The sequence below is a fragment of the Fistularia commersonii genome, chromosome 5 (genome assembly GCF_037954325.1).
Source record: "Fistularia commersonii isolate RoL2024-O1a breed Wild chromosome 5, RoL_Fcom_v1.0, whole genome shotgun sequence".
In the NCBI taxonomy this organism is placed as follows: domain Eukaryota; kingdom Metazoa; phylum Chordata; class Actinopteri; order Syngnathiformes; family Fistulariidae; genus Fistularia; species Fistularia commersonii.
Window position 1 is genome coordinate 14,071,015 of NC_141288.1, and position 576,716 is coordinate 14,647,730.

At 38.8% G+C, this 576,716-nt stretch overlaps 15 protein-coding genes and 1 long non-coding RNA gene across 21 annotated transcripts; 8 read left to right on the top strand and 8 right to left on the bottom strand.

Annotated features, from left to right (window-relative positions):
* Positions 1-670: 670 nt before the first annotated feature.
* LOC147234156 (centrosomal protein of 83 kDa-like) lies at positions 671-6,029 on the top strand. Its single transcript, XM_086147395.1, has 9 exons — positions 671-792; positions 901-1,006; positions 2,854-2,946; positions 3,307-3,438; positions 3,557-3,808; positions 3,984-4,115; positions 4,633-4,747; positions 4,838-4,982; positions 5,674-6,029. Exons 1-9 carry the CDS (start codon positions 671-673, stop codon positions 5,834-5,836), a joined length of 1,260 nt encoding a protein of 419 aa, XP_086003521.1. The 3' UTR covers positions 5,837-6,029.
* An 856-nt stretch (positions 6,030-6,885) lies between these two features.
* Positions 6,886-41,934, bottom strand: plxnc1 (plexin C1). 2 transcript variants are annotated; one of them, XM_086146950.1, is made up of 31 exons: positions 40,419-41,934; positions 37,853-37,975; positions 30,454-30,588; positions 30,280-30,377; positions 30,087-30,195; positions 29,480-29,633; positions 29,148-29,244; positions 28,685-28,760; positions 28,019-28,057; positions 27,779-27,912; positions 26,357-26,536; positions 24,774-24,882; positions 23,990-24,166; positions 23,739-23,906; positions 23,399-23,501; positions 23,169-23,270; positions 21,012-21,115; positions 20,873-20,914; positions 20,655-20,779; positions 19,347-19,545; positions 18,502-18,648; positions 16,560-16,728; positions 16,241-16,341; positions 14,638-14,713; positions 13,720-13,754; positions 13,548-13,643; positions 13,254-13,417; positions 13,008-13,155; positions 11,816-11,956; positions 11,654-11,728; positions 6,886-10,666 (listed from the first exon to the last, which is right to left on the bottom strand). In XM_086146950.1, exons 1-31 carry the CDS (start codon positions 41,391-41,393, stop codon positions 10,562-10,564), a joined length of 4,506 nt encoding a protein of 1,501 aa, XP_086003076.1. In that variant the 5' UTR covers positions 41,394-41,934; the 3' UTR covers positions 6,886-10,561. The 2 variants fall into 2 exon arrangements, with proteins under 2 accessions (XP_086003076.1, XP_086003075.1); XM_086146949.1 differs by having other exon boundaries at positions 40,413-41,934.
* Positions 41,935-51,223: 9,289 nt separating this feature from the next.
* On the top strand, positions 51,224-97,901 carry rerg (RAS-like, estrogen-regulated, growth inhibitor). Its single transcript, XM_086146951.1, has 5 exons — positions 51,224-51,395; positions 58,466-58,619; positions 86,941-86,997; positions 92,807-92,880; positions 95,765-97,901. Exons 2-5 carry the CDS (start codon positions 58,559-58,561, stop codon positions 96,173-96,175), a joined length of 603 nt encoding a protein of 200 aa, XP_086003077.1. The 5' UTR covers positions 51,224-51,395; positions 58,466-58,558; the 3' UTR covers positions 96,176-97,901.
* A 15,964-nt stretch (positions 97,902-113,865) lies between these two features.
* syn3 (synapsin III) lies at positions 113,866-227,063 on the bottom strand. The gene is made up of 14 exons (XM_086146954.1): positions 226,908-227,063; positions 211,744-212,197; positions 201,217-201,274; positions 185,351-185,442; positions 175,829-175,985; positions 175,226-175,315; positions 130,863-130,925; positions 124,057-124,199; positions 122,862-122,936; positions 122,525-122,627; positions 117,222-117,353; positions 116,891-116,909; positions 116,581-116,737; positions 113,866-115,959 (listed from the first exon to the last, which is right to left on the bottom strand). Exons 2-14 carry the CDS (start codon positions 212,136-212,138, stop codon positions 115,836-115,838), a joined length of 1,608 nt encoding a protein of 535 aa, XP_086003080.1. The 5' UTR covers positions 212,139-212,197; positions 226,908-227,063; the 3' UTR covers positions 113,866-115,835.
* On the top strand, positions 134,225-150,963 carry LOC147234160 (uncharacterized). The gene is made up of 3 exons (XR_015106103.1): positions 134,225-134,296; positions 136,989-137,099; positions 150,482-150,963. It is a non-coding gene; the product is annotated as an uncharacterized LOC147234160 (long non-coding RNA).
* LOC147234161 (metalloproteinase inhibitor 3) lies at positions 157,390-175,131 on the top strand. Its single transcript, XM_086146955.1, has 5 exons — positions 157,390-157,648; positions 165,887-165,969; positions 168,046-168,157; positions 170,475-170,596; positions 172,244-175,131. The coding sequence occupies exons 1-5, from the start codon at positions 157,519-157,521 to the stop codon at positions 172,439-172,441; spliced, it is 645 nt and encodes a 214-aa protein (XP_086003081.1). The 5' UTR covers positions 157,390-157,518; the 3' UTR covers positions 172,442-175,131.
* A 2,729-nt stretch (positions 227,064-229,792) lies between the features above and the next one.
* On the bottom strand, positions 229,793-240,005 carry LOC147234162 (protein mono-ADP-ribosyltransferase PARP12). The gene is made up of 12 exons (XM_086146953.1): positions 239,675-240,005; positions 238,906-239,041; positions 237,068-237,680; positions 236,509-236,559; positions 234,346-234,472; positions 233,883-234,048; positions 232,839-232,959; positions 232,635-232,731; positions 232,250-232,319; positions 231,750-231,880; positions 231,491-231,624; positions 229,793-230,749 (listed from the first exon to the last, which is right to left on the bottom strand). The coding sequence occupies exons 1-12, from the start codon at positions 239,959-239,961 to the stop codon at positions 230,298-230,300; spliced, it is 2,385 nt and encodes a 794-aa protein (XP_086003079.1). The 5' UTR covers positions 239,962-240,005; the 3' UTR covers positions 229,793-230,297.
* Positions 240,006-247,970: 7,965 nt separating this feature from the next.
* Positions 247,971-276,456, top strand: etv6 (ETS variant transcription factor 6). 2 transcript variants are annotated; one of them, XM_086146956.1, is made up of 8 exons: positions 247,971-248,285; positions 252,756-252,885; positions 266,623-266,787; positions 269,746-269,880; positions 271,822-272,415; positions 273,237-273,379; positions 275,433-275,533; positions 275,671-276,456. In XM_086146956.1, exons 1-8 carry the CDS (start codon positions 248,250-248,252, stop codon positions 275,744-275,746), a joined length of 1,380 nt encoding a protein of 459 aa, XP_086003082.1. In that variant the 5' UTR covers positions 247,971-248,249; the 3' UTR covers positions 275,747-276,456. The 2 variants fall into 2 exon arrangements, with proteins under 2 accessions (XP_086003082.1, XP_086003083.1); XM_086146957.1 differs by having other exon boundaries at positions 252,759-252,885.
* A 447-nt stretch (positions 276,457-276,903) lies between these two features.
* LOC147234164 (chemokine-like protein TAFA-2) lies at positions 276,904-376,861 on the top strand. Of its 3 annotated transcripts, XR_015106163.1 has the most exons (8): positions 276,963-277,369; positions 291,615-291,681; positions 322,839-322,942; positions 335,565-335,720; positions 340,528-340,652; positions 341,633-341,689; positions 375,976-376,026; positions 376,682-376,861. XR_015106163.1 is itself a non-coding variant. In XM_086146958.1 (7 exons), the coding sequence occupies exons 2-6, from the start codon at positions 291,668-291,670 to the stop codon at positions 341,660-341,662; spliced, it is 429 nt and encodes a 142-aa protein (XP_086003084.1). In that variant the 5' UTR covers positions 276,963-277,369; positions 291,615-291,667; the 3' UTR covers positions 341,663-341,689; positions 346,950-349,266. The 3 variants fall into 3 exon arrangements, 2 of the variants coding, with proteins under 2 accessions (XP_086003085.1, XP_086003084.1); XM_086146958.1 differs by lacking the exons at positions 375,976-376,026; positions 376,682-376,861 and adding an exon at positions 346,950-349,266; XM_086146959.1 differs by lacking the exons at positions 291,615-291,681; positions 375,976-376,026; positions 376,682-376,861 and adding an exon at positions 346,950-349,266 and having other exon boundaries at positions 276,904-277,369.
* Positions 376,862-428,082: 51,221 nt separating this feature from the next.
* LOC147234165 (monocarboxylate transporter 2) lies at positions 428,083-441,961 on the bottom strand. The gene is made up of 5 exons (XM_086146961.1): positions 441,833-441,961; positions 437,219-437,461; positions 433,461-433,604; positions 432,071-432,868; positions 428,083-431,947 (listed from the first exon to the last, which is right to left on the bottom strand). The coding sequence occupies exons 2-5, from the start codon at positions 437,433-437,435 to the stop codon at positions 431,649-431,651; spliced, it is 1,458 nt and encodes a 485-aa protein (XP_086003087.1). The 5' UTR covers positions 437,436-437,461; positions 441,833-441,961; the 3' UTR covers positions 428,083-431,648.
* A 21,159-nt stretch (positions 441,962-463,120) lies between these two features.
* lrig3 (leucine-rich repeats and immunoglobulin-like domains 3) lies at positions 463,121-485,892 on the top strand. Its single transcript, XM_086146962.1, has 19 exons — positions 463,121-463,577; positions 468,627-468,698; positions 468,796-468,870; positions 475,228-475,362; positions 476,365-476,508; positions 477,111-477,254; positions 477,371-477,514; positions 479,035-479,178; positions 481,149-481,229; positions 481,310-481,381; positions 482,015-482,086; positions 482,449-482,612; positions 482,893-483,228; positions 483,360-483,641; positions 483,739-484,215; positions 484,325-484,483; positions 484,568-484,708; positions 484,853-485,104; positions 485,178-485,892. Exons 1-19 carry the CDS (start codon positions 463,381-463,383, stop codon positions 485,420-485,422), a joined length of 3,336 nt encoding a protein of 1,111 aa, XP_086003088.1. The 5' UTR covers positions 463,121-463,380; the 3' UTR covers positions 485,423-485,892.
* Positions 485,893-508,361: 22,469 nt separating this feature from the next.
* On the bottom strand, positions 508,362-517,685 carry atp23 (ATP23 metallopeptidase and ATP synthase assembly factor homolog). Of its 2 annotated transcripts, none has more exons than XM_086146964.1 (6): positions 517,082-517,685; positions 516,821-516,866; positions 516,527-516,608; positions 516,292-516,429; positions 515,073-515,156; positions 508,362-509,355 (listed from the first exon to the last, which is right to left on the bottom strand). In XM_086146964.1, the coding sequence occupies exons 1-6, from the start codon at positions 517,230-517,232 to the stop codon at positions 509,263-509,265; spliced, it is 594 nt and encodes a 197-aa protein (XP_086003090.1). In that variant the 5' UTR covers positions 517,233-517,685; the 3' UTR covers positions 508,362-509,262. The 2 variants fall into 2 exon arrangements, with proteins under 2 accessions (XP_086003090.1, XP_086003089.1); XM_086146963.1 differs by lacking the exon at positions 508,362-509,355 and adding an exon at positions 512,582-514,672 and having other exon boundaries at positions 517,082-517,478.
* An 80-nt stretch (positions 517,686-517,765) lies between these two features.
* Positions 517,766-525,100, top strand: rpap3 (RNA polymerase II associated protein 3). The gene is made up of 17 exons (XM_086146965.1): positions 517,766-517,894; positions 518,085-518,245; positions 518,334-518,495; positions 518,589-518,699; positions 518,770-518,897; positions 519,051-519,172; positions 519,730-519,800; positions 520,052-520,186; positions 520,368-520,495; positions 521,655-521,776; positions 521,892-521,962; positions 522,107-522,199; positions 522,976-523,169; positions 523,379-523,550; positions 524,165-524,262; positions 524,346-524,446; positions 524,538-525,100. The coding sequence occupies exons 2-17, from the start codon at positions 518,093-518,095 to the stop codon at positions 524,621-524,623; spliced, it is 1,947 nt and encodes a 648-aa protein (XP_086003091.1). The 5' UTR covers positions 517,766-517,894; positions 518,085-518,092; the 3' UTR covers positions 524,624-525,100.
* Positions 525,101-525,187: 87 nt separating this feature from the next.
* LOC147234169 (uncharacterized) lies at positions 525,188-529,023 on the bottom strand. The gene is made up of 6 exons (XM_086146968.1): positions 528,846-529,023; positions 527,216-527,272; positions 526,854-527,099; positions 526,497-526,754; positions 525,692-525,940; positions 525,188-525,616 (listed from the first exon to the last, which is right to left on the bottom strand). The coding sequence occupies exons 1-6, from the start codon at positions 528,928-528,930 to the stop codon at positions 525,534-525,536; spliced, it is 978 nt and encodes a 325-aa protein (XP_086003094.1). The 5' UTR covers positions 528,931-529,023; the 3' UTR covers positions 525,188-525,533.
* Positions 529,024-529,595: 572 nt separating this feature from the next.
* LOC147234170 (mitogen-activated protein kinase 12-like) lies at positions 529,596-535,232 on the bottom strand. The gene is made up of 12 exons (XM_086146966.1): positions 534,793-535,232; positions 533,432-533,561; positions 533,158-533,216; positions 532,961-533,072; positions 532,779-532,808; positions 532,185-532,232; positions 531,988-532,102; positions 531,827-531,898; positions 530,694-530,773; positions 530,235-530,313; positions 529,978-530,151; positions 529,596-529,731 (listed from the first exon to the last, which is right to left on the bottom strand). The coding sequence occupies exons 1-12, from the start codon at positions 534,987-534,989 to the stop codon at positions 529,667-529,669; spliced, it is 1,161 nt and encodes a 386-aa protein (XP_086003092.1). The 5' UTR covers positions 534,990-535,232; the 3' UTR covers positions 529,596-529,666.
* A 1,327-nt stretch (positions 535,233-536,559) lies between these two features.
* Positions 536,560-552,881, bottom strand: mapk11 (mitogen-activated protein kinase 11). Its single transcript, XM_086146967.1, has 12 exons — positions 552,680-552,881; positions 546,878-547,007; positions 546,724-546,782; positions 546,385-546,496; positions 545,033-545,062; positions 544,795-544,842; positions 544,599-544,713; positions 544,455-544,526; positions 544,024-544,103; positions 543,632-543,710; positions 543,287-543,460; positions 536,560-539,230 (listed from the first exon to the last, which is right to left on the bottom strand). The coding sequence occupies exons 1-12, from the start codon at positions 552,790-552,792 to the stop codon at positions 539,157-539,159; spliced, it is 1,086 nt and encodes a 361-aa protein (XP_086003093.1). The 5' UTR covers positions 552,793-552,881; the 3' UTR covers positions 536,560-539,156.
* Positions 552,882-576,716: the final 23,835 nt, after the last annotated feature.

The following is a 576,716-nucleotide window of genomic DNA, read 5'->3' on the forward strand; positions in this document are numbered from 1 at the left end:
ACATGAATTTGCAAACTTTAAACAGTTATTAATGCCAGCTGTTTATAGAGCCATCACTGTTACATCAAATGTCTTGTTTTTTGATGATGTATCCCTCAGCTTTGCTTTGTTGCCAAAGAACTAAACCCCACCATGACGACAGATAGAGGGTGCTGTATTCCTGCATCAGGTAACTGTTATCAAAATGAACATTTTCTGTCTCGTGTTTTTTTGTCTTGTTCTTGTGTAGTGTCTCGTTCTTAGGGTGTAACTCCCTCTTTCAGCCCTTCTTCAACCACCTTGTTTGGATTAAAATTCAAACATCAACAAGGAATTGTAAGGCCCTTAAGGGTGTGGCTACGACTATGATCTTGTTCCAATGTATTCTTAAGGCGTGGCCACTTCTATCATCTTGTACCCTCAGTGTATATGAGCAGGACCAAGATTATTAACGTCTGTTAACATGTAGTCATCTCAAGGATCAAGAATCCAAATGGCACAAGACCTGAATTCAGAAGAAGAATCAGAATTTTATTTTCTTTCAAATGAGGGGTTCATATGCAATGAAGCAGGGGATCTATCTGCATCATAAAGATGTGGCACCTTTGATTTTATTTCCCAATATTTCCTTTTTGCTGCCTATCTGTGTTTCACCTACAGAGCTGAGGTAATGGCTTGGACATCTGAAGCGATGAGGTCGTCTGCTGGATGGGAGGGCACTGAGATACAGCTGCAAAAAATACTAAATGATGAGAGAAAGAAGTCCAAGAATCATAGGACAATCTACCAAACACTAAAGGTTCAATATATCAGGTATAACTTCGATCATGTTTTGGAGTTCGGAGAAACAAATTGCCACTGAGTTTAGACAAAGCTGACTATTTGTTGAAGAGAGAATTGTCTTTTCTATATTTTTTACAGCTTGCTAGAGGAGTTCAGGCGGTTGCAAGATGAGCTGAAGCATGGGCTGGCTCAGCAGCGAGAACTGCAGGAACGAAACAGGGTGCTAGAGGCGCTTCGGCAACAGGTGAAACAATTTTTAGATTGGTGGAATTTCAAAGGTGGCATTTCAGTGTTCACAACACCACTGTATAAGCAGTCTGGGTAATAAATAGAGTGTGGTGAAAAAAAAGCATTTAGTCAGCCATCAATTGTGCAAGTTCTTCCTCTTAAAAAGATGATAGAGGCCTGTAATTTTCATCATAGGTACACTTCAACTGTGAGAGGCAGAATGAGAAAAAAAAACAAAACTAGAAAATCACATTATTTGATTTTTAAATAATTTATTTGCAAATTATGGTGTAAAATAAGTATTTGGTCCATACTATTTGGTCAAGTGCGCAAAACAATTCATCACAATACTTCGTTATTTACCCTTTGTTGGAAATGACAAAGGTCAAATGTTTTCTGTAAGTCCTCACAAAGTTTTTACACACTGTTGCTGGTATTTTGACCCATTCCTCCATGCAGATCTCCTGTAGAGTCGTGATGTTTCAGGTCTGTCGCTGGGCAACACAGACTTTTCTCTCCCTCCAAAGATTGTCTATGGCAGGGGTGGGCAAACTACTTAGTTCGGCCTGCCAAAGATTGGTACAGAATACATACTTGATGTGAATGGTTGAATGATTGGATCGATGAATGTGGGAGCTCAAACCGGAGATTATTTCATTTTTGGAGCGTCTTGAGAATGCTTGAGAATTTTCCTGAGCTGAATGACACACATCGGCTTTCTGGTTTAGCCTTTACTGTGGACACACTGACATGCATGAGTGAGCTGGACGGGAAAAACGATTTGTTCATGAAATGCAAGGAAACATCAGAGCCTTCAAAACCAAGCTGGTTTTATTTTCAAAGCAAATGCAAGTTGAGTCTTGTGTCAACTGCTGTCAACTGTTACTGTCAACAAATGCGTTTTTTTTTTTTTTATATGTATCGTATCTTGTGGTGACTTAGCCCTTCTATCAAATTTTAAAAGTCAATGCGACCCCTGAGCCAAAAGGTTTGCCCACCCCTAGTCTATGGGGTTGAGATCACTCCAGGACCTTGAAATGCTTCTTACGAAGCTACTCCTTCGTTGCCGGGCTGGTGTGTTCTTGCGAGGAGCCCCAGATCTAGACAGATTATCAGTGGACTTGTATGTCTTCCATTTTCTAATAATTGCTCCCACAGTTGATTTCTTCACACCAAGCTGCTTACCTATTGCAGACTCAGTCTTCCCAGCCTGGTGCAGATCTACAACTCTGTTTCTGGTGTCCTTTGACAGCTCTTTAGTCTTGGCCATAGTGGAGTTTGTAGTTAGACTGTTTGAACTTGTGGACAGGTATCTTTTATACTGATAACCAGTTCAAACAGGTGCCATTCATACAGGCAACATGTGGAGGACAGAGGAGCCTCTTAAAGAAGAAGTTACAGTTCTGTGAGAGCCGGACATCTTTCTTGTTTGTAGGTGACCAAATACTTATTCTTACAAGGAACTGACCAATTAATTAATTAAAAATCCTACAATGGGATTTTATGGATTCTTTCCCCTCATTTCTGTCTCTCATAGTTGAAGTGTACCTATGATGAAAATTACAGGCCTCTCTCATCTTTTTTTTTAAGTGGGAGAACTTGCACAATTGGTGGCTGACTAAATACTTTTTTGCCCCACTGTATGAGCCTTTCTTTCTGTAAATGTTGAAAAAAAATCAATAGATTTAACAGCCCAAAGTTCTTTTTCATATCTTCTGTTGTGTCCTCAAGGCAAAGAGAAAAAATTAACTTGTTTGACCTGACCAAATTCACAGTCATTAAATGTATAGATTATTCAACATATAACTGTAAATAACTGTAACCAATTGCTTGTGTGTGTGTGTGTGTGTGTGTGTTGGCCAGGTGATGACACCACAGCGGCTGGAGTTTCTAAGAAATCAGGTGCAGCAGGAGATTGAGGATCTACTCAGAGAGCGTTTCTCCAAACTTGAGGAGGTCAGTATCTTATGCACTCAATACAAATATTATGTTTGTTGCCACTTGTATCAATAATTAAAGAGAAGAGCAGACACTTGTATCAATAATTAAAGAGAAGAGCAGACACAGAATGTCCTTCTAGGTTGTTGGCAGGGATACAGTTAAAACCCAGAGATGACTCACACATAATTGTAACTCATAATTTTCAGGACTATTGACTGACTGGCCTGTATGTGTAACGTAGGATTGCTTTTCAGATAAATGTAAACACATCATAATGACACCTTCACAAAACAGAAGCTAATTTCACTTTGTCTGCTGGAGGGTTTTCTTCCTGGCTAATATTGTCACTTTCATGTCACTTGTTGTTTTTTGTAGGAGGCAGAGAAGTACAGATCTGAGTGCAACAAGCTGCAGCATGAACACACTTTCCTCAAGTCCCAGTTTGACCACCAGAGAGAAGAGCACCGTCGAGTACTGGAGGAGAATAGGATATGCTATGAAGCAAAGGTGGGAGGGTTGACTATCTGTCAGTAATGTGCTGCTTAAAAATCTTTAGATTTTACTTTTATTGTTATTTTAACATCCCAAATAGAACTGTTTAAAATATTTTCCTCTTCCTCGTTAGATTTCTCAGTTGCGGAGAGACAAGGATGAACTGATGGTCCAGTACCAGGGTACAGACGCACTGCGTGATGTTAGACGTGTGGAGGCTCTGCTAAGAGAAAAGGCCCAGCTCCACCTGCGGCTGAAGGGTCTTGAGACAGAGGTGGCTGAGCTGCGAGCCCAGAGAGAAACCTCAGGCCAGCAGGCCGAGAACATCCAGCGCATTCAGATCAGACAGCTGACGGAGTCTCAGGCTGCATTGAAGTCGCTGGAGGTAAAACACCCACTGTTCTGACATCACTTCACTTTTGAATTTGACTCATTCAGAAACTACCTTGTTGCATTGATCACAATGATTGTAGTTGTTCGTGGTGTATTTTACCCTACTATTGAACATATGGCTTTGAATTCCATAGGATTTTAAACATGATTGTTTGTCAATATGGCAGGCAGAGCGTCAGTCTCTGCGGCTCCAGTTGGAACGGACAGAGTGTAAACTTCATCTCAGCCATGAAGAAAACAGCCAGATCACCGGACGGTTGCACAAAGCTGAGAGAGAGGTCAACTCCCTAATCAGTCAGGTACATTGCCTTGTTTTAAACGATCACCGGTAATCACTTTTCATTACAGCTCCATATAATTATAATGGCCCACTAACAGTGAGCAAAGTATTGATACCAGTGACTTAAAAAATCCCCACCTTCTTTAATAATTGCCACAGTATTTTTTTTTTTGCCTAAATCAATCCCTTATTTAACATATGGCTCAGCTTTTTGTGTTTTCTGAAAAGAATACTTTGCAACCATTTTAAGAAGGTGACAAAATGATGTGTACATCTCATTGATATATGAGCTGACCTATGAGCTGCTGATGTCAGTTTAAAATTGTCAGTTGAAATTGGTATTATAGATGTTAACTCCTCTGCATCTCCCTCTCTCTTCGTCGTACATAGAGGGTGTATGACTACAGGGCATGATACATTTAAAGTGAATGAGATGAAACCCACCGCAGTTGTAGCTCAAATAATATGAGTAAACAAATAAACAAATCATAAATTAATTTATCAGAATTAAGGCATCCTTCTCTTGTGGTTATCAGATTGAAAACCTGAAGCTTTCATGCAAGCAGGATGTGGCCAACATCAGACTTGACTGGGAACGCTCTCAAGGGGAGCTGGAGAGGGAGAGAGACATGTTGCTGGGACAAATTTGTGGTATTGGCATTCACATTTAGAACATTTTTTCTTTAGATGATTTATTCTGACCAAATGTAACACTGATTGTGTCACTCGCATGTCTCTCAGGTCTGCAGGCAGATGAGGAGGTACTCAAGGGGGCGGTGGAGAGACACAAAAATGCTCTGAGGGAGAAAGAGAGGGAGATGGTCAGGAAGGTACAATCTGCCCGAGAGGAGGAGTTCAGCAAAATAGCAGCCCTGCAAGAAGACAAGTTAGGCACTGACTTTGCACTATCATGGTTTCTTACAACTCAAATGGCTAAATCATGAACGGTGTTGTTGGTCACGAGGCATGATTCATTGCTTAAGGGAGACACTTCTCATAAAAATATGTCCTGGACATTATTTTGATTGATGTTAAAGGACACATTGTTGTTGGAATTCCAGCACCTTAAGTCAAATACAGACACTTTCCAGGAATGGATGATTCTTACTTTGTGAAATCTTCAATATTTTAAGCTTTGTGCCAAGATGATCCAAACTGATTAATAGCATTACAATACATTCTGGCAGTAATGAATGTGTAAAGACTGAACAAAATCTGTAAACAGTTTTGTTTAAAAAAAGACCTGATGAATCTTGATAAGTGATTTTTTAAATGAAGGTGAATAATATAAATAATATAAGGCAATATTTCCAAATGCGTTTTACATTTTAAGCAGAGAAGAGCAGATGCAGACCACTTCACTATCAAAATATCAAGGTTAATATTTGACTGTTGTGTGTTTATGATGTTTACCAAAAACATGAAGTACTTGCCATCTATGGACAGATAAATTGACTTTACCAGGCTATACCACTTATTGTGCCATTTTCTAATACCAGAAAAATACGAAGTTAAATATCAAATCAAAGAATAATTTATATGTTCTTGATATATAACTTAAACGCCATGTTCTTTAGGTTGGAGTTGGAGAACCATCTTGTGGCACTGAAGCAGCGCAGTGCAGTTCAGGATGCTGCTAATCAAAACCAAAGGGAAGAATTAGAGGGGCGCCTCCGCAGCGCTCAGCAAGGGGAGGAGGCAGTACGCAGAGAGCTGCAGAGGTCAATGAGGTCAGTTTAAGAGCCTAATTTTCTCTGTACATAGCAGTAAGTATTTCAAATTTGTTACACGGTACTGCAACTTTCAGATTTTTAACACAATTTTTTTTTTTTTGCATTGCCTACAGATATTCAAATTAGAATTTTTTTTTTTTTTATGAGCTTGTAAATTTCAGATATTCTGGCATATAGATGTCTGCCTCTTCTCAGATGAAATGAAATTGAATCACACTTGTCCTGTGGGACTCAAAGTGCCAAAAAATTGGATTTGAAAATCTTACCAGTAATGTTTCTTGGCAGAAATTAAGGGTTAGCTACTAAAGATAAACCACAGACTTTGTCGTGAGCAAATGTATGTAGATGGTTGGGGTGTGGTTTGGATAGTTAATGTATTAGTTTAAGTATTAATGAGAGAATTTGACACGGTACAAGTCTAGGATGAAGAAAAGTGATTTAGATCTCTTTAGAACAGCTCAAAAGCTGGTAAAGCCAGAACGGAGGTTTCAGCTGGAGGTGATCCACCTACTCCTTTCCAAGAACTGGCTCTGACACTGTTTTGACAGAGGCTCAGTTAAAACTGGGAGCATAGGCTTGATGAATGTTCATATCAAAGTCAGTCTGAAGCACTTCAATGTGAAAAGCACTTTTCCAAGCCAAGCCAGAGTAATAAGCTCATTTTCTGGACGAGGGAAACAGGCTTGGGTGGGTGGGTGACCGTTTACAAAAGAATCATGTGCAAGATTTGGACCTCTACCCTGCAGCATGAACATCTTTGACATCACTGTTGTGTCTGTGTTTGCCTCTTTCAGGCAGCTTGAGGACAGCTACTTAGAGTGGTTAGAGGAGAAACACAAGCTGCAGGAGCGAGATGTTGAGCTGCAACAAAAATACACTCAGATCAATGAGAAATTACAGAGAGCAGCTGTTGCACAGAAGAAGGTATAATGTTTCTTTAATTTTAAAGGTAGAATTATAATGTAGTATTTTTCATTGAGGTGTGCAACCTTTCAGTGATAAAGAAGAACCACCTTATCCACATCCCAGAGTAAGTGCTATTGTGTAAATTTACTTTTCCAAGCTTTTGGCCAAGAAACACCATCTGGTCTCAATTCAAATATTATGATATGTCTTTTGTGCAGTAAAGAGAGGAAATACAGAATCTCACCACACAAGCAGGTGATATGTTTATTTGTCAAACTTAAGGGCAAACTGATGTTCAAAGTTGATGAACCTTTCTAAAGGGAATCATTGTCTCAGGTGGTCCTGATACAATATTACAATATTCTTTTTTGTCCATCTGTGTCATGTCATCTTGCATGACCAAATTAATGCAATTATCTTATTGGTTTTCTGTAATGCAACCACAATCTGCATAAATGTTTTGTAGAGGAAATCTCAAACCGAGAATAAAGAGAAGAAACTGAAGGATAAAATCCATTCACTGGAGGCCAAGATTGAAGAACTTGAATTGGAAGCTGCTGCACCCAAGACGTAAATGCAACATTGCTATATTGTCTGTTTGAAATAACCAAGTTGAATGAATTTCAGGCCCTTGTCTCAACAGATGACTTGTATGACATTTCCAACATGAAACCTTGTTTTCCTCCATCAAGATGTCCATCCCAGTCAGAGAAGCAATCGCAACTGAAATGGTTTAAGGAACTACAGCAACAAACCAAAGAGTTTTGGTGCCTCCCAGTGGGTGACCCAGCTAACCTCAGTGCTAGCCCCATATTCCTGACCTCTTCCCCAAATCAGTTACCCTGTTTTGGATCTGAGGCCCCATTTCCCAGCTTATCGGTAAGTGTGTTCAAGTGGATCTGCATCAACGTGAAAAGCAAATGCTTGATTGTGGTGAACTCTCTTTGAGAACAACAGAGAAGTGCTTGCAAAATCAATCATAGATGCACACTATGTTGTTTCTGCCATATTACATGTTGAGAAAAAGAGACTCCAGGCCATCCAGGGCACATTCATTTTTTGGAAATATTAATAAAGTAATTTTCTGAGGGAAGCTCAAATATGTAAGAAACTATAGCTTCATGTTTTCAAATACGAATGCATCTAAAGAAGCAAATAAAGCAAAATAGTGATGTGTATTAAACCAACGGGATACTGTAGGGACAGGAAGCAGGTACAGCAATGAGATTAAACAACTTTTCTTTATCTCAAACACAATGAAAATACAGTTTAAAAAGCAATGAAGTCAATATTATTAAGTAGAGCACAATGGAACCCCAGGTAATTATGCAAATAAGACAGGATATACACAAAAGTCAAAAACCCTGCAAAGTGGGAAACACATTTAAAGACTAGAGCAAAAGCAGAAAATGAAACTGATGTCTACTAAAACAGTATAAACCTTTTAACACAAAAGTCCAAGGGGTAAACAGACAGAACCATGAGTCTGCACAATGAATACCATTTTCAGTCAGTGATAAATTACATTAAAATGATGAGACGTCACAAAGAGATCCCTGAAGCGGGGGATTAATTGGTGGGCTAGTTTAACAGTGCTATAGTCTCTGAGTTGATAGCTTCAACAGACAGCAGAAATTGACATCATCAGCTCACACTACTGTGCCATTACTGATATGTTTGGGAGTAAAAAAGAAATCTGTATTTGCTAATATTCTGTACGTCAAAAGTTAAAGATATTTGGCACTTTGTGAATTATTACATGTCGAACTTCATTGACAAGTCAACAGGTTTTAAATGCGGTAGTCAAAAATAGCTGTTCAAGAAATCCATCTTCAACTTCCAAATCCAGAATATAGACACAACAAAATGTCAAAAGACTTTCTGAATGCTATCCTGGAGTCCAGCATATCTGTTTGATGATTTGTATCCCCTGGGATGAGCCAGATGATGAACATTGTTTTGTTTCCAGTTGAATGAATACATGTGTTAGATCAGTATTACTTGAAGAAAAATAGAACTATTGTCCTGCATGAATTCATATACGGAATCTTGTAGAGAGTAAGAGGATTATTTAAATAATGTTAAAATTCCAACATCACGTTTGGTCGGTATCTTCTATCAGAAACATCCTGACATTAATTTTGACATAAATCTTTACAGTTCATTCACCAGTGCACTTTTTCCAATATGGATTCTGAAACAGAGCTTTCTGAAAGGTCAACATTTAGGACTGGTTCACAGATCAGTCGGCACTCCATCATGTTTCCTACTTGTGTTTAGGAAGAGCAACAGCAGAGAGAGCTTTCAGTGTTGCGTGAGAGGCTGGAAGAACTGGAGTTTGTCCAGCGGCAGCAGCTGGAAGAACTGGGCTCACTGGTTCAGAGGAAAGAGGGAAGGGGAGCCTACTCTTAAGTCTGACCTGTGACTCTCACATTTGTGAATATAAGATTAAGCACAGTTTTGTGGAAAATACAAATAAAATAATAAACTACTGATTTCCTTTTTACTTTTATTTTGTTGCAGAATATTAATAGGAAAAATTTAAAATTAAACTTCATTAAATTCTAATGTCCTTGACAAATGGTGGTGTCTTGGGACTGGTAGAGAAGTAAAATGATTTGATTATGATGTAGATTCAATCATGGGATTTTAAGAGATGATTGTCATCATTACTTAGCACTAAAGCAGGATTTATGAAAGGTTATTGATCTATTCAAAAGCAATAGTTTTCAAAGAAATAAATGACATGATTTGAGTATATTATTCTCCATGGTACATAATTTAATCAATAGTATTTGAAGGAATGTCAGAACACAAAGTGTGAAAATGCTATGGGTTTTCTTTATCAGTTTGCTGGGTCTGAGACACCAGACAGGCTTGGTCCTCTCTAAAATTCTATTCAATTAGTGTGAAAGGACACAACTTCATCGTTCTGATGTTGAAACCCAGCCAGTCTGTCTCCATACCCTCACACATTGGGTTGGCAAATGCCAGAGACAAGAGGAGGTTTTAAGTAAACAGCAAAAAGTGACTTATCTAAGCCCTGAGATGCACCTGCATTCAGAGACAATCCAAATTATTGTCATATAGAACTCTACATCGTTTTTCCAAGATGTTCAAGCCATGTGACTAAACTTGAAAATAACATTTTAGTCACCAGCAACAAGCCCAAAGGCATGCAGACATTAAATTCTCTGAGCCATCAATCCCAAAAGTATGTAGTCATCACATCCTATATAAGGAAGGGATTGCTGCCCAAGATTTGGGTGCTGGACTTGCCCACCTGTAGGAAATAGATGGCTCATTTTAAAGTGCACAATATGAGAGCAGATTTGTATGCAAGGAGCATGCTAGCTATCCCTAGAATGGGTTACATTGACTTACAAAATTTCTGATGTTCACACAATGAATCATAAGTTAAATTATATTCATAAATAATTAAATTGTTAAAAATGTCCCTGTTTTTTTTATTTATTTTTAGTCATTGAAACATTTTCCATTCTAAGGAAGAAAAATGTACATATAAGATGAAGTTAATTTTAAAACACTACAGTCACTACAGTACAGTGACACCACAGTCACTGTACTGTCGTGTCAAATCTACACTACAGAGTGATTTAACGGGAATTGGGAATAGTGAATCACAAACAAACAGACTTATATTTGACATCTTTGGCTTCATGCATTAATTTGAAAAGTATGTCATCCTATCCTTCCTTTCTGCAGCAGAGGATGCCGCTGGGAGAAGTGTCTCTTTCCAGCCTTTGGTGTGTTCACCCACAATTTCTTGATGTGTCATTGTCATACGAGTTATAGGATGGGATGTTCAGCTCCAGCTGCAAGTCTTCAACCCGTCAAACAGCTTTTTGACATGATGCAGTTGCTCCAGGAGCTCAACAGGAGCCCCGATCTCATCCAGTTTTTCAATGATCTGCAGAAACGAAGAAATCAAATTTCTTGTTCATGTTTTCATCTGTTTCAAATCCATTCAAAAATTAAAAGAAAGTAACTTTAAGATGATAAAGATCTATTTGAGTGTTTACATCTTGTCTTTGGCTTGAGCAGTAAAAATGTAAAATTATCCTGGGTTAAGATAACTTTCTGAGGAGAGGTGACACAATAAACTGCATAGTGAACCTTGAGAAGGTGGTGACTATATCTGAATTTACTCATTGTGATCCTATTGTCACTTTTATATCAATAAAAGTGGTTTTAGGTTTGCAGGTTGCAGTATAAACACTCTGTAAATAACAGGAAATGAGAGAAGGAAATCACTGCGTTATTTCCTCTTTCGGCAGCATTTTGTAACTGGTGGTTTCAAAAGGCAGAACAACTACGAACTGTTGCTTTCTTTTATTAAAAAATTGAAAACCGCTGAAAGAATATCTGTTGCCATAGTGACAAAATCAAGGATGAATTCATCCATGATCTGCCACTTATCCTTCAGTCAGGGTCGCAGGGATGCTGAAGCCTAACCCAGTCAATTACCCAATCAGCCCAAAGTAAAGTTGCTGTGATAACTGAAAATATATATACTATATGCTAAAATTCATGCCATGCAATAAAATGACACTGAGATGTTTGAATATCTGCCTCGATGGTCTCAATAACCTGCTCCTCCGGGACCAAAAACAGGTTGTGTCATGGTGTATCAATGATGATGTGTGAGTCAAAATGTATAAAGGGACAATGCCATTAATGTCTCTGATTTTGACTGTATGATTTATCTTGTTTAAATGTTTCTCAATGCTTTATGAAAATTTAACTTTCAAGAGCGGGGCAGTAATTTGCATATGATCCAGATTTGGCTTCTCGTGTATCACCCGCATATTGTCGGTATTTAGTATTTACGCGGATCTAAACGGGACACTAACAGAACTGCATGTTACATGCTGCATCAGGGTGAGGGAGTACTGACCTCTTTGAAGTAGCGCTTGATAAATCTGAAGAGCTCTCGAAGAGCTGCGGCTTCATTGAATTCATGTTCATGCTTCTGAAATGAGTAGAAAACAGTAGTTTGTCCACAGACTGTCCATTTAATGTGATTGCTCTTTTAAATGTTATTTGAACAGTATGATACCTTTGACTCCTCCTGCAGGAAATGCCTGAACTCAGAGTCAGAGACTGGCAGCTGATCTTTGATCTGCTTGTAATATACCTTCACTTCTTGCTTGAACTTTGGGATTTCTTTTGCATAGAGCAGCTTGTTGGTTGGTGCATGCTGGAATAACATGGAATTGTTTACATAAGACTATTTACAGAACAGAACTTTGTCAAAATAATTATAGTCTGAGTAATACATTTTGTTTAATTCTCAAGTTGAATTTAATCAAGGTAAATGTAACATCAAAATGCTATCTACGAAACTTCTAGAAGTGTTCAAGTACTAATCATGTAGATTGTGCTTGTGTTGCTTTGCTTTATCACTCACAAATACAAATCAGGCATTTCACTGCTAATTGTAGATACTTAAAAAATAATTGCAATAGTCCTGCATGATATGACATTACATGTCTGTTAACATGTCTATTAACACTTTTTACTCAAGGTAGATCCTCTTTTCTTTTCGGTGGTTCCTCTCATGAGTTACCACAGCCAGTCATCTGCCTCCCTCTAACCCTGTTCTTGACATACTCATCTCTTAACCTGACTAACTTCATATCCTCTTTCACTCTTTCAGCTCCCTCTACAGCAGGGGTGTCAAACTAATTTCTATTGTCGGGCCACATACGGCCTGGGTAGATGTCAAGTGAGCCGGACCGTTAAAATAATGGCATACTCAGCAATTAATAACCAAAATATCATGTCTTTCCTCTGTTTTGGTGTAAAGAAGTACAAGAACATTAGGAAAATCTTGGAATTTCATGAACAATCCCTTTACAAAACAGCTTGAAGTTACAACGGGCTTTGCGATACTATTAAAATATGCGCGGAATGCACAGGGAGCAGTATTGTGAGTGGGTACGTGTTTCCCCGTGCTTATTATCGTCCTATATTCATGCAGATATAAATATTACAGGAAAAGGAAAGGTAAAATAGCACAGTACAAATGACTATATGTATGCAAATACTGTATGGTAATACAGTAGAAACGGTGTTTTGCTTAACAACAAAATCGCTTAACGACAGACCCTTTGGATCGTAACACTGTCGTTAAGTAAGGACCACCTGTATCCACATATAGGGCTCCAAAGGTTAATGTTCACAGCATTATGGATGGAATCCTTTGCAGCTAAACCAAAGGAAACTGGGCTTCATCCCTTGCTCTTCACCTTCCCGAGCTGGATCTCGCTGAGAGAGAAAGAGTCCATGAAGGCTTGAGCGATCACGGACAAGCAGCCGTCCAAATGTGGGGGCTTCTCCATGTCAAACACAAACTGGGGGTTTTTCAGGATGTTGATCCAGAAACGCAGAGGCAAACTAAATGAAGAGTCAGTGTTACAATTTCGTTGTGTGCACCGAAGTTTCCATCTTACATAGAAAGGCAGTTCATGAATTTAACGATGACCCAGCCTTACCTGTTGGTCTTCCAGATGTGTATGACATCAGGATCTAGGATCTTCATGTCATCTGCCTGAGTGTCCAGGAAGTCAAAGAAATATTTCACAGCATGGTGGGCTTTATGGGGAGGCACCCCCCAGATAGAATGGAACAGGTTTTCCACAAATGAATGCACTGCCACCTTGCAGAGAAAAACATGATCAGTATTTTGCGGTTTTGCAGTTCACGGCAAATTTCATGGCAGGGGAGAAAACAAGGCTCAACATACTTGACAGGAAAATATATTAATGACATTGGGTTATTCATCTTGCCTTTGTTGAGAGAAGCTTGGTGAGGTGCACTTCCTTCAGTTTTAACTTCTTCCTCTCTGGGTTCCTTGTTTGGTCCTCATCTACATCAGGATCAATCTGCAGAAAAAAACCCCAAGAGAACAATCATACAACTGAAGGGTTGAAGAGATATGACAAATAAACAACCTCTTACCAGATGGAAGTATTTTCCAGAGAAGTTCTGATCATCTACAGAAAACATAACCAACAAATGAGAGACAGTCAAGTTGACCATGACCAGAAAATGCAGACAATTTTTCTTCTTAATACTTCTATTATTATAACATGGCCTTGTCAAGGAAATAGATTTATGAAATCAGTATGTGCTTTTCTTGTAGGTGTGGTCCACAAGTCTCTAAACTTTCATTTTCACTCCAAAATTAAAGCAGAAGAATGAAACGGAAAAGAGAGAAACAATTGATGTGGTGAATAAGCTGCTGAGCTTAAAATGAGGACATCAGCATTTTGGAAAGTTTTTTTTTCTTGGGTGTTATAAGGAGCAAGATACCTCAAGATATCTCAGAAGTTACAGACTTACGACATTAAATTGTGAAATCATGAAATATCCCAGTTTTACATGTACCGGTAAATATAGCTGGGCTCACTGTGTAAAACAGCTCAGTCGGGCTCAGCTCAGTTCTAACACACTGCTCAAAATGGCAATTTCAGGAAGTCTCCATGCTGAGCTAACTCTGCCAGTCTAAGGCTGACCATTGTAACTCAGTTTCAGATTGAGATTTAATTCTAATTAAAAATGGAAGAATTTTCAACTCTTTATTTCAATAGGCTGGCAAATTGTAATTTCAGTTTTCATTAAAAAGAAAACCAAGGCATAGAAAACTGCACTGACATCCTTGGTTAGAGTTCAAAGCAGTCATCTTTTCTTATGGCATCAAAATAGCCTCATAAAAACATGACTTTTGGTAACGTATCATTGGTAAACTTCTATTTCATTGGTCTGGCTAGATGAATCTCCTTGGCAGAATCACAGACATAACTGTGATAATGATCGACTTTTGAATAAAAGCAAAACTTTTTTAGGCTACTTGAATAAATCTTTCATTGGTCTCACCCTTCAGGCTCCCCTGGGGGCTGAGAGAAGGATGAGCTTTTCTGCAAAGCACTTTGATAGTAGCTCCGTCAGGGATCTGCGGGAATAAAAACACGCAAAAACTAATTTCTAAAATGTACTCCGAGAGCCAGATGCGTGTAGTTAGACTTGGCACATTGCTTATGATGGCCAACATCACTATTTATTCATTCACTTGTTTATTCAATTATTAAATGGTGAATACAATGTGAAGCAGGAACAGAACAACATGACTTTCATGCATATGCTATGAAAATGTGTACAAAAGATGGAAAAAATATTATTATCTTCAATGTTATAGCTAAATTATATTTTGTTCCTTATGGTGTTTATGTAAGCAGCAGTTTAACCACTGCAGTGAAAATGACCGTTATTGCTGCAAAGTGTTGTTGCTGCTGCTTGACTCATGATGAGTAGTGAGGTTTGCCATTGTCTTTGTAATATGATGTAACTCATCTGTTTGAATTAATAGTATCTGTCCTGAGGGGGTATTATGACAGATGACAAATTACACAAAGTGACTCAATGATACCAGGGCCATTACGTCTAAACCAAATCCTCCTTCGGTTTTTCTCCACATCTCCTCTTTACTAGGCTTAAAAGCTATGTTTGGTATATAGTTTCTATATAAAATCAGCTGTTCTATCAGCCTTATTGCTAAAAAGGAAGATGCACTTGATAAAAGCTTTCTATCTCCTCTGAGAGGCAAGACAAATTTAATTCTACTGCTGGCAACAGGAAATAACCAGTCAGAAATTACCAACAAAATTCAAACTAGGAGGACTGAAAGTTTACTGCCAGCAGTGAAAAAGGGCTTATTTTTTCAAAATGGCTGTTTGAGTTAGCGCACTTATTCCTCTCCCTTCTCTATGCTGACCTTTGTCTTGTAAAGTTTTTTTTAATTCTCAACCGTTTTTATTCACACTTTCAAATGTGTTAATGTCATTTGTGTCACACCCATCCAGGGACGCCTGGGCAACATTTCAAATAACTAAAGCACCAAAGGTAGGTATATTTTTGATTTTGGCAAACAAATAAATTGTTTTGAACTGCATGCTGGCTAGCAGATAATGAGGAGGAAGAACTATGTGGACTCATTACATTCATCGTGACTGAAAAGACAAGGATAAATGCACTTGGGGAGCCTGTCAATGTCTGGAAAGATTATGTTCCATAAAAATCAAGCCACTGAAATGACTTGAGTAATACACAGTATAATTTTGAGGCTGGTAAAAAAGAATAATTGTATACATATGCTTGTTTAAATAAAAACTCATTTTTCAGTTTCTGGGCAACAGGAAAATGATCCAAATATTGAAAACTGTAAAGTAATTGACCTCTATCTTTTGTGAGTTTGATCAAAGCTGCAGTACTGTAAAAGAGAAGCAGCAGATGACATAAAAATAAGAACAACTTTATTTATCCCGAAGGAAATTGTTGTGCCAGAGTTACAAGTAATACATAACAATAATAAATAATAGTAGGAAGGAGGGAGAATAATAAATACAAATAAAACTATAAAGTGTCAAAGTCAATGCTATAAAGTGTTTTAAGGTCTTAAAAAGTACAAAGATCTTTCCCTCACCTTGTAATGCTTGAGTGTGTTGAGCATAGTCACCTCACCGATTACCTCCGAGGTCACATCAACTTCCTTCAGAGGGACAAAGACTCCATCCCTTTCGTACTCTGGTTGGAATACAAAATTAAATTTTGTCAATACTTTTACAAGGTAAAGCTGAACACATGGTGAGTTTCACGTGTTACTCACTTAAATGTATCATAATAAAAATACTTTTAACTATGGATTAATAGCTATACAAATATTGGGTGTTGTGCCTTAAATGGAGCTGAGGTGTCTGTGTGTATGAGCATTCTCCTCAAGGAAGTTGGAAAAGGGTGCTCACCAATCCAAATGTTCCCGACAGTGGAGTTATACGGGAATCCAAATTTTGCCTTAAAGACGGCCAGGATTTTCTCTTTGACCTGCTCCACTGTGTCACAGCTAAGGGCGTTAACCTCCAGGGGCTCACTGACCCCACCACCGCTGTCTGCTTCAAACACCACTTTTAGCTTCTGCAAACAATATGCAGAAACATTAAATAATCAAGCAGCATTTAGCACATTCATTAGCAAGTGAGAAAATATGTTCTTTTTGTTTACAGACAACTTTCTCTTGATTGCCTTCACTTAAATGCTGCACAAAATCCATTGTGAAAAAGTCAGGCAAACCTTTTTGTCTGAAGACAATGTTATAAAAACAGATGGGGTCCGATTTTTTTTTCCATTGGAAAATATTATCTAAATGCACTTAGGCATGGTTAGTTGAGGTATCACCAGTATCTATCTTTTTTTTTTTTTTCTTAATCTTTACGCATGCAGCAACTAATGGATGAAAATGAGCAGAAAACTGAGATGGTGGTCAGTCTGATAAGATAAAACCCTCATGACTGCAACAGACAAGCCACTTCGGGGCAGGGAGGGATGAACTGCAGAAGAGGGGAGATCACTGAGGATGTCGCAGAGCCACAAATAAAGAGCAGGCTGGGGAATCTATTCTACAGATTAATGTTTTTATTTGCATTAAAAGTTAGTTGTTGCAGCAGGATCAATGGCCCATTACTATTTTGTCACATTGTGCATTACATTTGCTTTATTTGTAACTGGTTATTCTCCTGTTTGTGTAATAGAGAACAAAATATTAAACATATTTCTTTCAGCGCTTCATCACGATGACTTTTGAATGAGTACACTTTTAATCTAGGCCCATAAACCGCGCATAAATCACATTTGTAAAGTTTAAATGTGGTTTGTTTGGAGAGTAATCCAATTTAGACAGCCTGGGAAAAGTTTGGAAAGACTGCAAGTTCTAAAGAAGTAGTTTAATATATTTAAGTATATATATCATTCAACTTAAACCAAATTACATAATTACTTTTGAAAAAAATCAATAACAATATTCACTACCGTAATGATTATGCGGACATAGAAAGAGTGTATGGAAACACTTCATAAACTTGGTTATGATAACTGATAATAAACTGCACTGGATATCACCACTAACTATTGTAAAAAAAAGAAATGAGAAAATGGATCCTAATATTACACAACAATAGATTTCTTAGGTCAGATCTCACTAGTCATAATCACCTTCACTCAGTAATCATAAAGAAGTTAGGTTACTAGATTACTAGATTAACAGGTTCGATCAATATTAGTAGGAGATTTTTTTCTAATGATATCGCAGAGATACTGAACCAGAATATTTCCTGAATTGACCTTCTTGCCGATGCCCTCTCAATTTTTTTTTTGTATTCATTCTTTTTTCTTTTCTTGTTCTAGCTTAAAAATAAGTAAACATGCATAATTGTCATTAAAATACAGCTTTTTCCACCATGTTTGAATTGTGTCAACCACCAGATAAAATGTGAAAGCTCCCTTAGTGTCACATACTGATGTATTACACATTCCTGTTTTTGACATTTTGCAACAAACATGGGACATCATGTCTACATTAACATCAGTATCTATTTCTAAACTTAACCAAAATAAAATGAGTTTGTATTAGCCACATATTTCTGATGCAAATGGGAAATTGCGTTCCTCCACTGATGCTGTAACCAAAAGTAGACCTTCTTCAGGTGCCTCTAAAAATTAAGCTCCAGGTTTGCCACAAAATGACAAAAAAAGGGTGTCTAATGCGTTATGTGATGCTAAGTGAGCTTTCAAATATTGGGAGTGAGGCTGTGTTGTCAAATGAGGTCCATGAATGAATGGGAATCAGTGTGTTGTTACAAGTAATAGGACTTCTTATTAAGTCTTATGAAAACAATGAAAGTGTAAACATACCAGGGGGCTGAAGTCCTGAGCTTGCCACAACAGCCAGTCCTCGCTGAGAGTATATAAAGCTTTTTCTGTCACAGAGTCAACTGGACCTTTGGCGATCTGCTGTGAGAGAGCGCTCACTAATCGGAAGAGGTGATGACCTACACTTTCCTGCACCAATAAATTAATATTAAAAAAAAAAAAGAAATGCAAAGAAAATTGTCAAACAGATATGCCAGCAACACCTTCATTAGTATGATTTTTTTTCCAGTGTTTGTAAGAACATTATAGATGATGATTTGTGTGAAAAGCTACACTATTTCTCAGAACTGAGAAATATATCAGTGTAGTACAAGAAATAGATATCATATTGTGAAATCTGTAGATATAGAACATACATTTATAAAATATTGATTGTCTATGTCATATTCATAGATTAATAGAAAATCTTTAATAAATCTCTGCAAATCTCAACTGCTAATACCGTTTTCTTCAATATATTCCATTTATAATTTTAAAAATTATGCAACAATGTTCTCTTTGAAAATCTAAAAATCAGCATGCAGTGAAGTGAGAATCAACAGGAAATGAGCTAAAAACCAGCACGAAATATCATCAAGGTAAAGGTGAAGTTGCCAAAGATCAGGGCTGTATCAAAAGGTGTGAATGCTGTCAATTTTCTATCAAGCATGTGACTCATGAATTTCTGATATTGGATTGTCATTATCACCAGTTTTATAACATTATAAAAAATTATAACACAATTCATCTGTGGCTATTGTGAATGGTGTTTTATGGAGAACACTATTTAACAGTTTTAAATGGAATTTCATTTTACAGAATCTTAAACAGACATAGAAGCTACAGACCCGCAGAAACCCATAAAGGCAGATGGACATCCAGTTGGTCAGCAGCTTCTCAACTGTGGACTCGGTGCGCCGCAGCAGCAGCTTGGGCTGTGTGTTGCTGCTTTGGCGCATCAGATCCTTTAGCAGAACTTCCATAACATCTGTCAGGTAACATAAGTTTCCATGGAGTGCTACAGTCAGCAGGGATGCCAATGTGCACCTGGAATAGGAAAAAATGTCCAAGACACACAAGTGGCATTAACAGAACAATTTGAAGTTGACACTATGTAATAGCTTCATAATGAACACTCATTAAAAGAAGATGGATATACAACAAATGGAAATAAAAAAAGTTAGATTACATAATGGAAGAGTATAAAACAGAAATATAATGTAGTCATTTAGTTATAAGAAGTACAAAAAAAACAGTGCTGTTTAAAATCATCTGATAACCTGGGTGAGGGGTTTTGCTAGGTGGGCGACCTTGGATTTAGAAATGTTTTGGATAATGTTTTGACACCCAGACTTAAAGGTATAGAGTATCTGATCCAGTGTTGCTGGATTGAAGTGCAAACATGTCGACAAGTCAACTGTTTTAAGTCCAATTTTTTTGTGTACTTTGTTATGGAAATTATATACATTAATATATGATTGAAATGTCATATTATTCAACAGTTAATTTCTGCAAATTCCAAGAATATTTAAATAAAAATGAGTCAAAAAAAACAAAGACGTCAATGGACCAAAACCCAGTAAGACACAGGAAGACACGGGTTGCTGGCCCGTCTCTGTTCGGTTCTATAATACAATTTACAGGATGAATTTAATTCAAAATATCTGCATCTGTTCTTCCACATGTTCCCAGTTGCTCTTAAAAATCTCCACAGCTGGTAAAGCCAGATCCTGATTTCTACCAAAATCAAAATGTTCAAATCAGTTGATATGCTTTAAAAATGAAGTGCATACATACTATAAACAAAATTCATTAAAATATATATGAAAAAAGCAGTGATATTACCCAAATTAATCAGGAGACAGATAGATCTACTCTCCCCGCTTCTTGATGCACATCGCCCTTTTCTTCAGTTTAAACAAAAGGCATTGCAGTTTCCAGTTACTTCTCCGGTATTCTTTTTTTCTCTCCAGTTACTCCTGCTGTGACTCATACTAATCTTTTATATATGGCACATCTTTTACATTTTCCATCTGAACTTTTTCAGTTCAGTGTTGCCTGTTCCATGAAATACTCTTAACTGTTTTATCAAATTACACAGCAATGATATGAAGATTCAGATGGACACTAAAAGCAGTAAAACAAGGCATACTGACTTGTCTTTAATGGTGAAAGACTTCTGCTCCTCCATTGCATGCACCATGGATGTAAGGAAAAGTTGGTTCTGAATCAGCCTTGCTAAGTCCTGGCAGCATTCATCAAGTTTAAACTCTTTTGCATCCTGAGTCCAGGTCAGACACAGCAACAAGATTACTCCCAGGTTTACTACATGGCAATGATTACACAAAAGACTGCAGCTGTTGTCAGAGTTTACCTGACAGATGTCTCTGATACATAATGTCATCAAAGGTTCACTCTGAAAAAACAAAACAAAAATAAACAAGACGTTGTACAATCATGTATCAAATGTCAAAGACATCTAGCATAAGTGTTTCTTTGCAGCTTCACTTTACCTCGGGAAAAAAGATCCTTGAGGCAAAATGCTTGTAGTCAAGGAATGGAATAGCACCCACGTTTTCCATCAGGTCAGTTTTTTCTGTCTGCAAGTCCACAAAACCTGTGGGGGAGACAAAGCGTGTTTGAGTGCAACAACATATTAGCAGCACCATATCACGCTCTAATTTATGTTTGTGTTTTGATTTGCATCATAAAATTACTTTTAAGAACTACAGTCACCGAGAAATCATACATTATCTATACTGCTTATCTTGCAGCCAGACAATCACAGGGCCACATACAGGGACATACAGCCAAGGACTTCCTTGGAGTGAGGCAGAAGCACTAACCATCACATCCGCACTTCACCACCATCTCATAATTGGTTAAAATAAATAAACATATCAAGTGAAAGCAGACTAAGTGTCAAAAGGAGTTTTTTAGAACAAGTTCCCTTTTCAAAGCTATGGAGTACCTGCTTAAGTAGATGCTATTTGTGAGCAATGCAAAGTTCTGAATATCATTTGCAAAAAGGCTGCATATGTACCCCTTAAAATGTCACTGACAAGCATCACTTGCTTATCAATGTCAAGTGACAAGCCTGTCACAAAAAGAGAGGGCATTGCTACCACTACTTCAGATACAAGTTATTTTCAAGGTTACTGGCTTATTTTGGAGACAGCTTCATTTATGAGTTGTACAATCTCTTTAACAGAAGCAATGAACACACTATTCAAACCAAGTCCAATGTCTGGCACTGAGAGAGGGAAGTGTAGCTGAACAGTTCTGCTTTATCATAGCAAGTATTGATATCCCATTGTTGTCTGATAAACCACTAAAATTCCTGGGCAAGAAATTTGAAGGCTTCCTAAATGATACAGTGGCATATTGAGAATTGATGTGATCTTGTTGCTCTCTTGAACAATTCGGGACAAATCAAGTTCAACACCTATCGCACCACAAAGCCCTAACACTGGCTGACCATGCCTCTCTATCTACAAAATGTCAGTTATAAAAGTGCATACATCAAAGATGTGCTATAGTAATTATCGCTGTTTGAGGTTTGGACTTGCATCTCTTCATCCCTGAGCATTATTGTCTTGTATGGACATTTTACCAAACAATAAGTCCACCTCAGCATCCACATAAATGAATCAGGAGTCACTAAGGCAAGATTAAGGTAATTGAAGTTGTATCGCTGAGAATTCTTGCAAATACAGAAAAAGAAAGTGATGGATGGGCCGTCAACAGAACAGAGACTCAGACGCGGTAGTCCTGTGGCTACTGTTGGGTGAGCTGGTTTAAAATGTTTTATAATCAAGCCTGTGAAAATCTTATGAGCACGGAGATTCAAGCAGTGGTCTGAAAAGAATGTTGCAAAGTGGACTACTTTACAAACAGGGTGCCTGAGACAAATGGTAACAAGTAGAACATAAAAAGTCCCAAGATTTGCCATCCAATTCGGATAAGAGTATCTTTTAGGAAAAGAAAACATGTACTTTTGTAGCATGGCAAACACTCCATTTCCATAGCAGAGAGCCCATTTTAAATCACAACCTAAGTTGCTGACCTGAGGTTTTTGTAGAAGAACCCTAACTATATCACATATAACTGAGTTTTAGATACTTGGTGTATGCACCTAAGAGTGAGATACAGAACAGTAAGAATAAGTGTGCCCAAAAAGACACACTATCCTGTCGCTTGGAGTGGGCCTCTACATTGGATGCCCGTCGGCCTGGAAAGTTCTCACACAACATCCCTTTTACTTCCCGCTACATGGACAAAGTGAGAACATCTTTGTCTACAAAGCAAGATGTCCAGCTCAAACTCTCTGTCTCTTTGGTAAAGACTGGATTCAAGAGACAGCTTTGTTGGTTGCAGAGGCGGTTAAAAAGCTTGTTGTTAAGTCTCATGTCCCAAGTCTCAGAAGAGCAACAACAACGTAGAAGCAACTACAGGAAACACCTTGCTCTATCTATTGACACATTGCATGAACCCAAGTCAGGAAGTTACAACACCCAACTGGATCATCTAGATTTAAGACATTGCATGACATGAAGAATGAAAATGCTATGACTGCGGGCTCAAGTTTACAAATTTGTTAAAGGAACTCTAAAGGTTGTATTCTTGAATCAACTTCACAATGACATAGTCAATGAAAATCTTTAACACACCTTGTCGGATATCATTTCTGATGTCAAGTTCCAGGGTTTCCATGAGCTTGTTCATCTTAGCTGTGAGCTTCTTCTGTTTGTGTCGATAAACAACAAACACCACTGAAAGATAAAATTAAGCGAACAAGATAGATTCATTTCAAAAAACAGGTTTTGCCCTTACAGATTTACTAATACATGTTTGTGCCGGTATGATGTAAAGCAAAATCTTCAACTATTAGAATACTAACCAAAAATAATGAACGCTATCAATGGTAAGATGAATAACAGCAGAAGTAATAGGGTCAATGAAGATGGGAGCTGAAGACGTACCATGCTGTTTCCATACAAAATCTAGGGTAACAAACGAACAGAAGAGGGAAAGCATAAGCACAGTACATTAGAAAAAGAAATAAGGTGGAGAGCAAGTACTACTTAAAATAGATAAGTACATTTTAGCAAGCACTATGTGGAACCCAACATACCACTGAGAGCTACTTTGTAGTGGAGTACTAGTTAGACCATAAAATCAGCATTGTAGATGATCATACAATCTAGCCTGCTGCATAGTATACTACTTAAGAGATGAACCTGTAAATGCTGAAACGTAGACAAAGGTGTGTCTCGGATTTCACAGATGAAAAACTCGGTGTCATTACTGATTTCCTTGGAGTCCATGAGGCAGGGATACCATATTTCCTTGTGCACACCCCATACTTTCAACTCCGTATGGTTCATGCCTAATTTATCTGCTTTTTTCTAGAATGACAACAAAGGCCACAGTGATTTTATATGCGATCATGCTTTACAAATGCTTATATGTGCTGAAAAAGATGAATGACCTGTATTGTGATGCGAACATGGTCCCCCGTCCTGGTGGTTGCGTAGCTTGTGAATTGAGGTTCGGGATAGTGGATGATTTTTGAGCAGGCCAAAGATTTATTTGCTACTTTCAGGGACACAATGCTGGTTGAAATTCTCTTATTATTTTCAACTGCAGGTGATTCAAAGGTTAGAGTCTGTGTTTAAAACAAAAAGGAAAAAATGCTGGAGAACATTTTGCAAACTTAACAAAGCAGAGTCCAATTCAGTTGGATGTTAAAGGCATATTTTTCTAAAATCGCACTGTATACAGTAAGTTCTGTGGCTCCCCCAAAAATATTATAAAAGTAACTTTTTGTGGGAAACAGTGGCATTATCACTGCTTGATACCTTTTAACATTATTGAGAAATTTTATCAGAGATTGCATGAATTCTAGACTGGTGACTAACATATGTTTATCAGTGATAAGAGGCATAGAGCAACATCTATCCACTTCCTTATCATCCCCAGGTCAACATTTGTGCGGAATTAAAACTCTTATGCAGGAAAAAAATCCCACAAGCATCACTGAAAATGTCAATTACTGATGACAAACATAACTCTGATCATAGCCAGTATAAAGGCATAAATATATCACAGCTGGTGTGAAATTTTCTGGTTTCATTCAATAACAACCAAAAACGAACGAGATTATGATACTTTTGATATGGTGTAACAGTATAGTTGAATACACAATACGCAACTGTGTGGCTGTGTGTGTGTGTGTGTGTGTGTGTGTGTGTGTGTGTGTCATGTTCCCTCACATAACCACTGAAGTTGGATGGCAGAGTTGTTTGCTGCAGACTGTGGCTGTGTAAGACCCCTTCCGTAATGTCCAGATGGGATCCAGTGATAGAGATCATCCTCCCTCCGCTATATAACACAAGTGACAATGAAGCAGAGGGAAGGAATATGGAATGAATAATGTAAACACTAAATAAAATGAAATGACACTGAAAAAAAGATGTGTGACATTAGAATCACATTATTTTGCACGGCACAAAAGATAAGAAAATAGTTTTGGCAAAGAGCTGTAGATAATGGGGAACAAAACTCATACTCACATTAATGCTAATTCATAGTAATTTGAAAGTAAAAAAATATATATATTGTAAATCGCAATAATCTAATACTTAATCATAATCATAACTTGTCTCAATATTTTGGATCTTTAATCATTCTTTTGTATTAGTGCTGCCACATTTTCACATTTTTAATGAAACCAAAGTTGTTTGGTGACAGAAACAACATACAGATACTTGACTTCATACATGTAAATTCCTAAAAAGGAAGTTATCTTCTACAGCATTGAAGAACTGGATACCTTTCCCCACCAGATAAGCTCCCTACTCATAACTATTTTCTCAGTTACCGGCATCATTTGTAAAAATGTGATTTGGTATTCCTACGAAAAAAATGGTCTGGAAGTGTAAGATAAAGGTTTTCACTGGCACTTTTAAATTACTTTTTTATCCTCAAGACCATCCAGAATATCAAAATATAGTTACTAAATAGGTAATGATAAATGTATATTTAGTCCCTATCATGGGGCTCATTTGCTATTTCATATCAGGGTGAGTGCGAGCGAATTAAAAAAAAGAAAAGATGGAAAGTTATCATCCAGTATTGAATTGTACTGTCATTCAAAATGATTAATAGCAGAGTGTGCAAGGGACAATTTACATATGAAATCTTGGTGGACTATTTATTTATTTTTTTATTTATTTGTTTATCTTTTCATTTATTTGATCATTGCTATTCACTTATTTCCTTTTTAAGATGATACTTTAATGACGCAACCTACTCTGGCCAGTTGGTAAAAGACTGAGTACAGAGTAATGTAGTGTGAGTTAAGGCGTTTCTTTTTTTTTTAAATATAAATGTTTTATATTTCTTCACAGGGTTTATTTAGTGCCATTGAATCCAGCAGCCGGTTTCATGGTAAACCGTACAAAAAAAGGGAAGTTCTGCTTCCTTACTCTCTTAAACACTCATGTTCACCTCACTAAACAGCACCATGAGGTTGCTGCTTGGAAACAGGGTTATGACTTCAAGCAAGTCGTTCATAAAGCTCACATAAATGACAAAATGTCTACAATGTGTGATATTCTGTCATTTTTCCTTAATATGGCTTACAATTTAAAGTCAGAGGGGCAAACTATGTTGATTATATAAATGTATATTGAATTGAATTATATGGTAAACAAGGCCCATGCTCTCTCATCAGCAGAAGGTCATACATCTGGAAGCTAATGGAAGTAGATCAACGTATCCTTGGTCAGTTTATGGCATCTGAGCACAAAATGATTTTGATTTGAAGTTTGTATCCAAACAGATCTACTCATACCTGAACCAGGAACTGCTTGGTGTTATGTTGGTGCAGAATGGTGGAGACACATAGGTGATGCTGCTGTCACCATGACAGCTTCCGTCTTGTAGAACAACACAAACTTTTACCTTTCCGTTTTTCTTGGTACTGGGAATACGGAACATCAAGCGTACACCTGTGTTGTTCCATACAGGAGATCTAGCCATTGACAGACAAGATTTAGAGACAGAGACATTAGACATTTCACCCTGCTTGAAAATTCTGCAAAGCCCAAAGTTGAAGATATGAGTTCTTTGGCATGTTTTGGGCAAAACCCAATCCAAATGAACTATATTTTGATTAATGATTAGACTCCTCAACCTGTTTATACTAGTTGTCTTCATAGCTGGAATGAACCAACAAAGAGCTGCCTTATGACAGCAAATACAGCAGCTATTTTCGTTGGTTCCTGTTTGTTATTTCTGACCAAAGCAGCTTTACCGGTAATAGTAATAATAATACTTAATCCTCATGGGGAATTTCATTCTCTGCGAATACCCCATCATGGATGAACCATACGGGTTCAATGTCTTAATCAACAACACTTCGGTGTAGCTGACCGACCGATTGTCACGTTGACAGCAGAAACATGCATACTAATAGATTTTATAAAGACACACAACGAATGTTGACTATCCTTACAGAGAAGACAGCTATGTTACGTTATGGGGAAAGATATATCGAGATTAGCACTGTCCATTAGATATTTGGAGATATTTTTTGAGAAAAAATAAAGTAAAGCCTTAAAAAAAGTTTTTTCTTTGGCTTGTTGGTGACAGACAATGAAACAATATGAATTCATCACTTGTCAAAACGATACTGATGTAAATACTGTGCAGGTACTGTATATTTAATATACTATTATAATTAAGTCAGAGCTTTATCTCGAGATGGCCATGAGTAACAAAGAGTTAGATGCGTGTTTGGCTGCTGTGCTGGAGCCAGACAGAAATGTTTCAAAACACAAATAGGATTTCCAGGGATACATGAGCAGCAAAATGGCTATTTTGGTCATTAGACTAAGGAAAAGAAATATCAGACAGAAGAAGACAAAAAACATCTGCATGGCGCTGAGTCTGGGTGTTTTACTTCCTCTAATTGGGTTTCGGACAGGAGTCCATTACATTTTTCGCATTATGTTTTTTTTTAAGTAAGAGGTGTTTGTGGTATATTAAGTAGCAACTTTCCGATGAATATTCTCGTGAAAAAATCTTGCAGGCCATCATGAGTTTCCCTTTTTTGGCTGGCAAGATGCAAATTAGCCACTAGATGATGCTGGTCATTTATTTGCATCGTAGACATTACTTCTTTTAACTTTAGAATGACGTGAGAGAATACCGAAAAGGGACTGCAATTTCAATGTAAAACCCTACGGAAATTATAATCCTTAAATTTACTCACTCTCTAGGTTTGCAGAACAGGTCTTCCTGGAACCTCACTCTGGTCACATGACTGAGGTTATAACCTGACAAAACTGCATTGTTTTTGCCGTGGACAGACACAACACTAGGTGTGATGAAGAGGACTTTGGGCCTCTGACAGTAAAATAACAATGGACAATTGTTACTTTCTCTTCATATTTATCACACCAGAAAATGCGTTTCAGAAAAAAAATGGCCCAAAAAGCAGAATAAGACTTACAGGACTCTCCCGGGGCCCCGTCATTTGGCATACAATGTCCTGCAGGAGAGAAACATTTTTCTGACATTCGGCAGGTGAAACACAGCAAATGAGTATGAATAAATCAGACATAGATGCATTCAAATGTAGCTAACACCATTGTAAGGTGGATATAACAAAAAATAACCTGATTACAACCGAAATTGCATGTGTAAATCAGCGTCAATTTCAAGTTTCCCAAAATAAATGATTGTCTAAATATGATTAATTATAGAGGTCTACGATACAGAAAAACAAAAACAAAAAAAACTTGCAAAACAAAAAGAAACCTCTCTGAATCATTCATTATCTATACCACCAATCCTGCAAGACGGATCATGTGGATTCTGAAGCCTATCCCAACTGGTATTGGGTGAGAGGCAGGGTTAACCTTGGATAAGGACACCAGTGAATCATAAGCCAAAAAGAAATTTACAACCATTCACATGTCATTTGAAGAAACTCAACCATTCACATGTCTGGGCAATTGAGGAAACCCACGCAGACACATGAGGAGACCATGCAAACTCCACACAGAAAGACCCCACTCTCGAAATCCCCCTGCTGTGAGGCAGGAGCGCCAACCACTGCGTCACTGTGTTGCCCAACTTGCTAAATCTCAGCAATAAAACAAGTCTCATTGATTACGTTCATTTCTCCATCTGAAGCCCAGGAGCAGCGGTTTTTGGTCCAGCTGCAGCCAGCGTTGATACACTGCTGGCATCTGAGGGGTAAACACAAGTTGACATTTACTTTATTGTAGCAGTGGGGATGTGACAACTTGAGCTCCGAGCTTTAGGTATCAGGTTAGACTAAGAACAACAGTTTTTTCTTAGTTGACAATGTTATTACATTATTGATAAAGATAATTATCAGATCTCTTGATGTTTGTAAATTATATTTTTTCTTAACATATAATAAATTCTAATTCTTTACTTTATCAACCGCTGACCTTCATGTTGGTCCAATAACCACAATCAATATTAGATTGGTACAATGCTTGTTAACTGTGTTTTACGATCTTACCAGTGATGCATTGTTTAAAATATTAGAAAAACATTGCTGCCCCCCCCCCCAAAAAAAAAATAATTAGAAAAGTTATTTGACTTACAGTTCAGATGTAGGGGGTCCTGTGATGTCAGGACAAATTGTTTGTCTCACTTTTTCCACCAACTCTAGGCTGCCTAATGTGACCGTAAAAGCCAGACCTGTGTTTTCAGAATGACTATTGTAAGACAGGTTGACTTACAGTTATATGATGAAAACATGTCATGAAAAAAATACAATCCTGGTGAAAATGAATATGGAGTGGACAAACAGTTTAGTACAGCAGGTCTGTATCAATATACAGTAGCTGATAAACATTTGATGTATCAAAGATTATTTCAAAATGACGGATTACAATTTTACTCATTCATAACAATGACATCAAAATCCTTTCACCTTCAGTCAGCATTGAGCTGTTTGAGAGGATGCAGGTACATTTTGGGAAAATTGGGGCAGGGTAATTCTGGGTACAATCCTTGGAAAAGTTGCAGGAAAACATAGACCTTGCCTTTTCGTTAGCAGTCACGTGTGTCTGAATGGTTAAGTTGAGCTGAAAAACATGTAAAAGAGAGAATAAAGTATGAAAAGCATATTAATACAGCACTTAATGAAACTATGTTATATGGAAAAAACAGTAATAAAATAGCACAATGAGGACTCACTCAATCATTATGAATGAAACAATTTTTAGTGGCATGTTCAATAGAAATGTTGGGTCTTATTAATGCGTTTATGTGTGGTTTAAAAGAACCTTGTGTCTGTCTGTTGCATGTGGCCTATTTTAGAGTAGAATAAAGTACATGTAGAGGAAGTGAAACCAATCGAGATAAACTCTGCTGATTTCTCTGATGAAATATTCAAGAACAGAAAGTGACAACATACCTCTTTCATTATCAGTATATTTTGCTATTAACTGAACAACCTTATGAGTATGATGGTAAAATGTCACATCTGGGGAAGTAACAAACATGTTAATGATAAATTACAGCTTGCTGATCTGTACCTGTCCATTACCGCTTTGCTTCTCAACACTGTAGGAAATCATCTTCTCTTTGACATTTTCAGGAATTGAGACCCAATCCAAGCCCTGGCAATCACTCTTGAATGTGCAGCTAAGAGGAACATAAATGTTGTAATCATGCAGCTAATTGTTTAATATGTTTGAATGTAAATATAAGACTTGTGCCGGGTCTGACCTTGTAGAGCCACACCAGACACACTGTGGATCCTGTGCTGACCAGCATTCCTCCAGAGTTCGATATGTGTGGCACAGTGTTGCCGGCGCAAGCTCCACCTGCGATGCACATTCACCAGCATCGCAATATAACTGTCTGACATGACATGAAGTTCTTCGATTTTTGATTACATACCTTGTTGCTAAATGCCACATACACAGATTTGTGATCCTCTCCCTCAAAATATATGTTGGGAAACAATCTGATATCATTATTGGTCCTGTAGATCACACTGGGACAGGTCGTGCGATTGTTGCTGTCCAAAGCGACCTGACAACACAAAAATAAGATAATAAGATAAAACTATTGATCCCCATTGGGGAAATTTGTTTACTTTTGTTTCTGGATCATACCTTTTTGGTAAATATTGTTGGCTGAGCTGTAATAGGTGAAAAACGTGGGAGTTGGTGGAGGATTGAGGGCATGATTGCTTTCACACGTTCATATTCAACATATTTGTCTTCTTTATGGACCATACCATTTATATGAATTAGCAGCCAGCTGAGTATTTGCTCGATTGCATGACTGCTTTGTACTAGGTAGTACAAACAAGTTGACATAAGTTCAACTCTGTCATCATCCATCCATCTTTTCCTGCTTATGCGGTGGGTTGTCTTTAACCATGTGAGTGGTTATTGTATATCCTCAGGTTCTCTATTCTGGTTTCATTGTTCTTGTTCTACCTCTTAATGCAATCAATCTTAAAATATTATCGCTTAAATTACAATTTAGCTCCACTTTGAAATAATTTCTTACTTAAAAAACATTATCTTTGCATCAGTACAATGAAGAAATGTAATCGCTGTGCAGGAGGCAGGTGGACCTGAGGGCAAAACATCATCAGCAGACTGGCTTTTCTTATGGAGTAACGAATGACACTGTTCGGAGATATGGACAAAACAGACTTCATGGGAAATAAAAGAAATAAGGGTTAAAAAATAAAAATAAAACTCCCTCTCCCTACTGGTTGAATTCTGTAGAATTTAATAACACATAATATGATGATATATTTGGGAAATCTGAATACATGAAATCTGTCCAAGTTTATTTATTAAAAATAAACAACAAAAGGGAAAGGGATGAACATTGCCTGCAAATGAGATTTCTTAATGATTCTAGAGCCCATGTCCATTCTGCTGAACCACAGTTGCGTTTCCTGGTACATATGTGGTTGGAACACTCCGAGGTCCTACCATAAGCTGCTGACCATTGCCATTAGCTTGCTCTTGCACAAGATCTTTGTCTGTCTTAATGGAGTCATTGGCCTTTCAACACCACTAAGAGCACATTGCCGCAAACACTGAATGTCATGTCACTTAAAGAGCATTGCATCATTTTTCTGATCAAATGTGGTCAAGAATGTGGCGCAACTCTTCTGCTGCCATGCTTCAGTTTTGCCTGTAGAAAGTCTCCAACTGGGTGAGGAGACCACCTTATTAGTTATATACCACATATATATCTCCTATATCACACACATGCACACACACACATCCTAAATTAACAAGGAGAAATGAAAATTAGAGATCACATCTTACTTTGAAATGATTTGATATTTTTCTGTCTATGTATGTAAAAGTCTGTTATTGATTCCTGTCAGTCTCTTCTTTCTTGTTCCAGAAATTAAATTCTGGAGCAAAAACTTATCAAGAGACCTAGAGATTCCTCTTGTACTCCGGGGGTCATAATTGAATTGACTTGATAGTGTTTGCCTATAAATGTTTTAATATTGTACTGTTTTTAAACGCTGTCCTTCATTTACCATGGTCAAACTATTTTATATTGAGGCAAAATATGAAGGAAGAAATGGGATATTCTCGAGGATTATTGTCATATATTTGTGTTATTCAACAATTTTTCTAATTAATTTTATAACATCTTTTTCTGCTGGCATCAAATGGTAACCTTGGTAACCTGACGAGATACAAAGTTTCTCTGTGTTACTTTTTGTTTAAATTTAGGATTATATAATCTCAGAAAATCTATCACATTAATCTCATGATGCACTGTCATTCATTTATTGATTTTGTACAAAAGCCATTGAATTTGCACCTTTAAGAGACCTGCCTTACAAAATAAATCTTACATCACACTTGCATTGTGGGAAATGAAGTCAACAGCTTTTGATAATGAAGAAGACATGCTATCAAAAGAAGATTTCTCTGGCTCTTTTGCATGTAATTTGATTTTTTTCAGTGTCTAATTTAAGACACAGTGGAAATAGCTGGGGTCTTAATTTAGACTAATTCATGGCACGGCCTTTAAGTGCACCAGGAACCACACAAGAAGTTATGAGCACTAGAGACCCTGATGCATTTGTTTGGGTGATTAGAGCTATTTCACTGCTCAAGCAAAACAAGAGCATCGTTCATATTGAAACCACTCTCACATTCCATTGTCTCTTACATTAGATTCCCTCTAAAAAAAACAACAAGTTCTTTGTAAAACATTCTGCTGACAAGCTAATATACACAATTCGATGATATCTATGGGAAAACTAATTTGCAATGAATTACTTTATCTATCAATTATAGGTGGCCAATGTTAACTAAAATAATACACGCAATATTGACATTAGAGCATATCAAGATGATATTTTTTTCTGTGTATTTTTCTAATCCAAATGCAGCTCCTATAAGCAAACCCACTGATGCATGTTTTTCTGTCACAAGATTAATCTGATCAAACTGGGGTTAATTAATGAAATTAAAATCAAATTACTGAACTGAATTAAATAATATGAAACAAACTGAATGTTGTATGCTGAATACTTCTCATGCCTGGTTAAATGATCACAACCAATATATCACATGGGCTTATTTGTATCATCTAATTGATTGACTTTTAAACAGTTCTTGCAACAGATGACAATCATCTTCTTTGATGGGCTATCTGCTTATATACTGACAGTAAACCCATAGAAAGGCTATTCTCTGCAGAATCAAAACTGTGAAATTACTGTGGGGTGTGATAACTCAGCATGAAAGACTTTTATATCTGGCAGAGGGACAGTCAGCATGTTTGAGCCCAGACATAAGCTCAACTCTTAAATCATGTGAGTGAGCGTCTGCATAAAATTGCTGAAATGTTTTATCAGAGAAAAGGAAGAAAAGATGATGTGACGCAGGCTACGATATGACAGTGTTATCAAAGAGGTCACAGAAAACTGATCAGTATCAACTGAGAGGAATATATACACATTTGTCATAGAGATACATCATTTGCTTCTGCAATTATTTTAATTTACGAAAAAAAACTTCGTCCGACAGTCTTCATAAATTTAGCACAACTTTGTTACTGTTAAATAAAAGTTCACTTTATGTTGAAAAAACTTTGGGTTTCACTACACAGAAGGTTGGACTAAATGTTGTCATCATAGAACTCATTTTATCACATAACACTATCACTTCTAACTAGCAGCCGCACCACACATTAGTTTTATATCACAGAAATGCGGTTTAATGTCAGGAAATAAATCCTTGTTTTCAGAGGCATGATTATTAAACATCAGAGGAATGTGTTGCAATGTATGGCTCGGACGTTTCATGGCCGAATCTGAACAGGCCTTTGTAAAACTCCAAGTGAGCTTTAACCGCTGACTCCTATTTTCTAACATGTTCTTGATCTTGTTACTTCCTCAAAAGAATCTAGATGATTTTCACCGCCAAGCCACCTGAAGGGTCAGTGGCCACAGACATCAACAGACAATGCATGTCCTTCCTTTGTGCATGAACCCTTATCTAGATTGTCTCACACTTTTGATATTGTTACTCAATGCAAATGGTAAAACCATTGATTCCTCATAATTGCAAGATCAGCAGTTCTGTTGCTCCACCTTTCTTGATTTGCTGAAGCAGATTTTGTGAAAAACTAGTGGCCCTTCCCCTTTTGGTTTCTGAATGAGCAAGGGTTTGGGGAGAAGAATATAAAGAAACTAAACAACTATAACAACTATAAACAAACTAAACCCAGAGATAAATATTTAGTGCTGTGTTCGAGCTATTGGTAAAAAAGGGATTAGAAAGTTCTTGGATTGTTTTTCACAGATGCTTAATGGAGTGTTTTTTTTGGGATTAGTTTGGTAAAGCCAAAAAAATGACAATTGAATCTAAAAATGACTATTTGATTTGTAAAGCTTTGCATTGCCCTCTATATAAGCATATACTGATGCATCTGGCTGAACAAAACATTTGCCAATGTCTGCTCTATCAAAACATAGATGATAAATATAACAGATGTTTATGAAATGCAGCCTCAGGGCGGCACTGGCCCGTGCCTCTCCAAGCCTGCCTTGGGGGGACACGGAGCAGTGTCTCCCTGTGCCGGTCCCAAGCCCGGATAAATGCAGAGGGTTGCGTCAGGAAGGGCATCTGGCGTAAAACTTTTGCCAAAACCAAATATGCGAGACAACCAAAACTATACTATACCGGATCGGTCGCGGACCGGGTTAACAACGACCGCCATTGGTACTGATGACCTACAGGGTACTAATGGAAATTGGGCTACTGTGGGTCGAAGAACAAGAACAAGAAGAAGAGGAGGAGTGCGTGTTCGGAAACAGAGAGAGAGGAGGAAAGGAAAGAGTCTGGGACTGAGAGTAGGGACTTTGAATGTTGGGACTATGACAGGAAAAGGTAGAGAGTTGGTGGACATGATGCAGAGAAGGAAGGTGGATATACTGTGTGTCCAGGATACCAGGTGGAAAGGTAGTAAGGCTAGAAGCTTAGGAGCAGGCTTTAAGTTGTACTATTATGGTACTGACAAGAAGAGAAATGGAGTAGGAGTTATCTTGAAGGAGGAGTTTGTTAGGTACGTCCTAGAGGTGAAAAGAATGTCAGATAGACTTATGAGTCTGAAACTGGAAATTGAAGGTGTGATGCTCAATGTTGTTAGCGGCTATGCCCCACAGGTGGGATGTGAATCTGAGGAGAAGGAGAAGTTTTGGAATGAGTTAGATGAAGTGATGCAGAATATTCCCAGAAATGAGAGAGTGGTCATTGGTGCAGACTTCAATGGACATGTTGGTGAAGGCAATAGAGGGGATGAAGAAGTGATGGGCAGATTTGGTATCCAGGATAGGAATGCAGAGGGACAGATGGTGGTAGATTTTGCAAAAAGGATGGAAATGGCTGTAGTGAACACCTTTTTCCAGAAAAAACAGGAACATAGGGTAACTTATAAAAGCGGAGGTAGGAGCACGCAGGTAGACTACATCTTGTATAGATGGGGTAACCTGAAAGAGATCAGTGACTGCAAAGTAGTTGTAGGTGAGAGTGTAGCCAGACAGCATAGGATGGTGGTTTGTAGGATGACTCTGGTGACAAGGAAGATGAAGAGGACAAAGGCAGAGCAGAGGACAAAATGGTGGAAGCTGAAAAGGGAGGAGTGTTGCATGGTTTTCAGGGAGGAGTTGAGAAAGGGTCTGGGTTGTCAGGGTGAGCTTCCAGATGATTGGACAACAACAGCTAGTGTTATCAGGGAGACAGGTAGAAGAGTACTTGGTGTGTCATCTGGAAGGAAAGTAGATAAGGAGACTTGGTGGTGGAATGAGGAAGTGCAGGAGTGTATACAGAGAAAGCGGTTAGCGAAGAAGAAGTGGGATACTGAGAGGACTGAAGAGAACAGACAGGAGTTCAGGGAGATGCGGCGAAAGGTAAAGATAGAGGTAGCAAAGGCAAAACAAAGGGCTTATGATGACTTGTATGCTCGGTTGGATAGTAAGGAGGGTGAGAATGATCTATACAGCTATACAGGCGAAACAGAGAGATAAAGATGGAAAGGATGTGCAACAGGTCCGGGTGATTAAGGACAGAGAGGGAAATGTATTGACAGATGCTGGAAGAGTGATGGGAAGATGGAAAGAGTACTTTGAAGAGCTGATGAATGTGGAAAATGAAAGAGAGGCAAGGGTAGAAGAGGTGATTATTGTAGACCACAAAGTAGCAAAAATTTGTAAAAGTGAAGTGAGGAAGGCATTGAAGAGGATGAAGAGTGGAAAAGCAGTTGGTCCTGATGATATACCTGTGGAGGTGTGGAAATGTCTAGGAGAGGCAGTGGTAGATTTTCTGACTAGATTATTCAACAGGATCTTAGAGAGTGAGAAGATGCCTGAAGAATGGAGACAAAGTGTGATGGTGCCTATTTTTAAGAATAAAGGGGATGTGCAGAATTGTGGCAACTACAGAGGGATAAAGTTGATGAGCCATACAATGAAGTTATGGGAAAGAGTAGTGGAAACTAGACTGAGAGCAGAAGTCAGCATTTGTGAACAGCAGTATGGCTTCATGCCTAGAAAGAGTACTACAGATGCAGTATTTGCGTTGAGAATGCTAATAGAAAAGTACAGAGAAGGCCAGAGGGAGCTGCATTGCGTTTTCGTAGACCTAGAAAAAGCATATGACAGGGTGCCAAGAGAGGAGCTCTGGTATTGTATGAGGAAGTCTGGAGTGGCAGAGAAGTATGTTGGACTGGTGCAGGACATGTATGCTAGCTGTGAGACACTGGTACGGTGTGCTGTAGGGGTAACAGAGAAGTTCAAGGTGGAGGTGGGACTCCATCAGGGATCAGCTCTGAGCCCCTTCTTGTTCGCAATGGTGATGGATAGGCTGACAGATGAGGTTAGACAGGAATCCCCATGGACCATGATGTTTGCGGATGACATTGTGATCTGTAGTGAGAGCAGACAACAGGTAGAGGAAAATCTAGAGAGGTGGAGGTATGCTCTGGAAAGGAGAGGAATGAAAGTTAGTCGCAACAAGACTGAATATATGTGTTTGAATGAGAGGAACTCGGGTGGAGCGGTGAGGCTACAGGGAGTGGAGATCAAGAAGCTGGAGGATTTCAGGTACTTAGGGTCAACAGTCCAGAGCAACGGAGAGTGCGGAAAAGAGGTGAAGAGACGGGTCCAAGCAGGTTGGAATGGGTGGAGAAAAGTGTCAGGGGTACTATGTGATAGAAGACTATCGGCCAGAATAAAAGGAAAGGTGTACAAGACAGTGGTAAGACCAGCGATGATGTATGGACTAGAAACTGTTCCAATGACCAAAAGACAGCAGACAGAACTAGAGGTTGCAGAGATGAAGATGTTGAGGTTCTCTTTGGGAGTGACAAGGATGGATAGGATCAGGAATGAGTCTATCAGAGGGACGGCACATGTTTGATGTTTTGGAGAGAAGGTCAGAGAAGCCAGACTGAGATGGTTCGGTCATGTACAGAGAAGAGATAGTGAATATATTGGTAGACGGATGCTGGAATTGGAGCTGCCAGGCAATAGGCCTCGAGGAAGACCAAAGAGAAGATTTATGGACGTAGTGAGAGAGGATATGAAGGTAGCTGGTGTGAGAGAGGAAGATACAGAGAATAGGGTTAGATGGAGAAGGTTGACTCGCTGTGGCAACCCCTAACGGGAAAAGCCGAAAGAAAAAGAAGAAGTTTATGAAACTGAGCTTTCCAGGAAATCCTCATCCATACTGATATTTTTGGATGCTTTAATTTTAATAAAAAAATTGAAGTCATGTCATATACTAATTATACACACCTTAATCAGCTGCCCGTCTCCCGTTCCGATGTAGAAAACGATCCAGGTCTCGCTTTTCACCGCCAGGATTGAGGTCATGTACCTCTGCCTGAAGACCACCCTTTCTGGATACAATATCTTGGGCTAACAAACACAAATACTGAAGTCATTTTCTAAATCGAACAGCAAACTGCAATACAAATCCATGATGTAAATCTCAACTGGGTTCAATTGTAATCTGACATTAAACCAGGGAAGATTTCAAAATGAGACAGGCGATTAATTTTTTGCTAAGCTGCACACACTGCTCTGTGGAAATGCTTATTTATATGTGGGAACATTTATCTGCCTGGCATCATGGAAAACATCAAACTAGTGAAAACCTCAGGAACCGGATTCCTGCAGTCACTGTGGAAATAGTGTGTTAACCTTCGGAGGAATGATTAAAGTCTCCAGGACTGACAGTACAAATGTTGAGCTGTGAAAATATTCCCCGACAAGTAATGATAGTTATGAACAACAAATGACAGTCAAATTTAAGCAATTCTCAAAGCCCCTTACACCTTTAAATCATTCATTCATTCATTCATTCATTATCGATTCAACTCAGGATCATAGGGTTTTTGGAGCCGATCCCAGCTGTGATTGGTCGAGAGATGGCCGTTCGATCCGGACGTTCAACCACTCACTCATCGGGGCAATTTAGGGTCTTAAAAAAAATCTCATCATGTCTTTGGACTTTGGAAGGAAACCGAAGAACCCGGAGAAACCCATGAAGAAACTCCACACAGAATGGCCCTCTGTCAGAATAGAACCAGGGACCTTCTTGCTGTGGCCTCTGTGAGGACGCATCAACCACTGTCATACTTAATACTTATGGGCGGGCAGGCGTCTCCAGTCGAAAGATATATATATCGCTTTTAATCATGATATATATGAAATAATTTAATATATATGAATATTAACTATACTCATCTACAGTAAAACAGTGACACATGGACATCACTTTGTCATTGATGGACAATGTCTCCCAATCCATGCAGTACATTGTTGCAGCTCTTTCAGTGACAGACTTGTTCAGCCAAAGTGTGTGGAGAGATTTTGTGGGACCTTCATCCAACGGCTGTTCAGCTATTGACAGCTCTGCTGTCAACAGACTTCACTTCATTCATTCATTCATTTATACATCGATTTTACCCATACACCACTAGCTGTGGTAAGCAGTAGTTGTCTAGCATAATTTTTTTTTCCATTTTTCCACTAAAGTGTTTATATATTTTTTTTTTTTCATTTCCCCCCCGTGATATTGTTGTAAACCACTATTTTCTAACTTATACCACTACCTCGACTGCACTGTCGACTTTCTGCAGTGCAAATTGAATTTTCCCCACTGTGGGATGAGCAAAGGCACGTTCCTATTCTACTTTAACACCACTTGTTCTGCTCAGAAAAGTTTGTGAGCAGTTGAGACTTCAAGTTTCCTCACGAGCAAGGGTAACTCTTTCAAATTAACCATTTGATACATCTTTTGAGGCAGGCCAAGATTCTAGAAGGAAAATGGAGTAGACGTTTCATTTTTTAAAATACCACGCTCCCATATTGCACACACTGATTCTGACATCCTCACAACAATCAGGAAAACCTCAGGGTTCAATAAACACAGCAACAGTTCTTGGTGCCCCGTCTTATCTCCAGAATATGGCCAAGCCACATGTCTCTACCTGTCCCCTCCGATCTGCCACCTCTGGGCTACTGCCCACCCCATCACTCGGAGCCCCCGGCTGCCGATCGAACCGGTCTCGGCTCCTCGATAGTGGAACAAGCTCCCGAAAAAGGTCAGAACAGCGGGTTCGCTGCCCATCTTCCGCTGTGAGCTGAAAACAAACCTCTTCACCAAGCACTACCCTACTAATCGCACTTAGCCCCCAACCACCCCGGGAAAAAAAAAACAAAAAAAAACGATGAAATGAATGTATGTGTATGGTTCTGAGATGGCTATTTGGTTAAATGGTCACTTCTGACTTCCGACTACTGGTACTTAGGATCTTCGGTGACTGAATTGCACTTTTTGTGAGTCGCTTTGGATAAAAGTGTCTGCCAAAGGACTGTAATGTAATGTAATGTAATGCCTCCACATTCAGCACGAAAACAGCACGAATTAGTGCGTTACCTGTGCACCTGTATGGGACAAGCACGTTAACACCTGGGCTTTCGGGTGTGAAACTATAGGAAGGCCAGAGTAGTTTTAACAGCCGAGTAAAAGATGTTGAGAGGATTCTCATGTCAGTCACAATATACAGTATACAGGACTGTCTCAGAAAATTAGAATATTGGGATAAAGTTCTTTCATGCAATTAAAAAAAAAAAAACTTTTTCATGGTATTCTTTGATATAGGATTTATGAGTTTTCTTAAGATGTAAACCATAATCAGCGATGTTAAAATAATAAAAGGCTTGCAATGTTTCAGTTGATTTGAAGTGTATCCAGAATGTTTGACATTTTTGTTTTTGTAATTGCATTACAGAAGATAAAGAACTGTATACATATTCACGCAGGTAATAAAAGGGCTTCGAAACTCACACTGACCGTGACTTCGCTGCTGCAGGTGCGGCCGCAGAAGTCTGGATCACCGTTCCGCGCTCCGGGCGGATCTGCCTTGAGGTCGAACAGGAGAACCTCGGTGTCGATCTGACCCACGTCCACGCTGAACACACCGCTCCACATTGTCGTCTGTTCCCCCGGGAGCAACGCGGAGGCAACGAGTTTGCAGCCCGTGTGTCCGCGCATTCGCAGCGACGCTCCCCGCAGCGAATTGACCACGTCGGTCTTGCTGCCCTTGGCGGAAAGCCACAGGAGCCGAACTTTGTTGCGCGCGGCAGCGTCGTGCACGTTGGCCAGCAGATAGATCACCTCGCCGATCTGAAACCCGTCCACGAACTCCGCCTCGCTGTTGCTCTCGATGAACGGGGTCTTGTTGTCGCCGCTGATGGAAAACACCCCCCATTTTTTGTTATTTGTGTCGTGGATATACACCGAGCCCTCCCTTTTGCCGCAGTCCTTCAACGCGTCTTTCTCGGTGGCGGCCAGGAGAAAAGTGTCATCACCCACTTTCACCAGTACAGTCACGGACGCGCTGCCATGCTTCCTGGGTCCAACGAGGATGTTCTCCCGGTAAAGTATGGTGGAGATGTTCGCCGGGTCCAGCAGCTCGCAGTAGCCGCATTTATTGTCGGTCACACCGCAGCTGATCAGGGTGTTATTTTGCAGAAACGGCAGCAAAACGTTCACCTTGAGAGAAGAGTTCCACTTCTCCCCGTCGGAAACGCGGTGAAACTTGCCGGGCCCCGATACGTCCCATTGTAAGACCCCTTTCTGCTTCACCATCCGGGCCAGGGTCAGGTCGCCCGTCAGCTGGTAGAGATGTTCGTCCGTGGCGACGTAAACGGCGTTTTTGGCCACGGTGAACTGGCGGACGTCTCCATCTACCGTGAACGTCCGTCGCAGGTTTTCGGCACCTGTCCCCCCGCACAGGATCAAAACGAGGCCGGACAGCAGGATCATCGTGGAATCGTGGGTGCGTTCATACTTCGACGACCCGCGTGCAAGTGGAAGTTGCCAGTTCCACGCGTAAAAGCGCAGCGCTCACTTTGAGGAAAAAAAAAAAGAGCTACAGAGTCAGAGAGAGAGAGAGAGAGGGCGCCTCCCTTTGCTCTTCTAGTAATTTCTCTTCCTAACGACTGCTGACAACGTTTGGGGGGGATTTTGTTTCGCTGCTTCCTGCGGGGTTCTTCGATCTGATTCGTGGAGAGGATGTGCGCACCGGGGTTCGGGGTGGATCCGGTCTCGACCAACACCACACCACCTGTCACCATCTGTAGTTCACAACATTCTGTTTACTTCCAGGCGGTGCGCGCTTGTGATGTGCGAGTCGTGAATGAAACTAGTATGTCGTTTGACTAAAGAGTTACAATTCGTTGTCTCTATGTGGGTTCTTAGTTGTTTTTGCAATATTTCAGCTTACTTTGAGTCTCACATTCCCAGTTACTGCCTCTGCATCTGGACTCAGTGTCACAAAGTAATGTGTTTTGGATCATCAACAACTTCCTTCCCTTTATTTGTGCGTCCTATCAATATATCCTAAAAAATGACTGTTTTGCTTTTCATCTCTTTTAACCGAAATGCATTCAATGGTTTAACCTCATGTGTATAACTGTTGGGGAAATAATAACAATAACAATTGTCAAAAGCTTCTATTCATGGCAAATGGAGTTGATTTTCTTCCGTTGAAGATGTTTCACTTCTCATCCGAGACGCTTCTTGAGTTTGGAACGACAAGAATATGAACGACATCAACAATTATTACATCTCAGCTCCCGTGCTTGGTAGTGACATCACATTTCCCCTGCTGCAGTCCCGCACCAAAGGTCACATTTCTGTGGTGAGATAGAGCCCAGAATGGGTCTTCGTGCCCACTCTAAAACTCTCATTTCTGTTTTCTGTAATCCACTGGCATGACAGACACTCTGTATGGTTGATCCTCATTTTATTTTATTTTATTTTATTTTATTTTATTTTTATTTTTGCTTATTTTTGCTTATTTTAGTTTATTTTAGTTTATTTTAGTTTATTTTATTTTGTGTAAAACACCTAAAGGCCACTAGGAGTACTACAGAGGTTGAGTTATTCAATAGAATAAATGAAGAAAGGAAGGAAGCTTTTGTGCTGAAATGAGTCGGTTTTATCAAGTTATAATTCAGGTAAAATCGTGCGTTCATAAAGTAGCGTGGGGCAGGGACTGGCCAGCAGAACCCCAGAATCCTTTGCAAATGATGATGATGATGACTGTTGAGAGCTTCTCTCGGTTCTATGTTCAAGGACTTGTTGGTTGAATTATTGCAAAATATTGTGTTTGATATGTGACACTAACATGTGTTACCATAACGAGGGAGTGCACCCTCAGGCTAACTGTTAGCGCTGAGAGACACCCCCTAGGTTTCCGCTATTCTTTGTCTATTAAATTAAAGACATCATCTAAGGAACAACTTATTCTAGGCTCCAATTGTTACTTTGCCAAACCCCAGCTTGCCACATTAGTGTCAGAAGAGCGACAGAAAGTGACAATCATAATCGGAGTAACAGAGGATATCATGCTCCCGCCAAGTGGAGTGTTGTGGCCCGGACATTTAAGAGCAGCAGATTGGAAGACAGCGATGCAAAGAACGGCAGCGCCAATGCGTGGATTGGTGGTGGCCCGAGGATGAACGGCGGTGGTGACGTGAGGATCTGCGACAGGCCCGAGGATGAACGGCAGCGGTGATGCATGGATCGGTGGCGGCCCGAGGATGAGCGATGGCGACCGAAGGATGATGATTGGCAGCCGGAGGATGAACAACGGCGACCTGAGGATGAATGACTATGGTGCGAGGAGCAGCAACCTTTTCATTATGGATTACTTGAGCTGCGACCCTTGCAGTGTGGATGACGGACACAGAAATCCTTTCTTGGAGGACTACAGTGGTGGCAAGTGATTCCTGGAGGACGCCAGGAACAGCCCCCAGGGAGTGGACGTTGATCACAGGGTTATTTTTCCCATAACGCCAGGAAAATGCCCCACCAACCATTCATTGCCATTGGCAGTAGGACCATTACCATGAACATGGCCGGGAACATGTCATCTGCCCCTGAAGCTCAAGTTACCTCCCTGGGGGTGTGACCAAGCTACCCCGCTACAACGAGGAGGAGACCCCTCAGATATATCTCATTCAGGTGCTGATGGTGGCCCGGTTCAACAAACGGTCCCCGGAGGAAACAGCCACCCAGGTTGTTCTGTCCCTGGAGGGTAAGTCCCGACATATCTTTACCGACCTCCATCCACAGGAATGGTTTAGTTTTGAGGCCATAGAAAAGGCCTTGCACCAACAGTTTGGTCACCGTCTCTTCTCTGGGGATGCTAGGAACCAGCTTTCCAACGGTCAGAGGAGGGGGGAGGAAGAACTTGGGGGCTTATGCAGCAGATCTCCAAACTTATACCTGCCAAGGATACCCGACCTTTAATGTCACTGGACAGGATGAGCTGACCCTTCAAGCTTTTGTTGGGGGGCTCCAACCTCCCTGCCTCAAAGAGCATATCAGTTTACATGCTCCCAAGACTTTGGTGGAAGCTCTAGGGGAAAGAGTAGAACAGGTATTTGGAGATAGGGAATTTGGCAGACCAAGTACCTGCCGGTTGGAAGGTGAAACGAGTGAGGATGAAGGCGCAACCAGCCAGGCCCCGAGGGGAACCCTGCGACCGTCACGACGGAGAACGAATGCAGCTAATCAACAGCTAACAGAAGAGTGTTTTCGTTGCAGGGAGCCAGGCCATGTGGCACGCAACTGTGCAGCACCAGCACCAAGGAGCCAAGTTCTGCAGCCAGCTTTAAACTAATAAGGGGTGGCACAATGGGGGGACTGCCACCCGAGACCATCAAGCTCCCTCTCCTCAGGACTGTACTACAGCTGGGGTATATTGGTCAAGCCCCGGACTGTATGTGGACTGTGACATTGATGGCATCCAGTGCCAGGCTCCGGTGGACACAGGGTCAAGCATCTCGCTGATAAGGCCTGTGATCCTTCCTGATACTACTGATCCTAAAAGTGGGGACTGCAAATGCACTCACCACAGCGTCCATGTGAACGTAGTTTAAAAAAACAAAAAAAAAGGAATCCTGTGCTGAGAGCTACCGGTGTCACTTCATATCACATGACCATAAGGCTACCTAAAAATTAAAGGGCCATTTTATTTCATTTTTGGTCTGCTGTACTTCTTTCCATTGTTGTGCGTTGTACCTGCTTCTTCCATTCTGCTCTTCACACCAAATTGCTTTGGCCAGTTCAAACTGTGCTCTACAAAGGTCCCTCTTCTACTTCTGATCTTCTGACCTAAATTTCTTCAAGACAAGGAAAATCCATCAGATTCATGGTTTATTATCAACAAAAAACGCTTTTATTTTGATAACTCATGGGACCCCAGTAAGGACTGAAATTATGCAATAAAAGCTGTAAGACTGGCCTATGGGCTCTTCCAAGTGGTCATATGATGTTACTGCATGCCTTCATGCCGCTCTTTCTCTCAAAGCCTGTGACTCCTGGAGTTCGATTTTAAGAGGTTAAAGTATTTACTTGCATTACACATTCACTTTAACACTTGGGGACACTGAGCTGCAAGTGTCGTAATGGGATGATATTCTGAGTGTTTTCGACTACATCGTCCACTCAGATTTTTCTTACACTGCATCAAGGCGCACATCTGTGGTTATCGCTGTCAAAATTTCCTTCCTGTTATAGTTGTGGCCAATGAATTCTGTATCCGGTAATTATGACATCATCAGACTCTCAGGCCAATGCCAATATTCACCGACATGTCTTTAACATTTCAGCTTACTTGTTTATTTCATTAATAAATGTAGTACATTTAAATGGTCTAGACTTATATAGCTCATTTTATCACCTTGCAGTTCCAACGCGCTTTACGCTGATTTGTCACGCATTTACAAATGCACTCACACTGATGGTGGCGATGAAGAAAAACAATGAAAGAGTGACAAGTGTGCACTGCTGTTGAATTTTATGGTAGGTTTGTTTCTGTTTTCATAGGCTCTTCTGTTTTATTTTATTTTTTTTTACCAAAGGTTTGATCCATTTGTAGCAGATGTTTAGCCCTTGTGTTATTTTCAGTTTTTTAAATTAAACCAAGCTCTTCACCAATCTTTTATCCCTTGGTTAGGTTTTAGGTTATAAAATCACCAAATGAACAAAAGCGCATTTGTGACAATTTTGCACCTAGCCTCACATGATCTGATAAGATCACATTATTTACTTTTAGTCAGCTTCACTTCAAAATCATAGAGCATACAAAAAGGAAAATACAAAAAGATTTCTGTGGACATTATTCAATTATTTTAGTCTTCACAACATAAGGAAAATACATTGTTTTATAATTGCCCTTTGACCATTTTGTGGACATATACAACAAAAACTACCTATACTGTGGTATTGTGGACAGTGTCCACAGTTAAAGTTTCACATTTAATAAATACACACCTAAATAAGAGGTCTTATAACAGTACGTTCATTAAGAATTTTAGTCAAGGCTGTTAAATTTCTGCTCTGAAGTTGCCAGGCAACTGCTGCAAGCATCCTTGGCTCTTTGGTGAGACCTGATGGTGAATGAATAGACATATTTTTGGTCATGGTAATTGCATCAAGATTGCATTGCCTAAGAAACCCCACAACAGCAAAACATTCTCAATGATACTCAAAAATGTACTTCCTCATTAGCAGCATCATAGCCTGCTGCATTTGCCATCACACTGCTGAACTCAAGCCATGCTTTGTAGACTCTCTCACACACACTCTCTCTCTATCAACCTGCATTACAGACACTTTAAACAATCAAGGTGCAATATTTGTTGGTATCCGGGCTAGGGTTCTGGATGCAGCCCCTTCCGCCAGTGAGCCTGATTGAGCTGGTGAGTGATTCCAGCTGGGGGTGCCGGCACACTTGCAGTTGATCAGGCCTTGTCAAGTGGAGGATAAGAGGAGCCTGGTCCCAGCCCATCTGTGCCAGATTGTTGGTTGTTTGTTGCTAGTGCATTATCCTCTGCATTCATTGTCTGCACTAGTTCCTGACAGTTGACGCCTCTCCTTGCCAGCTCCTAGTTCCTGTAACTCCCAATGCCTCTTTCGCCGGTTCCTGTGACTCCTGACACACCCAAGGAAACAACGTGGCCCAGCGTAGTGCTCATTTACCTTCCTTGTTGAATAAACCCCTTAAGATGGCCTATCTCCCGAGTGTCCTTGTGTTTGGGTCAGGCACACCGTCCTTAAACATGACAGAACTATCTGGCCATTCTGACCCACTCTCCAGAGTGCTCTTGTCCACTTTCAATGCTGTTCTTAGGTCCCTCAGCCTACAACAAAAGAACATTAACCAGCACTTGGATCAGCTCAGTCAGCTACTCCTGAGCCTTCATCCCAGTCTATCTCCTCCTACAGAGGTTCCCACTGCTCCGCCAGTCTCCCTGGCCCTCGCCACCTCCCAAGACGTCAGCTTACCCGTGCTAGAGAAAGTCTCGGGAGAGGGAGGCCGTAGGGGATTTCTTTTACGGTGCACCCCGGCCTTCAATTGATCACCACATTGCTTCTCCATGAGGATACCAAGATTTCATTTGTCCTTGGACTCCTCTCCGGCAAAGCCCTGAGATGGCCTGAGGCCTGATTCTGGGATCCTTTAAGCTTTGGTTTTTCCTTTAAGGAATTAATTCAAGATTTTGGCCTTAATTCAGGATTTTAGCACACAGACCTGTCAAGAAATCTTGGAACAACTAAAGAAGGTCGGAGAACTGTTTCTGAATTTTCCATTGAATTTAGAACATTTGCTGCTTCACCTTGGTGGACCGCTCCTGTGCTTAAGAGCACCTCTTTGCTTGACCTCGATTACTCCTTGGAGGATGGATTGGTTCCCTTAGATGAACCTGAAAGCCTGGATGGACAGATATTGTTGGCTATCCAACTTCATAATTCCCCAGTTCTAAGACACAGGCCCACCATCCCAGATCCAGAGCCAATGCGGGTCGTTTGGACCGGCCTGTCCCCAGAGGAACAGCAGCAGTGAATATGTTCCAACCAAAGCCCCTACTGCGGATCCTCTGGTCATTTTGTGGCCTCCTGTCCAGTTTGGCCAAGAAGAGATGTTTTGCCAGAAGATACAGTAAGGCTGGTAGGCCATCTCAGAACAGGTACCTCTCCTTGACTCATGCTCCCTGTGACTCTTGTTTTTAAAGGTGACACGCTCTGCCTCACTGCACTCATTGACTCTGGTTGCAAGCATTGACTCTGGTTGCAAGCAGAATCTGATTGATCACTCTCGGACATCACCGTGAAAAAATATCTTCCTACATCTTCCCCATGTCGGACTCACCCATCGTCCCTTGGCTTCAACTGGCTCCAGCACCACCACCCGCACCTTTACTGGTCTGAGTTCAAAGTTGAATCACGGTAACCTAACTGCCAATCCTGTTGCTTGCAGAGTACTATCACGCCAAGTCTGCCTCCCACTGATCCAGAAGAAGCTGACCCGGTTGAATTGTCCCTTGTCCCAGAAGAATGAGTTAAGCCAAGTCTTTAGAAAACACAAGGCTCTCTCTCTTCCTCCTCACCGTTCCTGTGATTGTGCAATAAATCTTCTCCCTGGCGCACCGCTACCTTCCAGTCAGCTTTCTAATATTTCCCGTCTGGAGAGAGAAGCCATGCAGAGATACAGCTACGAATCACTCGCTGCAGGTATTATCTGCCACTCATCTCCCCCGGGGGCAGGTTTTTTCTTGGTAAGAAGAACAGCTCACTCCGGCCCTGTATCGACTGTAGAGGACTGAATCAGATCAACATCAAGAAAAAATATCCCTTACCCCTCCTTTGGTCAGCCTTCGAACTCGCTCAAGGAGTGACCGTTTTTTTCAAGCTCGACCTTCACAACCCATACCATCTCATGCAGATCCACCAGGGAGACGAATGGAAGACCGCCTTTAAGACCCCAATTGGACACTTTGACTACGTAGCCATGCCCTTTTGGCCTTGCAATGCCCCAGCTGTGTTTCAAGCCCTGATAAACAATGTACTGTATGACTTTTTGAACGTTTTCGTATTTGTTTACCTGGATGACATACTTGTTTTCTCTAAGACCCTTGCTGACCACTGGAAAAACATGTCCACCTGGTCCTCCAGCGACTCAGAGAATCATCTCTACGTCACGGCCGAGAAGTGTGAATTCCACAAGCCATCTGTTGCTTCTCTCGGTTACATCCTAGAGGGCTGACAGCTTTGCACAGATCCAGAGAAGATGAAAGCAGTCCTGAAGTGTCCAGTCCCGCAAACATGCAAACAGCTCAGGAGGTTCCAAGGTTTTGCAAACTTCTACCGCAGTTTCATCAGAAATTAGTCAAACTGCTTCCCGACTGACTACTCTCACCTCCACCAAGACCACCTTCTCATGGTTTCCTGAAGCCAACTCAGCCTTCCTGGACCTGAAGAGGAGGTTCTCCAAGCACCCATCCTCATCCAGCCAAATCCTTCCAAAAGATTTGTTCTTGATGTCGAAGCCTCTGAAACGGGGGTTGGTGCGGTCCTTCCACAATGCACAGATTCTGATGGGGAAAACCTTACCCTTGTGCCTTTTTCTCCCAAGGCTGTTCCCCTGCCGAGAGAAATTACGATGTGGGGAATCAAGAACTCCTAGCTATCAAACTAGTGTTGGAGGAATGGTGGCATTGGTTGGAGGGCGCTGATCATCCGTTGCTAGTCTGGACAGATCAGAAGAACCTGGCTTTCCTACAGTCAGCCAAACGTCTCAACTCTCATCACTCCCGTTGGTCTCTTCTTTTCCCAGTTCAACCTCTCCATCTCTTATCGTCCAGGTGCCCAAAACGCTATGCCAGATGACCTTTCCCGCCAGTTCTCTGCAGACGACACCGACAAGACCCCGGCTTCCATCCTGCCGTCCAACTGCACCCTTGGGGCTTTCTCTTGAGCCATTGAAGATGTGGTCATCCAGGCGCTCCAGTCTGAACCAGACCCCGGCACTGGTCCACCAGGCAAGACCTACATCCCAACCTTGGTCTGTTCTCGTCTCATCCACTGAGCCCACTCCTCCAGGTTTTCTGCCCATCCAGGTAACACCTCACCTCCCTTATCCTCCCCATTTCAATGGCCAGACGGAACAGATGAATCAAGAACTTGAGGCCACCCTGATGTTGGGATCTGGGGCTCGGGCTCTGGATGCAGCCCCCTTCACCCGCCTGATTTGAGCAGGTGAACGATTCCGGCTTGGGTGCCGGCACACAGGCCTCATCAAGCAGAGGATAAGGTGAGCCTGGTGCCAGCCCTTCGGTGCCAAATTGTTGGTTGTTTCTCGCCAGTGCATTATCCCCTGCATTCTTTGTCTTGTACTTCCTCACCAGTTCCTAGGTCTTGATGGTTGACGTCTCTCCTTACCAGCTCCTAGTTCCTGTGACTCCTGATGCGTCTTCTTGCCAGTTCCTGAGATGCCTGTGACACCCCCGAGGAAACAACCCGGGCCCAGCACAGCTCTCCATTCACCTTCCTCATCAAATAAAAACCCTTAAGACTCCCTACCTCCTGAGCGTCCTTGTGTTTGGGTCAGACACACCTTCCTTAAACATGACCAATATTTCACTATCATAGGTGCAATGATAATTTATCCTTTATTAATCCCTGTGGGGAAATTCTTTCTCTGCAGTTGACCAATCATGAACAGTGGGTTGCGGTCCAACAGCGCCAGGGGAGCCGTTAGGGGTTCAGTGTCTTGCTCAACAACACTTTGACACATTAGGAGGAGCCAGGAATTGAACCAAGAATGTTTGGTTCAAAAGACAATTGCCCCCAAATAAACTACCTCCCTGCTCCACAAGTAAATTTAGTGCAAACTTTGGCCTTACTAAATTGTCACACTTGTTTACATGTTCACATTTACTCTTGTTTTTCTTTATTTGCCAATCTATCTATCGCGTCACCTAAGAGATGAAGAGACGGGTCCAAGCAGGTTGGAATGGGTGGAGAAAAGTGTCGGGGGTACTATGTGATAGAAGACTATCGGCCGGAATAAAAGGAAAGGTGTACAAGACAGTGGTGAGACCAGCGATGCTGTATGGCCTAGAAAATGTTACAATGACGAAAAGACAGGAGGCAGAACTAGAGGTTGCAGAGATGAGGATGTTGAGGTTCTCTTTGGAAGTGACCCGGATGGATAGGATCAGGAATGAGTCTATCAGAGGAACAGCACATGTTAGATGTTTTTGGAGAGAAGGTCAGAGAAGCCAGACTGAGATGGTTCGGTCATGTACAAAGGAGGGATAGAGAATATATTGGTAGATGGATGCTGGAATTGGAGCTGCCAGGCGAGAGGTCTCGAGGAAGACCAAAGAGAAGATTTATGGACGAAGTGACAGAGGATATGAAGGTGTGAAAGAGGAGGATACGGACAATAAGGTTAGATGGGGAAAGTTGATTCGCTGTGGCGACCCCTGAAGGAAAAAGCTCAAAGATAAAGAAAATCTATCGGGTCACCTGACAGGAAAACCTCTTTGCCGGACTCTCCCTTCAAATTGGCACCTCGATTCATCGGCTCATTTTAGATGACTCTGTAATCACCCCTTCTGCGATTCCCCTCCTACTTCCACTTTTTCACCACCAGATGTCGCTGTTTGCCGCCAGTGCGGCGGTGCAGCGGCATGTGGCAGCCTGGTCACAGGCAGGCATGTTTGGAACTCCGGTGCGTATATTACCGCTGACCCTCCGCCTGAGAGACACATTGATAGCGGAGCTGCGGCCCTGTCAGTCCGGCCGTGATAATCCACCTGCCTCTCCGACATCTGTCTGGATCCATCCGGCCGTCCCAGTCCGGAGGGTCCGACGCATCATTGTGGTTCAGCGAAGCGGCTCAACTTCTACTGAATCCACGCATCGTTGCAGCCTTTCCTGACTGGCGGATCGTCGCTGCGGTCACCGGTGAGTCTTGTGCGTTTGCGGGAACACGGGAAGGACGACACGCAGATCGCACCCCCCCCAAAAAAACCCGGAGTTTAACATTCAAGGAAGGTCATATACCCACAGTTTAATCGGAACACGTAGCTTTGATTAGCCACTTAGACTTCCAAAAGTTTTTTTTTTTTAATTCTTCTCCATTCTGTTACATACTGATGACAAGGACAGAACAGTAGTTTCCTGTCATGCAGCCCAGTCCTCCGTGCATGTGTGTTTCTGGTCTCTCCTCAGGCTGGAGGACAGGATTGACATTCAGAAGCTGCTTGTGTTTGTTGCATAATACAGTAGTTCTCAACGGAGTTCAGGGTCATTTAGCACATCCTGTATCACAGGCCGGGAAGGAGGGGGGAAATTAGCTTTGGCACTTTTTTTTATTTTCAAAGTTTAACTTAGTCATCTTTGCCTAGAACAAAAAAAAAGAAGTTTGGATAAGACAATGATCATCAGCCTGAGTTGAGGTGGATCTATCAGAATACACACATGGGAACAACATCAAATTTTCATTCATTCAATTTTCATTCACTAATACACTTTTTTGTGTTGTACCTATCGTACAACACAGTTTCCCACCACTTAAATGACCAATTTAGTCACTTAACTTACACTTATCACTTATATGTGATGAGTAAATATATTATTCATGGAAGTGCAAATGTTTATTTTGTTCTCATCTGCTAAATGCTTTGTTTTCATTTGACACAATGACACTTCCAGATGCCGATTTGTTTTTATTGTAAACAAAGGCTATGGGGGGGAGGGGAGGGGGCAAACTTCAGCCGCTGCTGATGACTCACTGCCATTATCAGAAGCTCCTCTGTGCTCTGCTGTTTGAAGAGAGATACAATCATCTCAGGACAAGAGAAGCAGCGATGAAGATATTTGCCTCGGACTGCCTTAACGCTCTCTGAGACTAGTCAACACTTGATGACATCAATGATCGCCGCTAATAAAGGAAGTCCCAGAGGGAAGGGGACTGTTGAACTGTATTTGTAAATATGAGAGCGGGGAAAGCGGCATATCAGTTTCCTCGAGTGTTGCATGTTAGTATTGTATTTCTTCTCACACTGGTTTTACTGGTTTGCCTCTGGATTTGGTGCACCAGTTCAGTATATGTATTTTGGATGACAGGCCTTGTGGTTTTTGGTCTTTCGATAGCCCGTGGGGTGCAGCATGGGTCTCCTCCCATGGTTTGGAAGGAGGAGGTCTGTAATCTCCTTGACCACAGCACCACCACCCACATTCATTTCCCAGGGAAAGAATGACACACAAAATGCGACTCCGGGCTAACGAGAAATCTATACCCATGGCCAGTGTGACAGTTTGAATGAGTTCTCTCATAGCATGAAATAAAAGCAAGAATTCTTTGACAGAGAACAGTACATCTATTATTGAGCTTTACATTGGTTTATATATATTCTTTTTTGATATAAAGAAAAAACAGAGGCTTTAACAGAATCAAATATTTGTACCTGTATGTAAATCAAGCTTCTGCCATTGAACCACATCTGTTTTATTCAACCTCTTGATCTGCGGTTTATGTTGCTGAGCCATTTTTGGCCATGTTCAGGCTAAGTACAGAGTTATACAGAAAATTTACATTTATGTAGTTATTCGGTAAATTTGCTCTAAGTATGGAAGCACATAGGTTAATTGAGTTTAACTCTTTGTTTGGCATATTTTAACTTGACATGATGGTGCTCTTGATGTAATTTTATTGGCTTTATAAATTTGCTGAAAAACATAGTTTAGGTGACTGAAACTCTTGCTCAAAAAGACAACAGAAACACATGCTTTGGAGTTTTTTTTTTTTTTTTAAGGACTTTTTCCTTATTTTTCTAAGGCACAAGGTAGTTTAGAGTGTGTGTGTGTTTGTGTTTGAAAGCGAGTGAAGGAAAGAGTCAGAATGAAGGGTGGAGTGGGTGTGGGCCATTCCATAAATGGCAAAACACAAAAATGGCCATGTGGGCAGGGAGACACACTGCCGCGTGTCCCTCTTCCTTCTCTCTTACCAGTGTGTTCCCTGCTGTTGCGTGGGAGATGGGGGGGGGGGGGGGGGGCATTGCAGTGGTGTGTGTTTGTGTGCCTGTGTCTGCTTGCTCGCTGATATCAGCAGACAGAGAAAAGCTTAAACGAGAAAGAAAAAAAAAATCAATAAATCAAATGTCTGTTGAAAATAGGAAAAGATCCATCTATTTGGGATTGCTTCTCCTACCCTATTGATATTCATGGACAAATCACACCGGAGAAAATTCACTGCATTAGAGAACACCTGTGTTTACCCTGCAACGGCATGACCGTATTGAAACGGCTTCTGTACGATATCCCTCAGCAATATGCATACACTGCTTTGATTCATAGTTACAGTCCTTCAGATGCTTGATCTGACTTGCATCAAACAGGAAAATTCTTTAGCGGCATCAGAAAAATGTACACATTTTTCACCCTGGTTCAGACCGTCACATCTTTTTGGGTGCAATGTTGAAGACACTTTGATAGTTGCACGGATCCCAATCGTCAGTTTTATTCACGATTATTGATGGTTGAAATTATCTGAAGTGGCACGTATCCCATAACTTGGATGACAGAATCGAGGTGATCTATAAGAGTTAATCTTAGAAAGTCTATAGTCAAGCTTCCCAGCCCATGTATCATACTTAAAGTTTGGATTGCCCTTCTCCTCACTATGTAAGCAGGATGATGACAAATGAGTGCAAGAAGTCTGCAGTGCTGAACAAGCAAGTTTTGGTTAATAAGGAGAATGTATATTCTGTTGTGTACTAATCCGGGGTATAAACCCAAACGACAAAAATTGAACGTGACAGAGATGAACCGTAAAATAATGAAATCACATGTATGTGTTTGCTAAACTAACTAGCACTGAGCTGGTTTAATTACTTTGAAAGGAAGCTGAGATTTTAGCTTTCATTGAATGTGCTTGATAGGCTTCCTTTTAAGTATCCTGTTGTCTGCTTATATCCAGTCTATAACCTGATTAGTTGTCCAGTCCTGCCCTCTGTCTCTCATTTGGTTTATTTGTGATTCATCCCTTTACTCTGTGTTTTGCCTGTAGCCTTTTTTTTTTTTTTTTTTTTTACCCCCCCGGCAATCTGAAATAAACTGGGAGAGACCAAACTAATTCATCTTGATGATTATGGCCGGGATGTCAGACTGGAGTTAAATGTAAGCTAAGGAAAAAGAATCTGCTTCACATTTTGTTTGTAATTGCGGCTAAACAGGAAACGCACTGAGTCCAAATTAACATAAATAAGTGCTCAAGTCAAATGAAACATCGGAATGTTCTTGAAACCTGACAATGCAAGAAAGGAAGTATTCAAATGATGCGCAACATATGATTTTTGAGCCTTAATGGGTGGAGGTTCTGTCTTAACACCTCCAACTTGCGTCCTTTTTATGGAGACAGCACAAAATGAGCCATTGTATTAGACCATTACTGCACTATTATCATTTGGCCTGTGCTTTCTGGTTCATGACAAAACAGTGTGAGACAGCTCGTAGATGTCAAGCTGACACCTGCTGAGAGACGAGGAGTCCACTTAAACCACACGGCCACGCCATTTATGGTCATGTGTTGCGGCACAATAGGAAAAATAGGAAAGTCCTGAAGGTTCGTTCCTTTCTATCTTCTGCTTCAGTTAGAAATTGTTTGATGTGACTTTGGTGCGCACACACACGTGACCATGAATACACATTTTCAGATGTTTCTTTCAGGTTTTAGCTTTTCTCCAATCTCTCTTGCATGCCTTCTTTCACCCAATATCCACAGAACGACGGATGAGTGAAGGGATTTTCTGCTGTGGCATAAGCTGAGCAGATGACAGAGATGATTGAGCTTTTCACAGTCTTGGCTCACAAACTTGAGTCCTGAAAAGATGGGGTTCTCATAGTTGAATCAAAGGCTCGCACGCCAAATAAAAAGGGTCGGTCAACTGCAGTCACTTATTAAGTTGCTTATTGCGTAGCACAAAACAATGTGCAGAATTCAGAATCACTATTGGTCAGATATTACATTTCCATATTCAGTAACATCATATTTGCCCAGAGAATCATGAGGGTGTGTCACTGAAGTGTCAGATATTTATTCCTGTTGTACAGGTATATTTTACTAAGTTTGCTTATGTAAGGATCATTTGACAAGCTTAACATCTTTAGCCTCCTTTGATTTCTTATCCCACAAAAAAATGAACAGGAAGATTAAAAGTTTGGGGAATAAAATTGAATCGCTTAAATTAAATGATGACATTTCTCTACTTGCAGAATGATCAATGTTTTATTTCTGTGTGCGTGTGTATGTATATAGAATTCTTTTTGCCATCAGTCACATGCAGGTATAATTGTATCTCAGTGGGAATTACTGCTGTTTGGTAATTTAACATCTTCCACTTCTCGTGTCCAAGTATTCCCTTTGAGTCATAAAAGTACAGATTTTCAAATTATTTTCATCAGTTTGTTTTTGCTAGAAGTTGTAACGGCAGTCTCTTAAAGGGATTGTATTTCCTGGAAGATATTTAGCAGATTTTACCTTCCTGACAACCCATCACAGTGGATTATTTTCTTATTAAACAGACCCATGCTTTGTAGGTTAATTGAAGGCAGATTTTCTTTTCCAATAGATATCTGCTCCTTTTGACAGTTACCTGGATATTGTCTCTGCTTCATTTCCTTTCCTTTCACCTGTTTTGCACCTCTGCATGAAAACCCAGTCTTTTTAAATCTCATCAAATAGGATGACGCTGCCTTTCATACTTCCATTTGTTTGCAGCAGACACGTTAATAAATGGTCATGTCTCTGTTGTGGATGAACACTGGGGAGAATCAGGGTTATCACGATTGGCACCAATTAAAATTCCAGTGGAAAGAATATTGATACGGTTTTCATTTAGTCTCTTTCTGCACTACTTAATTTAAGAGCTCTGTTTTTAATTTAAGATCATAGTGCAAATAGATTCACCAAACAAAGGAGAACGCAGGCTTTGCTCATTGGTTTAATGTTAGTAAAATGATAGATAGCTTCAAGTCCTTGTTGATATAGTTTAGGAAAATCTGAACCAGTGTCCTAACTCAGAATTAAATAATCTCCCTGGTGCTGTGTATAAATCAAATAATTATTCCAAACCTTTACTGTAATCCGAGTCCTGATCAAACTCAATGTCATGTTTATATATTTGAATTCTTCACGAAACAAAGATTTTTATGTTTTTTTAGTGCTCGGCAATGAGGAGAAAACGTCATTTCTCATTGACAGTGTGTGCCACAGTGTCTACTGTATGCAGTTGAGTCATTGAATAGATGCCACTTATTGCATGTATTCTGAACATAAGGCGGAATTCGAATACTTGGAATTACATTTCTATATTTGGCCTTCGTTAAATCGACATGACTGGACTAAATGACTAGATTTCCCATATACAGTGGTTTTTCAGCCGAAAAAATGTGGTTTGTGGGTTTATTTAGTCGTCACCGGCAGTCTCTAAATCATTAATAACTACATCTCAGTATTATTTTGTTGGTGAATAAGACCAGCCTGTTGCTAGCTCCATGGCCAATCAGAGCATTTTTGTCATTTTTTTTTAACCAGAGCAATAGCGCTCCTGTGTTATTTCTCTGCTCTGAATCGCTCAGCACCCTCTTTACTCAACTGTGCTGCTTCAGATCAATCTTGATTGACTGCTGGTGTTCAGTTGTAAATCTGTTCATTACAGACAAATACCGCACGAGTGATGTTTTAAGATACATGAAAGGGAATGATCTGCCAAGATACTGATACTGAAGTAATCTGCAAAATGTTCAACAGCAACATTTTACTCCACCCACAGAAAGTGGGGAATGTTTATTGATGTTTCTTATTGTCAATGCAGATCATATGCGGTTAACATGTGAAAAATAAACAGCAAAAGAACAAACTATAACATGTAACACTAGACAAAAGACAAAGTAAGTCTCTAGAAACAAGTTTTATACAAAAAGATATGCTTTTTAGCTATAGCTAAAAAGATGTGTGTGTGTGTGTTTATGTAAGTGTGTATACAGTATATATATATGTATGTATGTATATATATATATATATATATATATATGTATGTATGTATGTATGTATGTGTGTGTGTGTGTGTGTGTGTGTGTGTGTGTGTGTGTGTGTGTGTGTGTGTGTGTGTGTGTGTGTGTGTGTGTGTGTGTGTGTGTGTGTGTGTGTGTGTATATATATATATATGTAGTATTTTTTTAATTTATTTATTATTTTTTTTGTTTGTTTGTTGCTCAAAACCCTTGTGTTGTCTTGTGGGTCAAAAGTGACCCACTACCATGTTTAGCTGTAGAAAAAACACCTTAACCTATTTTTTTCCAACTTGAAATTCTATGACTTTTCCTAAAGGTTGTGACATGTTGTACAAATGGGAACATATTCCTGTGGGTTAAATGTAGTCCGATGTAATGCACCAGACTTGAGAAGAAGGGAAGTCTGATCTCAGGTCCATTTTATTTGTCCAAACTTAGTGTGAACAAGCTTTCGTGGGGATCTGTGTGTGTGATCCGATTTCACTTTCCCAGTGTATATGCAAATACTGAATTAAATGTTGAAGTTATGTTAAACAAAGGAAGAAGAGGAAAGCGCAACACACGTGTGGTCTGATGACGTGACTGCAATATAAATTAGTGTAAATGTTCCATGTGGGCAATGTGCTCAGGAATGCGGGCTGCCATTGTAACTGTTTTAACGTTTACATCAAGGGCTGTCGATCATCTGGATAATGACACTACTTCTAAAGTCGGATCCCATTTTTCAAAGAAGCTTGTTCACATGGATGATGCAATTGCAGTTGTGTCTGAATCTCAAGTCTGTCTCTTCCTGAAGTGGAGAATTAGTCACCTGACTAATGACATCATTGTAATGGATGAAAACCATCATGACTTCACACTCAGTAAATACACAGTGGTTACATTTAATGGTAATGGACCTTGGGCAACAGAAGTCTAAAATTAGATTGTAATAACCCATTTGTCCCTTGTCTCCTCAGGCCCTGCTTCTTCTTGTGCGGATGAGAGGATGGATGGTTGACCTCAGACTTCTCTGATTGGCTCACAGCGCTTTGCTGGAAGCGGCTACTATCATGGCCAAAAGCCCAGAGGTGAAGCTAGCCGTGTTTGGCAGAGCAGGCGTGGGCAAGTCAGGTAGGTGATTTGTCACTGTGACATACAAGTTCTTCTTCAATTACCTTTTTCTTCTGTCTTCTGTGCTCTGGGTTACCAGGGTTGGATTTTTTTTGAGGGGGGGGGAACGGTCATTAAACTCATATTTACTCGTTGCAATGCCGAAATTCATTCTCACAAGCAATATTTTACAGACCTTCACTTGGCAGGTTTCTTGGTATGTGTTTGATCTCTTCCTGGCTTACTTTTTTCAATTCATGACCTTTTAATATCCAGAATTTTCCCCTTCATCTTTTCTGTCTGCACTTTTATACTCGCCATAACTTCTCTTTATACTCACTTTGTTTGCGCAGTGAACTGCACAGTAGGAGGTTGTTTTTGGTTTGGCCTGAACATTTGATAATCCTCCCTGAGTGTCTGAGGAAACGGGGTCACTATCATTTTGTTTTGGGATTCCTCCATAAGCTGCCGGAGCTCGGCCTCAGCTGGCGCCCTGTTGTTTTCTTCAGTAGCTAATGCAATAATACAGACCATATGTTACCTGCCAGCAGCAAATCAAGACGCATTGCCTCTGTTTAGAGATCAGCTGGCTAGAAACAGCCTTCCATGTTAAGGAGACCTTTAAGATGCCGGTAGAGGTCCGTCGAAGTTCTGAACTTAAAACTTGATTGGCTGATGAGTTCATAACCTTCGTCAGAGGAGGCTGCAGTTACAAAACATGGCAGGGAGACTTTTGGAGACTGACACGCATGAACTTTTTAAAGAATTGTAGACCTTGAATTCCAACCTGAGACTTCAGGTTTTTGTATTGTGAGAAGGATATTGTTTGTTTCCCTCACCTATCTTCTTAGTTTCCATAAAACCTACAATTGTTACATTCTGTGAAATCGCTGTTTTTCCTTTACAAAAAATATCCGAGTCACATAAGTGACACTGCAGTTTGGAAAAAAGCTTTTATGTGAAACTTGAATAATTAGTTTAATAATTCTCGTCAAATTCCTCCTGTCATGGCCTGTGATTGCCCCACAGGTCATCAGAACTGTCCAGTTGCCTCAACAAGATTTTGACAAGAATTCCCCATGATCTGGATGACTGAGAAACTCCACAAACATGTTTTGATTATTATTGTTATAAATATTCTAATTCTTCTTATTATTTTTATGTATTCAAAAAGGTATCTTGCCTAGTTCAGTTTACTTAAATTGACAGAAATAGGGTCAGGAAGATTGACTTGTAAATGTTAATTTTAGTTGTTAAAAAAATATGTTCAAGGATTTATGCTATATCTTTTTTCCTTGATGAAAAAAAAAATCTTGTTTCTTTGTTAAACCAAAGGGAAAATCATCACATCAGCCAAATTTGACAATAAATCGTCTGCCCTTTGCACAGATGCAAATGTATTTATAGATGTACAGCTTTTTACATTGATGTACAGTTTATTTACAGTCGTTGGAGATTACGTCACTTATTTTTCACTGTCTTTCACTTTATTTTTACCTATTATTCCATCCATCCATCTTCCCCCGCTTATCTGGAGATGGGTCGTGGCGGCTGTTTTGCCCAGACCTCCCTCTCCCCTGCCACATGGTCCAGCTGCTCTGGGAGGATCCCAAGGCGTTCCCAGGCCAGCCTGGAGACATAGTCTCTCCTGCGTGTCCTGGGTCTTCCCCGTGGTCTCCTCCCAGATGGATTTGCCCGGAATACCTCCCCCGGGAGGCGTCCGGGAGGCATCCTGACCAGATGCCTGAGCCACCTCATCTGATTCCTCTCTATCCGGAGGAGCAGCGGCTCTACTCCGAGCTCCCCCAGGATGACTGAACATCTCACCATATCTCTAAAGGAGAGTTCGGCCAACCTGTAGAGGAAACATATGTCAGCCACTTGTGTCCACGATCTCATTCTTTCGGTCACTACCCACAGCTCGTGACTGATCGACCGGTAAATTGAGAGCTTCGTCTTTTTGCTCAGCTCTCTCTTCAACACGACAGACCGGTACAGAATCCGCCCCGATCCGCCTGTTGATCTCCCGCTCATCCTTCCCTCACTCATGAACAAGACCCTGAAATACTTGAACTCTTCCACTTGGGGCAGGATCTCTTCACAAACCTGGAGGGTATTCCACCAGTTTCAGGTTGAGCCCCATGGTCTCGGATTTGGAGGTGCTGATCCTCATCTCAGCCGCTTCACACTGGGCTGTGAACAGTTCCAGTGAGAGTTGGCGATCACGGCCTGATGAAGCCAACAGAGCCACATCATCTGCAAAAAGCAGATTCAATCCTGTGGCCACCAAACTGGATCCCCTTGACGCCCTGGCTGTGCTTAGAAATTCTGTCAATAAAAAGTATGAACAGAATTTTGACATCGGAAACGGGTCAGACTTACAACCAGTAATGCGGACCAAGCTCCGACACTGATCACATGGGACCGAACAGCCTGTATGACGGGGTTCGGTAGCCCATACGCCTGGAGCACAACCCACAGGGTTGCCTGCGGGACACGGTCGAATGCCTTCGCCATATCCACAAAACACATGTAGACTGGTTGGGCAAACTCCCATGCCCCCTCGAGGACCCTGCTGAGGGTATAGAGCACTGTTCCACTTCCTGGATCCGAGGTTCAAAGTTCCGGCAAACCCTCTTCTCCAGCATCCCTGTATAGACCTTACCAGGGAGGCTGAGGAGTGTGATTCCCCCTGTAGTCAGAGCACACCCTCTCTGATCACCCTTTTTAAAAAGGGGGGGGATCAACAGCCCGGTCTTCCAGTCCAGCGGCACTGTCCCCAACATCCACACAATGTGGCAGAGTTGCGTCAGCGAGGACAGCCCCACAGCATACAGAGCCTTGAGGAACCCAGGGCGGACCTCATCAACTGCCTGGGCCCTCTACTGAAGAGCTATTTGACTGCTTCAGCAACTTCAGCCCTGGGAATAGGTGTGGCCGCTCCAGAGTCCCCTGGCTCTGCTTCCTCATTGGAAGGCATTTCAACGGAGTTGAGTAGGTGTCTGAAGTATTCCTGCCACCAGTCTACACCGTCTCGAGTTAAGGTAAGCAGCGCCTTAACGCTCCCACTGTACACAGTGTCGACAGAGCACTGCTTCCCCTTCCTGACCACTGGATGGTGGACCAGAATCTCCGTGAGCCGAGATGGGAGGGCAATCAATATGCCCACACCTGCCGGCGCTTCTCACCGGGGGCAACTCCAGAATGACAAAAAAAATCCAGTCCCTCTCGAGAGGCCTGGTTCCAGACCCCACACTGTGCGTCGAAGTGAGTCCGACCATATCTAGTCGGAATGTCTCAGCCTCGCACACCAGCTTGGGCTCCTTCCCCACCAGAGGAGACATTCCATGTTCCAAGAGCCAGCTATGAAACCCCATGTGCCCTCCAATTGTCCCTCTGATTCTGAAGGGCTAATATAGTATTATGCTTGATTTCAACCCAAACAGCATGTTGTGTTCATACATCAAAAAAGTTTTTTTTTTATAATTATGTACATTCATTAAAATGTTGCTGAAAAGGCTCTTTAAAGCCTGCTGTCAAGTTCAGCCAACAGAAGTCACTTTGAAGGGTTATCCCTCTCCATTTTTACTAGCTTAGTTCAGATGTTGTTAATGGAAATGTCAGTATTTCTTTATGCGGTCAGAAAGTGAACATTTGTACTGGCTATAAAGATCATAGTTTTTTTGTGATCCAACTAAAGTCTTGGGCGTCATGGTGATACAGTGGTTAGCACTCTCTTCTCACAGCAAGAGGTGCCCTCACTCCATTTCCAAATGATTTTTATGCTCTCCCTATGCCTGCGTGGGTGTTCTCTGGCTTGTCTGGATTCTTCCTACTGATTTAAAACATGCTCTAGGTTAATTGAAGACTAAATTGTCCAGAGGTGTAAATGAGAGAAGGAATGATTGCATGTCTCTGCATGACTCCCTGTGATTGAGCGGTCAAGATTGAACTCTGCCTCTCCTCCAATGTCATCTGTCATTTGCTTCTGTCCTGGAAGGCAGGAGAAGAGTTGTAGACCTTGAAGGATTAAAAATATAAAAAGCCTATTTATAGATATTCAAAATTCACACAATTTACAATGAACATAAATCACCAGAAATTTTCTGTCCAATTTTCTTTATGAAAAACAAATTACTAATTTAGAAAGAATTTAGTGATATTTGCCACATACTGTAATTTCTTCCTCACTTTAGAATACATGTATCCTATAAAATTGATTTTTTTTTTCTTTTTTCTTCTACTTTTCTATCCATTCATTATCTGCTGCTTATCCTACACTCAGGGTCGCAGGGGATGCTGGAGCCTATCCCAGCTGTCACTGGTCACCAGTCATTCAGGGCAATTTTTCCCCAACTAACCCTCTACAAGTTTTTGAACTGTGGGAGAACCCACGCAGACACGGGGAGAACATGAACCTCTACACAAAGGTCCCCTAGTCAGAATCAAACCAGGGTCCTTCGTGCTGTGAGGCCGAAGCAGAAGCACTGCCACTGCGCCGCCCACTTTTGCTTTTATTTTATCTTTTTTTGTAATTTCAGAATTTTTTTATTCCTGATTTCTTTATTTAGCGTGTTTTACAATATTTCAGAACACATGAGTGGTCTTATAAATATTTTCTTCAATTTGTGTCTGGGTTTTTCATATATTCTCAATCTGTACATGTAACACTGTTAAATTTGCAATAATATCAATTCGTCTCAGCCATGGATTTTCTTCAAATTATGAAAAATCTGTTTGGGTCCACCAGTGTTTTGTGCACCCATTGATACAAGACAGATGATTGCAGGGGGCTCAATCCAGTCCTTTGGATGAGTACTGGGCTTTAACACACAGTTCAAAAATTCACGTATTTAGAATATTATCACATTTGTAAAATAGATTTCGTGTATATTAATTGATAATTTTTTTTGCATTCATTTATCATAAGAATGGTTTCCTTCAAAATGAAGAGGTAGACTTTACTGTTATCCATCCCAAAAGCAACAGGCAGCCCAAAACTTGATATAAAACTTAATGTTTCACCAAATATTTGTGCTACAATGTATACATCTGTGGTGAAAATCAACCAGACAGAATTTGACCTCAGTGACGTTTGTTTGCTTCCATATCTGAGACTGACCTATTGTTTTGTTTTTGTCTCAACCTGTCAAACTTCTGGGCTTGTTCCCTTTCAGTAATTTTGAGTTTTACATGAACGCCATGCTCTGCTGCCTAATCCTCCTCCATCATCCGTCCCTTTGCTGATTTTTATGCACAAAAAATAGACAGCATGATGGTTGTTACATCTGAGGCCACATGTAGCCCCAGTGATCCCTCCAACGATGAAGATATCTCATCTGAACATGGCCATTCAGCAGCAGCCCACAGATGCTAATAATGCTAAACTCGTCAACATCTGCACTGAGCAGATTTTCTGTTAAAATACATAGAAATAATTCAAAGATATTTATTTAAGGGTGAAGTGATCTCTTTGTGAAGGTTAGAGATTTATCAATTACCGCTTGATGCAACTGGACAGATTTGTTTCGGCAAAACTGGCAAATTATTTTTGCCATAAGGATCTGATAAAACAACTCAAAACAACTGAAAGATTTGACATTTATTTCTGTTCTGACTAAAGATTAAAAACGTAAATAAACCTAGTGAGACTGTGTATTTTCCGCAATATCCTTTCACACAACCTGATCATTTGACACCAGTCTGAGAGTTGCTGTGTCAGTGCTACATCTTTCTACCTGGTCAACACACTTTTTGCACCATTTGTCTCAGCGCAAGCAACTTGTGTGTTTTTTATGCGTCAGATTTGCATTTCCTTCTCCTTCATGCGTTCTGCGCTGGCTTCCTCCCAAAGACCCCCCAATACGAAGTCAGTTTAATGTCATTCATGGAGCTTGTAGGCCAGCCTCCAGAGTTTGAGTGTGCGAACACTTAAACATTTATTGAAAAGAAAGCCCTTAAGTATCAGTCTCCACAAATCTCATTCTTAACTGCAAAGCTCTTACATTCAGCCAAAGAAACACATTATGACTTGATGTTAGCACCAGATGTGGATGATACCATTCCTATAGCTGACATCACCCTGTTCGTATAGTGTCTCTTGGATAACATTTTTCCAGCACATCTGACTGTGATTGCCTTTAGTGATTCATATTTTCACCCACCAATATTTCCATCTTGACTCAGTTATAGCTGATCCCTGATGGCCATGGGAGGTTGATCTGCTCTGACAGGGGCTTGTACTTTTACCCTGATCATGTCAGTCCAGATGCTGTCAAGACAATAGATAGTCTCAAATGAAGACCTGCCACATACCTTTTGCATTGTTGAGGGACTTTTGATGAGGGTCCATCCTGTTTCTTGCCAAGTCGCCCACAACTAATAAAGAGTAGGGTGAATTAACTGCAGTGGAACTCGACTTATACTTTACTGCCATTAGCTGACTCAGTGGAGGTTTGGAAAAAAGATAATTCTGTTCAGTGACTGTAGCTTTTACCCACGAGCACGTGGACTCATCTTTTACAATTGAGATCCCCATTTGCTTGGTTTGTGTATGAAAGTGCTGTTTGTTTCTACTTGCAGTTTAAAGAACGTCCCCTGGCACAGTTTTAGACTGTTTACACAGATCTACAGCCCCAGTAGAAAACTATCAATTACTTTCCAACTGTTAAATGGCAAATCTGTAGAATTAGCATGAAAATGAGAAATGCAAAAATAAATGTATATAAATTTAGATTCACCTTTTCATTCTCTAGAGGCATAATTTGACTTTGCACTGGAAATTGGCTTCTGAAAATCGTTTTTTTTTTTCTTTTTTTTTTAATTTTATTTTGCATATGACAAAACTTTTTTTTTTTTTTTTTTTTTTTTAGAAAATGCAAAGCAATAATTCTGATTGAGTCCAAAGTGATTCGTTGAAACCTGAAGGCCTCTCTTGCATTGTTGTGCTTGTTGTTTAGGTTTAATAGAATAAACTTTGAATGTAAACCGATTTGTCAGTTTGGAAAAATCCACTGCAGCAGAGTAGTATCTGAATAAACTTCGAAATAAATTTTTACATCGTTTTTATCATTTTTATGTATGTATTCTTCCAACTTTGTTCTATAAATACTTGTATTGTAAATCTTTAAGGGATGGTTATGTGACAGAGAGAAATAGGCTGTGATTCAAGTGTAGCGTTTTCCTGCTCGAGGACTTTCCCCGCAGTAAACATTGGGTGAAGCCCCGCTGTGGTGCTGTTGAAGAGAGGAGGGGGAGAGAAAGGAACCAAAAAGAAAATTTGTGGTGGGAAAAGGGGGAAAAATTGAAAGAAATTTACCTTATTTTCCATAGAAGTTGCTGAAATCACAGTGGAGATGGGGTTAGAGAGGAGGACCGTTGCCCTTTTGTGAGTTAAACACAAAAGCGGTAGAACCGACTCCGTTTTGAGCAAGAGGGGCCGACGCTGCAACGCCATGCTAACATTAGCTCTGCGAGTTGAGCGTGGTCCGTGTCGTGCTACGAGTCGTAGGTGTGTGGAGACAGAGTCTAATTGGGGAAGGAATTAACCCAGTCGAAGGAGCGTTCAGCTTCCTTGCCCGTCAACGCGAGGGAAAGGGTGAACTGTGTTGAGTGGCGAAGTGGTCAAGCTAAGCTACACTCGTATCCGCGTCGGGCTGCTACCTGGACCGTGGCGGCAGAGCGCAGCTGTGTGTGTGAGGGTAGGGACGTCAAGGGTAGGACTGTGACAAGGAGTGATGGTACCATTTTTGTTTCATTTTATTTTGAAAAGGTTGAGATACTTTCAATTTGTAATTAAAAGAGTCACTGACAGTGATATTGTATTTTCGATTGAAGTAGAGTGACATTGTTTTGTTTGTTTTCTATTGAAGAGATTGTCATTTTTTGTTTACCCCCTTTTGCCTCAACTCTGGGGTGAAATATTGAAGTTGTAGTGAGATATACTAAATATTGAAACCCAGTTTATTTTTGTTGCTTGAATTTACTTTCACAGAACGGGACTGAATAAATAACCAATTTCGTTTTACAAAGTGAGTTCCATCTCGGTTGTGTTAACTTATCTGAGTTCATCTTGAGGTATCTACTCTGCTATCTACTCGGGGTGCCTCACTTCCCACTGTAGTTCCATGAGAGGGAGGTACACAAGGCAGGATACACCACCTTACTCGTATAAACTACAGCTGCGGTTGCCATCGTGACCATAATAAACACTGGGGCCCTACTCATGCCATTTGTTAATTGGTTGCAGGGTAATTTAGGGGCGAATTGAGTTGGGGCGAGGGGCTAGGACCTCTTTTTTGCTTCTCCTGGCTGTCCAGAGTGAGAGAAATTCACACCCCCATAACACAATTGCTTTGTGTCTGTTCGTTATTTTTTAAATTGAATGCCCAAGAATGGATTTGAAAAAAAAAAAAAATCCAATGTATAAATAGCTCGTCAGCAAGAAGGTAATATCTTTCTTCAGCATGGGCCCAGAACAGGGGTGGGCAAACTGTGGCCCGCGGGCCATATCCGGCCTGCCGGTCTTTTAAATCCGGCCCGCCAAAGATTGGTACAGAATTCATAATTGATTTGAATGATTGAATGATTGGATCAATGAATGTGGGAGCTCAAACAAGAGATTATTTCATTTTTGGAGCTCCTTGAGAATTTTCCTGAGCTGAATGACACAGATCGGGTGTGTGATTTAGCCTGGTTATTTTCAACCAGTGTGTCACGGCATACTAGTGTGCTGTGAGAGATTGCTGAGTGTCACGTCTGTGATGTGATTACGTAAGTTAGTGCTGCGTGACAGGGGCAGTTTGGGATCACAAAAAGATGAGCGAGTGACAGTGATGGAGACGGACAAAAGAAAAAAGAAAAGACGGTGAGCTTGATACAGCGAAAGCTATCTTTCATTTGAATTCACTTTTACCGGGGATCACTGTTCCCTTTAAGCCGCGCGTTAGTGCAATCACGCGCTGCTCCAGCGTTCTCCGTGCACAACAAAGCTGAAGTCTAAATAAATTAAACACATTTATTTTATTTACAGTTCAGCTCGGATTTTATTTTGGGATGCAAATGCTGCGCTTGGTGTGTTGTGAGAAGCTATCCAATAGTGCCACGGTGCGAAGCAAGCTGAAACGCCATCTCCAAACGAAACACCCTTCCGTTCAAAACAAGCCGATGGACTATTTGTACGCTTTCGTACGATTAATGAGAAACGGGCAATTTTTCGGATAAATACCACAAAGGTAAATGAGAGAGCCCTCAAAGCTAGCTACCTTTTTGCAGAACTCGTAGCTAAATCAGAAAAGCACCACACTGTGGGAGAAACCTTAATACTGCCTGCTTGTCAAGCTTGAGTAAGAGCTTCGTGTGTGTCTTTCTACCATTACTGCCAGGATATCCATTGTGTGTTCATCGAAACAAACCCAGGTTTCACACTGAGTATAAATATATTAAAAACTATATTATTGACTGTATGTATTATATGTACTGTGTTAGGGGGGTCATTTTGTGCCATTTTAGTTGGTGGTGTGCCCCAGGATTTTTTTTAAATGTGAAAAATGTGCCGCAGCTCAAAAAAGGTCGAAAATGCCCTCTACTGTGAACATACTGACACAAATGAATGAGCTGGATGTGAAGCTACAAGGGAAAAACTGTTTTGTCCATGAAATGCGAGCAAACGCCAGAACCTTCAAAACCAAGCTGGTTTATTTTTTTTTTTTTTTCTAATATGTATTGTATCTTGTGCTGAACCGGCCCGTCTGTCAAATTTTAAAAGTCAATGTGGCCCCTGAGCCCCCCCCCACAACACGGGTGCTTTGTGTCTGTTGGTTATTTTTTAAATTGAATGCCCAAGAATGGATTTGAAATAAAAAATAAAAAAATCCAGTGTATAAAGAGCTAGCCAGCAAAGAAGGTAATATCTTTCTTCAGCATGGGCCCAGAACAAAATAAAAGTAACAGAGGACGTTGCGTTGACAAGACCTTTTGGTGGTCATTGTATGTTTAATAAGTGTGTTTGCCACAGTTATATTGAGTATAAATAAACTAATAATTAGCAATAAAAACACTTGGGAAGTGATATCCCGACCTGATGGCATCAACAGAAAAAGAAACCCCTCATTGGCTTAAAAATAGTGCACACATTCACACACATTATGTTTTAGTGACCCGTTGAAAGATCTTTTGGGAAATTAACTTTATGGGGTGTGATGTGTTAGGCTTGTAAAACAGATCATCATGTCGCTCTTCAAACATCATCCACCCCTCATCTTGTTTGGCAGCCAGAAAGCCAAATAATAACAAAGGAGTACGCCAACATGTGTCAGCTCAAGAAATTCTACTGTTTACCACCTCCAAGGCCCTGAATCAGCCAAGAAGAATCATGAATCAGCCGAATGTGTGTGTGTCAGTCTGAAACTGGATGTAAACAGTCATCCAGGGGACAGGCAGGATACACAGCCAGTGCAATGAAGTAGAGATTTATAGTCCCCCTGCACCTGTTTTTGTTCATAAATGTGACGTCTTCTAAGCTGTCAGTCTTTTTTGGGGGATAAAAGAAAATAGATTTGCTGTGGCAGTTGTAAGAACAATAGATTGAAACTTTAGAATGGGGCTCATTCATTTTGATATTACTTACTGTGAATAAGAAAAATATAATTAAAATGTTGTATAAATGTTTATGACAAGCAAGTTTTGTGGTATATGGAGTTAGCTCTGTGGCTTTATATTTGAGTGATGAAAGTGAATTTATCAAAACTTCAATAGACGATCCAGGAAGAGGCATGCTGACGTATTGATAAGCCAAATTCATTGACTCATTTGAATATACATGAAGTACCAGTAAATGTTGACGCAAAAGTTGTAAGCTAACCTTATGATCAATATTTTATGGATAAATGGTCAGTTTATTTGACATTTGATTCTTTTTTTGTGAATTGTTCCAATGCCATCCAATTTCTCAAGATTTTTCCCCCAAATAGCAGTATCAATATTGGATGCTGTGCTTTTGAAGTATATCAGGAGATTCTTATTCATTAAGAATTAATTATTAAGATTAATAATTAAAATAAATGTAATTTACCTTTGATATATGGTTGCACCTTTATCAGCTTTGCTGTCAACTTGCTTTTTCTTCTACATGGTAAGGACTTTAAACTGACCCCATGTAGATAAAATTTTTTGAAATAAGTTCCCTGCTGAAAAATGGCACAACAACCCACTTGGTGTCAGATCATCGTTGTGGTGATGAAGCTTCCTAATCAACTTCCTGAAATGGCTGCTGCAGGAAATGAAAGTCTAGGGAGGCAAAGCAAAAAGTGATGGGATTTTGCATCCATCAGGTCTGCGGGGCCTCTATCTCTCAGAGCCCTGCAGTGCCAGGATTGTCCCTCATCTGGCTGCTTAGTGGATGGCTGAATTGTTGTTTGACTGCAAAAAAAAACCCACAGCTGTTGACCAAACCAGCTATTTGACTTCCCTGATTACCACCTAGTCAGCTGCCTTGAAGTATGACTCACTGAAGGCATAATGCAGCACAAGTGTTTTAATCAGCATATCAGAGGTAGAGGTAGTTTTATCCTTTAGATAAGCCCTCTTAAAACCCTCCTAAGTGGGGTTTTTACAGTACTTGGAGTGACGTGAATGCCTGCACCATTTGGAACATGGTGTATATTTTCAATATGTTGCAAAACACTTAACCAAATGTCAGTTTTCCTCCTTTGTGATGGACCCATTTGTTCAGATTGTAAAAAGAGATCATCCTCATGGTACCTCACTGCCGCGCTCTGTGTGATGTTGAGGAGACCCGGCTGTAGTGCACATAAACAGCACTATATTTGTGCTCCTTTCCTTTGGGAAATCATCCATTCTGTTTCAAGAATGAGGCAACGGAATAGAAGCATTGCTACAATGTAGTTTTTCTTTACCACAGGGAATCTTTAGTTATGCATATTTTTTGTGTCAGTCAGAAAATTCCACAGTGCAGTTTTAAGTTCTTGCAACTGTATTATTCTAGTGTTTCATTCCTGTTGGGCTTTAAAGCACATCACATGACTGCGATGGGACAGACACAGTGTATACAAGCTGGTGACTTCTGTAAAATACATGTTTAAAGAAGTGCATATAGCTGAAAGCATTACCAGAAAATATTAGGAATGGGACTTCATTTAAAAAAATAAATTAATTGACTATAATTTATTGCAATTCAATCGTATTTCAAAATTTGAGACGAGAAAAATGAAATGTAAGTTTGTTTGAAAAAATCTTGTTTATTTTCCATTAGTCTACGACATAGATCAGTGGATGAATGTGGAAAACAAGACTCTTCAACATTACCTGCTGTACTTCCCCACCATTTTCACACAGCTGTTTGGATTTGTTTGACATTGTCTCTCTAGATGGAAGTTTATAATTCTCATCAATCTGCAGCAACTCTTGTAACCCCCGATCTTCTACCACAAAGTGGTATACAGTCCACAGTGATACATGTCGCCAGTCATTTTATCTGATGCAGACTTTGACATTTCGTTTCTGAATTTGAGTCCTGACATGTTGTCAAGAGCTCAGCCGACACACTGCTTGCTCATACCTGTGTTAGCAATGCTTTTATCTTCTCCAGAAAAGTTTACATTACTACATTGCTAACTCCAACATGTTTAGCATTGGGGTGCTAACAGAGGCTGGAGATGCCCCTGTTGCCCCTTGTTTATACTTCCACCTGGAAGTTTCTTAAATTTTGAATTTCCCTTCAACCAGCTGAGTCTTATCTGCCTCGTCCATCATGCTCTCGCTCTGTGCGTTGGTGAAATCTGTCCTGCTGCAACTCAAGGACTGAGAAATGTTCCGCAGTGGAAATTAAAAGGCAATTAAAGTGTTTTTTTTTTTTTCTGGAATTGATTAATTGAAATTTAACATGTTAAAAGAACGGCCCCTTGTAAATATCAGACTAGGATTACTCCAAAGGGAGGAAAAGGATGCAAATCAACAGCTTTCTTTATGACATGTCTCTATTCTCCAACCCTTGCCAGAAGTTTATGAAGCGCACTCTTTGTCTGCTACAGGGCTCTTCTACTGCTATTTCAGACAGCCTGCTATTTTACCAATGGAAAGCACACGAGTTAATTTAAACTGAAGCTCTCCTTTTCATAAATTTGATAGAGGACATAGCCAGAGGCTATCTTTATTTGTTTTGTGGGCTTTTCTTGCGATGTGTGTGAACATAAGAGAAAGGTTAATCTCTCCTAAACTACTTGGATATTGACCTAAATATATATCTTGCTCGGCTGGCAATTGTTCCCTCTGAATGAGAGCTAGGGCTACAAAATAAGCATCATGTTTTAATGAAGAAAAAAACAGGAACTAAATCATAAACCCATCTGGAAACCCTTTTCAAATGTCAGCCAAAATCAACCAAATGAGAATTTGTCTCATTTGCTTGTAGACAAATTTGCAAAGTCACCCCCAGCTGACCATTAGCAGATTCAGTAATATGGCCTTTTCAGGATGGCATTCTGTCTTTGAGATAGGAAAGTGTCAAGTGATTAAACACAGTCAATAGTAGTTGCAGCCAAAGTGGGGTCTTAATCTACTCAGAGTCATGAGCAATAGATGATTTACAGAAAAATCACATACACTAACCATGATGATGATCGTGTCCCTGTCACAGGCGGATCGGGGAAAAAAATGGTCACCTTCAATTTACTCTCAGGGTGTTGCATCTTTTTTTTTTTTTTTTTTCCCCAAATGCTCTAACCCCCTCCTCCCAAGCACACAGACACACACCTTCCTCATGAGATGAACATTCTTCCAGCAAGCTTGAAATATGTAGCCCGAAGTCAAAAGCAATAGCAGGATATAAAATCTGATTTTCCTCACCAGAATTTTTATACTTAAGTGCCTGAGTGATTATTGCATATTATTCTAAAATTGTGTGCAATTTGGAAGCATTATAAATACAGCTCGATACAAGGTTGTTTTTATACCCAAAGTTGTTAAAATTGGATAGTGCCCTTGTATACATTCTTTGTCTGCTTTAACATCTCCAGGACAGTGGGGGGTTACAAGGATCTGGGACCTTTTATTTGTGGTTGCAGAGCTAAAAAACTTTGGAAACCCCTGGTTTACGTTGCTATGGAAACATAGCTTGGAAACCAGAAAACTCCAAATGCATGGTGGTGTTTTGCTTTTTTTTCCCCTAGTTTTTTTTCAACAGTACTGCAGTTAACTAAATATTGTTAGAACGCTTTGTGTTGCCTTTATAAAGTACTGTATAAGCTATTTGTAGAGGCTTGGAAGTCATCAAACTGCATTTCAGGACCTTCCACAACCAAAAATAATCTAAGTAAGGAACAGCACCTCTTTCAGTGCATCTTGACATCATCAGGTCTTCTGATACATTTGCTGAGCTGCTTTGGTCAATCCTCATTGAGCCTAAATTCCCTCCTGGTGCCCACCTCTTTCTTTTTTCCTCCATCCTCTCCTGAATGCATTATCTTCTGGCTGGAGCTCCCCTTTATCCTTCGGAAGGAACAGAGTGTCTCTGCCATTCACCTATTCATCTCTTTGAGCTGTCCTCAGGCCATCTGCCTGAATCCACTCCCCTCAATCCCTGTTCCCTCTCACCTGGCAGTCCTTCACACTCATACATGCTACTTTAACTCATGCTGCGATTACCTGAAAAAAAGGGTAGATTTCTAGAGTTCCAGGTAGCCAATGTTCTGTACCTCCAGTTCAAATAAATGAGAAGAACACCGCTAGAATTGCCTCACACACTTGCAGATCTATTAAAGGGAAATGATTGTCACAGGAAGGTGGGCTTCTGGAGTGGTGCAGCTTATTTCCCCTTGATTTATTTTTAGAACACACACCTCCATCTCCGATCTCCTCAGCTTATCTGTTGTCTAAGTGTATTCTAAGTGATGCCACTGTCCTCTGGCGCAATATGAGTCATCAATGATTATTTCTTTTAACAACCTGCCTCTCAGGAGATATGAATCACTTCTGTGTTTTCATTTTATTATTTATTTTATTATTGATCTGGTGAAAATCTTAACTTTGCCTCTGAGGCTGATGTTCAATGTTTAATATTCAAGGCAGTGTGTAATCATACTTTGTTGTATGTAATGGCTCCTGCTTTCTACTCAGAACATAAATGCTCTCATGGTTTGACTTATGCAGTCAATAATTTATAGAACTAAATCTTATATTGAGGTATTTTCATTATCAAAGCACCAACAATACATTTTCTTATAATATCGTGTGGAAAATATGCTTTCAAAAGTTTTCAATTGAACACCCCTATTGTAGTTTTCAATCAAATACCCTTTAGAAGTTTTCAGTCGTTGCTTGCTAAGCTAGCTGATTCAAGCAACAAGATGTGATGCACTTTGCGTTCAAGTTCTATATTTAAAAAAAAATTATTCTACATGTAAATCAAATGATGATACATTCAGTGTCAGCAGAAAACTGTGGATAAAGTCAATCATGTCAAATTCAAGAATTGAATCGCCATGACAGAATAAAGAGTGGTTGACCTATTTTACCTAGTTTACCACTTGAAAACAAGCCAAAAAATGGGATGGAAGTTTCCATGACAAGCTCTCCGCTGCACTCAGCTCTCCAACCTGAAATGCTTATTTTTGTGCAGTGAATTACCTTTAACTTTGCCAGATGAGAAAAACGTCTTGATTCAAGATCCAGGATTCAGAGCGTTTATTGTCACATACAGTGACAATGTACAAAGCGGAAATGTGTTTCCCTGTACAGTGAAATTCCTACTTTGCTGTCCGCAGTGCATTTGGATATGTACTTTACACAAGAAAATGTAAAAATGATTATAAATATGATTATAGATATGAATATGAACATTGCAATAGAACAGTGGCAGTGCAATAAGATGTTGGAGTGCCGCTTGGTGTGGAACTCACAAAGTGCAATTAAAGTGGCAGCAGACTTTACATATGCAAGAGAAGAATGAGTGTCAAGTGTTAAAGTGTTTGATAGATCTGGAAGCAAAACATAACTTCTCTTTCAGCTAGTAGACAGGAGCTTTTTAAATGTAGACACTTGCATCCAGTTTTATAAGTCTGAAATTCGTCACCTCGGTTGACCGTTGCAAATGCAATGCTTTGTAATTGGCGAATTACTAATTAAACAAATTAGATACCTTGCCCTACGTGGGGGAGGCTGAGAATTTTTTTTGGGCTGCACGCAGTTGTCTTGATTTTGCGACTGTTGCTAGTGAGTGGAAGAAGTCCTTGTATAGAAGCTATATTACCCAAGTTGTGGGTAGGAAAAGGTCTGTCAGCTGCTCCAGATCTTCACCTATGTGTTTTTTATTGCCAGAATGGAAAGTTCTAAGGTATAGTCACATTCCTATGTGGCCTCACAAATGCCACTGCAAGGAAAAGTGTCATGGTGTCCATTGTTGGAAAATGAAGGAGAGGAATGGATGCAGTGTTAAAAGCGATACACTGTCTCTCTTCATACCCCTGAATGTGAGCCCCATCTCCATCTTTGTCAACAACATCCACAGAGAGGCAAAATCAAAGCGTCTCTGGTGTCCCATTTTACAGAGCCGTGGGGCTCTTAGGAGAAAAACGGCCTCTCCCACTGCCATTGTATGTTTGCCAAGCTTACCCGAAGTGGAGCATAGGGGAGTTTGACCAACTTTTACAATCTTCATGATGAACTTGACACATGCAAGGATGCTTTGTATTCGTACAAAGGAACACTCATCCTCTCAGTGTGAAGCAAAGTGTATTCCCCAAAAGGTGTATTGAAAAGACTAACCATTATTCTGTATAAGGAAAATTGTAGTGACAATGTGTAGACAAAGAAGCCTGGGATTTTTCAACTCAAGGAAAAAGGTCTCAACTGCCAATAAATTGGCAAATAAGGCAATTTCTTTAAATAACGTATCTAAGATAATTTCAGTGAGTGCGTAAATACATCAATGATTAATAGACTGAAGTATCCCAAATGGTTAACAATGAAGAACAAAAAATGACAAGTAATTCTAAGCTACAACAAGGCCAGAATTGTAATACCTGAAATAGTTTTAAGCAAAATCAATTACCAGTTGGTCTCTCTGTGGAGGTCACTTTCTGGTCTCAGATTGGTTTTATTACTTATATGTCTAAGTGCCAATTTTCAATTTGTTTTTCAAGCTTGCAAAGATAATTTATCATCAATGCAGCAAACCCTTTTCCACAAGATGTTTTTATTATTACTTTCTTCCGCAACAATCGAAAAGCCTCCCACTCTGTGGAAGGAGCCGCCACAGCAATAATCTAATTTCTCATTGAGGTGATTTAAATAATATGAAGCCTCACCATGATTACTCTGCTAATTCAAATAAAGTGAAACCACTAATGTTAAATAGTCATTTGATTGCCCGTATTTGTGTAACACATCATTACATGCATCCTAGCCAGTGCCGAGGCCATTTGATCACCTGTACCGATCAGCCTTGTGAACAGCTCATCAAGCTGAAACCACATTATGACAACAAAAATGGTCTTAAGTTGTATGATAGGAATGACAAATCAATTAATTCATTCACTTACAGTACCTCACTGTTGGGCAATTTAAACAGCATAGACATACAAGTCACTGTCCTTTTTTCATTCAAATTACATAATTGCTTGTGTGTAACTTACCAAAACCATATGCATACCTAATGACTTTTTGCCTGTACTTTCTCTGTTTTTTGTAAATTGTTGCTTTTTGTTTTTTATTTTTTGAAAGACTGCAATCCAACTGTAGAACAAGAAACATTTTCTCTACTTGTGTGTTGTTGGACTTGTCAATCAAGCTTTGGGTTCTTGATGGGAGTCCCTTGATGGGCCCTTTGCCTGGGCAACACTCTTGGTGAGAGGGCTATTTATTTTAGCTTTGTGATAGCCTTTGTAATAGCAATATGAAGTGTATCTGAGTTCTATGGATTAAATAATAATAACAATAATCAATAATATGAAATTAATTATAATCAATAATAATCATCATGATAAGAGTTGAGTTTAAAAATTTGCTTCATTCAAACACTGGGATCTAACCAGTATACAAGAACATGCAAAGATACTCAGTATAGCTCAGTGGCAGGGAATAAACTCCAAATGAGAATCTTAGCTCCTCATGGTTGTTTACATAAAACGCCTCCCATCGCCCAAATAGCAATAAAGTCCCCCAGGTTGACAGTTAAAGAAAAGAAATCAAAATCCACTTTTGGGCAAGGCTTAATCAGTGCTTTTAAGGCCATCATTGGACTCATTTCCTTGATTGCGGGTCTTCTTCTTCTGGGTTAGCCAAATGGCTAATTTGGCAGAGCCCGATAAAAAGTTCAGCGCAACTGACACCCTCTTGTTGGTCTTCAAATATCTCGGACCAAAAATAAATAATTGGAAAGTAAAGGTAACCATCAAACCAAAGAATAAACCCTTTAAGAAACTATACAGTGGCACCAGTGAGGGGCATTCAATGGATAAATGAGGCAGTGTTTCAGGCTTTGGACAAAACAACCAGTCATCCGGCGCTGAAATTGTGCCCTATGTGTTTGTGGCTATATCACCATGCACAATCCTCCACTGGAGGTCACCTGCCCACTCTTCCAGTGGTGGCTTGGAAACGTCCCTCATAAGGAATATGTTGTCCATCACATTCCCTTTCCATGACACAATAGGATTGATCTGCGTGTGTGAGGTTACCTAGACAACCCCTCAATCCGCACACAGGAGGGACACAGACCTCCTGTCTTTGGAAGCATGGCAAGGACCACCCTACGGCACGTGCTTGGCAGGGAGCTGGTCTGACTGCACGGTCATGGCCATACTGCTCCAAAAGTGTTTAAAAAAAGTCAGTGGGGAGACCTGCAAGTCCTGGAGTCTGGCCCAGTGGCATCTGGTTTACGGCTGTGGTGAGGTCCTCAGTGGTCAGGTCCTGGTCCAGAGTCGTTCACTCCTCCATGCTGAGTTGGGGAAGATCCTCCAGGAGATCCTCATGTCTTCCTGGCTGCAGCTGCACTGGTCAGCGCAGCCGCTCCCCCTGAGGGCGGCACAGCGAGATAAGCGCCCCTGCAAATCGGGGGGGGCGGACACCTGAACGAAGGTATCAGCGATTAGCTGGTAGACGAGTGCTTCTGACTTCAGGAAGGCAACCATAGTTCGGTTCACTGTGGTCACGTACGTCAGATTCTCTTGTCCTACTTGCCTGCTGACTGTAAGCTGTACATGGACTCTGTGCTGTCAGGCAGCATAATCTGTACTCTTTGGCGGAAAGACGGGTAGGGGGGCTGGGAGGACGCCACCTCTCTGATTAGCTGGCACTGCCGGGCCGGTGCGCAGGCACACCTCCCGGACTTCAGATGAAGGGCAATTTGCTGCTCCCCATTACCCAAGAAGGATGAGGGCAATAAAGAGGTGGGGTAAAATGTCCATGCAGGTATGGATCCAAATTTCAATATTGCAGTTTATTTGGGTGAATAGCATTCGGTTGCATTTGGATGTCATTTGTCTATCGTCACTTTGCAGTTGTAAATATCTTGGTATTGTGAAGTCACAATAGTGCTGGATAATGGTACTTCTGCCTTTCTGTTTTTTTGTCTATAAGCAGACGAAAGCAGTTGTCCTATGCTATGACTGAATACAGAACAATAAGGCTAACTGTTAACAAAACACTCATTTTTAGTTGGAATTCACAACTTAAGCGGGTGAAACCCAAGGAGGAACTGTACAATGTTGTGTTATATAGTCAAATCCTTGTGAGACACTTTTACTTTGATTTATATCCATTTATGTCATTGCTGATTTAACAGTGTCTTACTTTATTCTCCGAAATACTTTTCTGTGATCATATTTCTACCTGGGCAACAATGAGTCATTGCAGAGATTTATTTTACCACCGCTGCCAGGAAATCTCACCACACTTGTGACTGCAGCAAATCCCTCTGCATCAAAGTTTTATTGTAGGGGGAAAATAGCTCAGGTGAGTAAAGAGAAGAAATTTTGGCATTAGGTTTAATTGCCGTTTGCTTTATTATGAAAACTTGGCTAGAGTGAGCAAAACCAGTCGACTTTCCCCTCTGGTGAAATATAGGGTATTTATACGTGTCTAATTCAAGTGGAAGGGCATCGGCCAGCAATAAATTGCTGCTCTCATAAAAAAAAAGAGAGTTGTGTTAAATGTGACAGTTTCTGCTTGCAGCCAGGCGACACATATAGCTTGATAACTGTTTAAGTTCATACAGTAGTCGTTTATTTGATGTATCTTGGATGGAATAAGCTATCTGATAGACACCGACGGGGTTAATTGGGAAATATCATGATGGATTCTTGTAAAGTCCTCAGAGCTCTGAGATGTTAACCGAAAATAAGTCAGACTGATTGTTTCCAAATTTGGATTTATTAGAATGCTATTATGCAATTGCTGCCTCTCATTCATGGTAGAGCAGTTGAGCTTATTATTCCCACATCTCATTAATTTGAATGATGCAAACCCAGGAATTTGCAAAGCTTAGTCACTAATGACTTTACAATCCTGAAGAGGAGTGATGATGCCATGCAGTGATCATGTTCTCACTGTAAATGTGATTTGGTGACCAAGAGGGTGATGAGATGATTCAGATATCACTGGCTTTGCACAACCTTGTGTCTAATAATTGATTTTCTACTAAAGTCTAACTATTAATTTCCGATTTTATCTGTGTAGAAGGGAAAATGCTGCACAGAGAAGTGCTTGGCAGCGTCCCATTGAAATCATTGTCATTTTCACAGATCTAACTGAGGAGCAGGATGACACTTTACAAAAGAAAGTAAACACACACCGCTTCACCTCTCAAACTCTTTATTCTTGTTTGTCACAGTTACTGAACAGCGTTATTCTACACTGAAATTCAAAACCATTAAAAAAACAGCAGTAGCTCTTTTGTGTCATGAAAGGTATAGGTTTCCCATTTATTTATTAATTCAGTTTTGTTTTTTTTTTTAATTTAATTATTTTGCTAGCCAACATATATGGATATGGGGGAGAGGGTGACCCATTGGTAGAAGTCCAGTGCTGTAGCAATTGCCAAACCTACAGCAAAAAAGCTACTTTAGATGTAGGTACTATGAACATTTTACAAACCCCAATTCCAATGATATTGGGATTTTGTGTAAAACATAAATAAAAACAGAATACAATGAATTGCAAATAATTTCCAACCACTATTTAGTTGAATACACAACAAAGGCAAGATATTTACCGTTCAAACTGATAAACTTTAATGTTTTTTGCAAGTATAGAATTTGATGCCTGCTACACATTCAAAAAAAGCTGGGGCAGGGGCAATTTTTCCACTGATATATCACCTTTCCTTTTCACGACACTTAGCAATAATTGTTTAAGCTTTGTAAATGGAATGCTTTACCATTCTTGTTTTATGTACAACTTCAGTTGCTCAACAGGCGGGGGTCTCCATTGTATTTTGCCACACATTTTCAATAGGAGACAAGTCTGGACTGCAAGCTGGCCAGTCCAGGACCCACACTCTTACAAAAGCAATTCAACATCAGTCCATTTCTTGGTCGTGTTGATGTATGGCTTTGGCTTTGCATGGTGCAGTTTTAATGGTGGCACAGTGGTTAGCGCCTCACCCCACGAAGGTGAGGTTTGATTCTGGTTTGATTCTGACAAGAGGACCTTTCTGTGTGGAGTTTGCATATTCTCCCGTCTCTGTGTGGGTTTCCTTCAGGTTCGCCTTTTGTCCTCCAAGTGTCCAAAAACATGCAGCTGGTTAATTTGAAAAAATTGGGAAAATTGCGACGAATGATTGTTTGTCTGTATATGTGGCCCTGCGATTGACTGGTGACCAGTCCAGGGTGTACCCTGCCTCTCGGCCGATGACAGGTGGGACAGGCTCATCGGCATCCTCCGAGACCCTGAATGCAGGATAAGCAGTAGAAAATGGATGAACCGCTGGAGGAAACCCACGCAGACACGTGAGAACTCCTGTCAAAATCAAACCAGGGTCCTTCATGCTGTCAGGCTAAAGCGCTAACCACTGCGCGACCATCCCGTCCCTCATCCTCACCTTCCCCAGTCTTTTGTTGCCTCTGTCCCAGCTTTTGTGGAATGTGCTGCAGGACCTATTCAAACTGAGTGATTTTTTGCCCAAACAAAAATAATTTTTATCACTATGAACATTGAACATATTGTCTTTGGAGTGTATTCAACTGAATATAGGTTGAAAGTGATTTGCAAATCATTGTATTCTGTTTTTATTTACGTTTCACACAACATTTCGACTTCAGCTGAATCTCTTGGTTCTAAGTTATTTCGTCACCTGGGTGTGGTGTCTTTGAATGGGAGAAGCGTCCGTTAGCCAAAATCCTCAGTCAGATTCATCCGTAATACTAGATTCAATACCTCAAAACAATCTGTTAGCGTGAATAGGTTAATCTGTTATTGTAATGGTTTTGTATGGGCCCAAAGGAGTCTGGGCGTAAAAAGAATTTTATCTCCCTTTCACATTTTCTAGGACTAATCCTAGTAAGCCTATTAGCTACAAACTTACAGCTGAGTTTGAATTAGATACTGTGACTTGTTTTACACACTATATTATTTCAAGAATGTGATTTTAAGTATGACATTTTTAAACAGTTATCCAGCTACTCACAGGACCACTGAACTGGCTTTTTGGGCAAGTGGGCTTTTGCTCAAATACATAGGAATACTTCTGCCCAAATTTTTCCAAAAGGTTTTGTTTTGGCTCGCAAACAACTAAAATAATTGTTCTGGGCAGTCATGGAATCATACATGGGAGATGACGTGTTCACTGCTGCCTTGTGGTTTATTACTCTGCTTAATTTAGATGAATGGCGCCTGATCAGTGAGCCGTAATCCAATCCGAAAAGGGACAGAGATGATGAGATGTCTTAACTAGATCTCATTTCTATTTGGCTGTAATGACAGATTGAATATTCTCCCTGATAGTGAGGGAGCTCCCAGCAGCCACTCTTCTGCAAACATATTTCCTTGTAGTGTGAAGTAGCGTTTTTGTCTGTGCAGCAGTGGCCCCAGGGAAAGGCGGTGGTGAAAGGAACTCTGGGAAAGTTCTTAGACTGGAAACAGTGGCCTGACCTTGTGTTCAGGAAGTGGTTTGGGTGCTTTTGTAAATGATTTGTCTGCCTGTTTCCACCATCAGTGTTGTTACTATTTAATGTACAGAGAACCCTCCCACCAAAATATGCACTTACTTCCTCTGAGGAAAAAAAGGGCTCTGAAATATCTCAGTTGAATGCTACGCCGATTGGAGTGGATATCCTTCGTAAATTTTTTAACTTTAACATGTTTACAAAGGTATATGCTCCAGGAATCGTTAAATTTTGGAATAATTTTCTAATTATCTGCCTTTTCTTCTAAACTTCTGAGTGGATTGGTTGGCAATCGTAAATCAATAAATAGCACAAACTGGTGCCGCCCTGCTCCCCACATCACTGTTGATAAGTGGTGGGACTATTGATTTGAAATAAAAATAGCAGACATGTAAAGTGGTAATGAGACTCACTCTGTGACACACTGTGAACAACTTTGGAAGGGTAAATGATTTTTTTACTTTGCGTATTTCGCACTTTTTACCGGATAAGATCTAGACGAGGTCCATACGTAGAATTAATGAGAGGAAAGCACTCGAAATATCTTATTTCAGTTGTTGGTGTTTAACAAGCCTTTTGGGCTGTGCGTAAATTGCTGCTCTCTGTCCACCCGAGCAGCAGCAGAACACTCACCGTCTGAATTTCTCTGGACAGAAATGCTATAAAAACCCCAGAAACTCCTTGTCTGGTTAATGGTTCACCTCTTTTCTATTCACATGAAAATGAAACATGAGTAAAAGTGGGATCATCTTGTGTATTTAACTTGTGTATTTTTTTTGTATTGATCCAAATATCTCACATCAATTTTTCATCTGGACATGCCTGAAATTTAAGGCACAGGGACAACTTACTAGGATAAAGTAGAGTCAGGAAAGCTTCATATATAATATGTTTGAAGGCGAAAAAAGAATTTTCTATCACCACTCCAACTATTTTCAAAGAACTAAGCTTGCTGATAAACTCTATAAAAGCTGGCTTCATTTTGTGCCTTTTTATGACATTTGAGCAGGAATTCAAGTCATTTTAATTACAATCAGAAATTTCTCTTGATCGTTTACTCTTGATTGTTTATGACTATTTTTTGTTTACAACTTTTTTTGCCCTCAATTTAGGAACGACTTCTAATGTGATGATTCTGGATTGAGGCTTCAGTTGGGGTCTTTCAAATCCATGCAACATTCATGTAATTTTCAATTTAATTTTTATAAATACGATATGTAACACTAAAACATTGGTCTGATGCAATCAAAAATGTGTTTTTTTTCTTGTTCCCGCTATTTATTATATAACTTCCACCATGAAAAATTATGGATGTGCTCTGTTGTCACGAGTTGTGGACAAAAGTCAACATTTTCTGATGTATATAAGAAGACACAAATTTTGGTCTGATTTGGAAACAAAATGTAGAAATTTGCAGATGATTACATATTGGAAACAATATGGAGACCTCTCTTGTCCAACAGTTTAACTTAGATTTAGAATTGCATTTTGTTTATATTGTATACTATTATTTATTTATTTATTTTTCAGGAAAAACACTGGCAGCCACTCAGTGACATTTTTATCAGTGGATAACTTAAGTGGATAATTTATGTAGAATGGGTTTTTATTTTATTTTATTTATGTTTTAACCAAACCATTGCAAATAATCAGTCATTCATTCTCCATACTACTTAACCTTGGGGGGCTATTCCAGCTGTCATTGGGTGGGAGGCGGGGATCACCCTGGACCCCAGTCGTCAATCACAGGGCTGCATATTGAGACATGCAACCATTCACAATCTCATTTACAGGTCTGGGAAATTTAGGGGCTCTATTGACTCCACAGCATGTCTTTGGACTGTGGGGAGAAAATATACGCAAATAATGGGAGTACATGCAAACTCCACACAGAATGGGCCCATATCGGGCTCGAACCAGGGACCTGCTGTGAGGCGGGAGATCTAACCATGGCAAATATGTCCTTTATGATATAAAGTTCAGGATAAGGTTAAAGTGAAAGATTTTAGTTCAGGTTGGCTTCATTATCAGATCGCCCCTATGTAGATGTGCTTGTTCCTGATTTTAATGTTTCAGCTGGCAACACATTCAGTGAGATAGTTGTATGTGCTAATACAAATACAATAACTTTCCATTTTTTTGCTTTGTACCTGCTGTGTGATAATTCACCCAGAGCCAGTCTCAACCCCTTGGGTCTTATTAGCACAGCTGGCCTGTATGGCATGACGCAACGTGACATGAACACAATAGGTACATAACTTGACTGCAGCTGCTTTGCACTGGAGAGAACAACATGCTGCCAGTAAAAATGTTTTTTTTCTGGCCACAGGGAACCAAAGAACAACGGGGGTCCGTCTGATGGCCGTTGGGGAAACAGCCAGCAGTCAATAGTCTGCTCAATGAGTAACTGAGAATCAGCTCAGGGCAGGGCCATGAATACTGTTAATTGCTTCTGCTTTGTTTGCAATTAGTCAAACACTCTGCTGCTAATATGATTAGGACACTGAAGTAGCTGTTAGCAAACACCTCCCCAGTGAACCTACTGTATATGGAAATACTGATCGTCTGTAGCTTTGCATCTTTTTAAGGTTGGAGTTAAATCATTTTCGATTATTTATTCAAGAATGTGCCACCCAAATATGTATTTTACTCAGTGACCAGGTGCTAAGTTTGAATGCATTCCAGATATTCAACAATGTGCGCCGCCAACAATATTTTATTAAGTGTATTGCACACTCATGCATCCATCCATATTGAAGTTATTTCAGGATGGAAAACCTCACATCGAAGACTCACTTTCTTTTATCCCTGTACTCCAAAACAGATTTTTCCTCGCACCCAATGTGGTAAGAAATTCATTAAGGGGAACCCACAGTACAACCCTTAAAGTGGGTATTCCCCCTTCTGGTGCATTTATCCAGGACCACAATAAATCTATTAGTGGTGTGTCAAGTTAAGGGATTTTCTCAAGGCAATGCTTTTTTTTTGTTGTTTTTGTATGTGTTTGTTTATTTTCCGTACCGTTATCAGCTTTCCCCTCAGTGAACACAGCGACTCACTGCTTTTGTGGTCTTGTGTGGTAGGTATTATTATTCCCTCAGCAAACTTTTAGAGAATCTGGGCCACAATGTCCATGTTGACACACGTGAACAAAGACTCCTCTTTTCCATGTATACATTTATTCCAGTGGCAGTGAAAAGCAGGAGATACAGTTACCTCTAATGAGAAGAGGACTTCACACCCCATTGGTTGCTCTGTCTACCTGGAATCCAGGCCAGTGTGGAGACACTCCAGTATCCACTTTATTGGGAATTTAGAAGAAAACGTGCCCGGGAAAAAAAAAGTTACACGTCAATCTGCCCTCTCAAGAGTATGACAAATCATCTGTTTTCAGAGCATTTGGGGAATAGCGAAATTTGCATGACACACTCTTTCCTGCATGAAAACACATTCATTGCATTACAAAAGAAAGGGAATGCGCCTTACGGAGGAACCACATAAACGAAATAGGGTGATATATATATTTTTAATTGGTAATATATATGTAAATACATATGATATACACATATTTATTATATATATGTGTGTGTTTATATATATATATATATATCAAAACCCATTGTAATTTTGTGTTAGGCCCGTAAATGTTACATGAAAAGTGTTAAAGGAAGCCTGGCTGTCTACAGGATACTGTGTGTTTTGTGTGCTTTGTTAAATCTATTGTTATGGTTCCTTCAGATAAATAGACTGCTTAAAGAAATGGTGACTTCTGTGCTACCTTCTATGCTTACTCCATGTCTGCAAAATGAAATGTTGAAGTATTTCACCAACAGCATCTTTGTCATCATTAAAACTGTCCTCAGGTTTAGCCAGAGTCCTTTAGGAGTGTAATGAAACATGGCAGACAGAAAATGTCCATTTTTTTTTCTATTGTTTTGTTTCTATTTGTGTAGTTGAGTGTGAAACATCCCCGGATATTGTAGATGTTTTCCCTCTTGAAAAATTACAGCAGTGTGTGTTGACACATGGGCTTGAGAACCTGCCTGGACTCAAGTGGACTACTCGTACCCATTGGAAGTCACTCAGGCACTTAGCAGGTCCTGCAGAATAATGGACTCAAGGTGTGAACATTTGCTCACCGGGTCTGTGCAAAGTGTGGATAACTGATGTGACCACAATGCCACCCACTGTTTTTTTAGTTATTAAGTCATATGAATGTCTAGATTTTAAATCTAAAAGCGACCACTTTTTGATAAGATATGCAAGTATACATACTGTTAACAGATATTATTAACAGGGAAGTATTTACCACCAGGACATAGTAAAAAGTATTTCAAATGTTTTTTTTAATTTTTCACTGATTCCTGAAGGTAATTTCCAGTGAACAAAATGTCATTCATTCAACTCTTCAGACAACACTGCTGAATGGATTAAAATGCATTATGTAGATAAATAATAACTTCTCTGCCATTTGTTCTGTGAATATGCTAAGCTCATTCATGTATTCAATTACATGTTTGCTCCTTCAGTGGTGGAGTTGTACTCAATCTTAGTCTTATTAAAGGTGTCAGTTCAGTATCTGAGATAGCCTATATTTTTATTTTTGCCTTATTGCCATTCAGCCAAACTAGCAATTGCGGGCATGTTAACAATTGCCTGTGTGTTGTGTGAGCATGGATTCAAAATATTTGTTGTATAAGGATATGAAAGAGGTACAATAAGAAGAATGGTTTCATTTCGTTAATTTCCTCAGTGTCCTCTTAAATACCGCTGTTTTTCCAGATTAGTTTGAATATTGCACATTAGTTTCTATCTTCCACATGTTTTTATAGACATGTCATGCAGTCTGGGTTTTGCGCTTGTTGTTTTAACTTGGTGTTGCCCGAGCTTGGTGAACTCTGGTTTAATGATCCAGAACTATTCAGAAAGTTGTTAGCTGGTGTTGTTTATGTGATCTGGCTCTCTGGTTTGTTCTTGGTTGATCAGCTGCGGATGTTGACTTGACATCCATCATAGTTTGTGCAGATTTAGACCTGTAACGGACAGACTTTAGTCTGCTATCGAATAAGAATTGTGGCACTTTATATAGAAGAGATCCACCTGAGACTCATAATGTATGTGGTTAAAGTAATTCTTCATAAATTCATCTCAAGCTCTGACTGACCTTTTCAGTGTTTCTTTGTGTTTTCATATCCTGAACGTATTGTTTGTGTTGCTCTCTTTAGCTCTGGTGGTGAGATTTCTGACCAGACGCTTCATCTGGGAGTATGATCCAACCCTAGGTAAGGAATACCAAAGCAAAAATTCTAATACATTGAAAAAGATTATTGCAACAGTGTCTTGGATAATTGTTACTACTGTTTGTATTGCTGTCCCACTTCTGTAGTAAATCTAGTCCTGCAGATCAGGAACAATATCTTCTTGTCTTTCAGCTTTGGACTGTAATGGCTATGTTTTATGCCCAAGACAAATGGCAAGAAAGACTAAAGCTATTATTTCTAGTATTTTCTGCACTGTACAACATTTATAAAATACAGAGACCTACCGAAATTGAACTGTTTGCTTGAAAAACACAAAACAATGTATTTCCGCAAGTTCAAGACTCAGTGTTATTTTCGAGGCAATTTAGATTCCTTTTTTAGTATTGTTGGAACAGTGGTACATGAACTAAATTAATTGTTGACATAATCTTTATAGAACACAGCAAAATTAAACTTGATCTTACATAACTTCTGTTTTTTATTCTCTTTGTCGATGAAATTATAGGGCTCAGGCAATGAAAGCCATTTTCATCATTCCCCACAGGCTATTTTCTGTTCTGGTGTTTCCATGTTTCAATTCTGAATGAAACTAATGTGAATAAAAGCTCAAAATGATCTTCTATTGTACCATAGTTAACTTATGGTGACCTGAAGAGAAACTGTAAAGGTACCTTCTCTGAATTCTCAACTATCACTCCCACACTTTCAGAGGTGTTGTATCATGTTTTGAGTTAGTGTGTTAGAGGAGACACTCTCGAGGTCAGCGTCATCTCAGATCTGACAAAAGGAATGAATCCCTCGGAATAAATCCGGAAGTGAGAGGCGATAGAAAAGATAGAATAGAACTTTATTAATCTTGAGGGAAATTATTTTGCCAGAAGGCTCCAACATTGAGAAGAAGAAGAAGAAGAAGAAGAAGAAGAAGAAGAAGAAGAAGAAGAAGAAGAAGAAGAAGAAGAAGAAGAAGAAGAAGAAGAAGAAGAAGAATTACGTAGATTCACTGAAAACATGAAATGTATTTTATTGCTGTCAGGTTTCCTCCTTGCAGGAAGGGGAGGAGTTATATAGTGTGATGGCCATAGGTAAGGAAGAACCTCTGCTGTTCTGTGGCGCTCTTTGGTGGTCTCAGTCTATGTCTGAAAGTGATCTGGTAGGTCTTCAGTACATCATGCAAGGGGTGAGAGGCGTTGTCCCTGATACAGAGCAGCTTCTTCAGCATCCTCCTCTCAGACACCTCAACTAAAGGGTCCAATTCAACTCCCAGGAGGGAGACAGCTTTCCTGATGAGCTTTTTAGTCTGTTAGCGTCAACTGCCTTCAGCCTACTGCGCCAGCACACTACAGCGTAGGAGATGACGCTGGATACCATTGTGTGAAAAAGCATCTGCAGCATGGCTCTGCAGATGTTGAAAGACCTGAATCTCCTGAGATAGAACAGGCCTTTCTTGTATACGGCATCTGTGTTTTTAGTCCAGTCTAGTTAGTTGATGGCGCTCCCTGTCACTCCCCCGTCACCTTAGAGGTTGACTTGGAGAAGTGTTACTATGTATAACCTCCAACAATTTATCCTTCATCACCGCTGTCAGCCTTGCAGCCCAACATCTCACTCTTCTTAGTATACTTCAAGCGCAATCCAGCAGTCAATTGGATAACATTAAATGCTGACCATCAAGATACTTTGCTGTACTGCCGGAATAAAGTGACAGGGAACCTCTTCAAATTGTCGGTGGTGTTGATGATTATTAGGGTGGTGATGTACTCATGGGGCACTCAGGCTTATCCAGTATCTCCACAGGGCAGTTTATATGGAAACTCATATACTGCTCAGCATCACATTGGAGTGCTATGACCAGCTTTCAGCACTTGTCTGAAGATTTATGATAATAACAATCTAAGAGCCAATTTGTATTTTGCTGCTTAATACATGGCTGTACTTTAAAGCAGAGCCATAGCCTCTTAAAAGCAATCAATCCCTCTTCTTTTCCCCTGCCATTCTTTTTCTTTTTTTACATACCCCGCAACAGTAACATCCTAGATTGTTACACTTTATATTTCCAAGAATTTTGAATAAGCCAGATTTACCCCCCCCCCCCCAATAAAAAAATGAACAAGGGAGCTTTAAAGGATTCCTTGGTTACCATGAGGGCTGACGTCACAACCAGGACAATGGCTGAAGTGGGATTTGAGATAACAGTGCCATTAGGGGGTTCTCAGCTCACTCATACCGCAGGATAAAATTACCCTTGAAGACGATGACATATTATTAAAATCCTTTTACGGTTATATCCTGAATGTAGGGGATGTGCATGTTGAGTGCTGCTCTGAAATCCACAATTATTTCAAGAACATGACAGGAACAGCTGCTATCTTTGCATCGGTGTCCATTGATCCATGCACCTCCATGTTATATATCTATTAATCAGGCTCTCTGGTGATTTTCCACTCATAGAAATTCTTGCTGCCTGTCCTTTCAGTACAGTACATGCTTGTGCTGCGCAGACCTTTGTTTTGGAGAAGTTCATTTCAACCGCAGACCAATGCCAGCTGATTTAACTGATTAGCATGCTTTCAAATAAATGGAGGCATGACATGAAAATCAACAAGTACAGTTACTCTGGCTTGTTCAGATTCAGAAGAACAGGGAAAACTTTTTGTCCACTTTGGCTTTTGCAACACCATTTTGAAAGACAAGCTCCTGTGTCCGGGAGGAAAATTCAAGACAAGTTTTCCCTCAGCTAAATGCTCTTCTCAACCACCTTGCGCGGAAATAGTATATGACTACGCTAGGAAAGTTATTGAATACCACAATAAAACCAGGTCAATTGTTTGATGGAGGTACTTGACAGAATTCACCAGATATAGAGATTTCCAGCAATCACGTAAAAAACCAAGGTGATTATTGAAATGTTGAAATCACTGTTATTGCCGCTGTAAAAAAGCCAAGACTTGAACTCCAGTCTCCTCTGGGAGGTAACTTTGAGCTGCAGCTGCTGTAGCTTTAAGTTGTCACTCCATCACATTGAGCAGATTGCATTTTGGAATTATTTTTTAGGGGGAAATAAAAGATTCTCCTCACAGACCTCTTAAAAAAGGTGAAAATAAAGATACAGTAGTTTCTGAGAGCCAGCATAGGCAAGCAGTTTTTCCAAATGTAACACTAATAGTGCCATGGAAGGAAAAGCATTTGTGTCTTACTGAGACCTTTAGATTTAAATAAGAGGTTCGGTAAATCCTGCCATCGTGACTCATCACTAAGTCTTAGACACAAACCAAGGAGGTTGTCATGGATGGATTGGGTGCAGTTTGCAGCAGCCAGAGTGATGGCTCCTGAAATAACTCATCCCACGGGTCGCAGTGAGATTCTGATTTCACTCCTCAGAGATGCTCCCTGTGCCTCCAGCCAAACTGCAGCCATAAATCCCCATGCTACTTCCACCTCTGGCTCTATGTGACATTTCATTGACGTCACAGGATGCTGTTTATGCCCCTGAGAGGTGAAGCACCTGGGACATTGCAGGGTAATGATGCAAAAACTGATCTGCTATTTTTCTCTCTCTTCTCTGGGAATCAGAAAATGTTTTTGACACTGTCTATGTCATTGCTGCTGTCAATTGAAGACCTTACCTGGAAAAAAAAATCAATAAATCCTGAAATGGATACACTAAAATGCAGGTATTGCTTGTAGGTGTCTGTTAAAACAATCAATTACTCTACACAAGTTGACTCTGTCCAAACACATTGCAAGGTATGTGGTGCTTCTGCATCTGTAGTTACATTTACATAACTAATAATCCAAACGTTTATTATATAAACCAGAATCAAATGTATTTTTCCCCAAAGTCCAGCAAATTATTGTATAATTGATGCATTGTTAAAAAAGAAGAAAGACCAGCTCATACATGTTTACTTTAGATAACATATTCCTTCAATAGTTCTAAAGTGGGAAGATTCACATATTACAGTTCAAATCCACCCAAGGCTATTTCTCATATTTCTAATGCCAGTTTATATGTATATATATGTAAAAAAACATTGATAGAGTACCTTGGATTTTTGACTTCCTAAGTTAAAGTCATTATCAACATTAGTTGCTTGGGGGGGAAGTTTTTTCCACGCTCTGTCATTTAGCCTTGACAGCACGGCGTAAACCAATGAATCCGCAAACAAACTCAGCAAACCATTGTCAGTATCAAATAAAGACCAATTATGTAACTGCATGACTTGTCTCGCACCTTTTACCGGAAACTTGTTATGTTGATATATATTGAGAAAATTGAAGGAAAGACAATCGCCAAACCTTTCTTCAATAAAGTGCAGTCAGGACATGTTTTTTACATTTTTCCTTGACACCTGTCAAGTGTGTACTTGATTTACTGTGTTGAAAGAAAAAGAAAGTGACACTAAATTGAAAATCATAGCAAATATCCAACCTGAAGTTTTTGTATGATCCAGGATCAGTTCAGTGATTTTCTGTATTGATTTCTTCACCTACTGTTTCCCTCACTTGCACCGTGTGTTCAAACAACATACTTTTACAAAAGCTGCATGTATTAGGAAATGTCAGCACGGCAGGCAGGACTTCAGTCACAAACGTAAAACGTGACAAGAGACTCAGAAAGTTATAAGCTTAGATAAAGTGGTGGCCTAAACCCTTGTCCAGTAGGATCAATTTCTTTACTGAGCAGGATTTCAGGGGTTTCCAATCCCTCTGTAGGCTGTTTACACAGATGTGTTTTTTACAAGGGGGGCAATTGAGTCAGATAACTCCTGTGTTATTCAGGGTACAACAAGAGGTCACAGTCATAGTTCACTCCTGTGTTCTTTTGCCAGGAATAAAAATCTTTTATCCTGCTTCTCAAATGAGCAGGAGGTGATTCTCAGGTCAGTGAAGGAGCAACCAAGAATGTCTAACCACCTGCTGAAAGACATACTGTAGCCCTGAGAAACTTTAATTCCTAGAATAAAATGGAAAAACAATAGTTAATTTTCAATGTAGCTGGTATCAGTGTACATCTGTATTTTGGATTTTGGAGATACTGGTGATTCAAAACCACCCTGATAATAGATGAGAAGAAGCAGTGAGGCACCGCGCTTGCTTCAGTGAGACTGTGGCATCCTCCTGGGGAGGGAGTTTACAAGCGAACTTCTGGGTGGTTGAGTCTCGGCCCCTGAGGCCTGGCTGGGCAGAGCCTGCATTAAAAAACTTTGAGCCATCAACCTGTTGTTTCACCGCCGGTAAGGACGGACATTTGTGTTGGGTCCTGTGTATCTTGGGCGTCAGACAAAGATGGCAACCACAGCCCCTTGGCTGTATTTTAGACTAAAATGTTTGCATTGGAAACCAGTATTGACCCTTCAGCTGTACTTTGCACTGGTTTTAAGATGAAGCAATTATCAGCCTCCTTTAGCCAACTGTTAAGCCTCTGCCATTTTTAAAACTTTAAGTACTATGTAACCAGTCATTGTCTATTATGGGCATGTAATAGTTGTGTTTTAGTAGCTGTTAAGCATGTTTTAGGATCTATTAGTATAACTTAACCACTCATTGTCCCTTCTCAACTTCTTCTATCCAACTACCTAACATCTGTTAACTATTTTAGGTGTTTTTACCATTCAATGGTGGTAATAGCAGACAGAGTCACCACTTCAGCGATAATGACTTCTGTTGAAATAGCAGCAAATATGTGCCCCACTGTACAGTGACATTTAAAATCCTTTCAACAGCTGTGTCACTCCCTTGTTGTTGAGATTTTATTTTGAGGATGAGTCACTGGGATTATAATTTCTTTTCAACTTGCTCCAATTTTTGTTGATTTGTGTTTTGCTCACAGAATCCACATATCGCCATCAAGCCAATATTGATGATGAGGTTGTTTCCATGGATATTCTGGACACAGCAGGGCAGGTGAGACAATTATCCCTTTGTCTGCAGGCCTGTCTGCTCTTAAAACATTTGTATGTACTATGTAGAGATCCTACACAATATTCTCACCAGCATCTGCAATTGTTCTCTGCACAGAAGGGAGCAGGTTTTATTAGAACTGAATCACTCACTTATACGCCATTACTACTTCCAAAGACGTAATGGTGGTGAAACCAATTGTTTTAGTATTTTGGTTCCGTTTTATACTACTGAAAACCACCAATAAGCATAATCTAAAAAAAAAAGGCTTTTTAACCTGGAATTTCAGTGATTCATTCATTGAGTCACAGATATAATGAGTGTCACGGATACAATGTCTTGTAACTTAATTTACTGTCAAGAATTTATGTCTAGTGACGGTCGTTGCCATGGTTCTATCAGGTTTAGGCGTACAAATTGAAAAAAAAAAAAGAGGAAATATCTTAACTGGGGTTAAAGATGTTAATCTGTCAACCTATTTTTTTTTCACATTTGTATCTGTCAGATGAACTATGTCTGGATAAAATATATGTGGATGTTAAGAATTTCTGGTGTGCAGAAATGTCTAATTCCCTCACATTAGTCAGAGGCTACAGGTGACCCTGTGTTTACCTGAAAACACCTCTTCCAAGAAAGTTCCATAACATTTGTCTAAAGCAACAGAGCCTCAGATATCTTGACTTGAATTTACCATTAATGTCAAGCTTTAAAAACACTGGGCCGCGTGCTTTGCCGAAGGAACTCAGTCACATATTTCTTTGAAACTTCTCTGCCTGTAAAACAAAGGCCCCTTTCAAGATATACCTGCCAAACATTTGTTTCAGTAAGTGCAAGAAGAGTTTATTCAGATTAAATAAGTGCAGTTGGGTTCTCTCTGTAAGCTGAGGTAAGTCGATCTTTATGTCTGATAAACAGATTGTCTTATTACTAGGGTTCAAATTATATGGGCTGTAATTAAATGAGTATCCCATCGGTACATCTATAATAATACTTAAAATCCTGAGTAGCTAAGATAAAGTAAATTTGACAACACTTATGAAATTACATTTAGATAACAAATGACGTTTTTTTCATAGTTTCCATGTAACCAGCCTTCTTTCCTCCGCTACCTTGTCATCATTATTTGACCATCTTTATGCAAGGGGACAATGACTTACAAAAATGTTGTTTAGTCATTTTATCTCATCATGAGAAGCCAAAAGAGAAACATACACTGCTATCTTATTAGTTTGTCATCCCTTTTCAGTTAACGTCAAGATATTTTGCAAAAGTTTCCAGACTATGCTGAATTTTAATGTTAGATCTCTCTCCCATCTTGAGGGAAAACAACTCTGATTGTATCAAGAATTGTGCTAGCACTTTCAAGATTTGTAGAAGTGGCGTCTTCTCGATACCTCGTAAATTCCCAGTTCAAAAGGCGGTCGGATATACAAACGGCCAAACTCTTTCCTCTGTCCTCTGGAGGAATGCTGCTCTTTTTAAGCTTCCTCATCCAGTCACCGCGAGCCCTGAATCCATATGCCTCCCTTTGGTGAGATTAGAATTTAAAGGCTGCCACACGACCAGTTAAGTCCTGTCACAAAAGGCCAGCTTTGAATGATTTAAAATGATCCAATCAGTTGCAGATGTCTGTGTGCTCACACAACTCATATGGTTAGAGTTCCTGTTGAAGTAGGTGTGTGAGAAAGCAGAGAGACATATTGTCCAGTCTTTTGGGGTAAAGGTTTTGGGCAATAGCTTCTCAGTAATGTGTAACATAGACACGTCGATAGCGGTGCGTGGCTTAAAGCTGACCGGTCATATGTCTTCAGTGTTCAAATGCAAAAAGACAGCTGGCATGAAACTAAGAGACTTTCAGTATCATTGATGATTTCTCTTTGACAAGTGGAATAATTTACCATATTATTTTGATCATTTTTTCTCACAGCAAGAGATTAGAAAAGTGATAAAAATGATATGCACTGTATGATAAATATGAAGCTGCTTGTTAAACATCAGTACTTATGGGTTCCTTAAAAGCTCACTTTTTGTTTTTTTTAATTTCAGTGAGTGCAAAAAAGAACTTGAAGACATCACTGCTTCATGATAAAAACAAACCATTTGATAACAAAGTAGAAATTCTTGTTTTTCTCATTTTTGTTAACTTTGATATAACAGCAACCAATATCCCTTTGGAGACATTGGTTTTTTTAACATTTGCACTGGCTAGTCCTGTAATTTAATACCTCGGCCCATAATAAATTCAATACTTGTCAAATTTCAGGATCCATTTTATATTAGATGCCCAGATGTCACTGCTTTTTGCATTTACAGTGATTTATTTTAAACATCTGACTGATAGTTTGATAAAAATTTTAATGTCATGACACAAAATTGTCCCAAAATCCTGTGACCCTTTAAGTGTGTCCTGAATGTTTGCCTTCAAGGCGTGACACACAAATGCATCTAAGGATGTATACATTTCAATTTTGGTTTCTTTTAAGTATACAACTTCTGTGTATCTCTCAAATTACTGTAAACATTAAGCCAGTCCGCCAATGGGAAGCTTGATAGATCATCTTGTGGGTTTATTTCCCTGGTTTGGTCCCGTTAGCTAATTTACCATTTTTAAGGAAATCCGTTGGTCACCATTTTCTACTGTAATTGTTTAACTATAAGCCAATAATTATCTGCGGCTAGCATGAGCTCTCTTGCCATGAATCAGGATTAAAAAAAAGGTTATAATTCAACTTAAATATTGAACAGTAGAAGTAGCACTGATCCTTTTGTTTATCTTTTTATTTAAATGTTTAGAGATGATTTTGTGTCAAATTTTTGGTGTATTTTATGAAATGCTGAACTACCAATTTTTTTAAAAAAAGTTTCTTCTCTCTTGGTTTCATTTTAGGAGGACAACCAGCAGAGGGAAGGTCATATGCGATGGGGAGATGGCTTTGTCATCGTGTATGACATCACAGATCGGGGAAGTTTTGAGGACGTGGCTCCGATACGGAGCCTACTAGAGGAAGTGAAAAAACCGAAAAACGTTCCTCTGGTACTCGTCGGGAACAAGTCTGACCTGGACCACGTACGGCAGGTTGGCACAGAGGAGGGCGAGCGGCTGGCAGCCGAAATGGCTTGTGCCTTCTATGAGTGTTCAGCCTGTGCCGACGAGGGCGGCGCGGTGGCCGAGGCTTTCCATGAGCTCTGTCGTGAAGTGAGGCGTCGCAAGGCCATGCAAGGCAAAGCAAGACGCCGCAGTTCCACCACACATGTCAAACAGGCCATCAACAAAATGCTGACCAAGATTAGCAGCTAGGGAAGAGCCTTGGTGCTGTAAGAAATGAACAATAATAAAAAAAAAATAAATGAAAGCCTTGTCTTGGGGGCAGTTGTGGCTCGATTGGTAGGGCTTGCGTCCCTCCAGTTGGTAGGTTTGATCCCTGGTTCCTCCTGTCTGCATGCTGAGGTTTCCTTGGACAAGACACTGTATCCCCAGTTGCTCCTCCCAATGTCCTGGTTAGAGCCTTGCATGGCAGCTCTGCAGCCATGGGTGTGGGTGTGTGGGTGTGTGGGTGTGTGTGTGAACAGGCCAATGTGAAATCCAGTGTAAAGTGCTTTGATACTGCAAGGTATTGAAACAGATATGTCAATGGGGACCATTTACGATTGTAAATTTCTCAACCAATTTTGACTCCTTAATGGAAAAACATCTAGAATGTGCTTTTTGTTTTTGCTTTTTTTTTTCACCCCCCCCTTAAAAGGTTCCAAGTGCAATATTTCTCCGTCTGGAAGAAATTAAATCGTCGCTTCAGCAAAAGCGCCTTAATAATCTCAGCTCACATAGATCAAAAAATAAAAAGGACCAGGTGAAGCATGAGACATGCCAGGATGAATGAGTAACATTCTGACCCTTTTGCTTTTATCCTCTCATCAGACTATGTTTGAGACAATTGGTCAGCCAGTGCACAGTTTGACAAAATTTAAACTTGCCTAGTTCAGATCCAAGCATTAATGACAACAAACAAGGACATATATAATGTCTACTGTGTTTGTGGATGTAATGTGTGTCTGCCCACATTTGTGTATTTGTCCTGTCTACAGGGGACAAAGAAACTAAAATCTGCCCTTTAAACTGTAGATGCAACCCCCTGATGATATCATGTTGGACTTCATGTTCTCTAAGTCCCTATATTTGTGCTGGACAAACTCCCTCAAAACCTTTTGGTAAAAATTTGACACCTGAAAAGTCATGGCAGAACCCCTTATAAAGGGAAGCGGTCACCCACCGCATGAACATTGCAGGAATGTTGTTCTTGGCTATAATGGTAATAATGTAAACTACATGGTGTATGATATAGTATATTTCCTAAAGTACTGCTGCTGTGTCTAAGGAGATAGATTTATTAGTGGAGAATACTGTCAATGCTCATTTCCTTCTGTATGTCATCAGCCTCTGATTGAAAAAAAAAGAGCTGTGGACTTCTAATTAAAGTAAGATGTATTACTCGTTAATTATCAATCAGTGAGTCCATATGTTTAGTCAAAATTAATTTCAAATGTCACTGCTGCTTGAAATATTTCATCCTTGCATCTATTAAAAATGTTAAATTATGATTGGTGTCCTTGAGCAAGCTCACGAAATGCCACATTAACATGGCAGTGGATTCAGACTTCTACTTAATTTACAATCCCTAAAAATAATTTGTAATACATTCACAAGTTAAAATGTTATCATGTACCCCGTTTACATTTCAAATTGTTCTATTACAATATCTTGTCATAAGATAGTAACTGTCATCCATTGGAACCCTTTTTGAAAGCCACAGAACATGTTTTTTGATATGTTTGATAACCAAAGACAAGTTTACTTTTCAATAAGTGGGTTTGCCAAATGGTAACTTTCAATCTTTTTTTTTTTTTTTTTTAATATACGCATTGTGTGGATGTTCGTCACTGTTCTACGCCTGGACTGTCGCTGAGATGCAAATGATGAAAGTAATCAATATGCATGTTTGACATTAAACAGAAGAAAAAGAAACAAACACTGATGAAATATTGGGCTGGGGGTTTTGCTTGTCTTTTAATGTGTAATAGTATCGTCACTATTTGCATTTGTCATATAGGTTCAATATCGGTTGTCCCTTTGTGTCCACTTATACAAAACTAACAGAACACAAAATACTTATTGTCAACTTTATCTAGATATTTGGTCCCAAAGTCTTTGGAATGTGGTTACAATGACTTTTCATGTAACTGTCTCTAAATAATTCACACATATTGTATTTGGGACGATGAGTGGACATCGGTTAGCCGGTTTGCTACTGATCTTGCCTGGATTTATTGTTTTATTCCAATTCAGGAATGTACCTGCTTTTATTTTGTAATGTAAGCTTTCTTTTTCAACAGTTTGCCAAACAGTGTTTTCTTGAATTGTTTTTGAAGTAATTTGAAAGTGGCATGTCAAAATTAGTTTTTTCTTTAAAGTAAAAAAAAAAAATCAGCCAACGGCAGCCAAAAAAATTGAATTACGTAAAACCTAAAAAAAAAAAATCACCTAAAACTGGAAAAAATCAGCTAAAAATGCTTACATGTCTGACATGACTAAGAATAAAATAACAGCATACCTTAAATCCATTTCACCTAAAGTTTAACTGGGTTTGATGTGTTCATTTTTATTTGTTTTTTCAAAAAAAAACTCATGCAAAGATGCCACATTCTCACTGGTGTCATTCTGGATCATTTTTAACGAACAAAGCAGGTTTGTTTTGCAAGTGATTCGTTTTACTCCAGTTGACTCAGACGTAAGAATTGTCTCTTGGGTGTGAGTCAGTAAAATACTGCGAGGATTCACAGGCAAGTGAGTAGATTCTTCAGGGGTTCTTTTCTGATTTCTCATTGTTAGTCTAATGAGGCCTGAAATGGATACCTCTTGAATTAAATGCTCCATATCTCTGCAAGGTGGCCAAAATATTCAAACTAGGGTCAGCCACTTCTGATAGACTGCTAAAGAAGGAAGCCTCCTAGTAAATACAAGGCTTCAAATAGAATGCTGAGTCAGGGAGAGGACATAAAAACAAAGCTTTTTTGGTGTGGGTGTAGCAGAGAGGAGTGGCGCAACTATCCAGCAGATAATTACTAGAGCCAAAGATCCCATTATAACCATGGCAACAAGCCACTACACTCCTCATCCCGAGCAGTGGGAGCCTGGTTAAAGTTTTATTTTGATTTTGCATTTTATATACTGTACTTTTGCTTTGGTTCGAATCCGAAAGTAGGAACAGCCGGAGGTGGTAAGCTGTTACCATGATGAGGATGATACAGTCTTGTCTTGCCTCTGCTGCAGTGGCAGGCAGCTGAGCAGATCAATCACTTCTTATCACCCTCCAGTTGTTTTCAAAGTCATCTGAGCTCAGATCCTTCAACTGCAGGGTCACACTGCAGATGTCATTCCCCAGGAAACCAGCGGTCTCATTGGCCCCGGACGCCCTCTGACATCCCAGGTGTGTTTCTCACCATGATTCATCTTTTGCAATATGTGTCTAAAAAAACCCTCATTAATACATTATTGGTGCCAAGATATAAATTGAAAGATACATCACAAGAACATGTAAAGGATACCAATTCATTTAAAATCTGTTTATACTGGGCGCACAACTCAATTATTTTAAGAAGAGGGACACACTCGATCCTGGTCAGGCAAATCCGTCATTTGGCTGGTCTTAAGGCTCATAAAACTACTAAAACATTGATTGCTTACAATATCTTTGGCATTAGAAAAAAATGTGGCACTATGTTTGACTATAGATGCTGCACACTTTGAGGTTTGAATGCGTTAAAGTTTGCGTTAAAGAAATCAGTACATTTTAATATCTAGTAGCAAAACAGTTTTACTAACAAGAATAGCAAAGCCCTATATTTGCAGGAACCAACCGCCACCCCAACCTGCCTCTTGGTGTGGACTCCCATTGTGATGGGAATAACTGCTGGGAACATGTGTCTTGACCCCGAAAAAATCATTCATCATGTTTTTGGTGCTGCAAAGTGAAGTTTCACACATTATATGGCCAAACCACATAAAATGCTATGAAGAGAACCTGATTTTTTGTTCCCATTTTAAATGGAAGTAACATTTTCATCCCTTCGATACACTTCTCGAGAAGTGTATCAAAATAAAAGCAAGGTCTTAAAATGGACCCCACAAATGAAATTTGTACAATTTGTAGCTTCATCTATGTTTTCATGGATAAGTATCAACCTGTACAGTGAAAAACGCATTTTTGTTTGCATTTTTCCCCTACAGACTTACTAGAATTCCTGCTTTGGTGATTATGAAATTAGAGAGAAAAACACTGGCCTTCAAATTTCACGTTAAGAGGATGTTTGCAAGTATTTGTATTTTTTTCACCTCATTCAGAAACTATAGACTGACATCTATTTTTATTTATGTATTTATTTATTTATTTTTCTTGTAGCCATGTTTTTGAGTTCCAGGAAGCACAAGAAAGATGCAGGGAGCACAGAAGGCTTACTGGTCACCTGATGGTTAAGTGACCTCGACAAAAATACTGAAGTAAGAAGTGAAGTGAGTGAGCTGAAATACCAAGGCCTATCGCAGCTGTGGGTGAGATCAGTGAAAATTCACAAATGATTCATAGGAGAACAAACTCTTCTGTCATCTTAACACAATTCTGCAATCCTAATTCAAATTACTTCCTAATAGATAGACTACATGAGCAATTATTTGCTAAGTTGTATTATTGAGGATTAAGAATAAGAATAAGAACAACTTTATTTATCCCGAAGGAAATTGTTGTGCCAGAGTTTCAAGTAAAACATAACAATAATAGATAATAGTAGGAAGGAGGGAGAATAAGAAATACGAATAAAATATAAAGTGTTGAAGTTAAGGCTATAAAGTGCTATAAAGCTATAAAATTATTTTGTTATTGTACAACTACAGTGCTCTTGGTCAGTCCAAAATGTTAACAAACCCCCAAACCTAAACATTCAAGTAGTAAAAGTGAAGTTTTGGCTTTCGTAAGACAATATCTATACGTACACCATTATTAGGCAAGTAGTTGGTGTGAGAGAGGAGGATACAGAGAATAGGGTTCGATGGAGAAAGTTGATTTGCTCTTGCGACCCCTGAAGGGAAAAGCCAAAAGACGAAGAAGATTAGAGTGCAGAATTTTTATGCAACTAAAGATCCATCTAGCTCATCTTTAATAATTCCTGCCCATACCAGTACACCAGTACACCACCTCCACCTTGCTGGCGTCTGAGTTTAAGTGAAACTTTGTGTTTATTTCTGACCCGATCACAAGCCCATCCATCTGATCCGTCAAGAGTCACTCACATCTCATCAGTCCACTAAACCTTTGAAAAATCTGTCTTCAGATACTTCTTGGCCCATTCTTCACGTTTCAACTTAGGTGTTCAGAGGTGGTCAGGTTTCAGCCTTTCATACGTTGCCTATGTCACTGAGAACTGAACGCCTCATACTTCTTGATACACCAGGTAGGTTGCAGTTGTGGAATATGGCAGCAGGGGAGGATAAAAGGTTCCTGGTGGCTTCATGTTTGATTCTTTTCAAATCTTTGGCGGTTAATTTGCATATTTTCTTTTCAACACATTTCTTGCTACCCTGTTGACCATTTGCTAAAAAACATTTGATGGTTCTGTGATCACGCCCCAATATCTTATATAGTTCAAGAGTGCTGCATCTCTCTGAAAGACGTTTTACTATTTTTGACTTTTCAGAGTCAGTTAAATCTCTTTTTTGGCCTAGAATCTGCCTAGAATCTGCCTAATAATTATGCATACCTTGATATTGGGGAATTGATCTCCTTAGGCCACAACCTCCCTCATTACATAAATGCACATTACCTCATATGCATTAAATCCAAGAAGCATTCAAGTTTATACAGCTTGGAGTTGGAAATTATGGATAAACATGATAATATAGTCAAAATAATCACTTTCCTAATAATTGGGCACACAATGTAAGCAATAGTTTACTTTCGTTATCTTGAACATGTTACAAACTAGTTGTTCGTGTGAACCGTTGATCACACAAGAACTTGAGACGCAGCGACATGGAATACACCTTTGTGAAAATATTTACATATCTCTCAAAATTAATGTACAAATGTAACCTTTAGTTATATCATAGAAAGGTTTAAAACTTGACTTATAACTTTACAAATAAAGCAGACAGAAGTGTACAGGCCTACTGTTTCAATTATTTCAGCCAGTTAATTCAAGGTTTAAATACATATGAGGTGGGTTGAACAGGATGCAATAATCTACTTGGTCATTTGTAGAGTAATTAACGATTTTCTAGTTGCAAATAAGAACCTAAATAGTATAAAAAATTCCAAGTCAAAGAATTTATGTGTTTAATGTCGGCAAATGAAAAACGTTAAAATTTTCAGTAGTTATTTCGTATCAGAACCCCCAAAGCAGTCACCACTCAAAAAAGGCACCACCACTTTTATCACCTGGGCAAACATTTAAATAAGATTATGTCTGAAACAGTGCTCTTCAAAAAAGCATGGACGAGTGGGAGGCATACCTATTAAAAACGGTATGTGAGTGTGTGTGTGCTTGCATGCGTGGGAGTTCTCTTTTCAAGGAGTTGTTGACGAGTTCTGTGACGCGTGAGCCCACTGTGGAACATTTCACGGTACAAATATATGCGCAGTGAGCAAGCCTGGCCGGAAACGGTGCTTTACAGTTAGAAGGCTCAGGGAGTTGGACTCTTCTCGGGAGGAAAGACTGATGGGAGTTTCCGGTTTTCGATGACGTAGCCATGACAACACACGTTGAGATCACGCGGCGTGGTGTCAGTGAGGAGGAGGTAGTGAAGGTGTCTGAGGTTCTGGGAGCTTAGTGAGGATGACAGGAGTCTCAGATTAGCTTCTTCTTAAGTTTTATTCATTCTTTTTACCATTATCCAATGAAAGTAGACTAGAGAGGCGATGTAAATGATATCCACTGTTTGTTCTGGTGGCGAGTCTCCCATGTCACCTCACGACTTCCTATGTCTGCTTGTGTCTCCTTGGCTTGTCAGTTGACTTTGAGGAGTCAGGAGATTATGCTAATAAGATAAAATTTGTCTAAATGATCAGCCAAACAAAGCATTTGTCAATATATTTGTCCTCTTGTCTAACCCTGACCCGAATGCTGCTGGCTGCCCAGAGACAAATCATCTTGTGTGTTTGTTTTTGTTTGCTTTTTTTGGAATATGACCAGGGTATGGATGTCAGCATATTGACTTTAAAAGAGGTTTGTTTGTACGTGTTCACGCATGCTTTTTCATGTTTGTTCACACATATTCTCTCAGTTCTGTGAAAGGGCCAGGAAATTTTGAAAAACAAAAGATAACGGTCAACACATTTCCTCACTCACAAGACCCTTCCACTAGTGTTCACATCTTGAAAACAATATTCATTGCATTATGAAATTTATAATTGAATTTAGCAGTAACATTAATCTCACAGAGGCTCATTTTTTGGTCCAGTGCTTTCAAAGATTTCTTCATTTATCTGAAACCGCAAATATTTTGGGAAGTTTTGCTCAGTGGAGAGTCACTAAACAACTACCTACTTTATTGTTTGACGAGACAATATGATTAAAATCAAACTTTATTTGAATTTATTTATTTGAAATACGTGTCTTTTGTCCTGCCATGGCAATAAACAACCTTGTTATGCATGTTGAAATAAAATGAAGAAGGATCTGGGTACTGCACAGATAACGTTAGCAGTATCACTTGAGGAAAATAAACATCTCCAGAGCCAACATAATCTCCATTTAGATTTGAATTGCTGATGCATCCTGACCCATACATCCTGCTGAAAGTTGCAATCAAGGGGAAAATTAGCTCCATAGTGATTTTGGCACCAACATAAATAAACAGTATGATTGACAGGCAGGTTCGAGATAAAACCAGTTGAAGATTTTATTGTGCAGACGAATTCAGACAACTTAATCCCAGGAAGTCAATAAAAGTGAGTTAGGGTGCAGTGTGTTTATTTTCTATGATCATATTTGGTATCTGATATTTCCTCAGACTCCCTAGATGAAATTTTCCATTCAGAATTTGTGGAGGAACAAAAACAAAAGGAAAGGAATTTGACTTCCCTTAGTAGAACATATAATGGGCAAGCAGAGCCGGGTAATGTTCATTTTTATAAACAGCAAGATGCTCCAGAGATGCATCTTACAAACAGCTTGCGCTTCTTCACCCAGTGGGCCGCTGATCCACTGACACATTGTTTAGGTGAGCTTGCTTATTTCCAAAATGCTATACAATACATCAATTTCGGTGTAAAATAACATTGTCACTCGAAGTTTAGCATTTAATGTTGCTGTGCCTGCATTCAGCTATTCTGTACAACATATACATGTAACATATTTGTAAAAAAAAATTACAGTGACTAAAATACACAACTTCAACAGTATAACTATATTTAAATGCAAATTGTTTCTACATTTTCAGGATTTTAAGGATCTATTTTTTAAACTGACGTGCCATAGTCACACGCACACATATAATTCGTATTTCTTGCTTATTTAACATTGGTAATTTTTCTTCTTGATGACTTTTCTATCAAATGATTAGTTCAACAAGTGCATTATCTATTTTTAACCATTCATTCTTATATTTTCAATATGGCTCACTGTGCAAAGGTGTTGCTGGCGGGCTTGAACCAAATCACAATGTACAGAAGGTGGGATTTAGCTGTGATGAGTCAGCTGTAAATCACACGACCACACAGAGAGCCAGTCGTCGTTCATTTACTCCTACAGACAATTAAGAGACTCCACTACCTACGGCATATTTTATATTAACAAGTGTGTCATCGATATTATTCCATAACATTTGCAGCTTTTAAAAACACTTTTCAATTATACAAGAATTTTATCAGGATATTTGTGTGTATTTAGAAAAAAAATTCCAATAAAACTCCTGGTATTATCTAAACACGTGAGGATTTGGAAATACTACATCCATAAACAAGAAGTTTTGTGAAAGCATTCTCAAACATCCACACAGAGAATGCAGCCTTTTTATTGTGTTATTTGACACCTGTATAGAATCCTCTGGGAAAATAAAGAAAATTGAATCAATATTTTGAGTATAATCATGTCACAATCCTTATTTTTTTCAAGGGCCCACCACTCAAGCTGTTGCAGGACCTTAAATCCCTGGAATTGTTGAAAAAGAACAATACTTTAAGATATCTTGCTGATACTGCTAATGAGAATTACTTAGTATATCCTTTAAGGTGATTTTTCTTTTAATTTGAGGTAGTATGATGTTTGTATTTCAGGTAAAAGTTTTCATTTCTTTTTTCAAATAATTTTATCATCATCAATTAATTGTTATCAATTACTTTTCATGCTTTTTTTGTGTCTCACATTTACACCGATTAATGTGCATGTCTCCCTCTCCGATAGATTAGAATCTGAGACTGTCACCCCTGATAAGACTCTCAACTGGCAGCAAGGATGAGTCTCCATCAACGTTCATCCACTGAAACTCACAGCATGTTGACTGTAACAAGGAAAATAAACCACCCCCTGATTTAAATTACACTTACATTTCCCGGTCATTCGATGTATTCACTGCCTGTCATTTCTCTTGTGAAAAGTTTGACCTCAAGGTGAGGAAAGTGATACAGCTTGGGAACTGACTAAATAAAATATGTGCCAACCAAATACAAAACATATCAGGAACTACTATGATGATCCAAAGAGCAATGCTGTTTTTTTTATTTATTTTTTTTAATTTGTCACATCAAATCACTTTCTGCTTCAAAGTAAGACAACTAGTCCATGTTCTTGGTTCGGGGGAGTTATTCCACATTTCCCCTTTAATTCAGTGATCTGTTTTGGACAAAGCACATTATACCAATCATGCGCTCATGCCCATTATGAAGCGGATATGCCAGTACAACACGTGTCCGGTTGCCATGGTAACGCAACAGAATTTTACTGGTAATTTTTGTTAATTTGGAGACATTGGAAACATTTTACCTTGGATTTTCTTTTGAGGACAGTATAGGGCTCAGAGTTCAACACCAGTCACAGTCCAAACTCCCTTTTTTCTATTAGATTAGAACTCCGTCCACAACCTCCTAACCAATCACATGATCATGACAGCTGTTATCCTGTTATCCTGTTGTCTGTCTCTGATTCGACCTCACCAACATTTTATCGAGTATAGATAACATCTTACATAATAACTGTATCTGGACTATCATCTTGATCACAGGTAAATTTAATCAAGTGGGTCCTAAAGTTGAGGCTTTATCCTTGTCAGCAGAGAAATGTTTTTTTTTTCTAAGCCTGTGTTCACACGTACGACTTTATATCCGTGAAATATCATTCATGTATGTGATAGACTCTGCACATCAGACGAGTTCTGACTTCTACAGCTGGACCTATCAATGTATCCCGTGAAGCCATAGTTCCAACTGTGTTGGTAGTTTTGTTGATATAATGTTTTGATTTTTCCATCTAAGATTTTTGCTGCCATGCCAATAATAAGGAGAATGGAACGTACCTAAGAGCCTGATTTGGCTGGATCTATCCCTTAAATAATCCCACTCCCAGTCCTTTTTTCCTTTGTCCATGACAACATGCTAATTTATAGTTGAGTACATGACCCTTCACTTTGTTAAGCACTTACCCAACATCCTGTTGAGACAGAACATACATATTCAAACATTTACTTTAAATTACACTGTGTCTTTCTTAATCTCCTTAAGTGAACTGAAACATCTCGGCGATGTAAATATGATGACAAAAACTTGATAAACCACGGCATAGGATTCCCATCGTTCCTCCTCCCTATCATTCCGTGCTTCATGAAGCATTGCAGTTTCCATGACAACCAAGGCCTTTCCTCATTTTCGAAAAGCTCTCCGTGATGACCAAGGCATCCTTGTACAGTTGGCAGAGAAACAAGGATCTTTAAAATACCCCCCCTCACACACACAAGCCTTCATACAAAAAAGCATCAGTCATGAACTTAACTGAATAAATCAGAGTAAAGGTTAAATACAGAGATGCCGCTCCAAACTTTATAATAATAAAGTCTCTGCTGAGGGATGACTCGTCACAGACCCAAGTCGTCTCTACGCTGCTGATATCTCTCCTTTGATTTGAGCATAAGATTCAAAATGGCTTGGAGAAATTAAACTAATCAATACTAAACAAAGCTTTCATGCCATCAAACAGCACACAAAACAATTCCCACAACAGCACAATCTGATCTCAATGGCCCTGAAGATAGTGCCACTGTATTTCCCGAGCATCATATTTAATCAATGTTTCTTTTTTTTAACTTTATTTCTCGGTAAAGTATATTTCCTTGTTGCTAAGAAACTTTATTCGCGATTGTCCTTGCACTGAGAGATCCCTGTGGAACTAGCAATGACCGAGAAGGTATGTTTATACAGTTCAGCTCGAGCGGAGACCTTGCACTCATTCAGGGGGTTTTATGAGCTTCTTCATGGAACAAACAGCCAAAGACTAGAGGGAAATTACAGAGAATTCGGAGCAAGAAGCAGCCAACAAGAAAACTGCCAAGAACTGTGCCAATATGAATGGACTTTTTTCTCAAGTCACAAGTTACAATATCACAGGGATGCATTGCACTGGCAAGCATCATGAGCCCTCACAGGTAACATCTTATTGCATCGTGTGAGTACACATTGTAATCTTGCCAAGACACATGTGCACAGAGGCAAATATATAATAATCATAGAGTAACAATATTGTTTTAAACCTCCTCTTTCTGCCCCTGTAGTGTCAAAATAACATTGATAGTCTCTTCTGTGAGTTGTCATGAAGACAGGGATCAATTTCAGCCACTGAATTTCATTGGCAGTTTTGTGTTGGAAATCACATAGAAACTTGGTTCTTGGATTTCCAATTTGGAAACAAGTGTTTGATATATTACTTCTTTGGCAAGTGCCAGTACAATCATGTAATTCATTGTGCACTGACATTTGTTTATCTACTAATATAATCCAAAAATTCAAACTGTGGATTTGTTCAATGACATCCAAACCCACTGATTAAGTCAAATATTGTTGATATCATCAAGCATGTCATGTCTTGCCAAACATGATGACATTTTTACATGTCAACTCTTTTTGTATCTGCAAGTATGTAACCGACACTTGTATGATCCTGTCATGCTCATAAAAATACACAAAAAAGGGTCTTCAACTGAGACAAAAGAGTTATGTTTTATGAATAATTCTGTGTGACAGTGTGATAGAGAGCCAGTTGTGTGAAATTGACATTTCTTTGGAGCCTCTTCTGTTTCAATTCATCGGTCCTCAGAAATATTAACTCTTAATATCCATCCTTGAAAATCAGACTGAATGTCTTGTCAAAGCAATATATATGAATTGCTTTGTTTGGGAGCAGGACGCCCCCTCCTGGTTTTTATCGACACAAATTACTATGATAGGCTGTAACTTTCCACACTTTATGTTTTCGACTTGAATCCGCATCTTTATAAGGACAAGACTGTCAGGACACATTCATCCAAAAGTCTTGTGGACAAGCACGATCCTGGGGCTGTGTGTTTCCAAGGGTGGCTGAAGACAGGCAGAGACCTGCGTCAGATGAGAGATTTGACATTCCACCTTGAGAATGTAAGAAATCAGACTGGCAGTAGATTAGCATCAGACTGCCCATGGTCTGGTATGTAACACATGTCTCACTTTAGGGAAACAAACGCTAACTATGGGATAGGGAGAGGTGACCTCAGGCACTGTGTTATGTAGAGAGCACGATCTCAACAGTTGAACAATTTTGCACATCTGTTTTCAAGTAAAGAATTTTGATTCCAATCTTTCATCATTTGAGAAGGTGTTTCCTCTAAAATAATTTAGTTCAATAGAGGTCCATGTTTTAAAACTGTTTTAAGATGGTGACAGCTAAATTCTCCCAGTTATTGACATGCCTCTCATACCTTTTGCACATAATAAACTTTTTTTCTAAGGGAAAGTAAATGGACAAGTAACAAATCCTGCCATTAGAAAAAAAAAGGAAACATGAGGATCACATGCAACATTTTGGATTTTTGCAGGTTTGAACATACGAGGGGCTGTAGGGCAAGGATCTCACCATCATAAAATATTGACTGATTTATATATTGACATTTTTTTAATGTGCTGTGAAAAAGATTTATCAGCTGCCAGGTTACGAAGGGTCAAAGATTTGACATTTCTAAATCCCCATTGACAAAGGTCTACTTGAGCCCTGTCTGCTCCAAAGGGTAGGACGCAGGTGGAATGTGCTCATCCATCACGGTCTAATGCTCTCAAGGCTGTACATCTGTAGCTCATAGATTATGCTTTGCATGCTCACAATTGGTGCATTATTAGAATCAGCTCAGATGAAAGTTTTGAGGTCCGCACATATTTATTTCTGTGTCATGGAATCAACACAGAAGCAACATATGCCTTTCCAAGTCTGAATTTAGGATTCATTCAAATGTTAATTTGACACGTTGCTCATCTGTATATTGACATACTTTAGAATAAAGTAGTAGCGTAAGAATGAAAGACAAATTGTTCCTCCACCGCAAAACTGATAGGAACATATTTTCTGTAAAAATTGCGTGCAGTGTTCTTTTTGTATGCAAAGCTTACATGTTCTCGTGGCTTCCGTACAGGTTATCCAGCTTCCTCCTACCCTTCCAATCATGCAGGTTAACCAAAGTCTGTATCGTCTGGTGTGAATGACAGCACAATTGGATTCATATTTAGTATAGTATAAGTAAGCGGGCCATGTGGTTGTGAAAATGACAGGCTTTTTTTATTAAAAAACATAAAAAATATAGATTTTCTTTCACAATAATCCTTGTGTAGTGGAACCCCTGCTCACTGTCTGTGCAAATGCTGCTACTTTAAGTGCATGATTTTTTGTCATTTTCAGACATGTTGGAAAAAGTCTTTAAAACTTAAAGAACCTCTCATAACCCATCAATCACTTTAGTATCCATGATGCAACACTACACCGTGTCATCTGTCTCTGTAGGAGTATCAAGAATGTCGTTTTTAGACACTAGTGATGGCAATATAAATATCTCCAATGCTAAATATTGTGACAAAAAGCGATTATGTGTGTTCATATTGATCATTTTAATCCAATAAGACAACCAATTATTGGAATTAACCCTTAAAGAATTGATCAAATGATTGTGTTTTGTAAAAGACGCTGGTGGCAGTGGTATATCCATGATTCCTTAATCCTCTTTTTGGTCTATCAACTTTCAGCTTGTCGCTCTGGGTTATGAACACACATATTTTCCGTTCAGGCTCCCCCCCGCAATGCTCTGATTAACCTTGTGTCCATTAGAGTTCTAGATCTACGCAATATCCGTAACAGAAGTAAGTTTTACAATCATTGTGTTGCAATGAATGAGTCCAAAGGAGGTTACATAAATGTGTAGAAAGGAGAGAATTTAGTATCCCATAGGAATACTTGGTATTTTTCTCTCTGACATCATATTCAGGAAAGAGAAGGTACACGAGGGTACACGAGTGCTTGTGAGAAATAGCTGAAAGATGATGCCATTGTTTGAGAAGTAATAACTTGGTTGTATGTGTGCAGTGACATATTCACAACTGAATGTGTTTCATATGTTAGTTTGTCTGAGAGCCTGACGTGAAGTGGGCAGCAGATGAAAGGATTCCAGCGGGTCTCCCTGTCTGTGGCCTTGCGTTGCCAGTCGTCTTGTAACGCCCTGCGCCTCAAGCCAAGAGGAATAAAGTACAGTAGTAATCCAAGATGAAGAGATTTTGGTATTATCGCTACATTTACTGAGAGTTTTGTGTTCCCAACAAGACTTTTAAAGGTAGACTGAAAGCCAGGACATCTCCTAATGGTGACCATAAAAGGAGAAAAACATTCATATCCCCCCCCATGAAAAGTTCTCTGGATGAATAGTGAAAATGGAATGCACAGCCAGGTATAATAAAAGTTGTTACCTTTAATAACAGAAATCTGGATCCCCAGACAAAAAATAACAAATAAATACTAATAAATTACAGAAACACATGATATGCATCAAACTTCTCACAAATAAGCAGCCAAACATTTAGATCACATGACAACCAGATTCACAAACCTGAGGCACACGAGAGGGGTCGGTTTTTCATGCCACATTTACACCAATATACAGAAGAGTAATGTTTATACACTTAAAGTACCATACAATACCATCCACATCCAGCATAGAGGAAGGGACACAGTGGACTGAAAGATTGGCAGCTAAACCCGTGCAACAACAGTATTTATCTCATTTACAAATGGCACCTTTAGAGAGGACAAGATATTCTTGCAGTAGTGGTGTGTTTCTAATGTAAAAGTCTCCGCGGCTGCATATTCAACTCAGTCTTCCAGCTCCACGCATTTGATAACTAAATCAATATAACAATAACATCATAAAACAAGAAACAAGTAAAATTGAGAGGTGGACATAAAGTTTTGCCCAATGCCAAAATAACAGAAGATATGACAGAGATGACTCAATAGAAAAAGGTGAAGTGATGACTAAGTAGGATGATGGCAAGCCTTGTCTAATTTTAAGGAATTTAATTTCTGCTGAAGCCTCTATGATTTTTTAAGAAAAATGCTGATATAAAGAAACAGCAAATGCACTTCACTCAAGTCTCAGTATAATTTTGAAGAGATTTCATAAAATAGACCCCCTTCTCTTCTCTAGGCCGCAGTCCTGAGCTATAAATGCTCCCCGTCAGTTGGCATAGCACAGTCAATTGTGGCTTATCATTTCTGGCTACCTTACTCTAACAATAATTATCAAAAACAAATTTTATGGCTCCACAATATCACGATGTACAAGTTGGGAAATATAAATTTGTTGATGTTTAGAATACTAATAAAATCATGACATATTGTAATCTTTTAAAGCAAACACATTGGCTGGAAAAACCAGGTTTTAGAGATTTCACACAGGCCAGTCAGAAAACATCAGCAACTCATGGACTGAAATGACTATAAAACAATGGCATTATAATACAAGAATTTACATATTATACTGTCTACATGTAACATGCCAATTGGTGCCATGTCAAATCCAAAGAGATTGAGAAAATGTTTAAACTTTTATTTTTTCAGAATTGGGAGTTTGTGTTACTAATGGCAGAGGCTTAGGTTCACTGTGCTGAGTAAACCCGCAAATGTGGTTTTGTAGTCTCCTGCTGCAGCTCAGAGAAGAGAACAGCATCTCATCTTGATGATAAGGACACATTTTCAAAAGATATATTTTATGTCAGTCTTTAATCTGGACGTATAGGTTGCATATTTTTACATAAAGCATATAATCCCAACGGATGCTTTGATGCCCAGTTGATGCTGGTTTGCCATTACTATAAAATCTGAAGAGTTCAATTTCGAAAACATACATAAGCCTTAGTGAAAAATCATATTATTAAGACAAACAAGTCTAAAAATATATAGTAGCGAGTCCTTCAAAATATTAATTAAACGTATTTGTTTCATATATTTCAATCGCATATATAGCTTTTGTATTTTTCTTTTTCAGATGAACTCTTCATTTCCATGTCTTTATTATTTATGTTCCATTAACAAGGCTTCTCACATTATGTCAATCCATAACTTTTCTGTTTGCATAGCAGTTAGGGAGAATTTGTTCTTGTTTGAGATCTTCAAAAACTACGACAGGTCAGTCACTAAATATCTCCTTGTATAATTGGAAAGGGAAAAAGCCTTAAAAGGCATTCGTTCACGTTGAGCGTTGAAGCGACTGAGAGGTTTGTCTTCAAGTATTGCATTTCCAATTTTCTAAAGGTGTTAAGGGTCAACGTCACGCACATTTGCGATATGGTCTCCCATGCTGTGAATCAAAATCCGTTTCTCATTTCACAAAGGATTTTTTTTTTTATAATTTTTCCAGCACATTGTCATTTCCCGCAGAGCATTGCTGAACTTGAGGTAGTTTTGTAACTTTGTAACTCTGCTCCAATTGACTCTAACCTAGAGAAGAAATGTAGATACCTTAAGCGTCAGCAGGTGAAAGATAGAACTAAGCAAATTTCAATTTAACATCCGGTCACAGAAGGTAATCTAACCGGAGTGGAGCCTGACATGAGCTGGGATCGAAACACAAGAAGCTAAGAAAAAACGACATCTTGGTTGATCCTGACTGGTGTGACGCAAATTCCACTAACGCTTCTACTGTCACAGGGCACAGTGATTGGAGTTAACACGTCTGTTGATCAGTGACATCATGGCCATTATTGCGTGGCACATAAGGGTTAGTAAGTCCTCATTGTTTGGTTATGGCTTTTCATACTATAGTATTAGATACTTTACAGAAAGACAAAATGTTATGCTCGAAACCATTCCGGGGTTTTTCTTTTTTTTTACGGTGACGATGCAAAATTTGGTCCATTCCGACACAGTGCAAAAAAGGGATAAAAAAAGTTGCAAAAGTGCAAAATGACATATGCATCGATTCCAAAAGAAAACTAGATGGTAAAAATATTCTAATGCTTTCACCTAATGTGGAAAACAAAATATATATAATGATATAATATACTGGAAGTAGAACTGAGACTTTCAGATGATGTTGCTATCACAACCACCGCGTTTGCTTTTAGCACTTCTGATATATCAGCTGGTACTTTTTAAATGAGTTGATAAGTTCCATCTTCGTCTCAACTAAAATATGAGTTTGAAGCTGCACGTTCTGTAAGGAACAGTTTTCTGGTCAGTGTCACACATCCTGTATCTGAACAACAGACACTTTTAGGTACACGTTTTTCATTTTGTGTTCATCAGAGCTGAGTCTTGCCATGGCTCAGGTTAAAAAGAGTTAAATCCTTTCTCATGCTCCTCTGTGGACTTTTTTACTAAGTGTAGCAGAGAACTTAAACCGTGGATCATGAGTAAGGGCAAACAATTAAGTTGCAGATTTGAAAATATAGATTTTTTTTCTTATTCCTCAATATTGTATCATCCCATTGAAGAGATCTCATCCAAATTTCACAATATCTGGCAACAAAGACCACCATTTAGAATTAATATTCTATTTTAACAAAATGCAAAGATTAGAATACGTGATTGAAAGTACAGTTAACAGCTTTGCAGGGTTTTAATAACACTGGAGGGCCCAGTCTGACAACAAACTATCTTGAGGTAATTATTTGTAGTTTTACACTCAAAGATACAAAAGTGGTATTGATGTTCAGACCTAAACACATTTAAAAAAACGGCACACTCCGGATGGAGACGTTTCCCTTGCAAATGTTTTCTGGTGATTACAATGGTTTCAAGCATAAACCCATTTTTCTTATTTTGTCGTATTTTCTCAAATGGAAATTGAACGCGTATTAAATAATGGTTCTTTATATCTATGTAAGTCAATATCTGGCAAAATATTCAGTCAGTCGATGTGAAATGAAACTGCTACAACATTCACGATGTATATCCTATAACTGAATTAGGTGATGACAGAAGAACCCCCACTCCCCTAAAAAAGGAAAAACAAACAGATAGAGAAACAGACAGGCACGCGTGCACGCACGCACGCACGCACACGCGCACAAACACACACACACACACACACACACACACACATTTTAACCACAGAACTGATGAATAAGATAAAAATAATTGTGATCACTAGCTTCCTTTAGGAATCAAGACTATTGTTGCAAGGATTTGCACCACATTATACATCTAAAATGAAAATCCTGGCATATTGTTTAATATCTGGACCCATGAAATTAAGTTTTTCTTTCCGGTGGAACAATTGAGATGGGATTGTGAATGAAAATGGTTTCTTTGCTCATCTTCAGCTGAGGAGTCAGTCAGTCTCTTTGCACAATGAAAAGCTACAAATTGATCAATGAACACAAGTTCATTTCATAAGTTCAGGACATGAGTGGGCTTCTTTACGAAAATACCAGTTTTTAGATATTGTATCCTCATTGCTCACCTTGACACACACAATTCTAGTTATGACACGATTCCTTTCACACTCATCCGTGTCACTCATAACGCACAAAAGGCTAAGAGAATGAAAGCCTGGAGGAAGATCTGAGCCGTGGTGGAAGACAATGGCTGAGAGCCAGTACGATGTTTGCACCTTGTAAAATCACAAGCTCCAAGGTCTCAAAGCCATGTGATTGTTTCCTTGACCCCGCATATTCTGGATTTTTTTCTTTCGATTTTATCAAAAAGCACTTTGGTAATATCAGGCAAAGGTAGAGGAGTCACTACTAAAGCCAGTGTGTGTATACAGCAAACGGATGTCTGAGAAATGTAGCTGCTGGCAACATGCTTGAAATCGCTTGTGAGCCGTGAGGATTCGATGGGTTTCTGATGAGTTTACTGGTACGGTGGCGGTGGATCTGAATATTGCTGTGGACATCGGCTAAAACATGTCAGTGAAAATAAATAAGAATATAAACACATTAACAGATATACAGTTTCACTTGCTGGACTAAAAGAATGCAGTATAACAACTATATAGCAAGCAGTAAGAATGAGTTATGATCATCAACTGGGATTATTTACCACAAAAAAGACCAGGCTGTGAACACTGATGGCAGATCCTAATTTTGGTGTCCTTCAATAAGGAATTTAAGTTTAAGTCTTTAATAGCAATGAAAAAAGCTGACATCGTACTTGTATGGAATTACTGTAGTTGTTCAAATCTGAATGGCGCTTTGTTTGAATTTTGTACTTTTGCACTCATGTCACATGTTTTCAACACTCCTGCAGAGAAACACGTGCAATTGAAATTGATCTGAAGTCAAGTGGAAAATGGATTGGTAATGTCAGAAAATGACCAGAAAGCTGAGCCTATGAGGAGAAAGGTATGTCCTCCACTGCTTAGCCAATCTCCTTTTTTCTTTTTTTGAACCAGATGACTGACAGGATGTAAGAGACTGTTAGTCTGAGAAGAGACTAGCAAAGGACTGTCGGAGGCTGCGGATGGTCTCAGCTTTGGCCTCATCATCAGTCAGGGTCCCTCGCAATGTCTCCGTAAAAGTATTGGTCAGCGACTGGGATTTGCTGTACAGCAAAAAAAAAAAAAAAAAAGATTTTTTTTTTATTAAGGTTTTAGAAAAGAAACCCAAATTTTGTAAATCATTGTGAAACAACAGTTAAAATACATTGCTAGCTTTTGGAGAACATATTCTGTTCTAAATTCCTATAGTAAGAGAACAAGATAGTTGACCTTTTCATCCTTGTGCAGCAGAAAAGAGTTGTAGACCCTCCCTTGTTAAGCTTTAGGAATTCTATGATGTCTGTTTTCAGAGTATACTTAACTGTATACTCTGATAACAATAGTAATAACAAAAATATAGTAATAAAAAAAACCCAATACCAATCTCCTTTTCCTTTTGGCTTTTCCCTTCAAGAGTCGCCACAGTGAATCAACCTCCTGCATTTATTCCTATTCTCTGTATCTATAATAATAATAATCATCATGTTAATTATTATATTATCATTATTATAGATAATTATGATAATAATCAGCATAATCATCGTACCGTTTGCTCTTTTAAAAGTAAGAATTCCTGCTGATGGTTAATAATTAAAAAAACATCTAGCAGCATGATTGAACTTTTGTATGTTTTCAAACATATTCCCTGCTTTTCTGACTAACAATCAATGATGACAACTCCTCACTTGAGCTGTGGTGACTGTTTCTGAGCTCCAGTTCCAGAGGGGGCAGGGATGGGCCCAGGCTGGAATGCCTGGCTGGGTGAAGTGGTGGCTGAACGGGCACGCTGAGGTGAACCTTGGGCTGACTGGGAGGGTGAGGCGGAAGCAGAGCGGTGTCCTCCTGTGGCATGTGCATGTGTGCACGAACACACACAAACACACACAAACACACACGCGCACACACACACACACACACACACACACAATTTTTGACAACAGTGCAGCGGCAGCAGGCAGGACTGTTGCAGTAAATACAAGGATAAGAAATGTTCACCTCGTCTTGGTTGTGTTGACTGTGAACCAAGGAGAAAAAGAGGGACACATAGAGGTTAACAGAGGCAATGTATTAAAGAGATCATCATAGCAATTTTTTTTTTTTTACCATTTCTCGTATCTTTTATGTCTCCAAATATGTTATTTCCTGCTTCAAATTATAGACATATTGGTGATTATACAGTTTCAAGACAGCAAACATTAAATTATCCAAACACAGCACTTCTGTTATTGAGCTGATATACTGGGTTTTATGGTGGATCCAACACAGTGATGGTATAGTCATAGTGGCAGTAACAGTTGACGCTGCTCTGTGAGTTGCACCATTGTACCTTGACAGAGGATGGCTGGGGGGTTGAAACTCCCAGCAACACCTGTGACATTTTGTGGATGACCAGATCCATGATCAGCTGTTTATCCTCCTCCACATGTTCACCAATCAGAGGCATGGAGCTGTCCATCACCTGCATGCATGTGGAAACAACCAGTCATGTGGGGGGGATCGAGAAAGAGAGTTGATCAGTAAGCTGGAATACCCACACCTCTGTTCCTCCACTAGATGCCAGTCTTGTATCTTCTAATTCAGAGGCACTGTTAGCTGTTTCTAAGACCTTGGATTATGACTCTATTGACTCGGTGTTGAATTTCAAGCAGACGATTTGAGAAACAATTTTATGATGGGATGTTCTGAGGATGATTTTAACTTTTATGTCTGTTCCTATGCGCTACCATGCACCTCTGAAAGCTTTTCATATGTCCTTTGTATCCTCTTTAAAGCAACAAATCCGACTCTGTCATGTATGTTTTTTCTTGTAAAATGCAATATTTCATAAACAAAAAAACAAAGGGAATTCCTCTCGGAGTAGAGAAGAGGATGATGGATTAAGTTCCTTTTTCTTCAGTCCTAGATGTACTATTTATCTGTGCCAGCCTTTAATGGGCAAAAGAAACTACATTTCCTGCAAGCAAATAACAAATGTGGCTCTGTGTATAAATATTATGTTGTCCTGGGTATAACTTGGAATTCACAACACACAAATAATTAACCTGAAAACAAAACAAACGAGAAAAAAAGGAAAAAAAAAAACAAAAAAACTTTCCAGCCACTGCAGCTGAAGTACATGTGCACGTGTACTGGAGAACCATAACACATGAGACTCGGGGACACACTGTCCTCCTCCCTGAGGACCAAAACAAACAGGAACAGGGAAGTGTGGCTGCTGACTCTACTGGCTCTAATGCAGATGCCCGATGTGGTGATGAGGCTGCCGCACCACAGACTGGGAACACATTAGCTTGCTTAGGCAGATCATTTGGTTTGAGAGTGTGTGTCACACACCGTCAAATCATGTGCAACAGGCAGCATGCACGGAGCCCATTCCAAACATTACTCTAGCTCTTCATTTCACTGTCAACTAAATCAATAAAACCAAAAGTAACAGCATAAATATGAAATATACCAATACAATAATTGAGAAATAATACAGCATCAATGTTTTTTGTTATTTATTTATTTTTCTTTGTTAGGCAGTTTACCAAATATGTATGTTAATTAATAAGTTAATTTGTTTTTTACGTTACACTTCTTCAATTCAGAACTGAAGAAGCCTCTTGGATGAGGGGTGAAACATCTTCAAGAAATTCAAGTCCAGTCGCAACGACAAGAATTACTATATCATATTATAGTGACTATTTCAACAAGAATTACTATATTATACAGTATGTATTACTATATCACTAAAGTAATACTATTAAAGCAGCACTGCCATTTAAATAGTTTCTAAAAAAAAATACCTTTACCTCTTGCTATAAGAACTTCTGTGCAGTAAAAAAAACTTTCCTTGCCCCCTGCACAATCAGCAACAAATCAACAAATGAACATGTTGCCTGAATGACTGCTTGAAAAACAGCTCAGTCAGGATGTGAAGCAAGTACTACAAATTTGGTCACTGAAGGTACAGAGGCACTAAATGCAGTAACCAGTTTGTGGAGGCAGTGACTGTGACCAAACATCCAAATTAAAATGATTAAGCTAAGCTATCTAGCCCGCTCTTCATTGAGCCCTTCCTGATGCTAGATCCTGCTCCAACAAAACGTTTCATGTGGAGGCACAGCAAACCGCAGAAGAATTGATTTGTAAAAATATCCAGACAAAAATGCCTCAGCATACATCGCACAATCCAAAAGGAGACCTGAGAGAACTTTGGAAATCCAGGCTGATTTCCCAAAACCACTACCCTTCCAAAAGAACCCTGTAAATCTCTTCTCTTTTTCTGTGCGCCCAGCTTCTTGGCGAGGGTCTGGTGGTGAGGTGGGGTGTGGCGTGGTGTTTAGGCCAGTTGGGTCACCGCCACATGGGAATGAGCGTTAGCCTGGCAAATGACTGCCAGGCCTCAATTCAAACGGCGTGCGGCGGCAAGTGGAGCCAGGATCCACCCTGCTGATTTATTAGGATCCAGAGTCGTCCAGCAGGAGTGTAGTGCTACTGGCCTTTCGGCTCCAAACACTGAGGTGTTATTCCACACCTCCTTTGAGCAGACTTTGCCATGTGTGTTTTAACTGTGCAAGCCATGTGGTCATTAAGAAAAAATGAAGTTGTTACATAAATGCATATAAACAATAAATTTAACTGGGAATCTGACTCTCAACTTCTCATATCATATCATATCATATCATATCATATCATATCATATCATATCATAACATATCATGCCCTAGTTCAAGCAAATATCTTGCGAATATCACATTCGTCATATCAATATTATGTTGTGCTGGGCTGTTGATTCATTACGGTGGAGTTGAGTCCAAATGTTAGGATGGGTTGCGTGGAAACCCAGTAATACAAAGGAAACGCCTCCCTCTTTAACTACACCAGAGATGTTAAAATTAGCAGGCGTTGACTCAACTTTAGCTGTCGCCAGGCACTTTTATTTAAACAGCTGAAAACATATATTTTATGATTTTTTTTTTTTTAATGAATGGATGGACCTGATAAATATTTCACTCTCAGCAAAGCAAAACAGATATGATTAGCAGAGGTCGAAGAACTAACTTTCTACAGCCGGGCTCTGGAAATATGTAGATTGAAGCGCATTATTCTTAGTCAAGACAGACTGTGATACCTGAAATAGTCTGTCATGGCAAATTGCACGGCAAACTGTCATGGAAAACTCCTTACTCCGGACATTTTATCCCTTTTTTTTCCCAGCAAGATATATTTATTTCACTGCCTTGAGAGAATGGCCGTTAGTGGCCTAAACATTACCTGTTTAGTTTAAATCATTGTTCTTTCTCTTTCTTTCATGTATTGTTGAATATTTTGAAATTGTAGGAAAAATGCCATGAAAATTATATGGGGGAATAAGGGGAAAGGAGAAATATGGATAAGAGGAGGAAAAAGAAGTGAGAAACTGCATCACATTTAAAGATGCAGCCAGAACATTTGTTGAATATTAAATTTGGTAAAAAACAAAGAAACCTTACAATTGAAGTTATTTAATTTTAAATTTGACAAGAACAAAAGATGGAAAAATATTGCGATATTACAGGAGATGGATTGTTTAAGGGTTACCGAGCAATACTGCTGTTCACAGACTGAATGAGTTTGTCTCTTTACTTCAAATTGAAGGCACTGAGACGGGAAAGAGAACGCCATATTAATATTTCCCCTCATCTTCATATAGATATCAAAATGTGTATCAGATCACTTCACTGTTAAATAAAACAATCCTGTTATTCATGTTGTTGCCTTGAAAAATAAGACAAGACGGTTGTCAAGGCCCACATCCTTCTGGAATGTGCTTTATATTGTTTTTAACAGCAGTCAACTTTTCATGGCCGACGTTTGTGTTCAGCAACAACAAAAAAAGTTCCCGCTGTGATGAACAGACTCTGCCTGCATTAATTCAGTCCCAAGCTGCAGAAGGCTTCCAAAAGAAAGGCAGATAGCGAGAGGGCGCAGAGGAGGCTGAACTGTTGCTCATGAGAGCATAGTTTACACTATGGCACTGATTTCTCAGCATGGTTTTTAGACAAGTCTTGAGGGAGCTGGTGGATGTTTCCTGAAATAGTTTTAGATACTAAAAAAGAGGCTTAGTTTCTCAGTAATGACCTCACCCTGAGTATAGATAGAAAGAAAGAGGAGTGATGTCATACTCTCAGCCCAAATATGGACATATCAGATGAACCAGACCAGCACGTTTCCTTAGATTTGAAGACATAAAAGGCTGTTGGAAAATAACTGATTACCACGGGAACAATGTGTCCCCTGCTCACGAGACACAAAATCAAGGCTTCTTACAGCAACTGTGCAAGGCTTTTCTGAGATTTCCTGTTTTCGGCTAACCTAAAATGCCAGGGCCGAACCTGTCTGAGCCGTTTACAAGGCTTTTATGTGCCAGTGGAGGAAGTGACAAGGGTGTCAGCGGAGTGAAAGCTTTCCATCGGAGAGAGAGAGAAAGAAAGAGAAAAAGAGGAAAAAAAAAGTAATGCTCCTTATTCAAATCACAATTGTCTGTCTTCTCGCTCTTCTTCACCCCTTTTTACGTCTATTTTCAGATTCTGCACAAATGGAAATTGGGTTTCTCTGCCTTGGCTGTGATGAATTTCATTCTTTGCTATTGATGAATATTGGAGCAAAACGGCAGTCGGAATCAAAACTTCATTCATGAACTCAACTGGGCAGAGAAATCAACTCATAGGCACAGTTCAGACACATATTTACATTGATTTGGTTAAACCTTTCTCACCTATCAGTAAACCTAAGATGCCTTAAATACAAACAACATTCAAAAGAATGACTTCAGTTACTGCGACTTCGGTTTCAAAATATTATGAGAATGTATTTCAGTGACATTTTGCCTTTTCGAGTCCAATTTTGAATTTACAAATTTAGCATGAACAGTCATCTGCTAGTAGTTCGATTTGACTTAGATACAATAGGTACAATACAACACAGGTAAAATATATATATAAGGCATATAAGGTAAAATACATCACTGAATTTTGCAGCTGAAGGCAAACCCATACACCGGGATGCTAGCTGGAGTTGGTTTATATTTTTTACATTGATGACAGATATTATGGCTTTATCCGAATATGTAAAGTGAAAGACTCTCAAGAACAGAATGTACGATTAAAAAAGTTAATATTTGCTAAAATGATTGGCCTCGTGATAAAAGACTTCAATAATGAAATAATGAAAAAAATAATAAAATAATAATAAAACTTTTTTCCTTGACATCATGCCTTGCTTCTGATGGTATAGGAGCAGAATAGATGACAAAGCATTTCTTTGATATCAGGCTTTAGAAATGTTGATGGATTTGAAATCACGGATGTTCTTTTCATTCTTCTACCCATGTTTGGTCTACGGACTAATCATTCTTTCAAGGCTCTGATGATTGTGCCCAATCATGTCTGGCTACACCCTTCCTTGTTGATTTTCACCATGATATGACAAATAGTCAGCTATGTTATTGTTTACACTAAACTGTCATTTTAGCGCTAAGAAATAAAAAAACGAACTTTTACAAAGCTCCCTTTCTCTGCCGCTGATACCCTACGTGGGGTCCCAGTTCTGCTCTTTGAGCATAATATTCATGGTAGACAGTTTTTAAAGAAAAACAAAACTGACCTCAATTATATAGTCATTGCCATCTTTTCCATGGACAGCCTTCACTGCACAGATGTCGAGGCCCCCAAACATTTTAGCGCAAGAATCCACCCACAGCCGGTATCTGGAACACAGTGACAACAACAACAACACCCAATAAACCTTAAATCTATTTAGATAAATGATGTGTTGGCTGATAGAAATTCTGACAGCTTGCAGTCATGCTGGTTCTGTTGCCTTCTTTTTGTTAAATATATCGTGATTGCATCTAATAAAGGGCGGCTTGTACATATTTGGGACTTTCACAGGACACGAACTGTGACTAAATGTAAATGTGAGACTCATAAAAAGATCTTACCTGTCAGTCATGGCAATCTGTTCCAGCATGGCAGAGCCTGTATTCGCCTTCCAATTCCCAGAAATGGAAGTTCTCCTGTAAATTCACAGGAAATGAATCAATCTTCTTCCAGCTGGAAAGTCACAGTCGGATTCTGTCCCTTGCAACTCATGCTTGTACAGAAAATCTATGGGGAGATGTTTAGTCATCGCTGGTGATGGCTACAACTCCCACCTGCATTATTTTTGTGTCGGAGGCACTTAAAAACATTCCTTCATGGTGAGTCTGGGGGCACAAGGTAAGATAAGTCTTGGTTACTCCATTCATCCGCTCTTGGTCATGTAATTCTTCAGAAACTTGACACGAGATAAGGTGTACACCCATGCACTGTTGCTATACACTCTGGTGAATTTACAACGCAAACTCTCCAAATTGGTGTGAGGAACTGAGGGAGAAATGGGACACTGAGTGTCCTGACAAGAGTGCAAGCATTGTCTGCCTATTCTTGAAAACAACATTTGAAATCCAAGCTACTTATTCAAAACATTTTTCATGTTGGGTATTTTTAAACCGTTGGAGGGGGGGTCATGTGTGGGGCTTTATTACTGATCATTACCATGTGAGCAAAAACTTGACAGGCAGTTTAAGGACGTCAGGTTAAGGGTAAGGTACTTATTGGTTGTTATAGTCAGGAACTTAGGTTTGATGGTTAATTAGGGTAAGTGGTAAAAGAGGTGAGCTAGTTGTGACTGGTTTCATGTTGTTTTATGTTCTTCAGCTGTACTACAACACTAACCCCCTGGACTTGCAAGAGGAATCTCCTTTCCCTCCTCAATGGGGAACGGCTATGTGTATTTTTAACCAGATCTAAACATCATCTTAATTATAGCAAGATTCAACAGTTAAGGAGAGATTCCATAATTCTTTTGAAATTTCGTTAGTTAGAAAGGGCATTTTTGGGCGTGTTTTTCCAAGAAGGGTGTAACAATGTAATAATGACTACTGAGTAACATAATTATGTGGAATGAGCCACAGTCATGTAAACTATTTGCCTGAAAATGTGCACTGGTTTAGTGTGCATTGGTTTGATGACTTATACTTAGATTGATTCTGTTTAGATCCTTGACAACAATGAGTCATGTGAGTAGCAACGGGAACCATTATATTAAAAGGAAATGACAACATTTTGAAATTTTAGGTGTGTTCTTAAACTCACATGTAAGCTTTGTAGTTGTTGCCAATCTTCTGGATGCGAATATCATACTTGGACTGGATGTAGGGTTCGGTGGTGGCGTAGGTCCCAGCCAGAGCCACCACACTGGTAATATCCTGGAAGTCCTGTTGGTTTTCAACTTTGATCTGTTGGAGAGAAGCTGTTTGTTAGCGAGCATTTAATTACAAGTATTCTACCAAAGCTGGTGGCGTTCTCTTCGAAATACCACAGGAATTTCACACTTGTACACAGGCAGGATAATGAAGGCTCCCTGGATGGAAACATTTGCAGGGGTGACTTTGAACTACGTCACCTCATCCCAATCAAGTTATTAGTCTGTAGACTGGCGACACAGGCGGAGGGGAAATGGCATAATGGCAGCCTGCTGACAAAAGACATACCTGTCACTTAGGGGGAGGTGGAGGGGTTGAGTCCTTACTCTATAATAATTGGAAAACAATAAAGTTTGACATGAGGACTCTCATTGACTTCTTCACTACAGTTCCTAGCCAACCTTGAATAAAGTAATGTTATGCAATGATACTTCCAAAGGCAGAAAATTTACAGTTTACCTCAATTATGTGTCTACATGGAAGTATTTCTTCAGGTCACGGGAAACTGTTTTGTCAAAGAGACAGAATGATTTCCTCCAGAGCCTCTACTCTCTCATCATTGTTATTTTTGACAAAACAACAAAGAAGAAAGTGAAATAACCAGGCCGACAAAAGACTCCAAAATATGCTCTAAACAAGGCTTATTATCATCTACAATGTCAGGAAACTTTGGTTAATCTTCACTGACAATGCAGTTATTTCTCTCAGAACATTCAGTTTAAACTGAGAGGGTCATTTAGGGTTTGAATGATCTGAAAATACACACACACTATGTAGCTGTATATATGACTTTGTTAGAATCATGACACCTAAAAAAGAGGTGTCATACAAACCCAGTACATCTTTGCATTGTATGGTGACATAATTAATTGTTTTTGATAATTTCTTAGCAATTTACTCCTGATTTTCTGCTAAGATTGAACTTGTTGAATGGATGAATAGATTGAAAAGGATTGATTTAATATATGTTTTGAGTATATTTTTCTGTAATTGCCTTTTGTTGTCAAGTAATTTACTGATAATTTCCTGTTATCTTTAAAGACCATATTATTCTGACATCTTTACATGTTTTAATGCATTGTTGGCTCATTTTTGAATACTTTTGAACTTTCAAAATACTTTGAAAACAATATTTGAATTTCATTTAACATTTTTTTTGAAAAGTAAATATTTTTAAATGGTGGTTGTTTGATACCTGCAAAATATTTTAGAAAATTCTGTATCAGATAACCACGTTCGGGAACTCTTACCAAACACATCAATCATCAGTGACTCAGAGAATAATGTCCTGTGTGTGAAAGAAGCTGTGAGGCCACAGAATACTGTTAATGACACATAAAAATGTTCAGTTCGTGTTTCTATTTGAAATAAGTGAAAGAATCATAGCCCTCCTTGTGCAGCCCCCTACCGCGTCCCAGTGATCTTGAGAGCTATGTTGTCGGGGGCTTTATGCCCCTGTATGGGTCACCCAAGGCAAACAGGTCCCAGGTGAGGGACCAGACAAAGCGCGGCTAAGAAGACCACCCATGAAGAGTAAAGACTTTGGACCCAGTTTTCTCTTGCCCCTCCAGGTGCTGCCCCCGCGACCCGACTCCGGATAAGCGGTGGAAGATGGATGGAAAGGATCATTTAAGCAACTTGTGTGTATCCTGCTGGAATAGAACAAAGGAAACCCAAACAACTGTAACCCAAATGACGCAACCCTTCTAATTCTCTTACTTTATTCAAGTAAAATAAAAGAAAAAAAAAAGAGAAAATGGAAGTCCGCCCAGAATGACAACAAAACCGTAAAAGATAATTTTACTATTTTCAACGAGTGTCTATATAGTTTGATGGTCAATGTGGTCCAATAATCAGCACTGTTGCTTTAATGAATAATAACATAATATGGTTATATGGAGCCACATTTGAATCAGTATCAGTTCGAGTGGAGCAACAACAAAAGCGATTTTTCTTGATTTTTCTCTGACTAGAAACAGCGTTGAACAATTGAATCTTATATTACAATGGATCCCAATAGTACTGTACATGCTGTACATTCTTCTGCTGTCCTCTATAACCCTTCCCTTTCCTGTTTATTCCATTTTCTTGCATCTCGTAATAGCGGTTGAGGATATCCCTCGAAACAGAAAATATCTCACTCGCCTCAAACTTTCAAGTCCTTTGACATTTCAGTCATCCATTGATGTTTATAGGATTGTTTCATACAATGACTATAACAGATAGTGTGTGGTAGCAAGTTTTCTCACTACTTGAAGTTGTCATTGCAAGGAAATTACAACATCTAGAATTTTGTTAGGAAACAAGTCATGCTTCATAATGTGGACAAAGCTAATTGTACATACAAGGGCAAATGATGCCCCACTTTATTTTGAGTATATTTCTCAAAATCAATACAAAAGAACACCCATTGATTCCCATGTATTCTTTATAAACTCCTCTTCTATCTCCAGTGGCAACTGAAGCCTACCTAGCACACATCTGATGTGTTTATTCTCTGGATCTGAAGTTGAGGGGAAGGTTTTAAAAATTGCATCCTGGTGTAGCCGCATCGTTGCGGAAAAGAAAAAAGTCACGGAAAAATATGTAAACAGATTTATTTAGGGACGTCTCCCTTTAACCCTGTCACCCTCAAAAAACAATAGATCACTTATCAAATTGGTATTTTGGTCCTCGGTTTTCACAAGCCCACGTCATGGCTGGAAAAAGGCACTGTTTTCCAAAGTAAATATACCCACAAGATAAACATAAATGTACTTACTGAGGTGAGTCCCCTAAGCCACATCTCCCTTATTACTGCAGTTTCCAAAGTTTATGGTCTGTCTACCAGTGAAGCCAAACTAACTGATGAAAAAAATAGCCCAAAAAGGATGCACTCCACAACTGAGCAACTTTGAAGAAGGAAAAATACAAATGAAATAGACGTTGATGTTGAAATCCACTTTGGGTCTGACATTAAACTCCAACACAGAACATAAACCAGGAAAAGAAAATTAAAGAAATTCAAATAGCATATTATGAGGTTGACTACATGGTGAAATAGTTACTTGACAAATTGGCAGTCTTAGTATGCGCAAACATCAAGATGTAAAGCAGGTTAATAATGCGTGGAAGGGTTGGTTTCAAGGTTTTGGGAACAATATGCTTTCCTTTTCAGCCACCGTGCTGCGACAGACTGTCAGGTGTGGAGTTGGAAATTGTCAAATTTCCCTTAATTGGTCCAAAAATTATCATTCAGTGACTGCAAAATAACTGATCATTGTGAAGAGTCTGTACCTACAATATTATGACAGGCAGAGCAATTCAATACTCCTCCACTCCACTGGATGGCAGCTGTATTAAGTAATAGCGTTAAATGTACTAACATTTTTATCTGGTTGGTTGTCTCGGGATATTTTTTCATCAAAATACTGTGCCATGCCCCCAGAAAGGTTTAAAAACACTGCTGTAATTAAATTGCTGCGATCACCCTCTGACACAATCGGAAATCAAACCATATGTGATTACCAGAGGTGTAGACTCAAGTCATATGAGGCGAGTCTGTAGTAATTCATACAAATTCAAACTCAATATGAGACTTTAAGAGCCACAACTAGACTTTGACGTTAAAACCAATGACTTTGCTTAGAACTGAGCCATTTCAGTTTATCCCTCTGTTGAACACACCACACTTTGAGACTTGGAACTTATACTTGGGACTCTATTTATTAGTGTAAGTGTGTCAGCAACATATTGCCTGAACTCAAGTAACTGTCATTTCTCGTGATGCCTTCAAAAGATCAAACCCAGACTGTAGCAAGTCCTGAACTGTCCAAACAATTGTGCAACTCATCAGAGTACTTAAACAAACTGTAATGGTACGAGATGAGAAATGAAAAGGTATTCAGCAAGAGAAAGAGGGATAAATCTCTGGAAAATCTCATGTCGCATGAAGTTAAATACAGTCTGACCAGTCTAAAAACATGGCATTGGAAACATGAGCTTAACTGACAGCGACATCAATATTTGTTTAATCCAGCCGCATCTGAAAACAGCTCAGGAATATTGGGATACGAGGGGCTCCTGGTTGGTCTCTAATTTGATTTCTGTCAGCGAATGATTATTGCAACAACTCTGTCTTTAACTCAATTTCCTGTCGGTCTTGTGACATTAAAACTTTACACCGAAGCTGAGAGTGAGGCTCAAAGCAGGATGTGGCTGTGAATATGGCTTTCTAAACCTTTTTCCACAGAGTAAAACTATGCATTATTATTGAACGATGGTTAGCCTAGTTTTCAAACTGTCAAAAGAAAAACTCTTCCAAAGAGCTCTGATTTTTGATCGCAATATTCAGCTAAAATATATATATATATATTGAAAGCCGGGATTCCCTTCAGGAGCACACAATGACTAAGCAGCTAGGCCAGTACCAAAATATATATCTGGTCATAATAATAATAAAACCAGCACCACAAAGGTGGGCACTAGATTTCTACATACCCCGTTGAAAATTAATACAGTACAAATAACTTCTCATTTCATCTCTTTTTTAGAGGGCAGGCAGCCAATGAGATCCCCCATATCAGCTCTATATCTTTTGACTTACTGCTATTCATTTTAAGATGTTCACATTTTATTGAACAGAGTCTCCCTTTCCATGGCAAATCATTTGCTTTAAGCCAGCAAACACCTGAATCACTTTTTTTACAGGCTTATCCCTGTGTTTAGATTCAGAGGTAATAATTCTTCGGTTACAGCAGTGCTTAAAATCTGTGTAGGTCAAAGTTTGCTCCAAAGCAGGATTTTTGTTTTATTATACTTTATTAATCACCTGCAGGAAATTCCTTCTCTGCATTTAAACCATCATGGATGAACCATGAGCAGTTGGCTGCCATCTAGCGGCGCCAGATGGCACTTCGACAGACTAGGAGGAGCCGGGAATCGAACCAGGAATGTTGGTTCCAAGGAAAATCGCTGTGCAGATCTCTAAGATCTGCGTTTCAGAGAAGGTTATTTACATAAATTTGATTATTAATATATATATTATAACTGCTTCTATGGTTTGTGATGTTATACCAGATATGCCTAAAAAATGTAGTAACATTAAGGTGCCACATCTGGCACCTTTATAAAGGTTTCGCAATTGGTTGGGTGTTTGTGTGCTTTGCAGGAGTTTTTGTAAGCTGTAAAATGCATTCACTTCCCGCATAGTGAAGGGTGTTGGACAAAAGCAAACAAAACATCAGTGGCTTGAGTCCCACGTGTTTTCATGTGTTCTCTGAGCTCTGCAAGGTTGTTGGGGTTAAACAAGGTCTTGGTCTACAAGGGCGTGCCAAGTGCCCCCCGAGACTTATGGGAAATTCTATAGTATGTCTGGCTGCTGAAAAAGGAAACCAAGCCCATCCAGACAGACGGGGGAACGTAGGAAGTGTCTACCTTGTGAATCTTAATTTCAGACAGGGAAAAGTCAGTAAGTGGGTTCAGGAAAAAATTGCATTGATGTTGTTTTTTGCAAAATTGCAAATATATTAACTGTCAAAAAGTCTGCTCCTTAAAATATTGAGACAAACTTTTCTAATACAAAATTTCAATAATAAGCCCCATCCCTTCACTGATAACACAATTTACCTTAAAAAAATATCCGTGTCAAGGAAACATGAAATGTATTATTGAAGTATGAAATAAAGAATGATAGATCATGAATTCTGATAGAAATATAACAATTGATTATTAAAATGAAGTCAAATAACTGATGTTCTGGTTTTATTTATTTTTCAAAACCTCTCAAGATCCAAAAATGTATGTTTGGAAATTCGAGACATTTCAAAGTATTTGAATGAAAAAAGGAAAAGTGTAGCAAAGTATGAAGGCCGCACAGTCGAATTCTTCTGCATTCTCCTCTAAAAAGATGATAATCTGCTGAGTTAGAGTAAGTCCAAGAGCAGACAACACATTTTACAACCTGTTTATACCTTAGATTTGGCAGACTGGGAAGATTTTCAAGATGAGTTGGGAGACTGCTCTTGTTTGCACAAACAAAGACAAGCAAAGCTTTTCGATCTCCTCCTCACATCTCAGTCTTAAATTAGTCAAGGCAATGCTGATAATATCACATGACTGATTTGAATAACTATTCTAGCTCTATAATGTGAAGTTGCTGCAAACAGTTGCTGAGCTCATCTTAATTAATATAAACAGACTCAAGATTCAAAGAGTTTATTATCATATGTACAGTGTGGAAATGTGTTTCCCTATACTTACCTTGGTGTCGACAGTGCATTTGTATTCGTATTGACAACAAATAGGTAGTGTGAACATTATTATAAATATGAACAAGAAAACCATTGAATGCAGCTAGAGATTTAAAGAGTTTTTTATAAACTGTTTTAAAATTCCCCTATTAAAGGTTACCTTTCACTTTCCCAGAGCTGTTTTTTCTCAACCAAATTCTATGTTACAGCTAATCACCTTTTGGAAGTAAAGTAATATTGGTGTTGCCTTTCCTAAATTGTGCTGTTACTTAAATGACAGTCTAAGCTTTTGCAATTAATCAGATATCAGTTCTTGGAGGGAATAGGTATAAGACTTAATAATACTGTACAAATTATGCCTTCCAGCTCAAATCAGGGTTCAGAGCATTAACAGTAAATGGCTGATTATGATGATATAAAAGGGGAAAGATTGGGATTACTAATATACAATATAGACATAACTCACCTTCCCCATGCCAGCGTGGGCATGGCCCATCTTCACCACCACTGGATAGGAAGGGGTTGAGACCTAAAAAGTGGGAGACCATCATACTATTAGGTGGTACGTACAAAAAGACACCTTTTATAGCAGGTTTATAAGTAGATTTGCCACAGCTGCATGTACATAAAAACACCCTTTATAGCAGGTTTGTAATTAGATTTCCAAGACAGGAGTATAACAAATGACATAGAAAGGAAACTGACTTTTTTAAAGACCATTTGTTTCTGAAGCATATTTTCTAGTACTAGGCAACAAAGCACTTCCTATACAGATCTCAGCAAAACAAGTTAAATCATGGTATTCCTAATTCCACGCAGGAGAAATCCATGTTGGATTATATGATTGTTATGTGTGGTTCCCCGAGACCTAACAGTGTTTTACTGACAGTCCCTGCTTTACACACAAGTGATAAAATAGAAAATTGCATATCCTAAGCTAGAAAGGTCACAGGTCAAGTTGGATGTCCACTGTTACAAAATCTTACATTTCTAACTTGCATTCATAAATCTAAATGAAGCCTCACTACTGATAGCACTTATATCTTCTGCTCTAAAGAAGATTTGCAGAATCAATAAAATGTGATAGAATCAGATCAATCTAATATTTGATGATCGAAAAGTGACATCACTTCTACTCCTTCACTGGAAACTCAAAAGTTGACAGTGAAATGCTAACATGTAATTATTTGATTTGCGTCTTAGGTAATAATAAACACAAGACACTAATGCTTTTCTCAATACACGAAATCTGTAAAACAGCATTTGATGGAAATACAAACTCATTTGCATTTACCATTTGCATGTTTATCAGAAAATACTGTTGAATTTGCAGCATGACTGCGCCCAAGTTTTGTGTCACTGCAGGTACGTTTTTTAAAAGAAAGTTTTCTGAAAATGAACTGCTGTGTCAAGGAATTAAGATGTTTCAGTGTCACCTGAAGTGGGTGCTAAATTTAGGCAATTTAGACAACAATTTAACATCAAACTTTCTGGTCCTTACATTAACAATTATTAATTGCTCATAGCTGCATTATATTGAAGGAAGAGAGAGGGAAATAAAAGGGTGCCACTTCAACCTCCCAGTTCTTGCCAATGTTGATGTTAACTGAAATGTGCATAAAATATGTTTGAACTTGTGCCCTTCATAGTACAAATGGACAATGATCCAAAACATACTGGTAAAGCAAAGAAGTGGAATATTCCGCAATGGCAGAGTCAATTACCAAATCTCAACCCAGTATAGCATGCATTTAACTTGCTCAAACAAAACATGAGGCAGAAAGACCCAACAAGCAACAATTCAAGACAGTTGTAGAAAAGGCGTGGCAAAACATCACAAAGGTAACCCAGCGTTTGGTGATGTCCATGGGTTCCAGACTTCAGGCAGTCATTGCCTGCAAAGGATTCTGAACAAAATATTGAAAAGTACTTACTTAAGGTTATGTTTATTTGTCCAGTGACTTTTGAGCCCCTGAAAATAGCTACAGTTCCTACATCTTTAATCCTATATTTTTGTTCAACCCTTGAATCAAACCTCAAAGTCTGCACTTCAATTCAGATGTAGTTGTTAAATTTCAAATCCAATGTGGTGGCATGCAGAGCCCAAATCATGAAGATTCTGTTACTGTCCAAATACCTCTGGGCCTAACTGTAAACACCACATCGAGGGACAGGCATGAGTGAGAAACTATTTCCCTTGCAAATGATTCAAATATATCTACAGGGTGTATAGAACCCTTGCCTTGTCGACAAAAAAAAAAAAAAACACTGTCTCCCATGCATCACCCTGAACTTAAAGGGCTCATTACAAAAAAATGAAAAAATGAAGTCAAGTTCTGGGAAGCTGGTTGGAAGACCACAGCTCAATGGGATTGGTTTGGACAAACCAGACGGACCGCAACCATGCTGTTTTTCATACATTGTAAAAGAAAAGTGGATGAAACGTCAACAGATTACTTCAAACCTCCCTGTGGTTTATACGCCCCTTGATGAATCCACTGATATGATTGTAAATGGGACCATAATACAATGAGGGACTTTTCTAGTTTTCAAAGCACTTTCATCAATACTGTGTGAAATATTTGGAGTCAATGCCAGGTTTGCAGCAATTATGACGGAATCTGGTGTAACCATCCAGAATTTCCCTTAAATGTGTGTATCATACAAACATATGCCATAAGTTACTATGCTCCAAAACTGTGACAGATATTTTCTCACATGGTTTAGAAATCCTCTACTGGCACCTCCAGGTGATGCCTTCAACAGAACATTTTGACAGAATATGTTAATGCCAGTGGCATGAGGCCAGGTCATGCATAGAGATAGACAGGCCAGCACAGAGAAAGGAAACACCCTAACAGCTGCTATCACTTTTTCCAAACCCTGTCCAGCAGCTAACACGGCCATCCATCCTTATGTTGCTGTCAACTTTGTTTCGTGCAAACGCCTGAGCAGATACAGAGGATGTGAGCGCTGCTTTTACTGACTGGTTATGACAGTACAACCCCGGCCAACACGCAGCGAAGATAAAAGTGTGCTCTAACTGTCTCTATTATCACCTCGATATTGCCAAAATACAGCCGAGAGACAAGGCTACACTTGGAGGTAAACTATTTAATCTGGTTTAAAACCTGGCCTGTAACATGAAGCTGTATCATATTTGGAAGTGTTATTTGAAATAAGACTACAGATACAAAGTCAATCATTGACCGAAAACTATCAAGCTTATGTTCCTAAGACTTACACTTTTTATTCAAAAACAATGAATCCCTTCTAGTCTGTTAATTCTAAGCTGGTGTGTAGCTTTATCTGTATACACTACCAAAGTCTATCCAATGACACTTCAAATCAAGAACACTTATTTATCAACTTGCAGTTTGATTCACAAAATGTAAAAAAAAAAAGAACAGCACACATCTGTTACCCAATGTCAATGACTTGAAATTCTCTACTATTTTTCAGAGTACAACTACATTCAGGGTGCCTTTCTAGTCCATTGCCATGTCATTATCTCATATTCATAGGCATTTATTAAAAGAGCTGACAGTTATTTCTGATCTCTTTTATTTTTAATCAAATATCTTATAGTTTATCTTTTGATGAGTCAAACTCCAGAGCCAAATATTTGCATGCTAACAGGGGTTATGTATGCATGTCATGTGATTGTAGAGAAGATGTCAGATGTTTAACCAGTATCTGAGAAGAGTCCAGTCACGGCACAGTGTTGATGTTCGACAGCAGTAGAGTGTGTTTTGGGTGGATAGCATGGGAACCTCCCACTCTGTCTGGACCTGTTCCTTCCAGTCATTCCCATTACCGTGGCAATGACGGCAGACGCCAAGCACGTCAGGGAGAGACAACCACATCCTCTGAACCTACAAAAGCCTCATGGTCACACGGGTGAGCAAAAAATTGTTTTCTCATTGATTTGCAAACCAAAAAAACATGCATTTGTCACCTTCAGCGCTGTGATGATACCAAAGGACACACACACAAGATTCATTCATGAGAATCAACGTTATCTATGTCACATATTTGTCGAAAAGGGTGGTCTTGTTGACATTTTCATTTTCTTAATTAATATAAAGAGACTCAAGATTCAAAGAGTTTATTATCATATGTACAGTGTGGAAATGTGTTTCCCTATACTTACCTTGGTGTCGACAGTGCATTTGTATTCGCATTGACAACAAATAGGTAGTGTAAACATTATTATAAATATGAACAAGAAAACCATTGAATGCAGCTTCAAAGGTTTCTGTGCCAAAAATTAAGCTCTTATTTTCTAATGTATCAAATACGTATGTCAGGCACTAAAAGGCTAATTAATTACTTAAAACATACAATGTGTTTTTCTGGATTTTTGTTTTGGATTTTGTCTGTCACAGTTGAAGAGTACCTATGATAAAAATTACATACCTCTACATGCCTTGCAAGTGGGAAAAGCTGAAAAATCAGCAGTGTATCAAATACTTGTTCTCCCCACGGGATATGTATACATACACCTGTATATATATATATAAGTTTGAATAGCATGTAATAAATTGCTTTTATTAGACTTTTGGGAATGAAGCCTCATGGGGGCACAGCCTAGTGTCTCCCTGAGCCGGTCCCAAACCTGGATAAATTAATGTATCTAGAATTGAGATGGTGGTAATTGGTGCAGACTTCAATGGACATGTTGGTGCAGGCAAGAGGGGACAAAGAAGTGACGGGCAGATTTGGTAGAGAGGATAGGAAACAGGGGGACAGATGGTGGTAGGCTTTTGAAAAAGGATGGAAATGGCTGTAGTGACACTTTTTTCCAGAAAAGGCAGGAACATCACTACAGCCATTTCCATGGAAACTAAACTGAGAGCAGAAATCAGCATTTGTGAGCAGTAGTATGGTTTCATGCCTAGATGGAGGACTACAGATGTAGAACTTGCCAGCCGATTTGACCTGAGAAGGTCAGAAGGAGCTGCATTTTGTTTTTGTAGACCTAGAAAATGCATACAACAAGGTGTCAGGAGATGAACTATCGTATTTTATGATGAAGTTTGGTGTGGCAGAGAAGTATGTTAGACTGGTGCAGGACATGTATGTGAGATGTGAGACATGTGTGATGAAGATGGCGGTGGGACTTTATCAGGTGGAGGCGGGACTAAATCAGGGATCAGTTCTAAGCCCCTTCCTGTTCGCATGGTGAAAGACAGGCTGACAGATGAGGATAGACAGGAATCTCCATAGACCATGATGTTTGCAGATGACATTGTGATCTGTAGTGACAGCAGGGAACAGGTGGAAATATACTCTGGAAAGGAGGGAAATGAAGATTATTCACAGCAAGACAGAATACATGTGTGTGAACGAGAGGGATCCAAGAGGAACGATGAGGCTACTTGGAGTGAAGATAAAGTCAGCATTTGTGAACAGTAATATGGCTTCATGTCAAGAAAGAGTACTACAGATATATGTTTTGAGAATGCTAATAGAGAAGTACAGACAAGGTCAGAGGGGACCATTGTGCTTTTGTAGACCTAGAAAAAGCATATGACAGGGTGTCAAGAAAGGAACTCTGGTATTGTATAAGAAAGTCTGATGTGGCAGAGAAGTATGTTAGACTGGTGCAGGACATGTATGCTACCTGTGAGACAGTGGTGAGGTGATATATTATAATTATCTACATTTATATTATATTTTGTAAAACAAAGAAACAAAAACTTCAGTTCAATCTTTGGTTCAAGCCTTGTCGTGTTTGGTGGGGCTTCAACCACTCCGAGGCCTTCACGAGGCAAAACCCACTTTGGCTGCGTGAACCAGTGATCTCATTTTTTATGTCACTACTCAAATTTTGCGACCATAAGTGAATGCTGGCTCATGTAAACCGAGCTAAGGATGTTTTCCTTCTTCCCACAACAGGGGTACACACCCTGACCTTCTCATAATGTAAGAGGGAAAAAAAGGAGTAGGGTTTTCAGCTTTTCCTTCAATAACTTCAAGTTAGAATTTAATTTCATGAAGAGCCACTGAAAGAAAAAGTTGCCTCTGCTATCAATGTTATGGCTCCGTATTTAACAAAAACTGAGAAACTTTTACAAACTCCAAAAAAAAAAGATATTTAAATATAGATTGTAACCAACATCGTACTGTTCAAGCATGCAACATGCAAGCTCTTACCAAATAAGTGCATACAGCATATATGTATATATGCCATCAATATTTATCAATACCAAGAACCTCTAGACTTGATAAAAGCGGGACTATTACACTTGTAGACATAAGGGAGGTTATGGTATGGGAAGATTATGTATTTAACAATTTAATATATATTTAATGAGACTGTTCAACAACACAAGTTTCCATCCTTTAAAAAGCCTTGGTGGTCATTAGAGCTTGTCAGCTCTCAGATGTGGAACTAGTGGTTTGAACCAAAGCTCTCTATTTCAACCCAGCTGCTGCTCAGCTCTTTCTCCTCCCTGAAGAAATCTGTAAAAGGCATCCATAGTGTTAAAACTTTAAGAAGTCACACGCTAAAAAAGCTCATTATGCAGTAATTGATTTCCCCTGTCTAGGTATAATTTCATAACATACAGGCTCACTTCATTTACAGTCAGCATGCCAGACGACCAGGAATTATGGAAATACAGCAGGGAAGTCCATCCAGCCCAACCCCCCCCTCCTCCTGACTGTTATGAGTGAGTCACAAAGGGCTGTCCCTCAGGTTAGTAATGGTGCTTCTCCAACTTTAAGACAATTGCCATCTGTGGTGGATTGTAAATTTCCAAATCCAACGGACCATAAGACCAGGACAGCACCCATAACTGGTCTAAACTAGATGAAAAGCTCTTGAAGAAATGACCATAAAAGGATCCCTGGGTTCACTTGGGCATGGCTTCTGTTACGTTTTTAGTCATATCAAAACTATTTAAAATTAAAAAGAAAAACAACACATGGGCCGATGGTGAGGTTGTTTTGTTAAGTCAAGGGTGACCTTATGTTCTCAGACTGTGTCCTTGAAAACCTGGACAATTTCCTCCCTACAAGATCAGAAAATACACTGCATCCCTATAAAATTATATGCTTGTAAAGGACTCTAAGTAGTCTTTTACACAGTATTTGTAGAAACAGCACAAATTTCACTGGATTGTAATGCCACAATTTATCATGTGCTTTTCGTAAGTGACCGTTTTTCCTTGGCCACCTACTTTTCGTGTAAGTTGCTTCATGCTCGAACTTTGAATCTGACAGAAATCAAGAAGGCAGACATTAGGAATAAAGAGGTAAATGAAATGTGGACACCCTGCCGCTATCTTCTCTACCTACCTTAGTAACAATCACCTGATCAGCGGCATCAAGATACAAGCCTCAGAGTCACCAAGATGCCATATCGTTACACCCATGTCTGTTGTTATCATTATCTGCATCATTCCCAGCTCTGCTCCTTGTCCCTTGTGTTTTGAGACTTAATTGCAATTCTTCTGCCTGATCCCCTGGTTCTGCTCCTGCCCGTCCCAGACTCACCTGCTTCGTCTACTCACCTTATCAGTTTTATAATTTGGCAACTCATTCCTTGCTTGTAACCACCAGTTACTACACTTGTCTGCTCCTGTTAGCTTGGACCATCAAAAAATAAAAGACATTGAGAGAAAAATCTGGGACAGACAGGATCAGAACCAGCAGATTGGACATAGAATTATATCTTATATTTTTATACCTTATAAAATGAAAACTAAAGTTGAGGTCCCTGTCAAATAAATATAAAAGTCTGACTTTTTAAGTTATAAAAATCTATACAGAGCAATAAAAATCATCAAATATCCATGTACAAATGTAATAAATTCTAAGGAAATATTAAACACAAAGGCTTGGAGACAAAACACATGCTGGATTCATCCTGCATTTGTGATCTACTTGCGTTAATATGGTCAGTCATGCCCGCCACATGAAGGAGAGCCATTGCAGACAATGGTTTGGGCAGATGATGAGAGTTGGGACCCTGACCCAGAATCCTTTTCAAGAATCCAACCACAGTGAGACCAAAAACACATCAAACCCAGCATGAGGATTTACAGAATAGGACACAAGTAATGTGTCGTGGCAAATCTAAAGTGAGTTATTAACCAGATTCATCCTGCTGACAAGACTGGACTTGGGGTTTCTACCTCTGGCTTATAGGCGTCTTCAAAAAACTGAAGCAGGATTTTAACACTAGGCGTGGATATAAATATTCATTAAATGGATATCAGAATGATACATTTTGAATATAGAACAGTCATCTCTAGTAGAGAGGCAGTCATGGGCGCCTCTGGTTATTTATCATAATAACAATCTCTTTCTAGCCGCATCATTACATTGGTGATGTAAATTTTCCAAAGCACTGATCTGTGCTTTTCGTTCTGTCCTTATTAGCATTTTCCATTTTAAGACTATTGCTTGATGAGGCAATACTGTTCAGTAGCAAAGGGGTGTTTTGAAAATGAAATGTACCAGAAAGTTTGCATTGCTCAGCTGAACTTGTCTCCTAGCCAATGAGTTCTTTTTTATATTGAAATACACTGAGTAATATACTTTATGCTCATTATAGTAAAACCTCAATCAATGCTCAGGATGGAGGGGGTGGGTAGAAACAAGTAATATTGGGGGTCCCTTTGAAAGACTGCTTATTAAAAACTATACTTATTTTGGAGGCTTCATGTTGTGATGTGGAATTAGGTTATTATTATTTGGATAATTGTGTGGGGCGTTCCTTATATTTTTACGTTAATCTGTCAGTATCGTTCCACTGAGCTTACAAAGGGAAAGCAATTTAATGTATTATTTGGAAAACAAAGGAACATACTTAGTTATCAATGTGAACGGCTTATTCCAAAAGCATGCCTCGTCCTTTGCTTCTGACATATTTTAAGGGGCAAAACTGTGTTTGAGTGGTTTTGATATGAAATTGAATTGCTTCTATATGTCACGATGCCACTGCCATTTTTTTTGTCTTACAAATGTTGGTCATCATTTGTGACTTATTCATGTTACAAACAAAATGGACTTATGAAAAACATTTAGCTTTAAAGGTTGAAGGTTTAGGGAGAAGATATCAGCTTTCACACATTTTCAAGGGTTCTAATAACACATTATATAGGAGTTTGAATATTTCACTGGAAATGTCAGTGAAAGGCAAGGTTTCTGAAGTGTACTGACAATTCTGGAAGGTGAGTAATTATGTAAGGACTACAATTGCTATTCCAATGGTTCAATTGGTTTCTATTTATATGTTTATTTATCTATTTTTCTGATGTAAAATCACAATGCCCTAAACCTTCAAACATGTTTCCAGAACCCTAATACACAGTGTCAAAGGCCTGGCACACACTAGTTCCATAATATTATTTCACAACAGACAAGTTGTTATGGTAACATTGTGGGCAACATCTGGCCCAAGTTTTAGTTTTGATGCCCATTGTATTAATGTGTACACAGTAGAAGCTGTCTAATGAGGCATGGTAATTATTGTTGCAGAATTCAAGGTCATCTGGCTTCCATTAAGATCTCCCTTTGTGTATTTCCATGAGCGAGACAGCTGTCTGGAAAATATAAGTTATTCTTTATTTTCAGGGTATAGTGCACAGTACTGAGGTGCTGATGGAGAGGAGACAGAAGTCAATAGTGGCATTGTGTGTTTGTTAAAGTCACCTGCTTTGTCATTGCAAATTGTACAATGATATTGATGAGAAATAATGTGCGGTATTATGCTTGACTGCAAAAAGTATATGACTTCAATTTAATATTGCAAAGCATGTCATTTGTAGTCTGAGTGATGTTTTGGGCTAATCCAAATGATATTAGGGAGTCAAATATGATATGGATAAATTGGATGGTAAGTTTCCAAAATGATACAAGGATTCAAAGTATTATTTGTCGTATTCACAGTAAGGAAAGGTGTTTCCCAGTCCAATTACATTAAAGTGTAAAATAATGCATATAGTATAAGATCATGCAAATGCATGTAGTCTTCTGATTATTACACAAGCCAAAGTGCTTCCAGTATTCTCAGTAAACCATTCTGACTGCCTCTGTGTGTTGGCTGACAGGATGAAGGACATATGTTTTGTTTTGTTTTTTAATTGGTCACATTGGCATGATTTCGTCAGCTGTTTGTGTTGGTCAAAACATGTCTTTTGTTCAGTTTCCAAGCCACTCCAACTACAACCCTGGTTGAGGAACAGCGAATCTACTACAAAGCGAGATGGTGGATCCACTTGTTTGGTTAGTGAGGGTTAGTGAAAATCCTGCATCACTGCAAGAATGCTGTACATTTTAGGATCATTGGGTTCTGGAAGATTCAAATCATTGAAATCTCATCTAGCTACTGTATCTTTAGAATTTGGAGTAGAGCTACTGTCAAGAAATTTGTACAAGCATTTCCTCTCACTTTCACAGATATGTCCCATTGTTCGGTCTGTGGGTGACAGACAGCGTTTAAGATGTCGCAAATGTGTGTTTGCTGCGTTATGACTGCGGTACACCTTTCTTCAACTTGTTAAATATGTTCTTCACTGTTAAAATCATCAGTATTAAATAATTCAAGGAGGGCCAGTTCTTGCAGACTTCTCACAATATACCAGTACAAATACTACTCTTATGTTGGTAAGTACCCAGTGATCTCACAGCTGGTTGATATTACAGATGGTTAACCAATATGATTTAATAACAGAACACAGCCCCTGCTTTTGTCTGGCCCATTCATTTTAAATAAACATGGATTTGTTTGAAAGTCAGTGTTAAGTACATGTCCAGACTATACTAAAACATAGCTATTTCAGTTCACCTTCCATGTGGTCTTTGCCATAATAAGGACCTGGACAAGCCTTATTAGCGCTAATCAATTCACTTACCTACATTCCTGCTTTTGGAGGAAAATAAAGAAGCCCGCCATCGGCAGGACAGAAGGGCCTTGAGTGAGCCCTGCAAAAATCATCAACACTGTGCCACATTCCTCTTAGTCTAAAAGGGAAAGGGATGTTTCATTCCCATTTTCCAGTAGCTCTCTGAGTATTAGGTCTTGGAACAGGCTGGGCAGAAATGAGGTGACTGCATGCAGTCATGCAGTTTTGGATTCCCCGTCCCACGATAGACGGGACTGCATGGAATCATTCAGTCAATCCCCTCAGCTTAGTGATGCTGGCAAAAACAATCCCGGAGCCAAACTTGCATCTGTGAGGAAAGTGACAGAGGTCTGCGCACAAACAGCCAGAGCCAATTTTTCCAACCCTTTCCTGAAAACACACATAACGCTCTGTCATTATCACAGTTTTCAGGCACGTGTTGCCCTTCCCAGCAGCTGAAGCATAATTCACCTTTCTGTCATCATGTTTTCCAAGATGAAGTCTGAGAATTCTTTCCTTGAATAATTCCATCCTCCCATATTATCCCATTTTCATATATATTAAATGAAGGAAGTGGGATACTCTAAACATATACAGCCTCTTTGTAACCCTCAGGATAAAGAGCATATGTGTCTGCATGTGATGGAGAAGAAGGAGTGTTACTTTAACTACCAATAGCCTGGGCTTTGCTCAGTGGTTTGCCACAGTTTCATGCAACAGTGTCTAGAAAATTACAGCTCGCAGAGGCATAAATTAAATCCCACAAACTTAGCATCAAGTTATTTTTCAAAAGCAACAACAAGCTGAGTGGGAAATAAAACTGGTCAAACAATGAAGAAATGATTTCTTACTTCACCTTTTAAACCTGTCAAGATCCAGGTTTTTCACTGATTCATTATCGTCTTGCATTTATTTTGAATGCTAGCCCAGTTCTGCAAAACTGTGGGATTTAGTCGGTGTTTACAGCAACAGGCACTGAAATAAAGCTACTAAGAGCTACAAGCAAAACACACTCTGGTCCAAACAATGAAACTCAAACTCAAGAGAGGGACTTGCATATTAGCAGCTGCCAACAATACAGGATAGAGATATAATTGATAGAGTCTGCAAATATAATATGATAGAAAAGTGATCACTGAAGTTTGGGGATTCATATTACCATAAATCATTATATATTTACATATAGAATGAAATCATATGAAAAACACAGCAAAAGAAACGTTGTCCTTGGGCCTTATGAACATGTTATCTACAGTCCAGGTCCATTTGTCCATTTGCATTTCAATGCACCACCCTGGTGACTTAACTGACTTAGCTTACTCCCCTCAGCTGACTCCTCTTGGGAGTCAAAATAACTTGAAACCTTCCCTGGCAAGTTTTATCTAACCTCAGCTTCTTTAGCTCAGGAGGCTGATGAAAGACTGTGCAATAAAGGGTGGGGGCACCATATAAACTGGACATTTGTCAAGGTTAAATTCAGAGATTTCACATGACTTCTAGCTACAATGTACTTTTGGGGTTTCCATTATATTTCAAGGACTGCTGGTCTCATGATATCATATGAACTGTTGATTAAGAATTAGTGAATGACTATAATCTGGACACAATTTTTTCATACCAATCAAACAAATAGGTCAGTAATCAAACATCAGTGATATGTTTTGTGTATCTGTTTGAAAGTGTGTAAAATATGATAAACATGTTGCCAACTCAATATAACAGTGAAATGTGACATAAGACAGAGGTGATGTGTTCATGTTTTACTGTTGCTGTCAACAATGCATAAAAAGCATGTGGTTATTCATTAATTTATTCTCCATTATGAGTGGTTTACGTCAGAGTATTTTAATACCAATTTTTTGTGTGAAACGATAGCATGAGGTCAATATACTGTACACGTTCCCTTTTAGAGAACACTGAAAAGGATCATGGATCTATGTGACCTGCACATGCAAGATTCTGCAGTATTACTGCTGCATTTAACCATGTCTCCAAAAGTAAATCTGATCAAAGTAATGTGGGCCCTTGATAAATAAACTAAAATTGCTATTGTTTTTTACCCTTTCAAGACCCGCAATTGTCCTTTTGTGTACATCTTTGTCAAGACGTTTCTAATAATATCAGATATTCCTAAGCAAGTAGTGTTAAATGTGGGTGTCAGACTGACTTTGAGGGCCCCTGCAATTACTTCTCATTGATATAGTAAAAGCAAAAACTATTAACACAGTGACCATTGACACTTAGATGTTATTGAATAATGTAAAATTTTACGCAAAATGGCTCCTACGCTGTTTCTGATATGGCCCAAAGACTGAAGGAATACTTGAAGTAAGACGAGTCAGCAAGGTGCTGACAGCACAGGAAGCCACTGTTTTCAATTAGGACATGGTACATAGGGAGGAGAAGGACAGACAGCTTAAGAAGATGTTTAGGAACAGCTGGAGTGGAATCCTTGTCTGTATTTGTATTGGCTCTGTGAGCAGCGTAAGTAACCTTTGGCCAGTGGCTGTCTTCAGGCTTATTGTAAATCCAAATTGCCTTTGTCATATTTATGGTAGAAAAATGAAATGCTTTCAATATGCATCAGTTTAACAGACTTAAAACAAAAACATATTTAAAATATTTTTTCCCCCTTCAGTCGTATAAAATAAATAATCAGATAACTTATTGGATTTTCCCTCAGGGTTCTGATCACCAGGTTAGCAAACACTGGTCTTGGAAAAAAAAAAAAAAACAGAATATAAACTGTCATTTGTTTAACAACAGTTTTTCTGATAAAACATACAGAGGGTCAAGTGTTTGGGATGTGACTCATATAAAGGGCAACATCCCATGTCTCTCTAAACAAAAAAACTGTTATTGTAAGATAGCTAAACACCATTCTTTCCACCTAAAAAACGAAATTAAGACAAAAATACGTAATGTGACAATGTTTCCACAATGTTCATACATGTTTGTGTAGTGTCTCCTGTTTGTTTAATGGGGGATTCCAGACATAAAAATAAATGTTGGATGACTTGCCTCCTGCTGTGGTTTGTCCAGCAAATCATGTCTGAGTACAGTCAACAAAGCCCACACCCTCTGGTCTCTGCCAGAGGACGGCTCATCACTGCCCACAGACAAGATGTGCTTTTGTCAGAAAGTTTTTAAGTGGAACTTATCATAGCTAAAAACATTATTGGTCAAGTTGAGATATTCACTATCTCAGTGGGCATGGAAAATAATGACATAGCGTGTTATGCTCATCAAACAAAACAGTGTTATTCTTATCATGCTTGGTAATTTTAAACTGAAAATCCCAACTTATCAGTAGAGAAAAAAAAGAGCGCATTGGGAAAAAGATGATGAATGTAAATATATCATGATTCTAGCAATGAATCATGCTGTCCCTTCTTGGAGAGCTTTGTGGAATTTCTCTTTTTGTAATTTCCAGTGATCTCTCTAATGTCCACTTGATAAATAAACATGGAGAAAATCTAATGAAATCAGTTGGGGTTTTTTTGGACAGGCTAAACAGAGTAGTATCAGACATCACATCTTACCCCAGGAACAAAAACAAATATTGCAATTGTACTGTACGGTGTTTCTTAAGACATTGCATTGGATTTGGTTTTTACTGAGGTAACAAGCACATGTTAACATATGTGTCCTACACGGAAAAGTAACCATTTGGTGTCATACTAATCAATAGTGGAGCTCTCTATACAGCTCCTTATACTGTATCCACCAACTAATTGCTAATGAGTTGAAACACTTGTTTCTTGATCTCACAATATTTTTCATTTGAAAATGCAGGAACTCCAAACTGACATTCCCTTGTCTTATAATAATTTACCTGGTGAAAATGACCTACAGTATGTAGCTTTGTTGAGTTTTCATCCAAAAAGAGAAAGGTAGCATCCAGACCAGTTTTTAATTCAGCTATTTCAGATGATAAAAGTTCCTGTTTTACCAAGGCTTTCTAATCAAATGGCAATACAGCATGACATATCTCTGTCATGGTTGCGCTTTCTGACCTTACCACAAGAGGCGACATAAAGAACAGGTGCTGTAAAAAAAGTACCTGAGCCAAATATCATTTTGTGAAAAAATACTTAATGTTGTATTTTTATGACCAGCTCCTGTTGGAAAGATAAGAGTGGTGGGAGGAAATAAGTCAGTAAAGATGCTTCCTGCAAAAGCTAAACCATAGGCTGTCTATTAACAAAACATTTACAAAAGCTGAAAAAACTGACATTGACCCACTGTTTATATAAAAATATTAGGCTTACCTAACATAAGTCAATTATATACCTACTTTTTACATGCTATCTATTGTTGGGGACGGCAAACAAAAAACCAAGGTCAGAGGGGAAACTGGAACAGAAATTGAGATCAAGAAAACTAAATATTTGGATAAGTAAGCCGAGTTTGACACAAGAGCCATTGAGAGAGTAAGACACAACAAAGAAGGGGATTGTATTTGGATTAAAATAGTTGTTTCAATATTCATATATATGTTATGGACACTACTGCTGTTATACCTAAAAGACACGGTTAACACTATTCACAATTAAGGATTTGTTAGTTTCTGATCACACATGTAAGTCAACTATAGAGAATATAATCTGCGAGAAGCAGAAGTAATTTCATTGGTTAAATGGTTTGTTTAAGAATGAAAAAATAAATTCTAGAGAGCTCAGTTTACTTCTGTTAATTTTGAAAAATATGATATATTTTCTTTTCCTTTAGTTGTTTCCTAAAAACAGTGAAATATCACCATTCTTCAAAGGATCTATGACATTCTTAAAACCTATTAATTCAGTTTTCTGCCAAACATCATGGATAGATAAAAGAGCTTGCAAATGCTTTTGGAGTGAAACTATCTTTGCATCAACTAGAGGAGAAAAACCAACAGGGTTGTACTGACACTGTGTTGCCATTGCTAAATTTAATCCTGCCTGAGTTGCACCACCCTCTCAGTGTGACCTCAGCATCCTGTGGACCCTGCTGACACCCCTGACCTCTGACCTGCTGATGATTCATTGGTTTTTCCTGGTTTTTCCCTAAATTAACTTTTACTCTTGTCCGCCCACGAGCACCTTCCCTCGGCTTCTCCGATTTCTGGGAAGCATTATCTTTTTTATATTTCCGGCAGTAAGAGGACCAGTTACTATTTTTAGATAGATTAATTCATGTATATGATGGTCAACACACTGGGTAATAAAAAAAGAAAATTGCACTGTATCAATATTGCTTGAACACCTTTTAAGCCTTGCAACTTTTTAAGACTATTGCAGCATTAAAATGTGACCAATACTGCTGTGTCAACTTCCCTGGTTGTTTTGAAATGATGAGTGTAGAGGTTTACCAGCCAATACATTTGCTCCAGCCAATTTTATGTCAAACACAAAAATTGGTTCATTATTTATGAGACAGTAAAGCTCTTGGGCCTCATTCAAAAATGCCCATTTATGCAACCATGAAATCTGAAAATATACATTAGCTGCTCCCATACAAAAGTTGTGATTAATTTTTTAGAAAATATAAACTTTGCTGCTGAACATTTTCAACAAAAAGCAGAATGTATTTAAACCCAGAGGGTATTCCTGGTACACCAGCCTGGAATACACCATAATAACTTATCAGGGAGTAAAAGACATACTTATTTGTATATATGTAAATAAATTGAATAAATAATGTTATTACCAAGACAATATTCATCTCAATTGTCAATAACCTTACAAATATTGGGTTTCAAATATTACTATGATGACCCTGCTTACTGCACTATTTGTAGGCAGGATAGCGCTTATTTTCATCGTGTTCAGCATCAGACTTCATTTAGGCATTCCCTCAACCTAAAGGAATTCCTCAAAGCTATTTCCATGCTGTCATATGCCCCCCTTTATGGTTAGGCTCGGTGTCTCATTGTCTAATGCCGTCATACAACATAGTTATTTTGTGGGGTTTCCTGACCATGCTTGCAAACCAAATATGTACAGTAGAGTACAGCAGGGGACCTTGTGTCTGGGGAGTGATAGCTGCGGTTGCATTGGCTCAAAAGTGTAGGAAGTTCTTCACCGTTCATCATATTTTATTACAGGGGGGAGTCCCATTGTAAGCAGGATCATGGGTCAGGCCCATGTTTGTGTTTCCTTCTCTCATGTCTTAAATCTATATTGGATGACGGACATGCTGGCATTGGTAAATCAGTCGGCATCTGCTGAAATGTTCAGTGGAGTGGGCAGGAAGTCCAGTGAAGCTGAACCTGGCCTAAATTTAACCTAATGTTCAAGTGTAGAAACGAGACGGCTCCCCAAGCAGCTAATAACATACACATATCACACGATAAAGAAATTATAGCAGAGTGTATATAATGTCATGTAGTGTCAAGTCCAATCAATTCTGACATTACTTGTATCCACTTTCTTTTATCCCGGCATTTCTAGATTTATCTTGCTTCCTATTTGTTCAAATAACTGGCACTTCCGGCACTGCTACACTGTGTCCACTGTGTGTACCGTCAACTTTCGGTGGTCAGTGTTACTAAATTACCACATTTAATAGAGAAGAATGAACTATTTTTCAGAGTGTAAATAATCAGGTTCATATACTGTGAAGACGTCATGAAAACTGTTTTCAAAATAAAAACTGCTGGATATCTTTATCATAATTCACATAATACCATTCCTTCAGAAACAGGTCACTGAAGATGACAGTCACGGACAGTTATTACCCAACTCCAACTCCACTGAGGCGTATGATAAAATTTTGCATCTTTCTGAGTTTCCTATACAAGTTGTATTAAATCTGCATTCACAACCATGAATTACTTGCTTTTGTCGGATCTGAATGCTCTCCTTTTTCACATCTGCCAATTCCAGGTTGCTCTAACGAACCAAATAAATGATGAAGTCCCTCAAAAACAGATGAAATCAGGACCCGGGTAATGAGCAAGCTGGAGCTTTCAGAAACCTCATATAGAGTAGGACATTTCACAGATTGTTCTTTCCTGACGACACCGGATTGTGTAGTAAAAGTCTCATCTTAACAGTAACCTACGAGTTTTACAGGTGGTATTTCAGCAAGTAAGCTTAGCAACTGAAATATGTTAGATACTGTTTAACAGCAGTTGGTTACATTCAAATTAAGATGACATGCACTTCTACCTGTTAACTATGCATACGCATAGTACATAATAAAACACTACTTCACTCATTGACTGCTTCAATTTTGGGAGATTAATGCTGTAACTGATCATGACCAAATTAAATCTAATTCAGCTGTGGCAATTTGCTCCTGTAACTTGTTGCCAAGGTAACTGTAAAAACTTGAGCTTGATGTAAAGTACTTGATTTTTAAGTCAATAAACAATTTCTGAAAACATAATACGCCAAAGCCATGACAGTAACCCAATTACTGTCAGAAACCATCATCTGGTTTTCTCATGATTCAAGAGACATGGTACATTGGAAAATATTGTATAATCAAAGGTAACAAAACAACTATTAGGGGGGATCGACATATTAAAATCATATATATATTAACAAAACATATGTATATATATATATGTATTTATTTATATTTATATATATACATACATATATACACACACACATACACAAACATACATACATACATATATGTGAGTGTGCATGTATAAGTAAGTCTTTATCCTGAACAGAAGAGTAAGAGAATAAGTATGGGGAAAATGTGGCTAAGACAGGAAACACCTTAAGGATGGGGGTTTACAAACAAACTAATATAAAATAACGTTCCCTTCCAAGACAGCACTTATTAGATATAAAAGGTCCCCAATCAGTATCATTCTATTAGTATTGAGCTATTGCACAAGCCCAAGTTTTAACACTTTGCTATGCCTCAAAATCCCCTAATATGTGACCAGGGGAGGATTGTGGGACAACACAGAAGAGTCATCTTAAATGTGTTGTTCTTTTCAGAAAATTCAAGGTTTATCTATGACTGGTACATGGAGCAGTTGGGAGGTTAAACCTTTTGCCTGTGTATCTTGTTCCGTAAAAAGGAAAGTTGTGTTTTTTGTGTGAAAAGGGGTCACACAGAGAAATAATGATAAATTACTTGTTTTGATTTTTAATTTGACACAGAAACTCTTTGACTAACTGGCCTACATCAGCGGCTGCAAATGGAAACAGTCTGTTCCTTATTCCAAGGGGGGTATTGAGGGCATCATCTATCTAAACCCTGTTGTGATACAATCACAAAGAAATACTTAATTCAGAATCAGTTGGATAGAGAGATCTCATTGAGTCGTACAAGAAATTAAAGGTTTTGGTGATGATAAAAATAAAAAATTTTAAAAAGTGTTTAAAACCATGGCCCACATTGTTTGTAATGCCAGTCAATATCTTTTTGGGGGGGGAAACATTATGGTAGAGAAATGTATCATCAACTTTTGAATTGAACAGATTGACAGCTTGATCTTTAACTATACTGTATTATGAATTTGCATAATCCTATCAATAAGAGGAAAAATAAATACAGGCAGTAAAGGTAAAAAAAAGAAAAAGCTCCCTTGTTGAGGAAGCTGATGCTGACATTGATCTGAGTTTGATGGAGATGAAAACTGTAGACTAACACATATTTTAAACAATTTCAGAAGGTGATAATGTGTTTACAGTTTGTGCTGCTGCTCTCAACTGGCCAATCCCTGCTGTTCCACACATACACCAGACTGGAATACAAGTGGTGATTGTGATAAGATGCAATCTTACTTGCTCCACTGGGAAACACCACCCTGGTCATATAATGTAATATCATCCTCATAAATACGTTAAAAGCACCTTACTGGCTAATAATAACCAGAGTGTCACAGCTGTTTCATTTTGTTCCTGCAGTCACCCAAGAGGAGATCCATGGCCAAATCCGTCTAATGACTGCGGAACTCAGGTCACAGCTCTTTTCAACTAGGAATATATCCAATTATTGTTTTCCCCCTTTGACACGGCATCCACTAGGGTTCTTCCTTGGAAGCATTGGGCTGAAGAGCAGGGGTCGTCATGTCTGTCCCACTTAACTAGAATGGCATGTGGGCTGTGCAATAGGGCCGAGTGAGTCAGGGCCGGACACTCTCCCTTGGTGCCTTTGGCTCCTGGCGGTGCTATCTTTTCAAGTTTTGTCTCTTCCGGTGTCTCTTTAGTGGCCTGTCATTCAGATGAAAGGTATTTCCTCTGAGTCACTCCTTTGTTCGCTTTTGTCATTCCAGAACCATGCAAGTCTTGAAGACCTTTGGCGCACAATGCTGCTGTCTGCTCCCCCTACAGTCACCAAGGCCCCAAAACAACTGGACTTGTTTTTAAATATCAAATGCAGTTTTCTCTTTAATATCCCTACAGTACATCAGCCTAGTTAGACAACATCATTTCCAGGGGGTCTATGTTTATTTCGGTTGTGTGGCTCAAGTTGCAGTGGCAAGCTGTGAGAGAGACACACTAAGCCAGAATATTCTTTCGTTTTATCTTGTCCCATTTCTGACCGTAGAGTTTAAGTAGAGCATGCAATAGATAGCAAGAGATTTTGATACTGTTCAAAACAGAAAGGGTTACTCCATCTACCTCTTGCTGTCAGGACAGTGACAAGCCAAGACAGCGCACCGATTTATCCCACACACATATGCTGAGCAGCTTTGAACAAACACTGTTTCCTCTGTGTGTTGAGCCACTTCCCAAGATTCCAACTCACTTAATGACATTCATTCACAGGATGTAGTATGAAGAGAATGTGGTCTCTTTGTTTTTCATCTTATATAGATTAACAGATTGACAAAATGACAAGTGGAAGGTGAACATTCAAGCTAATATATGCTTTAATATATCCTTTTATGGGAAAATATTATCAGGATTAAGGGTAGTGCAAACATCTAACTAATGGATGTATGAATATCATCACCTGAGAAGGAGTCTGTGGAAAGTAAATTAGGCCCCTGGTATGGTTGACACACAAATCCCTTTTTAAATGTCTTTACTGCATGATCACTTAAGAAACACCAAGAATGAAGGAATCCATTTTCAGAATAAAATGTTAAACTGATAATGACTTGGGGATATCATTTTCAAGGCCACAGGCTTAAGACCACTGTTTTGATGATCATGCTAGCAACATATAGAACTACTTCCCAGATAACAGGCATTGTTTTGGTCCACTTCTTGTCATACTTCGGTTCTACTTGGCCCACATTTGGCCTGTGATGACTGCATCAACAAGTGAAAATGGCCACCTAAACAAAAGCCAATTCTAGACCTATGCAAGCCCAGCTCATTGTACTCTGGCTGCAATTAGCCCACAGAACACTTTTGCATACCTAAGTCACTGATGTATCTGTTCAGACTGGCACTTAACTAAACTAACTGGCACTTAACTAAAAAAAAAAAAGTTAAGTTTGGATGATTGAATCTTGAAAACAATTTGCAACTTTTGCTGTAGCTGAAAATCAGCCTTAAGTGCAAAATGTGACACAAAACTTGTTGCTTAGGCTTTGAGAACAGAAGTGCTTAGTTTGCTTCAGATAACGTTACGGATGTGGCAGAAATCAACTCTGGGGTAGCATTTTCAGCAAAGCAGCAAGGATACTAACCACATGGGTTCCCATTTTATTAGCCGGACTTCAAATTCTCAGTCTCAAGATGTATTAAGCTGAGAATTAGGTGAATTTGTAGCTTTCTGTTCGGATTAACAGAGACTATAAACAGGCTGTCCCACTGCCGACGACCAAGAGACACCGGCTCTACTTTAAAATGAACGACTTTCGGTCAATGTTATAGTCTTGCTGGCCACTGTGTAAAGATACACTGATACTGTGTAGGGGTTAATGTTGTTTTGTAATTATTTACAACCAACTGCTTCCAAAACAAAAGTCATCATTGGAAAACAGTTTCATTATGTGTAATACGGTTAATGATTAGTTTGACTAAATACTTTGTTTTGGAAACCAAATAACATTGTTCTTAACATGTGGCTTAAAATTGTGGAACAACAATGTAAAATGAAATCAGAAACACAAGGCGCACACACCCAAGTCCAACACAACACAAAGAAATAGTATTATGTCGTATCTTAACCTTAAATGTAGAAATTCATATTTTGTAGAATACATGTTTGTAGAAATTGATAACTTTAATTTTACTTATGAATGTTTATTTATCTATTTTTTTTAATTTCTTGTGACTTTTTCTATAATTATACTTTGGGTTGAATTGAGTTTGGGGACAAATTTTATGTTCTCTCACCCTATTTTTAATTTTTAATAAATGTTTATATAAAATGTGTCTTCTTCTTCCTCTCCTTTTGGCTTTTCCCTTCAGGGGTCTCCACAGCGAATCAACCGTCTCCATCTAACCCTATTCTCTGTATCCTCCTTTCTCACACCAACTACCTTCATATCATCTCTTACTACATCCATAAATCTTCTCTTTGGTCTTCCTCAAGATCTCCTGCCTGGCAGCTCCAATTCCAGCATCCGTCAACCAATATATTCACTATCCCTCCTTTGTACATGACCGAACCATCTCATTCTGGCTTCTCTGACCTTCTCTCCAAAACGTCTAATGTAGTCTATGTAGTCTACCTGCGTGCTCCTACCTCCGCTCTTATGTTACCCTATACTCACGTCTTTTCTGAAAAAAAAGTGGTCCCAACAGCCATTTCCATCCATTTTGCAAAATCTACCACCATTTGTCCCTCTGTGTTCCTATCCTGTATACCAAATCTGCCCATCACTTCTTCATCCCCTCTATTGCCTGCACCAACATGTCTATTGAAGTCTGCAACAATTACCACTCTCTGATCTCTGGGGATATTCTGCATCCCTTCATCTAGCTCATTCCAGAACTTCTCCTTCTCCTCAAACTCACATCCAACCTGCTGGGCATAGCCACTAACAACATTGAGCATCACACCTTCAATTTCCAGTTACAGACTCATTAGTCTATCTGACATTCTTTTCACCTCCAGAACACTCCTATAAAACTCCTCCTTCAAGATAACTCCTACTCCATTTCTCTTCTTGTCAGTTCAATAATAGTAAAACTTAAAGCCTGCTCCTGAGCTTCTAGCCTTAAACCTTTCCATCAAGTCTCCTGGACACACAGTATATCCGCTTTCCTTCTCTGCATCATGTCAACCAACTCTCAACCTTTTCCTGTCATAGTCCCAATATTCAAAGTCCCTACTCTCAGTCCCAGACTCTTGCCTTTCCTCTTCTCTCTCTGCTTCCAAACATGTCTTCCTCCTCTCCTTCATTGACCTGCAATAGCCCAGTTTCCATCGGTTCCCTGTAGGTCATCAGTACAAATGGCGGTCATTGTTAACTCGAGCCTCGACCAATCCGGTATGAAATGGTTATGATTAATGTGCATGTTTGGTTTTGGCAAAAGTTTTATGCCGGATGCCGCTCCTGACGCAACCCTCTGCATTTATCCGGGCTTGGGGACCGGCTCAAGGAGACATTGGCCCGTGCCCCCCCGAAGCTGGCTCGGGGAGACACCTGCCTGTGCCGCCCTGAGGCTGCATTTATCTATAAACAATGTATGTATTCTATTATTTACATATTCTGTTGTGCAGGTTCAAGGGATCTTTTCATGCACTTTCTGAGAGAAAGCCCCGCAAGGCTTTACACCTGTAAAATTTAGTTACTTGACAGCAATAGAGGTTGGAAAACTTCAAGATATCTTCGTTATCTGTACTGTCTGCATGAAGAAGAACAGCACCCCCGTATCCCTTATAAAACAGTTAATTAATTGACGATGCAGATGATAGAAAAGGGTTTAAATTAACTGATCATATCATCATTACATTTCTGTAATGATGATATGTAATGGTTCCTATGATCACATAACTTTGTCACATCACATGACAACATTGTCACACCTGATTTTTGATCTGACCTCTGGCACACAGAGAAAAAAAAAGTTATAACCAACCCCATTTTTGAGCTGCTGCCAGTAATTAATCAGTGACAGCCTGATATCATTAACACATGACTTAACCAATTAACATTTAAACTGAGAGTGTGATCACTGTTGGAACTTTCCAAATAGGCAAAATGCACATTTTTCCTCATCTGATTTATGATCCCAAAACAGTTCACTCACTCTACACTTACCTAAGTGAAATTAATTGCTCAAATAGATAGTAGAGCCTTCTATTGACAGTGCTGTGTAAGAACTCTCGCCCCTGTCCTGCTCAATCGCTTCACTCAGTGGATGGTAGTGTATGGTTTCATTCCTTGTTCAAAAGTACTAAAAATAAACATTCCAACAATCAAAAAAAACTCGTATATAAGGTATGAATCTTGTGTTCACCATCTTAATAATGTATACATCTGAATACTGATATGTAACTGATACATTACTGTCTAACAGATGGGCATACGTGATTTTACACAGGCTTCAGTCTATAAGAGGATTCACTGTGAAAAACATCAGCTTCATAGGGTTTTTAAAAGTTCAAAATGTTGTTAAAGAAACCCCAGAATATGCATTAATGTTTTGGTTAGGACTGGACACAAGAATAGTAAATTGGGGCAGATTAACCACACTCAGATGTGAAATATCATAAAACTTTCATCGCTTATATTTGAATTTTTGCTTTTACGCTCATCACACTACTGGAAAGATGGTAAACTGGTTAAATTTCCACAAGAGTTTGCATGTCCCTTTAAAGGTGGATGTTACTGTAGAGCAGTTAGTATAATAATATATCTGCTCTCTGCATGAGATATACAGCATGTTAGGAATGCTGAGCTTTACCTCAAGTGAAATCATCTGCACTGCACTGACCAACTATGATAACCCTCTTGTTATCATCACCTCATATGGGCATACAAAGAGAAAGTCCACCAATCAGGCATGCCAATCCACTGTCTAACTAAGGAATGTCACATATCTGTTGTTTCAGACTTTACATTGGAGGTTAAAAGAATACAAACAGGGCATTAACAATTGGTCACAGCGGCAGCAATGATGGGTTTCCATTCCTGATAGTTTCAGAGGGGACATGCTGAAATATCAGAACTCATGCTGTTGCTCTCACCAAAATGTTGAAGATACCAAAATGCACGGCTGTACAAACATTGATATAAACATACTAATTTGATAACTGTCATGTGACAAAAGTCCCAGTGCTTTATTAAAACAAAAAGCAGCCTTAAAAAAAAACAGCCAGCTGAAAAATGGACTATGCAAGAATGTCAAATTTACAGGGACAAAAAAAAAGTCAAAGTTTCCAATAGAAGGCTTCAGTTCTCAAAGCCACGATCAAACTTATCGGCACAATGCAATATTCACCCATGGGAGCACAGCAGGTGCATCAAACTGAGAAAAGTGTAAATGAAAGCACACAAAGGGTCAGAGTTCCTTAACCTGATTATTTCTGGATGGGTTATATAACTGGAGTAAGCGTCAGGCCTCAGTACAGCTCCCTTAGTGTTTGCAGATAAGCCTCCTCTGTGACCAGAGTCAGAGGGCAGAAAGGGGAGGCTTTAATTGGCTAATTCTAGCCTATCCTGCTCTACCAATCCATTTTCAGCAGTGAAATGAGCTAAATGAACCAGGATTTCCACGTACAAGGTCAAGCACAGCTTTCATCTATTGCTCATCTTTATATGCGTGTCGATTGTTTCTCACTATTTACAGATAAAACGATCATCTGGCTGCCACTGATTGGTTCTGTGGCATGGAGACATTGTGGGGCATTGTGGTGTTGGGCAGGATGACTAAGTGAGAGTTGCACACCATGTTATAGATGAAAGGAGAAGTATTATATTTAATCTTTTGGAAGATGATGGAGCTGCAAAGTATCATTTATTGTAAAAGCACTATTCATGTCACAAATCACTGTAATTTTAACAGAATTTATTGTGATTTAATCAGTATGTTATTTTAAAATACATAGAGTATTATACTCCAAATTACTATTATATATACTATATTATTTCCGCATTAAAGATCCAATTGGAGGAAAAATGCAAAGTTCAAAGATAGGCTACAAATAAAGGCAATATTCGATGTCATGTTCAAAACGAATACAGTAGATGTTTATTTGTAACCAATTCACAGCAATGTGTGCAGAGTTTTCGTCACGGAGACCAGAGGAAGAAAACATGGCACTTCATACATTTATAGTCAATATATCAAATAAAAACATTAACCTTTGTTATCAAATAATTTCAAATGTTGAGTTATTTGGTTTGAAAAACATATCTTATTGGGATGAGTCCACAGATTGGAACTTATTTATTTGACTGTTTATCTCAAGTTTAAATTTTAACGGGTTATTGAAATGTATGAATGTTAAAAAACGCATAAATTATTTAAATTTATTAATAAAATAAAATAAATCAGGCTTAGAAGTGGAGCTTGTTCAAGTTCTACCAAATGCCAACTTTGATTTTCAAATTCATGAGAGTTTGTCACTGGGAGCTTTATAATCTATTAATGCAAGGACACCCTGTGCCCAGATCCTCTATGTGAGGGAGGGGCTCCATCCCAAACTACTTTACAAGGAAAAGCGCTCATCCTCAGAGGAGGATCCCTCCAAGATTTTCCTCAGAGCACTTCAAAAAAATGTCAGAATATTCAACATTAAATAACCCATTATTATATAACTTGTTTGCACAGAATCTTTGACAGGAGAACTGCAGCTCCATGTGCTCAATGTCGCTGAAAGAAAAAAAAGGACTTAAAATCCACTTGATGAAAGTGGTAAAATAAGATAAGACAAAAGATGAGAGCTAAAGTAGTAAATTAGATGTAAAGTGCATTTAAAAAAAAAAGTTACATAAAAATATTAAAGAAGAGGGTATGTGATATGTTGGCGTGGCGTTATGACATAATATCTTCAAACACTTGGGAGCAAGTAATTTTTAATCATCTGTTTTATTTTCTTCTATTTTACTTTCTGGCCCTATTAATCACTTTTGCAGCCTCGTAAAATCTAGAATGTACAATTCGACCAGTATTACGACGCTCCCTCTTCAATTGCCACAGGTTCCATCGCTCACACACACACACACACACTCCTTCACCCCCCCACCCCACCTCTTTCGCCCTGCAGAGGCGTTGCCGTCGCCGGGCTATAATACCGCCGGAGCGGCTCAAACCCTACAGAGACGCTCCAGAGAGCCAGGAAGCGACAACCAGGAACAACAGCAACAGCGGAAGAAGCCGAGCGGCGGGGAATTGGACATAATTCTCTCTCTCACTTCGTGATCCAGACGGGCTTCGTTCACTTACACTCCGGAGCAAAATGCAGTCATCGTTCCAGCACCTGGTCAGCCTGCTGTTTATCTTCAGCAGCCTGCAGGTCCACCGGCTGACCGAGGGCTGCTCCTGCGCCCTGACTCACCCACAGGACGCGTTCTGCAACTCCGACATAGGTGAGTGATCGGTGACCGGCTCAAACCCATAAAAACGAAACTAAATATCCCAGTTAAAGTCACTCTGTTTGGCTGAATCTCTGCGCAGGCTACAACGTGTTGACAGTTTTTAGAATTTTAATTGTTAAAAAAAAAAAATTAAAAGGCACACTGTATTCTTTAAACTCTCCAAAATAGGGGGTTTCCCCCTTTTGATGACTTATTTTCAGCCGTTACTGGTAGTGTGTTACATGAGAGTGATTGGTGTTGGATTTAGATATAGAATCAGACCGTTACAATAACTAAAATAACAGTTACAGATCTGAGGCGTGACGGCTTCATCATTTTCCTTTACAACAACTCAGCACTGTGACAGCAGGGTTAGTTAGATGTATGCACCGTGGCCACTGAGCTCCAGGTTTGAGAGTCCCAGGTTCTAAACAGAGTAGGTGATGATCATTTTACTACCTGCTTAAGGGTCCCTCCTATTTTGAATATTTAGGCTTTAGTTTATTTAGGAAAGCTAGTCCAGCCCGCCCCATGTTTATAGAAAACACTGCTCAAGTCCTGGGGATTATCTGATCTGCCAGATGAGAGAAATGCTTTTTTGGGTTGAGGCAGTTTGGTGTGCGTGTGTGCTCACATGTGCATGCATGCACACGGGGCAGGGGTAACAACTCTACTGATGGATCGCCCGCTCTAAACCACATGCAAATGAAGACTCTTGTGCAACATTCATACTTTAGATCATTAACCAAGAAAAGGTACGGGATGATCATGAGGCACTGTGAAAAGCTAGCCTCTGATGAAACAATAATCTCTCAGTCTAAACTGAGCACACGCACATAGTCATCGCAAACGTGCGCACACACACACACATTCACGCTCACACTAACACACACACAAACCGACAAACTGCTGCCATGAGTTTGCTCTATTGCCTAACATTGACATTATAATGAAAGTCTAAGTTTTTGAAGCTATACCCACATTACACACACACACACACAGATATAGCAGAAGCTAATAAAATTAGAAATAAAAAATCAGTATAGTGCACTATACAATACACAATATGCTAAATTGATTTTAATAATGAAAACATGCAAGAAACAGGAAATCTTAATATTGATTTGATCATTTTACAGATACTGATGCTCGAAATGCAGTCGCATATAATGTATGAACAATGATTAGCACTGTAAGCCAATGTGGTTTTATTTATCAGCGTGCTTATGGCAGTTAACGAAGCAAAAATCATCCAAAAAGCTCCTTGTTTTTCCCAAAAGATCTCCAAACATATGTAATGATAATTGGATTGCTTCTCCTCACAAATATTTCTGTATCTATGAAGAAATCGTTACATGAGAGGCATTTCACCGGTTGATTCAGTAACTATAATGAGCTAGATTAGTCATACAAATGTTTATAATCTTCTTCCTCTTGTCTAGTCTTTATCCCATGCTGTGCAAACCAGCTGCCAGTGATTTACAGTTAACATACTGACATAAGTGGTATTAAGCTTTTTATTGTACTCCTAATAAGCGCATTTATCAAAAAAAGATGCAGTAGCATTTTGAAAGCCCTTAAAGAGGAAAAAATGTAGTGCATTTCTGAGCACACTTGCCCTTCCGCTCCCTGACACATCTCTTAAACGGTTTGCACTTGAGAAGAATCCAGCTGCAATGAGAAAAACTTCACAAAATGCCATTTATCAACCCACAAGTCCAGACTCTAAAAACAAATAATGCAATTGCCCAAGAATGCTTCTTCCAATGTTGGTGAGAAAACATCTTTGAAAAAATCTTTGGGGCTAAATTTCAAGGACAAAACTAGTGCATTCTTTTAGTTTACTTTTAAATTGGAACTTGGTAGAAATAGTGTTTGTTTTGGAAACAATCTGGAGCAACCCAAATAGAAGCAATGTAGCAAGATAAAAGTAATGCTACTAAAAAACTAGAGTAGTTTTGGGTGATGGGGCGTGAGGAGGGTCGCATATCTTCAGAAGCTACTTTTTTCATATTTATGTGTATTGTGTACAAATTAATGAATTGAGTGTCTCAAAGCCTCTTTTATCTAAATGCCTAAAAATGTCTTCTTAAAACAGTTGATACAAATCTAAAATCTATTTGGACCTTCAGATATTCATCTTAGATGCTGATTAATTACCCCATATTCTTAACAGTATTCCCCTCCCAATGTGAAAACAATTAAGTGAATATACTGGGAAAAACTGGTCAAGATCTTCCCCACACCTACATCACAAAGTATGATTTTAGCCAAGTGACCTGTTTGGCCCGGGTAATTGAAAACGTCGCTTCCGTAAACACTTCTGTGAAGGCTCCCGGCACTTCAGATCTTCACATAGCTCATGATGTTGGCACCAGCTGAGCCTCACCACAGCAGAATCTGGGACTGACTTCAATGGCTACAGTGATCAGTTATGAGCCTCACAAATCCCAGTTCCATGGTCCTGGCTTAGCTTGAGGTGTGCTTTGAATGCTTGTGGTCCCTCTTGTATCTTGCCCTCTGTGAGGAAACACTTGTGAGGCAGCAGTTGGACGCAAAGTAAAAAGCTCCCTCAAAATGTACCCGGGGTTATTCTGAGCCAAACGTCAATGAAGTATATTTTGGAGATCCTTTAAATAAGTCAGGTTTAGACCACTGCGACCTTCGTGTGACGCTTGAATGGATCAAGTGTTTCCATCATGTCATATGAAATACCAAAGAAATCAGTGGACTCAAATTGAGACCTGCTGCTTTGCTTGTGTCACAGAACCTAAATCAAATAAAAAGAGGTGTAAAACAAGAAAAAGCATGAGGTTGAAATGTTAATGCCGGAATGGAGAAACCCTGTAATTCTCACTGTCGACTTCAAAGGCAACAGGCCCGAGTCTTCTCGATTTAAGACCCTGACTTGAGTTCAAAGCATTTTGCTCATGTTTTGTTGGCCTTTACCCATAATCACCCACAGGTTGTTGACTGAATGAATCCTAATTAGGTTAAAGGGTAGGAAATTGGGTTATTGTTGTCCATGTCTCCTTGAAAAAAATGAACAGTTTCGTATCAAACTCAATGGCTTGCAGAAGAGGTGCATTGACACAGGGTGGCATAAACTGATTTGATAAAATAAGAGGGGAAAAAGCTGTAAATAAATAAATACACACACACACACACACACACACACACGCATCCACACACATACACACACACACACACACACACACACACACACTTAAGTCCCCATTTAGATAGGTCTATTATGTATTATATGTGTTGGTAGCACTTTATATTGTTCAGCAACTTTCAAGGATAATGGGGTAACGTTGTATTTAGAATTGTTATATTGTTTGAGAGTCCCCATGATGCTAGCGAAACATTTATAAATGATACAACATAAAGTACGATAAAAATAAGATTATAATAACTGTAACTGACTAAACATCCTGTTGGTTTTCCAGCTGCTCACCTGATCACCAGGTGTCATTGTTGGCTGTTTTCACTCAGCTTTGTTTAAGCAGCAGGAGAAATGAGCATGGCTTGTTTTTCTAAAGCTCTCAGAAGGCAAGATTAGAGGCCTAGCAATACACTTTGACCCTTAGATTTAATATTGCTTCACAACAGACTTCATTCCCAAGCCCTTGGTGTGACAGGAGCAAGCCTTTACATACTTGCACCGTGAACCGGGTTAGTTGCTGAGGATTAGCCTGATACGTGTTTATGCTGATTTTGGCAATCGGGATCAGTCATTGAGAGAAAAAGTATCCCGTCCTGCTGCGGTACCGTTTTGTTCATAGAGGTGCTTTGTCCAACAAGTGCAGCATATCAGGTTTGAAACTTTGCATAGCTCTGGGGTTTGTAACAGCTCTCTCCTGGTACCAATATATCCTACTCCGCCTCTTGCTAATCAGTTATACAGCATTTAGTTAAATCCAGCAGGTGACAGAGGGTAACCTCCGTTGAGATGACTTATGTAAGCTTGGATTGGCTATTTACAGTTTTCCCAAAAGTGAGTTAAAAGATAGTGTGATGTCAGAGATTCTGAGTAAAACCTAAGGTTCCACACACACCTGTCACGTCTGTCCCCTGAGCTACAAGTATCGGGTCTCCGTGTCTGATGACCACAAAACCACTGAGGTTGTCTCTGCTTCCAACGGGAGGCCGGCGAGGCAGACACTGACTCAACAAGTCTGATTTCATTGTATAGCTGTGTATATTAAGGGTTCTTATGTAATATGTTACCTGAATTGTATGTAACATGAAATGCTTTTAATTTTTTTCTACCTGGAGGTTAGTAGTAATAGTTACATATTTAAAAAAAAAAAAAAAAAGTATGAATTCTTCAAGTTACTTTTATATCACCAACTAACTAATCTAAAATATGTGCAAATACCGTGACTCCATTTGAGCCATGTCTTGTTCTATTCATCTGTCTAGTTATATTTGCATTAAGCTGCATTGAGCAGCGTCCTCTCATTTTTTCAAAATTAAAAACTGTGTTTCCCGATAGGTGTCCGAAGTCATTATATGCCAAGCATTTTTTCCTGGTGAATAAAAATGAAGCTCAAACTGCTGTAACAACACAATAAATTTATCCTTGACACACATGCACATAAAACCCATGACTCTGTAATTAATGAATGAGCTGAAATGAGAAAGCAATAAAAGTGAAGGGACAACAGTAAAAAGAAGGCTTGCAATAAATAACATCTGACAAGAAATAACATTTCAGTGGTTGGGTAAAAGTAATTGATGCAAAATGAGGGAAAACTGAATAAAAGACAATATGAGCTATAAAAATCTGCGCCTAACTCATATATTAAATTATGAGAGTGAGTAAATAGACTAGAAGGATGTTTTTAACTAGTGAATAGGTCACAGGTATAAGTATCATGGAAATCAGGGTTTGCTTTATAGGCAACCTTTTTTTTTTTGACAATAGTATGTAGGTTTCTTTCGACTTCATTTGACACAAGCCTCTCGAGCAGGGATTTGGTTTCGGTGTTTATTTTTGAGCGTGGTTGTGTGTCGTCCTGAGAATTCCTCTTCCTCCCACTCACCTCCTCACACTTGGACCACTTTCTGCATGCTATAATGATCACTGGCTTCATTTTCTCTCTCACTGGCTCTCAAACACATGAGTAACCTTATTCTTGTCATACCTACAGTTTGGCACATTCTATGCAAGCTGAAATAACCGTTTAACTAAATTGCATGTACACCTTGAGATGAAGCCTTTGGCTTCCGCTTTTATTAGGCAACAGAGAGTCAAATGGATTCTCTGTTTCTTTGTCAGATTATGACAAAACAGACCCTATCATCGAAAAAAAAAAAAAAAAAAAGAAAAAATCCTCTCACTCTTAAAAATATTCCTCAGATCACACTGTGGAACCAGAGCCTGCTGTTGACATTTAGGCAAATATTTTTATTTGATTCTCTGACACACTGTATGACTCTTTGGCTAAACAATTTGTCAAGAAAGGTACACTTAAATGGAAAGTTTAAAATTGTTTAAAATTCAGCATGAACTAAAAGATGAGATGTATCAGAAAAAAGATGCGCAAAACATTAAACTTCTTTTGCTCAATTAAACACCAATTTACTGATCAGTTGCTGCCTTCCTCTTATTAATCAAATTTGTATACCTTTCTTTTTCTACGATGGTAGGTTTTGGCCATTTACAAAGACAAAATCTTAACTTATTTATTCAATTTATTATAATGTATTGATTTCATCATCCATAATTGCTTCCACTGTCAAGTAATCTGTTCATTTTGAGTGGCACTTAACCCTCCCTGAGGCCGGGCCCATGGAGTGGAGGTACAAATAACAAGCATGTGGGAGGCCGATTTGAAAACCGTCCTTTGAGAGTCATTGGTAATCACAGTGATGATATTCCTTGAGTAACAGTTAATATTAGGAATACTTTTTCATATGTAAGTCTGATTTTTCAAACCACTTTTTTTCCCTACCTGACCATTCGTTGCTATGAATACAGCCATTCACACCTGTGTATTGTGGTGCAGTGATCTCCGTGTTATCTATATACCATGTGGTATAATAGTCTTTACAAATGGGTGATTATTGTACAAATATCATGTCATCCAATTTGCTTAAAAGGTATTGCGCAAGATCAAACACCGTAAAGCTAATCACATTCTCCGCATTAAAATGTAATTCATGCGGCGGGTTGCTGCAGAATCTCATCATATTCTTATGTCCATGGGGGAGAATAGTGGTGTAGGAGGTGGAGTTCAATGGGAGGTGACAGTACCGGTACATTATGTTTTTTTATGCAGTCTGTAAAAGCACTGGTATACAAAAAGGGACATGCGGCTTGAAAACACTGATGGTTATCTACACAGTGTGCCCATAGATTTCCATTGAAAAGGTGATTTTAGATGACTAAACACTCGTGTTGTAGATGTTTTTGACATTCGCATGCAGCTCATGAGGTAGTATGTAAATATAGCTGTTGAATGGAGTGCAGGTCAAGGGGTCACTGCGGGGGAGTGACTCAAATCCTCTGTCTCCTGAGCAGCTGAGACCCTTCACACATTCCTCTGGATGATGGCACCATCACCGGCCAATTAGTGGCTGCTGTCCAACAAGAGGTGGCCTATCTGGACAAACTTGAGTTGAATCAGCTGACCCCTGGTTCTTCAAACATTTCTCTCTCCCGAGGACTGATTTTGAGACTAGGCCAGTGGAGGAAACTAGGTTTTGGGGTGACACATGAAAATAAGGCCAGCAGTATATTTGAGCGAGGTTGTTAGAGCTGCAAATTCCTCTGTAATTGTGCCTTGGTTCCTCTGTAATTACTTTAGCGAACATCTGTCAAACTGTATTTGGGTACATTTTGCAGTCTGATCACGTAATAGAACACTTTTGTCCAAATTAGAATGTCTGACAGATTAATGTATCAAATGTTCTCAAAGTTCAGACAGTGCGAGGCAGGTAGGGGGTCAACAAATTGGAATGACCCAGATTTTAATCACTTGTGTGATTTTCTCGTGAAGCCGTCCATTAAAATGAGTGACTTATAACAAAAAGCTCTTTCCAGACGAGCAAAAATTTTCCATTTTTCATTTCTTTTGTGCTACATGTTTGAAATCTTAAATAATTCCAAAAATCTCAATTTTTTTTTTGAAATGTCAACACTTAGATTGGAGAACAAGCAATGTATTTTTCTTGGGAAGCCACAGGATGCTCATACTGGGTGAAAATTGGCATTTAGCATTAATACAAATCATGAATACATGATACACATACAGGCCCTATTTTTGGGTGGTCAGCCTGTAATTGCTTCCTCTTTGGGTCTTATTTTTATGCTCATTGTCTGTGGCCTGGAAGTATGGCAGCTGGAAAAACAGGCCAAGCTGAAGATGCCATATGCCTCATTTCTTTCCTCAATCAAAAAGAATGAGAGGCTTCTCCCTTTTTTTTTCCCTTTCTGGGGAATGTGAGCCCCAAAGAATGTGGGAAGGAAATTCCATCACGAGAAGACAACAAACAAAGTCAGTGTTAGTTTTGTCTGTGGCAGCCTGGCTGTGGGCGGCAGGTGAACTTAACAGAGGCCTGATCTCTTATGCAGGACCCGCAGATCTGCTTAAGACTTAAGTTGCTGGGCTCAAATTATCAGTGCTTTCTATACTTTTTGCTCCAGACCGTGCACAATAAGCCCTCTCACTCCCGACATGAGGAAAAGCAAACCAATTGAAGTTGCTGCAGAGCATTTTCACCTTGCCAACGTTTACATGAGGGTCTTGCACTAGATAACATCATTTTCAAGCCTATATTCCCATAAAGAACCCTGTTTAAATAGGGGAGACCTTTATCCTCCTGTGAATTTTTACCCACCAAAAAAAAACCATTTGTTCAGCATTCAGTACTCAATGTATACGGTAAGAACACAATCAAAACCTGGCTTTTACCATACAAGGATGGAGCCTGTCTTACTATCTTCCTCTAACTACTGTGCGCATCATATTCGAATGTCCCTTTTATGTTTTTTTTCCCAGTTTGCCTTCCTTGGCAAACGCCAACAATGCAGAAAATCGGATAAACGGATTAACTCTGATGCCAACCTGGTCCTGAAATGGCGTTTATCAGGGGGCTTCCTAATGCCTCTCACTGGCCAAGGCCATGGTCTATTTGAGTGACTAGATAGTAAAACCCGGAGTAATGTAGTTAAAGGAATAAGACAGTTTGCTGTGATTCTGTCAAAAGAGCTGACTGGACCTTGTCATCTCTCCACAGTGATCCGAGCCAAAGTGGTGGGCAAGAAGCATCTGAAAGATGGACCTTTTGGAACAATGCGCTACACAGTCAAACAAATGAAGGTGAGGGGGATCAGTTGTGTGTTGAGGTGTTCCTGCATATGATCCATCATGATTTCTGTGACAGGGCTCTTTCATTATGATCAAATGTGACAGTATTTAACTGTTGCTGGTTCAACTCTTGTCAGCGCCACATCTTTATGTTAACTACAAGGACAAGCATATGGAGGCAGAGAATCTCAGTAAAAAGAAAGAAAAATAAAAGAAAAAACGGCTAAAAGTATTTAATGGTCTTGCGTAAAAAACAAAACAAAACTCTTGTTTAGTTTGACATTTTAAACACAATAACTCTCTTCTTTAATGTCCCAAGACAGAGCATCGGCGCCATTTCATTGTCCAGTGGATATATTTCTGTCTGACCTTCAGCAGACACATATATTGTTTCATAGCTGTTTAGCTGGCATTTGTCTTCTTTTGCATGAATATTAAATATATTCCTGCTAATGTTACCCTGATACTATCAAATGACACAAGTCACAAAAGAACTACAGCCATTGCAGTCTTGATTATCCTTTCTTTCTTTTTAATACATTTTTGATTGATCCTTTTAAAACTTGTGTTCATGATATATGACCATATTTTGCAATACTATAACCACACAATCATACAACAAACTGAAAGTATGTTAGAAGATAAACATTGATCTGATTCTCTGTCAAAAAAATGCTGTATTAAGACCATAACACTTAAAATAAAATTGATAAACTTGAGTTTTAGGTGTATTACCAGTGAGTAAAGGTATTTATATACATTGGAACGAGCATAGGGGCATTTCTGCCAGCGTGATGAAACTAAAAAAGATTGCAGCTTGCTGTGGACACCTCAGGTTTCTATCCTTGCTTCAAGGCATTTAAAAATATGATTTTGCATCTATGTGCCAAACATGGAGCAAAGGGTGATAGTAACAGTGTAAATAAAAAGATAGCTTAGCAACATAGACACAACTCTACAGGTGCAGACGGGTGGTCTGACATCAGTTTTCATATCCAACTCCTTGCCATATAAGCTTGGTCCTTTATGACTGACCTCTGCCATCTACACTTGGAAATAGGATGAATAAATAAACAAAAAGGCACCCGGATTCATTCATATAGTACTGATAGCATGTATTACCATAACAGCACAGTCCAAGTTATATTGCTGTGAGAAGAATTACATAAGCCAGACTGTGATTGCATGATCTTTGCTCTTGGTGACACATTCCAAAACTTGGGCTGGGTCATAAAAGACATACCCATACCCTGTTGGGACAAGACTGCCCCTCAGCTTGTCCTGGATGTTGTGATAGCGGAACCGTTCGGGGCACTTCACTTCCTGTATATTCTTACATAACACTGCATATTTGTGACAGATGCTGACATAGGCTTGCTGCTCAGTCAGGAGCCAGGCAGGAGGATTAGTGGGCTTACAGGCATTACATCGCAACAAAACTCCTCAGTCCAAGTGTAAACATGTCATACACTTTGCCACTACAATCCCAAATCAGAAACAAAAGCATCAAGTGGCCTCTTATGAGAAAATCCCACCAATCAACATTGTGGGGATTATCCACAGGAATTACATGTGTCCCCTTGGTTTATTTTTTTGTATGACTGCCTGCTAAATTAAACTGCAAACAGCGTGGGCTGATCAAGAATGTTTTACCCTGAAAATTTCAACAAATCCCATGAGACAGATGCCTCTGGCTTTCCCAAAACCTCTACAGATTTGGGCTTAAGTAACAGTATGTTCTGCTTTTCTGGGAGTGACGTGCCTAAACAGGGATTTCCTGTTTTTCCTAGACAAATAAATTGTATTGGAGAAAGCAGAACAATTATCAGGGTAAACACTGACCTTCTGCTCTGAATACCTGAGTTAATTGAAGGAGCTGAGCTCCACGGTTTGGTAATAACCTATTCAAAACAACATCAAAGTAGAATGTCATTAGAGGATGTAATCATGTTATCTATGATTTAGTTAAGGGTAGAATCCCACCCCGACCACAACACATTCCTAAAGAAATGTGTTCTAAGTGCCAGGCTGCAGAGGCAACACAACATCTTTAATGTCTTCGTTCGTTGTTGTTCTTTTTTCTTGCAGATGTACAAAGGGTTTGAAAAAATCCAGCACGTGCAGCACATTTACACGGATGCCTCCGAGAGTTTATGTGGTGTCAAGTTTGACATTAATAAGTACCAGTACCTGATCACAGGTAAGCTGTATGCTAATTTATGTATTGTTGAGACTGTTTTGCTACTGTTGAGGTCTTGCTCTGTATTGAAGATATTGTCTACACACTTAAGTCAAATTCATGAGTAACTTGATATTTTACTTAGCAAATGGAAAAAGTATTATCAGAGGTTTCAAAGTGAGGGGACGCTACTTTTAAGTACCACCCCAGAACTAACATGGGGAGAATTAAAGTCATAAACCGTTGCAGAGGCACACAGTTAGGTTAGCAACGCTCGTTACTCAACAATATCTATCTAAAGTTTATGAAGTTGGCCATCTATACCATGGGTCTTGAAATGCTGAAGATGCAAAACAAATAGATAGAGATGCACTTCCAATATTTTCTTTTAATGATCTTTTTCATTATTATTTTATTTTTTCACTCTGGCCTTTTGATTCTGATAGTGCTTACTTTCATCGCAAGACATGCAATTGGCATTATAATCTAAAACCTTTGTTCATTTTCATTTGTGGCTTTTTAAAAAATTGCAACTATAAAGTGATATTGACATCCCTCGATAACATTTTTCCAAGACTGTATAGCTATAATACTACTCCTAAAGTCATCAATACTAATAAAGACTGACTGAAACACAACTAAAATCAAGCCCTACTACTTTGTAAATAAGAAAGTTGGATTTTCTCTTTCAAAACAAAACCATTGCTTTAGTATCCCCTTTGTCTACCAAAATCATGGAAATACTATAAGCCCTTTCGCTATGGTCATTTTATGCCAAGATCAATTGTCATTTCTTTTTCAGAACACAAAGCTTAGTGGATGGTTTAATTTTAGCCTCAAAACAATATGACAACAGCCAAACAACTAGGACTAAAAACAACATATATTGTTTTGTGTCCCACTTCTTAACTTGTTAATTAACAAAAGAAAGAAGTATTGTATTCAATTTTGAAATCCTGGCATCATGATAAACCTAATGAGTGCCAGAAATATTAATTTTAAACTCCAGACAATATTTCTACTTTTACCATATTGTCTCAGGACAAAACTAGAATACAGCTTTTTTGCCTCTTGCACACATACCTACTAATTAACAGCTCACAGGAAGCAACTGTCTTCCACTAGAAGCATTTTTATGAGTTGCTATTTCCAATAGATGTGCAGTTTACTTTGGACCGCGTGCTGCTTGTTGTATATAACTTGCCAAATTCTGACTTGTAAATACTGTAACTATACCCCACTTTACAAGTGAATCAGGTGGAGTTGCCAAGCAACCATGCCTGTGCTTTTCCATAGTGCAAGTGACATCAACATAACTTTCAAGGCATCTATTATAAGTTGTGCATATGATCAGACTAACATTACAAGCCATTTAAAGTCACCAGGACCTGTCTCTTTGATCAGTCCTGTAGAGTGTCAGACATGATCAGTATTTAAGGAGTGTGTCACACATTCAACACTATGTAATAAGGATGCGAGTGATCTCCGTGTAGGCCAAGTGGAAGATTCAGGGGATCGTAGAAGAATGTATTTGAAGGCTGTCAAATTCCTGTGTGGTGACAGGCGGGGGGGGGGGGGGGGGGGGGGGGAATATTTGGGTACACATCCCAATGTTCCCAATAGCTCACAGGCTACTGTAATGCACCTGTCTCAAAAGTCAGTAAGCCGCACACAGTCCAATGCTAAAAATAGACACCTGCTGACCTTTGGATAGGCATAAATAGGGGTGTTGGGTTAATGTGTGCTTACTTTATGAGATTGTCTTACCATACATAAATCAAATGCAAAGTGTAACTAGCATGTTGAAATAATTCAACGTCACATCGAAGGAATGACGAAATTAGACAAATAATAAGATATGTATTATGATGTCATCAAGTTGTGTAGTTTCTCTGAGCATGAGAAAAATAAAACAAAAATCTCCTTACACTTCCATCCATCTGCATATGTTGTCAGGCTATAACCAAGGAACCAGAAGTCAATTTCCCTTCTTTTTTTCTGAGCAGCTTCACAGTCTAAACAGGTTTTGGTTTGATGCACATGAAGATTTGTACCAGACAACAAATTTTAGAAATCATGAATCAGTGGTGGCCCTCAATTGCATTCAACTTACATCCAATACTTTGTATTCCAATCATCTGCATTGCTGTGATATTGACAAATGGACCACCTGACCACATGACACGGCATACTCAGATAGATATTTCGGTTTATGTTGGTCCTCAAGGGGGTTTTAATTTAAAGATGTTAAATATAGATTTCAATCACAGTCACTTTAGCTTGCCAAAACCTCTACCATTTGCTTGAATGTAAGTGTATTCATGTTTTTTCCCCTTAGGGCGGGTTTATGATGGCAAAGTCTATACAGGGCTGTGCAACTTCAATGAGCGATGGGAGCGCCTCTCTCTGGCCCAGAAGAAAGGCATAAACCATCGCTACCAGCTTGGCTGCAATTGCAGGGTGAGTGGAAACCTGGAGCCGTCATCCAACGAGGATAAAGAGGCCAAAGGGACACAAAGAAATGAGGGAAGAGGAGGCAGGAGGCGGATCAAGAGAAGGAGGAGTTGGAACTGTTAAATAGTTCTGGTACCTCTTCATATATAAAAAAAAAAAAAAAATTAAGCCTTTTGATGCAAATGTAACTTTCATTATAACATGTCTAGTGGAGTAGCTGATGTCAATTGCATCTTCACGTAAGGGAGAACAAATCATTAGTTCATTTTTAGAGTTTAATTTCCAATATTAGACTCTGTGGTTGTATGACCAGGGCAAAAATATAAAAAAAGTTTTTCCACTGTCATATTGAGTTATTAATTAATGGCACTGGCTTCAACCCAGCTTCACTTCACTTTTACGAGCTTCAAACATGTAGCCTGCCACAGTGCAGCTGCTGTCCAACCTCAGATACTCATAGACTCTCCACTGTGCAAGTGTGGACATCTGCTTACACCATTGGCTCAGTATAAGTGGATTAGCAATGAGACCTATTTACTCTCAGTGCAGGCAAATGTCTGTCAAGTATTAGTTTGTTCAAAGCGGCAGCCCAGAGATCCAAAGTGAACGGATATTCAAGTTTCGCTGCTGATTCTACAAGGTGATACACACAAATGATGAAACAAATGAAAGGTGCTTCTCCAAAAAATTTAATAGGAATGCAAGAAACGCACTATATGAGTTAGAGCCCCTGAAAAACAAAGTTATGCAGAACATCGATGAGCCATGAAATGATAAACACTTAGCCTTTCAAAAATTAAAACACCCAAAATTTGAAGTCCATATCCTCTCGTGGGATTTGCAGGTTCATTTATATCCAGGAGAGAGCTGCTCTCCATGGCTGATGACGTTGTGCTGCAGCCTTTAACACAGCACTTCCATTCATCACCTCTATGAGTAGATACAGTGTGAGACTCTTCCTGTCACTTCATGCAATCCTTTTATCTATGCAAGCTTTTTGTGGAAGCACCTGCAAATGTGTCATCAAGTCATTTGGATAAAAATTAATAGCAACAAATAAAAGAAATCCCAAAAAAGCACCGCTGCTTCAGGAAGACAGCTGAAACTCATTTAACATCCGGGGCACAAAGAATCTCAATGCCAGTCTTTGCTTGCAGGGGAGCTTTTAAAATGCTGAGCATTTTCCTCATTGGATCTTAAAAGCTGCCTTTTTAACACCTGACTTGTCAATTTGCTGTAGAAATGGACTGTAAGTAAATTCTGAAGAGGAGATTATGTTTTTGATTATTAATAACTTTGATTCCAGGCTCACACTCCTTTTTTTTTTTACTCTCTCACAATTTTGATCTTTTTTTGCGTCACGTCTCAATATGCTAAGTCTACTTTGGCTTTTTGCTAAAACCTCTGAAATATAGACTCACTGCTGTTAAAGATTCAATGTACATGGTAGAGTCAGCCTAACTATTTCCTTTCCATGCTTTACCCAGAGACCCTTACCAGCTTCCATTTTAAAAGCAATTAAATGATATCAGCTTCTTTTTAACCCTCCCCAAGAAATCCATGTACCCTATTTTCTATATACTATTTTAAAATTAACTTGCAGTTGTTTCCTGCTTGATGGCTACATCTTTAGTTTCGCTTCTGTCTCTGTAGATTAAGCCCTGCAACTTCCTGCCCTGCTTTGTGACCTCAAAGAACGAGTGCCTATGGACGGACATGCTGTCCCACTTCGGCTACCCTGGTTACCAGTCCCGGCACTACGCCTGCATCCAGCAGAAGGAGGGTTACTGCAGCTGGTACCGTGGCATCACAGCCCGAGATAAAACCAACATCAACACCACTGACCCCTAAACCCAAACGCATCTTTCTCAGAATCTATTGCCACCCTTTTGACTCCGTCTTGTCCCTGATCCCCTCTAAGAGTATTACAGGACTCTCAAAGCTCACTGGCCGGGGTGGCTGTCCAATGTTGCAGGGGCATAAAAGATAAAATATACTACAGTGCCTGTTTTGTAGCACTTCTGATAGAGAACAATACCTTTTTTGTTGTACAGATCGCCCAGTTCAACTCTTTTCCCCCAAACTTTAAATCCTACACCCCTTAAAAACGCCCCTGCAATGAGCTGTCTCTTTAGGTTTCAGCGGTGCTGATTAAGCAACAACAAACACCATCGGCGGCAATAAAAAAACGTTTGACCTTGATCAATTTCCATTGGGGTTGATAGCATCGACCGAAATACACCCAGCAAGGATCATTACATCAACTTAGCAAACTGCCTGTTGCAAGCCTAATGTCATGGTAAATTTTTGCATTAAGTAGCAGGACTTTTATCAGTCACCTCCTCTATAAGCAGCCACTTTGAAAATTGAATTAACATAAGCTGAATATATATATTTAAAAGAAAAAGAATGAAAGTATGTCAGCAATATTTACCAGAGCCAAGAATCTACTGGTGAACACATGCATGGTGCCAATTTGAGGTATGATCGTACAAGTGATCTCTTGTTTGTTGAGCTTGGAATCATTTTGGAAAATGGTATTGTTTCAGAGAAGTACACATCAATTATAATCATAGATTTTACACTAGCTTGACTTTATGGCTGGTATTATCTCTGCTTCCCTGAATGTTTGGAGTGTAACTCATTTTGCAGTTATATCACAAACAACCCTCTTTCTGTTGCGCACTGATGAACATGAGAAATGCTAAAAAGGTCTTTTAAAGTTGCCAACACATGGAAGAGAGCGATGGTGATGTTTTATTTTTTCTTGTATATAACATAAGCTACAGAAATGAACTATCTTGTCAGCTGAAACCTCTGTGACATTTATTTATCTGTTTATTGGATATGACAGTAGATGTGCTGTATATATACAAAAAAGAAAAAAGAAAAAAAGAAAACAACTTAAACGACATGCCAAAACTGCTTTCAGACAACCAATTGTCCAGCAGGACCAGCATCTCTAGAATTAATAGTATGGTACTTTCTTATGTGATCATAGTTCCCTTGTGTGGTACTCTTCACCAATCCAATGAAAGTACTTAAGCCGCAGAGGTTTTGGACAGTGAGATATTTTTTACGTGTATATTCAGTCTCTTTTGTATTTAACTATTTGAAATGGACATTTATAGATATATATATGTATATAGATATACATATATCTATATACATATCTATAAACATATATAGATATATGTACACACATATACGTATACACACACACACACACACACACACACACATATATATATATAAATATGTATACACATATATATGTATACACAAATACATATACATATGTACACAGACATATATATATACCAGTACAGTGTGTGTGCGTGTATATATATATATGAAAGTAACAATATTGTCACGAAATTCATTCTTCCTCACTAGCTTTTCTTGCCTGTTTCCCAGAGCAGTATCTTCAATCCATTCCATGAAAAGACACAGATTTACCTCAAAGTGAGCAATCAGCCCAGTCGTCACTCAGACAGAGAGTATCTGGATTCCCTAACACACCTTTATGGTATTTAACACTCTGAAAGGATTTAAAAAAAGGACAACAATGATCAAATAGAGGTTTCATAAATTGGTGGTGATTACCAGCTCTGAATGAAGTACCCAAATTGTATTCCACTCACGCTAAACAGACTACACACAGCTGTACTAGGATAAAGGCGACAGGGATAAAGACCTAGATCTTTAGGATATTACTATGATTTGCTGAGCGTACATACCCACCTGCATTACAAAGCATTGCTGCCCTTCAGGCAGTGCAATGACAGACTCAGTGGCAGGAAGTAAGACTTTCGGGTATAACATTTTGTAAATGTGAATGTCATCTGATGGATTTCTGTGTCTTGTCATTTAATCTGAGAATTTCTCCACAAATAGCTCAAAAACAATGGTTTGTTTTGTTTATAGAGCAGCACCCAGCAATACACATACATTAATGGGCAAATCCAAACACAACTTGCATTTTTGCAAGAAATAAAGCATTTATAGTTAGCATATACTTCCCTAAAAACTAAAGAGTGATATCATTCTTGTTACAATCCCCAGCCAGGAAGCAAACAATGATACTTTTCCAAATCAGAGACTCATCAATGAAAGTTTTTAACTTTTGGATTTCCATTCCCGAACATAATTTTTGGTAAAGTTTGTCCTTGTACCACATCACTAGTTACTGAAACTGCAGCGGTTTCAGCGCAAACGGTCTAGGTCCCATTGGTTCTCGCATAATTGCGCATACTGGGAGAGAGTATAGAATGTGATGGGGCTCTTTTTTCATCTGAGGTGTTTATGTGTCACTGTTTCTGTGGTTCCTGTTTGTGTAAATATACTGTCTGCTTAACACAGAAACTCTTGGTCAAGTTTGTTCCTTAAAAAATAAGAAAAAAAAATCCAAACGAGGAAGCTGTGTACAGTCTGCGTGTAAACGCTGTTTGGGTGGGGATGATTCCTTGTAGAAGGTTATAGAAATGTTTGACTTAATTTCTGTGTTTTATATTTTTATAATAAAGATTTAATTAAAAATGGCCAACATAATGTCAGTGTCATTTTGTACATGTCCATCGGTTACTGTTTTCTCCTCTGTAAATATTAAAATAAAAATATATATGAGGCACTCACCATCTGCATGTGATTAGGGTAGAATGTTTGCTCGTTCAGGGGAAATTTCTCTGCACCGAGGGAGTGGTAGAGCTTAATCATCTGAGAAAACTGCAAGGAGATACAAATAAGACGGTCAAGATGTCATACCTACATGGAACAGGGAGGCTTTGAGAAGCAACTCTCATAAATCCTTGAATCACAATGATTTGTGACGGATCTTGTGCAACTCTGGAGGCTCAATCATTTTCTTCCCTCATAGATTCCCTGACAATTAAACACACAGCACCTGTTCCGACTGTGTAACATTAATTTGCAGTTGCTTTTTCATGAAAGGCCTTGTGATTGAATGTGTTCACTTACATTGCGTAATATTGCACAAAGCAATAGCAATATATTGTATGTGTAGTCATGGCACGTACACAGACATACTCAGTCTTGCCCACCTTTGTATCTTGAATAATGTTTTTGAGTTATATGAATTAAATTCCATAAGCTTTTTTCACAGGAAACAGTGCCCCAGTCACGCCCCAGTTGATATCTTTTTATTCTGCATCATAGGGAGGAAGCTGACTGCTAAAACTGTGTAGTAACATATTAATTCATTTGTTAAAGATTGCTTACCACCCAAGGCTTGCTGCAGAAGTTGTAGATTGAGAAAAGGGAGTTGATGCTTGGGACGCCGCCAAAGTGCAGGCCGATCACAAGGTTCCTGTAGTCCTCTCCTGGGATCATACTGTAGGCGTGCTGGCGAATGAGGACAAAGTCCGGTTTGAAGGACCTGCAGTCAAATGGATATGAGATGTACCAGTCGTTGCAATTTGACCTGATTATTTACACTTATCGCACAAAGTTTGTCAGATTATAAACTGACCTTGAAGATCAGGTGGATTGAAATGTGAGACACAAAAAGCAGTCTTCGAATGTATTAGCCTTCAAATTTAAGATGACACTAATGAATGAATGCAAATGTACACAGAGATGACATAAATAATTAATTGTTAATCCTAAGCGAGTTAACCCTAAATATCAAGGTGATATTGACATGAAAACAGCTCTCAGCCATGGTGAAAATTTATGTCTTAAAGCTTTTCATCTTTCACATCTTTGCACCTTCATTTTTAATTAATTTCAGGATTAAATAATTTCAATGAAAACAAATAGCATGTAAGCAATTGCTTTTCTGGAAAACACTTCCAGGCAGGTTGTTCTCAGGTCAAATCTCCAACGGAGAATTTTCTTAGGATGACAGCTCTGACAGTACGTTAACACACGGTAGCCGGGCCTTGAGTTTATAGTCAGGAGCTCCATAATTCACTGGCTGTGTCAGACTCAATGGGTGAGCAAATGCTCCTCGGACCACCTTAATCTTTTTGGATGATCCGTCCAATTAATTTGGCCCAAACCTTTCTTTACAAATTGCTCTGGGAGCGGGGCCAAGCGACCTCTAGGTCTGCTTTGAACAGGCCTACAATTTACTGTTGACAAGAAACAATCTTAACTGGTATTGCGCATCAATGCCTGTCATGAGTATTTTATACGTTAGCACACATAACCAGCATAGAAAGGTTACATAATGCAAATAAACCTCCTACACCAACTGCATGTTTATATGCAGTACCTGGTATTCAAATATGGTATATGCATTTTTTTTTTTCCTGGAACAAATTTGCCATGCAGAAACCATTGAGGAGAAATTGTACCCGCCAGTATGTGCATGCACCAACAGCAGCACACATTAGGACAAGTTGCACGATAAACAATACACGCTCTGGAACACGCTCCAAGCTGTCAAGTGCTGCTTTATGTTTGGTGGCAAGGACGTGAATGGCAGGATGGCTGAGGAGGGATGCGATCTTGGCGACAGAGAGACTACAGCTGTTCCTCCCTGCCGCTGCGCTCAGCCGCAGTGGCTGTGGACCAAAGTCTCTGCTATTTATACTGGCTGAAGCGGTTTATTGAGGCTCCGGAACCAAACCAAACAATTCAAGTGACACACAAGATCCTTCAAAATATAGGCACTGATTTGAGAAGTGTGCTGTTTTCTGACAAACATGCAACTTTAAACAAGCAAAGATGTTCCGTTTGGCCCCGTCAACACGACACAATGTAAACGTTTAGAGGGTCAATCAGTGCTAAAATAAACGTATGACATCCAATAACAGGCCGAGCTACAAAGTCTGTCTTTGCTGAGCACAGATTTCATCACTGGATAGAAACAATGCATGCTTTATTTTGTTTGCTTGTGTGCGCTTACATATGAAAAGCATCACCATTTTGCTTTTATACAAGAAATGCCACTTCAATGATTTTGAAAGTCATTTTGACACATAGCAACATTAATACTATAGCAAATGTTTATTTCCGCTCAAATAAGAGTGTGTAAACAGAACATCGGAAATGTTTATGCTCAAAAAAAAAAAAAAAAAAAAAAATCAGTTGTTGAGTTATCACATCAATTTTTTTCGTTGATAAGCACGAAATCTCTTTCCACATCATCAAGCCTTCTCAATGGTGACGAAGAATGTCAGCAAAAGTAGTTTAGATTGATATTACTGATAAATAACAATAACAACTTGATTGTTGGACTTTGGACTTTTTATAGTTTGGATGCTGCAAAATATATATATACACACACACACACACACACACACACACACACACACACACACACACACACACACACACACACACACACACACACACACACACACACACACACACACACACACACACACACACACACACACACACACACACACACACACACACACACACATTGTACGTAGTAAAGCCCTTGGCAACACAACCAGCATCCAGCCTGCTGTACGCAACCATAAAAAGAGAAGGACGGCACCTTTGCCTTTATCACTACTGCAGAAAAGCCAGATGTACAAGACCCTCAGCTCAGTGGGTTTTTTACAGTGCTGCAGTTAATAGAGGCAGTGCCCTACAGCAGCGAAGCTTCACCAAGGTTTGTTACCTATTAACTTTGCTTTTCTCTCTTTACACCCTGACATATCCCGCCGAAACAAGGCTCCCTGTTAGTCACGGTTTACAGTGAAGCAGCAAATTTTATGCTTTACGATCCAGAATGTTGGGGCGCTAGAGTAATCACTTCATGGTCGATATGCTAATGCACCCTTTGAATTAGTTATCAGTGTTGCAGTAAAGATTGATAACAGGCACTGATATCTGGAATACAAGGTTACAGACTGAAAAACGAAGCGTGAAAGAGGGTGAAAAGAAAGTATTTATTATACTATTACTTATATGAATATTGGGTTGTTTGAAGGTATTATCAGAAATCCAGGAATTGCAATACACATGTGTATACTACAAACTACCATGAAAACATAATATAATTTATTTTCCAGATGCATTTATCTTACAGACCGTCTGGGCTGTGAATGGGCTCAAATTTAATTTTACTAAGGCCGTTTGACTGTCCCAAAAGCTATCATCCTATTAGTCTGTCTCGCAGTGATAAAGATAATTAAGGAAGAATTTGGTGGGAATGCCACAAATACCAAGAATCAGCACAGCACAATTCACAAGGATGCAAGGATCTGTGCCAACACAGATCTTTGTCAAGCACGGTAGTGAGAAATAGCCCTCTTGCTAGCAGGACAGGCACTCATTACAAAGAGGAATTTATATGGCATTGCAAATGTCTTATGTAAGCTTGGAAAATAATGCTCAATTCTTTCCTTGAAATAATACGGTCAATGATGGAACTGGAGCCAGAAACTTGTAAGCAAAGCTATGGCTATGTCCTTTGTCAAAGACCTCACTATCTTTCTGCAAGGGAAAGTATTCACATTGTTTAAAATTACAGACTTTTTGAGAGTCATAATGAGCTTAATAAATACAGGCCCTCAATGATCAACTAAGACTAGAGAATTTTCTGGTTGTAGTTTTTTTTTATATCCAATTCTGTGCAAATTTTTATTTCGTGGTTGCCTGGCCTGGATGTACTTGTGGCTGTGGCTATGGGCCCGGTGGCACCAGGGAGATCTGGCAGAGGCGCCATATTCTGGGCGGTGGCCCAGTCAGACTGCCAGGGGTTTGGAGCCCCTCCAGCTGTGATCACACCCCAGTGCTCATCACAACACCACGCTAACCGGTGAAGGTCATGTCTAAAACAAAGGATAAACTCCAACAAAAATAAAAATAATATGTTTTTAGAAATGAAAATATTTGTAGTTGTATTCCAAGAAGAATAGGGTGTAACATGAAAACATGACGACCAAAACTAATTAAAGGATGTGCAGTGACTTTACAGTGATTGTATTGCAGATTTGGATTTGCAACATCATAATAGATGGATGAAATGAAGAAAAGCACTGCCAGAGCAATAGAGTACCTAATCACCCCTTGCAGGTGGGGGGTGAGAGTGGTTTTCATTTCGAGGGAATTAGCGGAGCCATTTACAAAAGCAGAAATGGTTGTAAAGGCCTCCTGGATGATGTATGCTTTGATTATCGTTCCAGTGCCCTTCAAGGGAAGCCACCCTTAGGAATCTCAAAGGCACATCTGAACTGGGATTGCGTGTAAGTGAAAATGATTTGCTTGGTAACAAGATGAACCTGTCTGTAGAATTAAGTGTTGAGGCTGCACCAGACAGACAGCTCTTGAATTGATTAAAACTGGCTGTAACGGCTACAGCTTGCTTTTGTGTCTGAAGTGTCTCGGTGTGGTCCTAGTGGCAAATCATCAGAATACGATCCCGAAGATAGGAAAAGAAAGACGAGTGGACCTTGTCTGACTGAAACCAGGAGCTTTCTGGACAAATAATTAAACAGGAAGTGGGCAAGAGCGAGAGAGAAATCCAGGCAAGGATCTGCTAATGTAATTTGACTGCCTTCCTCCAATGATAGGCTGAGAATGATGGGGAATGTGACAAGGAGTTGACCCCATAGGTTGGTACTACTTAGAGAATTATTTCGAGGCTACGTTTTTTAGCTGGGCTATGGTGTGGAATGACGCTGCCATTTGCTTGGTCAATTACTTTAGCCAAAATTACATTTCAGTATATTTTAGATACCCTGTCAGAGAATTTGGAACAGATGATTGTAGTGCTAAAAGACTTCAACCTCAACCACCTCCAAGGTTTTAACTTGGAGGTTCCTCATCTTTCTTCTTGTGCTATTCACAAGTCAACATAAGTAGCTGTTGTGATAACAGATGAGATACAAACAACCTCATGAGATTTACCTTCACGTATACATTAAAATCAACAAGCTGATGTGCGCTAAAACTACTCATGTGAGCCGAAAGGTAAAACAAACTCAAACAGTTAATACGCCACTAATTAATCAACAGGTTTTATTAACCAAAAGAGGCGGCCTGAGGGCGGTGGAGGCAAAAACCATTGCTCTGTGGCTTATCATTCTTGGCGGCAGTAATCTCTCCTCCAGCCAGACCAGTGTTGCAACTTTAAGGCTGAGCAGATCCCCAGAGGTTTTGGCTGCAGAACGCAGAAAAGCCAAAGGGCTGACTAAAGCAGTGCAGCGAAGAAAAACATGTCATAACTACTGTACCTTGTGGTGTGTTGTGTCGCTGTACTTTTGGCTGTTCATGCCACGTTGCACGTAGTGGTAGCGCAAATTTGAGCTTTGTTGAATAGGAACTTGCAGTTGTGAAATGTGTTGTCTTTATTTTAGTTTATTCCTCTGCTTGAGAATTCATTAAAACAATTTTTTTTTCAGTTGACTCCAAATATATAAATTGCACTATCAGTCAAGAAGTTTTTAGGATATCCTGATTTTCATATTTTCAAGGATCAAAAATAAAAGATGTATAAATAAATGAATAAAATCCGCATTAATCTGCGATGGAGGTACAGAAGCATTGGATGTAACATCTCAAGTCACTTTTGTTGCTGACTTTCCTTCAATCTATAAAAAAAAAAAGCAGTTTTGGTAATTTAAGCTTTACCACATCCCCTGGAGCACTGCCTACTTTTTGCTGCTAATTTTCCCTGCATCATTATTATGTGTAAAAAAGGCCATTAACAGAAGATGAAGATGGAGAACACATCATTAAATGCTTATTTTTTCCTTTTCAAAATCTGCAATGAAGGCCAGAGTGTCGGTGATGGTTTCCTCCAGGATCAAAAGATTCAGCATCCAAGAGATGGAAAACTCTAACCAAAAAACAGGTCTCAACAGGATGCACTGATCTATATTTAGGGCGGTAATTCAACTCTGTGGGTTTCAGTGTATGCTAAATAATAACTAATAACGCACCCCATTAGTTTAAGACAGAAATGATAATACCAACTTTTGGATTTATATTGAAGATACTTATAAGATCTCTAAGTGAGTCTTATTCATTGATTGATGTGGTGCTGATGTGAGAGCAATCTTTTCAGACGAAAAGGTCAAGACCACATGCCCTCTGAGTTCACAGCCCTTTTTTTTTTTTTTTTTCATTTCATACTATTAGCCTTTTAGTGAATACTGGAATAGTAGAGTGGTTCTTCCTCTATGAAGCCCAACATCTTGCATTCCAGTATCTCACATTGAACAAACACAGACCTTGAAGTTTTATCTAGCAGATCCAATTGGTGAATGTATTCATTTATTGTCAGAGTGGTTAAAGGCTATCAATGCCGATTTCAGGATTTAATTGAACAAATAAATGAATATACAAACAAAGAATTAACGAATATATGAATATACGAACTAACAAACAAACAAATATTACAACTCTGAAGTGAATAAGCTAGCCTGTGTAAGCATGGTTTTGTTGGGGATCGATGTTGTGCCTTCCACATGGCTCAGCCAGGAATCAAGTCATTTACTGAAGGCCATCTACAGAAATGTTTGAGGAGGTCATCAGGAATTTAAAAACCTTGGCTGCTATGTAAGTTCACATGTATCTGCTGTCCTAAATAAGAGCCATGTTTACTCACTGTTGAAACATCTGGGAGTATACCAACAGTGGAAACAGCAGACCAATCATGTGAGGTAAATATCAAGAGTTTTTTTTTGATGCAAAAAATATTCCATCCCGATTATAGTATAACTCCTTTTGGACATTTCCAATAAAACACATCAAGGGGGGCTTAAAAGAGCTCTATTGTTTTTGTTCTGGAGCCAGCAGAGAAGGCTGGAGAGCATTTCTGTCGACGAAAGTCAAAACAGCTGAGAGAGATGTGTCAAAGCAGAAACCTGCTTTAAACATACTGTTAATACTGCCTTAGTCATCCATGCAATATCTCAAAGACCTTTCACATACACACACAAATATTATAGGACAAATAAGTACACCCCTTTTGTACTTGGGAAATTATTGTTTGGTCTTTGTTCCATCTATCTGGCGACTTTGCTATCATAGAAAGAATGTGTTTAATTGAATGGCTTTTCTGACAAAGACGAGTTCAGGGTTTAATCTGTTTAACAAAACTTATAAACATGTAATCTTCCATATAAAGGACATTCTTTTATAACCACTTTCTAGAAGGATTCATTTCAAAAATATCATCTACAGCTAAAAAGTGCTATGAATATCAGTTTGGAAGGTTATGCAGCAGATGCACCAACTGAGTCCAGTTGGTCTTCTGCCTCATTACAGCGATTACATCATACATATTTCACACATTTTCAACAAAGCTCCTATGTCAGACAGAATTGTAATTTTTTTGTGAGAAAAATCAGTAGTGTCTTTTATAGTACAAATGGAGTTAGCATTACGTCATCTGCCCCATTTACATCAGCTGATCGTCAGTCTCCCTCTGACCAGAGTTTATACAACAGAGGATTCTATTGAAAAACCCAGCTTCACATGTTCAACCGCTGTTGGTAGTCCATTTAATAGTTTGAGGCCCCTACTGACACTGAGAAAGATTTTTTTTCATTTATTTTAATCAGATAAGACATAGATCTTTATAATAAAAATTAGAACCTGATAAAAAGGACAAAAGTCATATTTTCTTCCATTCACACCTCACATATGAGCATCAACCCAGTTACAGGTTTTTATGGTTACTCTGTGAGATTATCCTTATCAATTACAACTGTTTTATTATGTTCAAAACCACTTAGAATTGGTTTGACTACTCTTAAATATATAAATGATAATACAATTTTGTTGTTGATTGTGCTCCTACATTCATTGTTTGTATTTTGGACTGTGATGAGACTAAATTTATAACTTTAACACACTACAATATTACTTTAGATGCTCTAATCACACAAAATTGTATATTTATTTTACTAACAGACTGCAAACAATTTCACTTGTGGACAGCTTCACGTACAAATTAGGTTTAAAAATTCACAGATGAATACGATAATAAACAAACAACAAATGGGCTGATATCATGAAAGCAGAATCGGAAGACAATGAGATTCTGACAAAGCCTCCCCAGAATAAATAAATACAAATAAAATAAAAATAAAACCTGAATTCAATTTATGGAAAATATAAATAAGAGCAGACAGGCATAGTATGCTGTCATTTTTTTCATATCCTGTTGGTCATATATTATATGAAAGAGAAAAAGAAAACTTAAATGAAAATATATATATGCTCCCTCTTTGATTCATGCTCTTGTTGACACTGATTGCAGATTTTAACAGTTTTTAATAGTATTGGTACATTAAATTATATCTAATTGTGTTCAAAACATTGGAAAACATGGAACATTGTCAGAATGTGTATAAACGCTTGTTGTATTTGTTTATTTGAAGAGGGACAAGATGAGAGTCCCAATCAACCATTGCAGTATGGCTAATGGTTCGTTTAAAAGGGTCCAGCATTCGAAAGAAAGGAATGTAAATAAAAAATATCTCAGCTTACATGGATATCACATTTCACAAAATGTAATAACCAATACAAAAAATTATATCACTTAAAGTCATTATGGTCATATTGTAATCTGATTCTGATCAATCTGGTTTGATGCCCCAGAAAATCTCTTCAAAAGACACTTTTCCATAATTTTTCTGACTACTTCCTTTAGTCCAAATTCTACAAAACAAAAACATTGATTGCCTACTATGCAGGTGATACTCAGATAGACAGACAAAAAATCTAAAGGGTTAATTTTACAAGATGTCAGAGACTTAATGCACAAACAGATAGGCTGTTATTCATTCACTTTTTTAAAAGTCCACAACAATGAAATCCAATCCACCAAATTTAACATCGGAGGACTGGCCTTCAGCTCATTTCAGAGCAAAAATTTAAAGTGCTACTACTCTCCTCTATAAATCCATGAATTGTGTATCCGATACATTTACAGTATGAAGAATTGGTAGCGCTCTTAGATTTAGTGAGCTTGTGACCTACAGCTTAAAATAAAGATGGTTAGATTGCATTTCATTACACCCTAAGGGAAAATCTGACTAAAGACCTCCAAATACACCCCTTTTTTAAATTCAAGATTGTCAAGAGTTCCATATCATATATACCTATTTACATTAACAGTGTACAGCCACATACACTTGGTTTCATTTATGTTTTTTAATGGATTTACATGTATTTAATGTATTCTGTGTACTGTGTAATTGTCCTTTATTTTCCACTTTTAATAAACCCTTATCTCATTTAAATCACTTGCTAATTTATCTTTTGTTGTTAGTCACAGGTCATGTAAAGGTGTTTATTTTTATTTTTACTCCACGTTCATGAAAAGGAGAGTACTCTAATCAAAGCCTTTGGTAGTAAACAACTGCAGAAACAAAATGAGTTTGGAATAAAATCCTAATGCTACAAAGGTTTTTCCTTATTTCAAAATGTTCTTAAATCACTGTCATTGAGGTTTCCCACTAAGGGAGTAAGTGGATAGGCTGTCTGTTTAGTGTTTTGATTTTTTTAAACTACCACAATTGACTACAAATGCAACATACACAAATACGTTCTACCAATGTTTTGTAGGCTCAATGAGACAGATAAATGATAATAATAATTTATCCTTTACTAATCCTTCATGGGGAAATTCATTTCTGCAATTAACCCATCATGGATGGACCATAAGCAGTAGGCTGTGCGGAGCAGTTGGGAATGTCTTGCTCAACACGTCTTGCTTAACAACCCTTCAACACACCTGGAATCGAACCAGGAACATTCAGTTCCAAAGACAATTGCTCTGCCTTCTGCCCCGTGCTGTGTCATTGAAAGATATGTGTGTCCTACCTGACCATTTTGGTTCCAGCCTTGTTCACCTGCATGTCCACCATGCATCCTGAGTTGACATAGGAGGCCAAGTTGATCTCTGAGAACTCCGCCTGGGGAATACATGGAAGAAAATAAACACCTCAGGTGTTTATATTTAAAATAAACATATAATTTCAAGTACTTATGCAGCAAATGTCTGAAACAGATCCTCCCAAGTTTTTCTTTGAAATAAACACCAAAGTTTCAACAGTCGCCACCCTGTCGTCATTTGACGTCTGCAGTTTCTCTTAGTGTAAATGTTCATATGACAATTTGTGTGTAGGAAGACCTTTGAAGGGGTTTAATTAAAGGTTGTAAGAGTCTTTATTTGGCTAGTGACACTGATATGGCTGGAATACTTAGCATTATGTTGCATTGAAGATTAAAGACAGAACAAAAAAGTAGTTGGTATTGCTAAAACTGTGTTCTCTGCAGTTATAGATACCATGATTTCTAACTACTTATCTAAGTTCATCCCCATTTATTTGTATAATTTGTTTCTAGGCCGTACCGCATTGCTGGTCTCACCACTGTCTTGTACATGTTTCCTTTGATTCTGGCTGATACTCCTCTATTGCATAGTACCCCTAACCGTTTTTTCCACTCATTCCAACCTGCTCGAACTAGTCTCTTCACCTCTTTTCCACACTCTTTGTTGCTCTAGACTGTTAACGAAGAGTACCTGAAATCCTCCAACTTCTTGATCTCAACTCCCTGAGCCTCACTGTTCCACCCAGGTTCCTCTCATTCACACACATATATTCTGTCTTGCTGCGACTAACCTTCATTCCTCTTCTTTCAAGCACATACCTCCACCGTTTTGCATTTTCCTAAACCTGTTCCCTGCTCTCATTACAGATCACAATGTCATCTGCAAACATCATGGTCAATGGAGAGTCCTGTCTAACATTATCAGTCAGCTTGTCCATCACAACTGCAAACAAGAAGGGGCAAAGAGCTGATCCCTGATGGAGTTCCACCTCCACCTTGACCTTCTCTGTGACCCCTACAGCACACCGCACCACTGCCTCACTGCCAGCATTCATGTCCTGCATCAGTCTAACATACTTCTCTGCCGCTCCTGATTTCCTCATACAATACCAGAGTTCCTCTCTTGGCACCCTGTCATATGCTTTTTCTGGGTCTACAAAAAACACAATGCAGCTCCCTCTGGCCTTCTCTGTACTTCGCTATTAGTATTCTCAAAGCAAATATTGCATCTGTAGTACTCTTTCTAGGCATGAAGCCATACTGCTGTTCACAAATGCTGACTTCTGCTCTCAGTCAAGTTTCCACTACTCTTTTCCATAACTTCATTGTATGGCTCATCAACTTTATACCTCTAGTATTGCTGTAATTCTGCACATCCCCCCTTATTCTTAAAAGTGGGCACCATCACACTTCGGTCTCCATTCCATATATCATCAGGACCAACTGCCTTTCCACTCCTCAATGCCTTCCTCACTTCACTTTTACTAATTCGTGCTACTTTGTGGTCTACAGTAGTCACCTCTTCTACCCTTGCCTCTCTTTCATTTTCCATATTCATTAGCTCTTCAAAGTACTCTTTTCATCTTCCCATAACTCTTCTAGCATCAGTCAATACATTTCCCTCTCTATCCTTAATCTATCCTTAATCATCCTTTGTACATCCTTTCCATCATTATCTCTCTTTCGCCAACCTGTGTAGATCACTTACCCTCCTTACTATCCAACCGAGCATACAGGTCATTGCCCTTTGTTTTGCCTTCGCTACCTCTTTCTGTACCACTGGTTTGTTTTTTTTAATCAGAAATCAACATATGAAAGCACAATTTTACTTGAATTATAACTTAATACGCTGACTATTTCTGCACATAGGCTTCCTTCCTTTCTTCATTCATTCTATTGAATAACTCAACCTGTACTCCTAATGGCCTTTAGGTGGGTTACATAAATGTCCTCACTTCAGGGCTTTTGTATGTGATGAGGGCGATAATTAAAGACATATCTTCTCAGGAATTGAATCCACAAAAAAATTCCAAGCACAAAATTTACTTTTAGTTTTTCCTCACATCACATGTTCAGTTTCACAGAAAAAGTATCAGAGTGGCAGAGTTATAGAGGAGGCGAGTAAAGTTATTCTCACCTTCCGCACACAGAAGCTTGAGAAAAGCTATAGCTGGGCTACCTTATGACTCAAACAAACCTCCCTTGAAAAGAGGGAGGACAAGACGGTCAACTTCTGGGAACAGACTTAGTGGAAAGTTAAGCCGCAAAGAAATCCAATTTAATTTTCCTTAATATGACCATGGAGGTGACTCTAGTCAAGAAACTAATTCAAGTGTAAGTTCCTGTTTGACTTTGAGAAATGTCCTGAAATTAGCATTTTGTCTGTCATATAATGATGGTGTCCTCACAGAGGGATTCTTGCTCAACAACAAAAGAATATCTCAAGCAGGGGGCTGCATCCAATCTTAATTGATGTTAGACAATACGGTGTGTTTTACTCAGACCAGTTACCAGTGACCACATGGCCACATATTGGAACATACAATCATTAACTCTGTGGCACACGGCTAGAGAGTGTTTAGTTAATCTACTGTATGCCTTCCTACTATGAAAGGAAAGTGAAGAGCCCCGAGTAAACATTCACAGGAACGGGTGGAGAACATTCAAACTTCACACAGAAAAACCCCTGTCAGATTCCAACCGGGACCCTTTTTACTGTGAGGCAGGAGTGCACACCCTGCACCACTATGCCAAAATACTGTTACGGCATTACATTACACAGAAGTGAGGTAAGGATCTTGTGCTTGCATAATGTAACTACACAAAGGGTTTCATACAGTTAAAAACACAGTGATGCTACACTCACTGTCACTCACTGCCACAATTATCTTGAGGGAGTTCCTGTAAAATCCAGCAAAAGGTGTAAACAATAAAGATTAATGATGCTGAGAGGGTTGATAGAGGGAAGGCTAATATGAACGCTAACATGGTGACTGAAAGACACAAGTGTAACATCTATTACTTGTACATCCGGGGTAACTCAAATAAGGATCTATATTTCAACCAACAGCTTAAAGGTGAAAAAAACCTTCAACAGAGGCAGAAGGTAAACTGATTCTTTCAATAACTGTCAATCAGAAACCAGAAATTTACAATCCCACACTGAACGATAACTTAATAGAGTATTCACCTTTGACTACTGCAATTGAGCTGACAATCACAGCAAACAGTTGCCAGAGGATGTTTTTCGTAACCTAGCAACAGTGAGTCCTTGAGAGATGTGCTCTAAAAATGAGGTCATGAATCCCGCTGGCAGAAAAAAAAATACTTCTAATGGATGCCGGCTCTTTAGCAGCTGAAGAGCCAAATATTTTATCCAGTATTCATAGAAAGCAAAACAACTAAACAGATAGTGATTGTTAGAGTTATATTAACCAGATGGCCAGAGATACAACTCCAATGAATGTTGTCTTATATCTGCTGGATGTGTGAAATAAAATATCATGTCTCCATATCACACCATATTTGTTGGCTCCTAATAAGTGTGGACTTCTTGCTTATGAACATGGTCTTTGTTTTTCCTGTGAGAGAAGGAGTTTACTGTCAAAGGCTATGTGTCTGATGGCAAATAATTTTGTTCCGTCTCAATCACCATGCAAGCGCTTCCCATTTTCCTGACAGGGTCCACCTCATAGATGCATAGTTATAAACTTCCATCTGTTCCAGGCACAGAAACTGACACTTGACAGCAGCCAATTGAACTCTGGCATGATATGCTGCCATTTGGTAGTCTTCACATCACTTTTAAGAATGTGGAGTGACACTAATGTAGCAGATCTAATGGGCCCTAAACAAACAGTCTGCTGACCCTGGGTGGAAAAACAAAAATTGCACGTGACATGGCCAACTACCAAACAAAGCACAAGAAGGAGAACATGGTTGCATTTCATTCCTGCACTGTTTGTGCTGAGAAATGAACCAGTGTTAAAGCTGAACGGGTAATACTCTATTTGTTGTACTGTATAAATAACAATGAGGACCCAATATGACTGTATGGATAAGTAACCAAAGAAATGTAAAGAATCATACTAATGACAGCTCAAAGAAGTGGTATTAAATTCACCTCCCTCTCTGAGATATGCAAAGTGGTCACAGATGAAAAAGTTGCATATGTGTGAAGAAAGAGGGCAGATTGCCTATTTTGGATAAATTGCATAAATTCTAGGACCACACATAAATTCTATATTTGATGGGAAACTGTGTTGAAGAACCATAATGTATAATAGCTACCCTTCAGTTATTCTCATAACAGCATCAAAGAGGATTTAGTGCCACCTACTGCATCCAGCTCTCTCTAAAAATGATCATTGACCACATGATGCCTTGCAGCAGAAATGCCATTACAAAATGTCGAATAAGACAAAAGATGAATTCAACCATTTATTTTAAAGGCCTTTCAAGCTTTTAATTGCATAGCAGGGATATTACATTTAGAGTTAAGTTAATCTCAATTCCAAAAAAGCCTTAAAATCCTTCAGCTCAGTGGTGGTGTTGTTTTGTTTAAAAAAAAAAAAAAAACAACAAAGACAGTTTTGTTCTTTCCCTGAGAACCAGCTACCCCACTCTAGTCAGCTGCAATGACAGGTTTGTAAATAGCTGGCCAACTTTCAGCTGCTGAAGAAGCAGACATTCCTCATACCATTTGGAAATGAACAGAATTATAAATACAATGAGTTTTGGACTTATGAGCTCCACATTGAAATATTTCAGTTAATCTAATTAAACTATAAGAACTAATAAATGAGGAACTAAACCGTGCGCCAAAAAAAAACCCAGGTGGGAGATAAATAATGAGATAGTACCCCTAATTAACACTATATGAGTCCATAGATAAAGGTAATTAACAAATGCTACGATGCTGCTACCGCCCTTGCCGCTGGGTGTGGTATTTCAACATTGATAATCAAAAAAAGGCAGAATTAAAGTCAAAATATACAAGCAAGCCCCGAATAAACCATATTTGTCAGCCATTCCATGCTGTATAATTCAGAGCAATTTTGTCGAAATCTTCTTGTCTGGGCAACTGGATTTGAGTTTCTTTACTTGGAGATGTTTCCCCCCTCATCCGAGAGGCTTCTTCAGTTCCAATGACATATGGCGTTTTTCCGAATATGCCAGGGTTTTGGTCAGGTCTAGGTTATGGTGGCATTATATAAATGGAAATGTTGATATGCAGAAACTCGGTGTAGGAAGGTTGCTATGCTAATGGGGGTATCGTTCGTTGGAACAAAACTTTGTGTGATTACCTGGATTGGAATATGAATAGGTAAAGCTTAACAAATTAGTGAAACCTGTTGGATCACATGAACTGATGCTCATGTGGACATTACCGGGGGCTGGCTCTGGTGGTGGGTCTTTCCTGGTTGTTTGGATGGTATAGATGGGCCTGGTCCATGTGTGCAAATCCGTCTTGATACGGATACGTTTGTAAAAGGTTGTGTCTGAGGCCCCCTCTTGTGCTTAGAGATGGTTGGAGATGGAGATAAGCTCTTCCATTTGCACAACTAGCCACCCAAACCTAGACCCGCCCAAAACCCTGGCAGTTATATTTGGAAATTGCAACTGAAGAAGCCTCTCGGAATTGGGGTGAAATGTCTTCAGGTGAAGAAACTCCAGTTCAAAGTTGCCAAGACAAGAAGATTTCGACAAATATTCACCATGACCTGGATGACTGAGAACCTGACAGACAATTCAGAGGAATACTGGACCCTGGCAACACTGATGCAAAACTGAGAAAATAGATTTTTTTTTAAGCAGGTGTTGGGGAATCACAGACTTCACTTAACATCTGTTGCACTTTGAAAGTATTTATGGGTGTTAATTCTTAAAATAGAAATCCCAAAACTAGGTGTTTAATGTTAAACAGACATTTCTGTAAGAACTTGTGCTTTGCTTTCAGAAACATGGAACACAAAACGACAAACTATCTCTATTCTGTCATTTTTATATCAGTCACTTCCTTCATATCTCTGCTCATTTATGGCATCTTTATGGGTCAGTTTGTTTTTTGTTCATTTTCACACATCCCTAATCCAACCCTCGATATGTAAAACCACACATCTGACTTCAGGAAGAGTTACAAACAAATATTTGAATAACTGTATCCGATCTTTTTTTCCTTTTTTCATTAGAATATGGGATATGACCAATACAGTTTCAGCTGGCAAAAAAAAAAAAAAAATTAAAAAAAAAAAATCAACTGACACTATGGTACCGCGAAGCAGAGAGCACAGATGCTTTGCTGTGGAGGCTTCATAAGAACATGCAGCCCAGCATTCCTTATTTAGAGCTGCATTCAGGCAAGCCAACATGTTCTGAGATGAAGGCATATCCTCTGAATGACCCCCGCTCAACCTATTCTGCCAATTCACACAGTAAGTTGAGTCGATTTCTGACTACACCATGTAATACGGCAACTGTCATCTGAGAGTTTAAGCTTGTTTTGGCAAGTTTAAGACGGGCTTTTATCAACATAAAAAGGAAATATTATCAGCAATATTCTCAAAGAGATAAATTTCCCTTTCATCCAGTGCTTTAGCCCATGTATTCTCAATATGGGGGAGTGAGTCAATTTTTAAAAGAATCTGCCAACGTAACTAAACTGGAGTGTTTTCTGCCAACAGAGAAAAAAAAAACCCTCCCACCTCTTTTATTTATTGTGTATCAGTCACAGAAGACAAGCAGGGGCGAGTAAATGCCATAGTGTTATTTGGAGGACAATGAGGCGCCACTCACACTCAATGTGCCCCAAGGACATGCACTTGGATCCTCTCCTTTTCTCGGTTCTTCTCCACTGATACTCTTCTCTGAAAGAAACATCTGTGTGCCCTACACTGCATTTCTTGCCAAAATGACTCTTACATACATAACACGCCCAAGTGCACACAGACAGACACACTCTTACATAGATCCACGCATCACCGATGCATCTGCCAAGCAAATCCCATTTCCAACACAAGACCGACTTCTGCACCAGAGAGTGGGCAATATTTTGGCGAGGGCTGAGCATTCCATGGCGTCTATGATTGGCTGGTTGTGGGTCAAGAGGAGCGCTAACAGCTATACTCATTGGGCAGTAGTAGATGAAGTGGCTGATGAGGGGCACAGGTCCAGAAGCCAAGACAGGAGGCTTTTCAGAGCGCCATGGTTACCATCATGGTAACCCATTCAGACACTTGTCTTAGAGCAGCTTTTGCCCTGGGAAAGGAAAACAGGAAGTGAAACATGGGGCAAATGCCTACAGAGCTGATTCTTCTCATGTGTTGATCCTCATGCAGGCTGAATTGAGAATGGTTTTCTGCTAACCTGCATGGAAGAACAGAGGAGCGGGAGACAACAAGCCTGTGACGAGGTTACATCACATCTCAAGCTGAGTTTAACAGTTTCAATGTAAAAGGTTCCTTCTTTCAGAGCTTGTTTTTTGGAGGAGGAGGACATTTGTGAGTCATAATTTCCACCTCGGTCTCCTACTGTAGTTTTCAAAGCAAAACTTGTATTGAATTTAATAAACTCTTGTTTGCCGAGACATACACACTTTTACTCACGTGAAAATAAACCTCTAATCAACAGCATGTTCTGCCTCTACGTAAAGTAACACACTGTTATAGATGTGGAGTCAAGCCCATTCATCTTTGCATGTCTGTGTAAAGTCTGGCTGTCAAAACATGTGAAAATGTGGGGCAGTAAAGTAAATACCATTTGACAGGAGCTCATCTAGAATATTTTTGAGTATTTTTAGATTTGAACATACAAACTCATCCCAGTAAGGGTTGGGAGGGGAAGGTGTCTCTTGTCATGAGACAGCTTGTAAACATATTTTAGTCCTCCGGTGAAAAACAACAGAGAAGGACAATACAAGCTTAGTAAATAAATGCATAAAAAAAAAAAAAAAACAGCAGGCTAATACAGAAATTAAATACCTATAGCAATGATAACCCTTTACATAATGCTATGCCTGGTAGATATGAATAATCTGATAAACAATGTTTTTTTTTTCCTCTCCCATTCTGAATGTCCTTCAGTTGCTTTTGTGAAAGGTGGTTTGTTGTTCATCCTAAAAGCAATTAAGTCCAGCTTCATAGTGCAGTTTTTTGTCATCTAAGTATGTTTTTCTGGAATATAAAGTGTTTTCATTATCATTTTGGAAAACCTTGGCCAAGCAAAACCTGGATTAGCTTGGAATAGCAAAGAATGCTCGGATTTCGTAATGCATGCTCACCAGTGAATGAAAAAAAAAAAAGTCTGGCCAGTCGTAAATTGACATAATATAATTGTATTCAGTCAAGCTACTCAACTTTATTTTCAAATTTTAAGAGGGAACAGACTGAAGTGATTTGATTTTTAGTTGCGGGGCAGATAATACTTGATAAGCTTAGCTGAATCACATACTGATGCCATCGATAGGTCCAAAGTACAGTGGACCATTCATAAGCACCATGAAGGAGTATTTGCCACTAATCACTACCACCTTGTTCAAAAGTGAAATGATCTAACTCACGAATGAAACATTGAAATACAAGACAGATGCTTAATGTAACAAAGTAGCATTGAGGCTTTTGGGCAGCTGGATCAGTCAAGTACCAAACGAAATTATCTCCAGAGAGCAACCTCTGTGCAGATGCCCTATATCAAAATACACACCGGAAAAAAGGGTATGGAGGGTTTTCAGCCAACTGCCTCTGAGCTGCCATGACTGCAGCAGAAAGGAGCGAGGACAGCGCTGAGGTCATATGCCTGCTTAGCAGATGTTGTCCCGCGTGACCTCAACCAATCCCGAGAACTGCCCCTTGTTCTTTCACAAACAGGCCTCTTCAATTTCATCTCTTTAATTTGTCCAATTGTGAAAATTGCAGTGTTTATGACATTACAGTGCCTGTGGGGAGAAAACAAGGGGTCTCTTTGGCACGATGTAGGAGACCGAGTTCGATTGTACTCCTTTTCACTTTTAATTTGGACATTTTCTTGGTGATGACTAGGGTGCATCACCCAACTGGGTCAGTTCCCAGGGGCCTCTGACCAAAAGGGTATTCCAGAAAGTATGTAAACAATTTTGTTGACTAAGAGTATCCTGTGGAAAATCTACTTAAATTCAAAAAACAAACTGTATTATTGATCAGACCTTAATTTGTAGAGTTTAATTTGAATAATATCACATATTTTTATTATCAAAACAACCTCAATTGCAAACTCATCGCTGTTTCCACATCAGCTATCAACTCATCTGTTTGGATCACTGGCTTCCTCACCAACAGATTGCAGAGGGTGTTGGTCAACGACATCTTTTCTGACACCCTCTTAATCTCCGCTGGCTCACCACAAGGCTGATTCCTATCTCCCCTGCTCTTCACCAGTTTGGCTGGGTGGACCTGCAGACAACTGCAGGTCCACCCAGGTCCACTGCAGGTCCACCCTGCAGACAACTGCAGGTCCACCCAGCCAAACTGCTACCTGGGAAAGGTTGCCAACTGTAATTTCGTTTGGTACTTGCTGTCTGGTCCCTCGCTCCAACACGGTTCAGCCCTCCAGGACTTTGCACACTGGTGCGAAGCCTCCTGCTTCAAGTTGAATGTGAGTAAGACTAACGACAAGGTTGTTACCTTCTCTCACAGACAGAGGCAGCTGTAAGAGTCAGTCACCACCACCATCCAGGCGGACAAGTAGAAACAATGAAGGAGTACAGATACCTTGACTCTGTCTTTGATGACCTCCTGAAGTTCACCTTAAACACCGAAGAGATCCTCAAGAAATGTCATTGGTGGCAGTAGCTGCTCAGGAAGCTAGGGTTGTTTGACATGAGCAGTACTAGCCTGACCACATTCTATTACTCCTTTATTAAGAGTATAATAACCTATTCCTTCATCTGCAAGCTCTGCTTGATTACCCTACAGGACAGGAACCGCCAAGAGCACATCGCCAGGGTATGCTTTAAAATAATTGCCCAACCTGTCTGATTTCTCTCCTCTCCTTTTCCCGGCATTTGAGTGCTGTCATGAGGCAGGCTCCGCTGCCCCAGCTGAAAAACCCAGAAGAAGAGGGTAACCTTTGTCCCCAAAGCTATCCAATTCCTCAACACCTCCAGAAACTGCCCCTCCCTCCCCCCTAAGTGTAGAAGTGCTCATGTTATTATTGTATTAATGTAGAGTGCATCGTTTTACTGTATAGTTTTTCTTCCGGCACAGATGGACTGTAAAAGTTACCTTCTTCTCCTTTTGTCTTTCAAATTAACCTTTTCCATCGAACCCTAGTTTCTGCATCCTCCTCTCACACCAACTAACTTTATATCCTCTCTCACTACATCCATAAATCTTCTCATAGGTCTTCTTCTAGACCTCCTGCCTGGCAGTTCCAATTACAACATCCGTCTACCAATATATTCGCTATTTCTGTACATGACCCAACCATCTCAGTCTGGCTTCTTTGACCTTCTCTCTAAAACATCTAATATGTGCTGTTCCTCTGATAGACTCATCTCTGATACTATCCATCCTTGCCACTCCCAAAGAGAACCTCAACATCTTCATCTCTGCAACCTCCAGCTCTGCCTCCTGTCTTTTCGTCATTGTCACAGTTTCTAGGCCATACAGCATTGCCGGTTTCACCTCTGCCTTGTACACCCTTCCTTTCATTTCGGTTGATAGTCTTCTAAGGCATAGTACCCCTAACACCTTTATCCTACCATTCTGACCTGCTTGAAACCACGATAACAATCACCCACACGGGGGGCTACCGCTGGGAGTCAACATGAGACAAACTTGCGTTTCAAATAAAAAACACCATGTCAATACTGCATCATTAGACAATAAAAAGACCCAAGCTCTACAAAAGCAATTGAACCCACTCTCAGTTTTTACTTTTAGTGTAACTAGAGCTTGTCTCAGAAAACATAAATATCATTGCCATACTGAGCCACAAACTTTATGACTCATTTGCTGGGAACAGAGAGCAAGTCTTTGCAATAGCTTAACTGTTATAAGAAACATTTAAGTGCCTTTTCTATCTTGTATTCGTATCATATCCATTAGTGGCTGGTTTTAACATGCAATACTATATATATATATATAGTTTAACTTGGTCAAAAAACAAGTTCTCTTGTAATGGGATGAATTGGATACCTTTTTTTGAATATTAACAATTTTCAGTTTTTCTTTTCTGTGTCAAAACAAGTATTTTGTTTGGATGGGTGATTTTGAATGACAGAAAAACATTTCTTTTAAAATGTTTCTCACACATTTGAAGACAATTGAGCTTTTGCTGTAAGGCTCCTTTTTAGACTTTCTTGATTTTTTATTTTATTTTATTTTGTTTGAAATACCATATGCAATATATCATGGGGTACAACTATTCTGACCTGTTCATATTTTTGTGCTGAATTCTTAGTTTGTTTAACTGTTTAAATTACTATGACCTATTGTTAACATCACTGTTTCTTCTTTCAAGTTTATGTCTTTTTTGATTACTTTATTGTTACATGTTATTGATTTTGCATTACTTTCTGCTGAATTCAAGACTAAAAGAGTTTATTTTCATATGTACAGTGTAGAAACATGTTGTCCCTGTATAGTGAAATTCCGACTTAGCTGTCCGCAGTGCATTTGGATATGTAGGAAGAGTGTAAACATCATAATGAATATGATTATAGTTATGAATATGGATAGTGTAATAGAACAGTGGCAGTGCAATAAAACATTTGAGTGCAGCTTGGTGTGAAATTCACCAAGTGCGGGTGCAAGGATGAGTGCAAGTTAAGTGGGCAGTAGACTTTACATGTGCAAGAAGAAGTGTCAGCTGTTTAAGAGTCTGAAGAATTCAAGGAAATCATGATGACTTTCCAGTCATTGACTATTGAGAGAAAAACCTGCACCATCACATTGTGTTGCACTTATTTTCTTCGCTGGATTTTCACAGGATTAAGAGTCATCATGCAAACGCACAGTACAGTGAGCGATGAGCACATATTACAGCCCGGCTCAAAGCATTAAAGATCCTTTCATCTTCTCTGAAAGGGAAAAGAATATGAAGATACTGTGGGACTTTTTTCTTCTCTCTGGATATCATCATTTACAGGAGTCACAAGATCATGATATATGTGCATTAGCTAAATGTAGCTGCCCATTAAGGTCCTTTTATCAAGAAACCATGAGGGCAGATGTTTTAAACACAACAAATGTATATATTTACTTATTTGACATTGGTGTTTGAATGCACAGTGAAGAGATAAAATAGAAAATAAAATTTTGATCACAGACTTTTGCATTTCAATCTATTGATATCTCAGGGAAAAAGATCAACATATGCCTGGGTTTGTCTATCATTAACTGAACTGAAAGCATATGCCACAAAAGAAATGCTGCTCAAGATATCTTTTGGCGTGATCCTTTTTTCCTTGTTTTTTTTAAATTTCCTATTCCTATAAGACCATATTAAACGCCATCTGTGCATATGTTCTGTGGTGGATAAAACGGAAAAAAATCACCCATTGGATAAGCCAAAAGCTACTTCAAAGTGGATCAATTAAAGGTAAGGATTAGGTTATCTTTTCTTGGGGAAGATGGTAGGGCTAGCTGGTAACTTTTAGATATATTATGTGTAAAGGAGCAAAGCTGAATGCCCCCCAAAGAACAACAATAATGTCAGGTTGGGGTTTCTGAGCACAATTACTGAGAGCTGATGAATCAAGAACTAACATGATGGAGTTTAATTGAGGTAGCTGATGTGGAGCAAGAAATTTAGACACGTCACTTGGGGTATTCATAAATAGCGTAAAAGAACTTCTTATACAATGGCAATAATAGTAGTCCAAGAAAAAAAATATTATTCAAAAGGCGGATTTTACAGTGTTATATAACCGTGTATGTATTGCCTTACTGACATGTACATGTGAGCAGCATAGTATAGTTGTCAATGTTTAGTGTTCAAAAATAGAGTTCAAAAATGGCAAACTGGCCCTGACTACTGGGAATAAAACTTGTTAAAGAATTGGTTTCTTTTTCCTTCTCAAATGTTTATGCCGCCTGATAGTGATGAAGAAGACACAGCCATTGCTGTGGAGATGACCTCGAAGAGTTCTAATACAGAGGCAAAGTTCGTGGGTGGAGGGGGACGGTATAGGGGGTGTATGGGAGAGGGAGCATCTTGTCTGTATACCATCCAGGATAGTGTCGAGATACAAGCCTTCCAAGGCTGATGTCGGGGGGCCAATGAAGATAACAATTGTTTGGGTTCAGGCCGACATTGTCATTTTCCATCTGCCTTAAGTCTTTTCTGGTTTTCCTGGAATTGACCCAATTGTCCGAATTGGGTGGCCAATTTCCGTCGAGCCGAACTGGCCACTTCTCCAGGTTGGCATCCAAAAACGTTCATCCCGTCTACGACAGTACTCGCCTATCTTTTAAGTCTGAGTGTTGACAGCCTTGCAAATTCTATCAAAATTTTGCGATAAATCAGGAAATTGCTAGCTCCAAACGGCAGCATACCTGTTATCATAATTTCTATTATATCCTACACGGAGAGGATTGACAGGCACACAACCTTCCACTTCTCCCAGGAGTCCCTTGTGTATCCGGCTAAAAACGTTTTAGTTGGGAAATGAGGGCTCGCCTTTACCGTCTTCTAATCGAGAAAATTTGGTCGATTACGTTGAGAGACCAGTTGATAAATTCCATCTTGGGTTGAGATGGCTACGATAGTTCAGACAGAGACAGCACAAGACAAAGAGAAGCAAGTAGGGGAGATCAGGGCAGTGAGGGAGAGAGAGAGGCATCCACCTATGTTGACAACCAAAAGAGAAATATGAGATATGTTGCGTTAATGATAAATCTTAAAGAATTATCTTAATATGCATTGGCTTGAATATGTGTGTCAGATTCATTATTTATTTTGGAAAAGGCAAATTTTAATCATCACTGTCTGATCAATTGGCTCTGGCTAAAACCAAAGGTGAAACAGCAAAAATTTGGCAATGTCCATGAATTAAAAAAACTAAATTATGTTTATGACAGGCCAAAAAGCTCATTCAAAGTGGGATTATGCGGCCACTATGAACAACATATTTATATTCCACTTGTGTCAGTGTTGTGACACAAACATCATTCGTGTACAAATGTTGAAATGACAAGAAAATGGTACTGAAGAGAAACTGAGTGTAATCAGCCTCTCTACTTTTATTGTCATCCTCTTACAGGATTTCTCTCAGCATGTCGCCAACTTTTCACAAAGAGATTGGGTTTCCATCTTCTAAAGGTTCTCAGTGAGGTGCACAAACAGCCTAAGAACAGTCTGGCTGCTGAAAGCAATTAGCAACTGACATGATAGTGTCAACTCAGAGGACTTCTGGGAAAGAGAAGAAGCTTCAAGACCAAAGTAGGTCAGTCGGAGTTATAGTAAAACTTTGGGGGGCCTCTATGAGACATCAATTTTCATCTCCCTAAAGGGGCCCACATTGCAAATAAGATTAAAAAAAGTGAAACTCAGGTTCACGATTCATAATAACATTTAAGCTCCAAAGCCCCCAGAAAGAGGATGTGGCCACAACTGTACACAATTGAGCAAACAGGCTATAAAATCACCAGTCCAGCTTTTTGTGGTCCCCTTTTCCCTCGCCCATAAAAACCCACCACTCCATTTCAAAGACAACCTCGGTCTTAACAATGGCTTGCAGATGTACAGCCAAACATTTATTTGAGGTAAATTAGATGTTATCTACACGTCATAAATAGTGTGTCTAGACTTATCGACACATTTATATGCATTTGTACTGGCACAAGAATGAAGACTCAAGCTACTTTACAGGAATAGCGTGACAATTTGGCAAGTGCGTCACACTTTTTCATTGGATAAGCTTGTTAAAACAACTTAACATCAAAACTTAGTCGCACCTTCAGAAGCTAGCCTTGACTATGAAAATAATGTGACCTCAAATATTTGGCAATTAATAATAATCAATAATTAACAAAAATTGCAAAACAAATAGTTACAATCAGTAATTCTTTTCTGAGTAGCAAATAGATCAGTTATGTTCTTACCATTTCAATGAGAATGTTTTTTTTTCAAATTTTTAATTCTGTTACAAAAACATATACCTATATGCTGTATGTACACATACACACAAATACACACACACACACACATATATATATATATATATATATATACACACACATATATTATATACAAATATACACACATATTTACCTATATATACATATATATGTATATATATATAAACATACATACACACACACAAAAGTACATATTTATACATATACACACAAATATACACACACACACACACGCGCACACACACACACACACACACACACACATATATATATACATATACTGCTCAAAAAAATAAAGGGAACACTTGAACAACACAATGTTACTCCAAGTCAATCACACTTCTGTGAAATCATACTGTCCACTCAGGAACCAACACAGATTCATTTTGACTTGTTTAAAGGACATTACATCAAAGTTGGATTAGCCTGGAGTTTGTTTTTACACTTTAATTTTGAGTGTGATTCCTAATCCAGACCTCCATGGGTTGATACAATTGATTTCCATTGATCATTTTTGTGTGATTTTGTTGTCAGCACATTCAACTGTGTAAAGACCAAAGTATTTCATAAGAATATTTCATTCATTTAGATCTAGGATGTGTTTTTTAAGTGTTCCCTTTATTTTTTTGAGCAGTGCATATATACATATATACACACACATATACTGCATATGTGGCCACAGTAAATCAGACATGTGATTTCACAAATAGAACAAGAATAGAATATGTTTTCAAATACCTGCTCCACTCTAATCTCATACTCTCCATCCAGCTTCTTTCCCCTGAAGTACTTTGTCCTGGGAACAAACAAGAGACACAGTATTAAAGAAAAAAGAGAGATACAGTTTATTGACTGCCAAACACTAAGATAGTAAGGGTTAGACAGATATTTTAGGTTCCCTCCTGGAGCTACATTATTGTGCTATGAGCACTACACAAGTTCTTTTTACTCTATTTTCTTACTCTATTTAAATTATTCATATTTTCCATGGATACATAATCTAACCTTATGTGGCCTTCAAGTAAACAGAATCCCCTGGCAAAGACTAACTGGTGAAATAAACAGAGTTTGATAAAGTGAACCAACAGAAAGATGCTTTCACCATTTTATAAATATAATTTGGACATAATACTACAGAGGAAGGGAAAAAAATAAAATAGGCAAGTATTACGTCTTGGAGAAGATATCCCTTCACAACTACACTTTATGTTCATCCACTCTGTAACTATGTTGCAGCTGTGGACTGTTTACTCTGAAAGGATTCATTTTCTCCTCCTGAAGGTAGGGTCACCTTAAAAGTAAAACAGTAATTTTTATTTGGTCCATTTAGTGAATAAACTCAAACTGATTATTAACAAGAACCAATCTTTTCTGATATAAAACTGTCAAATGCATAAATGGGATAAAGTCTAATCATTTTCAAATGTTGGTTTAACAGTTATTAGGAATTAGGTTCCCTGGCTGGGTACGTACTTTTCGGGTTGACTGAAGCTTATGTCATTATTTGGATATTGGTTAGTTGGTTGGTTGGCTGCATGTTTGTTGGATGGTTGGTTGGTTGGTTGGTTGACTCTTTAGCAGTAAGGTCTTAGCAGGTTGACTGAATAGTTTTCAGCTTGGTTGATTGTTGGCTCGGAAGGGGGGGTGGACTGTTCATATGAACTGTTAGTCTATGTTCAACAGTGAGAATTAATTTTCAGTCTTGTTCTCACAGTTAAAAACAAAATGTGGAATTACACAATAGATATTAAGGCTTGAGGACTGCTTTGGGTTTGTATGTGTTGTTATCTATGTCTTTGGTCTGTGGGTCTTTTTGCTGAACTCTCACCCCTGATAGGCGTGGGACAGTTAATCTGTCAAGGGCTTCAGGCTGAAAATATGAGTAGTCAAGGATTTAGGCTACACGCTGGAAGCCTTCACTTAATTGGACAGGCTGTTTGGGATTGAGAGTGCCTCTCGATCTGGTCACACCGTAACACATTTAACTTTGCAACATTTTTCTCAGAGCCTATTGCAATGAACAGCCTCAACTCATCTTTTTCTCTTCCCCATGACCACCTCTTTGTTCTTAATTCCCATTTTAGGTACATTCATTAGCCTTCATTATGGCGGCCAACCCAGCTTAACATGTTAACATCACCCAGCTGTTGAGGCTGTAAAGTTTTGTGTCCGTAGCTGTCTTATTCTCTGTAATATCGGAAGTGTCAAATATTCAGCATGACTGACCTACAGACTGGTAATACAATGCTCTCTGACATCCTGGACCACAATCAACACAGGGTAGGCTGCAAACACTGCAGCGTTCTCGGTTAAAAATGACTGGTATGCATTTCAAGATATTGCAAAACATGTTGTCATATCACTTGATCAATTTAGGTTACAGGCTGCTTGGCTTTACATATGATCAAATGTCCACTTTCAGCTCCTCAGTGACGTCTGGACTTTCCTTCTCCCAAGTGTGTGCACACCCATTGTATAAACACCCATGCTTTTTCAAACTATGAGAAAAATTCCTCCTTCTTAATACGAATTGAAGCGGGTGAATGAATAGACAAAAGAATTCCGAATTTTCATATTAGTCCTGACTTTGATTTTTGCCCTCTCTTATAGCGTGTTAATCCAACAACATTACCATAAGGGATTGTATGTCTTTACATTAAGATCAAATTCCAGACATGTTGGTTTAACTTATCAGGGCAAGAAAACTTTATGAGAAACACATCTGTTAGACCGTGGACTATCTGTTTTCACTTTGAAACAAAATCTGCTCTAATAAAATTAATTGTAGGAACCACAACCACTTGTAGTTTATAGTTACATTCCCAACAACCTAATTGCTGGCGCTTTTAGAGGGAAGTGAGCGCGGGATCAAGTTCTTGTTGATGTTAGAAAGTCTATGTGGATGGCTTGATACAGGAAATATGGCACTTATTAAAGAATTGCAATATTTCAGACAAATGAATTTGATATTTCGACCGACAACACTGACATATATGAACATCCATGACATTTTCAGGCAATCATAGTTATATTTTGATCAACAACTTTCCAGCTGATTGTGGTGAAGGTAGGAAAAAAAATCAGATATTCTGCTGAATGAGTAATTGGAAATCATGATGATGGCATGAGCAGGCAATCCCACCAATATTAAAGGAGGGAGCCACTATAGCCACAAATAGATGGCTGCACTGGTTAGTGCTGACATTTGTAATGTTAGCTTTATGAACACACACGAGATTGCTGATTTGTCTAAATCATGATTTTGCTAGATAAAAGTGACAAATACTAAACTGCTTGTCCAAAAACAAACAAACAAGACATCTGATGCTTAAACAGAATGGGTTTTGGGGTCTAAAACTGAAACCTGTGCTGTTTTGCAATATCAGTGTGCAATAATCTGTTGCTGTTGACAGCCCATTAATATAATTTTTTTCTTTTCTTACAGCAAGATATTCTCCAGCTCCAGAGAAAATAAGCATATAAAGTAAATGTGGAAGTATAGCTGAGTACGTGTTTGAGAATCTCTTGGGGAATCACCTGGATCGAAGATTTTTACAAACTCTTCTCTGAACAATTCTTGTCAAAAAGCTAAACTTATAAGTAGAAAATTCTGAGTTAGTTGCGGTCTGACACTCCATAAACTGGTTAAAGGATAACATTGTACCAATGATGAAATAAGGAATAAAGATGTCGAAGATGTGCAATGAGTGCAACTTTAAGGTTGTTTGCCAACCATATCCTAAGCTTTTAGCCTGTTTCTGACAAACAACATGTATCTTCATCCCTGTGTGGTCTCCTTGCTTCTACTTTAGACACAACATGAAATTTATATGGCTTAGGCTAAGCGAAGGTTATTATAGTGCTCTGAAGGCAACTCGAGTGGTAAATGCTTTGCCAGAAGGGGAATGAATTGAGCAATCAGATGCTCATATCATTCAGAACCAAGTGCAAAAAGACTGACAGCTAATTGGCAAAATGTCAGCCTTCAGGGGAGGGAGAGAGAGTGAGGGAGACACAGGGGACAGAAAAGGGGGGATTGTTAGTGGTGGCGGTGATGCTCTTAGAGATTTCGCCTTAGCGCTGTGTACTGCTATTGTGCTTCAGGCCAAGGCTGTCAGGACAGAGCAGTGTCGCCTCAGAGACCCCAGCCTCTCTGCTGGAATGTCCAGGAGGAGATTCAACCATTAGGCAGGCCACGATGGATGGATGGAGTAACCTGGATCTGAGCAATTCACAGCTTCTTGGTGGTACGCCTCTCCCGCTAATGGCCAGACAATTGCTTTTGCAGAAAATTATGGTTTTGTTTACACTACAAGGCTTGGTGAATATATTGGGTTTATTGCTCTGATCTGTTTTTTTGCTCTTTCTTTTTTTTGTAAGTGGATAACATCAGATTCTAGCTAGTATTGATCACAGCCATGAGTTCAGACATTAGATTACAGCTCCCACCCAAAATACTACAAATGCCTCACTGTACCTTCACTGATGGCTTTTGAAAAAGAATGAGGTTACCAAAGAACAGTGAGTAATCTGCTGACACAGAATAAGGTTCTATTTCTTCTCCTTTCAGCTTTTCCCTTCAGGGGTTGCCACTGCGGATCAACCTTCTCCATCTAACCCTATTCTCTGTAACTTCCTCGCACACCAACAACCTTCATATCCTTTTTCACTACGTCCATAAATCTTCTCTTTGGTCTTCCTTGAGACCTCCTGCCTGGGAGCTACAATTCCAGCATCCATCTACCAATATATTCACTATCCCTCCTCTATACATGACCGAACCATCTCAGTCTGGCTTCTCTGACCTTCTCTCAAAAACATCCAACATGTGCTGTTCCTCTGATAGACTCATTCCTGATCTTATCCATCCTCGTCACTCCGAAAGAGAACCTTACTGCACCGCTGGTCTTACCACTGTCTTGTGCACCTTTCCTTTCACTTTGGTTGATAGTCTTCTAAGGCATAGTACCCCTGACACCTTTCTCCACCCATTCCAACCTGCTTGAAACCACGACAATCACCCACAAGGGGGGGGGCATGAGGGACATGAGACAAACATGCAAATAATAAACACCATGTAAACAATGCATCAGAAAATGAAAAGACCCCAGTTCCAGTTTCACTCTCTGTTGCTCTGGACTGTTGACCCCAAATACCTGAAATACTCCAACTTCTTGACACCGCACCACTGTCTCACAGCTAGCGTACATGTCATGCACCAGTCTAACATACTTCCCTACCACTCCAGATTTCTTCATAAAATACCAGTTCCTTTCTTGGCACCCTGTCATATGCTTTTTCTAGGTCTACAAAAACACAATGCAGCTCCCTCTGGCCTTCTCTGTACTTCTCTATTAGCATTCTCAAAGCAAATACTGCATCTGTAGTACTCTTTCTCGGCATGAAGCCATACTGCTGTTCACAAATGCTGACTTCTGCTCTCAGTCTAGTTTCCACTACTATATCCCATAACGTCATCGTATGGCTCATCAGCTTTATCACCCTATAGTTGCCGCAATTCTGCACATCCCCCTTATTCTTAAAAGTGGGCACCATCAAACTTCCTCTCCATTCTTAAGGTGACACAGAATGAGATTATGGGTCAATAAAGACAGACCCAAGAGTTAAGTTAGTTGTGATATGGTTATTTGTTGATATTATGTAAACTATGACCTAACCTCAACCTCTAAGGATCTAAGGATCAGGAGGCTGACAAGCACTTCTACAATGAAGTGGACGCTCTACATGCTTTCATCAAAATGTTTTTATGCATTACTTTTCACATATGAAGAAAATGTGTTGATGCAGAACATTAAGTTGCTAATATCGAAGATTTTTTTTAAACAAAGATTTAAAAATACCTTATTATAGTATCAGCAGTCCGACATGATAGTACAGTGTTGGAGAACAGTAGATGACAGTGTAATCAGAGAACAGTCTGAAAGTGGATAAACAATAGTTCACTCTTCTGTCTGGACTCTTAAAAGCAAGAATTATCATGTTTAGGCAGTAGAATTAGATCTCAACAGTGATTAGATGCCACCTTGTCAACAGTTTAGAAGAAAACTCAATTAACTGTGATGGGATAACCAGCCTTGGGGTACAGAGGTTTTTCTTTTAATTCCTTTTTTGCTTTCGTGTGATTGGATGTCTTAAGCAAAGTGTCTGTGTGATCAAGTTATCACTTGTCATCACTATTGTTATCTTTTGTTTTCACTTTTGTCCAAACGCAAAAGTCCTATTAGCTAGTGTAACTGAAAATTGTAACACAGCTCCTCAGAGAAGAGCCTGAGCTTTCACATGACCGAAGAAAAAAAAACCAGACACAAAGTAAATGAAAAATTTGCCAATTTTGTTTGAATTATATCTTATAACTTAACATTTGCTTTTAAGCAAGACGGCCAGGAGATTTGACAGGGGAAGCAGCGCAGAGCTCCCAGTTTCTTAATTTTCCTTTTCCTGTCAACAAGGAGAGGACGCAGTTGCCTAAAAGCAGGTTTCCAATTGTTCCTAAGGCAAACAGTGTGACTGCAAAAATCAACACCAAGACACAGACACGTTGCCAAAGCAGCAACCAAATATTTGGCTCTTTTAACAGCCTGTACCATTTTCAAGGGGTCAAATGAGATCCAAACGTGCAGCTTCCTTCTCTACTTTAAGAATTTAAAGAGACAAAAATAAATCTGTGTCACAGAAAGATTCAAAGCAAATGTTTAGTGAGAGTGTTTGTGCATTCCTTCTGATCTCAAGTAAAACATTTAGACTTTCGTCCCTGTTGCTTTTATCATACCTTTGACAGACTGGATGAAAGAGACTGGACTAACATTTGCCATTAATAATTTGTTCAAATACATGGGTAACAAACAGGTTAATCACCAAGTGGTTACCATAATGTTGCTGCTTGTACTTTATTTTTATTTATTCATTTGTTTATTATAAATTTATTGGATTTCAGAAGCAAACTTATCCATTATTCTACAAATTGAAATTATAATTTTCAAAGGAAAGTCAACAGCTTATTTTGACTAGGGTGGACTTAATATAAAAAACAAAGTGACAGGAAGCACATATAAAATACGGTTATTTATTAGTTTATTAAATATGTAGGGATTTCTTACTAAAGGCCATAACCGCATCATCATCACTACCGTGACCTCCATCCAAAATTATGAACATTTAAACACGTTTGTTTCATGTTAAATGTAAAGCAGCCCAATATTTTTGTGTTACTGTATGTCATTCTGTTTCTTTAACAGATTGCAGAGGAAGAGCAGCTGCCTGCTGCTCAAACTTCATCCATGGGAGGTAAAACTCAGTGGTCAGATTTTACTGATGTTCTGTATATATCACTTAATATGACAAAATAAATGCTTTTTACTTTCTCGTTTGTTCTAGACTGCTCAGCCTGTAAGAAGCTGTCAAACGTTGCCATCTATTGGCAGAAGATATTTCTCACACAGGAAAAATACAGAAAATTGTCAGGCTTTAGTTGAACTCTAGCGCCCCTCCGTGTTCAATAACAAAACAGAATGATGGTCAACCGCTCTGTTCATTTGAATGTAGAAAAATTGACAGGGACTATTACCTACTCGTTAGTTTCTAAGTTTCTAAGTTAGTAAGTTAGTTTGTTTGTTTGTCATGTATTGCTGTAGAAAAATGTATTTATAGTTTCTAACTGGCAAAGATTTTCCTCTGGTTAGTTGCTTACACCCAACCTATCCTCATGTAAATCATATTTACTATCAGTTCATATTTAATCCAAATTCACTTTAACACCCCCTTGCCCATCAAGCAGCACAATTTGAATTATATTAATTGGTGATTACCTTAATACCCTCTTTGCTTGTTGAACCATTTTCTTATTTTTAATCACAATCGTAGACAGAATATGTGACAGATATTCTCCTGTGCTACCAGACTTCATTTTAGTTGTTAATAAAGTGGGCAGGATAAATATGCTGAATCCCACGTTTTACATCAAAGAAGGTTGAGGGGCTTTTTTTAACCTTCAAAATCATTGCTATTCATATTCTCAGATTTTATAGCTATTAAAGCTACATTGGTTAACCAAAAACTGATTACTCTGCTTGTAAACAGCAGATACATAGAAGTATTAAATGCTAAAAAAAGTCTCAGCAAAAAACGAACTCCTGAAAATCTCACAAAAAGGACTCATTAAAAGTGTGACTGTTTCAATTTAAATATTTCACGCTATTTTGCTGAGTTAATTTGTTTATGGAGCAGCAATTGCTAAAAACTGTCATTATCCTCTGTATAGGGTTAAATGAGTTTGTTCAGGTGATTGAGACCCCCCACCTGTTTTCTTAAGAGGGTTATGCATGGAAGCCTTAGATGGAGGATGATCCTCTGATGATTCATTACACAAATACCACGATGTGAGGAGGAAGGAGCCTTTTTGGGATTTTATCCAGGCAGCTTAAATTAAAGAAGCTGGCCCTCTTTTCAGAAAATTCAAAGCAATCTTGGTACTGTCACTCGGGTCGCTTTAGATCAGCAAACACACTTAGACCTCAGCTTGATCTCCCCGCAGAGTCTCTGATACATGGGCTGCGGCTAATAATGATCCCTCCTAATACTGTCGATAAATTCAAAGGGGCTGGATCTAGCTAATAATGGCTTCACTGCCATCGATTTAATGCCACATGTCAGGCGGCAAAGTAAAAATTCATGAAACGGAAGAGTGTTTTATTGATTCAGCAAGACAAATATGATAAACTGTGGTGCTGAAAATCAATCCACAGTGTGCAGAAATGAGTTGATAACAGCGTGCTTATTTGTATAACTGTAAAAGGTTAACCTATCTCCACTCTTTTTTTAGATGAACAAATATGTCTCCACCTAAACCTTTTTTTTCCCAACTTCACAGGATAAGTCATAGAACAAAGGAATGGGCTGGTCTTTAACTAATGTTTTTAACCACAAGCTGTTCAAACCTGAATTAAATATTTCTGTGGCTCTTAGGGCGATAGATAGACAATAAAAAGGACAAGAGTCATCCAGTGGGCTAAGAGGCATTTGGGGCTGTCACAACCAGCTATACTGTCATTTGATATAGATTTAAACGGCCAGCAATGTGTCCTAGTGCGAGAAAATGCTCAGGGATGGCCATCAGTGTTTTGCGAAAGTGTGACTATTGCATGACAACTGCATGAAATGATACACTTGGCAAAAGGAAAAAGTTATTAATTTAAAAACCAGGCATGTCTGTTGGAAAGAATATCAGAAGTACAGATGTGGTTTGTCAAGGATAGCATTGTCCTGTACTTTTTTTATTTTCCACGGGCAGTTAATTTGACTATCCCTTCCTGCTGTGCGCTTTCATTGTTTAACGCCAGGAGCCGGGTGGATCATGGACTCCAGCTTGCCACTTCAGAATGTGTTATCATCACCAACCTAGTTAATCAAATTCATGTCACACACTGGTACACACACACACACACACACATATATAGGCTTTAGGAGATATGCCTAACTATGCCTAAAGATTTTAACATGTCTGTGGTTGCACATCAAAACAAATACAGTATCCTTCCCACTGGTTGGTGATATAGATATAAATTATATAAATCGGAAATCATTGCATGTTTAAATGTTACATGCAGGCAAAATGTCTGCTTTACGAAGGGTCTGTTGAATGTGTCAGAGGAGAATTGAAAGTAGAACGAATATATCATCCCTCATTTTCTAAATTTGTCTTCTCATCTAAATTTTCTGATATTTGCAGCTTTCTTTAATGGTGCAGAGAGCAAAATAGTCATTTGCATATCATAATTCTACCTACTAGCAAAAAAGCAAGTTGCTCCGTTGCGACCCACAAAAAAAAGCACTTAACTATTTATTTAACTAAAAGTGTATCATTCTTAATAGTAAAAGAACAGGGCAGGGTTTGATTGCATCCCTGAGGTTGAGTGGAACATTGGGGGGGGGGACCATTCAAAGTTTAAATTTTTCAAGTGAACAAATTTTGTGTGAAAAACATTTTGGATTATCTACTGTTTAGAAAAACTGCATGCAGTTTTGTGGTTAAAATGCCAATAGCTTTGAGAAGGAGGGTTAAGAGTAGTTTAGAGTGGAAGCAGTGATCGTAAAAGTAATATGCATAATGAAATGGATGACTTGAGAACCTCCAGAGGCAAACCTCAACGAACTGTATTATTCCCCATTCGATACCATTTTAGGGAAGTTGGCTGCAGTGTACGTATGCAATTGCGTCAGACAATGTCATCATTGTTGTTGTTGTTATTACTACTATTATTGTTATTGATATTATTCCTTGGACTGGTCGCCAGTCAATTGCAGTGCCTCAAAGAGAGACAAAAAAGAAAAACATTCACTCTCTCATTCACAGATAAGGGGAAATTTCAAAATTAACATTTTTGGACTATGGGTAGAAATTTGAGAACGCGGAGGAAAACTGCACAGGACACGCAAACTCCACACAGTTTGATAATGAATCTAACCGGGGTCCTTTGTGCTATGAGGCAGAAGCGCAAACCACTGCACCATTGTGCTGCCATGACAAATCTTGCAAAATAAATTTATATATACACAATAGACGTAAACCTCCTGCCTCTGCTCTTTTACTGCTACTGTTAGTTCTTCATTGGGTTCTTAAGACATTTTTATGCCTATGTCCATATACTTCTCTATACATCTCATCTATCTGTCTTTTGGTCATTAAATTTTAGCTCTTTTTCAGATTTGCCCTTCACTTCTTACAAGCATGACATTTTTAAATGTCGAAAAGAGTCCATCTACTCTATAAGTCTTCCTAAATATTTCATTTCACATAGTTTATTATGGGGAGAGTCCAGAGATGCAGTTTGTACTGCGATTGAACAAGCAATTCATGTCAATTTATCTACTTTCTAACATTTCTCATTTTACAGGGATTTTTCTGCATCATGACACAGGAAGTGTAGCAACTGGGGTTATAATTTCAACTCATAAAAGCGTGAACTGAGATAGAGGATAAAATCAGGCAGTGGAAAAATGAAGAAACTAAACTAACAAAAACATTTAAATAGTTTAAATAGTGACATTTCTGAACAAATAATTGTACCCAAAAACTCAAACTGAACCAAAATGTGCATTCTATGAATCCTCTAGCTGAAATGTTATTCCACATAAGACAAACACATAAAACGCACATGATTCTTGACAAATATCAGGGAAAGTTGGAAAATTAATTGGGATCTGAAAGAACTGTGTTAAAAAAGTGAACTACTTATCTCATTCACTCACCAGTCTGTGTGCTGATCATCTATGACCAGAAGAATCTTTGGCTTGCGGACGATGGGCTTGGGGGGTCCACTTCCTGCTGCAGCTCCCTCAGCAGATGCTGCTGCTGCTGCTGCTGATTTGGCGTGTGCAGCGGCTGCAACATTCTGAGCCATCTGAGCACTCTTCACAACACTGGAGAAAGAGCTGAGGAAGCTCCCTGTGCCCGGAGCTGAGGTTGGGGCCGGGCCCTGGGTCTGGTCGGGGGCGCTGGGCGGCTGCCGCCTCTCTGTGGCCGGGGAGGCTGGGGAAGAGGTGGATGAACCAGGAGGGGTCGGCCTCTGCAGGTCCATCATGTAGCCATTAGGAAGGTTGGCCACAAAGCTGCTGTCCGATAAGCGGCGGCGAAGGTAGTTCATGATTACAGGCTGGTGGATCAGTAAGGCCAGAGGTGGTGAGAGGAAGAACGCCTGGAGTCCTGCAGAGGGGAAAATTGGTTTAAACAACCACACAAAGAACCGGAATTTACCACAGGCTTTTATTACTTAAACAGTCGTGGCAGATTAAAGTGGGTTAAAATTGATTTTTTTTTTTTTTTTTTTTGTCTTTTCCCAGCTTGATTTCTTAATGCGTTTTAGTCTGGCATAATCCAGGACTCCATCCACTGTCTGCGTCACCACAACAGACACATTATCAGAATTCGATTACCTTTGTACTTACTTCGTTGAACTTATATTTTGTGTTTTTTTATTACTGATGGGTCTGGTTGACCCCATGCCTGGCAACCATCCAAATCAACTGAGCTGAAATTTCATTTTACTCTGTGGGTGCACCAAGCCCATTGTCTTATTTTGCTGAATCACAATCCTGTGCTTCTTGTCCCTTGTGACCCTTTAACCTATCAATATAGGTGTCGTTATGTTTCAAATACTCGAGCATTAAAAGGTGTGGGGGAGGTTTGGCTGAGCTCTCAAGGTCATGGTTCCTTTCTCGGTTGAGGACTGTCATAGGTTGATATGTTCCCAAATGACCCTTGGAAACTTGTTTGAGTCCCGTTTTCAATGCTGTGTTTAAAAATCTTGACTGAAATCAAACACATTTGGCTTATAATTGATTGAGATCCTGAAAACTAATCGGACCCAATTGTCCAGAGCTGTGAATGAGAGAGTGAATGGTGCACAATATGGCTCTATATGTCCCTGTAATCAACTAACAACCAGTCCAGGCTAGAGACCACCTCTCACTCTCAGTCAACTGTATGTCAAGATTCATTCGGTACCTTTCGTTATTCAGGTACACCACCTTATGTGAAATAATAATAATTCATACTTTATTAATCTCTTCCAGGGAAATTCCTTCTCTGCATTTAACCAGTCATGGATGAATCATAAGCAGTTGGCTGCCGTCTATCAGCGACAGAGGAACAGTTAGGGGTTCAGTGTCTTGCTCAACAACACTTGAGCCAGGAGTTGAACCGCAAATCTTCAGTTCCAAGGACAATGGCTCTTCTTCCTACAATTCAAGCTATTTAACTCTACTTTGCCAGCATAAGATTGCAATCGCAATAAAACTTAAGGGCATAACTTGTCTGTACCACGGCACACCTAAAAGATGGTTGAATCTGACTATGACTATAAACTAAAGGTAGATATAAACTAAATTTACTACAAGTTTTTTCACCATGGAGTTCAGCTATTATTTGCCAACACCACCCTCGCAACATTTTATTTAGTATAGTTTATGTGGTTAAGGTAAGAGTGAAAGTGGATGTAAACAATAAGCAGTTTCAAACAAAATGCTACTCTGTTTTGTCAGTTTGTTTTAATTGCATGTGAGAATTCCTCTGTAATTTCTCTGTGGTCACTGAAGTTAAAGAAGGTACACAGAGAGTATGTGCTCAGTTCAATAAATAACAGCTGATCCTATGGTTTAGGTTACACAGACAGGGTCTGGTAGAAGTACAGGTACACAATCCTATGACAGGGATAACGCAAAGGTTCAGAAGGGATTCACAGCTCTGTTATTTATGAGGATGCCAGGAGAAAACGGTTATATAATACATCGCACCCAGCATGGCAGAGAATAGGCATTTAAACAGATTATCAAGCATGCACTCTAATACAGCCTCAGGGATACAGCCTCAGGGCAGCACAGGCCAGTGTCTCCCTGAGCCAGCCTCAGGGGACAAGGGCTAGTGTCTCCCTGAACCAGTACCAAGTCCGGACAAATGCAGAGGGTTGCATCAGGAAGAGCAGCCAGCGTAAAACTTTTTCCAAAACAAAAAATGCTAATCAAACCTAATTATCAGATCATACCGGATCAGACGAGGTCCAGGTTAACAACGACCGCCATTGATACCGATGACCTACAGGATACCAATGGAACTTGGGCTACAGTTGATCAAAGAAGGAGAGGAGGAAGGCGTGTTTGGAAGCAGAGAGAAGAGGAAAGGCAAGAGTCTGGGACTGAGAGAAGGGACTTTGAATATCGGGACAATAACAGGATAAGGTAGAGAGTTGGTCGTCATGATGCAGAGAAGGAAGGTGGATATACTGTGTCTCCAGGAGACCAGGTGGAAAGGTAGTAAGGCTAGAAGCTTAGGAGCAGGCTTTAAGTTGTACTATTATGGTACTGACAAGAAGAGAAATGGAGTAAGAGTTATCTCGAGGGAGGAGTTTGTTAGGAACGTTCTGGAGGTGAAAAGAATGTCAGATAGAGTTATGAGTCCGAAACTGGAAATTGAAGGTGTGATGCTCAATGCTATTAGTGGCTATGCCCTGCAGGTGGGATGTGAATTTGAAGAGAAGGAGAAGTTCTAGAATGAGTAAAATGAAGTGATGCAGAACAGGCCCAGAAATGAGAGAGTGGTAATTGGTGCAGACTTCAATGGACATGTTGGTGAAGGCAACAGAGGGTATGAAGAAGTGATGGGCAGATTTAGTATACAGGATAGGAATGCAGAGGGATAGACAGTAGTAGATTTTGCAAAAAGGATGGAAATAGCTGCAGTGAATAAGAGCGGAGGTAGGAGCACGCAGGTAGACTACATCTTGTATAGACGAGCTAACCTGACAGAGATCAGTGACTGCAAAGTAGTTGTAGCTGAGACTGTAGCCACACAGCATAGGATGGTGGTTTGTAGAATGACTCTGGTGACAAGGAAGATCAAGAGGACAAAGGCAGAGCAGAGGGCAAAGGGGTGGAAGCTGAAAAGGGAGGAGTGTCTCATGGTTTTCAGGGAGGAGTTGAGAAAGGCTCTGGGGGTTCAGGGAGAGCTTCCAGATGATTGGACAACAACAACTAGTGTTATCAGGGAGACAGGTAGAAGAGTACTTGGTGTGTCATCTGGAAGGAAAGTAGATAAGGAGACTTGGTGGCGGAATGGGGAAGTGCGGGAGTATATACAGAGAAAGCTGTTAGCAAAGAAGAAGTGGGAAACTGAGAGAACAGAAGAGAACAGACAGGAGTACAGGGAAATACAACTTAAGGTAAAGATAGAGGTATAATATAATATAAGGTATATATAACAGTGATCGTCTCACACACACACACACACACACACACACACACACACACACACACACACGCCATCCAATCAAAATTCAGCAGGGCCAGGTCATGGCAGAAGGCATTGTGAAAAAAGGTGCTACCAGCGACTTCTGTACCTATGAAAATTGATCAGTTCAACATTTGCGGTAATTAATAAAAACAACTGAGAAGGGCTGAACAAAAATGGCACAGAAAAGAAAATCATATTCTGCTTACAAGCCGGAGGTAGTGAAATATGCAGCCGAAAACGGCAATCGAGCAGCAGAAAGAAAGTTTGAAGTTAGTGACAAACTTGTAAGGGACTGGCAAAAAGCGGAGGTTACTCGTACTGAAATGAAAAAATCTAAAAAAGCTAATCGCGGGCTAAAAGCTAGCTGGCCACGGCTAGAGGAACGAGTTCACACATGGGTGCTTGAATAACGTGCTGCCGGGAGAGGCTTGTCAACAGTACAGTTGCGTCTTCACACCCAGGTAGTTGCCATGGAGATGTATATAAATGACTTTGCGGGAGGACCCTCCTGGTGTTACCGCTTCATGCAACGTAATTGCCTCTCTATCAGGGCAAGGACGCCATCCTGTCGGGATTCAGAAAGGCCTGAAAAATTGGAACTGCAAGTGTCGGAGTTGGTGGAGTTGTTCAGAAGTGACACCGAAGAAGAAGATTTTGTTCAATTTAGTGATTAAGAGTGTCACCGATTGTTTGGTTGTAGCATGTGCTATATGCTATAGTTATTTGAATGACTCTTACCGTAATATGTTACGTTAACGTAGCCTACCAGGCACGTTGTCAGTTCGTTGTTAATGCTTCATATAGGCTATGCTTATTCAGCCTGTTGTTCTCTATTCCATTTTTATTTAAATTGCCTTTCAAGATGAAATGTCTATTCTTGGTGTTGGATTTTATCAAATAAATTTCCCCCCAAAAATGCAACTTATATTCCAGGACGACATATATATATATATATATATATATATATATATATATATATATATATATATATTTATTTATTTATTTATTTATTGTGCATTTTTGGCTGGTGCGACTTATAATCCGGAGCGACGTACAGTCCGAAAAATACGGTATATGTGTGTGAATTTGATAAATATCATTACATTTTGAGATACCTTTGTGGTGAGATAATGAAACATTAAAACACCGGTAATTGGGAGTTACTGTTACAGAGACACCAAATGTTGAAAGTCTCCAATAAAATATTTACAGTATCTAAACGTATTGCAAGGGAATGCATCACTTACCAAACAGGGAGCCAGGCAGTCAACTCTACTGCTTCTGTTTGGATTCCAGACATGTTTAAGGGGACATCCGTGAGAAAGGACTAAACACTAAACACATCCCCTACCAGATTATCATACTTTGACATCAATTGTCCCTTAAGCTTGTCATGTATTACAGACATTAAAATTAATTTTCAAGTAAAAGCTTATGGTTCAGGTCTCTTTGCAAAAACTAACCCATCAACCAGAAAATATCTTAATGCTGAGATACTGCAAATCACTACTTCTCAACACTCCATAAGCTGCTTTCTCTTCCAGTGCTTCTGAAGCTAAGAAATCCTTGAAGTTTCCCTGCAGAGAATCCACAGAGGGGAGAATCAGTTCCATCAGAATCTACGCATTGTTACCACTGACTCGACCAGTAACAAACAGTGAGAATAAGACTCAGAAGGGAACAGCTGCTTGGATTACCCACCTATTTTTGACCTCTTTAATAATCTTTGTGTTGGAAGTGAAGAGGAAAAAGAAAGGACAGGGTTCTTTCGTCAGCTGCCAAATCTAATTTGCAGCTCCAGTGTGCCAGAGCTCTACTGCAAGCTGATGAATGGCACAGCAGGCGGTGGATGAAGGAAATATTAGAGATCTTTAAACTGTAACAGCTAGTGAGACTTTGGCTCAGATGTAATCACAGGCTTTGCTCCATAATAATGGGGAAGGGCAGGAGAGTGCCACACCAAACTGCGGGGTCCTGCTCTTCTAATCCCTCTGTGTGTGTGTGTGTGTGTGTGTGACCTCCGCAGTGTTGTTTATGGCTGGTGAGGCACGGACGTCATCACCGCACGTCTTTTTCATATTTGAACGGTAAATGTGAATTTTTTTAGTGATTTAAAAAAAAAAAACTAAAAATGGTGAAGCTCTTTGGAAAATAACTTAACAGTGCAAATCACTGAATAAATATAACCATTAAATTTATTTTTTCATGTTGCATTTTTTTCTTTTCCTGATGACAGGTGAGGCCCGGCCTCCCCTGCCTCTACTGACTGCACGTCACTGGTGTGTGTGTATCTAGTGTTGGGGGCTCATCCCTCTTAATTAGCATTTTCAGATATCTCGGAAATGTTCAATTTTTCTGTCAATTTCATTCACATTAAAATGACATGATGAAAAATGAAGCAATGAGTCAATTAAGTAATTAATCAGGAAGGCACATCCTGCCAGGATCTGACAGCAAACAACCTCGCACGCACACAATCCAGTTTTCACACTGGCGAACTAGAGCAAGTTTTGAGAGATCGGTGTTAGTTTGTCTCATGTGCGCTGCCTCACCCCAAACAATCCAACATGGCTTTTATTATTCATCACAGTTTGAGCAGAGGGGCCGGGAGTTGAGCCTGTTAGGGCTCCTGGATTCTAGGCAAAGTAAAGGGGAAAGTAAATGGAAGAGAAGTCAGAGACCAAGGATGGGAGTTGGTGTTTAACCTGGTTTTGGTGTTTGGGGAGATTATATATAACAGCATTTGTGACGCCCCCTAAGAGCTCATGACAGTTATAGTCCTGGAGTGAAATGTTTTAGCTGCTTTCGGGTTTGTTGATATTAGTGAGTCACTCCATCTGTCCCTCTGTCATTCAGACACTTACTTACAAATACATCTTGACAGCTACAGAACACTGTGAAATAACCTGATGAACTACAAGAGCACTTGTATCTCGATTTTCAAACTAAGACAAATTGTTTAAAGGGATTTCAAAAGCCAACTGCAAAATATTGTAATCTAGTTCTTGGAACTGATTTTACATCTGAAAATACGTATTTAGTTCAGTGGGTCGATTAATGTCTTTTTAATTTGTTGAATCAAATACATACATAAATAAATGACACTATATACACATAGGTCTTAAACATAAATTAACAACAAGATAACAGTAATTCATCTATAAATCCTCAAAAAAACTTCATCTTGACTGAAAAGGTGTCTGCTGAAGCTTTATTGGCTCAGATCTGAAAACACTTCTAAAGAAAAATCATATCAGTTTATTTAAGACTATCCATAATTACTACACACTCCCACATTATACATTAGTAAAATCTGTAATAATTTTCACAGGCACAAGATTTAAGATAGGATTGCTGAGACTGTAATGTTAAGGTTATTTGTCTCTGAATAAATTACATGGCGGTAATTTTTGGAGATTTTTCTCCTCGAGGAGGATGTGTGCTCTCTGAGCCCCATTAATCAGCGTGAATGAGGAGAACATTTCAAATCCTTAACTATAAACCAGTTAGCTGCTGCATTTCATCCGGCCGTTCGTAGCAACAGTCAGCAGGACGGCTGAAGAGTGGAAGAGTTTTACACACCACATTTTAAACAGAAAACAAATTCTCCTGCAGTTTATGGTGAGAAATAGTCACAGTTACTATGGTCAGCTGTGCATACTTTGATTGTTTTAACTGCATGAAAGAAAGGATTTCATTTTGTGTTACCCAGTCAAGTCAGCTTCAATAAACAAGACACTAAATTCTAAACAATCTGTGCCACTATGTAGATTATGCTTTGCCATTTTATGCATCGCAAAGTCACCAATACATGGAAAAGCAAGATAAAAAAATGTACTAAATTCTAAACAATCTGTGCCACTATGTTGCTTATGCTTTGCCATTTTATGCACCGCAAAGTCACCAATACATGAAAAAGCGAAATGAAAAAATAGTAGTGACAGTAGAAGGGATTTGCCACAGGGCAACTTAAACACATGCTCTCTCTCTTACGCGAACGTCCGCACGCACACGCATGCACGCACACAGAGTGAGAAAGAGAATTAGGCTCAATTACACCATTAGAAAATATTACCAAATGCTATTTAGCATTTTGGACTTTTCAATTACTATCAATGAGACTTTAATCCACCATCTATTATTAGTGTATGTTGTGAATATGTTGTTTTGTTTTTCTGCATGAGCACTTGTTTTGTAATTCCGTGGCCTATTGTATACAAGGTTATTTTTATGTCCACTGGTTTATTGCCTCAACCCCTCTATTTGTCAGTCCCTCTCACCACTTTCAATCCCCACCACCCCCAGCCACTGCTTGTAGGTGCCTCTTGTTTTTTTCCTTAGACAAGTGTGTATTCAAGCTTTGATGCCAGGGTTACTTTGTAGAAACCGTTGTTTAGTCACATTTGGTCCACCAATTCCAGAGTTCAACTGGAGCCTTATATGTTCCATTATGTACCACTCTGCTTCTATCTTGTCCTCAAGACTTCTTACCTCCTTGTGACATAACTTTGTTCACTCGCAAAGTAACAGTTTTGAGAGTTTCAACACAGGGAACAACTCAATAAATTGGACCCAAATTATTCAAGATTGTGGCAGTAAATTTTGTTATGTGAACCTAATAAACAAGATCTGATTGTATTTTTCCATTTCTACATGTCTTAAATTCTTCTGTTTCTGTGAGAACAAAAAAGTTTTATAACTACAGGATATTTTTTTACAGCATGAATGTTACTGTCATTAGACACAGGGGACATCATTAAATTCTGTGCGATCTCAAATACAGATAAGTATATACCATGGAGAGGTTGCAATGTTGTATTAATGGCATAATATGACCTGAATAGTCTTATACTCATGTTAAAAGATTAAAAACTTCATTCATAGATTTATTTAGTTGTGCGATGTTGCAATATTCTGGTTTCTTCACTTTTGAATACAGAAAGAATCATAGAACATAACACCTGTCTTATTTCTGTTTTTTTTTTTTTTTTATGTTATGTATACTGCCACCACTCCCTATCACACATACAGAATCTGACTACACCTAACAATTAATTGTATTTCCAAAAATCAAAGGAGTACCAGTCGCTTAGCAACTTGCTCCCTTTCTTACTTCTGGTCCTACGTGCCATGCAGAGGCTGCTCTTAGAACACCAATGGCAACAAAATAACTCATCACTATGTGTCTCATAGCCACCGGCTTGCTGTTACTGCTGTAACATCAGTAGGGATTTCGTCAGAGAGAGTCATTATATGTTAAGACCCCAATTATCGAAGCCTCACGGTTGAAACACTGAAGAAACGAGTCTTAGCCGCTTTCACAGCAACTCAGCTCAACCAATCAGATCAAACTGAGAGCATTATTTTACAAAAGTGTTAAAATTGTTGTTTTGGATTCCATAGAATCATGATTCGATTAACATATTTTCATGAGCAGTGGGAAACAATATGTCAGGAACAGTTGAAACATGTCTGCTTATGTTAGCGATACTTAGCGAGTGGGGTGCAAGTGCCTTTCGATGCCAATTGAATGCATGTTCACAGGTTGTATAGTGTTTAGAAAACTCACTGTGAAAGTCTCCCAACACATTAAGAAACAGATCTGCAAAAAAAATCAAAATACAGCTGTGACATTGTGATCTATGGCAGAAAATTTTGCATTCTCAGAGAGTCTTCTCAAATGAATGAGACTGTTCTCTTAATTTGCTCATATTTCCAACTGAAACTGCACTGAAACTGCAATGAGTGACACGATGAATAATCTGGGCAGAGAATAAGGCACAAGGTGCAAAGGGGCATCATTGATTTAGAAGAAAAAAAATAAAAACTAGTCTGGAGTTGAGCCATTGTAACAGCAGCTGACTTGTCAAAATCTGCAGTAAGGATTCAATGTTAGAGAGTGAAGAGGCAAAGTTGCTTGTTGACAAGTCTGATGCCAAAATATATGCAAAGGGTTTCCGCAGGAAAAAATGAAAACTTTCTTTTAAATATCCATTCAAAGCCCTCATTAAACAGACCTATATACCCTAACCATATTTCTGCAGAATCTTGGGAGAAAATTGACTGAATTATATGGCTCTGGAGAAGTGTCCACTTCCACCACATAGTTGAGGTATCCAGACACAAATTACAAAGACAACTATGTTGGTACCCCCCTAAAAAACAGATATTTCCTATAAAATCTCTAAACCACCATTATTCAACTGGCACTGTGAGATTAAGTTAGATCAGGAAATCAATCCAAACCTTAGCATTGGTGCAACATAAAACAAACATAACACTGAATTATTGACAACATTGTATTTAGATCAATTTGAATGGCAGACAAAATAAACACTAAGCACACCAATAATAATCCCATTCAGAAATTTGCATGACAAATGTTTTACATTTTTATGCAATTAATGCATGCACAGCACGATGGCTCAAAATCACACAATTCCATTTACAGGCACAGAGTGGTGCTCGGACCCTTCCTGGTTGCAGAACCGACCACATCAAATGTACAACTCTAAACAATATAATGGCCTCTAACTGTGAAGTCTGGGAATATAAAAATCCAGGTCACAATGATTAAGGAGTGGATATTAATCGTGGTTACTTATTAAATTAATCCACAGCTATCATATGATTCATCAGACTAGAAATTGTAATTCTGTGACAAGTATCATTTTAATCATTACTCTTAAACGGAAATAGACAATATTACAGTATCAAAATTGTATAATTACCTCTATGACAACAATCAAGATTTTTATAACCAGAAAGAAACATTTGTATGGCCTCCGGACACCACAACTAACCCAACTGCCTTTAAAAAATATAGAATTCCATAGTTTATCAAAAGGTAAATTTGCTGCATCATGCAGACATGATTTCTGGTATTGAAATGCAAAGAATTCATCCTGAATCATTGACCTCCAACAGTGTCACCTCTACAAGCTGACACATGCACTTAAAAAAAACTTCACTTAGTTTTTAGGGAGGTTGTGTTGAAGCCAGCTGCTCAGTTTAATCAGTGCAAACTCACTAAGTTCCAGCTTGTGAAAGCACTATTAGATTTAGGCAATTAATTCCAATGTGTGAAAACATGTTGGGAAATGAATTGACTCTTGACTTTGTACTGACGTTAAAAAAAAAAAAAAGTTGGAACCACACAAGTGTGACATGATGAGATTAGAGTTTTAAGGAAAAAAATGAGATGTATTTTCACACTTGTACAATCTCTCTTGAAATGAAAGAGCGGCAAACAAAAACATCAGAATGCTCTCAGCAAAACATCACAACGGGGTGCTGCAGCAGCAGCGACCTGATGAGGTGGCGTGTTACAGCGGAGCCACCAGGCAGTGACCTCATTGCACTTATCCCACACAACACATTAGTATCTAATGATACACAAACTGACACGCACCCAAATTCAAACATAAATGTGCATAGTGACAATGAGGGTAGACTAAATTACACCAAAGATCTCTGTGTCTATCTGTTTAAAACTGGAAAGTTGCAGATTAACAAATCCATTCACATTGAGGGACAGCAAGTCTAGTCTCAGAAAAGGAGTAATTTCAAAATAGAATATTCTCATTATTGGTCTAAACAGGCAAAGGGATTGGCAAAATGCTAAAAATTCATAGGTGGGGGTAAGCAGAATGCTCAATAGTGCCAAACGAACAGCATCCACAACAACACTGTCCAACTTAATACAAGATTAAGACTAAGAGGATATTGATAAATCATTAAATAGAAAGGGCTATTGTATTAATACTGATCTTCCATCATTTCTGGTGGATGTAGTTAAATGGTGAGGTTATTCAAGACATGATGGTCAGTGTTATTTCGCAGTGTCATCTTCATTTTGCCAGAAAAAAAGGGGTAATTAGTGTCTGGAGCCAATCTTTCATGCTGAGGAGCATCTGTTAGGAGACAAAGCAGATGACAGGTTGTGGAGGAAGACTTCGCTCTGATAGCCTGATTAATATTTTATTGTAGCTATTCTGAGGTGTATCATTAGCATCAGTATTCAAAGCTTACGGTGGATTCATTTCATCTAAAGGAGGACACACTCCTTGATCATTTTTCTTTCATGGAATAAAATATGAAAGGCGAAATTCAACAAAGATATCCTCAAGTTGTGTTGCTTATCGATCGCTTTAGATTTGACTGATACGCTTCTTCTGGACCACGTGTGTGACATTTATGATCTTTTATTAAATTTAAATGGTCTGATAACAAAGGCAACATTCTTTACCAAGGACTTCATGGATTCATTGTATGTATTCTACAACTAACAACATAATTACATAACAAACATAACAACAAAATCATTATGGATGAACCATGAACATTCGGCAGCCACTTAGCAGCACCAGGGGAGCGGTTAGGGGTTCAGTGACTTGCTCAACAACACTGACAGGCTTGGAGGAGGACGGGAATCAAACCAGGAATGTTAATGTTACTAAAATAGAAATTTTGCAGGGTAACATTTTTCATATAAATAATGATGATGACATCAAAAAATGAACGGATTCTAATAATAAAGAAAGATATTTTATTCATACTACTTTTATCATTTTTAGTAACAACTGTAGGGTTCAAATGGTAAGTTACGGCACCCCGTCCACCACTCAGAAGCAGGGATATGCCTGCCATTGACAAATCAAATTCTTCATTGTGCACCTACTTTTCATGCTGGTTGGAAGTAATTTGTAACTTTAGTTTACTGTGCATGACTCTGCACAAATCTTCCACTAATATTTACATTGTGTATTATCTGTATAACATAAAACATACAATGCATAATGAATTTCTAGGTCTTAGCCAGGACATTGAGTGGATCTGGTTTGGTGGCCACAGGACAAGGTCCCTCCTGATTGCAAACAATGTGGTCCTGTTGGTTTTATCCAGCAGTGATCTCCAGTTCCCACAGGAGCTGTTTGCAGCAGAGTGTTACACGGCTGGGATAAAAATCAGTACCTCCAAATCCAATCCCATGGTCCTCAGCTAGAAAAAGGTGGAATACCGGAGATCAAGAAGGCAGATCAGTGCACCGTAAGCAGTAATGGGGATCTGCATTGGTCTGCCGCGGTAAAGAAGGATCTGAGGCAAAAGGCGAAGCCCTCCATTAACCGCTCGATTTACTTTACAACCCTCACCTATGGTCATGAGCTGTGTGTAGTGACCAAAACAGCAAATCATTGATACATGCAGCCAAAATGAGTTTCCTCTACAGGGTGTCCTGCCTCTCCCAGGGCCGCTGCTCCTCCATATCCAGAGGAGCTCGGGCATTTGGATGCCACCTAGACTCCTCTCTGGTGAGGCTTTCAGGGAATATCTAGGACACTATGTCTCATGGCTTGCCTGGAAACATCTCAGGATTCCCCCTGAAGAGCGGGACAAAGTGGCTGGGGAGGGGGGAGTCTGGGTCTCTGCTTGGGCTGCTGCTGCCTCCATGACCAGACAAGCAGCAGAAGATGGATGGAGAACACTGAATGTCTCCCAACTTGCCAAAGTTCATTCTTTGTCCAAAAAATTCAGGAAATATATAGCTTTTTATGTCATAAAACTGAGGAGAAACTTTATGTTTCTCATGCAGCTAAGAATTTGGGTCAGCCTCTGCAGTAACAGCTTCTGTAGCGTTAACCTGCTACTTGCTAAGCTGCAGGTTTTTCCCAGAACAGCATGACTTTTGCTCCTCTAGATACAAACTCATCTTCTTTTTTTGGCCAGGCCAATTCAAAGGCTTGTATTTACAAGCTTAACTGAAGAAGATTTTCAGCACAATGGCGGCAAACTGGAAAAAGGTCGAGCCTCTACACTGCACTGTATTTCTTTATGCTGTACATTTTCCTTTCACATGCATATATTACACACTGACACAGTCTCAGTGCACTATAAAATCTGTTTCTTATGTAAATTAATTTCCTGAGTAACACTGTACCTGTCCAGATATGTTGGTTGGATACATTAATGCTAAAATGATACATGCAGCAAATACAGTACATTTAAATGAACAAAACCGAGGGCTGACAAAAATTAAAGCAACCGGATCAATGAACGATGATGCATTTTGATGTGATTAGTTATACTGACTGTTCCAAAATGGAAACTTATGACCATCTCTCTTCAACTTGACAATTTCAAATTGAAACTGTATTCTTTCATAGTTAGACATTGGGTCCCTGTCATATGAACGGTGAACGATAACAGGAATAAATGGAATTACCACTACGTCATCCATGTCTTTATGGTGGAGGCTGTGCATTGAGTTTTTTTTTGCCTGTTCCCTTAGTGAGTCATTCTATTCTTCCACTATTTGTGGAAAGGTCCACAGAAAATAATCATCAACCACTGAAAATACCATCCAGATGTTTAGTGTCACTCTTTATCTACATTGTTGTTATTTAGACTTTGTTGCCTGACCTTTTGGGGATTTCTTGGTACTCGGTTTCTACAAAGTTTTGTCTGTTCTGATTACCTCTCTTGAAATGTCCACACATGTGACACAAATACACTGGAAAATATTTATATTTTAACAAAATGCGATAATCAATTTTGACAATTTTGCTCTAATACCTCCTCTTTTGTAGAGTACACCATGGAGTATTTTCCCCATTTCTCCTTTTCTTTTTGAGGAATATTTAAACTCCTTCTCCCTTCAGGGTTTAGTATCCGGTTGTCTCAGCAGGAGATTGGATAGTGTTAGAGGGCTCACTGAGCTCCCTGGTGGCTACAGACAGAAATGCACACTGACTTGGAGGACATTTTCCAAACATGATACCAGTCGAAATCAAGCATTTATTAAAAAAAAAAAAAAAAATCCATAATGATATAAAACAGCAATATATGTGGAAGAAAATTACGGGGACTTGCATTCTATAAAGGGAGAAGATTAAACGTTGTCAGGAAATTGTGATAATACACGACCCCAATATGTTGTGGGAAATTCTGAACGTTTTATTTTCATTTCAGATTTTTCTAGGGTTTTCTCTAAAATGTATGAATTTGTCAAACCCTACTATGAAATCCCATCCAAGCCAGAGTTTGATCACAGTTCTTCTTGAGGTCTTTTTCTAGATCATCTCGCTTTGAACCGGAAGCATCCCCAAAAACGGACGTCGGACTTAAAAAATAAATAAAATAAAATAAAATAAAAAAAAATTAAAAAAAAAAAAAGAGTCCGACGTTAGCCCTGGTCACGATCAGGTGACTGACCCCCATCAACACCAGCACCTCTACCACGCCTCCACCCCCCCCGGCCTAAAGTACCGCGGAGTGCCTGAGGCTGGGGAGGCTGGGGAGGCATGGCTGAGGGAATCCCTGCAGAACCCGGCCGTCCATCACCCTGCTGCACCCCTCCACCCCGCACACCCCGCAAACCCACCTGACACAGCGGTACCCAAAGCCTGCATACCGAGGCTGCACTGACGAGCACCATTGTGCGAGGCGGCACAGGCGAGACAACCTGAGGCTGGGACCTCTCTCACGCACGTATACGCACTCACCCGTGCGCGCGCTCACACACACACACACACACACACACACACACACACACACACACACACACACACACACACACTAGGGGGATACACCTCCACGCACGCTGCAGCAAACAATATGAAAATGGCTTTACCTCAGCAGTAAGTCAGTGAAGAGCAAGATGATGACCCTTCCTCTTTCTCCTCTCTCAGTGATCCTGCTGCCGCCTCTTCTTCTGCGCTCAATCCCCCCTCCTTGACCAGCCTCTCAGCCAAACCCCCCACCCTTTCTCTCTCTCTTTCTCCCTCTCGCTCTCTCTTTCCTCCCTCTGCTCTCGTTTTCCACAATGCATGCCGGGAACGTGACAACATAACTGCAGTCACTCTCAGAAGCTGATTGGCCGACGAGAGGCAGAATAATCATCCCTGATTCTGAAATATCACGGATTTTAGAGCTCATTATAAAGCAAAATTATCTCTACTTTTTTTGTTGATTGAAACAGACAAAAAACAAGTTAAATGTGGTATGATAATTGTGAGCTCACTGTTCTTTTCAACGTGACTATGCGACCTCTTTGCCTTAAACATAAATGCAAATAAAATGGGATTAAAAATAGGATATACAAATACAAACAAATACATAAATAAACAAATAACTAAATAGATATTCAGATATAGTTTTTCGTTTAACCATGACACATTATTAAAATGTGAATTCTTGGAGAAAAAGAACTAAGACAATCTGTGGTCTTACAACAGTATGAAAACTTGTGAAATACAGAAACAAAAACAATTTATTTATTACAGATAAACAGACAGATAGACAGAGAGAGATAATGTCGCTTTCTAAACATTTCCAGCCCTTCATTCCACATAAATTACAAATAATAGTGGTAGTGATAGCAATAATAATGATAATGAAAAATGTAATATGAATGAATTGGTGAGTTGAAATCTCCATTTCATTTCTTCTGCGAGAAATGATATAAACTGGTGATATGTTTATTGAAGAATCCTTAACAGCACCAAACATAGCTTGAGGTCAAATATATAGTGCACAAATACACACACGATATACATCCAAAATTGTACTGAATGTACCGTATTATAAGATAATATATATACACAAATGTGTGTGTGTGTGTGTGTGTATAGTGTATACATATATATATATGCATAAATACATGCTCTTTGTTTGTACACACACACTGACACACATATTCACATAAAGTTTAAATCATATAACACAATAGGAATATTTCAAACATGTCAGGTCTTTTCTAGCATCTGCTTTTTCCAGCAGGAAAGGATAGACATGACAAGGCACAGCAGCAGCCAAAGACAGGAAGTAGCTTCTTTGGCTGTTTAATGTCAGTGGATATTTACTGTCACTGGGTGTCCTGCAGCATCCTGGCGGGCACAGCTTCGTCTCCCATCCGTTTTAATGAGCAGCAAACACATAATAATGACTAGATAGCTGAGAAATACTGACAGCTGATCCATTTTTACCCAGAGAAGTGTCTCTTTGAAACCTGCTGCACATTCGAGAGCTGTTCGGCCTGTACACACGTCAACAACAGCTTTGAGCCAAAGGAAAATAAAAAGAGGTGTAATGGTCTCTAATGTTCTTTTTAAAAGAGGATCTTTAGTAGTTAATGATATATCTGGTCTCAGAGTCTTCTTATTGACTTGAGGTTTCTTCCTAGTACAACTTTCTTGAAAGGAAAACCTTATTTGCATATACAACAGACGCAGGGCAACTCACCTTACTCGGAAGCTGTTTTGTTGTCAACCTACAACATCTTTTGGTTTTGTCAACCTACAACATCTTTTGGTTTTAGTTTTGTTTCTACCTGCCATTTGCTTGCATCTCATTTATGGAATAAAATTGGATAGGATTAGAAACACTGACTCTAAATATGCACTGCTTCTATTCAAATCTATGCAGTCACACATAGAACACTTTTTGCAATACTTTATGATATCATAGTGAAGTGTTCCTTTGACCCATTTTATTTAAATGTTTCGGCTCATGTTGGATGTTTTGGAGAGATCAGAGAAGCCATACTGAGATGGTTCGGTCATGTACAGAGGAAGCATAGTGAATATATTGGTAGACGGATGCTTGAATTGGAGCTGCCAGGCAGGAGGTCTTGAGGAAGACCAAGGAGAAGATTTATGGATATAGTGAGAGAGGATATGAAGATAGTTGGTATGAGAGGATTCAGAGAATAGGGTTAGATGGAGGTTGATTCACTGTGGCGACCCCTGAAGGGAAAAGCCGAAAGGAGAAGAAGTTTCGTTTGTTTGAGGAAAATCGAATGGACATTTTTGACAAACCTAAGAGAAATTTGGTTCATAAAAAGGGAACAGTGTGAGCTATTTGGTCTGTCACTGCCAAATTGTGATTAGGTTGTTATTGGGTTTACGTAGAATTTTTGCCATATTTGAAGGTATTCATCCAAACGCTAATAGTGTCCAAAGGTATCATATGTAATCTATAAAAAGCACCAATCAGCTATTCTAAAAAGTGCAGAGGAGAAACAAATTTTTTTTTTTTTTTTTCAAATCTCACTGACAGTAAAATTTACATGTCCTGTAGGTAATAATATTTAAATCATATTTAATAATGCACACATTTAATATTAAATGACCGCCAGTGTAGTTCTTTTAATAACTAAAGTGGAAGCATGCTACAATGCCTTGCATGTAGTATTTTTCATTTCAATCCATATAAATGAAAACAAATTTGCACACCTTGAAAATCACTATCTCATGACCGTAAGTGCCTTCATGTTGCAGTTAGGTAGAAAAGACAACAGGTGGCTGGTGTTTGTAGATGTGTTTGCTTATTTGCAAGTCCTATAATACCGGAAGCACCAGCAGCCATATTGATCACTTCGATGCCTTGCTTCATTTAGTTAGGTGACCTGATTGACAGTTGACTGCATTTCATGAACAGTGAATGAGAGAGTCAGTGAGAGAACAAGAGAGCACTACACCAACAACCATCATTCTGAGCATTAACATGAATACTTAATTTCACCTCTTTATTTATATCAAACACACTCAACTATACCAAAGTTGTATTTACCCCATGCAGTAATAATTATAACAAAGCAACATTATGCTTTTACAAAGAAAACTGTGCATTTAAAAAGTTATTTTGAAAGATTCATCAGGATAACAGCATATTAGTCGGCACATATTAACTTTTCACTCAAAGTTTATCAGCAATAGGAATTGCTATCTTGATTTTCAAGTAAGGTCTTTAGAGCTTAAGGATATGAATGCTATTTTGGTGTTTCAAAATGTACGACCTTATAGTTTGAATTAAGATTACACTTTGTTAATAACTAACTCATTGAGTTATGTTCAAGAAAAATACATATAAAATTTGAAGCAATTCCTGTTAAGCATTTGATTTAATATTATCCTCACATGATGAGACATTTTATTATCTCAAAAATCAGCAAATTGGCCAAAAGACCCTCTGTCCATTAATGCAGACAATCTCAACTATTCTTTTAAATTCAACAGTAAGCCTAAACAATAACACATGTATCAGCTTGGTCTTTGACTCGGGAGGATTTTTGAGCGCTTGGGAAATGGCTGACATTTGGAACTGTATTATAACTATGTGTGCTCCTCTGGGTCGATGGTCTGGTAGGAGGCACTGGTGGTGAAAATAATAATGTGGGAGCAGGTGTGGTGTTTCGGACACTCTGTCTTGGTGAGTCGAAGGTCCTGTACTGCAACAGGTACTCAGGGTAAATCTGGTGTTTCTCGAACACGACAAAGATCGAAGGATTAAAAGTTTGGTCCACGCAGCTGTCATATAAATTTACGTCTCCGCCGTCCTTGGAAGGAGGTCGCCGGTAGTGAGATGAACCTGTGGTGAAGTCTCCCACCAGCACCCGTGAGACAAACATGAACCTGACAGCAGAGTCACCGGTGTAATTGTGGGAGTATTTGGCATCTCGGGCAAAGTAACTACCTAGGATTGAGAAAAAAAGGAGCTTTCAGTTTCACCATCAAGCCAGGCATGTCTTACATGCTTAATTCTGAAAATAAAATGTTACTTTTTTGTTATATAGGATCTTGCTAGATCTGATAGATTAGATCAGATTGGACTGATGGATAGATGGATGGTTACCAGTTTATCTACTTTCCATGATATCTATTAAAATATGTTATTAATCTTCCTATATTTCTGTTAGCAAGTGCATGAATTGTCACATGTTACTTCCAACCTATAAAAATAATTCATAAGTCTCTATTTTGTGGCTTTCTTTACAAATGTGCAGAATTTGTCAAGAATTTGTCACACATACATATGAATATAAATATAAATATAGTAGGAAGTATCATCTTGTAAATACACTACAGCAATACACATATGTATAGAGAACTACAGAGATGGATGGATGGATGGATGGAGATAGATAGATAGATAGATAGATAGATAGATAGATAGATAGATAGATAGATAGATAGATAGATAGATAGATAGATAGATAGATAGATAGATAGATAGATAGATAGATAGATAGATAGATAGACAGACAGACAGACAGACAGACAGACAGACAGACAGACAGACAGACAGACAGACAGACAGACAGACAGACAGACAGACAGACATCTATCTCTACAGCAATCTTAAAAGTGAAAAGGTCAACCATTTTACTAATGGAGGAGTTTCTCTCAACCCACTTGGTAACCAAAAGGGTCTAACCTTGGCCATAAGCAGTTCCATGGGTTCCACAGACTCTCCAGTCAAAGTTGCTGAGGCAAATGGCGTCAACATGTTTTGGGTCCGTGCCATGAAACAACTTTCTTTCGTAACTGTTTTTCATCTGATTCTTCTGCCTGTAAAAGCAAGATGGCAAGGGTCAGAGGCCTGTGCAGATTAGGTTACTGGACTGAAATATAGTCAAACAACCAATGGTGTAATGCTAACAATATGTTTTTAGAAAAAAATTGCTAGAACAGACCACTGAAAAACCTCCCAAAGAGCCTTGTTTTGAATCCTCTCGATTTTGGCGACATTGAAGCCCCTCATGGTTCCACAGAATAAAGATTCGATCTCCTTATATTCCTCTGAGGATGGCTGAAGTGGAACTCGCTGGAATATATGGGTTAAAAGAAAATGTTTTTCCAAGGCTGGATGCAAATTCAACATTTGGTCAAAACCCATAAATACAAAGTTTTTTTTTTAAATAAAACTAAAGGGAAAACTACCTGAGAACAGCAATCACTGCTGCAGAACTTGCCATCTTTGTAAAGTGATTGAGATTTTCAGATTTATCTCTATATATATTTCACACATAATTTCCATCCACCCATTATCGATATCACTTTCCCTGCCCCCTGCATCGCACGATACTGGAGTCTATCCCACTTGTCATTGGCAACACCCTGGACCAGTCAATATAGAGAAAATACATAAAAATGACTAAAATGAAATGATACAAATTACTTTTTCTTCTCATACCTTGTATCCTTTTTCCAAAATCTGTGACTTGTCCCAGTGCCTGGGTACGGCAGATATACCCAGGGGTCTCCTTCAGATGACACAAAAACAAGTGTATGGTTTATTGAAACAAACATCCTGAGTGGCTGAGATCAAGACGCTTGTAGAACAGGATAAAATCAGACAAAAAAGGGAAAACTTCCCTGGCCCTTTTGCACAATTCCTAGCACAGAAAGCATCTGAATATTTCTTTTATCGTACATCTACAGAACTATGACAAACATACGTGCTTTTTGTTTGTTGAAGGCACCGCATTTGTGCTAACCCATTACTTTGGATTTTCAAAAATGAAGACTGCTAAAATAGAATGAAAAAAAAAAAATCCAGTATATACGTGATATCATACCTGTGTTTTTTGGCTTTGGCGTCTTCTGCGGAGACAAAGCAGGGTCGTCGCCTCACAAGCCTCTTCGTGCCATATTTCTTATTTGTCTGTATCATGTCTGCAGAGGAAAAAAATAAATTAAATTCATATTACTGGAATGCCGCTTTAATAGTATGCACAATACAACCCTGTCGAGTTGGAGACTTGTGTGCAAAGTGTGGTTACCTGCAAAACTGAGAGAATATGACTGTGAGCTGGCTGTGAAATCCACCTCATCTTTCATATTTTCCTGAAACTTCTCCTCAAGTTCGTTGCTGGTGATGTTAGATGGTTTGTGTGGATTATCCTGAAATATAGGATACTTTCACTTGACCTTTACTACGATGGGTAAATATTTATAAATGACTCATTGACTTAGTCTGATTTAACTGGATAGGGGACAAATTAAGCCCAGAATTTTTTATATTTTTAAACTCTAGATGAGCCCTCTTGATGAGACTTCTTTAGGGTGAGACTGCATTAATTTTCATTTCTCATATAGAAATAATTTAGTGGTGCAGATGAATACCAAAAATAAGGAAATCACAAACAATGACCTCAGAATAGGATATATTGGGTCAGAGGTGCACATGCAAAATGTCACTGATATGGCAAAGTGCCCATTTTTGGCACAAATCAGCTCTGCTTGGTTCACTTGAAAAGGCACACTGTCAGATGGCATGAATTTACAAAGCCTGTTGGCTGCATTTTCATGCTGCTGCACAGTTTTCTAATTCAAACTGCTTCTGATAGGAATAATCTTAGAAATGCACAGCTAACTTTGAGTAATTCAGGGACATACTGGCTCTCATTTGAAAGAACAAATATAACTGTGATTACAAAAGCAGGAATTCATACAATATTTTTTGTCATTGGACAAGAGGCAGGGTTCAGACTGGACTGGCCACCAGTCAGTAACAGGGGTACATACAGACACATACCTCTCATTCATGCATTGTATAGAGACATACAACCATTCACATTCTCATTCACACTTCTGGGCAATTTAGGTCCTCCAATGAACCTACTACATGTTTTTTGTAAACCACAAAGATAGGCTTCCTGTTGGAATTGAATCAAGGATCTATCTGCTGTGAGACAGAAGCAATAACTACTCAAGTCAGTAATTTTCCCAAATTCATTCTCGGCATTATTTTCTATGGTGTCAAGAATATCTGGGAGTTATCCAGGGTTGAAAAACAAGACAAAAAAAGAGCTTGAATGTCTTACGGTTGAAGCATACTGGTTCCACCTCCCATACTCATCCTCCCAATACCAAAGCCACTCTGTGGTATGGATAAAGTAAGGCTGCAGCACAGAGTTTATGGTTGAGAGTCGCCTCACTGTTTTCCCATCACAGGTCATTGTGTCAAAAAACACCACATTGCTGGTAGAGCTATGAGCATGACAGAAAAGGGAAAATTAGCAAATACTAATCATGTGAGCAGAGAACATATAGGTGGAAATGTGTCCAACTAAACATGTTTTATATAATAACTACCTAACATGGTGTTCTTTAAAATGCCCTCGATTTCTTTTCTGAAGCATTACACTACAGTAACATGTTGTTTTTCTAGTAAATGTTGGATGGCTGAAATCGACTCTTAGATGAACACAATTGTTTGGCATACAATTGTTTATAAGTGATTGAGCATGAATGTAAGTGATTAAGGAATATGTTGAATCCAAGTACCTGTGCGACATGCTGGGGTCACAGTAGTCCTTTTCAATGGCCTCATTCTCTGCCATGCCTGTCCACTGGTCGCCCTCTAGGACCTGCCACCGGTACGGCATCTTGTCATGGGCATTCACACACCGGTCTGCAGGTACAAAGGCCAGAGCAAGAGGATGAATAATGTCTAACTAAACTAACAAGATGGATCACACATTCATCAACTGTATTTGTGAATGTACGGGTAAGACTACATGCAAAAGCCAGATTTGTTCTTAAATCACCTGTACAAGGGACTTATGAAAATCTAATTCCTTCATTTTTCTTTAGGATCCCTTAATGTTAATATGATTCTCTATAGGATATTAAGTCAATCTATGAGGGGTAAAAAGACTATCATAACAGTTGTTACGTAACCAATCTGCCTCTCTGCAGCAATTACAACCAACTAACAACTTAATTGTTGATCTATAGGGTGTGTCCTGATCATTTGAGCTGAGTTTAGTACGGTGCAAAGACTGGTAACTAGGATGTGTTCCACAGTGGCACTTAAGTCATAACCTATTACTTTTTATCTGGAGTTATGTGGTGTATCTGAAATGTCCTGCTGAAGGTTCTAGGCAAATCTAGGATTTGTACTTCAGCTACTGTAGCTGCAAGCTCTCCCTCTTGTTTCAATGTGACAAAAGCTGCCTCCATGCAAGCTTTTATCACCCTGGCTTGGTTTCTGTTTTATTAAAATTAGATATATTTATACATTTCAGTTTTTATGCTGTTAAATCTCTTTAATCCTTTCTCCTCAGTGGCTGTAGATTGTATCTGCATTTACTTTTTATTTTATATTGTAGTTTAATGATAAAAAAGTGCACATTCAACAATAACCATTAATTACTAAAGCTGACTTTGACCTTCTCAAACGTAGAGTGGGCTGCCTCCGCCCTAGTATGTGATTTAGCTGCTGCTAAGCTGGTTAAAGATTTGCTGCAGCAAGTAGACGAAGCAGCGAGTGAGCTATCAGATGGGGGTGGAGATGGAGCATTTTGATGATACTCTGTATTTCCGTTGTTGTCCATCTTGTATGATTTCATATTTGATATGAAGAGCCGATGCCTTTTGCTCTGTTGGGATAATTGTGTTGAGTATGCTGTGATGCTGTTTCTTCTTCGCTATTGTGTCTGCTGCGTGCGTGAAGTGACAGATAGCTAAACAGTTATATGTGCCACTGGGAAAGTTAAAGATGTCTTGGACATCCAAGTAATGTTACAGACTTTTTATGATAAATCTTGGCCAGGCTGCTCTTACAATGCTAGTAACGCTAGGGAAAAACAATGCTTCTCCAAGGCTCAACATCAGTGGATGCAAATGACAACAAAAAGTATGCTCCGGAGCACGTTACCATACTGAAACAACCATCGAAGTTGGCCTAGATCATGTGATCTGTAATGACCACTGGAAAAACAATGATTTGAAGAAATAGGGGTATCTTTCAAACCATACCATTGAGAGGCACTGAAGTGTAACATTACAGAAGTCCACTACATACATGTAACTGTATATTAATTACTGCTTTGCTTTAATTTTTTAAATATTCTGATGAATTATTAGCGTTACTTTTCAGGTCAAAGCTAGTTATTGGACACTGTTAATATGCAGGGTTGAAGAAGCTGATTCAACCTTGTTCTAACACAACTATACCAGCCACAGTGATCCATCCGCATATTTTGATGAGACGATGCTTTGCATCCAGTTTCCTGTCAAACCATAATTTTTGGCTAAGCACACAGCTGTGTGCATGACACCATGGCGTTCATGGCTTGATGTTTGCCCCATTTCCTGTCTTTCTTAAGACCTTTAGTTACAGCATTTGTGTGAGTAAAAAACACACATATGTTTTTGTTTTGAAAGTGAACAGGAAGTCAGGGGAGGTTTTCATTTGAGCTAATTCATTATACTCAGGGAAGCATGTTCACATTGACAGGTGGGTTTCATCAGGTTTATGCAGGATATTTAAGACTTTTACTGGGCAAAATAAAATATTTCATGAATGTAACCAAGTTTGTTCACATTGATCCTTTCCATGAAAAAGGCTGCAAGAATGTAAGCAAATAATATATATAATAATAATGGTATACAACTAATTACAGATAAAACCAGCAGAGCACATGCTGGTTGTCTGTTTCTTACCTTCATGTTTACAATATCCTTTGATGAAGTACATACATATCTCCGTTTTGTCTGTAAGGACACAAACAAAAAGAACAAATCTGTAATCAAATTTGTATTCAGTATTAGATTTGCATCTTGTAACATTTAGAAGCTATTTTTTTACAATCAGTATTTTCTCAAACAAAACCTGATAGTTATTTTAAACCCGATATAACTCAAAGTAGAAAGAAGTAGATAGGTATGCCTATAGTGGTAAAAGAGAGGGAACTATGGGACTTCAGCACTGATCTCAAATTTAGTAATTTAATTAGTAATTGCAGTTATTATGAGAGTTAGACGGCACTTGCAAAATGTGACTTTGTCAGATATATTGTCCGGGGTATAAAATTAACTGAAAACTTCTAGTAAAAGCCAGCCCCAGAACTGGTTTGGTTTTTAACTGCTAAAGTTAAAAAATATTATGCCCATCTTGCCCTGTAGGACATGTGGATCATATTTCTAAGTAATTATGCAAATAGAAACATACTTCTTTCAGTCAAAAACAAATGAGGCATCTTCGACAATGGTGACTGTTTACCTCTGCTGGGCTGTTTTCTTTGTCTTGTACTTGTTGCAACATCTCCTGTGACGCCAGAATTTATTGGAGTGTCAAAGGAGGAAAGGTTGTTTTGGCTGGATAAATGCTTGCCAGTGCCGCGGCTCCTGCCACAACCCCCCCTTTTTTTGGTAGAGGAAATGTCACGGTCCAAGTCGGTGTCATTGATGTCACCGGTGGACAGCGTTTCCCACCCGCCGTCAAACGGGTCATCTCTCAGCAGGCTTGAGAAACCTAGTGCATCCAAGAGGTCACCAGTGGAATCTGCACGTTGCTGAGTTCGAGGGTTGCCCTGATTTCCTCTCCTGCCTCTGCCTCTGCCTCTGTGGCCACCTCTGCCTCTGACAGCGGGCTGATTTTGGTTGAACTTTAAGCACTCTCTGTTCATGTAAATAACCTTCAAGGAGGGAAAGAGGTGACTTGGGACAAATTTACTCTTCAGGCTTTGAATTGGCTGCGGAGCTGTGAAGTCATGGTTCCGGGGGCAGTCACAGTGACCAATAAGAATCTTCTCACAGACATGCATCCGCTTGCAATCCTCGCCCTCCGTACACTGGCCACTCACACCATCACCGTTATTATAGTCATGACATATCTGGGAAAGGAAAAGAAAGATGTTATTCATAATATTAAGCAATGAAAATGGAACCTCGGGGCGGCGCACGTCAGTGTCTCCCCCCTAGCCGGTACTGAGCCCGGATAAACGAGGGTTGTGTCAGGAAGGGCATCCGGCGTAAAACTTTTGCCAAAACCAAACATGTGGATCAAACTTAACAATCTCATACCGGATCAGTTGAGGCCCGGGTTAACAACGACCAACATTGGTACAGATGACCTGCAGGGTAACAGTGGCAACTTGGCTACTGTGGGTTGAAGAAAGAAAAGAGGAAGGCGTGTTTGGCAGTAGAGAGAGAAGAGGAAATGCATCTGGGACTGAGAAAAGGGACTTTGAATATTGGGACTATGACAGGAAAAGGTAGACAGTTGGTCGGCATGATGCAGAGAAGGAAGCTGGATATACAGGATACTGTGTGTCCAGGAGACCAGGTGGAAAGGTAGTAAGGCTAGAAGCTTAGGAGTAGGTTTTAAATTTCACTATCATGGCACTGACAGAAAGAGAAATGGAGTAGGAATTATCTTGAAGAAGTTTGTTAGGAATGTTCTAGAGGTGAAAAGAATGTCAGATATATTATGAGTCTAAAACTAGAATATGAAGGTGTGATGCTCTTTATTATTAGTGTACCAGCATACAAGGCAGTGGTGAGACCGGCGATGTTGTATGGACTAGAAACAGTTACAATGACAAAAAAAAAGCGGAGTCAGAGCTAGAGGTCACAGAGATGAAGATGTTGAGGTTCTCTTTGGGAGTGACCAGGATGGATAGGATCAGGAATGAGTCTATGAGCGGAACAGCACATGTTAGATGATTTGGACAGAAAGTCAGAGAAGCAAGACTGAGATGGTTCAATCATTTACAGAGGAGGGATAATGAATATATTGGTAGACTGATGCTGGAATTGGAGCTGCCAGGCATGAGGTCTAGAAGAAGACCAAAGAGAAAATTTATGGACATAGTGAGAGAGGATATGAAGATAGTTGGTGTGAGAGAGGAGGATGCAGAGAATAGAGTTAGATGGAGAGGGTTGATTCGCTGTGGCTGGAACGAGGAGAAGAAGAAGCAATGAAAATGGAATGGTGTTAAGATAATTTGGCTTTTAAACTACCTACAACATACATACATACACACACACAAAAACACACTACTTCATTGATTATCATGATCTGAATGACTTTAGCCACTCCTTTGCTGTCAGACTCACTGCAGGCAGCAGCCAGTTATCGTTCTGCAAGAGCAGAGTGCAGAGCTCGGTCCTGGTCAGCATCTCCAGTTGATGGTTTTTAAGTATCGTTGCATTGTGGTCTGAGTCGAGCTGATGGGAGAAGCTGCATCTGTTGCTGTTGAAAAAAACAATCAAACAAAAAACCACACAGGTCAGAAGTTTGACTGCGTTTCAAACTCATGTTTGAGTACATAGGGTGGAGTTACAGGATTAGAAGGCCAAAGGTGATCATTGCAACAAAAATGTAACAAGAAAAACAAATCAATAACAACAGTGGAAAATCTGCTCCCAATTACAAGAATACATATTTTCATCTTAATTAATTTCATTTTAATTTTAAATAAGTATTTGACTGATTTGATGTCCGATTTCTTATGTTGCTTGTGAAATGTTTTTTTTTTTAAGATAAATGTTTGGAAAGAAATACCAGAATGCTGAATCACATTTAAGGGCTTGATCTATTGCTTAGACTGGACTTTTCCACGGTTCACGTCCTCATTCAAACATGTGACCAGAGGCAGTATTTTTGCTGACAAAGCACTAACCAGGACAACCAAACGACAAAAGGGGTTTTGGGGGGGGGGGGCAAAAACCAAATAAACAAACAAAAACATGTTTGTCATTTGAGATCTTCCTGTAAAACAAAGACATTGAGAAAGGAGTGGCTGCTGGGAGGGGAACATACGGGCCTCCAGCCGTTTCAGGATTGTCGGACATTATTCTCAAGTAAAATTAAGGATAGACTTACCGAAATCGGCAGGTTCCACTGAAGAGGAAGTTCACACACAAGTGTAACCTCCTGCAAGACGCCTCGCAGGCCCTCACTCTGCACAGTGTCAGTGGGGTTTTTGCCACCACCTTCGACGGCCCAGTCCGACGAGAAATGACAAATTTGGATTTATTGCGGACGGTGTCCGTCACACTGGTGTCGTCCAAGACCCTCATGTTGTGGACCAAGTCATCGGTGTTGACGGCCCCTTGATTGGCGCAGAGAAACTTCATTATTTCAGCCTCCATTTCGGTAGAGCTTCCCATCGTCGTCCCTGTCCGTCTTCCTTACAGCCTGAGCTTTCTTTTCAGATGATTGGAAACCGAAACTTAATTTTAGTACTGATGTCATGCTGCTAAAATCTGCTAGAGGGAGCCACCTTCACTTGTGCGTGTGTGTGTGTGTGTGTGTGTGTGTGTGTGTGTGTGTGTGTGTGTGTGTGTGTGTGTGTGTGTGTGTGTGTGTGTGTGTGTGTGTGAGAGAGAGAGAGAGAGAGAGAGAGAGAGAGAGAGAGAGAGACATAGAGAGAGACAGAGAAAGAGAGAGATAGTAAAATCATGCTTTTTCAAGTTTACAATTGCATACGTGGTAGAATTGGGCAAAAGATGCATGTTGAATCAACATGCATTCATTGTTCATTTTTTTGAAAATAAAAGACGGGAGTTTGATTCTTGGTCTTTTATCCAAAAGAGCAAGAATCAAATTTAGTGTCATCATGGAAGTGGGTTTTTCACAAAACTGTATACAGTCAGCAGATGGCAGTGTTCACTACAAAACAACACAAATCAGTATATTCCTGTTAAAGACTACCAAAATAATTAAGGAAGAAATGACTGCCAGCTGTCATTTTGCTAACTTATTCTGTAAAATATAATGATCGAACCAATCTGGGGGTGGGAATAAAGAGTAATATCTATTTTTGTAATACTGATTTTAAAATTTTGTAGTCATGAATGTTAGGGTTAGGGTTTAGGTTGATGTTTGTTTTCTGTGTGATTTTGGGGTTGCTGGGGTTTTTGTGGGTGTGGTTTGGGGTGCAAGGAATTCTGTTTTTTTTTTTGTTTGTTTTGTTTTTAACCTGGATTTGAGCAGGAACAGTTTGTTGTGTTTCACGCCCGCTTGTGGCGTGGCTGTGGCCACCAACAGCTAACGCTTATTAAACAGACCTTTTACCGTCAACCAGGTGTTTTCCCTGACTAAAATGCTACAATACCATTTTATCTACTTTTCATGATAGCTATTGAAATACGTTATTAATCTTCCTTAATTTCTGTTAGCAAGTGCATAATGACATGCATTGTCACATGTTACTTCCAACCTATAAAAATAATTCATAACTCCCTATTTTGTGGCTTTCTTTACAACTTTTCAGAATTTGTCAGGAATTTATCACACATACATATAAATATAAATATAAAAGTAAATATAAATATAAATATAAATATAAATATAAATATATTGGAAGTGATATCTTGTAAATACACTACAGCAGCAGTATATGTGTATATATATATATATATATGTATGTATGTATGTATAGATAGATAGATAGATAGATAGATAGATAGATAGATAGATAGATAGATAGATAGATAGATAGAGAATATAAAGCCTAAAAGATAATGAGGATGAATTGAAATATGGTTGGATGAAGATAATTCTGAGTTATAAAAGTATTCCTCCATTTTTACTTTTTATAAATATGTAGTGGTTATTGTAGCTCTACTATGTTGCCTAGATGGGCTTTTAGGCAGTTTTAGTGTTATTTATTTATTACATTAGAGATAGCAAATCAATGTAATAGAGAAAAGAACCAAGATTTGGTACCTTGTTGCTTAAATAAAAAACCTCTTGAGTGATATAGTGTTGACTACCGCATTGCTCTGTCAGCCACCAATCTGTGTCTTCTCTACTGCTCCCTGTTGGCCAAGGAGCTAACACAGTTTTAAATCTCCAGTCAACACTAAACTACAGTTGGAGCGGCAAATTCATCCTGTGTTACCAGTCCAGATTGGAGGACACCTGTTAATGCAAATACATCTATGGTGCACTATGAAAATAGCATCAGCATATTCAAATATACTGCTTACGTGGTTCAACTGAATGTGATATTTTGCTGAGTTTTGGAAAATTCAAATATTCAACCAGTACAGCACCAGAGCACCTAGTTCAAACCACCAGGTTTTGTTTTTGCTGATCCATCCATCAATCTATCCATCCATTCATCTTCTGCCACTTATCCTGCACTCAGGGTCACAGGGATGCTGGAGCCTATGTCAGCTGCCATCAGGCAAGCAGGGTACATGCAGGACCGGTCACCAGTCGATCTCAGGACTGCATATTGAAGCAGAAAGCCATTAAACTCTCATTGACACATCTGGGTATTTTTTTCCAGTTTATTCCAATTCACCTCCTACTTGTTTTTGGACTGTGGGAAGAAACTGGGGACTGGATTACTCAGAGGAAAATCCACATGGACACAGGGGAGACGGTGCAAAGGCCCCCCAGTGAGAATCGTATCAGGGTCCTTCGTGGCGCTAACCAATGTGCCACTGTGCTGCCCATTCCTTGCTGATAATTTATGAATTAAGGAAAATATGCCTCAGCACATTTGGAAGAACCTTTCACTTCCCTTATATGTAGGAACATTTTCACTAGGAATTTGTGGAATTTGAGAAATATTGAAATTTTCACCTGATTACAGATGGAGACTTTAATAAGGAAGCACCAGACAAATTCAGTTATGTAATCATAATTATGTAGTGTAATCAATTAGAGCCATGCTTATCAATTCAAATTCCATAGTTCAGCTTTGTATTTAGGGCATTCCCTAAATTTGGTCACAGGACCAAGGTCCTTTCCTTTGAAAAAGATAAAAAAAGATGTGGAATGCCAAGAGGTTAAAGATCTCTTGTAGGGGACAGGGCGTTTAAAAAAAATCACACTTTTAAATAAATAAAACATAATTTTTTGGGTTGTTGTGGTTAATGGTTGTTGTAACTCTCAGCTCCGTGTACAATTATTGTCCACACTTGAACCATTCGACAGTGAAAATATTAAACTTTTTTTCTTTCACAGAAGAAAGTTCCTTGCCCCTTTATTCTGCAGACTTCGGAGAGCCTCCCTGAAATCACGAAACGCCAACTACAATTGTTTGTACCGGGCGCGCAGCAGGTGAGTCATTATGACATGTATAAAATAAGTACCGCGATCTGAAATAACTTCCTGATAGACTTCATCATAGTAGACCTTGTCTTACTTGAGAGGTGAAGTTTTCTATTGCTAGGCAACACACAAATGACAGATATGACAGACTTGAATTAGACATGAATGTAAAAGCATGAACACTGCACATGCTCAGGTAGAGGCTTTTTCTTACTAAATAACACGCATCAGAAACTAGCTGACGTGCATTACATGAAAACCCATTTGAAAGGAAGCCTGTGATAATTCTGTGTAAACATCAAAAACAAACAAAGCTGCAAACAATAATTTTTAGTGATGATTAACTTTAAGAATGTGTTGCTTTTTGTGATGATCTCTACATAAACAGTCAAAAAGCCCCGGGGGCAGGCTTTCAAACAACAATGAATAACAGTTTAATCATATTTAATGAATTATTGAATATTATACATTTTAGACATGATCCAGTTGTGGATGCAGCCCCATTGTTAATCTGCGGTCTGGGTTATAAAGATGAACTTTCAGATTAATAGTGGACTGGTTGCGAAATCATCATTAAATATTAAAAATGTGAATACTGGCCTTTGCTCAAATAGCTAAGTAGAGCTTCAGGGCTCATGGATATTAAACATATGGATTTCATGCTTCACACTAGCGAAGGATTCACTTTCTTTCAGGAATTAGCTGAATAGACTATGACTGTGTCTCTGCACAATATATGAGGTCCAGAATTAGATTAATTCTATCTACTCTTTGCATCTTTCATGGAATGGACATGGTATGGATTACCGGTGAATAAGAGAAGTATTTATACAAAATACTATGCTAAAGGGCTATCAAGGTGATAAATGAACTGCATACTGGACTGGAAAAAAAATACCAGTTATTTGAATGGTTAGTTATTTTAGTCATGTCCATGTTAAAGGCAGCCACATTACTGACTGTGAGTATTTCATTAGACATTAAATAATGCTAATGACAATCTATTATTGTGAAAGTAATTCTCATACAATCTGTTGATTTTTAGATGTGAATAATCAAATCAGTACATAGAATGTACCTGATTATCTGTTGCTGTATTGGGAATGATGCTTTGAATATGTATGATGAAAGGCATCCTTAACTCAAAAAGAAGAAACCATCACCTTGAGCAAATATAAATCCATAAAAACAACTGAAATAGTCCAGTTGCCACAGCAAAAGCTAGTCATACAGACCATTAACTGTGTGATCAATAGACATATCAGTATCGCTGCCTCAGCTGCCTGAGTATCATTGCATTTGAGTATTCCATGAAATGCGCTGCATAGATCCAGTCCTCAAACTTTTCACTGGAGTCTCCTGACAAACCAGGGAGGCTCACCATTTTTGAAATTGATGTTAGATTTGAAAAAAGATTTTGAAAAAAAATGAAGTTTTCATTTTTCTAATACAGTCACAATTAATTCTTTCTTGTCTCACCTACCTTTTGGCAGGGAATGGAGGATTAAACTCACTGTATTTTTAAAAAATATATATGATTTTCACAAATGTACTTATTTCCTTATTTTAATTCTTTAGCTATAGTTCAAGCAATTAATAAAAATCTTCAGTGTATGAGAAATTTGTAAAACGTGGCACAAGCATCATCCACTTTTGTTTCGATTAACACTAGCAAGACTGGAGTTTTTGGGTACTCCTAAAAGAACTGAACAGGGATCATTTGATCCCCCACCCTGGAATGCAGTGGCTGAGCAGACCCTGTTGTTATTCTAATGTGCCACTAATGGCAGGCAGCCACTTGCTGGGAGTACAATGCAAGGTGTGAAATGTAGATGAGGTCTCTTCTTGGTGTCTTCACACTCTACAGTCATGGCCAAAAGTTTTGAGAATGACAATTTCACAAAGTCTGTTCCTTCAGGGTTTTTAGGTGTTTGCCAGATGTGTCTATAGTTGTGTCATTCTCCAAACTTTTGGCCATGACTGTACAGACCTGGTCGTCACATCACAATTGATGAACAGCTTTACCCATCAGACACGATGCCCTTTTATTTATTATATTGCTACAAAACCAGATAAGTTTGGCATCAAGTTCTGGCTGGCTTGTGACTCGACATCACAATATATCTGCAACATCTTTCCATATGTTGGCAAAGAACCTGGTCGTCCCAAAGAGGAGAGACTGTCCAAGAGTGTGGTAATGAAGTTGATGGGACCATTTCTGGACCAGGGTAGAATTATCACAACGGACAATTTTTTCATCTCAATTTCACTTGCAAAAAAAGTTTCTCAGCTGGAAAACTACCCTTCTTGGGACACTCAATAAGATTTGCGGAGAAATTCTCCCTTCGGCTCGAGAGATGAAATGCAATGAGCTCAGCACTCAGGTGTTTTCAACGACTGACGCCACCCTGACAATGTATGCATCCAGCTGGAAGAAGACTGTCTATGTTATGAGCAGTAAACACGGTGTGGTTCAGACTGAGGACAGCCACAAAAGAAAGACAAGCACCATCACCCAGTACAATTCCACAAAATCCGGTGTCAATGCCATGGATCAGATGGTGCGCGAGTACAGCGTACGGGCAGGAACACGAAGATGGACAGTCACTGTGTTTTATAACATGGTTGACATGGCAGCCGTGAACGCACATGTGCTGTATCAAGCCTGCACAAGAAGGAAGGAAAGGCGGCCATAGTTTCCGATGCGGCTTGCTAGTGATTTGGCCAAGTCTCATGTGAGGGCAAAGAAGATTGGATAGGAGAACTGTCTTCGCAAACAGGCCGCCACACCAGCTGAACTCGGCAAAAGGAAGAAATGCCAAGTCCAGCACCGGTATAAAAAGAAACCTGCTACTGTTCAATGTGTTCACAGCTACAAGTTTACGTATGGCAAAAGCACAAAAGAAGTGCAGTAAGAGTGCGAGGTCACCTCAGACCAAGCACAGTTTTAAAAAAGTTGTAAATGCGTGTGACTTTTGTTTGTGTTTTTGTTACAATTGTTCTCCTATTTTCGGCTTTTCCCTTCAGGGGTCCCCACAGCGAATCAACTTTCTCCATCTAGCCCTATTCTCCGTATTCTCCCCTCTCACACCAACTACCTTCATATCCTTTCTCACTACATCCATAAATCTTCTCTTTGGTCTTCCTCGAGACTTCTTGCCTGGCAGCTCCAATTCCAGCATCCGTCTACCAATATATTCTCTATCCCTCCTCTGTACATGACCGAACCATCTCAGTCTGGCTTCTCTGACGTTCTCTCCAAAACATCTACCATGTGCTGTTCCTCTGATGGACTCATTCCTGATCCTATCCATCCAGGTCACTCCCAAAGAGAACCTCAACATCTTCATCTCTGCAACCTCTAGTTCTGCCTCCTGTCTTTTTGTCATTGTAACAGTTTCTAGGACATACATCATCACTGGGCTCACCACTGTCTTGTACACCTTTCCTTTTATTCTGGCCGATAGCCTTCTATGACATAGTACCCCTGACACTTTTCTCCACCCATTCCAACCTGCTTGGACCCGTCTCTTCACCTCTTTTCCACACTCTCCGTTGCTCTGGACTGTTGACCCCAAGTACCTAAAATCCTCCAGCTTCTTGATCTTGTGTTGTTGTCACAATGCAGTTTCAATAAAATAAACAGACCATTCAAAAAAAAAGCAAAATTTCTATTTGTATATTTTTCATTGCCTTATTTTCATGTCTCTTACTAAATTGAACTCAACAAAAATGATAAATATGTGGTTATCCAGCATCAAGCGATGCAGAATATTTACAAAAAAAAACCCAACAAGAACATTCAAGCTTTCAAGAGGAAGATCAGAGTCAGAAGCAATGAAGTTAAAATTACCCTTGATTAGGTGAAATCCATGTAAAACTGGTTCACACCTCTTTCTCCCCCTCCCCCCAAGAGCTGCTCCTCTGATAAACTGCATTCAACTCCCAGCAGGAGGGCTTCCACATTATTAGAACACTGGACAGACCACATTCCGTGGCAGGGGGATCAAATGATCCCGCTGCAGTCGCCAAAGGTATATGGATCAAATGATCCATCCTTAGTCCTTCTAGTCATGTTAAATAATGCTAAATAATGACAATCTATTATTGTGAAAGTAATTCTCATACAATCTGTTGATTTTTAGATGTGAATAATCAATTCAGTACATAGAATGTACCTGATTATCTGTTGCTGTATTGGGAATGATGCTTTGAATATGTATGATGAAAGGCATCCTTAACTCAAAAAGAAGAAACCATCACCTTGAGCAAATATAAATCCACAGCAAATAATGCCACAGCAAAAGCTAGTCATACAGACCATTAACCGCGTGATCAATAGACATATCAGTATCACTGCCTCAGCTGCCTGAGTATCACTGCATTTGAGTATTTCATGAAATGCGCTGCATAGATCCAGTCCTCAAACTTTTCACTGGAGTCTCCTGACAAACCAGGGAGGCTCACCATTTTTGAAATTGATGTTAGATTTGAAAAAAGATTTTGAAAAAAAATGAAATTTTCATTTTTCTAATACAGTCATAATTAATTCTTTCTTGTCTCACCTACCTTTTGGCAGGGCATGGAGGATTAAACTCTCTGATTTTCACAAATGTACTTATTTCCTTATTTTAATTCTTTAGCTGTAGTTCAAACAATTAATAAAAATCTTCAGTGTATGAGAAATTTATAAAACGTGGCACAAGCGTCATCCACTTTCGTTTTGATTAATGTTTACCTAGCAGCAATAATAATAACAAAGATAATAACAGTAACAATAATAATAGCAGATATGAGGAGAAAGATTCCTCTTCCGCATCACTGCTATTTTTAAATGAGTTACAAGTCAAGCTATTGCTACATCACATTAAGAATTTTATTTAGAAATGAACAAATAAAGAGGAACGTAGTCAAACCTTGTGTGCGTGTGTGTGTGTATGTGTGTGTTTGTGATTTCCTGCTTCGGGTTTCCCTTTAAAAGGGGGCAAGGCTCAATGCCGGGAATTCACGTCATTTCGCCGTTTTACACACAACCAGATCAATGAGAGAGAAGGGGTCGAGAGAGAGAGGGAGGGAAAGAGAAAGAGAGAGAGAGAGAGAGAGAGAGAGCAAGAGGGAGAGGGCGAGAGAGAGCTCTCTTCCAGGAAGGGATTATTAACCAGCGCACTGCCGAAATGTGAAGGGGAAACAAACGCAGACAAAAGAAGTTTTCACGCCGACCGCCGCGCCATGGAGCCGGCCTGCAGATAGAGGAAGCAGCGGCTTCATGAAAACCCTCAACTTATCGCGCCTGTAGAATCTGTGCGGACGCACCGCCCGCCGGGGCTCTGGGGCAAAAGGACCGGACGCACCGGAGGGAAAGTGGAAGGAGAGAAGTTGACGGGCGACCATGTCTGAATCCTCCACAGCGGCGGTGGCGATTAAGGTAACACGCTGCCGCCTGTAGTCTGGCGCGCTTCGCACCTCACTCCGCCCGCCGGGGGTGTCCGCGTGTAGTGTCGCTGCGGGGATTGACTGGAGCGCGGCGGCGGCGGCGGCGGCGGCGGCAACAGAGGCGGCGGTGGCGGCGGCGCGTTTGTTTGTCCGCTCATCTGTTGCTCATCGCTCCACGCTTGCACTGCGCCTCCGCTCCGCTCGTCGTGACTTCCTCTGACCCCCTCCCATTTTTTTTTTATTTTTTTTATCGTTTCTTTGTAAAAGTCACCGAAGCCGGCAGGCGTGCGCGTGTCTCGTGCACGCGTGTAGAAATTTGACCCGGCTAAACAATGGCAAGACGCAGCTGCTCAGCGGCGGTGACTGGATGGCAGCCCGCGTTGGACGGTTACCGGACGGAAAACTGACATGTTTTCTGTTTCCGCCCTTAATTGAGTCCTCGAATAACCGTCGAGCTCCCCCCTTTTCATCCCGACAAGTGGGTCCGGGGTTATTTCAGGAAAAGAAGCAGCTGAAAATGATTCAACTGCTATTTCCTATCTGACTTTACTTATTTATCTGACTTTATGTATGTATCAAAGGTACTAGTTACCAAACTTTTTTACATTTTCCCTTCTCCTAAAGTCACGACTTAAAGTCGTGGATGTTCGAATTATTGAAAAAAAACAAAAAACAAAAAAACAAGGCACCTAGCAGTTTTTTTTTCCCCATAAGATATGATTGAAAAAAAAAAGGGAAAAAATGTTCCCCGGAGTCAAAGATGACGTCTTCACATCCCGACAACATTGATATACAACCGACTGCCATGGAAAGTAGAGGAAACCATGAAGTTTTCCATTTGCAAGACCATTTTGTTAGTATGACTAGTGTCTTTAGCCATTTATCAAGTTGACAAATTACTGTAAAAGTTATGAAATACTCAACCAATTACGGCATCTGTTGTGGTTTGTGTTTCTCATCACCTCTAAGATGATAACAGTGAGAAGATGGTGGGGAATAGCTGATTCTAAAACATTTCCAAAACTTGATGAGGAAGATTTCAACTTTTGCACCAGGATGCTGAGCTCTCCATCTTTTTGCACTCCCTAAAACCCGAAGAACACAAGCTCATCTTCGTCAGATGATGTTGAGTTTGAGCAAATTTGACCCCCAACATTGCAGCCAATTATTTTGCCCCTTTTCGTAGTTTATTTGCACTCAGCTTCATCTGTAATGTTTTTGCTTTTTGTGCAATAAGACCACACAAAGACCAACGCTGAGGAGAGCAGCGGTATACATCTCTTGGACTTTCTCTAGTCATTTCTATGCTGCCTCTCCAGGTCTTTTTCTGAAAGACTTCCTAAATGCATGGGTCAAAAAACTATTTTCACTTATTACAGATTTATGCACATGCTGACAGACCAGGGTAGAAAACAGTAAAATGAGAAGATGGTTGGCTGAATCCTTTATGTTCGACGTGTGGATATCTGCCTATATAATTATTAGACTACAATCTTGGGCATAAGTTTTACTAACTTCAAAGATGTGTCATGCACACCCCCAAGAGTCAGCCCACACATCCTCATGGTGCATCCATCACACATTGGCAAACCGCTTTGAAGTGTTTATGAGTAAAAAATTTCCAACTAGCGGTGTAAAATTGCTGCCTGTTGGATGTAATAATACACATTGTGATGAGGCACTTTTTAACCGGGGATGGAAAATTAGTCATAACCGTTTATAAATGAAGTTATGGACAAGTGACATCCCTAAAGGTAATACCTTAACTTTGCCACGGTTCTCCCCAATTATTTCACATTTTCTAAGGAAGGAAATCTGAAAAATTTCAAACGCAATATTGCATGTGGAAATTCTTCTTTTAAATTCTACTGCACCAATTTCATTTAATTTGAAAATGGAATCCATCATTTATTTATTTTCTTTTGATTAGTTGCTGCTGGTTAGAGTAAAGGCTGAAGATCTTCGGTGCTCGTGATGGTTTTGTTTGTCGCTGAGGGCTTGTCATCTGAAGGGCTGATCAGTCATGAACCGGTAATGGGTCGGCTGAAAACAAAGATAAACTTCATATATTTGCTTCACATTTGGATGGACGCTACATTATGTGGCCTCTTCAACTGAAAGCCGCGCATGATTTCAAATGTCGTGTATGAAGGTTTTATCTGTCGATCACACAAAACATGACACCGGAAGATGCCTCGAGGAACCTTCCTGAACGTACCAGCATCATCGGTTCATCAAGCAAAAGCAGGTTCAAATGAGGATTGATTCAGCCCCTGGTTGTCATAAAGGGAATATAACAGATGTTGTAGACGGCTGTGGGGTGAAAAGCTAAGTATCATGTATTTATGAGAGATCTTTGGTCTTCAGTGAGTCTGATGCCATTGTGAAGAACGATTCTCGCTTTGAAGCTTATTCAGCAGAATACAGAGAGAATTCCCTCATGCTGCTGCCCAGTTAGTTGTTTAAGTCTCCCTACATATGCAGCATCTTGATCACAATTTTTTCTTTCTTTTTGCTGAACCAACCCTAAGCTCCTTAGCACAAGCAGTGGGGTGGATGCAGGAGCTGAAGTCACAGGCTGTTGGAAAAAGTTGCTCTAGAGGTTTGTCTGGATGTCAAACAAGGCAAGGGGGTAGCCTTCGCTTCTCCAAGGAGGAAATAGACTGAAAGATGATAACTTGGCTTCCACAGGAAATTCCTCGTACACAGAGTTGGTGTGCAGGAGGTGTCTAAGTGACTGGCTCTTGACAGCAGGTTGAGCAGGAGACTCTGCAAAAACTTTGACTTAATTTCCTTTTAGAAAAAGAAGCCAGTCAACAGGGAATGAACACAAACTGGAAAACCTAATATCTTAGCCAGCTTATGTTCCATATATGTGTTGAACAACAGCGCCTGGGTTAGAGCTGCTGATATTGATTGTCGGATTACTTTAGTCACTATTATAAAAGAATAACAGGTGAATACATACTCATTGAGACGGATTCAAGTGTATTGCCTCAGATTGTTAATCGGGAGACCACATTTAAAATACCACAAAATAATTTCCACCAATGTGAGGATTGGTGACAATCACCTTAGATTATAATGGCAAATGAACAAAATAAAACATATCAAGAAACATTTACTCTTTAAACCTCTTAAGTTTTTTTTTTGTCAGTACATACTTGATTTTTGTTTGATTTCAATAAGATATAGTTGTTCCATGTCGCTGGACAGGACAATTCAGAGGTTATGGTTAAGATTTAACATTAATCAGGGTCCTGTTTTTATCACTTTTTGGTTGAAATGTTGTGTCTGTGACAAAGTGATGCAAGGTACCGCAGAACAAGGAAAACACCCACTTTCTATTCATCTATTGGTCCCAGCTGTTTACTTTATCTCTACTTCCCCAAAAAAAGGAACAGCTAAAAAGATGCATGAAGGACTTTTAAGTGTCCGTGTTGAAGTATCTTCATCAGTCTATGCAAATTTCAAGACTTCATTTTCCACCATTTTTTGGGGACACGCTAATGTGTCCCCAGTTGAACGGAGGAAATAATGCCATTTATATATTTCATTCAGTGTTGCTTGATTGTGTGTCTATTTGCATTTAATCACTTTTGCTTTCAGTCAATGCTGCAGCTGTTCAACATCTTAAAATTGGAAAATAAAACGTTTTTTTCTTTATTCTCCCTTCTGGAGACTTTTGATTGGGAATTCCCCTTTTTTTAAAAAACAAAAAAAAACAAGAACACTGTATGAAATCATCAGAAGTTTACTATGGTTAATAATTTGAAAGGTCTAAAGTCAAACTGTCCAAAGGTATGGGCATATGACGTATGTATAGTAGAAAACGTGACTGGCATGAATGGCAAGAGGAATGCCCTCAGAGACTCGTTAACAGATTTATTCCTATAGTAGAGTAGAGATTCATCAATGATTGTAATTAGTTGAGCTGTTCATTAAACTACTTTTAAACTCAATTCTGTTTCCTTGTTATGAATTAAGCAAACAGAAATTGCAACCCATTGGTGCTTCTAATGGCTGTGTTATATTTGTGTTGTATCTTAACATTTCACTTGGGCAGAAAGATATTTAAAGATATCACCATAAGGATTTTAAACTGCTTTTGTTTTTATTCCCTTTAATAGAACAAACAGTTGGTGTAGAAGATGAGACTCCAGCTGCTTTTTTTTGACCCGCCAGCATTTTTAACAACAGTGCATCTGTTATTTTTGGGATTAACTGCCCTGCAGAGCAACACATGTGCAAAAGCATGTGTGACATTATGGATATCGGTATTTCCACAGCTTCACGGGCCTGTATATCAGTTTGTTAGAAGTACATAGTGGTCTGTGTATTGAGATGAGACCCAAACCTGCTGTGGTGCGAGGCAAGTTGGTGTGTGTCGCTGTTTGGGTTCAGGACTGGTGCGTTGTAGAGCTTTGTGAGCCATGCTTTGTGTCTCTGTGTCTATTCATAGCAGGAGAGGCGCTCTTTCAGTCCTTCCGCGAACCCACTGCCAAACTCCACTTCCTCCCCCGTCCATGCTCCTGCTGCGAGGCCAGCCAGCCGAATGGAGGACACGCCTGCCAGGCTGCCTGCACACCTGCGTGAGTCACATACACACTCAGATTGATTCATGTCACTGCTTTCCTCTGTATTTAGTCGACGTGATAATCTTTTCTTTTTTTTTTGTTTTTGTTGCACTGAACCAAGACTTCACCTGTTAATTATATCTCGTGGGTGGGTCTGAGACATATTCCTTAAGTTTCCTGTAAATACTCTTCCAGCTTGAGAAGGTGCCCAAATAGCTTAGTTTAGGGTGATTGCTGCAGATACTGCCTTCTAAGTCTGAAGAGCAGACAAGAAGAAAGAGAGTTTTAAATCCACTGTAATCTTCACACTTAATATCACATTATAATCATATTGATTATACACACACATACACGCACACACAGATAAACACACTGGGGTCCTTCTCAGCTGCAAGGTGCTGAACCAGATCCAGGGTCACTCACCTGAACCATTCATACTTCCACTGGACCATAACGGGCACACATGCTACACAGAAATAACCAGCAGTCAGGAACCAATAATATGGTACAGAAATCACAGGGGAGTTGGGAGGAGTTAGCAATGGAGATGTTGAGAGGAATTTGGGTTCGCTTGTCAACATGCCATAGTGGATTCTTCTTTACTTTCGTATGTCACTCTCTTTAAATTTACTTGCTCAGTCTAAGATTACAGTTGTGAAAAGAGCTTGTCCAATCAATCAAACTTCTGTCATTCTTGACAAAGTGTGGTTTTCTGTCCCCTTTGTGATACATATACATTTGTTTTGACACTGGCGTAACAGGTGCCAGTCAACCGTTACAATACACTGACATGCCAAACTAGCCCCTGTGTATTAAATGAAGAAAAATGAAGACGATAAAATATTTGACCTTGGTGGAATATTTCAAAGAGAAGGATGAAAACCATTTTCATAGCCACATCAAAATTAGTTCACTTTTTTCACGAGACTCAGGAAATTAAAGAATTGCTCTGTGTCCTCTGGCCTTTTGTCACATATTTCTCAAGTTTTTCAAAAATTGAATTAAATAGGTCTGTGTCCAATAAATGTCCCATTTCAGTTAAAACAACAGGCAAATGCATTGTTGTGGGCAGGTGTCTTAAAAAACTGCTCAGAGGTCAGGAAAATGGTGGCAAACTGTGATTAGATTGAGAAAGTTATGTAGGTTGATGACATTTTATAAAAAAAAAAAACCTTAACATTTAAAGGGAGAATTGAGGAAATGAGAGGGTTAATACATGTTTGGATCACATAAAGCTCAAAAAAAGTTACATATGCCATAACTGAACTGGGCTGTGAAACAAGATTTTCTTTTGTTTTTTACAGGACATGTTTTGAATTCAGTGGTAGTTTACCAGTGATGTGAAAAGATGATCATTTATGACTTATATTGGCTTGTGTCAAAAAAACAGAGGATGAATATTATTGTTTGCACAACTTAGTCAATGATTCATGACTGTCTGTTTATGCCAATTTTTGTGGCTAATGCCAGGAAAGGGAAGAAATACATTGTAATATAAATGACAATAGTCCTCTCAGTCACTTTGCTTTAGCATTAGCTCCTCATTTGATGTGATATATCACTAATGTGGGCTGACACTAAAACTCTCTATTAGATTAAGATTAGATAGACCTTTATTTGTCCCACAGTGGGGAATTATGCACTAACTCAATTGAGACAGATGACTCTACTATTGGCAATTAGTGCAGTACTACTGTGCTAAATAAACTTTGTATAAAAAGGCTTTATTAAAAGGTTATGTTTGTTTGAAACATTTCGGACTGAACCGAATCTGTTACTTGTAGAAGCAAAGGTAAACACAGAGGCAAACTCCACTTTTCCATGAAATAAAGCAATTTCCACTGGAATAATTGGGATGGAGAGTAGGAAAGATCGGCTTTGGCTGAAGTTTGTACCAAGAGTGTTACTCGATTGCACCGCATGAAACATCCATAAATAAAACAAAACAAAACACCTTTTGCATCAGACCAAGGACCTTTCAGTCATAAATAAACATGACTGTATCAACACAACTTGGCCTTATCTTTGGTCATCTAGTCTAGAAAAATGTGGATCGATCGCATCTACAGGCAAGACGCAGTACAAAAAATGTTTTGAAATATCTTGTAAAGGTAAACAAAATGAAGCAACTCAGTGACGCGATGGCTTCCCTTGTATCGCCTCACCATTGCTTAACCAATGATTGAGCTGGAGGGGCTGGAGCTCAGCCAAGAGATAGGCTCCATGTTCAAAGAGTAACCCTGAGCTAGTTTGTCCAACCTGCCCTGTCAATATTTAACCAGTTTATTTTATGTTTTGTTGCTGTTGTGAACTTCAGGACCTGAGTGGGGAGTAAGGGTCGCTTGCACAGCTTTTTCTGTAATGCTGCAGAAAAAAAGAGCATTCAACAGGTCTACGCCACTCCAGTTGAGCAAACTGATGAGTGACTTTACCGATTTGTGATGGTTATTTATTTATCCAGATATATAAAAGACACTTTCAAAGATCCAACACATCCATGTCGGACAGGAAAATGTCTTTCCCGTCTATATATGGTTGATCCCTTTGGAATCCACTCCCCTACCGGGGAGACAGTGACATGTCTTTGTCACTACTCACACAGTGAAAAACACCTCCGCTTGTGCTTTCTCCTCCTTCCTATCTAAACATGCTAGTGCTGGGAAATGAGGCGTCCATTAACCCCCACACTCAGAGGGAGTTTTGTCCTGAGCGGGAGGAGAGGGAAGGAAAGGAGGAGGAGGCGAGGGGAGGTTAAGGGAGGGGGGAAAAGACAGAAAGAAAAAGAATGAGGGAGGAAATTGCAGTGTGGGCAGAAATCCGCCTTCTCCATTTCCTGGGGAGGAAGTGGATTAGATGGGGAGAGTTGCAGCTTGCTCCTCACTCTAAAGAATGCTACCAGCCTCAATATTAACCCTTTCAGACAGATATCACAGCAACACAGCGCAATGCAATAAAGGCACATTTGGAATAAATTGGCTTTTCTTATCAGTCCCTCCGAAACACACTTTTATTAACTTGCTTTATTATGTTGTCTTTTTTCCCCCCTTAGTGTTTTTAGCTGACTCTCAAGTTTGTTTCCATGTAGTTTCTTGTTTGATCTACAGGCTCTCAGTTAAATTGCTATAATAAATATTTTTGTTTTAAAGGCCTCATCATATCTAGGCATCATTGCTATTTTAACAGTTTTTGTTGACATGATCGACAATTTGGAACAAATCAGCCAAATTTGGCTGATGCGATACACAGAGATCTTTTCAGTTTCAGAAGGCACATTTAATATGGGATGTGGGGAAGTTTGTCCAATATGGCACTAAAGATGCTTATTTTCAATCTCTGTGTTTTTCATGGAAGCAGTGTGTCACAGATATTGAGTAAGAAGCTAGAAAATGTCACCAGCTGGCCAGTCAGTGAAGTTATTTGCTCTGAGATCACAACATAAAAAGCCATTTAATAACATCAAAGTATTCAGTATAAACACCTTTTATACTGAACAACATGTAAACCAAGATAACAGTAGTAAATCAACAATTAGTTTCCGTTTAAGAGAAGAAATCACTTAAGCATCCCTAAGATTTAACTTAATCTATATGTTGAGAAATCGCAACAGTAAAAAGTGAGAGAAACAATCAAGAGATTACATTAAAAAGCATTTACAAGAAAAGAGTTATCAAATTATCGATTGCAATCAAATATGGAGGAAGTTAGATTGATGATGCTGTGTTCTCACGGCTTTCTATGTCCTTTGAATAAAAGTAAGCTTCCTCTTCTGTAAAGATCAGTATGTTGTCTAACATATTTAAAAGTGATGTCTCCGTGTTTGGATGCATTTTTCCTACACACCAAGTGAAGAACAGATTACAATATTTCATCAATAAATAAATGAATAACGTAATTTATGCCAAAGGATTCAAGACTGGAAAGATCCCAACAAATAATCAAAGAAAAGCGATGTCCATGGAAACAAGACTGGCTGTGTCTGTGTGTTTGTACATGCACTTACAGCTGGGTTTGCTCTATGCATGTTTGTATGAGTGGGTGGATGAGTGCGCGTGAATCCTGTGTCTTTGTGTCAAGCTTGCCACAGGTTGTGTAGGTGTACACTGACTGTTACAGTACATGACTGCAATCGCCACTAATGTCCTTTGGTCTATTACTCTTTGTGGTCTGCTACCCTTTTTACTGTGAAAGGGAATTAGTGTCATAAAGTGTGTGTGTGTGTGTGTGTGTGTGTGTGTCTGTGTGTATGCAGGTTTTGGTGTTTCTGAGGGGAAATTTCCTGCCCCTGGAAGCGGCTCTTGTCCTCAGGAATTTCCTGTGTGGGCAGACAGCACTTCCTGAATAAATGTTGTTGTTGTTGTTGTTCTATGTGTGTGTGTGTGTGTGTGTGTGTGTGTGTGTGGTAAAACTTGCTCTCTTTTCTCCTCTGAAAGGGAAACTGTTCTTGCATGCTAGAGAGGGAGCTGAATGTAGCCCACTACTCTTCCTGTTCCCGACACGCTCCTCATAGTGTCTCAAGGGTGGGTGGGGGGTTGTTGCTTTTTTCCAAATGCTACAATGAACACACTCATTTGTTACTAATTATTTGATGCTTCAGCTTTTATAGTTTAAATCGGAAAAGCACCTGAAACTGAAAAAGGTCTTCTTCAAAGGTCTCTTTTTTTTTTATTTTACTTTATTTATTTATTTATTTATTTATTTATTTATTTATTTATTTATTTATTCTAACCACATACTCTGGTGTCATATCCTTCTGTAGATTAGCTTTGTGTTTCCAATATTTATACAGTTTTTTATTATCAGGAAAGAGGTGTTTTCTTCAGGTATATGACAGTTTCTTGAAATACACTGATGAATGCATGGAATAGCTGCAATCCTGATTCGTTAGTATGATGTATTTATGAAAATTACGCATTTTTTCACTCCTGCTCCTCCTCTATTTGCATGTGATGTGGGACTGCTTGAAATATCCACATCTCATTTAGACCAGTGGTCCCCAACCTTTTTTGTACCAGTGACCGGTACCGCTCTGTGGACGGGGGGGTTGGGGAGCGCTGATTTAGACCACAGAACTTCATATTAAAGTCAAGTGTTTTGTGATAACTTTCAGAGGAATCTGCTATGTGGCTGAGGCCATGGCTTACACTGGTTAAAGAAAATAAACAAATAATAATCCTAATGAATTTATTTAAAAAAAAAAAAAATCAACTAATTTATACCTCATTGTACAAGGTCCTGGAAATTATTGTTTGTTTGGAAATAATACATACAATACTATAAAACCACAATTCACAGTTAATATGTCATGAAAAATGCTAAGGTATGGAAAATTCCAACAATAGCATTACAGTCAATCAAATGTGAAACAGAAAGACTAATTTATCATTTTAGAATTTATAACTAAGAACATTAGACACTTAAGAAATACAATTTTTGTTCAAGATTTTCTGATGTTTCTGTGACGATTTAAAAATCATCAATATGATCCCTCAATGATTTGAAGGGAGTGTTTTTCGTGATATTTTAGGTTGTTTTTCTTTGCATTTTTGACTTATATTACATATCCAGGGTTCTTGTTTTTTGTGATAAGCAGGTTACTACATATGGTTTCTTCATCACAACTAATACAAAGGATTTTGACATTATTAAACCAATAGTGCTTTTGTTAAAGAAAAGGCTGATGATTTATGTTCTTGGTGAAAACTTGTAACACACTGAGAGTCTCCTGGTCACAGGATCGGCCCCTCTTGAAACTCAGTAGCAAATTGCAACACAACAAATTGGGGAAGAAGTGATATCATAGAACAATAGTTAACGGTTTGAGATAAGATGAGTCATATCATGTTCGAAAAGCTCAAAATATGTTGTTAATTCTTTTTTTTCTTTTTTTTTGCTAACAGATTCATTTCTCTGAAAAAAAGTTAATTATTTGAATTAGATGGGATTATTTAGTTGTTTTATTGTGCAAAGGATGACTTCAATAGAAACATTTTCTTTAGAAAAAAGGTACAGATGTGTGTATGTGCATGTGTGCCTGCGTCTTCCAAAGCTTCTGCTTTTTAGTATATAAAAAAAAAAAAAAACAGAAAAAAATGGATCTTGAACAAAAGGAAGAATGGCAGTTAAGACTAGATTCAGGAACTACCCTGCAAGAGCCGGCATGTGACTGTGCTCGACAACAAACAATCAAAAACAGGTCGCGCTACTTCCTGACCATAAATGTTGAGTGTGATTGATGATGTGTTTTATGTTTGTTTTGACTGGATGTAGTCCAGTTTTGCTGGATGGGGACAAGCACAAGCTTGCTCATGGAGGAAGTTCGGGGTGGAATTCTCTTGTTTGAAAAGTAAAAGTGTGTGTGTGTAAATGCATTTGGATTTTCCCCGCTGCACCCTCCGGAATCCTTGTGAATTGAAATGAAGTGTAAAGGAGATAGATAATATGCAAGGATTAATGGCGGAAATGTGTTTCTCTCCTACCCACATGTCCCTGAGTGAGGGTGTCAGAAGGTCATGGCCAGCGCCCTCCTCCATTTCTCCTTTCCTCCTTACTCCTCTGTCTGAAAAAAACCTTTTTCTCTGTTGAGATAGCAAGACTAATATCCGCCTACTTCTGCTTCGAGAGGAAAGGCAAACATTTACCGAAGTGAGTGACTAAGGACCACAGTTTTTTTTTTTTTTCTGGTCTTTATTTGTAGCTGATTTGCTGTTCTAATGTACATCACACACATTGCCTGTACATTTCAAGAATGTTGGAAGTTGCAGGTTGCTGACAGGAAATGTGATTTTTCATGTTCCTGTTTGATTCAAATGGCCAAATGCTTGGTTTGGTTCCAGTTTTAAGTTTGAACAGCAATAGGAAACAAGGTACAGGAAATACATGACACTGCGTATCGTCATTCAACAGGTCTTTGGCAATAATAAGAACCAAAATTGTCTGTTTTTAATAGTCCCCTCTCCCCCACAAAGTGCTGCTCAATAGCTTTTACCTTGCCCTCAATCCAACGACCCCTAAAATTATATATTTTTTAAACTCAGCATTGTGTCGATGATGACCATTACCTCAGTGTTATTTTGTATATTATATATATATATATAATATATATACAATATATATGTATATTTATATATGTATATCTTCTTAACAGTAAACGCATTTCCTTAAATAGTTCCCACAGGTGATTTAAGACTTAAGGTATTTTGCCCTCCAAAATGTTATCATTTATGATTTACCCTCACAAAGTCCCGTAACTAATAAAGATGTAGTTCTTCTTTTGTTTGTTTTTTTTTGCAATGGTGTACTGTACAGTTGTAGGCATTGCATGTCTGATACTCCAAGCATATTTGGCTTGTGCTGTTTTGACAGTTGAGTATGCCAGAAAGGAATGCTTTGAACGCATATATTTTTTTACAAACAGGAAGTTGCATCACATTTGTGTTGTACCATCTGGAACAAGGAGTAAACTAAAATCTATGAATATTTTACTTTATTACTGTCTCAATAATTAAGTGGGTAGTTGTACAAACATATTTTTGCAAGAGGGGATAACAGATATGATACTTCGGGAGTGTGACCAAATATAATGCATTATTAGCGTTATCATAATCTCAGTCTTCTGATATATTATTTGTTACCGGTTTAACTACTAATTCAACTGTGGAGGCTTTGATCCCTTGCAGGTATTCAGTTGGTTTGGAGAATAGCAGAGGTAGAATCCAGTACATATTTAAAAATGTTGCCTTAACTAATGGCTGTTTTAGTTTTGCTCTTTGCTTTATTTGTTTTGAAATGCTAAGCATGGCCCTTCTTTCACCATCTGTTGGCAGCAGTCTGTCACTCTCAGTTATGGAACTGTTTGTTACTGCCCACTGTGTTGACTCATTTACTTGTCAGGTTTATCTCCACAATTTACAAGTGAAGCTGGGCCTTGTCAAGCCGCTCATCAAATCAGAAATGTATTAATAGTAGCCTCTTCTCCTCCACTTGGTTAATGGCAGCTGTCGAGCAGCTTATGTGCATGGCCACCACATCAAACATTACTACCAGGTGCCGGTAAAACAACCACAATATAAATAATTCATTAATAATCCAATATTCCACAATCATGACAGTCCCACTTTAAAAGATATTTAATACATCACAAAATAGGGTCGCATTTGAATCGAGTCTCCACAACATGGATAGGTGGCAGATTAAAGCAGCATCTTTAATGCCTGGAGGTAAACATATTTTGCAGCTGCATATTTTGCAGCTGCAACGCCTATTCAAAACCATATGCATTCTCACCACTTGAAATAGTTGAAATACTGTCAACAAAAGTGCCTCTTCAGGCTGTTGAATGATGCAGTGAATGATGCCTAAGAATACATTGTTTTAAACAAACTAATGCCAAAAGACACAGTCCCCTAGGTAACAGAGAGGGCAAAATAGTCAAATTCAGGCAGATCTGTTGTAATAGGAATTCCGAGGACATATTAACGTTGACGTAAAAAAAAGCACCTTTAAAAGGGTAGGATGCGTAAGTTTCTGTAAAGGGAACAAAAGCAAAGCGGTCAATTGTGCCCATGTTGGTGTGACATTTAGAGATAAACTGTCATTCTGGACGGGACCTTTTAAGCTTTACAACAGGACAGACTTCATTACCTTGTCTGGCCGGCAAGGGAAGTGGAGGGCTTCTGTATGACTGCAACGAAACAAGATACTGGTGATCTCATCCTGCTCTTCCCTTCAATCACCCCAAGCGCTTAGGAGTTGCCTTGGCAACTCATGTGCTGCGTGTGTGTGTGTGTATATATCTTCATGAGCAAGAGCGGGGGCCTGAGAAACCACAGAGTGAAAATTATGTGTCATCAGAGAGGATTTCAAGCCCACGATTTAGTTAAGGGCTTGGGATCGTGCTCCTGTTGTGCCTTAGATTTTTTTTTTTTCAATGTAAATACACACACACAAACACACACATGTTATTCTATATGTGGGAACCTGTCATTGACTCATACACATTCTCTAAACTTAAATTACCCAATGTTTGAACCACAGCTAATTTGTGCCCTAAACCCAAACAACAGAGTCTTAAAGCATTTTGGATCTTGCAAGTATTTTCAATGCCAGGGGTTTTGGACCCCACAAACAATAATGCAACACACACAGACATATAAACTCTCCCAACACTTAAATTTAAGATGTTCTCTGAAAAGTCCAATGAAAAGTTGAACTAAATTAGATTTTCTGCCTTAAACTTGTAACAAATCCGGAGCAGATGATGATGATGGAAAATAGCAGAACAAGTTTCAGGGAAGTGTTTGACTGTTTCGAATGAAGTGTGTCTAAAGGGAAATGTGCCCTTGTTTTGTTTTTTTGTTTTTTTCAAGCTTTGGCTTGTGCTTTTCCTTTTCTTTTCACATCAAGGTAAGAAAATCATGATTGAGATAGCAAGTTATGTTTAGAATCAAATTCCCTTATTATAGCACATAGATATGAAATGCCACCTGATTTTTTTTTTTTTTTGATTCGGTAGCAAACATCTGGAATTGGCAGCTGAGTAACAGCATTAGCAAGCAGGACAAATACGCATATCAAAGGAAGGAAAAGATTTGTCACTTTATGACAGATGAGACTCTCAAAAGTCTACCTGTAATGAAAAAGGAGATGAATATTGTTAGTTCAGAAACCCATTCCATACAGAGGGTCCACTTTGCAATTTAAGTAATGCATCCTTCAACATCATCGCTCTGTTTTGATTAGGATGGTCCTGAATTAAGTGTGGTAGGTCAGAACTTGTAAAGGTACAGTTCATAACAAAACTGCAGTTCTTGTTAATCAGGGACCTGCACCCGCCCGTACCCAACTCCAGCTATAGATTACATCCAAGAATAGATATGACCAGTCGGAAGACTGGCCTGAGCATGTTGTACCCGCTCTGTCGGCTTCAGTTGATCACTGGCTTAGTATCTGTTTCCCTTCCTGTTTGCCTTTCCTTCCTCTTTTACATCTGTGTTTAGTTCTCTTGTTCCTGCCATTCTGTCTAATCTCTCCTTGTTTTTTTCTGCTCTCCCCACACACTATCAGCCCCCCAACCCAAACTTTTTTTCACTTTCGTCTCACTTCTGTCTGTTAAGAAAAGTCCCAGTATCGCTCTCTAACCTTCCCGCAGGAAGTTTCCTGTGCTGAAACGAAGCCCACACTGGATTGCTTCCTGCCAAATGTGTTGTGGGATGCATTTGTTTGGGGCGCTCTTATTTTTTTATTTTTTTTCGCCTCCTTCCCTCTTCTCTCCTTGTTGCTTCTTCCTCTGGGCTCCGTGCAGATGGCTGAGGCTTGCAGACCGGATCTTTGAGGGGTTTTGGCAGAGCAACACCTCTCGCTGGCCCTGAGAGAGCATACCGCAGCCATGACCTTATGACCCCGGCTGCACTGCTGCCCGACCCGGCCTCACCGTTCTCTCAAGTTGCCACAAGAGATGGATGTACAGCTGGTGCACGCAGTACAGATGGCAACTTGAATCAATATTGAAAGAGAGTCAATGATGTAGGCAGTTAGTATTCCAGAGCAGTGAAGTTCCATTTGTGCAGTGTTGCCCAGTTAAATTGTTATACAATGGCCCTTAATTATCCTTTTGATACTGTAAACAGCCCAAATTCCAGCACTGAAATCAACTTATAAGTGTTCGCATCATGCTAAAGTAAAAGCAATCACGTATTTAATACGTATTGCACAAGAAGTCATTTGAATATCATACACCCACATATTCTCTCTACAGAGGCCTTTGCAGCTTATAACATGGAAAAGTGGAAACTGGCCAAGAAGAGGAGTGCTTTTTTTTCAGCTAGAAACTAAATAGAAGTTTAATTAAAGCAATAACATCTGTTAGGCAGCAGATTCAAAGGACACAGGAACAATGCAGTTTGGCACAAAATCAGAGCTTTGGCTTTAGTTGGATATTTTAATTTGTGTTTTAACATGTTATCAATACATTCAACATGAATATAGAATTTTTCACTCAAGGCATGATCACTAAGTGTTGTTGTTATGACTGTATTGATTTAAAATAGGTGTGTAAGAGCACTAGTTGAAGTATAAACAACATGTCCCGCTTATTTGCCTTCATCTGGCATGTTAAAACATTGAATAAAATACACAGTCACCTAACTTAATCAGCGTTTTGTTCACTGATAGGAATGTTTTCGCAAAATTCAAGTGTTGGACATAATGCAAACTTTTTAATTCACATTAACATGCCATTTGGAGATAATTGAAGCCTGGCCCTCGGCCAACCCAGCTGTCGTTTAAATAATTTTCCAGGACTAATAATTCATCCAGTTTAAAAATAAGGACTATATTTCTGTATTTGACCATCACAGGTTCCTGTGGTTGTGAAACACCTGTATCTCAACCCCTGACCTTGTTGACAAGTTGAGGGCCAGTGTCTGGCAGCCTTCAGATAACTAATGCCGTACCAGGGTTTATTGCCAGTTCTTGTGCCGCCATCTGAATATTGGGATTATGGGGGAGGGAAGAAATAGGAAGCGGACAATCTAGAATCTAGACAGGGTTTCATTTTATATTGATTGTTCTGTGAAAACTTCCTTTGTTTGACGGCCTGGGATGGGAGGGGTGGGGGGGTTACAAGGCTCTTATTACTTGTGTGACAGTGACATTGGCGGCCAAAGATAACAGCTGTCCGGCTCCCCGAGGAAGTGTTTGAGGTGGAGCGATAAGTGAGAAGTAAGACATAAGTAGACGCCGTTCCACGTGGGTGTAGTGGATGTTGATCTACACAGTTGCGAGTACCTTTGCGTTTCAGTGTGTGTGTGTTTAAAAGGGAAGGTGAGGCTGAGTCATACTTCAAATTGTTGAATTACACAAAAGGCAAAATGATACAATGCAGCGGGAGATCTGTATTAACTGTGGTAAATAAGGGTTGAGGGAAATATGTCCAGCTTTTTCAGACTAGATAATGACAATCTGACAGCATTTCAGAAATCCTGTCTTGTGACGTTATCTGTTACATTCGTGTCAGTTGACGAAACCAGAGAACAGCACGGTCCTGTGTAATAAACATGTATGTGTTGTGTAAAAAGTCATGTCTGTTTAATTTTAGAGTAGCTGACCTTTCAGGTCCTGCAGGGAAAAAAATCTTGGTTGAGCCTGTTCTCAACCTTCAAAAGAAATACTTTTGAAATTTGGAATTTATTGCTTGAGGAAATTCTTACTTTTCTTACACAGCAAGTTTTTTCGCTCTGAGTTTTTTTGAAATCTTATTAAATGGCTGTCGGGGGATTTACCATTTATTTTGATTTTTAACACTTCCTCATTGACTTACCCACCCGTTTTGGCAGCTGCTGTTTCAAAGTCTCGAACTACTACGTGGTTGTTGTCATGAGACAACAGGGCACTTTTGGGTGTCACCAATGAGATGAAGTGTTTTTGGAAAAAAAAAACGCTGTGTCCAGGGTGTCCATGATGCTGAATGCGACACACCAGAATAAAAAAAATTGAGGAAAAAAAACTGTAGTTGTCTAGCTTTGTATTTTTACCCTTTTTTAAAGAAAACATGTCATGTTTTATGATAATTTATCCTTTATTGTGGGGACATTCGTTCTCTGCAATCAACCCATCATGGATGAACCATGAGCAGTAGGCTGCCATCCACCAGCGTCAGGGAGGCAATTGGGGGTTCAGTGTCTTGCTCAACAACAATTCCACACATTAGGAGGAGTCGGGAATCAAACCAGGAATGTTCAGTTCCAAAGACGATTGCTCTACTGTCTGCGCCACGCTGCCCCTTTGTTATGTATTTGGTTGTATAGTGCATAGTACATATAGAGCATGTAGTACATTTGGGCCAAAACAAGCATGAATCCCAATAAGGAAAGATGTAAAGATGAGTGAAAGTAGGTTTTTTATTTATTAGCATTTTTCTGCTAACTTGTGCATTCAAACTTGAGTTGGAACACCCTACAAGCTCCTTTTTGCTGATGCTCCTCCTTTATCACAACCCAAATTAATTTCGGACAACCCCTAGATACCTTTGTGACCTTGTTCTTTCCACATCCGAGTTTCTAAACATGCGCATCTTCAAATACCGATGTAGCATCGGTAAATGCTTTACACTGAAAAATTTAGTGTGAGAGAAGAAAAGAAAGATACTTTTGTTCAGGCTTCCTCTTTTCCTGTTCCTTCTGTGTTTCCTTATTTATCCACAGACTAATAAACTGTCCTCTGATGTGTCTGTCTTGAGTTCAGAGAGCAAAGAGCAGAGGCGATCATAACGGATAGCAGCACAATAACAGTCTGACCGTCTTTCTCATATCCCCTCTATCCATGTTAGTCATTTTGTATTCACCCTCATAAGCCATTATCTTTTAATCTTTTATTCTAACCTCCACTCCCTTTCTGACTCTCACTCCTCCATCTTTTTCCCCCTTTTATCTGTGCTGCTGTTCCCGTAATCACTCCCTCCTTTTGGCTTTTATCTCCACTTCCTCAATATCCTTTTTACTGCCTCTGCCTCCTTCCTTCCTCTCTGCTCCCCCTCCCCCGGTCTTTCCTCCCTCCCCTTCACCCTCCCCTCCTTCCGGCCTTTCCTTCTTTCTTCCTTCACCCCAACCCCCTCTTCCCTTCTGCTTCTGCATTGAACCAAGCCTTATTTTCTGAATGCCTTTCCCTCCTTCTTGCTATCTTTTTTTTTTGTGTGTTCAGTCAAAACATGGTCCCAACAACTAAGTACTCTCTTTTCCAAACTTCTTCCTCCTGTAGGTTTGCAGCCAGTCTTCTGGAGCAGAGAGGATGTGGCCCAATGGCTACGATGGGCAGAAAAAGAGTTTGCACTGCGCCCGATCACCAGCAGCTCCTTCCAGATGAATGGCAAAGCCCTGCTGCTGCTCACCAAGGAGGATTTCCGCTACCGCTCACCCCACTCTGGTACTTTATTTCAGCCTCTTGATGAACTGTGCATGAAGGAGGAGGCCCAATAGGAGGAGGTAGACCTGAAAACAAACATAAAGAAGGGGCTCTTTTACTTAACGGGAACCTTTTAGGCCCTTGACCACTCAGAATGCTCCTAAGAAATTGGTGCAAATATTTTTCAGCTTTATTTAAATGGGAAAACTAAGCCTTTCTCTTACAAAGTAGTTGGTAAGACTGCTCCTGCTTGGCAATTTCATATCCATCAACTAATTTAAGGCCAAGGTGGACATGAAGATAGTTGCTGAAATCAATGGAATCAATTTCTTGAAAGAAGAATTTAAGACATTTAAAGTCAATAAGTCAGCTGGAGCAGAGGTGTGGGGTCGTGGATGGGGGGAGGGTGGCGAGTGTCAGCCGACAGTGGGGGGAGGCGACTGTTGCAGCTCGACTGCTGAGGGAGGAAGTAGGGGACGGTTGATCAGGAAGTACAAACCAACCTCAACAGTTGCCACAGCAACAACAGCAGGCAAGCACGCGCAAATGGAACAAAGACAGTGTTTTCCTCCTAACAGTTATGTGGATTTTTGTTTTTAGAAGTTAAATGGCATTTCAAAGGAGATCATGTGTGACTGTTCTGGAAATGTCACACACGCTGCATGACGAAGCCTTTCCCGTGTTCCGTGGTTTCCTTCTGTCATCATTGGAGTGACAAATAAAGTTAAAAATGATATTGGAATGAGGCCTCTAAAAGTGGAAACAATGGTAATGGAGTTCAGAGAAGTTAATGTTCAGAGACTTATTTGACTGGAATTAAACATTAAGAAAAAAACTTAAATGAATGGTTTTCTAATTCATAAAGTATGTGAAAAGTAAATCTAGAAATAAACATAGGAAATAAAGGGGAATTTGGGGATTTTTTTAATATTGTAAAACTGATTTGGTAAAAATAGTAATATGCATTTTGTGTGTTTTAATGTATGAATCAATTGATGGCATTTCAAGCTTCAAATATGTGATCAGAAAGTATAGAGGTTTTCCTTTATTTAGTCATTTTTTAAAACTAATAACTTTTCCCTTAACTGTTATGTTTTTTCATTATTTACAAGATGTAATGTGTTGCTATTTAAAGCAATGAACACAAAGTCTGGAGCGTGTCAGTCCTCTAATTGTATGAATCATTTTCTTTTTGAGGATGTGCTCTATTCTGTTGAAGGGCAGGTTCATAAATCACAGTCTTTAGATTTCTGATTATGTTTTCCATGAGAATTAAGATATATTTCAGTATCAGGATTTGTGCTGTGATTGGTAATGTCATTTTCAGAATTTGACCCAATAGTATCTGCAATGCTTTCATTTCCTCATTTTGGAAAATTAGACAGTGCTGACAGGGCTCACCATTTTGGGCTTTTTGCCATGAAGATAAAATATTTTAGTGAGTACGTTTTAATGAGAAACACAGGGGCCTATTCTAGCTGTTACTGGGCGAGAGGCAGGACTAATCGCCAGTCAATCACTGGGCCACATATACAGACATACAACCAATCACTGTCATTTACATGTCATAAAGTGACAAGCAACTATTTATTCTCTCATTCACCAATCTGGTTAATCTGGGGTCTCCAATTAACCTACTGCATGTTTTTGACTTTGGGAAGAAACCAAGGGAAACCCATGCAGACAAGGGAGAACATGGAAGCGGAAGCGCTCACCCCTGCACAACTGTGCCACCTTTTTTTTTTTTTTTTTTCAAGATTTTGGACCAAAATTACTCAATTTGTAACAGACATGCATAGAAAACAAATTCCTCTTCCAGGAAATAGGATTCTTTTATTGTAACACAACGCCACAAGACCTGAAAGTGAGAACTGAAAGGGGTGTATGGTTATAACTTCCTTCATTAGAATCATTTCCTTTTTATGATCATGCTGAATAGACGTAATTGAGGGCAGGTTTTTCAGAATGTTATCTGTTCTACCGAAGATAACTCATTCAACCTGTAGATCTTTCACATCAGGAGCCAAGTCATTGCTTGCAGTGTTGAGGATAAAAAAACATTAATGATTGAGTAAACTTCCTGCATCAGCCATGAGCCTGCTGTAACCACCAGTGTAGCCACTGAAAGAGGACTAACATCATCGCTCACAGTAATGGCTCACATTCTTCCCTCGACATCGGGTTCATGTTGTTTGGTAAATAGGCTGTGAAGAGGTTTTAACTCACATTATGGTGTACACAAAAAAATCAACATGTAGAGTTGAACTTTTTTACCTGAAAACAATGAGACTATATATTTGTGCCAGTGATGAGGAAAAACACTTCAAATCATTTTTTGAATAATGTGGGTGAAAACTCCCTTGAAAAGTTTTGCATTGACCCAGATTGCAGGTCAATATCTCTTGTGTTGACATTGTCTAGCTCAGAGACATATTTGGGCTGCCAGACATGGATCGATGACTGTCTCTTATATTTTGTTTTAGTATTTTGTTTTTTTTCTTTTGCAAATTCATATGCCTTTACCTTTGAGGAAAAATTAAATAGAAATACATCGCTAGAAGTAAGCAAGGAAAATAATAAAGAAAAAGTTGTCTAGAACCCAAAAGATACTGCTTAAAAGCAGGAACAATTCATCTTCAAAAAATACTAAAGGACTGTGAATGGACTGGGGTTTTGTATCTGGCATGTGAGTTACATGTCTTGATATAAACAAAAAAACCATCTAAATATGGTGATATTTATTTCCATATCTCCCACCCTCTCTGGAGTAGATATTATACATTTAGGATGTGTTTTGCTCAATAACGTTAACATTTTCACATACTGATTTCTTACTCATGCTCCATGCAGCATGTAAGATAGAGAGTAGTTTATTTCTCTGTGATGGGAAACTTGATTCTTGAGGCCCTGATGATTTTTGCCTCTGTGTCAGCGTAAATTGCTACTGTCAGTTGACCTCTGACCTTTACATATCTGTAGGTGACGTCCTGTATGAGCTGCTGCAGCACATCCTGAAGCAGAGGAAGCCCCATGTTTTCTACCCGTCTTCCTACTTCCCAGGGAACTCCTTCCACTTACTGCCTGAAAGTGCTGTACAGCACCTTAAGCTCGAAGGTCGGTGCAGTGTATTGTGATGTTTGGTTGGTTTAATCTGTGGAAATTATCTAATGATATTAATGATATATATTTCCATATTCTCTTGCTATAATCCTTCTTAACTTTAGCCACTACATTCTCTTATGCTGATAAAGAATCTTAACATCAATAATAATTGTCAATAATGACTAAGACTGTCTTAAGTTCCTTTGTGCAGTTTATTGGAAAGTTGAGCTGTGTTTTACAATGTCGCAATATATGTCTTAATGTTCAGCAAGATAAGTATATAAGTACACTTTGTTTTTTATACACAATAATTATAGTTTTGCTAAGTAGTTAAGACATTAAGAAAACCAGAAACTAAAAGATTATTCTTTTTCGCTTAAGTTATTTTTGAACCACTGATGACATATGTGTATCATAGAAAGAAGAAAAAAGTCAACTATTCTTGTTTTGTTGCTACCAACATGTTATTGATGAAATACCTTAGATAGTTTTCTGTCCTTGATGGGAAGCAATGTGGCACTTGGACAGTAACACTGGTCGACCGGTGCTGGTGGTAGCGGAACCGGTTCAACAAGGATGTGCTGCTTTTTATGTGAACCGGCTTCAGTATCAGTCACCATTGAGTGCCTTTTCGTAAATGTGTTTTAGCCTACTCATGTGGTGTTTGTCAACTTGATTAAGAGTAATATCTGAGCACACCCTGCAACAAAGTTAATGTCCAAGTACAACCGGAGGGAAGTTAACAATTATTAATCCATGCAGACTCTCAACTACAGGATGTTAGTGACATCTAGTGGAATTTTCCATGTCCAGCCACTTAAAGGAGGAATCTGACATTATAATCTCATAACTTCCTTGCAGCAGGAACAATTTAGAGTAGAACTTATCGTACTAGACAATATACTATGTGATTAAAAAGGTAATTACAACAAATTAAGCTTATTTAGTCAATCAATAAATCAATCAATACAGTTATTTGTCATTGTCAAAAATCACACTGTCACATAGCAACGAGAAATCACTTTGATCATCCTCCATTGCCATAGTACCCCTATGAAGTGCAGGGAGAAAAAGAGGAAAGTACAAGAGTGTGCATGACATCAGTGTCTTGAGAGTTATTGGAGTTTTTATTGAGATCTAGTTAACAGTTATTGTGGTGGGGTGGGAGGCAGAGAGGGAGGACTGTTCAGTTAGTAGCTTCACTGCTGTTGGTAGATGCTGCTGGCTAATCTTACAGTTCTGGCGTGGATGCCTCCTCCCAGACGGGAGCAAGTGGAAGTGGTTATGTGCAGAATGGTTCTGGTCCCGCAGGATGTTGTGTACCTGCTTCAGACAGTGGGAACTATGGGTGGTGTTGATCTCCAGAAGACTGGTACCAGTGATTCTTTCCGGTGTTTTCACCACCTTCTAGATGCCCCACAGCTTGGCCATAGTGCAGCTGGGAAACCACAGTAAGAAACTGTGGGTTAGTATGCCGGTGATTGCACCCTGGTAGAAATTTACCAGAAGCTTCTGAGGGATCTTAACACTTTTGATTATTCTCAGGTAGAAAAAGCGTTGTCAGGCTTTTCCCACGGCTGAGGGGATGTTTGCACTCCGAGTCAGGTCCTCCTGTCACTTTCGCCCCCAGTAACCTACATTTTTTAGCTCTCCCTACTAATGGGGAGTGGAGTAGGGATGGATTGACCAGACTTCCAGAAGTCAAATATCTGCCAAATATCAAGAAGGCAAAAGTGAGAGCTGAGATTAAATGCAATCTATGTTGACTTACTTTTAAAGGAGAAAATGGTCAGGCTTCATGGCCAACAAAAAAATTCCCTTCAAAACAGAAAAAAAATCCAAGGCAATTTCCTAGAACCAGTATTTGGAATTTCATTTCAGTTTTTGTTAAATTGCGTTAGCTCTATCTTAGGGATTAAACATTGACATCTTATATATTTTCTTAATCCTCAGAAACGGTACGACGGGCACCGTGTGGTACAGAGCCACTTTCCCAGCATCCGCCAACCATTGAGCTGAGGCACCGCACCCGGTCCCCCCACCAAATGGCATCCCGGCAATCCCCACCAGAACCAAACCTGCCCCGTGCTGCCAATGAGGATCACCTCCAAACCTTCTCCCAGCTGCCCGACAGCAACCACCACTTGCCCGAGGACATGTACCCTCTTTCGGTGTCCCCTGCTGCGCCAAACGGCCGCTGTGTGACGCCCCGGGAGGCGCCGTGCCCGGGCAGCCCGGGGGGGCAGGAGGCCGTACCTCCTCGCGTCATTCAGCTCATGCCGAGCACCATCATGAACCCGCTGTTCCTCAGTCCTAGCAGGAGTGGTGGGGGTGCTGCCATGGACTTCAGGCACAGCTGCAGTGGACCCTTGACCCAAGCAAATGTTGAGAACGGGCGCAAGGGGAAAGTCCACAGCCACCACCATCATATCGCAGTTGCCCAACAGCAACATTTACTGCAGCAGCAAGAAGAGGCGCTGTATAGAAACATCATTTTGCCCGTTTCACCTCCAGAGGACCAGCAAATGCCAATTGGACGGATAGCAGGTATGAATGTTCAAGTTAGAAGTCATTGGTTCTTCTGCCTCCTTATTGACACTCTTTAGGTTTTGGGATGTGACATCTTAGTTTTCTTTGATGTGTGTTAGATCACTGTTGACTTTCTGAAGACCTTGATTACAGTTTTGCGTGTGTGTGTGTGTGTGTGTGTGTGTGTGTGTGTGTGTGTGTGTGTGTGTGTGTGTGTGTGTGTGCGCACTCGCACATGTATGCATCACATTCAACTTTGAAAACTGTTGCTGTGTAATTGGTCTACATTGAGATTGATTTTAGTAGTGACAACCATCCCTTTTTGGTTAATTTTAAAGAAGCAACAACTAACTGATTCATTGATATGTGAAACCAATTAGTTTTTCCTAAGAATAAGAATAAGAACAACTTTATTTATCGCGAAGGAAATTGTTGTGCCAGAGTTTCAAGTAAAACATAACAATAATAAATAATAGTAGGAAATTGTGTAAACAGCATAAAAAAGGGGGGAGAATAAAAAATACAAATAAAACTATAAAGTGTCTCAGTAACAAGTCAAGGCTGTAAAGTATTTTAAGTCTTAAGTACAAGGTGAAAGATAAGGAGTGCACAAGAGTATGAAAAAATATAGCACACGCTGCTGTTATGAAATGAAATATTGCAAGTTATGAATATATATATATATATATAGATAAATTATTACGATTTACAGTAAGTGGGTTGCTCAAATTTCATCATTGCGTGCTTACTTCCGTTCGGTCACATGACCATTTGGTGAAACCCAAATGCGCGTGTGTCCAAAACTGTTGATTGTAAGTTCTCTTGCTGTATGTCGGCAGACTGCAGGCTGCTGTGGGACTATGTCTACCAACTCTTGTCAGACAGCCGGTACGAGAATTATATCCGCTGGGAGGATCCAGAGAGCAAAGTCTTCCGCATCATGGATCCCAATGGCCTGGCCAGGCTCTGGGGCAATCACAAGGTAAATACACGCCTCAAATAACAGAATATTTTTTTCTCTTCTACTATGGTACAGGCACCTCACTGAAAAGGGAACTAGCTTATTTACATCTAAGCTTCGTTATATTTTGCCTTTCTACCTGAAAGTCTAACTTAACTGGTCATAGCTCACTTTCATTACAAATATATTGTTTATTTGACATCAAAATGTACATGGAAACTTGCGAAGATTCAAATATACTGTTAGGCTGGCATTAAATAAGCTCACCAGTGCATCAAAAGCCATCAGTAATAATCATTAGGATTGAAAATGAGAGGATAAAAAGCCCGGGAAGACAATTATGATTTTCTGATTCTATTTTCTGAATGCTTATAAAAGTGGAAATAAACTGAACAGAAATAAAGATAGAGATATTTAAAGCTATACTGCCCCAGATTGGGGAAAAAAATGATTTCCTAAATTAAACTAGACATAAGGACCAAAAGTTTCAGTTACAATTCATCTATGAACCAAGTATTGAGTTCCAAACCCAGTCTGATGTGTGTTGCGACCGTGAGTGCTGTCTATTATCCGACCTTTAACACGAAACAGTATAAACTAAGGAGGTATATCGATCTTTTACTCTCAATGTCACTTTCCCATTGTGTCTGTAAATTATGAATCTTCCAGCCGTAGAGGTTTGAAATCCAAAACATTAAAAGACCACTCACCGGGAGCTCATTGTGTTTTTGTCCCAACTGTATTAAAGAAAGAAGTGCATCAGGAAATGCACAAGAGAAATGGTCCAGCCACCATGAATTAAAAAAAAAAGAAAAAAAGAAATACATGGATAGAGGAGTGAATTGAGGTGCAGCCTTACAGCCTTAGTAGAAAATGCACATTTGAAAACATGAGTTCTTATTATTATAGCCAGCCCGTCCTGCTAGCTCTTCCTCGCCTCATGTCTAGTGCCACATCGGCATAACTTTTTTCCTCACTTGGTTCAGATGTTCAGCCTGCCTTATGGTCTGGAATGGCACAAAGTTGTCAAGCCAGTCACCTCGTGTGTTCCATCATTTCACATGTTATTGTTATGCCTGGTGTGCTTGGTTCTGTCTGATCTGACAAACATTGTGTAGTGTGAACTCAGCTTCAGGGAAGCAGGGGTTGTTTTAAGAGTCATTGTTAATTTTTATCATATTAGACAGTTTGCAATGATGTAACTCAGCCTGTGATAGTAATCAAGTACTTCAAATATCATTGTTTTGTTGTATTTTCAACAAGATCAGCAGCTTGATCGGAATTTGGAGCAGGGCGTGCATAAATCACAACAATAATACATTTGTTACCAAATTATAATTGAACAGTAAAGTGAATAAAACAGGTGTCTGTTTGAAAAGACAGAAAACAACTTTTGGTGTAGAGTGTCACAAAGTGACAGAAAAATGAATGTGAGAAAGTTCCGGGCCACAACAGTTTCAGTTTTTATGGCAGTTTGCCTCCTGGTGGTAAGGAAAATTGAAACAGTTATTGTTATTATTATTGTCTATTTTGAGGTAGCACCTTTAATAGCACTGTAGACTGTTGTTTAAAATTGTATTTTCAATACTTAATTTGTTCAAGTTAAGTCTTACCAAAAAAAAAAGTGTTAAATTCAAAAAATAGCGCGTGTAACATAGAATCAAGATATTCCCGATTTGGAATGAAAAGACTAAATGTTGAAAAGCTTCCAAATGTGTTTACTTCTTTGAAAATGCAATTCTGAGGACCACTCAAGTTTGAATTTGTCGTGTCTGTTGGCCATGACGGATGCCCGGCTCTTTGTACTGCGTCGACGGAAGTCATCTGGGTGTTTATCCAAATTAGGTCTGAATGCATCACCTCTGTCATGCAGTTATTGGAGCTCAGCCCTGTCGAGAATGAATTCATTAATGGATATATCTGAAGGGCAATAGTGATGTTATGAGACATATTTTTCACTGTCTGCTCTTTCACATCACAGATATGTAACTGAACTGTGGCAGTCAATGTTTTTGCAAAAAAAAAAAAAAAAGATCTGTTGGCTCACATTTCTTTTTTGTAAAATGTCTTACAGAACAGGACCAACATGACGTACGAGAAGATGTCAAGAGCACTGAGACACTACTACAAACTGAACATTATCAGGAAAGAGCCCGGGCAAAGACTTCTATTCAGGTATCTATATCTATACACAAAGTAATGGATTTTTTTTTTTATATCCAATCAAATGTTATTTTCCAGTGTTCTATATGTGATTAGTATGATTTTAAATTAGTGACGAAACTTAGTACTTTCTCTGTCCATATTATCAGGTTCATGAAAACCCCCGACGAGATCATGAATGGTCAGACGGACCGGCATGAGCACCTGGAGTCCGACACAGATTAACAAATTTACATCAAAGAGGAATGCTGAGGAACACTGGGGGAACAAATCAACAAACTACTACTGCAACAGCCGCTGATGCCTTTCGAAAGCAGCTTGAACAATCGTTAATGAACCCAGAGCTTGTGGACACGTCGGTCCCAATCGGAGAAACAGGAAGTTCGGTATCCCTAATGACTGCCTTGGGATATCATCCCCAGAGTTAAAAAACCGAGCCGAAAACATCATCAGTTCTGATTTTTCCTGATGGACGGAGCTGAAAGGTCACTCTGTGTCTCCATTTATTTTTAGAAATGAGCTGCAGAAGCAAGCCGATCACTTTGTGCTTATGTCACTTTTAAACAATGTTTTTGTTGTCGCCTCACATGAATTAGATTGTGGCATTTTGCTGTTTGTTTAAAAAAAAAAGAAAGAAAAAAGCTGTGTGTGTGATTATGTGTGTGTGTGCGTGCGTGTGTATGACAAGAATGTTTTCACTCTGAGTAAACATTTTGGCTCAAACTATATATTCTTACTGTGAAATATACTCCCAACTGATGATGTTTACCTGATCACATTTTAATCCTGTATTTCCTATCTGAATGTGTGATGAAATACGCATAATATCCACGTGGTGGCGCTGTCGGGCAACTGTTTGAGGGGCAGTGGATGTTGTCCAGTTGACGAAAACTATGAACAGCCTCCGAATTAAAAGCCAGAGAATTGTAGTTACAGAACATGCGTGTTGTGACAAAATGTGTGGATAGGTATCGGCACGGGGTGGGAGTGTGTTTAGGGGAAATAAAAGGGTAGGCGGGGTCTTCTACTAACTGAGCCCCGACCAGTATGATATTCGTCTTATTTTTAAGAATCGTGTGTCATACGAATGAAATCGGCAATTCCATATTGATATTTTACGAAACTAATTAGGAACACAAAATCTGAATGGTTCGCGTCTTTGCGTGTGCGAGCGCGACATTGATTTTTATAAAGATCATCAAGGGTATGCGCATTAAGGTAACTGTCCCGATTTATATATCTTAGTCGAATTTTAAAAGTCCGTTGAAGGTGATATTGGTACAGGAAAGTAATCTGATTACTGTTAGTCGCCAGCGGTGGAGCGGCGCGCCGTGCGCTCCGGAACCCACATAAAAAGTTAGTGCGCGCAGCGCGGAGTCATCAGACCGGGTTGAGGCGCGGCGGAGCAAAGACCAGAGGCGCAACTCCGCTGCTTCACACTTCGAGCACTTCCACACGTTCTCTCCGTGTGCGCGGCCGAGATCCCCACGGAGAGAGACACGCCGTCAAGGTGCGCGATCGCGCAACTATTTCCCCTGGGTCTTCTGCGTCTCGGGACAACCTGGAGTCCAAAAAAAGGAAGAAACACGCAGCGGCTTTGACCCCCGTGGGAATCTGGAGAATGTCCACGCCGGCGCACTAGATGAGAAGTCAGTGTGTCCGTCGAACCAGCTGAGCCTCCTTCACTCCACTCCAATCCACGCAGCCGCAGCCCCCACGCGTTCAGCCGCTCCAGGACGCACATGTTTACGCATCACGCAGGCCACACTGGATTGTAGTAGCAGCAGCCGCCTCGCCGATGGTTTGACAGGGCGTCGAGGTGCGGGAAGGGAGTGGGACATTGTGCAGGTAAGAGACACTCAACTTCCCACCCCTTCGAGCTGCGAGTTTCCGTGGGGCCGGTGCGCACGGCCGCACGCCGCGGGAATACCACCCACCCGCGATTTTGATACGCCGGTCATCAGCGTTTTCATCAATCATAATCCAGGCGGGAACAACCACCGCAATAAGGAGTAGATTAGATTTGAACCCTCGGTCATGGAGAGCACACTTCACGCATTATTAGCCCTGGCAGAAAAACTGAAGACTTTCCCAAGCAAAGTGGAGCAGTCAGATCTGGAAATCAGTTGACTGACTGCTAGATTTGTTTTTTTTTTTCGGTTTCAACTGCACACATTTAGATCATTTCTATTTTCTCATTTCATTATTGTCGACTCTAGCCTGCATCTCTTTGGTCGTCATCCTTGGAAAACTCATCTCCCAGATATAAAGGGGCGAGTTGTAGAAGAGCTGAAGTTTTTTTTTTTTTTACTAGGGTTTTTCCTTCACTGTCAAGGAGCCCCAAACCAAAATTGGATTTATCTGAATATAAAATGCATTTTTAAGCCGTGTAAAACAATGGATTCTGGTCATACAATTTGAATCCTACTAGATAAACCTTAAATTATGTTCATTCTGTACAAAAATATTTTCATTATTTTATTTAGATGTGGCACCTAGTTGCCTGGGTGTCAGCTAATGTTTTAAGGATCTACTGAGATCCAGAATCCGCTTTGTTTTGTCTTATCCACCACCCTCCCTCCCTCCCTAAAAAAACAAGTTTAAGAAACCAATAATGAAGACCGTGACACAAGCGGGAGGATCGCCTCATCTTCCGGCTGCCACCATCCATACACTGTGTGGAGAATGATGGAACAAATTGTACTGAAAATGGAGGAAGCACAATAGGTGGAAAAAAAACCCTGCAAACCCAATGTTCCCTGGTGTAGTTTATTTTGAGATGTGCTAATATTTGCATGCCAATTAGCAGCACATTTGTCTTTGCTTAATATAATTTAAAATAGAATAGCAGTGATCAAATACTTCAGCTCCTCTGGTCATCATAGCAGTTTTACAACTCTCCTCCTTTTCTTTGCAACTCCATTTCCCCCTAGACCTTGAATGATTGACAAACAAACAGAAGTCTAAAATGCATTGTTAAAATGCATGTTATTCAAATCAATATTTGAAGGGGAATTCCTAATTTGTGTAGTATACGTATAGAAAAAAAAATGTCTTCAATGCTTTGAGATGTAATTGAAGTTCCGCATATTGGGATGCAGCGATGACATCATCCGGTGCAGTTCGGAAACTTTCTGTCCTCCAACAGAAATGGCAGACCTGGAGGCCTTCAGTGAGCTGGAAGCATCAGCACCGGTTCTTTTACCGGGAATGACGTTTAGCGCTCTGGGTTTTCTGTCCTGGGTCAGGCTGGTCTTTCTCCTACTCAGTGGCCCAGCACTAGCAGTTGCATTAATTTTGAACATGATTAGCATTTCTTTAATCTTTTTGTGAGAGTCACATCTCTTCTCATTGCTTGCTTTGCCACTGAGCGTGGACGGACAGGCTTCATGAATTGCTGCTGCAAGCCGACCGGGCCGACTGCAGCATCTGAGCAGCTGTGACACTGGCCGCGGGGGTTCTTTGACTTCATATTTTTTTCTGGTGTCAAAAATAAGGCAAAATTTTTTAGATGAGAATTTTAGCAACCACTAAACGACCCGGGTTGCAGACCATCTGGTCTTTTTCAAATCAATCCATTTTAGATTTGATCTTGCGAAATGATTACTAGCTAACACTGGCACACTGAAAAATGGTTATACCCAAAGGTCCTCAAGCGAAAGTCCTAAAAATGAAAAAGACAACCTACGGCCTTAACTTGCCTTATTGTACCTTAAACACTAAACATAATGCTGCAATCCACAGTTGAAGAGTTATATATTTTGGTAGAAAAATAGCCTAATTTTGACCAAGTAAAGTATAGGGTAATAAATGTGATGGTTTCCCCTCTGTCTACTTAAAGGCTATTGTTTTCTGCAGTTCCAGCATGAAGGGGGATTATTAAGTCAGGCTTTCTGGTGAAATAATTTTTTCATTAAAGTCCGATGACAGCAAAATGTTAAATGAAAGGACTTGGTATCATCATGAAGAACTGCAAGCGCAACGATATCATTATCACTTGATTGTTATATTTTCCTTGACTGCTCAAGGAAATAGCTACTGGCTTGATGTCAATGTTAATTTTCTTTTACTTTCTTTCATTTCATAAATCAGACCCAAACATTGATATTGCAGACTCCAAACCTTCTCCAGAAACAGTTTGTCTTCAAGAAAGCACTTTGACTTGCTTCAAGAAAGTAATGAAAATGTTGAAAGCATGGAAGTGAGGAAACTGTAATATTACCGCCTGCCTTTTTTTTTTTCCTTTCCCCGTTGTTCATTAAAAGTAAACCAAGAACGAACAGTGCTTTTAGAATGGGAAGAATAATTTTGAATGTATAAGGTATTTAGCCTTTAAGCTGTAAAAACCCGCTGGGCGTTTATTCCTGGGCTCCCCAAATGAGAGACTTCAGAGGAGGCTTGCTGCTCCCCTGTATGGCCTTGATAGTTGAGTTTGTTCTCTCATCTCCTGAAACTATTGGAATTTGTTTGAAACATCGGTGGTTGATTGGCAACCACAGTGCAGGTGTTTGATGTAACAGGGAAGAGAGTTTTTTTTTCTGCTCTCGCGCTCTCACACATTCTGTTTGATCTGCAGCTTGCTTTCCTCTCCCCCTGTTTTATTTCAAGTAAAACAAATTCAAGAGCCACTGAATATCCAGGAGCTCTGAAGAAACTGTAAAATCATGGGTAAGGCTTCCTGTCCATTTCCACGTCAACCTCTTTCTTCTTCTTCTGAATCTCCCCAACAATTTCCAATTTAACTTTTTTCTTGATTTGCCTCATGACAGGTTTTTGCTTATTTTTCACATCTTGCTGCTGTGGGCATTTCCTACCCAACACTGAGAAAAATGTGATGGTTGCCGTTTCCTCAGTCTTTCTTTAACCACAGTTCACAGAAACACACTGTGACACAGATGTATCTGGTCTCCATCAAGATGCAAAAGTAACCCTAATGTAACTTGTTGAATATAATAATAACAATAATTAAGCTGAAATTATAATACAAAAACAACAATCATTATAATAATTCTAATAATAATTGTCGGATATCTTTTTTTCTTTTTTGATATAATGATAACAATAATAAAGCTGAAATGATAATACAAAAACAACAACAATTATTATAATAATTCTAATAATAATAGTCGTATATCTTTTTTTCTTTGTATGCAGCTTTATTGCTCAGATTCATGAAGCCTCATGATAAAGGTTAATTTTAAGAATGCAGGACTCAAGTGCACACAAGGGGGAGGCGTACAGAGTTCGACTGGTTTTATATGCATGGTCCATATTTCATGCCGTCTGTTGCCATCCCAGAATCTTCCTCAGCTGGGAGCGCTCTCTTCTTTGTAGTTTTACCGCCACATTCAGAAAGTACTTCTCCACTTGACTGTGATCCTGTTTCATGCAGAGGAAAGACGGAGGAACTGAGAGAGACAGGGAGGGAAATGAAGATCCGCTAAGCTATGTCCAGGTTTTATTCCCCCTGCATGGCTGTTTTATGTCTTCAGCAGGGTATTATAGTGTTGCTCCATGTGTGGCCCTGTGGCTTATAAACATATACCCGTCATGCAGGATAACATCAGCCTCTGGAAGTCTCAAAAAATCCCCACAAATTTTAGCCAGCAAACTACCCTCTGCCCCTTTGCCTTTTCCCCTCCTATCCATACCCTTCCTTATATTTCATTTTGATGTTTTCTTTTGCAAAGCTGTAGGCCCATGTTACTTTCATGATATGAGTCAAACCCATCTGGGACTGAATATCCTGTTTACCAGCTCAGAGCACTTGAAAATTCTGAGCTGAGGGAAAAGTTCTGGACTCATTACAGTTTTTCTGGTCTCATTCAAGGTTAAAGTCCTCTCCTTTACTTCTATGATGTTTTCTCTCGTGAAAGCAAATTCTTCCACTATTTCAAATCTACATATATTTTAATGCTGTGCTTTGTGAGCAAATCTCTAAGCAACCATGACACTTGCAGCATTTGAGGTGCTGTGGATAACTAACCCGTCTATTGAAAAAAAATACATCCATCTGAAACAGCTTATTGAGTAACATGCACTGCTATTTGTCAAAGAGAGCTATCTGATTTTGTTGATTTAACTGTGACCCTGTCAGTGAAGCTCTTGGATTGCCTAACTGGTATCTTGTAATTTCCAGAATGTCCTTGAGGATCATTTATTGCATTGTGATTGCTTGTGGTCTTTTGTATTGGATGACTATCTTGGCATCCATTCTTACAGTTTCCTTTCATTGTTAACCAGAAAAAAAAGAAGAAAAATTCTGTGTTCTTTTTTTCTGACAGTCAACCAAGAATTATGTTTTGAACATAATTTAAAACATGTTGCTCATCAGCTATGGGCTGGTAAAGAGAAGACATTGGTGTGAAAGACTTTGACTTATACCACTATATTTACAGAAAAGGCTGTACATTGTCGGTGGTGTGACTAGTGTTTAATATTAGAATACGATGCATTACAATCTATATGCAGTGTGTTGAAAAATCAACTCTAAAATAAAGAACTATCCCAGATGATCCCTTTTTGCAGCAGAAAAATGTCCAGGTTACAAAGGTGAAAATAAAGATGGTGTTTTTCTTTCCTTTTATTAAAGAATACTTGTACAAGGAGTGCAAAGAGAGAAACAGAACGGATTTGATTCTTTAATGGAACAGGGTCCGGCTTGACTTGTAGCCCTTGTCTTGCCTTAAAATGCCATTTCAACAATCAGGTTCCACTTTTTTTTATTGGTTTCATCTTTGTGATCCAACTGCAAATGTCCCATAACATTTTTTTTTGTGTTGGCAGATGTCTGTCAGACAACTACCAACATTAGCCTTCAGATTAGGGTTAGTTTCAGTCAGTGTCAGCAGCTGTCGTATAGGTATATGATATTTAGCATGCATAGAGAAAAAGTTGGTTTTCCAGCTTCATTGAATAACAATGACCAAGCCGCTTGGTAGTAGTGGAGAAGTTAGTAGTTTTACTAGAGGTTGTCTGAAAGTCCACATTGTGTTATTACCAGTGTTCTCTAAATTAATGCCTGAATGTGTGGACCCTTAATTTGTAAGAGTGTAAATGTACATTCTCCTCCGCACAGTGTCCTCAAATAATCTCGATATTCTCAGAATTTTCATCATGTAGCACTGCATGTAGAACTGATCTGTCTTTTTTATTTCACCAAATAAAATGATGATAATTCATAGTTGAGTTGTTTGTAAAATATGATAAAATATTGTTGTGATTTTCTTAATGATATTGGCACTTATGGGCAAACAATAGATGAATAATTAAATTGCATGTAACTGTTTTTCTTCCAAAAACCCTTTTTGTTGAGAAGGAACAGACAAACTATTTTCCTCTGTATGTAACCATTAATGTTTATGTTAGAGTCGCTCCTAGTGTTAATTAAAAAAAAAAAAAGTACTTTAAAAAGCTTTTAAAAGCATTTAAATGAAGTCTGATACATGTAACACAGGGATGAATTCTTTTAATAAGGCCATAGGGGGCCATCGAGTTTAAATCTTCAGACTCATTGCAGAGCCGGGTTTTTTTTCCTTGCAAATTTGAGTCTCTGAGGAGAAAATATTGAGATTTTAGTTCCTGTCTCGATGATACAAATCACACCTGGAAACAGGCTTTGATGTGCAGATGTGAACGGCTTCACAAAGAATTTGTTTCATTCATTAGATTGGATGTAAATAATTAATATTTTTCATTATACCTGTCTCCTTTCACAAACATGCGAGGGCGGTTTTTGAACACTGGATCCCTTTCAGCGCACTTCAACTCTATGTAATAATCTTGTTCAAAGATTCACTTTGTGTCTGTCAGTTATTTGGGGACAGTAAAGAGTGTCCGCCCCCTGCAAACACTCAAACTGAGGTTTCTACTTTATTTCACTCACTCAGCACCCCTTGGGCTATTTAACCAGGGAACTGTAACCCGAAGACCTGATACTTGCAGCCTGTGGCTTTCAGTCCGACTGCTCTCCCCACTTATCTGGAAAATAAGCCATTTTAATTGCTTACACACAGAGTCTTATCAGGCCATGTAGTGAACACAGAGATAAGGGCTACACAGAGCCAGGCATTAGTAACAGTATGAGACGGCCACAGAAAACAGAGCTATGGGGTCCCAAGAGGAGGAAGAGTCAGGAAATAGCTATGGCCATCCTATTAATTTCAAACTCGAGCAGTTCGCTTGTTCACTGTCGGGCTCAGGAGACGGCTGTTGTTCTCCTAAATCAAAGCTAATTTTAATGATCTCTTTAAGTCGACAGCACGTGCTGGGCTGACATGACCAACAAACCAACTGAGAATAGAGAATTAGTAAAATTACACGGACTATTGTGCAAAAATTGCCATGGCAATCCTTTTTGCTTTCTTGTACTCATTCAATTTGGCAAAAGAAGCACCTAGAGATTCAAAGTACCAATTTTTTTTTTTTTTTTCATTTACAGTAAATTGCACTACATGGCTAATTTAGGGAGACCTGTTTCTTTGTTTTCGTTTTAAATTCCAAGCCCTTGGGTTTGGAATATAAAATGTAGAGATTTTACTTGTCATACATTCATTCAGCAGTACGAGCCACCCCCTCTCTAAAGGAATGTAGGTAGCTGAAGTTTCACTATGTATTGTTTTGACCTGTGTGCCCTGCATGAAGAGCTTGTCAACGCAATGGCTGGGTAAATGTCAGCTTCACTAGGCCTCTAATGAGACCAGAGACTAAGGAGAGGGCTGACACCATCATAGGCTCAGTGGAGAGGCTCATTTACATTCTACGATTCGACAGCTGGAGTTATAAGTAGGGTGGGAGAGGAAAAAGAAACATATTTTGGTGGAGAGAGTCAGGAAAACATTGGTTTCATCTATTAAGACAGAGGTGCTTTCACTGGTGAAATCTCAGTCGCTCACGCCATAGATTTACCGGGTATGTTTTGTATAACGCGATGTTTAGGTGGTATTAAAAGCATGGCCTCCAGTCACTGCTGCAAAGAGTATCACATGTGAATACCAAATTTGGGAGGTTAGTCAAGGTTATTTGTCCATGTCGTGGGTCCATAGAGCATCGATACTGGTAATATCCAATAATTTAATCTCATTGGGCATCCAGACTTCCAGTACGGCATCAACACTTTGTATCTCTCTTGCAAAAAGAGGTTATTCGCTTTGCTAAATGGTGTTTTTAGATTAACAATGGCAAAAAGATTGACACTAAAAACCCACAGACATTTATGGTTGAGCGTAAACATTTAAGAAACATTAAGACTTGGACCCTATTGCCTGATTTGTTTTGCTGACTACTTCTTCCCTTTCTTGACCTTCCTTTCAGGGGTCGCCACAGCAAATCAACCTTCTCCATCTAACCTCATTCTTTGTATCGTTCTCCCCCACTACGTCCATAAATTTTCTCTTTGGTCTTCCTCTAGACCTCCTGCTGGCAGATCCAATTCCAGCATCCGTTTACTAATATATTCACTATCCCTCCTCTATAAATGACTAAACCATCTCAGTCTGGTTTCTCTGACCTTCTCTCCAAAACATCTAACGTGCTGTTCCTCTGATAGACTCATTCCTGATCCTATCCATCCTGGCCACTCCCAAAGAGAATCTAGGCATTTTCATCTCTGCAACCTGTAGCTCTGCCTCCGGTCTTTTGGTCATTAGAACTGCTTCTAGGCCATACAGAGTCGCTGGTCTCACCACTGTCTTGTACACCTTTCCTTTCATTCTGGCTGATAGTCTTCTATCACATAGTACCCCTGACACTTTTGTTCACCCATTCCAACCTGCTTGAACCCGTCTCTTCATCTCTATTCCATACTCTCTGCTGCTCTGAACTGTTGACCCCAAGTACCGAAATCCTCCAACTTCTTGATCTCCACTCCCTGTAGCCTCATTATTCAAAGTGCTCTTTCAATCTTCCCATCACTCTGTCAATATATTTCCCTCTCTAGCCTTAATCACCCGTACCTGCTATACATTCTTTCCATATCTCTCTCGCTCTGTTTCGGCAACCTGTATAGATCATTCTCTCCCTCCTTCCTGTCTAACCAAGCCTACAAGTCATTGCATGTCCTTTTTTTACCTTTGCTACCTCTATCTTTACATTGCGCTGTGTCTCCCTGTACTCCTGTCTGTTCTCTTCAGTCACCTCCTACAGCCATTTCCATCCTTTTTGCAAAGTCTTCCACTATCTGTCCCTAGGCGTTCCTAGCCTGTATACCAAATCGGCCCATCACTTCTTCATCCCCTCTATTGCCTGCACCAACATATCAATTGTGGTCTGCACTGATTACCACTCATCTCTGGGGATTTTCTGCATCACTTCATCTGCGGGGCATAGCCACGAACAACACTGAGCATCACACCTTCAATTTCCAGTTTCAGAATCAAAAGTCTATATGACATTCTTTTCACCTCCAGAACACTCCTATAAAACTTCAAGATAACTCCGACTCCATTTCTCATCTTGTCAGTACCATGATAGTACAACTTAAAGCCTACTCCTAAGCTTCTAGCTTTACTATTTTTCTACCTGGTCTCTTGGACACTCAGTATATCCACCTTCCTTTTCTGGATCATGTCAACCAACCATCTACGTTTTCCTGTCATAGTCCCTACTCTCAGTCCCAGTCTCTTGTTCTTCCTCATCTCTCTCTGCTTCCGAACACGCCTCCTTCCTCTCCTTCTTTGACTCATAGTAGCCCAATTTCCACTGGTACCCCTTGGGTCATCTGTACCAATGGTGGTCGTTGTTAACACAGGCCTCGACCAATCTGGTATGAGATTATTAGGTGGATTCGCATGTTTGGTTTTGGCAAAGTTTTTTGCTGGATGCCCTTCCTGATGCAACCCTCTGCATTTATCCGGGCTTGGTACTGGCTCTGGGAGACATTGGCCCATGCTGCCCTGAGGCTGCATTTTTGTTTACAGACAAAAGGGTTCATTCTCATATCAAGTGGTCCAGTTTAATTTGGAACTAACTAGAACGTCGGGAGCGGCACCTCCCCCAGACTGTGGTTTGGTCCCAGAGGACCAACATTTGGTCTGACCTGAGGAGACTGGGTTGGTCTGAAGGTATCAGTTGGAAAAATGGGCAAGATAACTGTGCACTTGCATTGCCATGAAGTTGGTTATTATTTTGTTCATTACAACGGAAGGTCGTCACCTCATCAACAACACATTCATTCACAGAGCAATGCATTTCAAGTCGACTGAGACAAAGTCGATGAAGGTGGTGATGACAGATTCTGCCCAAATTATTGCAATATGAGACGAAAACTAATCAGATTGAGGTTCAAGGTTTTTCCTTTTTTCTTTTTTTTTATTCCTGTGGGAAAAACAGCCAGCGGGCTGTGTGTGATTATCGTTGGCTGTGTACCATAAATACAACAATAAATACAAAATACAACAAGTGAATTGTTTGAAAGCCCAGTGGAAACAAGTACAATTGAGTAATTAATTCTGTTGGACCTGCCTTTGGGTGGGTGGCGTCTGCTGTCGACATTGTGTGTGTGTGTGTGTGTGTGTGTGTGTGTGTGTGTGTGTGTGTGTGTGTGTGTGTGTGTGTGTGTGTGTGTGTGTGTGTGTGTGTGTGTGTGTGTGTGTGTGTGTGTGTGTGTGTGTGTGTGTGTGTGTGTGTGTGTGTGTGTGTGTGTGTGTGAATATTTAGGAAAAAAAAACAGGTTGAAATCATTTCTTCTTTTTCTGATTACTTGTTCAATCTACCTTGTTTTATCATGACAGCCAAATCTCACCTATCCCTTTTAGCCAACTATTGGCTGTTTCTACCTGAGTTCATTTTCCCCTCAGGCTATTTTGAAATAAACAATCCAGCTCCTGCCAGCCCTGTGATTCTCTGTGTTTGGTTCAGCATGCCTCCTCTGTACATTGAAACAGTGTTTGAAAAGGGAGTTATCTAGTTGACTGGCATGCTGACCTTTCAGTAACAGTAAATAATTAAATAGGTATTTTTTTATATTTTATTAGATCCTACTTTCATGTTGAAACTACTTTTCACGACATTGACACGATAAACAATATTGCAGGCCTAAATTTTATCACAGCTCACTTTCTCCTGAGAATTAAGAGCTGATGGGATGGTTCTAAAAAAAATGGACTTCAACTTTCTACCACTCCTTGCGAGAAATATAAAGTCACGATAGCCATAGGAAAGGTCTTCTTCTTTTACTTTCAGGTTTTCCCTTGAGGTGTCGCCACAGTGAATTAACCTCCTCCGCGTCTCACGATTCTCTGTATCCTCTTCTCTCACACCAACTTAATTCATCTCAACTTTCACTACTTCCATAAATCTTCTCTTTGGTCTTCCTCCAGACCTCCTGCCTTGGCAACCCCAGCATCCTTCCACCAATATATTCACTATCCCTCCTCTATACGTGACTGAACCATCTCAATCTGGCTTCTTTGACCTTATCTCCAAATTTCCACATCGAACATCTTATCAAGTTCAAGACTCTAGTGCTCGTCTACCAGGCATTGAACGGGACAGTCCTGTCTTATCTCCAGGATATGGTCGAGCAGCATGTTCCTACCCGTCTACTGTCCACCCCATTACTCTGAGCCTCCGGCTGCCGATCAAACCTGTCTCGGCTCTTCTGGCTTCTCAGTGGTGGAACGAACTCCCGGAAAAGGTCAGACCAGCGGGGTCGCTGCCCATCTTTCGCCATGAGCTGTAAACATACCTCTTCACCAAGCACTATCCCACTAATCGCACTTAGCCCCCAACCCCTCCTGAAAAAAAACAAAAACAAGCAAAAAATAAAACGAAGAAATTAATGTATGTTTGTATATGGTTTTGACATGGCTATTTGGTAGAGTGGTCACTTCTGACTTCTGACGACTGTACTTCGGATCTTCGGTGACTGAATTGCACTTTTTGTTAGTCGCTTTGGATAAAAGTGTCTGCCAAATGACTGTAATGTAACATTTGCTGTCCTTTTGATAGACTCATTTCTGGTCCTATCCATCCTCGTCACTCTCAAAGAGAACCCCACTGTCTTCATTTCTGCTACCTGCAGCTCTGTTTCTGAGTTATCTTCAATGCCACTGTCTCCAAGCCAGCAGTGGGGGTCTTACCACTCTTATATAGCTTCCTCCATTTTGACTGAAACATTTTTTTATCACAAATTACCACTGACGTGTTTCTCCATTCATTCCAACTTGCTTAAACAAGTTTCTTCACCTCTTTTCCACACTCTCCATTGCTCTGGACTATTGACCCTAAGAATTTAAAATCCTCCAGATACTTTATCGTCACTCCAAGTAGCCTCACCGTTCCACTTGGATCCATCTCACTCACAAACATGTATTCTGTCTTGCTGTGACTAATCTCCATTCCTCTCCTTTCCAGTGCATACGTCCACCTCTATAGATTTTCCTCAACCTGCTCTCTGCTCTCACTATAGATCACAATGTCATCTGCAAACATCATGGTCCATGGAGATTCCTGTCTCCCCTCATCTGTCAGCCTGTCCATCACCATGCAAACAAGAAGGGGCTCAGAGCTGATCCCTGATGTAGTCCCACCTCCACCTTGAATATCTCTGTCGCACTGACAGCATGTCTCATATACATGTCCTGTACCAGTCTAACACACTTCTCTGCCACACTAGACCTCCTCATAAAATACCATAGTTCATCTCCTGGCACCTTGCTATATGCTTTTTCTAGGTCTAAAAAAGCACAATGCACCTCCTTCTGACCTTCTCAGGTCATATCAGCATGCAAATTCCGACTCTGCAATGATCTTTCTAAGCATGAATACTGCTGATCACGAATGCTGACTTCTGCTCTCAGTCTAGTTTCCAATACTCTTTCCCATAACCTCATTCTATATCACTTTTATCCCTCTATAGTTGCAGTAAATCTCCACATCTCACTTATTCTTAAAGAATAGCACTGTTATACTCTTTCTCATTCCTATTGATAAGATCCTACAAGATCCTATTGAAGAAATTAACCAGAAACTAAGTAGACTATTCACTGCTGCCTCTACTAGAAACTTCTATTCCTCCACAGGTGTATCATCAGGACAAACTGCCTTTCCACTCTTAATCCTCTTCATTGCTCTCCTTACTTCACCTTTTCTAACCTTCCTCTCTTTCATTTTTTCTTCATTCATCAGCTCTTCAAAATACTTTCCATCTTCCCTTCACTCTTCTAGCATCTGTTCATAGATTTTCCTCTCTATCCTTAATCATCGGAGCCTATTATACATCCTTTTCATCACTGTCTCCATTTTGCCAACCTGTATAAGTCATTTTCTCCCTCCTTACCGTCCAACTGAGTGTACAAGTCATCATATGCTCTTTGTTTGGCCTTTGCTACCTCTACCTTTACCATGTGCTGCATCTCCCTCTGCCCCTGTTCTGTCTGTTCTTTTCAGTCTCCTCAGTGTCCCACTTCTTTTATGCAAACCTCTTTCTCTGTAGTAGTAGTAGTAGTAGAATAGTAGTACTTCTTGTAGTAATTTTAAAACGAACTGAAGTCACATCTCAGACAAGAGGTGAAACGTCTTCAAGGGAAGAAAATCAAGTGCAATTGATGTAATGTTGACAAGAATAAACCATGGCCTGGATGACAGGACCTTCACAGACTCTTTCTCTGTATATAGTCCTGAACATCCTAATTCCACCACCTAGTCTCCTTATCTACTGTCATTCCAGACAACCCGCACAAGTACTCTCCTACCTGTGTCATGGTTCACATTAGCTATAGTTGTCCAGTCATCTGGAAGATCTCCCTGACAACCCAGAGCCCTTCTCAAACCACAGAACACTCCTCCCTTTTTAGCTTTCACCACTTCATCCTCTGCTCTGCCTTTGTCCCCTGTATCTTTCTTGTCACCAGAGTCCTCCTACAAACCACCATGTGATGTTGTCTGGCTACGCTCTTCCAGATCACTACCTTTCAGTCACTGATCTCCTTCAGATTAGATCGTCTATATAAGATGTAGTCTACATGTGTGCTCCTACCTTATGTTACTGCCTTTTCTGGAAAAAAAGGCATTTAGTAGCCATTTCTATCCATCCATCACCAGCTGTCCCTCTGTGCTCACATCCTGGATACCTTGATGATCATACAGAAGATAGTATACCAAAAACGAGTTACAGCCATTGATTGCATGTCTCAAGTATCTAAACAATGTACACCTCAGATGTCTAAGGTTTTGTAATTCAGATTGACTGTTGAGCATTTGAGCAACTTTCACCTCATTTCATAAACACTTATATATTTAGGGGATATTGCCCTGTCACTAAAACCTAATACTTCAACATTGTTTAAATTGCATCTGTTAAAAGATTTTTGTTAACTTTTGAATTGTGATATCTCTTAAACCTTTTAATTGGATTTTGTTTAAGGACATTTTATCGTGCTCCTGGCAGCGTGAGGTTCAAAATGGTTACAGTAGTAAGAATGCTGTATTTGGTAATTCCACTTACAGCCATTCACTCCTGTTATGAATCAAAAACAAAGAAATAAACAAACCTGATATTAGTACAAAGGAAAACAAAATAGCACATAGAAAATTACAGAAACACGCATCTATGTCTATTTGACATCTCTCAAACTGAAGTTGATGAATCGATTTAATTAGTATTGTTATTCCCAGTTTTCCTCTGCACCTCCTGACTTGATATGGAGAAAATCTACAGAATTCCCCTCAATCACATCCCAGCAGGAGTTTATTTTTTCTGTTAGCTATCCGATTTCCTGGTGATTGCAGATGGTTCAACAAATGAGGGAGAAAAGGAGATGCATCCCCTGCCTCATTTTCACAGAGGGATACACCGAAAATATGATTTGCTTTGACAAAATGCACAAAACATTTCCCACTGGACACAACTAATCCAACAGTATCACCAACAAGCATTAATTACTATCGGATTCCTATTTATTTAAACCTAGTTTTTTTCATTCATTGCATTATTTTTAATCTAATTTAATTTCCGTTTTGGGAATGATTGTGTTTTTAGCTGGTAACATAAATGTTGCTGGTAACATGCGTAACATTCGATAGACTATATTGACATGTGAAGATGTTAAACTGATATTAACATTCCTCCTGTTTCTCTGGTTTCCTCCCACAGTCTGAAAACATGCAGCAGGTTCATTGGAGACCCTGAACTACCCAGACGTATGAATGAGAGAGGAAATGTATGTCTCTATTTATGTTTCTATATGTGGTCCTGTGATCGATGGATGACAGGTCCATAGTAAACTCCACCTCTTGCACAATGACAGCTAGGATGTGGCCCTGACTGCAGGACAAGCAGTATAGATAATGGAAAAATTAATAATTTAACATATTAATGCAATACATATGTTAAGGACAGATACACACGTTCTCCTAGTCGATTTTAATAAGTATGAGGTATAGTTACCCAATTATGCTACAATATCAAGCTCAAAGTACTGACAGCTAATTACAAAATCTGTAATAAAGAAACCCTCACAGGAAGCGGTCCACCCTCCGCAGCACGACTGTCAAGAGCCATCATATGCCCCTCTGCTAAATCTAAATGGCAGCACAAGCCGTCCCATCTACACTGTCAGATACAACTGATGATTTCTGTATTTAAACTATCCTCCTACACAGCTCCTTAGAAAGTAGATAAAAATAGAAAGGTACATGTATTAGGTCTTAAAGACAATGTATTGTTACTTCAAACCCACCAATTCAAAAGAAGTTACACACGTGGCACCTAAACTAATTCTAGATACTGTCCATATCATTTGAGTATATTACAATCCAGTATTTTTCACACCTAGGCCATTAGTAGTGCACCATTCATCAATCCACCCCCCAATAACCATCTTTTTATGCAGAAATGTAGTATAAAGAGCGCTTTATAAAGCCGTTATAAAGAGCCAAGATAACTCGTGATCCATCATTTTCATTTTTTGCTCGAAAAGAAACTTCCTGCTTGCCCACAGAAATGGCACAGTCTATCGGTCTTTTTAAGATTTCCCTATATTTCTTCACCTTTTAGTTGTTGAGCTCTGATTTCCCCAAAAGTTTTGGACAGCACCGTTGGTTTCAATCGTCTGGCAGTGCTCTGGTGTCTGCCTTGGTAAGCTAGTCAAATTTACAAACCCAATGTGGCTCAAAACACCATGTTGATAAGTGGCAAATAACAAGCACTCCCCAGTAATATAATTTGCGGTGTTCTTCAGTTCCTGTGAACTAGGGGTACCACTTATAGTTAGTGGACTGAAAGCGACAGACAAATCCTTCTCCTCGCTGTCAATGGCCTGCCAGCTTTTGAATTGCCCGACTTTTATTAAAAGCTTTCCTTGAAAAGTTAGTCTTGACAATAAATCTGCAATTTCTTCTCTTTCTTCAGCCATTATGGGTTGACAAATTAGCTAATATATCACCACAACTATATTTGTGTGCATGCAGCTTGCTACAGATACAGCCTGCTAATTCCGGCTAGTACACTATCTGCCTATCCAATCTGACGTTACCATACCCTTCCAGAAGGCTTAGGTGTCCCAACTCAAAATCTGATTAGTTTAAGCAACAGTTTCATTGACACAAATTTTTCGTTAGAGCATCTGTGAATCTGGTTCTACTGGCCTCCAGGCAGAATTCTTCGACTTTGACCCTGCCTGGCAACAAATAATAGCTGTGATCGGCTAAATGCTTTGATATGAAAATTCATGTCTGAAAGCAGCGCAGCCTGGGAAAAAGCTATGAAAGGAAGTGGACAGGCCATTTGGAATTATTTAATAAGTATTCATGGACAAAATATAATTAGAATTAGTCTGTGATTCAGATTTTTTTTAGGCCAGCAGAGAAGGCCTTGCTGGCCCTGATGGCCAACCAAGTGTAGTCTTGCCATTTGGTTGATTGTCAGAAGTATGAATTGATAACATTGGAATTACAATTTCATAGATACAACTAAATATACTTGAAAGGCTCTCATGCCTCCCCCCACTTCGAATATATAAGCCACTTAATTATTAGCCAGCTTAAATTCCAGACATTTTTTGATTTTATTGTGAAGATTCATATATGGTACACAGTGGCAACACACAGCATGGTGAAAAAGTTTGGGTGATTTTTTTTTTTTTTTTTTTTTTAGCATTTTCATTTCTCATATTTAGGTTTCACAATATCTTTAGATGGATGCCATGACAGCTTTCTGTTAGGCTCTCCTTAAATCATGCTTTTATCCTCTACCCTTCCCAGGTTTTATTGTGTTGTTCTATTTTCTTAGATAAGAAAAGAGACTTTATTGATTCCGTGACAGTGAATTTCAATTGCCATAGCAGCATTACAAACAGTGCAAACAGAAGTAATATAAGATAATATACATATATAAAAATGACAGAAAAAACAAAATATAGAATATGAGAGAAATAAAAGAAATGCCTTGTGATTGGAGGTTGTGCAATAATAGGGATGGAAGTAGGTCGATAGTGCAAAAAGAAAAGAGCATTTTGGGATGCTTCTGAGAAGCATCGGCACTGTGCTATATGCAGAAAAAAGGGTTTATGTGCTTGTGGTGTCGAACAGTTTCACTGCCGATTGGATTAAGGACCTGCATTAGCCCTCCTTCTTGCAGTGAAAGATCCTTTAGTTCCATCAGTTATGTTATGTTGGTACTTTTCATTCCCCATTTCAAGTTAATTCTACTTTCTTCTACTCATTCTGATGCCCTGTAAGGCTTTGCAATTTGATGGTTTGAAGGTCTATATTGAAGACTATGTTGACAATTATTGTGGTCACTTCAGTTACTTACTGAGATAATTTTGGTTTCAGTGATTATTTTATGATTTAGTATAACTACATTTAATAATGTAATTAGTCTGTTAATTTACTATTCAAAGAGTAAACTACTATTGTTATTAAGACTAACAGAAAGATAATATGTTATTCCTGGGGTATTGAATATAATGATGAGGCCATATTGATTGTTTTGACCGTACGCAACTCTTGAATCACTAATATTGTTTATTTGAATTCATGGCAGTGTTCAAGTTAGATTATGGAAGGTTGACATATGGGGGCAGATTATCAATAAAATACATCCAGTTTGCACTTTCTAAGAGCTGTTACTCGTTAAATTCATTATTAAAAGCATTTGATCAGATCCATGCTGAGGAGCATCTGTTCAACACAGTGTTTTCCATATTTGTAATGAGACTGAAGGATGTGTTTGAGCATGTGTGCAATTGAGAGTTTAAGCTGTTATTTTCACAGGAAAAAGGAAAAAGAGGAAAAACAACCAAGGCAAACAAGAAAAACAACTCAAGCAAAAAACAAAACAAAACAAAACACAAAAGGATCTCAAATTACTCTCAAATCAAGTTTTAATTTGAGGTTTGTAGTGGAATCTGTGCCATCTGGTCTGGTTTCTTACATGTAATGAAACTCTGAAAAGATGTTGATGTTGTTCAAGGCTGTCAGAGGATGTTGTTTAATGAATGCAACATTTGGTTTATGAAATATTAAGAGATGCGAATAAAGAACAGTAACTTTGTCTTTGAAAGCAGATAAACTTTTATGAAGAACCTGAAATCAGCTTCTACAGTCTACATGGAGTAGAAGATTATTTAGCAAAGGAAAAGTGACAATTTCAGAATTCACTTTGGTTTAATGTCATTTAAATTTAGATTTGAAATAAATATTGTAGAGACTTAAATAATTGCACCACAATGTCATAGACATACTCATGATGTCATCCAGTATTGTTTCCAGCAAGGTTTTTGGCAACACTTGCCTCCAGTCTGGCATCAGAGGATTCATCTTCACAGCCAAAACAGTCGAGACAATCGATTTTTCAGAGTGTTTTTTGGTCCCAGGCTAATTGAGAGTTTAATGGTGCCTCCAAGTCGCAGTGCTGTGTGCAGAAATCAAATTAGATATCAGAATTGCCTGGTTCAATAGAGGGACATGATTATGCAAGTTAATAAAGGCGCATTAAGCAATTATCACATTTGTTAGGCATTATAGTCAGCTGCAGTGGCTGGACAGACTGATGTCAATATAGATGTCATATTTTATTTACATTAATGTATTACAATCAGAAGATTTTAAGGAACTTCAATAACTAACTTATCAGTGCCATCCGGTAGATTTAAAAAAAAAAAAAAAAAAAAAAAGAAAGTCCCAAAAAACATTTTTCTCATTTTCCCATTGGAATTTCTTGCCACTTAGCAGCCGACCTATCCACATACTAACGTACAGAGATAGGAACTGGTAAGAATACTTTCGTACCAATTCCATTATTGATCCTGTTTATATGCCCTGTTCTTTATTGATTCCCCTACAGAGTCCCGATCAATTTTAACAGTGTGAAAGAAAAGGCTGCACTGTTTTGCAGGCTATTGCCTGATAGCTTGCTGAGGCCCGAGAGCTAACAATTAACTGGGAGTCAACAGAGCGTTAACTCAAGTATGAGGTATAATCGTAGCATGAAAGCTAACCATTGCAGTAGACAGTCTGTCAAATATGATTATTTAAAATTTCCATGCGCAAAAATAAACACGTCTTGATAAAAGGCAATTATTGGCTAGGATTTGAACAATTCTTATCCACTGGAGAATCAGGAAACACTTCTTATTTTACCATAAATGCATGCGCTTTAAGATTTAAGAGCACATTCAGTCACAGCTCACATTCCTTTGCAAAATGGCATCACTGTACCATGTAATTATTGGGCAATGAGTAGGTTGTAAAATGAATAATACCACCACATAAATGGATCTCTATACCATTCAGCCATTAGGGCAGAGATAAAATTATATTAATGTCTTATTTGTACAAGCCTCTCCAAAATGAGTGCAATGCAAATGGCAGCATGCAGGGAGCAGGATGGGTGGAGAATATAGTCTGAAATATTCATTGAGCTTCCCCCCTCCCAATCCCCTGCATATCCAGAATAGACAGTAGCGGTAATAAATGTATTCAAATTGACAGACACATTCTGAAGTAATTTGAAAAATCAAATGATCAAGTTTGGATTCCGATGTTGACTGACTTTTAGAGTCACATATTCAAGTTAAAAGCAATCAGGAACTGAGTGAAGGAAAAGTAAGGGTAGATTAAATGATGCCTGACTAAACTTTTTCTAAAGGGCACCACGCATTTTAGACTTTGGAAACCACTGAAGAATGAGGTATTTTGTGGTGAACTGAGCTATATATCACACAATGCACTTTTTTGCTGAACTAATCTTCTCATTTTGAAACACTTGTAACATTTGTTACAAAAACAAATTTACAAGCCGACTTTCCCGGATTTTTGTCCGGGCTTCGGTTTCAACCTCACAGTTCTTACAATCATTTATCCATTCAAATGGTCTGTCAAGAGCTGGCAGGGTAACGGGCCCTTTAATGTCAAGATTTCAAGAGATCTCAGTTGTCGCTTCACTAAATATGTGGAGCCATGTGATTGTGGAGGTTTTTAAGGGGAGGTTGTGAGTGATAGTAATGAGCTCTTGGAGACAGCAGCACAGCGGTCGTAGTCGGCACGCCACCCAATTATCCACCGGCACCTGTCGAAGTCAGCCATGGGCTGTACGGAGTGAGGGCATGAATGCGGTCCTTCCCCATGCTTTTAACTGTACTGTCCTCTACTGGTTTCTGATGAGGGAGGGGATGTTGCTCTGCTGGCACAAGCATTGAAACGGAACAGGATAGTTAAATGGTCATATATGATAGGAATTTACATTTATATTACCGAAGGATATAATTTGTAAATTTGGTCATAATCCTGAATTACTTTGTTGGGAAAAAAACTTAATCAAATCAGTTTGCTGCTCAAGTCATCTGCTATTATGAAAGTGTAAATAGTGAATATTTATCTGAAGATTTTCTTGCCAATTACTGTGCTGTTATAGGCACTGAGAATTGCACTGCTGTCAATTTTGTCCACTTTGGGCAGAAATTAAAGACATAAAAAAGTGTTTGGCCACAAATTCATGGCAAGAACACAGATGCAGTGTAACAGCTGTGGATGAGAGGAACATGGCAGTATGGAACAGCCTTCATTAAAACACAACACACCAAATGCAGCAGGCAAAATGAGAACAGATAAGCTCGTGCTGGCCTCATAAAGCTGCAGAAAGTCCATCATCACCACCGTGCTCTCTACATACAACCTGTGACCACACCTCGAGAGAAGTGGGTGATAAGTTATTAATGTCTACTTGATAGGCCCACTACTTAATAACCATGAAGGCACTCGGAGCGCACGGAACTCCACCAAGGCAAACTCTCATATCATATGCAGTTTTACATCTAAAATCATAAATGAAATTGTGGATATATGTTCAGTGTCCTTTGTATAGATCCCTGAAATATATCTTGGGAGATTGATAAAAATGTGAAGCTGTGTTGGCAACTGGCAATTTTCAACGCTGTAGAAAGACAACATTCCTTTTATGCCTCGAGCAAAACTCATTCATAAGCACCCATTAAGATGGATAAAATAACAATAACTGCCTTTATTAACATACATATACAGGAATAACAAAATCATCTTTCTTCCCTCAGGGTGGATGAAGGCCATCTTGGCAAACAAAACAACAAATAAAACAAATAAATTAATCAGAACTTACCAAATTGGCAGCTGGTACTCCTAAAAGGTTTACAATAATCAATAATTATTACAAAAACTCAAATGTGGCCAACTTTGAGCAGAGGATAAAGGGAAATCCCCCTGGCTTTTCAAGACTGGCCTTCTTTTACAACTGTTTAACCAATCTGCAAGAAAACCAAAGTCAAAATTTTGTTAAATGTATGTTGTGGCGTCAGGCAAGAAAACGCTCAATATCACGACATCATCTCATTTCTGATTATTTATCAACAGATTTTTATGCAGTCACTGCCTTTGATTGTGTTATCAATTTGGCATGGTTACAGTGGTTTGAATCCAAGGTTTGAGGTTGGATGTTGGATTCTGCATCAATGTAATTTTTGTTCATATCCTCTCTTTTTGTGAACAGAAGGCTTTCAGTTCAACACTGCAAAACCTCACCTATATCTTTGCACTTTTCCCCTTGTAGCCACAGCTGGAGGAATGCGATTTTTATAAAGGAATGATATTTTCCTCTGCATTCACAGCCCGTAATTAATGAGTGCCCGCTGTTTTGTTAACTGAATCAGCTCTCTTCCGTGAAATCACACTGCTCTTCTTTACCACTATTTGATAGCATGATCTGTGAACTTCGTCAGCCTCCAGCCAAGCAAATTTACAAGTGCAATCAAGTGTCCATGAATAATAACACTGTTTATATTAAATAATTGAAAAAAAGAGCTGACGCTCTATTGACCAAGTCATGGTATGAACTTGGAGCCCTGGAAACGTTACACAGACCATATTTAGCTCATTAGAGTGAGAAGAGGTACTTGGAGTCTTTATATTCATAGACGAACATATGGAAATGAAATATAGATGGCTGCAACATAGGACATTTTTGTATTATTATCATAAAAAAAAAGTGGGAATGACAACAAAAAGTATCATCTTAGTAAGCAAAGTTGATCAAATATGTGTCCCTTCCTTTTGAACTTGTAGAGGGTCACAGCTTTTGTATTTTACATGTAATATAAAATAGTTGGTTGAAAATCATTTTTTTCTTTTTTTCATTTTAGGAATATGGCAAAGTTTTCTGTGATATTACAAATAAAATGCAATTTTATGTGAATATGATATGTAAACACTGTCATTTTCCCTTGATAATACAAATTATAGATGAGCAATTCATGTACAACTGAAGATCAATCCTTACACTAGAAAGATATGAACTATCTTTATATTCAAAGTTTGAATTTACAAAGTGTGTATAAAAAAAGTCATATATGAAATTAACAGTTTTGATCATCCTTCCACAACCAAATGCACATTCAACAACAAATGCTGAAACAATTTGGGAGTGGCATGGTGCAGGAAGTAGAGCAATCATCTTTGGAAACGAATATTCCTGGTTTGAGTCCCGGCTCCTCCTATTGTGTCGAAGTGTTGTTGAGCAAGACACCGAACCCCTAACTGCTCCCCTGGTGCTGATCGACGGCAGCCTACCGCTCATGCTTCAGCCATGATGGGTTAATTGCAGAAAATACATTTCCCCACAAGGGACTAATAAAAGATAAATTATTATAAAACACAATATTGTTCAGTGTGAACAATCGAAATACTATTCTTTGCAAAACAGCAGCTTCATCCCAGTTATTAAAGCAGGTTGCATGGCAACTTAAGGACATTGGAAGTAGTTACAAGGCAAAGATGAATGAATGAATGGATGCCAGTAATGAGTCAAAAAAAGTTTTTCAGCTTGTTGAAATAACAACTTCTGTTTACATATCATTATAATATATTTAGCAAGAAAAAATGTTGAATTTCTGTAATGAGCATAATTCCTTGCAGATGTTATTAAAATAACGGACTCATGTTAATTTTCTGCAGTAAAAAAAAAGAAAATTCAACAAAGCTTTTTCCGCTTGGCCAAAATTTGCTGGGTGCTAGTATATGCATCATCAGGTTTCTAATTGGCTTCTGACACATGGAAAAAGAAAAAGGAACAGTTTATTACTCTGCAATCCAAAATAAAGCCACCCAATGTCACACTGACACCAGAGTCCCTTTAAATGTAAATAAGCCAGTATGAGGATAAGCCATTATGTGACATTGAACAATTTGTTGAAAATCTGTGAAAATGAAAATCAAGACTTTTATATCTCCTGAAAAGTAGGCTGCTGAACACCTGATGTCATGTCAAATTTAGAACTTGTAATTTCACAACTTTTGCACATTTGGATGTAGTTTCTCTGCACTCTCTCTGTCTCTCTCTTACACACACACACTCACAAGGAGTCCCTCAGCACTGTAGCGTTCTATTATTTTGTTGATAACTGATGTAATAACCTTGTGAAAGGTAATAAACTGTGTCTTTACATGGATTGAAAATGCAATAATTTTTGCTCAGGCAATCAATTCTCCAATAGCACAACATCACCCTATTACATTATGCACTATTAAATCCCATATGAGCCGTAATATGGGATATCATGTTAAAAGACCATCCAACAATAGCAATGTCAATACTGTGGGCTAATAATTTTCTTACAGCCCACTGTGTTATTGTTCCATCATAAAGTAAAAATATTTATTTGATAGCAGCTACTAATTTATACATAAAAGCTGACACTTTAGGCACTACCATTCATGTAGCAGTGTATATAGGCAGGAAACCCACCTGAACTACTTCATTAATTCATCAGAATTAATGTAAAAAAATTCAGGTGTTAGAAAACACCGTGTTCAAACAGAAAGATCCTGAAGATGTTTGGTCATGCTCTGATAATCTTGCTGGTAACCTCTCATCTCATCTCCTTTTAGAAAGAAGTGTTTTTATTCTTATTGAAAGGCAAGAGTTGCTCTTTTTAAAGTATCTTATGACACCATCACTCTTATCCCAGCCATATAATATTAATACGTAATAAACAAAAGTCTTTTTCTTATATCAAAAAGTGTGGATCAAAAATGTTTTCAGAATTTTTGCTTATGTCTTTGATCTACTATGGTCATGCTCTTTGCAGCTATTCATATTTTTCCCATATCTTGAAAAATATTGCATTAGACTTAGGAATTTCACAGAATTGCAGAAAGATAATTATCAAGATGACTTGATGAAAAAATTGTGAAACTGTAGCTCCCATCTATGGTACACGTATATGTTACTTTGTTTTCTTCACATTCCTATCAGGATGGAATGCGCTCAATCTCGATTTATATTTTTGAAGACGCAGTTCTAAATCATGATCTAAGTTATCTGTTGTTATTATGGCTTCTCTACATGGGGAATCATATTTTTAGCATTCATTTTCACATATTATATATTATAATATTATTATATACTACATTTCCTCTGACAAAAGAAGGACCGGGCCACTGTGTTCTTAATCACTTAAATCCATATACAATCTGGTGCAGCCATCTTAGCCAGGGATGCGGATCCATTAGTCCCTTCTCATTTTAGGGCAGAGCTGCCAGCCCATTAGCTCTGATATGCTCTGCTAGATTGCCACATCCTTCCATTTCAGCATTTTCTGCAAGAAAATGGGAAAAGTTGTTGATTAATTCCATCTAATCCTCTATTTTTCTATTGCATTTAATTACTTGTTCCGGCCACTGACACGCTGAATGGTCATCAGGAGTAAGTTTACTCTGGATGGGTCTCCTCTCATTGTTAACATAACAGGCTTCTGTCTATGTTTAAGACTATAACTTGAGTCAGACATTGATACCCGTCACACAAAGACTCACACACACACACACACACACACACACACACACACACGCTCACGATTGCCATTCTAACAGTCTCTCTGTCTATTCAGCTTTTGTCTCTTGACTGAGCTTCTATAAGCGGAGCCTCTTGTTCCTTTTGATGGGTTTTCACCACAGCAGAAAACGTAATTTCCCTTTTCAGGGACCTTTAGTTCAGTTTAACTCTCATTGTGGTATATCAACAGACAAAACTCTGTCAGACAGACAGACCAAACAGCTTGCTCCAGCACTGATGTTGCCGAGGCGCCTATTTTGAATCTTCAGCCCAATTCTTTTCACTTGTTCCCTGTCCGCAGAGGGAAGATTGAACATGGCTGTGGAAATATAGCCTCTGAGAGTTGCTATAACCCACCCCTCTCTTTGCACTTGCAGTCCCTGGCAGCCACACAGCATACAAGTCAATGTGACCACTGAGTCAAAGCAACTTTTTCATAGGGCTAATGTTCAAAGCAGGCCCAAACGACCCAATGAAAGCAATCTAATATCACAAATTAGCCTGTCACTTAGTCTGGATTATAACACTCATGAGGCCACAGCTAAAATAACTTGAGCCTTGTTGTTCCTTGATGTTAAACAGAGGGGGGAGAGAGGAACGGCCCTAATCACATCCAGCAAGAGGCTGCTCTGGCGCCGGCAGCGGTGTTACCACTTCTCTCCCTCAGTATGCGGGAGAGATTGACATTATACAGCGAAAGATAAGAAGGTGCCAGGTGATGGAGATTAATGGAGCTTGTCATTCATGACAGTTGTTGCCTTTGTTGCTATGAAGACAGGTAGGATGTAAGTACAGCTTTTGCTGGGAAGAGGAGGATCAGTCACTGGTGGGGCGATCTTTTTCCCATTTCCCTTATTTCCAGACTTTGACACTTCCATTCATAGAGAAACATATTTTACATGCTTCGCTTTAAGTTTAACAAAAGGGGTTGAAAACCTGTTTTTTATATTATTTCTTTAACTTGGTTGCACTAACAAATATCCTAAAATCATATGCATGTTTTTTTTTTACTCTGAGAGAGTGAATAGTTGTCTGCGAGTGTGTCCCTGTGATTGATTGACAAATGGTCAAAGGCGTACCCTGCCTATAAACCAATGACAGCTGGGAATGGCTCCGGCCCCCAAACCTGGCCCCCAACCACATGAATGACCTTCCTTACCAGAAATCCATCACTGATTCACGTGTGAACCCCCTTCAGTTCGCTGACAGACCCAACAGGTAAGTAGGCAATGCTGTCAGCGAAGCACTTCACTTCATCCGCCAACCTCTTGACACCGCAGGAACCTATGTCAGGATACCGTTCATGGATTTCAGCTCTGCTTTCAAAGCCATCATACCAGCACTTCTACAAGACAAGCTCTCCCAGCTGAGCATGCCTGACTTCACCCACAGGTGGATCACAGACTTCCTGTGTGGTGGGAAGCAACGCAAGTACCTGTGGAAACATGTCTCTGACCCCAGGATCCTCCCAGGGCTGCATTCTTTCTCCTCAGCTCTTATCCCAGGACACGAACACCTGCACCCTCCAGTCATCAGTCAATCAAGCTCCTGCGCCACTTCGACTGGACTCATCTCTGGTGAGGATGGGTCGGTGTACAGGTGAGAGATTGACTGTCTGGTAATTGGGTGCAGCGAGAACAACTTGGAGCTCAATTCTCTATAGAATCGAGCAGAATTTTCCTTTAATCATCCCACAGTGGGGACATTTCACAAAATGTATATGTAGACAGTTGAGTTGACTGTGGACTTGAGGAGGAGTCCAGCCCAATCCACTATGGTCAGCTTGTGTGACTTCCAATGTTGATACTGTGTAGTCATTCTGCTTCCTTGGCACTATCATAACCAATGGCCTGAAGAGGAAACTAAACATCAACTCCCTGATTTAAAAAAAACAAACAAATGTACTGCAAAGGATGTACTTCCCTGGCATGAAGAAATTCAGTCCTCCTAAGCTGATGATGATTCTTATCAAGTTCATCCTCACCTCCTCCATCATCACCTGGTAATCTGCTGCCATTGCCAAGGACAGGGGCAGACTGCAGCATATTATTCGCTTTGAGGAGAGTGTGATCGGTTGCAACCTTCCCCCCCGCCACCAGCACCTGCACACCTTCAGGACCCTGCAGCATTCATGCAAGATTTGGCCGATCCCTCCCATCACAGACACTAACTGTTTGAGAATCTCCCCATTGGCAGGAGGCTGCGGTCCATCGAAACCAAAACCTCATACCACAATAACAGTTTATCTCCAGTAGCAACTGGCCTCATCAAGAATGTTGGCATTCCCCCCCTGTTGTATGTTACTTTAGCTTAAGTCTCACGGTTACGTATTTTTACCACTGGTTTGAAAATATTTCATTCTTTGTGAGTTATTATTGATTTTCTCTTAACCTTTATTTATATTTTAACATCATGTCTATTGTTGTGCACAACAGGCCACAGAAAATTCCTTGTCAGTACAAACTTACTTGGCAATAAAAGAGTTTTTGTTTCTGAAAAAATAAATGCGTATACTCTGAAACATGGTGTCGGCCTCACAACTACTGCTCAAGATACTGAGCTTTATTCACACATATAGAATGTTTTTCTCACAAGTAATGGAACTCAATGCAAATATGTCTGTTAAATGTCTTGTAAACGTCCTTTGCGACACCTAATGTGCATACGGCAGGGTGTGATGGCAAGACTATAACCTAAATCCATGGGAATTGAAGCAGAATTGCAGTCCAAATCTTCATTATACACCTGAAGAAAGTTGAAGTAAACAGTGGAAAAAACAACATAGAACGAGCACTAGAGTCGGAAACATCAAATTAGGAAATACAAACGTAAAATAGGCAATTTTACAGACTAGAAAGTGTAGATACAGAACTTAAATGTAGAAACCTATAACACGATACCGAGGACACGATGAAAGATTTTTTGCAAAGACATGCAAAGACATGTTGCCAACAGATAATGAAAAGGAGTAGGAGGGACACAGAAAGTAGTGTCAAAAATTGAAGACGTCAGGAAATAGCTGAAATATCAAAACAACTATGACCAACAGCAAAGGAGGGAAAGGGCAGAGAAAATGAAACCAGAATGTGTATAATGTTGATTTCACTAGATTGTTAACTATCGTGTTCATAGAGGTGGTCATGCTCATGAAAGTTTACACTAGCTGGGCTTTAATGCATTCACTTACCGTAAGTTGGTTTGACAAGTGATGTAGTCTGTGATTCCTCATCAGACGCAGTCCTTACATGTGCAATCCCGAGCCCCTCTTTTATTCTTCATTAAAAAAAAAAAAAAACTGCTAAACCAACTGGTAAGTGTGTGTTCCAAGTCAACATACACAACAACTGTGTGTCTGCAGCTTAATACATAATACATCACAAGGGCATGGTGCTGGATGGTCAGACACAACAGGGCTGTGCAGTGCTAAGAGTGACTAATTAACTTGATGCTGGTTAAACATCGGGGCAGTAAAGGTGATCACACCTGAGGGAGACTAGAGAAAACAGGAGGTTATGCTTTACAAACTTTCACTGGAGGTGAGAAGTACTGAAACGTCTGAGGACACAATGGATTAACCCATTCCTTCTTTGAATCAAGATGTTGACATCTTGACGGTGTAAAATGCGTCTTGTTTAAAAAAAAAAACTTAATTGTTTTGTTGCATCCAGTTAAATTGTTAACTTTTTTCCTGGGAAAATTCAGATTGCTAATTAGTTTATACCCTCACTCTTGATGAGATGTGTCTGATCTAACATAATGACATTTCCGACTGTACAAGTCTTTTTCAAAAAGACCGTATTTCAAAACAAATTTCATACTACATAGAATTTTCTTTCTAATGGCTTGTAAAATGGTGAAGTGCTTCAAAGCATCAAATTGTATTTGCCTTTCAGGGCCGCCATAGAATCCTGCATTAAGCAGATTAAGGAAGACAAAGATAATGGCAGTCATGTGGGACACGGTGGCCAGTGGGCAACTTTAACAGGGAAAACTGTCCTGCCATCTGGAAAATTTCCCCCCTGGTGGAAAGTAATTTTTACTGCTAATCTGTTTATTATTTCAAATAACTGTGGCCAATTGCAGTTTTTATCTTATAACGTGTGCACATCACTGCTTTCTCAGCTTTAAAACATAGTGAAAACATTGTTTAAAATAATATAATTATATTCATACACAACTTGTTCAAATAATGAATTCACAATTGGTTGCCTCATGAACACATTTTCAAAACAGAAAGATATATTGCATATCAGACTGTCTTGTCGAACAATCCTGTGTGGTCAATAGTCTAGCAATTCAAGGATTTTAAATGTTTAGTTTAATATGCTCATTAAAGAAACATGGTTCCCTTTACAATGAAATGGATATTTTGCTGTCCATAGTCCGTGCAAGATAATAATGTGTTAGTAACTTAGCAAAGTTCTCTAAATAATAGCAGCACAATAATAATAGTGAATAAAATATGTGACAGAAATGTAAACTTTCCATTTCAGCATGTGCGAACTAAAAGTGCAAATATATTGTGTGAATTGACAGTAAAAAACAGTGGGTGCAGGCACTGCATGAATATTCTGACACGTCATCAATTGGATCATGAAATATCAAAAAAGTACAGGACAAAATTATTGACTAAATGTTTTCAAGGTAAATAATCAAACCTACTGCCTGCGCTCTTCGTAACACACATATGAACAAATAGACACAACTCTCTCTCCATCTTTCTCTCCTTTTCCCCTCATCTTACAACCCTGCAATACATACAATATACGGCCAAAAGTATTCGCTCACCCATCCAAAAATCGGAATAAGGTGTTTCAATCACTTCCATGGCCACAGGTGTATAAAATTAAGCCCTGAGGCATGCAGGCTGTTTTTACAAGCGTTTGTGAAAGAATGGGTCGCTCTCGGGAGCTCAGTGAATTCCAGCGTGGAACTGTGATAGGATACCACCTGTGCAACAAATCCAGTCATGAAATTTCCTCGCTCCTAAATATTTCACAGTCAACTGTCATCTGTATTATAAGAACATGGAAGTGTTTGGGAACAACAGCAATTCAGCCATGAAGTGGTAGGGCACGTAAACTGATGGAGTGGGGTCTGTGGATGCTGAGGCGCATTGTACGAAGAGGTCGGTAACTGTCTGCAGAGTCATGTCTCTGGAGGTTCTCAGTCATCCAGGTCATGGTGAATTCTTGTCGAAATCTTCTTGTCTTGGCAATTGGACTTGAATTTCTTCACTTGAGGACCTTTCATCCCTCATCCGAGAGGCTTCTTCAGTTGTAATGACCTAGAAACTAGTTGTAAGGGGGGGTTGTTATGCTAATGGGGCTGTTGTTTGTTTAGGGATAACCTGGATTGGAATGTGAAAAGGTAAAGCTAAACAAAAGAGTGAAAACTGTTGGATCACATGAACTGAGGCTCATGTGGACGTTGCCAGGGGCTGGTTCTGGTGGTGGGTCTTTCCTAGTTGTTTGGATGGTGAAGATGGGCCTGGTCTGTGCGTGCAAATGCGTCTTGGTATCGATCCCGGTACGGTGTTGTACGTTTGTGAATCAAACACCTCAAGGGGCAAGGGCCATTTGTTTGAACACAGCTTCTTCTTCTCCTTTCGGCTTTTCCCTTCTCCATCTAACCCTATTCTCTGTATCCACCTCTTTCACATCAACTACCTTCATACACTCTCTCACTACATCCAAAAATCTTCTATTTGGTCTTCCTTGAGACCTCTTGCCTCGTAGCTCCAACTCCAGCATCCGTCTACCAATATATTTTCTATTCCTCCTTTGTACATGACTGAACCATCTCAGTCTGGCTTCTCTGACCTTCTCTCCAAAACATCTAACATGTGCTGTTCCTCTGATAGAGTCATTCCTTATCCTATCTTTTCATTTGAACACAGCAATGTCTGTATTCAGGTTAGAGAGGACAGATGGTTTGAGAGAAGAGTCAAAAGAGCCAACTTTGTCAAAACAGAAAAAACATCTCTGAACAGAGGAGGGGGCCTCAGACACAACCTTTCACAAACGCACAACGCCTTATTGGGATCAATACGAAGACGGATTTGCACACAAGGACCAGGCCCTTCTGCTCACCCCCCAAACAACTAGGAAATAGTACCAACAACCATCACATAGTTATTTAGTGCTTTTCATTCCACCATAGGGTCCAATTATTGATGTCCCACATTTCCCAGCATACCTCTAAAAGACGTGATGGAAAGTTGCTACAATCACCTGCAAGTTTTAAACACACACACACACACACACACACACACACACACACACACACACACACACACACACACACACACACACACACACACACACACACCATACTGTATACTGTTTTCTTTTTTTTTTTTTTTGTTGTTGGAGAGGCTATGAATATGTTTGCCTGTTTGACAGAGAATTTACCCCTAAATGGCACTGTACCCATAATGTAGATCATTGAAACAGTTTTTGCTCTTTTGTTCTGCTGAAAATATCTGCACAGGAGGTCATGTTGCCCATGATTGCTCTGACATGAAGAAAGGACTCTGTTGCCACACTGTCTTTTGTTGAGCTCCAGATTAATCTTTTAGCACAACTGTGGCCTCCATGCCATACACATGTTGTATTTGTCCTTGTCCCTTAAAAAATATATTTATACATGTTCACATTTTTTTTTTAAACCTTTCATATATTTCTGTTTTATATCCTTCATTTTCTTTTCCTTCATACTCCTACTGTACCTATTTATGTGTCATACCCCAGGAGAAGCATTTACAATTTTGTTGTAACAGAAATGTTTCAGTAACAATAAAAAGCATTCTGATTCTCATTCTGATTTGGATTCTGAAAAGCCTTAGAGGGTTTAAATACAGCATCCTGCAATGATAATTGTCTGACAGAGATACAATTCCTTGTGAGCTAATTAAAAGTTTTATAATCACCTGTCATCTGTTCGCCTATCAACGCCGCAGCACTGAGAAGTTTCATTATACATCTATAAATAGCTTTCCCCTGTGTTTCAGCACCTTGCTCCTCACCTTTTGTTCTCATCCAAGAGAGCTCTTCTTGTGTGTTCCCCAACGGTTATGGGCTGCCACTAATCCGAGATGGGAAGTTTCTGATCACCTGGACCGAGAGAGGCTGAGCGCTGAGCCCATCCCCAAAGACAGCATTTAGAATCACAAATGAGATGAAGTCACAGAGGAAAATACCAGCATTTAATATTGGTCTTATGCTTGAACATGTAAAGGATGACTTCCTCTCACAAACCCATGTCTTGTGTTGTGTCGGAATATCTGTGCACACTCAGTCTGAATCCCTGCACCCCTGCTCAATTTATTACCTTACTGAGCTTCACAAAAAGTCAAGCTGCCGTAGCTTTGACAGCTACTTCACACAGACAGTGCCAGTGCCATGTTTTGAAGGACACTTCTGTGGACCCATTCGGCAAATGTTTACAGATTTTCCATTTCACTATAACTGGGAGATGTGTATTTTCTTCTTGTTACCGCATCTATGTACACAACTGATTAGTAACACTATTCAAAATATTGTCTATTGTCACAAAAGTCCTCTTCACTTGTTCTCTAACCACATGCACACACACACGTATACATGCACCACATGTACAAGTATCAAAAAGTGTCATACATAAAAGTAAAGAGGTCACTTTCTGCAGAAGCTTATGAGTGGCAAATCATAGGTTCTATTTTTAGTAACCGATTCTCACTAAACAATCGAAGCGTCACTACCACATCGGCTCTTTATATTAACTGTACGTGTCAGAGCTTACAGAGGTTTGATTCTGTTTGAAACCTGTTCACAGTTTTCTTCATCTGTATAGCAGGAAAGTGAATAATACAGCAGAAGCATTTATGTAACATTACAAAACACTGCCGAGATTAGACCAAGTCTCGGCATACATGCAGTTTGTTAATTCTAATCACCTCATGAATATGAATATTAATGGCATTTAAGATTTTAATCTAAGTTTGCTGTTATGAGAAATAAATTGAGACAAGAATATCAATAACTGGGCTCAAAAGCTCATGATAATGCATTGCCTACTATTAGAAACATAAACAAATAATGGAAGAGCAGGATTATAATGTTACAACATTGATTTGATATTTGTTGTTCCCGAAGCCAAGATGACAGCCTTTTCTATTGTGCATTTTAGGAACTCTATTCAACAGAAATTGAACATGGTAGAAAAAAAGAACATATGAAACATCTGGATTGTATAAAGATAAATGCCATTCCAAAGTTGATAAATGAATAGTTGGATGAGAAGGTTCACAAAGAAAAAACTAAAAGATGTTTAAGAGAAACCATAAAATAATAAAAAATGACGGTGTTCTGGATTTGAAGCTGATTTGACATGCCTTTTTATTTTTAGTTTCTCTTTCTACTGTCAGCTAATTAACATTTGATCAACACAAATTGTATGAAAATAATTACTAAAACCTATTTTGTTCCACATTTAACCTGGAAAGCATAGACCTATCGTAACACTTCCACTGGATGCTATTGAAGGAAAAATGACTTTACTCATGTCGGACATGTAAAATGTAGAAGGCCGTCATTCAGTTTGGATAAACTACATAAATGACAGGACAACAAAACAGACAAAAATATTTTCTGTAAACAAAAGAGGTAATAATAATTTCTTTCACTTTATCGAGGCGGTAGAATGACACTTAACACCACACCTATTTAAATGTAATCAAATCAAACTCTTAAGTGAAAATAAATCAGAATAAGCACCTGCTATTGACTCCCACTCACCCGACTGACTGTCATGGATAGATAGTATTTTTCATCTTTGATTTTCATTCCCCCACGTTTTCCGCATTCAGAGCCGACACTTTTTCCTCAGCGATTTACAGTGACATGTTTGTTTCAGCTCCCCGTGCAAGGACACATCGGGCCACTGCGGGGATCAAACCTGTGTCCTTCCTGTTACAGAACAGTCACACAGCTGAGGGGACAAAATAGTGTGACATATTATTTAAGAGAGCTGACAAAAACGCAGCTCAGTGATTTAACCTACTTCAGGCTTCGATACAGTTCTGACAGTTTGACTTCATCTGCCGCTTGTCCTTCATCAAACTTTGTTAAGGTTATGAAAAGCTGCAAGAGGCGATTCTGTGCCTTTCTTTTGCTGTTGAGCTTACTGAAAACCATCCTCAGCTAAGACATTCATTTTATAGTTTCTTTGTTGTCTTTAAGGGGAAATGACATGGTGAGATATTCTTTTTTTACTTTTACCGCCACCTCCTTTACAATGATACTGAGACAAATCAAGTTTATAACGGAATTATTTCTATTGTTTTAAAATTGCAATGAGCATTTAGTTTCAGTGCTTTTTTTCTTAGATATCTTGAAAACTGATCTGTCTGAAAAGAATTTGCATTCCAAGTCATAATCTGTAAACTTTAATGGTCACTGGTGATGACATTCAGAAAGCTTTGCAGATGTATTTATTTTTTCTATTATTATGTATATTTATGAAGCGTGGTGCAAATGACAGCTCTTATCAGAGAGATGGCCTGGAGAGCAGCTGTTTAATATTTCTTTTTTAGAGCAAATGGAGTTACAACTTCAAATAAAAACCAAATAACAACAGGCCGAGAGGTAACTTTCTAGGTTACCTCAATACTGGAAAACAAAACAACACTGTTTTGTTTACTGCTAGGGAATACTCACTATGCATTAATACCATGCATTCGTGGATTTTATCCCTAACATAAACCTCCTGGCCATATAAAGTTGATCTTAAATGACTGTGTAACTGTCAAGTAAGTAGATGGGAGATTGACCAATCTGTTCCCTATCTGCCCCAATTTCAGACTTGAGAATTTTGTTGAAGACATTAGGACATCATATCTGTCAAAACAGGCTTATAATTTTGAAATGCTGGAGCAAAGTAAGAAGCAGAGGGCTGCAGCAAGCGGACGCAGGAATAGTGTAAGAGCACCCACCTCGTCTGTTTATATGTTCAGATTCTCTGCGCAGCAGATTTACCATTGTTGATGATGGTATCAAGTATCAGGGCAGTTTTGTCTCTTCTATACATTTTGTCCACAGCAGTATGTAACAAACTGCCACTTCGGGAATCGTTTGGTTTTTGGTGTGCCAAAACTTTACCTGGCAGCTTTGACTGCACACTCATTCATGCAATCTCAAGTTATGCTACGTGGAAGCCAGGTGCACGCTTTGGTGCTTTCACAGTCCATCTGAAACTTTCAAATGAAATGCAGATTGAATTTTCAAACTTCTAACAAACACACCTTATTTTATTTGTCTATTTTGTAATAGCTACAGCTTCTGTTGATTACTTTATAATGTGAAGCAGAGAGAGAACTGTTTCTTTTGTGGTTACCTTTTTTTTCCGGGGTATATCATGCTTGACAAGTATTTCTGTGGTTACATTTCATATAGAGACTTCCCTCACAGTACACAGGTATCTACAGTATGTCAGTTTTCTGCTCAGATGTGACTCTGGATTACATATAAGAATCAGTGTGAAGAGAAAAAAAAAAGCATGTTGTCGCCGATTTCACTTTTCACACGTAACCAGATGGTTTACTCAGGTAGATCTTACCTCGTCATCATTTCCACACCGTGACAGCTGCTGTTAATGGCAACCAAAACAAACTCGGGGTCCAACAATTCATGCCATCGACATCTGTTAGAAGACAAGGGAGTAAAAAGATTTTGCTTGTGGTTTTTCCACAGAGCTGTCAGGTCATCCCTTTGTGATGTGAACAGAAACATCACAGAACACCAGATTCATGCAGTCCACAGTGACTACAAACACAGTCTTTCATCGGGATGTCCGTGTTTTGTCATTCCTCAACAGACACTCACTTCAGTCAAAAGGGCACATTAATGGGCATCAAAAGTGCCTCTCATGATAAAAATAATAAATGCCAGGTGTAACACTAGTACAACTTACTTTAAGTTTGTGTATTTGTCAGGTTGTTGTCCCTCAGGCGGCATTAAATGACAATGTTTGAAAGTATAATGACACAGCCATCCTTTGTTCTGAGTCTCGTTTTTATATTCTTTTCACAGCCAAGTCGGTTTCAAACAGGTTCTGTGGTATCCTTCCATGGACAAAAAAAATAGCATGAGGCAGGTTAAATTGTCAAAAGTATGAGAATGGGTGAATTTTGCTCTATGCCAGCTGGAATTGGCTCAAGCTCCCCCACAACCTTGTTCGCAATGGTCGTGTAGTCCATCCATCCATCCATCCATCCATCCATCCATCCATCCATCTATCCATCCATCCATCCATCCATCCATCCTCCGCTGCTTATCCTGTAATCTGGGTCATAGGGGATGCTGGAGCCCATCCCAGCTGTCATTGGGCAAGAGGCAAAGTACACCTTGGACCAGTTGCTAGTCAATTGCAGGGCCACATATAGATATAAACAACCATTAGTTCTCTAATTCACACATTTGGGCAAATTTTCCAACATGCAATTAACCTCTTGCATATTTTTGGGCTGTTGGAGGAAACCAGAGAACCTGGAGGAAACCCATGCAGACATAGGGAGTCCATGCAAACTCCACACAGGAACGGCCCCAGTGGGAATTGAACCATAATCCTTTGTGCTGTGAGGTGGAACTGCTAACCACAGTGCCACTGTGCTGCCCTAGTATAGTTCATAAGAATAAGAATAAGAACAACTTTAGTTATCCCGTAGGAAATTGTTGTGCCAGAGTTTCAAGTAAAAACATAACAATAATAAATAATAGTAGGAAATTGTAAAAAACAGTAGAAAAAGAATAATATGAATGAATAATCTCATGATCAGGTAATAGACAAAAATGTAGTTAATATTTTTTTCAGTGTTTAATGTATTCAAATTTGATATTTTATTAGCTGACCAAAGTTCATGCTCATATTTTGCTGTTGGCAAATATTAGAATATTTCCCTTGAGCTAGGTACCTGAGTATGACTATTTAAAAGTAAAAGTGTTAATTGCAAACCTTTTTGTGTTCCTACTGGTGCACTATGAATAATGAGTAAATTAGTAGTACTACTCCACACTGTTATATGTTTCAAGTCATTCCAAGATATCTTATTTTTCTACCTTTTGTATTTGCAAACATAAGTCATTCCATTAAGAATAAAGTGGCACATAATATATATTCAGTATAGAAGAGCAAAAGCATTTACTTTAGGGTTAATTGTAAATGATGGATATACAAACAAGATATAAATTCAGTGCCATTTTTTTCTGCCACTGTGTGTCACAATGTGCTAATTTCCGCTAAAATGTTTAGACACAGGCTCATTGATAATCCATAAAGACTCAGCTAAGAGAGCAATTCCAGTGAGGCCAACTAGTATTCTGAGATTTTAACTATAAAAAGAAAGCGTGCTGGATTTTTGAGCAGAACGCTGTGCTCTGGAGTCTCCTGAAGTAATTGTTGTGGGGAGGGTGGAGGGTGGAGGGTGGGGGGTCGGAATGAAATAGCACCCTGGATCATGAGACAATGATGCATGGACACTTTGATCAGAGGACCACAGGGGCCGAGACCGTTTGGCTGGTGTGGTTTTGATGAACTCGGCCTCTCGGATGGCATCTCCGTGTGTTGTTATGGAAGGTCGCTGTGGTGGTTAAAGCTCTGAAAGGGCACTCAGCATCAGTGTCAGGTAACACATATTTCCTCTGTGAGGCTTCCTTAGTCAAATCTGAAATCGAGGCCTCCCTTATTTGCAGCAGGCATAAAAAGCAATTTCTTGTCGCTTTATGCTTTCATTGATAGGGGGTTTACTCTGGTAGATATCACAATGTCATGTACATTAAATATAATGAACATTGGAAATTTTTGTTGATTTATTTTTCTATTGCAATTTTTAATTTTACTGTTATAAGAGAATTTTAGGAATGTTCTGTGTTTAGTTTTTCAAAATACTAGTTTATGTTGTAATCACTATATTTTGTTCTGAAACATTTGTCACTTTTAATCCGAAAAAACTGTGTGATTAACATTAACCCATAGAAAAAATACATTAAGAAATTAAGATAAATGATCTTTAGTTTTTTTTTCGCAATGACTGAAGAATCAAGTTTTTTTTTTAAATACACAAAGATAGACGGTGTAAAATAAGGCTGATTATTAGATTAGTGATGGTTTAAGTTATAAGATTTATTATTGTTAAGAAACCATCATTCAAATGCAACTGAAATTAAAGTACAACTTATCAGAATGGAAACACACTTTGTTTATTTTCAGTGTTGTTGAATTTGATTTTCACAGCCTTGTATGTACAGTGATTTATATATATATCAATATTGAAAAACATGCCTGTTTTTTTTTCTTGTCTCTAAAAATGTCATTGTTTGCTCCACACAGTAGCTGCATGTTAAAAACAAACAAAACAAAACAACAAATAAATGAAAGGCCAACCTTTTATTTCAATAAAATGTGGAAAACTTTGGAGGAAAGCGTTTTTGTAGGCGGTTCTTCCACAGAGTTGAAGGGTCATTGTTACACAATATGAATTGCACATGAACAGTCACCCAAAAATAATCAGATATGATCAGCAAATCAGAATTGATGGCCTTAGGAGTCACTGGAGCCACTTGGAGATTGTTACTGCCCATGTGACGTGATAGAACGTGGCGCTGCTCCGCCCCGCCGCAGGCTGGTGTGAAATGATTTGATTAGCAAGTCATCAGGACAATGTGCTAAAGCACGGCTCTTTTTATAGTCTTCAGTTCAGATTTTAGCGTAGCAGTGACAGCTGTCTTGTATTGTGAGCCACGTTCATGGCAGTTGCTTTCACTGAGTGCATGAAAAAGAGTGGGCAAACTCCCTTGTACCGAGTGACAGGGTTGCGAGTTTCCTCCTCGGCTGTCAGACGGCAACATCAGTGTTTCGCCAAATAAGTGATGTTTGTTCACTGATGGAGCAATCGGCTCCTTGCAGCCGTCCAGGGTGACAGCCTCAGTCACGGTCCAGTAGAGTGAGATAGAGATGGAAGGGAACAGGGGTAATCCCTATATCGAATCCAGCTGCAGAAACAGAGAGGGAAAGTCCAGCTTTTATGGTCCTCCTGTCTTACTGCAACCACTGTGATATTGTGGATTATACACTTGCCTCATCCATTTCACCAATTCATCTCACCCTACAACAAAAAATAAAATCTTACAATTTGTAAAATGATTACAGGCCGGGGCATAAACCACATTAAGGGTTTACTACCAAAGCAGCTTGAAAGCAAGATATTTATGGAAAATACTGGCTATGAGCATAAGTCCCCAAAAAATGGATATAAAACTGGAGGAAGTTTGATGCTGGTCAAGCCTGTAAAAAAAAAAAAAGGCTTGAGTCCCTGAAGAGAGCTCAAAAACCCTCCACAGAACATGATCAACTCTGATAGGCCCCTGGATTTACACCTGGAACCTGCTTGCTGTGAGGCAAGAGCACAAACCACTGCACAGCCATGATGCCTTATGCCTTATTATTTTGAAAACCAACAAATAAATTAGTAAATAAAGTTGCTCAAGCATGGTTAACTTTACTGTGAACCAGACCATCTTGATAAATGAAACCACATGACAAATATGCAATAATCTCACACACAGATCTATGAATAATATTTTCACACAATACATGCAGTATTTAGACCTTTAATAAACATAACATTACTTTTTTGATTTGACTCTAGTAAGCATCAGGAATGTATTCTTTGTTTCTAGCATCTAATTTATTTACAAAAACCTAGATGAGACAAATTGTGTTATTTTTAATTTTATCTTTTGGTCTGAACAGAATAGAATATGCCTCGAATCAGCTCCCAAAGTGGGTAAATTTCAAATACTGGGTTGTTACAGCTTTAATGCCTGAAACTTCAGTGTTTGCCTGCAGTAGAAGGGATCCGCTCTACAGTTAAAGTCTGCTTCTGCCTACAGAGCAGGTTGAGAGATTAATTCCCCAGTTTTCTCCTCATTTGCAGACATTTACTATTAATAGGCCAAGGTCGATAGAGTGTGTTAGCTGCTAATGAAAAGTATTGTGGCTTTTGTGTGAGCCCATCAAGGTAGAAAAATATGTGACACAAATGGGACAACAAGGAGAAAGGAGGTCAGAAACATGTCGTTCCTGATTTTACTCAAAAAATAATTCCGCCCCTCTCTTCCTCTTTATCGAATATACTTTTCATTTTGACCCTCCTCAACACTCCTACAAAGTGTCTATGGAAGCAGGTGCTACTTTTAAAACTGTAGGTTTATTATTTTTGTTCGGTTAAACTTTTAGTGGAAAAGAAATAGTTAGAAAACTTCTTTTTTACTATTTATTTCAACTGTCTCACAGCAGTTTGACCATCAGTCAAAAAATGTAGAGTTCAATCCAAAACAAAGTTGAGCTCTTACCTGCCTGCACATACAAACATGGGGTTTTCAGAAACCCTCCATCAGCGAGGAGTGATGCTGTCAAGTTCAAAAGGCTTCTGGTTCTTTACATCAGACAGCTGGGTTTACTCACAGGAAGCATTTCGGTAGCGAGTCACAATTAGCTGGTGTGTAATGCCAACTGCCAAGGAGTGAGGGCAAGACAAACGAACAGTATTGCCATTGTCGTAACCAAGTCTGATGCTTGAATTTGAGTCTGACTAGATAGATGATATTTTAAAACCATGACTCAGCTGTGAGTCAGTCACAGAGGACTCGACTCATTCTTAAGCCCTGTAATACTCCAGCTAATTGTGCAGCTTTTTTGCTGAATAAAAATGGCCTTTGCCAAACCCAACCGGACCTCTGTGGAAAGTTTGTTTTTAATTTAAAGTTTTAAAATACCTCATACTAGTTTTTGGATGACAAGATAGAAGAAATAGGAGAGGTGCAACATTTTCAAATAAGTGAGGTGAGGAAAATAATGGAAGACGGATGACAACTGCAAATCCATCGTCATAAAAATGGATCGATTCCATCAACAGGGTTTTTTTTTTCACTACAATATGGAATAAATTACAAGTGAATGAACACTAAGCATTTAGATCACCGGGGTAATGTGAGTAATTAGGGTATCCAATGTACTTGTTTTTGTATCGCGGGAAGAAACCTTGCTTAGACACAGGGGGAGATCATGCAAGCCCTCCAGAGAAACAAACCAAGGATCCTCTTGCTAGGAATTGCTCACCACTGTGCTTCCGTGATGCCCTCACGGTAACTTTACAAGCTCATTTTATTTGATCAAACCATTGAACAAACTGTTTTCAAAGTTTTCAAATGCTCCAATAATACCCTCAGCTGCTTGTCATTTATCCTGTATTTCAAAATGTTAGGAATGCGGGCTGATAGATGCATTAGCTCGCTTTGAGCTGTTTGGCCTTCAGTTTATATTGAGAAGTGAAAATAGGAAAATTGGACCTTGTTGGATTTTTTTTCTTTGGCCCTTTTTAGTTGTTCAATGTTTTTCATGCAACATTAAAACAAAAGCTGTTTTCACCATAGATTCAATAGTTTTTTTGCTTTAGAATTTAGCATGGAATCAACAGAAACTGCCACTCAATTGAAACTGCAACTTAACTGGAGTTATATGATTAAGACACAATAAGTCAAGATATGAAATTATACTTTGTGATGAATTATGAGCTGGAGGAATCTGTTGCTTCGATAGAAAAAATTGTGTCTTTCATATGCGTCCAAATAAATGACTATTAAAATACGATTTCTTTATCTGCATTTGTACCAAAAGCTTTTAAAAGCGGCTGCTTTTCAGTATATCTGATAACTGAGGTCAAGCTTCGAGTGAAGCATCTTTAAAGTGAGCCTCCTCGGTCTAGTACCACTCAATATGTCACAGAGGAGGGAGTGGGAGGGCACGACAAAATAAAGAAGATGATCAGAGTTGGTCAGAATAGGGTTTTCTTGCTTCATCCACTCTGAAACAAATTCACTTTGTACTCTTGAAAGGAAATCCAATGACTGCACCACAGGCTAATCCATTGAGCAACAGACACAACTGATAACGAAGGGATTCAAATCTCTGGATAAATCTGAGCACACAAATGTACAGAGAACATCTGAGGTGGTGCCAATTGAAAAAATGTTTATAACTCTTTAAGATAGCTGGTCAATAGTACAACTAATATGACGTTTGATTTAAATAAAATCGCTCGAATAAAAAATCACGACCAGAAAGATCTATTTTTGTGGCAACATTTACATATTTTATATTCAGTGGCATTTACATACCACAGTGTATAACCAGGAAACATTGTATAACCAGGAAAATTACACATTTTAAATTAGTACTAGGTACATTAGTATGCATTTTTGTTCAATGATATCCTTCAAAATTTCATGAGCAACTTTGTGTTTCACACCTAAAAACACTCAACAGAAACATTGTGAACATTTTGTCAAAAACAAACTATACAAAAGAATTAACAAATTGAAACATAGCAAATAAACAGATTCTTACCTGACATCATATTTTGTCTAAGGAAAAAGAGCAGGCGCTATTCTATCACATATGATAGGAATAAATAAAACCTGCAATAAAACCTTGCCTTAATGGTTTCGAAGGTGAAAGAAGACGATGACTGAAAGAAAGGTGATTTATTCATTGCATTGAACTGAAGAAAATTCATCTCCAAGACATAAAAACAACTAAATAGCTACCTAAATCAAACTTGGCTGAACTGGCATAAGTCAATTTATCAAACTTAAGCATGATAACACACACACACACACACACACACACGCACACACGCACACACACACACACACACGTTTTGGCACAAGGGCATTCGTCCTGCGGTCTTCAAGTAACTACAAGTAAAAAAAAAAAAAAAAACAACACAAGAAACACCTCAATCTACTCCAGAGCTCATTTTGCCAAAACCATGAGTAGCATATTTGACTCAGCCGTGTCTTTCTTTTTAGCATGTTAGTCACTACAGCTATGACACTTGTGTCATTCAGTATTATCCAAGTGCACCTGACATTAAATACTATGAGTTATCTGCATGGATACAGCGGGTAAGTCACACAAATTCTGAACAGAAGAATCCCAGATCTTAATAACCCCCATAAACCAGATAGATTTTTTTAACAGTTTGTCTACAAATTTCATTTTATTAGTATAAACATGGTTAATTTTTTCCTCCTGAAAATGTCAAAAAAAGGTAAAAAATAAACATAATGTCTATTAAAAAAGAAATATAGGCATGTTGAAGTACTGATCACCTCATTTCATCACCTAAACAAACATGACTTCAGGATAATGAAGTCACAGAAATGTGCATATTTGAACGCGTTTATGAAATGCAGCACTTCCTAGGTGGCACGTTGTCATAGTGATTAGTGCTTATGCCTCACAGCAAGAGGGTTCCTGGTATGATCCCCACAGGGGGTGTTTCTGTGCAGAATTTCTCCCCGTGCGTGAGTTGGTCTCCTTCCGCAGTAGTTAATTGATGTTAAATAAGGTTTCTTTTAGGGATACCCTTAATTGCTGGGATGTGTGAAATCGAGTTTGCACTTCTGCCTCACAGCAAGAAGTACCCTGGTTTGATTCCCTCAGGAGGGTCTTTCTGTGTGCAGTTGGCATGTTCTCCCCATGTTTGCATGGGTCTCCTCTGGGTTGTCTGTTTTTCCCACACATTCTAAAAATCTCACATGTAGAAGGTTAATTGGAAAAATTGGAAAAATTTGATTAATTGCCCAGACGTATGAATGAGAGAGTGAGTAGTAGTTTGTCTGGATATGTGGCCCTGAGATTGACTGGCAACTGGTCCCGGGTGTAGCCTGCCTCTCACTAAATGACAGCTGGGTGGGCTCCAGAATCCTGGCGATCCTAAATGCAGGATAAGCTGTAAATAATGGATGATATCTTAATATAAGTAAGATAGTTATTGGTTTGTATACAGTACACAGTTGTAGTCCCTGCTACTTTTTAGTTATATTTTGAGGGATTGTCTCTTGATCAATTTCTTCTTCTAATTGTACTTTGTTTAGATAACGCATAAATGACTCACAAGTGGAAGTTTTGTTTCTTTTTTTTCTTCTTTGTTTCACAAACCCTATGATTTTGTGCCTGAGAGACTTGCGCATTCTTTGTCAGAATATGTTTAGTGAAGTGAAACTTGCTGGACAGTTACATGTATTTGAATTCACATCACAGTGTTTCGGGGCTTTGCCAAAGTCAGTAAAGCTGCCAGTGATACAAGGACATGATGCAAAAGTGCCTGAAAGAGTAACAAATCTTCAGCGACCTGCTCTCACACACGGCTGCACCAGCAACAACACAACACATTCAGGGACAATGAGGTGTCATTTTTAGAATTGCACCCTTTGACAGCATCTACAGTGCTATACCCTGCACTTTGTCTCCAGTGGCAGTTTTTTTAAACCCCTCTTATTGCTGTGAATGGTGCTGCATAACCATCAACTAGCCACAATTTCAATCGAGCCTGCGATTCTGTAGGCGACCGTCACCTACAAATCTGTCTCCATGAAGGTGAGCATTAGCGGCCTCTGATATGAGCACCCGGGAGGGCAATCTGAGCGGTTACATAAAGCTCACCATTACGTTGCTATCACATTCAGTGTTTGGGTATATTTCCTCCACATGTTGCTCCACTTATCCAGTGTCATCAAAAAAGACATTCATATCAACAGACATAAAAAAATCACAACAGCATCGTTCCATTTTGATTTACCTCCTTTGTTTATTTTCCTTCCTTATCATTTCCAGCTATAGCCGCACGCCCTACATTGAAGAAATTAGGTTTCGTTATGAGTAAAGATGGACTCATTAAAATTCAGTGAGTTCATTTGATTTTCCTTTACTGTTGAGAACACCAGCTGCTAGATGCAAGGCCACAAATCACATGACTTGACTGAGATTTGGCTATTTTAATTAACTTTGGGCTAACAAAATTCAAACCATTTTTTTTCTCTTAACACCTAGTTTTATTTTGTCTGCTCCTCTTGTGTGCTTGCTTGTTTCCTGATTTCTTTCTGTTTCACCTCTCGGATCACATCCTATTCCTTTTGTTAGTGTGACACTCTTTCATGCTCTAATTATAATGCTCTGTTATTATGAAGTATAATAAATGTTATTTCTTTAATAGTTTTTTCTTCTGTGATTGTTATCTACAGCCAATACACTTTTAAATTGTGTTGTCCTTTGCAATTGCCAGCGCAAAATTTAAAGTGGTCAATTATCCAAAAGAGAATAATTTCCTGTTGTCGTTCGTGCAATTTAGTTAGTGCCGACGGACTTTGGCATCCATTAAAAAAAATCTGTGCAAAAGGTCATATTCACTTCACGGCCAAAATAAACTTAATTACACAAATCATTTGAGAATACCTTCGAGGTTTGGTCAATCTATATGTCAATGACCCGGGCAGATAAAATGCGGGGGGCAGTAAATAAGGTGTAAACACTACTTGTAACATAGCACGCGGGCGCCATACGATACCAAGCCTCTTCCAGTAATTACCAGACTGTTGCTGCATCCCTGATGGAAATGTGATAGCTGTCTGTAAATGATAACACACTGTGCCAGAGAGTTTATGCAGTGTGGTCCAGCTCCACCATAGTTCATTAGAGAGAGCTAGTGCAAAGGGAAACCAGGTACGGTGGAGTGATTGATTTGCTGCTTTTGTGCAGTCCAAAGAGGCTTATGAAGCCTGTTGGGGCAGCAAAGGGTTTTCACCTTCTGTCCATGTTCCTGCTGTAGAGTCATGTTTTAGAACACAAACAGCGGAGCGACAGGGGGAAGGAAGAAGATTTGTTGACAGTAATCTAGAGCACATTTGTAGCAGTGGTTTCTATTGAAAAGTGGGATGAATGATAATAGCCTGCGTCTCCTCTTGATAAGAGCAAAAACACATCCCAGAAAAGGCTGGAAGAACAGCCCTCTTTCTGTTCAGGGCTGCATAAAAAGCTTGCAAACCCCAACACACATAACTGGTGTTGTAATTCCAAATAAAGTTCACAAACAAATAGGTTCAAAGCTAAACTAACCTTCTGTTTTATGTTTGCTAGGATGAGTGAGCGATACACACCGGTCGGAAGCAAAGGGGCTGTACTCATCATAATGCTTGTGATCAGTGTCTTGGAGATGTCTGTACCTGCAGGAGCCTCGACAGGTGAGAACATTCACAGAGAAGCAACGTACGCTTTTCTCTTTGTCATTAAAAAAATACAATACTAAAAGTCGTCTGTCCTCAAAGATATAGTGTTCTTGTGTCAATGTGCCGTCCAATGTCTCGTTTCAAACTCACATGTATCTGATTGGCGTTTTCCACTCGTGATACGTGATTACATGCACCTAAAATGAGATTCACACACAGCCTTCCTCCCAATAAATTCATATTTAGTGTACGTAACCTTGAGCCTTACATATTCCAAACCATATTATTTAAGCAGGATAAGGCTCAACATATTTCAGATCTCACAAATTCTGTGATTTTTAATAGTGACAATCCAAATGGCCTAAAGTTGTTGCAGCAAACAGACCTGTATACCACATAACATCTTCTTGCTGAAAGATAGAAAAATAAATGTCAAAGGGTAATTTTTAGCCTAGCTTGAGATGATAGGACTTTCAAGTGACATATAGAAATGATTGTCAAGCAACAGAATCCAAGATATATAATTTTGTGCACAAACCTTCACTGCCCATGATGCATTTCAGCTGTGCAGCTTACTCTGAGAGCAGCTTGCCCAGGGTCAACAACAGGGGGCTTTGTTTCAGAAGTTGATTTATGAGTCACACTTTGTAGACTTTCACCAGTTTCAGAATGGATGTCCTGTTGAACTGAAAGATAAGATGATATTTTTACAGTCAAAGCTGTCAGGTGGCTTTATTTGTACTTGTGTGCAAGTATTGGTTGCAGACACAACAGAAAATAGGTCCAATTAGATGAATAATTGTGAAGGACAGGTGAAGAACAGAAAAGACCACTGGTCAGGAAAATACACAAAAGAAAATAATAGAATGTGCTAAAAATACTGAACCACCAAGGCACAACAGTATAAGTATGACTAGAAAATTATGCTGTAGCTCACTCACCTGTGAAATAACTGCTGTTTCCCACCCAGGGATCATAAAGCACTAGATATTGTAAGACCTACAATTTTATTTTCATACAATCATATATTTCATTGGTTACACGTTTCTTGCACTTCTGGGAAAGAACATCCAACCGTTCGTTTCATATGTCTGAACTATGCACCTGTGTTGATAAATTAGGAATGTAGAGTACTTGTAAGAAACTCCCCTCTCCTTTCTGTGTCTTTCTAACATACCAGCCGGTGTTTTCCCAGTAACCTCTTTAATCCACCTAGAAACCACATACTCCTCAACTCAGACACACCGAGAGAAGATGCTTTAACCCAACTCTGCATGGATTTTACTCTCAACAAAGCACAAAGACAAGTGTTTCTCACTTGAATTTTATTTGCTAAAAAGCCACGCATTCAACCCATAGAAAATCTGATGTTACTGTCATTCACACACACACACACACACACACACACACACACACACACACACACACACACACACACACACACACACACGCACACACACACATATATATATATATATATATATATAAACAATAATATATATGATATATTATTATACATGTTATATAATATAATAATATGATATATTATTATACATGTTATATAATATAATAATATGATATATTATTATATATAATGTATATATATTATATTATGTAAATCTAAATATATAGATTGAATGTTTTTATAATGATTTGTGAATTGTAGTTCTTGCACCCTAAATGAGCTAAATAGTCTTTTTTGTGTTTTTAAATTTGTCGGTTTATTTATTTTGAAATTTTTTTCATGAATATATACATTTGCCAGCTGAAACTTAAAACGTCTTTATGGTCAAGCTATGATCATCCTAAACAATAAACAAGAGAACAGTTTAAAAACATCTGATCTCTTACTCTTGTTTTATAAAGTTGAACTTTTCATTTAAAGATTTCTATCCTAGCAGTTTTGTAAAGTGAAGATGTTCAGGAAATACCAATGAAAGCATCCACCAATTATAGTAATGCCTAAATTTCCCTTGACTAAAAGCACTCTCCTTCACATGGAGACGTAAACATCTCTGACCGTGCTTGTTGAGTTTCCTCCCATCTGTTCTCTCAACTCTGCGAAATCGAAAGTGGAATTGTTTGAGTAACCAGCCACGTTGCCTCATGACAGGACAATATTGTGCTTCTTCATGCGAGGGGGTGGGTGACATGTTGTGGCCTAGACTGACTATTGACATTTATTGACACTTTTATAATTTTGTTTTTGAATACACTCATAATTAATTAATTACACTTTGTTAATGCTCTCACCGCATCTAATATTAAACAGTTAATTTTTAAAATCTGTTATTTTCTTTGGGCTTCTTTTGACTTGAGAGTGAAGCATTCATTTTTTTTAGCTGATTTTCAACTTTGAATCAACACATATTCATTGAACATGAATATCCTCTGAACTTTTAAAGTAACTTTTGAGTTTGTGAATATACTATGATTTTTTAGTTTGGTTGATTTTTTAAGATTTTTCAAATTTCACCATTAAGTATTTTCTCTCCCGGAGCTCAATGTACTGCAGTTTCATCTGGTCAGTCTGATCAATCCTTTATTTTACACTAGTATCTTTTTCCAGTAAATCACAATGGAAATACCTTGAAGTTATCTGTGCTATTAGAAACTTACAACTGGAAATGTAGTAATTGTTTTTTATTGTTTCTTTTTTTAATTAAGATAAGAGAATACATATTGTCCTCCAACTTTATTAAAAGTGTCCTGATGTCACTAGTAAACCCATGGAGGTCAATTACAGAAACTCAGAAGTATTTCAAGTGGAGGCTGATGTGAGTGTTTCATCACCCCACATTCCACTGACAATATTTGGCCTCAGGTTCTGGATAACAGACAGGTTTTTCTTCTGGTTGACAGGGTGTCCATATAAGAGCGGGATAAAAATCCCATGTATCACTCCTTTCTTTGTCGACCAATTAGATTGGAGTGTGGCGCTTTAATGCGTCTAGTTTTGATTGGCACAGATCCATACTCAAGGCACTCATCATTTCAGCAGGAAGTGGATCCGAATAATCTCACACACATTCAATTTCTCTCTGATAACCAACGCAGCCCCTAATTTCCCCTGGGTGTTATTTCTGTAGCAGTAAACCTGTTATCATTCAAGGGATGAAATGAACCCTGCTCACATCCAAAATATATTTCTTCCTGGAGAAAACAAGAGGAAGAAAACTACCCCTGCTATCGCAATAGCAGTGCAAATTCAGTTTATTTCAACAAATAGTGGAGATGATTTGCTAATGCACATACAGTATGAGCTGTCACTTCTTCAAAATGTGCTGTATATCAGATATATCTGCATACAGGCACTATCTGACAGGCTTTTTAGTTTCCGTTTCCAAACCAGCGGAAATCGAGAGGCACCTTTCCACTATGAGCCTGAAACAGAACAGAGTGTCCTTCACTACTGCGGATGTTTACAACTCAAACTTAATAAGAGTCAGTGGTCAGACGGCTCACCTTTGTGCTTGTTTTTATTGACCAGGAAAGAGGAAAAGAACAGAGAGAGAGAGAGAGAGATAGAGAAAAAGAGAGAGGGGGCTGACAGGACTGTGAGGTCAGCTTGACTCAGAACATATTGGACTTATTTTGTTTGGTATGTATTGTGATCAATGTTTCGAGGTTGATGCCCCAGAGTAACCAGCAGCTCCAACATTACTTTTAAAAACTGGCATTCAATTTGCTTGTCTTTAACCATGATGTGTCATTTTTCATTTATTTATCTGTTTATTCATTCATTATTTCTGTAGTATTTTTGCTGTTTTGCATTCTCAATCTCTTTGATTTTGTTATTATTCAAATGTTTTCTTTTTCCATTTTATGTATTATTCATACAACTTCAAAAATGTTTTGAGTTTTCGACTCCCCCCCCCCCCCCCATTATATCTGCGCCTGATTGTCTCCTTGTTTATATATTTTCTAAACCTGTAAAGAATTACTATTATTTTTTTTTTATTTTAATTTTTTGCTCTGGCACGATCATAGCTTCTTAGGAAAAAGGAGTGGTCATGTCAACTCAGCTACAAAATGTATGGCATTTAAAATGTTGAGGTTTACACTTCTAACATGTTTGGGGAAAGCTTAATGAAAAGTTGGGAAAAAAATTTAGTAATCATTGAATCAAATACGGCCTCTATATTTCATTGAATTAGTGACTGAAGGATAAAACAGAGCTTATCGACAGTAAAGTAAATAAGGTTGATACAACAAAGTCACAAATACTTGAAGAGAAAACAGTTTTTGCAGCAAAGCAGATGAAAAGTTTTGCCTTCGCGAAACACATTTGATGTCAAATTTAATTTGTTTTTCTTTCAAGTTGCCAGAACTTTTTTTTTAATGAGCTGCTCAGCGGAGAAATTTAGAATGCAAAACTAAACATTCCATAAATAAATACAAGTATATTCAACCATACCAATTAAAATAGATTGCCTTCTTCAGACCCTCATGTTATATGGTCAACTGGATGTGACCTTCTCATCCTGCTACTTTGAGCTCTCCATTAAAGCCTTGAATAAAAGCATCCACATCGGCACAGCACTTAGAGAAAATCACAACATACCACCCGAGTGTATCCAGATACATTCAGTGTTTAATATGCCCTGACTTGTTGCTCTCAGGCTTACTTTCAGTTTGTAATATATATAAATTCAGGCTTTTCTCCCCTCACTTCTGTTGAAACACATGACCTCGATGCCTCACTTTAAATCCGTGCTATAAGCATCGGAGATAACCTGTTCTGCACCTTCCATTTTCTGGTCTTTGTAATAAAAATAACTTATGTTGCATAAGACGCACCTTGCCAAGAATGGGAGGCTTTGGAGAGGAAAAGAGATGCTTTAGCATACCAATCTTAAGCTTCACAATCAATCCCCAGTCTCAATAGTTTAGTTAGCCATCTCCTATCTGACTTTGTAATTGTAGCTGACGTTGCTCGCAAAACGATAACTCTCCTAATGAAGAAACAAATAGTTTGAAGGGAAAATGTGTTCATCATTATACCACCAGGCGCCTACATGTTGCACCTCATTATGGGTATTTGTACAGAAGATAATTCCTCTATGAGAGGGGTGGAGTTTTCGACATACACAAAGCAAAGCAATGATTACATTATCATTCATGGCGGCTCCGTGAATGATATAAAGTATGCATCATTTGCCGTCTCCACAGCGTCTCTCGAGACCAACGTATAAAGGCTTTTCAAGCTGAGTAATTTCAGTGCTGCAGAGAGTAAAAAGCCCCATCACTTCTCACTGAGCTCCGGTTCAAAGCTTTCACTGGAGCAACACACGCCTGTAAAAACATTACACTGTTTCATGGGAAGTATCAAGCATTTGCAGTTCACACTGTGGCGTGTGTCAGAATTTGATCAAATGTGTTCTTGGATGCTGAGGTGATATAGGGCTAGTGTGAACATGACAACTAGGTAACATTTTATTGCATGCAGCCTCTTGTGCTTCAACTTTTTAAGATTGTGTGAAGTGCTGCATACCTGGTGCTGTTTTTGGAGGTGGTCAACACACTGCTTGTCAAAATTAGATTTCTGTGCCCCCTATAAAATGTTTAAAACACAACTATTTACAAGTGAAATACGAGCATATGAGATTTTGTGTCCAACCGACATGAGGATTCTAGTAAGACACTGACATCTCTCTGCTTCTTGTTATTTAATCAGACCCCCGAAAATGATTTGGTGAGGATTCTGTGATGTGGGTGGTGAACAAGACAGGATTTTTTCCTTTTTTCCTGGAATTTCAGCCAGAGTTCAGCTGGTTGATAGTACTGAGAGAAAGATAAAACAGCTGGATGCTGGACAGGAGTCTTGCACGGTAATTGAAACTTGCTATTGATCCATGACTTAGAACCAAGTTCCTAACTTGATGGCAAGTCAATTTATCTAGAATGCATCTTTTTAGTACAAACTTCAGAAAAGCTGGGAATGGTGTTATTGACAAGGTACTTACCCCTTATTATATGTAGCCTTCTCTGTATAGGGATGAAGTTGGAGTCATTTTGCAATACTTTGACAAAAATGTTAAAGATTCAATAACATTTGTTGAGTGTCTGATAAGATCAGCCTGGCTTTATAAATGGTTCCAAAAATGTTGTCATTGAACTGATTGTCCAATCAGCAATAAAGGCACACATTTCTTTCTGCTATAAAACTCTATGTATTTTCCTATACAGCATGTACCTTGCATATTTTTGTAAATATTTCTTACTATCCAAGGTTATGTAACAATGCTCACATAATAGTGTGGTACAGCTAATCTGCTCCATATACGATGCACCTGCAGGTTAGACGAACACTTTACAACAAATTCATCCAACCTTTGTCTTCTCTGTATACTTTAGAATACGGCCAAGAACCTTGAAGAGTATAAGTAAGCTTTGTCATTGAAAAAATGTTGTCAAGGGGATATACATTATTTCAGGTTGCATTTTCAAACGGTCATAAAGTGTGTCTTCGACCCCAACACACATACCTTGGTAACTTTGTTGGCAAGAAAAACAAGTTGCTGAAGAGGTTATTATTACATTACGCAGTATAGAGATATGACTCATTTAATTGCAGATTGAAAAGGCAGCCTCCTTTTTCCATAATTATGATTATTATGCATGATCTAAAATGTTTGTTGAATAAAATCATTTGGAGAGGCTGAGCTTTAATTTATCTTCTTTTCTTTTTTTTTTTTTTTTTAATTGTCACATTGTCTTTTGAAAAGTATTACATTTGAGCAATGCATCAATGTTATTTTATACAATGACACTAAATCATTGTGCACTAATGAGTTTGTGCACCAGGATTCACAGGTTGCTTTAAGTTGTGCTTCACCATGTAATGTACTCTTCATTTTTATAGAATATTTGACAGTCTTATCATAGTTTTTCTATCACATGCATCTCTTATTCACCAAATACAATTTTTGAAGAAATAATTTGGAAAACGCTGTAGTATTAAAGAACAGTATATTCATGAGATTAAAAAAAAGAATCAAAAGGCAAGGAAAATATTTAACGGCGCAATGTCAGTGTACATTCTCCAGTGTTTTGCACTCAAGGAAGTCAGAGCCTCGCTCATGTTTTTCTGTAATATTCAATGATACAGATCTTGCAAAGTATGCAGGCCTGTGTGTTTTCCAAAGTACAATACTAATTCATCGCTGCTGTTCATGAAAGCTAATTATCTGTGTGCAAAGCCTAACTGTAATATTTTTGCTCTTCAACTAATTTATAAACAGGGTTCTAACAGGATAACAAATCCCTAGAAACTCTTAAACTTTAAAAACCTTAGGCTTAAACCAAGATTATTCAAATTCCAACATCAATATCAACATTTAATCCTACTGATGAGATTTTTCACTTTTGGACATTGAACACTTTTCTGACAACATTTGCTGTTTCACACATATTTTAAATTAAGCAGCTCCATCCACTTATACTCTCTTTTTTATTTCTTATCTATTAGGAATACATTAGGTAATTAAAATATAATGTTCTATTTTTACAGCAATTGCACAATAAGCAATGCACGAGCAGATGAGGGAAGTTATTCCACGTAAGATACACACAGAACTACAAATATCCCATTGCAGTTCTTGGTCCATTAAACTGTTTGCATCCATGCCTACTGAGACTCATGCAGTTCAAAGTTTGAAGAAATTTAATGACAACAAGGAGGTTTTCCAAACATTATACTGAAACACTACATTTTACATTCGGCCCTTTGGGTATTTAATTTTCTAGCTGAGTCCAAACACATGGATGAAATGTCATCACAATTACTTTTTGAATGATTGAGTTGCTATGAAAATAACTTGTTTGAGTAGCCACACTGACCTTTGACTACATTTGAATACTGTCAGTAGATAGATAGATAGATAGATAGATAGATAGATAGATAGATAGATAGATAGATAGATAGATAGATAGATAGATAGATAGATAGATAGATAGATAGATAGATAGATAGATAGATAGATAACTGTTAAATTTACACACACACACACGCACACACACACACACACACACACACACACTTCTTTCTAAGTTTTCATTGTGGATCATGTTAATTTCACCTCAGTTGGAGTCAACAGGATCGGGAATGGCACGTGGTGCACTATGTAAATAAGCCTGTCTTCATATGTAGCTTACCATTCCGACAGGCAACATTTTATCCTATATCTGTATTTCATGGCATCATGCGTGTCTGACAAAACTTTCAAAGACAAATTTAAGGAGCACAAATACAGCAGTGTGTCCGGGTCCGGAGGGATCTTCTCTCTCTGCCACAGACCCTGCTCAGCAGGTTTAAAGCTGGACCTTTAAAGCCAGGTCTGCTTCCCCAGTGAAATGCATTTCTGTGCATCTGCTGGAGCTGAGAAGCATCCAAGTCGAACACTAAATCCAGTCCGAAACATCCTTGCCTCTCAGTGAGAAGCTTGTCCTTCAGAGACACTTCTCATACAAACATCTAAGCTGCTTGACTCACTGTGCATTTTTCTTTCAAGTTTTCCTTGTTTAGGGCAGTGTTAGAAATCATGCCGCCATTCCTTGGTGAAAACCTTATCTGTGTTTAACGTGTGAGGGACGGAAATTGTTAGATATGTGGTTGAAATTAGACTATGTGGACAAGAAAACTCATATTTTTTCAATTTTTGTCATTTTTGAACTTTTCAGTAGACATCAGTAGGTATGATTGTTCCCTGTGCCCCTCCTTGAAAAAAACAAGATGCTCCCTCACAGATATTTCCTCTGGGTACAAACACCTATGCAAGGAATTGTAGAGCACAGAATGTGACTCTGGCAGCTAATTTTAATGTATATGTCACATTTTCTGAGGTTAAAAGCTCATACATGATGTAAAAAGATCCCGGAGGTGCTGCAATACTTTGTCACTTATAATATCTCTCACCTGTCTCTGCGGCACTGCCGACTCGATCATTGCTCGTCTCAGTTGCTGCCTGTTACTATGGCTGGAAACTACAAGGCCCAGTTTACCAATATAACAACTGAAGTGAAAATGTAGTAAACAGCACTTCAGTATGGACAATTAGGACCACTTTCACACAGTCATTTCAGATTTACTGTTTATTGCAGCAGCAGTGAGTATCTCAACACAAGGACACCTCATGAAAATGTCACACACAATTAAAAAAGAAAAGGAGCACCTCAGGCTCTAAATAATTCATACAATGGAGCATGATCTGCAAATTGGCTGCAAACTCTACAGCGCTTCACCTGTCCAGTCATACAAAGGATCATTTGTAATGTGGAGGCCATCAGTTCCAATCACCGTAGTCTCAACCAAACTTATAATATTAATTTGAGGTGTTATTTTCTTGTTGTTTTCTGTTATTATCTATATTATATCAATTGTTCTATTTTCTATCTCTTTTTTAGTTAACATGCTAGCCTCCAGAATTGAATTATTCAATAGATGTTGGTTTCTCAAACAAAACATTTTAGTTAATGATGGACATATTTCTAACAAAATATGAACCAGAGCCAAACACAGACATTAACATATTAGTATCATTATCATTATTATTATTCATACAAAAACTATAACATGGGGAAGAAGGAGCTCAAACAAAAATATTTAGCATGATATATTGTTTCCTTGAAATCTGTATATGCCAAATTTTTGTCGTGAACTGATATTAGTCATCTGTTATAACAAAAACTAATATATACATTTCTTAAAGTGTTCTATCAATTGGTTATATGCATTTGTATTATCAGGTATCACAGTGAAAAGCTTCACGATGTAATGCTCATCATAAAGGGACACAATCATTTCCACTGAAGCTGTTTTTACTCCTCCACCCAGTGTGTAATAGCTCAACAGTGTATTTTGTGGATGGAAAGAGAGAAAGTAAAATTGCTGATGTCATTACTCATGATCTTTAAGGTTCTCAGTGGAGTTATCTCATCAACAAACGTTCGCTTTGTGTTTCATAAAAAGAAAACTGTCCTGTAGTTTCTTTGAGGCTTAGCAAACATGCAGCGCTTTAAAACCCTCCCTGTCTATAGACATATTTAGCCCAAAGGGCTGCTAGAAGGGAAAGAGGAAAAAAAATCACCCAGATGCCTCTAAGGCTTCAGATTCACAGTAGAAAACTATTGTGGGTTTGGATTAAATGACACTATATAGTATTGCATTGTGGGAATTGTAGGGTCTAGTGCTTTTGGATCTATAGTTTTACGCTTCAGTGTATTTTCTACTGGGCATTTAAAGACAGCTACACAAAATTATCAATAATTCTGGAAGACACTTTACTTTTTTATAGGAGTTTCTGGAAAATATTGATGATACCAAAGTCTATGGAGTCTTTAACCTGGACTCTATAATTTTCCACTGCTCTGTCTCCCCTTGCTCCCTCCACTCCCCCGCTCTCACTCACCTAAACCTGATCACTAACAACCAAGACCAGTATCAAGACCCCAGCCTCAGACTCACGCAGATCGTTCTTGGCAGCTTTGCCACCACTGCCAGCTATGTTCCCTCTGATGTAAGACTTTCAAGCGTTTCTTATGCCTGATCTCATAGTTCTGAAGTCGCCCCTTTACCTTCTCGTTTCTGTTTGCTGTTTCGTCTACACCTACCCCTTTCTGCTTATGCTGTCAATCAATTAGACACTGTGGTCCATTATGCTGAAAATGGCTCCTTAAAATCATCAGCACCACAGCTAGATGCCACCTATATCCATGAAGTGTTTGTAGCAAGTTGCTGGATGGGCATATATTTTTAATCAGGAGCAATAGTCAGATTGTAACATGTCATGCAACTCACAACTATGACTAACGAAATACATTCATATACAACTTGCACAAAATAAATGCAGATAGCCGTGACCATTTCTTCGCTTTTCTGGGTTGATTTATACAAAACTAGCCAATAGAGTGAAGGGACTCATTCGGATTATCTGCTGACAGTTGGGATTTGCGGGATGTATTAGGTAGTAAGTGAACATTTTCCTCAAAGTTGATGTGTTGAGAGCAGGAAAAATGGGCTCACATAATGATGTGAATGATGTCGACAAGCCCAAGTCTTGATGATCGGTGACTCAAGTCAGAGCACAAGTCTGCAGAAATCAGGGCCTACCAAATGTGGAGATGAGGCTGCAGAGTCGTGGGTGGCCAAGACTTAATTGTGTGTGTGCTTGTGTGTAATTGTGTGTAATGGAGGAAGTACTGTGACTCTGAATTTTTTTTTTTAAGTTAATAGTGGTTCTTATAGCAAGGTGTTTCCAACCTAAGGGAGATGCCATGGGAGGAAAACAAATTTATAGACATGTGTGTTGATGTGGAAAGTTATTTGGAAGTAACTTCGACACGTGCCATTGTTGCTGACGAAGTACATCTATCCAGGATGACAGACCCTAAAGGCAGTGACCTCTTTCATTTGGATAATGTAAACTGTCATACTGGAAAAATGGTTCAGTAATCATTTAAGAAGCACAGGGTATCCACTTTGTCCTCAAATTCTGCAGAGCCAATGCAGTCAAACATCTGTGAGATGTGCTGGATGAATAAATTCTATTGACTGGATCCCTGCTGACAACTTAATCAGATCAGAATCTCTTTAATCCCCAAATGTACAATAGCCGCAGGAATTCGACATGGTATAACAGCACCCTATAGCAGGAAATTTGAGATTAGAATTATAAGAGTTTGGGTTAGGATTATATGGGTTTGGGAAAAAAAAAAAAAAAAAAAAAAAAAAAAAATTAAAAAAAAAAAAAAAAAAAAAAAAATATATATATATATATATATATATATATATGTATAGGCAATTCAAGTTAGATATGAGATATGAGAGACACTTATAAAACTCACGAGGGGTAAAATAGATTGAAAAATAATAAATGAAAACAATAGTAATATTACAGTAATCAAAAATCACTATGAAAAAAGCAAAAAGAGTCAGGGTCTCTGTAATGCCGTGGCTGCTCAGAAGACTAAAGTAGATCTGCAGCAAAGATCTAGACATCTATGCATCAACAGCTATTTTTGAGTAAAAGGGGGTTACACACATTTTGGGAAAGTAGTAATATTGCTTTGCCTGGTAAGTGTATATTTATTACTTTTATATCTTCATTGAATTCAAGACAATTTAAGCCAATGTCTCTCAATAACATTTACAAATTCAAAGTACACTACTACTTGATAATACCCCGTCAGCAATTACAACTGTGAATATTTTGGAGACTGAGCTATGCTGAAGACAAAAGTGAGATTGTTAGACTTCAAATGATTTGATTTTGAAAAAAATACCCATGGACTACATCAACTATAAAATAGGAAAATGTAACTTACTTGATTACCCTTGCAATCTGAATGTATAGAAATGTTAACATTCAAAGACAGTTATAAACATCCATTATAAAATTGAAGTGCTCAAAGAAAATTATACATTCGTAAGAACATATAGACCATCCTTATAATTAGCCCAACAAAAGAGAGGTAAAAAAAAATGTCAATCTCATTTTCTGTAGCGATACCGATGAAAAGAGACGTTTTAGCCAATGAAAAATGAGCTGTTCTGAATAGGCTCAATACAAAAGCCATAATTTCTGTGTCAAGGCTGTATATTCACTGATTTCACTATGTTTCTCTCTTTGCTGTCCAGCACCCCACCATGTTAGAACTGGTACTTGCGAGGTGGTTGCGCTACACCGATGCTGCAACAAGAACAAAATTGAAGAGCGATCACAAACAGTGAAGTGTTCCTGCTTTCCTGGACAAGTGGCTGGCACCACCAGGGCTGCCCCTTCCTGCGTAGATGGTAGGCTCTAACAGCTAAGTTTTTCAGAGGCTTTCAGAGGCAACTCTTGATTCATATCTCTATCAAAGTTGATATTGCCAACCACCTGTCAATCTATAATAAACAGGTGTTAATGGATTTTTCACAGGATAGTTTGACACATTTTCGCTGAAGGTATTTGTACAGCCTCACAAACTGACTTTCAAGGTCATTTCAAACAAATGATTGTGCAGAACCTTCATACAGGCTGTGAAGTCAAAGACCAAGGGGATCTCTCAGCCTGCTAAGGTGTGAGCAGAAATGGATGCTATTCTTTTGGAGGAGAGGTGAAAACTTTGGCCAAGGTCTGGACACTAAAACACACTTGACCTATTACTTGACATTTCACTATTGACATTTCCTGCAAATTAGAGCTGCGAGCTGCGTGCATTAGATTTCAGCTATGCAGGATATCCGATAAAAGAATTAACAATACTTAACCTTATAATTATTTTTTCTTCTACAAAGATTACTGTGAGTGCTGTTCCGAGTCTCCTCTTTTTGATAAATGATCAGAGGGAGCTCCAGACAGCTAAACAAAAATCAAAGTTGAATAGATTTTAATGCTCAATTCAGGGGATCAATCAGGAACATTTATCTAGTAGCATGAATACCCTGTTAAATTTGTCTTTCTCATGCCACTTAAGATTATTATTGTTACATTTTAGAGTTGAGGCAGAGGAGTCGGGTTCAGGTTTTGGGGACTCTAAAAGGATAAATCAGTTACAAGAGTACAGTCACTGACTGTTGTAGAGGAAAGTACTCCCAAAACCATCATATTGTTGATTGAAGCCTCTCAAGCCTTGCTGATGCTAAAGAAAAGACATTTATAGCTTCATTTATGTTATTCAGAACAGCATTAATTAAGCACAACTAATATCTCGTTGACTTTAGGATTTTTGTTTTTGAGCCCAATGACTGAAATGCTGTTTAATCTATGGCTAATAGCATCCACATTCTTATAACAATATATCCACTAATGTTAATACTGACTAATTCAGACACTTCATTAAGTATTAGCAAACTGTAAGCAAGGTCAAAGCGAATATATGTGTAATGATTTCATTTAAGAGATAGAATATAAACAAATTATTACAAGTTTAGGCCTACCTTTTAGTCCCAGATGGTTTCAGTCTGCATAGCCATCATCTTTTCAAAGCGTCATTAACTGCAAAGTGAAACGTGCCTTGTGCATATTATGTGTGTTTAGATATCAATAAACCCTTTTTGTTTTCATGTGAATGCTTTGAAGCTTTTTAATGGCTAGTGTAACCCGACCACCAGCTGCTTGCCATTGACCTGCTGAGCATTTTACAGTGCGCTGCTGTTGTAGATTAGATCCGGCGAAAGACCCTCTTATTCGGAGAGTATCAATTCTGTGCAATTTACTCCACGATTACTACGATTAGACGATTATAGAGAATAGCCCTTCATTACTAACAATGATAATGTCAGTAGACAGGGGTGTATAATGGTGATGACTTCTTTGATATGACAAATTTAAATGATATCCTGTGAAGTAGGAAAACATTGGCTTATTGCTATTTTACTGCAAATGAGGTTGTGATGAGTGTGCATGACAAGGATGCTGAGGCTTTTGTTCTGGTACATCACTTTGATCACTCACCAGAAACAACTTTTCATAATATGACATGATGTGAGGCAGCTATGATGTACTCACTGATTCACTGATTGTAATGATGACTAAAAATAGAAACAATATCAATATTTCATTATGTGCATCGAGTATTAATTACATTGGTATCATTTTCATTAAGTTATAATGTTTTGTAGCTTTTTATGCAGCCATTCAGTGACAGATTTTCTTTTCACAAAAATAATATATCATTGGCCAGCAAGTGGTTGCTAATTACAAGTAACAGACAGTTAACATGGAAAACCTTCTCAGAAGAAACAATTGACCTGTAACCTAAGGGTTATTAATTATTCTGTTTGAGCCAATACTGATACTTTTGGCTTTTCAAATTCTGATCATGTGGAGTCGGCTGATAGCACTCATCCCTACTAATGCTCATTTAAAATTATAATACAGGTCAAAATGAAAATCAAATTGATTTTAAGTGCAACATTGGACTAGATACTTTGTTGGTTTAACAAACGAGCAAAAAATACAAAAAGGTTTAAAAATGGTAATATGTGACACTGTGCAGCACTGAAAGATGATTTTGATGAGTTGACCAAAAGCTTACAAACAAAGCAGTATAATCATTCAACCGTATCCACATCTAAACAACATCTGTGCTCAGCTGGAAGCCCTGATCTGTAACATTTTCATATCACCAAGCCTGCACACAGACAGATATTTCTGTGGAAGACTGATCTCATAATGAAAAACACTGACAGATGTATCGACCTGGCTCAAAAATGAAGAATTCAGTTTTCCACTTAAGGAAATATTTTGTTTCATTCTGTCTCATTTTTGGAAAAGCTCTTCAAAAGTGTTAACTCTCACCAAAATCCACTTTTCTGACAAAAAGCTGGCTAACTAGTGGAATGTGATCCGTGGCTTCATAACATCGTATTTTGTTCTCTTACAAAAGATACCTGCAGAGGCCTCAATGGGACCCAAAGCTCGACTGTGTTTCTCAATTACACATCAGTGGACTCTTTATTGCAGGTTGAACTATTATTATCAGATGATTCATGAAACTGCCTCCATTATCTAACAAGGAAATTGGCTTGAAATCATGAGAATTGTAGGGGTAAAAAAAAAGTGATTCTTAACACTATTCATCGAATACACATTATCTTGGGACAACGTGTGATTTAGAAAACATCTAGGGCTGTGGTTCATGCTGTGCATTCACATGCTGTATATAACATCTGTATTTTGTTTAAATGTATTTACATCATGCCACTGAGAAAAGCAAAAGAACATGAAAGATGTGGTCAAGGCAGCAAGAGAGTTGATGAAGAGGCAGGGACGTTAGAGCAATAGTGAATGGAAGGACTAAATCTTTATTTTCTGATGCTGCAGAAAACACCTGATGCTATATATGAATGTGACCCTGTAATACTTTGACTAAAAGGTTTTTGTAGTAAGACTGAAGGATAGATAGATGACTCTTACCTCATTATGCCACACAAGTCACCGCCTCATCACATTTGATGGATCAAGCTTGCGAATCCTGAAAATGAGTCCCTCTGCACTTGCATTTTTTGACCAAGGAAGAAAAGTGTAGAGGAAAAGCCAGAGCACACCAACAAAAAAGATCGCCCCCTCTCCCGAAAAAATCTGAGTTCCTTAACAAGTGAATGTATATATGCATTGTGTGTGAATGTATATATGCATTGTGTGTATGTGCATTATATATGAAATGCAGACAATATAAACTGTTCCATTGAAAATATCCCTGACAGCTATGGCCTCTTTTTGGAGGATATTGCACTGAGCCACAAAGCAGAAATTTGACCAACAACTCCCTGAACTCTGGGAGTTGCTGGTCAAATTTCTGAATGGAGGCTCCATATTGAAATTTACAGGACTTAAAAGATCTGCCGTGAAGTGTTGGTGATGGAGCTATTTAGCCATCGAAATGGGGGCCAAGATAATTAAGCAGGTGGTCGTAATTTTATGCCTGAAATATAATTATTCAATGTGTTATGATTTTCACTGGACAGCTACATCATTAATTAAAGGATTCATTAAATAGTCATGATATTGTTGGTAAGTATTGGTTCTTGGTGACCAAAAAGTCCTGAGCTAATGTTAGGGCTTTACTCCTTAAGAATTGGTCTACCTATGGTCATGAAAGACCAGTCTCCTATAATAACATAAAACCTTTGCAGAAAAAGAAAAAAGGTAATAGAAAATTAATCAAAAAAAAATATTGAGAGCATTTGATCATAAAAGCTTAAGAGAAAAAAAAAATGCAATAAACTGCACTTTTCAGAACTATTGATAATACTTTAATTTCATACAGTGCAAGTGGAGAATCGGGGAGGTGGTTACTTAACTGAATTGATTTTTCCAAATGTTTTATATATATATATATATATATATATATATATACAATTGTTTTTTTTGTTGCTATTGGCTTACTTATTCATTTTCCTTTACATTCAATCCATAAAATGAGCTACATTTTTTATTACAGTGTACAAATCAAAATACATCTGCTAAATACATACTGTTTAAATTGTGCTGTTCATAAATTATGTGGCTATATAACATCAAAAACTTAAATGTCTCCATCAAAGTTAACACTTTAAACTGTTCCAGAGAGTATCTTTCAAAATGAAACAGTAACGGACCTTGATAATTAATTAGTTACTGCGATATAAAATGTCACATAATAATAATTCATTAAAACTGATGTGTGTATGTGCGTGTGTGTGTGTGATAGTAAAATAAATATAACAGTCTACAGAGATTTGCTGATACATTACCCTGCTTAGACACACACTCCTCTTTTAGTATAGAAATGTCCAGCCAACAACCTATTGTGTCATTTACATGTGTGTATCCATACATAAAGTGTCTTCAAACAGAATTACTTTCATTGGTAATGAATAGAGCTCAACTGTACATGTTATACAGTTAATGATATAGTCAATACATCAAAAGCACAGGTGAAACAATGATGACAGTTGTTTTCAACAGCTGGAGGAAAATGTAAAAAGTCAGTGACAGGCATAGGGACATAATGCATTTGTCTGCTAATATTCCCCCAGGAGATGATTGAGATTTTTTAAAAAAGCAGAATGGAAATAAAAGCTGTTTTAAATTCAGCAGTGAATGCAATTTCCATCCTCTGTCTTTTTTCAGCCTCAATAGTGGAGCAGAAGTGGTGGTGTCAGATGCATCCGTGCCTTGACGGGGAGGAATGCAAAGTTCTTCCTGATCTGAAGGGCTGGAGCTGTGCTACGGGGAACAAGATAAAAACTACCAAGGTAAGTTTCTGACCTGTTGCACAGGAACTCACACGCTAAGTAAACTGACGAGTGCTTTTATCACAGTCACGCGCCCCCTAAAACAGCTAATGTGTGCATTTGCTCCTTGGATATCCCCAGGGACCGATAATCAATTGACAGCCGTGTCTCCTTAGCACTTTCAAGACACTTTGAGCAGCCAATCTGGCCAATTACTCACTCCAATTACCTGCTTTTAAGGTTGTAAGACGATGCTCGTATCCTTCACTGTGTTATGACGACTTCAGTTCTGCCTTTCTCATGTACTTAATTATTTAAACTGCCCACACCAGCACCATGCCTGGAGCCAGTATCCTGGAGCCAGGGAATATTGATTCTGAGACTTACAGAGACCTAGAAATGTGTCAACATTACGTGTGTATATATATATATATATATATATATATATATATATATATATATATATATATATATATATATATATATATATATATATATATGTATATATATATATATATATATATATATATATATATATATATATATATATATATGTACACACACACACACAAACACACACACACACACACACACACACAATTATATATGCATGATTGTATACACACACACACACTGTCTGATGTACACGGCCTCATCATCAGTATTAACACATGGCAAAAGCCAATTCTTACACAGTTCGACCAAAATGTCTTATTTCATACAATGAATGAACCTCGAAACAATATTGCATTACAGCACAGTAAATCATGAGGTCCCAGTACTTAGGTCCCAGCCTAAGTACATTATATTATTATTATTATTGTTATTATCTTATTATTTTTATTATATTTACACACACACACTCACTCACACCAGATATATACATACACGCACAATCTTCTATGGCTGTATTAGTAGATGTGTATAAGACCTTGATTAACTATAAAAGTTATACATCTCTCTTTTCTTTGCTGCATCCCTTTACATGGATGACTGGAAAGATTTCTGCGGACAGAGATCAACTTTGGTAACATCACATTCTTCACATTGGAGTCCAGGTGATTCGCTTCAACTCTACATATATACATTTCATTATCTTCATTTTATATCCACATTCATCAATATTTCTTTTATGATATTGCAAACTGCATTTGCATTCATGTTGCCATTCCAGTTTTCCAATAAAAAAATATAAGCAGTATAAGCAAGATGAAATACAATTCTAACAACTAACAACAACATGTTTGGAGTATCAGTCTCAGACAGCAGCATTTACTTTGAACTATTGAAAGATGGAAAAAGTACTCTCTTGAGTTTAAAATCTGTCTGTACAGAGCTTCAAGCAGAACGGAGTCAGAGTTCTCTGCACTTCTGCTGAGCTTTTGAGAAAACAGAACAATATTAACCTGGAATCTGATCAGCAGTGCATTCAAGAAGGCCTGAACACTGCAAGGCCACCAAATGATGGGGAAAATAACTAAAACACAATATTTTTGATATCACAGTCCTGGGATAAAGCCATGTGGTGCTAAATGATGACCAGAGAGGTCCTGACCCCCTTCTCCCAATTCGTATTTCAAAAAGTAGATTCTCAAGCAGCAGCAAATGCCATATTACACATGGACTACACATTTAAAGCATTTCAGAGGGGTCTCTTGCTGTCCTCTGGTAGCCACAAAAACTATTAAAAACACATAGGGTTTGATTTCCCTTCAATAAATTCAAATAACTTGAGGCAATATGGGTTTTCCCATTCTCTTAAATTGAAGTTATTTCCTATTAATCCTAGTTTATATATCTATGTATTAATTAATTGCTAACTTTCAGGTATTGTTTGTCTTTTTTTTTCTCCCTCTGGGGAATACAAAAATCTCCCCATGGTTTCAAAGACAGATATTGTTATGATGTTATGATATTGTTAAGATGCTTGGCTCTGGATAATGCGATGGAAGTCTGTCATTTCTGAAACGAAGTCAATCGCTTCCATGCTACTTAAAATATCTAAAGAAATGATGGACAGCGATGTAATACAGCCACAATCTGTGATGCCAAACAATAGAAGGTTGATATTTTTTCAGGATACTAGTTTATTTCATTCAGAGCTTATAGAGTTTGTTTTTTAAAGTCACAGTATTTAGAATTTGTATGTGATCGAAACATCATTTAAACTATTGTGAAAGAAACTTTGTGCAATTTAAAAACATTCAATAACACTCCAAATTTTGAGAAATTATGTCTGTTGAATGAATAACATAAAATGTTACCAAAATTACAGATGAAAATTTGAGGTTTAAATGTTGAGGAAAAAAATGTCACATAATGATGTATCTTGAATGTGTTTAAGGGTCCCAAGAATCATCCAATGGATAAGCTATTGCTGCAATATTTGTGAAAATAAATCCTCTAATATGGGGATGTACATTATGTTAATCACAAAATATACAATGCCTGCGGTGTCTTCTTCTAAATGCAAAGCTGCTGGGGGTTCTTCAAATGTCCTCTGAACATTGATCCTCAAATGCATTCCTGCAGCTCGTCAGCTAACAGAAAGTATCACACATCATCTCCCTGGCAATAGTTATTGGTAGCTCATGGAACGAGGCACATCATGCAAAAGTGCACTGCTCTTTACACTTTAGGTTTGCTTTTACAGGAACAGCTGTAGATAGAAAGAGCCCTCAGTTAAATTCCATTTATTTTGTAAGTTGGATGAGAACGGATCAGTGCATGGGGTTATTTGTCTGTGGTCCATATTGACACAAATATCCTGCATGCACTGCATCATTGCTGAAAATGAGTTGGGTTGCATTCCATCAGTAGGTGCTGCAGACTGAATGGTATTGTTTCTGATCATCGGCATTTGTGCTTCTTTTCTTTCTCAATCCCTTCTGCCACTGCAGTCTTTTAGATTTTCTTCTCCAATAAAAAAATACATTCTTACCTTCTAAGTCCACCTAGTGTGGCTACAAAATGGTAATATTCTAAAAAGTCCCAGCTTGTTGAATCACAAGACCGCTCACACTGCTCTGATTTTATAATTACACTGAAATTAGACAAACTTTTAAGAACCAAATGAAAATAAATCCTCCGCCAGTTAAATTAGCACCTGTCAGCCACCAGTTAACACGGAAACAACACCCACTGAAGACTCAGTTTTTCCTCATTATTTTTAGCATTATTTCAGACAGTTACTCAAAGCGCGCTAATGACTCCCCTTCCCTCTTGTCATCAAGTAAGATTCATCTCTACAGACATTTTCTTTTCTGATAAAAAACATTTCTGCTCTTTGTCTCTCCAGTGTGGAATTATTCTGAAATTAGTACCACATTAATCACAGAGACAGCCCAGAATGTAAATGACTCTGTAAAAAGAGGAATTATTGTCATCTGTTCAGCTCAACAACCTTTCAAGGGAAACTCTGTAGTTTGTATGCATACGATTACGTTGGCTTTCTTATCAAATGACTATCTGGTAGATTCAGCCTTGCTCTTATGCATAACTGAGGTTGATTTATATGACAATGTGTGGTTCTGTGACAAAGTTGTTTATCAAATGACCTATTTCTAAATTGATTGAACCAGGGTGTCGGAAATGTCTGTAACTTATCAAAGTTCAGTTTCCATAATAGAGCCTTTTGAGTTTGCATTGGCTTCTCTCAGGCCTCCAAACCTATGTGGCAGCTGACAGGAGGTTGGAATCAATAGAGGATGTTGTTACAAATGTTTTTTATGAATGCTCCTCCAGAGCCTTTTTCACTGTGTGTGTGTGTGTGTGTGTGTGTGTGTGTGTGTGTGTGTGTGTGTGTGTGTGTGTGTGTGTGTGTGTGTGTGTGTGTTCGTGCGTGTGTGTGTGCGTACGGGAAACAGAGAGAGAAAGTAAGAGCAGAGGGGCTGTCATTCAGCCACCAGACTCTATGACAAGCAATTTCAGATGAAGGAGAATTGAGGACTTCAGAGTATCTGTCAGCAACTCTGATGGAGAACCCAACTCATTTTTTAAATTCAAATACTGGAAGCATGTCATTAGTTTTCCCCAAAACAACAAAACTTGAATGCCTGGAAGTAAACCCTTTTTCTTTTAAAATGGATGAAATTTTTGATGCTCCCTCAGCTAAGATTTTGTAAAGTTCATTGAACAGCTGGATCTCTGTCAGCTTGATAAACTCCAGATCCCTAAGGAGAGTAAAATACAGAAAATATTAAACAATATAATGTTGTAAACACTATAAACAAAATCTGAAAGTAAAAAAATCTGAAAGAAAGTAGTTAGTTTGAATAAGAAGATTGACTAAAACAATAATTACTCACATGCTAAACGATGTAACATTGTAATTGAAATAACAGCAAGAAAAGCAGAACCTCTACACAGTGCATGGCTCACATCCCAAATGAGCACAATTCAAAATATCTATCAAGACAAGTACGGAGATTTACAAATCTGGCCTTCGGGACACTTTTGAACTGCTTGTGCTGATTTCATCCATCCATTACGAGGTACTGGAACAATATTTTTATCTTAAGAAATAGCTGTAAAAGTTTTTGTTCCCTGGGACTTTGTTTACTGCTACCTTTCAACTGGTGAATCAGTCAGATTTAAATCAAATACATTTATATATGTAGGTGTATGTCTACTTACTTAATCCCAAAACATCATGCCAATTTGCTCAGCTTTCAACAGGAAAAAAATGATTTTGCCCTCACAGCATTGGGAGATTTCTTTAAGATAATATTAGATAAGATAAGATAAGATAAGATAAGATAAGATAAGATAAGATAAGATAAGATAAACTTATACCCTATAGGGGAAATTCCTTTGTCACAACAGCGTAACAGTTGTAATGCCAAAAAAAGGAGAATAAATATGAATGTAAATATAAATAGTGACAAAAGAGAGAAAATAGCAAGACAATGAAAAAAATTACACAAATAAATAGACAGCAGATAAATAGACAGCAGACAGCAACATCAGGGATAACAATGGGTAACATCAAGGAACAGTGAGGGTGAAAAATACACAACCAGAACTAAACAACAATGTAAATAGAGTGACAAAAATAAATGGCAATGAATAAAATAAATAAATTAAAATAGGCAGGATGTGCAGGGACAAACAAAGATAAGAGAGACAGCAGAGTTAGAACATGATGTGAATGGGAGAGGTAGTGAATGGGGTAGGGTAGTGAGATTGTGGAATTGTGTAAGCAGCACAAGTGCACTCAGGCCGGTCAGAGTTGTGTGCCGTCCAGACTGGTGTTGTGCTGTCTGATGGCTGTGGGCACGAAGGAGCGTCTGAAGTGTTTGGTTCTGCACCGGGGTGGGATTAACCGTTGGCTGAAGGAGCTGCACATAAGCCACAGCTTGTCATGCAGTGGGTGGGAAGGATTGTCCAGTTTGTCCTTCACCCTCCCCACTGCCACCAATTGAAGATGGTCCAGGTTCAGTTCTACTACCGAGTGGGAGGGGGTTCTGGTTGCTCCACTCAACAAAACTTATGATCAGACCTCTGTATTCCTCCTCGTCATTGTTGATGTATCTAAGGATAGAAGAGTCATCAGAGAAGTTCTGGAGGTGGCAGGGACCGGAGTTGTACCGGAAGTCGCAGGTGAAGTTGGTGAAGAGGTATGGAGACAGGTGAAGAGGGTGAAGTGAAATCATTAAATGAAATGATAACACTGTCCACTTGCTATCTGTGAATGGCTGCTCATTCCTCAGCAATGTACTGATTCTGCTTGCATCTTGCATAATAGCCATTATCTCATTTCAGCGACCCACCTTAAAAGATGTCTAAAATACTATCCATAATACAGCAAAAAAAATTGGAAACTAAAATGTCATCTGTCAAACAGATCAGTGGTAGGAAAGGATATAATAGTGGGACTGTAGCAAGCCTTAAAATGACTCAAAACCATTCAGGCCCTGCAAATAGCAATTCAGCAGGATGTTAGGCCCATCTTAATGTTCCAACTTCTAAGGGATGCTTAGACCTTTTTGCTTTTTCCTCAGAAGATAATTTCTCTAGGTGTAATACATAAAACGAAAAGCATGAAAAGATACCCAAGTGTTGAAAAATGGCTCTGACTTTCAGTTGCTTTACCAACATCTCTGACATGTCAATATCTTGATCAATATCAATGTCTTTTCAACATAATTGAGTTTATTATTATCTCATAACACACAATTGAGTTTCTTTTTTACTACTATTGGCATCTGTTTCTGCATAATTTATTTATTTTTTTCATCGGTTTTAGTTTTATTGGTATTATGTCATTACAATGAAACATGTTCTTAAAACCATGTGCTCCTCCCCACTCCCCCACAGGTGAATCAAATGGTCTTGTCTTTGTTGGATTGTCGAAAGAGAAGCGACAGATGAGAAGGACCTTCCTATATATAAATGTCCCTTCTTCTGGACCACATAATACTCTGAACGCTTCTTCTCGAAGTCCATGCACAAAAAGGGATCGGATGCTCCACAAACTGATCATTCAGAACTACTTTCAAATGACAATAGACCATACTGGACAACAGGATTTACTCAAACATTGTACTGCTTATCGTGGAAGGGCAACAGTGAACTATGCTGATATGATCATTTCTAGAGTGACATGTTCTTCAGAGGGATTCTTTTGACAAGGATGAAAGCAGGTCAGTATATTTAAATTATTGCAAATACTCTAAAAGAAAGAAATGTGATTTTGTTTTAAGAGACAGTTGTGACTTTCATCTCTAAAATCATAGCTCTTGCAAAGGTTGAAATATTGCTTATAATATGTAGCCAAGCAGCAGGTGTTCGGGGTGATTTTCAAAGAAACACAACCACATCGTTCAGGCACCAAACAAGTACTCAGAGTGTAAAGATAGAAAACCATATTGTAAGGGAAAGAAAACCAACTCGGGTATACAGTATCTGTGAGTCCAGCCTGCTAGTGTCATGCATATATAAAGTAGATGAAATAATTTACTGATGTAAATTATTTTTTAAACTATCTAATTAGACATGAATTTGAATTTGAACTGGACAAAGTTCGTGCTATGATTTACCTGAGGGAAATGATGCACTTTATGTGTTTGCAAATGAAATTAGGTCCTCAACAGATATGATGACCACCCTGTCCCCCCAAAAAAAGGAAAAAAGAAATTATGAATATAATGAAATGTTTAATATTTTTTTACAAATGAAAATTGATAAAATGTCATTTGTTTTGGATATGCTGGTGATATTTACACAAAGTATAATCAGATATTTACTCAGTGGAGTATACATTAGGGACACGGTCATGTAAACAGTGATTTTATATTGTTGAGGACATAGTCCAGGTAAGAGAAAATATTAAAATGCAATAAATAATTGAAAATCAGAGTAAGACTTGGAGGATTTTGCTCTTAACCACATTATCAAAATACCATGTCGACACACACTTAAAAGTGTATATTCTTGACATTCTTGACAGGACAAGAAATCCACAGATCCCTAGAGGTGAATGTATGTTCCCTTAGGTCAGTTAGACTTTGACTTGATTATTTGATGTTTATTTTTTAATTTTTTAATCTTTTATTAATTTCCTGAAACTGCACATTGAAAAATAATTTTCTTACAAACATAAAACTGTTCCAAATATCACTGTTACATAAAGTAATAGTTTGAGGCTTAAATTATATAGGGATTGTACTTGTATCTAAATGAATTCCCATTATGCTGGAACCGTTATTACCTTTACCATCTATAACATACTGCTTAAAGTTTAAACGCACTATGAGTATTTGCAGCATTTTGTATCTTCTATGTCAGTCAAATTGCTCATAAAACATTAAAAAAAGAATCCAAACATTTTTGGGAGGAAACTCTTGATAGAAATTGGATATAGAATGAAGTAATCCAATGTGATCAACAGATATTTGACTTCCTACTACTGGATTATGCTTGTACACTTTGCAAGAGTTGGGTAAACCATTTTAGGGAACGGCTGAGAATTGATATCCAGAAATGAAATAATACTATACTAACATATGAACATAGATCAACTAAAAATCTTGATTGCCTTCATTCAGTAGCAGATAGATGAAAAGACTGCAGTCATTTGGTTCGGCCTCTTGTTTCTACATGGGCTGTTAAACCACATTAAGCCAAAACATAATCTGTATTTTAACCAACAGCAAACCATAGAGCTAAAATCCTGAAGTTTTGCCCCTTATTTAAAGATTTGGCATACAAATGTTAGTATCTATGGACACTGCCTTTATGTATATTAATGTTCAGAGAACATGATTTGCAACTCTTCACAATTACTATCACTTAGCAGGTTCGGTCTCCTTGCTTAGAAATGAATCTGCCATAAAAATTCAACTAAACAGCTGTTAGCAGCCAGAAGGTCGGATCCAGTTGTGGTTTAGTTTTCCTCTGAAAATCACTTCATTTCCTGCTGCTTCTGCCAGGTTCAGTTTTTTAATCAAATCTCTAGAGTTCAGAACACAACATCCAGACAGCAGGAGTGTAAATTAAACACACACCATCTAATTGCTGGGGGGCTGACAGCAGTATTCGCAATTCCGATCACCTTTGAGGGGTATTGCTGACACTTCCTTTGTCTGTGTAAATGATAATGACATCACTAATAAACTATGGTTGTGGAGCTCAAGGTGTGTGTCTTTTAATCATAATGATAAGTCAATGATCACACTAAAAATCAGGATGTTTTCTCAAGTCATCTTTTCACATCAAGAGTATATGATATAACAAGATACATAACAAAAGTATATGATGCAGCATAGTCAGAGGGACCTGTTGCTTAGGTTTGCAGATATGAAAATTTTGATAATTTCTGCTATTATTGTGTTTTAAGGTTTTAAAGGTATAGGTTGTCTGAGCTGAATCTCCAAACAATGGGATCTGATTTTGAGATCCACATCAGAATTTGACTTCATTGTAGGATACAAATGATTGGTTTGGTAGATACCATCATGTATTCCAAAGAAATAGTAACTATTTCTACTGTAACTACCCTGTGGGGTTGGGTGGGGGAGTGGGGTGGGGTAGCTGTGGCTCAGCTGGGAGAGTGGGTGTCCTTCCAGTCTGAAGGTAGGACTGAAGGTAGGCTCCTTTTTAATCCATGCAGAAGTGTCCTTTGGCAAACTGAGCCCTGAGTTTCTCCTGATGGTCTGCTTGGCGCCTTGCATGACAGCTGTGCTGCCATCAAGTGTGTGTGTGTGTGTGTGTGTGTGTGTGTGTGTGTGTGTGTGTGTGTGTGTGTGGGTTAATGCAATCCATTGTAAAGTGCTTTGAAACCACAAGGTGTGAAAGTGCTATATATGTTGAGACCATTTACCATTTATACGAGTCAGTGCTATCTATACTTAGGCTCATACATGTGGTTGTTACTGAACTGATCTATACTTCAAGATGTGATCCCTCCAAAGAAAATATAGAGATGTGATTATTTTTGTGATCCCCTCCTAAATGGTAGATTATTTTGACAAAATACTTTTATATATAAGTAAAAGTACAACTATTTCAACAAATGCAATTTAAAAAGCATTTCCTCTTTAAAGGATAGTGAACCTCTTCCTTTGGGCTAAGTGGTTAAAGACCCCCTCCAGGTGTGCTCGGACGAATAACTTGCCGCTTATATGGGTTTCCTCTAAACGCAGTTCAATGATCTTGTTAAAAACATCCTTCACCTTCAATGAACATATCAGAATATATGAATACTTATATATTGCGCATTTTAGAGATGTCTCTCAGTTCTCAGAAAATCAATTCTCGTTTTTTTTTTTCTTTGTGGGATATAAGTTTTCACAGTTCATTCATTTAACAGCATGTATTCTCAGTCATTAATCCTGGGATGCAGATATCTCTTATTGGAGATGCAAAGAGTCTCTACTTTCATCTGACCATTGCGGAAAAAAAACCTGCCTTGAACAAAAATACAGGGTAAATTGTGGCTAACAAAAACAGAGAAGCCCACCAGAACAGTTTATATCTTCTCATCAGAGGTATTCACTGTCCTCTTCTTCTTCCTCTTTCGGCTTTTCCCTTCAGGGGTCGCCACAGAGTATCAACTTTCTCCATCTAACCCTATTCTCTGTATCCTTCTCTCTCACACCAACTACCTTCATATTCTCTCTTACTACATCCATAAATCTTCTCTTTGGTCTTCCTCAAGACCTTTTGCCTGGCAGCTCCAATTCCAGTATCCGTCTACCAATGGATTCTATATCCCTCCTTTGTACATGACCCAACCATCTCAGTCTGGCTTCTCTGACCTTCTCTCCAAAACATCTAACGTGCTGTTCCTCTGATAGACTCATTCCTGATCCTATCCGTCCTGATCACTTCCAAAGAGAACCTCAACACCTTCATCTCTGCAATCTCTAGTTTTGCCTCCTGTCTTTTTGTCATTGTTTCGTCACAGTTTCTAGTCCATATAGCATCGCTGGTCTCATCACTGTCTTGTACACCTTTCCTTTCATTCTGGCCGATAGCCTACTATCCCATAGTAACCCTGACACTTTCCACCACCCATTCCAACCTGCTTTGACCAGTCTCTTCACCTCTTTTCCACACTCTCCGTTGCTCTGGGCTGTTGACCCCAAGTACCTGAAATCCTCCACCTTCTTGATCTCCACTCCCTGTCACCTCACCGTTCCACCCGAGTTCCTCTCATTCACAAACATATATTCTGTCTTGCTGCGACTAACTTTCATTCCTCTCCTTTCCAGAGCATACCGCCACCTCACTAGATTTTCCTCTACCTGTTTTCTGGTCTCACTACAGATCACGATGACATCTGCAAACATCATGGTCCATGAAGATTCCTGTCTAACCTCATCTGTCAGCCTGTCCATCACCATTGCAAACAAGAAGGGGCTGAGAGCTGAGTCCCACCTCCACCTCAAACTTCTCCGTTACAGCACACCATACCACTGTCTCACAGCATACATGTCCTGCACCAGTTTAACATACTTCTCTGTCACTCCAGACTTTCTCATACAATACCAGAGCTAATACTTTTCTTCCAAATGACACACCAAGTACTCTTCTACCTGTCTCCCTGATAATATTAGCTGTAGTTGTCCAATCATCTGGAAGCTCTCCCTGACCACCCAGAGCCTTTCTCAACCCCTCCCTGAAAACCATGTAACACTCCCCCCTTTTCAGCTTCCACAACTTTGTCCTCTGCTCTGGTTTTATCTTCTTGATCTTCCTTGTCGCTAGAGTCATCCTACAAACCACCATCCTATGCTGTCTGGCTAAGCTCTCACCTACAACTACTTTGCAGTCACTAATCTCTTTCAGGTTAGTCTACCTGCATGCTCCCACCTGTGCTATTATAAGTTACCCTATGTTCCTGTCTTTTCTGGAAAAGAAATGTTCACTATAGCCATGCAAAGTCTTCCACCATCTGTCCCTTGGTGTTCCTATCCTGTATACCAAATCTGCCCAACACTTCTTCATCCCCTCTATTGCTTGCACCAACAATTGTAGTCTGCCCCAATTACCACTCTCTCATCTCTGGGGATTTTCTACATCACTTCATCTTGCACATTCCAGAACTTCTCCCTCTTCTCAAACTCACATCCCACCTGCAGGGCATAGCCACTAACAACATTGAGCATCACAGCTTCAATTTCCAGTTTCAGAATCAAAAGTCTATATGACATTCTTTTCACCTCCAAAACATCCCTCCTTCAAGACAACTCCTACTGCAATTCTCTTCTTGTCAGTACGATAATATTATAGCTTAAAACTAACTCCTAAGCTTCTCGCCTTACTACCTTTCCACCTGGTCTCCTGGATCCATAGTATATCCACCTTCCTTCTGTCTCTGCATTATGTCAACCAACTCTCTACCTTTTCCTGTTATAGTCCCAATATTCAAAGTCCCTACTCTCTGTCCCAGACACTTTCCTTTCCTCTTCTCTGTCAGTTTCCGAACACACCTTCCTCCTCTCTTCCTCACACCTTCTTTGACCCAGAGTAGCCCATTTTCCATTGGTACCTCTACCAATAGCAGTCATTGTTAACCCGGGCATTGACTGATCTGGTACGATCTGATTATTAGGTTTGATTTGCATGTTTGATTTTGGCAAAAGTTTTATGCCGAATGCCCTTCATGATGCAACCCTCTGCATTCATCTGGGCTCGGGACCGGCTCAGGGAGACACTGGCCCGTGCTGCCCTGAGGCTGCATTAAAAGTTAGCAGTTCTAATATGTAGATTTAATGCATATTTATTTACCCAGTCTTATTTTTCAATAAGTCCAATCTTTGTAGATAGTAGTCATCTTGCATGGCAATATAATGGGCCATGAAAACTAGTGCTTTTGAGATAGTATAAGCATATGAAGACTGAAACAGAGAGTCACAGAACTTTAACAGAAAATAAGAGTAATCAATTTTCATAGATTTAGTTTGAAGTGACAATTGCTATCAAAGACAATCCAACACTGTAAATGAGGAAGAGAAAGAAAGGCAAACTAGGCGACGTCATTGGTTTACATTAGAAGGGTAGATTACTCATGTCAAGCACAGTAGCTATAGAGAGAAATATATGCAGGGATTTTTGTTCTTCTATATAATTTGTCCAACAGAGACAGTGATTTACTCTAACCTTTTGATGTATGATGTCATTCTGAAAGGTCTTATCAAATATGTGGCTGATTAATAATATAATAAAACATACAATATATAGATAAGATATAATAAAAGATGTTGAATGGTGAATGGGAAAATGAGAAAACTACAGCCTAATACTTTTCACATCAAAATTTGCAGACCAATGTCCCCGAAAAATATACATAAAATCGCAATATCAAATTAATTTTTATTAAACAATATTTTTCTCCATTAATTGTACTTATTCCAAGGCATACTTTTGTAAATCCAATCTTCAAATGTTAAATCACACACGAGAGTCGTGATGAATTAACTTTTTACACGACATCATATGTGTTCAAAACCTGAACCTATATTTCAACCCTTATTCAAAAAGGAAAAGGTATCCATGTGTAAAAATAGTATCAGTTGTCTTAAAGGAGTGTCTGATGCAGAATTCATGGATCCATGGCTTGGAGACTTTGACAGCTGCAGAAAATTCCCGAGATAACTGTCTGAGAGTCCAATCAAGTCCAATCAACTGCCTCTCTGTCATTTTAAACACCCTGGCTTAAGGCATTTGTCACCTCAGAGGGGGTGCTGAAAATATCAAATCTGAGGGCAAAGATGGATTTCAGCACCTCCTGAAAAAGCTTTTCATGACTCCTGTTATCACAGTGGGGGAAATCACACAGTCTTGAGGAGTCTTGAGGGGGTTTGCCTTGATGTAAATCAGCAGGCAAAATGTTGAGGTTTATTTTGAAATGCACTGACGTGCCACAGATTTATCCCTGTTTTGCACAATCTTTTGAAACACTCTCAAATTATGGTGTTTTTAAACTCATCCTGCCTTCTGCTTCTAGTGCAGCATAGATCTTGTATCATCACATCAGCTTGTTATCAGTCCAATGTTTCAATGGAAAATGAAACAATCCTGAGAATAATAATTTTTTTTTGGTAGGCCCTTTGAGGTGAACAATGTTTTCCTGCAAATCTCGGGTTGTCAATCATGGAAAGATCCTTGCTAGATGTTAAGAGGCAAGAATACCATGTTATTTTGGACGCACATGTTTATGAATGTGATGCTGAAGTAGTGCCCAGCAGACAGCCAAAGTGCTGAGTAAAGGCAGTTTATTTAGCAGTTTACTGACTGATTGATTAATGGACAGTATCAAATACCTCCTCTCGTATAACTCGGGCAGTCTAATGACAGCCCATCTTTTGAGAACTCAGCAATTATAGAGCAGATCGAGCAATTATAGTTTTCTCGTGTTGGATAGCCCATCTGTCCCACAAATCACAAATACCGAAATATACACAACATAAAATTTAAGATGTTGTGCAGATTTCTCAGATATATGTGTTTGGCCAGTGTATTAAGTGAAGAAAGCTTTGCCAACTTTGTTTAGATTTCCAACCAATTCTAGTTACTCTTTAGCATATTTCTAAAATGCTTAGCTTTTTCATGTCAACTTATTCCTAGATTGGCAATAAATCAATTTCATATTCCAGTGTTCAAGAACAAGACATCGCTCACTGAGGGTTCTGACAATGTATGGTTTTACCAAAGTGCTGCTGAATTCATAGATAATCTGACTTCTCTGTAATCAGGACACAAAAAGTGTCCAGTCTTTTCAGTGTATAAATGTATATGCCATGAGAAAAAGACATCACAGCCTTTTATTTTTTGAGCCCCTGTTAAAATTGCATGGTCACGATATAATTTCCATTGTAAGTTACATTGCATTATCCACTTACAGGCAAAGAACATGGCATCACACCTGTAGTGGATGTTTTTTTTTTTTTTCCCATAAGTATTGCTATGCCCTATAATTTTTGCACACATATAAGGGACAATGTCTCCTGTCCAAGGACACAGTAGCAATTCAGAATGTCATGTAACTAATGGAACATGTGTCATTAAGCAGCAGTTTCAAAAAAGTTGAGGTGCCGTTCTTCTACATTGTTTATGAGGAAAGACCTGACCGTTTCAGTGGTGACATGAAATAGCTAGGCTTTAGGAACTTTCACAGACTCAAAGGCAGCTATGATCTACAAGAACTGAAGGATTGGATGAAGTTTCAAAATCCATCATTCCAAGTGTAGATGAAAAACACCATTTTCATCATTGTTGTCACAAAATTGTAACGGGTGGCACCAGCCAAATTTCTCATCTCCCATTATGGCTAAAGTTGCGAGAAAAGCATTTGTGTCATCACATGATCATGTTGATTGTCAGTAGTTAATCTTACTTCAAACTCAGTTATTTGTAATTTTGCTTGAACGGCAGCAGCAGAAAAAAATATGTCAGCAGCAAAGTAGTTAAGAGACAAAATAATAACTTTCAACATCAACTGGCAATTAAAATCCAGATCATAATACTTATTGCCGACGGTTTTGAATCAGAACTGAATCACTCACCATTTAAATAGGCTGCTGACTGAGTGGAAGTGCATACAGATCCTTGCAGGGTTGGGCTCAGTGGAAATAAGAGTGTTGCATATAGTCAGTTATGTTGGTTCAGTCCTCAGGGAGTTCTGTCTGTCAAAATAACTGTTTCTTCATGATTCAGTTGAAGCACCATTCACCTTGAGGGAGGAAGTGTAATTGAAACATAGAGGTATTGGTCCGAAAGGACATTTTGAAATATCTCCTTTTTTTTTCTTCTAAGAATATTGTTATCCCTTAAGTATTCACATTATTACATTATTTCACAAATATATTGAAGTTTTTTTTCTCATATCTAAGCAGATATCTGCAAGATGGCAAAAACACTCACTGGATGAACTTATATAGCAGCACTGCTCTGCAATCTGTAGGTGTGAGTTTCTAAATTAAACTTGAAATGAATTGTCTTCAGTTTCAACTGAAAGAGTTTTACAGGCCACTTTTTGTCACGTAAGGTTTGATGATAAATCAATTCTCAAAATATTGATGGTATCAAAGGGAAAAAATTTAAGGTTAATGCAAACCTCTACATGAAATCATACCACACCACTAACCAAGTAAGTTATATCAACTTATCTTGACATAACTTACCATTAAGATAAATTGCAGGATAAGAAGGTGTAGTCATATGACAATAATAAAAACTTTATCAACATTGAGTAGCACAAAAATTGAGGAAATCAGAATCATGACAAAATATTTTTTGATTAAATGGGGGTTGAAAGTCAGTGGACAATAGGCACACAGTACAGTAATCTCTGCTGGGAAGTCTCTCCATACAGGGATTAAGTCAGTACAAACAATCCAAAACTGGCCAGCGTGCAGGTGACATTTTGAGAAGCTCTGTGGCCCTTTTTTTTTAAATGTTATATTCAGCTTAAGTCTTTATTTAGAAAAATGACACAATGGAAACTTTATGACATTGAATCAAGCAGCTGGGTTTTGATAATACTGTTTTAAAGATTAAATTCAAGGACCTTATTGTGGCGAACTACTGTACACATAGTTAAATTCCAAATAAAGAACCTTGTGGATTAATGCCAGCTACTGCAGAGAAGTGCAAGGACGGGGATTAAGCAAGTGCCAATCTTCAGTGACTGTGGCCAATGCCTTTCCCACATTGAGTGAGAGAGGGGTTTGGATTTGCTCTTGGGCCACAACTCACAAAGTCACAAGTACACTGACTACTAAGGTCACCCTGATGATAGGATGATGCCAAAAGCAGGGATGGGCAAAATGTTCCAGTGCTTCCTGTCTCATTGTTCGTACTTGACGAGATCTGAGTAAACAATGTAATGATCCTCCCATCGGTGATGCTGCAGAGCTATAGCACGGGGGCTAAGGAGGAGCTCTTACATGGCCTCACTGACCTCATGACCATAGTCTGCATCTTGAAACAACATATCTGGATGAATGGGCAACATGTTCATAAGTGCCTCGGACCCAGTGATGTGGACCCTGTTATCTCACCAAGCCATGCATACAGTATGTGACAATTTTGCCAGTGACAAAACCAGCTCTATCTCATGCTGCATACCCAACCATGTGAGGTAACCACTGAATAACTTATTCATTGAGTTTCTTCCTGATTTGGTATATTGTAAACAATGCTCACAAAATCAATGTTTGCTGAGCTGTCAGAGTTTTCCTGGAGTTGAACCCCTGATTGCTCTCCTAACACCCAGATTTTTAGTCCTTTACCCAGCTGTCTATAGCCATGATGATCAGATTGCTCTGGAAATCAATATCTAGATGTGTACCTCATTACTGTAGAAGTGTTGCATTTACATCCCTGGTATTCTGGACAATGTGACCCAAAATTGCTTTCTATCTGTACAGTCTGCAGCACAAGGAGGAGAGTAGGAGGTGGTTTAGCCCAACTGAAAGTCATTGTGAAGCGAGGCAAAGCAAATCTTTGACAAGTTTTGTCGACCATTATTGGGGAAATTGCAGATCTGATCTCTTGTGTTATGCAGGTACTTGGATTTTGTCAACACAGAATGATCAATGTGAAGATTTGAATGTGAAATATCAAATTGATTTACTTACTTTTCAGCTTCTCCAGCTATCCTCTAACAGTTTGTGACATAGTGATTATTTAGTAACAGCTGTAGTTTATTTATTCCTAAATATTTCCAATGTATTTAAGTCAGGGTGCACAACAGCTCTAAACTTCCATTTAAAGACAGGAGATGAGCTAATACAGTGCACCTCTCATTAACAATCATGATGCAGTCAAAAAAACTTTTTTTTTTAATATGTATGTTTGACATAATTGTTGCTGTTTTTGAAAAATGTCACCCATGGGTGTTAAGACAAGGCAATAAAGATATTTCAGTGCTGCCGAAATTGACTCATTATTGCCCTTCTCTATACTGAGAATATCTATCCATTGTTATTTCATCTTTTTGTCAAAATACATCTACAAAATCAGGTCTTGTTTGTTTTCAGTTCAAGATTCTCTTCATGGCTTCATGCTCTTCTCACTAAGATTGAACAGTTTATTTGTTTCCTACCTTGTATTTTTCTCAGCAGAGTACAGTACATAACCAGCAACCAGATTGGATGGATGGCAAAACAACCAAACATCAGAAATTAGAATCCCAGTTGTTTTTTATATTATTCAGTGAAAGAGGACAGCAAACTTTGTAACTTGAATACTCAAAAAATAGGATGCTGTTAATTTAATACAAAAACATTCTGAATCACATTTTTAAACATGAAACAAAGTAGATCCTATTACAACCAGAGAAGAGGGAACAGTTTTGGGATAGTAGTTAAGGAATCAAAGAATTGCATTTGTACTTTGATAAGTTGAAGAATAGCTTTCATTTTTATTTGTCTAAAAATGCCATTTCTCAATGGAGCGATCAAGATCATATCATCAATAAAAGCATAAAGAAAGATGGGATGTTTATGAATTTGTCTTAGACATTTCAGAATATTCAACAGTTATGTTGCAGATAAGAACTATTCCAGCAGAAGACCCCAGGTGAGAAATTTACTTTTCTTCTTTGGGAAATAAACTTATTAAAAAAAATCTCACCTGCTTTTAATAAAGGGACCCAAGACCAACAAGCTGGTAGGTCAATTCGGATCTCAGCCCACTCCAGATTACCATTGAGGATTTTCTAACCCTTGTTTTGTTTTTGCTTTGCTGACATCTCATCTCTGATGTTCCTACTGGCTCTCTGTTGGGAAATTATGAAAACAATTATTACAATTATAATTTAAAAAAGAACATTCGCTATAGATAAACTGTCAAAAAATTCTGCTCCAACATTTCCAAGCTAAGTCGTTGGTTTGAAAAGTCTGGACGTGCATTTACCTCTGATTCCTTGACAGAGATCAAAATAAAGTTGGAGACAACTAAGTATCCCTCTTTCTTTTTATTTACAGTCATTACAAAACACCACCAAACGCACCATTTCTTTTCACTATATGTTCCGTAGTCTCATAATGTAATGAGGATCTTGTAAATGTATAGTCCACCAGGGGACTGGAGCTCATGGGAGCTTCTTTTGGAGATGAAATTTCATTACAGTCTCACTGTAAACCATCAACATTATCAACAGCTTTGTACTTTCATTTTGAGTAATTGTTTTGCGTTTCTCATTAAGAAGTAATACATTCATGTGGATCACATGCTCACAATGGAGGCATAGTAGAACAGCTTCATGGAGCAGGTGGATTTGTTGAGTTTCGGCATATTATAGTCGAATTATGTGTCATATTATACTACAGTTTAGGATATGCATGATATATATTGATTGAATAGCATTTTTATGTTCTAGAGAATGTTAAAGATGAAATTTTCTTTAAAAAATGCATATTATTGACAGGTTTCTGCTGGTAAAATAGCTCAAATCACATTTCTCTCAGTTGTTTTGAATAAAGCCTGTCTGAGGACTGGAACATCTCTGAGTCATGACCTACTTCAGCAGAGCTTGTTCTTCGTGTATCATTGTTTCAGAGGGATGTTTCTGTGACACAGTTTATGATGTAAAAATGCTGTATGTGCCATTAAAGGGCTCATGTGAAAACATTTGCAGGTGTCCTTTTGCTTCAAAATATATACAATTTCTGTTAGTTTTGTATGATTCAATATGTTGTTTCCGCTGATTCATGTTTTTAAATTAATTTTTATTTGTTTAAAAGCAACATAATTTCTCTCCACTCATCAAAAAAATCGTAGAATATATGAATACACAGACATGTTTCATTTTTCATCATTTTGAGACCGGGAAGTTAAGTTCTCACGGACAGTAACATTTATATGATTCTATTATTATAAATGTCTTTTGCAGTTTTATATTGTTATATATGAAATATTGTTATATCTGTTGCATATACATTATATTTTGTTTTGTCTTGTTTTGTAAAGCACTTTGAAACTATATCGTCTCAAAATTATTATTGCCTGCAATGTAGTTTAAAGGACAGTTACGGTCTTCTAAAAGTAAGTCTAAAAGTGATTTGCAACTATTGGAAGATGTTTAGAACCGGTGGATTATATGTTTTTTAGATCAGAATAATCTCCATAGAAATTGTTTTACAGCAATTCCTTTTTTTCTGGCTATCCTTGACTTTATCTTGTGTGTTTTCAATCAAACCGCAAAATGATCAGTGGGTGACGACAGTGCAATAAATCTTGAATGTAAAAATAATCAAGCATGATAAATGTAATTCCTGAATTTCAGAAAATTTGCATAGACGCACGTTCTGTACTGATTTATCATTTATCCCTACTTGGTGGCTTCCAGCTTCCCAATCACTTTGGTGCTGCAGTGGTTGGTTGTCTCACTGTGTAAAAATGTCACCCTGTGCCAGATATTATCATGTTTATGTTGTAACATGCTCTGGTTATTTACAGTTAAAAACAGAAATAAGCACCTATGAGCACATGTTTGGCATCATGGTGAGCACGCCATCAATTTAAATCAGAATCTTAATTCAAATTTAAATCTAAATTTAACAAATTATGTTACTAAAAATAAATAGTAAATTGTAATTGCAGTTACTTATAGAGGCTGTTATCACTCTAAGAATTTACCTCACCTGTCTAAGGTGAAGCTTCTCTCTGTTTATGTTCAATGAATTTCCTTTGTTTATTTTTGATATAACATTTTAACTTAATTTTCAAAATTCAAGAAAATTCCCCTCCGTTGTCATGGTCAATTTAAGCACATACCCGAAATTACAATCTTGCAAACTGTGAGAGGGCTGACTTTGAGCACTTCCTCATGATACCATAATCCAAAGCATTCCATGTCAGTTCTGGTAGGTTTTGATTGCTGTTGTTTTTTTTTTTTCTGTTTATCGTCAGTTGCCTCTGCAGATGGAATGCATAGGTTTAGTCAAGTACATCCAATGACAGCGCTTCAACAAATTGCAACATTATTTAGGAGCACAGGTAATGTTTAACTTGACTATGTTTACACACACCATGTAATTTTTTTCGCTTTTTTTTTTTAGATGGCACACCATCCCTTTACCCCTCTGATGAATCCAGTGTCTTAATATTACACGGCATAACTTTTTTTTGTTCAAAACTATTCAATTGTGTGGCAAATTGAAAAAAATGTATCTGACTGGAAGATTTTAAAGTTATCATTGCAAACCCCATGTAAATTGAAAAGTGTAGGGGACTTTAAGTAATTAGTAATTAGCTGCCTCACAATGAGAAGGTCCCAGGTTCAATTCCAACAGTGGGCCTGTCTTGCTGAAATTTTCTTATTCTCCCCCATGTCTGCATGGTTTCTCCTCCAACAATCCAAAAACTTGCAGTAGGTCAACCGAAGACTATAAGTTGCCCAGGCATGTGAAGAAGAGGGTGATTGGCTTTATGTCTCTAAAGTATATGTGGCCATGTGATCAACTGGTGACCAGCTCACGGTTTACCCCGCCTCTTGCCAAATGACAGCTGGGATAGACTCCAGCACCCTGTGACCTTGAGTGCGGGATAAGTGCCATAGATAATGAAAAAACAAATATTTTCACTTACATACCTCTTATAGCAGCAGTCAACATTATTTTATAACCGCATAAAGCAAGGGTGAATAAGGAGCCCAGAATAAACGTAAGTCAATTTGGATTTTACTGTCAGGTTCCACAGTTTCAAGAAAACTGTAATATGCTAAAGGGATGCTCACCAAACATATGTTTTCTGTGCATGCAATTACAAAGAAAACTTTTCTATGCAACCACATTTGCATGTGGTGTATACTGCAAACCACCCGAGGGCATTCTTTACTGTTTTTATCATAGGTGCTACAGTGATGCATCTCTGTTGTAGCCATTAATGCTGCTAAGACCGCCCTCAGGAGTGTTATCGCTATATTTGGTTATTGGAAATCTGATGAGCAATAGATATCCGAGCATGCACTGACCAATGCTGACGTTATAAATCCGGTGCTTCTCACGCCAATAAAACACAGACATCTCTAATTAGCGCCAAGATGGATTACGCCTGTTTGGCACTTTCCCCTGAGCTCTGGAAAACATCCCTCACAACGTGGGCTTGGATTACATGTGGATGAGACAAAGGAAAGAGGCTTCCATCTCGGATGTAGATGGTACACTTTACTTCCTGTACCTTTGTGACACACCTAACATTCCCTTACGACCTCCTCTGATCTCAAATGCAGACAGACAGGGTGCTAAATAACTGCTGAGAAATATGTGACACATGAGAGACAAAGATTATTGAGACTGGTTATGATACCCTTTGCTCAGGAGCAGAAAATCCCCTATGCTACATCTGCTGGGCCCAATTAAATGGTCAGACACAACAGAACTCCAATTAAAGGTGCCCTGTGGAGGTTTTTGTAAAAACAAACTGAAATCATTTTTCTGTTCAGTGTTACCAATTAAGACACAGAGTTTATACTCGAACAGAAGTGTTTGGTGTGTTATTTAATTTGAAAATATACATATACATATAACCAAAATAAGCCCAGTTGCTGAGGCCAGATCTGACAATGACAGACCCCATGACCTCGCCAATTGAGAATCTTCACAGATATATCTAAAATATTTAATATTCATCTAATCTGACACTATTTGATCACTGGAGTGAAGTTGAAATCATTAGCACTGTTCTGCAACACACCGTCATTGGGATAAGACTTATAATAGGTTTGTAATTATTTTAAAAGAGGCCATTTAGCAATTTTAAGAGATCAGACACACTGCTGGACCATTTTTTAGATAGTATGCGTCATAGAAAATTGAATTCAGGCTAAAAATTACCAAAGATTGGCGGATCAGTGTATTAAAGGTATATAAAAAAGTTGTGTCATCCAAACCTATTGCAAGTTGTTGCAGACGTCAAGACGGCATTTCCAAGACCTTGTCCAGACTGGTCATCAAATTCATTACATAGCACTGATACTAACAAAAACAAGACGGGGGGGGTCAATGTTCTAATGTCCACTGCTGTTTTGTTGAGAAAGGTTACTGCAGTTTTTATTTGCAATTTTAGTATGAAATAATTCCAAATGAATCTGTCCAAATTCAGCTATACCCAACTTTAGCAAGGAAGAATTTTTTTCACCATACTGTATGCTCATATATAATTCATTCTTTCATCAATGTTTTCCCACCAATTGTATCAGCTGATAATTGGTGTTGATGTTTAGAATTAAAGACCATACCACAATTTTCATTTTGCCAATCACTGTAAACTGTCCACTGGAATTTCAATTTTGTTCCATTCTCTCACCATCAAATGCTCAGGTCTGAGCTCAAGAGGAACATTTCTCACTCTTCAGCATTTATCACCAGCCAAATTGTTCAGGTCTTGACCCCAAACCTAAAAAAAGAGTAAATGCTCTGCATCTCTTCCCCTCACTGCTCTCAACATTTAACATTTTGCATTAGTAATGCACAAAAAAAAAAAAATTCTCTCAAACATGAGTGTCTACTGACTGAAGTAGTTTTATTGTCACACTTAAACAAGCACCGTGTGAGGGGCACAAACCCATGTTTGAAATTGTAAATAAGTGCTGCCTTGAGGATTGTGATTCCTCATGATAACATCTATTAAGGTAAAGCATTTTGTGTACAATTTGGAATAAAAACAATATATTGATTAATTGTCATATCTAATTTAACATTCACAATCATGTTTGATCTGTATGTTTAGAGATGATATCACTATCAGCTCTATTTATGGTTGTGTGTGCTCAAAGTAAGTGCTAGGGTTTATAGTCTCATAATTTGAATTGATAAACCTTGCTTTACATGATGACATCATAAAAGACCTTACGCTGGAAAGGACCATAGCAATAAAATTATTTTTTATGTATCTCAAAGTACTTGTAATATGATCAAGAAGTTTTTCTAAATTTTGGTAGCTTTGCATTTGGGCTTGCATTTTGACATATGGTGATGCATAATGTCAGTGGAACCCTTTCTTTTTCTTCTCAGAGTGTCTCCTGACACACAATTCTGAATCTATCGTAGAGCAAAAGAGTTGTTTAAAAATTAGTGAAAGCAGAGGAAAAAGGTGTTCACTACAGCCATTTCCATCCTTTATGCAAAATCTACCACCATCTGTCCCTCTGCGTTCCTATCCTGTATACAAAATATGCCCTTCACTTCTTCATCACCTCTATTGCCTTCACCAACATGTCCATTGAAGGCTACACCAATTACTAATCTCTCATCTCTGGGGATATTCAGCATCACTTCATGTAGCTCATTCCAGAACTTCTCCTGCTCCTCATATTCACATTCCAACTGCGGGGCATAGCCACTAACAACATTGAGCATCACATCTTGTATAGACGAGGTAACCTGAAAGAGATCAGCAACTGCAAAGTAGTTGTAGGTGAGAGTGTAGCTGGAATTGGAGCTGCCAGGCACGGGGTCTTGAGGAAGACCAAAGAGAAGATTTATGGATGTAGTGAGAGAGGATATGAAGTTAAATGGTGTGAGAGAGGAGGATACAGAGAATAGGGTTAGTTGGAGAAAGTTGATCGGCTGTGGGGACCCCTGAAGGGAAAAGCCAAAAGAACAAGAAGAAGACGAAGAAGAAGAGGCAAATGAGATGCCTCTGAACATTACATATGCCGCTATAAAGTTGACAGACAGCTTACATTGATGTTTCCAGTGAGCCATCGGTGTCATCAAACTTACCTCAGTGCAAGGTGGAGAGTAGATTAAACTCGCTCCTTGAGTTTAATTCTCTCTGCTGGTGTGTTTTTAAATTATAGCTTCTGTTGGATTATCTGGGCAGCCTGAAATGACTTTGCTATCGTAACGCCAACCCTGCAACAATCGTGAGATTGAGAATAACATGACGCGTGAGTGAAAAAACACTGGCTTTCCATGAAAGCAAGACATTTTAATAACCGGCATGCAGAATTCTGAAAGCACATCACAAATGAACAAATGTGTCTTTTGTCAGTTTGTCAGCCTTTTTGTCTCCTGACAATGTCTTTATCTTACAGATGCAAGCATGCCATCTTGCTTATCAAAGCTAGACTGAGGTATTTTCTCCCAGTTTGATTCGCTTCTGTTGGTGCCAAGCTGCAGAATCACTGAATTTCTCAGAGGTTGCTTGTTTTACTTAACTTTTCAAATAATTAAAAATAAAACTATCCACACTGAATCATCATTTCAAAGCCATTTTCTTTGAACCACAAATCATTTTAGTCCCTCTAATTTCGGGCTTTGTGGAATTACAAACTCAGAGTTCCTTAATTGGGTCAAGATAACAAGGGTCACTGCATCTCTGGACTAAATGACCTATATATAGTACAAAGAAAAACCTCACTCTTCGGCATTTGAAGAAGAAAAACACCTCCGGAGGCCTGGCCCTTAGTGTGCAGCGTCAGTGGTCCCTGTTTGATCTTAGCTCGCTTTTAACATGATAAACCCTCGACTGACAGTGACCTGAGATGAAAGAAAGAGCCACAAAGCCAGCAAGAGTTCAGGGAAAGTTCTCGAATGCCCCACCTACCCACCCACTCACCCCATCTAAAGCCCTCTCAACCCCAGTTCCAGCTTTGCAGAGACACTGATATGGGAGGAAGTGGGCAGGGCTGCCAAGAGCAGTGATGCACTAGAAAAGTTCCTTTGCTTCTATTACAACTTTGTGGTTGATCCCACAAGGAGGCCTTGCTTTGTGCTAAAGATGCCAGGATTGACAGCTCGAATCTCACTGACTCTCTCCAGCTCGCTCCAACTCGGCCCCTCTTCTTTTGTTCTTTAAGCCCCAGATTCTACTACAACTCTATTTGGACGCAGTGCTGGTATGTGCTGAGGAGAGGCGGCAAGGTTGCTGCTGTGGGTTAGGCTACAGAGATTCATTGTTCAGACTGGTGCTGGTCAACCCATTGTTCCATGTTAATGAGGTGTATGTGAATTGTTGTTTTAGCTGACTTGACCTTATTTAGAATCTAATACAAGCAAATAAATGAGAAAATATTCATAATGGCGGAGTTCCAGCTTTAATTGAACACTAGTGGTAATTCAGTAGTTCTCAGTATAGCTGTTTTAGGTTTTAGTGTGTAATAAAGGAGCATTCTACATGTGGGATGCAATTAACTACCTGCAGTGGCAGGATGAAACCACAGCAGCGAATTGGGATTATGTGCATTAATAACATCCCACATAATTAGTTTTGGCCAACTTTTGCACATTTTATAAATGGTTATTTGTTTCAGGGCACCAAAGAATTGATCCAAGCAGCCTTTTATGATAAATAGCTAAGACAGTAATTAATGTCTTATCTTGAATAGATGCCACCTCGTTGGCCAGAAATAGATCATGTAAGTTTTTTTCCTGCACGTAATCAATTTTTTTTGACAAATACTTATCAATTAAGATGACAATCCTGACAAAAAGATAATTACTGTTCAGTCTTCAAGATTTGTAGTTGACATTATGGTGCTTACATCATATGGAACAGAAAATAAATTAATATATATATATATATGCATGTATATATATATGTTTTTTTTTCTTGATGCATGTATATATAGATTTTTTTTTCTTGTTTGTCTTTTGTGGTTTTAATTAAATTATATATAAATTTGTAATTAGAGAGAGAGAGAGAAGGAGAGAGAGAGAGAGAGAGAGAGATGTATGCAAAGATATAGATATATGGATGCAAAGATATAGCTATAGATGTAGCTATAGATGTGTATGAATATTGTAAACAGTAAACTGTGCAATATGCATTCCTGTAGTCAGGACTGCTCGTTACAACAGCATCAGTTGGCTGTGACCTTTCGCACTGTGTAGAGGCCAAATGTATCACACTAGGTATATGAATCCCTGTGCTTTTGTTGTAGCTGAACAGCTCTTTCTTCCTCTTTTATCAAATTTCTTTCTTACTCTTCCTAGACTCTCCCACAGTTCTAAGCCCTTGTCATCTTTTGCATGCAAAAATTATTTGTACATTTGTACTTAATGTTTGCTGAATATTTTCTTGAGTGGAGGTCTCAGTGGAATCGGTTAATTAAGTGTGTGTATGGAATCATTTAGCCTTTTTTTTTTTGCATAATGTCCTCACGATTCATTTGCAAGAAGTAATAACAGACCTTTTAGAATATAATATAATTTTAGAAATGTGATTGTTAAGCAAATTGAGATAATAAATGAGGAATTAAAAGAACAGCAACTTTACAACACATTTAGTCAATTCCAAGTATGATGATTTTATCATTATTTATTTATTCATATTTATCAGTTTTGTTGAAATATTTTGCTGTCCTTGTGTCCATGTTACTCATAAATGCCAATTCTATGCTTTTGAATGCAACGTTTTAAGTGTTAGATTGTGCTATATAACACATGCAACTGAAAAAGAGGGCAAGAGAACAGAGCTTTGGTTTAAGTGTGATAAGGGGGAGAACATTTTTCTTTTAATTCCCCAAAAAACATAATAGTGTAACATAATTCATTTGACTCACTGTCACCTCTTGAAAACAAAGTGGTGTTACAAGCTCACCTTTAAGGCCACTATATGTTTTGAATTAAAAAAAAACATTCAAGAACTTTACCATCAACTGTTAAGCAGTGGAAATATCCTTTGGGACTGTCATCAGCTTTTATTCACACTTTTTAGCCACCTATAACACTACATAATTTTCTTTGTCACCTAGGTAATTGGTTGTATTAAGTCTGTAAAACCATTATCAAGGGCGTTTTCACTTTGACTTTGTTGAGTCTAGAATTCCTTCTGAACAATTTGGTTTAAAGCATTATAGCAGAGCTGAATGGTTCCTTAGATTATGGTTGTGTGCAAAGGACAAAAATTGGTGTCTGCCTCGCCCAAAGTGACACTTGATTCAGCTAATTTGCTTAGTTCAACCATTTTGATGTTTCAGACATGCTATCGTTGCCCATTAATGAGATCAAGATGGGAAACTTCTTTACGTCCCTAAGTGTAACTCTGGGAAAGTTTCATTTCTATCATATTAGTGAAAGACTGAAAACGTAACAGTTCACCTTTCTCTCCTGGGATGTCACCAAGACCAATCCAGGCAATATGATGATTCTTGCATTCACCTGCAAAGTATCCAGGTCATGCAAAGTTTACAAAAGTGATGATGGTTGTATAAGTATAAGTATAAGTATAAGTATAAGTATAAGTATAAGTATAAGTATAAGTATAAGTATAAGTATAAGTATAAGTATAAGTATAAGTATTTACAAGAATAAATATAATTCAGCTTTAATGTACAAAATAAGTCATTTTTTAATCAAATGTATCAATTGTAATTGCAACTCTCTTTTGCTGCTTTTGTTCAACTTTCTGGTAAAATGTTGCACTCATACTCAACACTAGCTGTATGAGGTGCTAGCTCGTTTTCAGTCCTACATATTATACTTCGAAAAACCGACAAAAAGCAAAAGCAAAGCTTGCAATTTCTTGGCTGTTCTTGAAATGCCATGGCTTCTCCGTTCTTGAGCAGCTGTCCTGATCTCCATGTCTCTAGGGGTTTTCTTGTCTCTTTATCATATATACTGCCATTGCAAGGAACATGGAGTCAAGAGGGTTCAATAGGGATGGTGGCACCTCATAGAAACCAATTATTCACAGGCTCTGAAGCCTTCATTTCTCTGCTGGAACTTTGAATGGCTTTGATATTCTGTGATGAATTACCACAACCAAATGAGAGGGAGGGGGAAGCAAGAAAGTGAGAGGTAGAGAGGATAGAGAGAGAGAGAGAGAGAGGGAGAGAGGGAGAGAGAGAGAGAGAGAAATCTAGGCAGAATTTTTTGCCTTGACTCCCTCCGGGTGTTCAGTGTGTTGGTGGAATACTGTAAATTTCTCTGGCAAGTGTGTCTCCTCTTTTCCACCCACACAACTCTTTCAAATCGAATGAAGTCCCTGCGGAGGAGTTCCTTAATACAGCATGCTTGCTCTCATGTAGCACACCTCCTCTTAATTAAACAATGGCAAGCGCTGAAAACATTGTTTGACTGAGAAAGAAATTATAATAAAAAAAATGCAGGCGCAAATCTCACAGGATGCATGATCATTAGCAGGAAGAGATGGACCTGTTCTCTCATCAAACCTCAGTGCTGAAATGGAGTATTGACTTCCATCAAACCGACCGATGTCTGACTGAATTTAACATGACCTCTCGTTTTACGTTTTTTTTGGGGAATGTAGGATACATATGTCAGTGAACACATAGGTCATTGACCGTGAAGTATATTAATATAAAATCAAAGCATGACTATCTGTATCCAGGCGACTAGAGTCAGCACACACATGACCCAGTGCCTTCAGGAACATTTTAATCAAGTAATTAACACAGACCAAGAAGTAATGTCTAAATCCATATTTTTTTGGTGCAATTCTGACTCAAAAACCGAATGGCCTGGTCACTGGATGTAATCTGCTCTAGGAAAGGATTTGTTGCATTCCTGATCACTACAGGATTCAAATTTTTTTTTAATTTTTTTATTTTTTTTTACCAGAAATTATTATTGATTTTCATCACAACTGCTCAGTTCACATTTAAAATCTTGCATCTTGATGAAACTACATCCAAGACAAAAGCCCCACACTAATTCAGTGCCACCATGAATTCCCCTGTGACCACTTACAACTGGTTACAACTGGTTACAACTGCTCTAAAATCCGGTGTTTCAAAGAAAAAGAATCCTCACAGTAATGTTGCGTTACTTTGTGCCCTGATACTAAAACTGGGATGATAGGAATCTGAAGCAGGATAGTCCAACCCTTTAATGAGCAGCTGTAGCTGCATGGAGCTGTGAACATTTTATACTGATTGGTGAAGCTGCAGCAATGTTTTACAAGAAACGCAGCTATAATTTTTCATCTCATTACTTATCTTTCTACTGAGGCTGCAATTAAATTATTAGTAAAATGTTCTTTTCAGGTTAATGAATGCTCGTTATCCAAAAGCTCTTATAGTATTTGTACGACTGCCCCTTGAAATTGAAATTGAATAGAACTTCATGAATACAAGATACACATAAGAGAGATTGAAGCTCGCCATAACACTGTCACCCTTTTTAATGACTAATGACTCTCAAATCATCTAGGCAGCTTCAAAAATAGGATCTCACTGTCAATCAGAATATAATTATTAATTTTTTACATTAATGGCTGTTCACACTAAATATGACAATTCATTCTAAATCATACAGTAGATACATGAAATTCAATAGCTACTTAAGGCAGACAAAAGAAAGATAATTTTAATGACAGCTTTTTCTTTTTTCACCAAATGAGAGCAGATTTTTAATTTGTTGCATTTTTACCCATATTTAATAGGATTTCTAAGTGTTGAAGGTTCAAGTTTAAACTGCTAAAACTCAGAGAGTGACCGTATAATGAGGTGGGCTGCTTCACAGATTCTGGGCGACGTCTTTGCAAATGTGATTTATGCTCACAGCACAGCAAGGAGCTCAAATCTTTAATTACTGTGCAAATTACTGGCCACTGTAATTCATCAGTACACAACCACCAGAACCTTGTTTCCACACTAATTTAATGAATAATTGCCTTCTTGGAAATCCTGCCTCTTCTAGTATAATGACAAAGGCCTCGGAGGATACTGACGCAAATGTGAAGCTCCGAATTCTACCTGTGTTAATGAAACGCATGACGGCGCTCTTTGGACGAACTGTCTTTAATTGCATTGATGTTCACATCTTCATGCCGGTGAATTCGCCTATTGTAAAACAAGTTGTCTGAGATATCTGGTGCTTTTTTTTTCCAATTCAGACAGCACAAGATGCAGGAGGCTCATTGACCATCTGCCTTAATTTGTTCCCAGCTTCTGTGTGGCCCCCTACCATAATCTCCCTTGAGTATGTGCAAGAGGAAGCTGGATACTTTTCTGTTCATGAAATATATTACAGTACCCATGAGTCCAACTTATATCTGTAAACGGAGAATCATGTTATGTACATAATGTATTTTGATAGTTCTTTACTATTTTCTTTTTAAAGATAATGCCTTGGTTTTTGTGTAAATATTTCACTTTGACAAAGAAAAGAAAATCATCTGAAATCTTTATCTTACTGTACAGACAAATTACGTAAAAAAAAAATATATATATAGTCCAGCATTTCTGATTACAGCAATCTGTTCTTTTACACTCAGAGAGACCCCAAAATATAATCCAATCCATTCTCTATTGATTCAGACCTTCATGTTAACTTCACTTCCTACAATAGAAAATGTGGATTACCAAAAGAAAAACTATAAGAATGTACTGACCTTCAGCCGCTCCAAAAGCACGAGCTCCTGTGACCACAAACTTGTAACCAATCAATTACTGGGTGGCTTAATTGATTTGCAAAGGTAATCACTGGGCACACATCCACAAGGGCTGAGTATTTGATGTTTTAATAAATGGTTTTACAGCAGTTCTCGACAGCTGGATCGATCCAGCCTCTACAACCTTGATTATAGCACAAGTTGGGGGGGGGAAAGCATTGTAACATTGGGAAAAGCTAAATTATGCCATTGGTTAGTCTTACCTTTATTATTCTCAGTGGAATGTTGTAACTGCAGCGCGGTAAAGATCAAAGCTAACCGCATTATTCAATTTCCTTTTACAGGAAGGAAACTGAGACCCTACGCCCAATGTAGATCTTATAACACTGTCCAAAATGCAATAAAATATAAAAATAAATAGGAAAAATAAATATTAATGTGCAGTATCAAAGTCAGTCCGTTAAAGGTCTCCTACAAATGACATTTTCTGCGAAGGATACATTTCATGAGATACTTTATATTTCCCATTGTAAATTATGAGCCAATCCATTTTTTTGACCTGAAAAGTAAACAAATGTTTAAAGAGCTTTTGCAAGTTTTTATTTGAGACAATGTAGCATGTGATTTTATTCTTTTTTTGTTAGTTCAGTTTAATATCAGGAGACAGTAGAAAAAAAGACAAGCTAATAGTCTTAATAAAGGTGAAAACACTGCAGAACAACATCCAAGTCAGGATTCACTCTCCATTTTCCCATCATTATTTACCGATTCCATAAAAAAATTACTGACATATTGCATTTAAATGTTCCTCTGCATGTAATAGCATTGATTAATCAATGATCTTATTTTGAAAATATAAAACATTAAGGTATGCAAATGAGAGCGTTCCTTTCTTATTTATAGAAAACCTCAATATTTATAAAAAAAAGCAATCAAACCATTAAAATTGCCATTTACGATTTCTATTTTGGCCCCTCTTTTCTGACCAACAACAAATACTTTCTCTGAATATATTTGGTAGCTACTTATAATTTGAGAAAAAGCTATGAAGATATAAAATACTTAAAGATGAATGACAAGGTAAAATAAACATTCGCGCGCGCACACACACACACACACACACACACACACACACACACACACACACTACTCCAATTTTACTGTAGTAGTGGTATTAGTCCTACTTGAGTTTAATTATTAATTATTTTAGTAGTTTAGTTTAGTTAATATTTTTATTATTTTATTCTCTATTTTTTTCATTTCTTCCTAGGAAGTTAAGGGAGAAATCTGTGTTACGCTGGATACAGGTTTTTAACACATCCTTGCTATCTACTCACATCACAATGTGTTGTCCCAGTTGGAACAGTCTTATCCATTCTTATAGCACTTGGCTTAATTTCATAGCCAAGTGGTGCTGATAGTGGCCTGGCAAGTGGATGATATGTGTTCCCAAAAGCTTCTTCACAGACAGAGGAAGAGTTTGGTCTCTCAGGCTTTTCAAGAACAAAACATTACTTTGGAGTACTACTTGCAAATGAGGGCACATATATGACTCAGAATATCTGTCAATTTTGTCAATACGTACTGATTGTAGAGATGAATCAAAGTGTACTTAAGAATTTGTTGCATTTGTCATTTGTGCCAAATTAAAGCATGATCATTTTGCAAATGGGATACTGCAGTACAAAGGAAAATACAGTTATAGAAAAGCAGAAATGTCTGTATCAGGACGGAAGGCACTAAAATTCTACCATTGAAACTTAAAATAAAAACTTTATCAGCTCAAATGGAATGATTCCGGCCATAATTAGCCTCCTGCAATCTCAATAGCATTGATAGATTTGTAGGAAACATTTTGCTTAGTTCACATGACTTTCTGTGGGACCACAACCTATCATCATTAAAAAATAAGTATAATTACATAGAGAAGAAAAGATTCAAAACACCAAATCCGGCATGAGCTGAGACCTGTGATGAATCCATACTTTATAAAAAGGATACAATTAGAAATATTTGTGTTACAATTGGCGATTCCTTTATGCACCTTTTATGATTCTTTTCACCCATGAAGTCTAAACAGATGGAGAAACAATAAATGTCTGACAGAAATAACCAAATTGGCATGCAATTCATAAGGCAAGACTGACCTAAACTGAAGCAGACATAAAGACAAGCCCAAGATAAAAAAAAGCAAAGAAAAAAAAGAAACAGAGCAGTGAGGGAACTAATGAGACCTGACTGTAGGTAAAAAAATAAAATAAAAAATTCTATGGAAACAGTAATGTACTGTTGCATGGCTGTGCTCTCAGCTGCATCCGTAGCTGCACCAGGCCCTCAGAGAGCTGCAATCCACCGTCACCTGATTATTTTTCACCTTGTTTATGGCTGCACTCCTTCATGGCACTGCCTCCATCTCCCAGCCTGCACGGACCTGTCTCATTACGTCCATCTCAACGAGTCACTCAGCCGAGAGAGAGAGAGAAAGAGTAAGAGAGCGAGAGAGAAAGAGCGAGAGAGAGAGAGAGAAAGAGGTGGAGACTTAGACAGCGTATTGAGAAAGGAGGGATGGGCAGGGGACAGGTAAAGCAAGGGCAGGTTAGGAAAGGGGATTAGAAAGAAATGAATGTCGCAGAGAAACATTGTCTAAATCTGTCTTGACAAGAGACGAGAATGTGTTTAGTGTGAGAATCACTCTCAACGTGTAAATTCATCTGAAGCAGGACGGGCAGGGAAGGACAAAGTAACACCTTAAATAAAGTGCCTCAGTTATATCAGGAATTATGGCTGAGAGGAGTAAACAGTTGCTGCAGCTCACTTCCATAAGTAGGGAATCTAACAATACCTTTTGAATCTCATTTGTCTCTCCCGCTGCAATGTTAGTCACAGCCATGAGTTTCTGTGAGCTGACATGCAATCTTCATGGAATGAATGTGTGTCACACTCACTTTGCAGGGAAACTGTCATGTTTTAAATGTCGACATGCTCAGACTTCCAATGCAGCGAAGGCAATAAACTATAATGAAATTCTTTTTTAAGATCGGCTTTATTTTTACAGGGGCTCACATTTGTCAGCCAATTTAACAAGGCTCACTACTGTCGCGGGCATCGCTGTGCCTCCACAACTAATTACAGCAAGTGAAATCCCCAGACCTATATAGACCAGTCTGATGGCCAGGCAAAGGTTGTGTTAGTACAAAAAGTGGTATTTTGTTGGTGTTTGAGGAACTCTACCAGTTACTTTTTCCTCTCATCATTTGTTCCAGTCCTCATCTCAAGCTGAACTCTGTGTCGACGCAGAAACACTTATTGCTTTCTTACACCTTTGGAATATTCAGAAGGGGATCTCTTAGTAATTCCTTCATCTCAACACATCTTCATGCTTGATTTATAAAATCATTGACAGACATACAATTTACATACAAGTTTGCAGAAAAAAAAAACCAAATTAGCATTGTACAAAATCAGAAACTTGTTTGTAAGAGGAAACATTCACCTACAACAAATGGAAAAATGAATGAATATGGCTGGAGGTCACACTTCAGTTTGAATGCTGACATTCATTGAACACTACAACACAGTGCAAACAGAGCATTGGTAGCTGCCAGCAGGCAATAATTGATGTTCATCTATTTTTTTTCCCCACCATGCTTGCAGCACTTCCAGGCCATCCACAAGATTCCAGGGTTGGGCTTTCTGACTGGAGCCCCCCAGTACATTAAACTGCTAAAATAAAACATTGTGTTCTCAACAACTGAGCAACTTAGTTTAAAACAGATGGCAACGCTGAAATCAATAGTGAGACTGGGGCATCTAGTGAGCAAGCAGCTGCACTGTGGACATTTTTCCCCCTGTTGAAAGTCATGTTTGGAGCATCATCTCTCTTTATGTTCCTGGTCGTAGCAATCCAGCTAATCCAGTCTGCCAGCCGGCACTCAATGAGCAATGAGTACTGTATCTAAACTGAGTCACGCGACACTCACTGTGGAACCAAGGCTGCAAGTACAAGGCAGGACTGTCAACCTAATTTGTCTCCTAGAGTTTAAACTTGGCGAAACTGAGCCTGACTGCAAAAATAATGAATATATCTACATAAAAATATAAATAAAAATACCCTTGGTTAATAGTATCTAAGGAGAGGAACCACAAATCAACACTCCCTTCAATGAGCATCATACTGGTCAATCCTTTCTCCATGAAGCAACATCGAATGTAAAGGGCAAAAGATTTTAGTAACCCTCGCCACAAAAGACATATAATAGTTTGCTACATGCAGGAGATCTGTACAAGTTATTGCATTTGTGGTTGGCCACTCCAGTTGAGATTTAATGTGTGCACCAAACAATCAATGTAACACTATATAAACAACCAATCCCCTTTAGGGTTTTGAGCCAATAGAGAAAGACAGAAGGAAGGGAAGAGGATGTTAGCCATGAACAGGCTATTCAACAAAATAATAGTTGTGTTCTGACTGCTGACTAATTTGCAATGAACGTGCAACTTTATTTTGTGTCCTTATGTTTCCTTTTTTTTAATCTCGTAACTTTTTTAAACGCCTCCACTCAATTTCTGTACCACTTATCCCTTTCAGAAGGTCACTGGAAGCGAGGGCCAATCTCAGCTGACGCTAGGTGAGACAGTGGTAAGGACTGGATTGATTCACATTTGATCACAGACTCATAAAGACAAAGAATGTTTACAGTTAAACTAGGATTTGGGTTTTTAATTCACCTGCGGAACATTTTTGATTTTGGGGAGGAAGCAGGAGAACTCTGAGAGAATGGGGGGACAGAGGGAGAGGAAGCAAACTCCACAAAGGAAGTTACTTCTCCTGTTGACTTTTAATTGGTGCCACCCATTGGTGCATCATCATGTATGTACATTACAACCAATTGCAGATTTTCAAGTGAAGGCATGCATTGGTGCAGCATGAACACTCTGGTAATCTGTCAACTTTGAAAATTTAATGGTGTGAATAAGGCTTTAAATATAAAAGTTAAATGGGAAAGTGCCTCACAACAGAACACCCTTCTGTGCAAACATGCAGATATAACTATTATACATGCATACAATACAATTTTGAGAACATTTCAATATGGCCACTGCTGGCTTAGAAGATTGTTTCTGAGTTGCTAATGGATATTGACTTTGTCCTGCTTATAATTTGATGATGTAAAAACAAAAAATGAAAAATATTCTTCCCATAAACAAACACGGCAGCAGTCCCATTACATCATGGGATATATATAGTGAAGTCATCTAAACCAATAATTTGTCGTCTGTGTTGTTCACGTCAGATTCTTCATCTTGGAATTGTTTTGGATGGAGCTATGCATCACCTGCTGTCTCCAGGCCCGTGGAATCATCGATCTGTCCTTTTAGTTCCTCAGAGGCCTTCGTTCACAGCTGTCACAGTTGCGATTAGCTCGTCACTCTCCACATTTCTGGAGCAGAACTGATCAGGCTGGAGAAGAGACTTGCCCCTGTGCTATCCATGCATGACGTGTCTTATCAATGTATGCAAGAGGCAAACAGAGACACAGCAGAATTGGATTTTATATCCTGAATCTCTCTGGTGAGCTGATGGGAAGGTGATCTGTTGTGCTGTTAGAGACATGTGGAGTTCATCTGTCTTCTGTGTAATTGATCTGAGTGTATCAAGAGATAATTATACAGCAATTAACAGGTTTAGACAGGTGCATTCATCTGTTTGACACTGAGTGTCAGCCAGGCTTGTTAATGAAGTGAAAGTGAACTGAATCTAATCTAAAAACATATAGGATTTTTTTCTATTGTGATTGATTATTTTACTTATTTTTTTTAGAATATGATTTCACTTTAAACACATGTACATTTGGCCCCCAAGGGCAAAAGTAATCAACCCATTGGCAACTAACACAATCTATACTTTACTTGTACTTTACCTAGTGATCATTCTTAAGCTGACATGTAAATGGTTAAAGTGGAGGAAGACTTAAGTCAGAAACCAATTAAATTGATCTGCTATTATTGTGAAGAGCCATCAGCATTGACTGTATATATCTTCACTTTTTACCTAGTAGCGGGGTTAATATGCATTTATCTGGCTCAGACATAGTCCTTGTTTACTACATTTGGATTAGAGCACTGTGTGGTCTGTTACATTCAGTTTCTGTATACTATTTATCTTATGTGCATCTGCAAGATTACCATATTGTAAAGACTGGTGTATAAAGGGGGTATGCGGAGGGCAGTGCACTGTATGTGTGAACAAATGGAAGTCTGTATACAGTATTGATGCATGTAATTGTATTTTAAGAGCATGTTTATGCAAAAGCTCATATGTGCACAAATCGAAAAAAATTCTCCTCAATATAACAGACAAAAAACTGGGATGTTGTGCATCTGATAGATTATAATAGAAACCTGTTGAATGTAAATATTACATGATACACCTTGCAATATATACATGTAGTTTTATCATTTGGATATTATTTCACATCAAGATTTGAAATGTCATGGCATAAAAAAACGGCAAAAAGGATTATCTCCAAGTAATGAATGAATGTTGTTCAAAATTCTCATAAGAAACTTCTTATTCTCCTCACTTCAAGATAGATTGAAAAAATAACCTATAAATAAACTGAGAATTGATAAACTTCAGATATATTTGAAATAAATTTGAATGAAAACAAAAAAAGTTCATTTTATAAAAAGATGAAGTGTCTAGACTGTATTTTCCTTGTAAGGCACATAATGAAGCTTTCTGTATTTTTGTCCTAATTTTTTACAATGAATCTTGTAACATATTGGGATTTTATAAAGAACCTAACTCTGATGACTGCTGCGCAATTAAATAGCAACTCATTGAAAGAAATGAAGACTTTTGTGTATATCTTTACACTCATTAGTTGAAGGTCAAAGATCGCAGTGGAGCTTGGTCGGTAGAACTAAAGACTTCAGCCACTGATTACATTGGCAATTACTGAAGTTTTATATCGGTTTAGTTTCTCGTATGATTTTTGAGGTGAATTCTAACAGGATTGTCACACAAAAAGAAAATGTGTGGATAGACATAAGAGCAAGTGTTTGGGAGAAGGACTGATTTTTTCCTTAAAGCAATTGCATTTTCCGGTTGTTTCAGAATGACATACGAATGTGTCTGTGGAGGGATTTCCCGGTGAGAGATTATGCTAATGGGGTAACACCACTTTTTTGTTGCATGAACAAAAAACTTTTTTTTTATTATAAAGCTTTTTCTTTTTTTACATATAGCACCTTACTCATTGCAAACACTTTTTAAATTAATTCACTCCAGCATATTTGGCCACATAAAATATTGATAGTATTTGAATATTTTAGAGCAAATAATGAGTGCTCTTGACCCCTATATATAAATTTAATCATTACATGAAGAATTTATCAGCTGCATTCTCCCTTGTCTGTCTGGAAAAATTTCACCGTAATTTTCCTGCGGAGCGCCTGACGACGGGCTGATCTTTCCATAATAGATGAACGCAACTGAAAAATCAGTGTTCAAAAATGGCCTTGAAGTATGCACAGGGAAAAATGAAATCAAAAGACATGCCAAACCAATTTTGATTTGATCCCTCTGTTCCCCGGGGATCCTGTGTTGAACATAAGAACATCGAGATTATTTCCTAATGTCAGGTACATTTTTATTTTTTTTGTCAAAGCAAAAAATCCCTGTCATAGTTGTAGTAATTGCCTTAGATTACTCAGCTCTGCCTGGTTTTATTGTCTGGCCCCACTCCCAAAAATCTTCAAAATAGGATATGATACATATGGTATATTTGTCTGTGCCTCCTGCCTCTCCTACCTTGCTTTCAGTACTGGACAATTAAAGTACAGCTAAACCCTGACTAATGAATACATTAAAAGTCGCACACTATAATGTTAAGGGTTTTCATGACCCAATTAAAAAAAAGAAAACATTGCACCAGTTGAGATTAGTTAACTACCAGATAGTGTTCCTACAAGAGACCCACCTATCTGATGCGGAACAGGAGAAATTAAAATCAAAAAGCAGATAACATGTACTATTCCTCTCACCGATCAGGGAGAAAGAAATGTGTCTCCATACTTATATATAGGCAAATTAATTTCACAAAAACCTTGTTGCATAAAGACACAGAGGGTAGATACATTTTTGTTAACAGATTAATTGAAGGGGTAGAGAAGTCTCTAATAAATGTCTATGCGCCCAATGAAGATGAGCCTGGATTTATTGAGACACTGTTCAACACAGCACTGATCATGCACCTGTATTATTGAAATGGGAAAAAGGACAAAGACTAACAACTGAACAATGGTGGCTCAATTCATCTCTTCTTAATGATAAAGAATTAATTTCGTTCATCACAGAAGAATTAAAGAAGTATCTAGATACCAATACCTCACCAGAAACCAATCCCCGGATGCTATGGGACTGTGCAAAGCATATATAAGAGGCTGTATGATTTCATTTTTGACTGCAAGGAAAAGAGAGAGGCAGGCCAAACAGTGAGAATTGAAAGACAAAATCAAAGAATTAGAACATATACATTAATAATCCGCAACACTTAAGGTTACAGATGGTTCAAATACAACCTGGAAACAACTTAACAGCTTACTATTGGATGATATTGAGGGAAGCTTAAGATTTACCAACCGAAAAAAAAAAAAAAAAAAATTTTTAAACATGGCAAGCAAACTGTTGGCATTCAGACTGAGAAAGCAACAATCCTCTAACATAGTAAAGAAAATAAAATCACAAGTAAATATTGCCAAAAACCAAATGAAATAATAGAGACATTTGCAGGCTTTTACAAAAGATATCAGAGTCAATAATTGTATCCATAGATGCGCAAAAAGCATTTGATCGGGTATCATGGTGATATTTATTTCAAAAACTAAAATGATTTTGATTTGGTCCTAATTTCATAAATTGGGTTCAAGCATTTTTTTGCATCCCCCACAAGCAGCCGTTAAGGTTTATGGATACAGAGCAGAGATTCACACTGAAACAAGGACACAGACAAGGCTGCTCCTTATCATCCCTGCTGTTTGCTATCAGTACTGAACCGCTGGCCCAGCTCATTTGAGACAACAAGTTAGATGGAACTATAATTAATCAAGAAGAACACAAAATTTCACTGCACGCAGATGATGTTTTACTATATTTAACAGAACCCAGGTCAACAATCCCATATCTAAAGGAGCTCATATCTAGTTATGGATATTATTCTAGATAAAAGGTAATGTACTGTAGATGATCTAGTCTTAGAAACTGTTAAGCTACAGAGCAGATTCAGATAGCCCAAAGAAGGCATTAAATATTTAGGCATCTACATTCCCCCAACTCTCCATAACCTCTATAATGTAAACTACAATAAAAAAAAATCCAACGTATTAGTAGTGGCCTAGAAAAATGGGCCCCTTTCCCACGCTCCCTACTGGGTTGAATAGAAAGTATTGGTATGAATGATGATTGCTTTATTTAGTTCAGATGTTACCTGTGGAAATTCCCTAACCAAATTTTAATCACTTCACTAAATTATTATCAAAATTTATTTGGCAAAATAAGCGTCTTAGAGTTAGACTTAAAACTTTACAATCAATCATGTCTGAGGTGGAGGTCTAACACTCCAAAACCTGAATTATTATTTCTGGGCTGCACAAATTAAGCCGATGATCGCATGGATTCAGAACGATACATCCACATGATGTCTTAACATTGAAAAAAGCAGGTGCAAAGTGTCTCTGGAAAACTTCTTGACATCCCTGTAAAAGAAATGGCAGCCTGGATATAATTTTGGAATAAAATACAGTCAGCTTGTCAACTACCAAAAGTACTTTCATCACAAACATCACAAACAAATATTGGACTTATGAAGACCTTTACCCCTAACAATTTAGATACGGGTTTTAGAAAATGGTCAGAATATTGTTGAATCTATTTGCATCAACTGATCAGGGATGACAATCTTAAAACATTTGAACAGCTGACAAAGGAATTTGATCTCCCAAAAACACACTTTTTTTTAGATATCTACGATTATGATCTTTTCTGATAATGCACAAGGAGTGGGAAAAACTTAGAAGAACCACTTCCACAGAAAGGTCCCTAATAGCACTAATAAGCAATAGGGACAAGAAAATAATCGGTAAGCTATATAATATATTTTTATCTACGAATATATATATAACTCCCAACAGATAAGACAGAGATGAGAGACGGAATTGAACATTGACATATCAATGGACACCTGGGAAGAGATATGTATTGAGGCACACCGGACCACAAATTCAAACACTTGGAGAGAATTCAAGTGGAAAGTAATTATTAGGTTTTTCAGAACAGCAGAAATAATAGGTAAGATGGAGCAGACACATTGTTGTTCTTGCTGGAGGAATTCTGGAGAGATATTGCCAACCGCAGACATACGTTATATTTTGGAAGGAGATTTTTGACGGCCACAATTCGGTCTTCAAACATGACATTCCACAAAGCCCTACAAATGCATTATTAGGAGCAACCCCTGACGATATAGACAGAAAGGATGAAAAATACCTCCTAAACATAATGCTCACAGCAGCATAACTATTAGGTAGTTAACCGGATCCCCCTACATAAAAAACATGGATCCAAAAAGAATGGGACATTTAACAGATGGAGCAAATTACATATTCAGAGACTCCAGAAGCCTATCTTTATGAGACGATGGGCCCCTGCCATGTCTTTACTTAAACAATAAGGTTAGACCCAAAGATTTTTGGAGTGCCATTGGAAATAAGCATCATATCCTTTTAGATTGCCTATGTGGAGTGGATTTTTTTGTTTGTTTTTGTTGTTTTTTTCCAGCCCCCCTCCCCTTTTTTTCTCATCCCGATATTTATGTTATCTCATGTCATGACATGATCATGTCATCTCATTATATGTGGTGTATGTACCTGTCATTGATGTAGAGAAAAACTAAATAAATATCAGGTTAAGAAAAAAAAGATACGCTGAACACAAAAGCCTCCAACAAACCAATGAATCAGGCTACATTATTAAGCATCAAACCACATAGGCATTTTAGTTGGAAACCCTGTGAATACGATACAGTAAACCGTTCCGAGCAAGAAGCAGTCTGACAGCTCTATCGCACTGAGACGATGAATGCATTCACCGAAGGTCGACCACGTCATAATTGCTGCCTCACCGCTAAACATGCGCTTGCCCTCAGAAATCCGTAGCAGGTGAAAAGGCATTTGGCTGCTTGTCATCCTCTGTCAACTTCATCCCTGTGAAATATCTGTGCAATGCTGCAACATGAGGTCACAGGTAGAACTGCAGCTCTTATCACCAGACAGAAAGGCATTCCACCTTCAATATTCATTCCATTTATCTATGTCACGCATAAACTGAATTGCACAGCACACCAACACAAGAAGAGGCCAATCATTGCAGAGCGCAATACGCAGCCCCTGAAAAACACAAATACATACAATTATGTCAAACTATTATGTACCAGATATTTGAAAAGAAATGTGTGATACTACATTGATTAAACATAGGTTAACCATAATCCCAAGTCAGAATATGTAAGCACTTATATGCATGATTTGGCAAAAAGATAATACCTATGAAAATTGTGTTGCCAAACAGATGACCAAACTTCTAAAATGTGTTGCATGTTGCTTTCATTGGCCTACACATCTCCTCTTTTCAACAAAGGGATTGAATACTGGTGAATGAAAATTGATGAAGTAAAAGACTAAACGTATTTAAGAGCAGGTTTTACATGTTAACAGGTTTTTACAATTCAGTTTAGACACTAATGAGTTTGTTCTTCAGTCTGCAGTTTCAACTTCGGGGACTTTTGCACGCCTACGTTTTGATCAAGGTCTGATGCAAGGACAATTGTTTTTACCTCAGGCTTTTGTGAAGGTCAACTTCTTAGCACCAGGCTGAGCCTTATTTGTTGGTATTTGAGTTTTGATTTTAGAGGGGCGTGCATATGACATACATACTATGATTATAATTAATATGCTTGTCCTTTCGGCTTTTCCTTTCAGAGGTCGCCACAGCGAATCAACCTTTTCCATCTAACCCTATTTTCTGTATCCTCCTCTCTCACACCAACTACCTTCATATCCTCTCTCACTACATCCATAAATCTTCTCTTTGGTCTTCTTCTGGACCTCCTGTCTGGCAGCTCCAATTCCAGCATCCGTCTGCCAGTATATTCACTATCCCTCTGAAGACATGACTGAACATCTCAGTCTGGCTTCTATGACCTTCTATCCAAAACAGCTGTTCCTCTGATAGACTCATTACTGATCCTATGCATCCTCGTCACTCCCTAAGAAAAACTCAGCATCTTCATCTCTGCGACCTCCACCTCTGACTCCTGTGTTTTCATCATTGTCAGCTTTTTTAGGCCATACAGCACCGCTGGTCTCGCCACTGTCTTGTACACCTTTCCTTTTATTCTGGCTGATAGTCATCTAGTGATTAGTATCCCTGACACTTTTCTCTACCCCTTCCAACCTGCTTGAACCCGTCTCTTTACCTCTTATCCACACTCTCCCTTGCACTGGACTGTTGACCCTAAGTACTTGAAATCCTCCAACTTCATGATCTCAACTCCCTGGGGCCTTACCGTGCCACCCGGGCTCCTCTCATTCATACACTTATATTTTGTCTTGCTGCAACCAACATTCATTCCTCTCCTTTCTAGCAGATACCTCCACCTCTCTTGATTTTCCTCAACCTGTACCCCTCCTCTCAATACAGATCACAATGTCATCTGCAAACATCATGATCCATGGAGATTCCTGTCTAATCTAATCTGTTAGCCTATCCATCACCACTGCAAACAAGAAGGGGCTCAGAACTGATCCCTGATGTAACCCAACCTCCACCTTCAACTTCCAGTTTCAGCCCCATAAGTCTATCTGACATTCTTTTCACCTCCAGAACATTTGTATCAAACTTCTTCAAGATGACGCCGACTCCATTTCTCTTCCTGTAAGTACCACGATAGTAAAACTTAAAACCAACTCCTAAGCTTCTAGCCATACTTTCCACCTGGTACCCTGGACACACAGTATATCTACCCTCCTTCTCGGCGTTATGTCAACCAACTCTCCACATTTTTCTGTCATATTCCTCAATATTCAAAGTCCCTACTCTCAATCACAGACTCTTGCTCTTCCTCTTCTCTCTCTGCTTCTGAACACATCTTCCTCCTCTCCTTCTTCAGTAGCCCAATTTCAACTTTTATCCTGTCGGTTATCAGCACTAATGGCAGTCGTTGTAAACCCAGGCCTCGACCCTATCTGGTTTGATTGTTGGGTTTGATTCGCATATTTGGTTTTGCCAAAAGTTTTACGCCGGTTGCCCTTCCTGATGCAACTCTTTGCATTTATCCAGGCTTGGGACCAGGTCAGGGAGACACTGCTGTTCTCTGCTGTACCACTTTGCTGGTACAGAGAGGCAATGCCCTGTGACGTCCTGACGGTGCATATTATGATTATAATTAATAAAAATAATAATTATTGTGAAATTGCTTCCTGATATTTGAATGTATTTTCTTGCAAATTAATTTCTTTCCATAACTTAGTTAAATTCAAAACATGATAAAAAGACAAATGAATTAATACATCTCAAAAACAAATAAAAAAAACACTATATGGATTTCCTTTGTATATTTTCTTCCATTAATGTTTGGGGGTTATGGAGCCACACTGCATACTGCAAATCAGTCAAATGAACTTTTGCCTGACTCATAAACTTGAATTTGAAACTGTAGGTATTTTACTGAGGCTCCAGCTTCCCTTGTGACCCTCAGAGCAGGATAAGTGGCAGATGATGGATGAATTGATGGAAAGTATTTTACTAATCTCGACATTGGTTTCTTAGCATGCCCTTGCATAGCAGCTTTGTATAATTCTTTCAAATATTGAATCATTCAGCAATCACAGATTCTCTCAAATGAGCATCCAGTCAAATGTATCCATGAAAGTAACTGGACCCATCCTGCAGCTCTGTGTCTTTCAGACTGGCTACAAAACACCTTGTCCTCAAACTCTGAACTGTAAAAAGAGAGCAGAGCAGAAGAGCCAGAGAGATGTTTAAAACCAGAATGGACCTGACACACAGTAAGCCCCATTTATCTTTTAACAGGCTTATGAAATCTGAGGAAAATTTGAATTTGTGTATTAAACCAAACTGAGTCTGGTAGACTAAGTTTTATAAGATATTATATATTGTTCTTTCGGTGAAACAATTTCTGATTTATTTTGAAACATTTTCCTTCTTATGTTTCTCGTCTTATCTTACCTGTGTCTTATCAGTTAATTAGTCTCCATCTGTCCTGCCCCTATTGTGTCACTACCTGCTCTGTATGGCCCAATTAATTCTGTAGTTTATTTCCATGGTTTCTCCTCTGTTCACTTTGCTTGTTCAGCCTTTGATTCAGTTCTGCTCGAGTTATTTTCCTCAGAGTCTACTTTTGTTCTGTGTTTATCTGAGTCTGGATACCCCAAGGTTCTCTTTTTGTTTGTTTAATAAACGTAATAACTGCTTTAGTCCCTGCTTGCCTCGGCTGATTTTTGCAATTTGGTCCACCTGCGTCTGCCAAAGCTAACATAAACAAAGACAAAGAGAAGCAAATATGCTTTAGTTATTTGCCTATTGACTGATTGTTCATATTATCTTACCAATCAAATAATTAAAACATCATCTAAAGAATTCAAATTCAAACAACCTTTTAAAACTTGCCTGGGCTCTCTGATTCATGAATGTAATTCTAATTTGTCAGTATAATGGCTGGTGTCTCCCTGAGCCAGCCTCGGTGGGGCACGGGGGAGTGTCTCCCTGAGCCACTCCCAAGCCCGGATAAATGCAGAGGGTTGCATCAGGAAGGGCATCCAGCATAAAACTTTTTGCCAAAACCAAGCATGCGAATCAACCATAATAACCAGATCATACTGGATTGGTCAAGGCCTGGGTTAACAATGACCACCATAGGTACAGATGACCTATGCACCTATGGAAACTGGGCAACTGTAAGTCAGAGAAGCAGAGGAGGAAGCCGGAAGCAGAGAGAGAAGAGGAAAGGCAAGAGTCTGGGACAGAAAGTAGAGCCTTTGAATATCGGGACTATGACAGAAAAAGGGAGAGTTTGTCAACATGATGCAGAGAAGGAAGGTGGATATACTGTGTGTCCAGGAGACCAGGTAGAAAGGCAGTAAGGCTAGAAGCTTAGGAACAGGCTTTAAGTTTTACTATCATGGTGCTGACAGGAAAAGAAATGAAGTAGGAGTTATCTCAAAGGGGGAGTTTGTTAGGAATGTTCTGGAGGTGAAAAGAATGTAAGATAGACTTATGAGTTTGAAATTGGATATTGAATGTGTGATGCTCAATGTTGTTAGTGGCTATGCCCCGCAGGTGGAATGTGAATTTTAGGAGCAGGAGAAGATCTGGAATGAGCTAGATGAAGGGATGCACAATATCCCCAGAGATCAGAGAGTAGTTATTGGTGCGGACTTCAATGAACATGTTGATGAAGGCAGTAGAGGGGATAAAGAAGTGATGGGCAGATTTTGTATACAGGAGAGGAACGCAGAGGGACAGATGGTGGTAGATTTTGCTAAAATAATGGAAATGGGTGTAGTGAGCACTTTTTTCCAGAAAAAACAGGTACGTAGGGTAACTTATAATAGCGGAAGTAGGAGCTCGCAGGTAGACTACATCTTGTACAGATGAGCTAAACTGAAAGAGATCAGTGACTGCAAAGTAGCTGTAGGTGAGAGTGTAGCCAGACAGGATAGGATGGTGGTTTGTAGGATGACTCTGGTGACAAGGAAGATTAAGAGGTCAAAGGCAGAGCAGAGGAAAAATAGGTGGAAGCTGAAAAGGGAGGAGTGTTGCATGGTTTCCAGGGAGGAGTTGAGAAAGGCTATGGGTGGTCAGGGAGAGATTCAGGATGATTGGACAACAACAGCTATACTGTATATTTATATATATATATATATACACACACACACACACACACACATATATATATATACAGTCTCAAAGAAAACCATTAGTAACACACAACGCTATCATGGATTAAAATCCTTCAGCGCACGCAATATCTTCGGAGGGAGCTGAAAGTCCATATTGCCCAGCAACTGCCCCAAAACCAGACGGATAGAAATTAAAGATCTATATGAAGGAGTGGAACAAAATCCCTGCTGCCGTGTGTGCAAACCTGGTCAAGAGCTAAAGGAAAAATCAGCTTTCTACAGGTCTAATTCTGTAAATCTCAAACTGTCAACTTAGGAAGCAGCACTGATTCATTTTGACTTGTTTTACTGACATTACATTAAAGTTGGGTCAGCCTTTAGTGTGTTTTCCACTTTAATTTTGAATGCGACTCCAAATCCAGAATACTTAATCCAAACACTTAATTTTACAACATATTTAGTTTTACATATGATATGGAATATACATAAAGTAGATAATGGTAGGGAATATTCATGTGAATAGACATTGAAGTTGCCTCAAAATCCATAAGCAATAGGATTGTTGAGTGTTTTTGTGGATTGTTTTGCAGTTTAATTCCTTTGTTTTTGCACCAAATTATGCATATTTTTAGGTTCTAATGGGTTTCCATATTGATAAGTAGTTCTATACTCATAGCAAAGACTAGCTATGAGACCTCAATTCCACAAGAAACAGTAAATGAGGAGTATTGATTCACCTGCACTCATAGACTGTACAAATAGCTTTTTCTCCATTGGTATTTGCAAAGGTGAATGATTTCCTGAAGAAGACCTGCTACTGATAAAATTTGCTTTTTGCTGTTACTAGAGTAGTAGTGTGAGGAGAAGGGGGTGGCTTATATCTAAATAATTGACTGAAGGGTGGGGGCTTTCTCTGGCAGAAGTATGAATATCATCTTAATAACAAATCACAGTGAGTTGAACCGGACAGTGTTACGCTTGTTGTGAACTCATTTTCATCTCAAGCAACATGAACTCAAGACTGCAACTTAATCTGCCGCTAGGGAGGGCAAAAATAGAATACATCGTCCAAGTGTGAGGCTTGGGCTGCTGTCAGAGACACAATTATGGATTTAGATTTAATTGGCCCTCTTAAAAAACACGCATACTGTGTGCGCTGTAGTAAATAGAGTGCACATGATGTCTTTATTATGCTGGCCACTCCATCACAAACGAGACCAGTGATGTTTATTTATGTAAATAGATTGCCGGATGATGAATTTTGGTCCTAGAATGTAAAAATGTTCATTCTCTCCCACTGAGACTGGGATGAAATCATAAGACTGCCCTGCTGTGGGCCTCTGCTTCTTGAATAAGCTATGCTGCTAATGCAGTCTGTAATTACTGCATTAGCACATAATGGTGTGGAAAAGAAAGTAAAATGGCAAAGGTGATAGTTCCTCCATTTTGGCTGCTCTGGCCATTCAGAGTGAGATAAAGTCAGACCCCCACAGCACGAGTGCTTTGCGTCCCTTACGCCAAGTTTATTTACCATCTAAAATCAGGGATTAGTTTTATTATAGGCTCTTGAAGTGGAGAACACAGTTGGTGAAAATTTAGCCCTAAGTCAAATTTACAACTCTGTCAAAATAATACCTGAAGCTGAACCATTTGTGGAAGGAGGCTTTTAAAATATTCATTAAGCCACCATTGAGAAGAGCTAATTCACCACTCATGAATGTTTGTAACGTCTTTAGATGCAAATATAGTAACTTAAACAAATTCACAAGTGTTATTCATAATGTGGTGTGCCTTGTGCTTAATTTGTAGTGTGTGTCTTAGTAAGTTATTATATGTATTGGGACAAATTGTAATGTTTTCAACCAGCCAATCAAAAATGAAGATGTTCCTATTTGTAGAGAGAGTAAGAGTTTCTTCTTATTATTATTTCTCCTCCCTTGCAGTCGTGCGTGAGAGAAGCGAAGATTGAAAATGTTTTTTTGGGCCATTTGGGCCATTTTCTCCACTCACCTTTTTCCGTATATGTACTTCGTTTATTTAGTTTGTGTCTGTCTGTGTTTTATCTGTTTATGTTCCCGAACTTTTGATTACTTTGTTCGATTGTTTGGTCCTCCGAGCCCCCCCCACCCCGGTCTCGCCAGTACAGAGTACGGATTATGCCGCCTGACAGCACGTAGTCTATGGAGGGTATACTACTTGCAGTCAGCGAGCAGGTAGGACACAAGAATCTGACGTACGCGCCCAGAATGAACCGAGTGGTGGTTGTCTTCCTGAAGCCGGAAGCACTTGTCCATTAGCTGATTGCCTGCGGCATGGTCATTGACAATACCTACCTACAGGTGTCCCCCCTCTCTGCACCCTCAATGCGGATCACCGTCTCCGTTGTGCCGCTGTTCATTCCAAAAGGTTTGTTGGAGAGTGAACTATAAATGTTTGGAAAGTTTGCCAGTGTGTTTAAAACTTTGAGCCTGGGTTGCAAGGATCCTAAGCTGAATCATGTTCAGTCCCTGAGGAGGCAGGTCTCATGTTTTTGGAAGTGCTGTCGCAAACCCTGGAGGTCTCATTCCGGGTGAAGCATGAAGATGCCTCATATCAGGTATACGCCAGTTCAGGGCAGGTGAAATGTTTTGAATGTGGAGATGTGGGCCACAGTTGAGTTGTTTGTCCACACAAGAAGCCAGAATCAGAGAGAATTTTGGTTATTGATGGTGAACTGATGGCGCCGCAGGCACAGCCGTAGCTTCTCTCGCTGTGCCGACAGAGGGGACGCAGCCGATAAAGCAGCGTCTGGTGCGTCCGCCGGTGCCGCCGGTCAAGAGTGCCCGGCCCCTTTGTCTATCAATGACAATTTGGTGCGGAGACTCAGTGATGACTCAATGTACTGTGCCCCCTCGTTCTCATCACAGAGTGAGCTGCAGCTGCAACCTCTGTGGCGACAGCCAGGACAGGTGAGCTCCCCAGCTTTTCGGGTCAATAAGCAATAAGGCACAGAAAGATCTTTATTCCTTAGAGGACATTCATGACTTCTGAGGATGTCTCAGATTACTTTAGTGACACTGATAAGTTTATTAAATCTGTCAGTACCATGAACAAACTGCAAGATCTGCACCCTTTGGACTGGGGGTCTCAAACTCACAGCCTGCGGGTCAATTGCGGCGCACGAGACGATAGTTTGTTGCCCCCACCTTGATATGAAAGTTTAATGTTAGTGAGGTCGTTTGATATGTATGTGCCTGTAAAGTGCCATTAAGCCATTCCAACAGAAATGAGGGCTCATGCACTCACCTTCTACACAGACTTCTTTGGGAGTGGACTGCGACTGTGGAAGCCGTGAAGATCTCCTGAAGGACCTTTCCCAACTCAGCATGGAGGAGAGAGACACTCTGGACCAGGACCTGACCATTGAGGTTCTCACCACAGCTGTAAACCAGATGCCCCTGGGCCAGACTCCAGGACTTGATGGGCTCCCAGCTGACTTTTTTAAACACCAGTGCTGGTGGAGTGCAGTTGGACTGGCTCCCTGTCGAGCATGTGCCATAGGGCGATCCTTGCTATGCTTTCAAGGACAGGAGACCCGGCCTTGCTGGAAAACTGGAGGCCTGCGTCCCTCCTGTGTATGGATTACAAAATCTTTTCCAGGGCACTTTCTAATAGGCCAAAGGGTTGTAACAATTTACACAAATGGCCACAGGGCTGAGCCAGCTGTTCGCCTTTAGACATGGAATAAGACAAGGCTGCCCTATCTCTGGCTGTATGCTTTAGCCATTGACCCTTTGCTCCCATGACTCAGGAACCGGCTCCATGCCTTCCCCTTGCCAGGGTCAAGGGAACAGGAGCACTCCTTTAGCTTGTGTGCTTATGCAGACGATGTGCATGTGTTTGCTTCCAACCAGGATGATGTCCAGCGCCTTGTGAATGCTCTCTCCCTATATGAGAGCGTTAGCTCAGCAAAGGTGAGCTGGGAAAAGATCAAAACTCTACTGCTGTGCCAATGGAATGGCTGCACCTTGCCCACCTTACCAGTGGCCTCAGCTGGGAGAGGGAAGGCCTTAAGGTGCTAGGGGTGTACCTCGGGACTGACGCCTTTAGGGGACATAACCCCTAGCCACAGTCCTCTGTCTTTCGGTCGCTGAGTGAGGCCAAGGTCTCACTCACATTTCTAGCAGGGTATCAGCTTTCAGACTGCTCACAGTCAGGAGGATTTTGTATGAGTGTGAACCCAGCTGGCTGGTCTGTGCGGAGCTACTCTTGTGAAAGGTTGGGTAGCTGGGGTTGAATGGATAGCTCTTTTTGATGCAGCTGGAGGTTCTCAACCTGGCCGAATTCACATTGTTTTATGGTTCACTCCTCAAAGCTTGGCAGGTTCTAGCATTTCGGCGGGTGATGGATGATGGAAGAGCCTCTGGTCTTTCAACAATTTCCTGAGGTCCCAGTCCCCCGCATTCCCCGCACAGGCCTGGGCCTCAACCTCAGCAGGGCGGGTCTCACGAAGCAGGGTCCCCTTTTGCAGTCAACTCCCTCATACCAGATCACACTGAGGGAGTCTGGATGTGCCACCTCTGCCATGCTGATCACCAGGGTCAACAGGGAAATCTGTGACGCTCTCCCTCACCGCCTGAAACGTTTTGTGTCAGATCACTCCCGCCACTAGCTAACGAATGAGAAAATCGACTACAGGTTCTCATCCCTGGCCATCCTGCCACAGGCTGGGAGGTGGGAGGACAAGGACGGCCTTCTACTGGCATTCAGAACCCCAAGCTTGAAAACGCTTCACACTACAGACAAAAAAGACCTTTAGACAACTTGTGTCAAGGTTCTTAACCTAAAACCCATATCAGAGGTGAAGGACTCAAAGTGGCAAAATTACTTTGGACCGGACACCCCTCCAAGGGGGAGCTGGTGGGCCCTGTGCAAGCTATCACCGGAAAAGCAGGCAGGTGACCTCCAGTGGACGATTGTGCACGGTGCTATAGCCACAAACACATACAGAGCACATTTGAGCCTGGGGTGACCGGAGACTGTTTGTTTTGTTCACGCCTTGAAACATTGCCTCATTTATTGATTGAATGCCCCAGGCTGGTGCCACTGTTTAGTTTCTTAAAGGGTTTATTCCTCGATTTGAGGGTTACCTTTACCTTCCAATTTATTTTTGGTTCGAACATTTCGAAGACCAACAAGAGGGTGTTAGTTGAGCAGAACTTTTTATTGGGCTCTGCCAAATTAGCCAATAGGCTGACCCAGAAGAAGAAGGTCTGTGATCAAGGGAATGAGACTCCAGTGACGGCCTTAAAAGCACTGATAAAGACTCGCCTCAGAGTGGATTTTGATTTGTTTTCTTTAATCGGCAACTTGGGGGACTTTATTTATACTTGGGAGATAGAAGGCGCTTTGTGTTCTGTAAACAACCATGGCGAGCTGATGTTCTCATTCTGAGTTGATCCCCTTCCACTGAGCTACAGTATATTGAGTATCTATTCATGTTCTGGAGGCGTGTTATGCCACAGTATACTATGATGAAAAACACAGGTTCTTCTGTTCTGACTTTATTTTGGACATACAGTGGGGAGAACAAGTATTTGATAAACTAATGATTTTTCAGTTTTTCCCAATTACAAAGCATGTAGAGGTCAGTAATTATCATCATAGGTACTTCAACTGTGAGTGACAGAATCTAAAACAAAACTCTAGAAAATCCCATTGTATGATTTTTAAGTAATTAGCATTTTATTGCATGACATACCAGTAAGTATTTGATACATCAGAAAAACAGAATTAATATTTAGTACAGAAACCTTTGGTGGTACTTACAGAGATCAAGTGTTTCCTGTAGTTTTTGACCAGGTTTGCACACAATGCAGCAGGGATTTTGGCCCAATCCTTCATATAGATCTTCTCCAGATTCTCCAGGTTTCGGGGCAGTCGCTGGGCAATATGGACTTTCAGCTCCCTCCAAAGGTTTTCTATCAGGTTCAGGTCTGGAGACTGGCTAGGCCACTCCACCACATCTAGATGCTTCTTATGGCGCTCCTGAGCTACCCTCGCTGTGTGTTTCGGGCCGTTGTCATGCTGGAAGACCCAGCCACGATCCATCTTCAAGGCTGCTACTGAGGGATGGAGGTTGTTGACCAAGATCTTGTGATACATGGCCTTATCCATCCTCTCCTTATTATGGTATAGTAGTTCTGTCCCCTTTGCAGAAAAGCATCCCCAAAAAATGATGCTTCCATGTTTCACGTTGGGATGGTATTATTGGGGTTGTACTCATCCTTCTTCTTCCTCCAAACACAGTGAGTGGTGTTTGGACCAAAAAAGCTCTATTTTTGTCTAACCAGAGCACATGACCTTCTTCCATTCCTCCTCTGGATCATCCAGATGGTCATTGGCAGGCCTGGACATGTGCTTGAGCCAGGGGACCTTGGGTGCGCTTCAGGATTTTAATCCATGACGGCATAATTTGTTACTAATTTTTTTTTTTTTTTTTGAGAATGTGGTCCCAGCTCTCTTCAGGTCATTGACCAGGTCCAGCTGTGTAGTTCTGGGCTGATCCCTCACCTTCCTCATTGTCACTGATGCCCCATGAGGAGAGATCTTGCATGGAGCCCCAGACTAGGAGGGAATGACAGTCATCTTGAACTCCTTCCATTTTCTAATACCGGTAATTGTGCCAGCAGTTGTTGCCTTCTCACCAAGCTGCTTGCCTATTGTCCTGTAACCAATCTTAGCCTTGTGCAGGTCTACAATTATATCCCTGATGTCCTTACACAGCTCTCTGGTCTTGGCCATTGTGGAAAGGTTGGAGTGTGTTTGAGTCTGTGGACAGGTGCCTTTTATACAAGAGCAGAGAACAGGAGGGCTTCTTGAAGAAGAACTATATCTGCGAGAGCCCAAATCTTACTGGTTGGTAGGTGATCAAATACTTATGTCATGCAATAAAAAACAAATTAATTATTAAAAAATCATACAATGTGATTTTCTGGAATTTTGTTTTAGATTCCGTCAGAATACAGACCTCTGCATGGTTTGAAAGTGGGAAAAGCTGAAAAATCAATGGTGTATCAAATTCTTTGTCTCCCCACTGTAGTTTAACCTGTAAATTTGATTAAGTAGAAAGTTACAAAAACTACTGTACTTCTAATCAATATAAGTACACATTGCTTGTAGAATAATGCAGTGAACCGCAAATCACATGATTCTACTAGCCATAGCAGATCAATGAATGGCGTGGGCATACAATGCACTATCTGACACAATGAAATGAGCATTCTGTGATCCATACCCCTGTAAATGATATATACACGCTCTATATACAAACATTTTTACTCAGATTTTTCTTTGCAGAATTACACTTGCCACTTTACACATTTTGTATATTACTTGACTAAGTTCGCACTTTTCATATTGCATCATTACATTGTTTATCATGTCCTACTACTCAGTTGTTGTCCTTCCTACCTGTACAAGTTGTGACCGAAAACTGGAGCAAAATTCCTTGAATGTATAAACATATTTGTCTGATAAAGCTTATTCTGATACTGAGCCAATGAGTATATTTCTATGTGCTGGAACTAATTTCAAAGCCATGTACATTTTCTGAAAACTGCTCCACACCAAACTCATGAAAATGCACAATCAGAAACACACCCAGACGTCATTCATGATTTCACTGCAGTAAAGATGTTGATTTTGTTGTGAAATATGGATGCATTTGTCCTTTATTTGTATGACAGTAAAGAATTCTTGTTTAAAGCCCTCAGTAATGGAACAGTTAATCATAATGTTTAACACTAAGCATTATGATGAAGAGTTCTGCAGAAACTGCAAAGACAACCTGTAGGAATGAAAAGTAAACATTACAGCTGAGCTCAAGGGCACCAACAAATATTTTTGTCATTGACACAAAACCACTTCATGTCAACAGTCAGTTTAGCAACATACAACATAAAAACAAGGGAATTAATTTAGATCTTTTTGATTCATCTAATTACAATCTCAATTATGATGTCTCTCATGACTGCCAGAGTCAAGTAAAGGCAGCTGAAACAGCCTTTTCCTTGTGAAACACAAAGAAAACGCTGCTCATCCAGTACATCTACATATGCATACACATATACATAGGAAAATATTTTAATATGAGTGAAAATGTTTGAAAGTTCTGCTGTTCAAAGCAGAGTCTTAAGCATAACAATGAAACAGGGGGCAGGGGCAAACAGAATAGGAACGTTCAAATAGTGACTGGCATGTCTACTCAAGTGTAAATAGACACATGGTGTCTTGTTTAAGCATGTTCGAGTTAAATGCTACTGTGAAAAAAGAAGTCAAAGATCATCAAAGATAACAATTGACTATCTAAAAATTTCATAGACAATCATCAGCCCCCAGGGAGCAATACTGACATTCAGGGTCACCCTTCTGGAGAATTATAGAAGCTGTCATGCCAGTAATCAAATTCACATGAGATCCCATCTCACATAGTGAGAGCATTATGCAAGAAAAACACAATCTTAGATGATGGTCTGTGACATATATGGCCTCTCACAAGAAAAGGAAAAGTGCATGCACGCAAACATGTACATGCACACAAAACAATGGTTGCAATCATAATGATTGACCTGCAATAAAACAGTAAATCATAAATTATAATACAGGGCATCTGTACTCAATCTGACTCACCATGAATACACCTAAGTGGACTTTACCTGTCTTTCTCTAACTACATAAAATAGATCAGGGTAGAGCTGCACCCTCACTGCTCTGATGGGAAACAACGCATGGTGCGACGCATCCTACTCAGTGCTGTTCACATGGCAACAAGGCCCTCCAACCTCAAGAGGTCAGCCACACGGGAATTCTGGAGAGCTGGGCTGTCAGATCCGGCAGCCACTCAGGCGTAGTGTATGAATTAGCCAGGGAAAAGAGTAATATGCACACATTCACTCAAATTCCCAAAATCTATCAGCATTATTCACCATTGCACATTACTGTAACACCATTCTGTGTCTGATCCCAGAGATTCTACTCCTACTGGCAGCCCTCTCAGAGTTTTACTCAGGTTAAGCTGATACTCAAAGGCTGTGGGGGGGTGAGAGGGGGTGAGGGCCGAATCTGGCAGTTGGGAGTCTGGATTTCAAGGGATGCAATTAAACTCATTCAAAATTTCCCCTTTAAGGTGTGATTTGGAATAAGTCAAACTCTGGGGACAACATTTTCCAGTATCAGATCACAGGCAAACAGTGAGGAAAGCAATAATTTGTCCCTCAAAAAGGGGGTTAATATTGATCTGGAAGCAGATACTGAGTTTAAATCATCTCAATAACATTTCTGTCTGACATTGATTTCAAATGACTGACCGGGCCCCTCATGCAAATAGTGTGATACTTTGGCTTGGTTTAGGATTGTATAATTTTATGTTGTGTGTTATGTCCATAGGGGTCGTTGCGTGTTTTGTTTTCTTCTGCAGGCAAAGTTTTCTGAGCTGTATGAGTTCAAGTCTAAACTTAAAACTTAGTGACACTGATTATGTAATTCACACACCTGAAAGGAGGCGAAAAAACAATATCTATCATACAAACATGTTAAAACTGTATGGGACGCTGAGTCACTGGGGGAGTGAAGTGCTTGTACCTGAGTCTTCTGTGTCTGCGTCTGTGACCTCCTGTGCTCCTGTGGTCTCCTGAATGAGTTTTCGTGATGTAACAGAGTCCTCCCGTGTCTCAAAAATTCTGAAATACTCACAAACTTGTCTATTTTCTTTCAGATTTGCTAGACTGTCGTGCTAAGGATGTGCAAAGGCTGATCAAGTCTTACTTGGATTTATTTTCAGATATACCGTCTCAGACTCAAGTCCTTAGCCACAACATTGATGTTAACAGTAACCCCCCTATCAAGCAGCACGCTTAGTGTGTTAATCCATTAAAGAGTAGCAATGGCTTCTGAGGTCCAGTATTTAGTGGATCATGGGTTAGCGAAGCCCGTGGAGCTCTCAATCTATCCTGGTTCCGAACCAGACGGAACATTTCGTTTTTGTACAGACTTCAGAAAAGTCAATGCAGTTACCATGCCTGATTCGTTCCCACTCCCCCGTACGGAGGACTGTGTGCATCGAGTCGGTGCTGTCACGTTTGGTACTAAGCTCGACCTTCTTAAAGGGTATTGGCAGGTCCTGCTTACATCTCGTGCTGCTGAGATTTCCGCCCTCGTTACCCCCTACAGTTTCATGCAATATGCTGTTCGGGCTTGGGAATTCCAGCACTTAATATACAAAGTTTTAGCTGGGATTCAAAGTTGTGAAGTGTACCTAGACAACATTGTTTTGCATTTGTCTTCTTGGTCAAGTCATCTCACCTTAGTCGGTGCTGTGTTCCAGTGGTTACGTGAAGCCTCTCTGACCTTGAACTTAACCAAATGTGAGTTTGGAAAAGCCACCTTAACTTACGTAAGCAGGTTGGACAAAGTCAGGTTTGTCCTCTTGAAGCAAAGATTCAGGCGATTGTTGAGTTTCTCAAGACTAAGCGCGGGGTCCCAGCCCTTCAAACTTGAGGTGTATGCAAGCGCAACAGGTACTGGTGCAGTCACTCTATTTACATTTTTATCTAGAGATTTAGTACAAGAGGGGTAGTGATAATATATTGGCTGACATTGTCACACGCCTTCAGTGAATAATGCAGTTTTTTTTTCCTTTTTATCAACAAATGGTTTGTATGGTTTTCTCTGAGCAGGTGCAATTGTCTCCAAAGTAGCAGACCAAACATCAACCATGTGTTTATGTGCTGCTCATTGATCTTCCAATGTGTTTTTTTTTTTGGAATTTTAAATCTCAGTGCCAGCTGGGGAATAGTCTTAAACTTAACACCTTTGGTGTCATAGCAGTTCAAAGCCAGGGCATGGTGCAAAGTATGATGTTTTAAGGACAAAAGGCTCAAGCGTGAACAAACCACAATTGCAAATGCTGAGTTTCGCTCCTTTCAACCGCAACACACTTTTATTCATTTAGCACAGGTCAACATAATAATCAAATCACAATTATTGACCTAATGGTGGTGCAAAAACCACCATACTAATACTACTTCTCTTTTTGTGACCTCAGATGCATCTACCCATGCAGGCAACATACATCTTTGTTCCCCAAAATCACTGCTTGCAGCTTTATTGTTGTGTTATTTTCGTGCTGGTGCTGTAGTCGTCATTTTGTTCATGCCAGACACCATCACTCTCACTGCAGCAGCCCAATGCCCCTCCAGGGATCGATACATTTTTATAGCATTTCATGTTGTGTTTAGATAATTGATTCAATACCAAACACTGAGCAGACAACTATAGTAGCTTGTACGATAAAGGCCTTGATCCCTTAGTGTTGAACCTTCCATGTCTACCCACACTGATGTTGTACTATCAGCACTTGTGTTTTGATCATCATGTCAACAGTGATGTACAGTTCAAAGTAAGAAAGGAAAATAGGATAGGGAGATACAGAGATGGTATTTTAGTAATTAATAGGATGTTCCATATCATGTGTATGAGTCGGCCACATGAGGTTATTTAAATGCAAAAAAGCCCAGGAGCCCTTGGCAATTCATCTCTTAAACCTGGCTGTGAACTAAATGTTTGATTCATAATCTCCCAGTAATGAGTTTGCTGTCAGAGGGGCATCACATTTCTTTTGTGTTCATATTACACTGCAGGGTCCGACCAGTAAAACTCAATAACAACAATCCATAACGAGCCATTATGTTTCTAATGACAGCATTCAAGGTGCATCCACTGGCAAGTGATTTACAGCTTTTTCTGTGTCCTACTATATGTAACTATATTTTGAATGGGAATGGCCAGTAATCTATTTACTTTTTCAAAGGGAATTTTAATGATTGAGTTGCTGATAACAGATTTAGAAAATGTATTCTTAGTTACAGAATGTCTAGTTGATCCCTCTTCAAAATTTGTTCTCCAAGGAGGACATGCATTGCCTTGGATATACTGAGAGCTGTGTTGGTTTTACCATTCATTTTTAGATACATTTAGAAAATGGGTGAATACAGTTTCTGAAGATAAATCATTTGGGAGAGAGAAAATAAAAAGATTGTTCAGTATGGGGGATTGCAAACGTGTTGTTCAACTGTCATGAATTTCTTACGGATGACTGCTGTCCACATATAGGAGCACAAATCAAGACAGAGTATAATAAATTATAATTTAATATATTCAACAACTCTAAGGGGTTTCTGAACAAGTTCAAGTTTTTTACAAGAAACTGGAACACATGAAGCACTGCATATGAAATAAAGACTTTCGCTTATTGTGTGACACCACTAGGGAAGTCAGACCTGACTAGAAAACCCATAGAATTAGGATGATCAAACTAACTAAACTAGTGCCCTTTGTAACTTTTTAGAAAGCACTTATTACTTAAGATTTGTCTTGTTTTTTCAATTTCAGGGTGGAAAGTCTATTTTGCATCATAGAGATTCTCATGCTGAATGAAAAAAGTGAGGTTTTTAGGAGACTAACAAGTTAGGTCAGAGGTCAGCTAGACTCGCATCCCCAGAAAGATAATAAACAAAAGAAAAAATACCCAATCTGGGGGAGTGTACGAAATGAATACATGGCTCAAAGAACCTGGTCAGATAGTGGAATTAGTGTTTTAAAAATTGCCATCCATCTTAATTAACAGCAGGTCTCACGCGCCACATGTCATCCCTGTCTATTCAAGTTTTTCCATCAAGTTTTGCCATGATATTATCAGAGCTGGGAGTGTGTCCTGACAGAGAGCAAAGAATAATTAGGAGAAAAGCTTCACTCATTTATGCTCTTGAGGACCGAGGATGATGTACAGTGAAGTTTAATGAAGGTATTGTACAGAATGATTTGATCAAAGGAAACATTTTCTGGAATAAAGTTGTCTCCAAAGAAAGACTGACTTAGAATTTCATACATCAGAAAAACACCTGCTATACTGGAGACTGTAGATGTTAATTAGAAATAAAGGTAGGGGTGGAAATATACACCACCCAGATTGAAGCAGCTCCATTTTGAAAAAAAGTAGACTTATTGTGTTAAAATCAACATTGGAAAAGTGTTTGAGGTGACATGTCCAATAGCTAACTGATTCCAATGTGCTGTCCCGCCCCTCGCATGAAAGTAAAGCGATCTCTAACGTAGACAGTTGAAAAGCCTTAAAGCATATAAAACACAATGATTCATTCCATTGCTATTACCTCGTGACATAATTTGTTACTACATTTGTATTTCAAAAGTCTAACAAAGGAGCAGTGGATTTTCCTGGAAGGGGGAAGATGGTTGAAAGTATTATTTCCCCACTATGCCAAAGGCTGTTTGATTTCTATCTACTCCACAATGGCTGGATTTGTCTGAAGTGCCAGACTGGTGTGGGACTTTGTAGCACAGGTGATATGGAGATCAAATGGCCTGCCAGCCAGCCAAGGCGACCTGTGGCAGCCACCACCACCCCCAGCCACCCCTTGAAAGGAGACACAATCCCGATAAATGTATTCCTGTCAACATTGCTGTGATTCCTTTTTAATACAGACCCCAGAGGATTCAGGGCAAGAGCAGCCTGAGTCAAACTCCATTTCTTGAGGCAGAAAGAAAGATGTGGCATGAGCTCCATGCAGGTCAGGGACAGTCTGGCAGCAAGCAACCATGGAGGACAGATAAAGCCTGTTAGAAAGCCTTTTGTTTTCATAGCTGAGTAAGGCCAAACTGGCCTGAACAGAGTAGAGCTGCACCTTCAGAAGCTCACTTGCCAACGGCTATTAAAGCCTGATTGTTGCAAAGAAAACTAAACAAGTTTAGTAGTTTGCAGGGTCAGACTGGCTCCATGAAAAGTTCAACTGAGAGTGCAGTCCAACAATTACAGATCTCATTGGTTGCAAAGTGGAATTTTGTCTGCCTGGATTGATTCTAAAATGTAAGAAAAAGAAGTTGAAAAACAAAATTCTTTGTCTCTCTGCTGTGGCCAAGAAGCTGGCATGGACAATTAGCAATCTAAAATACTGTAGCGTTTTTGTCAGGGAAACACCCCGCGTGACGGTAAACGTCAGTTTAATTGGGCAATAGTTGTTGTGGACCACGGCCACACACACAAGCCTGCAATACAACTCACTGTTCCTGCTCAATTCCAGGTAAAACCCCCAGAATTCATTCACACAGAAAACAAACATCAACATAAACCCAAACATTCATGACTTGCTACAATACCTATCGAAGAACTACAAATATACACTTGATTCAATTGCTTGAAATCAGAAATTCATGAAAAAAGATTGTAACCCCTATTGATATAGGGCTACTAAAATGTTATAATAGAGGATTACATATACATGGCGCACTACGTTGCACAGAGAATAGTAATTAACTAGGCTGTTATACTTCTTTTTTTCCCTCTTCAGCCCCGCTTTGAACGTGAGTTAATGAGCTCCCTGCTCTTGAATTGAAAAAAGATAAAGACTACTTAAAAGATGATTATTTTCCATCCACTTAGTCTTTTAAGTTACCGTTATACCCAAAATGAAGGTTGATGCAAGAAAGCAAGACTGTGACATCGAGTTTTATTGTATTGAGAACTCTGTGAGTTGATCGCATTTTCGTCCTCTGCTAAATAAGTCCATGGTAACCACAAAGGGGGATTAAAATTTAGCTTACTGACGAGAAGGATTCCTATATAGCCAGTCAGAGTAGATGTTGAGAATTGTGTCACAGTTACAAATGCACCTTGTTTCTCAAATTAAAAAATGCATTTTATTGTGTGATTTATGCATGCATTGTCTTTACACTGAGCAGTACGTTTGCAAGTAATGCAAATGCTTATATCATAACATTATGGGTTAATGTGACGAGTGCCTAATCTCATTGTTAAAAAAAGGGGTGTATCCTTAGTTATTGGTTACACAAATGTATGACTATAATTTGAAAGGAATCACTCATTAGTCTGGACTCTGTGTAGATTGGTTTTATGGTGAGCGACAGATTCCGATCCAAGATGGCGAGCCCGGCCCAGTGGCCCGGAGGACAGTCAAGATAGCGGAGTGGCCAACCGTTGGATTTCCTCAGATGAACCTAATATTGGATAATTTCAACAACCGATAAGACACCAAATAAGAGTACTCCCACTGACTCAACTCAGTCATTGGATAATACACAAGTTTTTGGGATACTGTTGGAATTTATTTTTGGACTAAGGACTTAGAGTTATTTTGAAGAGATCTTTTTCCTGTTTCATTTAACTTTTTAACCTGAACTTTTAACTAATTTTTACCAGTTTCTATTACTTTCTACTACTTTCGTGAGACACCTATGCCATACCTCTCTCTTGAGCCCATGTAGATATTTAGTGCTGACAGTCCAAGTCGACGAGATCAAATACCAAAAACAGCCTATTGAGAAAAAAAAAAAATCTGTCACTAAAGGCCAAGAACTCAACTATAGTCTAGAAAATTACCTTTAATGATTAGATAGTGTTACGGGTGATTCAAAGACTCAGGTGCGGAACAACAAGACACGAGCAGGACTCAGAATTTAGAAATAAATATTTAAAGATACCAAAAATACAAACATAAATGGAGCCAAACAAAAACTGACTAAGGGACAAAGGACAACTAGCAACACTAGTGAACAGATCAGACTTTTTAAATTCCTCTTCCCTCAGCCGCAGGGAATCTTCAATCTTTGTAGTTACTGCTAACAGCTAAGACAATTTATATTTCTTATTCTTCCTCCTTTTCACTATTGTCTATTACTGTTGTGTTTTTACTTGAAACTCTGGCACAACAATTTCCTTTGGGATTAATAAAGTTGTTCTCATCTCATCAGGTCAACTAAAGGCGACTAGAAATCTAGTGAACAGGTTAAACTGAAGACAACTAGCTTTAACGCTAGTGAACAGACCTAAGTGGCAATAAAAACTAACGTTATCAATTATCAAACAGGCTACGAACAAACAGGCGAACAAATGAACTGGCAAATTCAGTAAGGCAAGGATTCCTAATCTAAACAATCCCACGGTACTCAACTGGTGGGAAGGCAGTGAGTCAAGCAGGGGGTTCCAGGCAGGCAGAGCACGGTGGAGTTGGATGACAGGGTAGCAGACCGGTGGAATGATCCAGGGGTTCTGACAGACAGAAGCTGAGCTGGCAAGGGGGAACTAACAAAACCAGGTAGTCACATGTGTGACCCAGTGATCATTGTTGTTGAATGTAACATTCCAGCGATTAGACATCCGGTGTGTGCGGCTTTTAAGCTGCACAGGATGGGTGTGGCCAATCAGCTGCGCCTTGTTTGCTGATTGTCAATTGCTTCCACCTGTCTGCCTCACCGCCACACAACGTCACATGCCCACCTAGAATCAGAGAAGGGAGGAACAGGGAGAGCACAACAGACATTGCTTCTAGCGAACATTCCTAGTGGACGTAACAGATAGATTTTTTTTATACTTTTCTCACAAATCAGCTTGGCATGCGACATGCATTTCATTCTTGATTTATAGTCATTTACTCGTGCAGCTAAGCTTATCCAAGCTAAATCAAGTTGATCTTCAAACCACCTGTTACTGAGTGTGGTAGCAGTGGTACCGCACAGCACTTACATCTGCCCTTTCATCTTTTTAAACTATAGGATACTGAGACGGAAAGAAAAACCTCTTCCCTCAAAAGCTTAGTGGAGATCCATCAGCTATTGGTGGATAATGTGCTGTGGATGTCATGCCCCTGCATTACAGTAGCTCTACTTTCATGATGGGCCAGCCATTGATTTTACGTCGGGACTGGAAACAATAAGAAACTGATTATTATAGGCCCTTAGACCTTTTAAGTTCACTAATTGTATGTGTAGCTTTATGCGATATAAGATAGATTACTGTGACCACTAAGGGTTCACCCTATCCCATCCGTTTATTTCCACTCTTGACATTTATTGCTTTGCGATTTTCGGTGTCAGCCTTGAGCTTTGCAGATGAAACACCAAAAAATAAGAAAATGTTTTCCCACCGTAAAAAAGGAATCAAAAAGGAATCTGCTGACACAAGGACCAGCCTCACATGAAGCTATTATTATTCATATTAGTTGTAGCAGTAGCAGCAGCAGCAGCAGCAGTAGTAGTAGTAGTACTGGTATTCATTCATTCATTCATTCATTCATTCATTCATTATTGCTCACTCTGTACTAAGGGCAGGGGCTTTAGAGTTGGAGCCTATCATATTGACGATAATAATAATAATTTATTATATTTATTAATAATAATTACTGTTATTATTATTATTATTATTATTATTATGTTTCTTTCTTCTTTTCCCATGAAGATATATGTCATAATGAAGTGTATTTTGTATGTCTGAAAAAGTCCTGATCAACTGTTACATACATATTAGCGGCAAGCATACCCCCACCCCCAATCCCTGGCTGCTCAACACAACATAATTAGTTATCTAATGTTGCAATCCATATTCAACCAAGAACCCACTTTAATACAACATCCTCCCAATCAAGTGGTGTGGCTTTGTTGATAACCGAAGTCTTACTAAAACTTTTTGACAGATTTTTGGGCGCAGCGTTCCACAAAAAATTAGTTTGAGGTCAGTAAGCACAACAAGACTCATAAGGAGCATTGCTGATTTTTGAGAAAATTAAAGGATTTCAAGTGCGCCTTATAGAGCCAAAAATACGGTACTTATGTCGCCATGAAAGCTAGCTGATCTCTCGGTGTAGTTATAAAGTTAGTAGATGTGCAAATAAATCAGCAACAGATGCAGCATCACAAAACCCCAGGGCATATTTCCCCTGCTTAAATTGGTTCCTAGTAAAGATTTAACTAAGCAAGACAAAATAAAGACATGATGGTTTTGTCTGTTATTTTCTCATGTGGATGCAAAAGAGCTCAGTTGAAGATTATTTTCTTCCAGTGGAGACATAAATATTGATAAATAATGATGAAAATACAGTTGGCAGAGATTCTTCAAGATCTTAAATCCCCTCTAGCCTAATGTTCCACAATGTTGGATGTGGATCAGCTTTTTAAAAAAAAAAAATCTGTTTTAATAACTAGCAAGTCAAATTGGAGTATTACATTTAATTTTGACAAAAAGGGTGGGATTTGCCAGTCTCTATTGTTGCCTTACATTGCAGGTTTGGAATCTGAAAGTTGCAACTGTTGAGGACCAAATCTAACTGCTGCTTGGGATTTAAAATGAGGTTTAAAATAGAGCTGACTTGTGCATCAGTTTTATGTAACAAGATCTGAATGAAGACATCGTTCGATGTGTTGCATGTGATATGATCACACGAAGGAACAAGACCCTGCAAAGCAGCAAGCAGGTAGGAAGTAGGAATCGGTGATCTTTATGAATATGAAACAACAGCAGGATGTAGAAAAATAGACAAAAAAGCTGATACTGAAAAGTATACGATGACAGAAAAAAAATCAGATGAAATGGAACTATTATATGAAGACCACAACACCGGAGAGGGAATACAGGGGATTTGAGAAAAAATTGAAATACAAGCAGAACTAAATTCACGACAAGTGACAGGTGATCAACATCAAGGCAGTTAGGGAACAGAAATAATAGAAATTAGGAACAAGTGGTGCTGTCCAGATATAATTGACTTACAGGAAAAGACAATTAACAAGTAAGGAAGTTAAATAAGCTGAGGCAGAATGGGCGCAGGGTAACCAAAATATGAATGGACAATGACTGAACACAAATTAGAAAAAAAAATACAGAATAAATGTAAATGAATAAATACATTTTGCTTTTCTTTTCTTTCCTTTTCTTTACAGAAGCTGCAATATAATAGAAACTTCATCAAACATTGCATACATGTCAGTGTCCCCAAATACAATGAAATAAGTCAGTTAGGTCTAACTCACTTGCCCTGTGCCTACTATCATTTATACACTGCATGATGGCTTCAGGCAAATTAAAATTTTAAAGTTTTAATTGTTTTAAAAAGATATAGCATGTCATGGCCTTCCCTTACTTTTCTCTACATCATAGCAGGCTGTTGCAGTTTTGACAGCTTTGTTTTGAAATTCAAATCTTGTTTCTGCACTGCCTTCCAAGGACTCATTTTCTCTTGGGAGCTGAGGGGACAAACTTACTGCAGAAGTGTCACAAGTTATATTTCAGACAGCTAATTATTAGCTCAATTTGGTCTGTCTCTTGAGACCCTTTATGCTACAAGACATAATAATGTCCCATCAAATTGCTTAAGTAGTTAAAATATGAAATACTAAGTAGATATACTGTTAAAAACATTTCTTCTTCACTGATACATTTGAGATATTTGACTTTTTTCAACACTATAACCATAACTTTATCATGTATGGGAGAGTGCTTACATTAGTCATTCTGTTGCCCTTTTCAAGATTTTTTTTTCTGTGACTCAAGATTTTCATACTATACTTTAATATCTATGGAAACCGTGAGAATGGAGGTACAGAGCTTGTCTGTTTCCAGATCAGCGATGGAATCTTCCTTTTATTCCACTCCAAGTGTAACTTCATCTTGGAGAGGCCTGGCCATGTTTTTTTGGAGAGCAACTTGTAATCAGCATCCCCACAAACTAAATATTTCACCTCTAATTTCAGCAAACGATGTACTGACAAATAATACACAGCCTACAAATGCATTTACATATAAATTAAAGCCAGTTGAAGCTGCACTGAGAGGTTGTGTTATGAGTGAATAATTCAGACTAATGACAGCAATAATGTCTGCATTACTGTAAAACTATGTAAGAGGGATTCCATTTATGAAGGCTGATGCCTGTAACATGATGACCACCAGCATCAGTCTTGTGAATATTTTCCTCATGATTCAGAGAATGATGTGGGACAGATGTAATGAAACCCACCCGGCTTCAAAAACTTTAAATGAAATCTTGATATTGTTTACCAAAGTTGATACCTGTCAGAAGGCACAGAAACATGCCCTCATTAACCGTCATGTTCACCCACTCCCAAAGAGTTAATTAATACTGTGTCACAATTAATACAAAAATTACAGTTATTAATCATTAAGAGGTGTTACCTAAATACCTACCCTTTTCTGTGTACCAGTGATATTGTCATTTTTACTTAATAGAGGGATGGAAAAGGCTAATAAAATGTGTGTTGGATGCAACACAAAGATCATTCACTAACATAAATGTAGAATAAGTGTGATTGAAAATATTCAATAGCCCTTGAGTGAAAGAGAGAGGAAAGAGCATGTGTCCACAGTGCTGTGTGTGTGAGTGTGTGTGTGTGTGTGTGTGTGTGTGTGTGTGTGTATAGCTTGATCCTTTAAAATACCATTAAAAATGTAAGAAATATGAATACACTCAACAAACAAAAAAGACGTATTGGCATTAATTTGTGCTTATGTTCATATCATGTTAGAAGAGGACATATTAACGTTGTTTGAATATCACAATATCATGGGCAAATGATAGATAACTGTGTTTCTTTTTGTCTTTTTTATCATTATCAGTATCAAATACTTAAAGGGGGAGAGTGTAAACCACAGGTCTAAGTGTGTGGGCGAAATAATCAGTAAAATCAAAATAGTCAGTTTGTCAGTGAGGCAGGAGAAGCTTCAGCAGATCATTGTGCAGCTTTCCTCCTTCTGCCTCTGTATGTTTGCTTGTATTAATTTGCCTGACTCAGGACTGGATATTAAAAAACAACAAAAAAAGCACAAAGTGTTTGGAAGTCAAAGGTTATAGGGGTGCATAACAAAGCTGTTCTCACTTCTTCCCTCTGCCTTCACAGAAGTACCTCCACTTCCATTGAATTCTGCAAAAAGGTTAATGTGTTTTTCAAATGCTACCAGTATTATTAAAGTTTTTGAGTCTGGTGAGTCAATCTGTCTTTTTGACAGCGAGCAACATCCAGATCTCCATCGGGGACGGTTTGAAACATACAGTACATTTCACAGGTTGTTTCTCAACACGGTTTGGCTTGTGTGGTTCCATTTTAGAATTAGCCACTTGTTTTTTCATGAGGAAAAATAAAGCATCCTCATTTCCTCTCTGACTTAAGACAGAAAAGCAAAGATAAGATAGCTTCTTTCTCTACGAATAGTAATATCATTACAGCAAATTGTTTTGGGGTGTTGTGGCGCAAGCGGTAGAGCAATCGTCTTTGCAACCGAACATTCCTGGTTTGATTCCCAGCTCCTCCTAGTGCGTTGAGCCCTTAACTGTTCCCCTGGCGCTGGTGGACAGCATGCCTACTGCTCATGGTTCATCCATGATGGGTTAATTGCAGAGAATCAATTTCCCCACTGGGATTAATAAAGTATAAAATATAATTATTAGAACACATACAGAAAGCAAGTCTTTACAGATCTTACAAGGACAGTGAAGGGCGGCTGAGGTTGGACTGTTCTTTTGTGTTTTTACCTCTGGACTGGATTGTGATCAATGATTATGAAAGTTTCGTTAATATAAATATGTCATTTAAAATAATCATTCATTCTTTTTAATATTTGGATGAATAAGTTTCAAACCCAGATGAATGCAAACATTTCCTGGTGTCTTCTTGAAGATAATTTCAACTCATCATGTGAAAAAAAATGTTACATTTTTCAACCAAAAAGAAAAATCTTCAGGTAAATTGAAAGCAAAAAAACAGTTCATCTAGTTTTTACAACATGAAAAAAAAATGTTTATAAAGTATTTTATGATGTCTGCAAAATTCATAGCCTTTGGTTTATGTTGATTAATGAAATAAAAAAATCAAGTTCAGCTTTAGTCTTAGTAAGTGATCTGTAAATTCAAAACATACCTGAGGTTAATGAGTTTTTACACTTAACTTTCAATTTTGTTTTCAGTCCTAAACTTGCTACCCTTTTACCTGAATATTTATGTGTCTGAAGTCTTCACCATCGTGGAAAAGGCTGCATTAACTTACTGGTTTCATCAACCGTGTATTTTTCCAAGCAAATGGAGGAAAGTGTAACTGCAATTATATTATGTTTTGCAGGTATGATGGAGCTTTACATTTTAAAAAGGAATCTTGAAGCATAACTTCTCACTTACTTTCTTCCAGCTGAGAAACTCAACCTATTAAGGCAGAAGCATAATTTCAACAACAACCAATATGCCCTCTCCTTATTCCTTTCATCGAAGCCTTTTTTTTTTTCTTTATAACTACCATACCCCTATCCGTATCAGCCTTTTTTTTTTTTTGGAAGGAAGATGCTGCTCCAGTAAATCATTTCTTCCCTTTTTGCAATCCACCCCTCCATGGGACCTTCACATGCCCAGCAAAGGCAATCGTTAAGACCGCCTTTTTCTGCTGCCATTAAGGTCTAATATATCAGTTGTTCAGTCAATTGTACCTGACAGGCAGCTTCTTGAACTTGAACCGGGTCATCTGGTGACAGATAACATGGCCTGTTTGTTCAATTTCCTCCTCTGAAATGGTATCGCTCCGAAGTGAGCTATTATAAATCACTGTGGATGTGTTCATCATGTATCTTGTCAGTGTAGTGGAGAAAGTGGCGCAGTACATTATTGTGTTCACACATGTGTGTGCGTGTGTGTTATTTCGTATGTGTGTTTGTGTGAGAAAGAATGAGAGACAGTGCAGTATGCAAAGGGAACAAATGAAAAAGGACAAATAGGACATGTTAACACTTGTATTGTATGTTAACACTTTGTTTGTATTGTAAGACTGAATTTACATAGGGAACAACTGATGAAACTTCAGTTTTGGGTGCCTCTGTGTGTTTGACAGTGTATTTGAGGGTGTGTGCATGGGGGCGGGGGGATACCAGGAAGGGGATCATCTTTGGTGGATGTAACTGAACAAGGTGACCCTGAAGGGAATATGAATATCGGAGCTATGACAGGAAAAGGTAGAGAACTGGATGACATGATGCAGAGAAGGAAGGTGTATAAACTGTGTGTGCAGGAGACCAGGTAGAAAGGCAGTAAGGCTAGAAGCTTAGGAACAGGCTTTAAGTTTTACTATCATGGTGCTGACAGGAAAAGAAATGAAGTAGGAGTTATCTTGAAGGAGGAGTTAGGAATGTTCCGGAGGTGAAAAGAATGTCATATAGACCTATGAATCTGAAACTGGAAATGAAACTCAATGCTGTTAATGGCTATACCCCACAGGTGGGACGTGAGTTAGAGGAGAAGGAGAAGATCTGGATTTAGTTAGATGAAGTTATGCAGAATTTAGAAATGAGGTATATTTGGTAGAAATGAGAGAGTGGTAATTGGTGAAGACTTCAATGGACATGTTGGTGCAGGCAGTAGAGGGGAGGAAGATGGTCTGATTTGGTATACAGGACAGGAAGGTGGAGGGACAGATGGTGGTAGATTTTGCTAAAAGAATGGAAATGGCTGTAGTGAACACCTTTTTCCAGAAAAAACAGGAACATAGGGTAACTTATAAGAGCGGAGGTGGGAGCACGCAGGTAGACTACATCTTGTATAGACAAAGTAATCTGAAAAAGATCAGTGACTGCAAAGTTTCTGTAGGTGAGAGTGGAGCCAGACAGCATAGGATGCTGTGATTTGCAGGATGACTGGTGGCAAGGAAGATCAAGAGGACAAAGGTCAAAGATGTGGAAGTTGAAAAGGGCATGTTGTATGGTCCTGAGGGAGTAGTTGAGTATGCCTCTGGGTGGTCAGGAAGAGCTTCCACATGACTGAACCACTACAGCTAATGTTATAAGGGAGACAGGTAGGAGAGTACTTAGTGTATCGTCTGAAAGGAAAGTAGATAAGGAGACTTGGTGGTGGAATAGGGAAGTGCAGGAGTATATACTTGTATATACTTGTATATATTTGTTGCTATGCCAATGTTTAGCATTTCCAAATTATTTTGGTTCAGGGGAACCATGATAGTTATCCAGAATCATTAATTTGAATAATAATATGCCAGTGTATGCTTCATAACAAGGAAACTGCTGGTCTCAGTGACAAAATACAACTTCTTGTCGCTAAACTTATGCAAACACGCATAGAACTTTTTATGGGATTTTGTAAAGTAATTTAACTTTTTTCATAGTATTTGTTTTACAGATTCATTAAACATTTCATTTTACAGCATGTTTTCTTGCTTTGAATATGTCTGTTAATTCTCATCACATCTTGTGCTGGTGGGAATTGAATCTGGTTGGTTAAATTTACCCAGTCATTTGCTTTTTCTTTGAGGAGAATATCGTTATCGTTGTTCCAATTTGGTTTTATTTATTTTTGTATTCTCTGCACTCCTTCCCGAGAAACCATACCTGATTGCTGTCAAATACTGTAATTTATATGACACAAGTGTAAATTTTGTAACTGAAGGACACAAGAGCTGTTTTTTGACAGTAACTACTATAAAAGCTTCTGTTAAAATATTTTGAAAGCAAAGTTTTCCTCTTTGAGTTCCTTTTTCAGAAAGAGAAGGTATAAGGCTCACAGACATCAATGCAATCACCTTATGTATCTTTTTTTTATTTGATTGATTGGCTTTAAAATGATAGCTGAAGATACACTGTGTTGTGATGATCAGACCTCGTCAAGCAGAGGACAAGAGGAGCCGGCTACCATCCTTTAGGTGCCAGATTGTTGATTGCTCATTGCTACTTCATCCCCCCAACACCCCTCAACCCTCCTGATATGGTTGATGCCTCTCCTTGCCCCAGCACAGCTCTCAATTCCTCGTCAAATAAACCCCTTATGACACCCTACCTCCTAAGTGTCCTTGCATTTGGGTCGGGCTCACCTACCTTGAACATGATAGAACAATCTGGCCATTCTGACCCAGTTGATACTCTCAGGAAAGCCCTATCCGAACACAGTTCTTATCCACTCATATGACGCTGTTCTCAGGTCTCTGTCAACAACAAGATGGCACTAACCAGCGCTTGGATCAGCTCACTCAGCTGCCTCTGAGTCTCCAGTCTAACCCATCTCCACCTGGCTCCCAGGCCCTCGCCACCTCCTGAGATGTCAGCTCACCCATTCCAAAGAAATTCTCAGGAGTGGAAGGCCGATGTGGGGGTTTTCTCTTGCAGTGCACCCTGGCCTTCAACCGCTCCCCAAATTACTTCCCCCACAATGACGCCAAGATTTCATTTGTCCTGGGACTCCTTTCCGACAAAGCCCTAAGATTGGCTTTGGTTGTACCCTCAGGGAGTTCATCCAAGAATTTAGGCAAACCATTGGCGAGGATTCCAACCACACCTCACGGCCCAGATATCTTGGGATGCTCAAACAAGGTCAGTGAACTGTTTCCAACTTTGCCATCGAGCTTAGGACGTTTGCTACTGAGTCTGGGTGGAAGTCTCCTATGCTGAAGATTGTCTTTTTCATGCCCTCATTGAGACCTTGATGGACTAATTAGCCCCCTTGGACTGAGCCTGGAGACCTGGAGGGGCTGATATCCTTGCCCACCCCCTCGATAATCGTCTGATGGAGAGGATCAAGCGAAAAGGCAAACAGTGGGTTGGGCATGTCTGTTAACGGCGGTTCTCTCGGCGTCACTGCACAAGTTGATTCCGGTGGGGAGCAGAGTCTGACTGACCGCTCGTTGGTCCTGCAGCCAGGGATTGAAACTATACCTGAGCCCGTGCCATTGAATGTTTCTGCCGTGAACGGTAGAGCCTTACCCTGGATCGCCCACCAAACCAAGCCCTTAGAGAATTGTAATTTTGCGATTATCCATTTTAAAACCTGTTACCATATAACATTTATGACTCATGACAAAAAGTACAAGTGGTGCTAATTCACTGTTGAAATCACATTATTTTATTGGCTCCACATGCAAATGACTAATGTTAAAATCACAATGCCCATGAAAAATACTCAAGCAAACACTGATACAATGTGCATACCAGGGAAGCCATATGATGGTGATTGATATTAAGCTTGTCACCTATAATCTAAACTTCATTTAAAAAACAACACATTCATTCTATCGTTGATCAAAGCCTTTGTATCATTCACATGAAAAATGAAATGTTTAAATATAACTGAAATTGAAAAGCAATAGATCAATGCAATTAAACAATTACTGAGTAAGAAGATATGTTGACATCATACCTCTGAAAAAAACACCTTATTAAAGTGTTATAACTAAACTGCACTTCATATCAGTTCATTTGTGACCGTCCAAAATATGCTGTTAGATCAATGGGTTTTAGTAACTTCCATGAAATGTAAAAGAAGAAGAAAAACAAGCCATACTGAAAAATCTCACTGAAAAAGCACAACCTATAACAACCAAAACACAACCTATAAAGACCAAAGTGAGTTAAAACGCAACAAAGAGAAAGAAGAGCCAGCAACTCGGGAAATCACAGCAGCTCTCATTTTTTCTCATTAGCTTCCTGGATTCCTGTGACAGATCTACCTGTACATCACAGAGATTGTGGCGGTTCTTAGGGTGACTTCCACGCCAATTTGTCTTGACATGTTAAGTTGTGACTTGATCAGATTTCCAAAGAAGTGACCATTAATGGATGTGCTGAGAGTTTGACTTTCCACAATGAAAGCCCCGCCAGATTTTGTTACCTAAAGGCGCCTGTGACCTTGCCAGTGCTCATCAAAAAGCAGAGTATAAGCTGATTCAGTAACACATTTCAGTAAAGCATTAGTTGACAGCATCACTTGAACTGTATCAAGAATACCCCACAGTATCTCATTTAGCAAGATAAATTGAAGAGCATTTTTTTATATTTTTGGAAATGGTGTTTCAAAGAAACGGTCAAAATGTTTATATTACTTTTTTTTATTTTAGTGACTAATTCCTTTTGAGTCCACAGCTTCACTATATATCCACAAAAGTAAGAGGGAGCAATATTACCAGAGAGCTGTCCTGACAACCACCCTTATTATGTCAGAAGCAAAGAAATGCTAACCTTGGAAAAAGCAAAATACACAAAGAGTGAATATGTTGCCAGAAACAATTGCAAATTTAATCTCGGCAAGGCTGTATGGTTAAAGCTTCCTCACAAACCTGTTGCAACAGTTAAAGTGAGAAAAACTAGCTGTGACGCTGCCCATGGTGCTGAAAAGGCACGGTGTGGAAAGTGCACTGTCTATGGTGCTGAAAATGCCTATGAATTTTTATATATATATCCTTTATTAATCACTCGTGGAGAAATGAATTGTCTGCAATTAACCCATCATGGATGTACGCTGCCATCCACCAGCACAAGGGGATTCAATGTCATACACAACAACACTTCGATACACAAGAAGGAGACAGGAATCAAACCAGGTATGTTTGGTTCCAAAGGTGAGTGTTCTACATCCTCCACGCTTCAGAAAGACAGAGAGGTGGAGAGTGAGATAAAATACTAAAACTTGGAAATATTAGTTCTCTTGTAACAAAATGATAGCTGGAGTTGAACAAATTTAAAGTTAATTGAAAAATAAGAGCATAGATTTTAAAACTAAAATTTGATTGAGTTAGATTATGCGGTAAAACTATAAATTATTTTAGCAGCTGCAATACATTATCTGAGATTTTCTCCACTTGGCAGATTACAGTAAGCACAAAATAAAATGAAAATCCACTTTAAATATAGTCTGCCCTTCATTTGAGGAAAATTTTCACAGCAAGCACAAACATGGGGGACAGACATAGGGACTGATAGTTTGTGTGACTGAGTGTATAGCAGCAGTGGTTTTACTTATTGCCATCATTAAACGTCTTCACTTAAGTGCAAAGGGACCCAAGTGTGATTTTGTTTTCAAGTCTTTAGCTCAAGAATTCCCTGATAGGAGACACTGGTTTGTCCAGTCTGGTATGGATGTTGCATTAAAGCTAGATATATCAGTCTGTTATTGCAATAGGTACTTCCAAACCATGATCTCAGATGTCGAAGGCCGGAGAACAGTCTTTCAGATGAGGCAGATGACCTGGGTCAACACTAATCGAGTTGAGCAAATGCTGAAGTAAACCTTATCTGTGCTAAATAAGGGAGTGAAGCAAGGATCTGTGTTTATATAAGTCTGTAATGGGTACAAAACTCCTTGAACAAAATTCATTGTGTCTGGAAGGAGTCTCACTTCTCTCCAAAGTGTTGGTTACTCCAATTGACATAAAGGAAGTCTCCTATTATCTTTAACTGAGCAGGCAAATATCCAGACAGATTTAATACTCCATGAAAACAATTAATTAATGACAGAAAGATTAATGAAATTGTTCTTGATACATGAACCGAAGGTGACAACTGCATTAAGACATAATGCAGAGACAAAGGCTGTGTGTGAAATTCAGACCCACAATTAATAATTTGTCTCTATATAAAACAGTAATAGAGTAAAAATAACTATCTATCTTCTGAAGTTTGTGTTTAAATTAACATTTCTCTCGTTTTTTTCCAATTTATTTTCTTATTATTATTTTTATTGTGTGCCATACATACCAGGTAAATGAAGGGATCCTGTCTGTATCTAAGATGAAAGACTGCACTTTAAAAACTGGGCACAGATAAAAGTGTCTGAGGCACAGATTACATAAATGTGCATGGGTTTTATCTCAATATATCCATACTATACATCTATGGAATATTAAATTTAATTTTAAAAACGTGTTTCTTCTTGTTTTCTGATTTACATCAACCCTGATTCATGTCCAATTCAGGTGTTGCTTTTGTCTTTTTTTTCCATTACAACCTTGTTTTTTTTGAGTTGCAAAGTCAATGAGGTTTTTTATGAGACTGCTGTATTTGGACAAATAGATTCGCAGGTTGAGGATACCAGAGGTACTTACCATTTCTCAAAGTGCCCAGCTGGTTATAGAAAGTAATGAAAGTGTCCTGACACAACACACCAATGCAGGCTACACACTTGCTGCCGTCAGCGTTTACTGAAGCCAAATTCTAGCATTACTAATTGTTTTCCCAATTGCTGGTCAGCTTCACTGTAACCACCTCGCTAATATACACTAAGTGTGATACTGCCAGCTGTCTCTTTTTATCGGGTGTTCAGGCACCTGTTGTAAACCAGATGTGAGCCTACAATAACGATTAACATACAACCTGTACTATATGCACTTACACCTATAACTTATAACTAAAACTTATACTTGTATTCACAAATATTTCCTTCTGGGATTCAAAACAAGACAGTATGACAGTATGTATGTGTGTGTGTGTGTGTGTGTGTGTGTGTGTGTGTGTGTGTGTGTGTGTGTGTTCATCTTTCATACATCATACATACATGTAGTGGCCAATGCTATTCAATCTATTATCAATAGAATAGAATCTCTGCATTACATTAGAATTTTTAAAAACATTTTTTAAGATTCAAATTGTAAATATACAACAATACATACAAAAAATAATTTGCAAAATTACACTTATGTGTGAATGAGTGAATGATTGTTTGTCTCTGTGTGATCCTGCAATTAACTTGCAACTGGTCCAGGGTGTACACCGCCTCTGGCGCCAGCATCCCCTGCAACCCTAAGTGTAGGATAAACAGTAGATAATGGATGGATGGATACACTGTAAATAACAGCACGGCAATAAAACACTGAATAACACATCATCTTATTATGGTCTGTGCTGAAATTAACTTCTATTCTGTGAAACAAGCCAAGTATAAGCTACACCTGCAAAAGACAATACACCGTCCAATCAGGGATGTTTCCTGTTCAGCCTGCTCCCATCTCATAACATGCATTCCAGTGCAATATGTGATCAATTCCTTGGCACACAATACTTCAATGACACTGCATTAAAACCAGAATAGTTAGGGTAAGGGCTAGATCTCAAATAAAGTTCATATAGCCTACAGGTCAGTCTGTGACAGAAAAGAAGCACTTTTCAACGTATTTTACAGTAAATTAAAAAGTGACAAGATGTCTTCACCCTGGATGTGTAAGAGATATTTTTATTTCTATGAAAACAGCTCAGTCAAGCATGATACATGTGACCCAAAAGGTAGGCATGCTACAGACAGCTGTTAACCTCATCAGTCTTAGAAAATGTGAATCCAAATTGATAATCTTCCTCTTGGAGAATGTCTTTGCTTGAACTTCGTTCAAGTAATGAATGATGATATTTCACTGATTTGATGGTATGATTGTGATACTTTCTCACTTTCTCAAAGGGTGTATGATGACTTGTATGCTTGGTTAAACAGTAAGGGGGGAGAGAATGATCTATACAGGTAGGCAAAATGAAAAGATAAAGATGGAAAGAATGTACAACAGGTCCAGGTGATTAAGGATAGAGAGGGAAATGTGTTGACAGATGGTAGAAGAGTGATGGGAAGATGGAAAGAGTATGTTGAAGAGCTGATGAATGTGGAAAATGAAAGAGAGGCAAAGGTAGAAGAGGTGATTATTGTAGACCACAAAGTAGCAGAGATTAGTAAAAGTGAAGTGAGCAAGGCATTGAAGAGGATGAAGAGTTGAAAGGCAGTTGGCACTGATGATATACCTGTGGAGGTATGCAAGTGTCTAGGAGAGGCAGCAGTAGAGTTTCTGGCTAGATTATTCAACAGGATCTTAGAGAGTGAGAAGATGCCGGAAGAATAGAGATGGAGTATGATGGTGCCCATTTTTAGAATGAAAGTGGGATGTGCAGAATTGCAGCAACTATGGAGGGATAAAGTTGATGAGCCATACAATGAAGTTATGACAAAGAGTAATGGAAACTAGAGTGAGAACAGAAGTCATCCTTTGTGAACAGCAGTATGACTTCATGCCTAGAAAGAGTAATACAATGCAGTATTTGCTTTGACAATGCTAAGAGAGAAGTACAGAGAAGGCCAGAGCATTGGCACTGCTGCTTTGTGTTTTTGTAGACCAAGAAAAAGCATATGACAGGGTGCCAAGAGAGGAACTCCGGTATTGTACGAGGAAGTCTGGAGTGGCAGTGATGTATGCTGGAGTGGTACAGGACATGTATGCTAGCAGTGAGACAGTGGTTAGGTATGCTGTGGGGGTAACAGAGAAGTTCAAGGTGGAGGTTGGACTTCATCAGGGATCAGCTCTGAGACCCTTCTTTTTTGCAGTGGTGATGGACAGGCTGACAGATGAACATCACGTTAGATGTTTTGGAGAGAAGATCAGAGAAGTCAAACAGTTGTGTCATGTATAGGGTTAGTGAATATATTGGTAAAAGGATGCTGGAATTGGAGCTGCCATGCAAGAAGTCTTGAGGAAGACCAAAGAGAAGATTTATAGATGTAGTGAGAGAGGATATGAAGGTAGTTGGTGTGAGAGAGGATACAGAAAACAGGGTTAGATGGAGAAGGTTAATTCGCTATGGCAACCTCTGAAGGAGAAAGCCAAAAGGAGAAGAAGAAGATATACAGTATATATACACATATACAGGTCCATATGCCATATGTATCCATGGTGATTGGTGTGTCTCAAGAGAAATTGGTTCCTTATAAAATTCAAGTCTATTAATTATCTAGAGTAATCAGATCATAATTTCAGAAAACAGACATTTCTGTTGATTTTTTCCAAAAGAAATATATTTGCATCTTAAGCAGCTCAAGAATACTGTATGTGATTCATTTCTGCTGTGTTGGAGAAGACAGATTTGTTTTTGTAGGATATTTCTTAAATTCTGCCATTCACACCAAAATGTGACTGATGGATAAGCCAATTCTAGATTGTTTTGTCCCTTTGCTTTGAATTGTTCTTTTAACTTAACAAACAACCTTTGGTGTTTTGCTGATTGGGAAATGTCTAACATGGTAAGAATGATCAGTGAAATATAATATAGTCATTTTGAATTTGTAAACATGCTGACTGTCAAGTATAAGGACTGGTCAGAGACCCCACAATGTTGGATCTGTTCACAATAAACAAGACATTACATCTGATAAATGGAAACGCAATCCATTCATCAAACCAGGCTCGATGAACATCAACAGCATAGCATTACCATGAATCAGCTCTGACTTATTTGTTTCACAGCTGCAGAGAAGGCAGTTGTGTGCTGGAATGAAAACACTTGCACCTAAATTATTCATGTGATATAATAAGGAATTGTTGCTGTGGAGAATGTTTGTCCAAGAAAACAAGACTTGGGAAGATAAAGCTGAGAAGAATCTTCTATGTGAAAGAGATCTTTGGGTGAGATTGAAATTGGCATTTAACAGTCAAACAGGAATGTATATTCCCATGTTGCACAAAGAGGCAAAGCCTTTCTGAAGAGGAAAATTATCTTTTCAAAATAGCGAGACCTTGGTTTTGGCTCACTTCAGGGACCTTGTTTGTAGTGTAATGTTATTCTGGCCGTTGGATACCTCTTGTTTTGCCACAACAAAAAGAAAATTATTGAGGGAAAGAGAGAGACGGCTTTCAAACGGCATATATCAAATGTCTTCTTTTAATGCTTTCCCTTATCACATTTCCTGCTCTTTGAGTTTGTCTTATTTCTTCGGGCTACATCACTAACAAGACCCCCTGCTAAGTGCAGATTAACCACTAAGCAGGTGCCTTGGAGCCTCCAGCCTCTTGGGGCCTTCAAAATTTGTCTAACTCTGGCATTGTGGTGTCTCTTTTTAATTAACACACAAGATAATTAATTGCATCCATCCAACCATCCATCCATCCATCCATCCATCCGTTGTCTGCTGCTTATCCTACTCAGAGTAACAGGGGATGGGTGAGCCCATCCCAGCTGCCAGAGAGGCAGGGTACACACTGGACCGGTCGCAGGTCAATCTCAGTGCCACAAAAACAGAAAGACAACCATTCACTCTCTCGTTTCCACATCTGGGCAATTTTCCTCAATTTTTCAAATTACCCTGCTTCATGTTTCAGGACTTCTCGATGAAACCGGAGAAAGTGGAGGAAACCCATGCAGATAGAGAACATGCAAACTCCACACAGAAAGGCCCCCTGTCTGAATTGAACCAGAGTCCTCTGTGCTGTGAGGCTGAAGCATCTCACAGCAGTTATGATATAAAGATAGATATTTTGGTTGCTTGGCTGCCTGAGAATCAAAATGTTAATGACAGTGAGATTATTATGATTACTGATTATGAGATGGCAGAAGACGGTGAAGCAGCTGAACTAAAGGCAAATAAGGAAGGAACATCTTGGTCTAGTTGGGAGAAAATACTGATCTTTTTAAAACTCAGATGAGGAAAAGCAAAATAGCAAATGAGCATGTCAGTGCTCTGAAATAGAGTGACACAACAGCCAAAACTTAGGCCCATCAATACTGGGAGGCAAATGACGCAGTGAAGCTTCCAACAGTGTGTCGACTCAAATCTGGCACTCATCCATCTGTCAGGAACAACTGCATGGCTCCTCCGGCTGAGGGAACAGTGATCTCCAGGTTCTGACACAGAGGAGACCATCTCTCTGCCCACTGTTCTCCATACTGACATACAGTGGCTGTTTAGATCAAAAGTGTTACTCTGACAAACTGATTATACATAATGGGTATTCTGGTTGCAATCTTTTCATGGCATGTGGACTTAGGTTTTTTCACACCAAACACCTATCCATGCCCTAACTGCCTGCTGGCCAGGGAGGAACATTCAGATGAGTCCTTATTAAAGCTATCCCACTTTTGTTTCTGTCAAACGACATGGGCCAGATCAATTATTTTCTTTTCTAAAAGGAAATTAACAGGAAAATGGGAGGACATTTTCTCCCAATCAGCCTTACAAAGTCCATACTATTACTAATCTGCCATGCAGTTTTGGTTCCTCCACATTCCAAAACAGAAACATTTAAGACAGTTTTCAAAAATAGCAATGTTTTCTCATTATCTACAGTTGTATGTTTCCTCTATGCTCAGTTGGGGTATGGGTGACTTTACTAGCCCACAAAAAACTATTGGAAACACAGTTGCTTGTCAGAAAACTGTAAGATAGTTTGAGCAATGACCAGTTTCTGACAGAGCAACTGTTTAAACACACACACGCACACACACACATACACACACACACTGTTTTGCTGGTGTACCCAAGTCATGGAATGGAACAACATGAAGTTGATAGGGACACTGAGTTCTGTTCATTTGGATTTTCTTTCTTGGCTCATGATTTTTTTTGGACTGAGGTGGTGCAGAAGCACAGTGAAAAAAATCGTAACAACAACCGTATTGCATCAGGGTGACTCTTCCACTTTTTCAATCTCGTTGTACATCCAGTATAGTGACAATAGAGAGCATTCTATTCTATTCTATTCTATTCTATTCTATTCTATTCCACTCTTTACCATCTTAATCCTATGAATACCCTCAGCATTATGAACATCACAAACTATCTGTTATTTCTCTTCTGTACTATCATGTTTTTAATAATGATAACCTATTCAACCAGCTAATATGAGGGATCATATCAATATTTTGAGAAAACAAACTTTTTGATATCTTCCCTACGGTAATATGAAAACATAGATGGGCTCGAACTACAAAGGGTGTCTGTGGTCAACCTTCAACAATCATCCAGTTCCGAGTCACATTTCCATACTTACCACGCTCTATAGATGATAATCTGATAGTACAAGATATTGCAATTCTCAGACATATACACACACACACACACACACACACACACACACAAACACATATATTTACTGTAAATCTATATATATGTGTGTGTGTATATATATGTTTGTGTATATGTATATATGTATATGCATGTGTGTGTATGTATGTATGTATGTATGTGTGTGCACATATATATATGTATATATATATATATATGTGTTTGTGTGTGTGTGTGTGTGTGTGTGTGTGTATATATATATGTATATATATATATATATATATATATATATATATATATATATATATATATATATATATATATATACACATATATTATACCCCTACAGATTGTTAGAGATGAAGAACATGTGTGGCCTATCCCAAAACAAACACAAGAAAAAAAGGCCCTGTTATGTATTCCAACCTCAAAAGGTCCACTGGTATCTGTTGCAGTTCACTTCAAAGCATGGAAAAGGACTGTTTACGCTTTCACACTGACTGGATTCTGAGGCAGGTGACCTTTTTACCTCATGTCAGGGAATGAAAGATGCAACCTGCTGCTGTATGAATTCTGGGTAACCTTACCACATAGTCAGGACATGTCTAAGTATAGCTGCCCGCAGTATTGCAGGTCATGAAGTGTCACAGAACTAACTCTGTGATTACTGCATCTGCTGTCCAGTTTTAAGCTGATGTTTGCATCCAAAAAAAATGCTGAATTCATGAGGTGTATGGTCAGGAAACACTGTATGATGATGTGAAGTGACATTAAGTGAAGCTAGATGTGCTCTGAAGTTAAGAGTTGGAAAGAGGTGATATGAAAAACTATGTTGGCACCTGAGCCTGGAATGAACCCTCCCTGTGGTTTCAAAATTCCCATGGTGACACCCCTGCAGGGCGAACAACAATCATTATATAAGCAGCTGTGTGCACACCTCAGTCTTCCATTTACACAACTTGTCCAAGTCACAAAAACTTGATAATAATAATATTTCCATTGTTAGGAGAGCAGTCTAATAGACAATCTCAGGAACAAGCATTTTTATAGAATTTCATTGGGAAGACAGAGAAACACATGAGGCGTCAGTGAAACTGCTGGGTCTTGCAACACAAATGCTTGAATGTAGGGCACTTAGATTGAAACTGAATGCCAAATTGAACACTGGAGCAATAGCTTTGCCAAAGCCTGACAGCCAAGCAGATCTCTTCACAACTTTAATAAAGGACATTAAGTTATGTGTTATTTATGATGTATTAAAATTATGTGTGTTTATACATATATATAAAACATCTGGTTCCTCGGGACTGAAAGCCTTGCCATGAGCACAGTAATTTGAAAAGACATCCTTCATAATATACTGTTTGTTTGTTTGTTGTTACTGCTGCGGTTGCTGCTGTTGTTGTTATTTTGGTGCTTTGAATAAGGGCTCATTTCAGTTTTCAAGAAGTTTTTGGGTAATAGTGAACAATGCCCACAAAAAACCCTAAGCTGACCTTTTGTGACTATAGGTGTGACAAAATAATGGCTAAATTTTCATTTTTGTGTGCCGTTTAGAGAATAAAACACATACGGTTAAAGAGCACAGACATCCAATACTTTTTGTCCTTCTAATACATCTGTGTACAATCTTCTATTATTTGGGAATTAGAGAAAAATCTCAAAAGTGGAATAGGTCCTTCTCAAGCCCAACTTCACAATAAAAGTTCAGTTTTCAGTTTTACATAATCAATCAAAACACATAAGGAAAGCAAATTGCCCATCCTTTTCCTGTAAATTGTCATGAACCTTGCTGTTTCCATTGTGTATCAGCCTTACTTTCTTTTTGGTTGAATATAACAGATATATTTCTCAGTATTAAGCAATAATTTTGTTAAGTTCCCTGTGTTTTTTTTATTGAGAAACATTACATTTTATCTTTCAATAAGTTGGTAGAACAAATATTTTCAGAACAAGATACTGATCTTGTATTTAACAAAATGGCAAAATGGAAAATCTTCCATTCCCTCTGAATAAAAGTTAAAATGACTTTGTTTTTATTGAATAGCTTTGGATAGGAGTTCACACTTTGAACACCAAACACTTTGCAAACCTTTGTTGTTTAATTATTTCCTAAAATAGCACTCTTTAGATAATAATCTTATATTAATTTGGCCAAAATCATTCTCCACAATTGTCTAAAGATCATCATAAAAAACCACAACAAAAAACCTCAATAAAGACAAATAACTGCATGCTTTTCCATAATTAGCAAGGAAACTGGCCACAATGTAATTATATACAAGAAACTACCTGCAAAAGTTTTAAGAACAAGTTGGGCTAATTGTTGTAAAGAGAAAAAAACAAAAAAGTTAACAGATTTTAAACAGAAAGTCTGGACAACTGACACTTTTCTGATTGCCTGTTATGATCAGCTTGATAATTACTGATTTGCAGCCTGATGGTTTTTAACCCAAAGGACGATTTGTTGTTATTTTAAGTTATTACATTCAAGGATCAATTCCTTTTAAGCTTGACAGCTTGACAGAGTGATGAGATATCCCCCAAACCCAAGAGACTCTCACTGAACAGTGACAGAGTCCACAAGTCTGGCCTTGCAGTCACTGAAGTGTCCAAAGTAAAAATGAATCTGTCAGGGTGGAAGTATCTCTGCACTGAGAAAAACGAGACATTTCTAGACTTATAAAAAACAAATAAATGTGAATGCAATACAAAAACATCACAACTGATTTCAGCTTTTTGTGATTTTTCATGTCCCAAAATAATTACCAATAATTCACATTTACAAAATGTGACTAAAGGTGTTTCCTCGTGTTCCTCACACAGAGCAAAAGTTCCCACCTATTTTCAGGTCAATATTAATAGGTTCTCAGTGGTGTGAGACAAAACTGTGCTAAGAGTGCCCTCTATGTTCAGCTTTCAGCTTGCAAATGTGTCTTAATCATTTATTAAGGTAGAGGCATATAGAGTATGTGCAGAATCAGACATCTTAAAAGGGATCACTTTTTTCACTCAGGTTTATGCATGTTTTTTTTCAATTCTGATGTATGAACAGTAGCATTTTTGCCTCTACTTACTGACATTTGCCATTTGGGCTTAGTCATGGGCTTTTCTGCAGTAAAAGTAAGAGGGAAAGCTTCATCTTCGTGCCGTCCTCCTTGCAGTGACATCCGAAATTTAAAGGGAAGACAGGCCACATCAAAGCGGTAAAATAGATCTTCACTGTCTAACTTTATATCTGCTCAAGGTGGAGAAAACCATGTAACACCCTCCGGTATTTAAAAAAAAAATAAGATTCTCCTACTGGACTCATTATTCCCTCCAACACAGGATGATGATACACTCATCAGTAACGGTTGTGTAACCCAAATCATAGCTCTCGTTTGAAGTCCTGTTTGCTTAACAAGTCTATTACATGGCATAAAAGCTGCAATTAGATTGGAAATCTGGACTCTAAATGAACTGAAGGCACTGAAGGAATTAACGGTTATAATACTGGAGCGACAGTAGTTCCCCCGAAATAGAAGCTACAGGCTGTGGGCCTGTCACTCTCCGGCCATTTGCTGATCACTAGACTGCAGGTTTGTCAACTAGAATGGGGCCTGGTGATTGTTGGAAAGAGCACGGAGGGACAGGCGGAGGGGGAGGCGGGTTGATGGGGTTAGAGCGGTAAGATGGGCGAGGTAGTGATGTGGAGCGTGTCTAGTCCGGTTATATCAAGTGAAGTTGTTGGGAATAAAGTGACGACATTTGGAGTGAAAGCTTCGTTGTAGATGTATTCATTGAAACTTTACAATTTGATTAGATATCCACCACAGCAGTGTACCTATACTTGGAGTAGTATGTCATTCAAATCTGTATAGTCCATTGCATCATAATGTTTTGCTTATTCTGTCTTCTGAGTGATATAAACCCTTTGATGATTCATTCATTTATTCTGAACCTGTACTGCTGAGGCCACACTCAGGGTCACAGGGATGTTGGAGCCTGTCCCAGCCGTTATTAGGTAAGAGGTAGGGTTCACCCTTGACTAGTCGCTGGTCAATCACAGGGCTACATATAGAGACATACAACCATTCACTCTCTCCTCCACACATCTGGACAATTCAAAGTTTCATATAAATCAGCTGCATGGTTTTGGACAGCAGGAAACGAGAACCTGGAGGAAACCCCACATAGACACTGGGAAAATGCAAACTCCATATAAAAAGGTGCGCTGTTAGAAGTAGTCGAGGCGCTAATCATGACGACACCATGCTGCCCATGAACCCACTTTTTAAACAAAAGTTCAGCAATGATTAGACAGAACTACAACTCTGGCCAAAAGTAAACCAGGTAATCAGAACTCAGAAATGGGTTAACAATTGTAAAGACATTTTCATTAAGTGGGGTATTGCTATGGAGATAAAGTTTAGAATTTTGATTTGATTTCTGGTTGACGAAATATCTTATGTCCCAGAGAAATGATGCAGTCTCATCGGTGTGTTCAAGTTGAACTGTTGATCCTGAAATTGAAATGTTAATTATTAAAAGGAAAGACTGAACGAGAGAATACCACTTGGAACCATACTCTTGATTAGGAGTTTTGCTGGCTATATTTTTGAAGCTGACTAACTTCATGAAAAAGTTTGACTCATGCTTGAAATTATCTTCCTGACACCAACCTGCAGTAACACTCAGGCAGTGGCAGGAACAGACGAACAAACAGCCAGTTTCTCACTCTACAACCTGGTGATGGAGCAGACAGATGTGCTGATATGCCATCTATAGCCGCAGGCCTATTCTGACTTCTAAAGGCTTCTGCTGTCAAAAAGGGGCGCCTGGGAGTGCATGACACAAAAGTTAAATGAAGGTTAAATGGAAGCACTTCAAAGTGTGAGATCTCCCCAGAAAAATAATGGAGTAAAGGTTAATGTGTGTCTTGTTGAGACACCAGAGCAGCTTGTAGCTTTTGGGCATAACGGCTTGGGGTCCAGTCTGGGTCAGAGCGCCTCGGGGCTGCCGTTTATTGGTTTCATTCGCACAGCTGCTGAGTGCAGTGTGATAACAGGGGCTTTTAACGGATGCTCAGAGAGCCATTTCTTCCTCTATTATTGTGTAAGAGAAAAAGAGACAATAAAGCTTTGTGATGTCCAAGTTCAGTACTTCCCTTTGATATGATGTGTCATGGACAATCTGAAACAATACAAGCAGGATTTGCTGCATCACAGCTTAATTTCTTAAGATTGAATTATTTTTGAATGTTTTTTTTTGCATGTCATTTTAATCTTATATGGAAAGCAAAGAATTATCTGGTAAGTTGCAGGTTGAAAAAAAACCACATGGCTTCTGCTTATATCCAGACACCTGTAAAGAAATATCTTACATTTTGGGTCATCAAATAAGGCAAGAAATAGTGCAATAAACGACAAAATAGCCTCAGATTTATTAAATACAAGACAATAATAAACCCTGAATAACATCATCAGAGTGGTAAAATTTGAGGCACCTGCTACCCCTCAGTATTTGACCCTTTACGACTACTTTAATGGTGAGGTGAAGTTAATGTGACAGCTAATTGTTGTCCACTTGTATCCAAGGGCACCCAACATGAAACTCACAGCTTTGCAGTGAATAGATTTTGACCTTGTTTTGAAGGTCCAATTCTTGCATCAACAACCCAACAGGATTCCCTCTGGGGTGCCTAGTCCTGCTGAAACACTGATCACAGGGAACTGCACCAGCTTATTGTTCTCCACTCGCTGGTTGACCCTTATTGCCCCATTAAAATCTAGCCTGAAACGCTGCCTGAGGGTGTCCAGCCATCACTTGCAGGCTTACCAACCTACTGAAGACAATTGAGAGAGATGGGCAGGGGAGAGTCTGTGTTTATAAGAAATGTAAGTAAAAAAAAGGTGTTACGGGTTAGTTGCATGACCCTTTTTTTCCAAGGTCAAATTAGAGGATACATTGAATACAGTTGTGTTTTTCTTGAGGTAATTTAAGTAATTCAATCCTAAAATATGAAGTTTTATCAGCAAAATGCAGTCTTTAAGAATGTGATGATGTATTCATTCATGCATTTATTATCTATACCACCTGCACAAAGCATTGTACAGATTGTATTGATAATTCACAACGCTTTGTGCAGGTGGTATAGATAATTCACACAACAATTCACTCTCATTCATACGAGCATTCTGATAAGTCATCAATTAACATTATACATGTTTTGAACTGTGAGAAGACAGAAAAACCTGAAGAAAGCCCATTGAGGCACAAGTAGAATATGCAAGTGTCACACACAAAAACCACAGCATTGTTACTTGAATCAAAAACCGTCTTGCTAAGAGAAGATTAACCATTGTGTGTAATTTTCAGAGAAAGCCAGCAAGTGTTATAGATTAAAGATATTGACACATAAGGTGTTCTTGGATTTTGATAACTTCAGACATGATTAAACACTTGAAACTTTATTTGGATTAATACTTTATTGGTCTACTGTGATGTTACAGAATTACAAAAACATAAATCAGATAGACTCTTCTAATACCGGTGTGGTACTTGTCGCCACTGCCACAATGGCTGCAGAGGTAGCAAATAGCGAAGTATATTTGCCCTGACAAAAGAGAACCCCATCTGATACTTCTTTGGTCTTCATAATAGACCTAGATAGCTGCTGAGACTACGGCTATAATTTTCATTTTTCTACATCTGTAAAATGCAAATATATTACTTTATTAACCAAGCAAGTTTGTTTCTCCCCAAGTCTAGATTTCTTGACACAATTTCCCATATACACACTTGTCCTAGTCAGTCTTCATTTAGTGTTCATTTCAATCCTGGACTGGATTTAATCTGTGCCAGGGAATACATTTGTCCCTATAAGTCTTCTAGAGTTAATTAGACTTGGATGACTGTTTTTATTATTTAGATCCAAAAACAAGCAAAATAAAAGGAAAAGATTGGACCCAAAATGTGAATTAAACAACATATGATCACAAACAGCTGTTTAGAGGGATCACTCTAACATAAGGCACATTTCTGCAACCAAGCATAATTGACAGTTTGTCCTATAGGAATATACTTTGTATACAGCCACCACTAACACACTGGTGCATTAACAAAATCATGTAGAAACAAATAATACACAATACTGGAGCATTTTCAATCATCAGAAATTGGTTTCACAATGGGGGCAGCTTTGTGTTTAAAGGTTTAGTACTGGGTTTTCAATATTTGATAAATTAAAGATAAACTAGTAAAATTAAAAATTAAGCTTTCATGTCTTATGCAAAATTATCTAAATTTCTGTTTTCCTTCATAGCCGCCACTTGAAACAGCATGAATTTTGGTTGTGAGTGAAACAGTCTGGATGATAAAGGGGCTCCCAGCAAAGCGTCGGATGGCCTTAATAGATTTGGTGCTGTATTTCAACATCCAGCAAAGTTTGACTTGAGGTAAATGACAAAATGCTCTGGTTTCATTCAAAGTTTTTAAAAACTGGTAATCCACTACATTCGGCAGCTCCATTACATCAGGAAAATTATAAATTAAATAAATACAACGGACTACAATTTTAATTAAGTGCAGTTTCATTTAGAAATCTTAAGGTTTAGAATTGTAACCACAAAAACCTTAAATCATATCCCCACCGTCCCCCAAAAAAAGACCCATTCTAATAATTTCATAAATCAACTGATAAATGTCCATTGAAGGATTTGACTTAAAGGTCAAAATGTGGTATTATGGTATTTATTTATTGGGCGGGGGGGGGGGTATTCGTGATGTAGGCGTATTGCAGTTTAACATGCATAGATCATTTAAAGCATGATACTGGAGACCCAGGAAGTTCACAAGAGGGACGACGACACCTAACACTTGGCTCTCCTGACTCAAAAGGGTCTCTGGACAAAGGATGCCCCCCCCCCCTTTCTGGTGTAGACAGAGTGAGCCCAGCAGGGGGCAGTGTTATGTGGTAGAAGTTGATTGTAGTTTTTTTTTTACCTCCAATGTACATTACAGTGAGACAGGTGTGGCTTGCTGAATGAAAGGATCATATACAAAAAGTAATTCAATCAACAATGCAGAAAAGTTACAGCCCAAAACACTAACAATGGCATTGAATGCTGTTTGCACACTACAAGATTAAATAAGAGATGGCCTACACAAGTGATAAAGTTCATCCAATTTGGTTAAACCCAAATGTAATTCTGGAAAATCAAAAGGTATTTCAAAACTAACCTTGAACTGTTTACAAACTGCTACAAAACTAACAGTGTAATAATGGATGACAGGGGAGAAACATAACGCAGTGGGTCCAGAGCCTTTACTATACTGGACATTTAGATTATAGAATACATCTTGAGAGAAAATTGTTGTTCACAATGACTGGACAAGCAGAAGGTTTCAGGTTTAAAAAAATCAAAGCTGTAGGTTCAGACAGATAAATGGAATTGACTTAAGCAGCCATTTACAGCAGTCAGATATTTACTATAGCATTTGAAATCAAACATGAGGAACCACCTCTGAGCTTGATCCTTTACACAGTCATGTTTCTGAATTCCTTCAAGTGGATGTCACCACATTAACACATTCTTGAAAGCAACAGCTTAGGCCAAAAGTACAGAGGACAGAAGCGCAGAACAGATCACTGGGGAAAGTGGATAAACAATATACACTGCTTCTGTAGCAGACATTCACTGTACAATTCCCCTGCATTTATCCCATTACCTTCAAGGCAATGAATCAAAGAGATGGCTATACTGCAATGCATATGTACTTTGACAAATGAGTCTATTGCTAATGGGACCGATGGAAGAAAACAAACACATGCCTTTTTGGCCAGGAACAGGATTAAGGCCCCAAGTTAATTGCATTCAGTAATCAAAGTCAGTGTCTGACAGCAGTTTCAGGTCAAGTGTGATATTTCGCAGTTCAAGTGCAGCATAAACGAGTGCAACAATTACAGCAGTTTTTTTTATTAATGCTAAATGAACATTTTAATGACACATTACAGTGCTCAGACAAGAAGCTTAATACACAGGCTCCAACATCAGCCTTAAAACATCTTTTATAGGGTTGGAATTTTAGGGTCCTCAAATGCAGTTAACAGTGCAACTGCCTTTTGTGTTATGGCTCATTACTAGATTGACCAAAAACGCCAAGCCTGCTAAGATTGATAGCACTGCATTAAATTTAGCCACTTTTGTTTCCTTCAGAGGAGCTGAGGGTCAACAACTGCAAAACAGAGTTGATCAGTTTAAAATGCAAGCAATCAAGTCATTTTCCAGATATTTAGTACTCCGTAAAATTTGAAGACAAGACATTTTAAATAATTTGTCAAACCCTAAATAAAGTTTTTGTTCTGGCTGATCAGCTGTTACAATCACTGCCTCCAACCACAACACAAGGTTACATATGAACCATTTGAATCAGTGCTGTCCAAGGACAGACACTGACTTAAAGCAGCTCAAAAGGCTTTCCAACCACTAAAATGCTGTTGATTAGAACCTTCCTCTCCACAAATCATGATCCCCTGCAAGAACAGTCAATCTCAACCCTATGGATTCACTTTACTGTGAGTTACACAAGAAACTGATGCCGAATCCATGTTGTGAACTGACAGAACATTGCACTGCAGCTTGAGTGAATTATCTGCCACATTTACTAAACAGAGGCTGCAGATCAACATGAATGTGGCAAGAAAGACTAATACTTTTCTCCACATTAAGTAATTCTGCCTCTTTACTTGCATACAATCCGTTCCATGCTGCTCTTGCTACACTTCACATCCTACAAGGGTTGTTCTTTGGCATTTTAAACGGAGGGCTGTGAATGGAGCCTGGTAAACCCCATGAGGCACCTTGTGGCAAGGTTGAGCAATCTAGATGTTTGTTTCCCGTTGCATAGGCTCCTCCTCTTCAGTTTTGTTGACAAGCTCCTCTTCTTCTGTGGCTTGGGCTTCCTCATCAGGCTGCTTCGAATCGTCATCATGATGATCTGGATCTTCCGTGTCAGTCGGCTTGTACATCTCTTCACATGTTTGCTCAAGTTTCCGCTCACGGTCCAAGAGTCTGTAGTTAATGAAGTTTCCAATGAAGAGCCAAATACTGGCAAAAATCACTATAGCACCACAACTGAAATACAGGGCCTGGTAACTCTGCGTCACATCAACGAGTTTCCCTGCAAGACAGCAAACAGGTGTTAATTCATCTGCAAGTGAGGTCACTTAGACCAAACACACACGCATGGCAAGCGTAATAAGACAATAAAAACAAAAACTCTGCTAGAGATTAGTAACAGTACCTGCTAGTGGAGGTCCGAGGAGGACTGGGCAGCATTCCACAATAGTGGTGAGGCCAACAGCACTGGAGAACCTCTTAGGTCCAACCAGATCCATAAGTGTTTCAAATAGCACAGCGCTAACCATGCCAAAGGCAAAACCAAAAAACACAGCATATATAACAAGACCAGTGTAATCTTTGGCTAGTGGGCAGAAAATATGGCACACCCCATTGTAAAAGACTGCAAAACTGAAGAAATATTGGATCCTTGGTCGGACCCAATGGGAGTTTGCCAGTAGCCCCATGGTAGGCCTAGCAACAATGTCAACAAACGCCAGGATTGAGAGCAGGAAGGCAGCAGAGTAGTCGTCCACACCCATGTCCTTTGCAAAGGCCGTAAGGAAGACTATAGGCGCAAAGAAGCCCAGGAACATTACGACATTCCCTGACAGGTAGATGAGGAAGCCACGATGCTTGAAGAGAGACAAGTCCAGGTAGCTGGTTACCAATTGCCAAGCTGTGCATTTCTCTTTTGTTGTAATAATGGCAGTGCATTCCTCTTTTTTGACCTTAGCAGGTGGAGGTCCAAGGGGTCTCATGAGAGAACCAGCCACACAGCAGTTTAGCAAAATACCACCTAGGATGAGGAAGCTTCCTCTCCAGCCAAACTGATTGAAGAGGTACTGGTTGAGCGGTGCTAAATTGCTGAGAAATACTGGACTTCCTGCCATTGCTAGCCCATTAGCAATCGGACGTTTCTTTAAGAAGTAGATGCCTATCATCGTCAATGCTGGCTGGAGGTTGAATGCCAGTCCAAGTCCTATGGAGAAGGATGATATTAGACTATAGATAGCCCCAAAAAAAGTTTGTGAATAATACTTTTACACCATATCCATACTTCCATTTCCCCATAAGTAATTCTAAGCCTACTTTTGTCCACAGCCCAGACATTTAATACAACTACTCCTTCAGTAAACTTCATATACTGTGATTTGTTCAACAAAAGTTTTATTTTGCAGCCAAGGGATACTTTTGCCATTTATGGACCAATTAAGGTTCACTACCCTTGCAAATTACATAAAGTGTGCTTCTACATTTCCCAAAAATGTTGCCATAAAAATTCTTAAAAATTTACGATACCAGATAAGAGCTAGGATAACAAATACTCTAAAGGCTTGCATTTACCAACCTTCTGTTAATATAAGAAGGCTTAGTTGGGCTCTAAGATTTGAGCTTTCAAACACTCCTGTTGCAAAGAGTTTGAAAGCTGAAACTGAGGAGTCTTAGCAACCATCTACTTTTTGTAAAAGTAACAGATTGTATTTTTGGTATTTTGGTGATAAACACCAATTACACTTGCAATTTAATACACACTAAGAAAGGTAAATGAAAGAAGGGACTTTAAGACTCACCACCAATAACACCAATGCAGATGTAAAGCTGTGCCACACTGGTGCAGAACGAAGCCAAGATCATCCCACTGGAGGAGAGAATACCTCCCATTATGACAATTGGCCTGCAGCCAAATGTGTTGACGAGTATGCTGCTGACAGGACCTGAAATAGAGGGGAGAGATTTAATGTTTACTGCAGTCAGATCCGCAAAAATGTCTACCTGATTATTTGATCAGGTCTTGCGAAGTTGCATATAAGTGGCAGCCAGGTTAAATTGAACACCGTGAAACAGGAGTGCCGTGTTCCAATGTGGAATTATACGTTGATACTTGAACCTCACCTTGCACTAGGTTCAGCAAAATCTTGTCCAAAAGTAAGTCTTAAAGCTGTGCTGACACATCTGCCCATGACTTAATTTCACATGAGATGAGTGGAGAGCTCAACACTTTAGTGAGAGCCTGTGGTGTCAATGAATCTTAAACACTTGCATGTAACATGCATGTCAGTTCAAAAATAACTGAACAATTGAACCAGTCATTTGTTGCGATTAAAAACTCAATGCCCATATACTGTTCCTTAATTTATGAAATTGGAGGATTTGAAAGTTACGGAGCTTTAGGTCTGTTCTTGAGCGAAGCAGAGTGGTGGTTTTGCCTTGTTGCTTAGGAGGAGGGGGCCATTTAAAAAAAAAAAAAATTTGGATAAGTATTACCTCAAATTTCAAAGGGCTGTTTAAGAAAAGTTCAACAGCAACAAGTGAAAATGTATTCAATTATAGTATGCTCTTTTTACCAGACACGATAGAATTTCTTCCATGCCCTGTGGAATTTCAGGCTACAGACAACCTGAGTCTTCTGCTCAAGGTCAAAGATTAAGGAAGAGGCGCAATCCCTCATTTGCATCCTCAGCAGTGATCACTATTCTCCTAGGCTTTATAGAGCCTAAATCCAGACAATGCACATTACTTATTTGGGGGCGGGGGGGTAATTTGATACGATAGTTTGAGTCCTATTGCTAATGGTGGGTTTAGTTTAATGCAATATCAAACACTAGTATAACTGGGGGAATTAACAGCACAGTTTGAGTGGGTGGTTAAGCCAAATACTGTGATTTGTGAGCCTTGATACTGGAGGGATGTTGAGGCTAAATACTGGAAGGGTGTTAGGGTCGCTGACTGATACTTTTGTGTTTTCCACTTCCAGGTAGTGTGGATAGTTTCCTTTTGTTGTTCTACTGGCAGACATCTAGGTAGTGGAACAGTCTCCTTATGAGGACTGTTTTATTCCTTTCGTAGATTTGAGCAGCAGCCAAACAGACCCTTTTCCCTTATAATTGTATCTCCGCACCCTGTTTTTCAAGCTTCCATAATAAATGATTTTATTAAATACGAATTACATTTGGTTTTAGACTGCTTCCCTTCCAAGTCAGAACGTAACATAGGTGATAACTGGTTAAAAAAAAAAAAACTTTAGTCTGTTTACAAAGCACACCATTTTATGATTGATAGTTTACATAACAGATTTCCATGCTGCCTTGCTCAAGGTCATGTCTCCCAGGATTACCAACACTGATCCCACACTGACACAGCATGCAGATTAAAACGTCATCCTAAGGCGACCATGCCTCCCAGCTGTCTGATTTAATCAAATGCAGGATCACATTGTAGAACCAAAAAGTGCCCAAGCCATCTCAAGAGAAACTAGATTCTTGGTTTTGCAACCCTCAAGTTTTAATATTTAAAACACAAGGTCTCATTTGTAAGGTTTGCCCTATATTCAAACATCTCAGTATCAGCGTGAACGATATGAAAGTCAATGCTTAAGTTAAGCAAACAACAAAAGGCTTTTTTTTTAAATTACGTACCTCAAATTGTGTTAAGACCTGAAAGTGATTGATTACTGACCTTAAGACTAAATAACCGGATCTATGAACGTTGACATTTTGAATTACTGTACTTCATTTCACATGACTGTGATACAAGTGCTTTCATGCCTTGATTTCATGTGCTCGTGTTTAATTGTTGAATGCAATTTATCGTGTTACCAATTTCACCTTGATTAAAAATTCTATTATGTCAACTGCCTCCTGTCAGGAGAACTTTAAAAAGTGACATGTATTTTCCAGGTTTAGCCTTCCATGCCACGATGCTTCTATTGATAGATAAGTAAGATCTTCCATTTACAGTAGTTGAATATAGTGTGGAGCCTTCCAAAAGACTTATCCCCACCACAATTTTTTTTTCTTAAACTTAAAGTGTTGGCATATCTCCAGCAGAAGCGAGAGTCATCTATGGCAGAATACCATACAGAATGCAACTCAAGTAAAAATAAATGTAGTTTCAGTGGTCAAGATAAAGCTTCAGTCTGTGGCAGACAACAGACCAGCTAAAATCCCAGTCTGAGGTTTCAGACAATGTTTGTAATAAGAGAAGTGATAGCTAATAAAAACAAAAGAAAGTGAACTATTGGTAAAATTGTATCCTAATACACCACTGACAAATAGTTTTAATTCAATGGAAAAGGTGCAATGGAAGGGGACGAGAAGAGGAGGGAGTGAGCTCATGAGAAAATTTCTTTAAATGTAGGTAGGCTATCTACAGCCTTCCAGAAAACAAACATACTGCAAAGGTTATCCTGTGTGTGTTTCCTTTCCATTTGAATCTATTAGTTACAAGCTCAACAGAAAACATGCTGTCACTAACAGATCTTTTAAAATGCTACCTAATTTCTGTAAGATTTGGGTTGTAGCATCAAGTTAAAATGCCCGGACTTCTGCTTTCCAGGTCTGCTGATGACGAGCACAGATGGGATAACAGCAGTAGATAGAATGACAGCCGGATTACCACAGGGACAGATGGCAGCTGTGGCAATGCCAAGCAAAAGGCTGCAGCCCAAGTAGGGAGGGATATATACCAGGTGAGCGCCACAATATGGGGACATCCCTTCAGATCACAATTGAGGATTTAATTACATATTCCTGTCAAACGCAACTCCTGGATGATCACATGAAACTACATCATCCATCTGTCCTGTATCCAGTAGTCCATACATTGCAGCATAACAATTTGTACAGGAAAGTTAAGTCTCTTCCTGATATCCAGTGTGCTTTGAGTAGTTTAAGAATCTTAGTTCATTTTTAAATGATTCAGTAAACCTGTTATTTAGGATTTGCAGCAAGATATGCAGCAGCAATGTCAAACAAAGATTAAGAGTGCACATGTTCAAATTCCAATCCCATGCAAACAAAATGTTTTAATAGATGCTTTCATGTTTGAGCTCACATCTGATTTACACCTCTGAAAATTAAGACTTACAGTATTTGCCTTAAATTTCAAGCCGGCAACCCTTAAGTGGTACGTGTAGTCTAATTACATTTGCAAGGAATAATTTGTCACAGTAATATGGAAAAGATAAATTCAGGGAAGGCAGGACAAGACCATTGTACACATGTTTCATAGCAATGACAATTAAGAGTATATTTGATAAAGTACATTCATTTTTATGCTTGACATTAAAGTGTCAAAAATAGTCCTGTACACATCTAGAAAGTTACCAGTTCAATGTGCTAGTCACAACAAGAACACTCATATCTTAATTTAAAATAACCATATATTACACACAAACATCCCATGCCGGTAGCTTAGTATTCAACTTCACTTTCTTCTATCTTAGTGATTTATTAAATTCAGTTGTCTAAGAGTTTCTATGCACAAAGAAATGCCTTCCAAAATGAGATTTCAGCAGCACAATTTAATGATGCCAAAGAGAATAACTCACCAGCTGCATACATGACTGCAAGCATAATGGAGGAGATCCATGCAATCTGACTGTAAGAAGCATTGAAGATGATCTGGATTTCTTTGAAGAAGACCGTGATGGCTTTAGGGAAGGCGTAGGAGAAGCCTATGGAGATGAATGATGCAAACACAACAGCCCATCCCCAACCACCATCCGGTGGAGGCACAGGTTTGTGACAGGTTTCAGGTGGGGACATTGCTGGTCCACCTCAACGTTGACTAGCTGCAGACAGAAAAACAAAACACACATTCAAATCAAAATGGTAATAAGTGCATATGCTTCTATTATGGTGGTGAATTTTAACCACACTTTCTTAAATCAGAGCAAATACCTGCATACCTCTAAAGGTTAAAAAAAATCTACATTGTAATGAGTCAAAGCAAGTTGCTGTGAGTTATCAAAAAAAAAAAAAAAAAAGAAACAAGTGTCACTCCTTCAGTAACAGTCTACCACAGGTCCGTATCCTGTAGGGGGGGGTGGGTGGGGCATATGCAAACACTGGCAGCTGGCATGCATGAGTGACAAGATGGCTACACCCACAAGTCACCTTGAGCCCATCCCAAAGGAAGAAATGGAAAGGGTTGCACCTGCATTCAGGCCAGGTGCTAATGTGTATGGTAGAAACAACTGTGTTGTGTCTGAAGCAGCAACATTCAGTACAAGATCAAGACTTAAAAAAAAAAAAAAAGGTCTTTTTACATGTATGAGCACACAACTACTTTAGTAGCCTTTTCCACCAGCCCACAATCCTCTAATAAAGGAATGTTGCGTAGGACTACAGTGAGGGAAAAGAGAACCATCCCCCAAAATAGTTTCACCAGAAACAGGTTCTCTCCTGCCTACCACAACTAAAGGTTATATACAGAAGGGTATTCAAGACACCAACAATTTAGCAGTAGCTAGAACTTGTCAATATTCATTTATAAGAGATACCACCCTCATAAGATCAGAGATTCAAATATTTCCCTAACTGAACCTAATTGTATTGTCCACTGTTGACTTAGTGAATTCTGTAAGAAACTTTCTGCCAAAAATCAAGGAATGTAAAACCCCAACCTTTACTTTAACACAAAAGGTGATATCACTTTACTGGAGCTAGAAATTCCTTAGTTCAAAGTTATCCCCGTCATATGCTAGAGTAACCATTTCATCTTTTGAAGGTTACAGGTTTATTCCCATAAGCACCATACTTGCAGGAAATGCTCTACAGTTACACAAAGGGACCTAAGAAATGTAGCCCCCCACCCCAGTGATTTACACTTACAATATTGTGTTCGTATCATAAACCCTATTGAATTATGCTCCTGTCCCTACCCAGGTCAGGCTACAGTGTATGGCATGCTGAGTTAATGGGGCAAAATTTTGGGGAAGAATTACTTGAGTAAATACATTTGTCATGTTAAGGATAAACTGGAAGTATCTGACTTCGTTTATTTTAAAACTAGCATTGATGTAGCTGTATATCCCAACATCTAGATTTGCCCAAAAGAGTTATTCTGTAAGTCACTTGCAATTTGTAACCCTTCTTTGTGAAGAGCTGATCTAATTGAATTACAAGCCTATTGATGGAAGTGGCATTAAGTGTTTATCCTTCAGTCCCTGTCAATAGAGAAAATATTGGGAAAAAAAAATGCAATTTCCTCCTTTTCAAAAAGGTCCAAATGGCAAAACTGCCACAATAGACAACGACTTCACATTAACTCAATCTGCTGTTACCGGTTTGAGACATGTGCGCCTTATAGTTGCATGCAGTCCAGTACAATCTTAGTAATTTCAGCTAGCCATACAGCCCAACGGATTTCAAAACCAGCCTCTCAAAAAAAAAACACTCAACTCTTCAAATGTTGGATGCTCAACTATACTAGCCCTTGCATTCAAAAAGGGCTGCTTAATGTAAATGTCTGCTGAAGTTCTTTGGCTTCCATTCAGGTTTTTCCTCCCCTCAAGTTTTATCCATCTGTTAAGAGTGAAGCTCCCCCCCCCCCCCCAAAAAAAAAAAAAATCTATTATAAAAGCAACTTGCATTAGTAGAGTGTGAATTTTCATGATTATGAATAAACAAATGTTCAAGTCCCAATTACTGAGCAAACACCTGGAAACTTCCAGAGACAACTGGGGATGGTGCTGCAATTAGACCTTAAAGCAAAAAGTCAGGTATAGAGAATAAGCAAGTTGAGGCATGAGTGAAGCCTTTTAGCTTCCAAGAATTTCAGTTGTCAGTTTTTGGATGATACAAACCTGAGGCACAGTACCATAAATTAAAATTTGTTTAGTGCAATGGGGAGGGGGGGGGGGGGGGGGTTAAAATCAGAATAAGTTTAGGCCAGTTGATCATCAATATTCATAAATAAGAGCACTGAACATTAATCATAAGAGTAGTCATAAAAACTGTAAATTCTGCATCAGTTGTAGGATATTGAAATACAGCTCAAAATACTGCAGCCTAGATCATTGAAAGCTTGGACTAGAGGAATTCAGCACCAACAAGTCTTCAAGAGGAAATGACCTCTAACAGCGTCCGCCAACATAATCAGCTGAATGACCGCCACGCCACCCAAGTCCCCAAGAGTTATGGCAATGTAAGATTAGTGTGAAGGTAATCTCACTTATACAGACATTAGGTAAATGATGAACCAATTGTTAAACAAATCAGGCAGCTTTTTAAAGTGTTGAGAATCATTTTTAAAAATCAAGATATGTAGTCTAATAAGTAATAAATTTAATTAAACAAATACATCTAGTAATAAAACACTTTCCAAACAAAATCTGAGGGGGAAAGAAACAACTTCTCTACAAGTCACTTTACACTTTGACCATGAACAAAAGGTTGATTCAAAACCAGAGCATGACAAAAAGTGGATGGAAAGCATATTTTACAGAGACACAGGCAGAATAAGAAAAGGGAAAACTCCCCACTAATCCGTAGTGTGATGTCACCTTTTGTGCAACAAAAAGAACAGTAAACTGAGGTCAATTTAGCAAAGGCAGGGCATAACTAGTTTTAAAATGTCTGATAACCACTGTCATTGAAGCCCTTTCAAGAACATCATGTCTAAAGTTTGCTCAAGATTTTATGGAGAGACAATTGAGCCATAGCAGATGGAGTTTGAGACACCTTGACATGGGCATAGTAAAATGGCAAATCCCACAGCTAAAATTATTCGGAAAAAAATAAGGAAAAGAAATGCAACAAATCTTTAACTTTCCAATGGGGATTCTTAACATGGACATTTGTGGCATTTGTTCAGATTAAGAACAATTTTGTTTTGCATAAGGTTTGTTCTACAAGCATCCCCAGGCACCTCAAATATCCCCAGGGAAGTGTGGAAAGTCACTAATCTTGAAAACTGAGTCAAAAATGTAAAGAAGCGCCGCCTGTCAGATCACAAATATGGACGAACTTTTGACAAGAAACAAAATCAGTAGATTGAAGGTAGTCATGGGTTGGTTCACCTGCTCTTGCTTCAAGTCATTGAAATTAGTCTCTATAGTACTGAAAGGAATGACTTTGACTCAACAATTATTCCAATTATTTCCTTAAATGCACAAGTCAGGTTTGGGACGGAAGGTTAAGCGGACACCATTCAGTTCAGTAGAAATTAAAGTTGGACTTGTCTTCATCTCAGATATGACTTAACTGTTGTCTATTGAAAGATTTTACTGAATTAAAAAAAAAAAAAAAAAACTTTGGCAGTTACTAAACATAACTTTCTGGGTATTCAAGTGGATGCTAAATTATATACTTTAAGAGCACTTTTTTGAACACCCAATATGGCACCTGCATAGAATCAGCAATAAAATGGAAGTAAAGGAACTCCAACACCTCCATGAAAATGAATTACACCTATTGCATCATGTGGTCTTCAGGGCATATACACATACAGTGCTAAAGGGGGGGATATAAAATAAAAAACCCACACATAAGCACTCAGCATTGTTTGCAGCGTTAGCTACTGTCCTCCTTGGATGTTGCATTAGTCTAGAGCCCTTTTTGACAAAAAAATAGGCCACAAGCTTTAAAAGATCAAGGATGTTTCCCTGACTGCAATGCTCCTACACAGGAGTTACTCTTTTTGACCAGGGGCTTGTTTGCTGATAAAGAGACAAACTCTCCAGGGAAAACCAAACAGACTTGTATTCATTACAGACAGCTGAGTCACAGGTGAGTTTCATGCCTTGTCTTTGTGGGGGTTATGACATTGACAAAACCTGCAAAAAAAAAAGAAATGGAGGGAGACAACAATGTGATTCCCAACACTGCTGTCTAATCATATGATGCAGCTGATTTAAGAACAGGGACCGGATGAAGCCGGTCACAACGCCCCGAGCCTGCGTGGGCCAAACCGAGTCAGACGACCTCTAAAAATAGCACCAATAAATATTTCATTCATTAGACATCCATATCTGTGAAGAGGTTACCTGTTTTAACTAACTAGCCAGTTGTCACTGACCGCAACGTGGAGAATTTACACCTGCACTAACACGTCCCAGGCTGAGGCTGTCATTCATGCAGCATATTCCCATCGCTGCAAATTATAGCGCGTTGAAATCGTCCTCATATCTCAATGACAACCACGGTCAGTATTACTATACCTTAAGCGCAGAGGACGGTACTCGTATCTTGGTCAGACGGCCGCTCCGCGACCTTGGATCCGAAAGATGCGTGTGACTGCTGTAGACTTGTGGCTGTTTAAATTTACTCGCCATTGCCTGACGTGATCGGCGACCGCGCTGAGGGGCGGAGTCTGCCGTGCTATTTTAGACGCGAGTAGCTCCGGGGATTGATCCAGATTCTGAGCTCTGCTGACTGATGCATGTATTGTCTCTTCTCCTTTGTCGTGAAGCTGAAACGGCACACGAAAATGAATGTTATCTTCATGATAAAAACGGTGTCGAAAGCAAAGAGAGCGATCCCTATTTATCAACACATCATTTATGTAAATGGCGGGGAGGTGGGGTAGACATTTTAGCAAAAACGAATTTATTTTTTTCAAAATAATATTAAAAATGAAAAATAATATTTTCTTTTTACAAAAAAGAAAGAAAGAAAGAAATAGCCGCCCTAGTGACGTAACACACGCGCAGATGGGCGGGGCATGCTTCAATTAATGGCAGGTGCAGGTTATTGTCCATCAAGGTCAAGGTCAAGGGCAAGGACAAGACCTGTCATCTATAAACAGAAACTAAAGCCAGCTGTGGGGAAGAGCAGATCGGCTGGGAAAATCTCCACAGAATAGCTATTGTGGATTATTTCAGCCAAGATAGTCAAAAGCAGGAGATGCAAAAGCCCCATATGACAATTGTGTATTTTAACTTTGGACAGCTTGAATCACCAAAGTTCAGCATCTCACAGTAAAATACCATGGAAGCATGAGAAGCGCTCCAGGCGGGGGCAGAAATATGCTCCCCATGGTGTTTAGGGGGAGAATGATCCTTCTCAGGTTATTGGGAAAAGAAAAGTGATCGTGTTTTTTTTTTTTCATGAAATTTGTTCAACTTTTATTTTTTGTCCCCTGTGAAAACCATGTAAAATCAGGGCAAAACATGTATTAACTGTCCTGCAATCTGCCCCGCATATTAGCATAAGTGAATATATATAATGTGAATAGACCAAATATGAATAAGTGCCATTATTTCTTGGCACTTATTCAAATTCAGGGAATTCCTTAAGATTTCCTGAGTTTATTTATTTTTTTATACTGAAGGACCGAGGCTCTAGTTGTGTGAGTGAAGAAAGACACCTCCACTATGTATACACAGGCTGGCTTTGTAAAACTCAATTTTGGCCGACAGGATAATTGAAATGATACTATTCACTTATTCTATGAACTTTCATTTTATTCTGCTTGACAGTGATAATTGTAAATACAACCTTTCCCAAAAGAGAATTTACTTATGTTTCTTTCCCAAACCCAAATGAAGGAAAAGTTCAACTTAAAGTTGAAAGTGCACTGAATAGGTCATCTGTGACGGGCTGTGTTGCCTTACAGTTAAAACTGACATTAAGATGAGGTGAAATGGGTCCAAAAGAGCCAGGATACATAAAAAAAACAAGAAAGGGAATCACATGATGCTTTGTTGGCCCAGGGGTCTTTCAAAACTGCTGATTAAGTATTTAGGCATGGAAAGAAAAGCAACTAAAAGGTGCACAGGAACTTTCAGGCGGGCAAAAATCAAGGTCATGAGGTTTACAAGTGAAAGTAAGCTCTACAGAGTATTATTGAAATTAATTTGAAATACAATATTGAGGTTCCTTTGTGATTTCATCAGTGAATACAAAATCCTCTGCCCGCCCCACTTAACCGCTCTATCCCATGCTGTTATGTCATACTCAGGGGAAGCACATCGGGGAGAGGTGGAACTACAAATTAAACAGTCTTTTAAAATAGTTGAATAAAAATGTATTTCAGAAATTTTTTCAAGTCTTATCAAAAACAAAATTAAATGTGCAATTATTTTCTTAAAGTGATTTTATACTGGGTATTGTGTTAATATGTATTTGTCTTATATTTAGTTGAATTGTAAATTTTAAGCAAACCTTACATTCTTTTAATTCTCTTTAAGTAACTGTCCTCTGCCATCAGTCCTCTGTCAGATGCAGTTTTTCTGTCTAGCGTGCATGAAGCTGCTGATGTCTCCTCACCAAATTCAATCTGGATTATTTGAGGGCATGTCCACGGGATTAATTTTAAAACGTCAGAGTGAAGCCTCTGCATATGTTTAGGGAGGCTGGCTCAATGTAAGGAGGATAAAATTTCAAATGAGATTACAGAAATAATGCATCTTAAGCTACAAGGAGGATTTTTTTTGAAACCCCAGCTATATATTGAACTTCTTTATAGATAGATTTTCAAAAATTAATTAATGTCACTGTGGGTGTTATCATGGCTAACAGCCAAGCCTTGTGTGCTTGTTTTGCATCATTATAACAATCAGGTTTACTGATATATTACACAAAAAATGCAAAACAAATTCACTTTACCCACTTTACCTTTTGAAACCCAAAACTCATTAGAAAAACATTGAAATAATTCATTTTTGAAATTCCACAATATATACTTTTTTAAGGGAATACGCAAAACAGAGGAAAAAAAACACATATTTATCTTTTGTCCTCTCAATAGTCCTCAATGGTCTGGTTTTCAACCTCTAAAATTTTTCAAAAAGCATGTGTGTGTTTATATGTAATTCATTTTCCTTGAGAAAAAATACAAAAGTATAAAATTACAACCAATAGATTTGTCAAAAACGACAAACCAACTTTGTTGATAAGATTCACTATGAAGTGAGTAATGTGTAATTATATTGTGTCTATCCTCTCACTACATTTTGAATTAGCATTGATCAGTTTCCCCCTACCTGTATATTTGAAGAGAAATTACTGTTAAATTACAAGTACAAGATCCTTATCATTCATATTGGTCATCTCAGAAGAATTCTGGGCTATATCTTCTGCCGCCTACTGGATCACCTCTGTACAACAAAGATCTCAACAGGTTTATTCAGGAAAAAAAAGGAAGATCTTACTGAGACAATAAACACGATCACAAAATCTCACGAATACCAAATTACTTTCTTGGCCATTTATTGGTGATTCTTGGTCAATTCCTTAATCAATGTGCTATGCTATGTCCTTTCAACACCACAATGCGGAAAAAAAAGAACTACAAAAAGTTAATGTAACTCGTGTTTTCCCACTTCTTTGTTTCTGAAGGCCTCTTAGTGACATTTTGGACCTTGTCATTTCAGCTGTTCAGTGCAATATTTGTATATAAAAGTAAAATTTTGGTTGGGCACCTCTATTCAAACCAGTTACAGTACCACCATGCACTATAACTGTTTCCACGTTTTTCACAGGAAAACATTGACCCTCCAAACATCCACTTTCATCCAGTTAAACAGGTTCAGGTCTCTAGTTCAAGATAATATAGCACTTCTTGGGGGACCCCGAAGTGTTCTGAGGCCAGAAAAGATACACTGTGGGTGACCGCATGGCCCTCGGCCAATTGAATGTGCCAAGAACACTGTGATAGAAGGCACCCTGAAGAAGTCCATACCAAATGCCAAAACCACATCAGATGACTTACTTGGATGCAGCTGAATCTTATCATTACTTGAGGAAGAAATGGCTTTACTCCAGACTCGCCTCAGATGTCTGTGCTGGTCACTCTTTCAGTGGGCCAGCCACCCTGCAGAAAATTTCAGATATCACCTCCATGACCTCGTTATTCCAGTCATGGCCTTGAGCATGAGACCAAAGATGAGAGTTGGAACATAAATAGAGTGGTAAAATGAGAGCATTGCTTTCCTGCTCAGTTCCCTCTTCACCATAACCAACCCCTGCATTGCCTTCATCGCATTTGATGCCACTCTGATCCACGTCAGACTCCTGCTCTATATTATAAACAACACTCCTCGATACTTGAAGTTCTGTGCTGATAAATATCCCCACCGATTAACAACGTGACATTTGACTGAAAAGTGCCCCAGGGCCTACTGCAGTCCATGATGGGATGAGGTCAACAGGACCTTATCAAAAAACAGACAAGAGATCTTGAGGTTCCATACAGGACATATAATTCCATAATCATACTGCCAAGAATCTTAACATTTGTTTGGGGGTCATGCCATCGAGGAGTTTCTTAAATCCTCAACAGCCCGTACTAGCAATATGGCTAAAATGTCTTGAGAGTCCATTCACCTCTGTCACCTCCATGAAGGGCATATCACATGGTTTGAGGATTTCGTAAATGTTCTCCTTCACCCAACCGACATGATTAACAGCTCTCCTTCTCCATTGTAAGCTGCTTGTGCCAAGCCTTGCTTCTTTTTTCTGAGCTCCCTGACAGTTGCCAGAATCTCTTTAGGACCACCCAAAAAGGTTTTTCAGCAGCTTCTCCAAAGTCTCCCCTCACACAGGTTTGTTTGTTTTGTAACCTCCAAAACTTGTGTAAACTGTAATATTCAAGTATTTGGGACTCACCTTTTGGTAACCAGACTCAGGCACCCACTACTATCAACCAAAGAATACCCAATTCATCCATAGACAATTGGTTTCAGCCCGTCCAGTGATGATGCAACACATTATCAGATGGTGATCAGTTGATTGATTTTTGGCCATAGGTGCTCTGGTACTGTATGAAACAAGATACGCCTTAATATGCTGGAGGACACATTGACTGCCAGTTTAGCATAATAACTCAAACAATCATCAGAGATTTGTTCCCCTTTTCACAAAATAGAGAACACCCCCCAAAAAACACAGGCACCCAGCTGGTGACTCAAGAGTATCCCCATACCCGCCAAATATTTACACCCCTTGTGACTCCTGGGCAGACAGTCAAGCCATTCTTTCATAATTTGGATCCTTAGCCGAATCTGTCCTCGAAGAAGAGTCCATTAATATCTTTCTGGGTTTGCGCCTACTTCCACAGAATGCACCTCTGTAAGAAGTGACATTATAAGTCCAGGAAATTAGTTTACCCCACACTAAGTAATAAAACACATAACTCTGTCAGACCCTGTCATCACTCAGATGTGGCTTTACAAATATTGTCATTGTTTGATTTGATTTGTGTCACCGTTGAAGAAAACAAAAGTGGAATAAATGCTTGATAAATAAATAACTTGTGAAATTTTGAAATTTTTAGAAAATTACCTTTCCACACCAGCAAAGTTCAGCCCCTGATTTGTGGAAAATATAACAAATTAAAAGTGATTGATATAATGGATAACTGTTTGCCATATATATTGTTGAAAAGTGTTTTATAGAAATTGAAATGTGTCAAAATTGAGTTAAACATTACCCCAAGGAGTTGTTGCCAGTTCTTACCAGTTCGTTTCTGTGTTTGTTTGTGAATTTGTTTGTTTGTGTTTCAGTTAAAGATGAATTGTGTTGACATATCTTATATGTTTGGGGGTGTTCTCCGTTAACTATAGTAAGAGAGGATTATTAAGACTGGGTTCCCCAAGTCTGAGTGAATCTGGAAGTCATGTGGTTGTTATAAATGCACATATGACCATTTGCTTGAATATCCCTCCTTGATATTTTTGTTTTAATGCTGTTGCACCTCATGTAGCTGGATTGAATTACGCATTAATTTCGCGTCAGTCATTGGTGTCTATGACCCACCCGAACAGCAGGAGGCACTGCTGTAAAGGCATCTACAATGTAACAAATTATATACAGTTCGGCCCAGAAATATTTGGACAGTGACATAAGTTTTCTTATGAAAACATATGCAGAATACAGTTGTATAATCAATATGGGCTTAGGTGCAAATTCTCAGATGTAATTTGAGAATTTTCACATCCAAATTGGAGCAAGGGTTGAGTAATTACAGCTGTTTAATATGTGGCCGCCTTTTTTTCAAGGGACCAAAAGTAATTGGACAATTGACTCAGAAAGCTGCAAAAAAATAAATAATATTCTGCATAGGCTCTCGCCAGAGTTAATCCCAAGTGAGGTGTTTGCATTTGGAAGCTGTTGCTGTGAACGCACAACATTTTGTCAAAGGAGCTCTCAATGGAGGTGACAGAACGGAACATCCTGGTCTGAAAAAAGAATAAATCCATCATAGAGATAGCAGAAATGTTAGGAGTGGCCAAATCAATATGTTTGATACATTATGAAAAAAAAGACTGCACTGGTGAGCTTGGGAACCCAAAAAGGTCTAGATGTGCACAGAAGACAACAGTGGTGGATGATCCAAGAATCCTTTCCATGGTGAAGAAAAAAACCCCTTCATAACATCCACTCAACTGAAGAACACTCCAGGAAGTAGGTGTATCAGTATCTAAGACTAGCATAAAGAGAAGTCTTCATGAGAGCAAATACAAAGGATTAACCAAAAGGTGCAAACCATTAATCAGCCTCAAAAATAGCAAAGCCAGAACCGACAGATGAGACTGAGATCAACCTGTACCAGAATGATGGGAAGAAAAAAGTTTGGAGAACAATTGGGACAGCACATGATCCAAAGCACACAAAATCTTCTGTAAAAAGTGGTGGAGCCAAAGTGATGGCACAGGCATGCATGGCTTGTGTTTAGTGATCATGTGACAAAAGACAGAAGCAGCTGGATGAATTCTAAAGTGTATAGGGATATACTTCCTGCTCAGATTCAGCCAAATGCAGCAAAGTTCATTGGACAGTGCTTCAAAGTACAGATGGACAATGATCCAAAGTATACTGCAAAAGCAACCCAGGAGTTTTTTAAAGCAAAGAAGTGGAATATTTTGCAATGGCCGAGTCAATCGCCAGATCTCAACCCAATATAGCGTGCATTTCACTTGCTCAAGACAAAACTCAAGGCAGAAAGACCAACAAACAAGCAACAACTGAAGACAGCTGCAGTAAAGGCCTGGCAAAGCATCACAAAGGACGAAACCAACCGGTTTGGTGATGCCCATGGGTTCCAGGCTTCAGGCAGTCATTGTATGCAAATGATTTTCAACAAAATATTGAAAAGTAGCATTTTACTTCGGGTTATGTTTATTTGTCCAATTACTTTTGAGCCCCTGAAATGAGGAGCATTTGCATAAAAATAGCAACATTTCCTACATGTTTGATCATATGTTTTTGTTCAACCCCTTGAATTAAACCTAAAAGTCTGCGCTTCGGTTCTGTTGTCGTTGTTTCATTTCAAATCCAATGTTGTGGCATGCAGAGCCCAAATCATGAAGATTGTGTCACTGTCCAAATATTTCTGGGCCTAAGTGTAGTTCATGGTCCTTGAGTCTCAACTGACTTTTTTGCCTTGTTTCATCAAAATTCATCTTTCCCATCTGCTGCTGGTCAAAGCATATCCTCAAGATGCAAGTACTTATTTCGAATGGATGTGCAAAACAAAAGATTTTTTAAAACCAATGAATTACAAAGCACAATAACATAATAACATTAAAAAATATGTCTTGACTAAGAGTTCAAAGTTAGTGGTGTTTCGAGGAGCCATTCAACGTCATTCACTGATTCTGATTGTAACATCACAAACTACTGTATAGCAGTGAGAAGAGACAAGAAAATAGACAAGATAAAAGATAAAACAAAGAAAAAGAAAGGGAAAACATTTGTATATTTTGCAACCTTGTTTCCATTTGAGTAAAGACACCTTATAATCACAGATTGGAAAGCTGTTGTCTTTCAGTCAACCACCTGTCAGTTGAGCAGTTCTGTTTGATTCTATCCAAACAAAGAAGGCGATATAGACAAGGAGGCAATAGCTGGTGTGAAGCGCTCCTCCACTGTCTTGACCCCCAGAGGTCACTGTGTACCAGAACACAAAAGACGAGCAACCCTGCCCTCTCATATCGTCTTTCACATCATATTTTTCCTCTCTGTCAGCCAGTGTTTAAGTTGACCGCCTGCAACACTGATTTAAAGCTGTATTTAAACCAAGAAGAACCATGTGAGTGATGAGACCACTGAAGGAAGAGGTTCTTTCCACACCTTGATGTTTACCTTTCCTGTCGGCTTGTTTCCACAAAAGCAGTGAAGCCCCTGACTGTTTTGGTCAGAGAGGCTGCAGCTGGGGGAAGACTGAATTCTCAGCTCAACACCTTCCTCTGGGGAGGGGGGCAATCACGCTGCCTTTCACATCCATCACTTTGTTTATTAGCTATGTGTTTGTGTGTGTGCACATGCATGTGTGTACGCCTTTTAGTGAATTTACCTGACTGCAGCCACAGTTCCAACTTCAAATTGTGGGTGGTTCAACAAAAGCTTTAAACACGGAACAGAATTTATGTTTTTCCTGCTAGATTATGGAGAGTTTGATGTTCTTTTTGAAAAGAAGAATAGTTTTGAACATAGTTCTTTATCATGACTAATGGAATTCCACACTTTGCCTCGAAGTTATATTACTTTAAAAAAATGAGATGCGGTCAGCACACAATGGATGGAAACTATTTAAAGCTGATCATCACATTCTGCAGATGAAAGTGACTCCCACAAATATCAAATTATATTATGTTTCTTGTTGATAAGGAAAGCTACAATAGCAGTTTTGCTGGGTAATTTTCAGCATGTCACAATACAAGCACGTGCACCACATTGAAATATTGGTCTTCGAGAGCAAATCTACCTTCATCAAACAATATCAATGTGTTTTATGTTACTACAATTGAGGAAAATAAATAAATTACCAATGAACTTGATGAACCTATAGCCTGCCTTTTGTTGGATTCAGGCATTTCCAATTCTGTCAAAACTTCAGGCAGCATTATTTATTTCTGCTGAGCAGCCTCAGCTTACAGAAGTCTGAAAATATTTTGACAGTTATGAGAATACTGCCCTGATTTACAACACTTTAGAGGTGAATGACAGATTTTGATATAGTTGTGAAAGGAACCAAAACCGGTTTAGAAATCACATGAACAAATATAAAGGCTTACCTGTGATGATGTTCATATTTATGATCAACTTACTAACATTGACAGTCCATTGACCTGCACCAGTCGTTCTCTACTTACTTTTAAAAAAGGCAATAACAATATAACATGAAAAAATAATGCAAGCCTCTGATACTTGCCTTTTGCAGAGCTGTGAAGGGTAGTGAAATATGCACCGTTCCACTGAGTCACATCTCGGGGTACCAACGTATTAACACATTAAAATTGTGTGAGCGGAGAATTCTACATAAAGTGGTTGACTGCAGGGAGGATGCCGACATTCAGATGCAGGGGGCCCCTTAAGGATGGGATATGGATAACATTCATATTAGAGACGATGGTGCTAAAGTTGTCAATGACTTATAGATATAAGAATAATAAAGTTGAAAAAAAAAGGTTTGAATGACTGTCACTCAACTGCTTCTGTAATGTCTTATTTACGTGTTCGCGTTATTAAATATGGATGGAAGAAGTCAATAAAAGAGATGAATGAAAAGACGCCATTATTTTTTGGTTTTGTCACACCAAGTGAGGAGTTTGCACATTCTGCACTTTATTTCAAGAGGTTAACCGGCAGTGTGAAGATAGTCTGGTCTTGACACTATTTACCCATCAAAGTATTTGTCTTGTCTTATTATATACATCTGGTCTTAAGCTGGGGCAAAGAAATCTATGTGAGTTGGGACTTCAAACAGGAAATAACCATGAGTGATAACTGATTGTTTTTTTCATCCCAAACACCTCAATACGTGTATACGATTCTGTTTCATGCGCTATTTATAGTTTGTTTGTACGACTTTGTGTTTGAGCACATCTGTGTTTTGCATATATGGTTAGGATTTGTAAATGTACCGGGTGCGGTATGACAGAATACAAACAAATCAAATCAACCTTGTAGACAATTCTGATGAGCTGTTTAATCTTGATGTTGAGACAAATAAACACTGTATAAAGGTTATTGTTTGGGTTAAAGTAAAGTTCTGCTTAGAATGGTATAGCTTGAAACCTTTGAAAAAACCTTTAGTTTTTCATATTACTTTCAATTCTCATACTTTGGATACTTGAAAAATTGCATTTCAAAAATAAATAAATGAATTAAAATCCCTTTTGCCTTTAGTTGCATAAAAGGCTTTTTCATCAGACAGGTATCTCCTGCTGCTCTGGAACAAAAACCTCAAGCCAGGCATGAATGTTGTGCATCATTGGTCACCAAACAATAGGCCAGGGTTCAGAAACAGAGGAGGTGCGAGGAGGAGGGTACGCATTTAGATGACAAGCAGCAGGAGGTTGGAGGGGAGGGAAAAGTTGAGTGGGGGTGGTGAAGTTGAGTCATATGAATCCTGATGTGTACCCCCTCCAATGACAGAGGCTTCTGTCATACTAGGGTCAGAATTACCCCCTGATGTTAATGCTGTTTTTAATTTTTACACTATATATGTAACATATAGAAAAGTTTTGTTGAACAGCTGGGTTATAACAACAAAGGCATTCAAATTCGGATTGTAAACTCTCTGTCTCATAATGTCTGCATTAAAGCAGTGGGGTTTTTTTGCACTGCAAATTTTCCCCTGTGGATTCGCTTTTTGTTATCTCCCATCAGATATGTTAGCTTCCTCTTTTTCATTCAAAATCAGTCACCTATTAACAACATTGTTTTCAGCAATGACCCTTTTAACCCACGCCTGACCTGACAGCTATGTGGTTTAATCTAACAAGTGCTCTTTCAAATGGTAATTTGATGTCCCAAACATATCTTTGTTGCACTCTCCTACTCAGACCTGACATTAATGCTGGTCAGAAGTGAACAGCTCAAATTTCTGAATATAGTGACTCATACTGACATCCACCACATCCGTCAGGAATTGGCAAGCATTTAAATATTCTGATATGAATCTGAATAAAAAAATGTCTTCGCAACCTGATCGGCAACTTAATTTAACCTTAACCGCATGAATAATTCATTTTTAAATTTTAATTTAATTTAGAATTCATACGCAATACCAAATAAATACAAATACCAACAGGATGAGGAGCATGTATCATTTTTTGTGTCTCAGTCTCTGTGTCATTTAGAGTGTGAGTTAAAACACACACACACACGCACACAAGGACACAAACAGACAGAGTGGGAGAGAGAAGTTCTAGGGTGAGTAGTCTTATGGAGAATAGTGATATTTATTTAAGTTGGTTTAAAAATAAGAAAAAACATTTCAGAGAGTGATGTTTTTCATTTTCTGATATTACTGAAAAAGCCTATACAAAAATTGCCAGACTTTCCCCTAACAGTTTTACTGATATCCAATCAATGAAAATATTGTTTTTCATCTTTTCTGGTTAGTCAGTTTCACTATTCCCACCACGAGACCCAGCCTCACCCGCCCCCCTGCTCCACAGGCGTCCTTGGTACTGTGTAAGGTACCCTCAGCAGGGATACCTCCATGCGTATTTGGTTTATAGAAAAAGTGTATGTTCACAGAAGTCATTGCTTTTCCCAAGTTCGTACATCTCATTCTCACTTTACTAAAATGTGAATTTGTATATATGTGAATGATGTTTCATCTTTAAATTCTATTCACCGTTGTTCTGTCTCAAAAACAGATGAGATGCATCCCCAACAATGATTTGAAATTACAACATAAGCATTGATCCTAATTTGGTCTTATAGTTTTGACCTTCCATCTTGAATGACTAATTCATATGCCGTGTTAAACCATCTGTTTCATGGGGGGGAAGAAAAGTGAAAACAGAATGCACAAAAAAAAGTCATCAATCATTGAATGAGGGCAGATAAACAGAAACAATCATATAGTGGTAGACATGGATAGATTTACTTTAAAATAAATCAAATTAAACCCACTGTGTGTGAATGTAGCCCTGCAGCACAAACAACGCATGCATGTTATTGCATTTCTGAATGAATGCTCCTTTTCCACTGACAAGCATGTGAGATCATGCATTTAAGATTATATGACATTTACTGTTTTGTCTACTGCATGGCCTTTTTGCAAGCAAATACATGGTCTTGTATCGATATGCTGTGGTCTACTGTGGAATTTGTGCCACCTACAGCTTATCTTAAAACACATTATTTGATTAAAAGAAATTAACATTAATCTAAATTTGGAGGGCAGGGTCTATTCATGTGGTGAAACACAAAACACACCTATTTTTTGAAAGTCTAACACAGCTTCAACACACTTTATTTTCAATCAACTGACATTACAAAACTAACCCCAGCTTACTGTTCTGTATATTTCCTGTGCATCTTGTATTTGCAAGTGTTATTTGCAATGCTTATGTCCTCTATTGTAAGTCGCTTTGGATAAAAGCGTCTGTCAAATGTAATGTAATGTAATGTAATGTAAATTAAAGAGCCTTCATTAAATGTGATTGTATTGTTACAAATGTATTTTTATCTATCACTGTAGTAAAGTACATATTTAAAATCACATATTATTGTACATATAAACAAAAAAATCTGTATTTATGTTCAAAAGAACAAAGAAAAATATATTAGACAAATCATTTTATGCTCTTTGTGTTTCCTGCCAGGGAGAAAGGGCATACAACCAGAATCTAAGTCGGATTTGAGTAACACTATATTTTATGTTTCACAACCACATGTGAGGTTTGTTTTTTGCCTGCGTTATCAGGTATTTCTGTTAATGTGCAAGGATCAATGATTTAAATTTGTTGGTGTATCCTTTAGCTGCCCCCACTGTGCTCCTCCCAACTGTTTAAACAGCTGTGCTTTCTTTATCACTTCTGGGACCCACCACTGATTCTTCCTGGAAGGAGGGGTAAGTGAGGTGAGTGTGTGAAGGTGGGGGGTCTTGGCGTTGGAGGCTCCCAGCAGGGAAGAGGTCTGGTGTGACTGCTGCCTTGTTCAGCTGGGCTCAGATGTAGCCCAGGGAAAGACACAAACTGTCACCAGTAGACCTCCAGCATTGAAATACTCTTTTTTTTTTTTTTTAAATAAAGGTAGAACTCAAATTATGGTCCAATAACACAAACGTATCAGTACACTTCTATGAAAGGTGAATCCATCTCATCTAATTATAGCTGTCAGTTGATTCCTATCATTGACTGTAACTCCATGTTTTATAGTTGGCTCTAAAATCATTTATGATTTCTGAGTCAATTGGGCCACTGCCCAATGGCTTCTAGTCTCTTGTAATGACACACAATTTTTGTGCATTTTTTACACACCAGCATTGGTTCTGGTTTTACTGTTTGTTACTGGTGAAAAGGTAATAGAGTGTGTCTTATTTTCAGGGATGAGGAGATGGAAGCAGCATGTGGGTGAAAAATAATAAGCAGCACAGGGGGTCACAAAATATTCAAGATTTTAATAAAAAAAATAAGGAAACGCTTGCTTGAGAAATGCAAATAATTACTAAGGTGACTCCCTCCAAGACTCATTCAGATTATGTAAATCCTAATGCTTTTAGATTCATAATGTCAATTTTCAGTTATTTATAGGTATCGTGGATAATGAAAAATAAAGTTGTCAAACTTCTAAAAACCGCTTTAACTCGATGTAAAGGTTGGAACCTGAGTGCGTCTTTATAGGACTTTTTTCACTGATGCTTATCATCAAGAAATGTCATTGCCACTAACCTAACAATTAGTTTCTTTTAGATTTCTGAAAAATATTCAGTCCAATGGACTTCACAGTATTTTCTGTCCCTCTTCTTCAATGGGAAACACATACACACTAAATTGAGTTCCAGAGCATGTTTGAAATAAATGTCAGTAAAACAAAGTGCAAAAGGTTGATTAGGAATTTAAATTGGATATTGAACGGACTTTTCTGTATTTCTGTGAGTGTGCCTGGCTGCAGCATAGTTATTATTGGATAAAAGGCATGCCAGTCTAATAGGAACTGAAAAAAATACAGGACAATCTGGTTACAAATGAGCTGCAATTCCACCTCAGGGTGCATGATAATTATAATCAATAGCAACCCCAAGCTAATGTCCTATATTCCCTGACCTTGCACCCAAGGTGAATGCATCGGTTTGCTGGTCCTTCTCACATTTAGATAAATGGTGTTGATAACGGTAATGATTTCCATATTGGGATTTCCTGATTTCCCTTCACTCTTGTGTAAAGAGCAAGATAGTGAAATTCACAGACTTGCTAAAGTTGAGCAGAGAACATAGAGTAGTCAACAGCGAGTGTTTGTGCCAGTGTGTGTTTTGGGTGGGGGTTGAATTATAAGTTGAAAGGACATGTTGACAAATCACCTGGCCATCAATCTGCAGGCCACCACAGTACATGCCAAAGTTGGTCATCCTATTAATTATGTGAGGCAGGAATCTTATTAGAGCTCCAAACACTACCTCATTTATCCCACTGACCAGTTCAGACAGCAAACATTTTGTTTTGTGCTTACATACTTTAAATTGGCAGTGGCCACACAATGTGGACCTTGACACGGGCCACTTTGGAGCCTCTCAACCACCCGTCAAAATCAACGCCACACAAGCACAGCCTTGACAACACATGCACTGTGCTGACACTCAGAACACTCCAGAGTTGTGCTGTTAGAGCACAGTCATGACTCAGCACCTGGAATTAGGCTCACAGCAAACCAGTCTAAATGAATTCTCCTCAGACATGACGCATGTGTACTTAAAGCAATAAACTCAAATGTTTTGATGCAAATAAATGATTGACATTGATATCCAATGTTTCTCACAGGTGGTCTTTTACAATCAGCTATTTTCTCGTAAATCGAGGAAAACTAATACATCTCTTTAAATTTACTGAAGTGATGACTTCAAGTATTGAATGGAATAAAGGAAAGAAGGTAGGAAATATTCGGGAGAGACTAAACAAAGGGGAAATGTTGGTGAAAACAATGTTCCAGACTAATGTGTATTTAAATTGTGCATTATCTCTGCTCTTCAGTGTCACAAATACAGTAATATTATAAACGTGTCAGCATTTGCAAGTTACTGTGTTGTACATTCAGTTGTGACAAAGTCACACTTTCATCGACATACTCCTCAATCTGGTTTCAAGTGTGTTGAAAAAATGGTGCTCAGATATTTTGCTACAGCAAATATCTCAGACTTTTCCGTTACTATTTTTTATTTCTATCATAAAAATGCTTTTTTTTCTTATTTTTTTACTCTCAGTAATCAACTCTCAACACCCCATCTTCCACCTTGGAAGACTGCCCCCCATTTCTGGAACCCCCTGAAGTCACTTTTCCGTTTCATGCATATGCATGACTGTGAATAGCTCTTCATGTCAACAGGTTGTGGCAGTCTATTTATCATTCAAAAGGAGAAAGCAGAAGGCCTTGCATTGCCAATACAATCAAAGCAGTGTTTGCAGACAAGTCTCAAACCTCACTTCAGTTCAATGTAAGGAGATGAGAAGGCAAATTATATTTAAAATGGGAAAATAGAACATAATAATTGAAATTAAAAATTAAAATAAATAGAAATAGAGATTGATGATCAGAGGAAATAGGACACTGAGAGGAGCCTTTGGCCTTATGCCTTGTTACTGAAATGTTTTGACTTCCTTGTTAACTCCTATTCCTACACTGAGCACTAACACTGAGCAGGTTCTACAGTAAGAATGATTCCTCTCATGATGACCCCTTGGTCAAATTAAAGTCTCTTAACCAGAAGATCCACCTAGACAACATAGAGGCACAACACAATGACATGAGTCACTGTGCCTACTGTTTGTTTGTCCAGGTCTTCAATTCTTGCATCTTTTACCCTGGATTGCACTGTTCACTGAGCCTTGACATCTTCGTTCCTTTGACATGTGTTAAACATATTGTGGGTGGGAGGGTTTCATGTTAAATCCCCCCTTCACAGAGCTTTCCAGAGCAACAAAAGTAAGGCAGTGGGTAAAATAACACCTCACTGTAGCTGTATAGAAATGCAATTACAGTTTTAAATTATTGATATGTAAACTGACCCACATTTCTCTGGAAAGTATAATTTTTTAAGCATGTGGTTCCTGCACTATGTTCTGTGTTCAAATCTCTTATATCCATTGAAAATGTGCATACACACACACACACACACACACACACACACACACACACAGCCTCAAGCACACACCTTCAATGCCACTCTGGCTCTGTACTGTATGTTTTAACTGGCAGAGAATGACACCTGGAGCTAAGCATACTGGGTAGCATTTTTCAGCACTGTTACTATTCTGAGTATAATTTCTGGCAGCCAGCCATGCGTAGCCTGAGCAGCTCGATGAACTCCTTGCAAACATCTGTATTTGCTTCACACAGACTGCAGAGGCTCCGGCACGCTTACATTACTATCCAATGGACGTTCCACATACCTCCAGACTATCCTCCAATCTGTCTGGGTTTGGGTTGGGGCTGAGTGAGGGGTACGGGAGGTGTTTCGCAGCCAGAAAAACATCTATCATGCAGGCGCCGCTGTGACCAAACAAATCAGTGGTGGCTAGAAAATATGATTTCACCAGGAGAGGAATGTGAGAGCTGAGGCCCACTGTGAGGCCGCTGTACTCCGTATATGTTTTGCAGACTCAAGCGGGATCAGGGGTGTCACTAATGGAGAAAGGTGACAGGTGATGATGATTGTGTAGTCCAGCAGCTGGTAAGATTTTGAAAAGAAGCTTTGATAGAATCCTATGCAAATTTTTAGGTCTGGAATTCTCTGAAAAGCCCAAAATACAGAAGCATTACAAGGACTGACTTTATACCCAGTGAATGAAAGTAAAATCATTCTTAACTCCCAGATCTACTTTGCGCTACTTCATTTTCTTTTGCATCTCTAGTTGGAATGACTCATCAAGCTCAAAGCATCATTGCTGTGTAGCGTAGTTTGAGTTGCATGAGGCCTCGGTAAAACCAGGCCATAAGGAAGCAATCAGCTGCCGATGCTCTCCAAAATCCTGCAGGAGTCTGCAGGGATCTAATCAATCACTACAAACAGGCAAAACACTCCAGCCTGCCATTCCTGCCTTGGATTCCCGCAAAGCTTGTGTTTTTGTTTGTTTTTTCCCCACAGAGAAGTCAGCACACTGAGAGCGCCGGGAAAAACCAACCATCAGATTCTTCATGTTATTATGAATAGTGTTCATTAGCAGAGTCAAGGATGCATCTAGATTGACAGCAAGTTATTTAGGTGAAGACACTAAATTTGATTTTCTTACGTCCCAGGCACTTTATGCTGGATGATGGATGCCAAATGGAATCAAAACAAATAGCTCAAATGTCAAACTGAATCAGATGGGCAAAATTTGATTAAACAAATATGCTAATAGCTGATGTAACAAACTATTACAAGAGCACATGGGAATGAAAGCTATTAGTTTTTTAGAATAAAACTAGTGTATACCTGTGTATACCTCATCCTGTGTGTAGAATCAATACACTCTGCAATGACCCAGTTTCTTTCTAGCACTATCCAATTTACTGATAGCGTCTTTGTAAAATATTTGATGGTCAGGTATTGGGGAAAATTTTAGAAGCCTTGTTGTTTCATTAGAACATTAAAAAAGTTTGGAAGACACATAAAAATAAATCCACCAGTGTAGTATTGTTCAGGCTTTAACTGATAAAAAATAAACATAAAGAAATTTCAAAGTCACATTTTAGTCTGATGTGCTTAATGGAGATACTTTTGTAAGGTAACTGTCTGCCAAACAGAGTGGAGCTCAGGCTTAATATCAAAGTTAGAATAGAATAGAATAGAATAGAATAGAATAGAATAGAATAGAATAGAATAGAATAGAATAGAATAGAAAAACAGATGGCAGAAAAAGCCACAGGCACACTGTAATATGTATAAATGTCTCAGATGTATTCAGTGTTAGGTAGACAGCTTTGTGATAATTTAGATTAAGCCTCTTATCACACAGGCAACATTAGAATTTGCAGTATAGTTATTTTTTTTATTTATCTAATCTGATAAAATAGTAATTGCATTGTTAATACATTTTCTGTCAAATACTACAAAAGAATGATTTGTGTGAAGACTTTTTACCATGCCTTAGTGAAAGAATGGTCTTAAGCACAGCTCATGTTTCACTTATAGCTGAAGGGTGAAAGCTGCTGTGGTGAAATGTTAAGTTGACCCGTAATTAAATACATGTACTGTTCTTTGTGTTTGGTGGACCATTATATGGATACACAAGTGTAGTTGGGAGTTAGATTTAATTCATGTTTGAATGCTGATTTGGGAACTGGGGAAAAATCACCTACCCACATAGTTCATGTTTCAAAATAAAAGACCATTTAACTTTCTCAATTTTTTGTCATTCATCTCAACCTGCAAGACCAAGCGTATCTTAATTTGCTAAATATATTTCCTCATTCTCACAGTTAGTAACCACACAGCATCCATTGCATGCGGAGGAATATACTGATTGATTTTAAAACGCTTACCATTAAGATCCATCTGACTTTCATCTGCATGTCAACAGCCTAATTAGTGTGTTTCCTCACTGTGAAGGACGTGTCAGGGGACAGTGAAAGTATGACCTTGGTCAACAGGAAACAATTGAACAGTTTGCCTGAGGGGAGCCTGGCACATCTGCCTGTGAATGAATATCCCATGAAGGGCCTTTTCATGTGGAAATGGGAAAAGAGCACACACCTTTTAAATTGCAAATTAGAAAAGATCAGCCTCTTTTGAGGTGCTGAATGCCAATTAAAGCCTCTGTTAGTGACTTTACCAGTTTGGTCTGGAAATTGTGTCCTGCAATAAGGAGAAATATAGCCTTTGGTAGAAATCAGCACTATTGCTACTTATGCAGATTGAGCACAAGATGGAGGCATAGATTTCCCTCCTGATTGGTTTGTTTGTCTGTTCTATTTTCTATTCTGCCAAAACATGTCTTCCTCTTTCAGCTGAAAAGAGAAAATAATACTTCAAATATTCATAAAATCTCTTGTGTCTTCTCAAATACGCACACGGAAGTTGCCAGTAACATGCATGAATGTTAGCAGGAACTTTGTCAGACTTATTTGCCATGGAAGTGAACGATCCCTAAGGCCTCTGACAAGGTTTCCAAGGATTTCAGTGAAAGGAAACAAAATGCGTGTTTTTTTTGTTTGTTTCACTAGTAGCCTGGAAGACATAAAGAACTCTATTGACGCCACGTTTAGGTTGCAATATGTAACATAATACTCTATGGAGTGTCTTGAGTTTATTTTAATAACCCTGATTGATATGCCATGTCTAAGGCTCAGGTATTTGGCATGGTAATGGTGCTGAAAAGCACCAGAAAATAGCTAGTGTGAAACTTTGGGTTTTATGATTTATCTTGCAGGGATTACGATGAAGATTTGTAAATGTTTGTATGTAACATTTACGCATTCCAGCCTCAGCTATGGAAATACAACCTGTTGAAATACAACAATACTCAAAACAATATGTCAAAACTTACATACATCAAATCATGTCTCATAATCTGATAAGGCTTATTGTTGGACAAAAAATGACAAAATTGCCCTTATTACCCCCAAACAAATCAGATATGTGAAAATTCTATGACAGTTTCTCAGTTTAAAGTGTAATAAGTACTTTAAATGTCACAGTCAAATTTGTCAAGCACAGAGGTTCTTAGTTTTGGTTCATTATTAAAGTAAATGGCGCAGTGATTGACTCCAAACATCGGGTATCGTTTGCTTGGCCCTAATCAACAAGCGCAAACAACATTAATAGATCCTTATCAAGTTCTAGAACAGGGCTCCCCAAACTTTTTCCTGCAAGGCCAAATAACTTTTCCCTTTTCTGTCGATGAGCCGAGCCAGTTTGTAGAGGTGTCTAAACCTAAACATTTGTTGAATTTCCAAAAAGCCACACATAACCAAAAATTAGCCATTTCAGGGATCTTGACAGGAAAAAAAAATCGGAAATAACATTATTAATGAATAATGCAGCCTTTTCTTTGAATTTAACAAAAAAAATAATCGTTTGTCCACTTCAGATTAAATACTCTGCATTCTGAATCTATTTTTCTCTTACTTAATCTTTTTGCCATTATTCCGTGTTATTTGATAGGGGTGTGTCCAGGATTATTTTTTTTTTGGAGTGACCAGGATGGATAGGATCAGGAATGAGTCTAACAGAGGATCAGCACATGTTAGATGTTTTGGAGAGAAGGTCAGAGAAGCCAGACTGAGATGGTTCGGTCATGTACAAAGGAGGGAGGAGGGATAGTGAATACATTGGTAGACGGATGCTGGAATTGGAGCTGCCAGGCAAGAGGTCTCAAGGAAGACCAAAGAGAAGATTTATGGACATAGTGAGAGATGATATGAAGGTAGTCGGTGTGTGTGAGGAGGATACGGAGAATAGGGTTAGATGGAGAAAGTTGAATCGCTGTGGCGACCCCTGAAGGGAAAAGCCGAAAGAAGAAGAAGAAGAAGAAGAAGAAGAAGTTCTATGCATGTACAAGTCACGAGTACGTAGCCACAATGGAAAAAAAAAATCATAATGCATTTCTGGTACTGTTCAGGGGCCGGGCAAAACGTTGAGGCGGGCCGTATCCGGCCCCCAGACCGTAGTTTGGGGCCCACCATTCTAGAACCTGAGGAAGAGTGTTTATTTTTCAGTTGGGTATTGAAAAGGTTAAAAAAAAAAGGTATACATCATCAGCGTCTGTTATTATAAATCAAAACTGTAGAATATTGACTGTGGACTCATACTGAACAATTAACCATATATGTTTACTTGCAATCTGCACATGCGCAGAAACTCTGTAGGCAGGCTCATGTCTATTGGTACGAATTGCTATCATTACCTGTGCCCTGCTCTTCAGTAAAAATAACTAAGTGCGACTGTGATATCCCCGGTCGTCTTTTACGCAACACACAACAAAGACAAAGTAACAGGTTCCTATACTAGTTGTAGTGGCTAAAGTTCCCTCTAAGTATTTGCCAAAGTATTCACTCATTTAACCACTCTAAGACGGAAAGAACGAGTCTCTACGCGTGTTTACTGTTGACGACGGTAGAAAACAGTGTGTTCGCTCCGTCCTTTACTGAATCAGCCCCGGTATCCCAACAGTTTTACCTTTATACACATTTGAACGCCCGCTCAGCGCCCGCTCCGAACCTTATTTGGTTAACATAAACATAAATACATATGCCATGAATAAGCATGTACTCAACAAAAAAGCAAAATTAAATACAATAAAGTAATTATAAATAATTATGCTATAATCAACAATCACCAAAATATAATGCAGTAATATTATATCCAAATCTGAGACTAAATTACAAAAAATGGACTAACACTAGTGATTAAATAAGCAGTGAAAGAATGTAACGTCTTCGATGTGAGAATTTTGTGGTGTGTTTAGCAGATAGCAAACCGGGCTTATCCTCGGTGGGCGGACTGATGAGGTGTGGTTTGCACTTGCTTTCCGAGAGGATAATTGGACTACAGTACCCAGGCGCCCCTCCGGTCCCGCCCCCTGCATACCTCCGCTCGGCACTCACGCTGCTCTGTGGGGATCCTGCGCTGCACACAACAGCCGCGGCGAGAAGCACAGCGGAAAAAAAGTTTCTCCAGAGGAATGGCCAAGTCTGAGAAGATCCCTTTTTCTTCATGTTTCACAAGTTTGATCCCGAGAACAGCGAGGGATCGGATTTAAGGATCTACCTGGTTGAACGGCCGCAGATTTGGGATATTCGTTGGCGGTTCGTCCCTCTTTAGGATTTGTTGAGCTTCAAAGTTGAAGATCAAACTGACGGGGTGTTCTGCCGTGTGGCCAGAGAGAGAATGCGTTTCTCCACGCAGCCCTGTGGGTTCGCGAGTTTCGCCGCGATTTTCCTCTTGTTTTTGCGACTCCAACGCGGCTCCGGCGCGGAGTCCAAGACGTGCCCTTCTCCGTGCGCCTGTTTCGGGGAGCTTTTGGACTGCAGTCGGCTGAAACGGGCGCAAATTCCAAGGACGATTCCCGAATGGACAGTTCAGCTGTGAGTCCACTTAAAGAACTTGTCATTTATCATTGTTTTACTTCCTTGTTTTGCATTTAATCAGAAACACCTAAGTACGGTGTCCTCTCCACACATCTGCAGTCTGAATCGCCCGCAGTTTTGGCACCGGTGGGGATGATCCACGTTCCTCTATTCAAGTGAAAACGGAACGGGTTGTAAACCACATGAGGAGCGTAGTGTTGCACAAGAAATCCACTTGGTCGAAAGTGTTTTCAGATGCAGTGAACTGAATTTCTGTGAACCGCTCGCAAAGCATGTGCGTTCAAGGTGGCAGAAAAGTTTAGGATTTTAAAACTAGAGAAACGGCCCAGATCATTAGACCCTAACAGCTGGTCATAGATCTATTTTATAGGATTTCTTTATTGCCTTGGTTTTGTTCTCTCAGCAGTATGAGAGGTTGCTAGGGACTTTTTTTGTTTTCTAAACTGTGTTTTAGTCACTAGTGTGCCATTGTCACAGTTTATTAAAGTATGATCAATACTGAACCAATCCACTCAGTGTACTCTTAATTGTGTTAATAGGAGGTGGTAGTTTGAGTTAAGGTGTCAGGAGTGGCGCTTTTTAGAAGTAATAGCAACACATTGAGTCTCCCTCCTCTGGCTGATCTCTCATGTTGCTTACAGTTACGTTCAAGAGTTGTTTATGTTGGTTTGGCAGTCTGACATTTCTCAGAAGTTTGTGTAATAGTTGTAGGTCTTCAGATTTCAGCTCCTCGGACCACAAGGCCTTCAAAGGCAGAAAAAAAAGCATTACATAGAAATAATTTCTTTCCTGTTTTCATCTGGGCAGAGTGAAGGCCTGAAAGCCAGTTGGACTGAAATCTCAAATATCATTTTTATGTCCAACTCTATAGATAACTAGTATTACTGGATGATTACTATCATACATACTATACTTTATTCACAGTTTAGATATACTGCGTGTGTCCCCAGTCTAAGCCGAAGCTCTACAGTTGAATTTAGTTTTTCTCTGTCTAAAATGTGCTGCTCTGGAAACTTGACGTTGCCAGAGAAAACAGACCCAGCCTGCACCTCATAACCAAGGCTTGCCTCCAAGGAAAATGAAAAGAAAAAAAAAAGTTCTACATGGGGGGAAAAATTCTTTTCACTCTGGCATGCTAATTTACGAGTGGCTCTCCAGCACATCTTAAACCCCTTAAACTGGCCGACCCTTTGTTTTCCAGCACCCCATTATTTCTGCTGAATTAGCAACACCAGAGCCAGCAATGGTACTGATTAAGGAGGAGCATGTAGGATTAGTTTGAAACAAACTCACTTGGGGAAAAAAGAGGGAGGAGAAAGTTGTAGGGTAAAGGAGAAGAAGTGGGATTAATCTATGAATATCAGAGAGGTTGGTGGAGGAAAGAGCCGGTTCATGCCAAGATTGAGCATCTGTTTGCTTTTTATGGTCCTAAGATGAGAACCTTCTTTGAAACAATGTGCACAGGTCTAGAGGTTTCCCAGACATCCTTGCAAAGCTTCATCAAAGGAATGTGATTATTTCTGCAAATAATGAATTTGGCCACCTGAAACTAATGCTCTGTGAACAACAGCTGGAAAGGGTAGGTGATTGGCACCGCAATCCAAAACCTTTGAGTTTGGATCTAACTAACCCAAAGACTCAAGACAATACCATTATAAAAGGGATGGGCTTACACAAGCCATTTTTACAGAGGTAGCTTATACGTTATCTCTTCTGAATGAGCACTGTTCTGTTCAATGTTTGTTTGTGTTCTTTTGCTATGCCAAGAATGCGCCTCAACACTTATGTATGCACATAAACCAAACTTTTGTGACATCCTCACTTTCATGTCCTCACTTTCAGAGTTGTTTAGCCCACCGAGCAAGTGCACTTGAGACCTTCAGACTTCCAGTTTAGCCTGAAGCTAATTTGAATGGGAATTAAATGATTTAAGGTTGACATCCAAATGCCCTGTTTACTTAACATTACATGCATAACAATCTTTGCATTTAAAGTTTGCATTTGTGCTTTTTGACCAAATTAAAAGGTTTAAAGACAGCTGAGACGGAAACAATAGTCCTGTTGAGTGGCCCATGCCATCAGTTTCAAAAATAAACAATACGTTCTGTTAGTCAGCAACTAATACGTAACACAGACCATGTGTTGCTTCATGTTAGGAACATGATGTCAACTTTTAAAAAAAGTAATTATTTGCATTTTCACAATTGTGTGATTTGCTTTAACATCAAAATTAATATAAGAAGTTTAAATTGGCGGATCCATCAAAATGAGTCAACGCCTTTTCAGTTATTCTTTATTCATTTAGTAATTTGTCAAAATAAAAAAAAGACAGTCTGGCCAGTATTGGGTAAGTGTTGTCAAACATGTTTGTAGCTTTTAGTGGATCTGTCTCGCTATTTTCTAACTTTGCTTTTTATCCCTTAGCATTGAACTATTCTGCAAATATGTGACCTAGGGAGTGAGAAATTCTCTCTCTTTGAGAAACAGATATTCATGGGAAATCTTCTACCATTATTTCAGATGCATTTCCTAATCTACAACATTAATGACAGCTCTTTTAGCCTGAAGTGCTGCTTCTTTATTCACTTCAGCTCCCGATAAGAATGTCACGGAGTGCGCAGGAGCAGATACAGGCTGCAGCCTGTACACAGCACATTGTTATCTTGCTCTACTCCCAGTCCGCTTTGTGAGGGAAGTGGAAGTGTTAGAGCTACCAAGGGTTTATCTAAGGAGTATGATAGAACACCTTTCCCATATGGCCCTCGTGCTGGAACTAAAACAACAACAACAATGTACAGCTGGTTGGAAAGGGGTGGGGGCTAGCTTTAGTCCTGCATGTAAAACTCTGGTTGAGCGCTTGATGAAAGTTTCCACTAAAGTACAAAAACAGGCCCAAGAAAATTCGACAGGGGTGTTTCAAATGTATGAAAGGCGTACCTTACGCTTTTCCCAACATTGTGAATACATTACCAGTTGTTAGGCTCTGCCCCTCCCCCCAGAGCAACTTGATGGATTCCAGATGAGGGAAATAAGGAGGGCTGGAGGTGGGGGGTGTAAAAAAGTGTCTGGCACCACAGTGTTGATCATGCGCAGCAGCGTCAATAACTCCACCACTTTACAGTGCGCAAGGCTCTGCTTGCCAGACTTCTGGAGCTGGATTTCAGGCGCCTCTTCAAAACAGCCAGTGAAAACAAGACTCACCCCCTGTGAGCTGCAGCCAAGACTAAGCTCAGACAATTCTGAGTCAAGTCCAGATCCAGAGTAGGATCAGACAAAATCCAGAGAATGACTGAATCTAAATAAGTTTGTAACACAAAAAAGGCAACAAGTTCAATGTACCATAGGTCAAGAAGTTTACAGAAGTGAACATAGGTTTTTCAACAGGTGCACCACCTGTTTAAAGCTTTTGACAAATTAAGATTTTATTTTAGGATGTGAAACCATTTAGTTGTCTTTTATTGGCCAACAGAGGAGAAACTCAACTGTAATTTTAATATGTTGACTATAGATTATCATGTTTAAACAAGTCTTCATTCGGGCTGTATAATAAGTCACATCTTTTTAATCAGCAGTTATCTTGGCAGGATGATTGAGACAAATATAATTAAAGCATATTACATTTTGGAATGATATTCTTCATTTTTAATGGAAGGGCAGAGAACCATTGTGCAATAAGAAACTAGTCCAGGTATGTTGAAACATTCTGGTTTTTGTAAGTCAGACAAGAAAACAACAAGGATCTGCGTTATCTCAATTTGAAAGTCTTGTTACATCATACGTGATGATTTCTATCTCCATTTAGACTTATAATTTTTTAAACGCAGCACATTTACAATGGCTTCCCCAAACTAAAGCACACTTGGCCATTTCCATCAGCAGGTTTCAACATCTTTTTCCGGCCAAAAAAAAATCCCAACCTCCTACTTATAGGGTTTTGGCTGTGTATGTCAGAAGAGCAGGTATATAAAATGCACTGTTTAAAACTGTTAAAGTCTGCCTTTATTGTTCTAAATTATTTTTGGGGTTTTAATGAGAAACTAGGGAACATTGTCAGATGTTGTTGCCACGAACCCATTTTGTTGTCAGAGAGGTCGGAGATATGCTTTAAGTAGTCTGGATTTGTTTCAAGACACTGTTGTGAAGCATCATATCTGGAATGAGATCCAGGTTTAAACACAGTCTTGGGAAATTGCCAATCTAAAGTAAGAGGGGGGTTATTATGTGGATATATGTATTCATGTATGTATGTATGTATGTATGTATGCATGTATGCATGTATGCATGCATGTATGTATGTATGCATGTATGTATGTGTGTATATGTATATATATATGTGTGTGTGTGTGTGTGTGTGTGTGTGTGTGCGTGTGTGTGTGTGTTTCTACATATGCATTGTATCAATGCATCGACACCAAGCATCAATCAGCCTCTTCTCATGTTTGTGAGCTCTGCATACATTAGAAAGTATTTCTGATCCTGAAATAGTGGGGAAAAAACGGTACCAGTTATGTGAAACATCACTTAAAGGTTGTATGTCTTGATCAGTGTCTTTGTTTGGATGAGATATCCAAAAAGCATCTAAAAATATGTTGACAACGTTTTTTAGGAAGAGATAATTTGTTGCAGAATATGTATTGTGTCACTTTAATATGCTAATAATAATATCAACATATTGTATCATTACTATTATTGTATTAATCTTTTATTATGGGGCCTCTGTTCACCCCTACCACTAATTTAAGGGTTTCTTATGACACTAACTGTCAGTTTGTGTAATCTCTTGGTAGTAATGACACTTAGGTTTGGTAATTTTCTGACCTCGCTGTTCCATTTTATTGCCTCTGATTTTGCAACATCTCTGAACTCTATGGTTTCATTGCCTCACTGTCTTTGATCCACTTCCTCTGTGCACAGTGTTAATTCACGATAACAACAGGGAGGTTGGATATAATTATGTTTGGACTACAGTATCTAAAAAATATGGTCTATGGCGTATACTGGCAGTGTATACTTTTCCCTTAATTTTTGCCTTTTTCTTTTCTTCAGGGACCTGAGCCACAGCAAATTAAACGTGCTTGACAGCACGTTGTTTGCCAAAATACAACATCTAAGTGAATTGTAAGTATCCCTTGTACTCATGGCTTTGTAAAGTAAACACATAATTTTGTAAACAATCTTTCCTACTTGTGACAAACTTTTTCGCTCATCCATACAGAAAGCTAAACCACAATGAACTAGAGGCGATACCTGACTTGGGACCTTCTGCTTCAAACGTCACAACTCTCCTCCTGTAAGTCAAACACTCAGGAACACTGCTGGGGTCTCGTACCTCCAGCTGGTCTGGAGGATAATCCTCCGCCAGGGTTGTCATTGCTGGTTACTGTAGCTCGCTCCTCAGCTCCTCCTCCCTTCCCTCTTGAGAACTGCCCTTTTAGCTGAGCTGGTTCCCAGACGGGGTAGTCAGACATGGCAGCCAGCCCCAGACAAGTCACATGGTCAAAGACAAATGCCAATGGAAATGTTTTGTTTAGTGGCTATTGCTGCCGTGGGTGTATTTTTAACCTGGAAGTCTTGACATGATGCTGGTAATCTGTCATGTGAAAGTGGCAGAATTTTACGTTTAAGAGGAATTTTGGTGTGGCCCTGCGTAGGAGTCAGTCACTGTGGTTAATCTGGATGCAAGGCAGCAACTCTTTGCACCTAAAAATACGACAGTGTATCAGTTCACTACTTTTAAAGAGAGCGATTAAGTCATATTTTGTTGTTCATGCACAAGTTGCATAAACATAGATTTTTTTTCTCCTTTTTTAAGTTTTGGCTCCCCTGGTAATGTTGTGATGTTAAAAATGCTCGCCTTGACTACAACCAGAAGACTCTGTGGAGTATTGTCATGCAGTACGTGCTTTTTGAACACCACCAGATATTAGTTTGTGAAACCTCAACAATTTTATTTGCTTATTTTGGCATGTCTCTTCCAACCAGCGGACATGAAGTTATTGCAGAAGAATGTATCTGTCTCTCAGCTTGACGAGGCATATTGCTCATCAAGCCCTGACATGATGCTTCGTGGCAGCCGTAGGGCGTTGAGTTTCCAATCGACCATTTGATTTACCCACATTGCAACAGTGTAACCTCCAGTCATGAGTACAGAAACAGGGATATGGTTGTCCAGATTCAATTTTTTCATCATGTCACAGTGTAAAGAAACAAACAGAACACCTTGTTTTTAGGTAACCTCATCAATTATTTTGCTCACATATTGCGATTCTTATTGCTACAGGCTCTCAGCTAGCTACTTGGCTAGCGAGCCATGGATCAGTACATTATATATACACTTGATGTGGCTTTAAAAGAATGGTACCCTACTCAAACAAGATAGATGGATGGTTCAGTGATGTAATGCTAGAGAGTTGACGGTGAGTTTCTATAATTAAATATGCAAAACCTCAGTTTGGCTATGATTCACCATCCAAAAAGTCATTTATGGTTAAAAACATGTTGATGTAACAACATTAGGCTATAATAATAGTGTAATAGCTATAATTACTGTTTTTCTTTTAATTTTGTATTTTTTATTTTTATTTAAAGCACCTGAAAACACTACATCATTAAGTGTTACCCAGTTAAAATGGCGTCTTTTCCTTAGAGTGGATATTAGCACTTGTTTTTGACATTGAACGGGTATGAAAATGTCATGGTTATTGATAAGGGTTAAGATTGGTGCCTAGCAGCATTCTTGATTGATCCATATGACACATCCCTGTCAAAGGTTGCAACATTTCATACAAAATCTTCAAACACAGTAGAAAAAAAAGATTACTCAATTCTGTCATCAGGACGTGTCATGGCATTCTTTGATTTTAAAGCAATCAATTGAACATATGCCGAGTTATGGCTCTTGGGCGCTTTAGTATTGAAACCTTATCCCCGTTTAAAATTTGAACTGCTGTGAAGACAACTCCTTGTGAAGTCAGTGGTATCAGATCAAGGGGGGCAGGGGAATGGTTTACAAATTTGTCAAAAGTAAGTAGTCAGAAAAAGTAACTTGAACAGAAGATCCAAAAACCCAGACCCTCCTGTAGTCACTGCCCGTGTTGCATGATCAGATTTTTTTTCTCTCTCAAATGGAATATTTTTCCTAATTTTTTTCTCTCTCCCGAAGCTGGGAGGGTAGTAAAGAGAAGAAAAAAGCCTCAGGGTATCAAATACCGCTAATTCAAACAGCAAGTCAGACATCGCGGCAACTCTTGCCGACTTCTATGACCTCGTAGCTCCGAGTAAAAACAAACGCCAATAACCCTGCAGCTGGTAGTAATTGAGTGATGATCATCTTAATTAATTGAACAATTTCCCAGGAATTTATGGAGGGGGCAAACCCAGCCGCCTCTAAATCCCCCAGACTGTGTTCAACAAATGACCTGGAGATTCCAGGTCAGATTAGGAGATGTGACTATGTAGTGGGGAAACCTGGGGAAGATGACAATCACACAACAAATAGGGCTGAGTTGTACTAGTTATTGGCCACATTCTATTAATCCAACACAGCCAAACTCATATCTTCTAAATTCACAATGATATACACCTGAGTAGAAAAGATGATTAGTCTTCCAAGGAGCTGGAAATGTATTTTATGTATTGCCAAACTTGCTATTTAGTGATATTTTCATCCTCATTACAGCTCAAGATTATGTTTAATCTTGTGAAAAAGAGTTGTTTTGCACAAAAGATGAAATGATTATGAAACAGGACACCGTTATTGAAAAAAGTATCTAACTAGATTACATTGCAGGATTTTTCACTTTGACAGGTGAAAGCCAGGTCTGAAACATGACAGAAAAACTGCTTCAAGGGAAAGAGGAGCCAGTAGGAAAAATACATCCAAATAGATTCAGACATAAATTGCCGTCCAAGAATAATATGTATTGCTCACACACATTGTGTTCCTCTTGTCCTTATTGTGGAGCCAGCATGTTAAGATGGTCAGCCATCTTAGTGAGATATGTGCAGAGATTAATATGGTGTCTTGACAGCAAACGCAGCCCTGGTTTTCATTACAGGCACTGCTGCAGAGAGAGCAAGACATCGGGGATTCTTACAACTCCCTTCTTCTAATAGGGAATACCATGCACAAAACACCGCCATGCATGTGTATGGCACTCATTCACACACACCATGGAAAAGACAGTTTTAGAAGAAGTAGCTTTTCCTTTTAAAGAGGTTTAAATGCATTTCAAAGTTTTATTTTGCTGAAACAAAACTCAAAAATGACAATTGCTCTGCAAATATAGTGAGTTTGTTTTTGGTTGAGGGTTTATATATTTTTTTTCTGTGCTGAAAGATTTGCAGGTATGTGTTGAGAATGAGCGCGTGCAGCTCCAAAAGTAACATCACATTGACCAAAATGACCTAGTGCTCATGCAGTAAATTAAACTCCACAGCTTCCCATGGTTGTGAGTATCTTACTTGATACACTTTACATGTTGTTTCATATCAAAATGTTAATTGTGGATACATTTACCATAGGTTTTATTATCATCAAAACTTGTTCAATCTTCAAAATGCCCCTGGCAGTCATTGACACGTTTGGCCTGACAGGCACTAACATATACAATCACATTATCTGATTGGACGAATGTTAAACAAATTTGTTGTCTTTTACCAGTGCACGTTGCTTGGGAATATGTGTGTATGCTTATGTGGTACAGACAAATATTCCCCATTTAAGTTGGCCTAAGCATTAACAGTTTGTTTGTTTGCTGTGCTGGAGCCCTTTTTTTAATTATAATAACTTGGCCAGTCTTTTCACCATCAAGTCTGACTTTCTGGGTCAAACTTCAGAATCCCCTCATCTGCGGGCCTCAAGCCCTTTTCCCCCTGAGAGAAACTGGAAAGACTGGTTCAGCCCGCCCTCTTCCAGCCATCAGTCAGGCTGAACATGAAAACTGAGATACAGGTGGTGTGTGGTACTTTTGTTTGGGACCTGGGGGCCATGGTGCGTGGAGAGCCCTTTGCAAATCTCCTAACAAAAGAGCTGCCTGTGCAGTTTTTATTGTGAACAATGACCTGTATTTACGCGTTGTTGCTGTACACTTCAGAGATATTTAGACTTTTTTAATCTGTGCACTTTTAGCCGTTTAGTTCTTGGCTTGCTCTCGGGATAGAACAAGGAAAAATATTTTATCACAATGACGCCAAGTTTTGCTCTATTAGTGTGTCAGCCTTCTGATAATAGCAATATCATGATTCAGTGATTCAATTCTTCCAGCAGTCCAAAAGCCTCCTAAAATCTCTTGTTCATTTGGAAACATAAAGTGATTTTATTTTAACAGTCATACACTATCACCCTTCACTCTGTCAGATTGCCGTCTTCTCTTGGCGCAACAGCAAGATCGAGTGGAGGTTCTCAGCTCAGAGCCAAACTCTCCATATGGAGTCTTTATTTTTTTTGCCTGGTGAATCTTGTCCTCTGCCTGAATCCCAGGATTACCACATGGAGAGTCTGCCTGTGTGGAAACAGTAAAAAGAAAATGAGTCAGTGTGAGCACACTCTTTTGAAATACATGCAAAACCTTAATTCACAGCACAGCACACTATCTAAGCATTGAATAGTTAAAAAGGAATGTCACCTGAGTTTCGTTTTTGCAGTGCATATTGCTCAAATGTGGATTTAATTCCTGATGCACACGGCAAAAAATGTTCACATCTGACCTCTTTCATTTCTGAAATGAAATTAGCCTCTTTTAAAACTCAAAATATGATAGATTTACAGTCACAGTCTTGTTAGGCCAGGAATATTTTATCCTGTTCATCTGTCTGTCATTCTGTATCTATATACATGTATATGTTATCTATGAATAACCACCAATAGCATACTGAATCATTGTAATACATCTTAAAAAAATTATATTTAAACATGCAGGGCAAGCACATTGTACCCCAACAAGTTTACTGCACCCTTACTATTTACATTAAACTTGACATTATGATTTTGTCCTATTGTACCAGAACTGTATCAGAATGGTACTCCACTATTATCCACCTGTTGTATCATTATCATTATATTTTTTTCATTGTCATTGTTTGAGCACTAAATCCAGTAAATGAACACAGGGCCTTGCCATGTTCACAAATAGATAATTAATTTGAAAGTTTGATGCTCACAATCAGCATTGTATTATTTCAAAACCCCCACATCCCACGAACTGGCGAGATATGTCCAAGTGGAGCCTTTATGCAGGGAAAAAAATCAATGTAGGTAATAATAGGTATAATGACAGTTGGAATATCATCCAGCCATCTATCTTCTACCCCTTATCCTGCGCTCAGGGTCGCATGAGATGCTGGGCCTGGGAATAGCATCCAATATCCATAGCATCCATTTGAACAAATCGGAGTTCAATATATACATACATATTTAATCCTGTATATATACCTAATATATATATATATATATATATATATATATATATATATATACATACAGGATTATACATATATATGTGTGTGTGTATGTGTGTGTGTGTATATATGGGTGTATATATATTGATATATACATATATATGTATACACACGCATGTGTGTGTGTAGAATTTAAGAATGAATAACTTTTTAATCCTTAAAACTTTTTGAATAAAAATATGCAATATTTTCTTAAAAGAAACTCTACTGGGATTTATTATTTAAGATCTTTTAACCCAAGGTATTGTGAGGATCAGTTGATGGAGAAAAGCCTTGAAGAGTAAATGCTGTATCAGCAGTATGCAGTCACCAGAAAGGCCTTCCTCTTTCATTTACCAGCTGATAAATAAATGCTTATAACTATGACATAAAAATAAATTATACAACAGTCTAACTACACACATCTTGGACACTTTCTGTTGAAGAGCAATAGATTGAAATTTCAATGATTTGACTATTCATGACCCCTGTGGCTTGCTAATTTAAAAAGTATATTATAAAACCTTCCTATTCACTCAATTTTGGAGTGCTACAGCAAAACTGAAAAAAAAACTTGCTCTTTAGCAGGTCAGGTGTAGCTTAAGAGGAGGTGTCACCATCGAAATGAATGCTGAAAACGAGGCCTGTTGTCTGGTGCATAGGAGGGAATTCCTGCCTCCCCCTTCACTCTCTCACTACAGCCGAGCCCGATACACAAAGAGGGCACTGTACAGCCTCTGTTTATAACTAAGCAGTCCCTGCACTGCAATTTAGGAGGCGTGCAGCTCAGGAAATTGCTGGCCTCTGCCAAGGCATGCTTTCACTGAGGGAATGGTATTCATCAGCCAAGTAATTGGCAGGTTACTTTTTTAAATACCTTGTTAGTAATTACCTTATAAACAAAATAACACATCACTAAACCGAGCGGTTGTTTGGACCTGGTGTGAAGACCAGCGAGATTGGTCATGTTAAACAATTAGTTTTTTTAAATAACACGTGTGCAACATCAACAAAAAATGGGTTTCACACTGTTCACACTGGGTGGTAAGCTTCACATGGCTATGACAGTTTGTCTTTTTTTTTTTAATACCGCAAGCTAATTGAGCTGCTTGACAGTTTGTATATCTGGGAAAGTGAAACCGGTGCACGCCACTAGTCAAATACACACTATTTTTGTCATTTATTGGTGTGATGGTGTCTGTATTTTCAGAGCAAACAACAGGATCTCCAGGATCTCCATGGAACAGCTCTGGCCCTTCCTCACCCTGGAAACGCTTGACCTCAGCAACAACAATATTGTGGATGTAAAAGCCAACACTTTCCCTGCTTTGCCACTCAAGAACCTGTGAGTGTAATTTTTTTTAAAATACTTAAATTATGAAAATTCCTCACATCAGTGGAAATCATCATTTTTCTGATGCAGGGTGAAAAAAATCATGACAAATTGTCCTTCAGTGATTTGATCAACTCAATGTTTCCATCAAATTAAATCCAGGAAAAGAAAAAACGTTCTTGAACCTTTACAATCAAATACATGTCTGCCAAATAAATGATTTGACAACTGCATTAATTTAAAGGTCTTTACTTATTGATATTAGTCGTAATTTACTAATCACATTTTCCTTTAACATTTTCAGTATCACGTATAAAAGTATTAGAAAAACTGGGATAAGGCATGTTTTTTTTTTATTATTTTAAGTTAAGTTTGCAAAAAATTGCATGAAGATAAGTAAGAATATTAAAAGGGAAAGCACCAATTTATATTTCAAATATTTTGACATTTGAAAAGTTTTTATATATACTTCTTCTCCTTTTGGCTTTTCCCTTCAGGGGTCGCCACAGCGAATCAACCTTCTTTATCTAACCCTATTCTCTGTATCCTCGCTTCTTCTCAAATCAACTATCTTCATATCCTCTCTCACTACATCCATAAATCTTCTCTTTGGTCTTCCTCGAGACCTCCTGCCTGGCAGCTCCAATTCCAGCAATATATTCACTATCCCTCCTCTGTACATCTGTGTGTGTGTGTGTGTGTGTGTGTGTGTGTGTGTGTGTGTGTGTGTGTGTGTGTGTGTGTGTGTGTGTGTGTGTGTGTGTGTGTCTGGAATTGAAATCAGCCATAAGCTGACATCTTGGCATACATTATAATGGAGTAAGACTTTTTAAAAATCAGGATATTCATTTTTTTTCCATATATCATTGGGTACTATATATTAAATGTACAAACCTAATTCATGCTAGTATATTTTTTCCTGAATTGACTCCAGGGCTCTACAGAGTCAGTTTTCAGTGTTCGTTGTTCAGATTCTGAATTTTGAATCTGGATTTGCGTCTAATTCTGCCACAGGTACCTGAACAACAATCGTATTTCATCGCTTGAGACTGGCTGCTTCACCAACCTGTCCAGCAGCCTGCAAGTTCTCCGCCTCAACCGCAACCGCCTCCCTTCCATCCCACCCAAGATCTTCCAACTGCCCAACCTCCAACACCTGTAAGCTACTTTTCTTTATCATTAAATTACAGGAATAAGACTTGAAATTGTGAATAGATCCATTACAACGCAAAGGTGCTGCAATTTTAAAGATACACAAACAACTCAAGCTATCTTTTTCCTGTTATACCCTGGTAGTTTAGTGCCGTTATGTATCATGAATTAAAAGGGTGCATGCCTCTTGCCAACAATAGGAAACATTGTGATTGTTATCCTATACTACCAACATTTTCAAACAATTTAGACTTAAAAGTTTGGCTTTAATTTGTATTTAAAGTCCTTTCAGAAGTCTAAAAAGTCAATTTTCTTTTTCTTTTAGTTCTACATTCAGCATCAAGTAGGACTATTACAGCATCACTGATATTGATTTTTAATCACTCTTGTTTATTGTAATGTTGCTCTTTAATTTTGATGAGTGACACAATGAATGCCATAAATCCTGTTTGCCTTTTGGTGTTGACTGCTGGCTGGGAGATTCCAAGAGAATTTTCTGGGCAGTGGTTGGCACAAAATATGCGGTCCAGTTGAGTTTCATCACATTGGCCTTACTTTCATTTCAGTTTGCATATGCCCCGAGACTGAGGGATGTGTTTGTGTTTCAGGGAGCTGAGCAGAAACCGTGTCCGCAGGGTGGAGGGCCTGACGTTCCACGGTTTGCATGCCCTCCGCTCTCTGAAGATGCAGAGAAATGGTCTGAATCGCCTGATGGACGGAGCCTTCTGGGGCCTCAGCAACATGGAAGTCTTGTAAGTTTGTTTGGTTCAGGTCCTGCTCTTGAACATAACTTCAAAACTGCAGTCTTACACTCATTTGCATGACCTTGTGTGTTTGTGTGTGTGTGCGCAATCATGTTGACCCGTAGGCAATTGGACTACAACAACCTGACGGAGGTGAGTAAGGGCTGGCTCTACGGCCTACTGACTCTGCAGCAGCTCCACCTCGGCCACAATGCCATCAGCAGGATCCGACCTGACGCATGGGAATTCTGCCAGAAACTCAGCGAGCTGTAAGTCCACCTTCTTTCTCCCTCCTCTCTTTCCATTCACACTGTGAACTCCCAACACCTCTCTGTGTTGCCAGCTCCTCCTCTCTGGCACCTCCGACTGCCCTTCCTCACACTGTATTTCCTCCTGAGGCCAGGCTGCGTACACACAGACACACACGCACACAGACACACACACACACACACACGGACAAAGCACCGTCTCTTTTGCACTGCCAGTCAGTGCCAGCGTTAAAGCACTGCCAAAAAATTATACAGCCTTTTGCCTCGTCTCTGCTCTGTTGCCACTTGCACCACAACATCGGCATCCACAAAGTCCTGTTTCTTTTTCCTGTTTGGAAATTTCCTTACTCATTGTAGTTTCTGACAAATACCTTGACAGCACTGCAATGTGATGTTCCAACTGTCAACCCACATTCTAGTTTGAATATTCTTGATTGCCTCTGTTGTGGTTGTTGTGTACGCCAGTGGTCAATTCAGTTTTTGTAGTTTCAGAACCCTTTCTCCCCCAAAGAGCTTGTTTTTCTTTTCTTCTTTTTTTTTTTTACTTTGGTCTTATCACATAAATCTGATAGTAAACAAGTTGTCTGTCTGCTGGGAGGGTGCCTGGCTATCTGCTTTGTTTTGTATTCGATTTTATTTTTCAAACTAGCGTCATGCAATGATTTGTTAATCAAACTATTTCTTATGATAAAGGGCAGAGAAAAATAAAACATTGTGACATACCTATACATCAAATACTGTTTATCATATTGAATTTTACTGTCTAGATCTGGATTTTAAAATGTCTTGAAAATATTTTGACAATAGTAATTCTTTGCCCAAGTATATTTGTAAAATTTAAATCTTTCAAGATATTATCGAAACATCAGCAAATAATTTTCCCCAAAATACTCCTCATGTTGCTTATGAGATTCTCAATTTATTTCCAGTATTTGTTTTGTTTGTTTGACTAAAATATGATCTTCTTTACTTAACTAGATTTTGTGATAAATCAGTATAAAAAGTTCCAATCCATTATGCTCGTTTTTTTTTGTTTTGTTTTTGTTTTTTTCCCCATATCCTCAAGCCCCAGTTAAATTATATCAAGAATGTCTGGAACTATGTGGTTATTTTTCTTTCTCTCAGAGATATTTCATTGCTTAACATTGCATGAGTGTTTAAATATAAAAACGCACATTTATTTATTTATTAATTGTACATTGTCCTAAACTTAATGGCATAAAATCGGGATACAATAGAGTCCTTGCACGAAAACACAAGTACAGCCAAGAGGGACATCACACAGTAAAGACAGGATTAGATTTTGATCAGCTTGCCCAGATTTCCCGAAGATATCTTTAACTGGAAGTACTTTAGTGTTTTTGAGGTCAATTTATAAGCCACCAAAATTAGAAACCACTAATGCCTTTAATTTGGATGTTGCTGGAAGATGTTCTGAGGAACAGAGGGCGCAGCGTAAAGATGGATGGGGCTTTGTGTACTGCTTTTTTTCACATAATTCTCATCCTTGTCTCCTGTAGCAATCTCTCCTCCAACCACCTCTCGAGACTGGAGGAATCCAGCTTTGTCGGCCTCAGCCTCCTCGAGGAGCTGCACATTGGGAACAACCGTGTCAGCTTCATTGCAGATGGAGCCTTTCGGGGCCTCTCCAGCCTGCAGACACTGTGAGTTCCCAAGCAAATGGAGTCAAAAAAAAATAAAAACCAAAGCGAAGCAGATGTTTTTACCTGCACTGGAACCATCTTGAGTATTGTTTGAGCCAAGGCAGGAACCTCACCATCCCCCTGCACTCTTCGGTGAACTGCCCATTATTTTCTAGCAGTAGTGTAACTTAGTCTATTTAAAACAAATGTCAAAAGTTGATTAATTGTAGTTTCCAGCAGTATGACTCCATATTCCAGTCTTGTACCCATACATCCCACTGGGACCTGATGCGCCACAAGCCCAGATGTGCAATGGAATCTCAAAGAATCATTTAATTTACACAACCCGCCACAACAGATAGGTAAAATAGATTTAGAGATTTGTTTACTTGTTTCTCGAAAGCCATGAAACAGTTATACTCTTGATCTTATTTTTTGGTTAATAGAATATCTGAGATGACACATGAGGCCACAGTGGCCATTTGTTTCATTGGGCTGATTGAAAATAGGAGTAAAATCCATTTCTGGACAAGTGGTAATCAATATGAATTTATTTCACCCTTAACCCCAAAAATGTAACCATGACTCAGAAAAAGGGAACAAACACCAAACGAAACCGCATCAAAATAGATCCAGGAATTGTATCTGAAAAATCATTGGAGGAAGGGCTGCTATTTAAATCTCTTGTGGAAAAGGCTTTGTGTTATCTAAGCTCCAGCTAACCATAACATAAAACATGCATATGAGTTCTTGAAAGCGGTTGCTCAGGCTACTACTCCTCTGCCCCTCCCTCTCACACAGAAACCCACCTCAACCATCAATCCTCTGCCTGAGTGGAAATATCCTGCCTGATTTGTTTTGGGGATATGATATAGATTACTGCGTTGAGGTCTCTCTGTACACATAAAAACTCAGAGAGGCACAACTCCGACCTCAACTACACCAACCCCCACCCCTCCCTTTCCTCCGCTGAATCCCCCTCTGAGACCTGAATACGCCCTTCCCCCGTTTCTCACAGAGGGACTGCTTAACATTTTTTCTGGTTTGGGACTTTTTAACTCGAACCAAATGTGAGCTGTGGTGCTGAGGTCACCGTAGGGCAGGTGTGCAGCTAGGTGGACATGGATTGCTCCAGGGCTTCAACCACTACATGCACGCACGCACGCACCCTTACTCAATCTCAATCAGGCATAGCCAGGCAAACTGAGGAGGGAAAAACAACTGTTTGAAAGCATTAGAGTGGCTGAGGGATCAAATGGTATAATTTCTCTCCAAAAATCTCTGTGTTTAGATCTTCATGCTCTGCAACTTTGTGAATTTAATTGTTCAGAGTTTTCTCTCTTGCTGGGGATTGAATTGAAATCTGCCCCTCCCTTCCAGTCAAGCACAGTTTGTTTGATAGCAGTAACTGTCATCTTCTGGCACCACCAGCCTGGAATCGGGGTGCAACGGCCCTCCACACTAATGCTGCTAATTTCATGATATTCAAAGACCATGTGGGAAAGTAATCACTGTGGGAAAGCAATTTTTTATTTTTTTCTGAAATAGACTTTTCTGAAATTTTCTGAAATATGCAGGTTAACATGATATTGCCAGGCTATATCCTGGCAAAGTACATTCTGGTAAATATTAGAAATAACAGTCATGTTACTGAAAAATGTTCAGTATCAACATATGACAGCATTTAAATTGAATGCTGTCATATTTACTGTCTGTAAAACACATATATTGCAAAACCCCCCAATGAAACCTTTTTGTTTTATACAACAAAAAAATGTCAGTGTAAACATTAAAGATGTGCTACAGAGGCCAGGAAGTTACTTTCTATCTGCCATGGCAATACTTTGAATATGATTTTAAAGTCCCTTTACGCAGAACGAAAATCTACATTAAATGTAAATCGCATCTCAAGCAAAATTCCTTTGTGTGGATTTTTTTTTTTTTTTTTTAACTTAACAGCCCCCTCCATCTTTTTTTCTCCCCTAAAACAGGGATCTCCAAAATAATGAAATCTCCTGGACCATAGAAGACATGAATGGGCCTTTTTCTGCTTTGGACAAGTTAAAAAAACTGTGAGTTTAGCATCAATTGTCATGCTTGAAACTGAGCTAAAGTGGGATTTTAAGGTAATGGTAGTTTGTATTTTCTTCAGATTTCTTCAGGGGAACCAGATCCGCTCTGTGACCAAGAAGTCTTTCTCTGGCCTGGATGCGCTGCAACAACTGTGAGTTGGCCTCCTATTACGCTTATGGTTTCCAAAATTCTGAGTTGTAAACAAAGCCAAGTGAATCACACAGACAGACGTTGTTTGATAGGGCTAATTATCCAAACTGACTCCCCCATTTTTGCACTTTGATGTGGAATCAAGAAAAAAAGTCCTCTATTAGTATCTTAACAAGCAAGCCAATGTATATCGATAGCCAAGGTGAGAGCAGGGATGGGCGTGCGTGCCTGCGTGCCTGCGTGTGTGCGTGCGTGCATGTGTGTGTTTTTGTGTGTGTGTGTGTGTGTTTGTGTGCGTGTGCGCACGCGTCTGCATGTGTGTGCGGGTGTGTGTGTGTGCACGCATGTAGCAGGATGCACAGCTGCATTTGATTCTGATTAGATTTTTTCCCAGCCAGCACTGAAAGCAACCCAAAGTCAGGCCTCTCTTGATTAATGCTGCAAACTGCTATCCAGAGTTTTATTGTTCTGGAGCCCAGACTTTTCTTCATCTTCTTCTTCTCTTTCTTCTTTCCCTCCTCTGAAGTTTTCGCAGCCTTCACAGGCTCGGTGCTGGCAAGAAAATCGAATGTCTTCATCCTACCCTCCTGTGAGAATCCTGCTTGCCCTGATTTGTTTTCTTTGGTCTCCACAGAGATTTGAGTAATAATGCGATCATGTCCATCCAAGCCAACGCCTACTCTCAGATGAAGAACCTGCAGGAACTGTAAGTGTGATCACGATTCAGATACATTTAATGTTTTGATGTGGTGAACGACACCAGTAGAAACTTACAAAAGCCAAAAGAGACAATCAACAACATATCTTGCAGATTGCCTGCTGTTGCATGAGCCCCCTTTATATCTATAATGAGATATAAATATCATTACTTTAATTGGACACGGAATGGAACTCTTGCTTTGATAAAACTACCTTTCTTATATTTATTTATCTTTACCACAGTGGTATCCATACATGTCTAACTTAAATCCTAAAGGAAATCCAGTGCAACATTTCACAAAGCAAAACATTTACGGTGATATAATCACATTTCAACAGAGATGTGCCTGGTCTCCTTTCTCCCTGCAGGCGTCTGAATACCTCCAGCCTTCTGTGTGACTGCCAGCTGAAGTGGCTTCCAGTCTGGGTGGCAGAACAAACCTTCCTGCCCTGTGTCAACGCCAGCTGCGCCCACCCGCAGATACTGAAGGGCAGGAGTGTGTTCGCCGTCAGCCCAGAGGAGTTTGTGTGTGGTGAGTGGTGATGCATTCACTCAGCAAAACACCTTCACACACGTGTGAAAACATACCGTTATCCATGGCAAACTTTCCATTTACAAACAGATTGTTCAGTATTTTCCCCTCTGACTTCTGAAATAATGAATGAAAGGACGCTTATGAGAGTGTACAGTTTTCATCTTTCCTAGACACTGTTTGAAAGGTTGAAGTGGTAGAATATTGCTTTTCCATCCAATAACTGAAAGTACACTTTTGATATGACGGACTGTGATACATCTGCTAATTTCTCCAACAGATGACTTCCCAAAACCACAGATCACCGTGCAGCCGGAGACCCAGTCTGCCCTCAAGGGGACCAACGTGACATTCGTCTGCTCTGCCGCAAGCTCCAGTGACTCCCCCATGACGTTTGCCTGGAAGAAAGACAACGAGGTCCTGAATGATGCAGAGATCCACAACCAGGCTCACCTCCGTGTGCAGGGAGGAGCCGGTGGCGAAACGGAGGTGACAGAGTATACAACCACACTGCAGCTGCGCAATGTGCAGTTCTCCAGCGAGGGAAAATACCAATGCGTCATCTCCAACCACTTTGGATCTTCTTACTCCACCAAAGCCAGACTCACTGTCAACAGTAAGTTTGGGCGGATATAATTATTTCCATGTGTCTATCTGCTGAGGGTGAGCAGCCTGGAGTATCAACACCGATCCGATGTATGTAAAGATCGAAATAACTTTATATACATGTTTTTATGTCACCTCTAGTGCTCCCATCTTTCACAAAGACACCAATGGACCTGAGTATCCGGGCTGGAGCCACAGCCAGGCTGGAGTGTGCCGCGGGAGGTCACCCTTTCCCACAGATTGCCTGGCAGAAAGATGGAGGAACCGACTTCCCAGCAGCCCGGGAACGTCGCATGCACGTGATGCCCGAAGATGATGTGTTTTTCATCGTAGATGTAAAGACAGAGGACATTGGTGTTTACAGCTGCACAGCTCAGAACACAGCTGGAGCAATCTCTGCCAACGCTACATTAACAGTTCTTGGTAAGGTTTGGAATTGTGTTTTCTTTTCCTTTTGTCTTCTTTTTAAGAGAAATCCTGTTCAGTCACAATGACCCACCTTTGCCTTTCTCCCTAACAGAAACACCCTCCTTCCTACGGCCCCTTATGGATCGTACTGTTGCCAAGGGTGAGACTGCAGTCCTGCAGTGCATTGCTGGTGGCAGCCCTCCCCCAAGGCTGAACTGGACAAAAGACGACAGTCCACTGTTGGTGACAGAGCGGCACTTTTTTGCAGCTGCCAATCAGCTCCTTATTATTGTGGATGCTGCTGAGACAGACGCTGGGAAGTACACCTGCGAGATGTCCAATGCTCTTGGCACTGAAAGGGGAAACATCAGGCTTGCAGTCATACCCAACCCTAATTGTGACTCTGGTGTTCAGAGCGTGGCTGGGGTTGGAATAGTTGGCGGAGCAGGATCAGATGACGATGACTGGGCCACTGTTGGCATTGTCATCATAGCTGTTGTGTGCTGCGTAGTCGGTACATCGCTGGTTTGGGTGGTAATAATCTACCACACTCGAAAACGCAGCGAGGACTGCAGCGTAACCAACACAGGTGAGGTTGGATCTCGTCTTGTGGAGGAATTAAAAATGGAAATGTGTACAGGTTTTAATTTAATCGAGGTTGTAATATCATAATGAATTTTCATGTCTTTATGTTCCAGATGAGACCAATTTGCCAGCAGATATCCCCAGCTATCTGTCCTCTCAAGGCACACTGGCAGACCGACAGGACGGCTACATCCCATCCGAAACTGGTAGCAGCCATCAATATATGCCATCGTCGATTGGCGGCTTTTACCTGCAGCCCAAAGACACGAACGGTAAAGTATTGGTCCACTCTGTCTTAAAACTAAAGCCTTTAGTGGCATTATGACTCATTATATACTTCTCATTCATCTGTACAGGTCTTTGTCAGCTGGATACCGGAAGTGAAGCAGACATGGAGGCAGCCATCGATCCTCTGCTCTGCCATTATCAAGGTCCAATCAGCTCACTGCTCCGCCGAGACAACGTGTACTCCGCCGATCCATCAGAAACATATACAGGTCTGCTTCTTTTCACGCACTTGTCAACATTTTCTATCAGTTTACTCGTCTTTATTACTCTCCAACAATCAGACCAAGTTAGCTGGCGCTGTTTGAGTCGGATCTAGAACTCGCACAGACTGATTTTCTTCTTTTCATCTTCAGGGTGTACCACCGACCAAAGGCCCGTCTGCATAGAGTCTTACTGCGGCAACCTGACCCACTCTAATCGGAGAGATTGCTTCCTTTCTGAGCCCTTTGACCTCTGCTCCTCCACCGTCCTGATGCAGCTCCCCAATGCCAGTCTCCATCACAGCCCTTCATACCAGCAGACTGACCGCCATCCACCCATGGAGGAGGGAGATGGCATCAACTATATACGGCACGACTGCCCACCTCCTTATAACACCTTCATGGGTAGGGTTTCACATCAAGGAATGTCCAAGATATGCGTAATGTTTGAACTAACCTTTCTGAATTTCTCATCCAGGTACATTTGGTAAATCTCCCTGGAGGTATCAGCAGGACCTGTACACGGAATTCGGCGCCCCGCCTGCATTACATAGTGGAATAACTCTCCATGAGGACCCTTACGCTGCTCTGGATATTGACTCTGACCATGAGGAGAACAGCTCCAAAAAGGACACGGCATCGGAGCAAAGCAACAGTGTTTACGAACAGCCATTCAACAGCAGCAGGACAGATCCTGCCTCACAGTGCAGGACGAGCACCTAGCTGAGGGACTGAGCTCTTATATGCTCTTTTTTCATGAAGAGGATGACCAAAAAATGGAAAATTTCTACCTCACTGAAATTGACCCTTTTGCAATAAAGAACTCCTCAAATGTGCAACAAGTGAATGTAAAGGACAATTTTCATATATGTTAAATGAAAGCTGATCCTTAAGGAAAAAGCTTCAATTAAATAATATAGATGAATATAATCTTTTTAGATATAAATTTTATTAATTTGTAAATTGTATATAAACAGATTACATTATTTTTGCTTACCTGTTTTCATTTATGAGTATTTTGCAGCCCTGCCAGTTCAGTTATTCCAGCCTGTTTTTTATGCTTTGAATGAAGCAATGTTTTGCACATATGTAAACAGAATAAAAACACCGTAATGTTTGCTGCTACGAGACTCTTCAATTATGTCACTGTTTTCATTACACATGAGAAATACAATAAATAAAAAAAATATATATTAAACAGATTACTTGTGATTGTCTCAACTTCAGACTGTCAAGGATGAATGAAATAAAAGAAATACCAAATTTCATTGTTTTCTATCATGCTAATGCATTATTAAATTCATATATTGCAGATAATTCCAATAATATGTATGTCAATAATTTTGTTGTCTAGCATAGTGCTTCTTTTATGTGGTTTATAAAGCAAATTTAGTGAATCTTCTGATCTTTACTTATCATTCTGGAGACACATCAGTTATATTAATTAGAAACAACTCTGTAAAGCAAGCGTATAGATGAAAAGGAACTAGAATTCTGGTCTGATATCTGCAATGTTGAGGCCATAGCTAAAAATAATGAATCATCAACTTAGCTCCAATTAAATTTTTATACTCTAAGGGAAACAAACAACACCAAATGTTGCATTACTATGTTAAGTACTATGCTGAAGCATGTGTTAGACTCCCAGCAATTAATAAGCCAACCATTTTGAAGGCCGTTTCCATGACTTTCAACAAGTTTGTCAGTGTCTGTGTGTTGGCCAATGAATGACGGTACAAGAAGTTCACAATGATTACGACGTAAATGTGTTATTCTTTTTGTAAGATATAAATTGAAACTTGCTGCTTGGCTGCGTCAGAGTTAAATATTGCTATTGAATTTAATGTATTTATGATTGAGGCAGCTAGGCAGGCAAGATGATACCCCAATCCAGTTTTGAGTTACTCATCTATAGGCAGATTGGAACACAAATTGGAGCAATGAGAAGCAGCTGAGTGCAGCTACAGGCCTTGTGACAGTAAGAAGAATCACCTGGACCATTCAGGTAACACCTGAGGAGGTAAGTAAATTCTGCTATTGCAATTGATACAAAATAATTTTTTTATTTGAAATCTAATCTCACCTGGAAAGATCCCTTTACAGGTGAGATTAGATTATGATAGGAAGTGAAAAAAAGGTTTTTAAAAAAAGACAACTTTCGAACAAAACTTGAAATGTCCTATAGCTAATATCAACAACTCTACATGAAAATGACATTGTTTTAAATATTTGGGTGAGCATTAGTGTTCATGAGTGCATCAGACCAAGCACAACTTTTAATATCTAGCTATTATTACTCACTCATTGAAACAAACTAATCCATGTATACTGTATATAAATAACAACAATGATCATCATAGTAACCATGGCTTACGAACCTTTCTGTTGCTGCTATGATTTCTTATGAATGTATATTTTATTAGAAACTTTGTTTAATGACAAATTAAATGAGACAGAATACAACACCTCAAGCAGTTCTATATACATTATGTCTAACACAAAGAAAAGCATTGCACCAAATTCCTTAACCCAAGCTAGGCTCTGTGTTTGAGGATGACTCATCCTCTCCCACCTTCATTCTCAGCCTTTCTCGCCTGGTGGTTTGTTGTTTCAGGCCTCTCTTCTTCAACATGAGGGAAAAAGGTGTGCTTGTGCACAAGGTTAGTTGTTGGAACTTGCACTTGGATAGCGTCTCACACTTCCCTCATTGGTAGGGAGGAACTGTGTTTATGAAAAAGCAGATTTATGATGATGGTGCCAGCATTTTGAAGGGAATTGCACCATATGATACCATATTCTATCCCTGTTTTCTCGCTCAAGGTTTGATGTAAAAAACAACTGGAGTGAAAAGCAGTGAGATTGATTTAATTTGTTTCACTTGTGCACCCAAGAGTTTTTCACAATTCAAAGAAATGTGTATGAGATTTGTTTTTATAGCTTGACTTATTTAGTTCCAATCCTTCTGCCTGACTAATGTTTAAGTACACCTGGCTGTTGGCTGCACTGCAATAGTTTGTATGCCTTTGTCCCTCTGTAAAGGAATAGGGGGATTTGTTGGAAGTCCTGCCAGTGCTTTGAGAAGGCTGCGATTAAGACAACATGGTAGAGCCACACACATCCAAACACCTGGGAAACATCTGCTGCTGTTGCTGCTGGAGAAACACTCAGAACCCAGTTCTCTATCATATCTCAGTGCAGTGTCAATGAAGAAGTTTGAACCAAAGATGACCAGGAGCCCTGGTATCACCCTAATCACAGTAAATGGCTGTATATATATGTATAAAATATATATATATATTTTATTTTTTTTTAATTTTTTAATCAACAAAAAAATAAAGGCTGATCAGGAATTAGAGGCGCACTACCATGTAATTTGCCTTCTTTTCAATTTTGGCATATAGGCAGAGAAACAAATGGCAATGGAAACACATTTGCACATATGTTACCCATGAGTTATCTTCAAATCAACTATAGTCCTCTGAATAAACTTAAAATATCCTGGATGTTCTGCTTCTAGACTTGGATTGGGGATCTTTATAAGGAGGATTAGTGCTATAATCGCAATGTAGAACATCTTTAAGACTGGGAAAGAGAGCTCATAAATGTCTAATTTAGACTTTTTTTCCGTAATGGACAAATCAAAAACAGAGAATGCTCCGGTAACACAAAGGTTCAAGCACTAAAAGCATTTCAATGTTAGTGTCATGTGTGTTATACTTTGGTTGCCTTCTTGTAATCTTCCAACCAAATATGCACATTTTATGACTTAACAGATATGGAAATTTAGTATTAGATCGAAAATAAATGGGCCACATGTGCAGTTTACCTCAGCCAATCGTCTTGGAGGTACAAACTCTCATAAGGTAAGGTACATCTACTCATCAAAGGTAAAACTTTAACTGTGAGATGTTCAATGCTCACTAATACTTGCATTTTTTGTCTTTCTGTGTTTGATCAATTCATTGAAAACGGGTAAAATGGCAAGTTTTACAGAAGATGAAACCAACCTAATTGCTTGAAACTTCCTTTACATCTAATCTTTTTGAAGGAGCCATAGTCGCAGTTCTCGGTTACCATATCTCTTTATGTTTATCAAAACAAAACAGCTATAGCTTCATATTCCTCATACTGAACTGAGAGCAGAGTAAAGCCAACCCCAAATATTGCCATTTTGTTTAAGGTCGGTTTATTAAACCGATGCAAACAATGAAAAGGTGGAAAAAATGTATTCATGTATTGTTTTTATTTCATTTGAGTCCTATGGAAAGTGCTCTATAAATATATCCATATTGTATTATTATGGAACATTTGGCAAAAAGTTGAATAGTCTCCCCTCTCAACATGTTCAACTATAATATTTAGACTGTCAGAACAGACGGATGTCAACTTCTCCAGTTCCCTGAAGTCTCTTAGGGGAACTTCTTATTAATAGCAAAAGGCATAACTGTTGATTTTTATCTATTACCTGTTGCTCTAATCTTCTCTTTCCTGAAATTATTATAATTGTTTCATATACATTATGTTGAACATGTAGAAGTTCAAAGCAAATTTACTAGTGTTGTCATCATCACATTGGACATCACGTTGGATCACATCACTTGATAAAATAGAAGACATTTAAGTTGTGGGGGAACTTTTTTTTTTAATGACACCTGTATTATGTTGTAAGAAACGCAGACAGAAGACTTGATCATGTAAGAGGATCTTTTGCCTAAACAACCTCGCCTGAAGTCATGACATGCTGTGGGAAGAAAGTGTTTTTCCTTTTTGTGATTTTCACAGCTGCCGTGATAGATTTAATCTTCCATCTTGATCAAGCATGATCCTTTTCTTGACGGCACGGTTTTACACTTTACTTAACTATGTGTGTTACAATTAAGTTGGTGGTTGTAATCCACTTTGAAACACAGGAATAGTTTATTTACTCCTTTAGGAAAGTCTCTGAAATTGCTGCAACCAAAAACAATTTGTGGCCTAACAAGTGACAGAGGCTTTCAAGGTTTCCACTTTTAAAAGACGCTGCGGATCCAGGAGTCTCCTGTTGAGTCTGCATCAGAAACAACCTTTGCATTTGCAGCCAGGGGGAAAAAGAAAACACAGGCCAGATTGCAGAATAATTTCCTCTCTTTGATTATCCGTCCAGAGAAATGAGACAGGAAGTTGACTATTCCTCCAGACCACCAATGACTGGCAGACAACTGATGGAGTTTACTACCCCCTGGTCAAAGATCAGTTACTGATCTCTGTAGCTGAAACTTGCAGTGTTCATGTAAGCAGTCAGACTCTGGTCTGGGGTCAGCTCCCCAGGACATCTTTGCTTTGTGCACAAAAGAGACTGAGCCAAGACAATGAATTAAGCATGCCATTGGCTTATCTCATTGCCAGACACTGTGAATTTTGTAGCTAATTTGCTTTCATTATTGCCAGATGTGGTGACATTGAGACAGATGTTTATACTATTAAATAGCTGCAGGCGACTCAAAGACATGATTATTCCAGTGTTATGAACCTCAGGAAATCTGCTAGGGGATCGTGTCTGACTTTTACGACCATTGAACTCATTTCAAGCTTTGTTAGTACAGGAATACAGATTAAAAAAAAAAAAAGATGTGACCTATCCTTTTGGTATGTGAGTTTGCACTCACTTTTGGGTCAGTGTTCATAACTGATGGCAGAAAAAAAATTCTGAAAGATTTGTGTTGCACTGTGTTGTGTTTGCTGGTGGTTTGGCATTTCTTTCTATGTAACAAAGCATTTTAATCCTTTGCAGGTTGAATTCAGACTTGTGTTTTTTGACCATATTAGAACATAGAAAACACCATTTGCTTGGCACAACCACAGTTGAAGTCAAATTTAGCTCTGTACCATTGAGCTGCAGGAGTCCCACAGTCATATAATGTGTTCACTCAAGTTGTCTTAAGTGTGAATCTAAACCCCCCTCTAGACCATCTCTTTTCAAACTCCAATTCAGCCATGCCTCTTTGTATGATTAAAAGCATATAGAAGGGCTTTGCATCTTGCAGATGTTGCAATAAATCACCAGTTGCCTCTGCAACTGGCTGCCTGACAAATGTTCCACAATAACGACAGCCCCCACCCTACCCTTCCAGTAAAAGAGAGTTAAAAAAAAGAAAGGGGTTAGAGGAGAAAGAAAAAAAGGCTGGAATTTCTACCCAGCTGCTTGTAACTCTTTCAGAACTATTGTAAAGTCTCAGCCATGTCAGCACAGGTGGAAACCTGAGGGTCGTAAAAGCAGAGAAAAAAAACAGCCCACGCCGCGCTTTCTCTTTCCCAACTATGTCTTAAACTCCCTGCTGTTGCAGCCAGCACTCCACTGTGACTAATTCCACACAAATCTAAAGCGCTAAATCACTCCGCCTGCCTGTGTGTCGGTAGACGGCAGTAACTACACCCCCATGTCTGTAAAAGACAAAGGCATAATGGTTGAGACGGAAACCAGGTTGTGAATCACAGTCATGGAGGCATTTGAGAGAGGCGGTGTCTAAGCTCAAAGATTCATTCTCATCCTGAGATTTAAAAAAAAAACAACTTTTTTTACACTGATAGCGATAGGAGGGAATGCCAATTTGGCCAGGCGGAATCGGATGGTCCAGTTTTATATTTTCCAGAGGCCATTTCAAGTTGATGAGGCATGTATGACAGTTTTAGAACATGATCAATACAGAAAGTTAACACCAATTCTTGAAAGAAATACTTGATTAAAGGACATACCGACATGAAATGACTCCAAAAAGTGTTGGGAAACGACAAGCAGTTTTAAACCAACATTTTTTTTTAACTCAACTGGAGGTGTGATCCCAGTTTGGGGTTTTGATGGTAGCATCAGCTATTTAAAATACAACATTGATGGTTGGATTGAAATTGTGTGACTGCAAAAGCCACTGCTCACGAGAGGCCATAGACCTCATCAATTACCCTTTGCGTCTCACAGGAGCTATGACTTTGGACATTTGCATTGTACTGTTGGAAAAAGCTCCATGCTGCTGCAGGTATTAAAATCTGTTTAAAAAAAATCCTGCACTCAGGGTTGCGGGGGATGCTGGATGCCTGTCTCTGCTGTCATCGGGCAAGAGGTGAGGTACACCCTGGACTGGTCACCGGTCAATCCCAGGGCCACACATATAGACAAACAACCATTTATTCACTCACTCGTGCGGGGCAATTTTCCCAATTTGTTTCCAATTAACCTGCTGCATGTTTTTGGACTGTGGGAGGAAACCGAAGAACCAGGGGGAAACCCACACAGACACGGGGAGAACATCCAAACTCCACACAGAAAGGTTCCTTGTCAGAAACAAACCAGGGGGCCTCATGCTGTGGGGCCAGAGTGCTAACAACTGCACCTAAAATAACATGCATGTTATGAAAATTTAATGATGTTGCAAATATCGTCTACAATGCATCAGCAACAGAAAATGCATATTTATGCAAGATTACATTCAAGAGTCTGATGGAAATGTTTAAACATCTGGAAGGCAAATGCTGACTTTCTGGCTCTTTGGATTTAGCAAAGAAAAAATAGTGCCTACTAATCAAAGTCCAGTGGCCATGATAAGAGTTGACTGATCATTTACTACATTTCAAAACAATTTAAAGTTTTAAAATCAAAACTTGAAATAATTACAAATGGCCTTTATTACTTTATTCATCCTTAACATGAAATTATTATGAGGTTATTACCTAAAAATCTGATATGAATTGCAGTAACATCAGTCTTTCATTTGTTTCAAAGACATGACCACAGACTAGTGATTATGGGCAGTATCAATAATATGAAATTACAATGTCAAATGATTGAATGGTTGATTACCTTTACCGTCTGTTCATGCTATGTCACTTAGCATTTCCTCATATCTTTGAAAAAGCTTTCTTCAAATATAGTGTCCTCTGTTTGGAATGCATTTAAAATAAAAATTATGTCATTTGAGATGACACATTTGCTGCAAACCCTACCTCCATAGATAGTTGTTAGAGTTTTTAATTCATTATACCAGAACGATACCATGTTTTCGCTCTTTCCAGTCCAGCTTCATTGCAAACAAGTGTTTGAGAGTCTGGCCTGTGTGTTTCTTGAGGGTGAGATCTGAGAGCTGAAGTGATGAGATTGTAGATTTACAAACAAGATACTGACAATAAAGCACCAGAGGCCAAGCAGCTTGCCTGCACCTGGGACAATGAACTTTTCTTCATTTATTTATTGTTTAGTTTTACAGCTTTAGTTAAAAGCTTTTCTTAATTTCCTTTCAGATACCCCACCATTTCAAGGCTATGCTATATACTGGGAACAGCCAGGGGATCAGGTTATACCGAATTGAATGTTTGACTTTCTTGGATATAACATTTTCAAAAGGAATGCCTTTTTATTCCAGAAGATACCCAATTAAAAAAAAAAGTAAAGAAAGTAAAAGAAAGTGAAAGAAAAGCCTGACATGGTGGTCTTTAACCAAATCAAAACATACAAAGAGCACAGCATTCTGATATAGGGATAATTTAGCCACATTTCCTGTGGATTGAGAGTCAATTCACTCCAATATAATCCTAAACAAATTGCCAGTAAGGAGGTAATTGCTGTCTGTGGTTATAGTGAGTTAAACATTTGTCCTGGATGAGTTCAGGCTGGTTAAGTGTTGACCCCTGTTTTTTACAAGCCACAGAAAGAGAAAAACAGAGAGAGGTGACCTTGCACATTCAGTTTATACACCAGGTGGTTTCCGCTCATCCTGTCAACACGGTTTGACACGCCAGCCTTGTTGCATTCCTTTGGTGAATGCAATCAGAAATGTGAAATGGTGGCTAGTTTAATTAGCACTCAGAAATTAAGTTTTAAATTTCTGGGAATTTGAACAAATATATTTGACAGTGTCAGGACCTACGAATGAAGATTGATAAGTTACTCAGAGAGATACTCAAATTTTATTCAAGGTTTACAGACTTGTTTTTATTAGGATAACATTTCATCACATCATTTAGCCCTTTTGGCATATAGTGTGAGTGCAGTGATGTGTTTCTACATGCCCTTAACCTGTATTGTGATGAGAATCTGCATTTAGAAATTTGGATTAGTGCTCCACTTTTGCACTGCTGCTCTGGATCCCAAGGTTTGGGAAGAATAGCCTGCATGCAGTAGGAAAAAGTGTAGAAAAGGTAAAAAAGGGGGGCGGGGGTATAATGAAAGTGGAGAAAACGAAAGGGATAAAAGGGAACATTGGGGAGGAAAGGTTTTAACTGTTTGAATTTTGAAATAACTGCTAAAAATGTAAAATTCTTGCTCAGTGACGGGAGATCGACATGGATTCATGGATATTGGGTTCACTCCTCTCCATCACACCAAAGAAAAAAGGATCCCCATAATTACTCACATTTTGAATGAGTTGATATTGATTTAAGGACTAAAAGACAGTTTAATGGAATGAGCTCTTTGCAGTTTAATGTTCACACCAGCAGCAAAAGATGGGAAATTATCAGATGAACAACAGTTGGTAATAGTTTAACATGTATTGTGAAGCACTAGTTTAATCCGCATTAATGAACACAGATCATTAACATGTAAAATAATACTTAATTCTGCCACATGGCAGCAAGTGTAATGCTCTGTAACTTTGTTCAACTTTATAGAATCTCATGTCAAATTAATAATAAAATTATAACTCGTGAATGACAGTTTATAACCTAATTCATGGATGCAGAGGAAATAAACATACATTTCAAAAACAGAGTAAATAAAGCAGAACAGCCTCAATCATCAGTCTCTAAAAAACCTTTGACCCTTTGAAGAATCAACACTTGAAATCCGGGGCAAACACACTAGAACCAAATGAGTGCTTGACCCCAGGTGAGCCTCAAGACACACTTATACTCAAAACTTCATAAAGACTTTCTGTTTTCTCTTTTTGTGTGTTAGTCTAAGCTTAATTACATAAAAAAGAGATTTCCTAAGGCAAACATGAATTAATGTATTGATGAAAATGAATCTGTGATGAGACACTGACATCAAATTAATCTCTTTTCCTTGTTTTTCCTTGTCCATCATTTTTTAATTTGCCAAATCCAGAATTATTACACCTCAAAAAAATAGATATTACCTTTGTCCACAGAGAGAAAATCAATAAACCAATTTTAATACTAATTTATTTTAAACCTTCAAACAAATAAAACTCTACTGGCACTCCATCAAATGTAGCTGTCAGAGAGCTTGAATGATGGTGTCTGTGGGAATGATGGGAAAAGCCTTGTGTTGACGATAAGTAAACAAACAGTAGAGGTTTTTAATTTCAGGCTAAGCTGGCTGTCAACAACTCAAACAAATGAAAGCAAAGCAATGAAGATGTGGGGGGCGGGCATCAGAGAGAAGAGACTAACATGACACAGTGCAAATTGAGCCTCTTTCTTTAAAAAGAAGAAATTCCTTCCCCTTTGTTACTGATGAGGGGTCTTTGTAAAGACCCAATCTGATAAAAAAGTGTGAGGGTTTTCAAAAGTTAACCTCTCCACTGTTTACTGAGACCACAAGCCGCCAAATGTTATTTGTGCAACCTGATGTGCCACATAAATTCTCAGTGAAGGGGATACCACCAAACAATGTTCCATCGTTTACCTTTTTTTTTTCAATCCAAAATCTCAATTGAATTTTCAGTTAGTACCCTGGAAATAAAGGTTAGCTCGCTGTAATTTATATGTCAACTGGAATATCATAGCAATTAACTCATACTTTCTTCATACTTGCCAGTCATTAATGAGTACAATATGCCCCATTCCTCCACATGCAATGATTTTTGTCTTGGCTTGAGGATGAGTGCAATTTTCTGATCTGGATACCAGATTAGAGCGGAACAGAAAAATTGTATTTTTATGAGTTCACCAGCCTCTGGGATCTCAAGAAGTCTCCAACCTGCACTCTGACAAAAGAAAAACACAAACGTCACACTGCAAACCCTACGATCGTGTCCTGGCAAGCTCTGATATGCAAACAGTGCTTCTTTTTACAGCAACTGGGCTGCTGAATATTTATTGTTCGGTTTAACTTTCAGAGCGAAAAGAACATCATTCAGCAGAGCTGCTGTAGGAATGGGGATTTCCCACTTTGCCGTTAGACAAGTGCTGTTTGAGCCTGATCACTGTCGAGACCTGTCTGGAGCTGCATATGTCATCTCTGGATGATTTGATTTGATTGTTTCCAATCATGAAAGCATTGTTTTATTGAAGCTGATGTCAAGCAAACCTTAAAACAAAATTTACACTATATATCAAAGTGCTAAATCAGCCCATATAAATTACATCTTGATAATAAATGAAAGTTTGCAAAACTCTACTAAAACAGCCAAATGGTGGTTGACAATATGGACTCAGATGCATCATTTTCGATTGGACTTGCTGTGACTGACCTTACCCTTGATTTAAAAATTTTCTTAATTTACCTATTTCTTTGGAAATGGTCCAGTTTTGAGGACAGTCCTCGGAGGGCTTTGAATATTTTATTTACATGTTGCCTGACAGTTTGTCCATTTTGACAGTTTAATAGCAATGTGTGTTACATATTGGTATGGATGTCCGTATGCTGAGCAGACGCTTTGATCAGAATTAGTCAATGACTATTCCAGTCATGATACAATTGCCCATTTCTCTATATATGTGTCAAATTTTCACATTCAGAGCAAAATGACCCACAGTGTCATGTGAAGAACTATGTGACACAAGGAGGTGATTTTGAATTGACATCTTCATCGATGGATGTTCATTTTTACTTGCATTTGCTACTTTCACGTTGTTATGGGGTGCAATTATATAAGCAAATAAGTAAATAAAATAAGTTAATCAAATGAGAATAGTGCGCTCTGCTTTTTTAAAAACATTTTCATAATCTATGAAGTGTTGACTAAACCAGGACAAAATATATCACAAATATGTCACATTGCCTCCAACAATCTCTGCTGGAGGCCCAAGATCCATGCGCACATTTATTTTTCTCCAAGTAGTAAGAGGAAATATATTTAGATTATGGCTGAGCTATATTGTGCCACCTTTTGACATGACCAGACTTATAAGACCTATTGTTCTTTGAAATATAAATGATGTAGCTTCAAAATGGCTTAGAACATTGCTTAACTTCTAAATTCTTCTTTCAGAAGAGAAAAATACAAGATAAAAAGTTGTGAATTTTCATTTCATTTTCTATAGTTTTCAGGGGTGGGGGGTCCCCTAAACTGCTGAGTTTTAGAAAAAAATTCTTTCAAAACTACACTAGTCATGAACTTGTGGGCCCACCCAGAAGACAAACTGCAGCCGTTTGTCTTTTTTCATAAACTATTTTATCATCTGTTCTGTTGTGCTGAAATGTACACATGTCCTCCCACACTGACACTGCAAGCTCCAGATGGAAACTGGAGCCATGTTTCCGCGAGGAACAGCATCACGCGCTTTCTTCATAACAAAGATTTTTAAATGTTTTCCAGACTGGATGGCAGCAGCGCTGTGTGGCCGCTCCGTCAGTGTCTTGGATAACATCTTGGCACTTGTGGGCTCAGTTTCTAAGACAAATAATTGTTGCCTGGCAGAAAGGGTCACCAGCCCTCCCATTTTTTGAGGATTTTTATGTCTTGTAATAATCCTGCAATATTAATGTTTGGTGTGTCTTGAATGCTGTATGACTGATTTATCAGCCTTTAAACCTAAGTAATACAAAGCCATTAATAAAAGAGACCATTTGATATCAGCATATGATTGCAAATTTTCAAGAGATCCTGATCAATTGTGATTTTGACACAGACAAAGTGTCAATATAGTGTAAAAAAGGATATGATTCAAAGTCAAGGTATAGGTGGGAGAGGAAAGAAAGGAAGAGGGGGGTGGAGAGATGGCCTGCGGAGTCTATATCTATCTTAGCCTGAATTACTATCATTATTGTAATGACTCTGTAATGTTTTCTTTCCTGGGCCAGTAATTGTTACCAAGCCTGCTGTTCAGAGGTGCAGGTGGACAAATTGCTCCGGAGTATTCCATGATAGTGAATGAAGCGCAATCATTTCCATTATCTAGTTTCTAAACAAGATCTGTCTTTTCTTTTGTCTTTTTCAACTGAAGTATTTAATTTGGAGAAAGACAATGTTACTCTGTCTGTAGTTATAAATGAACAAAAGGGATTCAAGTAACCTTGATTTGCCATGGTAACTGCAACATTTACAAAATTTCGCTTGCGTGAAACGTTACCAACATTAAGTACCGGATCACTGAAAGTCTTTTAAACATAAGAGCAATGTTGATTTCTATTTTTTTTTTTTTTCAGAGACTTTGTGTAGCTTCAAGTTCCCCAGCAGTCTGTGAGTTGAGATTGTGACGTGTCTGCATGAATTGACCCTTTTAAACTTGTACGGTCCATATAACACATATGAACCCCCACCCACCGCCACCTGCAGCAAACTGTCCATGACTTTTAAAACTGTCCAGATGTTTCTCTTAGTGTGAAACTCCAATGTTGTTTTATATTTAAGACTTGCACTTTCTGTACAAACAAGTGTTTCATTTAACGGACAGATATTTACTGGTAGATAATACGTATGACTGCAGTGATAATCTCAGAGCAAATAATACATTGACTTATTTTAATGCATGATGGAGAGGGAAAAGTAAGCCCTTAAATTATCTTGCTGTGGATGGATTATTGGATTAATGTTTGAACTTTACTTTACCGTGTCCTATTCACTTCTACCTTCTACTTCGTTTTCATCAATTTCCCAGAATTCTCTTCCTCAACCCCTGTAAGAAGTTAACCTCACCAGTATTTTTCAGTAGTTTTTAGACTGAAAAATAGAGAATATGTCAACAGGCTCAAAATTGGATAGTAACAAAAACTTGAAAATCGAACATCAAGACGTGCCGTACAAGTGCATCCTATGTAAACATAAACAAATCTACTGGCTGCTGGGTGGTCAAAGCTCAGTCATAGCTGGCTAGTGGGCTTTTTTGCCATAATACGGCAACTAATTGTTGAGCTCATTTTAAGACTGATTCAAAACAATAATGTTTTTCAACACCAAGTGATAATTCATCCATCCATCTATCTTCTTTTGCTTATCCTGCACTCAGGGTTACAGGGGATGCAGGAATAGCTGTCGGGCGAAAGGCAGGGTACACCCTGGACTGGTTGCCAGTCAATTGCAGGGCCACATATATAGACAAACAATTGTTCACTCACTCATTCATTCAGGGCAATTTTCCCAATTTGTTCCAATTAACCTGCATGTTTTTGGACTGTGGGAGGAAACTGGAGGGCCCGGGGAAAACCCACGCAGACGTGTTAATCACTGCGCCACTGTGTCGCCCACGGACAATCCAGTTTTGCATTAATGCATACAATTGAATAAAGAAAATTAACAAATGGAAAATCTGGTATTTATAACAAAATATGGGCTGTTATGAATGTTTCTGCTTTGTGAAGCATTTTACAAATCATAATGAGAATTTGATGTTATGATTGGGTATGACCTCATCCAAGGTTTCAAATCACAAACCCTGGGCTCTTCAAAGAAAATGGTAAATGCTATATCCAGTTTTCCAGCACGGTGCCACACAAACAAAGTGATTTGGCCCCAGATAGTCCCTTGTTGAGTTCTATAAAGACTTTGCAACAAATACACATCAAAAGGAGAATCCCACATCGTTGAAAGTGTTGTAATTACCATGCCGACAGCGGCCCATATGTGGCACACACTGCATTTCTCATGAAGTAACACCTGATTTTAATCAGCTGGCCCAGGCTAGAGCAATCACTCTGACACCCACACAATATTTAAGTTAAGTTCTTGAAAGTGGAAAAGTAGGGTGATAAAAATGGCAGTGCTGAAGATAAGCACTCCCCTTGTTGTTTTCCTAAATGAAAAATATGTCACCATCTGAATTTTGAATAATGGCTCATGAATTTATAACAATATATCTTTTGTCATTGCCATAGTCCATGATAACCACAAGGTTTTCTACAGTTCGACAACAGTTATAACTTAAGGAGAGCTATTTTTAATTCTTAAGCCTTGATCCCAATCAAAGGCTCTAAACTACCAATATTAAAAATGAACTTCTTAAAGCATCTGCAGGGCTCCTATTAGCCCATTAGTTTACTACTGTAGGTGGCCCTGCTGTTTTTACACGTTTGTCTATAGAGGCTGTCACTAATAGTTCTTAGTGTCACAAAGACTCAGTTGGAGAAATACATGTGGGCAGATTTTCTCCAACTGAACACCACTTTCATTAAAAACATCTGCACAACAGACTAACCACAGAATTAGACACTTATCATAAATTGCTTGTTGCAAAATATTGAACGGACAAGACAACAGACTTATGAAACCTAGCTCCAGTGCCATAGAGGTCAGAGAGGAGGCTGAGAACTGGATGTGAATGTAACTTTTACCTGCTGTGCTGCTCCTTTCCTCTACATGACTTGCCGCTACTGACCCAACCTGCATGTAATAAATACTTATTTATTTTCTTTATTCTTAATCAAACTCCAATCCATTCTTCAAATTTAATGAGCCTTACTGGTTGATATTCTCAGTACTGCCTGGTACAAATCAAAGTTTTCTCTGAATAACAAATGCACAGGGTACAAGTTAAATAAAATGTGGTTTTTCGCTGTGCAACCAGTACAAAAATTATGAGACAACTAACAATATGTTTGATTGCTAAAGGCTGAATTAAACAAACAAAACAAATTAAATCATACCATGAATTCTGTGGTTTGCAGTACTCTATACCCTCCTCTTTAACAGGGTGGTTTGATGTGCTCTGGCAATATTAGGGTGATGCAGATCTTGTGCACAAAAACACAATTCACACAGAAGTTTCTGGTCCTAATTGTCACAAACTCAAATTTCCACACAAGCTCCTTCTGAGGGTGGCACAGGCCCTCAATTTGTGTTCTTCAAGATTCAAAGCATTTATTGTCACATGCATAGTGTAGAAATGTATTTCTCTGTACAGTGAAATCCCTACTTTGCTGTCTGCAGAGCATTTGAATATGAATTGATGGCAAACAATGATAGTAAACATTAATATGAATATTATAAATACGAACAGTATGGCAGTGCAAGAAGACATTTTGGTGCAGCTTGGTGAGCAACTCACAAAGTGCAGGTGCAAGGTCCTTGGCAATTTCAAAAGCAGTTTGAATTTTAAGTGCTTAAAATGTCTATGGCATAGGATCTACTTTGAACAAATGCAAACAACTGAATGATTAAATGACGCTATAAAATGAAGAGAGCACTGCTGTTCATATCTTCATTTCTATATAATGGCTATGTAATGTGCTTATGATTTCTATTGCATCTTTTTAAATTGCAGTTTTATTATTTATTTATTTGTACACTGCTCAAAAAAATAAAGGGAACACTTAAAAAACACATCCTAGATCTAAATGAATGAAATATTCTTATGAAATACTTTGCTCTTTACACAGTTGAATGTGCTGACAACAAAATCACACAAAAATGATCAATGGAAATCAATTGTATCAACCCATGGAGGTCTGAATGTTAGGAATCACACTCAAAATTAAAGTGTAAAAACAAACTCCAGGCTGATCCAACTTTGATGTAATGTCCTTAAAACAAGTCAAAATGAATCTGTGTTGCTTCCTGAGTGGACACTATGATTTCACAGAAGTGTGATTGCCTTGGAGTTACATTGTGTTGTTCAAGTGTTCCCTTTATTTTTTTGAGCAGTATATATTTGGCCTTTGGATAAAGATCTATAACATAAACTGTGAATGTCCAACAACGTCCCCTCACAAAAACCATTATCCAATAGGAAATTATTAAAAAGTCCCATCTCGGACCATTACAAGCAGACCTCAGAATCTAAAATGAACCACTTTTCTGTTTGATAAAAAAAGAGAGCTCTGTGTCAGTTTTCAAGTTAACGTTCTAACTTTTTTTTGCATCACTGTATTTACAGGGGTTTTCATTGTGCATTTTTGGAGTGCATCATTCTTATGTGTCATGCAAACTCTAGCATGCCATGTTTGGTCCTCACCCACCTCGGAGTAAGTCACCCATCCTAACCGAGTAGTGGGGAGACACATGTTTCTGGTGAGTGAGTCATGCAGCATGTTGAACCATGTGAAACCACAGCTTTGTGCCCTTGTGTTAGACAGCCAGAAGACAAGCAGTGGAGTCTAATCGTGCCTTACAAGCCGTTTCCAGGCTCTCTGAGTTAGCAAACTTGCAAACAGCTGCATTTTCCATCAGAAGTGGGTTTTGAGTATGGGATTTATTTTCTGTCCCCTTAAATGGAGAGAGGGGAGAAACAGTATCACTGGAATAGAAGAAAAAAAAACTTGCAGACACAAGTGAGACATACCTCATACTTGGAAAAATCAGTCCTGCTCATAAAGTCTTTAATCATTCAGACTAAGATTTACGGCTGGCATAGACACCATGGCCTTTGGGGCAAAACCAATCAGTGTGTTTTCCTACCTAATGAACTTGAAGATGAGTCACTCATGTTTAAGTAATTAATTTTTGTGTAAAAGAAATATTAAACATTGTTCAGGACCAAAATAAAATGTGTGGTTTGTCAACACAATTAGATAATTAAAACAGATTATGCTTTTCCATGTATTGTTCTGTGTCACACACAGACTTGCTCATTAAATGTTGCTAGTTCCACTATTGAAGATACAGGTTAACAAATTGAAATGAATTCAGTAAAAGACCAAGTGTTATCAGGAAGCTTCTGTGGAATAGCATGCAGCACCGCAGAGACCTCTAGTGGCTCCACACACCTCTGATCATGAACATTCTCCAAAGAAATGTTAAATTCATGCAATTATTTTGCAGGTATCTATGAAGACTGTGTTGGTCACATATTTGATATCGTGTCAAGTGCAAAGCTTTCCAAACTATCTGAAAAATATCCCCTGATCAAACTTCATATCATCATAATTTGACTTCAGTGGTTCTTATTTCTAATTTGTGTCATACACAATTACAATTCAAATATGAAAAAAAGAAAAGAAACACAGAAACACATTGATGTGAAAAATACCACAAAATTATTGGTTGGCCAGTGGCTTTACCAGCCTCCAATCATCCTCTCTTATTGAACTATGCATAAACCATCTTGAAAGACCACATCCACTTGCTGTTGAAGAGGTATGAGTTCATAAATTAACCAATATTCAAAAATGCACATGAATGGAATCCAGTTGTTTCCACAAAAACGTTTAAATAAGTTGACTGTTAAAAGACAATCTCATTGCACACTTGGAGCTGGAAAAAAGGACCCTGTTAAGCAAGACAGATGAGAATAAATCAAGAGTAAAATGTATTTTGAAATGTCTCATGTCTACACCTAAGTAAAAGGCAGACATACATCTGTGTGTTCATTTGACTATCTTCAAATCAATAGATTGTGACAAGTCCATCTTTGGCAGCTATCTGTCTTTGTCATGTCACTAACTTTGTTATCTTTACTCAAATAATAAATGTTCATTGGAAAATCAAAGGTGTTGCTTTCCCCAGTTGTCAGTTGATATCCACCATATGTGATATTTAAAGTGTGATTGTGGGCTGATCATGATTTATTCAATGTTAACTGATAAAATTAAATGGCCCAGGTTTTGAAAGGGAAATTGAAGTTATTTGGAGGTTTGTAAGGGTTAAAGTTGTGTTTTTGTTGAACTATTTTTCTGGTAAATACATGTTTATATTCTTCCATAGCATTAACACTTGTACAAAACAAAATTTTGCTCAAAATCATGATGGTAGGTTTTCAGGTTAACTCATATCTGTCGAAAATCTCAAGATCATATCAGTCATGCGACCGTGGTTTGATTTTTTTAAACCTGGAATTGCTATAATAAAACAATGAAATTGCCAGCATGAATTTAAGTTGGGATGAACACTTAAAGATGTAGTTGTTGCCTTTTTTTATCTCTCTTGCTTAAGGACACCTTGAAGATAGCGAAAATAAAAACCTTTGACCTTTTTGTGACAGGAAAGTAGGCCTTTCTCTCACCAGCGGCACATTTTAAGATGAGCAAATGTCAGCATAAAGGCATCAATCCTCCTCTCAAATGAGTCCTTAGCCAGACACGGTAATCCCCCCGGTTGTAGATGTTCAGGCTGACCTGGTTCGCTGCTGTCGGAGCTCAACCACAGAGCTGTGACAAAGCCACCAGATTGGTGGACAGTTATCTGGACTCACAACGCAAGAAACGAGATGAGAGGTCAAACTAAATTGGCTCGCCAGAGAACAGAGTCCACCCTTTAGGCAAGCCTTTGCTTCTCCCCTCCATAAATTGGAAGTCCCAATGGCCCCCTGCTTGGCTCTGTGAGGGTCCACCACATCTCACAAATGGGGCAAACCAGAAAATGAGGTGATACTCTGATGTCCTTGGAGTTCCAAATGACAAAGAATTTCAAGGAAGCAGTTGCATCTGTGGTGACAAGACTTCAGGAATCCAACCCAAATACTTCTCTGACTTTCACCAATTGGGCCCGCAATAAAAAGTTAGTCTTGTGTTTGGTCTGGTCAACGCTTTACAGCCAGAACTTCATTCAGTGAATCAATTCTACTCTTCAAGTACAGAAATGTATAATAACAGTTGGCTCCTGTCATTCTGAAAGCTGTGAAAATAATATAATTCTGCCAAATGACAATACTCAAATGGCCTGAAAGATTCTTCAGGCTTTTTTTTCCTCATTTCATGCGTATTTCATTCTCACATTACTCGTTTTGAGGAACCACACTAATCAGTATATTTATATTAGTTTCCTGAGTTTTCATGCTGAAGCCATTCTTTCTGTGAAGCCACACCAATCAACAAGAAAACAGCACAGGTCTTTTTTTCTTCTCAAAAACAAAAGGTCACCTCACAGAGAATTGTTTGGAACCAGCAAAAGCTGTATATCAATAGATAACTTTTCTTACTCATTATGTATCCTATCTATCCTTCATACAGGGGTAGATAGGATACTGGATGGAGCAAATTCCCATTGGCAACCAAATAATCTGGAAAGAAAATATGCAGACATGAAGAACCTGCTAACTCCACATGTAAAGGCCCCAGTTGGATTTCAGTGTAGGACCTTTGTGCTGAGAGGCAGTGGTGCCTACAACTTGGACCTTGAGTCACTTAGTTAAAAATCTGTTACCAGAAATGGAGAGCAAACCAACCATAGATTTTTCTGTTTAATGGCATGACTCAAAATATATGAATACCGGCCTATATTCCGTGGTGACAATCAGCTGACAGATGCTGTGTTAACTTTTAATGCATAGCTGCATGTATAGCTCCTTTAATAAATATTAGAGCGGTGTTTTACATCTTGCAGTGTAAGTGTCCCGTGGCAAAGTGATTGCTGAATTTGGAAGTTTATAAAATAACAGTATGCATCGCTGTTCATCAGCCGCGGAATTCTCCCAAATGACGATGCAACTCCTGGACTAGTAATTACAAAACCAGTTTCTCTCATTTTTCTTTTTGTGTCCCTGAGTTTGAGTTTATAGTTTCTACTTCCTCTGTGTCTTTTTTTTTTTTTTAATATTTTATTCTATATTTTTTCTACTTTTAATTCTCCTGTCTTCCCCCAGGTACTTTGCATATTTCTTAGCTTACTATTCAGTCTTGAGAGTTCACTGCATCATTTAAACAAATATAAGACTGACGATACTTGTCAAGGTTAGAGTAGAATGCTGTCGGGGATTCATTAATGAGCTTGTGGCTTTAGGGAGAGTTAATAAAAAGAAAAACAGCCATGCTCTTACCCCAGGACATTGTCCAGCGCTTGTTATGTTAATCACTTAGGCCTAATTAATATCATGCATATTATTAACAAAATGAAGATTCAAATGCCAGCATGCGTTAATTACCGTGCTCGAAGTCATCTACATTTCTGCAGTGAATGTTAACAGTCTGTCAGAACTTATTCTCAAAAAGCCTTCTCATGTGATGGAATGATACCAAAGTGATGGCGAGAGGTTCGGGAAAATGTATACAGTGCAGTAAATTAAAATAATAACTATCTCTGATTTAAACTTTTTAAGTAGGGGTATGACAGTCAGACTTAAGTCACCAATTCAATGTTCTCGGACTCAACCCTTAAAATGAATACAAGATTAATACTTGATTTTGATACTGATAGTATGCAAGAACAAAATAAGTAGAAGTTGCGAATTTTCTACCACAAACCAGTATATCACTGCAGCCAGAAGCAGGGTAGTTTTTAGCTGTGCATCTTGTATAGTGTGGGCATCTTGCGTAGTGTAGGCTGGAATTGAAGCCTAGACAGGGTTGCAAAATTAGACTTACAATTTCCGGGCCTGACGCCAATCAAAACTGAAGCAATCCTGTAAAAGGAGGCCAATTATTGCCAGAAATCAGAGCACATTCATGAACCCCCCACTTGTTCAACATGAAACATCTTACAAATGTAGAGAACCTCATATCAAAACTTCAGATTACATTTTCCACCACGTGACCTTAGAATGAACCCCAGCCTTGTTATAGTTAATTAGGGGTTTTATATAGTACAACTCCTCCTCTTCTGTCTTTACAGTTTTGGACAGACTTTATCAAAGAAATACCTGTCTTTTCGCTGAAGACAAAAAAGAAACCAGTATTGATCTATTTGTCAAGTCCATAACATTTTAGGACAATATACTCTTACATCAACAATCTAAATGAAGAAAAGAATGAAGAAAAGCTCTAAAAAAAATTAGACTTGGGATATGCAAATCCCATGCATTAAACTGCATAACATAAGTAACTAAGATAAATATTCATATTCATTTAATTACATGTTAATTTGGTTGCTATTGTGTGAAATGATTAGCTGTCTTTGTTTTCCAATGGGCCAGTGTTCCCGGAAGATTTGAAGATACAATATTTGGCCTCTTCTTTTCCCAAAACCCCATTTAATGTATCACTGCTTTTTAAAGTTAATATTTTCATAATGTTGTAAAGGATGCGTAATTAACTCGCTCTTTCCTTTTCTGTTTAACAATTACAAAATCGTGGCTACAAATGAAAAAGCTTTAATGTGCCAGTTAATTAGTGGCACTTAGTTCAGGTTTTTGTGAGGAAATGTCACAAAACTATTAAATTTCAGGATATGTCCTAAGAGTAGTTTGTTTTTCAGCCCACATAGATTTCTGTTTTTGCAGTTGGTCATTATCTCAGCTACAGAGGTTATGTTTGGTTTGTGTCCCAGCAGGATTATGCAAAAACAACCAATTTTCATGAGTCTCGGTGGATGTTTGGAGTAGTGTTGAAGTTTTGGCCAAGGATGAACTTATTATATTTTAGAGTAGAACTGAATCAAGGCGCAGATTAAACTGTAACACTAGGCATTTTTGGATATTCATTCATCACTGTGGATCTAATAGCCCTTTAAATATATACAGTGTTGGAAGTTGCAGATTGACATATTTTAAAAGAGTGGGCTTCTGGCCTTGGTGGCAGTCTGAAATCCCGCATTTCTTCTTTATAAATCACAACTTTCACATAACCACAAAGTATTCCAATATGATTGCATGCAGACGGTGGATGGTAATGTTGTATGCACTTTGCCATGGCAACGTGCTGAATAGCTGTCATCACAACAAATTCATTCCTGTTTTTCATTCTGCTTTTGTATTAGGCTGAGCTGCTATCTATACTTTAAAACACTTGATGGAGGGAAATTTGGGTTGAGAAATGGTCTCATATCTCTAAGTCTTACTTAGTGGTCTGGTCTACTTGATCAGTGGTTTTTTGGTTAACTCACTGTTTTTTAAATTGAAAGCATAGATCTCTTAATAGGTTAGTATTTCAAAAAGCATCATGCTCCATAAGTCAATGTGGATACAACTATATTTAAGGAAACGCTCACTGACATCATCACATATGTAGTTCCCCTTCAATTGGCATGTTTAGACTTTGTTTTTGACAAAAAATGGAAAAATATGGTTAAAAAGATGGCAGAACTGTGCCATACCAAATATAATTACAGCATTCAACTACATACTGCATCCATATAGAGAGAGGAATTTAAAACTACTATAAGCACTACGTGTGCCTTTGAGCTCTATGAAAAATTAGGCAAATTAAAATATTAGCATTGTTACAGAGCAGAGATAAGCAGGATTTCAATTTGTGCTGACTTAAATTATAAAGATTACATTGGAAAAAAATCCAAATCAAACAAAAGACACTTGAGGGGGATTATTTGTCTAGTATAAAATTGATTTGTTTGAGGGAAAAAGCTAACATTGACTACAGACTAATACAATCTCAAGGTGGTTATAGTTTGGGAATTTAGGTCTTCTGAGACTTCTAAATTACACACAAGTTACAAATGTTTAAAAGATGGTCTCTGGCAGCATTACCTAAGTCCTTAATTAATCCCCAACTTGCACTCATAATTAATTGATTTGCATGCATTTCACCACCAACTCAACCCCCCACAGGGGGACCCCAAACAGAGAATCCCTGCTGGGGAAGTTAATTGTCAGGTTAGATGGTTGATTTGGGCATGCAAATCAGTCTGCCCCAAGAGATTTTGTGCTGTGAATCATAATTATCTCAACTTTTTCTTTTGACATCAGTATATTTCACTATTTCCCATACATTGAGTAGCATTTAATTTTATCTGTATTGGCTTATACCTTTTAAAAGGGTAAATTAATCAGGAAAACAGTGGAAACGAAATTAGACTAAAACAGGCACTTTAAAACATCCTTTTGTAGGAACATGATTTATCAAGCAATTTTTTCTAAAGTGTAGTTCAATAAACAAGACCTTGGAATGAACATCAAAATCAATATTGTTGTCCAAATCCAACAACAATGGATGTAAACTTACAATGGGTAGCTTTAAGGTTACCAGAGTGAAAAAATTCCCAAATGCTTACATTTAAATCAAGACATGAAAAGCAAAAGTCAAATTACCAACATTCATCACTTGATCGCAAACCTCTGACAATTTTATCAATTCTGATAATACTGTAGCGTTTTAGTCAGGGAAAACACCTGGTTGACAGTAAAACATCCGTTTAATAAGTAATAGCTGCTGTTGGCCACAGCCACACCACACAAGCCTGCAATACAACAAATTGTTCCCGCTCAATTCCAGATTAAAAAAAAAACCAACAGAATTCCTTACACCCCCAACCACACCCACAAAATTCCAAGCAACCCCAAAATCACACAGAAAACAAGCATCAACATAAACCCCAACATTCGTGACTTGCTACAATACTAAAAGGACAATGTTACCCAAATCACACGGTACCAGCAGTTTCATTGCTTATTATTAAGCTCGCTGTTCAGTATACATTATGCTATTATGTCTATTGTTTTTTCTCATAGGAACATTAATCAGGTCGGCGCTCAGCCATCATGCTCGCTGAAAAAAACAGGATTCACTGTGGCCATCTCTAGACATGCACTTTTGTCCTCAATCAGCCCAATGTGATTGTTCTCCTCGGGCTAAAGAACAGGAAACTGGACTCAATATATTTTCTTTGTTCAAGTGTTTCCCCTGAGAGTGCTGAAGATGGGGTGACAAAAAATTACCATCCGAGCCAAAGATTGCCATGCTGTCCAGCCTCTCCCCAGGTCTCTCCTCTTCTTTCTCTCAAACTCATCACAAAGTCATCCAAGACCTTGAAGGAAATGTGTGTGTCAAAGTTGTGCAGTAACATGTGTCGTCTTCTTTATAGGGAAAGACTGACAATACTGATAACTCAATCCTTTTAATATTCACAGCTAAATTATTCAGCATTCCCACATTATCAGCTCCACCCCATGAAGAACAGACGCCTTCAAATTTCACAAAGGCAAGAGGGTGTCCTCGCTCTTTATTGCCTGTCCATGCAACAACTAAATCTGGCATTTTTCTAATTAATGGGATGAGTTCATTAGTGCTCTTGGGGTTAATGTGTTGTCCTACAGCAAATTAGTGAAGGAATTTCAGTGTTGCCAGAGCATCCTAATTAGATCACTGTGGGTGCTGCCTGCTAAAATAGATAATAATGAAATAATGAAAGTTGTCACTCTTCACAGCAGCGGCTTGATTACTGCACTGTGTCTCTGATAATAAAGGACCCAACATTCACCTGGAGTTGGACTCCATGAAATATATTCAATTATAAATCCAACTATAACAGCAGGGTTTTGCGCTGTCTTGTCCTGATGAGGATTTGTAGTCTGAAAGTGCCATCTCTTGGTTAGAATTGGTAATGCAGTTTTAATTACGTTTTTGATTGCTGCACTTGTTAAAAAAAAAATGCACTCATCCAAAAGCATTCAAAAATTGTTTTGAAATGAATTCTAAATATTAGACAGGTAGTTGAGGTATTGGAAGCTTGCTGAGAAGGACAGCTATGGGTGGGTTAAATGTGATTCAACACTGCAAAAATGACTCAACACTTACATAGGCTACAGTCCTGTTTTTAGGTCTCATGCATGCATTGTAATTCATTTTACATGAACCAATCCTCCACAGATAGCCAGCACTTAATTTTACATACTATGTTTGAAGAAGCCCTAGAGTGCATCCAAGATCCATTACTTCCGTGCTTGTTTTTACCATTTATCTGAAAGTTTGCCGGCGAGAAATCTGATGGCTTTGTCTCTGTTCTGTTGTAACAGAAAAAATATATTTTTACGGAAAGATTTTCCATTAACTGCAATGGAGCTCATACAGATAAACAAGATAAAGCTGCCAAAAGCCAGGTAAATACAGTGAAACTAGAGCACAGATGGTATAAAGCAAGTGGTTATATCCACATTGATATCTACCAGAGGTTTATTGGCCACTGTTTTGGAGCCCCATATTTCATTCTCTTCTTTGACTTGTCTATGTTTGTAGAACTAGACATGTCTCTTGCTCAGCCTCCATCCCAAATGTCAGTTTGTAATAGCTGAAAAATTTTGAGACGAATGTTTTCATAAAGGTTAAGAACACGTCACACTCTAATCTTTGTACCAGTGACTATACAGTCCAAGAGAAGAGTTGCATATGACCCAATTGAATGGTGCACTGACAATGGAACAGTGCAAAACCTATGCTGCTGCCAGGCGGTAGCCAGAGCGGGTGACCTTGGTGGTCTGACCCTCGGCTGCAGAAGCTGGCTCTTGGAACATGGAAGGTCACCCCTCTGGCGGGGAAGGAGCCCAAGCTGGTGTGTGAGGCTGAGAGATTCCGACAAGATATAGCCAGGCTCACCTCGGCGCACAGCGTGGGGTCTGGATCCAGCTTTGTCTTGACCCTCCGCTTTCAGGTGAAAGTTTTGTTTACCCACCCTTCTTGGGAGTCCCTACAGGGGCTGCTAGAAAGCTCTCCTACTGGAGACTCCCTCGCTCCATTGGGAGACTTCAATGCTCACGTGGGCAACGACAGTGCAGCTTGGACGGGTGTGATTGGAAGGAACATTCTCTATACCCTCAGCAGGGTCCTGGAGGCATCATGGGAGTTTGCCCAACCAGTTTACGTTTGTTTTGTTGATCTGAGGAAGCCATTCAACCGTGTCTCACGAGTATTCCTGTGGGGGTTGCTCCAGGAGTATATGTCATATGGGCTGTTCAGTCCCTGTATGATCCGTGTTGGCGCTTGGTCCACATTGCCGGTTATAAGTCGGACCCGTTTCAGGGGTGAGTTGGACTCCACCAAGGCTGCCCTTTGTCACTGATTTTGTTCATAACTTTTATGGACAGAACTTCTAGGCACAGCCAGGGTGTCGAGGGAATCCGGTTTGGCGATCGCAGGATTGAGTCTTTGCTTTTTGCAGATTATGTAGTGCTGTTGGCTTCATCAGGCCATGATCTCCAGCTCTCACTGAGTGTGGAGTGGCCGGGATGAGGATCAGCACCTCCAAATCCAAGACCATGGTGCTCAACTGGAAATGGGTGGAATGCCCACTCTGGGTTGGGTAAGAGATCCTGCCCCAATTGGAGGAGTTTAAGTATCTTGGGGTCTTGTTCACAAGTGAGGGGAGGATGGAGCAGGAAATTGACAGGCGGATTGGTGTAACATCTGCAGCGAAGCAGACTCTGTACCGGTCTGTCGTGGTGAAGAGGGAGCTGAGCAAAAAGGCGAAGATCTCAATTTGCCGGTCGATCTACGTTCCGACCCTCATCTATGGTCACAAGGTGTGGGTAGTGAACAAAAGAATGAGGTTGCGGATATCAGGGGCCGAAACTGGGGGGATGACTGGTCGGGATGACTCCTGAATGCCTCCCGGGGGAAGTATTCTTGGCATGTCCATCTAGGAGGAGACCATGGGGAAGACCCAGGACACGCTGGAGAGACTATGAGATAAAAATTTTGTTTTTATGCTAATCTGAAGCCTACTGAGCCCAACTAACCAGTAGCCATTAAAACAGACATGAACTAAACCTTGGGTATCAAAGGGTTATGGCATTCCCTTATTTGCTTCACTTCTTTTTTTTTACAGTCTACATTAAAAAATGAATCTTTCCCTCAGCAGTTGCAAGTAAAACTCCAATTTTGAGTTTTGGTTCCAGCTTCAGAACTGCAATGCCAAAATTACCTCTATAAAGCTTATATTTGGGGAAATTAGAGCTTATTGATGGATATATTACAGATCTCTTGGATGCTTGTTCAATTTCACAAGTGTTAAAAGAGCAATAGATATTTTCAGATTGTCTCCTAAACTTGAACACAGTAATGGAAAAATAGATAATTAATTGGAGCTATAACATCTTGGCTATATTCCTCGTAACAAAACAAGAGCATGAAACAACCCCAGTAATAAATTTAGATTAGTTTGGCATTTACAACTATTATTTTTTACAGCTGGCCTTTAATGTTTACTATTGCACTTGTAATTCTTTTGTTCCAACATGATTCCTCTATTTTACATTACATTAAATTACATTTGGCAGACACTTTTATCCAAAGCCACTTACAATAGAGGACATAAGGACTGCAAATAACACTTGCACACTTTCTATTTAGCTTACTTGGTTCTATGACATTGCACAAATCCAAATATAATTTCCCCCTTTTGTTTCCATCTAAGGGCTTCACATTAATCCCACTGCTTTAAAGTGGTTTTCATAATTTTTCTTCTAAAATCATCTTTGCACGTCAGTGCTGCCCACCCACCTTGTTGTTCTAACCACACACTCTTCTTTGTGGGGTTTTCTAAGCAGTGAATGTTGAAATAAGAGGCATTTTAGATCCCACCAGCAGAAACACCAAGGGACTGTGATTGTGATGCAATGCATGTTGTCTTTGAGATAGTAAAGAGGATGGGATTGTTGGATTAAAGCTTATACACTGCTAACATTCCCCCCTCAATCTCTTTTGAAGGAAATGAGATTTTTCAAACGCTAATGTGCAATGAAGATGTCAGGAATTGTATTTTATGGTGACAGCGCATACGTAAATAAAGCTGATGTAATTGTTGTGTACTTTAACCATCTGACACAATGAAATGTTAAAAAAAGCATTCAAATGACATTTTTTTCTTTATCAAGGTTGGTTATTCGCAATTGCAATTTATCAAGATTAAGGCAACTGCCTGAGTTTCACAAACTGGCGGATGAGAAGCAAAAATGCTTTCTAGTTCATTTAGAACATTTTAATTTAAACATAATCAGTTCTATTTACAGTTGAACAAGAACTCATAAATGTGTCATCTTGTCATTAAATTACACAAAGCAATCAAAAGACTTGGCTTGTTATATAAGTGCCTAATCACAGTAACTGAGTGTGCTTCCCCTTTCAGATACCACCCAAGCCCCAATTCTTCCCATGTTATGGCTCCCATGTGGTGACACAGCTTTTCCCCATATGAAAAAATGTTGGCAGGAGCACAGTGAAAAGCTATGTTGCAAGAAAACCGCCTATGTATCTAAAAGTAGGGCATTGCACAGGGACATAGTTTCAAAGTCTCCTGAAAAGCTGCAAAAGGGGGTACTTCATTGTCACATGGGGGTAATAACATCATAGATGATGACATTGAATGCTGACTTACTGTGATGTCACTTTCACATGGGTGGCGTCACATCCAATATTTATTGTCTGTGTTGTCACTGAACAGGCACTTCCCTAATTTCCTTAAAAGCACCATCTGATCAAATTATACCAAAGAACTATGACAAGACTTATTGAAATGACCAATGCTTTTGCATTGCCTTATAGCTTAGTCAAATGAAACAGTTCAATAGTATTTGTTCAAGAAGTAGCGTCCCTACACTAAAACCTTACGTGTTAACCAATTAACCAATCTGAGCAGGATAACTGTAATTCTCGACTGAAAATTTTGACCTGACCTCAACCTTGAAAGATGACTAGGGATTCTGCAATGCAGAGGGAGAAAAGCCTTGCTGGCTGTTTCTCAATAAAATATGTGATCATGCCTGAACTAAACATCAATTCTTTTGTCTGGTTTTGAATTTTGCAACCATATCTTTTTTTGAAATTTATATTGATATTTCATGATAACATATTTGAAAATGCTTTAACTTATTCAACAGTTTTATCTCACTGCAAATGTCAATACAAAAAAAAAAGACATCCCTTTGAAGATTTCGCTTGCAGCACCTTATAAGTGCAGAATGTGTTTATCCAGAATAAGCATTTGAGAGTCAATGAAGTGGGCTGGTTCTTGGGCTTCAAATTGTCACTAACAATCTCTTCTGTAGGAATATGATCAGTTTTAGACAAAGTCATTTGTAGATGCCTTTCTAGAGACCTCAGTCTCATTCTGGCAAAGCACCATAGAGATAAATTTAAATATGACGACATTAAAGGTTTCCATAATAGCGACCTCTGTTCTCATACTCTCTGTTGGCAAACTTGGCATCCTTATTACTGTGAGGGATTCTTCCAAATGGTGCATGATCGTTGAAACATGGGTCAAAGACTTCGTCGACTATTTTCTCCGCCTCCTCTCTGCTAATTTTCCTAACAGCCAGGATGGAGCGAAGGGCACGGCCTCGGACGCACTCCTGTGCAAGCATAAAGCATATAAAGGTAAACGGTCTCAATTTATAGAGCCCTTTCACACCTTCTCAACAATTCACCCATTCACACAAATGCTCACACACCAATTGCCATGCAAGATGCTAACCAGGATATCAGGAGCAGCTTGGGTTACAAGTCTTGCCCAAGCACACTTCAACATGCAGCAAAGAGTTAAGGATCAACCGCCAATCATCTGATTGGAGTGATGCCTGTTTTTTTTGTTTTTGTTTTTGTTTTTTTGGGGGGGTTTATTAAGTTAGTTGGAGGATACAGAGAATAGGGTTTGATGGAAAAAGGTTGATTTGCTTTGGCAACCCCTAAAGGGAAAGGCCGAAAGGAGGAAAAGAAGATCCATCTGACTCCCTTTTAGTCAATCAAAGGTACCTGATGATGCTGCTTCAGGCCAAAGCTGAATCTTGCCACTTCTGTGACAAAGGAGCAGTCTCCACTGAGGTTAGCTGCCCGAATCTGAAGAAACAACAGAATCAAATCTTTGAAGAAAAGCAGATTTTCATCAAAATAACAAACATGTTCACATTCTACAGAAATAAAGTATCCACAATGTCCCTAAAGAACTCCCCCATTCGCCATATGCATCTATTAACTATTAAAGTTACTCATTGATTCGAGAATTCTAACCATTTTAAAAAAATGTAATCTTAATATTTAACACATACAAATATAGATACAGCTGTTTACTTTAAAGGAAAAGTTACCTTTTTTTTTTTTTTCCAAATATTTCAAACTGCTAAATGCCAATTGCAAATACTCCAGGGAACCTTCAGCTAATTGTCCTCCTTTCTAAAATCAAATATTCCATCTCAGTCGTGCCTTCATCTATAGCAGGGGTTGGGAACCTTTTTGACTGGGAGAGCCATAAAAGCCAAATATTTCTAAATATATTTAAATCGAGAGCCATATAGTATTTTTTACGTATATAAATTGAATAAGTCTTACTTTTAATGGCACTTCTGGTGCTGCAATGACTCAAAGTGCTGCTTTATATTTGATCGTTTCATCAATGCAATTTTATCATAGCATATTAGACATACCGCAGATCCAAATGCAAATTCCTCTGTCAACGCAACCTAGAATGCACGGTAATAATCATAGTTTTTTCTTTTCGCCATCTTTTCCGTTACAAGGGTTGACACAGTATTGTGTCAAACTGATTTTTTCTTTTTCAATTCAAAATTGTCTGTGAGCCATTTGCCGTCACCAGAAGAGCCATATATGACTCGCCAGCCATAGATTTCCGACCGCTGATCTATAGTTTAGTACCTGTACCTTAAACAATACTCCTTTTGAAGTGCCTGCATCTACTTTGCATAACTATAACACTTCTAGTTTTTTTATCTGTTTTTAGCTTAGTTTAAACACACACAGACACAAATATATTCCTTTTTCCAACCTAAATTGGCAAAGTATAGTCACAAACACATTATTTATCACTGACTTTTGTGGAATTATTAATTACAAGAATTAGCTATTTTACTTACTTCAACAACAGCATATATACAAACATAAATGTTTGAGTGTTCAGATAAGAAAATGACTGGAGAGTCACACTAACTAAAGGGGCACCAAAAGAATTGCTGCTCACCTCAGAACAAGCCAGATGTCTGAAATTGTTGAACCAGTCCACATGGGCACGACAGTGGTCAAAAGCATGGATAAGTTCATGTGTGACCACTCGGTTCATATGGGACTGCTGGCGGATGTTGTTTTGACACAAAACAATCTACAAACAAATGTGATCCTCATCACTTCAGGCATTGTAAGATCCTCTACAAAATCTGCATCTTTGTGGTTGTTTAAAATCATTCTATAGTTCTTACTTGAGAGGAGGCTGCATCGAAGCCACCACTTACTGTCCCGTCACAATCTTCACATGAGAAATGTCGCTCTTTAAGAACTTTACTGTCAAAAACATAAAAAGACGACAGTGAGTTTTTTAAGTGTACTTTAGTGTGGGGCTTTGGTTAAAGCACCTAATGTATCAAACATGTAGAATAAAGTAGTAGTTCACAAACAAATACGACACTAAATGTCATGAATCAACCAAAATTTAGAGGACAATGTCAGGACTTGTTCTTAGGGTCATATGTTTTCCGAAATACAAAAACAATTACCACCCCGAATTCTTCATGGCACTGAGGAGGAGTTTGGCATACGGACCTGCAAGAGGCAAAATAGAGTGTCCAGGGGTTTAAATTCTGCTCTCCACTGCAAGCAAACAGAGCTATTTTACAAACTAGCTAGGCTAATGAGATTTAGCTCATTGATGCAGTGCAAGAACGTTCACTGGGGACTAATTTAATAATATAATATACGCACAAGAGATTACATTATTTTCGCATGTGTAGTAATTTAGCAGAAGGCTTGATACTCACTAGTTTCCACTGCTAACTGCAACATGAGCTGACACTTGTGGTTGAAAGTGAACAGGCTCTCTGAGACTAAACCCTTCTTGTACTTCCTCGAATTTCTATCAGGGTATAAGTCGTATCCATAATAATCGTCCTCTTTATTTGTCTGGTCCATTGTGCGAAATGTATCACAAAGTTGGATTTATTAGCATATATCCCTTCGGGTACCTCTAGCGCTAGCTAAGGAGAGGTCATCGCTGTTTGTGGATCACGTGGTATGGGTCAACGGTAATAGATAAAATCATTAACGAGATTAAGATGACAAAATAATTTTCTATTTTTAAAATCAAACGATCATCTCCTACTTTATCATAAAAGGGTTAACTCAATAACATGACAAGCTTTAAAAGTAACACAGTTTAAATGCAAAGGAGCGCTGTAAAAGGCAAAGATCGATTATTTAGAACAATGTTAACTCTGATGGTAGTAGGAGGTCTACAAAACATCCCGTCTCCGAGAGTAACAAAAAATACGATATCGAAAATTTTGCCAGCAGACAAATCAACACGAAAATCTTAATGCATTTTTTTAATTTACTGAGAAACGTATGATGTACTGAATTTGTCTGCAAACTGAATTTTGAAATATACCAATATGGGTGATCAGGTGGTATAGACGATCTTGAGTTACGTACGGCGCAAACTCAGTGACGCAAAGGCGATTGGTATATGGTCATGGCTCCAAACATAAACTTACAGTTGTGAGGACGGCACTATTTAGCTAAGTCAACCGCAGTCCATCTTTATTGAGATTATCCGCTGGCGAAAGAAGTTAAAGGTACCATTCAGGTCTCCGGAATCCGTGGAGTACTTTGCTTCAAACATTTTTCGCTGAATTTATCCGCCAATGTGTCCAAGCTAACGTTAGCATGCTGAAGAGTAACGGCGTTATTGTCGTATTTCCCTGGGCTGCACCAGATTGACAACAAGAATTTAAGAGGTCTTGCAAAATAATGTCTGTTTCTCAGGAGGGGCCATGTCTGGGGGAAACAAAGCCCTTGAGTTGCAACTTCAGATGCGACAGAATGCCGAGGACCTGCACAGCTTCATGAAGGATCTGGAGAGCTGGGAGGTTGATATGAAGCGAAAGGAAGAGCAGCTGAGGACCGGAGGCTCAGATGAAGCTCAGGTTTGTTTCATCTGAAGATATTCAATTTACTAATTTCGAGGTGAGTTGACAACTTTTTAGGAATCATCACGTTTCTTTTTCGTTGTAGAAAGAGCTCCCACCTGTACGAAATAAGGACTACAGAGCAAAGAAGAGAGAAAAAAAGAAAAAGACAGTTCCTACAAGCAACGGTGACAGAAACGGAGACGCACCTAAGGACGAAGCAAGGATAAAATCCTATGACTATCGATCATGGGAAACGTTTGACGTGGTAGCTAATCATTTGCATTACTTGCATTTTTTAATCGTAATTTCATGTGATGGGAAGCGTCTTTGTTTGTTTGTTTGCTTGGGATTGACACAGAACAATGCTCTGGCTGAACTGGACAAGGACGAAAGTCCTGCAGAATCAAATGAGTCGGACTCAGAGGAAATAGCAGTTGATAAAGACAGTGCACTAGCTGAGAAAGAAAAGGTAAATGTTTGATGGAAAGTCCTCTATTGTATTGAATATATGAGGAAATTAAAGAAGAATTTGTCATCAGGGCAACAAGTTTTTCAAAGAGGGGAAATATGACAACGCCATCGAATGCTACACCAGAGGAATGAGTGCAGATCCTTACAACCCTGTACTTCCCTCTAATCGAGCCACCGCCTTCTTTAGACTCAAGAAGTAAGCATCAAAGATGAAAACCTGACTACACAAAAATGATCTTTTCTGTTTCACCATTTTGAGAATGGATGTTTGGTTTAGCATCTTTATGGCAACTCTGTGTGTGTATGTGGACTGTCTTAAAATGCAGACTCATGTTATTTCCCATTGCAGGTTTGCTGTGGCAGAGTCAGACTGCAACTTGGCGATCGCTCTGGACAGCAATTACTTCAAAGCAATTGCACGAAGAGGAGCTGCAAGATTTGCACTCAAAAAATACGACTCTGCACTAGAAGGTAACAGATAATTTATATCTGCTTCTTTCATCATTTGTTTCTACATTTCTTTGTTGCTATTACATTGCTTATCATACCATGTAATCAAAAAGTGTTCTTAGTAATGATAATTGGTGTACTTGGGTTTACTGTCTACATGTGGAGATGGCTCGCTACCTATTGAAATAATCTGAAAAGTTTAGCATTTTTCAATGGGATTAAAGGTAATTCTACACACGCATACTCTGTAATTTGATGTTTCATATGTCAAGGGAATGTGCTAGTTGCGTATTGATCAATAGTTACCCTTTGAAAGGGATATTCCTTAAAGTTACCCCAAAACTGTTTTAAAGAATTGAAATAATGCATTTATAGATAAAAGGTCATTATCATGGTACAATGGCAAATTTAATCTTTAAATATCAGAAAAAGCACATTGAAATCCTCACGAAATTCCTATAAAATATGTTCTTTCACTATGATAAGTCATCAGATTTTTACCTTTGGTACTGGATTTCACTGTATGAATAAAAATGTAAGTTCACTCAAATCTCAACGCCATCATTATGTTTCCATAGATTATGAGAGGGTTCTGAAACTTGACCCCGGGAACCTGGAAGCACAGATTGAAGTGAAGAAAATCAAAGAGGTGAGTATAAAACTGTTTGAGGCAAGTGCTGATTTTAAATACATATACTTCTCATCTGTTTTTTTCAATTTGTAATGTACACATAAAAGGGAAATGGAAGAGAGCAACATTTGTATTTTTGCACTCTTGTGCACAATATTGGTGTGAAAGTAGCAAACAGGACAAAAACAAAATCACTCCTGCCCTTCAGGGCCCTTTTGGGTTCATGTTCACCTCTACTCTCTCTGCCTCTATTCTCTGTCTGATTCCAGGTCCTCGAACAGCAACCATTGTGCTTCTCAAGTGAAGCAACTCAGGCCAGGGAAGTCTCTTCATTCGATCCGCAACACCAGAGGCTGGTGGAGGAGCAGCAGAGGCGACAGGAGGCGGTTGTTCAAAAAGACAGAGTAAGTTCTTTCCTGCAAAGAAACAGCTGATTTACCCTTGTTTACCAGATGAGCTTGTCTATCTGTACAAACTATTGCTCCATCAGTGAAAATACTCATACTTGAACCCCCAAAGTTGTATTTTAATATCCTTAGTCATAAGTTTTTCTCCAATGGTAAAGGTTAATGACTGTTTTCTCAGGGCAATGCTTATTTTAAAGAGGGGAAGTACGAAGCAGCAGTTGAGTGCTACAGCAAAGGCATGGATGCGGACAGTATGCATGCGCTGCTGCCCGCCAACAGAGCCATGGCCTACCTCAAACTGGAAAAGTAAGAGCAACTCACACCCACAAACGACTATTTTTCTCTCTCAACTTGCAACAAGTTAACTTCTACAAAGCTGAAGACTGTGAAGTTGTATTCTCCATACACTTTGAATATGTGATGCAGACTTTTTGCTCACCTGGTCTAATTTACTCAAAAATATTTTCTTTCTTCTCTGGCATTTAATTATCTGTTAGTAACAAGTTCCCCCAACTATGAAACCCGGAATATGCAGCTTACCACTTTTTTGTCATTGCAAACACAGAATATTAGGAGGATTAGAAGGACAATCAACCTAGAATAAGATATTACTGCCGCAGATTGTTGCTGGAATTATTTTTGGAAAATTGTTTACCAAAAGAGAATTAGCTATCTGCCATATTGATCTCATCATTTGATTTTTTTGTTAAAGCATTACCTCTTCAACATTTTGTCATAAGTTACCTGATGTGTTTTTTCTTTGTTTTTTTTTTTTTTGTGTTGACAAATTTGACCAAAGAGTAATTTGTTCTAAATTGTTACATTCACCCATAATGTGTCTCTTGGAATTGGCCCTCTACTCTGATCTTTTACCACACAAACCTAATCAGGTTACCACTGGAAAATAGAAAACTTAGCTAGATTTGAAGGATATGAAGGGCTCCTTTATGATTTAAAAAAAAAGCAGTCATCGAAATTATCTATCACCTTCTCGTGTTTTTTTTTTTTTTTTTTTTTACATTACCTCACAGCCTTCATCTCTACTTTGGACCGTTATCCTTTCAATATTTTTATTTATATGACACTTGTACATTCTCTGCGACTTATTATCCTTTCATTTTCAATACCCACATCATCATATTGACACCTGTCATTTCTGGAATCATTTTCTGCAGAATGGGTTTCCTTTGTTTGTTTGTTTTTTTAATATATATTGTACATAGCACAGTTTATTTGTATCTATATCTTTCATTGCATATTCTTTCTGTTATTACTATTTGCACTCTCTTCTGCTGTGATTGAAATTCCCTGCCGTGGGATCAATAAAGTTGATCTTATCTTTCCTGAGATGTCCAGTTCTTATGGAACTTCTTGTGGATGGATGCCAAAGTCATATCAACTGTCAGAACGCCCCAACATTTTGTTGAACACAATGAATGTTGTTGTTTTTATTTGTTTTCTGTAGATACAAGGAGGCAGAAGAAGACTGCACCAAAGCTGTTGCTTTAGACAACACGTACTCCAAGGCCTTTGCCAGGCGGGCCACTGCCAGAGTGGCTTTAGGAAAGCTGGAAGAGGCAAAGCAAGGTGATGCAGAACATTTTCAGGTCATTTTATTGATTAGAAAGAAAGGGTTTGACGGATGTTATGTGAACAGTGACTGTTTTGCTGCAGATAATCATAATGTATGTCTTTGTTGCAGATTTTCTTGAGGTGTTGAAGCTTGAACCAGGAAACAAGCAGGCCCTGAATGAACTTCAGAAACTTCAAATTGTATGCAAAGCCACTTTTTAACTTGATAGGAAAATCAAGTCTGTAATTTGTAACAGTAATTCAGGGGAACCAGCTTAAATGTTTTAATCAAATAGTCATATCAACCTGTTTTAATCTTTTTTTCATCATCTTGTGTTGTGGCAGGATGTTGGTCTCAGTGTGGCTCTTCAACCATCAGGCAATTGTCAGAGAAGAACAATTGAGCCAATCAACAAACCTGCACATCTGCATTCAATGGTCAGTTCTGCAAGTCATAAAAGTAACAGGCTGGGGTCTGTTTGTCAAACAGTCTGTCATTCAGAGTGTAGTCATGCAAAACCTTTAACAGAAATAAAATGTATTAACTAGAATCAATTTATCAAAATGAATCATGACTGATCTATATAACATTAAAGTAAAATGATTATATTGCGAGTTTGCAGTTATGTTTAATGTCAAACTAAGGACTTCTGGCTGGCTGTTTAAAGATTTGGAATAATAAAATGTTTCACATAATGTGTTAAGAATGTCCCATAGGTGTGAGGTACCTTAAAGCATCGTTGGCCAATTTGATAAGCATTCAAAAAAGACCATTATGAATTGAAAAATATTTAAACATATCAATTCTGAAGGACACAGAAAAACCCAATGCTGAAACATATCTGCTGTCATGTGGTCTCTTGTCCTCATCAGTGGAAATTGTAACAATTACAGTTCTGAAGTATATTTCTTAAAGTGATCTTTTACACCAGAAGGGTTCTTTGTATGCTGACAATTGGGAATTTCATAACTTAACAAATTCAATAAGAATTAAATCAGTATTACATATGTTGCAATATTATGTATGAAAAAAAATGTATGTAATTTTGGCATTTGTCTAACAGGACAGAATTAAGTGTCTGTCAGTAATCTAAGACTTTATTGAAGAAAGAAAACTTACCTACATAAATGCTTGTTCATTTTCATTCAAATGAGTAAAATAAATGTAAATAAAGTTTACCACATTTACTAATTGTGAACACTTTGTTGCAAAGAAACCGCTAAGGAGGCTTGACATTGAGGAAGTCACTGAGAAGATGATGGCGCCTGAGCTGCAATCAAATTGCACCCCATCGCTTGTCCGGGAAGTCAAGGGAGAGGGTGAATCCTCACCTCTGTCAACATCACCAACCGCAAAGATGATCAAGATTGAGGAGATAACTGATGTTCCCTCATCATCCTCTGACCAGTCAGTCAGACTGTTTTTTTTTGCCTTTTTATGTAATGATTTCCTCCCCTTTAATGATTAATTTGTTAAGCACAATGTCTGTGAGAGATAAAAATGTTTCCCAACCTTGGAAAGGGAGATTGGTTTTAATGGGAGACAAAAATAGACATCACCAGATCTTTCAATGACATATTTTTTGGCTCAGAGAGTATTATTTTTCTTCTCCACAGAATCTCTACTAGCAAACAGAAAAAGAAGGCAGCCCAGGAGGAAATCCTTCATCACACAGGCTCAGCTGTCACCCTGCTCCCTACACCCCCCCCTCCAACAAACAGCTTCCAGTTAGAATCAGACCTCCGTAAGATAGGAGGCAATCCTGAAGGGGTTTACAGATATCTGAAGGTGGGGCTGTTCTTCATGCTGAGTTTAAACTGTTGGCAGAATTATATTATTTGTTGCAAACCAGTTCAACTTATGCTTCCATAATCATAAAGTACATATATTTTTTTATGTTATTTACATCAGCCCATAATGCTTAAATTTGTCAAATTCATAATTTTTATGCAGCCATGCGCATGTATATGCTTGTATGTAGGTTGGATTGATGGTCAAATATCAGCTGGTTAATTGATTGGGGAATCCCCCCCCCTTTCCCAAGCATTGATATCACCCTCAAATATCAGTATTGCCAATGGCCGACGTCTCTTCTTCATTTTTTGCGACATAACAAATTAAAAACTGATTTGGGGAAAAAATAATTAATTACTATATTAATTGAAAGGCTCTACTAAGCCCCTGCAATTCCAGGGACTCTTAGTTTTACATTCTGTATTACAATCCTCGCCATCATGCATCATGTCAGCAATAGCAGCAGTTAGCTGTTAAACATATCAAAGCATGTTATTAAGAAACAGCTTATAAACATTTATTCTTCAAGTATAAATCTTATCAATACAATGCCACTTTCAAGTACTTCAAAACTGAATTTCTTCTGTTTTTTTGGTACCATCTTACAGCAAATAAAGCCAGAGGAGTATGCAAATATTTTCCAGAACTCTCTTGAGCCTGACATTCTCAACCAGATCCTGAACACACTGCATGGTTTCTATATCCCGTGAGTTTTGAGAAAGTAAAACTAGAACGACCATCCTCAACATGCCTTGCCTGGTTTTGATTGTTAACACAAGTTTCCTGCAGTTATGAAGAATCTGCCCTCACACTGGAGATTCTAAGGATTCTGGCGAGCTTGAGGCGCTTTGACATGGCTATCATGTTCATGTCTTCATCTGAACAGAAAAGTGGGTTGTTATCTGATTCACCAGAAGAATCATACTTTCTCACTTATAATTCTTCCTGACAGTCATTGTTTCTCTATTTTTCTATCCCCAGAGCTTAGAGAACTGTTTGACTTCCTGCACCAAGCTATTCCAGAGGGATCATCTGTAGCTGCTGTTCAGAAGAAATATGGCCTGTGACATGTGGCATTTAAATGTGGATAAAACCTTCCAAATAATACAGACAACCTACACCAAAATGAATGTCTTGATTTATGTTTTTTCTCCATAGTAGTTAAATAATAATAATCAAAAATGGAGCCATATCTTGTAATAAAAAAATCTAAAAACTAGAGGAAATTATCAGTTTGAAAAAGGGAGAGTCTTTGGTCTTATAATCATGGATTATAATGGTGTGAAAAATCAGACTAAATATCAATTAGCATTTTTTTTTCACATATTTATTATTTACCATGTTGGACATGATGAAAGTTTATAAGGAAAAAAAAAAGTCAAACTGGAATATTAATGTTTTCTTTATAGCAATTTGTGGTCAACAAAAATACAACTTTCTCATTTTTTAATCTGAGTATTTTTTTTAATTAGGTCTATTTTTAGGCAAATGCTTTTGTGTTAAATGAAGCTTTTTTTTTCACCCTTTTTTCATCAACACCAATAATATCCAAACACATAGTAATGTTAAATTACAAACTTGGTCAAAATCGATGGAAAATCACTTCTGGAAAACTGCTTGGTAAATAAAGGTGCATTTTATAATTTTATTTGTCATTTTCTGTTTTCAGGAGATGAGGTAAATTGCTTAACATCACAGTAACATGGTCATCAAATCATGTCTCGCTGAGTTTCTACAAATGGAAAAAAAAATTGGGTACTTTAAATACTGTGTGTGAACATTTTAAAAAGATGCATATGGATCATGATGCAATGTTAATGTAGAGAACAGTTAAAAAATAAATAATTCTACTTCTTAGAATTACTCTTAAAATGTTGACCACTAAAATGATGTGATTGTTCAAATGACAAAAAGGTTGTCTACAAACTAAAATGTATGAATGTGTTCTTGCTCTTGGTCCCTCTTAATGCAATTACATCATAATGTTAACAAAATGATAAAACCCCACACAATCACCGCTGAAGTCTCTGCAGGACGGATGGACACGTTGTGCTCCAAATCTGAGAAAAGATATAAAGAAAGATCATTGTCAGAAACAGAAAGCTTGCTCATTGAGCATTACTGAGTTGACCTACCTTTAAGTTTGATGGTTTTAAACACTGTGCTCCTTTTCTTTGTAACAGTGTTTTGCACCTCACACTTGATTGTGACCAACTTCAGGTGAACATCCACAGTCACCTCCATTGTGTTGCCTCTCACAGTCTGACTGCCGATGGATAAGACGTAGTGGCAAGAGGGCGTACACTCGGCAATGCATTCAAATTTGGTTGTTTCTGCAACTTCTATAAAATCTGGGCCCTTTATATGAATCTTTGTTGGGCCAGCTAAAAGAGAGTTAGCAGAGATATATTGGGAATTACTTAATATTAACATACAAACATAGCATATAAGCTTTTGGGAAATTCCACATATCAGCAAACATGTTTTTTTTTTAAGTTATGTGTTGTTTTTTTATGTATTATGATTATCTAGAAAGCACTATTACAACTCCAGGGTTCTGGGAAAAAAATCTATTTTTTCTCCTCTAGTAATTCAGATTCTCCATTTCGAGAAAGAATATTCTCCATAGAAATAAATTCTTTCTATGGAGAATTTCTCCATAGAAAGAAATTGTGGAATTGTTTCATCGGGTTTAGATAGAATCCTCATTCCAAATGAAAAGTGTTCTGTCTGCAGTACAGCTGCTTTCCCAATTCCATCCATTATCTATCGCTTTTCGTGCACTTAGGGTCACTGGGATGCTGGAGCCATGTGGCCGTTGAGATCTTTGGTCACACTTTTAGTTGAATGTTTTCCCTTCTCACTCTTTTTCATACTTATTTCATGATGCATGTTTTTTTTTTTAAATTTTTAAACCAGAGGCAAATTCTCTTGACTTACATGTCACGGTTAGTTTTTTAACTGTCGACACAAACATTCCTGAAACTCTATTGGTGGCTTTGCAGATCAGAGTCTTTGTGCTGTCCATTTCTTGAGGAGTCACTGAAACAACGTTTCCTTCACCACTTATCCATGGCCCTGTATCCATCATCCAGGCATATGTACAAGATGGCCGGCAGTATGCGTAGCAACTAAAGGTGTGGCTCTTTGTGGGATTCAACATGTCAGGGCCTGTGATAGAAAGATTGGCTGGTCCAGCTTATGTAAAAAAGGCAAAGAAGGGCAAAGAAAACTGGATATTAGAACTGGATTAAAGAATACAGTACAGGATATTTTAGTTTAAAATTTATGTCATACCTAACACTTGCAGGCGCTTGTTTGCTGTGTCTATTTGCTCTCCTTCGTCATCCATGACCGTACAGGTTACTGTTAAGGAATCCACCCATCTCTCAACAGTGAAGGCTAACGTGTTGCCATGACCTTGGCTAGTTTGTTGATCCAAAGACATGGAGTAGGTACATTCTTGGCAGTTTGCCTGACACTCAAAGCTGGTAGGCACACCCACAGTTACATAGTCCAGACCAACAATCTTTAATTCCAGTCCTTTCAGAAAATGTCAACATTTAATTTTATGATAACAAACATGCAATATAATGTTTGTGTTCTTATGTTGTACTTAATAAAAATGAAATGTCTTTAAGATAAGGTTTATTAATTACCATCATCGGGGTTATCTGGTCCACTGTCTTCTGCATTTGCAGGTAAAAATGTGAGTTCTAAACAGGGAGATAAAATGTTTCACTGTATACAAGACAATCGTGATGGGTGGGATGCAGAAATATTTTGTCTAAACTCAATATAATTTTGAGTAAATTAATCAACTCAAATAAAAAATGAATTTTCAATCTAATCATGTGGCAAAACTTTTGCTCATTTGAATAGGAGTAATGTCACTATTAGACTTAGGTAAACAGAAGATTGAATCATCAGTGGTATTTGCACCTTTACACATCCATTTACAGGGCCACATACAGAAAAATAAGCATTCATGGTTCCTCTCACACCTGCAGAGACTTAACACACTTCAATATCCTACAATATGATTTTTTACTGAAAGAAACCCAGAGATTCTAGAAAAAAAGGGAAAAAATACATGCAGGTACAGGGAGAACATGCAGTCTCCTCACAGAAAGAGCTCCAGATACCTCCAAGCCAGGATATTATCATGCTGCAAGTAATTTACCAGAAATCATACCAGTAAAAGTAAAGAAATGCCAGTTTTTAGTTATTCACCTCTTACCAGCCAATCTCATAAAGCAGGATGAACTTTAGTTCTCTATAAACAGAGGGTAATCTTACCCCTCCCCACTTCAATACGCTCAGTGCAAATTCATCCTATCAGTGGCATCACTAGCTTGCTGTGCAAAACTTCCACGACACTATTTTGCACAATAACTGACTCATACTTTTATCAAATTATAAATAATAATGTGAGGTTATGAGTCATTTTCAAAGCAAGTATGACCGTAGTTAACCTTGACACACCACTGGGTGCTGTGATTGTGCACAGGTCTCAGTCAGGATTGGATTCACTACGAAAACATTAGCTATACAGGGTTTTTGACTAACAAATAGGTTGAACTGATGCCAACTACATCATGTATTTATGTCTGTGTCTCAAAATGGACTAGGGCTGATCAAACCTGACAAATACAAAAATAAAAATATCAGCCAATTTCCTTTATAGACTTAATAAACTAACTGATATTATAGTTTCTCGGCATGGGATCTGTATACATGCGGGTTAGCAAGGTAAGGGCAGGGCTTCTGTGAGCAACACATGTTGATGCATGCACAGCAAATCAGGGAGCAAAACAACAGGAGCAGAACTTATAAAGTTTGAATTTCAGTTTCAGTTTACCATTTAATAGTTAAGATACAAATAACAATAAAGAAACATACTAAAAACAAAGATTTCCAGTGTGTCAAAATATACACGACATTCCAAAAAAGGTTTCACCAAGTCACGCTCATTCCATGTCCACATTTCTGTGACTACTATATAGTTTATAAAGAACATAATGGGATGTTAGGGTAGTAAAGCTCATCACTTATTTCAAATATATATTCTTGATTTTAATTGCGCAGCTGTAAAAGTACAGCACGTTTTCACAACAATATTGATAACTTCAAAACAAGTAAAAACTTAAAAACTTGTCACAGCCAAATACTTTTGAAATAACTGTATTTAGCGTTAATGTTTACCATAACATTTTGTCTCACTGTTGTAATTTTCATTAACAGAATCAGTTCCATTCCAGGTATCATTTTAAACAAAATCAATGTTACCTGCCAGAAAAAGAAGCAACAATATTCTGCGGAGATTCAAGTGCCCTCTTTTATGTTTGGTTCTGTAGGTTGTTTCCATCGCCATAATGTGAAGTTGTCGGCTGCCGGGGAAATAATCAACTGGAACTGTTCCGTCACTATCAGCCTAGTTGCTCTTATCAAGTGTTTGAGGTCTTAGTCATTTTGACTAATGGCAGTTAAATAAATACTTGGTTCACTGTGACTTCCAAAGCTATAAAAAAAAAAAAAAACTTTTTTTTTTCAGTTTAAAGTTTAAAAATGTTTAAAAACTTTTGTTCCTCATTTGAAATGCTTGTGAGTGGCATCTCAGCATAGCACTCTGACCTTTCAATAACTTTCATGCCCTTTTAATGATAATAAAATGTAATTATTTTCTAAATTTTCAGCAGATTGTTTTGCTGATTTTAAAAAATGTTTAGCAAATGTTGCTTACTAACTTTTGTTAAAAAGTGGACCTCTTTTATCTTTATTGGTTTTTAATAAGACTGAAGTTGTTCTACATGCGTTCTACTACACCAACATGGGAACTAGAGCCATGTGTCACAGAGAAATTCACCTTACTGTTGTACAACAGGGAAGTTTCTTCCATTAATATTTTCTCTTCTTTAACAAATTAACTTTACAAAGAACAACTGCTGGAAAGTATAGAAGACTAACTTTCAAAAACCAGTAAGGTATAAAAGACAAGGTTTGCTGTACACAATAAAAGAGGCAATAATTACAAATACAACACAGCAATTACACTGACTGAAAGTACATAAAAAACAGTGTATATTCCTTCTAAATCTGTGTGTTTCTTTTCAAAGAGATGTTTCTCTTGAGTCCTTTGGTTGCCTGAAAGTCAGTATCTCTGTGACTGTGTGACCTGCATGAACAAAAATTTAGATAAACCAGCATGAATTTACAATAGAGTTCCTGTGAATGACAGCGAAATCACCTCTAATCAATAGAGTAATAATAAAAATGTGCTACATTTAGAACTGTTTAGACATGAATGATAGCAGCTATATATTCAACATTAAATTACCTGCATTTCACTCATTTACAAAGACCTCCGGAGCAGGTCACGGGTCTATTGCTTCATTGCAACAGAGCTTTAAATATCACTTACGTTTCCATTGGTCCAGTGACAGGTCTGTGTTGTCCATGGTTTGATCGTAAGGCTGTGCCTCTGTCTCCTCATCTGTGTCTCTGAACTCAGTGAAGAGAGGATGCTCAAGAGCCTCGGATGCACTCACCCTTTGGTCCGGGTCCAGAAGAAGCATCTTTTCCAGGACACACACTGCTGTGAAGCAGAAATAAATGGCATATACTTGAAAGGTCTGACGAGTTTAAAAAAATAACTGAGGAACAGCAATCTGCACTTACCATTTGAGCTGGCTTTGGTAAAAATGGTCTGCAAATCTTTTTGGGGCACTTTTGTCAGATTTCTAATATAGTTTTTTGCCTTTCAGAGCAGAAAAATGATGATAATTATTACAAATAAAGATGTTTCCTCAACCATCAAAATTCAAACGGCGTTTATCTTATTGTAAATACTACTGAGCTTGGTTGGGTTATTCTAAAATTTCAGGATTTTCACACATTATTGGGCACTCATTTGATAATCTTTTTCAGTTATTTGGCATTAACATGTACATTTACATCTGCCCAAATATTGGCATCGATACTTATGTCTGATTGTCAATTTCACAAAAAACAAACAGAAAAAATCCTGTTAATCTTCTCCTTGATCTGGACAGTCCCTCTTACATTACACTTAGATGTCCATGTGCTTTAGATCTTTCAAAATAATTCAGGAAAAATAAATAAGGTTCCCTGACTTACATCTTGGCTTTGTAACTTCACCACAAAGTCAGCAGATGGCGTTCCCGTGACCTTCATGATTTCTCTGAGCTGGTCCAGGTCTTGAAGCCGTAAAGGGTCAAGGGTCATATGTCATGTGTATTAGTAATAGGTAATTGGCTTATAAATGTGATTAACATGTTGAGACTGGTAAAACCCCCATTACAGCTTATTCAGGTGGTATTGCTCATTTTTTATCCAAAGAGACTGTAATAGATGACACGGGCACATTAATGATGTTGAATAATGAAACAATAGGACAAAAACAGAAACTAAATCTCATCCACTGACCATTATAATGGCGTTGATCAATGTATTAAGCAGGCTTACTGGCATTAAAAATGAATGCCTTGTCACAATTCCAAAATGGTCACATGTGGGGCAGCACAGGGCCTACTGCACTCCCGTGTGGTACTCGGCAGAATTGCATGTTGGGACTTTACATTAAGTTTCTGTATACTTAATAGGAGCAGAGAAAAATATGTATAGTGTAACCCCATGCCAGAGAAGAACGTACAGAAAAGGAGGCCTACTTTGAGCTCAGACTGAAATATATTGAAAATATGCAAAAAAGGAAATGTTTTTTCAAAAAATCTCAGCATATTAGCAAGATCATTGCATAATGATTGTTTGATATTTTATATTGTTCATATAGTATTCCAAGTTACTCATATGTACATGGAAGGCGATGTGTGAATGTTTTCTCACATACCCTAGATAAAAACGGAGGCTGACTCTTAGGGGAGGCGACCCTTTTATTGGAAGGTTGAAGGTTCAATCCCCATCTCCTCCCGTCTGCATGCTCGAGTGTCCTTGGGCAAGATACTGAATTCCAAGTTGCTTATTATGGCCTGTCTATCGCTATGCATTGCATCTCCTGCACCATTGGTGTGTGTGTGTGTGTGTGTGTGTGTGTGTGTGTGTGTGTGTGTGTGTGTGTGAATGGGTGAATGCTATCTAATGTGAAGTGCTTTAAAACCACAAGGTATATAAGTTGAGATCATTTGCCATTTGAGATTGTTTGGGAGGCCACTACCTCACAGTGCAAACTGGGTTTTTGTATCAAGTTTTTTTTTGTCCACACAAATGAACGTATTGAAGACAGTTAAGGATACGGTCATTTCCCTTAAACAGTGGTTTTCCCAAAAGCATTTCAGCCATAATACAACCAGCTGACCAGATGTCCACTGAAAAACAAAACGTCATTAACTGGTTTCGCCTTTTAAGATAACTATGAACATTAACACTGTTCGGGCATGGCGTTTGACACTCTTACCAGATTGTGTGTAATGCATCCAGTTGAGAATAATCTCAGGTGCTCTGTACCAGCGGGTCACAACGTAGCCTGTCATCTCTGCATCAGCCTGCCTTGCCAGACCAAAGTCAAGGATCTGAAGCAGACAAAGAGCAGAAGGCAATCACGAAAATATATCGACATGAACCTCAATGCATTAGTTTATAGAGTTGTCATACCTTTAGCTCACAGTCTGGATTAATGGCCAGGTTTCCTGGTTTGAGGTCCTACAGAACACAATGACAAACAAACACTCAATACCTGCTTATAATCTATACATTTGCAAATGAGCACAATTTAAAACAAAGAGTCTAAGCATTTTGATTCCTGTAATGCACATTAAAGTGACTAGAGCATCTGATTTCTGATAAGAATCCAACTGATACTGGATTTTCAGAGCTAATACAAATATTTTAGGGGTGTACAAATTCACCTACAAAAGTGGGTGTTTTTTCATGTATATAGATATATTATGTAAGAGTTACAATAATTGTAATTGTAGTCACTAGTCTTCTACGACTATGTGCGTACTATGTGTTTATGACTTAAATCAGAAATGAGCAGCATGGAGATGTAAAACTCAAGTAAGATTTATTTCAATCTAACGTCAACAAGAGACTCAAGAGTGAAATTAAAATACAGACAGAGAGAGGGAGAAAGACAGAGTGACAACAAAGCCTGTGGTGTGGGAATCAGCATGAATGGTACTAAAGAAAAAAGCAATAGCCCCAACCCCCAAAAGCTGCTAGCCTGAAAGGTCAAAGGCCACGTACCCGGTGGATGATCCCTGCAGAGTGAATGTACTACAAAGAAAGGAGAAAAAGAAAACATCAGTGACAGAAATCAGTTGTTGCAGACAACTGTAACCGGAAAAAATCAGTCTGGTATGTTTTGGTTTCCTGAGAATAAGAGTTGACTTATGACAACATTCCTGTGAATAATAACTTAGTCCTACCTTAAGTCCCCTCAGCATCTGATAGACCAGGAACTGAACTCTATCCTCTGATAATCTCTCCAGCTTCATCAATTTACCAAGGTCGGTGCCCATAAACGGCATCACCAGGTAACTTTGCACAAAGGGAAGGGAGCATCGTCATCATTATACTGGAATAGACACTTATGCATAGCAGCAGGAGCAGGATTAGAGCTTACAAGTCACGAAGCCGGTCCAATGAGATTTCAGCAGTGAAAACATCGAGGAGGCCAATCACCTGCTCGGAGCAAAGCAATGAAAATAAATTTTAATTTTCTTTTCAAAACATGTATAAAACAGTTAACATTTTTCCTTTCTCCGTCCAGCCTTATTATGCTTTTCTACCAAACCACAACCACATTGCAGTCAATTTAAAAACCTAAAATAGGTTCTTTAATTTCACAAACTGAAGATTTATTGCACAACTATAAAAGCGTCCCTCCTTTGTCCTACATTTTCATGCTTCATGTGTTTCAGAAGTCGCAGCTCTCTGAAGGCCCTCTTGGCGAACAGTTTGGATTGGAAAGGACGGTGGAGTTTTTTGATGGCCACCTGTGTCCCAGTCCGCCGGTCTGAGGCTGAACTGAAACAGAACGATATCAAAACTTTAATCCAAAACTGATAATACTTTACTCCTCAAACTGAAATACTGAACATTCACAGGTGTTTTGAAGAACTTTCTTGACACCTAAATGGAGCACAGCTGTCTTTAATATATGTGGTGGCCAGCTTCGGGAGGTGCTCTTTCTGCACTTTAATAGGGGTTCTGAACTCCTCCCAACAATGATACCAGGGGTAGTTTCCTTTGTTGACCCTCATCCACACAAAACAATGCCAAGAGAGGCCCTGCAGAGCCAGCTGTGGAGACTGAGCTCGCCATGATATCACTCACAGAAAGAGGTTAGTCAGCTGCTTAGAGCCTGATAGTCAGTACAAGCAAAACTAACTGTGAAACTATATTAAATAAATTGTGTTATTCTACCTTTTGATAACATTTACACACCTGAAGTAAATAAACCATCAATTTCATCTGTATAACGCTGAGGAGCAGCTGATTATGAATAAGAATAAGAATAAGAATAAGAATAAGAATAAGAATAAGAATAAGAATAAGAATAAGAATAAGAATAAAAATAAGAACAACTTTATTTATCCCGAAGGAAATTGTTGTGCCAGAGTTTCAAGTGAAACATAACAATAATAAATAATAGTAGTAACAATAATAATAATAGTACTACAATAAATTATAGTCCCCGGCTGACAAATGTTTGAGTTCACTTAAATTTTGTCAATCTATTACTTCATTTTTTGGCAGGATACCAGTTTACATTAATAATTTAGGGAAACTCCCTTTAGTTATGCATTAACTGGGTACCAAACCTATGTTTATGAAACATATACTAGAGATCTAGCCAGTGATGCGCGTCAATACCGCACAATACCGGGTAACGATTTCTATCAGTTATATAGAGTCAAGCAACACCTGAGATTAATTTTGTTTGTTTTCATTCGATATATACACTCGACAACAGCCTGTTCTTTGGTTGTAAAGACAAAAAATCGTTATAAAAATGCCAAAAACCGAGATCTAGCCAGTGATGCATCTCCAAAGTCTGGGCACAATACCAGGTAACAATTTATATCAGTTATATAGAGTCAAGCAACACCTGAGATTCATTTTGTTTGTTTTCATTTGATAAATACACTCGACAACAGCCTGTTCTTTGATTGTAAAGAAAAAAAATCATTACAAAAAATGCTAAAAGTATTATAGATGAATATCTGAGCAGTGTGAGTGAGATTGCCCTCCTCACCATACAGTCCCGTAGGCCCCCGTCCCGATCTGCTTCAGTTCTCGGTAGCGCTCCGGAACATCCCATATTGTCCTGTTCACCTCCTGTCGATAAAATCCCGTCCTGGACCGCACAGACATTTTCCCCACTCCTTCCCGGGAGCGACGTATATCGGATTGCGCTAGGCTGCCGGTTCCGATCTGGTTTCGGACGGTCATGTGACAAAACCAATAATTTTAGATGCGTTTTTGCGCGTTGTGGAGTTCGATGGGGGTCTAATTACAACCCAAAAAAAAAAAAAAAACACACACACAGGCCAGACTATTGTGGTCCTGGTCGCCCCGGGGTCTCAGTGGGTGTGTCTACAATGAGGGAGAAAAAGCCACAAAACATCTGCCACCCCACGTCAAAGCTTTCAGTTTGACCTGAAGGGTTTCCTGCAGAGGTACATTTCCTCCCATGGCATCACCCAGGATCATGTTCACTAACAAGAATTACCACTTTTCTACTTGCATGCTGCAGTGCAACGGTTTGACTTTGGTACAGTTTCTTTAAATAAATGAAAACAAAACAAATCAGAAAACAACTCCTATATCTCAGTGGGCTTTGTATCACACATCAGATCAGCCGGCGTCCAGTAAAGTTTTAATAGTTAGAAGCAAGGGACTCATCAGAAAAACACACTGTTGAGAAACTTGACAATCTCCTTATGTGATTTTGAAGCAGGATATAATACCTGCTTGTATTCGTTGATCAGGTTTTCCCTGTCCATCCAGCCTTAGCAGTACTCACAGTCATGTTAAATCTGGCTCAGAGGGAGGGAGGAAGGAAGGGACAAGTTACTGGTCCTGACTTGCAGGCGAAAAAGAAACCTCTCTTCTGTGTTGTCAGATGAACAGTTCATCTGTCTACTAACACCATCGCCACAGGAGCTCTGACTAGTCCGACTTCTGTATTTTTGTTTCACTGTCACTATGAAGCTGACTTCTGAGGCAGGGATAACATAGTTTACCTGTGAAATTGAATGTAAAATTCAACTGTTTCGCAGATGGTATTGAATTGGAGCCATCAAAATCATAAGTATTGTAATTACTCAAGTGATTTGTCTCCCTGACAAATCAATCATCTGCCCAACACCCTTGGAACCGCAGCAAAGATAATAAGAAATCTAGTATCTGAAATCACTTAGTATCAGATTTTTTGAAAAAAATAAGAGGTACATACAACAACTTATAAATTACCATATTACATAATACATGTGTCTGCCCATGGTATATATCTGTATGTGCTATATATCTGAGATGATCCCTTAGAGAAAATTTGTGCTAAATTTCATATTTTTTTTAATGCAGATGAAACTAAATCATTTCAGATATCTCAAATTGGTTAGTCACTGACCTATTTGTGAAGGTTGTTTGCTGTGGTTTTGTTGGATTTTATATCGCATTCTTTGGGTAGACTCACAATAGTTCTGCAGAATACATTTTACAATGTAACACTGTAATTTGAAAACACTATACTAAATCCTACACTATACAACACTATACTTCAAACTTAACTGGTGTGTGTGTGTGTGTGTGTGTGTGTGTACACACTCAACAGGTGGTGTAGTATAGAATAGAATTACATATTATCCATGGTGGGAATTGACATTCCTCCACCTATGTGAGAAGAGTATAAATACTCTCATACAATAGATTTAAATAACCCCAGCAATAATCATGTTGTGATCCAATCATCACTTATGCAAACAGGCTTGTCTGGGAGTAAGAAGAGACAATCTCGCTGTAAAATCATTACCAAAACCATGGTATTTATTCTCGGAAGCCAGGACAAGTTGCTACCTGTTGATGATGAATAAGAGAAATTAATCAAATCATTCGGAAATCGTGAGTTGACATTCAGTTTAGAGAGGTAAACTTCATGGCAACTGTTGAATAACATGCCATCATGTGTTCAGAAGACTGTTAACTCTTTACGTACATACATTTTTCTTTTACATTCATTTTGAAATTTGCTATTTAAATCAACTACATGTACAATATCCATATAAGCACATACAGAAACATTTCAACATTCAGAAAGTGACAGAGCCCTAATAAGCTTTGACGAACTCGTAAAATTCATTGGGAGTGTAAATTTAACATTTTGTATCCAGTTTGAGGAGTCGTGCAAAAGGCTACATGAAGAACTCCAACGTGAACGTCGATTGAAAAATTGTCAAATGTTTCTTGGAGACAGTAAATTCTATTTTGGGAGAGATGTGGGTGGAACCAAACCATCGTAGTGTACCCTGGATGACATACAATGAAACACAATGGATGTAAAATACAGTATTTAAGTTGTAGTTATGCTACTCGATACTAAGAAGTGAGCAACTGATCGTATGCCTGCTGTTGGTAATCATCTTGTTAATATTCAGATTTATGTCTAATCCTGTGATATTTCCACTGTGTGCCTTAAAATGCAAACTGCCATGTAACGATGAGCTTTGTCTGTGGCCCTGAACACAGCGTGGCTGATGTGTTAGGTAGTCATTACTATTGCCTTACTGTTTGATAATAAATGGAAGCTTCTTGAACATTATGAATTTTGACCTTTTGATAAGAATTCACTTCTTGAACCCTTCGTTTTTTGTACAGCCCGGCCTATATATTTGTTCACCCGATTTTAGCAACCAGTAGTTGCCTCTTACTAATGTATCTGTGTCAACATATTTGTTGTCAGAAAATCTTTAAAGATCTATGTTTTGAATGTCAAATATCTAAACACTTATCTGTTTTCCAAGCTGCAAGCTAACACTGTTTGAACAGCGTAATCACAAACAACATTCAACCAGATGCAAATGTCTTGATATCTAATGCCAAACATTTGCTTTAGAATACTGATGAAGATTTGAGATAATGAGATTTCTTTTTTCAAGTTTTATCCAAATCAAACTCGAAAATATTTTAAACAATTAATTATTAAATGTCCACACAAGTTGTGTTGCTTTAAAAACCAGTACTGTTTCATTTGTTATTTTCAGTTTCAACCTGGTTAGGCTCATGCTATATGGCTTCGCACATAGGTGTATAACACAGCAGCCACTTTTAATTTCTTGAAAAAAAACAAACAAACACTGAACTGAACTGAAACTTCAGTCAGGAAGGATGTCAGCTGTTTCCAAGATTCAGCATCTACCAACACTGTGCTCTGTGTAGGATGCTATAACTGCAGCAAATATTAGGTTCCTCTTTGTTTTTCAGTATCACAGGAAATCAAACCTCACGAAGTTTTGAATCACTATTATTTAACATACACTTGCTATATCAGAAGTGTTTGAGGAAACATCCTCAATTGAAAACAGCTTTATGGGAATAACCAGCTAACCAGCTGAAACCGAGTTACCTAGATGCTGCTGTGATTTAGCTATCAGCTGTGGGACATATAATGATTTATAACTCATTGCTTTTGTCCATCAGCTAAATGATTTTAAACACAAACCAGGGCTGCAATGGGCACTGTGGAGAAAGATGGAAAACCTGATGGGTGAAGTACCAATCTAAAAAATGATCACGAATCACCCATCAAGAAAGGTCACGTGGTAAACAGAAATCTGAGTCACTCTCTTCAGCTTTGTCATATTAATCACATCACTAGTTGATGACAGTCTCTGTATTACATAAACAGTAAATTATTCTTGGCCAGGGAGGATCTGCACTAGCTTTTTATATGATTTTTTTAACAGGACATAATAAATAAATAATCCAAGATGATACCTCAGTCTGACAGGCTTGTTTACACCATTGTGGCATATGAAATCAGATGTAATAAGCTTTATAATACATGTATAAAGCATTATAATACAGTACCAGTTATATTCTGTAATCATAAATTTCACAAAAGTCATGCAGTAGTATGCTAGCTCAAAGCTAAGCTGAAATAGGGTGTGCATTGCTGCAAGCCTTTAAACATGAATTTCATATGTGAAAGCAGAAGCAGTAGTTGCTCACAACATGTGCAATGATGAAGAACCAGAATCTGTCTTTGGAAATCCTAGTGCACTCATGTAGTTCCCCTTGAAAGCCCTCTGTCCATCTGCAAACAGTTCACTTCTTTAAAGTTGCTTCTTCTTGTGAATCATTGTTCCATTCCAGCTTCACTAACTGGAAACATAAGATGAAGCAACTTCACAGAGAGACCATATTACCATTCTAGACCATTCTGTAATGTGAAGTGTGCATCAGATCTGGGCAACTCCAACTTGCCCTGTGCATGAACATACAACGGGCAAACTAATATAATCACGCTGAGCAAAGTGGTAAGGGCTTAATGAGTGCAATTCCTCCACCAGTGTTTGTGTATATGGTCCACGTCAAGGTTGAAGTCTGGCAGAGGGAGCCTTACTGCTCCACCTGAAGGCTATCATTCTTGCAAACGGCTGGTTTGAAGCTTTTCACCTCATCAAATACTAACTCTGAAACAAGAGGAAGAGAAAAGAAGCAATGTTTAAGGTCATGTTAATATCATCAGAAATGAAAAGGCATGGGTACATTTCAAACTAAAATGTGAATAGTTCTTAAAAACAAACATTTCTAAGCCCAGTGAGAGTAGCAATAAACTTCTTTTGTTAAGACGTACTTAAAAGATTTCTTACATAGTAGTTCTTAAACATCAGCATTAAGACTGTTTATAACCATATAAACCCTGGCATCTTTAACACTAAATCCCATAAAAATGGGGAAAAAAAGGTTGACCAGATTAGGCAGTGCTCCAACAGCAAGGTATGCGTGGCAGCATGCATATCACTCTCTGAACCTCTGTTGCGTATTGTTTGAGCAAATACCTTTGATTCGGGAAAAAAAATTCTAAAATCCCACACTGAGGTAGCTTTTGCCAGCTCTGTTGAGTCAGTCAGAGCAAACAAACAATGTTGGCCCAGTGAAAGAGCCTTAATTTTTAATTTCAGCAACTAAAGATAATTTTACATTGATCTGTAACTCATGCCTATGCAAATCAAAACCTCTGCCCGTGAAGTGACTAATGAGAACGCAGGATCGATAAGACAGAACAAAGTTTTTCAATAATCTCAAAACAGTGGAATTGATGTGTGTGTGTGTGTGTGTGTGTGTGTGTGTGTGTGTGTGTGTGTGTGTGTGTGTGTGTGTGTGTGTGTGTGTGTGTGCATGTGTGTGTCTGTCAAAAATGAAGCTTTATGAAACAGAATACTGTATACCCAGAATCACATGCTTAACAGCATGGAAACTTTATTGTTTTGTCTTTAGTCATGGAATCAACAGCATGATCAACTATCTTTTGTAATTCTTCACAAGAGGAATTTTATCATGTCATTTACGACTGTTAGACTCTTCCATTTTTTCTGACTTTTATTGTTCTCATTTTTCTTTCTATGTATATCAGATGTCTACAATTGAGTTCAGTTTTTTTCAAAAATGTCCCTTATGGTATTTATAAAACACACTAATATACATTTTATTATCTTTTCTTTCATTTCTGGTCATTGTTAACAATTGGGGAGTTCTGTTTTCTGTGTTTGATAAGAAAAAAAATACAGCGAATGCCACCTGAGGGTGTTAGTCTGATGTCATGGTTTGTGGAAAACAACTTCACCTTCAACATGGACAAGATAAGGGGGATGATGGTAGACATGAGGAATGAGAGAAAACGTCATCTGGCAGCCTGAGGTAGAGAGGGTTTGCATCTTATAATACCTAGCTCTCCACATCAGTGAGGACCCCACATGATCACTAAACACCACAAAGCTAGTTAAGTAAACTCAACAGCAGCTGTACTTTCTGAGGTGGCTGAAGAAGTTTGGCATGTCACCTAAAATCTTAAGCAACTTCTGCAGCTACATTGTTGAGAATATCTTGACTTGTTGCATCACTGTGTGATACGGCAGCGCCACTGCTTTGGACCGTAGACGCCTTCAGAAAGTGGAGAAGACTGCAGAGATCACAAGGACTCAGCTGCTCTCTCTGCAAGACATCTATCACCACAGACCACAGCCACTCCAGTCATTGACTGTTCACACTTCTACCCTCTAGCCGGATGTACAGAAGCTTGAGATGCAATTTGTATTTTTCTCTGTCTGCATATTTAATTTGCAAACTGACCATTGCACAACAGTTGTCAAACAACTATGATCTAGGGAGACAGGTAGGAGAGTACTTGGTGTGTCATCTGGAAGGAAAGACGATAAGGAGACTTGGCAGTGAGGAAGTGAAGGAGCATATATAGAGAAAGCGGTTAGCAAAAAAGAGGGACACTAAGAGGGCTGACAAGAACAGATGAGAATAAGGAGATACAGGGTGTATTTTGAAGAGCTGATGAATGTGGAAAATGAAAGCGAGGCAAGGGTAGAGGAGGTGACTATTGTAGACCACAAAGTAGCACATATTAGTAAAAGTGAAGTGAGGAAGACATTGAAGAGGATGAATAGTGGAAAGGCAGTTGGTCACGATGATATACCTGTGGAGGTGTGGAAGTGTCTGAAGAGGCGGCGGTGTAGTTTCTGAATACTTGATTCAACAGAATGTAAGAGAGTGAGACGATGCCTGAAGAATGGAGACGAAGTGTGATGGTGCCGATTTTTTGGAGAATAAGGGGGATATGCAGAATTGCGGCAACTATAGAGGGATAAAGTTAATGAGCCATACAATTAAGGCATGGGAAAGAGTAGTGGAAACTAGACTGAGAGCAGAAGTCAGAATTTGTGCCATATGGCTTCATGCTGAGACAGAATCCAACAGATACAGTATTTGCTTTGAGAATGTTAACAGAGAAGTACAGAGAAGGCCAGAGGGAGCTGCATCTAGTTTTTGTAGACCTAGAAAAAGCATGCGACAGGGTGCCAAGAGAGGAGCTCTGGTGTTGTATGAGAAAGTCTGGAACGGCAGAGAAGCATGTTAGACTGGTGCAGGACATGTATGCGAGCTGTGAGACAGTGGTGCAGTGTGCTGTAGGTGTAACAGAGAAATTCAAGGTGGAGGTGGGACTCCATCAGGGATCAGCTCTGAGCCCCTTCTTGTTTGCAGTGGTGATGGACAGGCTGAAAGATGAGGTTAAACAGAAATCTCCTTGGACCATGATGTTTGCAGATGACACTGATCTGTAGTGAGAGCAGGGAACAGGTTGAAGAAAATCTAGAGAGGTGGAGGTATGGCCTGGAAAGGAGAGGAATGAAAGTTAGTCACAGAAAGACAGTGTATATGTGTTTGAATGAGAAGAACTCGAGAGGAACGGTGAGGTTACAGGGAGTGGGGATTAAGAAGTTGGAAGGAGGATTTCAGGTACTTAGGGTCAACAGTCCAGTGCAACAGAGGGTGTGAAAAAGGGGTGAAGAGATGGGTTCAAGCATGTTGGAATGGGAGGAGAAAAGTGTCAGGGGTACTATGCGATAGAGGACTATCAGCCAGAATGAAAGGAAAGGTGTACAAGACAGTGGTGAGAACCAATTGCTGAATGGCGATGCTGAATAAGAATAAGAACAACTTTATTTATCCCGAAGGAAATTGTTGTGCCAGAGTTTCAAGTTAAACATAACAATAATAATAATAGTAGGAAATTGTTTAAACAGTATAAAAAGGGGGGGAGAATAAGAAATACAAATAAAACTATAAAGTGTCTAAGCAACAAGTCAAGGCTATAAAGTATCTTAAGATCCTAAGTACCAGGTGAAAGATAAGGAGTGCACAAGAGTATGAAAAAATATAGCTCATGCAGCTGTTATGAGATGAAATATTGCACAGTTAGGAATAAATATACAGATAAATTATTATGATTTACAGTAAGTGGGTGAGATATTTTTTTTTTTTTTTTTTACAAGACAATTCAAGACAGGGGTGAGACCAGCGATGCTGTATGGCCTTGAAACAGTTCCAATGACAAAAAGACAGGAGGCAGGGCTAGAGATTGCAGAGATGAAAAAATGAAAATGCTTGGGAGTGACCAGGATGGATAGGATCAGGAATGAGTCTATCAGCATGATGGCTCGTGTTAGATGTTTTGGAGTGAAGGTCAGAGAAGCCAGACTGAGATGGTTTGGTCATGTACAAAGGAGGGATAGTGAATATATTGGTAGATGGATGCTGGAACTGGAGCTGCCAGGCAGGAGGTCTCGAGGAAGACTAAAGAGAATATTTATGGACGTAGTGAGAGAGGATATGCAGGTAGTTGGTGTGAGAAAGGAGGATACAGAGAATAGAGTTAGATGGAGAAGGTTGATTCGCTGTGGGAACCCCTAAAGGGAAAAGCCGAAAGGAGAAAAAGAAGTAGAAGAAAAGGAAGCCTGTTTCCTTACTCTGAATATGAAAATAAACGCTTTGAATCCTTTATCTACACATTAGGTCTATAAAGACAACTGCCATCCATTGCACAAAGGTCCCTTTTCCCACATGAAGGAATCCCAACACGTTGTCAAATAAAACAGTAATGTAAAAAACTAAATCATATAACTTGATGAATATACATTGCACATTCTTTATTCACTATATTTATATTATAGCTTTACCTTTCCATTCTTCTAGTGTGCGGTCTTTACTCTCCAGTGTTTGGTCGTAGGGTGGCGCCTCTGGTTCATCATCTGGGTCGTGGTACTGTGAGAAGTAGGGGTGGGACAGGGCCTCACTGGCTGAGATCCTACCATCACAGTCTAGCACCAGCATACGCTTCAGTAGGTCAACAGCTAACATAAAGAAACAAACAATCATTCCAAGGCCAGTGTAACTTGCATCAATAATGTATAATTAAATTTGTGATTTCCAATACATAGAGAGTAACTCAAGCTTTTTCAGCCTCTCACATTCTCCCAATTTGATTTAGATGATGGTAATGCAATTTGTGGTGCATCACTAACCAAGTGGATTTGCTCCTCGGAAGATCTTTTCTAGATCTTGCTGTGGCATAAAAGGGAGAGACTGGATGTACTTCTGTGCCTGAAAATACAAATCATGTTGTAAACCAATCCATCAACAACAGCATCATCAGCATTGTTTGGATTGGTAACTCATGCATTTTTGTAGAAAATTACCTTTTTCTCTACACAGAGCAAGGAATTATCCATTAACATACTTTTATAATTTACCAAAGTTCATTTTTACGTAATTCGTGCTTTTGTTTTATTTAGTAAAAAAATTGATTGTGAGCAATAACCATCAAATATTTCACTAAAAAGTAACCATACTTCTACTATTTTTCAAAATTCCTTTATTGTTGCTATCCCTCCCTCTATCCTCTACTTATTCTCACATGTTCAGAACAAATCTTCTTTAAGAGCTCCGGTGTTGGTGTTCCAACCATCTCCATAATTCTTTTCAGCTGGTCAATATCTAGGATTAGGGTCAGTGAAGGGACCATCAAAATTTTTGAAAATTCATAAAAATACTCCTGTTTCACTAGGAATGCTTAGCACTGTAGACTGACAGGTCTGAAAATACTGATCAGTTAATCAGTTTTACTTGCAACCGATGAATACAAACAACTCAGATAATCCAGTTTGTTATTCAGCCTTTTCAATCAAAGCTTCTTTTAGTCCTGCTTGTTTCCTTAAGAATAGTTGGACATTGTAATGCTAAGATGTCTGCATCCATGGGGCACATTAGAGGGATAATGGAAGTTTACTACTGAGGTGGAAAAAACAGCAAACTCCAGTGGGTTCACACTTTGCTGATAAAGGATACAGTCAGTGCCAGGAAAAAGAACCTTTCCCTTCAGCAGCTCTCCCATGATGCATCCCACTGACCAAATATCAACTGGAACACAAATAAAAGATTTAGTTTCTAACCTGGCTTCTCAGACAATATGTACAAATCCATATCTCTCACCATTCTGATTGTAGTGCATCCAGTTCAGCATGATCTCAGGCGCTCGATACCAGCGAGTAGCCACATACCCGGTCATCTCGTCATCTGTTTGCCTGGCCAATCCAAAGTCAAGGATCTGGACAGGTTGATAATTCTCCTGAGTTGAGGAGTTTGAGGGGGAGTATAGGACTGTTTTTGTTCAACTATCTGACCTTACCCTGAGTTCACAGTCTTCATTCACTGCTACATTACTTGGCTTGAGGTCCTGGAACAAGTATTTATCCAGACAAGGGGGGAGGCGTTTTATGATGCACATTTCTTATAAATTCAGACCAACTTAAAAAAAAAACAAAACTTTTTTTACATTGATTTCTTCCTGAGAGATATGTAGGCTTCATGTTGTTGCTTAAAATTGATGGTGTAAGTCACAGGGAGGCCAGAGACCAGATACTTACTCTGTGAATTAGTCCAGCTGAATGAATGTACTATTCACCAGGCAGTAGAGAAGGAGCCAAGGGAAAGAAGAAGGAGAGAGGTGACATAAAAAAGGTGACGGGGTCAACACAGCAGTCCCACATAGCCCCTGCATGGAGGGAAACTAATGTTTCCCATGGTAACCAGGCCAGCTAAACCGGACAGTGGAAGCAACATGAATTCCCCAAATCCTTGTTCATCATATTTACACTTAATATTTAATATTCAATAAAATAATAGATAAGATAATAAAATAGTGATAGAAAAATAGAAAAGTGCAGATTTATATAAAGATGTCTATCCTGCCATTATCTGCTGCTTTTCCTGCACTTCGGGACATTGGAGCCTATCCCAGATGTCATTGGGCGAGAGGTGATTACTCGTCAATCGCAGGACCACATATAGACAAATAGTCCTTCACGCTCTCATTCACATGTGTTCAATCTTTACAATGCATTTTAATTAACCAATCACTTTCAGTTAACCTCCTGCTGCTGTGGAAAGAAACCTGTTGGAAACCCACACAGACGTAGGAAGAACATGCAAACTCTACAAACTGAACAGACTAAGCGAATATTATGAATACAGAAAAGGGAACTCCGTTAAATTTGTAAAGGCTATGTGTTATCCATAGGTATGATAGAGAAATGACTAAATAAACTGACTAAATAAAAATAGTTTGTGTTTGAAATCAATTTCTATGTAGTAATAACAAGTGAGAAACTTAAAATAAAGGTAATCTTAAAAATCCTGAAGTAGCTACCTATCACAGTAAATGTAAAAGGCAACCAGATTCATATATGTAATGGGTAAATGTCCCAAATTCCTAGGACATGTTTCCTGATTCTGTCTTTTTTATTGATTGTGGGGATTAGCTCTTTTTTTCCTGACAAGGTCCAATTGTGCATTGCTTTAACAAGCTGTGCTCCCCCATTGCAAGGTGCTGCCATACATTTGATTTCTGGTGTTTTGGCAAAATTTACCATATTTTTTGTACACCTAAGCAGTGTGTCTTGTTGACTAAACTTCAGAGAAATCCAAGCCTTTTTTCTAACAGACATGCTACTTAGCATTTGGATGGATAGTTTAAAATGACAGACCAACGAACCAGAAACCTCAGTCCAGATTGTTATTCAAATATTGTGTTCAATGTAACTAAGAAATTATTCAAATATCCAACTCCTACCATTTGAATGTGGCAACCATTTAATCAAACTAAATCAACCAAAGAAAGAGGGGATGAATGTACCACATTTCTGCCATCTGGTAGTATATGAAATGAATGTTTCACTTATTGTGGCTGCAGAGCATGAATATTACAAAGTGAAATTACCTTTAGGCCACGGAGAAGCTGGTAAATTAAGAACTGCACATGCTCATCTGACAGCCTTTGAAATTTGACGATGTTATTGAGGTCTGCACCCATCAGGTTAGTCACAAGGTAGCTGCAAAGGGGGAGAGAATATATAGGCCTGTGAGTGTACAGAGGGTACGGGGGGTTGGAGGAGAACCTTGCAATGCTGCCATGGCAACCGTCAGGACTCTGCAAGCTTCTAATCCCCCAGGATCTTCTCCACCAAGACTACCATCCCTTCTGTTCACAAAAAAACTGCCATTTTCTTTTTTTTTGTTGGTTTACAGTAGACAGATTCTCACAGTAAAAAAGATTTACAGTTCATTGAAGTCTTCCAATGTTGAAGCAGGTGTGAAGACATCCAGCAGACCTATTACCTGTGGAGACAGAGACAGACACAGGACAAAGTTGATCAATAACATGCAAAGAAACACACAGAGTGCCTATGTCTCTGGTTATTAGATACACTAACATTCTCATGTTTCATGTGCTTGAGTAGCCTGAGCTCCCGGTATGAGCGGCGGCTGTGGATCAAAGACTGAAAAGGCCTGGAGAGCTTCTTGACTGCAACCTTTTGCCGCAAGACGACATCATATGCTGAGCTGGAGAGAAAAACAAGAAATGAAATAATTTTATCATTAAAAATGTATCTTTATTAAATTATAAAAAACAAACATTTGCCTGGTGAAATGACATAGCAGAAATGATGAAAACAGCCCATCTTTATCACCAATATCCAAAATTATTAGGACAGTATATGAGCTATTTGATTCATTTCAACATCAACTCATTTAGAACATCATCTTCCTAAGGGACATCTTAGGATATATTTCTGAATACAGAAAGAGATGCTTGGCTCTTAACAAAGGCAACCAAATATCAAATATTACAATCCTCAAAGCTGAATTGCCTTTACAATATTTCAGATTTCTCTAATCAAAACACTAACCATACAGTTATATAAAGTGACTAAGGGAATAGTATCTCCAGGTAAAGTAACTTTCTTTGATTTGGTTTGGAAAACACTGGAGAGAAGATTTAAAACTGTCTTCATAGGACTTGAATGTTCTAACTAAGCTCTAAGTATTGCAACACATGACACAGAACTCTCAGCAGGAGAACAAATAACTGCAGTTTCCAAATTAGCCAACAATTGCTTAAAACCCAACATCATAAAATCATCTACATTTTTTTTCTAGCTGGTATTGTGATATGTGGAGAGACTCAGGCAGCCTGAAAATAGAGAAATTCAAAATGAAGAGTGGCAAAGGACGAGGTAGAACAAGAGGTAGTGGGAGGTCAGATGTTGTCAGAGCCATTCATTTAACATCTGCCTCTTTGGAATTACAAATGTCATTTCACAATATTAAAGACCAAGTCCTGCTTTTGTGGATCTGATCTCTTTATTGTTTATTGCCTTTATTGGCAGCTTTTTGAGCACTTGCCATCAGCTATGTATTACAGCCATCAGGAACAGACAAACATGGAGGAAGCATGGAGTTGGGAAATGCAGTAATGCACTGGTGAAGCACAGTAAATGAGAAGTTACAACATCAAGTGACAAAAAAGGAAGAAAAGACAGGCTATATGTATGTTGATAAGTCTTTGATTTTTAGTGTAGTATTGGACATATCATAAAACTTACCATTTGTTGGCTATACAGTTTTTGATTCTAACTTCTTTTTAAATGAATGGCTGAATTTTAAATCGAGAAATTCTCAATTAAAACAGCATTAGTACTTGCCCTGCTCACCTTTTACTTGAATGTAGGACTTACTTCATTTAGCAGCTGAAGCAGCTTTCAACCATTCCTATAACAAACTGCAGCAAAATACTTGCAGTACTCAGCTGTTTACATGGCCAATTCCTGTGAGAATAAAAAAAGTGACCTAAAATGTCATGCCAAAGACAAACACATGTGTGTGTGTGTATGTGTGTGTGTGTGTGTGTGTGTGTGTGTGTGTGTGTGTGTGTGTGTGTGTGTGTGTGTGTGTGTGTGTGTGTCCTATACCAGTAGGTAAAATATGGGAGAAAAATCAGAGCCAAAACTAAATTTTCTGTCAACTTCAAAAGTGACTACGGAAATAGGAAACAACATCCTGGTTCTCTGTATGTTTTTTTACACCCATGCATGACTGAGTCTATGGATGAAATCACCTGCTGTCGGTTAGAAGGCCCCTGCCACGTCCCATCCAGGACAGTAGCCAGTCCCTAACAAGAAAGGCTCTCACATACCTTGCAGCCTGGCATCTTCCATACATGGCTCTGCCCTCACTGCACATAGTGCAACAGAGCAAAGGCATTGATTTCTCTCTTTTGTTTCAGGATTTTTTACAGTGTCTCTTAATCTACCTCTGGTTTCAAAAGGATAGAATGGGAGGAGAAACAGATACTCATCTCGAGATGACTCATCATGGAGAACTGTCATCCTGTATTTTCTGATCTGAGCATTTATTGTGGTTCATTGCGCCAGAATCAATAAAAGATTCGGACAAGAGAAAAGACCCCTCAAACTACAGAGACCTGTGTGCACAAAATGAGAAGGCCAAATTCATTAGAAATATTGTTTTACATGTGGATTCTATTAATAATGTCATTGCATTTGTGTATACGACGTTACATCTTTTTGGTATCTTTGAACATCAATAAAGATATACACTGAGCTAAGCTTTGTTCAAAACAAAATCCAACTTTCCTGGAACGCCTCATGCCAAAAAAGTATAAAAATTATGATGGTGATACATTTCATCCAATGTATGTATTATGCTGAATAAAGTGCTACAGCAACACACCATGCATAGCTACTGGAAAATTGGATACAACATACACAGCTGTGCTAAAGTAAAATACCACAACTGAAACCTCAAAATTTGTTTAAATAACATGTAACTGTAAGTGTAGCTTTTGTAGTCAGGGGCTGTCTACACGCTCCCAAGGAGGCTGAACAACCTTGGCACTAATATCTATTACTGGTTTGACTACAATTACACTCATTCTCCTTTGCAATTTCAAAGAATTATTCTACACACTGCTAATGACCTCAAGACTGCCAGAATCTAATGATGAATGAATAGACATATGCTGTATGTTTTCAGTATAATGTTCTGTATTACTACATTCAAATTCTTATCACAAATATTTACGCCTGCATACAGCACACACTGTCATCGTAATTTGTTAAGTCTGTAAATGATTAAGTCACACAGCCACAATAATAATTGATCTATGCATGCAGTAAGGGTAGCTGGAGCAAAAAAAGAACCAAAATACCAAACTTATTTTCTGCCTGTTTTGTCATTTATACAATCACCAACCTTCTACAGTTTCACTTATGTTGCTAGGAGAGACTAAAAACAGCCATGTGTTTTCATCCTCGGTTATTATGAAGAGAGGGGCATCACGCTAGAGTTCTGGTCCACTGAAATTATGTTAAATATGCTGACACAAGAGGAAAACAGCTGTATCAGCTAAGCATATATATCTATGTTTTTTCCAGAGGAACAGAGCCAAAAAGATTATGTATTCTGTGACTAGGGCTTTTTGGCAAGATTTCTTGGCAAATATTTTGGGGTCAAGATAATTTCAGTTATGTATTTGTGAGACTTCTAATACTGTATGTGTTATTCACATACATCCCAGTTTGTAGTTTTTTTTTTTTTTCTAAATTCTGCTTTTCTCTACTCTCAAAGAAACAAACATTTCTGAAAAAACCTGGTCACAAAGGGCTGATTTCCATTATGTTTCAGAATTTGAGAGGGTGGAAGTGCTACAATGGCACAATAGCCATGTTAAGAAACATTGGGCAGGACTGAACCAGCTGCTTAGCGATCTGACATCTGGAATATACAGAAATTTGTATCCAACTGCTAAAAAATAATGAACGTTGATTTACCAAATATACTTGGAGAATGGAGCTTGAGAAAAATATATACTAAAATTTATCAGTTCCAGTCTCCTTAGGACAGGCTACCATGGATTTAGAGCAATGATTCCAACCATAAATGTTTGGAATCGAGACTTTTAAAATCATTTTGTTTCTTGCATCTGGCAGTGTTTTCCAGAATCAGGATATAGAGCTTCCTAATTAATCAATATGTCCCAGTATTATTTTATTTTTTATATTATCCATACCTGTTGACAATAACATTATGTGATTATCATCTTTAAAGGACATGCAATTTGTGAGTTATTGTGAAATGAAGGAGGGTCTACAAAGCCATTTTAGAGAAAGACAAGTTCATACCAGTTTCATTGTATATTCATTTAACTAGGCAGCATTTTAGAGAAGTCTGTGGTTAAGTAAGGCCTGTGAGTATATGACAGCAGCTGTCTCCAACATTAGTGCTAATTTTGGGAGTTTCAATTTCACGTGTCTAGGCTTTCAGTCCATAATAATTCAGGCTTGAATAGAAATAGTGAGTACAAAGCAACACTAGCTCTCTACTTTTATTCTCTGAGCTTTGAGGAAGCTATTTATGCAAAGATTATTATTGATCTAAAAGAGCATCACATCTTATTATCCTGCAACTGACATGACAGAAGACAAGGCTTCTCTCTAAGGATGCAGGCGATTGCAAAGACAGGGTGTGGCAATCAGCTTCCACATTCAACACAGCATTATTGTCAATGTGTGACCTGACAATGCAAATATACAGTTATACAACATATTTCAGCTAAATGTTCCAGGTAATGCAATCATAAATACATTGTTTGATCACAACAGCTTCCCCCCTGTCATTTGGTTAATTGTAATGACTGTCATAGCATAAGCTATAAAAAGGTACAACTGTGGCTCTCTCATATGACTGTATCTTAGCATAATGATGGAGTCAGAATAAAATGTTGTGCACTTAGTTACCCAAAGGCAAATACGTAACTCATCGCTTTCACAGAGGCAGACCAAGCACAAAAAAAATAATCATTCAAAAGCTTTCAATGGAGGGGACTACTTACCAGATGGACATATCAACATATGATAAAGGTTTATATTTGTTTAAGATGCAAAAGGATGAACAGCTTGGGTGAGATATGCTTTAGATCAGAACATGGACTTTTAAGGCCTGGGGGCCACATTTAACCCTTTGGGTGTCCCTGTTTTTCTGTCATATGATGGGGATAGAAGTAGTATTTACAAGCCATCTCAAACAACTCAGACACAGTACATGTGCCATGGAATTCCTTGGCATGCTTTTTATAATTTTGTAAAGGATCCCAGGTATCATATATTTCCAACTTATTGACTGTCCTGACATGTTATGATGAGTATCGAGTTACATTGCAAGTTTTGATTTCTGAAAAGAATTTTATTCCCAGATGATATCTAATTGAATTTCAGGCAAACATTTGGGATATTTCATTTCTTAATGAATCAGTGTAATATGAGGTACTTTGACAGGTTGTACCAAAATGTTTTTGGATATTATATAACTATTGTGTATATATATATATATATATATATATATATATATATATATATATATATACACACAATAATGTATATATATATATAGGTCAATAATGTTGCCTGGATCTACCTTTAAGCAGTTCTTTTACGAATTACAACCCAACACAGAAGAAATTGTCATGCTAATCAGTGACTGCTAGCTACTGTCAGTGACTATTCAAAAGGTAAGACTCACTGACAAACAATTTAACCTCTATGATTTTGGCAAAACCCCATAGGATAGCATAGCCACCTCTTATCCATGTCTGGAAATTATCTTCAGTGGGAACAGTAACATTGGTATACATTTCATCCCCCTTTAAGTTCGATATTATTAGCAGTCTGCTATGGTTGCCTAACCATGGTTGACTGTCAGAGGTGGAGATCGAAAACACATCACCATGGCAACGGGATCCTACTAGAAAATGTAAGAGCAAAATGAAAGGATGGCGTATTGCAAGGCTCACTGCCGCTGCATCCACAACAGAAGGGTGTGTGCGCGGGCGCGGGCGTGTGTCTCTGTGTGTGAATGTGTGTATATGTGAGTGTGTGCTGGGAGGGTATTTTTTTGACATTTTTAAGATCATAATTTCCAAAATTAAATTCACTTCCTTACAAAGAGAAAGCGTTAGACATCATACCAAGCAGGAGCACCTTTAAGCTGTTCATGATAAAATATCAACCATGTAGTGATCAAGATCTAGTGAAGACAACAATGACAGTTAAGAAGCAAGCCTGATGAAACACAAGACAAAAAAAATTAGTTCCTATTTTACGGAGAGCCGTAACCCACACACGCATACACACACACATACGCGCACAAGCACTCACCACACGGAACCGTAGGCACCGGAACCGACTGGCGTCAGATTCTGATACCGTTCTGGAACCTCCCACACGGTTTTGTTCAGCTCTAGTCGATAAAATCCCGGTCGGGCCGACATTCCTCCGCACTGACAGTGTATAACAAATAATGGAGCACAAACTGGAAGCAAGGACGTTCAATCTTGAGTGCGAAACAATCCGGAAAGGATCGAGGGCTGGACCGCCGTCTTCATACGTTGCCAGATAAGCCTACCAGTTTCCGCCCAATTTTATAAAAAAAGAAGAAAAATAATTCCTCGTCCAAATCTTAACCTGGTGAAACTTGGTGAAACCATAAATGCGTAACAAGAAACACGTCCAAAGCTGCTTAAATGCATCAAATGAATCAATACAAAGAGTACAGTTAAATAACCAAATATGTAGAGCATCCCAAGAAATGAAATAACAGAGGAAAAGCACTAATCAAGCCGTTTCAATTGAAAGGGACAAACAGAAAAAAGAATAAGGAAAGACGTTATTCGATACATGAATTCAAATTCAAATATTTGTTCTCGAAAATACCAATAATGTGCGGATAATTGAAAAAAATGTGCATCAGAGGCTATATTCTTATTGATTGTGCTTTTAATAATATTAATTCATTTATTACCTTTTTTTGCCCCACTACTCTATCACTTTTATTGTTTGTATCTTCATTTTATCTTTTGAATCTATCATTTTTGTCTGTATGGTGTCCTTGTGTGCCAAGTCAGGCACCTTAAATAATATATATTACTCTTATTATTATCATTACCTATACCACTTATCCCTCACTCAGGGTTACAGGGCTGCTGTATGCTATCCTGGTTGTCACTGGTTCATTGGTGAGGCTTGGTTCAGTCTAGTCAATTGATCACAAGGCCAGATATACAGTATATCAAGACTAACATCCATTTATTCTCTCATTCACGTCTAGTAATTTTAAATAACCTGGTGCATGTTTTTGGACTGAGTGGGGGAACTTGAGATCCCAAGGGGAAACCCATGCAGACTTGGGGAGGATATGCAAACTCCTCTGTCATGATTGAACTAGGGATTTTTTTGCTATGAGGTGAAAGCATTAACTACTGCAACACTGTGACACCTTCAATTTACACTTGTGGCACAGGGACTTGACCAACAATGACACCCGTTGTTTCCAGGCCTCTCTCAGATCTGACAATGTTAGACAGTACTCATGACAATCAAACATTTATTTTGATAGTAGTGTGACACCTTTTGTAATAAAATTGTTCCCTCAATATTTCCAAAAAAAACTTATGTATTCATCCATCCATCCATCCACTCATCCATCATCTATTGCTTATCCTAGTTAGGCTCACAGGGGATGTTGTCCCTGCTGCCACTGGGCGAGAGGTGAGATACACACTGGACTGGTCTTCAGTCATTCGCAGGGCCACAACTATATATGGTCTCATACAAACATCTGAGCAATTTCCCCAATTTTTTTAGTAAATCTGCATCAGGTTTCGGGACTGTGGGAGGAACGCGGAGAACCGGGGGGACACCCATGCAGAGAACATACAAACTCCACAAAGAAAGGTTCGCCGTCGAAATCAAACCAGGGTCCTTCGTGCTGTGAAGTATGGTACACTGTCATTGTTAGATTATTTTCTGGTACCATTCAGCAGTTATGTATGCCAAAGCAGTTCAATTTTCATCTTCACCGCCCGATGTTTTTTTCTTTCCGCCCAAATTCATGAAAAAGAAGACTAATTGGGCGTAAACCACCCCAATCTGGCAACACCAGCACCGAGCTGTTGCTGATGCATACAGAGCCGGTCAATGACGGTCTCTCTGTCTGTCTCTGCCAGTCTTAGTCTCTCTCTCTTTCTGTCTTCCTTCCTCTCTTCTATTCTATTCTATTCTATTATATTCTATTCTATTCTATTCTATTCAGAATCTTATGAATCGCCAATTGTACCATGTACACAGAAATTTGACTTAATTATGTAAGCCTTAGGACTTCAAGTACTATAAATGTTGCCCCCAAAAAAAGTTGCTTTCTCAACTGAAGACACATGTATAATGCCCAGTCATGATATCAGAGTAGAGATTAGTAAATCAAATTATCTGATTTTCATAGGTAGTCTTCACATGACAATATAGAGTAAATGTGACCAAAAAAGAAGGACCCACTTTGCTTCTGAATGCTATAAGTGTAAAGGGTTAAGAATTAGAATAAGAATAAATAAGAATAAGAACAACCTTATTTATCCCAAAGGAAATTGTTGTGCCAGAGTTACAAGAAAAACATAACAGTAATAAATGATTGTAGAAAATTGTAGAAACAGTAAAAAAAAAAAAAAGGGGGGGATTAAGAAATACAAATAAACTATAAAGTGTCTTAAGTAACAAGTAACAAGTGAAGACTATAAAGTGTCTTAAGGTCTTAAGTACCTAGTGAAAGATAAGGAGTGCACAAAATGATGAAAAAATATTGTACATGTAGCTGTTTTGAAATTAAATATTGCATAGTCATGAACATATATACAGATAAATTATTACAATTTACAGTAAGTGGGTGAGATTTTTTTTTTTTAAGGTTTAAGATTTTGAGATTCCCTCCGGCTGAAGGGAGGGGAATCAAAAAGTCTGATGGCCTCAGCTAGGAAAGACCTTCTGTGGCATTCAGTGGAGCTCCTCGGTGGTATCAGTCTACGGTTGAAAGAGCTCTGATAGAACGTCAGTGTGACATGCAGGGGGTGATGAACGGGTAATATTGGTAATATAGGCAGGAGGTACTATTGGTAATATTGGTAATATTGGTAATATTGTGGAAAGTTAGAGTCAAAGAATACCTAAAAGCAGGATATGAAGAAAAATGATTGTTTTTCACTACTGTTCCAATCTGAATGCCCAGAACATTTTGGACAATATGAATCCTATAGCCGCGATAAGCGCTATACCCTCTAATAGAGTTTACTGAAGCTCGTAATGATTTGTCAACAACATGAACCGGGAGCACTGGCTGTTATTCAGAATACAGTCAGAAATGCCTGTTAGGGCATATATCCTCACACAAGATATGCTTTTCAAGAATTTTGAAGAATGCTCGACAATTTCGGTAGAATACAATTCTCCAAATGCGATTGAACATTTGAGTATCAAAAGTATAAAAGTATCCAGTATCAAAAAGTCAAATTTTGTCTGACAATTGGAACAGGATATAATAAACCGATTATGACAGTGGGCTGTTGTAGATCTCTAGAACTGCCACTGTTTTGGGGGAAAACTTTTGGAACAAAATTGACTGGACTTTTGAAGTGATTCCATAGCCGCCACTCTTTGGAGAAAACTTATACCAAAAAATATTGATAATTTGTCTCTAATGCTACGCTAGAATTTGCACTCACTTGAGTTACTGAATGCAGTAAGTGCTACATGTTGGGGTAATATTGTGGACCACTTGTCATACATCTCCGAAAACCATTTTGAAATTCAACATTTTCTCAATCACCAAATCCCAATACAAGATGTCATTCCAAGCACTCGAACAAGAGCACCAACTTGTCTCAATTGAATTCAGTAAGTGCTCCTTGTTGGGGAGTTGGTGAATGATGCAGTTTTCCTGAAGCATATAATCAAGCCATAATTGTCATTTGGAAGGTCTCCCTCACGTGCCAAACAGAATCCAATAGGTCTTCCGCTTGTCATCCTATCAATGCCCAGTTTTGTTTTCCAAACAAGTCATGAAAATGTGTTTTGATTGTTACCTAAACATTTGCCATCACTTGATTTACTATTTTCAGCTTGTCAGATATGAAAAATCAAATTGTCAGACATTGGGAACGGGATATAAATGCCCAATTATAACAGTGGACTATTTTAGATTTCCAGAATTGCTGCCGTTCCTAGAAAAACTTGTCAATTTGTCTGAATGTTACCTGAACATTTGCACTCACTTGAGTTACTGAATGCAGTAAGTGCTACATGTTGGGGTAATATTGGGGACACCTGGTCAAACATCCGATTGCCTTTTGAAACTAAGCATTTTCTCAATTACCAAATCCAAATACAAGATGTCATTCCAAGTACTCGAACAAGAGCACTGACTTGTCTCAATTGAATTCAGTAAGTGCTCCTTGTTGGGGTGTTGGTAAATGATGCAGTTTCCCCAAAGCATATAATCAAGCCAGTTTTTTCATTTGGAAGGTCTCCCACACGTGCCAAACAGATTCCACAAGGTACTGCGCTTGTCATTCTATCAATGCTCAGTTTTGTTCTCCCAACAAGTCATGAAAATGTGTTTTGATTGTTACCTAAACATTTGCCATGACTTGATTTAGTGCATGCAGTAGGGGCTACTAGGGGTACTAGGTGGGGATACGAACAAATCAAAGGTTTTCGATTTTGTTCAATCTTTTCTTTTTGAAAATGCAAATTCAATGACTTCCCGAAACAGTTGCCTTAAATCGAATTCATTTGTCAATCTTCTCCCGATCATTTTCAATGTGTTGACATAGTAGTCACGGATTGGGCCGTGAAAATGTCTGTGACATTGAGATCACGTTGCTATATGCCTCAATTGTTTTGCGAAATTCTATGGAGCCCAAACGTGCAGGCTATCAACAAAAGCCATGATCACCCAAACTTGCATATTCGCTTGTAATTAATGAATCATAAAGCCCTGCTAAACAATAGAGTGAGAGCTCAATACAAGTAGGAAGAGTAGTGCTCCTTGTTGGGGTGTTGGTATATGATGCAGTTTCCTCCTGACCATATTATCTAGCTAGTTTTGTCATTTGGAAGATCTTCGTCACATGCTAAATAGAATCCACTAGTGGCATTTGGTCAAGTAACAGTTTGTGTTTCCTGTTGGGGAGGTTTTGCTGATCAGTGATCAGAACAAATTTTTAGCCTGTCATGTATCAAAAAATCGAATTTTTCTGACAATTGGAACAGGACATAAATGCCCAATTATGACTTTGGGCTGTTGGTGATTTCAAGAGCTGCCGCTGTTCATGAAGAAAACATTTACCCCAACCAACACTGATAATTGGTCTTGAATGTTACCTGAACATTTGCACTCACTTGAGTTACTGAATGCAGTAAGTGCTACATGTTGGGGTAATATTGGGAACACCTGGTCATACATCTCTGAACGCCACTTTGAAATTCAAAAATTTTCAATCACCAAATCCAAATAGAAGATGTCATTACAAGTACTCGAACAAGAGCACTGACTTGTCTCAATTGTATTTAGTAAATGCTCCTTATTGGGGTATTGGTAAATGCTGCATTTTCCTACTGACCATACTATCAAGCCAGTTCTGTCAGGGTTCACACCTGATCCCCATTGTAATCGGCACCAGCTGCAGCAGATGCCGCTAATCAAGATCCCTATAGAGGGCAGCGGCACGCTCTGCCTGGCGCCGGGGGAATGTGGCTCTCAGATCACTGCAGAGCCCTGCCGCGACCGGACCCCATCCCTGCCACGACCGGACCCTGGTGTAACCTCTGTCCCCTCCCTTCTTACGACTGGACCCAGTCGGCCGGTGTAACCTCTGTCCCCTCCCTTGTTATGACCGGAACCAGTTGGCCGGTGTAACCTCTGACGCCGTTCTGCAACCCGTCCTGGTGAGACCCAGCCTCTGCAGTCCCGTCTGCAACCTGTCCTGCCATTTCAACACAATAAAAGCGCTTTCAACCCATCCCTGCTCTGAAGTGTGGTTACCTGCTCGAGTCCGCCCCAGCGCCACGTGACAAGTTCTGTAATTTGGAAGGTCTCCCTCACATGCCAAACAGAATCCACTCTGTCTTTACTGTCTGATTAGTTCACTGAAGATTTGTAAGTAAATTCCCAAAAGGCACAGTGGCATTTTGTCAAAAAACAGAATGTGCCTCCTGTTGGAATGGCTTTGCTGATAACTGCAAACAAATTTTTAGCCTGTCATGTATCAAAAAGTTAAAATTTGTCTGAAAATTGGAACAGAATATAAATGCCAAATACTGCCTTTAGGCTGTTGGTGATTTCAAGAGCTGCCTTGTTTATGAAGAAAACTTACCCCCAAAAAATACTGATAATTTGTCTTGAATGTTACCTGAACATTTGCACTCACTTGAGTTACTGAATGCAGTAAGTGCTACATGTTGGGGTAATATTGGGGACACCTGGTCATACATCTGATTGCCTGTTGGAAACTAAGCATTTTAGTTTAACTAAGCATTTACCAAATCCAAATACAAGATGTCATTCCAAGTACTTGAACAAGAGCACCGACTTGTCTCAATTGAATTCAGTAAGTGCTCCTTGTTGGGGTGTTGGTAAATGATGCAGTTTCCCCAAAGCATAAATCAAGCCAGTTTTTTCATTTGGAAGGTCTCCCTCACGTGCCAAACAGAATCCACAAGGTATTGCGCTTTTCATTCTATCAATGCTCAGTTTTGTTCTCCCAACAAGTCATGAAAATGTGTTTTGATTGTTACCCAAACATTTGCCATCAATTGATTTACTGCATGCAGTAGGTGTTACTGGGGGCACTGGGTGGGGGTACTAACAAATCAAAGGTTTTCGATCCCGTCCAATCTTTTCCTTTTGAAAATGCAGGTTCAATGACTCTCCAAAAGAGTTGTCTGAAATCCAATTAATATGTATGTCTTCTTCCGATCATTTTCAATGTGTTGACATAGTGGAGCCTATGGAGCCCCAACGTGCAGGCTATCAACAAAGGCCATGATCACCGAAACTTGCATATCGCTTGAAATCAGTGAGTCATAAAGTCCTGCCAAACGATACAGTGAGTGCTCAATACAAGTAGGAAAAGAGTTGTGATTTTCATGGTAATTTGAAGTCAATTGGAAATCTTGAAAGCTCGAAGGCGGAGTTAGAGATGAGATACTCAAAATTGTATTTAAGTCTGGCATTTCCTTACCAGATGTACAATTCCATCTTCCTACAAAGATCTTGGATGAGCCAGGGAAATGGTGATCATTGCCATCAAATGGAAACTGGTCATGCATTCCCCAGAATGTTTTGGAGCATATGAATGCTATAGCCGCGGTAAGTATTATACCCTCTGATACAGTTTACTGAAGTTTGTAAAAATTTGTCAACAACATGAACAGGTAGCCCTGGCTGTTCAGAAATGCCTCTCGGGGCTTGTATGGTCAGCTAAGATATGCTTTTGAAGAATTTGGAAGAATATTTGACAATTACCGTAGAGTACAAGCCACTGAAGAAAACTTATGCCGACGAATACTGATAATTCGTCTTGAATGTTACCTGAACATTTGCACTCACTTGAGTTACTGAATGCAGTAAGTGCTACCTGTTGGGGTAATATTGGGGACACGTGGTCATACATTTCCGAAAACCAATTTTAAATTCAGCATTTTCTCAATCACCAAATCCTAATACAAGATGTCATTCCAAGTACTCGAACAAGAGCACTGACTTTTCTCAATTGAATGCAGTAAGTGCTCCTTGTTGGGGTGTTGGTAAATGATGCAGTTTCCCCAAAGCATATAATCACTGATCAGACCAAATTTTTTTGCCTGTCATGTATTTAAAAGTCAAAATTTGTCTGACAATTGTATAAGGATATAAATGCCCTCCTTTGACAGTGGACTGTTTTAGATATGCAGAGCTGCTGCTGTTTATATAGAAAACTTTTACCCCCAAAAAACTAATAATTTGTCTTGAATTTTACCTGAACATTTGCACTCACTTGAGTTACTGAATGCAGTAAGTGCTACATGTTGGGGTAATATTGGGGACACCTGGTCATACATCTCCGAAAACAATTTTCTCAATCACCAAATCCTAATACAAGATGTCATTCCAAGTACTCGAACAAGAGCACTGACTTGTCTCAATTGAATTCAGTAAGTGCTCCTTGTTGGGGTGTTGGTAAATGATGCAGTTCCCTCCTGAACATATTATCAAGCTATAATTGTCAGCAAGGAGGTCCACTTTATATCCAAAAGAGATATCGCTAGCTCTTGTTTTTTTCTGATCAGTTCACTTAAGATCTGTCAGTAAAATACCTAAAAGCAAGGGTGGCGTTTGGTCAAGTAATAGGTATGTGTCTCCTGTTGGGGCAGTTTTGCGCAGCATTGATCTTACCCTATTTTCAGCTTGTCAAATATGAAAACGCAAATTTGTCAGACATTGGGAAAAGGATATAAATGCCCAATTACGATAGTGGACTAATTTAGATTTCCAGAATTGCTGCTGTTCCTAGAAAAACTTCCCAATTTGTCTTGAATGTTACCTGAACATTTGCACTCACTTGAGTTACTGAATGCAGTAAGTGCTACATGTTGGGGTAATATCGGGGACACCTGGTCATACATCTGATTACCTTTTGAATTTAAGCATTTTCTCAACCATCACATCCAAATACAAGATGTCATTCCAAGTACTCGAAAATGAGCACTGACTTGTCTCAATTGAATTCAGTTGAATTTCCAAAGAAAAATCCCTAGGTCTTGTTTTTTCTGATTAGTTCACTAAAGATCTGTCAGTGAAATTCCCAAAAGAAACGGAGTTTAGTCAAGTAATAGTATGTGTCTCCTGTTGGGGCAGTTCTGCCGAGCACTGATGTGAGCTTATTTTCAGCTTGTCAGATATGAAAAATCAAATTGTCAGACATTGGGAACAGGATATAAATGCTTATTTTTGACAGTGGACTGTTTTAGATATCCAGAGCTGCCGCTGTTTATCGAGAAGAGTTTTACCCCAAAGAACTGACAATTCGTCTTGAATGTTACCTTAACATTTGCAGTCACTTGAGTTACTGAATGCAGTAAGTGCTACATGTTGGGGTAATATTGGGGACACCTGGTCATACATCTGATTGCCTGTTGGAAACTAAGCATTTTAGTTTAACTAAGCATTTACCAAATCCAAATACAAGATGTCATTCCAAGTACTTGAACAAGAGCACCGACTTGTCTCAATTGAATTCAGTAAGTGCTCCTTGTTGGGGTGTTGGTAAATGATGCAGTTTCCCCAAAGCATAAATCAAGCCAGTTTTTTCATTTGGAAGGTCTCCCTCACGTGCCAAACAGAATCCACAAGGTATTGCGCTTTTCATTCTATCAATGCTCAGTTTTGTTCTCCCAACAAGTCATAAAAATGTGTTTTGATTGTTACCCAAACATTTGCCATCAATTGATTTACTGCATGCAGTAGGTGTTACTGGGGGCACTGGGTGGGGGTACTAACAAATCAAAGGTTTTCGATCCCATCCAATCTTTTCCTTTTGAAAATGCAGGTTCAATGACTCTCCAAAAGAGTTGTCTGAAATCCAATTAATATGTATGTCTTCTTCCGATCATTTTCAATGTGTTGACATAGTGGAGCCTATGGAGCCCCAACGTGCAGGCTATCAACAAAGGCCATGATCACCGAAACTTGCATATTCGCTTGAAATCAGTGAGTCATAAAGTCCTAACAAAACGATACAGTGAGTGCTCAATACAAGTAGGAAAAGAGTTGTGATTTTCATGGTAATTTGAAGTCAATTGGAAATCTTGAAAGCTCGAAGGCGGAGTCAGAGATGAGATACTCAAAATAGTATTTAAGTCTGGCATTTCCTTACCAGATGTACAATTCCATCTTCCTACAAAGATCTTGGATGATCCAGGGCAATGGTGATCATCCTTGCCAGGCATTGCCATCAACTGGAAACTGGTCATGCATTCCCCAGAATGTTTTGGAGCATATGAATGCTATAGCCGCGGTAAGTATTATACCCTCTGATACAGTTTACTGAAGTTTGTAAAAATTTGTCAACAACATGAACAGGTAGCCCTGGCTGTTCAGAAATGCCTCTCGGGGTTTGTATGGTGAGCTAAGATATGCTTTTCAAGAATTTGGAAGAATATTTGACAATTACCGTAGAGTACAAGCCACTGAAGAAAACTTATGCCGACAAATACTGATATTCCTCTTGAATGTTACCTGAACATTTGCACTCACTTGAGTTACTGAATGCAGTAAGTGCTCCTTGTTGGGGTGTTGGTAAATGATGCAGTTTCCCCAAAGCATAAAATCACTGATCAGACCAAATTTTTTTGCCTGTCATGTATTTAAAAGTCAAAAGTTGTCTGAAAATTCTATAAGGATATAAATGCCCTCCTTTGACAGTGGACTGTTTTAGATATTCAGAGCTGCCGCTGTTAATATAGAAAACTTTTACCCCCAAAAAACTAATAATTTGTCTCGAATGTTACCTGAACATTTGCACTCACTTGAGTTATTGAATGCAGTAAGTGCTACATGTTGGGGTAATATCGGGGACACCTGGTCATACATCTGATTACCTTTTGAATTTATGCATTTTCTCAACCATCACATCCAAATACAAGATGTCATTCCAAGTACTCGAACAAGAGCACTGACTTTTCTCAATTCAATTCAGTAAGTGCTCCTTGTTGGCGTGTTGGGTAAATGATGCAGTTCCCTCCTGAACATATTATCAAGGCATAATTGTCAGCAAAGATGTCCACCTTGAATCCCAAAGAAAAATCGCTAGGTCTTGTTTTTTCTGATTAGTTCACTAAAGATCTGTCAGTGAAATTCCCAAAAGAAACGGAGTTTGGTCAAGTAATAGTTTGTGTCTCCTGTTGATATAAATGCCTATTTTTGACAGTGGACTGTTTTAGATATCCGGAGCTGCCGCTGTTTATCGAGAAGAGTTTTACCCCAAAGAACTGACAATTCGTCTTGAATGTTACCTGAACATTTGCACTCACTTGAGTTACTGAATGCAGTAAGTGCTACATGTTGGGGTAATATCGGGGACACCTGGTCATACATCTGATTACCTTTTGAATTTATGCATTTTCTCAACCATCACATCCAAATACAAGATGTCATTCCAAGTACTTGAACAAGAGCACTGACTTGTCTCAATTCAATTCAGCAAGTGCTCCTTGTTGGGGTGTTAGGTAAATGATGCAGTTCCCTCCTGAACACATTATCAAGGCATAATTGCCAGCAAAGATGTCCACCTTGAATCCCAAAGAAAAATCGCTAGGTCTTGTTTTTTCTGATTAGTTCACTAAAGATCTGTCAGTGAAATTCCCAAAAGAAACAAAGTTTGGTCAAGTAATAGTATGTGTCTCCTGTTGGGGCAGTTTTGCCGAGCACTGATGAGAGCTTATTTTCAGCTTGTCAGATATGAAAAATCAAATTGTCAGACATTGGGAACAGGATATAAATGCTTATTTTTGACAGTGGACTGTTTAAGATATCCAGAGCTGCCGCTGTTTATCGAGAAGAGTTTTACCCCAAAGAACTGACAATTCGTCTTGAATGTTACCTTAACATTTGCACTCATTTGAGTTACTGAATGCAGTAAGTGCTACATGTTGGGGTAATATTGGGGACACGTGGTCATACATTTCCGAAAACCATTTTGAAATTCAGCATTTTCTCAATCACCAAATCCTAATACAAGATGTCATTCCAAGTACTCGAACAAGAGCACTGACTTGTCTCAATTGAATGCAGTAAGTGCTCCTTGTTGGGGTGTTGGTAAATGATGCAGTTTCCCCAAAGCATATAATCACTGATCAGACCATTTTTTTCCCTATCATGTATTTAAAAGTCAAAATTTGTCTGACAATTGTATAAGGATATAAATGCCCTCCTTTGACAGTGGACTGTTTTAGATATGCAGAGCTGCCGCTGTTTATATAGAAAACTTACCCCCAAAAAACTAATAATTTGTCTTGAATGTTACCTGAACATTTGCACTCACTTGAGTTACTGAATGCAGTAAGTGCTACATGTTGGGGTAATATTGGGGACACCTGGTCGTACATCTCCGAAAACAATTTTCTCAATCACCAAATCCTAATACAAGATGTCATTCCAAGTACTCGAACAAGAGCACTGACTTGTCTCAATTGAATTCAGTAAGTGCTCCTTGTTGGGGTTTTGGTAAATGATGCAGTTCCCTCCTGAACATATTATCAAGCTATAATTGTCAGCAAGGAGGTCCACTTTAAATCCAACAGAGATATCGCTAGCTCTTGTTTTTTTCTGATCAGTTCACTTAAGATCTGTCAGTAAAATACCTAAAAGAAAGGGTGGCGTTTGGTCAAGTAATAGGTATGTGTCCCCTGTTGGGGCAGTATTGCGCAGCATTGATCTGACCCTATTTTCAGCTAGTCATATATGAAAACGCAAATTTGTCAGACATTGGGAAAAGGATATAAATGCCCAATTACGATAGTGGACTAATTTAGATTTCCAGAATTGCTGCTGTTCCTAGAAAAACTTCCCAATTTGTCTTGAATGTTACCTGAACATTTGCACTCACTTGAGTTACTGAATGCAGTAAGTGCTACATGTTGGGGTAATATCGGCGACACCTGGTCATACATCTGATTACCTTTTGAATTTAAGCATTTTCTCAACCATCACATCCAAATACAAGATGTCATTCCAAGTACTCGAACAAGAGCACTGACTTGTCTCAATTCAATTCAGTAAGTGCTCCTTGTTGGGGTGTTGGGTAAATGATGCAGTTCCCTCCTGAACATATTATCAAGCCATAATTGTCAGCAAAGATGTCAACCTTGAATTTCAAAGAAAAATCCCTAGGTCTTGTTTTTTCTGATTAGTTCACTAAAGATCTGTCAGTGAAATTCCCAAAAGAAACGGAGTTTAGTCAAGTAATAGTATGTGTCTCCTGTTGGGGCAGTTCTGCCGAGCACTGATGTGAGCTTATTTTCAGCTTGTCAGATATGAAAAATCAAATTGTCAGACATTGGGAACAGGATATAAATGCTTATTTTTGACAGTGGACTGTTTTAGATATCCAGAGCTGCCGCTGTTTATCGAGAAGAGTTTTACCCCAAAGAACTGACAATTCGTCTTGAATGTTACCTTAACATTTGCACTCACTTGAGTTACTGAATGCAGTAAGTGCTACATGTTGGGGTAATATTGGGGACACCTGGTCATACATCTGATTGCCTGTTGGAAACTAAGCATTTTAGTTTAACTAAGCATTTACCAAATCCAAATACAAGATGTCATTCCAAGTACTTGAACAAGAGCACCGACTTGTCTCAATTGAATTCAGTAAGTGCTCCTTGTTGGGGTGTTGGTAAATGATGCAGTTTCCCCAAAGCATAAATCAAGCCAGTTTTTTCATTTGGAAGGTCTCCCTCACGTGCCAAACAGAATCCACAAGGTATTGCGCTTTTCATTCTATCAATGCTCAGTTTTGTTCTCCCAACAAGTCATGAAAATGTGTTTTGATTGTTACCCAAACATTTGCCATCAATTGATTTACTGCATGTAGTAGGTGTTACTGGGGGCACTGGGTGGGGGTACTAACAAATCAAAGGTTTTCGATCCCGTCCAATCTTTTCCTTTTGAAAATGCAGGTTCAATGACTCTCCAAAAGAGTTGTCTGAAATCCAATTAATATGTATGTCTTCTTCCGATCATTTTCAATGTGTTGACATAGTGGAGCCTATGGAGCCCCAACGTGCAGGCTATCAACAAAGGCCATGATCACCGAAACTTGCATATTCGCTTGAAATCAGTGAGTCATAAAGTCCTGCCAAACGATACAGTGAGTGCTCAATACAAGTTGGAAAAGAGTTGTGATTTTCATGGTAATTTGAAGTCAATTGGAAATCACTTGAGTTACTGAATGCAGTAAGTGCTACATGTTGGGGTAATATCGGGGACACCCGGTCATACATCTGATTACCTTTTGAATTTAAGCATTTTCTCAACCATCACATCCAAATACAAGATGTCATTCCAAGTACTCGAACAAGAGCACTGACTTGTCTCAATTGAATTCAGTAAGTGCTCCTTGTTGGGGTGTTGGGTAAATGATGCAGTTCCCTCCTGAACATATTATCAAGCCATAATTGTCAGCAAAGATGTCAACCTTGAATTTCAAAGAAAAATCGCTAGGTCTTGTTTTTTCTGATTAGTTCACTAAAGATCTGTCAGTGAAATTCCCAAAAGAAACAAAGTTTAGTCAAGTAATAGTATGTGTCTCCTGTTGGGGCAGTTTTGCCGAGCACTGATGTGAGCTTATTTTCAGCTTGTCAGATATGAAAAATCAAATTGTCAGACGTTGGGAACAGGATATAAATGCTTATTTTTGACAGTGGACTGTTTTAGATATCCAGAGCTGCCGCTGTTTATCGAGAAGAGTTTTACCCCAAAGAACTGACAATTCGTCTTGAATGTTACCTGAACATTTGCACTCACTTGAGTTACTGAATACAGCAAGTGCTACATGTTGGGGTAATATTGGGGACACCTGGTCATACATCTGATTGCCTGTTGGAAACTAAGCATTTTAGTTTAACTAAGCATTTACCAAATCCAAAGACAAGATGTCATTCCAAGTACTTGAACAAGAGCACCGACTTGTCTCAATTGAATTCAGTAAGTGCTCCTTGTTGGGGTGTTGGTAAATGATGCAGTTTCCCCAAAGCATATAATCAAGCCAGTTTTTTCATTTGGAAGGTCTCCCTCACGTGCCAAACAGAATCCACAAGGTATTGCGCTTTTCATTCTATCAATGCTCAGTTTTGTTCTCCCAACAAGTCATGAAAATGTGTTTTGATTGTTACCCAAACATTTGCCATCAATTGATTTACTGCATGCAGTAGGTGTTACTGGGGGCACTGGGTGGGGGTACTAACAAATCAAAGGTTTTCGATCCCGTCCAATCTTTTCCTTTTGAAAATACAGGTTCAATGACTCTCCAAAAGAGTTGTCTGAAATCCAATTAATATGTATGTCTTCTTCCGATCATTTTCAATGTGTTGACATAGTGGAGCCTATGGAGCCCCAACGTGCAGGCTATCAACAAAGGCCATGATCACCGAAACTTGCATATTCGCTTGAAATCAGTGAGTCATAAAGTCCTGCCAAACGATACAGTGAGTGCTCAATACAAGTAGGAAAAGAGTTGTGATTTTCATGGTAATTTGAAGTCAATTGGAAATCTTGAAAGCTCGAAGGCGGAGTCAGAGATGAGATACTCAAAATTGTATTTAAGTCTGGCATTTCCTTACCAGATGTACAATTCCATCTTCCTACAAAGATCTTGGATGAGCCAGGGAAATGGTGATCATCCTTGCCAGGCATTGCCATCAAATGGAAACTGGTCATGCATTCCCCAGAATGTTTTGGAGCATATGAATGCTATAGCCGCGGTAAGTATTATACCCTCTGATACAGTTTACTGAAGTTTGTAAAAATTTGTCAACAACATGAACAGGGAGCCCTGGCTGTTCAGAAATGCCTGTCGGGGCTTGTATGGTCAGCTAAGATATGCTTTTCAAGAATTTGGAAGAATATTTGACAATTACCGTAGAGTACAAGCCACTGAAGAAAACTTATGCCGACAAATACTGATAATTCGTCTTGAATGTTACCTGAACATTTGCACTCACTTGAGTTACTGAATGCAGTAAGTGCTACATGTTGGGGTAATATTGGGGACACGTGGTCATACATTTCCGAAAACCAATTTTAAATTCAGCATTTTCTCAATCACCAAATCCTAATACAAGATGTCATTCCAAGTACTCGAACAAGAGCACTGACTTGTCTCAATTGAATGCAGTAAGTGCTCCTTGTTGGGGTGTTGGTAAATGATGCAGTTTCCCCAAAGCATATAATCACTGATCAAACCAAATTTTTTTGCCTGTCATGTATTTAAAAGTCAAAATTTGTCTAACAATTGTATAAGGATATAAATGCCCTCCTTTGACAGTGGACTGTTTTAGATATGCAGAGCTGCTGCTGTTTATATAGAAAACTTTTACCCCCAAAAAACTAATAATTTGTCTTGAATGTTACCTGAACATTTGCACTCACTTGAGTTACTGAATGCAGTAAGTGCTACATGTTGGGGTAATATTGGGGACACCTGGTCATACATCTCCGAAAACAATTTTCTCAATCACCAAATCCTAATACAAGATGTCATTCCAAGTACTCGAACAAGAGCACTGACTTGTCTCAATTGAATTCAGTAAGTGCTCCTTGTTGGGGTGTTGGTAAATGGTGCAGTTCCCTCCTGAACATATTATCAAGCTATAATTGTCAGCAAGGAGGTCCACTTGAAATCCAAAAGAGATATCGCTAGCTCTTGTTTTTTTCTGATCAGTTCACTTAAGATCTGTCAGTAAAATACCTAAAAGAAAGGGTGGCGTTTGGTCAAGTAATAGTATGTGTCTCCTGTTGGGGCAGTTTTGCGCAGCATTGATCTGACCCTATTTTCAGCTTGTCAAATATGAAAACACAAATTTGTCAGAAATTGGGAAAAGGATGTAAATGCCCAATTACGATAGTGGACTAATTTAGATTTCCAGAATTGCTGCTGTTCCTAGAAAAACTTCCCAATTTGTCTTTAATGTTACCTGAACATTTGCACTCACTTGAGTTACTGAATGCAGTAAGTGCTACATGTTGGGGTAATATCGGGGACACCTGGTCATACATCTGATTACCTTTTGAATTTAAGCATTTTCTCAACCATCACATCCAAATACAAGATGTCATTCCAAGTACTCGAACAAGAGCACTGACTTGTCTCAATTGAATTCAGTAAGTGCTCCTTGTTGGGGTGTTGGGTAAATGATGCAGTTCCCTCTTGAACATATTATCAAGGCATAATTGCCAGCAAAGATGTCCACCTTGAATCCCAAAGAAAAATCGCTAGGTCTTGTTTTTTCTGATTAGTTCACTAAAGATCTGTCAGTGAAATTCCCAAAAGAAACAAAGTTTGGTCAAGTAATAGTATGTGTCTCCTGTTGGGGCAGTTTTGCCGAGCACTGATGTGAGCTTATTTTCAGCTTGTCAGATATGAAAAATCAAATTGTCAGACGTTGGGAACAGGATATAAATGCTTATTTTTGACAGTGGACTGTTTTAGATATCCAGAGCTGCCGCTGTTTATCGAGAAGAGTTTTACCCCAAAGAACTGACAATTCGTCTTGAATGTTACCTGAACATTTGCACTCACTTGAGTTACTGAATGCAGTAAGTGCTACATGTTGGGGTAATATTGGGGACACCTGGTCATACATCTGATTGCCTGTTGGAAACTAAGCATTTTAGTTTAACTAAGCATTTACCAAATCCAAAGACAAGATGTCATTCCAAGTACTTGAACAAGAGCACCGACTTGTCTCAATTGAATTCAGTAAGTGCTCCTTGTTGGGGTGTTGGTAAATGATGCAGTTTCCCCAAAGCATATAATCAAGCCAGTTTTTTCATTTGGAAGGTCTCCCTCACGTGCCAAACAGAATCCACAAGGTATTGCGCTTTTCATTCTATCAATGCTCAGTTTTGTTCTCCCAACAAGTCATGAAAATGTGTTTTGATTGTTACCCAAACATTTGCCATCAATTGATTTACTGCATGCAGTAGGTGTTACTGGGGGCACTGGGTGGGGGTACTAACAAATCAAAGGTTTTCGATCCCGTCCAATCTTTTCCTTTTGAAAATGCAGGTTCAATGACTCTCCAAAAGAGTTGTCTGAAATCCAATTAATATGTATGTCTTCTTCCGATCATTTTCAATGTGTTGACATAGTGGAGCCTATGGAGCCCCAACGTGCAGGCTATCAACAAAGGCCATGATCACCGAAACTTGCATATTCGCTTGAAATCAGTTAGTCATAAAGTCCTGCCAAACGATACAGTGAGTGCTCAATACAAGTAGGAAAAGAGTTGTGATTTTCATGGTAATTTGAAGTCAATTGGAAATCTTGAAAGCTCGAAGGCGGAGTCAGAGATGAGATACTCAAAATTGTATTTAAGTCTGGCATTTCCTTACCAGATGTACAATTCCATCTTCCTACAAAGATCTTGGATGAGCCAGGGAAATGGTGATCATCCTTGCCAGGCATTGCCATCAAATGGAAACTGGTCATGCATTCCCCAGAATGTTTTGGAGCATATGAATGCTATAGCCGCGGTAAGTATTATACCCTCTGATACAGTTTACTGAAGTTTGTAAAAATTTGTCAACAACATGAACAGGGAGCCCTGGCTGTTCAGAAATGCCTGTCGGGGCTTGTATGGTCAGCTAAGATATGCTTTTCAAGAATTTGGAAGAATATTTGACAATTACCGTAGAGTACAAGCCACTGAAGAAAACTTATGCCGACAAATACTGATAATTCGTCTTGAATGTTACCTGAACATTTGCACTCACTTGAGTTACTGAATGCAGTAAGTGCTATATGTTGGGGTAATATTGGGGACACGTGGTCATACATTTCCGAAAACCAATTTTAAATTCAGCATTTTCTCAATCACCAAATCCTAATACAAGATGTCATTCCAAGTACTCGAACAAGAGCACTGACTTGTCTCAATTGAATGCAGTAAGTGCTCCTTGTTGGGGTGTTGGTAAATGATGCAGTTTCCCCAAAGCATATAATCACTGATCAGACCAAATTTTTTTGCCTGTCATGTATTTAAAAGTCAAAATTTGTCTGACAATTGTATAAGGATATAAATGCCCTCCTTTGACAGTGGACTGTTTTAGATATGCAGAGCTGCCGCTGTTTATATAGAAAACTTACCCCCAAAAAACTAATAATTTGTCTTGAATGTTACCTGAACATTTGCACTCACTTGAGTTACTGAACGCAGTAAGTGCTCCATGTTGGGGTAATATTGGGGACACCTGGTCGTACATCTCCGAAAACAATTTTCTCAATCACCAAATCCTAATACAAGATGTCATTCCAAGTACTCGAACAAGAGCACTGACTTGTCTCAATTGAATTCAGTAAGTGCTCCTTGTTGGGGTTTTGGTAAATGATGCAGTTCCCTCCTGAACATATTATCAAGCTATAATTGTCAGCAAGGAGGTCCACTTTAAATCCAACAGAGATATCGCTAGCTCTTGTTTTTTTCTGATCAGTTCACTTAAGATCTGTCAGTAAAATACCTAAAAGAAAGGGTGGCGTTTGGTCAAGTAATAGGTATGTGTCCCCTGTTGGGGCAGTATTGCGCAGCATTGATCTGACCCTATTTTCAGCTAGTCATATATGAAAACGCAAATTTGTCAGACATTGGGAAAAGGATATAAATGCCCAATTACGATAGTGGACTAATTTAGATTTCCAGAATTGCTGCTGTTCCTAGAAAAACTTCCCAATTTGTCTTGAATGTTACCTGAACATTTGCACTCACTTGAGTTACTGAATGCAGTAAGTGCTACATGTTGGGGTAATATCGGGGACACCTGGTCATACATCTGATTACCTTTTGAATTTAAGCATTTTCTAAACCATCATATCCAAATACAAGATGTCATTCCAAGTACTCGAACAAGAGCACTGACTTGTCTCAATTGAATTCTGTAAGTGCTCCTTGTTGGGGTGTTGGGTAAATGATGCAGTTCCCTCCTGAACATATTATCAAGGCATAATTGCCAGCAAAGATGTCCACCTTGAATCCCAAAGAAAAATCGCTAGGTCTGGTTTTTTCTGATTAGTTCACTAAAGATCTGTCAGTGAAATTCCCAAAAGAAACAAAGTTTGGTCAAGTAATAGTATGTGTCTCCTGTTGGGGCAGTTTTGCCGAGCACTGATGTGGGCTTATTTTCAGCTTGTCAGATATGAAAAATCAAATTGTCAGACATTGGGAGAAGGATATAAATGCTTATTTTTGACAGTGGACTGTTTTAGATATCCAGAGCTGCCGCTGTTTATCGAGAAGAGTTTTACCCCAAAGAACTGACAATTCGTCTTGAATGTTACCTTAACATTTGCACTCACTTGAGTTACTGAATGCAGTAAGTGCTACATGTTGGGGTAATATTGGGGACACCTGGTCATACATCTGATTGCCTGTTGGAAACTAAGCATTTTAGTTTAACTAAGCATTTACCAAATCCAAATACAAGATGTCATTCCAAGTACTTGAACAAGAGCACCGACTTATCTCAATTGAATTCAGTAAGTGCTCCTTGTTGGGGTGTTGGTAAATGATGCAGTTTCCCCAAAGCATATAATCAAGCCAGTTTTTTCATTTGGAAGGTCTCCCTCACGTGCCAAACAGAATCCACAAGGTATTGCGCTTTTCATTCTATCAATGCTCAGTTTTGTTCTCCCAACAAGTCATGAAAATGTGTTTTGATTGTTACCCAAACATTTGCCATCAATTGATTTACTGCATGCAGTAGGTGTTACTGGGGGCACTGGGTGGGGGTACTAACAAATCAAAGGTTTTCGATCCCGTCCAATCTTTTCCTTTTGAAAATGCAGGTTCAATGACTCTCCAAAAGAGTTGTCTGAAATCCAATTAATATGTATGTCTTCTTCCGATCATTTTCAATGTGTTGACATAGTGGAGCCTATGGAGCCCCAACGTGCAGGCTATCAACAAAGGCCATGATCACCGAAACTTGCATATTCGCTTGAAATCAGTTAGTCATAAAGTCCTGCCAAACGATACAGTGAGTGCTCAATACAAGTAGGAAAAGAGTTGTGATTTTCATGGTAATTTGAAGTCAATTGGAAATCTTGAAAGCTCGAAGGCGGAGTCAGAGATGAGATACTCAAAATTGTATTTAAGTCTGGCATTTCCTTACCAGATGTACAATTCCATCTTCCTACAAAGATCTTGGATGAGCCAGGGAAATGGTGATCATCCTTGCCAGGCATTGCCATCAAATGGAAACTGGTCATGCATTCCCCAGAATGTTTTGGAGCATATGAATGCTATAGCCGCGGTAAGTATTATACCCTCTGATACAGTTTACTGAAGTTTGTAAAAATTTGTCAACAACATGAACAGGGAGCCCTGGCTGTTCAGAAATGCCTGTCGGGGCTTGTATGGTCAGCTAAGATATGCTTTTCAAGAATTTGGAAGAATATTTGACAATTACCGTAGAGTACAAGCCACTGAAGAAAACTTATGCCGACAAATACTGATAATTCGTCTTGAATGTTACCTGAACATTTGCACTCACTTGAGTTACTGAATGCAGTAAGTGCTACATGTTGGGGTAATATTGGGGACACGTGGTCATACATTTCCGAAAACCAATTTTAAATTCAGCATTTTCTCAATCACCAAATCCTAATACAAGATGTCATTCCAAGTACTCGAACAAGAGCACTGACTTGTCTCAATTGAATGCAGTAAGTGCTCCTTGTTGGGGTGTTGGTAAATGATGCAGTTTCCCCAAAGCATATAATCACTGATCAGACCAAATTTTTTTGCCTGTCATGTATTTAAAAGTCAAAATTTGTCTGACAATTGTATAAGGACATAAATGCCCTCCTTTGACAGTGGACTGTTTTAGATATGCAGAGCTGCCGCTGTTTATATAGAAAACTTACCCCCAAAAAACTAATAATTTGTCTTGAATGTTACCTGAACATTTGCACTCACTTGAGTTACTGAATGCAGTAAGTGCTACATGTTGGGGTAATATTGGGGACACCTGGTCGTACATCTCCGAAAACAATTTTCTCAATCACCAAATCCTAATACAAGATGTCATTCCAAGTACTCGAACAAGAGCACTGACTTGTCTCAATTGAATTCAGTAAGTGCTCCTTGTTGGGGTTTTGGTAAATGATGCAGTTCCCTCCTGAACATATTATCAAGCTATAATTGTCAGCAAGGAGGTCCACTTTAAATCCAACAGAGATATCGCTAGCTCTTGTTTTTTTCTGATCAGTTCACTTAAGATCTGTCAGTAAAATACCTAAAAGAAAGGGTGGCGTTTGGTCAAGTAATAGGTATGTGTCCCCTGTTGGGGCAGTATTGCGCAGCATTGATCTGACCCTATTTTCAGCTAGTCATATATGAAAACGCAAATTTGTCAGACATTGGGAAAAGGATATAAATGCCCAATTACGATAGTGGACTAATTTAGATTTCCAGAATTGCTGCTGTTCCTAGAAAAACTTCCCAATTTGTCTTGAATGTTACCTGAACATTTGCACTCACTTGAGTTACTGAATGCAGTAAGTGCTACATGTTGGGGTAATATCGGGGACACCTGGTCATACATCTGATTACCTTTTGAATTTAAGCATTTTCTAAACCATCATATCCAAATACAAGATGTCATTCCAAGTACTCGAACAAGAGCACTGACTTGTCTCAATTGAATTCTGTAAGTGCTCCTTGTTGGGGTGTTGGGTAAATGATGCAGTTCCCTCCTGAACATATTATCAAGGCATAATTGCCAGCAAAGATGTCCACCTTGAATCCCAAAGAAAAATCGCTAGGTCTGGTTTTTTCTGATTAGTTCACTAAAGATCTGTCAGTGAAATTCCCAAAAGAAACAAAGTTTGGTCAAGTAATAGTATGTGTCTCCTGTTGGGGCAGTTTTGCCGAGCACTGATGTGGGCTTATTTTCAGCTTGTCAGATATGAAAAATCAAATTGTCAGACATTGGGAGAAGGATATAAATGCTTATTTTTGACAGTGGACTGTTTTAGATATCCAGAGCTGCCGCTGTTTATCGAGAAGAGTTTTACCCCAAAGAACTGACAATTCGTCTTGAATGTTACCTTAACATTTGCACTCACTTGAGTTACTGAATGCAGTAAGTGCTACATGTTGGGGTAATATTGGGGACACCTGGTCATACATCTGATTGCCTGTTGGAAACTAAGCATTTTAGTTTAACTAAGCATTTACCAAATCCAAATACAAGATGTCATTCCAAGTACTTGAACAAGAGCACCGACTTATCTCAATTGAATTCAGTAAGTGCTCCTTGTTGGGGTGTTGGTAAATGATGCAGTTTCCCCAAAGCATATAATCAAGCCAGTTTTTTCATTTGGAAGGTCTCCCTCACGTGCCAAACAGAATCCACAAGGTATTGCGCTTTTCATTCTATCAATGCTCAGTTTTGTTCTCCCAACAAGTCATGAAAATGTGTTTTGATTGTTACCCAAACATTTGCCATCAATTGATTTACTGCATGCAGTAGGTGTTACTGGGGGCACTGGGTGGGGGTACTAACAAATCAAAGGTTTTCGATCCCGTCCAATCTTTTCCTTTTGAAAATGCAGGTTCAATGACTCTCCAAAAGAGTTGTCTGAAATCCAATTAATATGTATGTCTTCTTCCGATCATTTTCAATGTGTTGACATAGTGGAGCCTATGGAGCCCCAACGTGCAGGCTATCAACAAAGGCCATGATCACCGAAACTTGCATATTCGCTTGAAATCAGTTAGTCATAAAGTCCTGCCAAACGATACAGTGAGTGCTCAATACAAGTAGGAAAAGAGTTGTGATTTTCATGGTAATTTGAAGTCAATTGGAAATCTTGAAAGCTCGAAGGCGGAGTCAGAGATGAGATACTCAAAATTGTATTTAAGTCTGGCATTTCCTTACCAGATGTACAATTCCATCTTCCTACAAAGATCTTGGATGATCCAGGGCAATGGTGATCATCCTTGCCAGGCATTGCCATCAACTGGAAACTGGTCATGCATTCCCCAGAATGTTTTGGAGCATATGAATGCTATAGCCGCGGTAAGTATTATACCCTCTGATACAGTTTACTGAAGTTTGTAAAAATTTGTCAACAACATGAACAGGGAGCCCTGGCTGTTCAGAAATGCCTGTCGGGGCTTGTATGGTCAGCTAAGATATGCTTTTCAAGAATTTGGAAGAATATTTGACAATTACCGTAGAGTACAAGCCACTGAAGAAAACTTATGCCGACAAATACTGATAATTCGTCTTGAATGTTACCTGAACATTTGCACTCACTTGAGTTACTGAATGCAGTAAGTGCTACATGTTGGGGTAATATTGGGGACACGTGGTCATACATTTCCGAAAACCAATTTTAAATTCAGCATTTTCTCAATCACCAAATCCTAATACAAGATGTCATTCCAAGTACTCGAACAAGAGCACTGACTTGTCTCAATTGAATGCAGTAAGTGCTCCTTGTTGGGGTGTTGGTAAATGATGCAGTTTCCCCAAAGCATATAATCACTGATCAGACCAAATTTTTTTGCCTGTCATGTATTTAAAAGTCAAAATTTGTCTGACAAT

Bases quoted from the DNA above. Each gene is read 5' to 3' on its own strand.
- LOC147234156 (XM_086147395.1), top strand. From the start codon at position 671: ATGAGGTCGTCTGCTGGATGGGAGGGCACTGAGATACAGCTGCAAAAA. The intron at 793-900 runs GTATAACTTCGA...TATTTTTTACAG, and splicing joins CTAAAGGTTCAATATATCAG to CTTGCTAGAGGAGTTCAGGC. The intron at 4,983-5,673 runs GTTAGGCACTGA...CATGTTCTTTAG, and splicing joins GCAGCCCTGCAAGAAGACAA to GTTGGAGTTGGAGAACCATC.
- plxnc1 (XM_086146949.1), bottom strand. From the start codon at position 41,393: ATGATCCTGCTGTCCGGCCTCGTTTTGATCCTGTGCGGGGGGACAGGT. The intron at 30,589-37,852 runs GTGTGTATAATT...TTGTGTTGTCAG, and splicing joins GAGACGGGCAGCTGATTAAG to GTCGCTTTGGACAGCAACAA. The intron at 16,342-16,559 runs GTGAGCACCCTT...TATTCCAACCAG, and splicing joins TGTCGGGAACATTTGGATTG to AGTACGAAAGGGATGGAGTC.
- rerg (XM_086146951.1), top strand. From the start codon at position 58,559: ATGGCCAAAAGCCCAGAGGTGAAGCTAGCCGTGTTTGGCAGAGCAGGC. The intron at 58,620-86,940 runs GTAGGTGATTTG...TGCTCTCTTTAG, and splicing joins AGCAGGCGTGGGCAAGTCAG to CTCTGGTGGTGAGATTTCTG. The intron at 92,881-95,764 runs GTGAGACAATTA...GTTTCATTTTAG, and splicing joins TTCTGGACACAGCAGGGCAG to GAGGACAACCAGCAGAGGGA.
- LOC147234161 (XM_086146955.1), top strand. From the start codon at position 157,519: ATGCAGTCATCGTTCCAGCACCTGGTCAGCCTGCTGTTTATCTTCAGC. The intron at 157,649-165,886 runs GTGAGTGATCGG...ATCTCTCCACAG, and splicing joins GTTCTGCAACTCCGACATAG to TGATCCGAGCCAAAGTGGTG. The intron at 165,970-168,045 runs GTGAGGGGGATC...TTTTTCTTGCAG, and splicing joins ACACAGTCAAACAAATGAAG to ATGTACAAAGGGTTTGAAAA.
- syn3 (XM_086146954.1), bottom strand. From the start codon at position 212,138: ATGAACTACCTTCGCCGCCGCTTATCGGACAGCAGCTTTGTGGCCAAC. The intron at 117,354-122,524 runs GTCAGTTTTGTT...ACATGCATGCAG, and splicing joins GCAATGACTATATAATTGAG to GTGATGGACAGCTCCATGCC. The intron at 115,960-116,580 runs GTGAGGAGTTGT...TTTGCTGTACAG, and splicing joins AAACAGTCACCACAGCTCAA to CAAATCCCAGTCGCTGACCA.
- LOC147234162 (XM_086146953.1), bottom strand. From the start codon at position 239,961: ATGGGAAGCTCTACCGAAATGGAGGCTGAAATAATGAAGTTTCTCTGC. The intron at 236,560-237,067 runs GTAAACAGTCAC...GTGTCCTTACAG, and splicing joins AAGAAAACAGCCCAGCAGAG to ACAAAACGGAGATATGTATG. The intron at 232,960-233,882 runs GTAAGACATTCA...CCTATATTTCAG, and splicing joins GGAACCAGTATGCTTCAACC to GATAATCCACACAAACCATC.
- etv6 (XM_086146956.1), top strand. From the start codon at position 248,250: ATGTCTGAATCCTCCACAGCGGCGGTGGCGATTAAG. The intron at 252,886-266,622 runs GTGAGTCACATA...TTCCTCCTGTAG, and splicing joins CAGGCTGCCTGCACACCTGC to GTTTGCAGCCAGTCTTCTGG. The intron at 275,534-275,670 runs GTATCTATATCT...CCATATTATCAG, and splicing joins GGGCAAAGACTTCTATTCAG to GTTCATGAAAACCCCCGACG.
- LOC147234164 (XM_086146958.1), top strand. The intron at 322,943-335,564 runs GTGAGAACATTC...TTTGCTGTCCAG, and splicing joins ACCTGCAGGAGCCTCGACAG to CACCCCACCATGTTAGAACT. The intron at 340,653-341,632 runs GTAAGTTTCTGA...ATGACTGGAAAG, and splicing joins ACAAGATAAAAACTACCAAG to ATTTCTGCGGACAGAGATCA.
- LOC147234165 (XM_086146961.1), bottom strand. From the start codon at position 437,435: ATGTCCCCACCTGAAACCTGTCACAAACCTGTGCCTCCACCGGATGGT. The intron at 433,605-437,218 runs GTGAGTTATTCT...CCTCTATTTCAG, and splicing joins TGCAGTCATGTATGCAGCTG to GTCCTGTCAGCAGCATACTC. The intron at 432,869-433,460 runs GTGAGTCTTAAA...CCTTCTCCATAG, and splicing joins CTGCATTGGTGTTATTGGTG to GACTTGGACTGGCATTCAAC.
- lrig3 (XM_086146962.1), top strand. From the start codon at position 463,381: ATGCGTTTCTCCACGCAGCCCTGTGGGTTCGCGAGTTTCGCCGCGATT. The intron at 477,255-477,370 runs GTAAGTTTGTTT...GTTGACCCGTAG, and splicing joins CTCAGCAACATGGAAGTCTT to GCAATTGGACTACAACAACC. The intron at 484,484-484,567 runs GTAAAGTATTGG...TCATCTGTACAG, and splicing joins GCAGCCCAAAGACACGAACG to GTCTTTGTCAGCTGGATACC.
- atp23 (XM_086146963.1), bottom strand. From the start codon at position 517,232: ATGGACCAGACAAATAAAGAGGACGATTATTATGGATACGACTTATAC. The intron at 516,867-517,081 runs GTGAGTATCAAG...TGCCTCTTGCAG, and splicing joins GCAGTTAGCAGTGGAAACTA to GTCCGTATGCCAAACTCCTC. The intron at 516,430-516,526 runs GTAAGAACTATA...ATTTGTTTGTAG, and splicing joins TCGATGCAGCCTCCTCTCAA to ATTGTTTTGTGTCAAAACAA.
- rpap3 (XM_086146965.1), top strand. From the start codon at position 518,093: ATGTCTGGGGGAAACAAAGCCCTTGAGTTGCAACTTCAGATGCGACAG. The intron at 518,898-519,050 runs GTAAGCATCAAA...TTCCCATTGCAG, and splicing joins GCCTTCTTTAGACTCAAGAA to GTTTGCTGTGGCAGAGTCAG. The intron at 520,187-520,367 runs GTAAGTTCTTTC...CTGTTTTCTCAG, and splicing joins CGGTTGTTCAAAAAGACAGA to GGCAATGCTTATTTTAAAGA.
- LOC147234169 (XM_086146968.1), bottom strand. From the start codon at position 528,930: ATGGCGATGGAAACAACCTACAGAACCAAACATAAAAGAGGGCACTTG. The intron at 527,273-528,845 runs GTAACATTGATT...CTCCCTGTTTAG, and splicing joins GTTGCTTCTTTTTCTGGCAG to AACTCACATTTTTACCTGCA. The intron at 526,755-526,853 runs GTATGACATAAA...TTTTTACATAAG, and splicing joins CAAGCGCCTGCAAGTGTTAG to CTGGACCAGCCAATCTTTCT.
- LOC147234170 (XM_086146966.1), bottom strand. From the start codon at position 534,989: ATGACCGTCCGAAACCAGATCGGAACCGGCAGCCTAGCGCAATCCGAT. The intron at 532,233-532,778 runs GTACGTGGCCTT...TGTGTTCTGTAG, and splicing joins CTGCAGGGATCATCCACCGG to GACCTCAAACCAGGAAACCT. The intron at 530,152-530,234 runs GTAAGTGCAGAT...TCTGCTTCACAG, and splicing joins TACCAAAGCCAGCTCAAATG to CAGTGTGTGTCCTGGAAAAG.
- mapk11 (XM_086146967.1), bottom strand. From the start codon at position 552,792: ATGTCGGCCCGACCGGGATTTTATCGACTAGAGCTGAACAAAACCGTG. The intron at 544,843-545,032 runs GTAAGTATCTGG...TACTTGTTCCAG, and splicing joins CAGCTGGACTAATTCACAGA to GACCTCAAGCCAAGTAATGT. The intron at 544,104-544,454 runs GTATCCTTTATC...CCCTAATCCTAG, and splicing joins TCTTTTTCCTGGCACTGACT to ATATTGACCAGCTGAAAAGA.